At 57.3% G+C, this 466,471-nt stretch overlaps 15 protein-coding genes across 39 annotated transcripts; 6 read left to right on the forward strand and 9 right to left on the reverse strand.

The window, feature by feature from the left end:
- Window positions 1–28,998: 28,998 nt before the first annotated feature.
- Window positions 28,999–90,208, reverse strand: LOC134525029 (uncharacterized). Its single transcript, XM_063355460.1, has 5 exons — window positions 89,530–90,208; window positions 83,939–84,170; window positions 36,139–36,413; window positions 35,758–35,965; window positions 28,999–29,433 (listed from the first exon to the last, which is right to left on the reverse strand). Exons 3-5 carry the CDS (start codon window positions 36,381–36,383, stop codon window positions 29,338–29,340), a joined length of 549 nt encoding a protein of 182 aa, XP_063211530.1. The 5' UTR covers window positions 36,384–36,413; window positions 83,939–84,170; window positions 89,530–90,208; the 3' UTR covers window positions 28,999–29,337.
- A 122,556-nt stretch (window positions 90,209–212,764) lies between these two features.
- Window positions 212,765–246,670, reverse strand: BUD13 (BUD13 homolog). 3 transcript variants are annotated; one of them, XR_010073647.1, is made up of 16 exons: window positions 246,524–246,670; window positions 246,141–246,231; window positions 244,108–244,192; window positions 243,882–243,933; window positions 242,076–243,181; window positions 241,338–241,645; window positions 240,857–240,965; window positions 240,232–240,370; window positions 239,720–239,904; window positions 239,263–239,344; window positions 238,496–238,909; window positions 233,787–233,947; window positions 233,544–233,642; window positions 232,154–232,727; window positions 231,447–231,581; window positions 212,765–214,236 (listed from the first exon to the last, which is right to left on the reverse strand). XR_010073647.1 is itself a non-coding variant. In XM_063355331.1 (11 exons), the coding sequence occupies exons 1-11, from the start codon at window positions 246,652–246,654 to the stop codon at window positions 238,816–238,818; spliced, it is 2,382 nt and encodes a 793-aa protein (XP_063211401.1). In that variant the 5' UTR covers window positions 246,655–246,670; the 3' UTR covers window positions 237,283–238,815. The 3 variants fall into 3 exon arrangements, 1 of the variants encoding a protein (XP_063211401.1); XR_010073648.1 differs by having other exon boundaries at window positions 238,474–238,909; XM_063355331.1 differs by lacking the exons at window positions 212,765–214,236; window positions 231,447–231,581; window positions 232,154–232,727; window positions 233,544–233,642; window positions 233,787–233,947 and having other exon boundaries at window positions 237,283–238,909.
- A 352-nt stretch (window positions 246,671–247,022) lies between these two features.
- On the reverse strand, window positions 247,023–251,957 carry ZPR1 (ZPR1 zinc finger). Its single transcript, XM_063355333.1, has 14 exons — window positions 251,825–251,957; window positions 250,860–251,021; window positions 250,419–250,509; window positions 250,141–250,211; window positions 249,846–249,932; window positions 249,644–249,766; window positions 249,447–249,500; window positions 249,266–249,332; window positions 248,908–248,978; window positions 248,323–248,412; window positions 248,115–248,225; window positions 247,925–248,011; window positions 247,588–247,653; window positions 247,023–247,173 (listed from the first exon to the last, which is right to left on the reverse strand). Exons 1-14 carry the CDS (start codon window positions 251,951–251,953, stop codon window positions 247,039–247,041), a joined length of 1,344 nt encoding a protein of 447 aa, XP_063211403.1. The 5' UTR covers window positions 251,954–251,957; the 3' UTR covers window positions 247,023–247,038.
- On the reverse strand, window positions 251,853–254,689 carry APOA5 (apolipoprotein A5). Of its 3 annotated transcripts, none has more exons than XM_063355336.1 (4): window positions 253,843–254,689; window positions 253,560–253,634; window positions 253,304–253,415; window positions 251,853–253,084 (listed from the first exon to the last, which is right to left on the reverse strand). In XM_063355336.1, exons 2-4 carry the CDS (start codon window positions 253,606–253,608, stop codon window positions 252,172–252,174), a joined length of 1,074 nt encoding a protein of 357 aa, XP_063211406.1. In that variant the 5' UTR covers window positions 253,609–253,634; window positions 253,843–254,689; the 3' UTR covers window positions 251,853–252,171. The 3 variants fall into 3 exon arrangements, with proteins under 3 accessions (XP_063211406.1, XP_063211405.1, XP_063211404.1); XM_063355335.1 differs by having other exon boundaries at window positions 253,760–254,689; XM_063355334.1 differs by having other exon boundaries at window positions 253,811–254,688.
- An 876-nt stretch (window positions 254,690–255,565) lies between these two features.
- APOA4 (apolipoprotein A4) lies at window positions 255,566–257,236 on the reverse strand. Its single transcript, XM_063355332.1, has 4 exons — window positions 257,153–257,236; window positions 256,980–257,047; window positions 256,723–256,849; window positions 255,566–256,604 (listed from the first exon to the last, which is right to left on the reverse strand). Exons 2-4 carry the CDS (start codon window positions 257,026–257,028, stop codon window positions 255,677–255,679), a joined length of 1,104 nt encoding a protein of 367 aa, XP_063211402.1. The 5' UTR covers window positions 257,029–257,047; window positions 257,153–257,236; the 3' UTR covers window positions 255,566–255,676.
- A 1,038-nt stretch (window positions 257,237–258,274) lies between these two features.
- On the forward strand, window positions 258,275–259,070 carry APOC3 (apolipoprotein C3). The gene is made up of 4 exons (XM_063355339.1): window positions 258,275–258,370; window positions 258,493–258,552; window positions 258,666–258,792; window positions 258,878–259,070. The coding sequence occupies exons 2-4, from the start codon at window positions 258,495–258,497 to the stop codon at window positions 258,972–258,974; spliced, it is 282 nt and encodes a 93-aa protein (XP_063211409.1). The 5' UTR covers window positions 258,275–258,370; window positions 258,493–258,494; the 3' UTR covers window positions 258,975–259,070.
- Window positions 259,071–259,456: 386 nt separating this feature from the next.
- Window positions 259,457–261,076, reverse strand: APOA1 (apolipoprotein A1). Of its 2 annotated transcripts, none has more exons than XM_063355337.1 (4): window positions 260,975–261,076; window positions 260,761–260,816; window positions 260,367–260,520; window positions 259,457–260,283 (listed from the first exon to the last, which is right to left on the reverse strand). In XM_063355337.1, the coding sequence occupies exons 2-4, from the start codon at window positions 260,801–260,803 to the stop codon at window positions 259,686–259,688; spliced, it is 795 nt and encodes a 264-aa protein (XP_063211407.1). In that variant the 5' UTR covers window positions 260,804–260,816; window positions 260,975–261,076; the 3' UTR covers window positions 259,457–259,685. The 2 variants fall into 2 exon arrangements, with proteins under 2 accessions (XP_063211407.1, XP_063211408.1); XM_063355338.1 differs by having other exon boundaries at window positions 260,913–261,013.
- A 1,347-nt stretch (window positions 261,077–262,423) lies between these two features.
- On the reverse strand, window positions 262,424–351,004 carry SIK3 (SIK family kinase 3). 5 transcript variants are annotated; one of them, XM_063354987.1, is made up of 25 exons: window positions 350,784–351,004; window positions 303,634–303,750; window positions 300,175–300,238; window positions 293,985–294,146; window positions 287,237–287,361; window positions 286,245–286,368; window positions 284,964–285,082; window positions 284,475–284,585; window positions 284,165–284,308; window positions 283,487–283,567; window positions 283,265–283,374; window positions 282,308–282,461; window positions 281,671–281,826; window positions 281,012–281,082; window positions 277,519–277,662; window positions 274,253–274,403; window positions 273,331–273,456; window positions 272,938–273,023; window positions 272,120–272,229; window positions 271,205–271,562; window positions 270,028–270,902; window positions 266,150–266,313; window positions 265,278–265,410; window positions 264,719–264,886; window positions 262,424–264,339 (listed from the first exon to the last, which is right to left on the reverse strand). In XM_063354987.1, exons 1-24 carry the CDS (start codon window positions 350,976–350,978, stop codon window positions 264,729–264,731), a joined length of 4,038 nt encoding a protein of 1,345 aa, XP_063211057.1. In that variant the 5' UTR covers window positions 350,979–351,004; the 3' UTR covers window positions 262,424–264,339; window positions 264,719–264,728. The 5 variants fall into 5 exon arrangements, with proteins under 5 accessions (XP_063211057.1, XP_063211058.1, XP_063211060.1 ...); XM_063354988.1 differs by having other exon boundaries at window positions 283,487–283,564; window positions 350,784–351,003; XM_063354990.1 differs by lacking the exon at window positions 277,519–277,662 and having other exon boundaries at window positions 283,487–283,564; window positions 350,784–351,003.
- A 173-nt stretch (window positions 351,005–351,177) lies between these two features.
- Window positions 351,178–359,860, forward strand: PAFAH1B2 (platelet activating factor acetylhydrolase 1b catalytic subunit 2). Of its 2 annotated transcripts, none has more exons than XM_063355279.1 (6): window positions 351,178–351,329; window positions 352,521–352,608; window positions 353,370–353,459; window positions 353,941–354,057; window positions 354,963–355,085; window positions 355,719–359,860. In XM_063355279.1, exons 2-6 carry the CDS (start codon window positions 352,528–352,530, stop codon window positions 355,995–355,997), a joined length of 690 nt encoding a protein of 229 aa, XP_063211349.1. In that variant the 5' UTR covers window positions 351,178–351,329; window positions 352,521–352,527; the 3' UTR covers window positions 355,998–359,860. The 2 variants fall into 2 exon arrangements, with proteins under 2 accessions (XP_063211349.1, XP_063211347.1); XM_063355277.1 differs by lacking the exon at window positions 351,178–351,329 and adding an exon at window positions 351,468–351,612.
- Window positions 359,861–361,711: 1,851 nt separating this feature from the next.
- On the forward strand, window positions 361,712–369,068 carry SIDT2 (SID1 transmembrane family member 2). 7 transcript variants are annotated; one of them, XM_063355448.1, is made up of 28 exons: window positions 361,712–362,379; window positions 362,590–362,711; window positions 362,835–362,996; window positions 363,081–363,126; window positions 363,221–363,322; window positions 363,401–363,484; window positions 363,613–363,724; window positions 363,871–363,936; window positions 364,050–364,143; window positions 364,237–364,292; window positions 364,403–364,591; window positions 364,744–364,815; window positions 364,899–364,973; window positions 365,215–365,277; window positions 365,681–365,802; window positions 365,888–365,961; window positions 366,056–366,122; window positions 366,287–366,360; window positions 366,480–366,603; window positions 366,694–366,811; window positions 366,886–367,022; window positions 367,100–367,208; window positions 367,298–367,374; window positions 367,486–367,532; window positions 367,852–367,957; window positions 368,054–368,164; window positions 368,253–368,366; window positions 368,450–369,068. In XM_063355448.1, the coding sequence occupies exons 1-28, from the start codon at window positions 362,179–362,181 to the stop codon at window positions 368,510–368,512; spliced, it is 2,787 nt and encodes a 928-aa protein (XP_063211518.1). In that variant the 5' UTR covers window positions 361,712–362,178; the 3' UTR covers window positions 368,513–369,068. The 7 variants fall into 7 exon arrangements, 6 of the variants coding, with proteins under 6 accessions (XP_063211518.1, XP_063211519.1, XP_063211522.1 ...); XM_063355451.1 differs by having other exon boundaries at window positions 361,716–362,379; window positions 364,580–364,591; XR_010073667.1 differs by lacking the exon at window positions 368,450–369,068 and having other exon boundaries at window positions 367,298–367,367; window positions 368,253–368,282.
- Window positions 369,069–369,826: 758 nt separating this feature from the next.
- TAGLN (transgelin) lies at window positions 369,827–372,844 on the forward strand. Its single transcript, XM_063355458.1, has 5 exons — window positions 369,827–369,953; window positions 371,336–371,535; window positions 371,626–371,803; window positions 371,895–371,997; window positions 372,232–372,844. The coding sequence occupies exons 2-5, from the start codon at window positions 371,356–371,358 to the stop codon at window positions 372,371–372,373; spliced, it is 603 nt and encodes a 200-aa protein (XP_063211528.1). The 5' UTR covers window positions 369,827–369,953; window positions 371,336–371,355; the 3' UTR covers window positions 372,374–372,844.
- Window positions 372,845–373,216: 372 nt separating this feature from the next.
- Window positions 373,217–394,294, reverse strand: PCSK7 (proprotein convertase subtilisin/kexin type 7). Of its 3 annotated transcripts, none has more exons than XM_063355456.1 (16): window positions 394,276–394,294; window positions 392,151–392,630; window positions 391,542–391,676; window positions 390,963–391,128; window positions 388,906–388,996; window positions 388,029–388,083; window positions 386,108–386,246; window positions 385,414–385,514; window positions 380,372–380,539; window positions 379,244–379,351; window positions 378,100–378,202; window positions 375,735–375,891; window positions 375,484–375,578; window positions 375,218–375,311; window positions 374,762–374,879; window positions 373,217–374,576 (listed from the first exon to the last, which is right to left on the reverse strand). In XM_063355456.1, exons 2-16 carry the CDS (start codon window positions 392,616–392,618, stop codon window positions 374,166–374,168), a joined length of 2,409 nt encoding a protein of 802 aa, XP_063211526.1. In that variant the 5' UTR covers window positions 392,619–392,630; window positions 394,276–394,294; the 3' UTR covers window positions 373,217–374,165. The 3 variants fall into 3 exon arrangements, with proteins under 3 accessions (XP_063211526.1, XP_063211525.1, XP_063211524.1); XM_063355455.1 differs by lacking the exon at window positions 394,276–394,294 and adding an exon at window positions 393,847–393,914; XM_063355454.1 differs by lacking the exon at window positions 394,276–394,294 and adding an exon at window positions 393,310–393,550.
- On the forward strand, window positions 394,123–402,979 carry RNF214 (ring finger protein 214). The gene is made up of 15 exons (XM_063355500.1): window positions 394,123–394,214; window positions 394,293–394,518; window positions 394,812–394,871; window positions 395,230–395,370; window positions 396,088–396,227; window positions 397,257–397,325; window positions 398,166–398,262; window positions 398,549–398,637; window positions 399,098–399,188; window positions 399,633–399,731; window positions 400,063–400,439; window positions 401,027–401,162; window positions 401,455–401,562; window positions 401,933–402,028; window positions 402,723–402,979. Exons 1-15 carry the CDS (start codon window positions 394,123–394,125, stop codon window positions 402,786–402,788), a joined length of 1,887 nt encoding a protein of 628 aa, XP_063211570.1. The 3' UTR covers window positions 402,789–402,979.
- A 295-nt stretch (window positions 402,980–403,274) lies between these two features.
- BACE1 (beta-secretase 1) lies at window positions 403,275–413,178 on the reverse strand. Its single transcript, XM_063355322.1, has 9 exons — window positions 412,881–413,178; window positions 408,882–408,970; window positions 408,132–408,348; window positions 407,702–407,839; window positions 407,461–407,595; window positions 407,215–407,316; window positions 406,920–407,069; window positions 406,612–406,783; window positions 403,275–406,528 (listed from the first exon to the last, which is right to left on the reverse strand). Exons 1-9 carry the CDS (start codon window positions 413,124–413,126, stop codon window positions 406,287–406,289), a joined length of 1,491 nt encoding a protein of 496 aa, XP_063211392.1. The 5' UTR covers window positions 413,127–413,178; the 3' UTR covers window positions 403,275–406,286.
- Window positions 413,179–413,515: 337 nt separating this feature from the next.
- On the forward strand, window positions 413,516–455,878 carry CEP164 (centrosomal protein 164). 7 transcript variants are annotated; one of them, XM_063355150.1, is made up of 33 exons: window positions 413,516–413,638; window positions 415,740–415,833; window positions 416,193–416,304; window positions 416,690–416,903; window positions 417,879–418,925; window positions 421,162–421,320; window positions 422,231–422,359; window positions 422,749–422,826; window positions 425,371–425,481; window positions 427,799–428,242; window positions 429,758–429,841; window positions 431,136–431,219; window positions 434,529–434,614; window positions 435,893–436,042; window positions 437,961–438,176; window positions 439,459–439,590; window positions 440,307–440,523; window positions 441,101–441,178; window positions 441,440–441,571; window positions 441,854–441,976; window positions 442,532–442,675; window positions 442,891–442,974; window positions 443,831–443,899; window positions 444,247–444,425; window positions 444,980–445,106; window positions 447,326–447,393; window positions 447,576–447,783; window positions 448,471–448,578; window positions 449,699–449,813; window positions 451,079–451,426; window positions 451,888–451,954; window positions 452,519–452,641; window positions 453,573–455,878. In XM_063355150.1, exons 2-33 carry the CDS (start codon window positions 415,752–415,754, stop codon window positions 453,670–453,672), a joined length of 5,418 nt encoding a protein of 1,805 aa, XP_063211220.1. In that variant the 5' UTR covers window positions 413,516–413,638; window positions 415,740–415,751; the 3' UTR covers window positions 453,673–455,878. The 7 variants fall into 7 exon arrangements, with proteins under 7 accessions (XP_063211220.1, XP_063211218.1, XP_063211222.1 ...); XM_063355148.1 differs by having other exon boundaries at window positions 413,517–413,638; window positions 415,002–415,833; XM_063355152.1 differs by having other exon boundaries at window positions 413,534–413,677.
- Window positions 455,879–466,471: the final 10,593 nt, after the last annotated feature.

Below are 466,471 nucleotides of genomic sequence, written 5' to 3' on the forward strand. Positions count from 1 at the left end.
GTGTCTGGCCAGTTATAGAGGATGATGGGATTTAGCACGGGCTGGCCTGGGAAAGCTATAAAGGGAGAAGAAAACCAAGTGAATTCCTATGGGATCCGCGTAAACAGGGCCCGCTGGTGTGCCCAGATATCGCCAAAGAACAGCGGGGATGCTGCTCTTACCTCTCCCCCCGCGCGGAGGGTGGCAGCGCGGGATGACTTTTAGTTTATGTCTTCTGTAGCCTTAGGAAAAAAGCGGGAAAATCACAGACTCCCTGTAATTTCCTGCTGTGTACTGCTATAAGGTATAGGACCCGCGTAAAGACGGATAATTCAGCTAATACTTCAGCTCTGGCCCCTGCTCAGTGGGCAACATCAGGCCGCAGGGGCAATGAAAATCCCAAGACGGACGCAAAGACGGAGACGATTGTTTCCAACTTCGACATAACTTTGCTGCGGCCACAAACACGTGTGCCAAACGCCAGAATAAGCCCTAAACTTGCAGATGGCCCTGTATGAAACGGCTTTAAACAGCTTCCCTGGTTCTCTCCGCCCGAAAAACCCCATTCAGATCAAGAGAAAAGGCACTGCCAAAGCCAGTCGGAGGAAGGGATGCTTCAGTAAATGGGATGCAGGAGCCAGCTGACGGTTCCAAGTCCTCCTCCGAGAAAGCAAGCTGCTTGCAAACAGACTTGCAAGTAGTGGGGGGGGGGGCAGGGGGAAGGAAAAATCTGTCAAGTTACTCACTCAGGAGACGTTAAAAACAGCCAAGCTACAAATCTCTCTACACTCTGCAACACGCGGCAAAACGCTCCTAGTGTTTCAGCCGAGGCTGGAGGCAGGAGAAACGTGAGGACCCTCCGAGAGGGCAGTGATACGCGGGGGACGGGACGAAGAAGGGCTGGAAACGGGCAAAACGAGTCCTGTCGTCCGTGCCCTCAGGACACCCGCTCCAGCCCGCCTCGGTGAACACCCTCAGATTTCTGGCAGCGCCTTCAAAGTCCTTGTTCAACCCGGGGACCGCCTGAGTGCAGCAATCGCACCGGCTGCCAGCCCCCCGCGGCTGCATCGCCCTCCCGCCCCAGGGACGGGAGTTTACGAGGCTGTGGCCCGCACCAGAGTTATTGTGCTGTGTTAAATTTATCGGTACTATCTCACCTCATTAAATGCTTAAATAGACCTGACAAGACAGAAAAATGGGACTTCAAGAAAAAAAACGAGAAGGAAGCCGGTGTTGGCACGCTCTGAGTCACCTCTAACGCGGCCGCCCGCTCTTGAGGAAAGGACGGGGCGCAGCGCCGAGCGCGGGGGGGTCGCACAGCACGGCAAGACTTCCCGGAGAGCCCCGTCCCGGCGGGAAAAGGCTCTGGCACCACTCCTTAGGACCCCGCTTGCCAGAGGGACACGCGTCGCTCAGCCCGAGGACAGAGAGCGGAGGAGACAGGGCCCGTCCTGGCCAGGCTGTCAAACCCGGCTTAGCGTGAGCCGAGCTTCTGCTCCCCACGTGGCCGCCAGCACCCACCCCCTCGCAGCGGCCGCCTTGCCAAGCGGCTACTCGAGGCCTTCGGGGAAGCTTAATTAAGGACCCCCTTTGTTCTGTACTCTTAACCTTGGCTGCAGTCACCTGCCTGTTTCACGCCGGCGCCTCTTCTCTGCCGAGGATGCGAGTGCCGGGGCCGGCAGCGGGGAGACAGCCAGCGCCGCACGGCTCCGCTTTCCCCGCTCCGAACGGGCATAACACCGCACTTAATTTTGATTTAGTGGGACAGCTACAGTATAATGGCTGCGGGAGACCATTATCCTGTGACAATGTTCTGTTCCACTGTTATTGCTTCATTAATTAAGTACCAATTGACTATTAATTGCGGGAGATATTTATTATGGGAGAGAACCAGTTACCAAGTAGTTAAAGGTCAATAAGAGGTTTAGCTCAGCAGTTGCTATTTACACACGCCCTCTCCATCCCCGCGGTGGCTCAGGGGACCCCGGGCGCCCACAGAGGTGACAGCATCCCTCTGCCGCGGTGCCTCCCGCATCCCGAGCAACGGAGGTGCGAGGGGCCAGGAGCCCACCAGCCGCTGTTTCACCCCTGGAGGATTGCGACAGCAACGGAGGGAAAGCTGCCCGACAACAGAAATAATGAGCCTCTACTCCCTGGCTGGGATGCAGGGCTGGGATCTGATCCCGAAAACATGGAGGCAGGGCAGGAATTCCGGCATCCCGCAGGCTCCGGGTGCCACCGGCCCCCCGGCGCAGAGCGGGACGGGCAGAGGAAGCGCCTTGCCCTCCTCACACAAAGCCTGTGGCTGGAGGGAGCAATGAAAGCGGAGTTGTGCATCCCCAGAGGGTGCTCAGCCCGCTGGAGTCTCTTAAGGAAAAGATGCGCCTGAAATCTTGGGAGTGAGTTGTCGCAGAAGGATTTTTATCTGCCTTCGGAGACCCATCGCTCACTCGCGCGGGCTCCCGCAGTACCTGCCCCGCTCCAGCGGACACACGCGCGTGGAAAGCGCCACGCTTCTCTCCAGCGAGACGCCTCCGATGGGCGCACACGTCGTTGTCACACACCAAACGGCTCCCAATTTAAGGGACAAGCCGTGCAAATTCCAGCTAATTGATATTGGGTCGCATTTTGCGCTCTTTAGGTTGCTCTCCGCCTTCAAAACGTACTTTAAAATGACTCCAGGCTAATGCGTTTTGAACCTGAAAGGAGCTTCAGTTAGGAAGAGGCTGCTTTTCCCGCAGAAGAGCTCAACTCTTACAATGACGGGGAGATTATCTGAAGAGACCTTCGCTCTCATTTAACAAATTAAATGACTCGATTTTCAGGAGTTCAGCATCTGAAGTACTGTGCTGTTTTTGAAAAATCTGGCTGTAAATGTCATCACGCTGGGCCCTTTAGAAAAACCCGACTGCAGTAATGGCTGGGAACTTTTGTAACCCAAATCCGGCGCACTGTTGAAGCGCTGACCCTAAACCCGTCCTATTCAGGAGCAGACACCCACCTTCGGATGTGAAATTTACTCGCTACCTTCATTTCTGTTTAAAGTGAAAGCTTTACCAAAGGAGGAAAATAATCAGAGGGCTGAGCGTCCCCCTTTCCCCTTCGTGTCCGAGCCCGCAGCACCCGACCAGCTCCCACGTCCCGCATCCGCCGCCTCCTTCTCGGAGCGCCCGCGGGCAGGCTCTCACCCCCGGCAGCGCTCCTCTTTCCCGGGACAGCTCCAGGAATACCAATCCAAGGCTGTTCTACATGGCTTATTAACACCGTCACGGTCCCTGCGTAAATTCATTGCGCAGAAACAGAAGGTGCCCTTTCCTTCGGCGAAGGCAAAGCGATGCCGAGTGCTCTCCGGTCCCCCAGAACGGGCTAAATAACCTTCCTGCAGTTTATTTCCGAAGGAAGGTGGAGGGAAGGCTGTAGGGGAAATCAGACACCTTGCTGTAGCTCATCTCTGGCTCCGCGCCTACCCCAGGAGTCCTGTCTGCTCAGCCAACTGGCAAGAACAAGCCATTAGGGCCATCAGCGCTGCGGAGGCGACGCAGCCGCCGAGGGGAGAGCCGGAGCCTCCTTCCGTCGCACGGGATCCATACATCACACGGGATCACAGGCACTAATGCTACGCCAGCTCAGTCCTGATTCAGGAACTGGTGTCGCATGCAGCGGAGAGGCCAGGGAAAATAAACAAACAAGAATGGCGGGATGAAAGCAGCAGAGCCCAGCTTGACCGGGGTTTCAGCCTGACTGTGTAGCCTTGCTTCCAGTTCTGCGTTTGTAAGGACTTTGGGGCAGGGACAAGCCTCTCCCCGCACGGGCAGGGCACACAGCATCTCATAGAATCACAGAAGGGTTCGGGCTGGAAGGGACCTTAAAGGCCACCCAGTGCCACCCCCTGCCCCGGGCAGGGACACCTCCCACCAGCCCAGGCTGCTCCAAGCCCCGTCCAACCTGGCCTTGAACCCCTCCAGGGATGGGGCAGCCACAGCTGCTCTGGGCAGCCAGCAATCCCGGCAATCCCTGCAATCCCGGGGAGAGGGACAGGGCAGAAGGCAGCAGCCGCCCCCCAGCCCAGCCCCCCGCGCGGAGCAGCCTCGGCTCCTCCGTTTGGCTGCAGCTGCCCAACTTCCCCTTCCCGCCGCAGGTCGCTCACTTCTGCCTTCCCGGGGCTCGCTATTATTATCCCCGAGTTTTGCAAACGCCTCACGCGCCTTCGGCCCGGACACAGCCGGACCAGGCGTCTGAGGAGGGGGGCTAAGAGGGAGAGCCAGTCATCTGGGGGAAGAGCGGCCTCGCGTCTGGCCCCAGCTGTGCTGCTGACCCCCAGCTGCCCCCAAGTCCTCCCCGCTTGGCGCTTCACCCGCCTTTCTCCTAACACCGGCAGGGAATGCTGCTGAAAAAGAGCTCCAGGAATTCTCAGCATCGCCAGAAACGCGCCCTCGGTGCGGGGGAGGAGGATGCCGCGAGGCTTCCGCTCCAGCCTGGCCCCCCCCCCAGGCTCCCACAGCCCCGACCACCCTTCGCCAGCGCCCCAAAGCGACACCCTTAAAGCCGGGACTTTAATATGCGGAGAGCAAACTCTTTAAAAAGCACCCTAAAAAGCAGCTGCGTGCTGCCGGAAAAAGGGGAGTTTCGCGTATCGAACAATAATAGCAAGATATTATCAATGTAGGGCTGTGATTGTGCCACATAAAAAATAAAATACACACTGGTTAATCAAAGCGCTACAGACACTTTTAAGTAATCCCAACTCTGGCTTTGCATAACTCCATATACTGCCAGCAGCACTCCCGTCGACCACAAGAGACCATCATATACATCAAAAATTCTCCTTTAAATTTATTTTCTGTAAAGATTGGTCTTTTGAACTGCAGCGGTGGAAGCTTAAGGGTACAAAAATCTGCCTTTTTTGTCTCTCCCTCTCGCGGAGGATGCTGATCTGTGGGGAAAGTGCTGCCACAAGCTTCTGTGCCTTGTCAAGATACCCGTCCTTTTCATGGATCGCTTCTCTTATCAGCCACTTGATTAAGACATTAAAAGAAAGAAGGTGAAGGAAGGTTGTGCGGCAGGAAAGAGGCAGCGCCAGGCTTCCTCCTCCTTGAAGACGGCGTAACAACTGCCTGCCTGCCAGGAGCCTGGCTTCGCCGGGAGCCGGAGCATCACCCGGCACCTGGAGCCCCACGCTCCTGCCTGCGGGGTCCCCAAAAGCCGGCCAGGGGGGAGCAGCACCTCGGGGGATGCTCCAAGGGATGCTCCGGGACAGAGCCCGGCTCCGTGCCCGGGACGGTGCTACCCTTGGGAATTTTCCAGCCCGGCGGAATTAACCGCTGGGATAATAAAGCGGTCCCAGTACATTAGCATGCGAAAAGGGGGTTTATGGTTTTATCGTCCAAAAATGCCAAAAATAGTTACGGCCTTAAGGCAACGCGCGGCCGGCTGGAAGCCCCGGGGGCTGGAGGGCTTTGTGCTCAGATGTGGGAACTCTCTGGCAGATAAAAGCGGGACATCACTGCCTCGACTTCCCTGAAACTCCGCTTTGCACGCAGCGCTCTTCACATTGTCAAAGAACTTCATAAAAGTTAAATTAAATACTTGCACTTCCCCTGTGAGACATCAAAGCCATACTTATTCTACAAGCGGGGAAACCAGAGCGGGAGGCAGAGCCCAGACCAGAATCAGAGGTGTGTTTAAGAACATGCACCGACACATGCCCATTGTAAACATCGAGGATAGATGAGCCTTTAATGTGCTCTACAAAGCCTTAAGCACACTGAAAACCTGCTCAAACCCGGGGCGTGTTACCAAAGGCATTCTAAAAAAAAAAAAAAAAAATCTAAAATCTGTTTCAACTTTTTTGTGCAGAGCGTGTTTAGTCTGGACAAAGAGATGAAGCGATTTTCTCCTGCGGTAACTGGGAGGCAGAGGCGAGGCTGCCGCAGCGGCGGGCTCCCGCCTGCTCAGCGCTGCCCGAGAGCGGCACGCCGGCCGGGAACGTGGCAGCAGCAGCTTCGCCCGGGGAAGCCCCTTCGGGAAAAACGGACGCCCAAACCAGGCTTTGGAGGCCAAGGTGCGGGGCCGCGACGGGGCAGAGCGCCCGGGGCGAACGCCCGCAGCCCGGCCCCGAGATAAACCTGCGGCACTGCCTTGTTTTCCAGCTCCCGCTGGAAGAGGCGGGAGGAGACGAAGAAGCGGGTTCGGTTTATTAAAACCTCAGCTCAAATTCCCAGTAGGTGATCCAGACTCCCCAGCGTAACGAGAGCATTAAGGGGGGTGGGGGGAGGAAGCGCATCCCACCGCATGTATTTACCGCCTTTAATAATTCATCCTCGCACAGGCAGCCCGGCTCGAGCGCGGTCCCTCGGAAAGCAACAGCCTTTCCGACTGCACGGATTCCGCTAATGTCTTCATAAAAGGTTCTCAACCAGGCCTCCTCTCCACATCAACTGCACCAAAGGAAAACTAATAGCTCCAGCTGGCGCTCGTTGAGAAGTCACTTAATATTTCACAATGCAGGGAGCTCGGTTTAATGGGACACGTTGTTTTTCCCTAAGCAGTTGGAAAACCTCTTGACATCATATTAATAATGTCAAGTTTTATCGGCGCTCTGATTTGAAATGATATTAAACTTTTCAGACTGTCTCGACTGAAGGAGGAAGCTGTTAAGACGCGGACAGTCTGGATAACTGGAAAAATAATAGGTCTTGTCAGCCGCTTCTTCCAGACTGCAGGGGAACGATGTGAAAAATCGGGAATTGGGCGTTTCTCCTCTACGCTAGCCGGCTGGGCAACGCGATTCCTCAACACGAACGCTGGCTGGGGGTGGAGGATGCCATGCCTAACCTCCGGCCAAGGTAAGACGAGGCGTTTCTGCAGCAGTCGCAATGCAAGCACAGCTGCGAACGGGAGAAAACGCCTTTGCTTTCGAGCTCTAGGGGCGATACAGAAGAGGCGGAGGAGTGAGTTATGCAGGGAAGGAGCTCGAGGAGCCCGGCAGCGCTGCAGCCCACTGCGCACCCGCATCTCCCTTCTGCCTCAGCCCCCGTGCTGCTGGAGCGTCCTTTCATACGCCTTCTGCGCAACTCGCTCACGCCGTCTCCTTCCCCCACACGCAGTTAGGCTGAATTACTTTCTGCAGTAAGTAGCCGCACGTGAAAATAAAAAAAAGTCCGCTAAACGTGCGATAAACTGGAAACTCGCGTATTATTTTCATATACACGTTTCCAGCTTGCCTGCTGTCAAATGGCTCTTCATTACCAGTTTATTCTGGACCAGTGGCTTAAAAAAATCCCGTTTTGACAACCAAATGCTGCTCAGTGCACCCGAAGGATGGCATTTTAAATTGCACCTTCCGTTTTGCATGACACGAAATGGTGATATTGCGACTCGGTTTATCGGGAGGTTGGAGCAGCCCCTCCCCAGGTCCAGTCTACAGCCTCCGGAGCTGATGGAATTTACTTTGCTCCATTAAGACAGTGCATGGCTTTGCTATGGCTGCTGCATGCCAAGCAGCCGGCGAGCTCAGCCGCTCTGCGCAGAGGCTGTGCCTGTGCCCAGGAAGCTTATTCAGGGCATAAATCGTCCTTACACCATGTAGGCAAGCCTGCTCTTCCAAGCTCTCAGACGCCGTGGCCGCGGCTCGGGCTGCATTTCAAACCAGCTCCTCTACAAAGCCAGAGCGGACACCCCGCAGGAATGGTCCCTCTGGCCACGCGCTTATTTCTGACCTGGTTTTTAGAAGGTCTTACGGAAGCAACGATGCGGTTACAGGCACTTTACCAATACGGGTCTTTTTGCTGCTCTTCAGACATTCCCACAGCAAGGCCCTACCTCAGCGCTCCCTTCGCCCGAAGCGCCTCAGTGGGTATCGATCCCCGGGACCTGCCCCGTGGATGCAGCCGCTCCCCACATCCCTCCCCGACATCCCACCTTCCCGGCGCCGTGCCGCCCCCGGCCACCCCGCGCACGGCAGCCGCGGCTCCCGCCGTCCCTCTGCTTCAGTTAGAGGCTTGAAAAGGCAGCCTCTCGCTTTGATTGTTTCCCACAGCTGCGCTGTAACTCTCGTTTCAATCACGGTTTTCCACTGTAACAGGTGAATAGGCCTATTCTCGCTGACAGAATGGCCAAGGAGGAAACTCGAGCTCCGTTTGGGTAATTTACAGGACAAGCTTAGCTTCCCTCGTGCAGATTCTGGCCTTTACTCCGTGTCAGATTTTATCAATTAGCAATTAACAGTAGAATGGACATCCCTTTAAAACCCCTCTTTCCAGTGGCGTCTGTTTAAGAACGCCGAGCGCTTTGCTTGCTGCTGTGCTGAAACTGCCGCCTTCTGCTCAGCAACGTCACCTCCCTCTTCCCCGCATCCCTCCCCTCCGCTGCCCGCCACCACCGTCACCACCGAGGGGGCAGCACGAGGTCCCACGCACACCTACTGCCATCGCTCATGGGGTGCCATCGCTCATGGGAGGCAAGAGACCCGGGCACCCCCCGATGCGCGGGTCTGAACGCATCAGGCACCATTAAAATACACAGCGGAGGACAAGACCGGCTGCTACCAAAACTTTTCCGAAGGCACATAAACGAGGGAGGCGTAACGATCGCTCCCGGGGGGTTTCGGGCCCGACAAGACCAGCAGCCAGCGGAAGGTCTCAGATAGATGCCGCATATCAGGCATCATCCCGTTAATTGGGATGCAGCGTGGACTGCAGCGTCTTCAGGCTTATACACAGGCAGAGCCGCTGTCGTTAGCAAATTTATACAGCCCCCTTGGCCGGCGCTGCGCCGCTCCAGAAGATTAAACAAACTCGCGCTCGGGGGGAGAGTTATAAATAAGCGACTCGCCCACTCGGGAGGTTGATCCTGCGCCGCTTTTAGGCAGGAGAGAGAGGGAGCTCCCCTCGCTCTGCCCAGGGGGGATCAGAGCCGCCCCTCGGCGCGGCAGGGGCTCCGCTCATCCCCGGGGGGGTCGCCCAGGCAGCGAGATGCAGCCGGCACCCCCCGCAGCGCCCCGGCCCTGCAGACCCGGGGATTGGTTGGGCCCCTCAGGCTGTCGGCAGACGAGCTTGAAGTCAGCCCAGTCCCCCCCGGTCCAGCCCCCCGCTCCTCCGGGGGAGACAGGGGGTGCAGACCCAACGGCAGGACGGCGTTAAAAACCCCATGGAATGGCTGGAAGGAATCTCATCCTGCGCAGACAGCGATGGCATTAAAACCAAATCCGTTCCCAGAGAAGTTCAGTACGCCACAGCGATACCAGAGAGAAGTGTTATTAAGAGTCTGAGGTTAAGAAAAATTACTGTTATTTGCTTTATTTAAAGCCTATTACATGTTGTTTATCAGGGTAAAAGTTAAAAGTTCGTACCGGGTTGCGCCAGAGGAGCGGCAGGGATTTTCACAAGTGGCTCGTGAGGTTCATCGTCCAAACTAAAGCACTTCCAACAGCATTTTTAGGAAGTATTTAGCATGCAGCCCCCGAAGGTCAGGCTTTGCTCAAATGGCTCCGTTTCAGACATTAAACTTGACGTCGCTGGTCTGTTTGCAAAGTCTTGACCTGTGGTTTCAAATGAATCACGCAGCCCAGCCTCCCCGTCGGCAATCGCTGGCGCGGGCAAACCCACCCATTTGCTCTATTAAACCGGGCAAACAAACCGTTTTAGTTGCGTACACCAGGGCTCACGCTCGCGAACGACCGCAGGTACGAAGCCGTGCATGCGAAATGGGAAGCTGATTTATGAACGCATCTTCTGAAATTAAGCTAAGTGCAAGTGAAAAGAATTTTGCAAGTGCTCTTCTAAGTGCCTGAAAATGTAATAGGGCCCAGGGCTGTTTGGCTTAAGAACAAAATAAAAGTGCTTGCCTTGCCGGATTTCATTCTACGGGCGCAAGGGGAATAAAACCCCACGTCTAGGAAGTTCTTACTGGGGCTGGGGGGTTTTTCCCCACACAGCACTATTGGAAAGGGCTCCTAATCATCATTATCCTAAACACCGGCGTCTTTTTTGGGGAACCGTGGGCCGCAGGCGAGGGGTTTGAGAGAGAAAACGGACCCCGAGCGTATTCTCGGAGTAACTCAGCGGAAGCGGTGAGTTACGGGTGTCCTGGCAGAGCGGCGCGGGGGGCGCGCAGGGGACGGGACCAGGCGACCGAGGGCTTTTCTCCAAGCGCCACCACGAATACTCTTCCATCCCTCCCCAGGCGGCTCGGGCGGCCCAGCGGCTCCCCGGGCACTCGGCGCCCCCCAGCACCCCGGCCGGCCAGCAGAGCACCCCGGGTGGCCAGCAGCAGGGTGTCCCCTCCGGGAGGGCAGCCCCGCGGTGGCCCGTCGCGGGACGCCCCCGGGATGCTCCCGCGCAGCCTCTGTGCCGGCGTCGGTTTCAAGAGCCCCCGACCTTTAATAATCGTTTCTGCCGTTATCTGAACACTTCCTAATTCATCCCCTTCTGTCCCTGAAAATCTAAATCCTATTTAAGTTAATGCCCTTCATTTTCATTTATAAAGACAGATACAAAATAATTATTTCCTATCTCTGCTGTTTCCTTATCTTCTGTCCTAATAATTCCTCGCTGTCTCTCTTTCATCATCTGTCTGCAGTACAAGAAACTTTTCTGTTAGTTAAAATATTCTGTGTGTTCATTTTCCTCCTCTTTCATATCTCGCCGCTTCCCTCCCCCTACCTGCCCTCGCCCCCCCTTCCCCAGGCCTGCCACTGCTTTTCATGCTCACCCTTCACACCGATCTTCACATCTCTCTGGTGTTTGGATTTCAGCGTGCAATTTTATATGCAAATTCCAGCAGGCCACCTCTTCACTCTCTGCCTTTGATATCCGAGGAGCCCTGCCTGGCTGGAGTGGTTTGCATAAGCACCGGCGCTCCAAAGGACGGCTCCATCCTCGCCCCTGATGAAAGCGGCCAGGCGAGCGGGAACAGATGTGTCTCCTGGTGACAATTTGATTAAAAGAAAATAGAGGTGTTTTGCGCGGGAGACCGGCCCTGCCAACGCCAGAAGAAAGAGACCCCGTCCTCCGGCAGACAAGGGCACGGGTTTCGCTAGGGAGCCGGCAGCTGCCGCCAGGCACCGGAGACGAGGGGCCGGCAGGGCTTCAAGGGGCTGGGGGCTCTGCCAGGCACCGGAGGGTCCAGCCACCCACCAACACCCACCTTCACCTTCCTCTCGGCAGCCCCAGCGCACCGGGCTCCTCTCTGGGCTCAGCCAAAGCACCCGCATCAACAGTTTGTAGTGACGGAGCGTCCTCTTTATCACCCCCAGCCGCATCCCCCAGGTCAGCCCTTTGCCGGTGCCCAGCACACACACGCAGCATCCTGCATCCTCCCAGTCCCGCCGGAACCACAGATATCAGCCCTGGCGAAGCCAAATCACAAGCGCCAACAGCCCTCGTCGCTCCAAGTCTCTAAATCAACACGGCAACGCTTCAGAGCTTGCCCCTGGTAGATGCCTTGCGAGCCGCCTTCCTCACGCCGTTTATGCTCGTTACAGACCATTCCACGTCCGCACAAATAAAAGCCTGTTGGGTGCGTTGCGCGTCTATATATGTTTATTAAATCTCTTTTCTCCCGGTATATATTGTCAGCCCTCGGTACGCTCTGTTTGTTCTTTTCCCGCATAGCGAGTTACTCTTACGTTAGCTGAAGAGCGTTTATGTGTTTGCAATCAAAAGAAATAGGATTGTAAGTGTTCAAAAATTGACGGCGGAGCTCTGAGCATCTGAGATTCCCAAAATGCATTTCTAACGGCGCTTCCCGAGAACGGCTTAAGCTTTGCTTATTTCTTCAGACCACGGAAAATATTGCATTCTGGGCGCCCTTCTCTACAACTCGTCCAGCTTCCCAAAGATGCGAAAGTTGACTCAAAATCGTTTCTTTGCGGGCAGAACTTTAGAGCCCTGGTAACTGTTCGCAGGAACCGCGTAGCTCTGGCAAGCAAAGAAAGAGCTCAGTCTTATGCTGTCTAGCACGGAGCGATCGCTTCTGATAAATAATTTTGACTAGTGACTCATCAGCAGCCTATGCAGGAAGTACATATTTAAACCTGCACAGCTTAAACAATTGTTAAAGATGTCAGTTTATCATGCCGACAGTTTTTATTGAAAGGAGGAGGAAAATATCATTTCTTAAATTAATGAGAGCAGACCTTATCTCGGTTGCTTTTACCACACTGTATTTTGGAAAATACTCTTTTATTGTTCACAATTGCTTCTCTTTGTTGGACCCGCACGCCAACAGCCACATTTCAAAAGACTTTATAAACAGGAACCAACAAAACCTCGGCGCTGGGAGCCGCAGAAGCAGCAAAATGCGGGAAGATTAACTCGCTTGCCCAAAGTTACGTTAAATCAGGGCAAACTCGTGAGCGGAACCCAGGTCCCGGCTCCCCCCGCCACAAGCCTGGACCGCTCGTGCGTTGCCCCAGATAAACCAGCTCCCACGGCCGTGGAGGGAGGCCGCCCTCCCCGGCACTGCCCCCACACCCCGCCTGCCTCCCCGCAGCATTTCCCTCCACGTTTTACCCAGCAACTGGATGGTTTCTCATTTTCACTGCTGCTGTCAGGGCTGGGGTCAGAGGTGGAAGCTTCCCCCTTCCTGCAAACCCCCTAAATCACTCGCGGGGGATCCCGAGGGCCCATATGGGCTCAGGGTGTCCGATTGCAGGCTTTGATGGCGTTTCTTAGCCCAGGAGGAGGCGAGAATGGCAAGGCCATGTGGGCAGGACAGCTGCCGCCCGGCCCCGGGGACACCAGCAGCTCCAGCCACCGGCAGAACCTCCGGTAAGGTGGCAACGAGACGCCAAGGTGGGAGCAATCCGGGAGGGCAAAGCCAACTCTTCCACCATATGGGATTTTAAATTAATCCTGTCAGCTCAGCTAAAGGGGCTGCCTACGTTCCAGACAGCTCGCTGAAGGCTCTGGCTCAGCGGCGAAGGGGAGGAAGGCTCCTCCGGCTGGGATGGTCCCTGCATCCCGCCGGGGGCACTGCGCCCTGCCTGCTCCCCCCACCGCAAAAGGGGGGCCAAAGAGACAGGGGTGCTCGGAGGAGAGCGAGAAGGTCCTGGGCAACTCTGAGATAAAGACAGATCTTTTTAAAAAATGAGGCTCTGCCTTCGGGACGGCAGCTGGTAAGAGGAGGCAATAAAAAGGCAAGGGATGATCCCAAAGAGGGAGGCTGGGACTACTCCGCCATCTCATAAGGCAGGAGAACCGGGGCTTTCAATAAAATCAGACAGGAGGAAAGTCCAAGCTGATAAAAAGAACTACTTCTCCAGCGCGGTAATTAAGTTATTGCCACAGGAAATAAGGCCAAAAGCTTAGCGAGACTCCAGGCGGGACCACGGGCTCGCACAGCTACCGCCAGCACCCGGGCCCATCGAACCGCACGGTGAAATGCTTCTCGGGAGCGTCTTAAACCTCCTCTTTCGTGCTGACGAGCACCTTGGACTGTTAAGAGGCCAGGATGAAGCCTCTGGGGGGACAGACGATTACCCACGTATTACCTCGGCCTCAACTTTCGGGACAGAAGCGCAACGGCGACTCCGAAAGCAGCCCAAACCCCACTGCAAACTGCCCGCGTGGTTTTCCCCATACGGGAAGGACCCTGAGAACGGGCCCAAGCAAAATTCCCAGAGCAGGTCTTGGACACACACCCCGCCCCCTCCTCCCTGCAGAAAGGGCAGATGCCCGTCCTTCTTCCCCCCCCCGAAAGCGGCTAAATCAAGCCCTAATGGACCAGCGCGGAGCTGGCTGCTGATGGAAACCCGTGCAGCCGCGTACGCTTAAAGGGCTAAGAGAACTCTTCAGCCAAGTCCCCGCTGTGCTCTTTTCAGGAGAGGTCCTTTTAACTCGATGCTATTCCCAGACCATTGCACTGATTTAAATGTTAACACGCTCTCCAGGAGACAGGCGCCTCCCGCGCGTCAAATGCCGCCGCAGCCCAGAGCTCTGCTGGGCCGGGGATGGGTGCTGCGGGGCGCCCCGGGGAAGGGGGAGCATCCCAGGGGCAGCGCTCACTGCCAAAAAAGAAACACGGGTGCCAATTTGCGATACTGCCTAAACGCGTAATGCGAAGTGCAACACCCATCAAAAACAAAGGCGAATGGGGAGAAAAATGGCAGGGGGGGTGGAACTAGGTGATCTTTAAGGTCCCTTCCAACCCGAACCATTCTGTGATTCTATGAAAAAGCCGCTCTGGAAACAGCCAGGAAAAACGTCTGGGGAATGTACTTGGAGATTTGAGAAAGCTTAAGTCTGGGACACAAATCCCTGTTCTTTGTCCCTAACAATAGAGGATGAAGTCTGATACAGCTCGCCCGGTTGTGACGGGGGGATCTTGCTGCTTATGTCCAGCGGAAAAGATAAGATCTCGCCGCTGATTACACGGGGCTCACAGCCCTGGCAGCAATTGCACGGCGCTATCAGCTCGTCCCGTGGTTTCTGTGGCAGTGGCGGGGCACGGAAAAGCCCCAGAACAACGTAAGCGAGACACTGCCCGTGGGGGCGAGACTGTAACCCCTGCCTTCACCAAAAGGGGAGGGTTTGCAATAGGATAGGAAGGGGCAAATCCCGAACGCAAGCGCAGCAAGAGGAGGCCAGGGGCTGCACTTTCTCCACGGAGCTGGGGACAAGGTGACGGAACCGAGCTGTTTGGAGACAAACACGGTGAGGACGGAGGAGCGGGGCTTGGAAGGACAGGCGGGGGTTCCCCTGCAGAGACCCCGCGTGGGAAGAGCATCCCACCACGAGCTCTTAGAAGCAGAAAGGGCCTTTTATCCCCCCCCACCTCCCATGGCCACGCTTCTTCCCCCGGGATTCGCCCGCTGCGAGGCGGCTGCGTCTCTGCCTGCGCGAGGGCGAGCTTTCGGGGCGGGGAGGGACACAACAAGGGCTGGCATATCTGCAGCTCTGCAGCCTCCTCGCAACGCAAGATTTCCCCGACTCTTCCCTGCTGGCGTCTGCAGGCTGGGAAGCCTCTGAACAAGGCTCCCTCTAATCCATCAGAGGTACTACTGCCCATCCGTGCTCAGCGGGAGCTCTGCCTCTCCACTAAATCCCTCAAGCCATCTCCAGATCACCTAATCTGCATCTCTACCACCTCCCTCTTTCCAGTGACCTTCCCCCTCGCATACGGTATCTGCGGGCTTCCAGATAATTCCCTCACATCCTTATCTGCAAGAGTATTTCAGCTGCTGTCCTGGCATTGTGCTGGAGCAGCAGTAAGGACGTGCGAGGGAAGCACCGGGAGCGTTGAGGAGGGGCTGGAGGGGAAGGCAGCTTTCCAGCTGCTCACCTCAAACATCACCGGCACCTTCGGTTTCGCAGAAGAAACACGTGCATCACATCAAAAGCCCATCTGCCAAACCGCCACAGCTGCATTAACCAGTCAAACCAGTCGCAGGGAACGGGGGTATTTGGGGCGGGTTCTCCCCGTGCTGTCCCGGACCACGACCCTTCAGGCGGGCGGCGATGCTCCGTGCCTGCCTGCGCCCATCCGGCCCTGCTCCGGGCGCTCCTTTCTCACAGGCAGCGCACGCCGGCTTTCCAAAAGCGTCCCGGAGGGGCCAGGGTCTGACCCAGGAGCAACCCTGAGCTGCAGGACCCTCCTGGATGTGTACTGGCGTCAGCGGAGCAGGGAGGCCGCCCCAAAACACCCCAGCGCTCCGCACCCGAGGGGTCCCCACATAACCCGGCCACCTCCGTGAGTGGCCCTTCAGGGTTCCTCAGTGCCCCGAAGGCGGCGAGCGGCTCATCGCTGGCACTTGAGAGATGTGCGGTTCCCAAATGCTACGTAATTCCCAGGTCTCATAACCCTGCTCTTACTGTGAGCAACAGAGAGCTTCCCCCAGAAGTTTCCCCGTGTAAACAGGCAGCATAAAGGAGACAGATGTTGATTCTGCCGTGCTAACGAGGAACGCCGGTATTACACGGAGCGGCCGGGGCAGAGAGGTGAGGACTTATTACTCCGAGGAGAGGAGGTGGCGGGGGTGCGGAGGCAGGGCTCGGGCAGCCGGGTTACCGGCAGGTTGCACCCAGCCTCCGCGCAGAGCTTCAGCCCTGCGCTCACTGCGGCTAATGAATGCTACAGGAGGAGAGGGAGGAGGCAGAGGCTGGAGGGAAATGGAGCAGAAATTAAGGCTGCCATCTCGGATATCGTCTGCCTCTCCCCAGCCAGGCTGGCGCAGCCACGAAGGCACGGCAGCGCCCGCAGCACCGGCTGGAGCAGGGGCAAGGAAGGACCGGGCATCGGCGAGGGACGTGTCCCACGCTCAAAGCCGCGTGCCGAGGAGTCTGTGTGCGGCAGCACCTGTAAGAGGAAAACAGCGGGTGATACTGGCTCTGCTGAGCTTTGTATTCACTGTTGGCTGAGGAGGAGGAAGCCCAGCTCTCGCCCCGGCGTCCCTCCAGCCCTGCCCATGCCCTCTCCCCGCTCCGCATCCCCCACGGCGCCGGGGGCTGCAGCACGGGCTCTCCCTACCCTGAGCAACAAATCGCCGAGGTGCCGCAGCCAAAGGATGAGTGATGGGCTCGGCATCCCCCCGACTCCGTAACCACGGTCTCCCGAGCCAGCCCCAGCGCCTTCCCCGCACGCTCGCCCTCCCCGCCGCCATGGGCACGGCTTTCCGACAAGCAATCACATCTTAGAGGCTCTGGCATTTCCTTAGAACACCTCAAATTGCTTTTTTTACACCTGACTGCTCAGTGCCAACCCCAATTCATGTTATTTGTGCATTTGCTTAGAGAACATTATCTGATCAGTCACCCTGCGAGAGGCTGGGGAAGAGGCTTCAGCTTCTCCCCGTCACCAAGCGGGTCGGGCACAAGGGAACCCACGCAAATAGCGTGTAAAACAAACTGCCTCCCCGCACGCGTGGGGAGGCCCTTGCCGGGGTCCCGAGCACGGGCTGGCGTGGGCCAGGACGAGCGAGAGCCTGGGGGTGCCGAGGGTCTGCTCTCCGGCTGAGCAGGGTGCTCCCGATGGAGGCAAACCGGGAGAGGAGAGCGTTTGGCACAGTCATGTATATCCCCTCTGCTGGCAGAAGCTGGAAAAGGCAACACCCAAAAGCCGCGTGAAGATGCCGGGGCTTGTGAAAAACATCTGAAAAAAGAAAATACGTATACATTTGTGTGGCTCTCAAGCAGCCCAGCAGGTCACCGCACACGGGCTGCTCGGTGGGAAGCAGCCCCGCGGGCACTGCCGGCCCCAGGCACCGCGGCCTGGTTTCTGCCCTCCGGGGAAGGCGCAGGAGACCAAGTCGCACCACCTTGCGAGCTCCATGTCCACGAAAAGCGTACAGAATAACTAGTGCGGCTCAGCAACACGGAGTCAGCCTCAACGCCCCCCTCCCGGACCCCCGACCCTTCCTGCTGTGACAAACTGCACCTATTGCAACAGGCGCCCGTAGCCCTTGGTTGCAAAAAAAAGGTGCAAAACCCGCTACAATTAATAATTTTATATTAGCCCATCCCTCCAAGCTGTTCCTTCCTAACCATCTGCATGTCCCGAAATGTGAGGTTTTAGTCATAAATGCCAGGCCTCATTCGGGAGATTTATAAGCTGTTTTGCTTCCATCACCTGAACAGCTTCCAGACACTACAGCCAGGCACCGCAGCGCTCCGAACCCCAGCCCCAAACGGCACGGAAAGCCTCACGGCGCCTCGCTCCCGCACCACAGACCCTGCAGATTCCCCCATTCCAAAGAGTTTCCTCCTTCCTCCGACAGAAGCCAGGTAGCCAGCGGCCCTGACCCGGGAGCCCATCTGCTGGAGCATGGAGGGGCACGGACGCTTTGGCAGTAGCGGATTAGGAGCCGCACTCAAGAAAGGAGACATATTTCAACTCCCGTATTGCGGCCACAACCCCTGATGCACTATCAATTAAGAGCAGCAATAATTACAAATGGAAAACGGCAGACCTCGGAGCAGATAATGTGTTTCCATTAGATTAAGTAGTCATAGAAATCAAAAATAAAACCTATACTTCGGCTAATTAAGCCCACTCACCATCTGATTAAGATGTGTTGTGATACCATGGAAAAGCACCAAAGAGCTATTGTAAGTAAACCAACACAACTGGGTATTAATATTATATTCCTTGTCAGAAGGGATAATTGATCCGCCTGGAGGTTAACCAGGATAATCGCTGCACCTTGACAATACTGTCAATGCTGAACCTCTTGCTCTATGCAGCAGCGTCGGGGGGAGGAAAAAAAGAGGCTAAAAGCCTGCCCCCGGGCGGCCCTGCTTCTCTCACCCGGTACTTGCTGCTATTGAAACCGCCTCGCCGCTCACCCGACTTTAAATAAAGCCAGCGGGTGCTCGTCGATACCCTCCCCCGCCCCCAAGCCTTTGCTTCTGCTCAAAGTTCTGCTCCTGAACAGCTGATTTGGGGTTCTCTAAAAATAAATGCCTGTGATTCTTTCGATTTCGGGGGTGGGGGAAGAACAAATCACACTTTTTCAGCTGGCTGTGAATCATACCTGCAAGGCCAGATGCTGGGACTGATCCCCTTCGCTTTGGAGAGTTTGGGGCCAGGTTTTTACGCAGTATTTACACACCTACCAGCATCTTTGGAAATTTATCACCAAGCAACCAAATCAAACCACTGTTCTCTGGCCTGACATCGTGTCTGCAGCAGCATCCGCTGACCCGCGCGTGGGAAGGTAAATCCGGGACAGAACGCACCACGCGGTTCCTTAAGCCTCCCACGCCAAATGTGCGGGTCCTGCCATCCTCCTCCTCCTCCCTGCGGCAGAGGATTTAGCGGGGAGGGATTCCCCTTGGATTTAACCGCTGCGGCTAATGCCTGGGGTGCTGCTGCTCCCAGTTGTCCCGCATGACTTGAAGGTAGGTCCCTGGTGACTGCAGTCACTAGCCCAGGACCAGCGTCAGCGAGCCCACCCAGCCCAAGCCGCAGCGGTCCCACAGGGGCGTTTCTCGGAGGGAGCCAACCCCGAGGCCAGGCAGCTTCTGGAAGCGATGGAGCTGCCGGTGAGCCGTCCCTGGGGCTCAGCGCCGCTCTGAGGAGCATTTTGGGGGGACCAACTTGTTGGAGTGAAGCTCTAGGTACAAAAGCCCGTCCTTCAAACTCTGACCAGAGCGCGCGTTTATGTCAGGGGATGAATTACCGTAATCACTAACGGTCTGCTGTCAAACCCGGAGGATGGATTTGCCGGGGACACTGCCGAGGTCCGAGGTCTAGCACTGCTCAGTATTTTCATTCATGACCAAAATGACGGGATAGAAAGAATTATGAGATTTGCCGACGACACTGTGCTAGGAGTGGCAGTACATCGAAGGACGAGTTCAGGATCGATAGCGATCCGGAAACTGGAAATACAATCGAAAAATCCAGGGAAGCTAATGAGCTTTTACAGTATTGCTAGAAAACCAAGACTACAGAAGGAGCCCGGGGTTGCTGCGGGTCACAAACTGAACGCGAGCCAAGAGCATCAGGGCGCTGCACGAAGGCATTGTAGCCGGATGCATTTCCCACCGCGCTTCCCGAGACACGAAGGGGCTGCTCTGCCCTGGAACAACGATGGCAGCGGAGCCGGGGCCATCTCCCCCGAAGGGTGTCATCCCCGATATTCTTTAAAGTCCATCTTCCCGTGAAATCTGTTTACGAAGATCCACAGAAAATAAAGATAAAAGGGGCACGACAGTGAATTTAATTAAATATTCAAAGATTGGTTTTGGCATTATTTACTCCGATAGGACTCCAAGCTTTGGGTTCCAGGTTCGGTTGTTACTGTGGAAACCAGCTTAACGTGGATGTATAAAAAGAAAGGGCTCATCAATTAAATAATTTAAAAAGCGAAACAAAACCTCGGGGAACACGACATGACAGGTTGTGCTGTACGTAGGATTCTCCGTTCCGATGCTTTGCACCGAGCGGCAGGAGATACGTGGGATGCTGGGCTTGCCTGGAGCTGGTTGCCGGGGCACTGCCGGCCCCTGGGACCCCTGGAAGTGCCGGCAGCTCCTGGTCCCCGCGCGTGGGACAACGAGCAGGGAAGAAGCTTCCCAAAAACCCAGCGCAGATGGAGCGGGAGCAGGCTGGTGCCCGGGACGCGGGGCTGCAGGGCCCCCATGACCTCGGACTCGCTTCTGCACCCAAAGCTTTGGGTTTGTGGCTGCCTGCGAAACGGGAGCGCTAATCCTCACCTGCCACCTTCGCTACTGTTTGCAAAGGGCTTGGAGACCTTCTGGTGCAAAGAGGTGTAAAACAGCGAGAAGCATTATCCCCCCCCGCCCCGCTTGCTGGGGGAAGCGCGAGCTAAAGCGCTGCTCAGGAGAGCGGATCTGAGGAAAAGGGGATGGAATTTGAGGTCAGGCCGGCATTGACGCCTCATCAGCGCTGGGCAGTGCCAGGATGCTGCTGCTGGGGGGGTGAGGACAAGCAGGGAGCAGGAGTCACCAATGGCCGGGAGGGCCCCGCGCAGCTTGCCACCCCTCCCTGCCCAGGGCCACCGACGCTGGCAGCAGGGCCCCCGCACAGCTGTCCCTCTGGGAGCAGCTCAGCCAAGTGCCACCCTCCCCTATTTTTAGAGGCGCACGGAGGAGATTAAGGGGCCCGCGGCGGGTCACAGGGCGACGGGGCAGCTGGGACGACAACACCCAGCTCTGCAACAGGAGCCCAGGGCCCCAGCAGCTGCGCGGGGCCCTTCTGTCCCAGCCGATTCCCGACAGGAATTCTGCAAACCCCATTTGCTTCGGCATCCGCCGTCGCGCTAGGAGAGGGACGGAGGATACCGGACTTGCGCTTGCCGCAGAGGTTATTTGTCTCTCCGAGATCAACGATGTGCTCGGAGGAGCTAAGGGCATGTTTGACAGCATCCATAAGGTGTTCTGTCACGCTATCCAAAGGATATTTCTTCCCTGTCCGAACACCACCATCATTATTTAACCAGTGCCAGAAGATGGATTTCCCTTGTGTTTCCTCCTGTTACGCTCCCTGTCCTCGCTCATCACGCACCCGTCAGCCCCTCGCTGCGCCAGCTGCAAGTCCCGGGCTCCTGACGCGAGTTTTCCCATCCATCAGGGCCGGATCTGGGTAAGATCTACGTCCCCCCCACGACCGGCTCTTAAACCAGACCCCGAAGAGCAGCAGCGGGGACACAGCTGAGGTGGATCTGCTCCAGCGGCAGCGGGTACCCCATACCCCAACTCCACCATCTTCCTTACTGTAAGGTCAGATCACGCTCAAACCCCTCCAAAACCTCTTCGGCAGAGGAAGATGAGGCATGGCCGGAGCATCCTCGCACACAGGCATCTCTCCAGAGATTTGCCAGGAGCCCAGCTCTCTTGGAGCCCGACCAGGGCCTCACACGGGACACGACGGCATCCATGGATAGACGCTGCTTGGGCAGACGGCTCCGGGCAGGGCACCCTGCCCGTCCCCTCCTGGGGAGGGGTACGGCTCCCCAGAGCCCCCCGGCAGGGCCCGGGGGCACGCACGCCCCAGACGTTCCCCCCAGCAGGAGCCGGCTGCGTCGGAGGAAGAGGAACTGGCAGCCAGTGCTTTTAATTGAATAATTTAAACATTATTGATTTTTCCTGCTAGCTGGCAACCAGGCCCAAACCCCAGGCAGACCAGAAATGATTAAAAAGTAGTCTCTCCTCAGACAACTCAGATACGGTTCTCCTCCGGTGGGGAAGAAGCAGAGGGGGAGCCGAGCAAGCTGCTGGCTCAGCTCTGTTCCCAGCAAGAGGAGACGAGGGGAGCGCGGGACCAAAGCATCCTCCCCTGCCCACGGCAGACAGGCAGCCAACGGAAGCTGGAGAAGCTCCGTGAGCACCTCGTAATGTGCCGGAGCCCCCGCTTTGCATCAGCAAATTCCAAACGCTGAACGGGAGCGAAGCGGTACTAAAGGGATCCATGGGCTGCAGCCGGCCCCGGGACCGGCAATCCGGCTCAGTGCCCGCTAGCACGGCAGGCACATCTCCACCAGGGCCGTGCACGAGGGCAGCGAAGGGCGTTTCATGCTCCCACGGAGGAGAGTCAGGCTTTAGAAGATGCTGGCAAATGTAAGTCCCCTTGAGCGAAAGCAGTCTAAGCAAGTCATTCGTGCTCTGGCACCGCTCACGCCCCGAGCGCGGCTAGATCTTGAAGTGCGAGCAAGCTGCAGGCTGGCAGCTCCTCCTTCATGCTGGAAATCCGCAGCCGCCCAGCTACAGGGCTCCAAAAATCTCTAACCCCTCTTTTCCCTGCTAAGGGATCAACCGTCTCACGGTCAGCCGGCAGAAGGGAGGGCAGGACAGTGAAGTATTTCCCTCTAGAAGAAGAAATGAACTTGTTATAAAACAGTTGCCAATGCAGTGATGAACACAGCAGCATCACGCGCAGAAATTGAAGATGCACTTTAATGGCTTTGCTATTGATCCGAAGATGGTGATTTTGCCTTTGACATTGGAGAACGCGATGGGAAAAGGAGAAAGGCAGCCTGTTCCCCGCGGGCCAGCTGCCGAGCGCGGTGTCCATCAGCTGCTGTGGGTTCAGAGCTGCCACCGCCCCACAGGAGACGGCCGTGCCGAGAACCACACCGAACTGAAACAACCCCTGCCCAGGACGTCGGCCCACTTGGGGGTCTGCATCCCTGGAACCACATCTCCCGCGTACGAGCCCCCGGCTGTTGCACCCAGGCTCCCCAGAAAGCACGCCGGACCCCCCCCAGAAGCACTGGTAAGCGAGTGCTTCAATTACTCAGACTGCTCGGAGCTGGGGCCTCTTTCGCCAAGTAGCCAAAGAACCAGGCCATGAACTCGCACAGCTGAAACCCAGTTCAATATCAAAATGGTCCCCAAACTCCATGATACTCCAACTCCGATGGAAAGGATTTAACAATCTGTTATCTCCCCTTCCCAGAGTAACCTGGAGTTTCAAGATAATTTTCTCTTTTCAATTCCCCCAGCCTCCCTAAAGACAACGACTGTGCCAAACGGACGAGCGTATCAGGAAATCTTGATGCATTTAAATAAGAAAGCAATTAAACACTTTAATAAGGCGGGGGGGGGGGGAAGGAAACCATTCAAGTGATTTCAGGATGACCTCAAAACCTTCCAGTGCTGCAGCTGAGAACAGCAATATTTAGCAAGTCGGGCTGACTCGGTCACAGCACCGGCATCCAGCCCCACCTCGCGCCCACGGCAGCCGTGCTGGGCTCTCTGCGACCAGCCTGGGCACAGGACCGCCCCCAGACCCCCTCATCCGACCTTCTTCCTCCCTCATAAAGACTGTTTACCCATCATTTGGCAATAGGAGCAAATAAGCCGCTGCCCAAGGGATCCCCAGCCTGGGCCACCGCCATGGGCTGCAGCGTCAAGTGGCCAAGCCAAGTGTCCCCAGAGGTGCCGGCAGCCAGAGCAGCCCCCACCAGGAGCCTGCCTGCTGCCTGATAGCCACCCACCTCACGTAACGGTAATAATAAATGACTTGCACTTCCACGGTACTTTTAACAAGGGGACTTCAAAGCCCGTGTAGACTCAGAAGGCCCTGTGACACCCTTAACAAGTACATTTTTAGTCTCAGTTTTATGGATGAGGAAATTGGGGCTGGGAAGGTAGAATAATTTGCCCACATGACAGCGGAAAGGAAGAAAAGCAGCAGCGGCAGCTAGGAAGGAAAAAACCGGGAGCTGTCTCAGCCCCCCGCCAAGGCAAGCCTCCGGGGAGCGGCCCCCTGCCAGGCGAAGCAGGAGATGCCGACCGCCCGCTCCCCCAGCCACGACCGCTGCCAAGAGCCCTGACCGAGCCCAAACGCCCCCCGTCCCCCTCCTGCGCCGGGGGGGTTCAGTTACACGGAGCAAGAGGGCACTTTGCAACGATGCCATGGGAAAAGGGCTTTAAGGAACGAGTGTTGCGCGAGGGTTATTTTTTCTGGCGGCGGCGGCAGCAGCGTGACAGCCAAACACCGGCCCGGGGACCCAGAGGCATCAGCTGCTTCTCCTCACTTCAACGAGCTGCCTTGGGAAGAGCAGGGCAGAGGGAGGGGGGCTGCGCACACACGTCGCCCGCTGCCGGTACAGCCGAGCCCCCAGCGCCTCCCGGGGGTCCGGAGGGTGGGCGATGGGGGGAGAGGGCAGAAATAAGGATTTTCGCAGAAATGCCGGGGAAAGGGAGGGCAGGAGAGCGGCGACCCAGGGCGCAGGACGCCCGCGAGTACCCCCGTCTCCCGAGCCCGGCGAGCCGCACGCGAGGCTGCGGCAGGGCAGAGCATCCCCGGCCCCCCGTTCCCACAGTCTCGTTGACGAGCCTTGTCATCCTTCCTCAAGACTAATTTTTTTAAATTGCAAAATCTTACAGAGCTATTAACCTCAGAAGAGTTTAACATATGGCAGCGCAAGTCTCCCTCTTACCCTAATTATAAGGCTTGCAGTAATGGGGCTGTCTTTTAAGTTACAGCTGCGATGCTTTTGGCTTTTCGCTAACATTACATCCTATTAAGGAGCTACATTTAATGCATGCAAATTGCCAGAACACAGAGTGCCTCGGACCGGCGAGGGGATGCGTTTAAGCAACAGCAGCAATATCCCAGGGTCAGGCTCACCCTGCTGAGAACTCCCTGTGATCCATCAATCAAACTCCACTCATTAATTAACTAATTCATTAAATATCTTTATAGATGAAGGTTCATCAAGGCGGAACATTGTGTTGACAGCGACGTCCTGTCAGCACTTAGCCGTACAAGCTTCCCCCCACCCCCAGCCCTGGCACCCCACACTCACCGCAGCTCCACGCAGCCCTCCTGGCCCCGGCTCCTATGGAAAAAGCTGCCCCCCCACCACCACCCCCTGATAAAGCCTCTCTGGCTGCCCCACAGCTGCCAGCCATCGCCATCACCCGCCCGGCCACCCAACGAGCCCCACCTGCCCCCCTGCCCCACCTGCCCCCCGTAACGACCCCCCCCCAGCACATCGGAAAGCCCCTGTACAGCAAGCAGAGGTGTTTTGGGATTGTTTTTTTAAGGAATAACGATAATAAAATTTGAAAATAAAAATAAATGCTCACTAAACGATTAATAATAAAGGCCGGGCGAGGCTGCGGGGGACTCGTGGAGCCGGGACACGGGGCCAGCTGGGGAGGGAATGGAAAAAACCCCCAGCGCGGCAGAAGGTTTCGCGGCGGGCGCTGCCGCGGTTTCTCTCTGCCAGCCAGGGCTGTTTGCTGCCATGGGAGATGCTGGTAACGACAGCAGCTCCGAGCTGGGCCAGGTACTGCCCGGAAACGCTCTCCAGGGGGAATTTTGGGAAAGCCCGCCTTCGCAGTGAACGGCATTTTCCTATCACATAAATAAAGGTGTGCAGAGATGGAAGGGGAGCTGACGCAGGAATAGCTGTACCCAAAACTGCCCTGGCCGAACCCAGTCGGAGCACCGCAGCCACACGTGTCCCCCGGGACCCCACCGCGCTGTCACCCCCGCCTGGCACCCCAGAGAAGCCCTGCCTTTGGCCCCTGCGTTCACCGCGTTTCTGCCAGCAAGTGCCGCGGCCCTGGCTCCAGCCCAAGGGCTGATTTACACTCGGAAGCCTGGAGTTCAACCAGGCGGATTGAAACGGCGCGGGAGCCGCTGCCAAAGCCCCGACCCGCCATCCTGCGCTCCCCCTCCCCGCAGTGGCCCGGTATCGCCCCGCTGCTCCCAGGGTCCATGAAATGTGGCCACCAAATCCTTCCCCCCCCTTTTCCCCCGAGCCTCCGGCAGCCGGAGGAGAGGCCGTGCGGCGGCGGGCAGTAATGGTAACCTCCGCGGCACTCCTCGCTCCCTGAAGAAAAGCCTCCTGGCTTCAGTGCCACAGGCTGTAATACCGAAAATGGCTGTAAATTTGAAAAATTGGCACATTGTAGTCCAACAAGACAATTTTTGAATTGCTGCAGGCAGCTGTGCAGTTCGGGATGCTATGCTGCCTGCATCCTAAATGGGAGCTGGAGCGTCTTCTCAGCTGAAAAACCCCGTCTGGTTTTGGTGTCTTTTCCTTTCTGCCTGTCCCGGACCTGGCCGCTGCCTCCTGGGGAGCCGCGGGGGGGAGCGGGGACTGAGCCCTCCGGGGTGAGGGGCACCCGGAGCAAAATCGCTGCGGGTCGGGGGGGACACAACTGCTCAATCAACTGCTAAATCAACTTTAAATAACTGCCCCGTTATTTAAAGAGGGTCTGTGTTTAAGCCGGACCTTTCTGCTCCCGCTCTCTTTGAAGAAAGAGACAAAATTCCGGAATAAATAAACTGTGTCAAGATGAGAAAGCGAAAGGAAAAAAATAAAAATCGGTCTCTGGCCTGCGGGAAGAGGGGGGAACCCAAACCTTTATTTAACCAGCCGTAATGAACTACTTCACACGCCGTTTCTCCGGGTGAACAAAGAGTGAGGCGGGTTTGTGGGTAGGATCTGGAAGTCAGGCACCTTTCAGGAGCCGCGCTTTTACTGTCGTGCGGTTCTTCTGGGAAGCCAACAAGACTGGCTCATTAAATTTTAGTATTATCTCTGTAGCCTTCTGCATTGTTTCATTAAAGTTTAATAACTTGTTTGGTGGCTTTTTCCGCCTGTGGCGGAGCCTTGCCCCCTCCCACCGGCAGCCCTGCCTTCGCCCGGGGGGGGGGCAGGCGGCTTTGGGGGGCTTTGGGGTGGAGATGGCGGGTTTGAGAGGTTCGGGGACCCCCGGGGCTGCCTTCCTGCATGATGCTCTGCCGCCTGCTCTGCCAACGCCGGCCCCGGTGGCTCTCTCGGGAAGGGTCGCGCTCACCCTCACGCCCAAACCCCCGGCTCCACCGAGAACCTCCGAGCGGACGAATCCGTGGTAATTAGTCCCTGGAAATGCTCGCCTGCAGATTGCCCGAGCTGTGAGCGCCTGCCTGCAGAGTCCTTCCCGTCCCTGGTGGCCACGGTAAGCTGCCATTCTCCGATGCTGTGATTCCTGCCCCCAAAGCAGGCTGGCAGCAGGGACGAGCAGCTCCTTCCCAGGGACGTCCCCGCGGCTCCGCATCCCCGCGGCTCCTGCGGCCCCTGCAAAACGGGGTGCAAATGCTCTCTGGGAAAGTAAACCTGAAGTTCTGAACGAGCAGAACTTCACCGAGGTGTTTGCCTGTGCAGCGAAATGCCGCGTGGCCCGGAGCTGTCTGTCTTAAGAATTTAATGAAGACGCTGTGTTCATGGCGGGGCGTTGGATGTGTGAATTACGGGTGTGCGTAACGCCGAGGAAATGGAGCTGACTGGGGATTCCCGCTCACTCCGACTGGCGGCGATGCCAGGAGCTGGGTGAAATACAGCCTCCGCTCCTTAGCCGGAATCTTTGCTCACCGGAGGTGCCCCTCAGGATGGTGTGACTCTCTGCGGGCGGCTCCTGCCAGACCCCCCGGCGCACCTCGGCGCGTGGGTTTGCCTAAGGAGGGCTCTGGTTGAGCAGCCGCCCGCCCCCTCGGTGCGACGTGGGTGACAACGTCTCGGGGGGATGCTCTGCGTGTCGCCCCCGGGGTGGCTGGGGGCGAGGGTTGGCAGGCTGGGCACTGCGCGTGTCCCGGGGGGGAGGATAACATCCCCCATCCCGTTCGCATCATCCGCCTCTCCGTGGCGTGAGGCGGCTCGCCGCGTTTCGTGGGGGGGGTTCCGACAAATGGGAGTTTGTAATCGGGAGGGTGAGCGCTGCCGCAGACATCCCCACCCTGCTGCCGGGGGGGACGTGCCACGGCCCCGCAGAGCCCTGGGGACAGCCCGCAGCGTGGTACAGCCCTGTGCTGCCCCGGGGGCGACACCTACGGACCCAACGCTTTACCCGGCAAAGTTTCACTTGACCCCTTTTTGTGGAACTACAATAGGCCTTTCTTCTCTTTCTCCTTCCTTTTTTTTTTTTTTCACAAAAATCCGAAGCCATTTTCAGTATTACGGCTTTGGCTGCATAAACCAGGGGGATTTTCTTTGGGGAGCGAAAAAAAATTGATTCCGAGGTTGCCATTAAGTCACATTAGCACAGCATGGCCACTTTCACGGGCTGAGCTCGGCAGCGAGCGCATTGTAGGAGAAACGGGGCGGTTTTCAATGCGGATTTAAGCCGGAGCAGCCCCATTAGGCCGCTTTTGCCATGGGCCGTGGGAGACGGCCTCGGGAGAGCCTGGAGAAGATCCGCTGCTCCCCGGGACAGGGGGACACGAAGGCATGGGGAGATGAGGGGCCGGCTGGAGGGTGCCCTGCAAAGAGGGGGCAGCTCCTCCGGGGGGAAAACGGCCGCCAGCACCTCCCCTGAGCGACCCTCAGCGCTGCCCTGTCGCTTCTCCTCGCTACTCCAGTTGCCACCTGCCACCAGCCCCCAGGTCGCTCGCATTTTGGCGCAGAGGGTGGCGATAACGCCGATTGACGTACAGAGGTGGCCATGCTGATGCTCGCTGACTGTCCGAGTTTTCCCGGCCTCTCCCGCAGAAGCATCCCCCCCCCCTGCGGCCCCCACACCCTCCCGCTCCCTCCGGGCGCCCGGAGACCCCGAACCGCCGGTTCTTTCGCAGGGGGCAGGCGCTGGCAGGGAGCCGCGGGATTGATGCTGCGAGGATGCGACGGCACCTCGGCAGCGCCGTAATTGTGCTAGACAGAGCTGCTTAAATACCGCCAGACAGCGTGTTACTCCCATGAAAATGAGGCCTTAAATGTCATTATTTGTGTCATTATTAATAGCCCCTAATTGTGTTCTCTAATCATCATGAAATTATGTTAATATTAATATTCACATCAAAACTGCCTAGCGAACGAGAACTACTTTTTAAAAAAAAAGCCCACCCTACCATATGTCAGTCCCCATTATCGTCAAACGCTTGCCTTGTGCACCTACGAAACGGGCGGCGGGGCGGGGGATGGCTGCGGGGGGATTTCTCTGCACCCCCAAGCCCTGGAAAAGGCTCTGCATCACCACGGCCCAGGGACCCGCGGGCGCCTCGCAAAGAACTCGCGTCCCGAGGCCGCGGAGCTGGTTCATAAGGAGCTTTATTGCTTTCGGGAGCGCTTCCGACAAACCCATCCAAGGCAGCAAAGCCGGATTCTTTATTTACACACAGAAATCTCAGAAGATGCGGGAATATCACAATGCTTTGTAGCATTACTAGCTTTCCGTGCAGGTTTTTCCTCTATTAAATTCACTCTTTTCATTGTGTTCTTACCAGCGTGAAAATCCACCTGAGAGAAGCGGCAGCAGCATGAGCCCACCAAAGAAATGTTTGGAAAAAGCCTCCCAAAGGCATTAATTTTAATGGCTGTTGCTCAAGAGCTGAACTCTGTGGACGTCAAGGACATTTGGCACCCTGCACAATCATTATAATTATTGTAATGGGTCCACGGAGGTGGCGTTTCGGAAGCCTTTACCCCAGCCCCATTAGGGCAGGTGACATGCCCACGTGGAATCAGCAGCAGACTTTGCCTCCAGCAGCATCCAGGCCAGAAGAGATGTCGTCCTGGATCGGGGGGGTAACGGCCAGGTGGCGGGGAAAAAGGTTTTTCTGGAAAAAAAAAAAAAAAAAAACGGAAATGAAAATGAAAATAAATGACTTTCTCACCGCGATTTTCTGCAGTTCCGTTTTCCAGCCAGCTCTGCCTGCAAGGACCCAAACGCCTGACTTCATAGAACTGAGAGGCTGCTACGGGCCAAACTAGCACGGCTCCAGCTAAACAGAAGTGGGAGCATGGAAACAACTTCTGAGCAGCCGGAGAGGGAGCCGGCAGGGCAGGGGCAGGCGAGAGCAGCTCCACGCTCACGTCCTTGGCGGGACGCGGGACAGGGACCCGGAGCACTGGCGAGATGGGTCACCCTCAGCCCTGCTGCGCGTCACCTCGGCGGGCAGGTGGGGAATGGGTTTTCAGGACAGGGACGAGCGCCTTTGGGTGCTCGGGTGCCACCAACCCGGGTAGGAAGGGTCGGGATGAGGCCGGAGCATCCTTTCATGGGGCACCTCCAGATGGAGACGGAGTTTTCCCCAGGGGTGCGGGGGCGGGAAAGGACGTTTGCGAAGGTATTTAACACTTTCATGGGGAATGATTTTTCCATAAAATATTAATGACGTATATATAATCTAATTGATTCCTTAGGGCAATAACCTCTGACAAAACGGCCCTGATTAGGAGATAATTGAGTGTGTTGAATTGCGTCCTAAGAGAGCTTAATGTTGACAAGGTCCATTATCTCGTGGTAATGACCCCCTTTTGTCAGGCGCTGGGGCCATTAGGAGAGACTTTGGGGGGAATAAATCCTTCCGCTGCACTCTTTTGTCCAATTACACCCGTAGCTTTACAAATCACAGCCGGTGTTTGCATCCTCGGATGCAGGGATGCAGGAGCAACAGGCGGGGGGGGGGCAGCAGCTCCTCCACCGCAGGGATGGGATGGGATGGGATGGGATGGGATGCTGCACTCACCTCCTCAGCCAGCTGCCAGCAAATGAGGAGATCACGGGTCATTTGCGGGGAAAAAGGATCTTATTCCTTTTCCAAAACACGCTTTTCCTCGCTCCCTCTCTGCCTGGGTACGGCTGCCGTGTGTCAGAACTGTCGCGCTTGCTATCTGGTGGTTGGCTTTGGCACGCTGACTCCGAGAGGGTTCCTACATGCAAATCACACCTGTCGCTCCGTCACTCGGGAATTCTGGATTTAGAGGTTGTTTCCCGGTGCCTGGCTCAGAAGGAAGCCAGGGGGTAGAAGGGGAAGCTCCTGCGCCCGCGAGTCTCCCTGGAAGCCTCCACGTGCGGTACCTTTCCAGCTGGGGTCAAGTTTACTCGTCCTAACCCTTTGCCAGCAGCGTGACAGCCAAGTGGGAGTTCTTGTGCCAACTGAGGTTAATTTGGGATGGCGCAGTCCTTGGGAAGATGCGGGAGAGCAGGGAAAAAGGACGGGAGCCCAGGAGCTGGTCCTGGGTGCCCTGGCTGAGCGCAAGGCCCAGGAGACGGTGTTTTTCCCCAGAGACAAATGCCTTCTGCGCTCTCTCCCAGACGCGCACGTATGCGGACAGTCAAGAAAGCATTAACGTAAAACACCATTGATTTCAATTTATATTAATACGCTGTGCAGTGAACTGAGATGGCTGATTCACAATCCTCATCAGATTTCAGTGCGCTGGGTAAATCAGACCCCTTGGTTCACTGTAGTTTAATTATAAGCAAATTGTAAGTGAATTAAGATAAATCGAATTAGGACCACTCTAATACTGAATAAAAACACCCACCGCGGAGTCTGTGAAGGTTTAACTAATCCACTTCGCGAGGTAATTGGGATGCAGTGGCCTGCGCAGCCCCGTCGGGCCGATTGATGCTGGACCAGGAGCCGGCGGCTCGTGGGCGCTGCCGGGTGGGAGGACGGGCAGGAGCCCGGCATCGGCACCCCCAGGGATAAACCACCCTCGCCCCGGGGTGGCAGCCACTTGCCAGGGCAGAGGGCTGGCCGGTTTGGAGGGCAGCCGGCCACGGGGGAGCGGAGCCCGAGCACCACGATTGAGGTTGGAAGTGGGGGAGCAGAGGAACGGGAGCAGACTGAGGAGGCACAAATTGGAAGCTGGGGTGGGTCTGGCGGCGGCGGCGGCGGCTGCTGCTGCTTTTTTCCCTCCCGGGGAAGCGTCATTTGTACAAATTGCCCGTCCGTGCCGGCTTGGGAGAGACCTTACAAGGGAAACCTGGAGCCTTCCCCGCTTTTCATGTGCGCGGATGCCCCTTTTATTTCTGAGCAAGGAGTAAGTGGAGAAGAAAGCAGCCCCTGTCAGCCTCCGGGAGACAAATTGCTTCCTGCAGCCCGAGGTGGCTCAGCTCTAACAACCGCCCCTTGCCGGAGGTGAGCCGAGGTGCCCCCGCGCTCGCCAGCCTCCCCCCCCCGCAACTGCCGCCTTTTACAGTGAGCCCCAGATAAGTAACTAACCATCCTTTTCATTTTTATCTGGCCAGAATGATTTACTGGGCCGCCGTGTGAAAGTGCGCGGGACTCTGCTGCTCAGGCGGCAGAAAATACCGTGCCGCCTAAATGAAATGACCCTGCCGCCGCCCGGGGTTAAAGATAGACGCGCGGCTCTTGTTCGCCGCCGCCTCTGCATGGGACGGGCTGTTATCTCTCCCCGCGCGCCCTCCTCTCCCCACGGGGAGGTGGGCAGAAGGGGCCGCCGGAGGATTGCGAGCCATAAAGTTATTAAAACAGTAGAGGCAACAAAGCGGCGCGGGTCCCCCGCTGCTCTGACGTTTCCAAAGGGTGAAAGGTAAAGACGCGGGAGGGATCTCACGCTCTGTAAGAAAACACAGGCTGGGCCTTTTCGGTTTCTGCCTGAGCTCTGGAAGCAGCTAATTAAACGGGAGGGACAAATCCATAAAGCAAACTTCCAAGCCAGCAAATAAAAGCCCGGCCCGGTGGGGGAGCGAGGGGGCTGCGGGAAGGACACCGGCTTTTCTCCTTTGAGCCTCCTTCTTCCGGGGAAAGCGGGCAGCGGGGCTCAGCGCAACCAATTCACGGCCCCGAATAACTCACCCTCACGCAGAGCCGCGAGCCAAACCGCACGGGAAGGTGCGATTAAAGGCGCATCCCTGGACTCCCGCCTCCGATTCCCTGTTTATCCGTGGACCCCAATATGGTTTCTGCCCCGGCCCCGTGTCCTCAGGCTGGTACCCGCTGCCATCGCCCGGGGCTGTGCCTGCAGCATCCCCCCGGGGGCCGGGGCTGGACCCCGCTGCGGACGGGTTATGGATGCGGTGGGTGCGGGACACGCTGCGTTCCCGCGGGGGCTCCCACCTCCTGGCCATCTCCTCTGATTGATCGGGGGTTGGCTGCCTGTCCGCCCACGCCCTGGCGCTAATGGCCTCATTAGTTAGGGAAAAGGGCTGCTGAAGTCAATTTATAATATGTAATAGTGAAAAACAGCAAAATCGATACCTCTGCAGAGTCAGGGGCAGGCTGGGGGGAGGGCGGGGGCCCAGGGGCGAGTTCAGATAACTGATGAGCTTGGAAGCCCCGCTCCCCGCACCTGGGCTGGGGTTAACTGCGAGTCCTGAGCAGTCAGGTGTGGTGGGACAGCCTGCACTCACCGCCTCCGCCGCTCTCCCGGGGCCTCGCACCAGCACAGCATCCCCCGGCTCCTCTTCCCTCGGTGGGACCGTGTCCCCAGCCATCATCCCACCTCGGGCATCCCCCGGCTCCTCTTCCCTTGGTGGGACCGTGTCCCCAGCCATCGTCCCGCCTCGGGCATCCTCCGGCTCCTCCTCCCTCGGTGGGACCGTGTCCCCAGCCGTCATCCCACCTCGGGCATCCCCCGGCTCCTCTTCCCTTGGTGGGACCGTGTCCCCAGCCATCATCCCACCTCGGGCATCCCTCAGCTCCTCCTCCCTCGGTGGGACCGTGTCCCCAGCCGTCATCCCACCTCGGGCATCCCCCGGCTCCTCTTCCCTTGGTGGGACCGTGTCCCCAGCCGTCATCCCACCTCGGGCATCCCCCGGCTCCTCTTCCCTTGGTGGGACCGTGTCCCCAGCCATCATCCCACCTCGGGCATCCCCCGGCTCCTCTTCCCTCGGTGGGACCGTGTCCCCAGCCATCATCCCACCTCGGGCATCCCCCGGCTCCTCTTCCCTTGGTGGGACCGTGTCCCCAGCCGTCATTCCACCTCGGGCATCCCCCGGCTCCTCCTCCCTCGGTGGGACCGTGTCCCCAGCCGTCATTCCACCTCGGGCATCCCCCGGCTCCTCTTCCCTTGGTGGGACCGTGTCCCCAGCCATCGTCCCGCCTCGGGCATCCCCCGGCTCCTCTTCCCTCGGTGGGACCGTGTCCCCAGCCACTGTCCTGCCTCGGGCATCCCTGCCGGAGCCCAGGGAGCCCAAGTGGCCAGGAGGCAGCTACGGCACCAGCCGCCTCGGGTCCACCTGTGCCAGGAAGAGAAAAAACCAGATTTAAGTGGTTCACCAATCCCTCCTTTAAAGGCATCCCACAACGCCCTGAAGGGAACAAGCTTGAGAGACAGATTAGGATGAGTAACACGGCGGAAGGTATCCACGGTGGGAGCGATGGAGGGTTTCCCGTGCTGGGGAGACTGAGAATCGTGGAGGGATTTGTGCTTTTGAAGCCTTCCCGAGTTCGCACAGGGGTTAATCCGCAGCAGCCGACCGCGCCGGGCTGTGCACTGAGGGATCCCAAAGGTTCCTTCTGATCCGCCATCCAAAACCGCAGCCCCCCCCGCGACATGGGCCTCTCTCAAGCCTCCTGTCAAAGGTCTCCGTTTCGCGGTGACTCCCTTTACAGCCGATCTCTAGCGCGCACACGCCGTGGTTTCCAGGAGCGCGCGAGCCCCTGGCAGAGCGCCTCTCCTCGCCCCGGGCTGCTCCCTTCTCAGCTGGCTCCCATCGAGCTGGTTTCCCAACCCCGTCCTGTGTTGTGCCACGGACTCTCGATCCACACGTCTGCTTTCCAGCGGAGGAGCGGGAGCGTGGCCTCGGGCTCCCAGCCTCCGCGGCGGGGGGGGGGCAGCAGCCAAGGCAGCGCCCGGGCACCCTCCCCACAGCGCCGCGGCCAGCCCGTCCCGCCACCCCGTTGGTATAGGGCCCACAAAAAAGGGGAGCTGGGAAAAAACCAAACAACAGAATGTTAAATGTGTGGGGGGCTGAGCTTTCCTCATCACATTGTGGCGACAAGATGACATTTTCAGCTGCTTGTATTTTTTTTTGTCTTCTGATTGCGCTGCGAGCATCCCGCTGAGCGGAGTGATTCACCGGCTGCCGCCATCCAGCCGGGAGACCCCGCAGCCCGCCATGCCTCCGTGTCAGCCCCGGCTCGCGGCCACCGAGCCGTCCTTCCTCCCACCCGACCCACGTTTGGTACTTCTGTCCCCTGCCACGGCAAATCGGCAGTTAGGTGGCGCGCGGGGAAGGGGGCTGCCAATGCTCTGAGAGGGCGCACGAGGACCCGGAGGGATTTCAGCCGTCCCAGCGTGGACTGGAAAATGAGTTACGATCTCCCATTTCCAGCAAAGCCTCTGGGAAGGCGCTGGCTGCCCAGGCAGACAGCCCGTGGGCTCCGGGGGCCCGAGCAGGACGCCCATCAGCCCCTCGCCCCTGCCCGTTAGCCGCTTCGGCTTAACGAAGCCGTTCCCCATCACTCTGGCTCATGCCCACGCCTCGTTTCCCTCTTCCCTGTCTCTCGCCATTCTTTTTCCCCGTTATAAATTTTGCATTTCTAGCCTGCTTGTCATATTTCCTACCGGATTGGGTGTTTAATTAAAATCATAATTAAAATTGATCTCCTCATTAGCATGCACCTGCTCTGCTGCTCGCGTCCTGGCATTTAATTATACGCTGAAGATGTCAAGTCTGACAGGCGAGAACGAGACCCCGGCCAGCAACCCCTGACAGGACTTCCCGGTGGCAACATCTGGACGCCGGGAGCCCATCTGCCGCCACGGGCCCGTCACTGGGCAGGGGGATGCGGTGGCTTCTGGAGCCAGGGGCTGGTGGCCCCGGGGGGGTCAGTGGGGTCCGGACCCCCGGCAGCCTGCACAGCGAGCCTGGCTCCCGAGGAGCGAGCTCCTCACGGCGTTTGGGAAGCGCGATGGGTTGCTCTCGCTTCCATCGTGAAAACAAAGCTCCTCTCGCCTTACCTTCGCTTGGTTATTAATGGAATTATCAAAGCGGTTTCTGCTTCTTAAACTGCAACCGCTCCTGTCCCTGCGCGTTACAGGCAATAAAGCTGCCAAAAGGCATTTTGGGGGCCGCTATAAATGAGGAGTTTTATTCCCCTGCACTTTGAAAGTCTCTAACTGATGGATGTAGGTTCAGCGGGATTCATGAAACGATGAAAGCTGACATCAAACGTACCCACCAGCTTTAAGGCTCTGCGAGTGGCTCCTCGGGGACCCGGTGGGTTTTGTCCATAGCCAGGGACCTGCGTCTCTTCCCCGCTCCCGGCCTCGGAGGGATGCCTGGGCAGCGCCGACCCGTCGTCGCACGTCTCTGAAGGCTTCCCGACGGCTGAAACCTCAGCGCAGCTCCGCCGAACGATGCCAGCGAGGTTGTTATCGAAGTGGCTCCTAATGAAGAGTAAAGAGGAGAAGAGCCCTAAATCTCCCTCCTGGAACACTGCTCGTAACTGATGCTCGTCTCTCCTCCCCCGCCGGGAGCGGCTGGCGACACACGGCGAGGCGCCCGCGCCGACCGGGGGGAGGCGATGGGAAACGACACCTCGAGGGGTAGTTGCCCTTACCTTTTTATGGCTCCTTCGGGGGCTGAGGCTATCAAACGCTGGATACGGAGACCTTTCTGCGCTGAGAAGCAATGCTGAGAGCGGAGCCCAGGCGGAAGCTTTACCACGTCCGGGCTGCCCCGGAGCTGGCGCCGTTTGGGAATATCCAAACAGGGGGACACCTGGGATGCTCCATCCGCACGGCAGGAGAAGTCACCTCTGCGGGAATAAACTTCCCACGTGGCCAGAGAGCGAAAAACAAGCATTCCCAGGTGGCTTTAAGGACCCGCAGAGACCTTTAACAGTAACAACGGCTTCAATTAAAAAAAATACATTAAAACCCACCAATCCGGCCAGTAATAGCCGTTCCACTGCTCCTCAGAAAGCCAGCGAGCCCCATTAATCATAAATAAGGCAGTCGAACGTTACGCAGAAAGATACGCAAGCATTAATAGCCAGACACCGATACAGCATCCCATTGGGGAACACTATTGACGGGGCTATACGGTTACCAATCCCGCTGGGAAAAATCCTGCCGCGGGAAATGGGATAGAGGAAGGGCTGCGGCATACGTGGGACGGAGCAGGGGCCAGTCATGTGATGGTCATCGGCCAGGGATGCGGCTCCGGTATTGACTCCGTAAGACAGGGCAGGATTATTCTGCCAGATCCTGGGGTGCTTCATTTGGGCAAATTCTCTGTGATTTTAATGAGATTTCGCATGAGTAATAATGCGTCAGGCTTGAGTACGGGCCGGGGAGAAAGGAAGCGTGGGCACTGGCGGGGTGGCTGCGCCCGAGGGAGGGTGACATTGCACAGGGTGACGTTGCACCCAGAGCGCGGGGCAGCGGAAACGAGCCCGCAGCGACGCGCTGCTCTTGGAAGGGGGTGAGCCGACAGCAGGAGTGAAAAATGGAGCCTGAATAAACATTTGTCATTAGATTTCTAATTACACAATTACGTAAATGTATGATATTAGTAGTCAAGAGCCTGGAGTTTTCAGTAAAGAGTCCCTTAAGTAAATAAACGTTTTCAAGCGATTACATTATCGAGTTTGAGATATGAAAAAAAAAAAAAAAAAAAAAAGTTAAGAATTGTGCAGGATTACACCAAAAAGCGAGGCGGAAAAAAACCCAAAACAAACCAGAAAAAGCAGCCATTGGAGAAATGAGAGTCGGCAGATAGCGGGCTCTGCGGAGAGGAGGTTCATTTTTGGGTTGCTGCTGCAGGAGATGGAACACGACGGCTGCTCTGCAGCGGCCGGACTTCTCAGGCTCTCCCTAAGGGACTTTTGCCTTTGGTTTCTGGGGTTCAGCCACTTTCCGACACTTCCCCCAACCCGCTGCCACTCGGGCTGTACCGAAGTCAGGGCAGCTGCCAGGTAGCAGGAGGCCAAAGCAGCCAAGGGGCCCAAGGTGGATGCCCACGGGGATGCTCAGCATCCTCCTGTGGGCTCAGCATCCTCCCGCAGGGATGCTCGGCACCATCCCACGGCCCCGGACCGGCAGCCCCAGTGCCCCGCCTCCTGCTTCCCCGCCTCGCGCCCGCCTGCGCACGGAGCTAAATACCCATCCGGTAATTAGTCGGTTCAGATTAGCGGTATGAAAAGACAATCCTGGCTAATTATAAGAGATATCAGCTTGAAGATGCCACACAAGGATGTCAGTTGCAATGGAATTGCAGAATATAAATAAATACATATGCAATATAAATAAATATATATGTGTAGAAACAAACACAAGCCTATCAAAACAACCAAGAACAAAACCCACTCCCCGCATTACATTTCATAATTAAATATTTATCAGAGGAGAGGAAGTAAAATCCATTTACTGTTTTGGGCTAGTTACGATCTTTCTTTTAAAAATCCTTTGCAATTAGCTTCTTCCTTCCTCGGAGATGAGAATGCCGAAGCAGTCGTCAGGTCCATCTTGAACAAATTGCAGAATATTTCCCCGTCTGATTGGTATGTGCGTGCGCAAGCGTCTCAAGGAACTTTCTTTCTTTAGCTTAGATCTTCCTGCTGAGTGTCCTTAATGAGGGGTTGCTATGGGCTCTGCGAGCGGAGGAGCCGCGCGGCTCACGCTCACCGTTAACCCGGGGATCACCAGAAGTGCGGCTGCCCACGCTGCCTCCATCCTTGGGAAGGGCTGCGGGGGGAGAGCTGTGGCTAAACAAGGCAAATGCATCGGACGGGGCGAGGGCTGCCTTCACTGCTCATCCCACACCCACCACCTGGTTTCGGGAACCCTTATTCCGGACAGCGCTCCGCTAACATCCGCGCCGTTCCCCATCACTTGGGACCCCAAGCGCTGGCGGGAGGAGGCGGGAGCGTGGGTCGGAGCCGGTCAGACAGACGCACAGAGATGAGAGCGTGGATCAGACAGACGCGCAGAGAGGTTCCTGCCCGCCGTCGACCGCAGCGACGCTCCCTGACCATCGCGCCACGGGAGATGGCAGGATCTGCCGCCGGCGTGGCGTTAAACGAGAGCCCGGCTGATGGGGACACGAGCTCCCCCGGCACCGGGAGCTGGCCCAGAGCCTGGGCCCGGGGGTGCGAGAGCTCGGGGAGAGCCCCCGCCTCCCTCTCCCTTCCCTAAAATCCAGGCCGCGAAATGAAATCTCGCATTTGAGATAATTGCATTAAGGTAATTGCCACTACAGCGTTATTTTCCGTGCCTAGGAGAGGATGAGAGGAAGGCAGAGCGTATTGTGTCTGCGCTAGCAGATTAATAATTACAGCCCTTTGGAACAGCGCGAGTTTGTATAGATTCGCAGCTGCCGCGTCGTTACCGGCCCAACTCAAAGATACCCTATAGGAGCAATATTCCGCGTGCTGCACAGTTTGTTTCTTCTGCTGCTCCGTCGTGGGTTTTTCTACGCTTTCATCAGCTTCACAGCTTGTTAGAAATAGAGAACATTTACTACCTGAAGGATCCGAGAGCTGGAACCGCGCGGAACGGCAAAGCGCCGTCGGGGATTACCTGGCTGATACCTTTGGAAGGAAATATCGCTCGGTCGCAGGAAGGCTCCGCGCTTCTGGACGGCAGCCCCGTCCCCGGGGGGCTCCCTGGCTGCAAGCGGGAGGTGGCCGAGCCCCAAAGCCCCCCCCGCGGTGGATGGGAAGGTCCGCGGAGATCGTCCTCTCCTGCCGAGACACCGCCGCCTCCGTTTGCTGCCAAATCACCTCGGAGAGGGAGCGGGAGGCTCCCAGAGCCTATGGAAAAAGCTGAATAATTTAGGGAAGCGGGATGAGATCACCAGCGCGGGTTAGCTCCCCATCGCAAAAGAAGATAACATAGAAACTCTAATGATCCCGTAGCACGAGGGACCGGCACTTCTGTATCCCGGCTAGCAGCGCATCCCCGCCACAGCCACGAACAGCGTGGCGTGAACTCACGGCAAAGCGGGAAGGGGACATGGACCGCGCACGGAAGAAACCGCTCTCTTTAGCTCCGCCGCCTGATTAGAGCGAACCGAAAAATAGAAAGCGTAAATTGTGAACGGAAAATTAGATTGATAAATTGATTTCAATTTTCACAATCTGGGATGTAACATGGCAAAGAGTTCATTTGAAAGAGAAAAGCTCTGTCTTCCCTAATGGTGTCTGTTTCATATATTGACTAATGTCTATATAAAGCATACCAAGTAATTTAGGACACAGTAAAACAATATTATATTTCTTCTGCAAAGCACCTTAAGGGATTTAACACAGAATTTTAGCGTGAAGCAAGTACCGGTTATTCACTGGCGATGTCGTCAGCACAGCAGACCATGGCGAGGATGCAGGTTATTTTGGGAGGGCAGCAGGTACGAGAAGGGATCTGCACATCCATCCATCCATCCGTCCGTCCGTCCGTCCGTCCGTCCATCGCCACTCTTCCCATAGGGGAAGACCAGGGGGGTGGGGGAAGCCCAGTTCCAGCATCTCCCGGGCATCTGATCCCAGAGGCGCGAGGGCAGGCCGTGCAGGACAGTGAGCGGGATGATGCCGAATGCTGGCAAAGCTGAGGAAGGGCACAGGAGCCTCCCGAGGGGGCGGTCGGGGGGTCCCGAGCTGGCCCCGCTGCCCCGCACCACCTCCGGCAGCTCGCCCGCGCCGCTCGGCCATCCTCGCGGCGGGCCTTGGGATCAAGCGCTAAGCTCGGTAAGTCCTTGTCAGAGCCCCGGTGCGCCTGTACAGCCTCACGGCTTGACCTCTGCGCATCGGAAATTATATTCCAATCTCTCTACAAGACCCAGCGGAGTAGCAGGACTGAACACCTACAACCGCTCCGCCGGGGAAGGCGGATGACAGCTACATCTGTAATACCCGGCCGAGGAGTGGAGACCGCTTTCTCTCTTTTCTTCTTTTTCGCATAGGCAATGACGGCGCTGAGCGTTACTTGGACGGGCCTCTGCAGCTGCGGCTGTCCTGCAGCGCGCTCCAGCCAAATTACATTTCAGAAATGACATTTCTACTCGCAGCGGCGCAGCCTGGCTCCCCTCTGAACGCTAAGGAAAGGGATGTAACGGCTTGAGCGTTTGTTCTCCCGAACAAGGAGCATTTGTTCTCCCAAAGACGTAACCCACTCGCCCCACGAAGGGCCGGCTAGCCCTGCCACGCCGCTTCCTAGCCCAGCTGGCCAAGGCACCTCGCCTGCAGCTGGAGGGCTGGGTCGGGAGTCACCCCTTACAGAGTAGCGGCCAGTCTGGCCCTTTAATCCAGTAATTCCTGTTTAGACTTCTCCGTCTTGTTACCCGTCCATCGAGGCTAATTACACCGAGCTCGTTACCTTAGCATCCGATGCCCTCTCACCCTTTTCCTACCGCCACCGGGGCGCTTACAAGCTTTGTCCCGGCGCGGCACGCCGCAGGGGCACCTTGCTTGCCACAGGAGAGGGGCACGCCACGCAGCAGACCGCCTCTGGGCAGGGGGTGTCCTCGCCCAGCTCTTGTTTAAGCAAAATAAAGTAACGGCCGGGGCGACGATGTGTTGTCAAAGGCAGTTTTACAAATTATCCCCCTCAGAGGAGCTGTGCAGCGCCCAGGCACGTGCAGTGAGGTCGTTGCCGTGCTCGCCATTAAATTACCTTTCCCTGCTGCCATACTAATTGCTAACCCTTGGCAGAAAAAGTGCTGTCGCTTTTCCCTTGCTGTCAAAACAAAAACTCTAAACAAATCCTAAACCCCATCCTGTGTTTCCAGCAGTGTTTTATCTTCCTGCTGCCGTTCCCTCGAGATTTATGCCTCCCGGCCGGGAGGAGCCCGCCATGTCCATCCCTACCTGCTCCTCGTCTATTTAAGTGGCAAGGGCTTGTCAATGCGCGGAAGTTCCATCGATTTACTGTCAGACGTGGGATCACGCTGCTGCAGTCGAAGCACCGGCCGTGCTCCCGTTGCGGAGAAGGAGCGGCTCCCCTCGGATCGGCAGAGGCTGCTCCAGGACCGGAGCATCCAAGGGAGAGGAGAGGCAGGGAGAAGGACCGGGGCTGAAAAGGTCTTTGAGGGCATCTTCGGCTAAATCGCAGCGGCCTCCGCTCCGCTGGCCCTGGGCGAGGACCGGGGGCTTCTCCTGGCCGCAGCAGCAGGTACTACAGGGGACCGCGGGTCTGAGACACCTGGGAGCAGAGGGACTCGGGGATAAGTACGTGTGTGTTTGTTTTTACAGCTCATTGCAATCTTCAGGTGCGCTGGCACGGTTTAAAAAAAAAAAAACAAAAAAAAAAAGGAGCAGCATGTAAATTGCTGGCTGTATTGCAGCATAATGAAGTATTATGTTTCCCTCGTTGCCGCATTTCATTGTACAGAATCGGGAGAGGGAATCGGCCTGAAACAAGCTCCCGCTTTACTCCTCGCGCTGTGGAAATGAGGACAGAATCGCAAACCTCCTTTTCTCTCCAGGCTGGGGAAAGGGGCGGCTGGGTCCGGGGGGCTCAGAGGGTCCGAGAGCCCCCGTGTCGGGAGGGAGGGAGGGAGGGAGGTCCCTGCAGGACGTTCTGGAGACGGAGCACGTGGACCAGCAGCGCCGAGGCTCCACGGCCGCGTCTCTTCTCCGTCAGACGGCCCGCACTCCGAGCAGGGAAGGGGTTAGGGAGCTTGAAAACTAATTCCAGTTAACGGATGATTGATGCTGTCGTTCTTCAGGGTGTATTTTAAGCGGGAAGGTTTATCGTGGTTCCGAAAAGCCAGAAGATGTGACGGAAGAGCTTCTGCCGGCTGGAGAAGGAAGCATGGAAACCCTGATGTCTTCATGCAGGGTGGATCTGATATTCCCGTGCCCTGGACTATCCCCTGCAGCCTCTCCTCGGCGGGGTGCCTGGTGCCTCCCGGGACAAGCGTCCCCGCGCTCCTTCATGGACTTCGGGCCCTTCCCTTCTCCCACGTCCTCTTCACACGAGGGGTGCGTGGGACCCCAGGTGCCGCTCCCGACCCTTCCCAGAGCCTGAAGCGGTGGGAGAAAAGCACCCCGAGCTCCTCCAATGAGGAATTTCAGCAGCCGCTTGATCCTCTTCCTGCTGAGTTTACTGGGAAAACTCCTCTCCAGTTCAGCAGGAGATAGATAAAATGTGTTATTGTTACCATTACATGCAAACACCGGCCAATTTGGTAAAATTCATCTGCGCTGAGTCCCTTCCCTGCGTAGGGAATGAATCAGGTTAGCAGCTACAGCCCTGGGCTTCCAGCAATCCCCACTTCGATAATATAAACAGAAAATTGGAAAGGAAATGTCATCTCAGTGAGTTCACTCCTGAATCACATGTTTGATGAAATACTCTTTATAAACCCTTAAACTGCCTGAAGCCATTCGCCTGAAAAAATGTAACATTCCTCCTAGGAAAAAAACAATTAGCAATACAATTAGCTTTCGAAGCGGCAGCGATAAATAATTGAATTCTTGCTTTCGTGGGGAGGGCCGGCGGTGAGAGTTCTCGGTTCCTGCTCTTGGCAGCAGAGGAAACAGCCCACGAAACCGGTCATTTGCGGGGAATTTTGATCCATCGGTTGGGAGCAGGGAGAACAAGAGAAGCAGGAAAGACGGGATTAGCTGTCAAACCTCCATCTGCGGCCGCAGCCCGCGTGGGCTGTCGCGCGGAGGACGGATCCGCGCCTGCTTCCGCAGGGAAAGAGCCGTGTACCGCCAGGCACGCACACCCCCGCCGGCTCCCCGCCGCCAGCGGCTGCGCGCATCTGGACGGGGACCCCACAGCTGGCTCCCCACAGCTGCAGCCCGAGCCCAGGCGTTGTCCCGAATCTGGGCTCTTTTACCCCGGAGCGCAAGGAGCCGGCGCGCCCACGGAGGCGAGATATTGATGTCGTTTCTGCGCAGAGGTGGGCGCCAGGTGGCTCATCCCCGGAGCCCAGCTCAGGCTGGCACACGGGGAAGCGTTTATACATTCGCGAGCAACAGTTGAGCAACAGTTCTGAGTATTTTCCAGCCACGCTCAGCCCCCCCCGTTGCATGGGTCCTCACCGTGCCTCGTCTCCGCCTGGAGTCCCGCCACCCTCCCTTTTCACTCCGCGCTCTCCGTGAGGAGGGGGGTTTGGTAGCAGGGGGCTTTCCCTACCAGAGGCTGGGGTTTTACCAGGTTAATTGGGGTAGGTCGCTTGGCTGCTTCTTCGGCCTCATCAGCAGCTCTGCTCCCCTTGAGCTTATCCGAGTATTCCCTTATTTTGGCTACTTTACTGTATCCTCCTGTTCTTTCTGCGGGGCCACACCTGGCTGGCTATTCGCAGTGGTTAAGCGCAGCCTTCGCTGCTCCTATTGCTCCAACACAAGCGGGAGCCTGGCAGTTCCGCGCAGCCTCCGCCTTATCCCCGGGGCTCCCAGCGCCAAGGGCAGGAGCCTGCCCAGCTTCTGCCCAGCAGCCGGGAGGGAGCCGCGATGCCACGGACGTGCTCCGAGTTCCCTTTTTCCCAACGGATGAGACAGAAAGAGCCCAGGAGGAGGCTCAGGGCTTCGGCACAGTGACGGGCCCGGGCGTGTGCTTAATCGCAGCATCTCGGCGTCTTTCCGAGCGCGAGGACGCGCTCGCGGCGCCGCAGGAGAGCTGTCACAACCTGCGCTGGCTGGGGATTACCGCAGGGGAGGGGAGGTGCCGATTTGTCTCTGCCACTGAGAAAAGAGCCAGGACCCGCAGCGCAATTTTAAGGTATGAATTTCCGATCGATAACCTGTTCTCATCGATCCCCCTGCTCGCTGTAACGAACCGATGAAGGGAGAGACGGCGGCGAAACCGGGTGCGAAGTGTCCCGCTGCTCTTGGTGGGGCAGAAGGGCGGCTGCGGCTCCCTCAGGCACATCAGGCTCGTCGCACGGGGCACGTCTCACCCGGGGCTGCTGGACCACGCTCGGGAGGTGGCCTCCGGCTTGGGGTCCCTCCCCGAGCACCAGCGGGATTCCTGCACCTCCCTCCCACCGAGCACGCGTTTCTCCTCGGCAAAAAATCCCTGCCCCGCGGCCAGGCAGAAGCCGGCCCTTTCAGAGCGCACAAAGACATGCAAAGCGATGGGGGAAAAAAGCCAACGTTTTCAACACGTATTAAGACGTAGCTTTTGCACGGGCAGCTTGGGACCTCCTCCTTGTGTTTGAGCGAGTTCGCTTGTATCTGCTCCCTCGTCCATCTTCGTATTCGTTTGCTCTTCCTTAACTTCCATCCTTCCCTACCCTTTCCAAAACTGGAGAGTGAAAAACACATTTTTTGCCCCCTTAACTACTTTCATCTGAAATTGGAGCTCGCGTTGGCTGACCCTGCTGTGGCTGAACCTCAGCATTTTCTGTATCGAATCCTTCCTGTAAAATTTATTAGATGGTGCAGCATTACCCTCATAAAAATGCAATAAACGGCCCTGTTTGCATTATACGCCATAATGACTCTAACCTAGTGGCATTCTTAGAAAGCCTTCTTTAGAAACAAAGGGGGAGAGAAAAAAATCTAACAGAAATCTTTTGGATAATTAGATTGCCGGAGTGCAGGAACCTTTAAAATCATTTTAAATCAAAGGAAACCCAGGCTTTAAATCTGAGCTGAACAGCATTGGGTACGGTTGCCAAACTCGCAGTCTTGCACCGTCTCCTTTGCACCCTGGGTACATTAGCGGCTGTCAGAGGGTGATTTTCCTGCACTTCCCCACTTATTCCGGAAAGCCGGCAGGCTCCCGGGAAGCTCTCCTTTCCTGACGCCATCTCCACGCACCCTGCGGTGGGGCGGGGGCTGCATCTTGCACGGTGCGGGTGCGACGGGGGGGATGCTCTGCGAGGGGTGGGACGCGGCGCGCCAACAGCTTTGGTAGGAGCGGAATAATTTACACCTGCAAAAAAATCACCATTTTCATGGCATTTCAGAGATTTCACGCGCGGGGCATTAGGCCAGACACGTGGGTAGGCGTTTTTGCCTGCGGGGCCGGGCCAGGGGTGGTATATACGAGGCGACAGGCATGTTTGAGGTGATGTGTGCGCAGTTATTAAATAGTTGCTGGATTTATTTGCCTCGTTTCTCTTTGCCAAGCTGGAGTTTGCCCGGCGCTTTCTGAAATTTAGCTACAAGAAAAGACAGTATATTTCCTCGTGCCTGCATTACGTATGCTATAAAATTTTTGTCACGCTGATTTAAAAAGAGATGCTGCGCTACTTACAAAATATTTAGCCCTGTATGAAAGGAGTCAAATTTTACTGCATTTGAAATCAATGGCGTGCCGCAATATATCCTGCGGGCCGCGGACTGACTTCCAATCACTCGTCTGTTCGTAACTAAGAGCCGCACCGATGCGCGTAAACCAGGCCGGGGATGAACGGCCGCTCTGCCCCGGCCCCAGCCCCGTGGGAGGGGGGACAGCCCCGGGGACCCCTCCGGCCCCACAGCGGCTCGGGAGCAGGCGGGATGCTGCACCCGCGCCGCTCGCCCGGCAGCCCCAGCTGGCTCCGCCAAGGTGTCATGGGTTGAGAAAACCCGTAACAATTTATTGTCGCTTAATTATTCTATCGCGCCACGACCCCTCCCCGCCCGGAAAGGGGAGTTGGAGAAAGCAAGGAAACACAAGGGTTGAAGTATAAATAGATTTAATAGGATAAGACTAAATAATTAACAGTAATACTAAAGAACCAGTATTAATCCCGATGCTAATATAAGATACACAGGAATTATACCCAGCCCGTTCCCCAGCAGGAGCCGTGCGCTCCCCGCAGGGACGGCCAACGCGGGACCCTGCGAGCGCTGCGGCGGCCGGAGGGAGGGAAGGGCTCAGCGCTGCGGCACCGGGGCGAGAGAGAAACTACGCAGCAAACTCTCTAATTTATATAGAATGCGACGTTCATGGTATGAAATAACCCTGTTGGCCAGCCTGGGTCAAATGCCCAGGCCTCGCTCCTCCTCGTCCCTGCACCTGGCAAGGCTTGGAAACACTGAGACCTTGAATCCCACAGAGCCTAGCTGGCTATAAAGTAAATATTTTCACAAATTCAGACACTAGAGTCTTCCAAAAGTGGAGTTTTCCCCAGCATTAGAAGAGAAATTAGTCCTGTATTGCTCGACCCAGGACACAAGGGCAGGGAAGCCGGGGCAGCCGGAGCATCCCCCGGCTGCCCTCAGGGACGTGCTCCCGGCAGCGGGCTCTGAACCGCAGAGGGAGAACCAGCCTTTAGTCCACCCCTCGGGTCTTTCTGGCAGCCTCGGCACAGATTCTGGCCCGTTCTTTGATATCCTTAGTTCCATCCTCCCCCCTGACCCTGTGGGCCGGGATGCCGGAGAGCCAGAGCTGGGGCGTGCGGTGGCCAGAGGTGGCCAGGGGGTGGCCGGAGGTGGCCAGGAGAGCGGAGCTGCGTGGCACAGCAGCGGAGCAGGTGATCCGACCCAGAGATGCTGCCAGCAGATCTCAGGGAAACGCTAAATGGCTTTTTATTCCCTGGGCACAAGAAGCGGGAAAGGGAAAGCCCTCCTCGATCCCAGGGGAATTAATTACTCGCACGGTGAGCAGGATAACCTTTCTAAAACTGCTGAGCTTAAGCACCAATTCCTCCCGCTCCGGTCCGTGGTTCAGCTGGGAACCCGCCCGTCAGCCCGTCTCCCACCCGTGGCCACGGGGGCTGGCGTGGGGACCACCCCCCCGCCCCCCGCCACGGTCCCCGGGGATTTCCCGCTGGCTGCGCGGTGACAGCCCGGGCACCGCCGTAATGCCTGGGAGCACGTCGTGTGCTCGCAACAAAGGGCTTTCGGCTTTGCTGAACGCTTTGCCGCTGCTCTGCTCTTTACCTGACCTGGCAGCCATTTATTGCTCTTTCAACTGCTGGCTTCTAAACGTTATGGCTTAATTATATTTTAAGAAAGCGGCACTCCAGAAATACGGAGCTTGCTGCTTCACTCAGGATGTGCATTTACTTGGCCCTCGTTTCTGTACCGGCTGAAGCAATTTTATCTCTACTCGACTTACGGAGTTAAGTTACAAAGCGGAGACATAAAGCCAGAGTGGAGGAGGAGCAGAGCACGGCCGGGATAAGGGCGAGGAGAAGGACTTGGCACCGGAGGCTGCCCCCGACCTGCTGCTCCTCCCCGGCCAGGCTGGGGGGGCCACACCTGCACCGAGCTTCTCCCCGGTCTCAGCCCCCTTACCGCACGTGCCCCAGCGGAGGGGAGCGGAGCGGAGAGGTGACGAAGGGGACAACGGTTTTGTTCAGTCCCTGCGTGTTCCCTTCAGTATGGCCGTAGCCCTGGATAAAGCCAGGCCCCGCAAGCCAAGGACCGCCTGAGAACGGCCAACCCCGAGTATAGCGCAGGAACCGTCTTTCTCCCCACGTGCCCCGGGGCAAGGCTCCCGTCCTGCAGTTTCCCTGGCTGGTATGCGGAAACGAAAACAAAGAGAGCACGAAAACAACAGCTCGCTGCTCTGCAAGGCCAGAAATCGAAAACTCCTGACACGCAACAGAAGTGAAAATGTTAATGGCAAACCCCCAAAGCAAATGTATTCCATATGCAAAGGATCGCCATAGGCTGACAAACACAAATGTTGCCTTAGCTACAGCGGGAGGAGAGGCAGAACGGCTGCGGCAGAGAGGAAAGCAGACGCGCGCCCCACCGAGCGCGGTGTGGCTGCCTGGCACCCATGGCTCCCCTGCTCTCCCCGGCCAGGAGCCGCACGCGCCCACCCCGGGCACCGGCACCGTTCCCAATCCCGACCCGCAGACCTCCACCTTTGGGAAGAAGCTGGCGCGAGGGGAGCGACCCCGGAGCCCTCAGCCACCTCCAGCACCGGGGGAAGGAGCGTTTCCCCCCCGCCATCAGCGCTTTCCAGCACAGGAGGGGGAAAAACCAGCCAAGAGCAATATCCATTAGCGCGGGGCGTTCGCCGCTGCCGTGAATTACCGCCTCGTTCGGAGGAGGCGCGCCATAAATTTCTCCCGTAAAAGTTCTCGAGTCGGAATAAGAGGTGGAGGCTAACGGCTTAAAAATAATACACGGAAATAGAGCGAGAATGCAGAATGGCCTGTCGGCAAGCCCAAGGGAAATTAGCCTAATGCTCGGTGCTGGAGAACAAGGGGATTGCTCTTCCCCCGGCCCCGGCTGCCGCCGCGGGAGACTTCATAGCACTTTGTCTTTTATGGCTGCAGCCCTTTACAGCTCTGGGGTTTTGATAGCGGCAGCAGTTCCTCCTCGTACGCGTCTTTGGTGTCATAGACAAGAAGATGTGGTGCTTACGGTGCTAACCTGGGACCTGAGAGACCTGGACGCCGTTCAAACCTCCGCTCCCGGCCAGCTTGGCTATCGGACCGCGGCCATATCCTCTGGCCGAGCCCCAGCTCCCTGAGGCCAACCTCGCTCGCAGCCACCTAACGCGACCTCTGGTCTCAACCCCCCGGCCTGCGACGCAGGGGATGCTTTCGAAACTCCTGAAGGTCTTTCTTTTTTCCCCATTTTTCCCCAGACTTGCCGCACGCCTGCAAAAACGGGCAATTTTCACACTTCTTGGGTTTCACCGCAAGCATCCCTTCTAGCTCCATCTGTGAGCCTTAATTAGTGAATTTACTGACAGAAACTTTATTAACGCAGCATTTAGCTCTGCGGGCAGCGTCTTGCGCCCTTCAGAGCATCCTGTTCAGCAAAACACCGGCGCCGGGGGCAGCCGAGCCCCTGCGAAGGCGGCGGTGGTGGTGCCCGCCACAGCGGGCCGGGGGCATTTGCCTGCCCGTGTTTTGCCCGCTGGCGGCCCAGGAGCACCCACCCCCACCCTGTTTTGGGCACAGGGTGGTGGCAGAGGGTCAGGCGAGGACAGCGGGGACCCGGGATGGGGACCGCGTCCTGCCGGGGGCGAGCCAGGAGGAGCAGATGGCCGCTCCTGCTCTGCATCCTCTCCATCCAGCCCTCTCCAGCCCCATCCAAACCGTGCTGCTGCGGCGAGCGGAGAAAAGGGCCGAGGGCCAAGGTCACCCCCCGAAAACCAGCTCCGTGACACCCGCACCCGCGCCCATGTGCCAGCCGAAATCAGAGAGCAGCTCCCGCAGGACAAGCCCCCGAAATGACGCTCACAGGAGCCATAAACGAGCGTTCCCACCGGATCTTCCTTTTTCTTGCAATTTTTTTCTCCTCCTAGTTTTTTGGTTGGGGTTTTTATTTTGTTTTTTTTTGTTTTGTTTTTTTAAATTAACCAGAAATAAAAGTTAAATGTGAAGTCGAAACAATAAGACATGGAAATAGCAGAAATAACTTAATTAAGTTTTTAAAGATTTCCATGCTTGAATAAATTAGCCTTCCTGCAAATGTCACAACAGTCAGAAAAAATGTGTAATCAATGGAGCACAATGTTACTCCGCTCTTTATTTAAATGAAAGCCCCGGTGGTGTGTTTCTCCCACCGCTTCCCCCAGCCTCCCTCTCTTCCTCCGCCTCCCTCCCCTCACGCCCAGCTGCGCCGGGGGAAAAGCTCCACAAAGGCCAAGAGCTGCTTTTCTCTGTGGGGACAACAAGCTGGGGAGGTTTCCTTCGCTCTCCCCCCCAAAGCCAGCGCGGGGAGCAGCACCGCGGGGAAACCACCACCAGCCCCCGCCGTGAGCCGGGACGCAGCGGGAGGGAGGGGACGCTCCGGAATTTTTGTCAATTGGGCAAAAAAAAGGCAGAGTCGGCCCCTGCCCATCCTCCTGCCCGCAGAGGATGCTGCTCCCGAGGATGGGAATACCCTGGGGACAGTTTGGGGGAGAGCAACCGTTAGCAGCAGAGGGTTTAAAACACCGATACATGAGAAAAGTGGAGGAAACTTCGGCTTGCTTGTTCTAGAGGAGAAAGATGGGGGCAGATGTGCAAACAGTCTTCAAAAATTTAAAGGAAAGCTCTGAAAGGGAAGGGAATAAACAGGTTTTCATGTCCGCTATGAGGATGACAAGATAAACACAAACTGCAGCGAGGAGCGTTCGTGTTCGACATCAGAAAGGCGCTGGCAACGCCGCGGCCAGGCTTTGGGGAGAGCGAGCGGCCGGCGAACGCTGCTGATGGACGGGGCAGAGCGGGGACGGAGACCCACAGGCTGGATGAGCGGCCGCCGGGAGCAGCTTCCGCGGGACCACGGGCGACCCCGCGGGAGGATTCCCCAACCCCAGCTTTTGCCATGGGGGGCTGAGGAAGGGCGAGCTGTCGAGCCGCTCTGCGCCCCGCCGGGAGCCGAACCCCGGGCTGGGAGCTGCAGCGTGGCACACGCTTTCTCATAAAGCGAATCAGGCACGTAAGGGATTGGAAATTCTTCTCAGACCATTTTGATTGTCCTCGAGGAACTGGTGGCCCGATGCGGGAATCCCGGGAGGACAAAAGCGGCTGGCAGATTAAAGTAAAGAGAAAGGATTTCTTTTCCTTGAATCAGCAGCCAATTAAATCTTCAGCACAGTAAAAGCGAAGGGCAAACTGGTGGGCTAATGGCCGACCCCATCAGCGGCGGTACCGCGCTGGGCTCCGAGGGGGGACGCCGGAGACGCCCCCGCAGCTGAGGAGCTGCAGACAGGCCCCGCGAAGCCGGGGATCGGGGCCGCAAGTCCGGCAGAGAGAGCGCGCGCCGGGTTATTGATGCACATCCCTTCGGACGTGAAGCCTCCTTCAACCGGAGCCTGAACTTACCGTCGTCGTGTCCGTATCCCGGACAGAATTCTTTAAAAAGGTCGCGCTGGTGCGCTGTGCCAAGGGCTCGCGCTTGCTCTTGCGTTGCGGCTCGTGAGCCTGGTAAAGCTGGGGAAAATCTGCTGGGGGAACGGCTGGAAAAAGAGCAAGTTCGGTCCCAAGACGCCTCAGTGTCCACCTAATTTTGACCAGCCACAGCCAAGGAGTGAGGACGGACCGCTTGGCTGTTCCTCGCAGCCCAGAGACTCCGTCGGGGTACGAAGGAGCAGCTCCGGTTAATGCAGCGCGCGGTAGGCAAGGCAGAAAGTCCTGCGGGCTAAAGAGGTTTTAATTTATGGCTCTTGATTCTTTGCTGAGCTTAAAGCTTTGCAATGACAGAACATTTCTTTCCGACGCTGCCCTTCGCCCCCTTCAAGGCTACTGAAATACGTATGATAGAGAGAGCGCAGACAGATCTCCCGAGTCCTCGGTGATTGTTTACCAGAAAGACAAAAGCCTGGAAAGTTATGTGCGTTAATTGAAGATAAATCTTCCCTCCCCTTGCAAAATTTGGGACGATTGTTACTAATGACCTCTTTGGATCTGTGCCCAGGATGCGGAGATATCATCTCCCCGTCCCAGTAATGAGGCTGCAACTGATCCTGAACAAACGGCAAAGTTATTTAATAATTATTTCGGAAGGTCTGCTCATGACCTTTCAGCTTGTCAGGATAAGTAGTGCCAATTTATCACCAGCGCCATGTGAAGGGGCTTGATTGTTCGAGACGTTTTTCCCGGCAGGAACTTGTTTTCCCCCCCTGTTTTCCAAGCCTTCCAAGGGACGCACCCCCAGTGAATCCAAGCCTGGCTACTGCCCGGCTGCATGCGGATTTTCACCGGGGGACGGAGCATCCCAGGAGGGGCAGCAAGTGCAAATCGCCACCGGAGACGGCGCAGGCGGGAGAGAGGTGGGATTATTCCCGCTGAGCTGCTGGGGCTGGCGGTACCTGTGCCCGGAGAGCCTCTTTGGTTCCCCGCAGAGCCCAAAGTGCGGATTTTTATCATGACGAAGAGCGGGCACAACACCCCCAGAAGCCGACAGGGGGCTCGGGCTCCCGAGCGTCGCCTCTCCGGGTGGGAGCAGGGGTCCCTGCAGCCCGGCATCCCCGTGCCCGGGAACCGGTCCCCGCCGGGGGATGCCGGGACGCAGCCGGGGGTCGGATGGGGAGCGGGAGATGCCCAGTCCATGTACCCCAGGACCTGGCGCCGAGCCTCCGGCTTCTCCCCTCGGGGAAAGCCGCCCAAAGCCTCTTACAAAACGGCCTTTAAGCGCCCCTCGGCTGTCCTGTTTGTATAACCGTTCGCGGGCAGCCTTGCCTTTCATTTCCTTAATCTTAAATTGCATCAAAAAGGCAGAGATTAGAGGTAAAACCTCAATAAAAGACGGAACAAAAGCCTCTGCCCACATTGGATTCTCATACCCAGCTTTGCCGTGGTTTTTTTCTCCTCTTGTCTGACAGCCTGAGTAGCTGAACCTTAAAAAACTGAAAAAAACCCCTAAGATTAAAACACTATTTAGAAAAGGCCGTGCCAGTTTGAAATCACCTGTGGTTCATACATTAAACATCAAATGTACATTAACTCTGAATTATGGTCATGAAAAGCAAATCCTTTAATACCATTCTCTGTGTTCCACGGGCTGGAGCTTAGCATTAATCGTCCTGTTTTTTCACAGCCCAGTCAACGGAGTTCCATTTTCCTGCCCGGTATTATTCCTCCGCCTTCGGAGGCGTTCAAACATTCCCGCCCTGGGAAGGAAGAGGCGCGCAGGGAAGCAGAAAGCACCAACAGAGGCCTTGGCCGGGCGCCTCTCGGCCGCCGGCGGCTCTGCCGAGCGTCTCCCAACGCGGCAGCGGCTGTGGGCACTTCGCTGGCCGGGGGAGCGCATTCCCGAAGGCCGAGGAGATGGCGCGCCTCGTCCCGCGAGCGAGAGGAAGGGTGCCAGGAGGAGAGGGGACACCGGAGAAGTCCCGTCCCCACCACGCGCAAGGCCCTGGGAAGGATGCGGGAGCATCGGTCCCCAGGGGATCGCAGAAGCGACGGATGCTCCTCACCCACCCCGAGGAAGAGCAGAGGGAGGGAACGTGTCCGATTGGAGCGGGTGAGGGATGGGCAGCAATTATTTTTGACAGCCTATCAGCTTTATATTACGTTTGGAACGTATCTCCTCAGCAAAGAATGGCGTTTACGCTTAACAGCTTGAGAGAACTGCCTGATAGGCAACGCAGCAATAAATAATAAATCCCCCAACCGCACTTGGCTCCTAAAATAACACAACAATTAAAGAGGAGAGGAGCAGCGGTGACGATGGACAGAAATAAATCAAGGCGTCGATAGGGGTTACTCAGCCAGACGTCCTCTGGGCTGACAGGCCTTTCCGGACAGAGAATGGTGTCTTAAACCGGTGCCCGGAAAGGAGCGCGAGAAACCCCCCTGCGCCGCGCCGGCGGAACCGGCGTCTCAGGACAGCACGGAGTCTGTATTTCAGACCGTTATCAGAAGTTGTCAGAACTTGTCCTGCTTTTCTCTTCTTATTATTAATGTGTAAATAAAGCGCCCCAGGAGCATTACCGGCACACGGAGTCTAATCCTCGGGAGATTAATTTAGGAGTGCAGAAGAGGGTGAACCGAACCGGCGGCTTCTGCAGATCCCTGCGGGTCCCAGTGTGCGGGGGGTGGGCAGGGCTGCGGGCGCCGAGGGGATGGGGACATGCCCGGGCGCTGGCACCGTCCTCGCTGTCACCCGCCTTCCCCGAGGGTCCCCAAACCCTTGGCAAGCCAGGCTCCAGCCCTCCGGTACCCCAAAGAGCCGCTCCAGGGGCTCCTCGAGCAGCGCGGCAAGACCTGCCGAGTATTTTTCTCTAGCCCAAGCGACCAGCGGGAAGGGAGATGCCCCGTTTGTTTCATCCCTCGTCAAAACAACCAACGAAAAGACTTTTCTCAGCGCAGGGGTACGGCACGGACGCGTCCCCCAGCAGCAAGGCTCCCGAGCTCTCCTCCTCCCCTCTAAATCCCAGCTCCCTCAGCGGGACTTTAACCTGGTTTATTTTTTATCTTCCGAACATTTACTTTCTCATGTATAAATATTGAGTTGCGTGGAGGCTGGAGCAAAGGCGCGATGACAGGGTTATTCTCAAATACAAGCTTTAAGAATTACGGGGCTCCTGAGATCTTTTATTTCTCAAAGTCTAACTCATTTTTTCCCATTTGTAAGAGACGTAGCAAAAACGTTGCCCGCGAGTTCGTTGATTATTTCCCCGTCTCTGCCTGTGGTTGGGCGAAGGGAAGGAATTACTGCTTATAAAGAGGAGAAATCTTCACGCAGGGCACTACGCGAGCAGCCCTCCCTTTAGATGGGAAGGAGGAGCGGCAGGGTGGCAGAAATGGGGGGCACGCGGGAGAGGGAGGGTCCCCGAGGAAGGACGGCACCCCGGGTTTCACCCTAACGAACGCCGCTGTTAATTACAGCTCCTCCAGGCCAGGCGCTGGGATTTCATCTCCAGCCCATTGCTTTGCAGGATACCCGGCGCTTTGTAATCGCTGCTCGTAAAGGCGGCGGACGGCATTGCCAAGGAAAATAACTCCTGGCTGTACGTCTTAATAACAAAACTCAGCAGAGCTTCCCTTTTCTGTTTGGAGACGATGCCCCGGAGGGAGCCGCGCGCTGCCGGAGCCTCACCTGGCCTTGCAGGAGGAAAAGCGGTTGGATCGATCCTTCCCGCAGATCCCCACCTCCGAGCCATTCCCGCTGGGACGCCCAAAACTAAAAGCTCCCAAAAACTCGCTCTTTTCTTTTCCAAGGACAGGCTGGAAGCTCTCGCCGCCGTCTCCCCGGTTCGCCCCCACCCCAGGCAGCCCTGACGGAACACCTTAAACGCGAGATGCCCCTCTCCCCGCCTCCCTGGCACCGAGGGAAATGCCCCACAAAACCAGCTACTCGCACATTAACGGCAGCGGGTGGGTGTACGGGTACGTATTTGCTTATTTCAAACCAAAGTACCTGCTTATTGGGGTTTGGGAAAAAATAAATACCCTAAGCTTTTTTACGCAAACTTTTCCTTGCAAACAGAGACTTTTATTTGCCTCAGTCAAAATTTGTCATTTCACGCATATCAGCCATTTGAAAGAGGGGCGGTCTCCTCTTTCTTTATCCGACTGCGTTCAGTCCCCTTCCCGTCAACAGCCTTTTCCATCAGGAAAACTCTGCTGCTGTGGCCGTCCGGGCGAGGCGGGAGGTGTCGGAGCCGAGCCGAGGAGAGGGAAAGCGAAGTCCCCGCTCCAACAAGCCCTCCTGCCCCCCGCGACAGCCCACCCCCCGGGCCACGCACCGCTTCGGATAACGGTTAATCGGGCTCCCAGATGATGACGTCGTGTCACTTGCGGTGACACTGGATCAATTCTGGAACAAAGCCCCCCCCCCCTGAGGTGCCAGCGCTCGGGGCTGGAAGGAGTTGGGGCTCCCGGCAGCGGCCACCGACCTCCCCGCAAGATTACTGGGAATGAGACCGTAATGGGAAGAGCAGTCAATAATTCAAGGGTTATTGATTGCAACCAGCTCTATTCTCTTTTAATTTATATTTTATCCATTTTTTTTCCCCTACCTATTTTATTTTTTCTTTTCCCCCTTCATCTGAGGGCTCTGGGGTTTTCTCTCCTGACAAAAACCCCTGCTCACCGGGGCTGGCTCATTCTCAACTTATTATTTTCTCCCAGTCTTTAAATTGTCTGGGTAATTCCAGTGGCACTTAGAGAAGCTGAGGACCGGTGGGGCCCCATCAAGGCCACCGTTCAGCCGGTCACCGGCTGTCCCCAGCCCCACGGGCAGCACCGTTCCTCCACCGCCGGCAGGGCATCCCCGGCATGGCATCGCCGGCACGGCCCGGGAGTCGCCCGGCAGCATCTGTGCACGGGCTTCATCCCCGTCCCTCTGCTCTGCGCTACAATTCAATTACCTCCTCCCCATCCGCTCACCTCCACGGCAGCGCACAAGCTCCCCGCCAGCAGCAGCGCAGGGCTGCGAGGGCCACGACGGGACAATTTTAACCTCCCTGCTACAAATCGCTCCTCCTACGTTACTTTTCATAAGATCTAAATGCCCCGTGGCTCTTCCCTTTGTGTTTCCCTGTCCCCCAGACACGGCTCCCGCTTCATCAACCCGCGGGTTGGAGCACGGTCGTGTTCCCTTGCCAGGCAGGGGACCGCGCTCCTCTCTAGCTCCGCACCTCTGAATTTTTGTTTTGTCGCACCGTTCTGCTCCTAATGAGCCGTTCGTGATATGACCATTACCTATGCAAATTAACAGCGCGGATTCACAGGGGGTCGCCTACCTGGAGAGAAAGAGGCTGCTCCCTTCGCACGGGAGACAATAAATCATGCTGGTGTTTTTATTAAACTGCATCTCTTGCGGGACCTGGTTCTCCACAAATCTCCACCGCGAGCTGCAGCGGTATGATCAACACCTTCCACGAACAGCACTGGACAGTTGGGCAGGGAAGAGGCAGCTCTACCTCTGTTTTAATTAGAGGAAGAAGTAAAATGTGATGTCTAAATACCCTGGGCAGCCACAGCCAGCCTGCTCGGGGGCGCCCGGCCTCTGCAGAGGACCGCTGCCCGCTGCGGGATGCTCGGCCAGGCTTCGGCGCTGCTGCAGGTGTGGGGAAGGACACGGAAGACGCGGGGATGGACACGGAAGGCACGGGGATGGACACGGATGCTGCAGAGCATCCTCTCACCTTTCCCGGCTGGCAGGGCTGTGTTCAGCATCACGAGCTCAAGGCTTCCAGCTCCTGGCCAAGCCCCCACCGGCCCCAAAGTACAGGCTAAAACCACACAGAAAAGAACCTTTTCCACCCGTTGCAGCACAAACTTTTGCTCTGCAGAGCCCCGCTGTGCCGCTTGGCACCGGGGCAGCCCCGGGCAGGGACAGGGCTGTCTCCTCCCACGGCAGCATCTGGCTCCGTACCATCCTCACGGCCCTTTCCCAGGCAGGAATATTGCCCCTGACATGGATATTAAGGGACCATTCCGGACGCCCGGCGTTCCCCTGCGCTCACGCAGCAGGAGCTGCCCGCATCGTCTCCGGATGGAGCCCGCAGCTCCGGCTCAGGACGGCTCCGGCTCTCCCATGGAAGGGACAGCACAGCGGGAGCCGGGGGGGCTCCCGAGCCCCCCACACCTCCCAGCCCCATCTTGGGGGTTCTGCGGGTCACGCAGGCACACAGCCCATGCCCAGGCATCCTGCCCAGCGGGTACGGGAAGATTAAATCCCAACTTCCACCTGTCTTCAAGCCTGGCCAGGTTGTAGGAATTTATCTCTAAAGCACTTATCCTTCCTTTTCTTTTCGTGGGCTTTAATTAAATATCTCTTTGTTTAAAGGCGGCCGCTGGTGGCTATGAGCTCTCCTGTGCTTTATCAGCGACGGCGAGGAGATAACTGACCAGAATCTCGCCTGACCTTTCCTCGGCTCACAAGAAACGGCATTCGGTGGCTTCATTCTTCTATTCTTTCCTATTATCTTCTGCTTTTTCTGCTCTCTGCCGCACACTAAGGTTTCCGATAGCGACTGGCGAGTTGCTATCAGAAATATTAAGAAAGGAACCTAAAATATCCCTGGCAGTTTAACAGCCTGGAAAGCAGAAGGGCTTGTCTCTCGCTGGCCATCGTAAGCAGTTGCCAAGAGCACGGAAGGTCAGACTTTAATGAACTGGCGAGAATTAAACAGAAGAAAGGAAACTGAAAGGTGCCCCAGTGGCTTGAACCGAGTTTAAAGCAACTGACCTTTGGAAAGAATGAAACAATTTCGTTTCTTAAACGTTCAAGGGTTGTTTTTTATTTCCTCCTTGGCAGCCTGATGCTCCTCGGATGAATGGATGTGCCGGCCGGGCCAGCAGCGCCCCAGGAGCGGGGTCCAGGTGCTGGCTGCAGGAGGACTCGGGGGTCCTTTCCCTGCTCCCAGGTCCTGGGGCAGCTGAGCCCAGGCGTCGCTCCGGCCGCAGGGCAGCGCGGCGATGGCGAGAGGCCGTTACCCGGGATGCTGGAGGAAGATGCTCCCCCACATCCCGGGGCTCGAAGCCATCACCCATCCCTTCCCGGAGCCCACCTGCACCCACAGCCGCCGGAGCCGGGCGGCTGCTTGGGGCCGGGGCTGCGGCGGGGGCAACGCCTTCCACCTTAGCGTCTAAGCCAAGATTTCTAGAGATTTTCCCAAGTTGTGCCCGGCACAGGGACAGCCCAGCTCTGGCACATAAAGGCAGCCCGAGCTGTTAAGTTTCTCCTCTACCTTTCCACAGGCCAAACAAACAAATAAAGGAATAGGTAAAAATAATAAGGCTGGTTTCTTGCGGGATAATTGTTTCAGGCAGTTATTTATTAATGAGGAGAAACAACATGTCAACAGGCAGCGGGTCTCGCTGTAGAACTAATGTTAGCGGAGGCACAGGTTAGAAGCGAGCCGGGGCCGCTGTCACTCTGCATTTGCTTAACTCTGTGATCGCCTATTAATTACCGCCGTTCGTATGTGCTCGTTCGGGAGCGCCGGCTCCCTCTTCCCGGCCAAGCCGGCGTGTCGCCGCGGCAGGAGGGATGGGGAAGGGGCTCCGGCACTGGTGAGGGTACAACCGTGGCGCCAGGGGAGGAGGAAAACCTCCCCGGTGCTGTACGACCTGAGCTGCAGGGCAGAAACCACCCCCCGAGTCCAGCCACGTGGGGCAGAAGTGGAGCGAGAGCCGCACCGCTGCCCCGTCCCGGGTACCCTGTGCACCGGCCTTCGCCGCTTTCCAGCCAAGGGTCAGCTTTCCATGTCTCGCCTTCTACTGGGGGTCTTGAGTAACACGCATCTGGTGAACCAGCCCCACGCCAGCTCCTGGCCACATCCCGCGGTGTTGGGAATGGCCAGGTCTGTGCCAGGCCCCCGGCCAGGCTGGGGACCGCAGGGACGCCGGGGGGACCCGGCTCTGCCACGCCGGCCAGTGGCACCTCTGCTCGCCCAGGCCGTCGGGGACCACGAGGACGGGGAAGTAAAGGCGGTAAAGTACAAACTTCCATTGAAAATATTCCTGAGCGTGACGCGTAACCGCAGCAGCACAGTGAATAAATCCGTTTTAATGGAATTATCCATTTCACTTCCCAACTTAATTGAGCTTTGCCCTGTAACTTAGCACAAGGGTGCCTCTCCCAATTAACCCCATGCAGGCGGCAGAGTGTTCTGCCACCGCTTACACCCCCCGCAAAGGTTTGTTTGAGAGCCAATACCCACGCGACATCGTTTACCAGGGTTTGAGAGCTGAGCCGCCACCGGGAGCAACCTCCCTGTTCGTGCTCGGCAGCACGGGATACGGAACGGTGGGGGTGGTGGTTTATGGGATGGGGTTGTCGAGCGCCGTTCCTGCCGGGTGTGTTACGAGCACAGCCCTGAACAGCCAGAGCCTCAGCGGGCAGAGATGCTGCCCGGTAATATGTCGGGATAAAAATCCCCCCGCTCTCGGAAGCTCTCAGCCTGCCTCGAGAGCGGGGCTGACCACACACGTGCCGGCCCTCCCACGGAAAAGTTGCTCGAGCTCACAAGTTTCTTCCTCAAAGACAGTCTCTCGCGCTCTCGGGAGCCAGCTAAGCCCAAGGAAGCCTGTCCAGCTACTTAATAAGTCATTGAGGATGTGTAGTTTAATTAACTTACCCAAAGTTCCTCCTTTCTCTTTCCCATTTCTGCTATTAATATTTTTCTCTATCTGATAACGGAGCATAGCTAATTCTTTCTGGCTTCATAATGAACGATGCCGTGATGAAAATAAAAGGTTAGCGGTGCTTCAGGCAGCCTTTAATTATCCAGCTGAGCAGGTAAAAGCACCTTATTCCCTGCTCGCCCCCCCCCGGCCCCAGCAGCTTTGCTCGGCAATTCCCTGGGGGGCTCCTTCCGCACCCCTTTGCTTTCCAGCGGAGGAAGCAGCGACGCTCGCAGCCGCCCGCCCTTCCGTGCTGCCATTGACCCGCAGCCCTTCGTGGGGGAAAATGGGGGACAGACTGCCCTTTTCCATAGCACGGACAAGAAGTCGGGATGGAAACGGAACTTCTTCCCCCGCCCCGACAAGCGCCAGCGCCGCTGGGGAGCTGCGGCCGCGTGGGAAAACACGTGCTCGTGGCAGGGCCAGCGCAGGGCTGGGGCAGGCGATAAATCCAGTATTTACAAGGCTGCACAGGCCCAGCGGCACGGCCGTAAATCGGAGGCAGCTCGGAGCACAACTTTTCTTGGGGTGTAAATAAATCGCTGTTCTTGCCAAATAAATCCAGTGCCTGGAATACTCATGGATCAGCGGGGCGGGAAAAGGGAGAGGAGGGGCGGCAGGGGGAAGGTACACCCATGCCTCCACGCAGGGTGGGCTGTATGGCGCCTCCAGAAGCTGGCAAACCAGCCGGGACGCGGCACCCCGCTCCGGGGGTCCCCAAGCCCTCCCCACCAGCACCCCCCCGGAGCAGAGCCACGGCAGGGCCGGCGAGCACGCCTCCCCCGGGCGAGGCTACGGCAGCCCTCGCCGCGCCGAGGGGATCCATGATCTCCTGCAACGACCCGTGACAGCGGCCGCGTTACACGCTTTCCCGCCCAGCCTTGCTCTATGCTGGCTTCCACCGAGCGACTTCTTCCCATCCGGAGCATGACCCTGCTCTCGGCATCGCCCCGGCGGGGAAACTGAGGCACGGGCAGCGCAGCCCAGCCCTCCCGAAGGGGGGACCCGAGGGGTCCGGCCCCCGCCCGCCCCCTTCCCCAGCCAGGCTCAGAGACCTGTTTTCCTGCTCCAAGTCCTGAATGGAAATGTCACGAGGACAATCACCATGGTGACATTTCAGCGGCTCCGTATAGAGCTACGCAGGAAATGAATCTGAAAAATCCCTATTAAAAATGGAAGGGCAAAAACAATTTTCTGGTGGAAATTTGTTTTGAGCGGGCTTATAGACTTTTTATTTTTTTTTTTAAAGAAAAAGCTCTCCAGCAAAGAAAGTTTGAAGCGTCCTGGCTTTTAATGAAAGACCAGACCTTTCTCCAGAGGGATTTTTTTTTTCTATGTATTTTTTTGGGCAGAAATTAAACTTTGTTGAGCCATTTACCATTTTTTTCTGCGAGAAGCATTTCATGTTCGGCTGCAATATAAGGTCACTGGACACAATGGAAATGCTTCCAGCGCGGAAAAATAAACAAGGGTGGTATTTTCATAGGCCGGGGCCCCAAGACAGCGAGGAAAAACACGAACGCGCTGTAGCACAAAGACAGGTAATTTGAAGTATTATATTCAATCCGCTAACATTAGAGAGCATCGATTAGTGCCAAGAGCCTGAAACGATGGGCAGGACCACATTAGTGTAAACGGCATTATCTGTTTCAGAGGCTGCCTATGCCAGGAAATTCACAATAAACCTTTTTTGCTCCAACTCACCTGTTTGTTGGTTTGTTTGGGTTTTTTTCCCCCGTAAAAATATACATTGGAAGATATTGGCCGGCCCTAAGCGCACGCTTGCAAGCGGGTTGCTTCTCTTTTGGTACGGGCAGGACACCCGGGAGCTTCCGCGGGGACGGGATGGGCTGTAGGGGACCTGCCCTGGCTGGGCGTCAGCATCCCGGCGCGGTCCAGCGGCCCCCAGCGCCGCTCCGCAGGGTGACCCCGGCCCGGGCTCTGTTTTCGGAGCGGGCACGGAGCTTGGCAGGGCCGAGAGAGGCGGGTGATTATTTCAGTCCCTTGTTCCTCCGACCGGCTCGTGCATCACAAAAGAATGCTAATGTTCACGTCTCTATGAAAGCACTCGAGTTCATCAGCTTTGCAAAGAAGAGAAATTAAATCAAGATTTAATTGGGATATGCATGTTTTATTCATGGTACTATCCACAGGAGAAGCCAGACAGCTGAAGGTAAAGGGGGGGGGGGCGGAATTCTTTTGAAAAGTTGTTTCTCTCTGATTAAATAGAGATAGTTTCCCACTTCAAAGGGAGGGCTCCTTTAATGTATTTTAAATGCTGAAATGTTCCAGTGCCTCCGTGCACCAGGCTGGCCAGGGCCTCCCGCTCCCCTCCGCTCCACGGCCTCCCAAAGGACCCTGGGCATGCGTCCCACCACGCCCTTCAGGTGCCACCTCCTCCGGCAGCGGGTTTCCCGAGGGTTTCGGCAACAGGGGTGGTTTTTCCCTCCTGCTTGTCCCCCGATGCCGGCGCTGGGTGTGATGGCGCTGGGTGCTGCACATCACCCCCGGCCATCACCCGCGCCCCTGCCCGGTCCTGTCGGGTGCTCAGGGGAGTCCGTGTCAGCATCATACAAGAAATTGGGAAATTCGGTGGCTGACAGGCTCTGGAAAGCACGCAAGGAAGAAAAACCCGGCTTGAGTTTTCAGATCCACCTTCGCAAGTTTGGCGGCGAGGAAACAAAGCGTTTCTGGCTTTTGCGGGGCCGCTCCAGGCGGCGGGGAGAATGGATTTCATCTTCGCTGCCTCACTGCTGGGAGACAGCCTGCCTTTATTTTCACTTTGCATATTTTCCTGCGTCTTCATTTTCAGGGCGAGGGCAGGTTCCAGTGCAAAAGTGGCCGACGCAAAAGGCCGCGTAGCTCTGGGAGGAGTTTTTCCAGCCATCCCTTGAGCTGCCCAGCGCAGGGACTGGGACTAAAGCCCCACAGTCACGGGGGGCAAAGGCCCCGAATTTGTCCGTGATGCTTCCTCCCCTCCAAAGCTTAATGCAGAATGGCTTTATTTTTCTTGTTATGCTTAAGAGGAGAAGGCAAAGCCGGGCGGGAAGGGGGGAAGAGATGAGACTGCGCAGAGAAAGGACGAGAGGGAGCAGACCGAGCTGGGGGGGATGGAGGAGGAGGTGGGCGAGGATGCGCAGCGCATCCAGCTACGGTGAGACCTCGCACCAGCTTACCACCAAGCGGGTGCTCCAACAGAGCCCTGGAATGCGGCTCTGGAGCTGGCACTGCAGCACGTACCCCACACACCACCCATCCCCGCTGCCGCACGCTCTGCCCTGGCTACAGACGGCTTTTCTCCTTACTAAGGCACATCCCCGCTGGAAACCTTTCCCTCTTCTGCCTTCTCCAGCGCCTGGGGACCGCTCCATCCAGGCCCGTGAGAAGCGCGTCCTTCCCCAGGGATGCAACGGGGGATGCGGTAGGGCAGGTACCCGGCGGCGGGGAGACCCGGGATGCAGGGCGACGCAGCTGGGGGAGGCAAGAGAGGAGGGATGCCGAGGGAGGTGGGAAGCACGACACATAAAAGCCACAAAAGCCAGGCTTTAAGGACACAGGGAACTTCTGGTTCGCTTTTTAGATTGAAATGTGTATGCGAGGCACCGCAAGATAGCGGTTGTAAGGGAGGAGGGGGATCTGCGCGGCAGCGCTCGTGGCGCTCCTGGTGGGAATTTTTCTATAAAGGAGCGATTGTTCGGCGACGGCGCCTGACAAAAATACAATTGGAAAAGTGGAGGAGAAAAAAAAAAAAAAAAAAGAGGAAGAAAAGAAAATCTTCTCTGTAACTTGTGCCCTTCAGAAGCAGCCCCTGTCGCGTTCGGCGCCTGGCGGAGCCGCTGCTGCCTTGGGAGCCTCAGGTCTTTGTTAAGAAAAGGACACGAAGAGAAACACGAGTTCTCCCGAAGGCTCATTATTCAAACTGCTCCAGACCCAGCGTCACAAGTGCCGGTGACTTTGGAAGATGAACAATCTTATCTCCGGGGTGAAAAGGACCATTTGTTGTTTACCATCCGGGAGAGAAAGCTGACAATAGGCACGCGAGGAAACTTGGAGAATATGCGAGCGGGACCTGCTGGGCGCCGTGCGCAGTGGGGCGAGGGGCGAGCGAGGCTGCTGAGGGGCGCAGGGCTCCCGGGGGGACACGCCGCGGCGAGGGATGCTGTCCTGGCAAAACGCAGCTTCCAGGGGAACAAAACCTTCCTTAGAAGCTCTCGTCAGGTTCCGCTGAGTGAGCGACGGGCACGGAGGCGGTGGGAGATCCTGGCACGGCAGTCGCTGCGACGACTCGTGAGCATTTCTCTTCCAGGGGGGCCAGCCAAAACCTGCCTGGCCACAAAGCGAACGATCACGGGAAACGCTTACTTCCCCACTGGCCTTGTTTGGGCTGAAAACGGGCAACATCTAACACTGCAGGATGAGGGGTGGCTCCTGCTTTCCCTCCTGCCGCCCTGAGAGCCACAGGTGACAGGGCCACTTGCCAGAGGCCGGACGGTGAGACCCACGGGGTGACACGAAATCGGCTCCTGCGCTCGCCCCTGCCATGCCCCAACCTGCCGGCGCCGCCTCCCGGAGCCGGTCCGACCTCCAGCGCGCCCTTCAGCCGAAACATTTCAAGCTTTGTGTTTTTCATAAAGAGTGGCCTGTTGTTCCTTGTTTCCTCAAGAATTGTGCACACATAAACGTGCACGCGGAGCTAAAATATATCGCACATGGAGCAAAACACATAATTCATTCTAGCAACTACATAAAGAGTCCTCCAAGGAAATGGCTCCTGGTTCCAAACAACACATCCAGGATGCTCGGGGAAAACCTCGGGGCACAGCGGGAAGGCGAGGGGTTTGGGGCACGTGGAAGGGAAAAGACAAGATGGACAAGACAAGAGGATGATGCCCCTCTCCCCATCGGCGTCCCAGCCCCATGGAGAGCATTTGGCCACCCCCTGTGGCTCCATCCCACGGGGACCAGCAGGACCGGGCTGAGGCCACGTATTCTCCTGGCGGGCAAGTGCAGCAGCTGGAGCCTCTCCTGCCAAAGCTGCTGATTCAACAGCAAGATGCATTGGGTTAGCCTGTCTGCTTGGGACGGGGAAGGCACAATTTACCCCAGAAGACGGTTTGTCCGTGCACAGGTTACTGCCCACCTCCCCGCCAGGGGAGGATGGGAGCGGGAAGCACGCAGGAGCATCGTGGACCACAGGGTCCTCCTCCGTGGAAGAAGCTGGTGGGAGGAGGGAAAGGCAGAAAAGCCGAAGCTGAGCATCCCCACACCCCCTCGGGGCCATAGCTCAGGGCTGGCGCTCAGCCCTGCCTGGGGACCGCAGGCAAGCGTTTGCCTTTGTCGCTCGTTGGTTTTGGAGGCGGCAGCGCCAGGTCCCCGCTCAGCCGGGGCATGGCAAAGACGGGCTTCGTGGCAGCCGGAGCCGCCAGAGCCAGGTCCCGGGAGAGAAGTGCCTGGGCAGAGGGGGGACTCCTCACGGGCACGGATCTAATCAAGAGAGGCTCCGCACCCCCGCTGCCCCCCTCCTGAACGGCATCTCCTAATGACAAAAAGTCCCCGCGGTTTATAATTACCAGTTTGACAAGTTCATGAGTTCTCTGTTAATTATTATAATTACCTCTCGCTCGGTGAGAATGCAGGAGTTTAACAACAATATTAACAATGGGGGAACTATTGCCGCGCATTAACTTCCACCAGCCAGGAGGGAGGGTTCCTCCTGCCTGCCAGCCAGGCCCAGAGACGGAGACCCCCGCGCCCCCCCTTGCTCGCAGAGATACAAACTGCGGGCCTGCCCGTGGTGCAGCTTCAGCAGCACCTGCACGGCGAGGGAAACCTAAATTTGCCCTGGGCGGCCTGAAACAGAGTCAAGATTTGGACCAGCAGGAGGAAATCCTAAGCTAAGGCTGCCGGGGGCACGGCCCCTGGCCCGGAGCAGCATCCCCACCGGGGCAAGGTGAGGATCGGGCCCCACGAATTTCTTTTAGCACCCGCGCTGTTCCACACGCTCCACAGCTGCCGAGCCGGGGAAGTGGTAAGAGCTGCTGGTGAAATTCCTGCGAAAGCCTTTCCTCCCGGGAGCACACCGCGCCAGCCGCAGCAAATATGAGAAAAATACCAGTTTTCGGCCCCACCTAATTCGCCGGAGATGAGCGGATTGACTTCTCAAACACGGCGAGATCCCGAACAGATCAACACAGCTCAGCTCTCGCCCTAATTTCCCACCTCAAACGTATACAAAATGTTTGTCTGAAGTGCAGGAGAGCTTAGAGACACGAGCTGTGCAAATAATTAGTTATCTTAAGCGCCTCCGCACCTGAAACAGAGGGCTGCAGGTTTTTTGGGCTTGCTATTTATTTATTGTTTTTATTTAATCACGCCTTCGCGGAGCAGAAGCAGTGACCGAGAGGCTTTGGGGATCGGGATTACCAACAGAAAATTGCTTTTGACGCCCACGTAAACCTGCGTGGGCCCAGGGACCCTTCTCGCGAGGGGACACGCACGCTCCAAGCCTGGGAAACACCAAGAGCCCCGGGGGCAGGAGCAGCCCCGGAGCCAAAAAAACCCGGCAAAGCCTCTGGGAAACCAGGAAAGGACCATGGCAGAAATCCCTGCACAAGGAAACGCGCCCAGACCCCCAGCGGGGACCAGGGAAGCTCCAGCTTTCTTTCCTTTGACGGAAAATTTCATTTGCTTTTCAGACAAGAGGCCTTTCTCCACACTTAGGCTGCTTGTGAGAAGTACTCCATTTCAAATACATACACAATTTCAAATACATACACACATTTATTTTTTCTTCCTTTTTTTTTTTTTTAAACCGTAAACAGGTTTTGAAGAAAAGATCAAAATCTCAGTGAAATATTTTGAAGCTGTCGGGATGAAGCGCTTTGCTGTACATGATATGAATTTCCTTGGAGTAATTTCTATTTGAGGGGATTTACGTTGGCTTTTACGTCCCCAAAGCAGAATGTGGGGGGGATAAAAAAAGAAAAAAAAAAAGGTTGAAACCACAAAGAGCTCTTCAAGGCAGCGCAGCAGTTTCCCACCTTCCTGGGATGAGGGAGCGGCGACGGGACACGAAGGGCTGGGAGCCACAGCGGGTGCCGCGGCCGTCCCTCCCCGGGCCGATTACTCGGCATTCAGCCCTTCCTCCCTCCTTCCCGTTACCATCAGTAATGTATTCACCACTTTCCCCCGGGAATCCGCTCTTGCAAACGTCTCGACAGCGCAGAAGAAGGCCCCAAACGAGTCAGGATGCATTTGACGAGTGGAAAGGCAGAGACAGAGAGGAGGAGACGGCGCGGGGCGGGTGGCGTTCCTGCCCGGAAAGGATCCGTTCGCTTCCCGGGGAATCATTAAAGGTTTCACGGCGGGGAACAAATAATTTTAAGCAAGGGAATCCCTTTTCCTTTGCCCCCACAGGCGAATCACTGGTTAGCAGGAGCGCGGAGAGGCCGGGTTACCCCTCTCCCCACGCCTTCTGGGAAGCTGCTTTGAACACTTCCAACATCAGAGCACGGGACCGGATTTGTTAGACAAGCCTGACTTTATTATTTTTTTAGAAGGGGAATATTATCTTCTGCCTCCAAAGGAAAGGGGAAGAGGAGGAAGGCACTGATGCAGAGCGGGGTAGAGACAGACACGGAACCTCATTATTAAACAAAATAAATAAAATATACTAGCAGAAAATGTGTCTTGGCTTTATTACTGTATTCTGTCCTCTAAATATTTCATTTCCAACTAATGCACAGGCCAAATGGAAAATTTCAAGCAAAACTGCGCTACTTAGAATATGCTTAATTATTGATTCAGCCAGGAGGGGAAAAGAGGAAAAAAAACCGAGGGGAAGAAAAGGCAGGGAGCCGCTGGGGAGCAACCTGTCCTGGGGCGGCTCTTTCTAACCCGCGCGGCTTCCCAGCCTGTCCCCAGGGCGAGGGACACGTCCCACCAGCCTGACAGCCCCCCGCCGCGATGCACGGCGCCGGAGGATGCTCCTCGCCCGGCCGGCCATCACCCCAGCTGCTTTTAGGTGCTTGCTCACGCGTTCTTGTGAGCAGAAACGCTTCCTCGGGGGGTAACAGCTGAACAGGGTCGAGAGCTTCAGCGCCTGCCAGCGTCCCCTCTAAGGGGCCACCAAGGCTCCTGTCCCTCTGGGGCCGCGGCGCCAGCCACGCGCAGGGCAGACACACCGAAACCGCGGCACCCGTCCACCAACCAGACAGCCCGGAGGAGAACAGCCTACCCCCGCAGTCAGACTCCGGCACTTGCATCTTTTTACACCACAGGTTTGCAATCTGTGTCGCACGCCCTCGCGGAAGGGTCCCACCTCGGACCCCTCTCACCGTCCCACCGGCACGCAGCGACTCACCCCGGCCGTCCCCAGCACCGTCCCGAGAGCCAGCAGCACTGCAGCAGCCCCATCCCCAGCCCAGCCGAAGGGAGCTGTGGCTCTGCCCCAGGCATTTATAGGGAATGGGGATCAGCTGGGGCCGGGGGCCGACCCAGCACACCTGCACCCTAGCCCCCGGCCGGGAAACCGCGGGGAAGGCAGGGCAGGGCAGGGGGACAGAAAATAGGAAACGGGTGGCAAGTTGAGGCCAGAGAGAGCAAACAGGCCTGGGAGCACCGCCACGAACTGCGGCAGGAGTGAGTTTTTAAGTGTCGATGAACTGGGTTTATGTACTTACACGGGGCGGGAAATCTCTCAGACAAAGCAGTTTAACGGTGCTGCTATTTACAGGGAGAAAAACCGAAGCCGGAGTCTGTTTGCAAATGGACTCCAGGGACCCAATTTTCCGCCCCAGCTGGGATAAGTCCAAACCACCCCTTTGGAAGTTACGGGAATTGCATCGGACGGACAAAGGGGGAGAGAGGGCTGTGGCTGCGGAGGAGCAGAGAGAGCTGCCGAGGACGGTCCCCCGGGGGGGTCACACCGGGGCAGGGGACCACCACCCCCCCCACCTCAGGGCTGGCCGGGCATTTGCCCAGAGGCGTGCGGCAAACCCCGAAATCCAGGCAGAAATTGCAGGTGTGACGCCAGCTCCGGGGACGGGCTCGCTCTCCCTCCCGGCAGGCGTCTGGCGAAAGGCGACGACAGTCGGGTCATTGCGTTTTCCTGGGGTTTCCCCCTCCATATTTATCTAAAAGTCCTGTTCGTGTGGTCTGGGCAAGTTTTTGTGAACATCTTGTGGTCATGAACGACAGCTAAAAACGTGGTCTTGGAAACACGTCCAAAAGCCCTTCCTAATTCACAGCAAAATGTCCCCCCGAAAAAAAACCCAGCTCAGAGTCCAACCCCTTACCTGCTTGTCGATGCCGTCACCTGTGTCTGTCCTCCATCTCCTACTCCAGCCAACCCCCCGCCTTCCCATACTCAAATCCTCTCTAATAAGCTAATTTCTCACGCGAGACATGGCGTTACGACAGGCACAGCAGCCGCTTCGACCCTGAAATGAGCCTGAGCTGGAGTTTTCCCGTCGCCCTCTCCCTCCGGCGTGTTCAGCCTCAAGCTCGTACCCACGCTCCTGGGCGTCCCGTCCCGTTACCTGCCCGAGATCGTCCCGGCAGTCCCACCCACCCTTGAAAACACCCGTATCCCCAGTCCCCCTGGAAGCTGAGGGCTGCGGAAGGGTTCCCAGAGCCCCAGAGCGACCGGAGAGGGGGAGCATCGCCGGCGGGTCCCAGGGGAGCATCGCCATGCCCGGGGCGCAGCGGCCGGCGTCGGCATGCCAAACACTCGCTGAGAGGGGGCACGGCACGCAAGCTGCGCAGTCAATTAGGAATTTCACTGAAATTTCAAATTACGGCCTTTTTTTCTTTTTTTTTTAAGCGACAGAATTATGCCGTGTTACAGAGAAAGTGACAGGTAATTTGGGACACTGAGGATTTCTCGGGCTCTATAGTTAATGGGGAGTTTAGCACCAATTCCTCTGTAATTTGCACTTCTGAGAAACCGCGTTATTATAAAGTCAGAAATCTCAAGCACTTTCAACTCGGGGATCTGGCAGACTGACGATGACCAGGAACTGAGGAGGCCCGAGTCCACAGGTCACCCATTTCAATATCTGAGGCTGGGTGGCTTCCAAAACCGGCCGCTCCAACGGCGGAGCCGAAAATTGGAGGTGACATTCAGAAGTCTCTGAAAATTATAACCCTGACTTCCTCCTTGAAAAGCTTATCTGAATCCTGGCTTATCCTTTGATGAGGTTACTGAAAAAGCATTCTGCTCCGAGTACTTGGAAGATAACAGGCAATATATGTGAGCTGGTGCGCTTCTCCCCGGGGGGAAAACACTATCGAACATGCCAAGCGCGGGACACTAATTAAATGGTCTGAATTATGCTGGACATTACGGTGCTGGGGTGGCTGGGCTTAACTCCTTGCCATCCTCGCGCAGCCGGGGCAAACGCGCGTGCTCATCCAGGCAGGCTCCCGGGGGATGCGCTCCCGCCGTCCTGCATGGTCCAGGCATCCTGCTCCATCCCACTTCATTCCATCCTGCTCCGGAGCATCCCTCTCCATCCCCCTCCATCCCACTCCGTCCCACTCCATCCCTCTCCATCCCCCCTCCATCCCACTCCATCCCTCTCCATCCCCCTCCGTCCCACTCCATCCCCCTCCATCCCCCTCCGTCCCACTCCATCCCACTCCATCCCACTCCATCCCCCTCCATCCCACTCCATCCCTCTCCATCCCTCTCCATCCCCCTCCGTCCCTCTCCATCCCTCTCCATCCCCCTCCATCCCTCTCCATCCCCCTCCATCCCCCTCCATCCCCCTCCATCCCCCTCCATCCCACTCCGTCCCACTCCATCCCGCACCATTCCCCTCCATCCCACTCCGGAGCCTGGCATGGCCACGTTTCCACGGGGCAAAGCCCCTCGTGGGAGAGAACCACCTTCTCTGAGCCCAGCTGCCAGGTGAGCATCCTCAAGGAGCCCCAGAGACCCCCATTAACCAAATTAATCGCGTCCAGAGAGCGAGCTCACTCCGCCGCTGGGCAGAGGCTAAGCCAAGGCTGATCCTGCCCGTTGGTAAAGCCGTGGCAGTGTTTCGATTTTTGCTTAACTTTAAGTGAATTCTTGGGTTTCTTGGATGCTAAACCCACGGTTACGAGCGAGCGTCTTCCTGAGCTTTTCAGGAAGAAAGGAAAAGCGAGCGGAGACAGAAATGCTGTCGGATGGGTGAGGAATGGTGAATTCAGTAATGCTTAATGGGCTGGCAAAGGGGCTATGAAAACTGCACCAGCTCCGTTTCTGAGGGAAAATGATGGGGCTTCCTTCAGGAAGTGGAGTAGCAATCACAGCTCAAAGGCTGGGAAAGAGGAGAGAGAATGCCCTGAAGTACACGGTATTATGGCAAAATCGGTAATAATTAATTATGGTTGGCGGGCAAGTGCATTCGCCCAGGGCAGGGCTCCTTCCCAGACAAAGCTGCCTTCCTCCTCCTCCTCCTCCTCCTCTTCCTCCTCCTCCTCCCCGCCACAAAGCCCTGCCACGCTCCTCTACCCAGCGCGGCTGCTCCACGGGGATGCTCTGGCTTTGCCTCTTCTCCGTTGAGCCTGTAGCCCAAAAAGGAGGGAAAAAGAACAAAAGCCTTTTAATGGTGTAATTTATTTTAAAATTAGCTGTCTCCTGACGCTGCCCCAGCCCCCAAAACCGCCAATAATTGTTGTCTGGTTCCCTGCCATATCCCCAGCCAGCGCCTTCAGCGATTCAGGCACTGCTGCGCGAGATTAGCGGGGACGTGTTTTGAGTCCCCTACATCAAAGGGATTGAAAAAGTATAAATTTAACAGAACGTATTGTGCAGGTGGGGAAAAAAAACCCCCACGCAAGTTGTGTTAAAAAGGATGTCTCTCTCCTCCTCGTTCTGGGGCAGGCCTTGAGGCAGCTAGCAGGTCTGCGGGGAGAAAACCCTATTTAAACAGCTGCAAACCCAAAAAGCGGAGAAATGCCAAGAGGTGGGAGAAGCGCCCAGGTTCCCCGCGTGTGGGGAAAAGCGTTTGGGGTGGGAACGGGGTGGGAAGGGGGTTGGAAGGTGGTGGGTAGAGGGTGGGAATGGAGTTGGAAGGGGGTGGGAAGGGGGTGGGAAGCCTCGGGTGGCTGGCACGGGGACAGGGCAGTGCCAAGGCCCCTGGGGCACCTCTCAGAGCATCCCCCAATCTCCCATCGGGTCCCTTCCCCGCCAGGCACTGCGTAAATACAGAGGGAAGGAAGAAGGGAAGATGAGAAATGAGGAGGACAAGGTGACGCTGGTAGGATCAAAGGTCCGGGCAATGCCCTGCGGATCGCCCGCGACAAGCTGCCGTGGTTATTTCCCCCCTGCCCGCTCGCCGCCCAGGGCTGGGGACGGGGCGATGGGCAGCTGCCGGCGGTGGCCGGGACAGCAAAGCCCAGCAGCGCCGGGGGGAAATTCTTCAAAGGGCCCCTGCCTCGAAAACGCTGAGCGTTGTTTCCACGGGCCCTTAAACAGAATAATTCATTAGTCGGCTCAGAACAATCAATATCGCGCGCCGACAATTTATGCGCCGCCTCTGTTTACCCAGCAGACCCTCTTTGATAATATTATTTATGATTCCAAATAACTCCATCGGTGTTCAATAGAGCTGGGAGGTACCTGGGGGACCGGGGCACAATCAAATTATGAAGACATATGGTTTACTCAGCGCTGGAAATGTTCAACTGCATTTCATTGCTGTTAGTCCTGCCGCGGCACCTTCCCCAATCACTCATACAACCTCCTCGATGTCGTTTGCTGGATGGGGAGGCTTCTTCAGGGAGAGGGCTCTCGCTCAGCCGGCGGAGAGACGTGGCTGTAAAGGGAATTTTACGCCGGCTGTTTCTGCAGTCGCGCAGCTGAAGGACATGCCGAGCAGCTCAATGCATCCCAGGCCGCCGCGGCAATTAAACTCCTGCACTGCCGGGGCTTCACCGAGCAGGCGGAGGAGGAGGAGGAGGAGGAGGAGGAGGAGGAGGAGGCGGAGGCAGGGCTCTGCCAGCGAGAGGGGCCGTGGGTGCCCAGCTCTCCTGGCGAGGCCGCCCCGGCGTACGGACTGATCCGTATGCGGTACGGCACGCTCTGCATCTCTTGGCTGTATTTATGTTCGCTGCATCTACTGTGTACGTTTTAATAAAGCGCTTCTGATATACCCACCGAGCGGCCAAGTGCTGAGTCATTATTATCGACAGAACATCGCATAAGTACTCTGCTGAGCCTCCGCTGGGCTTTGGGGGGGTGTAAAGCTAACACTAATGCTATATTGCTCTATAAACTCTAGTCCTCCCTGCAGAGAAGCAATAATTAATCAGACGATGCATGATATGTAACAAATTAAAAAGATAAAACTTCCCAACAAAAATTATGGGACTAGAGAGGCGGGGGCTGTGCTTTGCGGCGAGCTGTCCCCGGCATCCCATTTCCCCCGCTCTGTCGGCACATCACCTAGAGGGGCCGGATCCTGCGGGCGCTGCGAGCCATCCCGGCCTGCCGCGGCCTTCCCCAGCCCCTCTGCAGGGGACGGCCCTGCCATCGCAGGGAGCCCGGAGCGGGACGGGGACGCCGGGGACAACGCCGTGCTCCTCGCCAGCGGGGCAGAGGAAAGCCAGCGCTCTCCGCTTTCGAACGTGTCCTGGAAACTCTTCTCGACACCGAGCCTGCTCGTCCCTGGCTTACAAACAGCCGGGGCTATGAAATAAAGTGATAACAGTTATCACTGTGGAAATACAATCTCTGAGAAAATCCCAGCGGAGTAATAATTAAAACAGATACTGAAGACTCTGACAACCTGGGATTTATGTTCGGGTTTCAGCTGTTTCTGCTACCCGATTCCCTTTTGAAAAAGCAGCATCTCCTTTCCAGAGGACACCCAGACACCTCAGGACCCGGTTTTGTTCCCCTTGAAGGGGAATGGAGAAGTAAACAGCCACGATTCCCGTGGAACGGAAAGAAAAGATATTTTCACCTCAGAAACGTCACGGGTTTTTCACTTCCACCTTTCCCACGCAAACCACCTGTTTTGGTGAAACCCTGGGTTCCAGCGGGGACGCGTTTCGGTGGGGAAGCTGCAGGCAGCCCCCGAGCTCCGGCAGGACGTGCGGCAAACGGCGGAGCAATCCCTCCTGGGCCGGCAACGCCACGCACGTCCCGCTGTGTTTGCCAGCGGAGGATGCTCGGGAAGAAGCCAGTGGGCGGGCAATGTTTTTTCCTTTTATCCAAAACGCTTGGAAAGGAGTTCACTCCTCTCTTTGGGCACACAGCGTGGCTCTCCCACCACCCCTCCCCAGCACAGCCGCGCTCAGGCTCCCTCCCCGGCCGCTTTCAGCCCCAGCCTGCGAAGAGAACCCGTCCCCAGCCCTCACTGATTGCACCGGGGGTCGCAGGGTCTAACGGTGAGGTCCCCTTTGGAAGAGCAGCCCTGCCAGAGCCTTGGGACAGCCGGAGGAGCCCTTGCCCACCCCTGCGGGCTGCTGCTGGGATAAGGAGCGTGGCAGCGCACACGGGAGAGGGGGAGGAGGGGTTTGGGGGTGCACAGCGGCCACTGACCCACGTAAAACCGTGGTGTCCCCCCGCGCCAGGCTGCCCGTAAGTGCTTTGCCAGGCTCAAGCGTGCGGAGGCTTTTAGGCTGCATCTATCACACCGCTTTTGTAGCCTGAAAGGAGGTGTTGGGGTGTCTATATTTAGTCGTCCTCACTTCCCTTCCTCCTTGACATTTATGAATTTTAGATGCCTTTCACTCCGGGCCCCTGAAGGGCATCGTGGAGAAATGCATGGCGGCCCCTGCGCCGCTCGTCGTCCCCCGGTGGAGCCGCGTGAGGGACATCCCCCACATCCCCCAGGGTCCGGCCGCGGCCCGTCTGCTGGACCCCGCTGCTCGCCCAGCCGTGGGACGCCCGGGTACCGCGGGCGCTGCCGTGATGCTCTCCAGCCTCTAACAGGCGTGCGGGGCGGCTGCCGGCTCCGCGGCTGCCGGAGGGAGGGAGGGAGGGAGATGACTGGGAGCAGTGGAAAAAAACGAGATTACGAGGGATCAGGGAGATGCTGTTAAAGTACATGGCAACTTACAGATGAAACAGGCAGCGCCTGCCTTGAGCTGAAGGCCAATTTGGCAGCGGGCTTGTGCAGGAGGGCTGTCAGAGAAGCCCTGCCGAAGCCTGGGCGGGTGGGAGACCCTGCAGAGCCCAGACTCCTTCCAGCGGCTTGGTGGGACGGGGCCCCGCTCCCACCCTCCTCCCCGGGGTCTGCCGCAGCAGCACGCCGGGTGACGTACTTCTCATTCCTCCGGCTTAATACCCCGGACTCCTTAAATGGCGCTGAATCGAGCTGAGCGGTGGATAAACATTAGTTTCACAGCTCACAAAGCAGTACTGCCGGCTACTGCCAGTCTAGACGTAATGAGTTCCTCCCGGGACCCCTGGGAGCGTTTAGAGTGGGCTCTTCTTTACCCAAGCTGCCAGTCACGCTGGTGCCAGGGGGGAAGCAGCGCCGTTAATCTCTTTCCCGCTATCCCAGCCATAGCTGAAATCCCTTCGAGCATGTAACAGTTTTATTTTAATGTGCCGTCCCACCGGCACACGGGCAGGAGCGGCGTGGGCCGCCTGCCCGCCGCTTTCTGCTGCCTCTCCGCCACCAGCCCCGGCCAGGGACGCTTTAGTTTTGGGGGGGACGAGGTGGGGACGAGCCGACAGGAGGAAACAAACAACGAGGGAAAAGCGTTCGCGTGTTTTACTTTTCACCCAGGCTGGTGTTGTCACCTCCTTGGGTATCCTTTAATTAACAACAGATTGCCGTTCTGCGGAGAGAGACTAATTTAGCACCTGGAAGAGGAGCAGGGGAAGTTTGTTTGGCAGCCAGGCTCCGGCGGCCAGGGACGTCTCCCACTGCGTCGCGCTTTCACCGGGACGCTAAATCACTTGTCAGGAGCTTTTCCCCAAACGGCTGGAGCAGATCGGCTAATGAAGGTGACGTCATGCGGATTTTCAGGCGTGCGCCGATGGACCGGCCGCGGCTGCTGCTGCCCCGGAGCCCCGGGTCCTCCTCTGGGATGTAAAACACCGCTCGCACCCGCCTCCGCTCCCCTCTTCCCACTGCCAAAGAAACGCACAGGGAAAGCAAGATGGGACGCTACGTTCGGGCGAGGCGAGCTGGGACGGATCCTGCCTGTGCCCGCAGGCGCAGCCGCCTCCCCGGGCTCCTACCAGGAGACCCAGCTGGCAAGAGCCATCACCAGCAGTGCCACCTCCCCTGATGCCACGCCGGGTCCCCTGCGGTGGCCAGGGCAGAGCCATCGTGCCCCAGCCCCCGTCGCCCCTGGCCAGCTGAGACGGCGGCGAGCAGGGATGCGGCGCGTACGGATGCTCTCCAGAGAACTGTACCGGCAACCAACGCCCAGGCACAGCTCGGGCACGGCGCGACAGCCCTCCCGAGAAACACCGGCTCCCGGAGCAGACATGAACAAAACCGCACGTAGGATTCATCGATTTTTCCTCTCCAGGCCTCTTCCGAGAACAGGTTGGACATGCGAGATGGAAAAAAGGGGAAAGAGCCCTTGTCAGGTCCTTTCCAGAAGATCGACGGACTAATTGCCAAACTCTAAATATATCCCCGCTCCGCATGTCAGCCCGGGGCTTCTGCTCCCCCGTCCTCCGCGGCAGCGCAAGCGAGCCGCGAATCCGCAGGGACGGGCAGGGAGCCAGCCTGGACTTTTCCATCCCTAACCTCCGCGAAGGCGGACACCTGTGTCTCTCTGCCGGGCCGCATTTAGCAGCCGTAATTATAGCCTTTCCATCTATGTATAAATAATTGGAATTCCGGGTAAAATGTTGGGTGGTTTGATTTACATCCCCAGTCAAGTCGATAAGGTTGCAACAAGGATAAATCACGGCAGAAGTGCATACTCAGAAGATCGGAGAGGAAGAGAGAGAAACTTCTGGGCCCCCCCCGCCCATTACTCACGCTTGTTTATAAAGCGGCTGGGATAGTTTTGGCGTGAAACAAACATTGTGTGATTGCTCGAGGACTTTTCATCATTGTCCTAAGTGCCCAGGGAGAGTTGCGGGAAGGAGGCACTTGTTTCTCCTGCCTCCTGCTGCTTTGGGGCCAGCGAGGGCAGAGCCGTAGCGGGGGCTGACGAATTGAGGACGGCACTGAGGGTCCCAGACCCCTCGCCCCCGCCTGCCCCCCAGCCTCTCTGCCGGGCTCGGGCTGCAGTTTTCGGAGGCAGGACCCAGCAAGAGGTGGGGAAGAAGCTTCGGTTCCCCTGAAACCTCAGCCCTGCTCCTGGAACGCTCCAGCCCGAGGGCCCCCGGGAATTTCCTCCACGGAGTGACCTGCCTTTGCCTTTTCGCACCAGGCCATGGCCGGGCGTTCATCGGTAGCCTTGGCTTCAGCTGGGGGAAGATGGAGACAGCCCCCGCCTTGCCGCTGCCGTGCAGGAGCGTCGTCAGGCTCCAGCCAGCCCGTGAACGGCGCGCGCAGCGAGCAGCCGGCACCGGGCAAGCACCCTCCGGGGAAGCAGCAGCACTTTGCGGCGAGCGCCAGATCATCCCTCGCCCCGCTCCCTCCTAGCGTAACCCCCTCCATGGCGTGGCCGGAATCGCTGGGGACGGAGAAAACAGCATCCTCCACGTCTCGGCAGCGGCCGGGAAGAGCCACGGCGTGGACCGCGGCGTCTGCATCTTTGGACAGCAGGCTGCGTGGCGGGGAGCGCGGCGGTAGACGGACGAGGCTGTCCTGGATGTTTTTCAAGTGGAGATTAACCACTGAGTAGGTTCTTTTTATTTAAGATGCCATATGTCTCTTCCCTCTAAATATCTCTTCCATCAGATACCGCTGTGATTCCCAGTCTGCCTTCCAGCCCTGCCTTTGAGACGCTATTGCAAACACTTCACAAAACCGTGTTAGATCGGAGATGGAAAATGCTTTGAAGGCTCCTTCTCTCCGCTCCCCCGCGTACGTCACGCCCCACCGTATACGCAGCCGCTCTGCCCGCGGCTGCTGGGAGCCTGGGAGCCACCGCGTGCCCGTCTCCGGGAGGAGGATGCCATTTCTGGGCTCGGGGCAGAGCCCTGGTTTGACTCCGGTGACTCATTTGATTACGCTGCAAATTTCGCCTGCGAAACAGGGGTAGCAACGCGATCCTTTTCCCCTGCTGCGAGCTTCAATATATCAAGGATTGTGAGGCACTTAATACTATGTAAATGGGAGACATATCAGCTGTGCCTCAGATAAATGAATTTCACTTAGATTGATGGGTGTGAAGCGCTTCCAAAATTAGGCCTATTCTTCTTAAATCAAACAGTTTCCCCAAGCCAGTTCAGCTCCATTGATGTAGAGGAAGTCATCAAGCTGCAATTCATCATCGGGTTCAATCAAAGACCTTCAATACACTGACCCACCGCCTGCTTCCTCCTCCTCGTCCTCCTCCTTGCGGAGAGCCGGAGCGTGGCCAGGCGCCGCGGGACCAGCACCCTCCATCCCCGCACGGGGCACCCCAGGCTCAGTCCGCAAAGCCGGGACACGCTCCTGGTGGGACCAAAACCACGGCATATCCCTTACGCGGAGCCTGGAGAAGCACCTGGATATTTAAGGCCATCTTCACCACGGATTTCAGCTGCAGAACAGAGTTTTTCCCCAAATATTTGCCTGATGGCCCTTGCCCTCACATAGCTGAGTTGGGAACGCATAAGTCAGGCTTCAGCGTCTCCGAAATCCCTGCCTTGCTCCCCTGGGTCTGCGCACCGGTGCGGGCCTGGCACTATTTCTAGGGCTTAGGGCTGGCAAAGCAGCGCACAGCAAGCCGGGCGCTCGCTCCGATGCTTATGCTGAACTGCATTCCCGCCATTAAACGCTCTATAACGTACAGATAACATCATAAACCCCGCCTCATTCAGTTAGCAAACAGTACATCCCTCTCACGCACGGTAGCATCGCCATCCCGCTGCAGCCAGCCGGGTACCGCCGCAGGAAACCCTGCCAAGCTGCCCGTCGCCGCCTCGCGCCCGCCTGCGTGAGGGGGCTGCCCCGCTCCCCAGCCTCGGGGGTGGCCACGGGGGTCAGCGGGCAGCCCCCTCCTCCCCGGGGCTGCAGCTCCTCCTCTTCCCGCCGCCGAACCCCGGCACCTCCCGACGACAAGTATCCGTTTGGTGTTTACGTGCGGAGCAGCTCCGCTCTCCCCAACTTTTTTTAACGGCCGATAATCAACAAAGCTGAGCAAATAATTTTGCACGTATAATTTATTCTGTGAATTTTGATTCCTTGCCCACAAGCAGCTTGCTCCTCTCACAAAGGTATCGGTCCTGCGAAATCATGCAGGGGAGCTGCCGCCGTGGCCCGCGGCTGGTTCAGGCGGCTGGCGGCGAGCGCTCGACACCCCGAGCGTCGCAGTGCTGGCCACTCGCTTGCTTTCCATCAGGTGTGTCGCTCACATGGCGTTTCTGCTGCTGATAGCCTGGGAGCAATCTAACCGTAGAGGGCATCTCCGACGGGCGCAGCACTGGTAACGGAACCTCACCCGCACGCCCGGCCCGGCCCGCTCCCGACGCAGGATTAGGCATCCAAAGGGTAGGCGCAACAACCGGCTAGCTGAGTAATCGCCCAAATGCGGTCGCGTCATCCACGTGTTTGCACCAAAATGCCCCGTACTGTCATTAAATGAGACTAAATATGCCTAGGAGCAGCCGTAAGCACAGCTGTGCTGCTCTTCCCCCTTGGCAGAGGAAGGAGAGGATGCCGCAGCCTCACACGTAACCGCAGTGCCAGTTACAGGCTTGCCTGAAATTCAGATGTTGAAGCCGGGAACGAAATCGCGTCTGCTTTGGGCCGATTCTGCTGCGTGACGCGTGCCCTTCGCGCCGTCCCCTGTGCCAGACGCCTCTCCAGCGCTCGTGCTCCTGCGAGAAGGTGGGTTGGGAAGCCGGGGCTCCTGCAGCGCAGCAGCGGCGGGCAGACATCCGTCGCCGGCAGGGACGGCAGCGCAGCCCTGCGCTGCTCCAACCTCGGCTCCCACTGCAGCGTCCGGCGACGTCTCCGCGTCTGACAGGAGTCCGAAGGGCTGATGCGACTTTTCCTTAACGGCTCTTCCAAGGTGGGAGTCCACGCGTTTGTGAAAGGAACGCTGTATCAACGGGCGCCTGTAAATCATCCTGTACCAATATCTTGATTTTTGCCGTCGCCGGCGGCAGGGCGTTCAAGCGGCTGTCACTCCGCGGATGCCCTCCGTCCCCTTTCTTTATCTTCTCGACGTCGCGATCTCGTCTGCTGCAGGAAGAGCTACGGCCCTTCAAGTTAAACGTGCCTGCCAAGAAAAATGTTGATTTTTTTCCTCCACCTACCTCCAGACATCTGATTAATTCCACGCGAGGAGCGAGGAATTAAGGTTTGGGGTGTTTTTTTAAGCCAGATACAGGAACATTGATGTAGAAAAATATTGTGGCTGCTAGAGCTGTCTGGTGACCGAGACTGCCTTCAAATGTGTTTTAGCCTGACTTGGCATGCTGGCTTTTAGGGGCTAAATGGAGAAGTGAACTAATCCCAGGTCTTAATGAATAATGTTCAAATCCAGCTTTCATTTTCAAATGCGTCCATACATTCGAGAATGAGTCACAAGGTGTTTGTTGTGCGGGTGAAGAACAGACAAGCTGGGAAGGGTATTTTTATGTGTTTGTGAATCATTGTATATGATATTTTCCTCCGCTGTGCCTCTCCGTCCTCGCAGTTTTCTGCAGTGAAATCCATTCAGCTGGACTAGAAATGTAGGCACTTTATAGAAAATCTTTAATAGCGCGAGCACAAATGGATGGCTCTTATTTCCTCTCCGCAAAGAGGCGATTTGCAAAACCACCGCTAACAAACATTTTCCCCCTTCCCCCAAAGCCATTAAATAAAGACCGATGGAGACGCCTCCCAGCGAGGCAGAGCTGCCTGCGGTGGCCACGGGCTCCTTACAGCCGGCCGCGGCGCGGGACGCGCAGAGCGAAGGTGTGGGGTGCCGTGGGGGATCCTTTCCAACTCTTCCCATCCCGCCTGTCGCGCCTGTTTGTTTTCCCCCGAGACGCTCGTCTTGCTGGGATTTTTAACATTTAATTAGTTGAGCCAGCTGCTTCCCCTTTGCAAAGGGCTTGTCTCCCTTTAAAGGCGGGTTTCTTTTGTTCACGGGATGGATCCAGGCTCCGGCAGAGCCGCAGAGCCCAGCTCCCGTCGCATCGTGCTCCCGCCGCCGGGTCGGGGACACGCTGGGAGCTGGGGGTTCGCAGGAGCGACGCCAGCCCAACCCGCGCTCCGGGCTGGGATAACAGCCGGGCACGGAGCTGCGGTACGTCCTCTTCATCCCACTGGAGTGAACTGGAGCTGAGCGCGACCCAACGATCGTCCCTTGGAAAGGGGGTGAAAACCAGAGGAGCCACTCAGCAGAAGAAAGAGGTTTCTACGCAGTCGTGGTGGGGCATGGATCCCACTCACGGCAAGGCGATTCTCACCGCCTCAAGCGTGATCGCCACCTCTCCGGATGAAAAATGGGGAATTTTTACCAAGGGTGCTCAAAATCCCCCCCTAGGGAAGGGCCACGGGAGAGCTCCCGCTGACAAGGGGAGGCTGCACACCGACCACCAGCGTTCCGCTTTGTCGGGCCGTGCAAAACCCCCTGGGAAAACCAGAGGGGGACCAAGAGGGCCCTTCTGCCGGGCTACAAGGTACGGTCGGCACCCCTTACCCATTTGGTAGCACCACGGGCCGCGGCGCCCAAGGTCGGCTCTGACTTGTCTTAGCCCTGGAAGGAGGTCGCAGCTTGGCCTTAAATCTTTTCCCGAATGACGTGGCAGGCACGCAGCTTTAACCGGTTCCTAGGTACTGAGGACAGCCAGAAGCACCGTTCATTTTTAATGGAACGGGTGTCAAATCAGCAGCACGAAACGTGGGAAGGATACCCAGGCGGCAGCGTGTTTGAAGGGTGATGCTGTGCCCTTTCCCGGGGCTCTTCCCCGGCGCGCATCCTCCTCCTCCTCTGCCCCTGCCTCCTCAACAGCTTCAAGGCTGCCTTTTGCTCCGCCTTTCCTCGATTTTCCGTAAGGTCTGCCCTTCCTTTCGGTCTTCCAAGCCTGGCCTTTGCTTTGTCCTGCTCCGCACGCCCGCCTTTTCTTTCTCGTCCTCTGCAGCACTTTGTTTTAATCACTTTACCCATTTCCCTCCGGTACGGCCCTTTGCGGCCCTGGTCCCTCCTTTACGTTTTCCGCCCGCAGGTTTGGGAGGCTCCTTGCCAAAGGGCTGAGGAGCAGCAGGTCTGGCACTGCCCCGGTCCCTGCCCCGCGCTGGCACCGCTCATTCATCCCCGGCGGAGGCTGGGAGAGACACGCTGGCCCCATTACGGCAGCTGCAAAAGAGCCCATTGATTTCAGGGGAGCTGGGATTTCAGCCTGATTATCGCTACCGCTCGTGAAAATACTTCTAAGGCGTTTGCCTTTGGAAAAGGGCAGATTGCCTCAAATGTCAGGTGTCAGCAAAGCCTTTCTGCATCCCTCGGCGGACTCCCCTCTCCAGCTTCAAATGACACAAAAGGACCCCGTGCGATTCTATTCATACCAGATGCGATCTCCTACCTTTAAAGCCGAGAGAAGTTTGCCTGAAGAGAGACACGTGAACTTTTTTCCGATCGTTCTAATCATTCCTTTTTCTCCCAGGAGATAAATTTTTAATTGTTCTTATTCTTCCATATCACCTTTGAAATGCATTTGCTTTTTCATTGCAAGTCCAAGATAGAAGAACACTTAAAAGTTTTCAGTTTTCAGACCCCGGTGAACCTCTCGCTTCTGACATAAACAAACAAAGCCCAAACATGTTTAATGAAACAGTTTTGGTTTTTCAAAATGAACGCTTTTGTTTTGATCAAAAAGCCATTTGTAGCTCCAATCCCGGAGACGTTTCCCCAAAACCCATTTAATCCGGCTCTAAAAGCCCCTTTGTGGAGCAGGTGCGATGTACGCGATGTGCGATGGGTTTGTTTCCCCCTCGTCAGAGCTGCCAGACGCCAGACCTGGGCCTGGGGGGAGCGAAGACGCTGCCCGGCAGCTCGAGACCGAGGGCGTGCGGTGCTGATCGCAGGTTACTCCTCCGATAAAAGACCCGAAGCCCAGCGAACGCTGTCTAGCAAACAATAAGGTGCATTTTCCCTCCGTTTCCCTCCTCCGGTTGTTAGGGAGCAAAACTTCATCTTTTCTCCTGTGTCCCAGTCAGCGCGTGGCCGACCCCGGGCAGGGATTTCGGTCCCGGCCGTGCCTCCCGCAGCTGGCACATCTAGCATCAGGCTTTGGTCAACAGCCCTTGTCTTTATGAGCTAAAAATTCAGTTCTAGCCGGCGCTGACTGCAAAACTGCTGTCCATGCAGTTGTTCCTGCCAGCAAACTCATTAGCGGAGATATTCATTGGGAGCGAAGGTACGGGAGAAATGAACCCAGGCGCCCAGGCGCTTCCGACTGCGGCTCCCGGGGTAAGGAAGCAGCTTCGCGCGCACGCACTGCTGCCTGCCCATCGCACCCGGCCATGGCCACCGTCCAGTCCCAGCCACCACGGCAAGGCAAAGCCAAGCCAAGGAGCTTGCAGCGCTCTGCGACGCGGTACCCGGGTCCAGGAGAGGCTGCGAGCGGGTCTCCCGTGGAGAAGCGGAGCAAAACCCGGATATTGTTTCTACGCCAGCAAAGCTGAGACCTTTTTGAAGGAGCCCGACGCTGCTGCCAGGCAGCTCAGCAGCTCTGGCGTGACCCCATGCAAGGAGGCGCGTCCTCCCCAGCCCCGCATCCCGGCAGCGTTATCCCCGCACGAGCATCCGAGGGAGCCCCGCACCTCGCCGGCCCCCGCCGCTGCCATTCCCACTGCCAGAGATGCCCAACCACAGGGCGGGGAGCGTTTCCTTATCGCCCAGCTCATCCCTCCGCTTGCCTCGCGTTAATCACCCCCCGGCCCGGCCCCAGTGAGGAGTGGTACCCGGGGGAGCGGCTGTGCACTGGCTCCAGCTCTCACCGTAAGGACGGCCGGGTGCTGCTGTGGCAGAGCGATGGTTGATGGTCGTTGTCCATCCCAGCTCCTCGTCATCCACCCCAGCTCCTCGTCATCCATCCCAGCTCCTCCCGAGCAGCGTGGGAAACGCAGGGCGGCCGCGGTCCAAGGCGGAGCCTGAGGCTGGTGGCTTCGTCGCTGCAGGGCCGCACCTGGTAGTAACTCCTCCAGTACAGCTGTACTTGGAAGCACCTCACTAAAAGGAGGAAAAAAAGAGCATTAAAGTCGAGTGGAAACACAGCTGAGAGGGTTCGGCAGGGCTGACTTACGGGAAGAGGTGAAGGAACTTAACATGCAGGCCTGGAAAAAAGGAAAGGGGCAGAGGGGAGACGCGGAGACTACGAGAAAGCGAGATAAATAATCGCAATAATAACAATAGTGTTATTGATAAATTGCTCACTCAAGGGCTCGGGGGGAAAGGAGCAGACAATTAAAGCGTGGTGATAATAAACAATAATAATTAAAACCTCATAAAACACATCATGGGAAAAGGAAGCAAAATATTCTAAAACTCATGAAATCCTGCAGAGGACATAAAATAAAGGCACGGGGGAAAACTTATCCGAGGTTGACCCAGAATACATCCCAGGCAGCAGTGGGTTTCTGCCGAGGAAGAGGAGACAGAGGGGAGGGAGCCCTAGACGAGAGAGAAGGGAAGAGGCCGTTGGGGCGAGTGGGGGCCACTGGCGGTGACGGAGGTGCCCGGGGAGGCACGGCAGCAGCAGTCCAACACCCAGCTGAGATGTTGGACACGGGCTTGTCACCTGCGAAAGCACGAGCGCAGGGCCAGGGACCGCTCAGGGCCAGGAGCCACAGCCTCGGCATCCCTCCGGACCCGCCGTGCCCCTGGAAAGCACCGCTCCCGCTCCCTGAAAGCGTCTGCTTTCGGGTACTCTCTCATCTGCTAGCTTTTCCCCCAAACGCTGCATCGTCTTCCCGGAAACTGCGGGCATCAAACCCAAAGCCGGCAGGACGCCTTTCGGGGACGCCGCACCGTCAGGCTGTGCCGTGCTCTCCCCACCTCCCCCCCGGCTCGGGGGGATGACGCCTCCCGGTTAGGACGTGAGAGACAAGCGCAAGCTCCCGCGAGCTCCCTGCGCGCGTTTGTGCGTGTACGTGCGCTCAGATCCCTCTTGTATATTCTGCGGAGACAGGAGTCGGAGATCAGGGGAGTCTAAAATGCAGCATGACTGCAGCACATAGGAGCGGGAGCGCGCCAGAATGCCTCTGACAAGTTACACCAATTATATACCAGTTATTTGTCACATCTGTTAACTCATCAGCTCGCATTTCAGGCAGGAGCTCTGCCGAAAGACAAGCCGGCGGCGGGGAAGCGGGGCAGAGTGACGGTGCAGAAGGGTGCTGTTTGCGAGTCCTCGCCCGGCGCCAGCTCTCCCCGGCCCCGGGATGGTGCTCCATAAATACGCACGCAGCAGGGCAAGGGGGTCTCTCCACGTTTCGGCGTGTATTATATGTTGGAATAACTCCAAGGGATTTCTGCACGGTCTAATAATGAGCGCGCCCAGTAATAGCCGGCTCTGGGAAAGGAGACAAAGCCGGAGTTACCGCACCTGCGGTTTAATAGTTGGAGAACGTGATCTCGGAAAACCAGCTTGCCCTAGCGACACGAGCCGTGCAGCCAAAGCCTCTTGTCTCCTTGAAGGCGGGGGATGTTTGCAGCCTGAGGACTCTCAGAAAGGCTGCGTTTTCTGGCAGCGAGAAGGTCACCCAGACGGAGCGCTGCCGCGCGCTTCTGCGGCACTGACATCTCCGTTGGGCTTTGGGAGACCCCCCAGCGTCGGGGACGGGGAGGCAGCCGAGAAAAGGCTCTTCTGGGGGGACCCAGCCTGCACGCAGGGAGAACGTCCCCCTGCCCTCGCCTTCCCACATGGCGGGATGTCGCGGGTCGGAGCCGGCACCCTCCGCCTCTTCCCGAGGCACCTTCAAATTATGGATCCGCGCACTGAGTGTAATTGCACAGACACGCTTTGAGCCGTGCGCCGGCCCATCCGGGCTGGCACCTCACCCCCGGCGACCCCTGCCTCAGAGGGAGGTGACACCGTGACCGCTCACAGAGTCACCTGGGCGGCTGCGTGCCACGGGGGAACCCTTCCCGACCTCCGCAGCCATTAGCTCGCCACCCTGGGCCCGGCAGCTGATTAGCCCTCTGTCTGCTGTGCACGCTTACAAACGTCACTATTGATCATAAAATTAGGCAGCTCCTCTTGAAACCCAGCTCCGTTTAACCTCGTGGCCTCGGATGGATGATAATTCTGCTCCTGACGACCTGCCGGGTGAGGACGCGCGTACCTGCCCCGGCCCCGAGCGGTCCCGCGCTGGCAAACCAGGCAGCGCCTGCCTCGTGTTTTATCCGTCCTCCTCTCAAGTGCTGGGGGGGGTGTCCTGTGCCCCCTCTCCTGCCCCACCGGAGCCATCCCGCCTTTTCCCCGCGTCTGCAGGGAGAGCCGGGACGCCGGCGAGGAGGGGATGAAGATGCGGGCGCAGATGTTTCCAGATGAACCCACCTCTCCCAGGGCAAACAAACAGGTTGCTGTGGAGGGTTTTTAATTTCCTCCGCCACGGAGCGGCCGTGTGCCTTTTATACAGAGAGCCTTTAAAGACTTTGGGAAGCAATTCCAACATTTTCTATAGGCGCGGGGAGATAATTGAATGCTTTCAAAGAGCGCCGCATGGCAGGGAAAGTTCAATTTTTGCAGCACGGCGCATCCTGCATTCACCGAGTTTTGTGCTTCAGCATCATCCCCCCCAACCCGCCCCCCCCTTTTTTCTTTTTTTTAATTTCCTAGAAGCCAAATCCCCTCTCAGCGTTTTCCTGCGGCTTCTCTCTGATGAAGCACTTAGGGATGAGCAGTGAAAACGGACCACCACTCAAGCAAAGCCCCGGCCACGGGACGGCCGGACAAAGAACTGGCTCTGGGAGGTGGGAGGGCTGTGCCTCCCGCGCCGGGGAGGAGCGGGCGCCTGCTCCGCACGCAGCCCCGCTGCCAGAAACCCTCTGCCCAGCTATTTTTAGTCCTAACGCTGCAGAACAAGAAAGCCGCTACAGGCAATTTTCTTTTTCCTTTGGTTTTTGGTTTTTATTTTTTGGTTGTTTTTTTTCCCCCTCCCCCCTCCTCTCTTTTCTCAAAGGCGGTGGTTCCGAGGCAGAGGAGAAGCGGTACGTAAGGAAGGGGGGGCCGCCCTTCGCCTGGGCACCCCCCGAGCTGCCGCCCGCAGGCTGTCCAGGGTCACCTCGGAGCAGGGAAGCCGAGACCCCTTCCTCTTGCCAGGGTAGGGCAGCGGCGGGCTCCGCAGCAGCCGGAATTTAAAAGCAGCCCACACCGAAGGACGACGTTTCCCTCCCGAGGGGCGGGGAGGGAGGGCAGGAGCTTTGCAGGGGAATTCGGCTTTTGGGTTCACGGCTGGCGACGGTTCCGTGCCAGCTAACTGCACCCAGCTCATCCCTGGTCCGAAGAAAAGCCTGATTTCCACCCGGTTTCTATTGGAAGCGGCATTGCTGATGCACAGCCACACGCACGCTTCGCGGGCCTCGAACCGCCCTCTCAAACGGCAGAGAGACTCCCGCGTGAAACAAGCCTGCACAAGAAAAATACACTGTGTGTATTTAAACATTCCTTAAGTCATTTTGATGTGTTTAAGTCCTAATTCACCCTCTCAAAGTTCATTTTCGCTACCCTAATGTGATGTATTTGACAGAAAGATGAATGACATTATTAAAGAGTCTCTCTGGCAAATTTCAGTAATAAAATCTCCCTTTCCCCCCCTGCTTCTCTCCTTTTCTATACACGTAAACCTTTTGCTTCCCTCGTCTTCCAAGATTATTGCTGGGTTTCTGGAAGGGGCTCCAGGACACCTCCCGGGCCTTTCCCGCGCAGATAGTTTAACCTTGGGTGATGGCACGGGGGAGCCCCGGGAGAGGACCCGGCTGAGCAACGCCGTGTGCCCGTGGCGCGGGGTCCTGGCGGCGGAGCAGCACGTACGCAACCCCGTACCCTCCTCATCCTCACTGGTATGAGGCCGTGTGGGCCACCCAGGCTGAGCCTTGCCTTCCTCCATGCCAGACACCCTCTGAATTTATGCCCTGCTTCCCCCTTCCCTCTTGATTTATCCTTTCCAGCGTGCCGGAGGAGTCGCGTACATTAATCATCCCGACTTTTAAACCATCTCCCCTAAATCATTTTCCACGCTGGCAGCCATTTGCCGCGAGCCCTGGCCATCCCCTCGCTCTGCGGGACGCGGCGTCCCGGTGGGGACATCTCCGGTCCGTCCCCACCACCGCCGCTGCTCCAACACCCACCCACGGGTCTGGTCAGGATCGGGCTCCACCGCGCCTGCGAGGACGGGAGCCGCGCTGGGACGCGCGGCTGGTCCTTGGCCGATATAGATGCGGCTTAAAGATGGAAAAAGCAAGTGGGAGTTGCCAAGAGAAGTGCGGGGCTTGGTGCGTGCTCAACACGAACCACCGAAGAGAGGGCTCAGAAGAGCTGTCGGCGCTTCGGGAGCCAGGGGAAGAGCCGGGAGGGCGGCGCGGCTCTGCCCCGCCATTTGTTGGGCTGCGCGGAGGGAGGTAACGCAGGGAGAGGCGTTCGGGGCCGCGGCTGGATGGGGAAGAAGGGGAATCCCTCCGCCGTAACAGGCTCTCGAGGGAATCCTCCACCTCAGGCAAGCGAAAGGCAGCGCAGACCAGGACTGACTGCCCGGGTGAAGCGGGGCTCGCAGGCAGCCTCTCGCCCGCCTCCCTCCAGCCCCGGCCCATCGCCCGCGGCCTCGTGTTCCAGGCACGTGAGGGATTTTATTTGCCAGGCTTTCGCCTTTGCAGGTTTTGCTCTTTGCCCTGAACAGGAGGAATTGTGCTAACTTTATCTTCCGACTCCCAGCGCGCAGAAGAAAGGAGAATAAAAGCGTGTCACGACCCCATCCGCCTGACCTCCGGCAGCAGAGGCAGGCGGCGGCTCCCACGCACCCTGTGCTTCTGCCCAGCCTGCGGAACGGCGGCCACCGAGCCCCGGAGCCACCTTTCCAGCTGCGCTGGAGGCCGGGAAGAGCAGCGCATCCTCGGGGTCCTGCCCCAATCCCCCAGCTTGGAGGGGCAGTGCAGAAGAGAAGAGGAAAACCGTGCAACTGCAGCAACTACCTGGATTTTGCTCAGCGCGGTCTCTGGGAGCAGACAGCACCGCCTCCGCTAAAACCTCCCGCTGCGTCTCTGCAACCCAAAACCACTGCCAGCATTTCGCCATCCCTTCACCCTCCCTGCAGAACCCGGCACACTCCCTCCCCATTATCCTGCCCCTTCCCGCTTTTATTTTCCATAAAAGCGAGGCACTGGGGGTTCATCCCATGGAGGGAACCGCCACGGGCTGCCCCACGGGGGGCTCGGCATGACGGAAACCCCTATGAGAGGGCAGGCTCCGCGCGCGGCTGCTGCGGGGCGAAGGCAGGAGGTCGACCCCCTCTGCAGAAGCATCTTGCTTGCAAGAAAGAAGAGATCTTCTGCTCTCCGGCTGTTTAGTCTCTCCAAAGCTTCAGTGATCTACCTAGATTAGGCCTCGACAAGCTGAATTTCTGCTCCAGGTAGTGCAGCTGCTCCTCGCTGAATAAAACATGCCGTTCACCCTGCTGCACCCCGAAGACGAGCTCCAAGAATTCTTTTATTTCTTCTTCTTTCTATTCAGGCACGTGCTTATTCTTTCTGGCAAACGCCTGCAAAGGGGGGGCACCGCTTGTTGCTCCTCTGGGGTTGTTCCCTGCAGGGAACGACGCGGCTATTTTCCTGAGCCTCCCGTCGCTTGCCCGGGGGATACGGGGTGCTGGATGCCGGCACCCATGGATAACAGTGGGTGAATAATGCCACGAGCTCCCCGTCAGCGGCTGCTCACCCGGGGCAGCACGGGGGGATTTCCGAGGGATGCACATCCGACGGCACCCATGGCCAGACACGAGGCTTGTTTTCCCCCTGCTGCATGGAGCGAAGGTGCGGCAAAGAACGCGGCGGGGTTGTTCCTACACCTTCAGACTGTTTAAACCGCTATTCATTTCCATGGCTGTTGTTACCGTTCAGGAATTATCTGCCAGATAGCTGGAGGAATTTTCTGCCTGTTATACTTGGTCCAAGCTGTCCGCTCAGAGGCTCCCGTCTTGCCGCTTTCATTTACTTTACAGGGAATATGGCCAGAATGGATTGTTTCTGCTTTGCGCTCAAGTTTTTAAGTAGTAGAAAAATGACGACCAAGTGACGGCGGTGGCAGCGCAGCCGTAATCCGGCGGCCAGGCAGCGCGGCTGCCGGGCGGGATGGGCATTCCATGCCCCGGCGCACAGCGGGGAGCGGTGCTGGGCGCCGGCAGCGGAGTCTGCACACAGGGCCCTGGGCAAACGCCGTCCCCGTCCTCCCAACGTGCCGAGGAGCCGCGGAAGCCCTCTGCAGCACCGCAGCGAGCCAGAGCCCTGCCACAAACACGCAGAGAGCTAAGCCTGGCATCTGCTCCCATAATGATACAGCAGATCGTTACAACTCGTGACATCCCACTATAAACAGAAAGCTGTAAAACCCTGTAATTTACAAAGCTGGATCAGGTACTCGTGTGTTTTGCATAATCCAAGAGACTGTGGGTTTCAGGCTGAGTTTTCCTTTTCTTTTTCCTCTTTTTTTTTTTTTTTTTTGCTTGCTTTCCTCGTCTCCCCTTCTGGTTGACATGGTTACAGAATCCTGAGGGTGGGGTAATAGGACACGACAGATGCATTCGGGCAGACTCAGAAATCCACCGATGCCTCCTGGAAAAGTACGAAGAGCACGCTGTTTAGAGACAATTCAGCTGCTCTGTCCCCTTGCGTGTCTCCCCCTCTCTCTCTCTCACTTCCAAGGAGGTATTTGCACGAAGGTGTCACTTTCTTTCCCGAAGCTTTCCGCCCGCCGCTGCCCTTTCCCTCCCCAGTCCCTTAATTCTCCGCTTGTGCCATCAGAGTCGCTTTTGCTGCGAGCTGCTGCCACGGCAGAGGAGACCCGGGCAGGGAAACAACCGGTGGCGGGAGCAAGCGCTTACAAAAAATAGATAGACGGAGGCAGAATTGTTCCTAAATTGAATGTTTTTCAGAGCTCTTCCAAGCAGTGTCTGCAGTACTTTAGGATTATTCTCTCCCGGGGGGCCTCATAAAAGCTGTAAATACTCGGAATAGCTTTCAAGGCTGGCCTTATGACAGTTCAGTTCTCAGGAAAATATATGCTAATGTGCATCGCCGTCATTATCCGGGAGACCTCGCCGCAGACGCTTTTGTGTCTACGAAGAAAAGATTTCTGATTGCTGGTGTTTTGCTAAAAGTTAAATACACCCAGGCTTTGAAACTCACTGCGAGCGTTTTGAAGCAGAAATTACCCGGTGGTGCCTCCCCTCCGCCGTACCCCAGCTCCGGGATTTCTTTAAAGAAGGATCAGATTTTCCGAGAGCTCTAAATCCCGCTGGAGGTGGATGGGAATGGGATGCTGTGCTGCCCCGCATCCCTCCGGTGGCAGAGAGCCCACGTGCCACACGCCGCCAGGGCTCGTGCCCCATGTGCGCCAGGCGACGGCGCGAACGCTTCCAGCCTGCTGAATTTCAGAGCTGGGAGTTACGCTCCGTTTTCACAGACCTTCTAGTTCGTATCCATGGAGCCCGGGCGATGCGCCTCCCAGACTCGCAGAAGGCACAGGAGACAAACGAATTGCCGAAAGCGGGTTTCCGTAGAAAGAGGAGCGGGTTCCGCCGCTTGCGCGCACGTGGACTCCTCGCTCCGTCTCCCAGAGAGTTTTGTACCTTGTCATCGGCACTGACATGCCACAAGATGGAAACAAGGCTATTTAAAGGTTCCCATACACCATGGTGCTCAAAAAAAAAAAAGAAAAAAAAAAGCCACGCTCAAGTGTAAATGTCAATGGGGCTATGACTGTAATGCAGGCACAGAGTAAGCTATTTTACTTAATTGAGGCTGAAGGCACTGAAAGGGAATAAAGAAATAAATCAGGGAGCCGTGCAGATGGAAGCAGCAAAGCCCCAGCAGATTTACTGCGCCTGCTCCGGCACAAGGTTGTTGGAGGTGGCCTGATGCTGCGGCGCTGGAGGAGGCACCCGCGGGTCCTCTGTAAATCAGCGCCCGTGGGCGAAGGGGCGAGCAGCGCTGGCTCCGAAGGGAGGGTCGGGCTGAGCGCGGGCCCCTCTGGGGGCCAGGGGTGTCCTCGGGAGGAAGGGCCGTGTCTCCGGAACAGGAGCCCAAGCCCGAGCCCAAAGCTTGAACCATCCTCCCGGCTGAGATGGGTTTGCAGCTCCCCTTGGTGGAGGGAAGCGGGGGGACAGGGGCGCGGCGGACACCACGCACCAGTCGGGGATGGGCTGCGACGGTTCTGTGCAGAGAGAAGTCCTCGCCGTCCCGACGGGCTCCCCAGAAGCGATTACACCCATCCAGAGGTCTGCAGCGTCGGGGGGTCCTTAGATCGGTCTTGAGCGTGGGATGCTGTTTGCAGCTTCTCGATACAGTGGTTTCTGCAGAAATCACTCGTCCCGGGGGAAAAAACCCAAAGGTGCTGAGCTGGCACGGCAACACAGTTCCTCCGGGAACCGCTGTTGGGGGGTCACCACTCCGGCATGGCCCTGCTCCGGGGGAAGCAGGTCTCTCACAAGCTCTGAGCTAGCCCTGAAATTCCTCTCTCCCGTTCTTCCGAAGTGTCCTTTGCTTTCAAGCTGTGTTTATCGTGGATGATTGATATTTGACATTACGATGTACCGGGAACACGCACAGCATCACTCCGCTGGGATGTGACGCTCTTCCCGCAAACACATCCATCAGAGCCGCGAGCGCCACCCCGGCAAGAGGCCGGCGGAGGAGCCGTCCCCAGGGAGAGACACCGGCTGGAGCCCCACCGGGGATCTCACCGCGCGTCCGGGGGCTGGGGAGGGAAAGGTCCCCGCTGTGACGGGGCTGCCCCTGCGGAAAGCCTTCCCCGGCACGGCAGAGCCGTGCCATCGCTGCCATCAGACAGGCGGAAGGATGCTGTCTGCTCCCCACCGCCCCGGGCGGCCCGTGCCCTTGAAAGATGGCTGAGGAGCCCTTGAGGAGAGCCAGGGAAGGAGGGCTCCGGCGCGCTCGCCTTTCGCAGCAGAGGGGAAGGAGGGCGAGCAGCGGGCGCGGAGAGCCAGAACCGCCACAGTCCTTAGCGGGCAGAGATCACGGGGGAAATATTGATCCCAATTTGCCTTTGAGAGGCGATGGCTGGAGGACCGCGTTATCTTCCTGAGCCGGGCATGCGCGTCAGGAAGAGATGGGATGCGAGTCATTAAGCCATTCTTCTAATAGTCCCGAGGTATAAGAAGTAAAATGACCTCAGCTATACAATTTGAGGGCCTGACGCTCACTGCCAAATGAGACCTCTCCGGCTCCGGCAGAGGAAAAGTGAAGCTCTTGTGAAGGTGTCACTTCCCGGCGCCGTGGGAATAACACCCCACAGCTCCCACCAGGGCTGAATTCAGCTCCGCATGGGACTCGGGAGCTGGCCGGAATTAACAGGTCCGCATCGATTTCTGTGTAGCTTCCCATTTATTACAAGGCTGTGGATAGAGATTAACTTTTGTGGCTTGGTATTTATTATTGTTTCACCTGCTTCCCAACGGGAACGGAAGGCGCCGTGATGAATGAACCCGGAGCTCCGCTGTTCCCCCGAGGAAGGCGCGCTCCTTCCCGCACACCCGGGACGGGGTTTGGGACCCCCCGGCTCCCCTGGGAGCCCAGCGAGCAGCCGGCGGCGCTCAGACCAAGCCGGCACCTCCTCCCTGGCGGTTCGCGCTCCCAAGGCAAATCATTAATGCGCACGGCTCTGACGTCCCGTAAGTCACTCGCGGTGAAGCGCTGCGTCTAATTGACTTGAGATGCATCAGCCGAGCCTCCCGACCGGCTCTGCCGGGCCCGTACGCAATAAGTGCAACGCGCTGGGAAGAGGGGAATTACTCTTGACACTGGGATTATATCTCTGCCAACAGCATCAATATTCTATTAAAGATATGTGATAATATAACACTAATTACCAATTGAGGAGCCATTAAAGGAAGCCTGCAAACAGCAGTTCGATCTCACCTTTCAGATTAAAAACACCGCAATGATTTCCTGTTCCTTGTACTTTATTTCTGTGTTTTCTGCCCATGCATAATGCAGCGATGCAAATTGCCAGCCAATACCTAGAAGATTGCTGCCTTCACCTGCCAACCAAGGGTAACGGCTTCCCAAGCCCGGGCCGGGCCAGGAAGGAGATAAGTCACGTCTAGAAGCCGAGAACAGGATAGAGAAAGAGTCCTCTCCCGTTTCCATTTGGCCGCCTGCCTAAGGGCAACATCAGGAGCCGCCGGGACTTAGCGAGAGAGGAGACAAGTCGCCCGGATGAAGCGGGACCAGACCGGCCCTGCAAAGCCGCCTGGTGACTCTGCTGAAAGCCAGGCCGGGGACGGACATCCAGCACGGCATCCGAGGCTACCGCGCGCCGGCCTTCCCATGGCCTCTCCGTGCAGCGCCTTAACACGACGCTACAACTGCCACCACCCCCGAGGGGTCCGGAGACCCCCACGCCACTGCCACCCTCCTCCCGCGGCAGCTGCCAGACCAGCCGGTCCCCGTCCCCAAAGGGAGGACGAGCGGGATTTACCACTCCCTCTGCCAAAGGAACTGCAGGGCTCCAGTATTCCTGGGGCAAGACGACGACCCTTAGGGTCTTCCAAGGCTTCTGGGCTTAAAGGTGTTTGTCTGACTTTAAAGATGTTTTTTTTCCCCCTTTATTTTTCCCTAAGGCTGTGGAGGGCAGCCAGCCTATGACAGCGGTCGCGAGGTTAATGAAACTGAAACAAGTATAATCTAAAAAAAGCCCGCATCCTACAGGGGCAAATCTGAGCCTGCCGTCAAGCCTCAGTGCCCGGAGCTGTGGAATATTTTGCAGGATGAGGGCCTGAAGGACAAAACCGGACCCCTGGGGCATCCCCACCAGCACCAGAGCACGGCAGCGGACACAGTCCCCTCTCGAGATGCAGTTATCGGTGAGAACAACAGGGACATCACAGCTAAAGAGGGAACACCTTTCCTGCGGAGAAACAGAGGAATTAGAATCCGCCCCCTGCTCCCAGCTGACGTTAACGGCACGGTGTAGCTCAGAGCAATCCTTTCGGAGGGCAGCCTCCAGGAGCTGCCCATAAATGTCTATAAATGTTCCATAAACATCCAACGACGGCCCGAGTGGGTCTCGGCAGGAGGCAGCGGGAGCGGCAGCGAGGAGCTGCATCCACCTTCGCCTCCCCGGGGCAGCCGCGGTGGAGAGAACTCCCCCAGCAGCCCCTTCCCCGCGTGCGGCGGCGCCCGCCAGCCATGCGTTATTTTAATGAGACGCAATAATATTCCACCAGCCCTACAAGCTATAGATCGAAGCCACAAAGAGAAGGCGTCAGAACCTCCATGTGATCAATCGTGTCAAAACACGTTCATTTAATCCCTTACAAATGAAAGGAAGATGTGTTTAAAATGTCATCCTTGGGGACCGGGAGCCAGGTTCCTATAAATCAGTCAACCCCGGTAAACCGTATTATTTAGGAGCTATTTGACAGCAGACGTGCCGAAAACAGTTTTGAACTGTGCACACAAGGTTTACATCATCTCAGACGTAAAAATTGCCAAGTCGTACGCTATCTTTGGCGGTTTCCCTTTCCGTGCCTAAGCGCCCAGCACGCAGAGGGGTTACAGGGGAGAGGATGGACGGGCGGAGGTCGCACAGGGACGCACACGACTCACGGCCCAGCAAGCGCAGGGGTAAACCCGGGGGCTAAGGAGCTCTGAGAAGAAGGGACAGCCACGTAAAATGTCAGGCGACGCCTTATTCCGCCGGGGAATTGAGCCCAAGGGAGGCAGCGGTGCCCGGGGACGGCGGCAGCTGGGTGTGGAAACACCGGCCCCAGGAGCAACGCCCGGGGAACACGCGTTCGCCCTCGCTTACAGCAAGGTCACGGCTCTCCGACAACAAACGCATAAAAAAAATAAGCAATCCGGGACCATTTTCTGCGACACCTACGGCAAGGACTGACCTCGCAGCCCAGCTATGGAGCTGGGGACCATCGGGAGCATCAATTTTCTTTGTGCTGCCGGGTGAAGCGCTTCACCTCCTGCGTCTCGTTTAGCTGTCGGGCTTGCTAACCTCCACCCCTGCCAGAGCTAAGGCACCCCCCGACATCCGAGCCAGCTGCCCAAAGGGACGTGGCACGTCCCTCTGTGCCCCCCGAGACCTTCTCCCGAGGGACCAAGGTGGCGGACTGGCCTTCGTTGGGTGAACACCCGTGTGCCCATTTAACAGAAAAGACATTTGACAGCTATGACAATGGACAGGGATCGGTTGGGTTCTTTATTGGTTCTGAAGGTGCTTATATTTAAAACAATTTGTTAGGCTCCCCGTGATTTACTGCCGCGCTGCAAAATGGGGCTGAGTATTGATTCTTTGCCTTTTCTATTGCAAATGGGTGTAATGTTTTATAGTATGTCAGAATAATAGCAGCGGGCACTTTATCAATGTCAAATGTTAAAAATGATCAGCTATTGTGATGTAGGAGATTAAATATGAAAGCTTGATGGGTATATAAAAGCAAAATGGCAATAATAAAGGGATTTTTATGTTCAACTCGTTGCTCTCCCAAATCCACCTGGGGAGCTATTAGAACCAATTGTGCTGATCAGTGACATATCACCATGGGTTAAAGGACAGGAAAGTGCTGGGTTTGACTCCCGGGGGGTCCTTCTGTGTCGCTGGGCCGATGTGGGGGCTGGAAGCCGAGCCCTGCCCTTCCCTGCCAGGACTTTGCGGAGTTTCCCATCCCTCCGAGTCGCGCATAGGTGCCAGACCCAAGGCTCGGAGATGGGACGTCCATCTGCAGAGCCCAGCCTCGTGGAGCCCTTCTCTCCCGAGAGGAGATGTGCCAGCAGGACCAGAGTTGCTCCAAGGAGGAAGCCATGGCACAACAACCAGGAATTTGGTGCAGAACGAGCTTAAGGACTCCCAGACTGCAAAACCAGAGGGGTTTAGGGCTGTCTGTGCTGTGAAAACAGACCCCTCTCTGCAGTCAGCCCGCACCAGAGCACAAAAGCCTGCGTTTCTCACTGTATCCACGCTCCCGTAACCCAGACAAGCAAATTAATTGCGGGGTCACTTAAGGTACTGATTGGAAAGGCTGAGACGCAATAACTAATGCAAAACATTCGGCTGGGCCGCGGCCCCGGGAACTGTTGAGAGCCACGGCGCTGGGTTTCACCTCTCACTAAAACCAGTTTGCACGACGCAAAGTACATCTACACGTGTTTTGTTAAACTCGGAAAGGGAAGAGCCGTCCACAAGGACATCTTCACGACTAACCGGCCTTGGAATTTTTTAAATTTGGAACATAAGCACCAGCCAAACGCCTTTGTTGCCCGGCAAGCAAAGCTCAAGGAGTTGAGCTGGTTTCAGCTGGCTGCTAAAACGGCCGCGGGAGAGGCAGGAGAAGCTGTCTGGAGAGAAAAGAAGAGCTTCACACAAGTGCAAGGTGGAAGCCCTGAGAGCAGCCCAGCCCCAGCGAGCACCAAAGACCCTCATCTCCGTGCCCGATGCCGTGCTCACCTCCGGGGCTCGCCGTCGCCTCCTCCAGAGAAAGCGCTACAGCTCTGCCGGCAGCTCCCTTGACAGAAATAATCCTTCCTCTCTGCTCCCATCCACTCTCCATCACACAAACCCTCCCCAGCACCAGCCCTTTTATAGCCTCTAATTCCTGACAGCCTGTGGCAAATCCCCGCTCATGGCAAACAGCTGGGCTCCTCCAGCCATGGCTGCCCTTAACTCCTTCCCCGCCAGCCTCTGACCACCCGCGCCCGGCGAGCGAACGGAAAAGGCGGTGACGCTAGAGAAAGTGGCAATTTGGCTGGCGAGGGGTCGCGGTTGTCCGGACGGGTGAAAAAATGAAAACAAAAGATCCTACCCGGTGGAAAACCACCGCGATGGAGTTGTTGGCTCCGGAGCTGGGCGATGGGCACGGGCAGCGGCTCGAAGCTAAGGCAAGACGCGAGTGGGAAATGGCCGCTGCGGCGCACGCCATGGACCATCGCCGCGCGGGTCGGCGTTAGCGAGAGGCTGCGGGGGCCGGGAGGCTTTAAATGCCCATTTCTGGCAGAGCGACAGGTCTCCGGGCTGGCAGCGGAGCCAGGCTCCTGCTGGCACCCCCGCCGTCGCTGCAGAGAGATGCTCCCCGAGCGCATCCTTCCTGACACCCCACGGGGAAGCAGCTGCGGCCGCGGCTTCTCATCCGTCCCCCGAGAGCTGGCACCATTCCGCCCCCGCCTCGGGAAAAACAGCCCGCAAGAGGAGGAAAACTTTCGGAACTCCATCAGCAGGGACGACTTCAGCTGGTAACCGTTAGTACTCTCACCGATCCTTCATTACAAAAGGAAGCGTGAAAATAAATAAATAAAAGCCCGATAATTCTTGAAGCCTGGACTCCAATTAATTTCTTTGAGTTGTCGTAAGCAAGAGGGAAAAAATGCACAGGCAGGACAAATGTTCTCCTAATTACCTAAACACTTTATTAACCAACGCTAATTAAAGCATTTCTTGGAGTCTGACAAATGTCTGGAATTACTCAATTTAGAAGTTAGTTTTGACTCCAGTAATTTATACGGCGTTGGAAAGTTACGGGGGGAAAAAAATATCTTTCAACTAATGTTTTTTTATTAAAGCTGACAGCAATAATTAGTTATTTGCTACTAATGGGGCGGCCCCGGGAGGGAAACTTGCCGAGATGGATGGCTTGGGCTGGTGCCAGCAGTAATTGGCCCGGGCCTTGGTCGGGCGCTGGCAGGTTGTCCCGAATCCGCGCTGGGCAGGGGCCGCGGGGCTTCAGCCCCCCAAAGAGAATATGCCACCGGCGTTTTCAAGGGCCGGCGTGAAGAGCGTCGGGCCTGGCTGCAAAGCTGCACCCAACGAAGACGAGGGCTTTCACGCCGACCAGTTTCCGCAGCCTTTTACACGGCTGTTTCTCGTCGATCCCCAGCCGCCGGAGGCAAACGACTACAGCGCTCCTTAAAAGTAGGCTTCTGGTTTCCACGGGCACAGGAAGAGCCCAGGACATGGGAAACTAATGAGCTGCGTGGACCCAGAAATCAGAATGCAAAGAAAAAGGATCCGGATTTTCTTTTCATCTCATTTTTTTTGAGCTTGACGCGTAATTTTGGATGCTTGGGTTGTCAATACCTTTTCTTTCTCGCCCTTCCCATAAACTGCAAATGACCCAATTATAGAATAAAAGGAAAACAGGGGGAAAGCAAGAGAAGTGGAATAATCTGAGGGGCGGGGGGAGGAAAGTAGCTGAGACGAAAAGCTCACGAAATGACAAATGTATCACCGCAGGGACGAATTAAAGGGCGTTAGATGGAGCGGGGAGGGCAAGCCGAGGGTGACACCCGGGACGCAGGTCTGGTCCTTGGCCTCCTGCCTGGTCCAGGCTCCTTCTCCCAGGCTGACGCCGAGCCCCTGCGGGATCACGGCGTCGCCAAGGGGGGCTGCCCCGGCTCCCCCCGCACACCGGCCCCGCCACGCCGGCTGCGGGTTAAACAGGTTGGCCGCGTCGCAAAACAGTCCCGCACGCAGCCAGAGAGCCTCTCTGCAGCCTGGCAGCGGGAAGATCTATTTTCCTTCGCTTTTCGTCTTGCAAGGGAGAGGGGAGAGACGTGCCTCGGGCTGAGAAAGGCGCGAAAACCGCGCTGGCAGGGGAGGTTCGCCGGGCAGCCTTGACAGGTATGCTAATGCGGCGCTGCTCCGGCTGCGGGAACTGACATTAAAAGGCCTTGGTTAAAGACAGGGCTCAGTGTCTGAGCAGTGTAATGAGGTGTTTCACATCGCCCGACCTTGCAGGAGCGATCGTGGCTTTCCGAATGTTTTGGGTTGCCTCGGCGGCTGGCTCTGACGTCCGGAGGCGCTGCCAAGCCGAGCGCAGCAGCCCTGGGGTCTCCCGTCTCGCCACGGCTCTCGGCACCCCAAAACCTCTCCTCCCAGCCCAGGGCTGTGCATCGTCAGCGTGGACCCCAATGGCCCCATCCCACCCACCGCATCCCCCCGCGCGCCTCGGGACAGGCTCCGCCTGGCGCAGCGTCACGCCGGCCTCCCGCCGCCTTCTTCGCTCCCGCCGAAACAAATCAGCCCGGCACGTTATAGCAACAGGCTTTGGACAAATAGATGCCCGAGCCAGCGCGCATTTAACACCGCAGAGTCCCGGGGGCCGGCACAGCGTGCAGCGCTTCGCTCCACTTGTGCGCCGGGTTATTTACAGGCTGCCGCGTTCCCAGCCGGGAAAGCCTCGGGGTCCCCATTCCTCTTTCTCTCCTGGAAGCCGCTCGCGGAGGCACTGCCGGCCCCGGTGGCATCGGGGACAGGGCAGCGGGAACCCGGCGCGGCTGGAAACAGCCACAAGGGCTGGGTTTGAGCGGTCCCGGGGGTCCAGAAGCTCAGCACCCGCGCATTTCAGCCTGCCTCGGCCATCCAGGAAGCCTAAAAATACCTTAATTCACCTTCAGTGGAGTGGCAAGTGCTCACCCCAGGCAGGCAACCTTCGGCAAATCCCTCGCGAGACCCGGGGGGTTTCTCGGGGCTGCGGCCCCCGCACACCCCCGCATCCCTCAGGAGGGAACTCTGCGGTCCCAGCTCGCCACGAGGTGTCTGCGGAGCCCTGGAAACTCCAGAAAGGCAAAAAAAGAGCAGAAAACCCACTTTATTCTAAAGCTTTTAAGGGAATATGCAGAAGAATGGAAAGAGGTTTTGATCTTTCTTTTTTCCCCAAACTCAAATAAAAAAAAAAAAAAAAGCTTTTAAAATAAATAGCTGACAATGTCTCTTATTTGAGTAATTCTTTGCCAGCAATAAATGTGTCACTCTGAAGTGCTTTATTTAGAAATAAAGAAATGTTTTTCTTTGTAGAGCGCTCCGTATTACATCAAGTTAAAGGCTGGAAGCGAAACTCTCCTCCTCTCGCCGCATACCCCTCCCTGCCTGATACATTCATATATTCTCCTATAATCTGATCTAGGTTATAAAAATATACAAAAAAAGAGAAAAAAATAGAGAGACATCTGGCTCTCCCACACATCTGACATTTCCCTTTATGCCTGGTTTAACTTTTTTATGACTGCCTGGGTTCGCTTCATTGGAGAATTTCTCCCTTCAAATGAGTTTCCCGTTTTATGTTAGAAATTTTCCTTTAGACAAACCTGGTAATTCTTCAAGCTAAAATGTGTACGTTTTAAGCACTTAGGAAGTTTAAGGATCCCACTGATGGGGACATAAATCTGAGTTTATTCACGCCCGAGTCCCTGTGTCTAACCGATCCTTTTAAAAAAGGAGAGAGAGGCAAGAAAGAGCCTGGCGTTATTTTTCACTTGGTTTACAGTAGAAAACAAAAACCACACCCCAAACCGTCGCTCGGTGAGTAATTTGGCAGTGTCTGCGCACACCTCCAAGGCTTTACGTGGTAAAGCCGGGGGAAGGCAGTCCTTGCGCTTTCTCGAGCTTGGTCTGGTTTAATAGACGAGGAAGAGGGGGCTGATGCGGTCCCCTCGCTGACGACTGCTCTGGGGCGAGCGATGGGGATGCCGGGGGGCCGGAGCATCCCTGGGTACCGCTGCATCCCCCCCCCGGCCCCATCTCCTCCCCTCTTCAGCTCCCTGCTGACATCCAGCTCTTGTGATGCAAGATCACGGCAGGAATAAAAGCAGGACAAGTCCTAAGGAGGGGGGGGGGGGGCAAAAGTGATCAAAAAAGGCAGGGACTTAAAGGCTAAGATTATTTCTCAAATCGAGCAGGGAAGGAAAAAAAACCCCAGGAAGGCTTATCGCGGCGGCGGAGCAGCGTGGCGCAGCCGTGTGGCCCGCGCAGGCTGTTGTGAGCAGGCGGGTGACATTGGCGGGGACCCTTCCATCGCGCCTCTGAAAGCCGCCCGCTGCAGCGCATGAGAATCACTCATTTGTGTCACCGCAGAGCGGGGAAAGACGCCGCCGAGGCCGTGGGGGTTTTTTTCTTAAGGCAATGTCGCCGGAATAAGACCTTCAAAGCCAGATAAAGCTCATTTCTGAAAGGCGCTGAAAGAAGCCAGGAAAGAGAAACTTCAGGGAAGAGCGACAACCTAGGTTTGGAGAGATCTCCATCTCCTCCTCCTCCTCCTCCTCCTCCTCCTCCTCCTCCCCGGAGCCCCTCGGGCGCTCTGGCCACCACGCCGGCACCCAGGCACCCTCCTCTGCCGGCCCCAGGTTTATCACAGAACGGTTTGGCTTGGAAGGGACCTCACAGAGCATCTTGTTCCGACCCACCTACAGCAGGTGCTGCGGGGGGCACGGGCCAGCGTCCCCCCCCGCCAGCTCCTCTCCGGGGTTGGAAATGGAAGCTCTCTTGCCTGGTTAGCTGATTGCCAGCAATTTAGCAGAGAAATCGCCAGCCCCTACCCTCCGGCTAATTCCACTGATTGTTCGGGGGAGAATGAGCTGGGGAGAGGCTTTTTTCTGACAAAGGCGCTTCCATTTTCGTCCCAGTTCCTCCTCTGGGGACAAAAGACATTTTCCACTGGTGGTGGAGGCAGCTGCACGCCCCCCCAGGACCAGGGCAACGCCACCAGGGCCCCGGGGGGCTCCCGCAGCCCCCTGCCCACCGCAACGTGGCATTAGGGGAGGCCTGGGGGGGTCTTGCAGACTCAATTCCAGCAGAGGCTCAGCTTTCAGGTTTCGTCCAAATGCCTAATTAAATTTTCAGAGCGCTAACTGCTCGGGATCCAACACAAATAGCTGCAGGAGCCAGAGGGGAGGCAGGGAAAGGACGGAGGGAGGGGGGGGAAAAAAGGAGGGAGAAACCTAAAATAAATAAATTAATTAAACCAATAAACAGGGAAAGAAATAACCGAGGGAAAATACACGAAAAGCACCGGCAGCCGCCCGAGCGCTCATTAGCGGCGGGAGAGGAGGGAAGCGTCTCGTTGTCTGGGGCTGTCATCCTTCATCCTGACGAGCACTTAGGGAGTCGCGACCCCTTTCAGCATCTCCATACAGACAATCAGCCCCTCGCATCGGTCACCGCCGCTCGCTCGCCACACCGCCGCCTTGTTACAGGGAGAGGCGGAAAGAGGGATATTATATCCCCGGGAAGCGGGGATGGCGGCGGGGGGAGGCTGCTGCCCGCGCCGCCCCTCCTGCTCGCACGCCGGCGGTGGGCAGGGGGGAGCAGGCAGGCAAGGTGAGGGCTGCCCCCCCATCCCCTGCGGTACCCGCAGCCCTCGGGGTACCCCCGGCCCTGGCCCTGGGCGCGGGGAGCCGCGCATCTATTTTTGCCCATGCCTACGCGGCCGTCTCTCGGAGGCCGAGCTGTCAGCAAGCAGTGATTTCAGCTGGGTTTGAAGAGGGAAAAAAATAAAATAATCCAGTGCCATCTGCGGAGACGGAGCCCGGGAGCAGTTTGCGGAGAGGCCGGCAGACGGGGGGGGGCGGCGGAAAAGGAGAATCTGCAACCTGGTGTGTTTTCGGTGCTCCGCAGACCTCCAGCTCCCCGGCGGCACAGCTCGTTACCTGCCCGCCCGAGCTCCCCTCGTGCTTTACTATCAGCGGAAAGCCCGCTTAGCGCCAGCAAGAGGCGGCGGTGACAGCCCCAGCGCGACGCTGCCAGCTCCCGGCGCGGCTGCGAGCGCGGACAACGGCCGGATCGACGCCCGGATCACAGGAGCAGCCGTAGCTCAGCAGCATCGGTGCCCAGAGGGAGCAGGACACGGCGGTCCCGGGCTTGCTCCGGCCAGGGAAAACCAGAGGAGCGGGGGTTTTCTGATTAATTTGGCCGCTTGACGACTTGGCAGCGCAAGGAACGCGCTTCCCAAAGGAGGGGATGCTCTCCAGAAACTTGGGTCCTGCCTGCGTCGCCCGGTAAAGCAAAATAGCCACACGCGAGCAGCGTGCTCAGTCCTTGCTGACATTCCGACCCTCCCTCTCGACCTGTTGTGTTTCAGATACAGCTCATCTCATGCCAAATCCGGCCCCGTGGGCTTCTCCGCATGCCTCGCAGCGTGCGGCCCTCCGCTCATCGTCCCGGGGTCCCAGGTCCTCCCTGGCCCGGGGTTCACGGCAAGACAGAAGCAGCAGCGCCGCTGCTCCCTCCCCATGAAGCGGCGGCTCCAAACACAGCAGAACGCCTCTGGATTTTCTCGGCAAACAGCGGCGTTGCCAGGAACTCGTGTTCTGCTGGACTGTTTGCTCCTCGTCAACACGGAGGAAACTTGGCCGGGTGCTTCGACACCTCTAGAGCAAACAGTGGGTAGTTATTTAAGCAGAAAAAGCAAACACACCTTTCACTGCAAGGTGGAAGGGAAAGAAGGGAAAGAAAGGGACATGCCTACACCTGTGGGAAGGCGCAAAGTGCCACCCCAGAGCCACCCAAAGCACCTCGGCCTCGGGGCCGCCGCCGCTATGGGTCAGGCTGTTAGATTTTATTTATTTCCCTAATTTTACTTAGCAGAAATTGAATCTCCGTTCCAGTTTCTTCTGATTCCATAAAGGCGTATCAGTTACACTGTAAGTCCAATTTATTCTTCTCTATGTATTCATTAAATCCCAGTTAGTTACTGCATTATTTAATGGAATTGACGATGTAATTAAGGTACAGGCAGACATTAACAACCAGAACCGTCAGGGAGGTTTAGGATCCTTTACTACTCTGTTCCCGGAGTTATACGGCTTCTAATTTCACAACAATTACTCCAGCCGGTGGGTTCAAGCCGCACGCCTCACGCATACTGAGCGCCCAGAGCCCAGCTCAGAGCAGCCCCCGGTGCCGCATCGCGCTGCCCTTCCCCTCTCCGCAACGTCCCCGCACGCACGATGCATCCCGACGGCCTTCTGCAACGCAAAACCACCCACGCCGGCGGCTGAATTCGTCCCCATTTACACCAACAGCCCCCTCTCACATCTGTAGGCGAGAGGCACGAGCCTCAGGTTTCACAGCGTGGGAATAATTATCTCATTTTATTGCTGGGGGCTGCAATAAGAGGAGAAATTTGGGGCGGTTTGCAAATTACGCCGAGATTCACAGCTGGGGCGATGTACTATCATTCTTAAAAGCGCATCAGCTCCAAAGACGCGAACGCCTCTAAAGCGCATGCCTAACCCAATTTTCACTCGTGTGCAGTAAGTCCTTCCAGCACAGCAGGGAGGCTTTAAATAGCCGATGGTCCTGCCCAGGCACTCTCCTCTGCAGAAATCCTGGTCTTCCCTCCCTCGCAGGCAAATCCGCTCTGGACCTTCCACTTCTTGTCCCCTGGTGGAGAGAAGTGGCAACCGAAGAGCTCAGCTGGAGCGCTCGCACCTCGCCCCCGGCTACAACGAAGGGGTTTCCAGCCTTCCTGGCCCTGGGATGGGTCCCTCCTCCTTGGGCTCGCAGAACCCCCCCGTGCTCCCCCGGCAGCTCCGCTCCCCGGCGGGCAGGGTACAAACACCCCGGCGGATGACCACTTGCCTGCTGGAGTTCTCCCGTGGCCAGGAGGAGGGCGAGCGGGCTCTGCAGGGCAGGGAGGAGACGTCGGTGACGTGCGGAGGCTGGAGCAACGTCCACGCTCGGCACGGGCAGCCGCTCCCGCGGCTGAACTTCCCCCAGGCTTTGCAGGACGGAGGTGAAGCTATAATCGTAACTGCCACTGTGCTAAGGGATGGCTTCCCGGGGCCTTATCTGCCCGGAGATATCGGCAGCCGGGATCTTATCGCGCTGTAATTACCAGGCCTAGATTTGCACTAATTGGCTCTCTGGAGTAAAGTTACCCGCAGTCTGTGTGTTATGGGTGCTCCGCGGGAAGCGATTTACAGCCCCACAGGTTACCGGGGGTGCTCTAACGAGGATTAGCTGCAGCTCCCATCAAGGCAGGGAGGGTCGGGGGAGCTCCGCTCCTGACCCTGGTGTGTTTGCAAGCTCCCGAGGAGGGCAGCGCTTTAGGGGAAAAAACATGGGTTTTGGGAAAAAACGTGGCTGCGGCCTCTGCTACCCTGTGTGCAGAGCCCGGACCCAGAGGAGTGTTTGTCTCCCTGACTCCGGGTGACATCCAGCAGGTTACGGCTCGGGGCCCCGACTGCTCCAGCAGCGTCGGAAGGAAACAGACGGGTAATCGAGATGCCGCTGCGCTCCCGCGGGACTGGAAACCGCCCTGCCCCGATCAGAGGGGATGAGGGCGCCAGACAACGAGGTGGGGTCCCACGGGCGCACCCTCAACTCCCCCGCTGTCAACGATCGGGCTTTTGGTGACACGCAGCTCGCTGAAGGTGGTAACGCAATAACGCGACGGCCTTTAAGAAGGGACTGAACCCACGCTGGGGGTGGGGGCACGGCAGGAAAGGACGATTCCCGCGCCCGGCTGCAGGACAGGGGGGCTGCCGGGGCTCGGGGAGCACCATTCCCTGCCCCAGCGCTGGCACAGCCCCTGGGAAAAGGGCCTGTAACTGCCCCTGGGCACCCTCAGCCACGGGGGCCCCTTGCCCTCGCTCGGTGGCCGGTTCCAGCATCGCCCCTCGAGCAATGGAACAGCTGCCCGGCAGACCTGATTTCCACTTCCTTCAACTCATTTCTTCTCATCCGTCCCCAGGGTCCTTGGAGAGGCCCAATGCCATCTTTTCATGTCTTTTTTTCTTTTTTCCCCTTTCTAAACACTGTATGTTTTGCGGGGCAGGTATCTCGTGAGCACGCCCGCTCCCTTCCCTCGCGGGTCGCCTTCTCCAGCGTGCCCAACCAGGGACGCAGCCGTGTCCTCCCAGCCTGGACAAGGTCGCGTTCCCAGCGCCGCCTGCTAAAAGAGCCCAATAAAATCACCCCCCAGGAGAAGGACGCTCCTGCTAACGGCAGCGCCGCTGGTTTAAGCGCTGCCGGCCCAGTTTCACCGCTCCGCTTCCCACCTCCGCAATGTCAGCAGAAGAGCGCCCAGCAGACGCGGTTTCCGCAAATACATTCCCAGCAGCCACACTTCAGGCTTAAACCCCGGCAGATGCAGAGGCTGAGGGAGGCCCAGGGGGGTGGTACCCCCCCCGTTGACCATCAGCTCACCTGAGACCCTTCCCAAAACGCCGCTTCGTGCCTCGCGGGAGCCGCAGGCTGCGCATCGTCAGGGCACGCAGGTAGGCGTCTGCAAGGTACCCCGCAGCGAAACGCACCATTTCAGCACGGGAAATTAATATTCTATTTTATTGCAGCTGCAGCTAAAAAATAGAAAATAAGAAAAAGCACAGAGGAGAAGCTAACTTAGGGATTTAAAACAACCAACCAACCAAACAAACAACAAACCCACGTATTTTCTTCACTGAAACGAAAACGCCCCAGAATCATCATCTGGGCAAGAGGAGCCGGTAACGCGGAGAGGGGGCTCTTCCCCGGGGCAAGATTTTTAATAACTCCTCAGCTCTGGAGGCTGGTGGCAAATCTCAGCTGGAAGATTACTCTTTTTTTTTTCCACCCAGCTGGATCTTGCAGTCTTGGTACCTCATTAACCCACCGAGATAATTTTTGAAGAGGGGTTGGTTTGATTTCCTTCCTGACAAACCTTCCAGGTAGATCTCGGTGCCTTTTCGTTTCCCGAAGGAGAAGAAAGCCCCCGGTGTGGCCACCGTTTTGTCCTGCCGGGCCAACACCGGGGCCAGCAGGCTCTGCCCAGGCTGGGGGCAGGCCGTCGCCGTGTCCTGCTCCTTACCTTACGCTTAAATCCACAGACTCGGGGTTGAGAAGAAATTTTTCTTTTGGATCACATTAGCAGCAATCATAGTAGTTCTTACTTTTTTCTTTGTATCTAAAGAAATTCCTAGCTATTGCCGGCGCCCGGGGTCAGTGCTTTCCTTTCTCCCGCTCTCGCTGCCGCACATCTGTTACGCTTCTCTTTTTCTAGAGATCTGAAGTTTGTAACAGGCGCCGCGCGACGTTCCGTGGCCTCTGGTAAATGAAGGTTTTCTGTAAACTCCTCTGAACCGCCGTGTGAATGCCGGAGATAATGCAGGACTTTGTCCTGCCGCCGCGCTCCCTCCTCGGCGGGGGAAGAACCGTCTTTGCCACACGTATAACAGGTTGGGGGGGATTTTAGGTTTGCTTTCGCCATCAGCTGAGGGCTTGGGGATTTGGTGCTTTCTTTCCTTTAATATTCAGTTTCAGGAACCCCACTGCGCAGACAAGACCTGCGATTTTGGGACCGTTTGGGCGTGCATCCTTCTCTTGAAGGCTGGCCGGCTTCTGGTCTAATAGACCACTTGCAAAAGTAACACCGGCCATATTTCTAATCATTACCAAATTATTAGTGGGAAAACAACCCTGGAGCTGTGAGTTTCCCAGGTAATCATCTAACTGCTGCTCTTGCATCAGTTTTAAATGAGTTGCCTTTTAATTCTAGCAAGCCTTCGCTCCGTCTTGCGGCGCAGGGAAGGATAAATATTGCTCCTACTGCAGGAAGCAGAGCGGCTTTGGCCGAGAAAGTATTCCTGGGGGGGAAGTTGGTCTGGTGTGGCTGTTATGGATGACACAGGTAGAGAGGACACGTCTCTCCCGAAGGCTGCTCCCCCCGCGCCCCGTCCTGTCGCCATGACTCATCCTTGGCTTAGAGGGATTACTGAGGAGTGACAGGGGAATTTGATCTCCATTAAAACCAAATCATCTGTCACTCTGGGAGGAGCGGTGACAAGGAGGACAATTAGCGGGAACGGGGAGGCAATGTTTATGATGTAGAGCCTCGTCCATTAGTCAAGTGTTTATCAGCGTGGGTGTTTGCCCATCCCTGAAGGGTAATGGGAGAGTTTGGCAGGGTCATCGAGAGGCCTCTCCATCCTTCTCCAGAGCCTCAGCTTTCATTAAAAAGATCATAAAAATAAAACAATAAAGCGGTTCTCCGGCTGTCGCTCGCAGCAAAGCACTCCTGAACAGCAGAAGGGATGTAGGTGACGCCGCGTTCCCACCTGCATTTCCAGACAGCCCGGCCCGGGATGCCGGGGTGAGAAGAGCAGTGGCGGGGGGACAGGGGATGCCCCCCCTGAGGCATTTGCGGGGGGTTCGATCTGTCCCCCTTCACCAGAGCGGGGAAAGAAAGATTAGGCAGACGTGCCTCCCGAAGAGCCGCTGCGCTGTGAGTGCTTTTAATCCTCCAGCAGCACAGAGCCACGGGAGGAGTTCCGTGTCTCTAAGTGTAGATTCCGTTGGCGGGTTTGGCTCGGGGAATGGATTTCTTCCAAGTGGAACAAAACCCCGGCGTCACCACAACAAAGCATGTGAACGGCAAATGGCACGTCCTTGCGTTCCGGAGAGGCTTGGGACCACTTCTCCTGTTCTGCGCCGCCGACCCTTTCCATTTCTTTCTTCTGGCGGACAGAGGGATTTCCCGCGTCTGGCATTTGCAGTCAACCTGCTCGGCTCGAGCTTCCCAGCGAGGCCCAGGCAGAGTCACAGCCTTCCTGGGGACGCGGCCCGTTTTCTGCTCCGGCAGAGGGATGCGCTGTGCCGCGCTCTGCCCACAGCACCTCTCCCTTCCCTCGGCATCGCTCCGGGCGGGTGCGGGACGCTCTGATCACCCGGGATTACGGCAGCATCAGGAGCTTTCAGACAGCAGTGGATGCTCCGGAGAGAGAAGTGGGTCACGCGCGGCGGTGTGCTGGGGATGCTCTGGTGCCGAGGGAAAGGGGGAGGCTGGCAGAGCAGGGGGAAGCCGGCAGTGCGCGGTTTGCACGGGGCAGCCTCCAGCGAGCCTGCGTCCGCCTGCGCTTTACATCCAGTTTCTTGGAATTTTTCCTTGGTGAGCTTGCAGGGCCGGACGGGGACAAAAGGCGCTCTGTGGAAATGGAAGATTGCCCGTTTCCAGAGCTAATGGGGAGATGAAGGCACGAACCAGCATCTCCCAGCGCTGAGCTGCTTCCCTCCCCGCGCGGGCAGGCGCCGGCCCCGCAGAGCTCTGCAGGGGGGTCCGCCGTGGCAGGAGACGCCGGGAGGTGGGGATCACGCCCGGCCGCGTCCCCATCGCGTAGTCCCTCAGATGTGTTCTACCGCTAATGAAATCGTGTAAGAGACATCATTCTCCGTCACTTCCAGTTACACCCCCCTGCGCAGCATTCCCCTTCTCTGCGAGCGTAAAAAAACTCTGCTAAAAAGAAAGGCCATTAATAATAATTACCCACAAAGAAGAAAAGAAAAAGAAGAAAAAAAAAACACTCTTTCTCTCTCTCTTTTAATGAGCCCTAAAAAAAATAAGTTTCTTAATTGAAAAGCTTTCTACTTTGGAGACAGCACCAGCACTTCAGAGAAGCCCAGACAGCTCCGGCAAGTGAAGATGAAATGAAGGAACCTGTCGGCGCCTTCCAGGGGTGCGAGAGACAGACCTCAAAGTCAGGGGTCGCACCCACGCCACCACTGAAATTCAAGGAACCATCAACAAGGCACTAATTGGACTGAAAGGAGGCGGTAGACGGAAAGAAACAAAGCAGGAAAACAGCTTTGGAGCAAACATCATTAGAAACAAAAGTTCAGGCGAGGGAGAGGAGCGCACCCCGGGCCCAGGGGAGAAGCAGAGTGTGACCCTGATGGAGACCCCCCCGGTACCGCCTGTGCCCATGGCGAGGAGTCGGGGGGCTGGGGCTGCTCCTCCTGCCTCCACAGGGGCTGCGCTGGCTCAGCAGCAGCATCTACCCCCCAGAGCGGGGGAGATGCCGGCACGTGGCGTGGCAGGATGCCCGTGGGTCCATCCCCGGGACCTCTCTCTTCAGGGCCTTGTGCAGCGGCCGCACATCAATTCAGAGCAAAGCCCGTGGAGGGCAGGGAGCAATCTGCTCCCGGCTGGAAGGGGCCGGAGGATTTATGAACCCAGCTGTCTGGTGGTGAAGTGCCCTCTTGGTAAATGGCTTGTAAATGTTCGTTCATCTTCTTCCCTGGAGGGGCCCTGCTGGAGCTGCCAAGCCAGGGAGGGAGAAGGGAAGAGGCAAGAAGAATACGGATGACAGCAGGGACGCTGAGCCTGGTCCGATGCTTGCTCTCGGTTCCACCGGCTGGGTGTTGACCCACGAGGATGACAAGGGGCCCCAAGAGAATTAATTTAAACCACTGCTGTAGAGCAGGAAGGCTGAAAACCCCGAGCCATCAGCACGGCACGCGTTGAACCAGGCTGTTTCCCAGTTCCAGTTCATAACTGCTGAGCTAAAGCTTTATCAGCTGGCAAGACAGACCCCGCTGCTCGAGCATCTATCGCTCCAAGTGCTTTTCCACATGGGTCATCGAGGGCTGCCGCGGCCACACAAGCTCTGTGAGTTATGACAGCTCACTTCGTCCCGGCACAGGTACCCCTGCGGGGCGGCCGTTCTTCCTGCGGCGCTCACCGCCTGGCAGCGGCCCAGCCCCGGCAGAAAACGCTCCCACCGAGGCCCGAGCCATCGCCTCTCCCATCCGGCCGCTCCCTCGCTGGACTAACGAGACGTGGGATCCAGGATGTGGCAACGCGCTCTTCCCAACGGCATCGATGCGGCCTCTCTCCCTGTGGAGACCGCCCCGCGTGCCCAGCGCATCGGGGCACCCTGTGCACCATGTTGGGGAGCTGCGAACAGCTACGATCCGTCAGAACATTTTCGGAAAGCACAATATTTTGAAAGTAAGAGCCAGGGTGGGCTTCGCACGCAGGTGCTTCTCTCCTACCCCTTTCCACACTTCCAGTTTAAACTATTGTGTGCCCTTGCTTGGATGCAGGATACCGCCCAGGACATCTCAAAGTCCTGCGGAGACGATGCTTGCGCACCCAGAGCGGAGATCTCTGACCTTGACCTTAATCCCTAAGTGAGCCCCAGGCCAGCCGTCACCCACAGGCTGGAGGATGCTCAGCCATTTCCACGCGGGCATCGTGTCTCTCCCCGCTCACCTCCGAGGCACGGCAGGCTTTTCCCGGAGCACGGAGGAAGGCCGTGGCGCTTCCCCAGCATCCTCCTTGCTCTTCCAATCCTTTCGGCTGGCGAGGGTTCACTCCGCAGCATCTGCTCCGAAGCCACCGCAGGCGAGGTGCTTTCCCCGGGTGCTGCGCCCGCCGCCGCTATTGCTACATCGCGTAATTACGGCGCGGCCCAGATGTAATTACCAGGAGCCCGAAGTATCCCCTTCATTGTTTTGATACAGGCAAACACTTTCCTCATCCGACGTCCCAGCCTGGCCGATAGACCCTCGCCGCGCTCTTCCTGGAAGCTGCTGCGCAAATTGGACCTTAATATTGTTCAGACAAACGGTTTGAGGAAGAGAACGGATACAAGGGTCTGTCTCCAAGTTAACGGTGGGCTCTACCTCCCAAATTGGCTCAGAGAAATTAGCAGGAAGGAAGGATGGATCAGACAAAATAATAAACCTGCTTACCTGCTCATTAATTTAATCTTTTCTTTTTTCTTCCCCTCTTCTAGCCTTGTGGTTTCTACAGCTGTAGAATAACTAGAGAACAGCAAAGTCCTCGATGAAAGGGAGACTAGGTCTGGAAGCGCAAAGATTAAAGGAGAGTTTTTAGGATTAGTCTTTGATTATTTTTTTTTTTTTTTATCTTGGGTCTGCGGTGATTATTCCTGCTCCTCTCCGAGCAATCCTTCTGGGTGCACGCGAGGCAGCACACAGGCTCTCGAGCAGGTTCCGAGCGTTGTCCCAAGGACACGGCAGTAGACGTGCGTTCGGGGCGGTGCGGGCAGCCAGAGCCCCACGTGCCTCCGCGACCCGGCAGCTTTTATCTGCGGCTCCCGGCTCCCACCCCGGGCTTGGAAGCACCGCTGACCCCCGCCGCTTCTCACAGCCCCATAGAAACAGGAGGGGCATGAGCCACAGAGGCTTTTTTTTCTTTTTAATTGCAGGATAATTGGAGAGAGTGCCACCTGTTTTGTGCAGGGTTTGCTGCTGGCTGCAGGACGCCGTCCCAGAGAAGCACCCTGAAGAGGACAGCCGCCTCAGCCCCGCTCGGGGTTTTTCAACACAGATCGCACCCGCCCCCCGCAATGGTTTTGCATTTTCAACCATTTTGCAGGTCAGCCCCTTTCCCCACCCTCCTCCCGTCCTCGTGCTGCAGCCGGACGCGCTCCCTTCGGGCGGGTGCTTTAGCGGGTGGGAGTGTGCCGGCTGTTAGGCAAGCAGGGAAGGCGAAGCAGCTTCCAAATCACTCGGGCTCGGATTTACGGAAGCAGGACCTGCCTGGGGATGGTGGGAGAGGCAGCGGCAGCTCCGAACCAGGAGGGCTGGTCCAGCCCAGGGAGGAGCGGGGAGGTGGGCTCGAGGATGACTGGGAGCGTGGGGATGTCTCCCAGCAGCGCTCCTTGCCTGCTCCCTGGCTCCCACCGTCTCTGGTGGGAAGGTCCGTCCCAGCACAAGAGGACCAGATCCCAGCTCTACTCATCTGGAGGAGGACGAGAAGAGGCTGATTTAGATCATTTCCTTCAAGGGATGCACACCATGGCCGTGCATATACCTACGGGATTTTATCGGGAATGGCTTTTTCCCGGGGAACTGGGCTTTTGAGTCCAGCCCAGAAAAAAGCAGGCTGAGCACAAAAAGGGAGGCTCAGGTTGCGGAGATGAAGAACCAAAGTGAGTTGCGGAAGGCAAGCGGCCGTGGCCCCAGCAGGGCATGGGGCCGGACGGGGAGGAGAGCGGCTCCCGCCCCACGCAGACAGGGGGCGGCTGGGCAGAGCCAAGCACCGCCAATTAATTAGCTTCTGTTTAGCCAACATCCTTGGAGTGTCTCCAAAGCCAGCGCCAAAACAAATAAATAAAGAAGGAAACCCAAGTGATTTCCTCACTTAAAAAAAAAAATAAATAAACAACTCTTTCCTTGCTAAGGCAGCCAACCAAAGGACGTCCCTGGGAGCCCGGATCGGCACGGCTCGGCTCGGCAGCAGCCGCGTCCCCCTCGGCCGCCTGCTCTCTCATGCAGGGGAGAGCGGCGACATCGGATCAATGAAGCAGCGAGACGGAGAGAAGGCTGAGCCGGGCTCGGAATATGATTTATGATCTGGCAGACGGTCTGAAGCGGTGCGGTTGGGTTTCTTACTGCAAGGGCCTCTCGGTGAGCAGCATCCAATTAGGTGACCCCCTAGGTCTCCCTATTGATTTTTTGGGGGGAAGGGTGTGTTTTTCTCATTACGCCTGCGGCGGCAGCGCCGGGGCGAGAAGCCCTGGCAGAGGAGCAGCCTCGGGGGGTGCAGGGGGGCTGCAGACGCAGCCGGGCATCACTCCCCCGCAGAGCCTACCTGGGCAGGCGGGCACCCGGTGGGTACCAGTCCCCTCCAGCCGCACAGAGCTGCCATCGCTGCTGCCCGCGATGTCCCCCGCCTCCTTCGGGATGGGACGGGCGGTGGTGTCACCTCTCCCTTCCGCGAGAAGTCCTCCGCCGCCAGCCTGGGAGGAAAAGGTTGATTTCTCAAGCAATTCTACCTCCCCCTCGCTCGTTAAACAAAGGAGGGGGAAGAGCCCGAGCAGAGAGAGTTCTTAAATTAATCAGCACAGTTTTCTAACCAATGCCCTTTATGTTTTACATAATAATATAAAGCTTTATTCAGAGCCAACAGCCTCCTACATCAAAGATCCCTCTCTCCCATTCTGAACTTTTGAGCCCTTCTCCTTGCAATTAATGCCGGAAGATCTAAATCAAGTTAGAGAGAGCAGCCGGCAGACAGCATCTCCAGCGAGGGAGCGGGGCGGGCAGAAGCACGAGCGCAGCTCTGCCGGCCATCCCCCGCCGGCAGGGACCCGCTCTGCTCTGGCTGGGCCCGCGCGCAAGCGGGAGCCGCCGCCGTGAGCGGGGGCTGCGGAGCTCTTCGTCCCAGCGAGGCGGCAGCTCGCAGGAGGAAAAGGTTTTAATTTGACCCTACAATCTCAGAGCCTGGGAAGCTTCGAGTCGCGCACGGGGCAAATACGGCAGGGCAGGCTCCAGTGCCCTTATTTACACCGCTCCTTGCCCGGGCCCGTCGGTGCCTGGGGAGCCCATCGCAGGCTGCTGCCCGAAGGCGTACGACCAAGGGCGCCCGCCCCAGCCCGCCGTTAATTAATGCAGTTATAAAGCTTTGCCGCGAAGCTCGACATTTCGCTTTGGAGGAGCACGTGCGTGACTCGCGGTTGCTGCCGAGGGCTGAGGAAAACAAAGGCAGCCGCGGGCGCAGCCCGGGAGCGAGATCTCCACCACCTCCCCCGCCGAGACGAAGGCTCCTGCTCCTTCCTCTCCATCCTCTGCACGGGGCACCTCTCAGCCAGCCCGGCCGGCGGGGGACCGCGGGTTTGGGGAGCTCCCCCCACGCACCCGCAGCCTGAGCTCACCCCTCGCTATTCTTGGATCTCTGCAAAATGCTAATTGCTGTGCCCGACCTCCCCAGGATAACAAGGGAAAAGCCTCCCCTAATTAGCACTGCAGTCTGTGGGTGAGAGAAACCAAATGTTGACTGTAGAGTGGCTGCACTTACTGTAAATTCCAACATATGCCGGGGAAAAGCGCCGCCTAAATAAGGCTTCAGAAGCACGGGGTGTTTAAATAATAATGAATACCCACTGCTGTTTGTTACAGAGCACAAACGTAGTACAAGGCAAAGCTGCGGCTGCGTTCCCTCCTCCCGACCAGGATGCCTTCCCGGGGCCGGCAGCGGAGGAGCGGGAATCCCAGGGACAGCAGGAATTCCAGGGATGTGCACAATATTTCCGGGCATTAGCGAGGGCTGCCAGCGCCCCTGCGAGCTGGGCAGCGATCGCCGCCCGCCTCGGCCGACGCGGGGAAGGTGCCACAGGGCTGGGGGACAACCACCTGCCGGGGCCGCGCTGAGAGACACGGCGGGGAGCTCAGTCACGCCAGGATCCCACGGATGGACGACCTCTTCTGCTCTGGCGGGGCTGAAAACGGGGGAGACCGAGGGCGTTGCAATTCGGGAGCTGGAGATACGGGGAGCGAAAGGGAGCTGCGGGAAAAGGCTGGCCGGCGAAAGGCCGAGCGCTCTGCGGCGAGGGAGGACAGAGCCTGGCAGCGCCTGCCAGGGCTACGCTCCCTTTGGATGGGGCTCCACTGACTCGCGGGAAACCCCGGCAGAAGAATTCAGCCTCCACCATCGTCTTCACAGGTGTGCGAAATCCCTCTGGGCTTTTCACCTGCTTGTGTCAGGCACCAGGACAGGTTAGGGGTGGACCTGCTGGAAAGCAGCTCTGAAGAAAAGGATCATAGGAAGTTCCAATCAAATATGAGAAAAAAATTTCTTTACGGTGAGGGTGACGGAGCCCCGGAACAGGCTGCCCAGGGAGGCTGTGGGGTCCCCTTCTCTGGAGACTTTCAAGACCCGCCTGGATGCAGCCCTGAGCGATGTGCTCTGGGCAATCCTGCTTTGGCAGGGGAGGGGGACTAGATGATCTCTAGCGGTCCCTTCCAACTCTGAAAAATTCCGCGAAAATCCCGTGATTACGCACATCCTTCATCTATAATACACCCGGACATCGGAGGGACCAGCACCTCCTCAAAGGAGCAGTCCCACCACCGAGTGACCCTCAGGCGAGAACGACACCAGCTTCAGCGCCGTGCTGCCGACCCCCCACCCACGCGGGGCCCCCGTGCCGGTTTCTGTCCCCTGTGCGGGGACAAGGCGGTGGCAGCAGCAAAAGCCAAAGCAGCTGCGGTGTCCCTTGAGGGGACCCTGCGGGGTGGCTGTGGCAAGGACTCGCAGCCGGCGAGGAGACATTCTCCAGCACCTCTGGGTTTCCGCTGGTCACTTGCAGTAGTCCAAAGCATATAAAATATTTATCTGCTCCTAATTAGGAGTAATTACCACTTAACCTAGAGGAGGGATGTACCCAGCGTGCCCGGCAGCTCAATACATTTACTGCTGAAGAGCCTCCGCTGCAGCTAATTAAAAGCGCAGGGCTCCTGGCTGCCCGGCCGCTCGCAGGCTGGCCGGCAACGGGCCGGGGGGGTTTGTTTTCACCAGGAACACCTCAGTAACCCACCCGCCCCCACCCGAGCTCCGCAGGCTCCACTCAAAGGCGCCCGAAAGCGAAGCCGGCCTCGCCTCACCTGTAATTTCAGTGCGATTATTCCCTCGCCTCCTCTCCGATTCAGCTCCAGTGCAGGATGCCCTTCCCTCGCTCCTTTTCTGCCTCCGAGGAGACCTTCCCGCCCGGCTCCATCCCGCTGGGAGCAGGCTTGTTGCCACCCCTTGCTCCTTCCTGGCCACCGGCTGCGCATTCAGGTGTGCTCTGCAGCCACCCTGTCCCCCCTGCTGCTCCCCGGAGAGCTGGAAGGAGGAGAACAAGCTGTTAAAAGGATGCCCAATTAACATTTCTTCAATGAGAATTATTTAAGGAAAAAAAGAAAAAACAAAACCAACCAAACAAAAAAACCCCAAAAAACCACACACACACAAAAAAAAAAAGACCCAAAATGGACTCATGTACATGGTTGTTGCTTTCCTGTTTGGAAACCCTTCCAAATCCTCCGGTAGGCCAGGTCTGGCTTTGCTACTCCTGCTCCGAGCTGCTCATCCCGTGCAAAGCGTCCCAAGATGCGACCCAGTGGGTTTTCCCAGCCCATCTTCCCAGCACGTCACTCTCCCCACGGGGCTTTGCGCTTCCCGGGGCTCGGGATGCTGGGCAGGACCGAGCTGTCCAGGCCCTTTCCGCAGCTGTTGAATTAACAGATTTATCCCAACAGTATCCATCGGGAAGGGGGTGCTGCCCACCATTCCCGCTGCACACCTCAGGAACTGCTGCACCCAGGAATTCTACGGCAGCACCTCCTCCGCATCTCCAGTAGCAAACCCAACTTCCCAGGCCTTCTGCCCGGCTCCCCGGGGACAATCCCGCCCGACGCACAGCCTCCGACGTGGCCGGAGTGAGCAAACACGCCATGAGAGGTGTCCTGCAGGGCAGCAGCCCTGGGCCTTTTTTTGACCCAAGTGAATTCCACCGTTGGGGGATTCACCCGAAAACTCAAACTGGGGAAGAAATAATTCTCTCACCTGCCAAGGACTTGAAAGAATAAAAATAATAAAGTCCATCTTGAAGGGAACCAGCAATTCAAGATCCAGAAAAATGGCAGGAAATGAGGAAGGGAAACAAAGGGGCCAGCAAACATCCCCAAACTCCAGGTAATACCAACTGAAATATTTTGTCGCCACAATTTAAAAAAAGCGGTTCATCGCAGCTTTCCAAGTGTTTTGCTTCCACGCAATAAATTGACTTCCTTTCCAGAACATATGCTGTTTTGACGTTGTTTTGAAAACTGAAAAATACGATTTTTAGCCAATAGTCTGGCTCCTCAGCTTTTCAGGCACAGGCCAGGTAGCTCCATCCCCTTCTAAGAGGCCGTTTCAGCCGGGGTGGAGCACACCGGCTCTAAAGGAAGAGGCAGCTGAGGGATGCCGGGATAGCTTTTCCCCGGAGGCCACCCCTGTCCTGCCGGCATCGCTTGTCCCGGCCGCGCCAAGCTTTGCCCAAGCCCCAGCTCCAAAGGATGGGAGCGATCCCGCACTCAGCCCTTCGGGACAAACCCTCCCGCCGGCTCGTTCCCGGCCCAGCTGCTGCTGACAGCCAAAGGTTTCCAAACCTTGCTGGACCCAATAAACAGCTGTTCTTCCCCGCTCCCGGCCATCAATCACAGCTGACAGCCTTCCCCCCATGGTCAAGAGTGTGCTTTTCACCTTAATTTCTGAGAAGGGCTTTTTCACCGGTTGGAAACTCATAAATACCACTTTGCAAGCCCAGGTAGGGCTAATGATGGATGGCTGCTTCGCAGATATGCCAGAGGCTTTGACCTAATTGTCACCGAAATACTTCCTGATTAACTAATAGATAAAACCCAATTAAAACTTCTGCTCTTCCCGAAGTCCCTGCTGACTACTTTTTCTCCCCTTCTCAGACTGCTTGAGAGCTGGGCCCGCTCTGCACAGAGGCGGATGCTCTGCCCGCCGCCCTCCGTGCAGCCCGGGGTGCGGGAGAAGCTCCGGGGAGGTGCCGGTGGACCCGGGGAGGGTGTCCCAGCCAGCCCGCCGCTGGGAAAGCCCTCTGGAGAGACACCTGGAACTCGAGGGCAGCAGCAGCAGGCAGGGCACGCTTTATTCCCCCTGGTTTTTCCATTTTTCTTCCTACGCTGAGTAGAACCGCCACACAGAAAAGCTCCTTTAGCACATTTGCTTTGATGTGCAATAAGTTAATTACTGTAGGAGGTTCATCCCTCTCCCCCAGTATTGAATCATGTAGTACATCCATATAAATTGTCGTGGACTTCCCCATTTTGACTCAATTTAGCCTTTAAACAGCCCTAGCAAGAGTATTGCTGCAGAAGGGTTTGTGTATCCATGACTATTTGCGCTCCCAACGTTCACCTCGGTCCAATTTCCGGAGGGAGGGGGCTCGGTGACACCCTGTCCTGCGACCGCTCGGCCTGGGGCGGGGAAGGCTCCATAGCCCACCTTGCCGCTGGCCTCGGGAGCCCTCTTCCAGCAGCACATAAACCAGCACAAGGGAAATCCAGCACCCCACCTCGCGTTTTCGGTATAAAGCCCCTCTGCCCAGGGACAGCAGGCGAGCGGGAGGCGTAAGGACAATACCGAACGCGTCCCCTGGCGCAGGGCTGCGACCCCCTCCTCGGCTCCGCAGCCCCTCGCAGAGGGCTCGCAGCAGCTCCCGCCTGGCGAGGGTCCCGCTGCTGCGCTGAGAGCGAGGGGGAGGGAAGCCCGCCGCCTTCCCCCGACACCCTCCACTACCCCCCGGCGCTGGACTCGGTTTTCCGTCTTAAATCCTAGTGCGAGGAGGGCTTGGGAAGTCCCGGGCGTTTCGCAAGGTGACATGAACGCACGGAGAAACTCAGTACCTGGGGTTTACTCCGAGTTTTCCCTGGTTCATCCCCCTCCCCCGGCTTTCTTAAAATAATCTCTAGGTAATGCCTTCAGCCCCGCTGGGCTGCTTTATATCCCTCGCAGTGTTTGCCAGTTGACTCTCTCCCGCTGGGATCAAGTCTCTTATCAGGGATTAAGGCTGTAGTTGAGGAGCGCGGCTGTGAAGTGTGCCGTCGGAGCAGGCACCCGCCACCGCTGCCCATGGGACCCACGGCAGCCCAGGAAGCTGCGCCGGCACCGGGAATATCACGGCGGAGCTCCACGCCACACAAAGGGGTGCCGGTGGGTGTCTCGCATAGCCCCCTCTGAAAACGAGCAAGCGGCGGGGAAGCAAGTGGAACGAGTCCGGAGAGGCGAGGAGGAGCTGAGGCTACATGGAATTCTCTGATCTCCCCGTTCCCAGCGGAGAGGATCTATGGCAAAGACATGGAAGGGGGCTGAAAGCGGATTTCTCCCCCCTCGGCACGGAGCCGCCGCGTTTCCCAGTGCCACCTCTCAGTGGCTGCCTGCCCCAGCCCCAGCCCGCCCTCAACGCTCGCGCAAAGCCTCCTTCGGAAACACAGAGAAATCGCCATTTCGTTCTGGAAACTACGCTGACAATGATCTCGGGAGGAAGCGGTTTGTTGGATGCACTCGGGCGCAGAGGGAACACTCCAGGGGGGCAGGCAGGAGTCCAGCCTTGGGGCTGGAAGGTGCCTGCGGAGACGTTTGCTCCGTGTTTAGCATCGGGAAAGTCTCCCAGCAGCTGCCCCCGATTCTGAGCCCTGTCTGCGTGCGGAGTCAGGGCAACAACCAGAGGAGTGGGGCTGAGCTCAGGCGCAAGGCAGGCGTTATTTCCAACGGAAATAAATCTACTAAGAAACACGGGGCCCAGGCAGCCGCAGAGGGAGAGGCGAGCGGGGACGTCGCCCCGGAGCAGGGAGAGCCGATTCCCAGGGGAGACGCGGGCACACCGGGGTTCGCTCAGCCTCCCCGGCGAGGCTTCCGAGGCAAAGGCCAGTCAGGCATTGTAACACAACCCCTCCCCGGAAGCCTCCGTTAATCTCACCTTTAGCACAATCCCCCCAAAATTATTTAAGAAAACCTCGCAGGCAAGGAGCAAAGGACTGAGGACACCAGGGTGAGTCAGTGAGTGCTGCGGAGGAGGGGAGGAAGGGCTTTCCTTGGGAGGATATTTGCCCCCAGACAGCGGGTCCAGCCAGCAGCTGGAGCAGAGCCGCGTCCCCCCGCCCAGACAGCCCCCGGCCACCGAGCCCCCCCGACGCCCCGGTCCCATCCCGGGTCCCCCCAGCCCAAGGGGGAGCAGGAAGCCCTCCAGCACATGGCTGAAGGCAGGACACGACGCTATCATATTTTTCCCAATTTCCTGCCCTGGGTCCAGCTCCGCAGGTGGGAGCCGCTGGCCCGGGCTCATCGCAGCTGTTGCGGCCCGTGACAGCAGCAGGACAGAGGGAAACCGGACGGAGAACAGGGGCGCGGAGAAGGTCTGCGGCTCGTGGGTGTAACTGCATGTCGGCTCGGTGTGAGCCGGGATGTGGCCCCGGTGACCTTCCCCTGGCCTGGTGGGGACACAGGAGCTCCCAGCCTTGCCCTCGGCGTGAAATGAGCTGCCGCACCCCCCCCCCCCCGCCCCCAGCAGCCCCCTCCCCAGCGGGTCTGTCCCCTCGCTGCCGAGGAGCCGGCTCACCCCACCGGCGCAGCTGCCTGAGCCCGGCTCCGCAGAAGAGGCCATCGAGGCTGTTTGCTGCTTTACACAGGCTATCATGTGCTGTGTCGCAGCGGGGGACTGTAAATGACTTTATAGTTATTGTTCCTCAAATTGGACACCCCCTTGGAGCTTAGATAATATGAGATGAAACAGCCTGCGGGAGGCTGCAGTCAAGTGGAACAGTGATGGAGGCATTTTTTTTTTCCCCCTTCCCGAGAAGAAACACTCCACCTATTTACTTCTCCTCCTGCCGCCTGTCACAGCGCGGAGCGGAGCCACACCTGGCAGTGACAAGGGTGAGCCGGGGTCTAATCGCCGAGCCAGCAGCAAACCCAGCTGCCCGCACCCTGCGCCGACGAGCGCGTTCCGCCCGCGAGGCTGTGGAAACATGGCTCTGAGAGCGAGCCCCCAGGAGGAAGGGGAAGGGAGAGAGAGGAGGATGCTGCCTCCATTTCCCACTGACACGGGGTTCGCAACGGCAGCGTCATTACTGGCAAAGCAGAAATATCATCTCATGTCATTGGGCTTCACGAAGCCGGTGTAACCGCACCGGTGCCGGAGCGGAGATGCTGCGGGAGGGAGTGGGAGCAGAGAGGAGGCTTTGAGGTGAGAGAGCACAGGGAAGAAACAGAAATAATGAGGGATTCGGGGAAGGAGGATGTCAGGGCTTACAGCCGCGCGAGGGGAAGGTGGCTCGTTACGGGGGAAGCGGAGGCCTGGAAGAGAAAGGAAAGAGCATCTGAGAGCAAAGCAGCTGCTGCAGCAGCCTCTGGCGAGGAGGGAGGGGGCTGGGTGGAGATGCCGCCCCTGGAAAAGAGAGGTCCGGAGTGGAGGAGCACAGCCAGGGATGGGGAGGAGGGGGCGAGGAGGAAACGGCGCGATGGGAAGCACTGGGAATCCGCAAGGATCCCAAGTCTTCAGGCCCTAAAATCACGGAGTGAAAGAAAAAAATAAAAATACATCACACTACAAGTGGCATTTAGTAATTTAGTACATTTCCCGAAATCCCAGAAGATGGGGCCGGGTGTTCGAGGGCAGCAGCTCTGCCTGACAGGGGGAGTTTCTGGGGAGCCCTCCCTGACGGCTTTTTGCAGGCAGGAATATATGGATTTTATCTTTCTTTTGCCTTTTACAGGCACTTCGGAGGTCAGTCACAGCCGTACGCTGCCCACAGGTGCCCACGTGCTCGTGTGCCCCCCGGCCAAGGGAAGGGCTCGCTCTCGGTGCCTCTGCAGCCCCCGGCTGGCCGGTGGCACGTGGTGGCCGCTGGGTCGGCAGAGGTTTGGCTGCCGGCGCCGGAGCCCGCGGAGCCGAGGGAAAGCTCCCACCGCCGTTCCGTTTGCCTTTTTCCACAGCAGATCTGATGATTTAAATTAGGTCTCGATTCTTGTTTAAATTATAGTTTACTGTTCTGCGCCCCGCTCAGAAGTGAATTACCTTAAGCAGCAGTATTAATAACACGGTTATAATTAAGCTTCATTACTGTAGGCAGTTTGCTGAAACAAATTGCTTCTTCATTATTATTATGGCACCTTTGGTAAAAAGACATTTCCCCAGAATGCGACCTTGATGCTTTATATAGCAAAAGCTGGGAGATGATAGAGATGTAAGGATGAATTAGCATCTTTTACCTTCTATATCAAGCTCATTAAAAGGAAAGCAACCCAAGTCAAAACCAAGCAGCCTTGATGGAAATTTTAATCTGAGCGAAATGGATAATGAATAGGTTTGAACTTTTCCTGACATTTTTATGGCAGCGTTTTATTTATATGATGCTTCTGCTACAACATAAATAAATAAAGCCGGGGCGGGGTGGCGGGTGGACGGGAGAGGGGCTGCCACCCTGGGGTGGCGGCAGAGCCAGCCGGGGCACGGGCAGGACACCGAGCCGCCCCCCTGCTGCCAGCTTCGTGTCCCCAGGCGGAGCGAGGTGGAAGGCGCTCTAAAGCCCCCCGTGTCTCAGGACAGCGAAGCGCCCGGTTTATCCCTTCCAGCCCCACAGGCTTCGTCTGCAGGCCCCCAGGAGCCCGATCCTCTCCCCGTAGCAGCCCCTTCCCGAGGTGCCCCAGGTTCCCCCGGGGGCTGCTCCCTCCCGCGACCGACATCGCCCCCCGTTTAATCTCCTGTTCCGCTTAGCACTGCCGTAACAGCGCTGTAAGCGACTGCATCCCCTTCAGCAGAAGATCCCGACACTCGTTAATGAAGGCCGCTAACGCCTGCGGGGAGCGGTGCCGTTGACACCTAGCAGGTGGTGGTGCAGGTTTCCATGAGCTCTCCCTCTCCGGCCGTGTCCAGCCTGAACCGCGGCCCATGCGCTTCTCGGAAGCGTTCAGCCCCAAAACTTCACCCAGTAGCTAAGCTCCCCCCAACTCACAGGGTCGAGGGGTGCTCAGCACCCTTAAAAAGAGACTCAAGGAGCCAAATCCTGCTCTCCTTCCACCACGCCATTTTTCTTTGCCAAGATACAAGATCTCTCCTGCCAGCGCTTCTTGCGGGTGATGCCCGTTTTGGAAAAACTTAGAATCACAGAATGGTTCGGGTTGGAAGGAACCTTAAAGACCGTCTCATTCCAAGCCCCCTGCCCTGGGCAGGGACACCTCCCACTAGCCCAGGCGGCTCAAAGCCCCGTCCAGCCTGGCCTTGAACCCCTCCGGGGATGGGGCAAACTTGTCCTCCCCTGCTGCCCGTCTGCAGGAGAAGAGCACGGATCGCCCGAGAGCAAACAGCCCTGGGGAAGCGTGGGGCTCGTCCCGCAGAGGGTGCGGAGCTCCCGGCTCCCTGCGGCACCCCGGGGCCTCCAGGCAGAGCTCCCGGCCAGGCAGCCCCGAGACAACGGCAGAGCACACAGCGATTCCCCGCAGCGATTCCAACTAAGGGGGACATTAATTTCTGCACTGTAAGTGCTCAATGGCCGAAACAGGACATTATGGAGGGGATGCAAATAGATATTTAGAGCCTAGAAAGATAAAAGCAAAGCAGTTTTGGAAAAGATGAGATTCAGAGCGTACCGAGAGAGGAAACAACCTAAGTCCTACCTCAAGGGAATTGTTACAGGTGGGAGAAGGGGACGCCGCCTGAGCAGAAGCGCTTGCGAAGCACATTCGGAGCTGGGTGATTCGCTCAGCTCAGCCAAAGCAAGAGCCGAGAGCAAACAAGCTGAACCGAAAGAAATAACCTTGCTCTTTTTCCTGCCTCCAAAAGAGGTCCTGAGCCCCGTCCCCGGCAGGTCAGGCTGCTGTCACAGGCAGACTCCCTCCCTGGAGCATCACGGGCGGCAGCGGCTCTCCCCAGCCAGCCTCAGAGGGAGGAATGCGGCTCGGCCTCTCCTCTGTGCCAGCCACGGTACCTGGTGGCCCACAGCCAGCAGCAGCAGATAATTAGCCCTCAATTATCACCAGCACCGCCTTCACCTACACCACCTGCAAGTCCATTTCACAGAGCTGCAGCCTCTCCCCGCCTGGCCCAGGGAGATCTTTAATCCATTGCTCCAAACCTCCCTGGCTGAAGCCCTGCCCTGGACACGGTCCCGGTGCCCCGACAGCCCGTCTCCAGCAGGACACACGGACGCTCAGGGACAGGTACTAGTGGCTACGTGTTCTCCCTCGTGGGACTCGAGTATTTCCATGAACCAGAAAGACGAGTTGTGGCAACTCTTACGGACACCACCGGGCTAAAAAGGGGAAAAAACACTGCACGTACCTTACAGTAGCCTCCCGGCTTCCAAAAAGGCCTTGGGAAAACCCCAGGCTCTTCTCTGCCGGCCAGGCTGAGGGGAGGAGGGGGGCGCAGGGAACGCTGCCCCCCACCCCTGCGCTCTGCCTGCGGGACCTGGCCGAGCCCTGCAGGAAGGTGCTGCTGCTCCTCTCACCTCGTCCCTCCTGCTGAAAGCCACCTGCCCTGGGCAGCACCATTTTAAAGGCTCCCCCTAACGCGTGGCAGCTGCGCCCCCAGGTGCTCTGCTTCCGTCCCGAAATAACCAGGGAGCCCGCTCCTCAGTGGCACCCACCACCGCAGGGCACCGGCCCGACCCCGTGCGCCGCAGCTCTTGCGGTCTGCATGCAAGAAGGTTACAGCGCTGAGAAGAAAAGCTCCCTCATCCCAAAAATCCCTCGGAAAACCTTTCCATCCCACCACCCCTCCTTCCGCTGCCCACACAGCACTGCCTGACCGGGAGACGTCTCTGCGTCACCTTTGGCGCCTGCCTTGGTGGCCCCAGCAGCTCTGGGGACGCGCTGGCACCGGCCGCGTGGGGAAACGCGCCGTGTCTGGCCCGGCAGAGCCGAGACTCCAACTGTAACGACCCTTCAAACTCCCATCATTTGCTTCCCGGCCGTTCCTCGCCGCCCTCCGTGAATGGCTGTTAGCATGCAATTAAACTCCCTTCTCCAAAGGTTATCGACAAAAATATTTCTCCCCATTGTTAAGCGGGGCATTTAGTGGGTCTGGCCGTGACCTTTAGCGTGACAGGATTTAACGCTGTCTCTGCTGAGGCTCTGAGCTCGCCCAGACCCCGCGCCCCAACGTGCCGGGGTGCGCAGGGGCTCAGCACCCTCCTCCCAGCGCAGGAGCAAAGGCAGCATCCCCCCGCGGGGACCCGGTGCCACGCTATGGATGCTCCCAGGTACCTTAAGTTTCCCCTCCAAACCCCTCGAGCTGCTCACTGAACACATCCCTGGCGCGGGTGGGATTCCCTCCCGGCCCTGCTCTCGGACCAGTGTGCCCAGTCCGGGAGCCGGAGCGGTGCGGGAGCCGCCGGTGCAGGCGCCAAGCGCCCCTTAAAAAGGGATTTTTGTCTCGGTGATCTCCCGGGGCGAAGTCGACCGCTCGCTATCACAAAAGAATCTCCCTTTCTAAATTCGGCTGGGAAACCTCTCCCCCCTCGCACAGGCGTGCCTCCGCGCGTGTGTACGCGCGCTCATTAAACAAATGCCAGCTATCAATTTCACTGAGTGCTTATTCTGATAATAGCTATATTTATCATTTAGCATCTCTGGATGCAGATCAAGTTTAAAATCTATTATGGGTATTATGATATTTAATAACTGTGTTTTATTTTGAAACGCAATAAAAAATAAAGATAAGGAGATTTTTTTCAGGCCCCCTCCCGGGCTGTGAATCCATCTCTGTCACGGGCACGCTGGGTGACCTTGGAGAGGTCGCTTATTCTCTCCGTGCCGGAGCTTCTGGATCACGAGATGGGGACGACCGTACGATCTGCTGCCCGGAGGTGTCTGAAGCCTCCTCCTTAATTAATGTTTGTAGAGTGGTTTCGTCTCCCCGGGCAGCAGGGGCGAGCTCCTGGTGGTGTTTCAGTGGAGAGCAGCCGGACCCCTCCGACGGGGTGCCACAGCCGAGCGGTACAGGACGTGTCACTGTCCCCTGGGTGGCACTGGGAGAAGGGACGAGGAAGCGACGGGACCCAGGACGGGGTAGGGCTGTGCCGCACATCCCCGTGTCCTCACCCAGCCCTTGCTTGCTCTTCCCATACGTGCCCATACGTGCGAGCACCACGGCTAAATCACCTCTCGTGCTGGCAGAACGTCCCCCGGACGGGCCCTGAGCTGAGTGTTCCGCGGTGAGGCAGCGGCTGGGTGATGGGAACGCAGGCTGGGAGGCGGATCAGGGCTGTGGCCATCAACAACGGTCCCCGATCACCCGCCAGCACCCCAGAAGGGTGGCCAGGACATCCATCATCCCCGCCAGGCATCGTCCCGAGGACAGCAGGACACCACTTCTCCACCCGCTCTGAAGCAGAAATTATGGCCGTCGCCAATATATCGCCCTGGCACGGGCTTGCAGCACCCAAATCCACACGAAGCACCTCGGAGGCTGCCCAGTGCTTCAGATGCCAGGCAGCTGCCCGCAGGCGGCCCCGAGAGCCCGGCGCTGGTGGATGGTGGTGCCCCACGGGCTGCCCAGGGCTGGCCCCGACCGGCAAGCCCCCCGAGGCCGGTTCCAGAGGCGCAGCAGGGCAGTGAGCATCGCTCTCCCGCGCCGCTCACCCGGCTGCGGCTGATCAGGAGCCAGCAGGGAGAGGCGGCGAAAGGAGGGGAGAATGCAGGAGAAAGGGCTGGAGCCCTTTCCCACCCGGCTGCCAGCCCCGTCCCGGCGAGCTCCTGAGCTCCTGAATAGCGACGAGCAGCGAGCGGCGCTTTGTCTGCCTTATCGGGGCCAGCAGCCGCCATGCCATGGTAACCGCAGCCTCGGGAAGGAGCCGCCGGCATGCCTACCGCCACCAGATAAGGTCACCTTCTGCTCACGCTCCCGTCCTGATCTCCAGGCTGGGTGGCATCTCGCCAGGGAGGAGGAGAAGGGCAGCGGCGGCGCGGGATGCTGGGGAGGGCGGGATGCTGGCGGCCGTGCAGGTGAAGGGTGCCGACACGGTACCACTCACAACCCGCGTCTCCCGTAGCGACAGGAGGCGATGCCCGCTCCACCTGGGGCGCAGAGCGCCGCGTACGCGTCCAGCGAAAAGCACGAGAACCACCCTCAGGAGGAGGCGCGACGCGCCAGTTCAGAAGTCGGTCGCTATTATTATTTTATTATCAATAATGATCCGCTTCTTTCAGCGGCGTCAGGCTAACTGCCCCCGTTCCCTGCCCTTAGACTGCACGGTCCAGCGGCCTTACACCCCTCCACCGCGGAGTGGACAAACAATTTGCATAACTTAATTAAATTTACAGTAATCTCCACCGAAGTCAGCCTGTAAGGGATGGCGTGTACACCGTCTTAAAGCAAATCACGGCTAGTGATGAAAGAGCCTATTTCAGTTAAGCAAATTATGAGGAGGCGGGTGATGTCCTCAGTATAATAATTCCATGTGAATTATTTATATGGAATCTGCAATTACACTGAGCAAAACAGTGTTGTGCGCATAAAGCACACTTAATTATCCAACCACCTGTTAGGCACAGCCGCCGGCAGCATCCCCAGGAGTCACCCCCGGAGCGGCATCCCGCAGGAAGGGAGCGAGGAGACGGGAGGAGCGGGGACCCCGACGCAGGCGCCGGGGCTGGGGGCAGCGGGGGCTCGTGCCCCGGGCAGCCCCCACCCCACGTGGCCTGCAGCCAACGGGGCAGGGATTTTTCCAGCGCTCCACTGGCGGTCAACTTCAAATGTCTGTTTCCACCTTGAGAATGGTCCTGTTTAGTTCTTAATTTTTTTATTGTTTTTTTAGCTACTGCCTAATACATAGGTCTAAATAAAAAGGACGACCTGCTCGCATCCGTCCCCGGAGAATTTCACGGGGCGAACAAACTCCCTTCAGCAGAGACCCGAGGCGGGAGTCAGCCCGGCCCCCGGGGAAGGGAGAGCCCCCTCTGCCCCTGCCCCCACTCCCCACTCCTCGCCCTGACGGAGGTTTTCGCGGTGATAACTCGGCTTTTTCGGCCGAGTCACCGACCTGGTGGAGCATGTGCTTCTGGCCCAGCAACGGACGGACCCGTCCTGAATGTTTAATGGAAAGAAACGAGTGTTTTTTTCTTTAAAGATTTACCATGTATAAATGTATGAGAGTACTAAAGGCAACAATTAACTTTATTGGAAACTTTATATTCTCCAGCCTCATTAGAACTGCCAACAAGATCTATTATTAGTATTACTATGCAGATAATGTAATAAAAAGAGTATTTAAAGTGGATAGTTTTGCACTGAAATAAAATAGCCTTTCTTTTTCCCCTTCTTCCTGCCTCTCTCCCTTCTGCCCTACCTTGCGTCGCGTTGGAGACCGGGACCAAGACCCGAATCTTTCCTGATCTCGCGTCCCACGTTCCCCACCCAGTTCGCCACCCCCCTGCAGGGAAAGGGCGAAGTTTCACTCCAATCCTGCTTTACCGGTGGAAGATCGACCAGTCTGGCCATGCTGGCGAGTGCCACCGCGCTGGGGGCCGGTGAGCGGCGAGGGAGGGCCAGCCCGCCCCGCGGGAGGAGGAGGAGGAGGAGGAGGCTTGGCAGAAAGCGTGCTGCACCGACAGCCGCCTCCCGGCTCACGGGACCGGCCCAGGCCTTGAAGTCAGGCAGGTTTCTCTACGCAACCCCCAGCCCTCATTAAAACCGCAGGGACAGAACAAAGGACCAGCACCTTTTTTTGCCAAAGGCGAGCCTGATAACCCAAAAATACCATCCACGGGCTGCTGGAACCGGGATAACGTAGACTGAGAAAGTCTTCGGTGGCGTTTGCCTTTCTGCAGCAAAGCTGTGAACTTTTTTAGGGGAAAAGACACGTTCTGCCAGCCTATTTATTTAATGAAGCCCCCTGTCTCCTGAAGGGAAAAGCGTCGATGGAAAAATTCCTCCTGCCCCACGGCGAGTTGAGAGCAGCAGCGAGAGGCGGCCGTGCCCGGCTGCCTGCAGGCATCGCTCTTCTGCCCGGGCTGCTCCGCGTCCTTCAATCGCTCGCCTCGCCTAACGACGCCTAATTTGATTTCTGTTTTGTCGTACATTTACATTTCTCACCCGTGACGCCCGCTCTTCTCGCAGGGCTCCCAATTTCAGTGTTGTCATCCCGAAGCTTCCTTTCACCGCATCCCTTCGGAGCAACAGGCAGCCGCAGGAGAAAAGGCAGCCTTTAAAGAATAAAGAAACAGAAAGGTTTCCTTTTGTGACACAAATGTCAGGACGCCTTCTCCTCTCGCCACGCTTGTGCTGGGAGCGATAATTTAAAAAATGAAGCCAAAACTCACAGCAGAAGTCGAGGTGGGAAGGGGAGGGGACGGCGAGGGGACGCTGCCAGTTTGGTCTCTCTCATGCCTCCAGGAAAATTCCATGGGGAGCAGGAACTGCCCGGCTCCGTGCCTGGGCGGGGGACCCAGGGACTCGCGGGGCTGGCTGGAAACAGGAGAGCTGCCGCCGAAACCTGTAAGCCGCCGGCGGGCAGCGATATTTCAGCTGGCGTCAGTCCCCAAGGTGCCGCCGCACGGAGCGAGAGGTGCTCGGGGACCCGGGACATGGACTCCATCATCATAAAAAAGAATCTGTTTAATTTGTGGGTTTAAATTTTAAATAACCGCTGGAGCAGAGCTGCTCTCAGCTCTCGACCCGGCGCTCAGCCGCACTGTTCCCACTCTGCTTCTGCAAGAGTCCCCAGGGGGGATTCAAACGCCATTTAAATGAGCTCGTTTCTCCTTCCTTCCTTAACATTTCCCCAGCGCGGGGCAGGGGAGGGCAGCTCTGCCTCGGCCCCGGCTCTCACCCATCCCCGCGATGTCCCCGGGATGCTCCCTGGTCATCCTCGCGGGGACCAAAGCCGGGGTGCACCCCGGGGTCCCCGACAGCGTAACGTGGGGCAGCGGCTTCTGCTCCAGCAGAGCCAGGACGAGCGTTCCGGCTCCCAGGGTCCCCCTCTGCCCTCTTGCTCAGCGCCGAGGCTGGATGCGATGGTGATGGCCGCTGCCCCCGCCTCCGCCAGGCTTTCCCCGGAGCGGCTCCAGCTCCCTGCCTCTCCTGCCCGCGCGCTTTCCATCACGTTTATTACACCCTGCAGCCTAATCAACAGAGAGGGGTCAAAGGACCCCAAAGCAATGATTGTAATAAATAATCGCTCGGCAACCGTGGAGTTTGTATTCCGCCAGGGTCTCCTCTTGGCCTCCAGACGAGCAAGGAAGCCTCGCAGCGGGAGGACTGCCCGGAGGAGAGCAGCCTCCTCCAAAGGCCCCCTGCCCTTTTCCCCGCCACCTCCTCCCCAAAACTTTAGAGCAACAGCATCAGCTTTTTTGGTAGCTCTTCGACGCGGCATCCAGGGAGGGCCTGGGATTTGGGGACGCTCAGGAAACTGTGAAACGCCGCAAAAAATCAGATTGTGCCGACTCATCTCTTCCGAAAGGATTGTCCCCGAGGGAACGGGACCACCACATCTTGGACCACCGCAGCTCGCCGCTTCTCCTGCCAGCCTGTAGCTCCCGGCAGCCCAGGGTCCTGATCCCACGTCTGGGGAAACGTCCACAGCTCAGGAGGAGGAGGAACGTGCCGAGGCATCGGGATGACTGCTTGCTGAGGACACACGGACCACGAGGTCTTCATCCTGCCTCCTCCTCCGAGGGATGGCGGCAGAGGATGCTCCGGGCGCTTCGCTACATCCCGGCGGAGCTCGGGCTGGTTTCCCAGGCGCTGGCGAGGCTGGGAGGCTGCTCCGGGACGCTGCGCGCAGCCCCGCGCCATCATCTGTGGGGAGCGGGGCCGTGCTGATAATTTGTTAGCTCCACACATATCTCTACTAATTATAAATCTCCGCTGAGATTTGCATTTTTATGAAATGCTCGTGCTAGAAATCTTTATAAAAAAACCTCACGTATTAATTCAATCTAATCTCGGTCATTTCAGGTTCCATACGAAAGCGTTTCCATAAAACTACAAAGCTAACATCTGTAACTTTTCCGTTTCCCCGGAGAGCGTACCTCCGCGTTAAGTTGTCCGTTTACCTTCCGAGAGGGCGATCATAATGAGAGCTAACGAAGTGCGAGCCCTTCGTAGCCCAGTGCTGGCCGCAGCGGCCCAACCTGCGCCCCAGGGATGCTCGGCCACAGCCGTGCCCTCCCAGCTCGCCGCGGGGGAAGGTCAGGGCAGGTATTTATTTCTGATATTGTTTGTGTTCCTGAGGCGTGGGACGGAGGCAGGAAAGCACGCCGGGGTACACGTGTCCCCCAGCCCAGGCGCCCGGGCAAGACACCTCCACCAGCGTCCCCCGGCCGCGGGAGTCACGTCCTACGCTTTGCTCTTCAGGGATTTTCTGTTTAATCTCCCGCAACGCCCCGGAGAAGGCGAAGCAACACGGCGTGCGAGGCCAGAGCATCTCGCGCCGACGACTTTCTTCCCTTTGCTGGGGACTCTTTGAAGAGGGCCTTTCCCAGCCGAGGCTCAAAGCCGGTAATTTCATCAGCAATTTGTATCTCGTTGGAAATGCCTTTGTCTGCAGTCAGGGGAAAAAAAAGATTAACTTTTCCTCCCTGAAATGTGGCTGCCGGATGCGAGGGAATAGAGAAGGCAAATAAGCAAAGCGAAGTTAAGCTTTGTGTATAGAGCTGGGGGCTTAACGGCGCAGATTACAACAGCAGGTGATGAGCAGCCCGAGCCTCTGCTGTGTGGGCTGTGAAAAATCCTGTTAAACCGCAAAGGCGCTTTAGCTACAGCTCCCCATTTCAGAAACGATTGAGCCGAAATCCCCGGGACTGGCAGCCCCCGGGGAGCGGGAGCCGGCCCGCTGAAGGCCAGGAGGAGCCCCGGGGGGGCTGGGAGCCCGTCCTCGTCCCCCGGCTCCAGCGGGGACCCGCTCCCGCGCCTGGCACCTCGCCGGCGGCGACCGATGAGGAGGGAATGCGGCGGGATGGAAGCGCGGTGGGGCACAGAGCCGGCGGAGGGACGAGACGGGCCAGTGACCGAGGCGCAGGAGGGGAAGAGTGTCTCGGGGCAAGCTCGAGGAAAGGTCAAGAGCTTGCTTTACCGCCTTAAATAATTTATTAAGCGCCCGTCTTCAAAGACGCTGCTGCCGAGTACAAAAGCAAACCCAGAGAGGAGTCGGGGCAGGGGGAGCGGGAGGGCGGCGCGGATGCTGGGAGAGCTGCCCTCGCATCCCTCCTTCGGATGCAGCTCCCGCAGCATCCGCCCACTCTGGCAGCGAAGGCAACAGATGCTGGTGAAGTTTCTGACCATTAGCTGCTAATAAGAAACTAATTAGCTAATTAGTTAATATTTGATCCTTTGGACGGGGTTCTGTCTGCGCCTGCGGATCCGGGCTGATTTCAGCCGGGCTGCAGGCGGTGCCGTGACCTCCACCCGCTCTGGGGGAGGGAGACAGCCCTGGCTCCGGCGCATTGCTGAATTGTCCGGCTTGGATGGGACCTTTCGGATCATCGAGTCCAACCTTCAACCTAACACTGACGAAAACCACCGCTAAACCCTGTCGCTAAGCACTACGTCGCGAAGCACCGCCTCTACCTGTCTTTTAAATACCCGCGGGACGCGCAGAAGCCAGACGGTGGTGTGCTCTCTGCTGGGGGACGGGGGATGCGGGACGCGGGGCAGGCTGCAGCCCGGGCGGCTCCGCACGCGCACGATCCCCGGGTCAGCCTTCGAAAAGCAGCCAAAGTTTTCCAGCTTATCCAAAGCGATCCTGCGGGCCCCACGAGGTTCATCCTTCGCTAGGAATTAGAGCCAAGTTTCCAGCGCTTTCCTCCGCCATCTGCCCGGGCTTTAGTTGAAATGCAACATTTTACTCCGGCAATCAGTAGGTAATCTTGTCAGCACTACTTAGAGAAGCCGGGTCTGTCCTGCCCATCTGATGCTCTGCGCAGCAGAGGGAAAATCACGGCTCCCTCTTGAAAGGAGGGGAGAAATTAAGGTTGACTTTGGCACAGGAAAACAAGCAATCCAGAGATGACAATGTGCCACAGGAGCTTAAAATAAGCATCAACTAATTCAAACAAAAACAAATCTGCATTGAAAACAGACTCTTCCCCAGACCACAGCCCCACTTTAAAGTGCCTTTGAATCCTCCCCGGTGCACTGAGAACATGCTCTCCCCTCACAGCCTCGCGCTCGCTTTGTTTTGCCGTTCGGTAGCTGGCAAACGAGGGCTGAAGCTTGAACCCATGCTCTCTTATCAGCACGCATGCAAATGCTCAGAAATCACTCCGCACGCCGCCCCGGCTCCCGCCGCTCCCTGCTCTGCCCCGGCACCCCTCGGGCAGGCCAGCAGGCCAGGGGCAAACGGGCCTTAACAAAAAATGTGTTTCCACTTTTTTTTATTTTCTAACAGCATAAAACCCTGCTTCGTTTAAGGGCACATCCCAGGCTGGGAGCTTCTGCAGCTTCAGCGCCTTCCCCACCCCGTCCCACCGCTGCCAAGGTGAAAAGCCACTTCCAACACCAGCAGCAGAGAAAAAAACTGCAGCAAACCAGAAGGTCGTCCTCAGGCAGCCGCTGACATGCTTGGAAACCACGCCGCCTCGGCTGTAGATGGATATGTTTGGGGTAACTGGTGCTTTGCTCCTTACAAACTGCCACTTACAGGCTGGTGTCACCGTTTGCCGGGCTCGGAACGGAGCTGAGATTGGCACAAGCCGCCCGGCTCCAGGAGCTTTGGTTTGGGAGAGGGACGGGAGTCGAGGGTATGCGAAGGGGAGGAGGAAAGCTCCCCGCAGGCTCCCCGGGACCGGCCGGCATCTCCTGCAGGATGCCCGTCCCCTCCAGCCGCCGCCGAGAGCTCCTCTGCCCGCCACGCGGGAGCCGGCATCGATAATTAATAAATCTTGCGGAAGGGAGTGGAAGAGGCTGTCGGATGCGCAGGCGCTGCCGGGATTGATGAGGGTGGGGGCTGAATGGCTGCGGCTAATGAGCGCATTGTTCTTCACCTGCCGCTCTCCGGCGGGGTGATGGATGAGGCTCACGGACCAGGTCCTGATGCGGAACCCCGCATCCCGCGCCGGCGCCTGGGCTGGGTACCGGCCTACGGGGGCACACGGCGGCAGGGGAGGCGGCAGAGACGTCTCCGTCCGAAGCTCCGCGCTGCCCCGGGTGCCCTGCAGGCATGGCGGGGGGGACGGGCAGGCGGGTGCTGCCCGCTTGTTGCGAGGGAGGCTGGTTTGGGGGCAGATTATGGATTGTTTGATATGGAATTTCAAATGATCACTTAAGTAGCTAATTAGCTCATAGCAACTTCGAGCAACCTGGGCGTAGTGTGTATTTAAGTGTTTAATGCCTTTTTTTTTTCCCCCTCTCTCTTCCTTTCTAATTGGCGTTTAATTAAAAGAATAAATAAAAAAAGAGAAGCAGCTTTGCCTGGGCTGCTTGGGTTTAAATATTAAACAGCGCGCTCCTCCTCGAGAAGAGACGCAGCTCGGGCTCCCGCGGCAGAGGCGAGGCGGCGGGGGACGGCCGCGGGACCAGAGGGGATGCTGGCAGACGTGGGGACCCCGTGGAAGGAGGGAGGCTGCCGGCACCACGCTGCCTTCTTCCGGGGGGTCTCTGCCAGCGGGAGGGCGATACGGACCCCCCCGTGCCGGCCCCGTGCAGCTCCAGCCACTGACCAGGCAGGGACGGCGCCTCCCTCTCACCTTGTATCCTCCTTCCTCAGCACATTTTCCAGCGGAGATCAGGACTTGGCAAGGCTCCCCTTGGCTTCCCCCCCGTGAAAGCAGCCTCCGCGCCCCCGGGGAGCCCGAGAGGGGATGCCGCGGAAGGGAACATCCATTAGTGAAGCACTCGATAACTTCTGCTTTCTGATTTATTGCCTTCCCTAATGTCTGAAAATCGCCCAGCGCCCTGGCTTCCTCCCTTGGCGAGGGCGGGGGCGCTGGCTGGCCGGCCAGATGAAGTTATATCAGCTTCGGGAGCGCTCGGATGTCTCTACCGCCAAGGGCGAGGCGGTCCGGAGGAGCTCCGGAACACAGCCGCGGCTTCAAAGCCCTTCTCTCCAGAGGCAAAATTACAAAAGCGGAAGGAGGAGCACGGCCGCATCCCCTGGGAGAGGTCTGGGCTGTGTCCCGGCTGTCCCTGGTCCCCCAGCATCTCCCACCCCAGCGGGGACGACCGCGTCCCCCATCCTCGGGAAACTTCCATGCCTGAGGAGGGAAAAAATCCCGGCTCTACCGACTACAGAGGATGACCAGCCCCTCAAAAAGTTGACGTCCAAAAGCTTAACTGCCCCCGTCTTCATTAGAGCTCGGGTGGATTTGATGCAAAACACAGGAAAAGTGCATGCCGGTGAATACCAAGCGTGCTAATAGGTTAAAGTAAATCTAAAGTAACATTTGAAAGCCGAAAGATGAAAGTAGATCACAGGGCAAAGATCAAACAATCTAGAACCACTTCTAAGCCTTTTAGTGCTGTGGATTATTAGCATTTGAAAGTGAAGAGCATTAGTGAAAGAGGAGGATGGGGGGGCACGGGAAGGAATTTCTGTTGTGCAGATGAAAAGTGAAGTGACAGTGGAAGAGGAAGAATGAAAATTACCCGGCTTATTAAGCGCCACGCAGAAAGGCTGTGTACACGCAGGCGCGTGCACACCGACGGGGAACCACCGGCTTATTTTTAGAGGGGCCTCCGGCTGTGTCTCCGCCGGGATGCTTCCCGCCGGGATGCTTCCCGGGAGCCTTCCCAGCGTGCGGCAGCTCGGGGAGGAGACACCTTGCGCGGGAGCAGCGGAGCCGAGGGCTGGGACAGCAGCTGGCGGGGGAGAGGGCGGCCCGGCAAAGCCGGGGGGAAAACAAGGGGCCGGACGGCAGCGGCTGTGCTAAGGCAAAACCATTGACGTCTGCTAACATAGATGTTCAATCCCAGAATATATATATATATTTACAGCCTCTCACCTGCACCAAGAGCTTCCCCAGCTGGCCAGTCACCCTCCCTGGAGCCGCAGCCAGGGTGGCAAATACATTGGTATTGGGGACCCCCAGCATGGAGCCGGCTGCGTGCCCTCGGGGGGCGTCAGCATCCCCTGGGCACCTGGAGGGCTGCACCTCTGCGGAAGCGCTGTGTCTCGTAAAGCAGAGCCCTCGGGAAGAGCCCAGAGCCGGCTGTCATTCCCCTCCGCCTCGCCCCACCTCTGGGAGCCGCTGCCCGGGGCGGGGGGATGCCGCGGCGGGACGCTCGCAGGCGCTGCCGATGCTCGCCAGCGCCCGGAGCGGCTGGGGACCCCGCAACCCCGCATCCGCACGCCGCGTGCCAGGTGCAGAACCTTCTCCCTGGCGATAACCCGTGACGCTGCGCCGCGCGCCGCGCGGAAAGCTGACAACAATGGCAATTAGCAAAGACAACCCGTGCTGCACTCGCGGCCTGAGCCAGCCGCTCCAGAGTCGGTAACAAAGGAGCTTTTATGTCACAGCCTCTTTACGCGGCTCAATTGCCTTTTCGCCTCTTTCGGCTAAATGCGGCACGACTCCAGAGTGGGAGAAGGCTCAAGCAGTTCGCGCCGGTGTAGCTTACACCAGCAGCGCCTATTCCGCTGGAATATTTGCTCTCCCTCCTGTCCGTGCCCGTGCAGTGCCTGGCCCCTGCCCTGACTTACGGCTTCTTGGCATGTAACCCGCTGCGCCGTTGTTCCCTTTCTGCTGATTTACCTGCAGCGGTAATTGCATGCAATTAGGCCTAACGGAGCGCGCAGATACCTAACTCGCAGCCCTTCTGAATGCGGCCTTTTTCTCCTGTTTAAAGGTTGCCAAAAACTCTCCAAATGTCAGCGTTGTGGGAGCCCGTTAACTAACGTTTGCAAAAGCTTCCTGTGACACCGTCCTCTGTGTATTCCTTTGGTTACCTGGGCACCGGGATGAAAGCTGCCACGGTGAATAAGATATTAGCTGATCCCCAAATAAAAGGTAAGCGGCTCCCCGGGGTGGAGAGTGGGCCGGGGAAGAGGGCAGCACGGCAGCCGCATCCCTTCGGCAGCCGCATCCCTTCGGCAGCGCCCGGGGAGCAGGGCAGGGGACTCTGTGGGTCCCAGACCCCCCCGGCACCTCCGCTTGTCTCGGGTGCTCCTCTGCGCGGCTGCAATTTCAGGTAGTGAATTATGAGAGAGGAGAGAGGGAGAAAGCGAATGCCATATCTATTATATGCAGCCTTGGCTGTAATAAACAGTGAAGCTGACTGTTCCCAGAGGGACTTGCTAATATAGGAGATTGATTCACTGCAGTGTAACCCCCCAAGGGCTTTACACACAACTCTGACTAAACTTCCTATAAAATCAATCCAGCCTTTTCACCACTTTTGACAGGGTGTTCTAATATTAATCTACTCCCCTTGTCAGTCAGCTCCACTAACAAAGGCTCTAATGATCTTTAACCAGGCACAAGAAATACTACGCAGGCAGGTGGAGGATTCCTGGATCCCTCCAGAAGGAAAAAAATCCATCCTTTGCATGGGTGAAGGACTCGCATCCCTGCCGAAAATATTAATATTGTAATTAGTATTAATAATAATGGCGATGAGGATGCAAACAGCTTGCAAGGCAAGGCCGGGCCTGTGAATGCGCTTCGCCTGCCCCGGGGGTGCGGGGCAGGGGCGGGCACGAGATGCCGGGGAGGAAAAGGCGCATGGCACGGCGGTGCCAGCACCGCGTGAGCGACAGTGCCCGGGGGGCAAGGCAGCCTGACGAGCACCCTCCTCGCATCCAGGCTGCGCTTCGCCTCTGGCGCCCGCAGCAAACGCAGTTCTGGTGGAAAAAAACTAAAATGAGAGAGAGAAAGAGCCTGGCCCCTCTGACGAAGCCCGGCACAGCCTGTCCCCTTTCTCCTGCATGGCTTCCACATCTCTGCCTCCCGGCCGACGCGCCCTCCCTGGCAGCCGGACAGGCAGGAGCCCCCCTCGCTTCCCACGCCCTGGCATTGGGCAAGTCCCCAGGCTGCGGGCACGCGGGGGGATGGAGGCGCTCCTGCTGCGCGGGGGGCTGCGCGTGCCTCCCACCCTCCCCATCGCCTCCACGACACCACCCTGCCCACCGTCGGGTACCGCCGGTTCTCTGCCCCCCGCATCCATTCTGCCCCCCTGCCTCCGTGGCCCCGGCGAGGCGCGAGCCCGCGGGGAGGGGGCTGCCAGACCTCATTCGGAGGCATCAAACGGGCTTGTTTTACTGCTAGACGCGTCTTAAGGACAAATTAGAGACTGTGGCTGGATTATTTTTACAGCAGAAATAGGCGTTTTCTGGCGGGCTCGCTCTCCCCTGGCGCAGCGGCAGGCGGCGGTGCTGGGGGGCACTGCCCCGCGTCCCCCCGGCACCCACAGAGCATCCCTTCGCCTTCGGCAGAAGCAGGGCTGGGGATGCAGCTCGGAGCCGGGCGGGCGTCAGCCCCCGTCGGTGTGTCTTTGCTGGCTTCGGCAGGAGCGGTTGGCCGGGAGAGGAGCCCGTGCGGCGGCGCGCTCGGGTGCCGCGGTAACTATGCATTTTTTATCAAGCGAGCGAGTTAACGGGCACGTACGGCGCGCGCAGCTTGTCAGCAGGCTCGCCGCTCCCACCTCCCATGATGACGAGGCGGCTGCCTGGGGCTGGAGTGAATCGCTCAGCCCTGCCCGCCCCGCGCCGGGATTTCGCTCATATTTTGATGACTCTGCTCCCCCCGAGGGCTTGGCCCCGGGTGCCTCCCTGCGGCTCTGCTGACTCAGCCCCAACGCCGGGGACACCGGGGGTGTCTGCCGCTTCCCCGCGCGCTCCGGAGAGATGGATATTCGGCCTCGCGGGGCTTGTGCGGCCAGCTGGAGGTTAGGGAAGCCAGCTCTCCGTGCCCGTCTCGCCGTCTAAACGCATCCGCAAAGCTCGGGAGGGAGATGCGGCTGGGAGCCGGGTTCCCGCGAGCATCCTGCCTGGCTCAGCCGGACGGGCTGCGTGAACAGGCAGCGGCAGCCCGTGGCTTCGTGCCTCAAGCCCCACCGTTCCCCTTACAGCCCTGGGCAGGGAGAGGGCAGATTTTCCGTCTGCGTGAGCCAGCCAAGCACTGCCGAGCCCCACGGGGCTGCGCACACGGGCCTCGGCGCGGCTTCCACCGCCCAGAGCAGATTTTTAAAGACAGGCTCCGGCAGCCAGCGGAGGGAACGCAAAAGGGAGCATCATCTGAATTGATCTAGTGGTTAACAGGTCCCCCCCCTAAAATCTGCAGGATCCCTTCACGGTGCTTAATTAGATGGCAAATGTAAGCGCAAATATTTACGCAAAATCACTGCCTTGCCGGCATCATCGGGAAATCCCGGGGACGCTGCCTAAGGATCACCTTAACGCCTTTCGCCGGAAAAGGAGGGCCCGAGCGGGTATTACACCAGCCAGAACGTTACAAACAAGTCTAATGCTTTGCTTTGCTTCCCCCCTCGACACAACTCTTAATTATGTATCTTGCAAACGCGCTTGGAAAACGGATTAGCCACACCAGCTGCTCGCAGAGCCTTTGCCGAGGCGTTTGTAGTGGCTCCAAAGCGTTATCCCCCTTCCCTGTGCTGGCAGCGCCGGCGAGTGACGGGGAAGGACCCGCTCGGGGTCCGCGGGGAGATTAGCGGGGCTTTGTAGCGCCTTTTGGGTGTTTCGCGGGAATCGGTCGCAGCTGCCTCCGCTCACAAGCCGGGAATCGGGACGACGTGCGCGAGGCTGGTTCGCTTTGTTGCGCACCTGGTTTCGCAGCCGGGTGGCAGGAGAGAAGACGGGAGGATCGCGGAAACCAAACCGACGGCACATTGAAGGGATTTATCTCACCAGGCTGGCGGGACAAGCGTCTGCTCCCGCAGGAGCGAGCATCCTTCTGCACGGCACAGCCCCTTCCGAGCCATCGAAGGGGATCATTTCTATTTTACCGTTAGAGGAGCCAACATCGTGTCCTGTGTTTATCCAGCGCTTGGCGTAACAATGTCCTTGCGCAACGCTGTCGCGGCTCCGGACCCCGGGGGACCGAGGCGTCCCGGGCAGGAGAGGTGCCATCGCCGGCAGCGCGTGGTGGCCAGCCCCCGCCCCAGGACGTCGGCCACGCGCCTGCCAGCATCCCCCGCTGCCTCGGCTCCTCTCCCTCCTCATCTGCCATGCAGACGAGGAGCCATCCTTTCAATAAGCTCCCGAGGACACCCATTAATAAAACGCTACTTATCTCTCCGTGCTCTGAAATCGCTAGGTGGGCAGTGCACCGTAATGGAACTTTTAGCTCAAGTAGCTATGACTTTGACCGTGCAAAATTACACTCCATTCCGGCCAAATTAACTAGGTAATGCCTTGCATTAGTGTAAAATCCTCCATCAAACCATGAAGGCTGCCGTTAAAAACACTCAAGGCCAAAAAAAGCACGGCGGCGGGGGAAGGAGGTCTGCTCGGTTCGCAGTCCCAGAGGCCGATTTTCCGCCGCCTCGTGCCGCCCCGCGAAGCCGGGAGGGAGACGCGCGTGTCCTTGCTGGGGGCAGCGGATGCTGCGTCCCCCGGGGGATGCAGGAGCTCCCCTTGCCCGGCCCCATCGCTCCCACCGACTAACGAGGATTCATCCGCACACGGAAACAGGCTTCACGGGAGCGGGATGGCACACCAGCCCCCTGGCTAATACCAACCCGGCACCAGCGGGGGTGGTTTTGGGTGGTCCTTGCCCACCCGGCGCCCTGCGGCACTTGCCTTCCCGCTGCCTTCTCCTGCCGTCCCCCTTCGCCCCTCCTAATTCGGCAGGTGGGGACAAGGAGCTGTCCCCGGGTGATCCAGGGTGATCCAGGGTCCCCGGTGTCCCTGGGTGCCGCAGGGAGCCTTGGCAGCTCCAGCAGAAGACACCTGGAAGAACCTGGAGCGCCTCAGACGGAAGGACGCGCAGACAGCAAATGCGGCTTAATTAGGAGAACACGACTTTCCTATTAACGCTCCCCATCCATGTGACACCGGCAAAGGGAAAGGGAAGAAAGTGCCAAAGAGCTTATTTGTTTTGCAATTACGGATGAAATAAAAAATTACTTGGTCTAATTAGACCTCTTTTAGTAAGAGGACCATGCAAAATAAACTCCGTTTCATTACCAATGCCAGCGCAAGTCTCTCTTGCGCTTTATATGTTTAAGTGAAAATGTGGAAGGTCAATTTGCTATGTAAATTTTCGAAAATTTGGCTAAACTAAAGCGATTACCCTAATGTGTATGCAAATTAGTTTAATTGATAACAACTTCTCTCCGTAACTTTAAAGAAGGGGAGGGGGGAATTACTGCAATTGTGACAATCCTCTAAAGCGTTTCTTTGCCCAATAAAGAAATGATATCTCGACAAATTAAAGAGAATGTAATGAAATCAGATTAATTAATGCTAAGACCAATTAGCACATGCAAAGGGAGAGGGAGAGATCTACAGAAGCGAAATTCACTGGAGAAGGCTGGGGGAATTCATCGTCTTTCATAAGGACATTTATACGCCCCCGCTTTCCTCGGGAGGAGGGCTCTGTGCTGGTCCAAGCGCTTTGCTCTGCAAACGGAGAGTTCGGCCGGCCGGCGGGAACAGGAATCCAGGCCGGAGGTGGGAGCAGGGATTCCGGGAGCAGAGCAGCCCGGAGCGAAGTGCCGGACCCCGGCACATCTCGGCTCGGCCGCCCGCGGCGCGCGGGGAGACATTAATTACACCAAAATGGGAAGCGGCAACTCCAAACTCTCCCTGCTACCACCATAAAACTCACATGAAGCAATAAAAATAATTACCAGCAACACCGTACGTAATATCCTTCCTGTGTCATCTCTCTCCTGTCGGTAATAAAGCCACCTAACAAATTAACTCTAAGGGAGGGCCCGTTTATTTACCTTGTAATTAGACCCTGCCGGAAAATGCCTCACATGAAATGGGGCACGGAGGGGTGTAAACCCGGGAGCACTGGCCTCTGCAGAACTGGAGGTGGTTGGGAAGCGGTGTCTGGGGAGACCCTGGGACCCCTGAACCGGGAGCCCCTGGAGACCCTGCACCAGGAACCCCCCGGATCCCTGCACCGGGAGCCCCCCAGGACCCCTGCACTGGGAACTCCCCAGACCCCTGCACTAGGACCCCCCTGGATCCCTGCACCGGGAGCCCCCCAGGACCCCTGCACTGGGAACCCCCTGGATCCCTGCACCGGGAGCCCCCCAGGACCCCTGCACTGGGAACCCCATGGATCCCTACACCGGGAGCCCCCCAGGACCCCTGCATTGGGAACCCCCTGGATCTCTGCACCGGCAGCCCCCCAGGACCCCTGCACTGGGAACCCCCTGGGTCCCTGCACCGGGAGCCCCCCCCAGATCCCTGCACTGGGAACTCCCCAAGACTCCTGAACTGGGACCCCTGCATCGGGAGCCCCCCAGGACCCCCACCCAGACCCCCGCCCCAAGCAAGCGCTTGCTGCGCCCCGATGGTAGCGAGGGGCTGTCTGGCTCGGCACCGGGACCCCGGGCCTCCGAGCGCCCCGTTCGCTCCCTCCTCCAGGCCCCGCGGGAGGAAGCCCTGTGCTCCGTGTGCTTCACCGCCGGCAACTCCGCACCGCGTCCCCCGCACGCTTTCGAGCACCTCATCGGCGTCGCGAGCTGGGATGGGAAAGGAGCCAGCGCGCTGGTCGGATAAACACCCCAAAGAGGGTTTATCTTTCCACCCTCCTTTTTTTTTTTTGCCACCCTCTTTTCTCTCTCTTTTTCATGTTTTTTTTTCGGCATTTTGTCATCTACAAAGACAAGCAGCAAGAAGGAGGGAAAAGCTCTGCCTTTAGATCCTCAGCAGAATTCTCTCCTCTCTCCATTTTCCTGGGCGATTTGTTAAACTGTAAAACATTAAAGGAAGGATGAGGGGGGAGAGATGTGTTTTTCTGACTTTGTCTCTCATTTGTTAATTGCGCTCATCAGCAAAAATCATTCGTGGCAGAGACGGGGGAGCGAAAAAGCCCAAGGAAGGAGCTGATCGTATGCGGGGGAAATAACTCAGATGTGAAAATACTTCAGACCGGGAGATTGCACTATTTATTCACACAAGTGTCCTGCTGTGCTTCAGAAATGCAGTGATTTAATGAGCTGCTGCAAAGGTGTTTGTTATGAAGGAATCCTGTCTCTGGTTATTCTCCCCCATGTGATGAGGACGGAGCCGGCAGAAGTTCTGACTCGGCGCCTTATTAAAGATTTAGAGGCTCTCCCCTCCCGCTCCCGGCTCCGCAGCGCCTTTTGAATCCGTTCCAGAATTAAACACTGTACAAGCCGAGCGGGGGCTTGTTCGACGCAGATGCCGAGCGCGAGTTAAGAAGAAATTAGAAAGGCATTTGTGTTAACAGATGTTCCTCCTCTCTGCCTTGGATCGGCGGCGAGCGGGGCCGGCGGCGCGGAGCCTGGCAGGAACGGCGGAGGGGCTGCCAGCCCCTGCCCAAACCTGCGGAGGGGCCGGGGGGCCGAGGAGCCCCTCGGGCTGCCCCGAATATCCCCCACGGCCCGCAGAGCCCGGCACAAGGATGCGCATCCCCACCAACGGCTCGCCCGGATGGGGAGCGACAGCAGAGCCCTGCGTGCCCTACGGAAACTAAAAACACCCCCCGGGAGCGAAGTCACGCCGGCAGCGCCCTGGAGAAGGACATCCTCTGTGCGATCAGTGCCCGCGCGCCGCACCGGCACCCGCTGGGATGCGGTGCTGGGGCCAGTGGTACCCGTGCCCACCCGGCGGCTGCCGAGCAACCCTACCCGGCTCTGCCACCCAGCCCCGGCGCCGGCTGAGCGCGTCACCAAAGCCACCCCGGCACCGGGGACACAAACTAAGACCAAGGCTGACGGAGAGGAGTCTGTCGCGCCCCAGAACCAGGCGATTTTGAACCCCTGCCACGCAGCCCTGTCTGCTCCGGCTGCTTGGCTGGAGCCGAGCGTTCCTCCTTTCAAGTCGCTGGAGCACGGCTGTTACTCCCAGGCTAAGCAGCGCTAATGGAGAACGCCTTCCAAGTTTCATTTTCCTCTGTAATGGAAAATGCAAGAGCGAGATTTCAGTCTGTGAGCACTTCTCTGAAAAAACAAATATCTTTATTGGCACTGGACAGCCTGCCAATCAGGCACAAAATTGCTGGCTTCTCTTTCTCCCCTGAAGGAATGCCTCTGCATACAAAGATACCGGAAAAACTTCAGGGCCTGGAGGATAAAAGGGCCTTCTCTGCCTTTCAGTGGGTGATTTGCAATGCATTGCTTCAGCATAATTTCCCATCTCCACCGCTCACAAAGGAAGCTCTGTTGCTATCTGCGAGTTTAATAATTTCTCTTCCCTACACCTTGCATTCATAATGCATCTTTCAACACCTCGGCTCCTGCTCTCCAACTGGGCTGCGGCTCTGCCTCAGCTCTCCCTCTTCGTTAGAGCTAAAGCGCTAATAAAAACAGAGCCCTAACATTCAAAAGACATCTTGAGCCAGGGAGCGGGCGGGATGCTCGTCTGGCGGAGGGAAGCAGCATGGACGGCCCCTCCGGCACCGGCTCCGCCACACGCCTGCCCTCGAGCTCTCCATCCTTTGGTGCCACCTTGTCTGCAGGAGCATCCCTCATCCCAAGGCAGCCGGGGGCTGCAGGGCACCACGGTCCCCCGGCTCCAGCTCTCTTAGTGACGAGGAAGGGCGAGGAGCGGCCGCTCTCGTCAAGCACATCGCTCTTTATCCCTCTGGCGCCTCCCAAGCCCTTGGTGCAGCCACCCAGGGCCCAGCCGGTTGCGGGGTTTGGTCCCTTTGGGCGCTTTGGACCGCAGCGAGCGGGTCTGCACCGTCCCGAGAGGGGAACGGCAGAAAACTCGTCGCCACCTGCTTTCAGACTGGAGGATTTGCATAAGTTATTCCCCAAAGCCTCCCGTCCCCGCGAGACGTATTCTTCATCCATTTAGCCGGGAATGCAACTATTAAGAGCCTGTAGACATACAGCATTTGCAAAATTAGTACAAGCGGCTCCAAATAATCCATAAATCCATCTGTTACATGAGCCACGTCTGATCGTCTCTTCTCCATTTAGCTTTCCAAGGGGACACGCTACGGTTCCTCCAGCAATGAGCATTTCTCGTGCAGCCCCGGCACGAAACGCCCCCCGTTCCCAGCACCGGGAAAAGGTGAATGGAAGAGGCGTCTGCTCCCAAACTCGTGAGCAATGGAGCGGGTTCGCGGTGGGGCAGAGGAGAGCAGCACGCCCCAGTGAGCTCCCACCCGGGGCACGGAGCCGGGCTGGCGCTCGGCCACGCCATGGAAAGCCCCGAAAATGCCCCCCTGCCCCGGGCTGCAGCTCCACGGCGGCCAGAGCCCCCCCGCCAAAAGCGCACAGAGCTGCGGCGGCTCGTCGGGCTGCCCCGCACCGGCACAAAGTTCTGCAAAAACCTTAAATTATTCATCCACTGGAGCGCTCTCGCCCTCCGCTCGCCGTGCGGATGGAGCGTTAATTATCTCCCGTAGACGACGCGGGCGGCCGGAGACACAGCTGAAAGCGGGAGGGGGAAGTGCCGGTGCCCCCCGCTTCGCCACCCGCCTGCAAGCGGGACGAGACCCGTCCCGAGGAGCCCCCGGCCCACACCGCAGTGACTGACTTTATTTATTTTCGGTACGCTTCGGTGCGTAGCACGGCTGTACGCACATAAATAATTCAGCCCACTAAAGACTGCTGCAGAGGCGACTTTCCTGGGGATTTAACGTTCGCATCCCCCACATTCCTGCCACAGCGAAAAGAAGAAAAATTACAAATTGATCTACAAGACCCGAGATCCCCCCTCTCCCGCTCCTTTGCGGCTGCTTTGCCGATGCCAAGCCGGGCTCACCCTGCAGGCAGGGGATGGTGGGTGCTGGGGCCAGCGGGGCATCGCCTCTGGCTCCGAAAAGAGCCCAGATGTGCCCCGGGGACCAGCGCCGCCTCCCACCTGCTGGAGCATCCCGCCGGGATGGCCGCCGCCCAGGCGGAGCGGCCGGGCACGCCGGAGGCTGCTCCTCATCCCTCCTGCAGTCCTTGACATTTTCCTTCTCGAGGGGCAAGTCCCCGGTGCATCCTCACAGAGTAATTGTGAAATTATTATGGTTGGTGATTTTAATTTAAATTGGATGGAGAAACGTTGTACTGCGGCTGACTCATTTGCTATGGATTTTCACTTAACCAAATTGATTAGTCAACCAACTAGACTTAACTTGAAAGTTGTAATCATTCATTATTAGATCTAATTTTCCTGTCGCTCCCAGACTACATTCGGAAATTGAACTGCCAAGACTTTAACGAAGTTAGGGCGGAGGGCCTGAAAAACTTTGGGCTGCGGCAGCTGGTGCCAGCCCCGGCATCCCCTTCCCGGCCCGAGGGAGCAGCAGCCGGGCTGCTGGGAAACGACCAGGATATGCAGCGCCAAACACGCCCTCCCATGGCTTAGAACGCAAAGCAAAGAGGGAAAGGCGGGAATTTATGAGAAATCATCTGTTTCAACACAAACGCGTTGCCCGACAATACAACTCTCCCGCTCGCGTCGGGTCTTGCTCACTGCCCACGCGCGCCCTGGGTGCGGAGAGGAGCCGGGATGAGACGGTGGGACCGGAGGGACAGACCCGCGGTGCGCCCGGCCTCTCTGCGCAGCTCCCGGCACCCGTCCTCAGCTCCCGGCACCCGTCCTCGCCGGGGACGGCGACACAGCTCCCTGGCCGGGACGCGATGCCACGCGATGCTCTGCTCCCCTCTCCCTACCTGTGCCCAGATTTGAGCACCGCTCCGTGTAGCTCTAATTACCGCCGGGCGCCGCAGAGGCCACCGCCACTTTAAATAAGCAGGCGGCATGCCAATTAATACCTTTAATTAACAGCAAGCACTTGCTGGAGGGACTAGGACTTGCTCTCCCAGATGGACTCTCTGCCTGTCGGTGTAAACGGCCAGGCTCTGCCAGGTCAGCCTGGCCGGGACCTGCCGCCCAATTACTCGCCCTTCCCTGCCAATTAGAACGACTGCGAGGGAGGAGATGCCTCGAGCGGGACAGACGGAGGAACAGCGAGGGACAGACGGAGGGACAGCGAGGGACAGATGGAGGGACAGCGAGGGACAGCCAGCACATCCCAGTCTCCTGCAGAGCGTGGGAGCACCTGAGGGCTCATGGCAGCCCCGGCATCGGCACCGGGACCGGCAGCCCTGTGCCACCCCGAGGAAAAGCTGTGCCCGGCCGAGCACCCCGCACCAAGCCGGGCAGGGGATCCCAAAAAGCCCTTTAGAAGCAGCTTCTGGTGGCGAGGCGAGGCAGCGAGCATCCCTCGCCCCGGCCAGGCGGGGACCACGGCGCAGCCGCCGCACCCGTGGGGTGGGTACCCGGTGGGGTCGGTACCCCGTGGAGAGCAGCTCCCGCACCCCCAGCCCCGTCACTGCCGGTGCAGCAGGTGCAGGGGGGAGATCCTTATTCAAAGCAATGTATGTTAACGTCTCCAAAAGCTTTTAAGGGAGGCCATTATTCCCACCCTGAGAATCGATGCATTTTAATTCCCTCCGAGCTATTTGTTTGGCTTTGCTTCTGTTTTTCAAACGCGAGAGCCGCGTTTAACAAAACAAGGGAGCCCTGCAAGAGAGACAGCACACGGCATTTTCCCTTGAAACTCCTGGAAGTTCATTTTCAAAGCAGAGCAGTTTTCTTGGAATCAATGCATATCAACCAAAATCAATAGTTACTTTACGCAGATGGGCTGAGACACCTAAGTGATAGCGCTCTATGGCGGCGGGACCCAAATCTGTGTGTTTTTCAACAAGTCGATGCATTTAAGCAGCTGCTGCCGTCTTTTCACTGAAAAATAAGCCGTTTGCAGACAGGAGGGTCCCTTGCCCACGGAGGCCGGTAATCCCCCCGAGGCTCTGGGGCTGCCCCCCGGGGCAGGCAGCCCAGCCGGGACCCCCGCCCGCAGCAGCGAGCCGAGAGCTTGGCCTTGCAAAGCCAAACCAACCCCGCGTTCAGCAGCGAGCCCTGGTAGATCAGCTCCCCCCCTCGGGATGAAAACCTGCGCTGAAGAGGCACGCCAGCTCCTGACCGCTTCCATTCCCACTGACATTTCAGAAGCTTTTTCATCTGGCTCGGCTCTTCAGTAGCGCAATCAGCAGCGCGTCCAGGTGCGCTGGCATGAAAGGCAGAACGTAAGCATATTTTTGCAGGACAGAGACATTCAATTTAGTTGAAAGGCTCTGCCAAGTGCAGTGCCTTTAAGGAGAGAGAACTGCGAGTCCCACTCGTCCCAGATACTGGGGAGAACTCCAGGCAGGGAGACCGGCCAGCGCTGGCGACTGCCATCAAATGCTTCTGTGATGTTCAGAGGCAGGGGGTTTTTTCCCCCCTTCCTTTTGCTGTATGCAAATCGCCGCTCTCTGTGAGTTATTAGATAACAAAGGACTGTTTTCTCCGCAGAGGCTTGCTTGTCTCTGAGCCTTGTGCGAAGGATAATTAAGGAATGCCAGAGGAAGCCGCGCGGAGGCTCATTTTCACCCCTTTGCCCAGCCGGGAGGAAACAAGAAGTTTCCTCCATCAGAAACGTGGACGGGTTTTGCGGGGGGAGCAGAGGACAGCGCGGCCCCGGGTCAACTGTCCCCACGCGTCCCCTCCGCCAGCAGGACCTTGGATGCTCATCCCGGATCCTGTCTTTAGACCAAAGCTATTCTCCCGACCCCGATCTGCATCCCGGCAGAGGATGCCGCCAGCTGGCCGAGCCACGAGCTGCTGCAGCTCTGCAGCCCCTTCCCTTCCTCCAGAGCCCGAGGGGCTCCCACCGAAGCCCCCCTCGCCCACCGCCGGTCCCCCTCTGGCAGAGCATCCTGGCGGGCCGCATCCCGCCTGCAGCCGGCCGTGTTGCCATGGAGAAGATTTCTGTGCCACCAGCCACACAAAGGAAATGGCGCGTTCCCCGGCTCGCCTGGGATGCAGCGCTAATGAGGAGGAGGAGGAGAGCGGGAAGAGGGCTTGCTTTCTGCCTGCCTTTCCTGCAGGAATCACAGGAGAAAACAGTAAAAACAAAAACGAGCGCGGGAGGGAGGGGCTCAGCCTGGCCCGGGCAGAGCAGCAGCGCCGGTTCTTGCTCGCTGCAGGGCGACGCGGCCCCGTCGGGAGCCGTCAGCGATGCAGCGCAGCCAGCGCCGAAGCAACAGGCAACAGGCGCTGCAGCAGCCCCGCCGCAAGAGCCCCCGTCCCGTTTTTGCAGCCCCTTTGTGCACCGACTGTGCAAAAAGAGGGGCTGCGCCTTCACCCCCTCGCTGTCAGCATCCGCCCCCATGGCGCGGCTCGGGCAGGCTGGCAGAGGACGGTGCCACCCCCGTGCCACCTCTGCCGGGAGCTGGCGGGGTCCTACGGCACGGCCAACCCCTGCCGCGGCACCGGGGCTTGCCAGCGTCACCGAGCAAACACCGCGCTGCCGGCGTTCGGAGCAGGAGGCCATTCCCCGGGGAAGGCTGGCGGGAGGAGGAGAGCGGCTCACACCTCTTGCGCTTCTCCTTCTGCCGGGGAGGGCAGGGCTAAGGCGATGGCGAGGGCTAGAGATGGACAGCTGTTGGCAGCCCTGGGGCAGGTGGGACGGTGGCAAAACAAGGCTTGCGTGGCCCCACAGACCCCTTTTCCCTGTCCTCCCCCCAGCAACCACTGCAGCCCTGGGGCACAGCAGCACGGCTGCCCTCCGGCGTCCTCAGCTCCGTCCTCGCTGAAACCAAACCCAACCCAACCCAACCCAACCCCCTCTGACGGGTCGCGCGAGTGCAGGCCGGTCCCACAGCTCCTCCCTTTTCCCTTCTCCCACCCTCTGCACCCACCGCGTCTTCGGGCCAGCCCAGGGACACGCGGGGACTGAGCCAGCGGCACCGGGGTGAGCAGCGTCCCAGGCACCGCATCGCTGCCCCCGCCGTCGCTGCAGCCCGTTCAGGTTCATAAATTCTCATTTGCTCTATACCGTTTGATTTTTGAGCATCTCCCAGACACTTCCTCACTTTACTACAATTGATGGGATCATGTGTAATTTGTAAATGATATTAAGTGAGGTAATAACACTCTGGGAACCGAGTGAAAATCATAAATTATTAAAAATTACTGCACTGAAATGTTACTACTTTGCTTTTGTACCTGACTGATGGCTCACACGCTGTCTTCTCTGCCCCCGAGACCTTCAAACCCGCTCTTCTCCATCCATTACACCTCCACGGAGAGCCGGTGGGTGAGGCAGGGGGTGAGCCAGAGGAGCAGCTTAGCCAGCACTTTCCGCCTCAACTTCGGGAACGGCGCTAGAAAACGCCCGTCTTTCCCAAGACCTGCACGGGGATGGCATGGCCACGCTACCGCCGCGTTAAAAACTCCTCTCTCTGCAGCGTGCCCCTGATCTCTTCCCCTCGGCAGAGCTCTACTTGTATTTCCAGGGAGCGCATCGCACCGGCTGCTCTGTCCCCCACTCCCCCCCAGCACCAGCCGCACCAAGAGCCTCCTCCCTCCTGCTCGACACCCATCGTGGTCCAGCAGCGGAGACCCTAGATGGGCCGCTGGGAGTCACGGCCACCCCTCTGCGAGTCACGGCCACCCCTCTGCCTCAGCCCCGTGAGCTGAACGGCAACGGCGCTGCCACAGCTGCATCGCATCCTGGCGCCCGGGAGCAGCACCCCTCGGCCCTGCCGCTCGGGGAGCGCGGCACCGGGCTGGCGAGCTGCGCTCCTCCGCACCCCGGAGGGGCTGGGTGACCCGGCAGTGCCGGGCTGTCGTGGGACGGCTGGGTTTTTCGGGATGAAATTGCAGTAAGGAACCGCTGCCCGCTGCAGCCAGCACGACGCGGTGCAGCCCGGCGCGGGGGCGGCAGCAGGGAGGATGCTCTCCCCGGCCCCGCGGCCGGGGCGCTGGGAGGATGCTGAAGCCTGAGCTCCCGACGTGTTCAGCGAGGGACGCACTCCTGCACTTTTCAGGGCGATCGATGCAGCCAGGCACCCCGCAGACGCGATGACTGCGTTGGCCTGGATGCAGAGACGGGCCGAGCGAACGGCTCCAAGTCTGGCGGAACAGAGCCCTGGGAGAGCCGGGCATTATTTATAATTTAACTTATAATTTGCTGCTCAAACCTAGTGGTTTCAAGCGGTTGGATGCCAGCCTGCCTTCGGAGAAAGGAGCGGGCCGGGAGGGGAGAGCGCGGCACTTCCCGCTTCCCCACCCGGGGTGTTTGAAAAGCTCCTGGCTCAGGTTCTGACCTACTTCGCAAGGCAGAAGCCGCCTCCACCGTGAAAAAAAACCAGCCCAAATTGCAAAATAGGACCCAGCAGGCTGCGGGGAGGCAGAGCCAGCGGCTCCGCACCACACTCGGAGGCAATTTGGGAACAACGCTGCAGATAATGATGGGCTCCCGCCTGCCCCCTCCCTCCGCAATGCCGGGGCAGGCCAGACTGGGGGCACTGGGAGAGGAGAAACCCGCACTGGGGCAGCTTCTCCCTCAGCCTCCGGCATCCCGGCGGTGCTGCCGTCCTCATCCCTCTGCAAAACCCCCCCCAAAATGGAAGCGGCAGCAGCGCGAGGGCCGTGGAGGGGTGCGAAGGGCAGCGACAGGAGACGACGAGGCGACTTTCAGGGCGGGCAGCAAGACAGAAGCAGCGTTACTGTAAAAATGTTTTGTCAAAACTTGTTTTCTCCTACGGAAGACGAGGTTTTCAGTCAAACCGTTCCTGGTTGAAAGCAATCTGCTGCCTCTGAACGGCTTTCCCGATCCGGCACTCCGGGCCAAAAAAAAACCCCTTGTCACTTTTAAGCCAGCTCTTTTCTCATCTTTCAGCGGATTATTTCTCACTTTCACCAAAGTCACAAACCACCCTCTGCCTGGCATTAGGCAGGTTATAAGCGTGCAGCCATCCCAGACGTTATTTTATGTGATTAAGGTACCTGAGACGTCCCCGCAGCCCCCGGTGTCTCCTCCGGGCTGGGCAGGAGCGTCCCCCAGCGCGGGGTTTTGCATCCCGCCCGTTTTCAGCCCAGGCTGTCGCATCGGTGCGAGAGCTCGTAAGCCGTCCAACCGCATTTTCGGAAGCAAATTGCTTTTATCATTAATTTAATTATTACACCGCCGAGTTTTTGTGTGGGCTTAATAAACGTAATCAGGTTTTGCCCTCAGTCTCCTTCCCGACGCCTTCCACTTCCCTCCCTGAGTCGGGCGATTTGGGGAGGGAGAAAAACTCAACCCGGCGCAGGCCGAGTAATTAAAGTTTCGATTGTTGTCATTCATTAAACGGTACACGTTTTAATTATCCTGCGAGCTTGCCCATGCCTTGGTGTCCCCATGGCTGGCGGAGGAGAACCCCGGCATTGGGCGTTGCCATGGAAACGGGCGATGGGGCAGCTCGCGGGTGTCGGCAGAGCTGCAAACTGCCCCCCAGCCCCCAGGGAACCTCCAAACCGCCGGCGAGCCCCGCGCCGGGGCCGGCTCGGTCCCTGGGGACACCGGGTCCCCTCCGGCCACCGCAGGGAAGGTGCTCTCTCCCGTCGCACCCTGCGCCGGTGCTGGCAGCCGAGGGACCGTGGGGACCCTGTGCCCTGACCCCCGGTGCTCGGGGCCTCCCCGGGCCAGGTCGGGGTGCCCAGCGGCAGATCTGGCAGGGGAGTGTCATGCCTCAAGCCAACGAGGCCCTACGAGGACACCACCGCCGTCCACGGAGAGCGGCTCCGCTGCTTCATCGCCCTCATGGCACCCGCTTCCCGACCGGGAAAGGCGGATGCCGGCAGGGATGCTCTACCCACGACGGTGCTGCGTTTCAGATCGCGGTGAGACCTGTCACTCAGCCCGCTTTTCATGCCATGGCCGCCCACCGTGCTGCCCTTGCTGCGTTTCTGCTTCTCCATCCAAAGGCTTTGGAGCACCGACTCCGCTGCCTCCCGAAGCCGAAGGGCCCTACATCAGCGTTATTACCTTTATCAAGCAAACTTGTAATCTAATCAAAAAGATATCAACTTAGTTTGACAAGATCTGTTTTCCACGCACCCGTGTTGATTGGCATTTATTGTATTACCTCCTTTAATTTTTTATTAACGAGGTCCCGTCTCAGCTCTTCCATTATATCGTCCAGGACCGATGTCAGCCCGACGGGCCTGTAATTACCCACACTATCCCATTGCCTCGTTGGAAGTGCTGGCATGGCACTGGGATTCGCACAGCCCCCGGAGCCTGCCCGGCCAGGGCACCCAGCGAGCATCGTGCCCGCTCCCGGGGCCACCGGGAGCCACCGTGCCAGCGCTGTGCCCGCAGAGCCCGTCCCCCCCGGCAGCTCTCCGCCAGCCGCAGCCCGCGGGGGCTCTCCGTCCTGTCGTCTTATTAATTCCTAATTTCCAATTTGCAGGAGGAGAGAACCTTAGCCCTCCATCACGCTAGCCCAGCAATCACAGCGATGAGCCAAGTATCTCTGGACAGTCTTTAATTTATTTCCCGGCGCACACGGACACTGCTGAGAGACTTGATGGCACCAGCTTAAACATAATAAATTACTCAAGTACCAGAGATTAGTTAATAAAGTGTCAAGCGCCTGTAAAGTGCTGCTTTGTCAAAGATACAAAATATTCCTCTGTTTCTCCCAAGATAAATAGCTGCCGGGGAGGGAGGAGCTCCCCGTCTCCCCGGGCGCCGCTGCCTCGGGAGGGGATGCTCCCCATGCCGCATCCCTGCCCCAGGACGGCGATGCCGGGGGCGTCCCGCGCACAGGCCGTCCCTGCCAGGGACTCTGCTCGCCCGGCCTCTCCCCACCCTCCGCGCTCGCCAGCGCGGCCAGCTGCCTCGCGGACACCATCAATCCTAAAGGACAGGCGAGGCGATCGCTGCCCAAACTGCTGGAGTCCCCCGGCGTCGCGGGAAACCTTCTGCTACCTCGAGGACGGAGCCAAATCACCGCTCAGGCTGAAAATTCCCTCTGACTGGACGCCGCTTTGGAGGACGTCCCAGGTAAACACAGCATAACCCGGGCCAGCCGCTCATGGCACGGGCTGCTCGGAGCTGCTAGCCTGCACGCCAAACCCGCTGGCCACCGGGCACGGGGGTGCAGGTCGAGGCGAGGAGCACAGCTCCGAGCCCCAAGTCCTGCCCTTTGCCTTCACGCTCGGATGCTCCCACTAACGCCAGCGGTGCTGGGGGAAGCCCTGGGCAGAGCCGGCACCCCGCTCCCGGGGCTGGCATCCCTTCCGTGTCCTCCTCGAGCCCTGCATCCCGGGCAGAGGCTCCCGGCGGCCCCCAGAGAAGGGAAACCGGAGATTAAAGAGTGCATATTCCCAACGAGCAGCGTTCGAGGCCGCACGTGAGAACAGAGTGATTGGCAGCTCCGAGGTGTTGATGGAATGCCAGAGCGGAGCTCACTAGGTGTTTTTGCACTCGTACTGCTTGATTTAATTACCAGACAATGGAAAACGCAGCTCAAGAAGAGTAATTAAAGAGCGAGGTAGGATTATTTGGGGGTAAAACCATAAAATATTCTGCTGGGAGCTGCTGGGAGCCCCGTGCGATCCCCAGCATTGCCCAGGGCTGCCCTTGCGGTGCCAGGGGCGCCGGTGGCTCGTGCTCCCCCTTGTTTCATTGCAGAGCAACAGCGGTACGAGAAGAAGATGAGATAGTCAATGAGGCTTTCAGATCTCCCATGTCGTGACCAACTGTCTGCAGGTTGTTTGGGCTTTTTCATTCCCGAGGAGCCCCGTATTTAATCAAAATGTAAGAGCGATTTCATACCGCCTGAAACGCGAATCCGCTCCCGTCTGCCTCCCCTCTCCCCACCACAAATCACCCTGGCTCTCGGCCGCGCCGCCCCCCGAGACAGCTCTTCCTCGCCCATCGCCTTTCGAGAGCGACAGTGCTGGATCTCCCCCGTCAGAGCGGGTGCATTCATCCCATTGGTGCCTATCGCAACGTCGCCGCCTGACTCACGCCCCCGGAGATTCATTCTGCTCCTATAAAACAGCAAACGAGAGCAAGGGTTTCGAGGAAAGTTTCCTGGATAGGCCGGGCTCGGCTCCTGGAGTCGCGTCCCTGGCTGCTGGCAGGGGGAGGTGTTGGCGGGGGTCTGGCGGGAGACGCTGCGGGGACAGAGCCCCGTCCCTCCGGCTTTCCACGGGGCACTGTTCCCACCGCCTCGTGAGCAACCCTATACGCCTCACACAGCGTGTATGTACTATATAGAGAGGTGAATGGGGACTCTCCCCAGCTGGGAGAGGCATTTTAAGTGTAAGCACTCCACCCCTAACTCAGCAGACGACTCCAGATGCTCCAACTTGCTTATGGAGGTACCCGCCCGCCGTGGCAGAGCCCAAGCTGCGGCAGAAACCACTTGTTTCATAAACATCAAAATAAACACGGCCTGAGACTCCTGTGGAGCGCTGCAGCGTCCCCAGCCCCGCTCCACCACCTCCCCGCGGCAGGTGCGGAGGGTGGCGAGGGAGGGGTTTCCAAAGGCTGCTCCGCCAGAGCGCGGTCAAAGCTGGATTTCGCCGCCTGTGGTTCTCCTCTTCCCCCTCCGTGTTGCTAAGTGATGGGGAGAGCAAGCCCGGCCGCGCCTGCCCTGCAGACGCAGATAAACCCCGCCGGGCTGGAAAGCGGGGCCCCAGCCGGCGGTTCGCAGGGTCCCCCGTCTCCCCGCGTCGCGTGTCCCCCCTCGCCGAGCCAGCCCCCGTGGAGGTGGCCCCCGCTCCGGCAGCGCGGCTCCCGCCCGCCCAGCCTGATTCCCTGCCGGGCTTTGCACTCCCTCCCTTTGGATCAATTAGAGTATTGACACGGACGCGCTGGAGATCAAAACTGCCACCCCTGTTTACACGGTGTGTGACTCCCGGTCAATAATCCTTGTCGGAAAGATCTGGTGTATTTGCTCGATACAACCTTTGGGGCCGGGGAAACCACCAGGGCTTGAAAAAAAAACATTTTAAACAGGATTTCCTTATTTAAGCCTTGGCACAATAACCGAGTCATTTCCCTGCTGGTGCTTCCTCCCTCGCACGGAGGAGAGCGGTGCCGTTACGGAGCGATGCCTGGGGAAGGGGGACACGCAGGGAGCCGGGCACGCTGTCACCCCGCACGTAAAAGCGGAGGGCGGCGAACGCAAAAGTGCCGCTCTTATGTTCTTTACACAACGCTACGACTGTGAGGGGATGACGCGGGCGCAGCCGGCATCCCGGTACGGCATCCCGGTACTCGCAGTGGGCTGCGCGCTGCCAGGAATCACCCGCGGGGCTGCTCCGCTGGTTGGGCAAGACGAGCTGATGAGGAGGTCGGGTCCAGCAAGGATCGGTGGCTCCCGCCCTGCCTCTGGCACCGGCGCAGACCTTTCTCACCCAGGCGAGAGATGCTTTCCCCCCCATATCTCCTCCTTTGCCGAGCGGATGGAGAGCTCGGGGATTCCCGCTGCGCCCCGCTGGGAAGCCGCCAAGGGACTGAGGAGCTCAGGGATGCAGCATCCCACGGGAGGGGGCGGGATGCTCCCGCCACGGGTGAGGCGATTCCCGGGAGCAGAGCCTCACCCAGCGCCGGGGAGCCCTGGGGGCCGCCGCTCTCCGGAGGATTTGGGAACTAACTTTTTGTGTGCACAGCATCTGCAGGGATAGGCAGATTATTCAGGAGCCTCAGAAACATTCCCCTGCTGCTCGGATGCTCTTGGGAAAATCTGGTTCAACATACGCAGGCAATTAATATGAAAAAACCCCAAAAAACCTCCCCGGAAACCAAACCAAACGACAAAGCACAGCCCCAGCCGACACCATTAGCACCAGGCCCAGGGAAGGGCAAGTGCTGCTGAAAGGAATCCCGTTGTTACTTGGAGTTTTTAGCCCTAACGCTGAAAGGAGAGCGCTGCGGGAGCCACCGGCGAGGCGGGTACCCGCAGGCAGGGACGCGTGTGCGAGCGGCGGCGCAGGCTCCGGCGGGATGAAGCACACGGTCGGTCAGCCCCAAGGAGAGCTGAGCGGCGATAACCCGGGGCAGGCCCCCGGGGAGATGCTAGAGGAGGATTGCTTCTTAAAGCAATAATCCCGATCAGATTAACCGACCCCAGACTAACCAACCCCCGAAGCAGATTAGCGCCAGAAGAGCCTACCATGAAATCTGGAGAATTCCAATCACATTTTTGAGTAAACTCCAACCAGTCACGTGAGAATCCGTAATTTCCTTGTGTACATCTTTGCATGCTTCAGTAGAGTTTGTGGAGTCTATTTACCACATCTACGACCAATTTCCTTCCCTTCAGATGCTTTGAAGATAATTGAAGGTCCCTGCATTGTCTGCTTTTGAATGTAAAAGCCGGCTAATGCCGAAATCGATGCTTCCCAGTTAATGCTGCCTCTCCGGCAGCATCGAGCGGTGTGTAACACAGCCCTGGGTGACTGGATCAGTAGATCTTTGCTGGCCAGGTACTTTGTTAATCAGAGCAGGCTGGGAGCGAGCCCCAGACCCTCAGATCGCGCCAAACATATTGAGTTGTTAAGCCCGAATTAAATATTTAATAGCAAACTTTGCAACGCGGTGCGGCGGGGGCAATCCCTCTCGGCTGAGCATCGGCTGTCCCTGCCCACCCGCCGTGCCAACTGCCAGCCCTGCAGCACCTCGCCCCGCAGCCCGCCCCGCGGATGCCGCTGCAGGACGGCGCAGCCTCCCGCCGACCCCGCGTCCCGCGAGAAGGCAAAGTCAGGTTTTCCCGAGCCCGGGGTGAATTTCAGGTGAAGGATTGGTTTTCCACCTCGAGCCGCAAGCACCAGCCTTCCTTTGTTTCCAGACAATGAGAATTTATATCAAATTTAGTTGCTGTTGTTACCGTTAGCATTTGAGCCCAAAGGCTCTTGATGACATCTGTGCTGGGCACCGCGCAGTGATGGAGGGAGAAGCGGAGAATATCCCAGAGACACCGAGGTGAGACCAGGCAGGGAAAGGCGCTGGGGGGCGGCTGGCAGCGGGTACCAGGCAGGGGACGGCAGCCCCCATCCTGCGCCATGCCCCGCATCACCGCGATGACACGACGGCTCGTGTCCCCAGCCGTCCCGACCCCTGGGGACGCTGCTCCGCCAGCAGCACCCTCCCATCTCCCCAGCCTCACCCCGCACCCCCCCCGAACGCCGGAACCGGCCGTCATCAGTAAAAGCAGGACAGGCGGCATTTGCGATTTGGGTTTGCCACCTGAAAAGCGCAAATGAAACGGGAAACTATGCGAGGCTCTTTGCGAGAGGCACGTGCAGCGCGTGACTGTGGGATGCAGATGGGGCAAAAGTCCCCCTGGGACAGTGGCCACCTGACAGCGGCCTCTGCCAGCCGCTCTGGGGAGGCCAGCAGCCCCCGGCAGCGCGCACCAGCCAGCGCAGAGCTCAGATCTAGAGAAAACATAAATCCTCTGGAGGTTTTGAATGGCACGGAAGGAAAAAAACACCCTTCGGGGAGCTGAGCTGCTGTAAAAGGAAAGCTTTGAGAGGGAGGAAGGACCAGAAATGTCAGGCTGGGAACGGATTGAATTGTGCCACAGTCAATAAAACAAGTGACCCCCGTGTGAAGCTGTAGCGGGGTGGCGGGCTTGGTGTTTAATTCATGGACTGTCTCCCTCCACACGCGCCCGTCTCCTCCCCTGGCACCCGCGCATCAGGCAGGACGGCACCGAGCCCTCCCACCTCGCACCCGCGGCTCCCCAGCGGGGCTGGAGACGCTGCTCGGGGCCAATTACCACCTTTCTCATAATTATTCACTTGCCGAGGGCCCCGAGCGGCCCCCTCCCCTCGAGCCCCCCCTGCCGCGCTTTTCCCGGTGCCTGCCTGTATCGGCGCGGAGCTTCATTTTTTTACAACTTCCATAAAGTTTATTGCGCGGCAATGAAAACTCATTATTTCACCTGAGCCTGCCGGATCATAATGATCCGTCAGGCACTTTTACGAGGGCGCTCGGCCGGCCGGGCAGGCCTGTAACGAGCGGCTCCCCTTTATTGAGTCGGCGGCCGAAGGGACGCATACGTAACCCGGCCCCCAGGGACCTGCCGCACATCGCCTGCACCCGCTCTTCGGAGGGGCTGAGCCTTCTGCACCTTTCCCCAGGGGATTATAGAATCACAGAAGGGTTTGGATGGGAAGGGACCTGCAGGGACACCTCCCACCAGCCCAGGTTGCTCCAAGCCCCGTCCAACCTGGCCTTGAACCCCTCCAGGGATGGGGCAGCCACAGCCGCTCTGGGCAACCTGGGCCAGGGGCTCGCCGCCCCCACAGCCAAGAATTTCTTGCTCAGATCTCATCTAATCGCCCGTCCCACGGGCTCACACGCAGGCACAGGGCGGTGGCGGGGCCATCTCCCCCCTCTCTGGTGGCATCCCTCGTGGCTGTGAGAGCTTGGGGAGGAACTTCTGACACGAAGTCGGTGTTTGGGAGGTACCCGAGAGAGAAGGATCTAGACGCCTTTTCTTCAGCCAGCTTCCCTGCATCCCCCCTCCCTCCCAGCCAAACCAGCACCGTCTCCGGTCCTCCCCGTCTTTCTCTCCGGAGGACAAGCACGGCTGCCCAGGGAGCTCTCTGGTGGCCCATGAGCTGCGCAAGGGCACCATGTGTGATGCAGAGGAGGGTGTAGGTCATGGGAAATGCCCCACATCGCTTAAGCACTTCCCCATCCAGCTGCGTTTCCCCCCCTGCGCTGGGAAAACAGGGGGCTCGTGAGGCGCAGCCTGGCTGCTGCTGGCCCAGGGCACCCGCTGGCCTTCGCGCGGTCCCCTCCCTAGAAACCTGGCGTTTTCCCGGGAGCCTCTGGGAGGGCGTTGGACACACCACCCACCTTTTCCTACCTCTGTTCGCACCCTGCGGGCCCACCCAGGGTCCCTGGAAGGCGGCTGCTCCTGCCTTGCCTGCACAACACGAGCCCGGAGGCGCCTCCAGCCCGGCGCGGAAAGGTCTGCGCCGCTGAACAAGTGGCCCTTTCCCCTCTCCCTGCGATGGCATTTCCAACCGCACGTAAAGGCCGACGAAATATGCAGAAAAGCACTTAAAACACAGGGCATACAATTTTAATCATGACCAAGTCTGACCCAGATCCTTTCGCATTTGTACATACCTGTTCCCGGCAATAACACCCTTGTCCTTGTACGACTAAATTAAAAGGTTTAGAAAGTACAAAAGCGGTGCGGAAGCTAATTGTATTCCTAAAAGACACTTAGAATAAGACGATGAGTTCAGCTTCCTTTTAATTATGCAGAGAAACCTGCTGGAGCTGCCGGAGCTCCCTGGAAGCCGTGAATGTTTTAGCAGCAGCCGGGCGGAGGGCCGGCGGGCGGAAAGCGGGCAGGAACGCCGAAGGCGCTGGCATGGGATGCCGGAGCCCTGCTGCGGGCGCCACACCGGGAATCATCGCCCCTCTTGGCTATTTCTACACCCAGGACCCAGCGTATGTAAATATCTCCCAAGGGGGTATTTATGAAGCGCTGCCTGGAGCCCGCTATAACCCCGGCAGCGAGCGTCCCGCGGGCAGCAGAGCCCCGGGGTCCCTCGGGAAGGGAGCCCGGCTGAGCCGTCCCCTCGCCTGCCGTGGTCCCGGGATGCCCACGGGATCGGCTGCCTCCTGGCTTTTGTGTCTCTGTGGCTCCAGAACCACAAAGGCGTTTTTAACCTCCATCTTCTCCTCCTCGGGCCGGCGAACAGCTGTTTAACAAAATGGATCTGCACAGAGCAATAATTTTGCTGCATTACTTAATATAGCTCTCGGCTAAAGATATAATTGAGTTGGTGAACTAATCAATCTCTCCGTAAGCACAGATTTCATTTTGGTGCCCCATTTACACGAAAAAATAATAAATATAGAAAGCCGGCAAGCTAAAAAGCGGTAGCGACAGGGCCTGGGGATGCTGGAGTCAACGAGGTCTGAGCCTTCACTGGAAAGGCTCCGAAAAAATTCAGCGGGCGGGCTGCAGCTCTGGGTGACAAGCTGCAGGATCCCCGGGGAGTTTTCCAGGGAAGCGGGAAGCACGGGAGGGATGTTTCTCGGTGATGCTGGCACGGGGAGTTGCGGTTACCTGGATTTAGCCGGTTAATCGCCCTTTCCCGTGACATACGGTTCCAGGAGAGCGGGACACACTGCCGCCCGGTCCCAGGGAAGGGCCACCGCCTCCGGTGTCCCCAGATGGTGACTAGAGCCTGCCGGCCAGGTTGCCAGCCAGCGGCCTGGCCTGCTTTCTGCAGCTACCTACGTCTGCCCGTTCCCCTTCCAGCGCCGCCCGCTGCTCCCCCAGCCGTGCTCCGAGGGAGAGCCGAGCGCTGGGAGCTGAGCCATCCCTTGCCGCGACCTCCCGAGTGGCCACAAGGCGAGTGCTGGGTGCTCCGGCACCCGCCTGCCGCACACGGACCCGGCCAATCTGTTAGCAAAAGCCCTGCCAGAGCTGCTGTTAAAAGCTTCCAAAAATAACCCCCCGAAGCATCTCTGACTCAAGCCATCTAATTCAGGCTCAGGATTGATCCTCCTCCAACTGTTGTTTCACGGTGTTAAAAGCAAGATTGATTGTAAATTTATGTTGTAAAAGTGCATCATTATTTCAGCACATTAATGCAGCGCCTTTCTGTGCAAATTGATGTTATTTTTATGATGTTGTTTATGGGCTTGAATAATCGGATTGATTCTTAATTTCTAAGGCACTGTTGGGAACACAAGAGGAGACTCCGAAGCCAGGATCCGTCCCGGCATCTCCGCGCAGGTCTGCGGAGACCTGAAGGACCAGGACTCGGGATGGCAACCCCTCAGCCGCGGTCCCCACCCTGCGGGGAGCGAGCTAACACCCCAAGCCAGGCACTGACGGCCCCCGGGGCTACCGCGGCCAGGCTCTGGCCACCTCCATTTAAAGCAGCGCCGAGTGGGGAAAGACTGACATCGCCTACCCATGGAATTTCGCAGGTCCCTGAACAAAGCCAGGGTGGGAAGTCATTTCCCCTGGGGACAGAGGACAATATTGAGGCATTTCACCACCGCAGCCGGCCACCAGCATGGCTGGACACGGCTCTGACGGCAGCCCATCCCTCCCCAGCCCCATGCCGGCCCCTCTCCCTGCCCGCCAGCAGCAGGGCTCGCATCGCTCCCCAAAACGCAGGACCAGGGATGCTCTGGGAGCATCCTCTGCCCGTGGGAGGCACTGGGGATGCTGGCCCGCAGGACCACCAGAGCGGTTGCCATAGCGAGCCCAGCGCTTGGGACCGAAACACAGGCATCGGGCGGGCAGGGGCTGCGGAATGTCGGTGCAGACCCCGGTTTGGGCGGCCCGGGGCAGGTTGCGGATCGCTCCGGGGGGCTCGGTGGCCCCCGGAGATGGGGAGAGCAAACAGCTGCAGGCAGCGGCGGCTCCAAGAGGCGCAGCTTTCTGCAGAGCCTGAGGCCAAAAAGCCCAGCCTGCAAATATTCCCGGTTATTCCGGCGCTGGTGAGGCTCCTCCTGCCTGCAGACCCCCCCATCCAGCTCCGGAGAGAGGGGGCACGCCACGTCCTGCCCCCCGCCTGTGCCCGGCCCTGCCGAGAGCTGCGGAGGGGTCACCGCAGCACGTCCTCGCCAGGGCCCTCCCCTTGTTTTAATTGATTTCCAGATGTACAAGCAAATCCTGCCGACGTGCCGGCCATGAATAATTAATTCCCCCGTCCCCGTGCCCGGAGCTCCTCGCTGGGGGGCTGTTCCCCTCCATTTCCTACCGCGATTTTCCTCCGCTGCTTCTCCTGGCCAAGATGTGACAGACACAGAGGGTGAGAAGCGGCTGCTTCTGCGGAAGAACTTTGTTACGAGGCCATTTAAATCATTCTAATTACTCCAGAAACACACCATTAACTTTTCCAATGAGGTCTGCAGAGGGGAGAAAGGGAAAATATACATATATACCATCTAATGTATTTTATGCAGCTTACAGGAATAATGCAGAGGAATAAGACAAGGGCAGAGAGAAAATAAACAGGCAATGTAATGTCCTGACATTAGGAATTCAGAATTCATTAGAAAAGCATTGATTGCCACGGACTGATTTAGCACAGAGCGTGATTCTCAGGAATACAGTAGAGCCCGCAGAAACGCATTGTAATTCAGAATTACTTTTAAAAAATAACACGAAATAGCGGTACTGCAACGAGCTCTCTCCGAAGCACTGCTCCCGCTCCCTTCTCCATCCTGGCGGGATTTTGCCCCGCTCGGAGGCAGGACCTCAGCAGGAGGCTTAGGAAAAATCAGCTTCTGCTTCCTAGGATTAGCCCAAATTCCATATTGTCCGGGGAAAACGTCCCTCTGGGCCCCCACGCCGGCCAGCACCCATCCCTCTAGAAACCACCCAGCGCCCAGCGGGGCAATATTAGCAGATATTAGCAAATATTAGCAGAAATGAGCAGAGACGCGCCGGCTGCAGTACGGCTGCTGCTTGCAGGGAGCTTCGCGGGCCCAGCACCAGCCTCGTGTTACTTCCCTTCCCCAGCTGGAAACGGGATTTCAGCTGCGCTTCACGTTCCATTTGTGCAAAATTAAAGTGAAAACCAGACGTCCCACTGGGCCAGCCATTTCCGGCAGGTTTGGGTTGGGGACGGCCCCTGTGCGGGTCATTATTTCCCTGGAATGCCCCCGGCGGCCGGGAGGCAGCTCCAGGCTGTCCCCGCAGCACAGGGCAGGAGAGGAGGCTGTCAGCACGGAGCGGGCGACGCTGCTCCCACCAACACGGTTAATCGATCGCCAGGTGATAAAGGGCACAAAGGGGCTTCGCGAAAGGTTTAGGCGCAAGTTTTCCAATTAAAACCCCCATAGGAGCATCCCTGGGCGGTGCCGCCCGCTTCCAGGATGCGGGCAAAGCATCTGGTTGGCGTACTGACCCCAGCGGTGCCGAAACACACCTCCCCTCTTCACCTCCCATTCTCAGCCCGGGATCGCAAGGTGCGCTAATAAGCATCATTTTCTATACGTTCCCTGAGAGTTAATTACTCCTTTCCTGCATTTGGTGCCCCACTGTTAATTAGTGGGCTTTTTTGCATCCGCGGGTCCCGGCGGCTGCGGCTGGCAGACCCGGCCCTCCCCGCAAACTCCCGAGGCGCTGCCTGCAGGGTCAGAATTATTCCTTACAGAAGAACTACGGGCTTTTGCAAAGGAAGTAAATCCCTGACGATGAACAGAAGCCGGGGAGGGGCCCAAACACAAACCCGAGAAGATGCTGCGTTGGCCCAGGAGCGTGGAGAGCGGCGGGGGAGGCTTTGATGGGCTCCCTTGGGGTGAAGCTGGAGTTTCCGCAGCTCAGAGTGGGGAAACCGTGGGCAGGAGGTGTCTGCCGGGGCAGGAGAGACGCGGGCAGTGCCCCCACTCTGGCAGCTCTGCGCTGCCACGTCTCACACCAAGGCGTTCAGCTCCGCCCAAAGGGCTTTGCCGGGCTTGAACAAGCCGTTTCCCACCAGCGACAACATCCCTGGCTCGTGTACGTTTTACCCTGGCACTACCTCTAACTGTTTGGGGTGGTGTTTTCTTTGCTGGGCAACAAGGCGGAAAGCCCCTCCTGGCGCGGGGGATGCTGGTGGCCCTCGGGGAGCTCCAGCCCCGGGTCTCCGGGCCAGCCTCTCGCCCGATTTTGCCCAAAAAGTCCCAACCTGCAGGTGTGCCGGGCGTGCAGCCCTGGGGAGGGAGATGCTCCCTGGCCAGAAACCCCGGGGGAAGCCCCACGGGAACCAAGTCCCGTCTGCTCTGCCGGTCCCACGGGGTGTCCCGGCACCCACCTCTCCGTCTGTCTGCTCCAGGTCACACCGCCAGGTTCCCAGACACGGGCCACAAACGCAACAATTCCATTAGTATTAAACCTGTCGCTCCCGCAATTAATTATGTGACTTTAATCAAGAAAAAGACAAATCACCGGGGTTTTTAAAGGGGGATATAAAACAGAGTTGTTAAAATAATATTGTTTTGCTTCCACGAAACCTATTCCTTTTTAACGGGGGCGTAAACGAGCGCCCTTCGGCGGCTTTAGGAGTCGGGGTGGGGATGGGTGGCCCCGGGGGTGGGCAGGGCTCCCAGCCAGGGGCTCCGGCAGGAACGCGGGACGCCGGGATTTAACAGATGAGGCAAAATTCATGGGGAAAAGGCTGGGGGGGATTCGCGCCTTCCGCCGGCGCCGCAGCCCCCGCTGCAGGGCTGCCCGCTCCGGCCCTCGCCTCCCGCCGCTCGGCTGCGGGCTGAATAAGCCAATCTCTCGCTAAACGGAAAACCGGGAGATCTTGGATGTGAAGAGACACTTATTTATCCTTTTACCAGACGGTCTAATGAATAATTTCATGTTTGCAAAAGCTCATTTTGAAATTTGAAGACAAGAGATATATTGCCAAGACGGCTGGGAGACTGCGACATTAATTTTGTGCTGAAAGATTTACTTAAAAATTAGATTTTACAATTTTAATGCCTCCATTCTTTTCTTTAAATAAGCTGTGAAATGCAGTTAATTAGACTTAAACCCTAGAAGCTTAGACATTTGGGCTGCAGCGTAAGCGACAAAAGAAAACGATCTTTTTCACTTGCAAATTAAATCTAAATTCATTACTAAACCTCCCTTTGCCAGCCCAAAAGCGGCGGGGCTGGGGGGGCCGGGGGCAGGGCGGGGGGGTGCCTGCCCTGGAAGACCCATGGGGTCCCCCATCGTGCGCAGGGAAGGGCAAAACGAGGGCGAGAGAGGCAAAAGCGAGGGTTTGACTCGTCAGGCGGGCGCTGAACGCCGACGTCGGGAGCCGAGGGAAGGGCGGCAGGGTCTATAGCCACGGATTCATGGCAGAGAGGAGGCAGGTCCCTGCCCCAGGCTGCCGGCAGCGGGGAGCGAGGGTCTCCTGGGCCACCCCTGCCTCGGAAGGCAACCCAAAACCAAGCCGGGAGGCGTCAAGGCCAAGAGCCATTGCTGTTCGCTGCCGCCATCGCTCCCCTGGGATGCGCCTTTTGGCTCCCTGTGGTCGCTTTCCATCCCAGGGGCGCTAATAATCAGGTAACGGCAAAGACCCCAATAAATTCAGCCCCGGCAGTTCAAAAGGAAGGGGAAGGGAGAGGCACCGGGTGCCAGGAGGGGCAAGAGCCAGGGAGGCTGCAGCCCGGCACCAGACGTGCCCCTGCGGGCTCGCAGCTCCCACCCCGCAGGGGGACGGACGCCATTCCCGGCCCTGGTGGGGGAAGGCCCCGAGGCTTCGGTCCTAACGCCAGCGAGCTCAGGCTTCGTTCCCCGCTGGACTGCATCAGCTCCAGCTTTTGATTTTAATCCTTTGGAAACACTTCATTCTTCTGATATTTCTCATTCTCCGCCGTGACAAGGTTCGTAGTTTTACATGAGAAAAATCCTCATGAATTGGGGGAGGCGGAAATCTGCCTTCATCAAAAATGTCCAATTTCAAAACTGCGAAGGACAAGAACATCAAAGCAGGAGGCTCCTCCCTCAGTACCCGCGCGGGGGAACCCCCAGCCAGGGCTCATGGCCAGGCGGTCACGCAATAAACTCGCTCCCATTTTTATCGCGTTTTCCTTTCCTGCAGCCACGCCGGCTTTGGCATCCTGTCTTGCCGAGGCTGCAGAAAGCACCTTCTCCAGCAGTCCGCAGCACGGCACAGACCGCCCCCGCACCGCAAACTGGGCAAGGCTTTTTTGGGGGCTGCTGGTCACCCCCTTTAGGGCCACACAACCTGCAGGGACTAACGGGCAGCACCTGCCCAACGCTTGCTGATTATTCCTGGCTGAAGTCATTTCTCACGCAGATTTTTTTTCGGGGAGCAACCAATTGGAAGTGGTGAACAGATTTCGGAGAGAAGTATCACCCCCAGCGCATCCAGGCGAAACCCCGCGTCCGTGAGAGCGATCCCTGCCCGGCCAGGAGCTGCTGGGGACCGGGGCGGCCCTGAGGCGAGAAAAGAGAAGAGGGGACAACGAGCATACTGCTTCACCGAGCCCCTCCGAGGAGAGGAGAGGCTCTGTGGCCGCTGTGATGAATTATACATATATATACCCACACATATAGATCTACAGGAGAGCCCCGGAGCGGGGCCCGGGCAGCAGGCAGCGGTGAATTCCCACCAGCACAGGGCTGCAAAAGTCGCGTTAAGGAAGGGGGAAGACGGGGACGGGGGGGCCGATGCGGCGTGTGTCTTGGCAGCTTTTGTGGCTGCAGAGAAGTCAGTCCTGCGCGTGTTTAACCAGGAGCCAAGCCCTTGGGAGGCACCGCGGGTGGTTGGGAATAGCCTCAAATCAAAAAAAAGGCATCTGGGGGCCCCCGGGGAAGTCAGTTAAAAACGCAAAATTATGAATAGTGTTAAACTGTGGAAGACAAAATGATGTCTCTGTTTCGATGCTGAATTTACAGCAAATACCAAGTTCTCCCCGTGGCTGCTGTTGTATTTATTAATATCATTTGAACACATCACAGAGCCTGCATTCAGACGGGCTTCCAACAGAGCTATAAATCTTCTCCAGGTGCCTCCAAGAAGAAGCTGCTGGAGCCCCGAGGGCTCCCACCCCTGGCCCAAAGGCTGGGGGCAGCTCTTCAGGCCCTGCCTTGGGCAGGGGACCCTTCCGGGCCATCGCCTCCCGCCCCTGCCAGAACCCTTCCTCCCCCCGGTTCCGCCGTCCTGCCAGGGATGACAAAGCGCGTATTGTAATGAGCGCGTCGCTCTGAGCGTGCCCGGGCCACGCGTCAGCATCGGTTTGCGAGGCCGGTGGCAGAAGGATCTCAAGATAATAGGAGCCTCTTCATCTTCAATGGAGCTGGATGGGAGCAATTGAATGTCTGCGGAAGATTACGAGCAGTTATGGATATTGCTTGTCATGCTGCCATCAGCAGCCGCCTTGTTCAATTGGCTGGGCACTTTCGGAGCGGGTAACGCCAGAGATATTTACTGTGGCCAGCACGGGGTGGCCGTGGCCCCGGGGAACGGCAGGGCAGGTCCATGCAGGGCGGACGATGCCCGCCGGCCGAAGCACCCGAACCAGCCCGCGTCAGGGACGGGGCCGAATAAATCACCCACAAAGCCGCTTGTAGACACGCAGGGCCGGTTAACCAATTAATGCCTTTGGCTACCAGCCAGATAGCAACTGGTTAATTACTGCGCTGTCGCTGCCGCGACGTTAGGAGGTAAACACGGGGTTACGTGCCATCTGTCTCCCAAACCCAAATGGTTAACCAGGAATATTCATTTTGTTCCTATTAAGTATAATTACCCTCTAATCTGTAGGAGCCTTTTATTTCTATATAATTACAGGATATTTAACAAATAAGCCAGAGAAGGGTGGAATCGGCGGGGGGACGGGGCTGGGAAACGAGACCACGCCGGAGCCGTTTAGAAAGTCGCAGAAAAATGTTTGGTTTCCCTGTAGGAACGCAGCTGCGCTAGCGCGGAGCCGGGAGCAGAGAGTGTGAAAGGCCGGGGAAGGCTCAGCAGAGCGGAAAGCCGATAGGGGTACGTACTAGCCACTCTTCATCACACCTGCCTCCCACCCTTATCTGCCGCAAACACAAAACAGAGGCTCGACATCCCCCCCAGGCTCCCCGCAGGACCATGAGGCTGCGGGGGCTGAGACTGCGGGGGCTCGGACCCAGGAGGAAGAGGAGGAGGAGGAGGAGGAGGAGGAGGAGGAGGAGGAGGAGGAGGAGGAGGAGGAGCGGGTGAGACAAGTGCCCACCGTCTGCTACTCCTGGGGCTGGCAAAGACCCCGCAGAGGTGGTGGCCACCTTCCTCGGGGAGTTACACCGAACCCGGGTGGAAAAACCCCTGCCCAGGACAAATCCCACGCCTGGACCCTCAGCACCCTCTGCAGAGCTGCTCCCTCGCCCCGGGGCATGTTACTCCCTTAATATTTACGAAGCTCAGTGCCGCAGATCACAAGATAATCTTTGCCTAATTTACAGCCGTGATTTCCCCCTTGAAGAGCCCAGCTATTTATTTAGCTTATTTATTTATCGCCTCTCTCCTTCCCCTCCCTGCTCGCGTCAGCTGCCTGCAGGGCTGTGGGAAGGGGCCCCGCTGCCTTACGCTTCGGCAGGAGCCGGCAGCGGGGACCACGACTCTGCAGAGGGGGCTGGGATGGACACGGCGTCCTGCATCCCGCACCCTTCTCCTCCTGAAGCGGTGGCGGGCAGGAGCAGGGCACGGCACCATGAGCTCCGCTCAGCACCCACCAGCTGCTGCTGTCAGCGAGTCCCTCGCCAGCGCCGTGGCAGAGGCAGGAGCCGCTTGCCGTCTCTTAGGAAACGAGCGGAATGAGCTCCACAGCCTTCCCGTGCAAATCCTGCTCGCCTTTCAGCTAGGGGCTGACTCGGGAATCCCACTTCGACGGGTCTCTCAAGCCGGTGGCTTAAGCCACCGTTCTCTGGGCTTCGCCTTTCTCCGGGGAACCGCAGCGGAGCCACAGCATCCCCCTCATTTCATCTGGGCAGCTTTGCTAAAGATGCTAAAGCACACGGTTTGCTCCCTGGGAATTCACTGCCCTGTCCCATCCAGTTCCTCTGAGCAAGGGAAATCCCTTGCACCCCGTACAAGCTCTCCGAACAACCACAAGTCCTGAATTACCCGAAGGGTCCTCAGCACCCTCAGCCTCGCAGCATCACACCACGCCAGCCTTGCGCTGCAGCAACACCTCCGCTGCGGGCAGAGCCGCTGCCCTCCTGCACGCCGCTCGCTGTGCCCGCACAGCAGCTATCGCACACAGCTGAAGCACCTTTAGCCAATTGGTGTTTTAAAGAAAAAAAAGTCAAGGGGATAATTGCTTAATTTAAAGTGATTTATTCCATTAAGTAACTCTTTACTATAGGCCTTTTTTAGCCGTTCGAGTGTATTTTTCGTTAGCGCTGCATAATAAAATAATCGCAGACATAGGACGGAATTTGTCTTTTTTTTCAGAAAAACATACAACAGAAAAGCAGACGTACTTTCTGCCCTTTCCGCTCTCTTTCTGCCACAAGCCAGAGGACGGCGGGACGTGACGAGGGAGAGGTTTCAGACTCCCTGCAAGACAAGGACCACTGGGATGAGCCCCCGAGAAGCTCCCTCGCCCCCAGCCGTGCCCTGCTCGGTCTCGCCTCGCAGGCGTGCACATGGGTGCATGCATCGGTGACACGGTACCCGCAGGGCTGACACGGGTACCCAGCACAGAGCACCCGCAAGCGCTGGGGAACAGGCGATGCGACGCGTGCGGGTGAACTCGGCGCAGGCGGCGGGGCAGAGGCGAGGACGCGGATGCGGATGCTGCGGCCGGGTACCACCCGTGCCAGGCAGGCGGCACGGCCGCGGGGGCAGCCCCGGCTGCCAGGCTCCTGCCACCGCACCCGGCACACGCACAGCGATGCTGCCGGCACCGCACCCGGACCCGCTGGCCCCAGCGCGAGGAGCGGTAGCCCCGGGAGCCTGTCGCCGCCTCCGCTCGCCACCAAAACGAACGGCGGCCGCTCCCCGGGGCCGCCGGCTCCGCAGAGCCGAGGAGAAGGCAATGGGCTGAGCTCCCCCTCATGGCTCCGCCGCAGCAGTGCTCCCCGCCGCCGCCCCGGAGGCGCTGGGGGTGCGGGCGCTGGAGCCCGGCAGCTGCCTCCCGGGGAGCGGGGCAGAGAAGCCCCCGCAGGATGGTCTGGCAGGGGCTCGGCAGCGCGGCACCGCCTCGGCGAGCCGGCTGGGTGGGCTTCCCGCGCTGCTCAGCCCGCCGGCACCGCCGGGCAGTCCCGCACCATCCCGCCCCGCCAGCATCCTTGTCCATCCCTCCCTCCCCAGGCGTCAGGCGCGCAGGATCCCACCGGGGCAGCAGCACAACCGAGAGGCGATCAGGTTTATTTTGGAAGTGCCGAAGCGTTTGGCGGTTTTCATAATCTTTTCCTCCACACCATCTCCGCCAAAGCTAGTTGCCAAGCTCAGTCTCAGCCGCTCAGCAGCACTGGCCCTTCCCAATGCCAGTGGGGAGCTAATTTGCCAGGTGTCAGGAAAAACACCTAGCCTCCTACCTTTAGTTACCAGCTGCTCTCAAGAGCACACCTCGTCCCCGTCCCTAGTTTCTCATAATTTATTCTGGGGAAAGATGCCCAGCTGCATCTCCGGACAGTTTTTGCAGAAGGACAGTAGGTTGGAGTTGGGCATCCCATAGACAAAAACCTGCGGCTCTGATTTTTCCAGCAAAGGCAAAGAGGAGGAGCAGGCAGGTGCTCCATGGAGACAGCCTCTCCGGAGCGGTTCACGCATGCATTGAATTTAATAGAGCTGTTTGTTTCCCAGGTACAGCCTGTGCCGGTGTCAGGCGGCATTTGAGGGACTGGTGTAGAGCCTGACCCAGCAAATCTCTCCTTTATTGTCAGCCCCCCGTTTGTTTCCATGAACTAATTCGGGCAAACGAGCGATCCCGTCAGACAGGCGGGAGTGGAGAGGGATGAAGTCCCGGCGGAGTGCGGGCACCGGCGACCTGAGACACGGCGTTCCTGCTCCGGCAATCGGCGGTGCCAAGCGGGCAGGAGTATCCCAGGCAGCACCGCCAAGGAAAGCCAAGATGTTCATCGGCGTCTCGGGAAAGGAGCAACCTCCCTGCGTCCCCTTCGCCTCCCTCATTCATCACTGTCGCATCCGGAGAGGGTTTTTTATTCAACCACCAATTTCTTTCCAGTTTGAGTCATCTCGGGCTGGAGCATCTCACAGAAACTCGCCAAAGACGCCGGGGCTGCGACTGGACTGACGAGCCACACCGGTTAATAGAAACTCCCATCTAAGTACGTCGGGCCAGAGAGACCCTGGAGGGAGACTGCGGGCCACTAAAACATGCAAGTGGCTGCAGTAAACATCCCTCCTCCTCCTCCCCATGGCCACCGCTGGGGCCTTCGAGCAGCTTAAATTTATATATTTGCCTTCTGGATTGCCCCGTCTCACCTTGGGAAGGCAACAAAAGCTTTCAGAACCGATTTATAGGGAGGTGCTGCGGAGGGGGCGGCGGGGAGGGGGGCAGAGGCGGGGAGCTGTATTTCTCGGGGAGCGGCTCCCAGCGCCGCGTTAGCGTACCCTTGCCGGTAAGGTCATGCCGCAGCCGTAGATGTACTCTGGAACAACAATTACTCTAGATAAGAAAAATCTAACTGGATAAAGGGACAGCTAATCAGGAGACTACACGCCCCCGAATTGCTCAAGGAATCCATATTGATCTGAACAAGATATCAAATGTAAAATAAAGGATTTTGCTAACTCCACAGGCTGCTTCAGCCCCTGCAACCTGGCACTGGCCCAGCAAGCGGAGGAGCCGGCGCTCCACAGCTCCCCTCCCAGAAGATGAAGCCTCGTCTGCCCCTTCGCAGGCGGGAGCTGCTTTTTCCGCTCTTGCTCGTGAAAAGCCCCTCCCGATTCCCGTCTCTCCCCAAGCCCCCGACGGGGGCAAGAGAAACAGCTCCTGCGAGGGTCTCTCCTCCCTCCTGCTCGCAGCGGCAGCTGGGGGTCCGACCCCCAGCCGTGAGCCAGCCCCGCCGGGGACAGGACGGGGTGCCGGGCCCCCCATGCTCCTGAGCATCCCGAAATCCCAGCCCAGGCCACCACGACAGAGATAAACCCCTCCGTCTCCATGGGGCTGCAATTCCTTTCAGCAGGCACGTCCTACAGAGACATCGGTTTTAAACTTTCCCGCTGGAGAAGAGCCCCAGCGCCGGCAGCCCCGCAGCAGCCGGGGCCCCGGGTGTGTGCCGTACCCCACGGGGGATTCCTCCTTTCGTCCCTCACCCTCCAGCCCTGTAAACCGCAAGAGCAATTCTCCCCTCTGTCCTTCTACCCCCTTCCCCGGCTCCTCACTTATCTAAAGAGCTCTGGCGCAGGATCGCCTCCCTGCTCTTTTCACGCTCGCCCTCCGCCTTGAGCCACGAGCGCTCCGACAGATGGACGGAGAGCTTCGCCTGGCTCCAAGGGCTCTCCCGCACGCACCGACAAGACACGAGGCTGTAATTCCCCCCACCACACCAAGTCCCAGCAGATACACTCCCTCCGGCAGGAGCATCCTTCCCCCCGCCGCCCCAAAGGGGAATAGGGATGCGTGAAGGGCCGGGCTGGCTTTCTGCCCCGCGCCAGCGTGGATCAGGAGTCGGCGCCCTGACATCAGTACACGAACACCAAGACAAGCGAGCGGAAACTTGGGCCTTAACAGCCATTATTAATGCACTGTCAGAGACCGTCGGGCCCCACGGCGCAGAGTCGTCCCTGCCTGGCAGCCCTGCGGGAGGCTGAGCCCCCCCAGCCTGTGCCCACCGGGGCTGGGGGCCACGCGGCGAGGCACAAATGGCCCCCCCGGCTCTTTGCCGAGGGATGCTCTGCCTGCACGGCTGCTGCTCAGTGGCCTGCAGAAGGTGTGACATTTCCACCTGCACCCAGGTCAGCATCCCCCGTGGTCCCCACTGGTTTCGGGGGGGGCCGCACGCTAGCAGGGATGCGTTCAGGACGTGCATCCCGCGCCCAGAGCATCCCCTGGGAGCCTCTCCCAGCCCCACGCTGCTGCCACCCCGTACCCACGCCCGAAGGGAGCCAGCGGGGACGGCGCCAGCCCTGCTCCGGGGCTCCAGAGGAGGATGGAGAGGAGATGGATGCCCTCCCCAGCCCCGCCAGGCAGCCCCTGAGTTATGTCTCTGAACCACACGCCGCCCTCTGCTTCCGCAGCGATTTAGTAGGGGAGTTGGTTTATGCTAAACAAACACTGCTTGATTATTAAAAGCATATTTATCGAGGCTTAGCAGCTCTGGTAGGAGAGACAGGGCTGGAGCTAGTGCCAGCGAGGCGAGCGCTCCTCGTTGCAGAGCTGCCCCGTGACAGCAGAGAGGTGCCGGTGCCGGGGAGGAGCCCGCGTCCCTCTGGAGCAGCGCACGGAGCCACCAACACCGGCAACCTGTGGCTTAAGCCAGTGCAGAAAATCCAGCATTTTCTTCTTTCCACCCACTTTTTGCACCCAAGAAAGGAGGCGTCGAGGGCCAGCGGTGCCCCGAGGAGCGGGACAGGGGCTGAGTGAGGGGCAGCCGACCTGAGCCCCCCGCACCCTCCGATGGGGACGGACTGAGCATCGCGGACCTGCGCACGCGGAGAGTCACCTCCTGTATTTCTGCAGCAAGACAGGGCTCAATGGCAGCTCAACGGCTCCTTCCTTCACCGTTAAACCCAGCTTTCCTTCCCGCCAGGCTCTGCTCAGCCTCTGCCCTCGCCTGGTCCGGGCTGAGCGACCGCAGGGAGGAGGCACGGGAAGCCCCCCCGGGCTCCACAGGAAAGCATCTCTCTCCCACTTGTGTTTTGATGTTGCTATGGTGATCGCCGAGCGATAAATCTTGATTATTATTGCCCAGCGCTTTCCAGCCGCAAGCAAAGGCAACCTTTCCCAAGCCGCCGGGGTGCCTTTGTTCCCGCTCCCCGCTGTTCTGCGTAAAGCCCTCCCCGGGCTGGGCACGCTCCCCCGGCCGGTCCCCGGCACCGCCGCACTCTCCTGCCTCCGTCCTCGGCCGGGGAGCATCATCCGCCCCCGCGGCACCCACGCCCCTCGCGGCCGGGTGCGGGGCACCTCCTCCCGGCAGAGTCCTTTTCACCCACACGGCGCCATTTCCCAGCCAGCTCCGCATCAGCAAATCCTCCCGCACCCGCGGATTCGCACGAGCATCTCCCAGATCATTTTTGCGCCGTTTGCCCGGCTCTAATCGATACTGCTCAATCAGGGCGGCGAGAGAAGCTGGGGGGTCTAGCGGGCAGTTATCAGCTCTGCCGCGGTACCTGCACAAAGGTGACGCCCAGCCTGTCCCCCGGCACCCCCAGCCAACAAACCAGCAGCGGGAAGCTGGGCTTTGGACCCCCAGACGGCGAACGCCCCCCTGTTTCGGAGCTCGCTCCGCTGTCCCTCCTGGCCAGATGTCATTTGCAATGTATATTCTGGGCTGCGCTTTCATCTCGGTCCCTTTCGTATTTTGCCAGAATATTTCTCTGTGTAATTTCACCCAGGGGGAAACAGGCATCTGAAATTCTGCTTTTAAAATTCCCTTTCCTCTGCACGCCCGGCTCTCTCCCATGCTGGCTCTCTGCTCTGCGCCGGCACAGCCGCAACTGGCGGTAAATCTCTAAGCCAGCTCCCTTCCCCTTTGAAGTGCAACCGGCGCCGCTTGGATTCCCTGACTTTTTGCTCCTTTTATCTTCCCTCCTATTTCACTTGTGGATATTCAGATCCGCAGATTACATTTGTCTTCCAAAATTGCTTTCTCAGTCGGCAGCTCCTTCCCCAGCTCGTTCTTACGGGGTTTGTTCGGTCGCTTCTGCAAAGCGTCCCGTTCCTGCTGGCTCCGTGCTGGGTGACGCCAGACCCCTGGATGGGGACCAGACCCCCAGCACCAAGCCGGGGGACACCCCAGGACCACTCGCCGTCCTTTTCCCTTCCAGCAGCGCCCATCGGGGGCTTTCGGAGGGGCTGGGCGCTTAAGGGGAGATCCAGCCCAGGGAACCTGGATGGATCCAGCCCTGGCCGCCAACATCAAAGGCAGATAATCAGGGTTCCGCGACGCTTCCGGGGAAGCAGATGCTGCAGCGGATGCTTTCTGCTACCCATGTCCCCCCCTGCGCTCCTCCAGCTCCCTTTCATCTGGAAAACCAGCAGTTGAATTAACTCCCCAGCGGGGACGTGGGGACAGGCTCCGCACGCCATGCCCGTCCGCGCTTGCCACGGTGGCCAGAGCTGGCGATGAGGAGGAAGAGGCCAGGAGGGAAAGCCACGCTCAGCCATCGGGGGGTGGTGGGTCAGTCCCGCGGAGGGGACGGGACGGTGCAGCCACCTCCCACCCCCGGGATGCCATCCCGCATCCCCCCCGCGCAGGGCCGGGCTCTGTGGGTCAGACCGCCCGCGGGAAGCCGCAGCGACAACCAGCCCGACGTTTCCATCCATTTGTCAAAGCTCCAGCGGTTCCTCTTTCAGGGTGAGCAAAACAATAAAACACATTGAGCATAGAAAGCGGCCTCCAGAACACTGTATTAAACGCAAGGAAAAAAAAAAAATAAAGTAGAGACCTGTTGGCTCATGCCATCTCTCATTCTCTATCAAATGCCTCGGTCCCAGAGTAATGGTGTTATGTAGACTGTTATATTGGTTCTTTGCTTTACGACACTGTACGTCCACCCCTAATGCTGGGGATTTATTCTCCTCCGCTCAGCAATTACCTGCCGTATTGTCCCCGAACGCCGCTCGCTGCATCGCGCTGCCGTGCCCCGGGGTGTGAGACAGCAGGGGGAAAACTGGGAGAGGGCGAATCTGCCTCCCAGAGCCCACCAAAACCCAGCCCCTGAAAGCATTCGCTCGTTCTCCTGAAACGGGAATTAAAGTCCGGCACCGGCGCATCCACTGGGGCGTCCTGTGTCCCCCCCGGTGCCCCGCGCTGCCGCGGAGCGGAGCGATGCTCACTCGGGAGCGGGTTTATCACCCGCAGGATGATCCGCAGGTGTGCCGGGATGTCTCGCTACGGAAGGACAAATCGGCTCCTTCCTCAACACCTGACTCGTCTGAACGCCTCATTTAAACATTTATCAGGGGGCACGGCGCGCGATCTCCCGTACAAAGCGAGGTGTCGCGCGGCGCTGGGGGGGCAGACACACCGCCCATAGCGCCGGCAGCGTTTTGGCACCCTGATACTTCACACCGCGCTGGTGTCACGCCTGCGACTGCGGCTTTGTTCGGGAGGCGCAATGATCCTGTTTAAACAGTGCTACCGTAATTAAGGTTTTATATAAACCTTCCCAAAGAAGGGGAAGGGGGAGAGATTTCTTAGAAACCTGCTTACAGAGGGATGGCTGGGAGGGGGGAGGAGAAACGTTGTCACCCTCAGCAATCCCTGCTGGGCTTCCAGGCTTCCCCGCATGAGCGGCACCATCCCCTGCCTGCCCGGTGCCCCTGTAAAAGTTTACCGTGCCGGGTAAAAGCAGAACCAGGGAAAAACGGCGGGGAAGGGCTGCGAACCGAGGGGAGCAGCTCGGGGCAGCCCCTCCGATCTGACACGGAGCCAGGCGTGGGCAGGCTCCGCAACCCCGCGCCGCAGCCGTGCCTGCGGGAGGATGTGGGAGAGACGGGCGGTTTGGAAGGTGCCCGTGCCACGGCGGGTGTCCTCGTCCTCCTCCACCGAACGCGGAGAGCAGCAGTTTTCCCAGGCCAGGCGCTGCTCCAGCTGGAAAGGGCCGTCAGCAGGTCCGTCCCTGGGACGGGGAGCACCTCACCTCACCCGCAGGGTCCGTACTGATGAACATCCCCCTGCCAGCACACGCTGCGCCCCGGGGGGACAGAAATCACAAGCTTTTAAGCGCAGGAGGAGGGATTTACGGCCCAGTGCTATTAGCGCTTGGCATGACTTCCCCGCAGCACATCACTCGGGCACCGAGGCTCGAGAGATTGATGGGAGGTCAGGGTTGGCGGGGGGGGGACGCGACGGGACACATGTAATCCCTAATAGCGTTGCACTAATTCTCCACAGGCAGCAAGGGCTGCGACAGCGCGATGGGCTCGAAGATAAGCAGATTATCTTGCCCTGCCTCGCAGAGGAGCAGCGACCCCTGGGGCGCTGCGCCCAAGGATGAGGCTGAATTAACCTCCGGGAAGGGGGTTTGGTGGCGGAGGACAGAGGGTGCCGCACGGCGGAGCTTGCCCGGCCCTTCCTCACCCAGCAGGACTCATGTGGGTCCTGCGAGGCAGACGCAGCTTCTCCTGCGGGATGATTTTGGGGAGATGCATCACGTCCACCGGCCCGAGAGAGGACAGAAAGCGATGCCGCAGGCAGGTGCTCACGGCCGGCGCACGCGTGCCCTGGGAGGGAGCGAATTACAACCATCTAGGCAGACAGATGCCGGAAAACCCGACAGACGAGCTAGAACTCCACGATCCCTCCTCGAACAAAGCCCCCTCGGTCAGAGAGTGCCGAATTACCTGTGATAACACCCACTCCCTTCCAGGCGGCCTCCGACTCGTTAGGAGCGACACACCATTATCAACCCAGGGAGACAGAACCACACCGAGCCGTGGGATGGAGGAGACGGCGATGGCGCGGGGCAGGTCATGCTGTGGCGGCGGGGGCCCAGCAGCCCCCCAGCGCCCACCCGCGGGGGCTGCACCCCCGGGGAGAGGTGCGGCGGCGAGCAAACCCGGAATAGTGCCGCAAAATATCCAAGGGCTGCGGGGACGGCCCCGGGGAGAGCCGCTACAGCGGGCCCAGCAGCACGCCCGCGTCTCGGCATCAAGGCAGCGAGAGCTCACACGCGGTTTGGGTATTTGCTCGGCCCTGCATTGCGAGTAGATTCCGCCACTCAGATTGTGAAGCCTGCAACAATAAAGTTATCCTCAAAGGGCGACTTTCAACCCCCTTGGATTTTTGATTATTTTTTTTTCTCCTTTCCCTTTGCTTTCCATCATTCACAAAAGATTGCAGACAAAAATCTGAGGGAAGACGACTGCGAGCGCTGCAGCAGGGGGGAGCAGAGCCCTGACTCCTCATGCCCTGGCCCTCCCCACCCCATCGCCCCTCCGAGGCTCCAGGGTATTCGACTCGATCATCCAGGCAGGTCCATTGCCTTCCTCCTCCTCCATCGCCGCCAAGAGCTCCCCTATCGCTTTCCCAAGCCCCCGACTCGCCAAGGGGTTTTATTTGCTTTAGCTCTGACCTCTGCCCACCCGGGGCTGAGCCGGAGGAGGAAAACACCGGGCGGAGAAAAACCCCGGAGGTTTCTCAATGCCACGGAGCACGTTTGTTATAGAGAGCCAGATATTTATTTATTTCAACCTGTGACAATCCGAGTCAGCCTTATCTGACCAAAACACTTTGTTGATCAGAGTGAGAAAAGCATCCCGGGCAGCAGAGCCATCTCAGCGCGGCGTGGAGAGACGCCGGCGGACCCGCCGTGGCGTTCAGAGACGAGAAATCACCTGGGAGTTCAAAGACTGGGGAAGGAGATAGTCACCTTGGAAACCAGAGCCGTGCCGAGAGACCGGGCTGGTGCCGGCTACCCAGTCCCGGGAGGACGCTGGCCCCGTTCCAGGAGGATGCTGGCCGCTCGCCCGTCAGCGTGACACCCAGGTGTCCCACCCAAGCCACAGGCAGGGCGACAGATGCGTCTCTCCGGAACAGCTGCTCCACCAGGAGCAGCCTCAGGCTTCTGAGCCCAGTTTGATCTTTATGAAATCACTTTTATTCACATTTGTGGGGAGGAAGGAAGGAATCCACCCGGCTGGATGGCCATCCCTGGGTGCATTCCCACCGCCCTCCTCCTTTTCCCTTGAACACCCGGATTGCGGCTCTGTCATCCAGTTCCACGAACAAAATGTCTTTTACAGGTATTTTGCTTCAGTGCTGAGGTGCCCACAGCCGGCGTGTGCTCGGCGCTTCCAGCAGCGTTGCAGAGAGGGGTGTGCAGCCCTCCGACGCCCGCAGTCGCAGAGCGGGGGGACAGGACACCCCCCGGGCCAAGCAAACGCGGAGCACGACCGCGCTGCAGCCCGCCGCCCGCCTGGGGGAGAGCCGGACAGGCGAACAGTCAGATCGCTAACGAAAGCCCAGAGCCATCTCCCCCAGCGACATTACGCCGGGGCAACTTCAGGCCCCAACATTTGAAGTTATCTTTCTTTCCCGCGGTAACAGAAAGCACAAGGCAGAGATGAAAGCGTTTACGAGCCCAGCAGAACTCGCCCGGGGTGCGTTTGCAAAGCGTGGCTGGCGGCCGCGGAGGCAATAACACGTCCCTGAAACCCAGCAGCCCTGCCACCGCTAAGCGGATCACAGTCCCCGCAGGACCGCACCTGCCCTGGGGCCCCGGCGACCCTCACCGGGCTGTCGGGCTCTGAGCCCCGCTCAGCCAGGAACGCCGCTCCCCGGCACCGCCGTTAAACTTGTCCCTCAAAGTTTGGGGGCTCGCTTTTTCCCCCAGCGAGCCGATAGGAATCGTCTGCCGGCACAGAGCCCGAATGCTGCTGCCGCCCTTTCTATATATACACACACACAGAGGTGTGTGTATATATATATATATATATTTATAAAAACCCCAACTTGCAGTTGATGATGCCTGATAGGAAGCAGTTTGTCACCTGTGCTTTTATGATTACAGCAACTAAGGGGAAAAAGATGTCCTTTCAGATAAGCATCGAGGGGGGGGAAGGAGCTTTCAAAGGGTCTTTGTTCTCTTGAAGCGCTCGGGCTCCCAAAGGCGGGGTTTCTCAGAGGAGGGGAGGAGGTAAGGATTCAAAAACAAAACCCGTCCTCCTTCCCAAACTGTTTCACATTAGCAGTCATCAATTACGGAATTTGCCTTGACTAACGTTTCAGGCCATTATGTCACCCTCGATGTTTGTAATTGGATCCTAAATTAGGATTAATTCTCCAGGAAAAGGTTCGGAGCTGCACAGGTGATTTCTCTCGCTGGAGCTCCGATGACGCCCTCATTACTAAAATAATCACTTGCTTCTTAACCTTTACATGGAGAAACCGAAGACCCTGAGGACCTCCCACGGGTCACGCTGGGCTGTGTTTGAGGGAGGGGACGGAGGCCAAGGGCCGGCGGGGACCCCCGGGGTGGCCAGGGTGCGGGAGCCAGGCTCACGGGGATATTGGGAAGCTCTTACACCGCCGGGATGGAAAAGGGCACTGTCGGCGTGAGGCTGGGGCCAGGGATGCCCTCACAACGCGCTGCTCCGCGCAGCCCCCGTCCCTCAAAAACCCCGGGGCCCTGCCGATGACCAGCCGGGGAGGTATTGTTATTTATTAAACAGCCGGTGCGTTTCTTAATAGAAATTTCATTAGGAGCGTTAGGTATAGAGAGTCACCGGCCCAGAACCTACAAGTAATTATGTTTAATTACTATGCCTGTATGTTTGGAATAACGATAGCTCCCGAGCACCGAGATTAAGGAGCGGAGTCAATTGAACAGGAGCTATTTATATAATTTTTTTTGCCTTAACAGTTCCCCCTCTATTCTTAATCGGTTTTCGCATTTCTCAGCCATGGGTAAGAGCCGGCAAGAGACACGGTGCCACGTCCAGCCCTGGCAGAGGCTCTTCCCTGGGCGACTCGCTCTCCCAAGCAGGGAACAAGGGGTTGGGAAGCGCTTCCCTGGCACCAGAGGATGCTCATCCACGGGGCAGGAGCGCGGGGGGAAGCCTGGCTGGGACAGCACACCAGGCTCGTCGCACCTCGGCTCTTCTCAGACCCCGACACGGCCTCCTCACGCACCTTTCCCCAAAACGCCAGGTGTTGAACCCCGCAGAGCGGCTTTGCGGGTGCTGTGCCTTGTCTTCAGAGAGCGGCGTGAGCCCCCGGCCAGCCCAGGGCAGGCAGGTCTCTGCCTTTTGCCTCCTGGCCCAGCAACCTGCCCCCCGCGTGCCGCTTTTGCCCCGGCGAAGGGGATGCTGCGCCCCGGCGCAGCCCCTGCCAAGGGCACCTGCCTTCCCTCGCGCCTCCCCAGCCGCACCAGCCGGCAGCCTGGAGGAATCCGAGCGTTTGGGAAGGAAAACAGAGCTACAGAGAGACAATGTTGAATGTAAATATCAGTTAAATATGCATTACCATATGCCTGCGCCTTCGCGGTCTGTTAGGAGGCAACACGAGCCAGTGAGAAGACGCAAGAGCAAAGAGCTGGAGGCTCAGAAGAGCACGCTGCTTCCCTGCCAGCCCGGCACCCCCAGCCCGCGCCGGAGCCATCGCTCATGGAAATAAGCGGCTGGGGGTCTGCTCCGGCTCTTCTCCCCAGCGAGGGCAGCCCCAGGGTGCAGCGAGGGATCCCCTTCCAGCGGGAAGGGGACGAAGCGGTTTCCCCACCGCCAACACTCGGGAAGGTGTGCTCCAGCCACGAGGGACGCGATCCACCCGCCAGGGATGCGACTGCCACCCACTCGCAGGAGGATGTCCCCCCCTCCACCCGCCAGGGGACGTGCCCCCGCAGCCTCCCCGGCTCGGGCAGCGACAGCCCTGCCGGGGCGCAGGTCTGCGTGAGCGCAGAGCCCAGATGGCAACCGTGGCTGCCTAATTACACGTGCAGACGATATTAGCCACAAATGTTCGATTCTCGCTGGAGCTGCAGAGGAGATGAGAAGGCGAGGCTGCTCCGGGTGCGGGGATTAGGCAAATGGGATAATTTGCTAGCAGGCGGTGCTGCCTGAGCCCGTCCTTGCTTTGCACCGGGTCCCGCTGCCTGTCTGGTCCCCACACGCTGCCCCGCTGCTCGCAGCACTTCGCATCCAGCCCCCGGGCAGGGCCTGACCGCGCTTTGTGCGCTCTGAAGGGGGAAATCAGGACTCACTTTGCTCCTGGAAGAATGGTTTGGGGCAGAACGCTCATCCTTCCCCTAAAAAAGCAGCCAGCCCTGCATTGCTCTCCTCACTGCCATCTCCCAGCGCCTCGCAACAGGGCTTTTGGGACAGCAGGGGGCCAAGGTGTGGTCTGGGCATCCCTTTCACGGGGAGAAGAGAACCCAAACCGAACCCTTTAAATCCCAAACCCTCCTCTACCAGCTGCCCCGCACCTACCAAACCAAGGGCCTGCTCCTCGCTCACAGGAGCGCTGCCAGGACCCGCATCCTCACGGCACGTCCCGGCCATCTGAGCAGCAATAAAAGCCCTTCCCCGCAAGGGCTCCTGCGGCAGAAGTGGCCCTCTCCATTCAGGCTGGGTGGGCAGCTAACGAAGCCCGCATGATTCATGGCGCGGGGAAGGACAGCCGCTCTCCCCCATCCACACAGCGTCATTAGGTATGGACCCGGCCCCGACAGTGCCGCCAGTCCTGGAACGCAATTATCCGCTTGCTTAAATTCCGGCACATTTTCAAGTGCTTTGGTTAATTGGGAATATATTAAACATGGGTTTATAAAAGTTAAACATGTACTTAAATACTTTGCAGAACTGCGGCGCAGGATGGGTGCATCCCTGCCGAGCCGCAGCCCTGGGCGAAGGCAAAGCCCCGGCCGGAGGGGGGGTCCATGGGTACCGCTGCTGTGGCAGCGAGCTTCGACCCCCCATTTACTGCCCGTCAGTGCAGTGTGAGCGAGGGGATAACGAAGGGTCGTTTAACTTTACTTTGCTATGAGTGCGCTGTCACCAGATTTAACGGGTGTTTCACCCGGTGTCGAGGAGCAGCGGAGCAGCCGGAGCAGCCTCCTGCGGGACGCGGGAGGGCAGCAGCCCCATCGCGCTCACTCCCACCAGCCAAGGCTGTAACGGAGGTTCCTGCGCTGGGGTTTTGTCATTACTCACGCGTTTTCTTTAGAGAGCTCCTTTTTCCAGGGTGGTTCTGCTTAATCCTGCCCCTCCACAAGGGAAACTATTGGCCCAGTGTGGCACTACAGGGGTTGCAAAAACCAGCCCGTTTCAGGTTCTTTTCCCGCTGGCTTTGTGTCCCGGGATACGGGGAGCCTCTGCTACCGAAGAACGTAACACCATCGCCCCATCAGTGCGAGGACCACAGGGCAGGAGCCGAGCTCCCCAGGTCCTGCCCCTGCTTGCGAGGATGCTCGCAGGAGCTGGAACGGGCTCTGGGAGAGCTCGTCACCCTGAAATCGGGCTGGGGGAAGGCAAGTTACGAGGACAGAGCACTAGCCACCAAAGCCACCTGAACCTGAAGTCGGGAGCGAAGCGTGTTTGGCTGGTGCTGGGTTCGCCCAAGCAGCCGGGGCAGCGGGCACTGCTCTGCCCCACGGGACGGCACTGTCTCGGGACCAGACCCTGCCCCACGGCACCTCTCCGCAACGCCCCGCTGCTCTTCGATACAAGCAATGGGTTTCTAAAAGAGCCCAGCATTCCTCCAAAGGCCTATTGAGCTGTTGCTTTGGTGGCTGTGTTATAACGACATACCCTCAGCTCCCCCCGCCGAATCTGCGTGCAGGACCCACATCCCTCCCCACAAGTGCTCTCCAATGCCGCACGGCCGGGCTAAAGGGACGGCGCTGCCAGCAGCCTCATGTCTTTGCGGTCTGCAAACACTTTGTCGGGTTATACAAATAAACCTTTCCTGACTCGCTCTTGAGCGAAGGGCTTTTAAGAGGTGATGGTGAGCAGGGAGAAAAAAAACAACAAAAAACCACACAACAAAATCCAAACGATAGACTGCTGCAGCAGCTTTACACCTCTCCCTGGGGAGGGCCATCCTTAGAGAAGCTGTTCCAGGAAAGTGAATTGACAGGCAATTACCGGCATGTCCAAAGAAGTCAGGTCCGGCGCGTCCCCGCGGCTCAGCAGCCAGGAGCAGACATCACTTGGATATAGACAGGGATTCGCGGGGACCACGTTCCGCTGTCCGGGAGCTCTCAGTCCCGACTCACCGAGGCGACAGGCCAGCTCCCCTCAGCCCTCCATCAGTTGCTGGGATCGATACACGCCTCGAGCCGAGCCCCGGCGCGCTAGCTGGCCAGTCACACCATTTTGTCTCGAACCACGCGAGATGCGCTTAAGGCCCCCGGTGGGATCGATGCGCCGGCTCCCAAGCTCCGGGTGGGGACAGGCGATGTCCCCCCCGTGCACCCCGCCGTGCGTCTGCCTCTGAAACCAGTGCCAAGCCTGGGAAGCTGCACTAGCATCTGCCGGGGTGGCGGGCACAGCCCCTGCACGCTTTACGGGACACCCAAAGGGGGGCACGAATCACAAAGTCCCCCGTCCGTGCTGGCCCAGGGTGCGGGCACGGCCGCGAGGGACGGGCTGGCCCAGAGCGCATTCATGGGCGAGAAACGAGGCTTTTCTGGCTGGAGAGAGCCGCAGCGTTTGACCTCGCTTTGTTCTGCTTCTCTTTGCAACTCTCCGCCGGTTTTGGCCACTCTCCAGTTTTCGCCAGCCATTTTTCAGCTCTCCGTTTCGCAGGCGGGCCCAGGGCTGCCCAGCGGCAGCTCTGCAGTCGCAAACCTCACCCCCAGCCCGGGGGGCTGCGAGGGGGGACCGGCAGGCAGGCCGGGGGGGTGCCTGTCCCACCCCAGCGCCTTCTCCTCTCCCATCCTTCGGCGGGGACGCAGCCAACTCTAATTGCGATTTCCATTCTGGTGGCTGCGCTCTGCAGGCAAAATAGGTTCTGTCTATATAATGAGTCACTCCTGAATATCAATCTGCGCAGGATAAAATGGAGACAATAGCTGCTTACATGCATAGTGAGTTAATTATGAGCATCTGCTATTAATCTTGCTATCAGACTGCTAATTGCTGCTTCTCCTCCACAAAGGCGTGCTGGAGGTGAAGCGCTTCAGCCGCCCTTCCCCGAGCCCCGGCTCCGTCCCCACAGGAGCTCTGGGCTCGCGGCCCCGCAGCTCCCAGCAGCTGGGAAAGCGTTCCCAGGGCTGCGCCCACGCCTGCCCGCACACGCTCAGGCCTCCTGGGACGGTCTGAGGAACCCACAACAATTTGTTGTCCTTCAGACACTTACTCCATCACACAACGAGCCCTCCCCACCCGGGCAGGGGAACTGGGAACAACAAGGAAACCCGAGGGCTGAACTCCAAACAGATTTAGTAGGATAAGACTAAGTAATTAGCATTAATAACACTAAAGAACCCGCACTGATCCCGACAGCCATATGCAACACACAAGGACTACACCAGCCCGTTCCCCAGCAGGAGCCGTGCGCTCCCCGCAGGGACGGCCAACGCGGGACCCCGCGAGCGCTGCGGCTGCGGGAGGGAGGGAAGGGCTCAGGGCTGCGGCACCGGGGCAAGGAGCGCTCAGGGTGGCAGCCGGCAAGGGAGCGAGAGAGAAACTCCTCAGCAAACGTCCCAATTTACATCGACTGCTGTTCGTGGTACGAAATAACCCTGTCGGCAGCTTGGGGCAAGTGCCCAGCTCTCGCTCCTCCTCATCCCCGCACCTGGTGAGCTCCAGAACACCGAGACCTCGAAAGCCACATCGCATAGCTGGCTATAAAGCAAGTATTTTTGCAAATTCAGACACTAGAGTCTGAAAGTGCAGTTTTCCCGAGGATCAGAAGAGAAATTATCCTGTGTCGCTCAAACCCAGACACCTCCTCATCACCTGCCGGAGCACCCAAAGGGGTGCAGAGCCCGGGCCAGCCCAGCCTGGAGGAGGACCAGCCAGATGAGAGCCTGCTCCCCGGCTCACGGGGTGTCCCCATCAGACTGAACACAGTCCCTCCCCACAGCGGCCGGGGGGCAGGGGCGCACGGCAGGGGATGGACACCCGATGGGTGCCAGGCTGGAGGCAGAGCCGCTGGGAAGGCGGGTGGCAGGTCCCCCGGGAAGGCGGGTGGCAGGTCCCCCGAGGCAGCCACCTCCGCCCGGCCCCTGTCAGGCGGCCGCTGCCGGAGATTGAAGCCGTGCAGGGGGAGGCGGGATGCGGGAGAGCTGTCGAGTCGCGCTCTCGCAGGTGAGGACTTGACATCTCGCGTGTAATGAGGAAAGAAATTGCATCAGGAGCGTTTGGGGAGGATGACAGCGGATCAGAAATGCCTCCTTCTCCCACAGATTTATTTTGTCAACCAGTCACTCAGGGAAGCGGGAGGAAAGCAGTGTCAGCAGCCGGGGCACTGGCAGGCTGAGGAGCCCGGGCCCTTTGATCCGGGGGGTGCTCGGCAATTGCTTCAGACAAACTCCTGGCGATGGCCTAACGGGAGAGCAGCTAGCCCACCTCAATTAGCTGCCTGGCAAGGTGGCTGCCTCATTAAGGAGCTGCCTCGCCTCCCCGGAGGGCAGGAGCGCCGCCCGGGCAAGGCGCCGCGGTGTGAAGCCATGGGGACGGGCGGGCGGGGGGCACCGACCCCCACTCGCCACCCCACCTCTCGGGGGGCCGGGACGGCGCCAGCCGAGGCCCCTTTGAGCCTTGACAAAGCTTTTCTCTGCCGAGGAAGGGGCTGGGGAAGCTCAGACAACAGTTCCTGGAAAGGGATGCTGAGCACCTCATCAGCATGTGAATGAAAGGCAGATTAAATCCCGGGCCTGAATATTCACCGGCGGATGCAGGAAACGTTTGCTCCCGGGTTCCGAAAAGCCCGAGAGGACAAACAAACCCGCAGCCGCCTCCTCCAGCAGCAGCACGGGCGGCGCCGGCCGGCCGTGCCCCCGCAGGCAGGCGACCGGCCCCCGGGCACGGCGGGTTCCGTGCTGATCGGGGGGGGGGATCAGACCCCCGGCAGCTCAGGGGCGCTTTCCAACCGCCATCCCCCCGGGACGCCGCTGTGGCGGCGGGAGGCCGGGTCTGGGCACGGTTTGTGCAACAGCCCCGCTATTTGCCAGCCGGGACCCCCCAGTCCCCCGCCTGAAGCTGGCAGGCATAATTTGCAGAATACATACAACCCTTAAAAAAAAAAAAAAAAAAAAAACAAAACACAACAAACTCGCATGTTTGCTTATTTTTACTTAGTTCCCTTTTTCCATCTGCCTGAAATCGAAGCTGCTGTGTGCCTTTGAAACGCCGTGCCCCCCCTTCCCAGCACACCCACAAGAGCGGGCGCCGGGGCTCCTGCAGCGGCCCCCGCGCCTCCGTGCTGGCTTTGCCGCTTGAGCGGCCACAGCCGTGCCCAAGCCCATGCCCTCTCCGGCCTCGAGACCCCGGCCCAGGGAGCCAGGGCACCGGGATGAAAGCTTTGTCACTGGAAAGCCCAGGTCCGGGTGGGTGCCCTCTGGCCTGAGCTAACGGGGCGAGGGGGCCTGCTCCGTCCCCCCCTCGCCATGGCGGCTGGAGGCAGGGAAGCAGCCGCTCCTTCCCCCTCACGCATCCCTCTCTCCCCCACGGCAGAGCTCCGCTGAAGCCAGCAAGCAGCACCACGAAAGGCAGGGAGTTTCGAGTATTTTGAGACACTCGGAAATCTTCCGCATCGATTTCCCCTTCTTAGTAAGCAGATGTAGCAATTAGACTCTCCGCTACACGGCAAGGCTGCTTTGCGCGGAGCCTCCCAGCAGTGTTTACGTGGGGGATGCGAGCGCAACCTCATCCACATGCACGGCAAACAGCCCAGCTGTATGACCGGAGAAACCTCCCCAAGAATCTGGCATCAGGATGCCATATACATAATATATAACAAGCATGTTTATCAGACGATAACACATCGCAGCTGCTGTTAAACGAGCACGCAAGCCTTGAACTGCACGGCAACTTCATGTATTATTTAAAATACTTCCCCAGGAATCCTGTCAAATCAAAACCAGCTACTGTGCCCATGAGGACCGTGGCGGGGGTACCGCGGCGATGTCTCTCGACGATAACGCCTGCCGTGCTGCCGCCGGCACGCTGCCCGCGGCGCCGAGCCCCTGCCCACCTCGGGAGCTCCTCGTGCACCCCGTGTCCCGTGGGTGCGTGGTGTTGTACGCGGGACAGCGAGTACGCCACCTGGAGTCACCCCCCGAGAGAGGGCCGCGACACTGAGCACCCAACAGCACCGGCAATCAAAGGCAGTATTTTTTTAAAAAAAGGGAATTAAACCAAACTTCCCTGAAGCCCCTAAAATCAACATGCTGCTCCGTAAAGGGCTGCAGGAGGAGGTCCCTCTGGTCCCCATCCATTTCTGGAGCCCAGAGCTGCCGAGAGAGGCTCAGGGACAGACTTGGACCGAAGCCCACTGCTGTTCACGGGAGGATTCCCAGGGCCCCAGCAAGCCCCCGGTCACACACCGGAGAAGACGGGCAGTCACACGCCGGGGATGGAGCCCGGCAACCGGCCAGCCCGGACCAAGCCCCCAGCTCCATTGCTGGCCATCACAGCCCGAGTTAGTGTGTCCACTGCAGTACGGGCTCCTCTTCCCAGCGGGAAAGGAGCCTCCCTGGTCCCCAGGAACTCCGCTCCTGAACCATGGGCCACTCTGTCCATGCAAAACCTCCTCCACAGGCTTGTTCCCTTGGGGCAAATTTACTTTCTTACTGCCTGAAGGATTCTTTCTACTGATTCTGTTCCTTCCTCCCGGGAATTTTGCCAGGTTTGAGACACTCCAAAGTCTTGAAAACGTCAAGAAACACCACAGACCCCTTGTAAAAACCCAAGCTCTCCACCTCCGCGCATCTCCACCTGTCTGTACAATAACCCCCCCACGTCGAGTGACCTCCAGATGCTCCATATGTGCTCAGCCCCAGCAGCGGCCAAACCAGCCCCGTCTCAAGCTGCTTCTGCCTCGTCCCCTGAATGAAACTCCAGCGGTCCGGGTGCTATCCCCTCCCGCGGGCAGGGCATCCCTCCGCCTGCCTGGAGGAAATGAGGATTTAGCACCAGCTCCTCCCAAATAAGCTGCAGCAGGCACGGTGCGATATCGATCCCTGCTAACGCGAGCAGCCAGGGCAACCGTGTTTGCTCAGAGCTGCTATAATTTGGAGATTATGCTTTAATGAACAGATGATGTATGTTTCAATATACGGAACAAGGAAAGCAGCGGAGATTTTAGACGGGCAAATAGGAAGCATAACTCCGGACGGACATCCACCAGCCCCAGCTCCCCCAGCAGAGGGGCAGGCCACCGTGGACATGAAGCCCCAGCACCCACGTTTGCCACCCGAAGCGGGAGACGCCTCCAGCCACGAGCCCTCACCGCCAGGGGTGGTCTGGCCAGGAGACGCTCAGCAGATCGATGGGACAGGGTGCACAGCCACCCTCTCCCTCGAGAGCCGATGGCCAGAGAGACCGCGGGGCAGAGAGGGCAAGCAAAGGACCTCCGAGGGCAGCATCCCTCCCCGCCACGGTGGGGAAAGCCAATTTGCCCTGAAAATCGCACGAGGACGGGAGAGAGACTGCCACGGAGGGGAGCAGCTCCAAGGGAGGCGTCTGCCCGCCACCAGGCAGCTCGGCAGCCCCTTCCCCTTGGACGTTGCCTGCCCACGCCGGGTTTCTCTCCAGATTTTAGGGCTGGAGCAGCCCCGTACACTCGAGCTCAGCGGGAGAACAAAAGACAAATGCTTTAATATGTGCTAAATCCAGGCTCCAGCTTCCACACTTACTTTTTTCTTCTTTCTTCTCAATATTTCACACCGCTCCAGATAAGAATGAATGCAATACTGTTATTAAAATCTTCCTCTATATTATACGCAGAGGTCGATGCGGTTTGCCCTGCTATCTGCATTTTTAAAGGTATTTCAAATACAGGCTTTCTTTTTCACGGGGAAAATAAAATAATCCATCCTCAGCTGCAACCGAGACGGAGGCTGCTGCCAGCGCCGGGCAGGAGGGAAGGATTTCTCTTCCAGGCTGCATCTCTGCTCCCCATCTTTGCTTTCCCGCCCACGGACAGGAGGGACGGACCTCGAGCACTTCCCAGGAGCGGTGAGGGTCCGTCCCCCCCCACCTGCCCCTTATTCCTGCCTTCGCTGCAGCACCAGGAACCGATCTCGGAGGCATTTTCCTACAAACCCCTCCTTTCCCCGGGATGCTGCACAAGAGCATTGGGAAAGGCTGCGAGCGTCGTGGTTCATCGCCCCGCCGCCCCCGGGATGCTGCTGGGACGGGATGCCCGCGGCCGAGCAGGGCTCCCGTCCAGCCTGGCCGCCTGCTCCGGTATTTCCCATTCATACGCTCGCAGACAGCCCGGGAGAAGCAGCCGAGGGACTTTTTTTTTTTTTTTTTTTTAAGGGGTTTGGGAAAAGAAAAACTGCCATAAATTTATTTACTTAAAGGATTTCTCACCAGAAAACAGCCCCTCGAGACTCCCATTTTCCGAGAGTGAATCTCTCACCTAATCACAAAGTGCTGCTATTTACTGTATCTGCTATCAAGGCAGGCAGCCTCTGTCCCGCCTTCCCTAACATCTATTTACCAAATCCATTTGCAAGTCTAAAATTTAATCAGCCAGGTTTCATCTTAGAGGCATTAACATTCAAATGGGACTCACTCCCAGAGACGGAGTAAACCCACGGTTCAGGGGGGAGCCGGCGCATTAATAACGGGTGCCTGCGAGCGGGGCAGCTCCCGGGTTGGGTATCGAGCCGGTTATTCACAGGTTGGTCACAAGCAAAGCCCCCACGGGGACCCTGGAACCAGGCTATGGTGGCTACGGGGGGCGGTGGCAAGGGGCAGGACCACCACGTCCTGATGGGCAACGCAGGGGGGTGACACAGCACCATCCCAAGGGACCCCAGCAAGAGGTAGGTGAGAATTAAAGCAGTGGTGCACACGCTCTCTCAGCCCCCCTTCTAAAAAATAAAAACCCCACTGCTTTGCAATAACACCCCCCCCTCCCCAAAGCGCCAAGGAAATGCACTCAAAGGGGATAAAAAGGAATAACCCCCAACTGCGACGCGGCACCGCGCGCGCCTCGTGGGAACAATTCGTTAGCTAATGCTCATAAAGCGTGGGTTATGGCCTGCCCTTCCCGTCGCAATGGATGGGAGGTCCGCGCTCGACCTCGGAGGGAGCAGGAGAGAGCTGATGACAGAAGCCAACAGTATTTTATACACAGCAGATTAACGGGCCCTGTAAAGCGAGCGGGCTGCCCGCAGGACGGACGGAGGCCGCCTGAACTCCCAGGAACACACAGCTAACGCAAAGCAAGATTCGGCATTTCCACCAAAACCCGGGGGACCGCGTCTTTTCTGGAATTTCACAGGATTTTGGTGCGCAGGCAGCTGCCCGGCAGACAGCCCCGGTGCGTGCCCCAGCTTGGCTGGGCACAGAGTGATGCTCCGCACAGCCCTCGTCCCCACGCGCCCGCTGTGGCTCTGCACCGCCTTCCCCAGGGACCGGCATCCCGCCCCGGCAAGGGCCGGCGGCAAGTTTCAGACCAGCTAAACTTTTTCCACTTACACCCTGCGTCATTTTGCTAATTCCCCCGGTCCTTCCAGGAGAGGAGGGCTTTGGCCAGGCTGCTCCTGTGTGCCACGAGGAATCTGAGATCATTAATTGCCATTTCCCCTTCCCTACGCCTGGCCGGGGCCCGCAGCACTGTAATGAAGCGCCTGCTCCAGCCGATCTATCTAGGACGTCAGGCGTCATGGGGGCCTCTTTCATTATCCTCACCTCTCACCGTCTCCAGCACTGACAGATTTAAATTATTTGCACCACTTTCTTGCGTATTTCATCAGATTTGCTCCGGTGCCTCTGGGTGGCACCTGCGGCAGGAGCCAGCAGCGCTCAGGACCCAGGGGCCGGGGCTGCCGAGCGGCGCCCTGGGCTCTGCCCCACGCCTCGCGATGCTCAGAGCCGGCAGCCGGGCTGGGGAGCCGGCGCGGTGTGGGGCACCCGCACACAGGCAACGAAATAGCAGGCTCTTGGAAACACCAACAACGAGCAAAGGGGACGTGACAGTTCGTCTCTGCTCCGGCTCAGACAGGGCCAGCGTGTGCCCAGGTCTGCGAGGAGGGATGCTCCGTCCAACGCTGCTGGGTACCGGCCCAGCAACAGCCGCTCGCCTCTGGAAATAACCTTTGCTGCGCTTTATTACAGGCCATAAAAAGAAAGAGAGTGAGTGTGAGCGAAGAAAGGAGAGAGACATTATGTGTCTCACCGTGATAGCCTGCGATGTCTTCGACGCCAATAAATAAATAAAGGAAGAAATATTCCCCCGGGTCCCTCTGACATATCTAATTGATATCACTAGGGATCTTCCATGAAGCAAACAGGAATCTAATCTATTGCCTCGTACAGGCAAATGGAAGCAGCGGGGTGGCTGCCACCGAGCCTCCAGCTCCTGACAGGGACGCGCCTAATGGAAGTGGAAACCGATTACGGGCAGCCCGATATCCAAATAACAAATAGGGGCCTGGAGAGACAGTTGCTGCACCGGCGGCGGAGGGGAACTCCGCTGCTTTTCCCACCCGCTCCCCCCACCGCGCTCAAAAACCCCGCTTTCCTCCAGCAGTATTTGGCAGCTGCGACGCAAACGCGCCGGTGCGTGCCCGAATGCGCCGGCATTCCCAGGAGGACATCAGCCCTGCGCCCAGTTCCCACGCCGGTGGCGCCGGGGCGATGCCGGGAGCAGCTGCGGCACCGGGCAGGGAGGAACAGCCCCAGCCGAGCGCCTTCAGCAAGGAGCACCCAAACCCGCGGGAAAAATGCCGTTTTCCAGAGATTCCCCGGGAAAGGGGATGGAAAAGCAGGGGCTGGAGAGGAGGCGGAAAGCTGCTGGAATTTTCCAGCTGCCCCCCTCCCTGGAAAGCGGCAGCATCGGCGGAGCAGAGGGGCTTTGCGGCAGGCTGGCTCTCGCCTGGCACGTGCGAGGAGCCCTGCCGCTGCGGAGATGCCCTCAGCCACATCGGCTGCCACCTCCCACCTTCCGTGTTTAATTAACTCCCTCCCGATGTAGGTAATGGAGCTCCAGAGCTCTTAAACAAAGATTTAATCAGCCCCGGCTCTGCACTCGCAGCAACCGACTCCCTTTGTTAGATTGGTGTGAAATCCGGGGCACGGCTAGCCCCTGACAACGTCCTCACCGCTAATAGCTGCCAGCAGCCTGCGTGTCCCTGGATAGTCCGGCACCGAGTCCTCCGGAGCTTCTGCTCCGCGCAGCAAAGAGTCGCCCAGGCCATTGATTTTGAGCGCCATGCAAATCGACTCAGCGGGGAGCTGGCAGCTCCAGTGCATTATTATTTAGGATGAATAAACTCTTATCCCGACTCCGCAGCACCTCGCCGGGACCGAGGGAGGGTTTCTGATTTATCGTGATTGTTTTCAGTCCCGCGGAGGAGCCGCAGCAGAAAGCGGAGGGGAGGGGAAGCGGGCAAAAGCGCTTCCATCACCAGGCCCTCGCGGAATACGGGCGCTGCGCCAGAGCTCCGGCCCCTGCTCCCCTCCAAAGGGCAGAATTTCTGACCTCCATCACTGGCTTTGCAGGGAACAAAGAAACCATCAGAGCCGGGCACCAAGGGAATGCCTGACAAACAGCCCCTGCAGCGTGTACGACAGCGCAGAGCCCCACAAAGCCCCCCGTCCTCGCACCCAGGCACCCCTCGCCGGGCACCCGCCGGCCCCGGCGCGCACAGGCCGTGCCAGCAGACGGCACCGACTGCAGCGAGAGTCCCTGCTGGGCGAGCGAGCCATCTCCTTCGGCGACGGCCGATGAACAAGACAGTGATGTATCGGCAGCAAGAAGACATCCAAAGCCGCCCCACCCGCCCCGGCTCCCTCTGCCCCCGTCAGCGGCTCCTTCCCGACCCGAAGCGAATTGCAGATAGATTGGCTCCCGGTAAATGGCAATAGCTTTGCAGAATGCCATCTTAATAAGTGCATCTCCCAGCCAGGGGTGAGAAGCGGCAGCTGAAGCACTGGCGTGGATGTCAAGTTACAAATGAGACATCCAACTGCTTCATTTATTAGAGGGAATCAATTCGACTTTTCATATTCACCAGGAGTTTCAGGCAGGAAGGACCCCATCAGCAGCCTGCACTCAACCCCTCGCGCTTCAGCTCGATGCGGCGCTTGGGGGGCACGAAGGGAATGAAAAATCTCTCGCTGCAGAGCATCACTGGAAAACACCAGTGCTTTCTCCAAGGCCGGGAAGGGGAACAATGAGGAGAGCACGACGGAGAGGCCGGCCCCTTCCTCCCCATCACCCCGGCTCTGCGGGGGGCAGCTCCCGCAGCCTCCGGGGAATCGCAGCCAGAAGATGGGCTGCTTTCATGGAGCACAGTTAGGATACGTGTCCCAGCCCAGCAAACGGCATATTGACACCAAAACCGCAGAACGGAATATTCAAAAACATAAAAATCACAGAAATGACCCAAATTCCTTCTCTGGCAGGCCAGCGACTGAGACAGCAGCAGCGTGGCACCCAAACACTGGGAGGGAGCCCACTGGCCCCCCCTCAGCCCGCGTTTGCCTCTCTGCACCCAGCGCCCCTTCCCTGCAACGGGAGCGAGTGCTGCGCAGCCCGGTTTCGCGGCGTGCGGGGCCTCGTTAGGCTGAACGGGGCGAGGGGAGAGGGGCACCGGCTGCCTCTGCACCGGGGAGCTCCGGCTCTGCCCTTCAGACGACGTTAACGGGTTGTGCGCGTGTGCGTGCATGAGGTTTAATCCTCCTAGAGCTGTAATTGCCACTGTACAAAAATATTACAGGTCACTGGAAGCAATTTAATGATAATAAAAATTTAAAAAAAAAAACCAGGAAATGAAGCAGCTGCCATCCTTGATTTTCAGGCTTCTTTATCATGCAAAAACCCCCTGTTCATTTCCCCGCAGACAATTAACGTATCGCAACTGCAAGAAAAAGCCCCCCTCGTCCTCCCCTGCACCCAGCGCTTGCGGGTGCGGGGACAAGAGGACCGCTGCTGAGCCGGAGCAGGAGGGAGCAGGATGCCACCCCAGCTCCAAGCATACGGGCCGTGGGCAAACCAACCCTTTTCCAAGGCACACGGAACACCGAATGGCTCAGATGAGCGCACTGACAGCTGCGAAGATGCCCTGGCAAGGGGCACGCCCGTCCCAGCCCCCTGGTTTCCTGCATCTCTGGTCTGGTGGCAAGAGGAAGGACAGCTCTTCCTCCGTCACCCTGCCCAGGGAGGCCCCCGGAGCAAGGGAGACTCCAAGGGGATGCTCACAGCCAAACTTCTCCCTCTCCATCCGGCTCCTGGCAGCCCACGCCGCGTTTCCCAGGCGGCTGCCCCCCACCCCTCTGCCTCTCCCCTGGGCTCCCCAAGGGGAATCGTCACTTTAAAGCGCACCTAAACCAAACACGTCGTCACGCGCACGTCTGTTAATTAACAAATAAATCCAGCCTGGCTCGCCAAAAAAGGCAGCAAGTGTCAGGCTCCCCGCGAGGATGCCGGTCCCCCACTCCAGCGGATCGCTGGCGTTTGTCCCCAGATGCGCGGGGCCGCACAGGGGACGGGCTCCGGCAGCAGCATCCGCCCCCTGCAGCCCCCAGCCCGGCGCCGCTCCAGAGAGACACCTGTAGGCAAAACACCGGGAGGGCCCCGCAGCCCCCCGAAACCCGCCCAGCACGGCCTGGCAGTGCCAGGAGCACGGCAAGGGACGGGAGGCAGCCGGGGCTCGGGGGCCAGGGGCGCGGCCCCGTGGCTGGCTGCCACCGCCGAGCGGCACCGGGCGAGGGCCGGCCACCGGAGAGCGCGGCCGCGGCTCAGCTAACACGCTGGCCGGGAGGATGCCGTTGTACCCTCTCCCAGGCGCTTGTAACACGAACAGGGGAAGGAAGAACACGGAGCTAAATTAATTCTGATGACAAAGATAATAACGAGATCGGGAAACGGTGCGAAATGAACGCGTTATCATTAGAGTGGCAGCACTGCCGGCCCCAGGGTCTTCCTCCGGGGCCGCGGGAGGAGCGAGCACGGTGCCCTGCGGCGCTGCTGGGGGCACAGGGGGTCAGATCTGCAGAGCAAAGCGCTTGCAGCTGGTAGAAGACCCCCCCCACCACCTCCGCCAGCCAGGGAAATGCTGGTTCTTGCCGACAAAGAGGGCTTAAAGCACCCAGCAAACCGCAGCACGACGGCTGCCGCGCCATTGGCGTTTAGGGGGCGGCCCCCGGCCCCGCTCCGGCAGCCGCCGAGGCACCGCCCGTGCCCGGAGCCTGCCGAATGCGGGGAGCGGCCCGGCCCGAAGAAACGCACTGGGGAGTTGCGGGCGCACGGGGGGGTTGCCCGACTCCCCGCGAGGTCGGCGGCGCCGGAGCACACGGTGACGGGCGGCGCCGGGTGTAACGTACCGCGCCCGCCCCGCCAGCGCCGCTCGCCAAACGGCTAATTGATGGAGCCTGGCAAGCTCTCACCCCTTCTCGGGCTCTTCAAACGCTAATTAATCTTCGCAACCAGAGCTTGGCCACCCTTCGTCACAAACGACTTACCCGACGCGCTCGGCCCGTCGCTTTGCGCAGCCGCCTGCGATCGGGCAGGTTTTAGCGACCGGCTTCGTTATCCTCGGCGAACCTCTGCCGAACTCAGCGCGGCCCTCGCGGCTCTGCAGAAGGGTTTGGCCTCATTTCCGCGGCCCTTTGTTAGCCCTCGCCAATGGCCCCGGGGCTGGGTGCTCCAGACGGGCGGACAAAGTCCAGCAAAGTGCCCGGCAGGGGGCTGCAACCCCCCCGCGGGACACGTGTCAGCCAAGCCTTCACCTGCTGACTTCTACGGGCAGGGATAAACTTACCCAAACCCCCAGAGCACAAAAACCGGTAGTTACCGCTGCTACTGAAGAGAAGCGTGGCTCGGTCTGGCCGGGGAGGGAGGGAGGGAGGGAGGGAGGCAGCCCCCGACGCAGGAGGGTTTGCGCCACCGCCACCACCACTGCCACCAGAAAGCAGCACAGCCACGCGAGAAGCAAACCCTTCCACAGCGACCACGGCTTTGTGGCCTCCTGGTCCGGCCGCAGCAGGCTGAGCAACCACAACGGGAAGTAAGACTTTCTGCTGGCACCGCTCCGTCCCCAGCATCCTCCATCCCCCAACATCCCCCTTCTGCTCCCCCGTCCCCAGCATCCTCCATCCCCCAGCATCCCCCCTCTGCTCCCCGGTTCCCAGCATCATCCATCCCCCAGCATCCCAGCAGGATGGCAGGGAACCCTTCGGGACACGAGGAGCACGGCCCAGCCATGCACCAGCAGCCCCCAGCTTTCCGGGGCTGGAAGCATCACCCCTGGCTGTGTGGCGGCAGCGGAGCGGTGCTGGTGTCCCTGCTTACAGCTCCTGCCACCTTTGATGTCCCGGCCGGGGCCACAGAGGAGAGCAAGCGAGGTCTCGGGGCCCTTTCTCCTGGTGCCATGCAGGCACTTGTCAGAGCTCGGCAATGGCGACACTGTTATTATACATGGCCTCAAAGCCCATTCAAGGCACTGGAAGATGAATTATGTTTCATTTATATCAAAGAAGCAATCTCAGAGCCCATTTGTGATCAAATTTGCTGTCAGAGAAACTTTGCTTTATCTCATTACATCTGATATCTCTTGGCTTCTTGTCCTTGAGACTATTAAAGTTTAATGTCAAATTCGAGATGAAATGGAATCGTTGCTGTATCATCTCATCAGGACCCGGTGCACCCCGTCCATCCTCACCATCCTGACAACTCATTACACCGGGGCAGCTGGGGGAGAGGGGGATGAGGGAGGAAGCCTTCCTCCCCAGGTGGTGCGAGGGAGGGCCAGCCTGGCTCTGTAGCAGTTGTCGGTGCTTGCCCCTTGCCAGGCGGACCAGCTCTGCCAGCCCTGGGAGGGGGTTTGCCCCGCCCCCCCCAGCACCTTCACAAAGCGAGGGGGGTTTGGGGGCGAGGGGAATTAGCAGTGGAAAGAGCTGGCACAGCCCGTCCCCCTGCCGTGCCGCTGCTCCTCATGCCCAGCCACCCTGGGGACATCTGAGCCCCGCACCCAGGGAACGTCCGTCCTGAAAACCATCAAACACATCGCACTTCGGTCCTTCGGAGACCGAGCTGGGCCCACAGCGCAGCCAGGAGTTTGAAATTCAGAGCCAGGCTGGAAAACAGATCCCTTTGAGGTGAAACATCCTTTCCGGATCATTTAGTCTCTCCACAATCCTGTTTCCTGCAAAGACTAAATACCTTTGATGATAGGCTTTAGTGGGCTCCCAGGAGGCTTTCCCGGAGCTAGCTTGTGCAACCTCCCAAAGATGTTGTGCAGAAGGGTCTGCCGGGTCTAGATTGAAGTTAGTCCTCCTTGACTGATCCATGAAAGCATTCAAAGCCCAACACACCGCGCTTTTTCAGCTCTCCGGGAAAATAACTCATGGGCACCGCTGCTCTTCCCACCTCCCCAGAAGCAGACCACGGGGTTTGTGCCACCACCGCGAGGCAAGGGCTGGCAGCAGGGCACGGTGCTCGCCCAGGCAGCACGCACCCTGCCTGCCGAGGGAAGGCGCTGGGAGAACAAGCGGCAGTTCCCCACATCTTCCCCCACGCACCCCAGGGCTCCCAGGCACCGGGACGCCAGCTCGGGGCAGGGAGAGCAGTCAGGAGGGAGGACTCAGGAAAGCCAGCATTTCCCTGGGAAATCTGCTTCCCAGAAGGAGTTATTATCCGTCGCAGGAGAAGAAAGGAAATAAAAAACCCGACCAGAAACTTTCCGACAGAGTCACTCGCACTCTGCAATCTCAAAGCCGGCCGCAAAAGCAGGGGAGAAGCGGAGAGAGATGCCGGGGCGAGTTCTCCCGGTACCCTCTCGCTTTCAGGTGCCCAACCTTCGACTCTCTGGCTGGGATTTTCAAAGCAGCCGAGGGACGAGGAGGCACAATTCCTGCCTCGTTGCAAAAGTCTCAAGGAGTTCAGTCTCTCCAGATTAACAAAGAGAAGGTGATGAGGTGACTTGATCAAAGTCTTTAAATACCTACACAGAGAACAAAAGAAGTTGATAATAGAGGGCTCTTCAGTCTAACAACAAAGGTGGAAAAAACCCAGTGGCTGGAAGCGGGAGCCAGACAAACGCAGACCAGACACCAGGCGCAGGCTTCGCAGCCAGGGTAATTAAACACGGGAATTTAGCAAAAGGAGCCTCGGCGCCCCAGTGGGGCATTTGGGTAAGAAATCTCCCCTGCTAAAGGAAAAGCAGGCCAGGGAACACCTCTAGTCCCTGTTACAGGGGATGGACAACCAGAGCGGTCGCTCCCCGGCTGCATAATTTATGGAAAAAGCTGTTGCTTGTAAAGTAAGGGGAGCTGGCTATCTAGATCCCCCGGGTAAATAAATCTGGGCACCTCTGTCCACATGGCTTCAAGCGATGATGGAAGCCATGCTAAAAGCTGAGCTAGCCGGGCCAGACCGAGGGGCCGCGGGGCTGGAAGTGACCCCAGGTCCCGGAGCAATGAATCAGGCCCGACAGCCCCTCCTGCCCCGCGGTTCCCCAGCCTTTGCGCCGAGCTGCCTGCAGAGATCCGCTCCTGTGATTTGTCGTCTTGGGGTCAAACCCTTCACCGCGTATGCTGCGGGCGATGCCAGAAGTTCAGGGAGGCAGAAGAACGGTCCGAGATGGGAAGCCACTGCCGCCCGGCTTCAGCCAGCGTCTCGCCCAACCGCGGCTGCGTGTTTCTCGGTGTGGGTTTAGCCACCACCAGCAGTAAGCGAATACACGCCGAAGGTAGCTGCTCTCCTAAGCCAGGCTTCGCCTTTCGAGAGGCGGCTGGCGAGAGGAGCGAGCCCGGCCTGGCCCCCTTCGCCCCAGTAATTTAACGGAGAGCCGTAAGGGATCCAGCCCACGGGAGGCAATTCCCCCGCGGGAACCATCACAGCGGCAGCGTTAGGCACTGCCACCCCACCCGAATTTAAGAGCCGAGCCGGATCCCACAGGCACCCAACGCAGAGCCCAGTGCCCCAGGCAGACCCAGCACTTGCTCCGCCGCGTCGCCCCGTCTCCTCTCCCCCGGGATTACCGCAGGAGCCGGCACCCAGGGCAAAAGCTGCCAGGGATAAACACAAACTCCTTTCTTCAAAGCCTCAAGCGGCTTTTCCAGCCGGGGCTAAACCTCCGGCATCAATAGCCGCTAAACACATCATCATCCACACTTAAAAGAATCAACGGCAGCCTTCATTAGGGCACCCAGGCAGGGGCCGGGGCTTTGCTTTTGTGCTTTTCTGGGTTTAATGGGTTAGTTATGGCACTTCCAAAATGAATGAACTCCCAGCCCAAAACCCCCAGCTCAATTGTCAGTTATTGCTGGCAGTTTATCAGCATTAACTGATTAGGCTCAGGATGATGGATTCCCCTGCCTGCGACTGGTGCGCGGCAGAGGAAAAGCCTCCGTTCCCTCGGTTTTCTCTGTCACCGAGCAGTAATTGCCATCTCTAATTCTCCCCAGCCGCTCCCCACACTGCAACCTCCAGCAGCAGCTTTTGTTTTCATCCCCTCGCAATCACAGAGAAATAATAATAATAAAATAAAATTCAAATGAGAGGGAGGCTCACAGCCCCAGCAGAATTTAATTGATGATCATTACACTTTGGAATCTAAACACTTTTAATTTCATTGTGTTTCACCGAGATGAATTATGAAATTACGGCTGGCCAATTATAGGTCGTGCCTCTGCTTTGTGCGCCTTTCAATTCCTCCCTCCCCTCCGCACACCCGGCTCTTCCCTTTGAGGGAGGAACTGGTAGAAAAGGGGAAATGCTGCCCTTTCCTTTATGATCCCTGGAACATCTTCCGCCCACTGGGGAAAGGCAGAAGAGGGGAAGAAAAGGAGGGCCGGGGAGTTTAATCGATTGGTTCCCAGCAGTAACTGGGGACCGGGGCTCCCGACAGCAGCCTCCACCCCCAGGGTGGCTGTGCTGGGGTTCACCCTGCTGTTTGGGGGCCACCCCGGGCAAGGAGCAGTCCAGGGATGGCAGCTCCGGCTTCTGCATCCCAGAGGATGCCAGCTCCGGCCTCTGCATCCCAGCAATGGCAGACACCTGGGTCCGGTCTTGCAGGAACCTCGCAGACAGCCTTTAAGGGGCTGTCACAGATAGAGATTTGGAGAATTGAGACCACCGTTTAAGGGCAATGACACGAGAGCACCACGCGCCCAGACCACGGGGCCACTGCCCTCCCCGGGGGCCAAGACATCGGGGTCCGGGCACCCCGTCAGAGCTCGCCCAGCACCAGCCTTCCCCGCAGCCGTTTGACTCCAAACAGGCTGGGAACCCATTTGACACAGCCCGACAGATGTAAGGTACATCCTTCCTGTAATCTCATTAAGGAAACTTTAAGGGAGCCTGTTCCTCAGGGCTCTAATAAAGGTTTCATGCATTAAATTCCTCCTTGTTTTGTTTCATTTGCTGCGAGGATTTTACTCTAAGTGGAGCTTCGCCTGCTAGGAAGAGGAGAGATTTAAAGCTGTTCACGATGCTACGCACAGACTCGCAAGTCTCTCCCACGCTGTCTGGTCCACTTAGGAGTTTACATCTCCTTCTCCGGCACTGCCGGGGCTGGCTGAGCCCCAGCATCCCCACTACGCCCAGTCCGGGAAGGACGCTGGCAGCCCAGCACACAGCAGCATCCGTGGGGGAGCTGATCAAGGCGGGCAAACTCATCCCACGCATGGGCAAAACGCTGCCCCCCGTCCCGTACCGCCAAAAGCGTGGTGCGACGGGACAGCTAACTCAGAAAATAAAAATAAATAGCGGTTGACAACCGCTGCAGCGCAACCGGCCTCTGAGGGGGCTGGCAGCGACTGCGCCGCTGGAACCATCACAAACTCCTCTCCTCTGCCTTCCAGGGGCATTTATTACAGAGCTGCCTTCCTCCGTTTTGTTTTGGTTTTGTTTTTTTTTTTCCTAGGGCCGAGCGGGGAAAATAAAGCCCTTTGCAAAACGTCACTTGAAGAAAAATACATGCCACCACCAGAGCCTCACAAAATAAATAAATAAGTGAAAAGTGATAAATTTTGCCTGTCTTAAAAAGACAGACCAGCATTGCTTATCAGCCACGATTTGACCAGATAGCTGCTTCAGAAAACAGACGCTGGTCTTTTTGTAATAAATGAAAGCAATAAAGCCAAAGTGCCTCCTCTGAGCTATAATTAAGCACCGCCGCGCCGGCGGGGGCCGTTCCCCCAGCGCGGGGGCTGCGGTGCCGGGAGCCCCCCGGGACGGGGTGCAGGGGGACCGGTGCCTCTCGGGCGCTGCCCCTCCTGGCCCCGGAGGATGCTGCTGTGCCAAAGCCAACCCAGGAAGCCATTGCCGCCTGCGAAAGCTGCTCCTGCCACCGCCCGAGGCCTCGGCGAAGCGCAGGAGGGAGCCCAGGGCCGCTCGCCTCCCCGATACACGGCCCCAGAGCTGCTTTTCCTTAAAGAGGTGTCTATTTAGCACAATTTCCATCACAGGCGGCTGCTTTGCATTTCTCCTGGCTTTATTAAAACTGATTTTCTATTTGCACTATACAAGCTGATCTGATTACATTTCCATTTCTCCTCTGAAGAGAAGGGTCTCTCTCTCCCAAGACAAAATGGAGATCAGGCTCGGCCCCCCCTCCCCGCCTCCTCTCAAGGGCTCTTCTGCCAGGGGACGGGGGATGAGGACCGGCTTCCAGAGTCGGAGCCGTGAGGAGCTCTGCTCTGCAGCATCCCGCATCCGTTTCCATGGGGACAGGGAGGCAGCGATTCCGCAGGCCTGATCCTGCTCTCGCCTGTATAAATATCAGCCGGGAGCCATTTCGGCAGAGGATTTGCCTTGCAGAGCGATCGGGAGCCCGCTGGGAGCCCTGCAGTAAGCCGTGGGATGGATGCCTTCCCCCGGCGCGGTCCCCTTCGGGCTGGCAGCAGGAGCATCTCCGCACCCATGGGCTTGCCCACCCCGGGAAGCAGCCAGGCCACCACCAGCCTTCCTGCACGCAGGCTTCTCCTCCCTGCTTCTTCCTGCTCTCCACCCTCACCGGACTTCTTCTGAAGTCGCCCAAGGGGGTAGGCAGGTCTGGCGTCAGCGGGCAAACACACCCGTAAAGCAGGTGCTGATAAATAGGTCAGCAATCCATCCATCAGCAGGGCTCGCCGAGGCTTGGCCAGGCCGTCACGCAGCACTACGGATTAAATGGAGAGACTCGGCCAAACTCCCGGCTCCTGCCGGCTGCTGGCGAGAGGACGGGCCAGCGGCCAGGGCTGGGACAGGCGCATCCACGGCTGGGAACAGCCATCACGTCCCCGCGACTTCCAACCCCCCTAACGGGGATTCTGTGATCCAAAAGCGATGAAAAGTTCTCATTTTGGATTTTTTTTTTTTTATATTTTGCCTTTAATTAGGAAGCATGCATTAACGTCCCTGCCCTGCACAAGGCTTGATAGCTTCTCCCCATCTTCCCCTCTTGCTCCATCGCCAACCTGGTGGGAAACCGTCACCGGGAAGACGCTTTGAAGTACCAACTTTATTAAGATTGATTCCGCCTGCCTCCAGTTTTGACAAGTCCAAAGCACACACACGGGGCCACGGGGAGATTTGGTAATAATTACCATCTTTAATTACTACTAAAACATCAATTGCTCTTGTTCAATTAGTATCACAGATCCAGGCATGGCGAATTCCGTAGCACAAAATAAGCTGAAAATTGATTTCTGAACACTTAATGCAGATCTGAAATAGCTAACCTGATAAGGGGCAATGGCAGAACAAGCTCACCGTCAGGGAGGGATCGCGTGCTGATGTAATTGCTTCGGCGGAAGATTAATAACTTGTATACTTACATCTTGTACATCAAGTAGGAGTTACTCATTAGGGGGGGCGCGAGGAAGGGGAGAACACGCTAACAAGGACAGAGGCAATTAGAGAAGAAATCGTGGCAGAAGCGCTGGCGGCCCGTCACCGTGTGAGCCATGCCATGGCAGCAGGGATGAGCCGTGGCTCCCCCGCCCGCCGGCGGGACGCCACCCCCACGGTGCCGCACGCTCCAGACCTCCCCCCCGGCTCCTGGCCCCCACATTACTCCCCCAGCACAAGCATCTGCTTCTGAGAAAAGCGCTGAAAACCCTGGCAGGATCCGCGGTGAGAGCGCCCGGTCCCCCGCCACGATTTCTTTTACTCTATAAAAGAGAGGGAACAGCATTCCCCCCTTTTTCTGCAGGGAATTGCTGCCTCCCACAGATGCTCACTGCCTGAAGCCCAGCCAGGCAGCCCTCCGGAGCACGCCACGGCATAATTAAAAATTCACATTTACACCAGAACATTTCAAAACTTCACTCAAGTACCAAGGATTCGCGAAGGGCCAGCGTTTCCCTCCCAGCCGCCCCCCGGGAGCTGGGGCTGGCGAGGAGGCATCTCCTGCCCCCGCAGCCTGGAAGACGCCTGGCTCTACGACACGTCGCAGCCCCGTGTCCCCGCGCCCGTCCTCACCCCCGGCACGGCCAGTCTGCCCAGTAGCTTGGCCGAGCCTGAATTCCCAGCGAGGAAGAGGAGAAGGGGCCGGTTTCCTCACCTCCGCCCCACCGCCCCCAGCACCTCGATGGAGGCAGCTAATTGCCGTGGCGACGGGCAGAGGCATTTGCATAATGAAGCGTGGAAGGGGTGTTTGGCTCATGTATTTTTTAGAAGGTTTATCTTTGATTTTATTTAGCTTAAGGAGGGCATGTCACTCAAAGCCGGCCGGTCATTTATAAAAACATTTCAATTGTGCCTGCGCGAAGCTGTCTCCAGGCCTAAGTGGCTTCTCCGACCGGCCCCGAATACTAATGGCCACGGCAGCAGGACACGGGAGGGACGGAGCCCGCTGCCACTCCGCGGGCCAGCCAGGCTCCCGGCTGCTACGCTCACGCACGGTTTCAAGCGGAAAAAAATCTCTACCTTTCCACCGTGTAAGTAGCAGTTTTCTCTCTGTAGCCTCCTGAGCACCATTTCTGCCACGGCAATATCAAGATTAACGTATCGACTGCCTGCCATAAGCCCACGGGCAGTGGGTTTCTGAAGAAAGCTTTAAGGCTGCTCGTGGGTTCCTTATGCAATTTAGAGATAGGCTGCCTTTGTTTTAAACAATGGGAAAACGAACCGAGCCAGCTTGGCCCCCTCCAGCCTGTCCCACATGCGCCCAACGCCCTGGCACGCACCCGGGGAAGGTGACAAAACCCCACGGTGTCCCCAGGACCCTCTCCCACCAGGCACCCTCACCCTCCGCCGAGACCCACTGGGCTGCCGGGCAGGAGCCGACTGGGACCCAGCACAGCATCTCTACCCAGCCGGTGGAGATCCCTGGAGATGCAGGTCTCTAGATGGCACCCATCTCTGCCCAGCTGTGCCTTCAGCAACAGAGCCCTGCAGCAACCCGTCTTGGGTAGCGTCACGGATGGAGCGATGCACTTCACTCCGAGAGAAGCAGCAATACATTTCCTGGTATAAGACAGGGGTTTAACCAAGTTTGACGGTAAACGTGACAGTGTTTTACAAGATTCCACGGCAAGGCACAGGGGGCTGTTCCCTGCCCAGAGACAGAGTCAGACAGAACTGCCAGGGAGACCCTCCCGTTGAGTCACGAGGTTCAGAAGGGACCCCCTTGCTTTCTAAACTCCTTCTCGGAGAGGAGTCTAGGGGCGGCTGGATCCAACCCTAGTCCCAGACTCGGTCAACGGTTTATGGCTAAAGGATTACATGTGCGCAACCGACCCTCGACAGCGCTCGGCTGGGATTTCGGAGTTTAGCACGCTGTTAGTCACTTCCCGAGGGTCTGTCGCGGGAAGGAATCTCCGACTCCCGAGACGCAAACCTCGAGCGACGTCCCAGCTCCAGGGGAGGTCCTGGCGTGCAGCCGCTGCCGTGCGGGAGAGCTCAACGGGCCGGTCCCTGCTGGTGGGGGTGAGACGATTGACCTGCGGTCATATCGGCACGTTGACCACAGCCCCAGCATTGCTCAAGTTCACCCTCCGCTGTTGTGCTGTTCTCCGTCTCCCCAAAACCCCATTGAGGGGGGTGCAGCCATCACGACTACCCGCACCCACGGGGACCACCACGGGGGGGTTACGGGAGATGGAGGTCAGGCTGGTGCCTGGGGACAGGAGCACCCTGGCACAGGGAGGATTGGCCAACGTCTTCCCAAAAACTACTTGTGACCCAGCGCCTCCCAGAACCAAAGACAAGGTTTTCTCTCTCCAAACCCTTGTGCGAAACGACAGGCAAGCGACTGGAAAGACACGACGAGGGAGCAGCTGCCTGTTTCCTCGCCATATTTTCTCCTCGCTTTCATCTGCTCTTCCTTCCATCTTCCCTCCCGCACTGCTTCACCTCCCACACCTCCCCACAGCTTAAAAGAAGCTTGGCGAAAGCACTGAAAGCCAGAGATTCAGCACGTGCCTTCATCTGTGCCACAGGCGGCTGGAGAGAGCCTTCTGCCTTCTCCTCGCTCCCGCACAACACAGCCCTTCTTTTTCCTGCCGCGCTCCCTGCAAACCTCTCGCAGCAGCCCTCCGCTGAAACTCTGAGGAAGTTTCATGGCACCGTGCTCCTCGCCAGCGTCCCGAGGCAGCCCCCGCTGCAGGACGGCAGCGCGTGCCCACGAGGGAGCAGAGACCCGTGTGTGGCTCCCCACTGCTCCAGCCCTGACGCAGGCAACAGCTGGTGCAGCCCCACAGCACCGGAGGCTGTTTAAACGCACGAACGCGGCACAGGGCGTTTATCAACTTGGAACTCAACGGAGTCACTTCGCAGCACGAAGAACAGCAGCCCAGGCTCAGCGCCCCACTTCCCCATTGCGAAAATACACATTTTCCTCATTCCACAAAACCCCCCTGTGCCGGGACACAACTTGCCTGGGGTTCCCACGGCCGGAGAGCGTCTCCTCCTATTGTCAGCAGCCACATGAGCCAGCCCCACCCAGCCTGGGGCCACCTCTATTTGAAGGCTCTTGATTTGCCCAATTACCCCGCAGCAGCCCTGGGTGCTAACGAGCAAACGGGCTCAGGTGGGCAGCAGGGCTGGCTCTCACCTGAGGGCTTCACCAACGGGCGCAGCAACGTTGGAGAGAGGGCTCCGAACTACTTCGCACGTGCGCAGCCACTCATTACTGTTATTGCTGTGACATTATTAATTTCCCCACCTCTCATCTGCAGCTTTTCACTCGCTTCATTCCAACCTGCTTTAGCGCTGGGAGATGGAAATTAAACGCGGGCATTTATCCCGGAGCCACGCAGCCCTTTCCCTCCTCCTCCCCGCTCCATGGCGCCCGGTCCCCATGTGCCAGGGGCTCCCAGTGCTCCCAGTCCGGGTCGGAGCTGGCAGAGCATGTGCACAGCCACTCATTACTGTTATTACTCTGGTTCTGGTTCACCCCCATAAATCGGGGCTCCGGTTTGCCCCCGTAAATGGGGGTTTTGCTAACAGCAGCAGCACAGCGTGGGGAAGCGTCCCCGTCCTCCGCACGGAGCTGGCGCACGCACAAGCGTGCACGGGGCAGCAGCCAAGCAGGGAAAAGGATACAGCGGCTGAGATATATTTGTTGGGAGTCATTAGCTACTCTCTGCGATCAATCTATTACCATAAACTTAAGCTTCCATATTCTTTCATTTTAAATGAATTTTCACATCGTATTTCCAAATGAGCTCTGCCTCCAGTCAGCTCCCATTTATCTAATAACGCTATGCAAATATTTTGTTATATTTCAATGAAATATGTCGAAAACTATTACCCAGCGCATTATCTCAGCATCAGCAGGGAGGCTCCGGTCCCTGCCACCGGCAGCCTGTCACTCATCCCGCCCCGAGCCAAGGGAGGATGAGGAGCCCCCACCCCGCTGCCACCCGGCGTGAAGGTCACCCGAGGCTGGCAGCGCTGTCCCGGGGTGGCGGGGGGGTCGCAGAGGGGGGCAAACCACCGGCAGTGCCGTGAAGCAGGGCTGGGACGTGCCGGAGGGGGCTGCTCTCCCGGCTGTGCCCGAACTCCGGCAGCTCCATGGGGCGGCAGCAGCCCCCTCGGACCCGACCCACAGCGTATTGCCCAGGCTGGTTTTGCTGGGCAAGAAGGGACATCGAAATGGCACCCTGGGGTGCATGGCCGCTCAGTGGGAATGGCATTGCCAGCCCCCCCCCGGCCGGGGGCTCACCTGCAGCAGCCCCCCTTTGCTTCGGCCGCAGCGGGCGCATCAGACACGTAGAAGCGCGGCGGAGACCCACCTGATCCCCTTTCCCTTGCGCCACCCCTCCTCATGCGGGTCCTACCAGCCAGGACAGCTTCGTGGACGGGGGTCGATGTATTGATTACAGACCCTAAGCTCCATCAGCCTCCCTGGCCCCCAGACCCCCTCTCCCCCCGCGGCAGTGCTGTGCGGGGAGTAACTCCCACCGGCACGTGCGCGAGCGGCTCTTCGCACCGCAGGGCCCTGCAGCCACGCGAGGACGGCTTCGCCAGAGCCGGGCGCCCGGCACAGAGGCAGAGGCGGCTCCTCGGGGGGCACACGGTGCCGCTGCCCCCCGGCCCCCGCTGCTGCGTTCCCCATGCCGGGTCAGCGCCGCCCGCGGGGGCTGCCTCCATCTCCGTCCGCAGGGAGGGAGGAATCCTGCCTGGCTTGGAGCCTTCTCCTCGTTCCTCCGACGGGAGCCCTCTCCGCAGGGGCCGCGGGGCTCCGGCCATCGGGCTCTCAGCCAGGGTGGACCGCGTTTTATTCGGTAGCCCCCGCGCTGGGCTGGGATGGCAAGTTGCTTTTTTCCCTTCCTGCCCCAAGCACCGATTTGTGGGAGTGGGGCACGGTCCGGGAGCAACGCGCTTGTCTCTCGCAAGCCACAGGGCTGAGAAATGGCAGTAAATAACCTGCCTTTGACTTCCAGCAGGCACTGCTGTGGTACCGGTGCTGTATGGCTTCGGTTCTCCTCCCTCCCCTCGACTTGTTATTGCCAAAGGACATGATGTGTCATCCCCCCCGGCCCCCTCTCCTGATCTCAGAACCTGGCTTTATAGATTTTTTTTTTTTAAAAGCACTTTTGTAATTTTAATTGGTATTCTGCAAACTCAGGGCCTTCCCTAAGGAGCTAGGATGTTTGTCTTCAAAAAGCCTTTTTTTCTCTTCCCGACAAATTTTTGAAAGTGCAAATTTTTTAAAGCACGAATTTTCCTGGCACAGATGAATGAGCTGCCATGTGCCCCCGTGCCACCCTCCCGCAGCCCAGGCCGCGTCCCCCGGGTCCCATGGGGAGAGGAGAAGCAGCGGGGCGATGCGGCACCCCTCCCGGCAGCGACACCCCCGCCCCGCGCCCTCCCCTGCCCGGGGAGCGGGGTGCGGGCCCCAGCCCCGCCACTGCCCCGCGAGCGGCCGCAGCATCCCCCCGCTCGCGCTCCCCTGCACTGCCGCCAGATGAAATAACTGCGACTCCCTTTTTATTTTCCATCTGACAGTAACGTATTGCAAACGCAGCCGGTTTTGACATCCTAATATCCAGGCTTGTATCCCTTGGGACAAACACGTCATCCGTTATCTGAGCAAGCGATTTGTGCCGGGACAGTGGGGAGCAGGCAAACGGAGCAGACGGAGCATCGCGCGGGGGCTGCCGAGGGCTGGCCAGCAACCCGTCCTCACCCTGCCAGGGAAGGACGTCCCTGTGCCCCGAGCGTGGGGTTAAACGGCTTTTATCGCCGGCGCCGCTGGTCGCATCCTTGCCAGGGTGAAGAGGGCAAGGCTGAGAGGCCGGCGGGTGCAGGCGCGGTGATCGGCAGGGTGATGGCATGGCTGCGATTAGCAGGGTGGTGGCATGGCTCCGGCTTTTCTCCTGCCTCCAGCTCTGCCCGGCTGCCTTTTATCCGCCAGGGGAAGTGGCCGGCACATTCGGGGTGCCCATGCAGAGCCCCGCGACGGCGAGCCCACGTCACGTGCCCCAGCGTCACCTCGTCCGGCCGCCCGAGGGACTGCGCTCGCATTTCACGGGGCTCAGTGCCGGCAGCGTGGCCGTCTCATCAACACGGCAACAAAGCGCCTGTCACCAGGCTCATTTTGTCAGGCAGGATCTCAAATGGCTAATTTCCTTGTAGTAATGAGTAAATTAGCGGAATCTCTGATATGTTTTTGAGGCACTTATACTAATAAAAGGCGGAGCGGTGGCTAAATCCGTTGTGAAGCCTTGTGACCCCTGGCGTTAGAGGCGTGGGAAAACGGTGGGCAGGGGAGCTGGGAAAGCAGCGGTATCCCTCTGCCAGCTCCGACGGAGCCTGCTTGGAGCGGGGAGCCTCCAGGAGAGGATGGCTCGTAAGCGGTCCCGCCTGCACCACCCCAGGCTGCACCCGGGGACGTGCAGCGGCGTTTCCTTGCGTTACCTGTGAGGACGTGCTCAGCCCGCCTGTCCCGCTCACCGTCCCCGGGAAAAGGATGGAGGCGCCGAGTTTGAACTCCTGCGTGGGGAGTTTGGGCTGCAGCCAGGGAGCGAGAGGTGGCGTGGCAGGGTGCTGCGGCCCCGCAGCTCTCGGCAGCGGCGGTTGAGCACAAGGCGCTGCCTTCAGGAAGGCACCGACCTGCCCGTTCTGTCCCCGATTGCTGGGAATTTTTCCCGTGGCTTTTCCTGTCCGCCTTTCTTTTTAGACCTTCATGCCGGCTCTATGCGCTCGCCATTGCTTCCCATGAAAAGGTTCACGCGGCTTAGGCTATATCAGAAAATCCATGGATTATTTTGCTGTATGTTTGAGGAATAAAAGTGGCGGAGCTTCACCAGCAATCCCTTGAGCAAGCAAGATGCAACGGTGGCTGGTGGCTGAGAGCAGAGCGAATGCAGGCTTTCTTATTTCTCTTCCCAACACCGCTCTCCTGCTCTTGCTCCGCTGAGAAAATTGATTGCTGGATGTTATTTAATCAAAGGCAGGAGCCGATTCCCGACTATCCGCCCTCCCGCCGCATCTGGCAGCCGAGCTCCCGCCGGCTCCAATCCAGGTCTCCCTGCGGTGGGGACGCACCCTCCCCGCTCCGGCTCCCACACCCCCCGGACCACCCGCACCCCCGGCCCCGCTCCCCCGTCCTGCTGGGCAATGCCGGGCACGACGAGGCCTGGCTCCGTTAGCTCCGCACAAAACGGCTTTTTTTACGGAAAGGGTGGCCTGCTCGGGGTGATGGATGGAGCTGTGGCAGCCGGGAGGGGCAGGAGCCGCAGGGCAGCAGCGGGACTGGGCTGCCGCCGGGGGACCCAGCAGGGACGTGGGAAACGGGTGGGCAAAGGGCTCCGCGGGCAGCTTACCCCGCACCGGCCCCGGGGAGAGAGGCGGGTTGGAGCACGCCAGCCCCGTGTTCCCCGCTTCGCTCTCTTCATCGGCTTCTTGCTCCTCCACTGGGAAGGAGGAGATCCGTCGCCGCGGCTGCTCCCAAGCCCCGGCTCCCAGCCAGGCCAGGCTGCGGCGGGCGGACGGTGCCCCGGCAGCCTCCCGGAGCTGCACGGCATCCTCAGCCCGGCTCCTCGCGGGGGACACCGGGGCTGGGACCACGGCCTCGGCCTCGAACCCGACTACGGGCCCTCCCGGCCCGCGCCGCCTCGCCCTTCCCAACCCGCCGCTGGCTTCGGGGAGGGGGGCGTTCACAAGCCGCTTGGCGTTAAACTCCGTGAGGTAGGAAGCGAGAGGCTCGGTGCCCATGAATATTCTGGAGGAGGAGATGGATTAGTGTCTGAGACGCATCTGAAGGGATTTGCGAGGGAATTATTTATGGTGGTAACAAGTAAGCACTCATTTAGCTTATATTATACATTATACAAACAAGGCGTCGAGCTCTGGAAGTTAAGGCAGTAATGCCACTCTAAATTAAATTCATCAGTGCCTTAATTAACATCTATATTTAGTTCTTAATTAAGGGGAGTGGAGCTGGGGGGTTAGACGCTGCGCGGGGAGCGATCCCGTGCAGCTCGATGGGTTGGGGGAGCCGCTTCCCGCGATGCCCCAGGGAAGTTTGGGAGGAAAAAGTGAACTTGGCAACAACGGGAATAGGGAAGCAGCCGGGGCCGCGGCTTTCTTCTCCTGCCCCCCGCCCCCAGCCCGCACCCGCTTAATCGGTGGCTACAGCATGCGGCTTTGATCCCAGAAACCAAACCCCCGTCTGATGGGTGACTCGATGTTATGCTAATCCGGGTTGATTGAGCTGAGATAATTACGCTTCATCCAGGTTTCCTGGGAGTTTGGAATAAATATTGATGCACAGCTGTCCCCCCGCTCAGGTACGTCGAGTGGAAAGCTCTTCCCCAGCTCCGGGCTTGCCCTGAGCCCGCCGACGGGCTGGGACCAGGACCGGTGGCGGGCGGGGGACACTGGTGGCCCTCCTGGTGCGGGAATCGAGTCCAAGCTCCCCCCGAGCGCCAGGCCAGGGGCTCGTGGGCTGCCACCGGCTCCGAAGGGGCACGGCACCTGGCCGTGGGACCCTGCCCGCCGTGAAAAACCTTCATGGGGAGGCTTGGCAGGGCCGCTCCTGCCCGGGATGCTGCGGCAGCGGCGTGGGAGCCCCCGCTCCGCGCCCCCAGGGCTGGCAGGGGGCGAGGGGCGGCTGCAGCCGGGACCCCCCGGCAAGGGGCCGCCTGAGCCAACTCGGGGGCGAAAGGGATGCGAGAAAACAAGCTAATCAAATTATACATTCCTAAGAAGCATTTATAAGCCGTGTGCATTCTTTAATCTTAATTAGAAATCTTAGCAGCTCCTGCCGACTCTGTAATCAACGTTTGCGCGCGGCTGACCCCCACCGCGCTAACCTTGAGCGTCTCGAGCAGGTATTTGATGAGGGAGCTGGGGAGAGAGCCGGCTGCGCCGCGCTCCTTGTGGCGGGGAAGCCCGGGGGCACGGAGCCCCACGTCAGCGCCCAGCACCGGGGCGATGACGAGCGTTACGGCTGCGCTCTAATTCAACAGCCCGCGCTGACAATTCCAGGAGCCCCTAATAATCTCCCTCATTTGGCTCCACAGCATCCCTATTTGCAAATAAACATGATTTCCTTGCGCTCCCCGCGAGGGCAGGTGGCCAGGGGGTGCTGCCGGCTCGGGGGGCAGCGCTGGCATCGGGAAAACCATCCTGGATGGAGATTCCTGGCGGCGGCAGGGCAGGAGGTGGCGGTGCAGGAGAAGCCCTTCCCGGTGCTGGGGTGAAGCCGCAAGAGCGTCCCATCGCCGGGGCCAGACGCCGTAGTGCGCGTGGGGGGTGCCGTCCTCGCCCGCCTGGCACAGCGGAGTTCCCACTGGAAGAAAACAATCCAACGTGAGCCAAGAGCCCGCGGCCCTCGGGGAATCGCTGCCCCCTGCGCACGAACGACATGCTGTACACAGGCCCTCTGCAAACACCGCCGGCTGCGGAATTATTAACGGGCAGCCTGCGCCGCCTCTTCATTAGCGCCGAGGACAAACAGAAAGCTGTTTGCCGACCGCCGATTCCAGCTCCAGCTAAGCAAATTTGGAGAGCGATGGGCAAACAGGCAGCGGGCTGCCTGGCCGGACCCAGGCTGCGCAAGGCGCCGGGCTCGGCAGCGTCCCCCCGCCATGAGGCAGAGCGTTATGGGGCGCTTCGTTTTTTCCGCTAAGCTGACGCAAAGGATGCCTTTGGCGGGGGGGCAGGAGGAGCTGCAGAGACCCCCGCCCCGGGTCGGCGCCTGCAGAGCTGGCGGGGGCAGGAGGGAAAGGCCTCCCTCCGGCAGCCGGGGGCTGGTTTTCACTGGCACTCGGGGATTTTTGGATGCTCTCCAGGGTTTCGTGCTCTGCCAGCCCCTCCCCGCCGAGAGCTGCGCGCTTCCCAGCCCACCCCCTGCGCGGCGCGTGTGTGTATATAAATATATACATGCAACAGGCGTGCTTTATAGTAAACATAAACAAACACAAAGCTGCTCTGTGTTTGGTACGCAGAGGGAGCGCTTTCTGCCTCTCTGGGCTTGGCTGGACGGGGCGGGAGCACTCGCGGGGGCGAGGGGCAGCCGAGGTCCACTGGCCACCGCTGCTGGGGACTGGTTTCGCCAGGAGAAGCCACTGGGAAGGGCTGGTCCGAGCCCCTGTCGTGGCAGCTCTGCCGGGCCCTGCCTGCCGCCTGGGTTCCCGCACGCGGTTGCAAGCTCGGGAGTAAAGAAAGCAGCGGTGATAAATACGAGAGCCACCATCCCGGGCGTCACTCCCGTAATTTGCAGTTATTTAATAACCTCCTCGTGGCTTTAAGCGAGGCAGCCAAAAATCCTTCCCTCCGAGGGGAAAACGACGGGGCACTGCATCCTGGGTACCGCCATGCATAACTGCTAATAAGCAATAAAGACGGAGTTTTAGCAATAATTAAAGCTACCAACGGCGGATTCCCATGTCCTCAGCGTTAATGACCGCAGCCGCCCTGCGCAGCAAAGGAGAGGAGCGATGCCCGCGCCACCGGCGTGCCCGCTGCTGCCCGAAGCATCGCCAAAAAAACCCCACTCACCACGGGCAGCAGCACCCCTTTTATTTTATTATTTTATTTTATTTTATTATTTAATTTCATTTCATTTACTTAATTTCATTTTATTTCATTAAGCACCTTGAAACCAACAAGACCTCACCGGTGTAATCTGCTCCATCGATCGGCTCTGTTAGAAACTCACGGGTTAATTAAGGAGGAGCGGGGTTCGGCCGCGGCCGCCGGGGAGAGCGGTACCCAGCACAGCGTCCTCCTCCCCGCTCTCGGCAGCGTGCCCCGGTGCTTGGGTGCCAGCGGGAGACCCCCACGGAGACGCCACATCGGTCCCTGTGCCCCCCACCCCGCCCAAGGCAGGAGGGACAGGCGGCATGATTTGTTAGCATCTTCGCTTCTGGTCACGAAAAGAAATAAATAAATAAGGGGGGAGAAAAATCCCTGTGAACATGAGTAATGGCCCAGGAATGAGCAACCCGAGATAAAACTGAATAATAACATGTCAAAAACTACACGATGTGGGTTTTTATTCCCCAGCGGAGTTTCCTTCCTGCTAATCCATCACTGTAGAAGATGCAAGATTACTGCTTTCAGGAAAAACTCCGGGAGATAAATGTCAGTAAATTAGGGTTTATTATATTATTTAGGGCGATATAATTCCAAACATTCCTTTATTAAATTATTTATGCCCTTGGCGGTGGCTCGGCTGGGCAGCCGCCCTCCCCGGTAGCATCCCCCCGTGGCGGGTTGCCGCGGCGGTGAGCGAGGAGGGGACAGCAGCGGTGACAGCAGGGACGCCAGCCCGGATGGATCCGCAGGGTCCCCATCGTCCCCCCCGGCCCTGCAGCCCCTTCAGGGCTGGCGTCCCCTGGGCCACGGGTGTGGGGGGAGCTCCCCCGCCGCCGCACAAACGAGCCCCGTCCCGCTCCCCTCCCCGCCGGCGCTTCAACAAGGTGTCGGGCGCTTTCCCACAAATTGCAGCAAAATTACAGTCACGTCAATAATGAAAGGCTTGTCCTCCCGAGGGGAGGCTGGCAGGAACCAGCCGTCCTGCTGAAAGACAAATGTACCCTGTATTTAAATCCAGCGGCAGAGATGCTCGCCGCTGCACGGCCCTTCTGTTAGCGCGCGGCAGAGCCCGGCGGATAGGTCAGCGCTGTCAGAAAAATGAAAGGAGACGCGGGGCCGGGACAAGCAAAGCAGGTAGGGAAAGGTGAACTTTGTCATGGCGGGGAAAAGCGGCCGCTGACAGAAATTTAGCGTGCCTAACGAGCAGCCCGGCGCCTCCATGGCAGGCCTGACATCTCTGTTTTCCCAAAGAAGGAGCGGACGGGACCGCTGTGCATCCCACGGGAGCCGGGCAGTGCCCGGGAGCCCACGGCGGGGCAGCCGGGCTCCGTCTCGCCCTGGCTCCATCACCATTGCCGGCTGGCTTCCCGAGCCCGGCGCCGCCAGCAGTACTGTGCAAAGCTCCGCTCGCTGCTGGGAGCAGAGCTGGCAGCAAGGGATGGAGAAACCCTGCCCCGCCGAGGAGATGGAGCAGGTGCCCACGAGGTCACCACTCGGTTCGCACGGCTGTCCCCCAGGCACCTGGCATCAGCCCCGCCACCGCCGAGGATGGTACCCGCTGCCAGCGCCCACCAGCATCGTCCCCGGAGCCGCGCTCCCCTGCCAAGAGCAGCCTCATCCCGCCCGCGTCGGGCTGCGCCGCGAAGGCGGCAGCCACGGCATCCCTTCTCGTTAGCTGTCCCCGGCCCCGCGCGGCCGGCTAACGAGACCGGAGCTGACAGAGGAGGATTACCCGCTCCCAGGAAGCCGGCGTGATTGTGTTTACTCCAAAACCTGGGCCGATTTAGTTGTCGGTGCGCATCATTAATCTTCTTCTACAATCCCTTCCCCATCTGCTCCCACTTTTTAATGAACTGCCACTTGCCACACTCAATAAAATCAGTGCTTCGCAAGGATCGCAGCGAGAGGGGGAAGTGAGAGGCGACGCGGGGAGGGAGGGGACGGCGATAAAGATCCGCACTTTGCTTTGGGAAGATGCTGCCTCATCTACATGGGCAAATGAATCGCAACATCCTGCCCTGAGACACTTTTGGCTGTCTTGCCCCCGAGCAAGTTACTAATAACCACATCAGACCGCGCCGAACGCGAGCCTTACAAGGCAAAATGTCAGCCCAAGTTTGATCCCAGCTACGCTGTTTTACACAATTATTTTCAGCGCATGAATACTGCAGGCGGCACTGAGATTGTAGTTTTCCAGCTTGCTGGCAGCTCTGGGGATTCATCCGATATCAGGCTATTACCTTCTGATTACTTTCCTTGGCAGCCAACCCGTTTGGAGCTGGCAAATAAACAATAGGGAAGAGTGTGATGGGGAGCTTAGCTTTCAAATTACACTTTTCAATCATTTGTCACACCAAAGGTATAATGAGTGTTTAATACAAAACTCAAAAGACTGCGGGGCTGGGGGAGGCGGCGCTTTGCTTGCGTGGAGGACGCTGAGTTTGGGTAGGGCTCGGAAACTTCCTCTCCATTGCTCCGGCTTTCTGCTTGGAATCGTGGCCAGCCCAACCCGGCAGGACCTGCTGGAAAAACCCCGTGCCCATGATCCGGGCTGGGACGGCCGACAGGGAAAAGAGCCAAAACCCCACCCGGGCATCACCCGGGCTGGGGCAGGACACGGAGGGTGCCATCCCAACACGCCGATAGGGACATCCCCGTCCCCGGCGACGGGATGGGCTGGTGCGGGACGCACAGCCACCCGCCCGCGCTAATCCTCCAGCATTTGTTGCCTTAATGTTACTCGTGATCAGACTATCTCACGTTAATGTGGATCTAATGTAGAAATCCATACGAGCTCCAGAGTCATTTGGTATTAATTAAACGCCGCCGTTATATTACTGGGATTGCTTTCTGTTTATTGCTCTCTGCAATTAGCAGACGAGACCTGCTCCGCAGCTGCGCTGCCTCCCTGCGCAGAACCTCCGAGCCCAGCGCCCGGTGATGGCGAGGGGGGCCAGCAGCCCCCCCAAACCGCCTCTTGCCCCCAGCAAAGTTTCCTGCCGCAGCCTCGGAGGAGAAGATGCTTCGGGAGGCAGAAGGATGCTTCCTCGGCCCCGGCATCCTCCTCCAAGGTGTTTCAGTCCTGTCTTGTTATTGAAGCTCGCCGTCCCTCTGCCCACATGTCAGACGAGAGAGAAGAATAGAAATCGCTCCTTAAAGTTCACAACCCGTCACTCCGGCTTTCAGAAATACAAGCAAAAATGGCAAAGCAGTAGGGGGAAAATCCATTTCTTTCGAGATGATCTTTCCCTGGAACATGTCCTGTTGATTTGCAGTCAGGGAAAGGCGAGTGTGTTTGTCTGAGATAGGGGAATCAGATCTGTCTAAACTCTCCTCTACTCCAAACTCCCCCCTTCAAAAGACCTTTTTTAAAAAAAAGAGAAAAGCCTTGAGAGAGAAACCTCTCCTGTTCGAAGCCCTTTCCTTGGTGACCGGGCCCCCCGAGGACCTTCTGCCCTTCTCCTGCGCCAGCGGCACCGGGGGCACGGAGCCGGGACCAGACTTTTCCCGGCTGGGGGGGTTTGGGCTGGACGCCGCGATCCCCAGAGGCCCTCGGACCGCGCTCGGCACCGCGGTGACCCGCCACGTCCTGCTGGTGGCCGGGTCGAACGCCTTCATTTGTAAAGGGACAAAAGGACTTTGCGGGGACGCCTCGGGCTCCCGCAGCTCCCAGGGGACCGACGCGGCGGCGAGCCCCGCAGCCGAGCCCGCCCGCTGCTCCCGCGGCCCCTTCCAGCGCCCTCCCCGCAGGGAGAGGGGGGCCGGAGCCCCCCGGGGCTGCCCGGGGGCCGGCGGCTGGGCGCGGGGCACCGCAGACCCACGGAGGGTGCGGGTCGCGGGGGACCTTAAAGGTCCCGGCGGGGCCGGGCCTCTCGTTAGAGCCAATTAGTAACTGCGGCGACTCGCCAGCCGGCCACCGGCGGGGGACGCGGGGCCCTGCGCCGGTGCAGCACTGCCATCTCCCGTCCGCGCCGCCGCGGGGACGGCCCGGGGCTCGCCCGCCCGGGGCAGCCCCCGCTCTGCCGGGGGTCCCCGCCGGGGCTCCCCGTCCCTCCGCCGCCAGCTCCCGCAGCCTGGGCTCCGCGGCTCCCGCCTTTCTCCTGCCCCTCGCCGCTGCCCCCGCCCCGGCGGCGTCCCCCGGGCGCGGCATCCCCCGGGCGCGGCATCCCCCGCGGGACCCCTCCGGCGTGGGAGGTTGCGCGGGGGGGGGGGGGGCTACCGGCCCCCCGGAACCAGCCAGGGTCTGCGTGGCCGGTGCTGGTCCCCGCAGGAAGCCGCCGGTCTCTCAGCAGGCGCGGAAAGGGGAAATCGCAGCGCAGCTCTCAATTAGCAAAATAAACCGGAGAAAAATAAACTCTTCATCACAAAGAAAGGGGAAAAAAACAATAATACAGGGAGTGTGACCTATAAACATCTGCTCATGTTCCCCTCCAGTTATTGCAGAGAGAGAAGCCAAAGTTATTTCAGGCTTCTCATACATCTGGGCAGGGTTTTCGGGTTTGTTTTGCTTCTTTCCTGCCACCGCCCATCACTTTTCAGGCTGTAACGTCTGAAAGGCCCCACGGAATGGATTAGAGTGTTAAATCTCCCTGTCGTTATTTGCAGGTAATGCCCCTAAATCCTCGCCGTGACGGGGAATGCAGCGGGGAGGTCTGGCGGGTCCCCGAGCCCCTTCCTAGCCCAGGGAAGCGTCCTGTGGGGGGGCTGCGCGGCTCCCTGCCCTCCCAGCCACCGGCCCAGCCCCGGGGGATTGCCATCCACCGAAAAGCACGGCATCTTCACGCGTGCTCTCCCGCGGCCCCTCGTTCCTCACCAGGATGAGCAGCTCCTCACTTTGCTTCCCCGAAGGCGGCCCTTCGGCAGAGCCCCGCTCCCCGCGGGAACCCACGCCGCCTCGGGGGCGGCAGCCCGGGGTCTCCCCAGGAGCCCCCACCCCTGCTGGGGTGCCTCAGGGTGGTCGTGGCTGCTCAGCCGGGAGTTACGGGGGGGTCATCGGGGAGGAGGCTGCAAAGCCCTGCCTTGCCTTTAGCCAGGTGCAAGGGATGCTCTCCAAAGGCAGGATGCGGCCACCAGCCCGTCCCCAGGAAGGCCCGGGAGAACTGGGAAAGGCAGCGAAGAACAAAACCCAAACAGCGCCTACGGAGCCGGGAAATCTCAGGAGAGGAGAGGAGAGGGAGAGGAGAGGGAGAGGAGAGGGAGAGGAGAGGGAGAGGAGAGGGAGAGGAGAGGGAGAGGAGAGGGAGAGGAGAGGGAGAGGAGAGGGAGAGGAGAGGGAGAGGAGAGGGAGAGGAGAGGGAGAGGAGAGGGAGAGGAGAGGGAAGCAGTTTGTGTAACCTTGGAGACGGAGACAAGGAGCCCGAAGTGGAGGGAGCGCAGCGCCCGGAGCACCCGGGATGGGTGGCACCACAGAGGGCTCCGGGGGGGGCTCTGACCCCCTCCCCAAAGGCCCCCCTCGACAAGGGAGAGCCTGGCAGAGGGAATGCAGCCCCTGAGGGTCTGGAGGAGCAGGACGCGGCGCTGCAGAGCAGCCGTTGGGTGGAGAGGGAGCGGGAGGGTTAGGCAGATGAGATAGCGGAAGAAGAAAGAAGTGACGTGGAAGAATAAAGGGAGCGAAGCGGAGAAGCGACGTTGACGCAGGAGAGGAGAAAAAAGATCGGATATGAAATACGAGAGATCAAGGACAAAAGCTGTAAAGAGGCTGCACCGGCACTCCAGCCACCACGACACAGCCAGAATTGCCTGTTTTGTTAAGCGCTATACCCGTTTTGCTAAATCCCAACCACCGTCGCACGCCATTCCTCCAGAGCAAGCCACGTCTGCCGTTCCCTCAGAACCTGGGCTGACTTCTTCTTTTCTTGCTTTCCACCTACCCCATCCCTGCTCTTTCTGTTTTGCACAAACCCCTTTGCGCAAAACTCCAGATTCTGCCCTGCCTGGCCCCAAACGCAGCGAGGGAGCAGGAGCCTGTCCCGGGGCACCCGGGCTCTGAAAGCAGCAGATGCCTGGTGAGATACATCCATCGCGTCTGGGAGTGGTCCGTGTTCCTCTGAACTCACCTGGGGTAGAGATATTTAAAAACAACGCTTAAAAAAAATAAAGCCAGTGAGATCTGGAGCCCCTTGGGCGCGACGTGGGGCGCCGCTGGCCTGGGCCGGGTGAGGCCGCGCAGCAGAGCGGCACTATTCCTACCTCCGCAAGCAGCGACCAGAGGCAGAGCGGGGAGAAAAACCTACCCATGGCGTGGGCCCGTGGCAGGGCTGGGAACCAGCTCCAGGTGCGATGTCACCTCCCGCCCGGCATCGGGGAGCAGGTCTGGGGACAGCCGTGTCCCCTCCGCGGCTCCGGAGGGAGCGGGGGCGCAGAGAGCCGCTGCCCCACCAGCCCCACCACGCCACGCTCTGCAAGGGACAGCTCGGTTAATGTAGGGCATCAAACAGCCCGCAATTAGCTCTTGATCTTAATTACACACGTTACTGATGAGCTCATCAACTTAATCTAATTAGTCTGCAGAGCTCAATTGCCTGTCCCTTTTTCTTAAATAATGTGCTATGTAAGCCTATTATCCCTTTTGATGAAACCTGTTCGCTTACACGATTTGTCAGGCGGGCGCAGCACCGGCCGCCTGGCACGGCCAGCGCTGCCCCCTGCCCCCACGGCGCCGGCACCTGCCACCGCCACCCCGCGTCCCCCCCTGTCCCCAGGGATGGGGGACGGTGCTTTCCCCAGGGGCTGCTGCGCCGGGACACCTGGGCTGGGCAGCGCCGAGCTCCCGGCCCCCTTCCCCGCCTGTCGCGAGGCTCGGGAAATGCCATCGGCGGCTGGCAGCGGCCGTCACACCCCGGGGTCCCCAAGGGGTCTCCAAGGAGCCCCCGGTGCCGCAGCCGTCGCCTCCCGCCCCGAGCCGGTGCTTCCAGGAACCTGCCCTCGCCCTCTCCCCGAGCAGGAATCAATGAAATCCCCTAAAAGCTCATAACTCGGAGGTAATTATAAGAAGCATCAATTACCCAGCGATGTGGGTTTCATGAATTCAATTAATTTGCATAGTGATCGATTCAGGCGGGTCCTCTCCGGGTCCCTGGAGGAAGTTAGGACATTGTTCTGCGCGCTATTGATTTTACAATGCAAAACCAAAGCGCGCTCTCCTCTTATTCAGAGCTGCTCATTCAGCCATATTAACTTTCAGATCATTTATTTTTGTATGTCTTTCAACTCTGTTTGTTGCTATCACACAAATGCAGAGTATTACATTGTAGAGAATAATTGAATCAATACAGTCATGGTACTCTGGGTCTCCCAGGCTCGCAGGAGCGCGAGCTGGCAGGAGCCCGCGCGCAGCCTGAGAGGGGGTTTTTTTGTTTTTTTTTTTAACCTTTCCAGTTATTAAAACGCTCATCTGGCTACATATTAACTTTCTGCCCTGCGCGGCTGTTATTGTTTCGCCCACACCCGAGTGGGAGATGCCGGCGCTGCCACGAAGACGCTGCTTGGCTTTCTCCGAGCATCCTTGCACCCCTCGGCGGGGATGCTGCTGCCCGGCGGCGGGGCTCTGTGTCGGCGCGGGGACCCGGACTGCCCTCCTCGCCCCCCAGCCCCCCTCGCCCCCCAGCCCTCCTCAGCTCTCCAACCCCCTCCTCACACCCCCAGCCCTCCTTCCCCTCTCCACCCTTCTCGGTGGCAGGTGGCCACAGGCCAATAAGGGACGGGGCGAGAGGAAGAAGCCCCTTCAAACGATGAGGCCACCGCACAAAGGAAGAATCCTCCTTCAGGTTGAAACGGCTCTGAAAAGAGAGGGCTCTTTAATTCTGCTTCCCCTCCCACTGGGATATTAGACAGCTAAATAGCGGCGCGCCTGTTTCCTTCTGATAACCGGTTCCCAACGAGCACCCTAATTGTCCCCGGCCCCTCTCCGCCATCCTACAGAGCAGGTCATTTACTGCCCGGCACACGCAGCTAAACACAAATCCATTTTCCAAGGGAAATTTCTATTCTTATCTGGGTTCTGCAAGAGGGTTGCGAGCGGCCCCTGTTAATTGAAGCTTTGGTGTTTGTTGGAGGAGGCCTCTAATCAGCTCCGTGAAGGGCTGAGACGCTGCGTCGGGCAGCGCCGGGCTCGGCGGCCGTGCTGGGATGGCTGCGCCGGGAAGGGCACCCAACGGAAGAGCCCACGGCACAGAGAAACACCGTCTCGGCGACGGAGGGTTTCAGCCGAGGTGCCCCGGGGCACCCAGCCCTCGGCGCCGGGCTGGTGGCCAGGGCACACGCCGACCTGCAGCGCCGAGCGCCCACCCGCCCGCGCTTCCCAAGGGTAAGGCGGCTTTTCAAGCGCTTTGGCTCCTCTTCTGCAATATCCTCCAGCAAATCAAGCATCCCCTTCTTGGGATGTTTTCAATCTGTTTTATGTTGATTTTAATTAAAGAATTTGAAACTGAACAAACAGTTCGTAGCAGGTGGCCATACAAGTGTGAAATAAGCAAACTGTTTTATCTGCCACAAACTCCACCAGTAAATTCCTTCAAATTAATCCCAGCCTCCGAAAGGCCGCTGACTCCGTTTGGGCTCTGCCATTCTCCAAATATCTGCCTTCATCCCGGCGCCAGGAGCAGGCGTGGCGGGGAGCTGGGATGTACGGTGGCTCCGGCTCCAGCACCAGCAGGAAAATTGCACCCTGGATTTGGGAGCGGCTCCTGGCGCCCGGCTGCACCCCGTAATGCCACCGGCATCAAGGCAAAGAGGAACCCACCCCCATCCTCATTCTCCTCCTCTCCAGGGCAGCGCGTCCTGCCCGAGCTGCCGCCGGCTCCGCCGCAGGACCGTCCTCCGCAGCCGGGACCTGGATGGCGCAGAGGCAGCCGAGGGCCTTTGCCCAGGTAACGGGCCCTGCATAGTGATGGCCCCCCCGGGGAAGGCAGAAGCGAAGCACAGATGCCCACAAGCTTTTCTTCTTGCAAGGCTGCGCCGGCGATAGCCAGGGGAGCGAAAAAACAAAACAGAAGGGAGAAGAAAGGCACGCACGTGCTCCTCTTCATCTCGCACTCCTGCCCTCTGTCAGGAACCTCATCGGCAGCTTCAGGAGATCACGTTTTGCCGTCTGGAAACGCCACCTCCCTCCCCAGCTGAAGGCGGAGAGGAGCCGCGGGCCCAGGCGGTGTCTTGGGTCCCATTCCCCGGCCTGGCTGGTGCCCTCACACCGTGCCCACATGCTCGCCGGTGCCTGGGACCCCCCGCACCGGGACACACCGGTCCCTGCAAGCACCATCACCAGCTGGGAAGGAGCTGTTTGCATCTCTCCTCCTCGCTGCTCCGAGCGCTGCCGGGTCTGGGGCTTTAATATCACTCTCTTTGGCTCCCTGTCCGCCACCCCAGCTCTTTGTGTCCCCCCCGTTGCGGGGAAGGAGGCCACGCCAGCGGCAGGTCTCACGGCAGGGCGCGGGGTATCGTTCCCTCAGCTCGGCAGAGGGACCACGCTCCTGCCCGGCACCCCCACACTGGTTTCCATGGCAGTGGCGAGCGTTGCTGCCTGCTCCTGCCTGCTCCTGCCTGCTCCTGCCATGCATCCAGGCAGCACGAGGCTCTCTGCTCCCCTTCCCCGCCCAGGGGGGCTTTGGGGTGCGCATCGCTCCCCGTCCCCTGCTCTGCTGCCCCGCCAGCCCCACTGAAGGGGAGCGGGCAGAGGTTGGACCGCTCGCCCGGGCACCGCGGGATGCAGCTCTCACTCCATCCCGGCCACGGAGCCGCCGAGCAGGAGGCTCTCGGCTCCAACCTGGCTCCTTTCGGCAGGAGAGACGACTGTCCGTCAGCTCCTTTTCTCCCTGCGATGTTCAGAGCATGTTTAACATCCCATCTCTCCTGTTCGCCCTCCCCGGTGACCCGGCGCGGGGAAATCAGAGCAGCGCTCCCGGTCAGCCCGCGCCAGCCGAGCTGCCCGGATAATTACAAGATGTTCCGCTTTCCTGGGATTACCGTCGGTGCTTCTTCTCAATAAATATGGATGCGCAGCTGCTGCTAAAAAGAATCAACAAAAATAAAGCGGGGCAGGCTGCGTGCCCTGCGCGCTTCCCTCCCAGCGTGCGGTCCCAGCGCTGCCTCTGGCCCGGATTCAGGCAGGTTGGAGGCAGGGAGGGGGCGGATCGGGATGTTTCCCTCCAAACACCGGGCTCAGGTGTCTGCGAAAACACAAAGCAATGCTAACAAATGCGTTGGGAAGGATAGGGGATTTAATAGGAAATTAGGCAGCGCTGCCTCTCCTGCAGCCTCGCCCCGAAGCCGGGAAGGGGCGTCGAGATGAAACACCTTCAACACCTTCCATGTCGCACCAGCGCCGGCGTTCCTCATCCCTACAGTTCCTCCTGGCCTTTAAAGGCAACGATGTGCTCTTCTCCTTATATTAATCTCCTAATCACTAAATTAATTTCCATCTCAGTTACAGCACATTCAGACTCTATTAGTAAATCATGTCCTAGCTGCTTAGCAACTTTTGTTATAAGATTCCTATTAGATCGCGTTTCAAACCGGCGGAGATGGAACAGCTATTATCTTAATAACTTAAACATTAAAGGCGCTTCGGCGGAGACGGGGAGCGCTCCCGCTGCCGGCGACCTGCACCCAGGCGTGCGCAGCCCCTGCGTGCACACCCAGGGGATGGCGGGGACCCCCGCGCCTCCCGCCTCGGGGGGAGCCCACCCCGCGCCCCCACCGTCCCCGGGGCCGGCAGCGGGCCGCGGCGCACGTCTCTCCTCCCTCCTGAAGCCCAGGCAGAGCCGCTCCCCCGCTGGGCTTCATTTCAGAGTCCGGGGCTGTCATTACGGGGAGGAAAAAGCAGAGGAGCGTTTGCTGGCTCATCCGTGCGCCCGTTTTCATCCCACCCCGCAGCACGTCCCCCCCGGCACGGGGCAGGACGGGGGCGCGGGGTGCCCAACGTCACCCATGCCCCGCTGCAGGGGAGCTGAGGGGCAGCGCAGGGTCGGAGCCCGGCTCGGGGGGCGCGGGGGGCACGCAGCCATGGCCAGGCAGCGTACGTGCCCACCCAGCCGGGGCGGGGAGGCTGGGCTGGCGACCGCCGGCTGCAGCTTGCCTCCGCCACCCGGCCCTCTTCCCCCCGCGCCGCGCCGCACGCCCACTCCTCCGGCTCATCGGCGTGAAATTTAATTTGCAGCAATCAGCTGGAGGTGAGGCAGGCGCCAAATTAGCTCGACGTGGTGCTCTCGCCTCCTCCCAGGGCCCCCCTCCCCGGCTGGCAGGCAGTGGAGGCACGCAGCCCCCCTGCCCCGCCGATGCCCGGCCCCCCAGCCCCATCCCACCCCGGCCGGGGGGGATCGCCCCAGCTGGGACATCGGAGCGGTAAGAAGCCACCGCCGTGCTCCTCCTGTCTGGTTCCACGAGCGACGCAGAGGGTGAGTTATGGCGTGGCTGGATGCACACATATTCTGATAAGGAAGAATAATAACTTGTCAAAGATATATATGATATGTGTTTTCTTTCCAGACAGAATATATATTGGGATAATTCATCAACTCGCCTGGCACTGGCCAGAAGAGAGACAGAAGAAGAGAAGAGAGAAGGAATCACCATAAAAAGAAGCCAACGTGCAAAGAGCCCTTGGCACTGAGTCCCGAGCCCGGCAGGGACCCCTGGCCGGCTCCTTCTCCCCGAGCCCGTGGCCGTCCATGAGCGGAGCCCCGGGAAGGATAAAGTGGGGGGATGCCGGCCGGCAGAGCGGCACTTCGCAGCGGCAGGGCTGCCGAGCGGGCAGAGGCTTTAGCAGCAAGCCGCCGTGTTTATCCAAAGAGGCCGCCTGAGATACCAGTGGCTTTACCGTACCAAGCCCTAAATCCAGCTGATGCGCGACGGCAGAGCAGAGCGGCGTTCCCTCCGGCCAGAGAGCTCCTGCCGAGCCACCGTCACCTCCCGCCGATGCCCACCCCGGCCTCCCGCACCCCAAAAGGCGCTCTCTGCTGCAAACCACGCTGCACCCCCCCCAGCATCTGCTCGATGGGCTGCTGCTCCGGCAAACGCAGGCTCCATCCATCGGCAATTCCCTGCTCCCCACAGCGGGCGCCTCCTCGCCGCTCCCCGGCAGCCAGACGGTGCAGCCACCAAGCGCGCGCCCACGAAGACGGCCAGATTTCCCTCCCGTGAGCCGGGGGATTAGAAATAAAGCTCCTCGCCAATTAATTAGCAATTACTTTGTTTGAAAGATAAACGCGCCGGTAAATAAAAGTCATTGCCAGGCGGAGTGGCACCGAGCGGGCGCGGGGGGAAAGTGGAGGCTGCGTCCCCGGCGGGGGGAGAAGGGCTGTCCCGTCCCCACAGTGTCCCCTGCCTCAGTCCCTCTTTGCCAACGGAGGGTCCCCGGTTGCCCCACGGTGTCAGCGAGCCGGCGTGCATGGCTACTGCCGCTCCGTGACCACCGCGGTGTGCCGCAGCCAGCCCCCGGGTCACCGCAGGGCTGAAAGCTGGCACATCCCGATCCGGCAAACCCAGGGACCGCAGGGAGCCGCAGGAGGGGTTTGTGGAGTGATTTGTCAACTGACAAGCAAAAATATATTACCAATTTAGGCCTGTGATTTGCCTGCAACTTTTTAATCCTTGAGATGTTGTTGAATAGATTAAAGTGTCGGCTTTGATCCATGCGTTTAGATGGAAACATAAATATTGCCGGCGCTTATCCTCCAGCGCCCGGCCTGCCAAGGGCTGCTGCCCGGCCGTGCCCTCCCCACCACGCTGCTTCTGCAGGGACCTTTTCCCACCCCCTCTCCTTCGGCAGCCCCTCCTGGGGCTCCTCCTCGTCCCCTGGGTTGACGGCCGCTCGCAGGGTCGCGCTGGCACGGGAGGAGGCGGCCGCGGAGCGCGAGCAGGAGCAGGATTTGGGTGGTAATCCTGTCTCTCCTCCCTGCACGCTCGGCCGATCACGCCAGCCTCCTGCACTGCCGGGCGGCGCGAGTGGGTTCACGCCTCCCAGGCCGGCTGTCGGAACAAATCCTGCTGGCACGGAGCCGTCGAGAGGGGCTACGGGCGCGCAGAGGCTTCCCCTCCGCTCTCCGGGGCTGCATCCCTGTTCCCATCCCTCCCTCCTGCAGCCCTGGCACAGGCAGCCATCGCCCCAGGCTGACTCTTCCACTTGCAGGGCCTTCTCCACATCTTTGCCCTTTTCCTGGGAAAACGCCTCACTCGGGCTGCAGCCATCGCCCTGGGAAGCCCCTATTTGCCTTTTCCCCGGGAGCAGGCAGGGGTGAGAGTGGGATGAAGGTCCCAGGCAGCACCACGGCAGAGAAGGCCGGTGGCAAACAGCTCGCAGCAGCAGACAGGCAGGCAGCGCTCAGACAGGAGCCCCCAAAGCGTGGCGTTAGCGAGGCGAGGCGCGGAACTACGCTGACATTTTATTTCGGGGAAATTTGGGTGGACGCGCCAAGGTTTTAATGCTGGCCTGAAAGCGCGGGCTGGGCTGGAGAGCTGTTTGCGCCGCTCAGGTGGAGCCTCCATCAGCAAACGGATGCACCTGGGATGCGGGATGCGCATCCCAGGCGCGGGATGTGCCACCAGGACCAGGACGAAGACCCAGGACCGGGATGGGGACGGGGCCCAGGACCATTCCCACGCGTGGCACCAGCACCCGCAGCCAGGCGGGACGTGGCCCCGCGTGGTGCTGCGGTGGCGCGAGCCAAGCACCTGCTCCTGCTACAATAAGCAGAGATCAATGTTCTGGGTAATTTTATGATGCAGAAATGCGCAGCATAATTCAATTTTCAGCAAGGGAAACAAATGAATCTCCGCTTGCTCCCGTCTCGTTTTTCCCCCCTCCTTCCCACCCTCATTTGATACCGCTCCATGTGGCAACATCAAACGATCTCTGAATATTTTAGCTCCTGTAAAATATTTATATTAGAACACAAGGAAGGAAATTGGTCGCTTCCAAGCCATGTAAACATATGCCTTCTAACAGCTGGATCCCTGGCAGCGCTCGCCAGGCGAGGAAGCGGCTGCCGCGCTCCCAGGTATTTAAAACACTTGGTGGCCGAGCCGCGCCGGGGAAGGGCAGGGGAGGACCGGTGTCTCCAGCACCGGGCGACACAGAGATGCTCCAGCCCTGCCGGATCCGCTGCCGATGGAGCACCGCACGCCCCGGCAACGGCGGCTGCCTTTGCCCCGGGCAAAGGGTGGGCAAAGGGGGTGTGCTGAAGCCCCCAGAAGAGCGGGGGGAGCGCGGGGGCCTGCCCTCCGCCCCGGCGAAGCAGCACCGCCTCCAGCCGGCTGGAGATTAATTGAGGACCGCCATTAAAATGTCACCAAGAAAATTATTAAGTTAAGGTAAACCACTTCCCCGCGTCAAAAGCAAAGGCAATCAGTCCCAAGCATGTCCCCCTAGGAAATTATGTGGAGTAATTAATCAAAAAGCTAATGAGAAATGTGTTTTCTTTCCCAGCCTAACACCACATCATATTCTTATTAGCCAAGGTTATTACAATAGTAATCATGCATGCTCCGAGTTCAAATTGGGTTTTTTTGCTCCACTGCCACCAATTTAGAAAGCCATTAATGGAAAAGATAAACCCCGATACACAAAGCAGCCCTTTGTGTTGATTCACCTGCCGCGCGATAATCGCCGCACGCGACCTGCACCCTGCCAACATATGTTCCCCGTCACCCAATTACGGGCCACCGCCATGGGCGCCGCGGGAAGCGCTCGCCCAGCGGCACAACGCAGGCAGCCGCCGGCGGCTCGCCCCTTCGGCCCGTCCGCCCTCTTTGTTGGGACGCCTGGGATCGGAGTTGGTCCAGAAATCTGGCTGCGGGCGGGTAATTTGCTCGATACGATGGGTTTCCCCCCCCCGGCTGCCAATCTTTCCGGCCCTAAAGTGCACAGTCAGCAGCCTGGCGAAGGGAAAACATCTCTGTTTGATATTCAGCATTAAATAATTCAGCCCCCTACAGAGAGAGCGGGGAGAAGAATGAGCCTGACAAAAAACATAAAGATTCCCTGCGCCCTGTTACAACTGCATTGACCTGATTAGCTCGCTGGAGGGATGCTGAGCCGCGCTGCAGCGGCGCGGGGAAACCCCGTCTCGCAGTGCCAGCCCAGCGGAGGGGACGGCGGTGGGGCCAGCGAAGCTCTCCAGCGTGCCGGACCCCCTTCTCATTCTGTGTTTTCTTGCAAAAGTCTGTTTTTCTTGCTTGCACATATGCGGCGCAGTGGAGGCCTTGCTGCAACAGCGCGTTCCCTTGCCCAGGAGCCTTCTCATCTCGCACCTTCCCTCCGCAGCTCCGCTGGCTGCCTCCCTGGGGGCTTCGTCTGCAGGAGCCGAGGGGCTGGAGCCCCCATCCATCCATCCATCCATCCATCCATCCATCCATCCATCCACCCACCCACCCACCCACCCATCCCTCCCGCCCCAGGGGACCGCGCTGCCGATGCCGGCAGATGCTCTGCCCCGAGCAGCCCAGCTCCCAGTCTCCCCGCAGAGCCTGCGCTGCCTCGCAGCCGGCACGCTCTCTCCAGGATGTTTGGCAGCTCCGGCTTTGATGTGCGGATTAATGAGAACTGCCACTGCTGGAGCAAAGCCTTCAGAAGCCCAAAGGCAGGGCCTGGGGCAAGACTGGAGGGGACGACGCTCTCCGCGCGCTCCCTTTGATTGCTCCGTGCTCGGCTTTGCCTGCCGGCAGCGGGGCGAGACGGCAGCTTGGCGGGATGGCGGCACAGAAAGTCGGGCTGCCCGGGGTTGGCTGGCTTCAGCGGGGGCCATGGCCTCGCCGGGAGCCCTGGCCGGTCCCGCTGGCCACCACCACCGGGGCTGGCTTTGCAAAGGCACCCTGGCGCATCAGCCCAGGCAAACACCGACATCCTGGCGAGGGGCAGGAGTCGGGGTGCTGCGGGAGCCCCGGCTGGAGCCACACAATGCTGCTTCCACGCTGCCGGCTGGCTCCCTGCTCCTCGCCGCCCCACTGGAGAAGGTCGCGGATGCTCACCTGCAGCAGCACCGGCTGACGGAGGGATGCGGTGTCCCCATGTCCGCTGCCAGGGCTGGGGACCTCCCGGCGCCGGCTTCGGCCAATGTCCCGGCACTGCAGTGGCCGGCTCTGCTGCGGGGCAGCCAAGCGCACCTGGAGAGAAAACAACAACGTCGCCATCAAAACGCCCCAAAGGGGAGCCGACGCAACATCATAAACTCCCTCCTAATCCGCTCCCTGCACAACCTGCGGGCATGACGCTCCCCCGCGCCTCAGCAAGCACGCGAGGAGCACAGCCCGGGGCCAGAGCTCCGCGCTCGTCATGCTGAGGAGCTCGCGGCGTGAGCAGCAGCCCAGCGCCTCCGATCCCCCACTACAGCAGGGGTCCCTTCTGCCAGCACCCCTCCGCGGGGCTCTCAGCAGCCCCCAGACCCTGCCCCAGCAGAAAAGGGTCCCTCGGGGACCGCAGCGGGGTGGGAGCCCCTGCGCCCACCGCCCAAAGCGCTGGCACCGCGTAGGCAGCGGGTGGGCAAAGCCCCGGGTGCCCACCGCGGCCCCTCTCTGCATTAAGCCCTTGAAGAAGAAATCTATTAGCCAGTAATTACATGCGGGCTGCAACACTACAGTTTTATTACGGCTATAAAGCATTCCACGTTATAACCTGTAAATTCTCTTGTAGGGTGTTTACCGTTGGAGCAACACCTGATTTACACCATTGTACCCACCTGGCCCCAGGGGCACGCGGGCAGAGGGTCCTGCCACACGCTGCCGTCGGCCACCGCTGCTGCCATCCCTCCCCTCAGCCCCCGGGACGCGGCCGTGGGCTCCGCAGCACCCTGGGATTACAGCCCGGCAGCCCAGCGAGGGTCCCGAAGCTCGCGGGCAGCGGGGAGGGGGTAAGGCGGACCCTGGCCGGAGCCGGAGCAGCTCGGGCTCCCCGCAGGCGATGCTGGAAGGTCCTCATTCCTCCAGCCGGCGATCCCCGGCCACAAAGCCTCTGCCCGGCCGCCGAGGGGACCAGGTGGACGCCGAAGGACAAGTCCTCGTCCCCGTCCCCACCTTCTCGGCTTGAACGGGAGCCCAGGCTGGCGGGCTGCGCGGCGGGCTGGCTCGGCCGATGAAGTTATAACTTCTGAAGTCGCTCCAAAATGAATATGGATGCACATCTGCCTCCGCTTAGGTGTAACAAATTGCTGGAGATTGCGCTAAATCATCCCGAAACCGTGTCCGGCGCCGACATCCCAACTGCCCTGGGGACGGAGCGGTTGTGGCCCGGAACTGCCGGGGGAGGTTCAGCACCTGGAAGAAAGAAGTGCTGCAAACTTGTCATTTTTCATCGGTATTGTGCAGATGAAGTCCTCCGCAGCCTCCTCCTCCCGGAGGCAGGGGCGCCGGGCTGCCCCCAGACCCTTCTCCGTGCAGGGGGACACGGCCCTGGCCCAGGGGTGGCAGAGGGACTTGGGGCTGCGCAGGGAAACTGAGGCACGGCAAACTTCCCACGCCCAAACCAGGGGCCTGATTACCCGGCGCCTTGCCCTAATCGCCAGATAACGCATCTAAAATGTGTTTATTTCCATCCAGGCTGCTTTTTAATTTGATTATTTATCTCCCGTTTAGCCTTTGACAGATCAAAGGCTCGGCGGAGGGGAAGCGGAGCTGGGCCGCGCATGAAAATGAGCCTCGATACATAATTAATTAACATAAAACAGTTTCATTAGGAGATGGCGTTAACACGGCTGTTTGTCTTAAAAATTTAAGCTGCGTAAAGAGCAGAGGGGAAAGGCGTCTCCCCGCCGGAGCCCCCGCCCCAGCCCCGTCCCCGGCGGCCTCCCCGGGGAGCACGGCCCCGCGCCCCTCATTGCGTGCGGTGTCTCCCACCCTTGATTATTAATCTGTTTTTAATTCTATTAAGAGATGGCCAGGAGAAAGAGTATCAATTTTAGATTAACAAGGTTATTAGCACTTAATTATGTGAGGTGTCTTTGTAATTGAAAAGGAGAAGAGGAAGCGCCATAAATATCCCCAGCCCCTGAGCTCCTGGGGGTTTGCGGGTGGCTCTTTATTCGCGAGGCTGTGCAACCATAAATATTAAATATCTCGTGGAAAAAAAATTACCAGGCAGAGAGAGGATGCCCTCTGGATATTCCGGCGCCGAATGTTCTTGCATTTACAAATATTCATTAACTGGGAGCTGCAAAGTTATTTCCACCAAGACTCGGCGAACGAGCGAGAGAGAGAGAGAGAGGTTATTTAAAAAAATAGAGTCTAGAGTAAATATTATTAGTAATTTTTATCTCTGCGTGTCCCTAATTATTCCATAATTAGGGAAAGCGCACGTATGCATACACAATCACTAACCTGCCAGTGCCGGGGATTTTGGTTCCCGGTCCCGCTGCCGGCTGCGGGACGGAGCCGCCGGGTGAAACGCTTCTCCCGGGACCCCCCGGCGCCCCCCGCTCCAAGCCCGGGACAGGTTACACAGCCACCGGGCTCCGCCGAGCATCCGCGACTCGGAGCCGCTGCCGGTTAGAGAAAAATTAAAATGAAAAATCCCGGGCTCTTTTTAATTAAAAAATAATAGGAGATCTCAGCGGGAAGCGGGTACAATAACCCATCGCTTGCCAGAAGCCGCTTTGCTGGAGCTATTAAAAACCCCACCCCAAAACAACCAAGAGCTGGGTAGCAAGGAGAAGCCGCGTTCACCCTCCCCAGACAGAGCCGGGGTGGGCGAGTGCTGGCCAAATCCGGTAGCCCTTCGCCGTCCTCAGCTGCTGGTGGCCCCTCCGGCCAGCCCCCAGCCACAGGCACGGCCCCCCACCCCCGGGCAGGGGTCCCAGGGGCAGGCGGTGTCACACACCGGGAATTAAGTTCTTAATCTTAACTAAACACATTACCGACGAGCTCATCAACAAAAATCTAATTATTATGTGTGAGGCCAAGCTTAATTGCTTGTCCTTGACATGAATAATGCGCCACGTAAGCCTATTAGCCAGTGTAAGCCTATTATTATTATTATCGTGCTCACTGTCAAAAGTATAAAAGTAAAACAGTCGAACGGGGGGGGAAAAATAATGTTGTGCAATTAGCAGCAAAACGCCAGACAAATAAGCTCATTAACTGTTCGAGGGAGCAAGCTCCGCCACTCATTAGCCAGTGCCCGTCTGGGGGGTGGTCAGGGGTGAAGCCTGGTCCTGCCTGCGCCGGGCACCGGGAGGGACAGGGGGACGGCGGGAGGGAGCGCGTGGCAGCCCCGGCACCACGCTCCCTCCAAAACGCGTGGAACCAGCTCCCACAGCAGCTTCTCCGCCCGCTAACGGCGTCCGAAGCCGGGCGCTGGACTCCAAGTTGAAGCCGCAGCGCCTGGCTGGCATCTCTCTCCCCCGTCCTCGGAAAGCAGGCACCGGCCCTCGACCTGCCCCCAGCCACCACCCAGCTCCTTCGCATCGTTTGCTAATTAAATCCCACTAATGAGAAAATCAGGATGCAGGAGCCGGCTGAGCAACGCCGCCTCCTGCGCACGCACTCCTCCCGGACTTATCACTAGTCACAGGATGTTTACAATAATTTTTAATTTGCGCAATTATTAATCATTTTTCTATCTGCCTAATTTGCATAATAATTACTCTGCTCGGTGCTTGCCATGACTGTGAATGACAGTGTTTTAAATTAAATTAAGATTTTAATATTCATTTTTTGGGGGGTTAAAGCTAATCGAAGTTGCCGCTCGGTGCCAAGACCGGGGCTGCTGCCCTTCCAGAAACACTAATAGAGAGATCCGCTTCCCGCCGTCACTCGCTTTATCTCCATCCCCCTCTTCATCCCAGAGGATCCCGCAGCATTTCCCGCTCGCGCTGCTGCCAGAGCCGCTCCGACGCAGCAGAGCCACCGACCGAGGACACGGGGACAAAGGGGCACCCCCGCTCCCCGGCCAGCAGACGTGCCGAACTGGGATGGGCTTCGAAGGCGACGTCCCAGTCTCTGCCCCTCCACATCCCACGCTGCCTTGGCGGAGCAGCAGCCCGGGCGTCACGCTGGAAGTGAACACGCCACGAAGCAGGTCCCGGCCTCGTTCATAAGCGACGCAGACAGCGCTGCTCTGGATTTACAAACCCCGCGCGCTGCCTGCTCCTTCCCAGGCACCTGAGCTACAGGCGAAAAGCATTCACGCTTCACTGTCCCATCTTAGTGCTCCCTTAGAGCCCTTCCTACCCTCCTCCCTCCCTCCGAAGCGCAATTCACACTCCTCACCCCAGCCCTGCTCCAGCAGCAGGAGAGCCTTTCATCCCCACCGCCACAGGGGACACGGCTCCAGTGCCAGGACCGGGCTCTCTGGCTCGCAGACGGCTGGCGCTTAAAGCAGGGACAGGGGCCCTGCCGCCACCGAAGCGCCCGTGCTCCCACCAGGCAGCGTGGTTTGCAGCTCCCCCCAGCACGGACTTGCCGCGGCCAGACCCCAGCTTCTCCAGCAGCAAGAGGTTTGCAGGGAGCTGCGGCAGCGCCTCGGGCACGGTGGCAGGAGCAGGCTCTCGGCGAGGCACCAGCACTTCTGCGGGTCCCTCCCAGGCTAACGCTGCTCCCAGCGTCTTGGCAGACGGGCTCGATCCATCCGGCTCTTGCCATCCCTCTGAAGCTGCAGCACCGTTTCGGATCCCCCGTTTTATTAGTCCAGCTGCGTCCAGATCAGCCCACCTAACATTTGCCCATTTGCACCAAGGCAACACCGCAGAAGGATGCGTATTAAAATGTTGTAATTGCATCGTCTAAGCTCTCCCGCCCTCTGTTACTTTGTACAGGTGTGCTTTACCAAGAAAATACCTGGTAATAAAGGAATAATAGATGTATTGCATGAGTTCAGTACTGTAATGAACACCGATATGAGGTCCCTCCAGCAGTAACGACCATAGGTACCTCTATTTAAAACCTTAAAACTCCAGCCTTCAAAACAAGTGGCAAGAGCAGAAGCTTACACTGTTTTCAGGTACTGAAGTAACCCTGTGCTTAGTAGCGGCATTAAAACAGTTTTCCCTCCCTAAGCAGCAGCTTATGCTGCCAACCATCGCACAAAGTAGCCAGCTGCCCTCTTATGTCGCTCTGCAAGAGCCGCACACCCTCGCTCAAGCAGGGTGGACAGGAGGTACGAGCATCTAACCAGGGCAACAGCTCTCCACGGTAAAGGGAATTCAGTAATTCCACAGGATTTTTTTTTTTTTTTTTTTTACATCTCCAGAAGTGCTCAGATAAGTGAGAGCAAAAATGAGTATGTGTCAAACGTAACTCCGCTCTTCAAGGCTGCAGCCGCCTCGAGTTACAGGAAAAAAAACCAAATAGGACCTTGGTGATAGAAGGGGAAAGTACAACCGGCAAACAGGCGTGACTGGAGAGCGGGCTTTCAGTGGGCTGCAGCAAGCGGCTCCCCACTCTCACCGCTGCCTCCCACCACCGCCTGGTGCCCCCAACCCATTCTCCTGCCTGACAGGGCCTACGTGAGCAAAGCCTTCCCGACGCCGCCTCTGCGCCCACAAAAGCGGCGAGACCTGCTCAGGGTGCTTTCCTTCAGCTTGGCTAGTAGAGCAAAAAAATCGCAGCTCCCCCAAGACCTGCAAATGATGCCGGGTTCTCCGCTCTTCTCCCAGCCTCAGCCTCTGGCTGCGAGCAGCAGTCCACGCTTCACGCACCTGCGAGCGGCGGCAGCAGAGCATCTCTCCCCAAAGCATGCGGTGAAGTTTAACCGAGTACCCGACAAATACAGGGGGGACCGTCAGCGCGGCTGGGGGCCAGCGAGCTTGTCGCCTGGATAGTTACCAACAGGCTTTGAAAAAGGCGTAGCAAAGCACAATTTGTTTGGCAGAGGCAACCGCAGACGGCAATGGCCGCGGCAGGCGTGATATGCCATCCTTTTAGCGGCAGGCTGACAATCATTCACCCTCTTCTCTTTCTCCCCGCTGCGGAAAAAACACCACCACACCAAAATCAAGTACAAAAAGAAAGCTGTTATTTACAAGTGTACACAGATTCCCGGACTGCTAGAAACATAACACAGTGAATAAAAAAGGAAGTCCCAAGACTCCCCCACTCCAGAGAAGACTTTGTCCTTACATTTCTCGCCCACAGCCCTCCTCGTGCTTGAGAATCAGCGCAAAGAGCAATTCTGAGGACTGGCCCCTGACCACTACTGAAGGCAAGGCATCTCCATGGCAACTGCCGGCTGCATTTCATACACGCTCCCTGGGACGTCAAGGAGAACAACTGTATTTATTTCCACAAGTGCTTTCTCGCAAGCAGGGATTAAGGGAAGCTCTCTGCCTGGCCTCCAGCTCCAAGCCCGACAAATCTGATCACAAGAGAGGGGTTATGCTTCGCGCTGAAGCGAGCCCCCAGGCAGCGGTGCGAGGGAAGCGCCGAGCTCTCAGCATCACTGTCTGGGGGGACGCCTGGGGGGACCGACCTGCCCAGCCACCCCTAGCTACGCTGAACTATCCGTCAGGGGAAGCAGTTTAAACACCTTCCGTGTGTTTATTTCCACAAGAAATTGACCCCCAAAGAGTCGCAGGGGCTGCTGGAGGTTTTGCTGTCAAATACAGCATTGCAGGTTGGCCTCTCAGCCTCTTGTAAGAGAGCGCCGGAGTGACACAGAGCAAGCAGCCTCCTGCTCAGCCCGGGCAAGGAGAAGCTGAGCTTTACCAACCTCAATGCAAGTCGGCGACTCCAGGAACTAGAGGGCACGGTAACTGTACAGACTCCATAGAAGCCCTCTGGGCGCACCAGGAAGGACACAGGGACACCAGCCCACCGGCAAATCAGCTCACGGTACTAAGCAGTTTTAGGGGACAGGTGTTCCCTGGAAGAACTCGAACACAAGGAAAATGGCAACTGAGTTCTGGAACAGACCAACCTACTGGATGAGGCTGACTCTCCAGTGACCAAGAGTTCAGCATACTTTTACCATGAAGAAAAACCTGAGATTTAGGACACCTGAAAACTTGTGAACCGCCCTCAGAGGACAAAGCATTTGGCATAAAGCAATTATGCATACAGCTAAACGGACCAGAAACCGGTGTCTGCAGCACCTTACGGGGGAGCGCCGGGGAATTGAGGTGCTCCTGCAGGCAGCTCTCCTCCACGCTCAGCCGCCGTGCTGCTTCAAGCAGCGCCACTGCAGTTCTCTGTGCTCGGCCTCTCTGGCTGACAGGAAAATCCTCTGTCGGCAGCTTTCCTCTAAATTCAACCTTGCCTCTCAGAAGACGGTCCACTGGGATGCGGAATGCCGAGGACAGGGCTTGGTCCAGGCAGAGCGAGCCACTCCTCACAGCTCTGGCAGTGGCAGCAGGTGAACCTCTGCCTCCGTAGCATCACTTCAGGAGCGCTGCTCTGCGTGGCTCTTCTTTGTCTACATGTCCTCAACGCTCCACTTGTACGCAAGCTCCTGAACCGCCTTCTTGTTGGCTATCCTGGCAAAGCGCTGTTGCTCAAATCCGTTGGACCTGCAAAGTAGTACCGAGAAGAGCATGGGCTGCTGCGCAGAAGCCTTTCTGAAGCAACATTTAAAGACGTTGCCAGTTTTCCACTACTTTTACTCTGGCTCAGTTCCCACCTCGATCCCAGGTTAGCAACAGTCAGCATCTCTGAAGCTGTTCCTGCTCTTTCTGGGAGCACCAGCCTCGCCCCCTTCTGTCCCAGACAAGCACGTACTCATCACCCATCACATTCAACCTGACTGTTGCTAATTACCTAATTCATTGGACAACTGGGAATATTTGCACCGTGAACTCTTTGAAGAGAAACCTTATCGATCTTTACTATAAGTCTAACACACCACTGTATCAGGAACTCATACCTGTCCACACCATCCCAGCAATGCCCGGGCCATATATTGAATCTGTTGAGTGGAGGTGCTGGTCCGTTGTACCTAGGCTTTTCTAGAAACAGAAAGAGCAATACGGCCATTTACTACTTCAGTGCAATCACGCGGTCACATCGTCATCAACCTAAGAGGTATCCACAGGAACAGTGCACGGGCTGCTTAACAGCCAACCACAGCTCACAGCGGAAACTTCCAAAGACGCACTTCATCAAACTGGCATCGGTTCGTTTTTTTAACTCACTGGGTACTGCTCCCCAAGCTAACCGATAATAGTAACGGTTACCGGTGACAAGGCCGTAAGAGCAAACAGCGCTACTTCGCGAACCCCAGAGCAGCAGCGCTTTAGGATTAGGCCATCTCTTTAACAGCAGCTGCGTTTCTACACTGCGAGGGCCTTAAACCATGCACTGGTGTAACTCAGCGTCCAAACCTTTCTTTTCTTTGTTCTCTTTGGCCTTCCTTTTTTTGATGAATTCAGCCATGGGGTCTCCCTCTCTCTCTTGTTCTCTCAGCATTCGGTCCAGATCCTGATCGTCAATATAACGAGCCAATGGCTTCTGCATCTCTTTTATGGCATCTTCCACGTTCTGCTGCTGTTGCCTCCCCTGCGCCAGCCTGAAAACAAACACACAAATTTTCACCCCCAAGCCAAGCCATCGTTTACTGCGACTTGCTCAGTTTGCAGGATTGACCCCAGCCCTGAACTTCCACTGCGCGCGCAGCATTCCCAACGCACGTCCAGCAACAGAGGGGACAATGGAGGGGGTTTCTAAGAGATGTGGCACACGTGCTCTCCTGGTCCCAGACTCAAACTCAAAGTGACACGCCGCCAACACCACCACTGGAAGTAGTACCAAAACCGAGCTAAAAAGCAGGAAGTGGAGAGTCCCAAGCTGTAATGTGAGGCCAAAGACGGTGCTGGGAAGCTCTGGAGAACCTTACCCTTTTCCCCATTTGGCGTATTGCTCGTCTCTCTTGGACTGCGCTTCAGCTTTCTGCCTCTGCTCCAGCTGCTCCTGCGCCAGGTCCCTCTTGCGGCCTGATTTGTCTCGGAAGACGGTCTCCGAGTATCGGGATTCCTCTGGAGGGGGCAGACGCCTCAAGTCACACATTTTGGAACGTTATCTCCACACAATTCAGTGACTGTGACTCATTTCAGCATTTTTTCCTTTTACTTGTTCGAATCTCTGAAAGAGCTTATCATCCCAAACCAGGCAGGATCACAGCTCTTGCTTTTAGCCACTGCCCCACACAGCCACGCTCGTACCATGCGCTTTTTTAATATCACTCCACTTCTTCAGACTTGCAGCTGAGGCAGACGGAGAAAAAACCTCTCACCCTCCCTACGATTTCACCAGCATTGCTTTGAAATCCCCATTTATAAATCTTTTATTTCTGAGGCTCAGTGACCTGACCCAAGGAATCCACCCGCACGTCTAGATGCTGCGCCGCAGGGATGCTCTCCATCAGCGCCCTAACACCAGGGCTTGATACAGCATCAAGAGCCAGCTGAAAGCAGGGGAAGAGAGAGCCAGCTGGTGCTCACGCAGTGTTTTTGCACCCCTACCTTCCAAGTGCTTGTTATTTCTCTCATGCCTCCTGAGCTCCTGCTGTTCCCTCCGCAGCACATCAGCTGACACCAAGCCAGCTTTGACCCCAGACGACATCACGTTTGCCTGCAAATCGAACAAAAAAATCACATTTAAGGCTAGCTGAGAACTGTCCAGTGATCCAGAGGAGTAAAGAGGGGACAGCCCGAAGCCAAGAGAGACGTGTCAGCAGAGACGGCCACGTTACAAAGCCACTTTGCTGGCATCCTCGGGAACAACTTCCCCAGACCGCCAGAAACAGAGTGGACTGAGGCAGAGCTCCTCTTTCACCCCCACCTCGTGCCTCTTCTTAGTGCAAGCAGAAGGTCTGGCACGCCTGCGTGCACGAGGTATGTGACATTTCTACTCCACGATTTGTAAGTCGTCAGACTTCTACAGTTTTCTATCAACAGGAAGTAATCTACATCTTAAATGGAAAGATTAAATGTAAATGTTTACCTTCTTGGGAGATCCCTTAGTGTCCCGGTGGCGATGAGGCGAGAGGTCAGGGGAACTCCTTGAACTGTGCTGATCCTTTCCGGCTGGCAGAGTCCGTCGGGGAGGCGACAAATCAGAGTCTGAAGACTTGCTCCGATTCTGTTTGAGAGGCCCACGCTTAGGGGAATCGCTGCGCACGTGGCCTAGCCTGCGGTCTGCATCAGAGGCGTTCCGGCTACCCCGCCGTGGAGACGGAGACTCAGAGTCATGCCTCAGGCACCTCTGGGGCGAGGGCACCAGCCTAAGCTTTTTTGTGGCTGGAGAAGCACCTGCAATAAAGACGTATACCAACCAAAAATCACAGAATTAGTTCCACGAAAGGATAAACATGGTGGTGCATGAGGTTAACTCCTAGAAAAATCAAGACATTAAGAGAGGACAAGCTGTAGGGAAAACACAAGTACGTGACAAGAGTCTGTGAATTCTCTTCCTTCTGAACGTGTACTGCCTGGAGACTGCATTTAAACTTTGTTTTCCTTTCGGACATGTTTAAGCCTTAGACAGCTAACTCAGGTTAATTCTAATCCAGCTGATGAAAAAATAGGATTACAAGAACTAGCTTTACCAACAGAAGTGCAGCCTGTCTGTTACCATTCCATGACTGCACATTATTTCCACGCCACTCACCTCTAAGGAGAGTGCAAACATGATCACTGAGTGGGCCGCCAGCAAAGAACAAGACAGAACTTACGCACTCACCTTTTGTTCCACTCTGCTTTTTCAGACTAGGTGACCCAGTCCTCTTTGTCCGAGGCGGTGACAAATCTGGGTCGGAATCATACCTCTTCTTCCGTGGAGGGGACAGATCTGGAGTAGCCTGACGCTTCTGACGCGACGCGGACTTGTCAGAGACGTCGTGCCTAAGCTGAGATTGCTCTCCTCGGACACCCCTTGGCTGTGACTTGTCTGTGGTTTTGCAGCCCTTTTTCCCCATTGCTAACCTGACTCTCTTTGGAGAGATGTCAGGAGAGTCGTGGCGCTGTCGCCTGGGAGGGGACAGGTCCGGGGAGTCGTGGCGCTGTCGCCTGGGAGGGGACAGGTCCGGGGAGTCGTGGCGCTGTCGCCTGGGAGGGGACAGGTCCGGGGAGTCGTGGCGCTTCTTTCTTGGCAGGGAGAGGTCCGGGGAGTCGTGGCGCTTCTTTCTTGGCAGGGAGAGGTCCGGGGAGTCGTGGCGCTTCTTTCTTGGCAGGGAGAGGTCCGGGGAGTCGTGGCGCTGTCGCCTGGGAGGTGACAGGTCCGGGGAGTCGTGGCGCTGTCGCCTGGGAGGTGACAGGTCCGGGGAGTCGTGGCGCTGTCGCCTGGGAGGTGACAGGTCCGGGGAGTCGTGGCGCTGTCGCCTGGGAGGTGACAGGTCCGGGGAGTCGTGGCGCTGTCGCCTGGGAGGTGACAGGTCCGGGGAGTCGTGGCGCTGTCGCCTGGGAGGTGACAGGTCCGGGGAGTCGTGGCGCTTCTTTCTTGGCAGGGAGGGGTCCGGGGAGTCATGGCGCTTCTTTCTTGGCAGGGAGGGGTCTGGGGAGTCGTGGCGCTGTCGCCTGGGAGGTGACAGGTCCGGGGAGTCGTGGCGCTGTCGCCTGGGAGGTGACAGGTCCGGGGAGTCGTGGCGCTTCCTTCTTGGCAGGGAGGGGTCCGGGGAGTCGTGGCGCTGTCGCCTGGGAGGTGACAGGTCCGGGGAGTCGTGGCGCTGTCGCCTGGGAGGTGACAGGTCCGGGGAGTCGTGGCGCTGTCGCCTGGGAGGTGATTTGGCTGGGGAGTCGTGCCGCAGTCTCCTTGGTGGCGAGTTGTCCGGGGAGTCATGGCGCTGTCGCCTGGGAAGGGAGGAAAAGGTGAAAATGAGAGTTAGATTTTTGTTTGGTTTGCTGTCTCCAGACTGGAAACAAAAACAAAGTGGGACCTGTAAAGCTAACGGTAGGGGTCAAGGATAAAAACAACCTTCTGAACACAAATTCATACTTGCTTCTGCACCTCTATGTAGTCACCTGCATCACTGACCTGCAGACTTCACAAAGTAGATTCCAGAAAGCCTCTGCGGCAACATGGATCACAGGAAAGCTATAATTTTAAGTTCTCCAGGGACTGAGACTACAAAACCCATTTTTTGCCCTTGTATAATCATCTTCTCACAAGGAAACACCCCACCGTGCTCTCTCAGAGAGCCTGGGCATGGTGTGACCACGCAACATGCCACAGACGCTTTCAGAAAAGAGGCATGTTGTAACACCACCATTCTCACCGCATTTCAGATCATAGCGAGTTATCACTTGGGTTTCTCGGATGCTGTCAGAGGACTGTGGGACAGCTGTTTGCGTGCCATGCAGAAACCTAGACAGCACGCTGTCTGCCAGCCCCCCCCAGCCACGCAGAGGTTAGTCAACAGTGGAAAAGCAATGCCTGCATATGCCACTTCTCCCATTTCACAGCAAAGCATTTAGAAACTGCAGACGACGACAGACAATATCAGAAAACAAGAGTTAACCAACAAAAGAATTTCTAGTTGGAGCCCCGTACCTCATGGTAGATTGGGCTGAAATATCCGAACTTTGTGAGTCTTCATTCTGGTCTAAAAAAAAAAAACAATCAGAAAGTCACCACCGTTAGGGCTTTCCACAGTTCATGATTTCTTCAGCATTTCAAGGATTTAATTTTTTTTAGTTAGTATTACTTTTAACTTGCAACATTATTGTTTAGAGCAGTTAAACATTCAGGGAGAGAGGGTAGAAAGGTCTGGTCTCACCTCCTAAAAGTTTCCATTTAGCATTTGTTCGGAATTCCTCCATGAGCTTCACTTCATCTGGACGCTCATCAATAAATTCTGCCACCTGAAGATAAAACACCAGAGTAACAACACACCTTAATAAAAAAAAAAAAAAGAGAGAGAAAAAAGAAAGCAAGGATTTCCACCCTCTAACACAAAAAGCTAAGTATAACTGCACTCACAGGCAAGTGATGTGTGACCATCATTTAGCTGCCTTTCTATAAGCAAATCGCAAAAGAACTTTCCAAAGCCTTCGCCTTCAACCTTTATCTCTTCGCTGCCCTTCTATGAGAAGGTCACAACGTCAATAGACAAGGGGAGAGCAACTGACGTCATCTACCTGGACCTGAGCAAACCTTTGACACTGTCCCGCATAACATCCTGGTCTCCAAGCTGATAAAATATGGGTTTGATGGACTGACAACTTAGTGGATAAAGAACTGGCTTGACGGCAGCACCCAAAGAGTGTCTGTCAATGGGTCCACGTCCAAGTGGAGGCCAGTGACAAGTGGAGTCCCTCAAGGATCAGTACCGGGACCAGTCTTGTTTAACACCTCCATCAGCGACATGGACAGTGGCATAGAGTGCACCCTCAGCAAGTTTGCCGACGATACCAAGCTGTGTGGGGCGGCTGACATGCTGGAACTAAGGGATGCCATCCAGAGGGACCGTGACAGGCTGGAGAAGTGGGCCCATGCCAACCTCATGAAGTTCAACAAGACCAAGTGCAAGGTCCTCCATCTGGGTCGGGGCAACCCCAAGCACCGATAAAGGCTGGGCAGCGACTGGCTTGAAAGCAGCCCTGAAGAAGAGGACTTGGGGGTGCTGGTGGACGAGAGGCTCAACACAAGCCGTCAGTGTGCACTGGCAGCCCAGAACGCCAATCGTATCCTGGGCTGCATCAGGAGAAGCGTGGCCAGCAGGTCGAGGGAGGTGATTCTCCCCCTCTACTCCACTCTCGTGAGACCCCACCTGGAGCACTGCGTCCAATTCTGGAGCCCCTACTACAAGAGAGATATGGATGTGCTGGAACATGTCCAGAGAAAGGCCACGAGGATGATGAGAGGGCTGGAGCACCTCTCCTGACTGAGAGAGTTGGAGTTGTTCAGTCTGAAGAAACGAAGGCTCCGAGGAGACATAATAGTGGCCTACCAGTACCCTAAGGGGGCCTACAAGAAAGCTGGGGAGGGACTTTTTAGGATGTCGGGCGGTGGTAGGACTAGAGGAAATGGATTAAAACTAGACGTTAGGAAGAAGTCCTTCACCACGAGGGTGGTGAGACACTGGAACGGGTTGCCCAGAGAGGTGGTGGAAGGCCCCTCCCTGGAAGTTTTTAAGGCCAGGCTGGACGGGGCTCCGAGCAACCTGATCTAGTGGGAGATGTCTCTGCCCATGGCAGGGGGGTTGGAACTAGATGGTCTTTAAGGTCCTTTCCAACCCAAACTGTTCTATGATTCCAGCCTGTGCCACAATCCACGTGCAGCAGTCAGCAGGCTGTGGCAATCGCAGGGTTACCTTCTGCCTTGTCTCAAGCGGCTCTTTTGGAACAGCGAGAACCACCATACTAGCCCTACCACGTGCTTTTAGTACTTGTGAAAATGCAAATATGCAAACAATAGCCTATTTTTACCTGCAGGGAGATAATTCAAACCCCTTGTGCTTAGACCAGGTGAACTCACCCACCCTGCTGCAAAACCTACCAAAAGTTGTGGATGTTAGAACCTACCATCTTTTGGAACCTAGCAAAAGATGTGAAGCTGTGGCTGCCCCATCCCTGGAGATGTTCAAGGCCAGGTTGGACAGGGCTTAGAGCAACCTGGGCTGGTGGGAGGTATCCCTGCCCAGGGCAGGGGGGCTGCAACGAGATGAGCTTTAAAGTCCTTTCCAACCCAAACCTGTCTGTCATTCTGCGCAAAGAGGAGGCAGAAAGGGTTTGGCGAGCGCTTCCCAAAGAGAGACACGTGGCAGACCATAGGAGGAACAGGTTTAGTTTGACATAATTCGCCACTCACCACAGGCATGTCCCCTTCGTCCTCCTCCTCCTCCTTCTCCGGGACAGCAGCGATGCTATTCCAGCTGACATCGTCATCCACGATCCGCATCCTGGGAGCGGGGAAGAGGGGCCCTGCCGTCAGGATACCGGCAAGGAAGGGACCCGGCCGACGGCGGGGACAGGGACGAGGGGCTTCCTGCCCTGGGGGGGGTCTCCCGGCAACGGAGGGGACCACGGGGAGGCCCCCGGCAGGAAGTGAGGGGCTCGGGGGGATCCCGGCGGTCGGGGCCGTGGGCAGCTCCCGCGCCGAGGCCCGCAGAGGTGCAGCGGGGAGGGTCGGGCCTCCCGCGAAAGGCGGCGGCTGGGGCGGGCCGCGGCGTCCCCCTTCCCCCCGCAACTCACCCGGCTCTGCCGGCGCCGCCCGGCGGCTTCTTCTTGCGGCGGCGGCGGGGCTGGGCGGGCTCGGCGGCGGGCGGCCCGCTCAGGTAGCGCCGCAGGTACTCGGCCTTGGAGAGCCCCTGCGCCGCCATCATGGCGCCCGGCCGGAAGCGACGGCGAGCGCGGAGGGACGCGCGCGGCGGGGGAGGAGCCGCGGTGGGCGCGGCCGCAGCGGGGTGGGCGTGGCCTCCGCAGGGGCGGGGCCGTGAGCGGCGGGAGGCGGCGGCAGACACCGTGACACCGTGCCTCCCTCAAACACCTTTTATTCGGGGGTCGCAGCCCCGAGGGCACCCCAAGGCCCCCCCGCCCCGACACACCAGCGGGGGGAGGCCCCGCCGCCGATGCCCGCCGCCTGCGGGCTGGAGCGGCTTCCCCAGGGCAGGCACGCCCCGGGAAGGGCGCAGGGGCTCCAGCCCCAAACAAGTCCTAGTCCCCGAAACTGTCGGGGGAAGAGGCTGAAGGGGTCCAGCTGGTCCCAGCTACCGGGCCGAGGCTCCCTCCAACTCGTAGCCCTCCGTCTTCATGTCGTTCAGGCCCAGGTCTTCGTTCTGCTCAAACGTACGCTCGTAGCGCTCCACTTTCAGCTCCGGGTCCTCCTCCGGGGCGTACACATTCTGCAGGGCGAGATGGAGGCCTCCTTCGCACCCCTCTTCTCCAACTCTCGGGCACCAGCACAGGCTTTGACCCTCCAGCAGCACCCCAGCAAGGGCAAAGGGACAGGATTCCCCCCACCGAGGGCAAGACTTGCCCATCACCCCACGGAGGGTACAGCTCGGGCCAGGCCAGACGAGACCAGCACATTCCCAGCCCTGGGATCACCCGGGGAGCAGACCCTGCTCCCATCTTCCTTCCCACCACGCCATCAGCAGCTCCCTCTCCCTGGACAGAGCCTCCAGCAACCCACGTGCTCCCAGAGCCCCGAAGGGAACCCTGCCCACCAACACGCATCAGGGAAATAAAGAAGAAAATCCACCCAATCTGCTCAGAAGACTTCAAGGAGTTCGTCTTTCGAGTGTGCAACGCCGTACCTGAAGATAGCTGTTGCCTGCAGGGTCATCCATGATGAAGTGAGCCTTTGCCTTTCCCTCTATGATCTGCAGAAAAAGAGCACGTCCAGGCATTAAGGCTCTTTCTGATCATGGAGTACTTCTGGTACCAAGACATTTGCAGCACACTGCGGGCAGTTCTAACATTTTTCTCATTTAAAAAGCAGCAATAGCCTAATAAAACAAGCGAGGCAGGTGTGGAACTGCTAGAAAAGGTACAGCAACACTTTCCGAGGGGTTCAGTTAACCATACTTCACAGCTGCAGTGACAGTGGCAAAAACCACACTGCAGACCCCGGAACACTAAGAGCACACTCACCTCCTGTAGTTTCCCAATAAACTCCTGCAGCTTTTCCGTTTTGCTGGGCGCAGAGCTGTCCCCCAGAGTGAAGGGGTTTCTCTCGACCTGGAAGAGCAGACCCACTCGCTCAGCCAGCCGAGGGACACCCGGCCCCACAGCCAGGCCAAACATCAGGGCAGAGGGATCTGAGCTCCAGCAGCGCACTCACCAGGTCCCTGATGTCCTTCAGCAGCCCTTCCAGCGTGGTGAATTTCCCCCCCAGCGCTCCCATCCCCAGCTCGAACTCCAGCTCTGGGATCTCCACACTGCACGTCTCCGACTGCAAGGGCGAGCACCCCGTGAGCCCCCACAGAGGGAGGGCTGGGCCCCGCGCACCCACCGCGGGAGGGCAGGGCAGGCATCCCAAGGCACGATACCTTTAGGATATCCCTCGTCATGTCGGAAGGGTCTGTAATCCGAAGGGTAATCCTGGTGCCCTGTGGTTCGATTGCTCCTCCAGATTTCACCTAGGAACACCCAGCAGTCAGTTTCTCGGACTTTTGTACTTAAATCACGCCACGATGATTTAAGAGGGTTTACCCTGGCAACTCAGAGGCCACTCCAAACTGGGGACAGTGCCTTAACCCAGAGGGCTTCAGCAGGTGTGCAGGTGGCTGATCTGCACCAAACGAAGCTCCTCGAGACCAGATTCTCTCCCTTCGTGTGTTTAGGAAGGCAAGGCAGAGCCAGCCTGACCTCGCCGCACGTGCCAGCCTCCGCACAGCTCCTGGTTGGTCTGGCCCCCAGCCAGAAGCGAGCAAGGCAGCTCTACTACACCCGGCGCAACGCACCTCACGATGCTGCCCCAAAATCCAGCTTTCCTCCCAGCCTGGCTTCCCAGACAGCCGCACTGTGAAGCCGAGAGGCCAGGGACTCCAAGAAACACCCACCCACGAAAGCGCAGAACACCACTCCCCCTCCCCACCACCCCCCAAAAAGGGGTCAGTGGTTTTCCAGCTCACCTCATTTGTCCTGTGCCCACAGGAGTCGCAGTTTGTGGCCATGATAATCACTTCCTTGAAGTGTGGGATTTCTGGAGCAGGCAGTCAAGGAAAACTCAACGAAAGGAAAACCTCGGAGAAGCAGCCTGTGCCCTCTTCACAGCCTCAGCCCTTCCCGAGCCATTGCAGGAGCTCGCTGGCAAGTCATGAGCAGCAGCAGGACAGATCTGCACCCTGACAGGCTCTACTATTAATAATTTATTCATGCCTTATGGGTGCAGCAGGAAGAGACCTGGGCCAGCACACAGAGTGACTCTCGCCCCCACGCAGACCCCTGCGGAGGGCACCGATCTGCGCCCACGCCCCACTCAAAGGATACGCACTAGCTTCATATTCGTGTTAGCCGGAGCGTTGCACTCGGGGCAGTTGGTGTTGAACTGCAGTACCTGGGTCACAGGAATGGAAAAAAAGCGGAATCAGAAAGTCCCAGCCAGCTCGGAAATCCTGTCCTGGGTGCCAGTCGCCCAGCACAGCCGCCGTGCCACTGCAAAGTCACCCACCTCATTCCTCAGATCCTCCGCAGAATCAGCTGGCTTCTCCTCCAGCTCCTCTCCCTGCAAGAGGGGACACCAGAAGCAGCATTAACTTCTGTTCCGTAATTCAAGGTCTCTCAGAGAGCGAGGGGACTGGTCAGCAATACACGCAGGCCCGCTGGCCTCGTGCAGGCTGACACCACACCAGCAGCAGCTCCCATTACCTCCAGTCCCAGCATGGCAGCCTGCTGGGGAGTCCTCCTGTAGTGAGTGACCACAAGAGCATCATCCTTCTGCGGTGCGTGAGGGTTCTCCACAAAGCTGTTCCCTGAAGGATCATCTATGATCTACGGGAGAATCAAGCCTTAGGAAGCCATCCCGTGCTTCCCCCGTGCAGAAAGGGGCCACCCTCTTGCGTGTACTCACAAAGGTGAAGGAGGAATGTACTTCTTTCAGCTGCTTTAGTTTACCAATGAACTCCTCTATTTTATTTGCCACCTCTTCGTCCGTTGCCTACAAAAGAGGACACGTGTGAGACTGATGCCAGGGGCAGCCCAGGGCTGAAGACAACGCTGACGACAACGCTGACAACAGCACAAACCAAAGAGCTCGTAACATTCCTCTCATCAGCAGTGGGCAATGCCAATAGGCAGAGGATGAACAAAATACACATTTCCCAAGCGGGCATCCCTGAGGAGCTTCCCCTCACACAGCATCTTACCCTGCGGATGGGCTGGTCCTGCTCCAGGCCTGCGACAGCTCTGTCAATTATCCCTTCAATGGTGGTAAGAACTTGAGAAGCAAAGAAAACAGAAGCGATGGGACCGTTAAGTACACCACAGAAGCGCTACCCACCCTGCCAGCTCCTACTGATCCCCAGCAGCCTCCGCACATTGGCCCTGTCAAGCTTATTTCACCCAAAAGACAGGCGGCCAGGCCCTTAACTGGTGTCTACCACACACCCACGGGCATGCCACGGGGCGCAGGCCACGCACCCACCTCCCTTCTGAGTGAAAGCAGGGATCTCAAAGTCCAGCTCTGGAATGCGAGCCGTGGCACAGTCGGTCTTCACCACCTCCCTGTTCATGTCCTGCACACGACAGTCGAGGAGCGGCGTTAGGATCCCCAAGAGGACCACAAGACCCCAGACACTAAGCAGCCACACTGGGGTACACAGCACCCACCAAAGCAGCAGCATTAGCCCCAGCAGCCTCCCTATTCGCTACCTATAGGCAGGAGCGCACGTTTTGGGCTTTAAATGGTCACTACCAAACAAATAACACTATTTCTCAAACAGCAGAGAAGATAAACACTTTATTGCTCAAGCAAGACCAGCTTGTGAGGGACAAAGGTGTGCACAAGGCATCTGCAAGGCAGTTCCCTGCCACACGGGCAGTACCAGCCCCACTGCAGGGGATGAAAAGGGGAGCCCCCCCTCACCTGACGGGAGGTGACAGCCAGGGTGTAGCGCACACCCTGCTCCTGGATCCTGCCCGCGGACTGGATCTCCGTGTTGGACCAGGAGCAGCTGTCGCAGGCAAAGGAGCTGACAATGATCTCTTTGAAGAAGGGGATCCTGGTGAGCAGGAGCCGTGTCACCCCCTGTGGCAGCAAGGGGCCTCGTGGGAAACTGAATCCTCAGGGCGCCGTCTCCCCCAGGCCCTGTATTCCTGCCAACACCCCTCCCACAACAGTTCCCATCCCTCCCAAAACACCCAACCTCCTTCCACCTCCCAGCAGGCCCTGCCTCCCACCGACGCCCCTGCCTGTCCCTTTCACCCCAGCCTTCCACATCCTACTGCCACCCCCTGCTCCAGGGCCAGATGCAGCCCCCAGCAGGCCCTTCCCTGGTCCTGCCCCTCATGTCGCTCTACCTGGCCCCTGCAGGATGCTGTGGCCCAGGCAGGGCCCTATCCTGTCCCCACCACAGGCTCCCAGCACCCTTGGCACCTGCATGCCGCTATGGCCTGGGCAGGCCCCTGTCCCCCACATTGGCCCCCAGCCCCGCCAAGCCGCTGTGGCTCGGGCTGGCTCCTGTCCTGTGGCTCCCGCAGGCTCCCAGCCCTCCCAAGCCACTGTGGCCCACACAGGCCCCTGTCCTGTAGTCCCCGCAGGCCGCTGTGGCTAGGGCAGGCCCCTGTCCTGTCCCCCCAACAGGCTCCTGGCCCCCCCCAAGCCGCTGTGGCCTGGGCAGGCCTCTGTCCTGCCCCCACCCCACCCCGCCCCGCCCCACAGACCCCCGGCCCCCCCCAAGCCACTGAGGCCTGGGCAGGCCCCTGTCCTGCCCCCCCCACCCAGGCACCCGTCCCGCTTGGCCCCCGCAGGCCGCTGTGGCTCAGGCAGGGCCCTGTCCTGTAGCCCCGACAGGCTTTCGGCCCCCACCCTGCCCGCCCCAGCCCCCTCACGTTGCGGAAGCAGTTCATGCACAGCGACTCGATCTCGGCCGGCCGCTGCTCGCCGTCCTCGGCGCTGAGGGGCCGGAACAAAGGCCCCCCAGTCCCGGACGCCGCCTCCACGGCCCCCAGCGCCGACATGTTGCCGCCGCCGGAAGCGCTCCCCGCCGCGCCTGCGCGCCGGGCCGTCACGTGAGGCGGGGGCAGTCACGTGAGGCGGGGCAGTCACGTGGGGCGGAGGGGCGGTCACGTGAGGAGGCGGCGCGGCCCGGCCGGGTCCGCCATGGCGGCGCCTTTATTGTGGTTCAGCCCGACCCGGCCGGCCCCGGCTCCGCCGCCCCCCGCCGCCCCCCGGCCCCTCAGCGCGCCTCGCCGCCCCGCTCGCTCAGGCTGTGGGCCAGGTCCCGCCAGAGGGCGTCGAGGCGGGCGTGCAGGTCCTCCAGGGCGGGCGGGGCCTCCTGAGGGTCGCCCGGGTGGGAGGGCTGGGAGGAGGAGGAGGAGGAGAGCTTCAGCCTCATCTCCTCCGTCTCCAGGTCGAGGGTCCGGGTGAAGTCCTGGATCTGGAGGTACGTGTCCCTGCGGAACTCCTCCACCCGCCGCTGCACCTCCCGGGCCAGCTCCTCCGCGGGGGCTGGCGGCTGCCGGAGGCTGCCGGGGTAGAGGCTCAGCTTCACCTTCAGCTGCTCCAGGTTCCTCTGGATCTTCTGGTGGAGGTCCTTGGCGTTCTGGGTCAGCTTCGTGGAGAGCTCCTGGACGTACTGGTTGAGCTTCTCCGGGCTGGCCTGGGTGTGAGGGATGACGTTTCGGTGCAGCTCCTCCACGTTGCGGTGGATCTCGGTCACCAGCCTGTCCGCGTAGGGCTGGAAAATGTCCTTCACCTGGTCGGTGTGGAAGGCGATCTTGTCGGCGTAATGAGCCATGAACCTCTGGACCTCGTCTGCACCCTCCAAGAGCTGAGCCGTCGCCTCCCGGCTGGGCATAAGGTGCCGCCGGAGCTCCCGGGCTTTCAGGGACACCTGGTCCAGGAGCTCCTCCGTGAACGGCTGCAGCCGGTAGCGAAGATCTTCCAGGTGCTTGCCAACCTTGTGGTGGACATCGTCCACGTACGGGGACAGTTTCACCCTCAGGCTCTCCAGCTCTTTCCTGATGAGTTTCCGCAGGCTGTCCGAGTCGTGGTAGAGCCGGGGCTGGACGCCTCTGTCGAGGGGCGCCAGCTTCTCCAGGAAGTTTCCCATGTAGCTGACCCCATCCTGAGTACTTTCCTTCAGGTTTCTGCACGAGACAGCACATGGAGTTACTGAGCACCCCAGATACACCGCGGCATCTCTGCTGTGCCCTGACACACCCCTAATAAAAGCTGTTGGCAGCCGCGAGGGCCGTTCACATGAGATGTTTTTGTCCCTGGGGAAAGAGACAGGGGCCAGTGTGTGTTGGTGGGGGCCTGGGGGAGCTTGCGCTGTGGGCTGAGCCCCCCCAGAACAGGGTACTCACACGCTGTCACTGCCCAGCTTGCTGCTCTGGCCGTGCTCCGGGCTCTCCTTGTCGCTCGTCAGCTGGCTCAGGTACTCCCAGAAGCCGCTCCGTGCCAGCTCGGCCGGCGACACTGCGGGGAGGAGGGCAGCGGTTAGTGGGGTGGCCGTGGCACTGCCCACCCCCAGCTCTGCCCCCCGCCTAGCCCCCATCCGGGCTCTGAGCTGACCCACTGCCGCCCGCCATTCCCCAGCGAGCTCCTCCGCTCGGCACCCACCCGGTAAGGTGGCCAGGAGGGTGAGGAGAAGCGCAGCCTTCAGAGGCATGGTCTGCCGGGCCAGTGTGCCGCGTGCTGCGGGGAGAGAGAGAGAAGGGGCGCGTTAGCTCACGCCGCGGCGCAGAACTCCTCTCTGAGCGGTCGAGGGTCTGTGGTCCCCGTGCTTCACCCCCACCCCCCGCACTGCTTTCCACAAGGACCTCGCTCCTGGGGACCCCAGTCACACAACCAACGCGCCCGTGAAATGCCACCTGGTTCCTCTGGCCAGACAAAGTTAAACCACCTGGCTCCCAGTGGCCTCCCGTGTCCCTCCCGCCGGGAGCCGGCCGGCGGCTCCCTTTATATACGCCCGGTGGGAGGTAGAGGAGCGTGGGTGATAAGGCGCATCCGCAGGGGTAGGCTTTTTGGACCTCACTCCGTGTAAACACAACGTGGAGGTCCGCGGACGTTCCTGAGAGGTGACGTGGGGGCCGGTCATCTGACTGCTGGCCGCCCCTTCGCCTGCCCCACACCGCCGGCCGCGGGCAGCCTTAACCCCCTCTGGGCTGCGAGGCTGCCCTGCCCCTCCCCGAGCGTCTCCCGGCCAGGGATCTTGCGCTGAAGCCGCCCGAACGCCGGCCAGACCATCCCGCTGGATCAGCCCGTGTTTTCCCAGCGATAAGGGAGCCCTTGCTGCTGGCTCTGCAGGTTTCTCGGGACGAGAAGGTCGCAGGCAACCTTTGCATCACGGAGCAAACGGTGGATGGGAGCTGCCGGGGTGGGGAGGGGGTGCAGAGCAGCGGGATGGGGACGGGGACACCAGCTGGCAGCTCCCGTCGCAGGGGCTCGCAGCCCAAACCGGGGGAAAGGGAGCCCGGAGCCCCGGGATGGGGCTCGAGTGGGTGTGGGAGGACGAGCCCAGCTCTGTCTGTGCCAGGGAAGGGTGAAAGGAGCACAGCGGCCGTGTCTGCAGCCCGGGCAGGAGAGCGCGCCTTCCACGGGGGCTGCGCCCTGCCAGCTGCACAGCCCCGCTTCCCCCCGGGACACCAAACCCGCTGCGTTTCGGTGTATTTCCCTCACAAGTTGCCTTTCCCCAGGGAAAAAAAAAGTGGCGAGGTTTTCAGCTCGGGCCTCATCCCCGTGCAGAGTGCCGGCTGCTGACGCCAGGCTTTTAAATCAGGAGAGCGCTGCAATGTTTGCGTTGAAGCAACTCGGCAAACAGGGACCCGCTGGGAGCGACGTCTCCCTGGCGGGGCTGGGGTCTGGGGGCAAAGTCCGGCTCACCGCAGGGGTGAAACTCCGAGCAGTCGCCAACACTCCTCTGGCACCAGCGGCCGCTCCGCTCCCTCGCCCGTGCGGACACACGAGGTTGCCCCAGCAGCCCCCGGCCACATTCCCACCCCGCGGCTCCTGCTGCTGCAGCCCACGAGGGAATCCCCCATCCGTGGGAGGGGTCCTTGCGGGTCACCCACCAGCAGAGTGGCTTGGGGCGCCCGCTGTGGCCATAGCTCCAGTCCCCTTTTCTTCTCCCTGAGCTGGGAAGCTCCTGGGGACAAGGGCCCTCTCCCTGCCAGTCCGAGACCCGGTGCCTCTGGGCACGGTCCCTGCAGGGACGAGGTGTCCATCGCCCGCCCAGCGCAGCCTGCAGGGACCCGTCCCCCGTGGCAGCGGCGGTGGGGATGCTCGGCCGTCTGCCAGGGCTCTGGGCCCTCTGGAGCTGCCTGGGTGCCACCGAGTTGCTGCGGAACCCTGGTGCGGTGCCGTCCTGGGCCCTGACCCCACGCCGGCGGATGGTCCCACCCGGCTGCAGCCGCCTCCAGCTCCCTGGCAGGATCTGCAGCCCGGTGCTGGGGACGGAGACCCCCCACCCGCCTGTCCCCACCGCTGCTGCCTCTCCCAGGTGCCCTGGGACCCCGGTCTGGGGGTGATGCTCTCCCCTTGGAGCAGCTGGACCGGGTGCCCCAGGTTGCCCGTCCCGGGGCAGGACAGTGGGATGCTGTGGAGAAGGAGGGACACAGACCAGCAAGTGCATCACAAGGGGCCAGTTTATTTCTGCGGCGTACAGCGGCCGTGAACGCTCACAGCGTGGGGGGACGGACGGCCACCCCACGCCACCTCCCCATGGCGCCGGGGGGGGCTCAGTTCGCCGCCGGCTGGGCGGTGCTGAGGAAGGCGGCCACCTTCTCCCGCACCTCCTTCTCCAGCATCTCCAGGTGGTCCTCCACGCCGGCGGCGCCCGTGTCCAGCTTCCCCCGCATCTCCTCCAGCCGCTGCACCAGCTGCTGCCCGAAGCTCTCCCCGAAGGGGGCTGCCTGCTGCCGGAAAGCCTCCAGTGTCTGCCCCACGCGCTCGTCCAGCTGCTGGGCCAGGGGGGCCAGCCGCTGCCGCAGGCTCTCGGCGTCACCGCTGGCCGCCTGCCGCAGCTCCTGGGCCAGCGGGCTGAGCTGGGCACGCAGCTCCTCCGAGCTGGCGGCCAGGCGGGCGCGCAGCTCCTCTGCCGCCCGCTCCATCTGCGCCGTCAGGCTCTCCAGCTGCCGGTTGAGGCTGTCCTGCACCTCCTGGGCGTAGGGGCTGAGCCCCCGCCGCAGCTCCGCCACGCTCTGCCCCACCTGCGCCTTCAGCTCGTCGGCCATGGGGGCCAGCCGCTCCTTCAGGCTCTCCACCCCGCCGTCGATCTGCTGCTGCAGCCGGTCGGCGTAGGGGCTGAGGGAGGCCTGGACGCTCTCGGCGTTGTCCTGCAGCCGGTCCCGCAGCTCGGCAGCGTAGGGCTCCAGCGCCCGCCGCAGCTCCCCGGCCCCGTGGTCCACCCGGGAGCGCAGCTCCTCGGCGTAGGGGCTCATCTTGGCTTGCAGCTGGCGGATGTTGGTGCCGATCTGCTGGTGCACCTCGTCGGCGTAGGGCGCCAGCTTGGCCTGCAGCTCCGCCAGCTCCCGCCGGATCTGCTCCTTCAGCCGCTGCGAGTCCTGCGCCAGCCGCGCCTGCAGCTCCGTGGCGAAGGGCACCAGCCGCCGATGCAGGTCCTCGGCGTACGAGTTGACGCTCTTCAGGTTGCTCTCCAGCAGGGTGCTGGGGAGAGGGGACACGTCAGCGCCCCCGCGTGCCCGTGGCCCCCTCCCCTGCCCGCCACCGCCCGGCCCCCAGCGTGTCCCCCCCCTCCGGCGCCGCAGCCCGCGGCTCTGCTCACTTGAGCTGCTTGGTGAGCTCGGCTTGCTGCAGCTGGTCCACCGTCTCCTTGGCATTGCTGCCCAGCTCGGTGAAGTACTTCCAGAGCACGCTGGCCACCTCGTCCGAGTTGACATCAGCCCGTGCCCCTGCAAGCGCATCCCGGGATCAGCGCCGGCACAATCCCGCTCGGCAGCTCCCCCGGGCACATCAGGTCCCCATCCCCGCCCCGGGGAAGGACCACCCTCCCGGCACCGGGGACCCCCCCCGCCACCCCACCTGCGACGGCGAGGAGCACCAGGACAAGGGCGGCCGCCTTCGGAGACATCCTGAGCGCTGGGGGATGCCTGCGGGAGAACAGAGCGGAGGTGAAGGGAGCCCCGGGGACAGGCAGCCCCCCGCCGCCGGCGATGCAGCCACCAGCTCTCCCCCCACTCCAGGCAGCCGCTCACCTGCGCTGCTGCCGGCTGTGGGTACCTGCTGTGCCGGGGAGCGCCCGGCCGCTATTTATGCATCCGGAGCGCCCTCGGCGGCTTCCACGCAGGCCTGTGACACCGGCCGCGGGCTTGGACTTTAGCAAGGTTGCGACGTGGAAGCGGCTGACACACGCTCGCAGCCCTGACATCACCCGCGGCCCCGACGGCTCCCGGAGGGTGACAGGGGCCAGGGCGGAGAGGGGAAGGGGATCCCCATGGGCTGAGCCCCCCCTGGGGGCAGGGACCCTGGGGCAGAGGGGACAGTGCACCGCAGGGGGGGCGGCCCCCAGCTCCGCGTCTCTGTGGGATGCAGCCATGGCCCCACCAGAGCCAGCTGCGGGATGCGGGTGCGGCAGGAGAGGGGCGCAGGGGGATGCTGTGATGGATGTGTGGGGGCACTGGAGGCTGTGTGGGTGCAGGACGGCATCGCTGGAGGAAGCCCCGCCACAGGGAATGGCCAGGGCCCCGCAGCTGCAGGGTGTCGCACCCAGGAGGTGCCGGTGTGCCCTCGGCTGGAGCTGGGACCCCTGCGTGGCCCTGGCCATGGGCATCGGGCTCTGGGGACCACCCTGGGGACACAGCCCCCAGCTCGGCCCACCCGCTCCCCGGTGGACCCACTCCGGGCTGCAGACAGGCGATGATGTGTCACCTGGGGCGAAGGCCACAGCGGGCAGGGATCGGCTGGGCACCGGTGACGCCAAAGTCCAAAGAGCCCTCACGGTGCCCCGCGGCCGGATCCGGGCACACGTCGCCCGCCTGCGCCTCCCGGGTGGCATCGCCAGCCCAGTGGCATTGTGCCCGGGGCCGGTGCCGCTGGATGTCACCCTTGTGCTGTGTGTGCCCGCGCCAGCCCCACGGCTGCCCTCGGCATGGTGTGCCCGGCAGCGGGCAGCGGGCTGGCTGCACCCTCGCCAGCGTGCACACGCGTGTGCGCACACGCAGAGGCATGCACACGCACACGCACACACGCGGACACACGCAGGGCCCCCAGCAGCCTCGCTTCCCAGAGGATTTCCCAACCCCCGGGGGGGAGGCAGGCCCCTCCGCAGCGGACCTGGCAGCGGGAATGGTCTCTGCGGACGGGCCCCCTCCCCGGCAGCCCCTGACCTTTGCACAAACACCCCCGGCGGCGGCGGTGGGGAGGGTATAAAGTGGGAACCCGGGGCTGCCCCCGCCGAGCAGAGCCCGCCGCAGGTGAGTGGGGAAGCCCCCGGCGAGGGTCGCGCTGGCAAGGGGCTGGGGTCGGGGTCGGGACCCCCAAGGGCATGCGGGACCCCCGCTGCCGCCCCACGCCACGTGCTCTGCTCTCTCCCCAGCCATGAAGGCGTCACTGCTGCTGGCGCTCGTCTGCACGGCCGTGCTGGCGGCGGGAGCAAGTAAGGGCTGGTGCAGGAGGAGGGGGACGGGGCTCAGGGTGCTGGGGTGCATGCACGGGGGGGGCACAGCCCTCGGCTCCATCCCCCCGCTTCCACGGGGCTTGTGCTTGCAGGGGCCGACTCGCCCAGGGAGCCGGAGACGCTGGTGCAGAAGGTGCAGGAGTACGCCCAGAAAGCCACGGCCATGGCCAAGTCCGCCTTCAGCATGGTGCAGGAGTCGGAGGCGGCTCAGCAGGCCAGGTTGCCCCCGCGCCCCCCCGCCAGCCCGTTGCCCGTGGGGGAGCCCGGCCGGTGCCCCGCGCTGAGCCCCCCTTCCCCTTTGCAGGCGCTGGCTGTCGGACAAGGCCGACCTGGCGAAGCAGCGGCTGGTCTGGCTGAAGGAGAAGCTGGCGGAGCTCTGGAAGCAGATGCCGGCCGCGTAGTCCCACCGGGGGCTGGCCGGGGGCCGGCCGGGCTGGGGTCCCCCCGGCTGCCCATCCGCTGTCACGGTTCTTGCAATAAAGCGGGGCTGAAGCAGACGGCTGCGGTGGCATCACTGGGGGGGGAGGCGAGGAGGAGTGCGGGCTGAGGAAGGATGGGGATAGACGCCCACGCCGGGGCTGCAGGCGGCCGTGCCGGGGCACCGGGACACTGGCCACGGGCCGCCACCCCACACTTATGTGCCCAAGGTGGCAGGAACCGGCTGGGGGGATCCAGCGTCCGCACACCCAGCCCCGGTGCGCGGGGACGAGCCCGGCTGCGGCTCAGCGGCAGGGAGAGCCCGGGGCACCCACCCTGCCATCTCCCCGTCCCCTCCCCGCGCCCACTGGGTGCCGCCGGCACCCCCTGCCCGCGGCACCCTCGCCCCCAGCCCCGCACGGCCGCCCCCCTCCAGCATCCACTGCAAAGACTGAGCGGGCTCCAATAACTTAAGTCACGTTTATTTGACAAAAGGAAGGCAAAGCTGCGAGCGACGCCGGGTCGGGGAGGGGAGGTGGCGGGAGGGGAGGAAGGGGGTCCCCAGGGAGGATGCCCCGGGGCTGGCCTGGCCCGGGGCTCCCGCAGCCCGTCCCCGGAGCCCCCCCGGGGGGAAGCGCCCCGGGCAGGGCAGGGAGCGTGGCCGGGGTCAGTCCCTGGCCGCGCCGGCCGGCGGCTCAGGCCACGCTCTTCTGGAGGTCATCCAGGAGGGTGATGAAGCGGGTCTTGAGGTTCTCGGCGTAGGGGGTGAGGCGCTCCTTGAAGTCCTGCAGCAGGGGGGTCACCTTCTCGCGCAGGTTGCTGAGATGCTCCACCACCTTGGCCTGGTACTCGGCGGCCTGGGGGATGCCCTTCTCCCGGATCTCCTCCAGCTTCTGGCTCAGCTTCTGCCGCAGCTCGTCGCTGTAGGGTGCCAGGTTCTTGCGCAGCTCCTCCACGTGCCCGCGCAGGCGGTCCCGCGCCTCCTCGGCCACGGGGGTCAGCCTCTCCTGCATCAGCTCCACCTTCTGCTTGGTGAGCTCCTTCAGCTCCTGGGCCACGGGCGCCAGGCGCTGGCGGTACTGCTCCAGCTCCTCCGTCCACTTGGCAGAGAACTGGTCAAGGAAGGGCCGGATCTTCTGCTTCACCTCCTCCAGGTCCTTGCTCAGCTCCTGGCGCAGGGCCTCCGTGTCCTTCAGCCACATCTCCCGCACCTCCTTGTAGTAGGGGGCCATGTCCTCCCGCAGCTTGGCGGCGGCTGCGCCCAGCGTGTCCAGGTTGTCGGCCAGTTTCAGGCTGAGGGGAGCGGAGGGAGGTCAGGCACGGCGCCCGGGGACCCCCCCCCGCCGCCCCCCACCGCACGCCTCCCCCACACTTACTCCAGCTGTTTGCCCACGGCGGAGGACTCGAACTGGGCGATGGCATCCTTGCCGCTGGCCTTCACCGTCTCCAGGTACACCTCCACCATGTCCTTGAGGCGATCCAGGGGCGCCTGGGGTTCATCGTGCTGCCAGAAGTAGCGGGCCTGGGTGCCTGCGGGGAGAGCCCGGCGCGCTCAGGACAGAGTGCCCGGCGGGGACGGCCCCAGCCGTGGCTGCCACCGGGACCTGCCCGCCTCGGGAGGGCACCGGCAAAGCCGCTTGGCTGCCGCCGGGCTCGCACGGCGCTTTGGAAGCCAGGAGCTTCCAGCGGCGCTCGGCTGCCCCATCCCGCTCTGTCCCCCCCGGGGTCTGCAGCCGCCGCCGCCCCAGCCCCGTCCCCGTCCGGACCTACCCGTCAGGCAGAGCAGGGCGAGGGCCACCACCACGGCTCTCATCTTGGCGCTGAACCTGGGGGCAGAGCAAGAGAGTTGAGTGCGGGGAGCCCCGGGCAAAGCCGGCCCCAGCGGGGTCCGAGCCCCCCACCCCGGCACGAGGGGTCCCCGCCGGCATCGCGGGCGAAGCTCCCTGGACTCCAGCGTCGCCCCTGGAGCAGCCCGGGCTCTTACCAGCTCTCTCCTGCCGCTGTTGTGCTGCCGGTCGTCCCGTCTGAGCCGTCCGCTTCCCCACCGCCGCTATTTATGCAGGAGGGGGCAGTTCCCGCCGGAGATAAGCCAGCGCTGCAGCCCAAGAAATCGCTCCCCGGCGATGTGGCGCGTAGAGTTCAAGGATCGCGTGTGCGAGCCAGCGCCGAGGAGCGCCGGCTTGGCAGGGGCGGCGAGCAAACAGGAGCTCCCCGCGGGATGCGGCTCGCTGGCCAAGGAGCCTGTTTACGCTCCTGGTGACCCAGATTCCAGCTCGCCGCCACGGCCTCGCCGGGGCCTCTCGGCAGCCCCCGGGGATTGGCCGGTAGCCCAGGGACGAGGTTTATACCCGCAGAGATTTGGCCTGTTGTACCCAGACCCCTCCACTCGCCACCATGGTGGGGGTTTGCCCCGTCCTCCCCTGGGCCGGTGGGACCCGCACTGCTCACATCACCCCCTTCTCCCGGCACAAAAGCAGAGGCAAGGCTCAGCCCGGAGCAGACATCGTCCTGGACACGGCACCCCGGGCACGGCCGCCCCAAAACCCCGCCTCGGCCCAAAGCCGCTCTGCAGCCAAACCAAGGTGCTGCCCCGTCCCACTGCCAGCAGCCCAGGGACCCGCAGGAACCGAGCACACGGGGCTGGCAAGAGGGGAGAGAGGGGGCGCGTCCCCCAGACAGGGCTGCGGGGAGCACACAGGCGGCAGCAGGGGCTGGTTTGTGCCAGGGGGCAGCTGCCACGGCCGGGCTGGCTCCCTGGGTGCTGCATCCGGGCTGGAGGCACGGCTCCCTTCCCGCTCCCCCCCAGCCTCTCGCCTTCCGCCCCGGAGCTGCCCTGCTCCTGGGAAAGCCCGGCTTTGGAAGGACGTGCTGGACAAGACGAGTTTGGTGTGCAACACCGCATGCCCCTGGCGACAGAGGGGCAGGGAAGGATGCAGCTGTGGCGGCTGCATCGCCCCGAAGGGGCAGAGCAGGGCAGGCAGCTCAGCAGCACTCGGGGCCCTGGGGCTCAGGCCGGGCTCTCGGAGGCAAAACCGGGCAGGGAAGGCAGCAGGAGCCATGCCAGCCTTGCACCAGGTAAGGAGGAGGTGCGCAAGGCCCAGCTGCGCCGAAGGCGGGTGGGCAGAGCGGGAGAAGGGCTCGGGCTCCCCGGGGAAGCTGCTCGGGAACCCGCGGCGGGGGCCGAGGGCAGCGAAAGCCGCTGCAGCTGCACAGGCGTGCTCCGCACCATCCGACGGCCCAGCTCCGGCGCTGGAGGTCCTGCCACCCCCCAGGGGAAACGCTGGCCGATGGTGCCACGGCAGAGGAGGTGACGGCTCCGGGGACAGAGCGAGGCGGCGGCCGCGCTGCCGCACCTTGAGCTTTCGCCCCCGAGCGCCGGGGCTGTTCCGCCTCCGCAGCAGGCGTTGGGCAACAAGGCAAACAGGAGACCGGGGAAGATCATAATCATGGTTTTATTTGTCATGATCCCACTGTCCAACTAATTGACTAGTTGCAAGTGACCCACAAAAAATGGACTGAAGATTTACCGAAACTTTTTTTTTTTAGTCCAACATAAATGAGGAAGAAAAAAATACTTCTGACATTTCCAAAAAACAGAAATAATAGCAAAGTATATTAATATACATTCAACATATACTGCGCGTATTGATTACTACAATACAAAGCAATGATAAAAAAAGTGTGATACTGCGAAATGGCACGGTTAAGCGAGTCCCTGCTGTTTCGGATGCTGTCTGTAGGGTGGCCGTCGACTCTCCCAGAAATACAGTGTCATGTAAACAAAAGGAAAACAAACCAAAGGTACAGAGCGAAAGGCTTTCAGTGTTTCCCGCTCGGGCCCGGCCCCACCTGGCTCCCCGCGGCCCCCCGAGCCCGCAGGCGCCGGTGAGGGACGCAGCGGATGGCAGCGCCCGGCCAAGCCGCCTGGCACCAGGACGCCGGCAGAAGCCGCGGGGTTTCTCTCCTCTCCGGTTCTGGGGACGGCAGAGCCCGTTAGCATTATCTTCCCGGGGCGGGGGAGAAGCGGAGGCCGGGAAGAGGCACGGGGACGGATAGCAAAGTCACCTCTGCCGTGCTGGTTTCACACTTCCTTCTGTGCAAATTCAGGAGGGCTGGGTCGGTTTTTCCTTTTTTTTTTTTTTTTCTTAAAAAATATTCCAGAAAAGTGTCAATAAGAAGAATTTGAGCTGTAGCTTGTAAAGTCCCAAAGGCGATGATGACACCAAGTGCCGCCGAGCCCCGGCCAGGACGGGGCGTCACGCTCTGTCCGTCACGGAAAGGATGGAGAGGAGGACAAAGAAGAGATCTATGCACGTCTGAACTGTATAAAGGAGAATACCACTGTCGCCACTGGCACGAGAGAGAAAACCAGTCACAAGTACAATGTCATTAAAAGAAATAAAATACTTTGAACAAAAGGTGCAAGTCACAATTCATATAGAACAGAATCTAGTTAAAAATTTCTCTCAAACAGAAATTCCTTTTGCCTTTTATTAATAACAATAATAATAAAACAACATTTACCAAAAAACAATTCCTACATGATCAGGAGGAGAAGCTAAGAAAACAAAGAGAAAAAAAATCTGTCTTCCCTACATTAAGCCAGGAAAAAAGAAAAACAACCCAGGTCGTATGCGGATTTGCAAAGAAAAGGTGAGAAGGGGGGAGGCGTGATCCTTTCAGCACACTGACAAACGAGAGAAGGAACGAAAGCAGACAAAGATGAGACGAGAAGCGTATTGCACCAGGGGTGGCTGTTCCCCGCCGGCCGGCCGGCCGGTCGGAGCCCCGGGGTGGGACGCGCCGGCCGGGCTGGCACCGTCCTCGCCCCCCGCCAGCGCTGCCCGGGGAGGCTGGGGTCGCGCTGGGCCCCTCCCCAGTGCAAAGGGTTAAAGAGTGGAAGGACAGCATGGCCTCCAGCTGCCCGGAGCCCTCGGGATCCCACGGACCCCCGCTCCCGCTCCTTTCCCCAGGGCCGGCTCCAGGGAGGCGTCAGCCCCGCGCGCGCGCTGTGCCGAGCCGAGCGCGGAGGCGGCCGGAGCAGCCCCCGGGGGCCGCCTGGCCCTGGGCGGTAAAAGCCCTCCAAACCAGACTCAGTGCTCAGGCTCCGTGAATCCTCTGCCGCCGTGTAGGACTCAGGTTCTCTGGTTATTTCTGTGATAGCTGGAGTTACAGGCAAATATGGCAAAAATTAAAGAAACCAAAGGAACAACACACTGGATGAACTGATTATGAGGAAAGGGGCCATGGTATTCCAGTTAGTCAGAAATACTACGGCAATTTGGCGCAATGCTGCTAGATACTGTTGGTTTAAAATGGACCTTTTCGTTTCAAAGCTGTACATAAAACCTGCAAGAGAGAGAAGAAGCAGAGATGTTAGGAGACACCAGAGAATGGCAATTCTGCTTCCACAGCCCTCCGCCGCCTTCCCGCTCCGGACCCCCAAGCTACGCCCCAGGAGGGAGACCCTGCCCACGCAAGGGGGCTCTGGAGGAGCAGCAGAGGCCTGGAAGGAGCGGTGCCGTCCCCAGATGAACAGGGGAGACAGCAGCCAGCCGCCAGCGCCGACACTCAGAGCTGACAGTCTCTCTCTCCCCCAGCCTCTCCCCTCAGAGCGAGGGGACGAGGAAGGAGCCAGACGCAGAAGTCAGGCCAACAGGCCTTTGGGTCTGCCCTCCAGGCAACCCGAGGTGCGCAGGCGGACAGAGAAGGACACTCGAGTACTCACTCCCTCCTGGTTACACCCCTGCCTGCTCCATCCCAAAGGGCACCTCCGGGTGCTTGTAGCTCAGTAGGACGTCCGTAATACACGTCGACGGGTAACAGGAGGTGTTTAGATGCTGGTTGCCATCGCCGAGGTTGGGATGCTCTTGACCTTCCAAACTCTCCCCACACTCTGTAAGGTCAAAGAACAACATCAGAGCTCACACAAGGAGCAGTATGGAGTCGGAGCTCCAGCCTGGGGATCAGCTCAGCAAGCTGCCATGGCCTAATGGGTCCCATCGCAGGCAAAGCTGCCCCGTGTTTCTCCAGGAAGCCCAGATCACTGCTTCCACCAGTGACCCCAGGCTCTGGCCAACAGCAGCACCCGAGGAGCTGCCCCGTATCGGCACACGCTCCCCCGCAGCCCGTGCGCCCCCCACCTCCCTGCAGGCACTGCTCACTGGGAGCAAAGGTGGCTTTGCAACACAGGCTGCAAAAGCCGGTCTTCTCAGCTCCTGCCCCAGACCTCGAGCAGCATCCCAGGCCCTCCCTGCCACCTCTCTGCAGCTCGGCCAGGTCCTTACCCTCACTCTCCCTGTCGCGCAGCTGCTGACTGGCCATCAGCGACGACTGGCTGAGGACGGCATCAGACATCCGAGCAGAGCTTAGTGCTTTTCCTGCCATTAAACTCATTCCGGGCAAGTTATCTAACTGCACCTGCAGAGACAAGCAGCACACGGGTCAAAGGGGGCTCGGGCCGAGGCGCCCCGCTGCTCCCCCAGCTCTCTGACAGGCTGCCTGGGGAGCTCCTGCAAGCTGTCGGCGAGGGTTTCTAAGTACAAGTAAAATGCGTACGTACACGGGGCACAGCTTAGGCACAGCCGATGTCCCCTCAACAGATGAGAACGGACCGGACAGTCTGACAGCAGTCAGACTACACTGAACTAACTAGGGAAGAGCCCTTCGCGTTTATGGCAGAAGGGAGCTGGAGCAAGGAATGCACCAAGATTTGGGCAGGACGGTTCCCAGCGGCCCAAAACACAGGTGGTGGTGCAGCCGCTCTGCCCTTGGGCAAGGTCTGGGCTGCCACGACAGCCAGGCTCTGTGTGCCTGCAAAGCCCCCTGCAGCAACAGCCAGGGCTTCATCCACAGCCCAGAGGGTTTTATCAGAAGAACCCAGGAGGAGAAGAGAAGAGCTGCCCCGGCCACAGCAGCCCGCCCTGGGGCAAACCCTGAGTGAAGGAGGTGCGTTTCCATGTTGCTCTCTGCTAAAACGTTTTCAGTTTTAAGCAAACTGGACGTACTAACTGAAGCATCCCCACGGCTTTTCCTTCCCAGCAGCCCTGCAGAGCAAGGCGCTGCCTGTCCTACACAACACCTCGTACGTAACCCCCACGCATCAAGGAAGCTCTGCGCCGCCCTAAGCCCTGCCGGGCACAGGCCTCTCCAAACCTACGTAGGCATCATCGCTGTTCTGAATGGTGTGATGTCTCTGCAGGGTCCTGGGCCGCGGGTGCTCGCTGGAGGCGGGTCGCGCAGGGTAGCCCAGTCCGTTGTGGTCAGGCACCTGCATCGCTTGGCTGGGGGAACTCCTGTCCATGCAGTTCCCCACGATGGACTCTTGAAAATCAAACAAGACAGAAGAACGACAGGTTAGTACAAGGAACCTGCAGCTCTCAGCCATGCGCGCCAATGCAGAACTGCGGGTCTGAGATCTGGTGGCACAAACAGACACTGGCCGGGTGGAAAGGGACCCCCGCCTGCTCTTGTTGAAGCGACGCAGCACCAGCGTCCCCCCTCAGATGGCACTTGGGCAGGCTTCCCCCTCCCAAAGAGCTCCATGCCAGCTGCCTCCCATCAGGTCTACAAGAGCAGCCTAAAGTTGGAGGGAGAGGGGCAGGAGCACACAGCAAGGGACCCAGGCCCTTTGTGACTGCCTCCCAGCACTGCCACCCTCCCCTCGGACCCGAGCTCGCCCTCCCGCCTGCATCGTCCCCATCATTACACAAGAGCGCGGGGAGAAGCGTCTCCCCACAGCCTCCGACACAGGATGTTCGAGCAGGGCCCCCTGGCAATTGTAAGCAACATAATCTTGCTGGAAGAGTTGGCCAGGATGTTCGTTTTTATCAGATGACTTCTCCCTACCCTCCTACAATCTGGCTGTAGGAGTGCATGAGTGTGCTGCCTGGCAAAGTCCATCTGCACTGCAAGCTCTTATGACCGAGGGTAAAGGCTACATTCCTATCAAGCAAAACCTCTCGTCATCAAGTACACGATGTTTTGAATAAAGTCCTGAGGTACGGAGAAGCCTATCATCGGGTCCAAGGCGCGTAAACAGCTCGCTCTCAGCGAGTAGTCCCGGGGAGCACAAACATGCGGACGTGGCCACGAGCACCAGGGAGCTGCCCCGAAATGACGCAGCTGCAGGTAGATTCCCCAGCCAGCGCTATCGGCTTCTGCGGGGGGGAAACGATCTCCTGCCGTGCCGGGGCACCACACCTCCCCGCTGGGGCTGCAGCTGCCAGACACCAGAAAGATGCTCCCCAAAGAGACCCGTCCGTAAAGTCACCCAGAGCCAAACAAGACCCCGTCCCAGGCACAGTCTGCTGCCTGAGCTCTCCACGCCCCTCGCGGGCAGGCGAGCGTGGCCAGCACACCGCCCTGACGGCCCTTCCTCCCCCGGAGCCACGGCAGTCCTGCAGGACCCATCCCGGGGCAGCGGGAGATGCAGCCAGCCTCCCCCTTCCTTTGCACAACCGTGGGGTTACATGCGGTTAAGTCAGCTTTCCCGGAAAAGCACGAAGGAAAACATGAGGTAACAGATGTTGGCGGAGCAGTGCCACCCACACACTGCTCAGGACGCCGCTCCAACTGTGGGAACGGTTGTTGGGGCCGGCCGCCTGCTTCTCCAGCTCCACAAACAGCGGCGCTCCCGCAGCCAGCCCCGTCCCCAGCCCCTGCGCTGCAGGTGACGAGGCACGGCGGGGGACGAGTCCCCCCGGCCTGGAATAGCCCTGACCCAAAAGACAACCCCAGGCTCCTCGCTGCCAGCACAGCACCTCTGGGGATGCAGCTCAGGCCGGCCTGAATTCACGCTGCTCTCCCGGCCCCAGCCCTGCTCCAGCAGCAGGAGAGCCTTTCATCCCCACAGCCATAGGGGACGGGGCTCCTGCGCCAGGCGGCCTTTGTGTCGGCGTGGCATGTGACACTGGCACCGCGGGCAGGGCCAGCGCCGCCAGCTCGGCTCCTTCAGTGCCGAGGGGAGGCAGGTTTCCCATGGGCAGCATTCCCAGCCCTCTGACGGCTAGGTTGGAGCAAAAGTGGAGCAGAGCCGTTCACAAGCAGTTTAGTCACATCCTAAACACAGACTTGGTCGATGCTCTCACGGTCTCCGGCTGCCGTCTCCGGCAGATGCTCAACGGACAAGCCAGGGCTTTTTGATCAGGGCCAACGCGCTCCCCTGGAAGGCACAAATACTCCCAAGCCACCACAAAAGTTACACCCGGCTCTAGGAAAAACACATCTGGTGAGCTGAGGCAGAGGGGAAGATACCCCCCCCTTCTCGGGACCGGCTGCGGCCTCAGAACACAGTAGGGGGAAAATAACAGGGAAGCCCAGGGCCGCGGCTGAGAAAGCCCAGTCGTCGGCACCAGTGCTCAGGGAGAGACGCCTCACTTGGCCAGGACAAGTCTCCCCGGTCACCCCTCCGTGCCGGGCACAGAGCGCTTGGGAGCACGGGGGCTGAGCTACACGCGAGCGCAACGCCAGCAAGCTAGTGGCTTGTACACCGAGGTTTTGTGGGATTTATTTGTCGGTAAGGGTACCTAGGTGCTTAGACGTCGACTCCGCCCGGAACCAAAGCAGCACAGGCCTGATTCCAAGTGGGTTATTGAAGGCAGGAGGAAAGCGGTGCGAGCGGCTGCGTCTCAGGACATAGTTTACTACGTGAGCCCTCCAAACAGCCCTGTCAGAAGGGCTTACACAATACTATTTGTAAACATTTACTTGCTTTTACTCATTTACAAAGTCTTGTGGTCTAAAGTCCTTTTCCCTTGTGTAACCGGTTCTAGCACCATCAGTACGGGGGCAGAAATTTAGCTTCTGACTTCATTAAATTTTGTCGTTTGTCTAACGGTCTGTAGTATTAAGACGCAATCTCACGATTCGGTACGAAAAGCATCTCCACCGCTCCCAACCTCTGCTTAACCTGGGGCCATTCTTCCCTCTCATGTTAAGCTCCACAGGGGAGTTGGGGTCCGAGCGCAAACACATCGGTAACCCAGAATTTAAGACGACTTCAGAACAGCCGTGCCTTGTCCCTGCCCCCCACCCGCGCTCTGGGGGGCCAGGGCTTGGCGCGCCCGCTCTGCCCTCCCAGCCAGCCTGTTCCAACCCAGTACTTTCCCAACAAACCCGTGCTGTGTCCCCAAACAAAGCCCTGCCTCCTGTGCCCGGGACACTGCTCCTCTGCAATAGCGTCCTCTGTGCCAAGGGCAAGCCGATGGCTTCAGACCAGCACAACTCAGTCCTGCAGTGAATACTGATCCACCCAGCTCGGCCTGGAAAGCCTCTCTTCAAAGCCCTCTGAGCAAGGGGCCAGGATGGCGTTTTTCATACAGAGGAGGCCTGTAATTACAGCGCAGGCAGGAATTTCTCCTACAGCGCGCTGCTGGCAACGCAGCCACCAAGGAGCAAAGGCACGACTGCTTCCAACTAGCAGAAAAGGTCTTCAGAGGCTAATGGCGAGTTTAAACTCACTTTATAACTCCTCCTAGTTCAAGCAGGGCTAGAGTCTCGCTGCTGCTCCGCAAAGCGCCAGAGAAGCTGCTGCAAGGCAGCCTTAGCCGCAAGACATTCACCACCGCTCTTACCATGCGGGTTTGCGGAAGCTTTAGCAACGCCTGACTCAAAGGCCTGTTTGTAAGAGCAGGAGTACGCCGCTACGGCTAGGGGTGTCCTAGTACCTTAACTGCTCCTAGCCCGTCGTTTACACGGGACGGGGAACACCAACAAGAACAAGTCAGTCAACAGCACGGAGCATCCCCGCAAAGGTGGCGGTACTCTGGGACCTGGTCTTTACCTGCCTGCAGAAGTAGGTCAAATTCCAAGGAGGAGCAGCCGGTCAGGTTCCCTTCTTATTGTAGACTGTTTATTAGAGAGACTATGCCTGCAATTTACTTAAGGCCACAAAAGCCAAAAAGAATCTAGGTAATTCCGTGCTATGCAAAGTATGTCACGAAAGCCTTGCCGTGCTGGGTAGAGATGGTCTCCTCCGGCAGGACGGCAGCCAGCACGGAAGAGCGTTTCGTCTACGCGAGCAGCAGGAAGCCTTACCTCTGCTGGGCACCTTATTCCTACTGAATCCAGCAGCGGGCTGATGTCTGTATTGATGCGTCCCCAGCTCCTGCGCGTGATTAGCAGTTCCTAGCAAAGATTCTGGGTCCCCGTGCCCTCCTGCGTTTACAAGCAGAGGGGTCTCCTGGCAACCTTTGGTCAATGTGTTTGAACTCTTACTGTCTGGAAAGCTGTCCCTGGCACCCTCGCACGCGCAGTCCTCCTCCATGCTCTCCGAATGGAACAGGGCTGGCTGGTGTACGTATCCGTGCGGCGGCACTGATGCAGGTACCTGCTGGATACATTCTTGCGCCCTGATTTTTAAGAGATGCTGGGGGCTGCTCTGTGGGTGGTACGTGTCAGCACTCTGGTAAGGCAAAGACAACGACTGGCGCTCCGAGAGGTTCTGTCCCACGCTGGTGCCCATATTCCCAGCATCCCCTTGACTCATATGCCTGAACAACTCTTGAAATTCTTGCTGCTGCTGCTGCTGCTGCCGCCGTTTGATGAGCTGTGCAAATTCTGCCTGGGGCAGCCGCATGTCCGTGTGCCCCGTGAGCGAGTGCCGGGGAGAAAGCAGTCCCTGGAGGATGTGCGGTACCTGCTGGTGTCGGCTGTAGTCGGGAGGCGTCGGGGACAACAGTGCTTGCTGTAGTGCTGATGCAGTGTAGTGCTGCTGTTGCTGATGTGCATTTTGAGGGAAAGTGGGATACTGGTCAAGCTGCGGGACTTTCAGAGCTTGCTGAGCTGGAGGAAACCCAACTCCTCCCGATGGGCTGTAGTTGCCGGGGGAAACGCGAGGCTGCTCTGGGAACAGGTGGGGGTGTAAGTGCACCTGGTCGTAGTTGGCGGGGGGATACCTGTTCACGTTCAGGCTGCAAAGAACAGGAAAGAACAAGTGACTGCCCTGCAGCAGCTCCAGCTCGGCTTGCCGGGCTGCTGTCTCTGTCAGGAGGCAGACAGAGCTGCTCCCGGGCAGGACGTGCTCCCTAAGCAGCCCTGCAGAATCCCAGAGCCCTGCCCTGGCTCGGGAACCGCTGCCCAGGGCAGGGAGACAGCTCGCTCCCTGAAAGCAGTGCAGCGAGGAAACCACATCTCAGCCCGAGACGTCTACCCCCAGTTCTTCCTCCCTACTCCCAGCTCGGGGAAGCGGTGCAGAGGCGGCCGGCGGCCTTACCTGTGCGACTCGGCGCTGTCGGCGCTGAGCTGCTTGGAAAGCTGCCTGTGGCCGTAGGTGAGGGAGGCCATCAGGTTGGCGCGGTGCTGCATCTGGATCTGGTTGGCGCTGGGGCTGAGGGGCATGCCCCGCGCGTGGGAGGACATGCCCTGCCCGCCCACAGAGGCCCCTTGCAGGAGGTTGTTGCTGACCATGTCGCCGGGCTCCTGCACTTGGATGGTGACCTGCTGAGGCTGCGACTGCTGCTGCAGGCCCAGGCACGTCAGCCCCATGTTGGGGGGAGGGGAACAGTTACCGGACTGCGGGAAGATTGTGTTGTGGGACGGCATCCCTTGGAACTGGGACTGGGAGGCAGCACCTACAAGGAACAAAGACCCTCAGCACCCGCACCAGCGTGCGGCAAGGCTCGGGAGCGAGAAATGCCCCATGCGGGAGACGATGCTCTTCTGGGCCGTACTGGGAGTGCCAGTAGGCGTCTGGGAGTGGCAGGAGTGGCGAGAGGAGCGCTACTCCTGACCGCTCCGTCGTGCTGGGCCTGCGTGCAAAGGTCACAGCTAGAGCCCCTTGCACAGAAAGAGAAACAAAGCGGAGCTGACAGTGATTTGCATAAAACCGAGAATATCAGCCCTTCCTCCCCACCCCCGGGAGTGATAAGTAAGGATCTTATGACAAGAAACCCAGCAGCACATTCCAGCTGGCAGCTCCTCGCAAGCTCTCGATAACACCAGCCCTTGCTGCCAGATGGAGAATCTTTTACATCATCAGCAAACCGCGCAAGGACTGGGCTGGAGGGGGGAACCGGAGCCCCCGGCACCCCCACGCGCTGTTTTCCCCGGAGCTTTGGTGGGACCACAGGGTTCTGCCGAGCGGCCCGCCCCGAGGAGCACAGATGGCTCAGCCCCTGCCCGCACTTACCGTGGGGCTGCAGCACGCTGCTGCTCACAGGAGGTGGGCTGCTGTTTGGTTGCCTGAAGAGGTGGTTATTAGGGTGGTTCGGGGGTGGGCTGGATGGCTGGATCCGTAACCTACGCAGGGAAACAAGCACCTTTTCATCATGCCTGCTCCTCATTAAGATGCCTTTTCAACTGTGAGAGCTGACACCAAATGCTGCCATTCTCTTGTTTAAAATAAGCACCATAAAGCCCTTGGTTGGGGTCCCAAGCTCTTCACAGCTCGGCTTCTCTTCTGAGAGCCGCCTGACTTGCCTGAGTCACATAGGCAGTGAGCAGAATGCAGCGGCTACGAGAGAAACCCGGGGACAAAGACACCGCGGGCTGGCCTCCTGACTCACTGTGGCCGGTGAGAAACCTTCCTTTCTCCTTTCCCGTCATTCAGCCTGTCCCACCTCCAAGTCAGGGGGCTGAAGCCAAGGACGGTTACCTAACCAAAAGCCTGAAAAGGTGTGAGACGTCCAGCAGCAGCCCTGAGTAGAAAGCATGAGAGAAACCGGCTGCTGAAGGTAATGCATTTTCAAGCTGGTCAAAAGGCAGAACTGTCAGTCGTCTGTTCAAAGCAAGTTAGTGCCTTTGAATCATGTTTCTCTGCTGCTGAAAGTGCTTCAGACAGAATCCAGCTAAAAGGAGTCAGTATATGTTCACCTGGGAACTGGCTCTGCCATTCAACCTTTATATACTTCCAACCCGGCCCCGGACTCTTCAGTGTATTAGCTCATCCCTGGGCTTGAGCAAGAGTAAAACCCATTCCCCAGAGCTTCACTAAAGCAATTTCTTTACCTCTGAAGCTGGTGAGTGAGCAGAGCTGGCTGGTTTTCACATGGAGCTTGCAAGGGTGGAGATGGCTGGGGTGGCCGGATGCAATCCTGAACCAGGCACCAGAAAACAAGAAGTGTTTGCGATCAACAATGTCTCAACTAGTAAATTTAGAAGTGCTGACTGGCGAAGCAGGACATATCCAGATTCACCAACGACTCAGTCCCTGACTGCAGCTCTGGCTATCGCAGCAGCTGTGCGAACAGCACTGGGGAGTCCTTCAGGCTTGCTTCTCCTTACAGCAAGCCAAGCAACCTCCCCTCCTCGACCCCCCCGGGCCCCGCTCGGTAGTTGGACCTGCAGCAATGCAGGAAGCCACAGCTAAGGCTTCAGAAGGTGTGGCTCAGGCCCCACTACCTGAATCTGCTGATGAAGAATCTGATGGTGCTGCTCCTGCTGGTACAACATGTGCTGCTGCTGCGTCTTCTCCAGCGTCCTCTCATCCATGTGCCCCCCATACATCTTCTGAAGCTGCTCGCACTCCTGTAACGAATCCAACACACCCTCTAAGTGACCTTTTTTGTGCACGGCACAGTTGCTGCGCAAAAAGGCACTCTCTGCAGCCTACCCGTCTGAAAAAGCCAGTAAAGAGAGCCTAATCCATTTAATTTGACAGAACCAGGTGTGTAACACCATGGCCAGCTTATGCCCTAGACAACAGAGAAGAAACGGATGCACGTGATGCCAAGCTGGTACCACTGCGTTCCTTCAAAAACGCAAGCACGAAGCCCTAAAGGTAACTTCAAGGTGAAAAGAGCATCTCGTATTTCTACCGTGTTGCAAGGTGAAAGTCCTGTCCTGGGGCCAAATCCCACTCAAGCCATTGAGAAAACGTGCGCTGGCTGCGCAGGGAATAGCATACAATACGCACCAAAGTCTGGCGGTAGGAACCGCCCTTTTCTCGGGACACCCTGGAACAGCCCCAAAACTTGGCTGCCCCAGTAAACCTGGGAGAGCAGCAGCTGCAGTCCGACAGCGCTGTGGGAGCCGCGAGGGCCGGCAGTGTGGGCACAGCCCGTGGTTTGCTCCCCAGAACAAGGGGGGCGGAAGCCCCCAGGGTTCCCAGCCTGCGGGTGAACAGCACACACGGTCAGAGGACACTCAGCAGGGCTGCTGCCGATGCGCAGAGCCGGGCACAGCTCCCCGGCTGCAAACCTCCCCCTGCGTGTCCTCAGCCATCAGTGGCAAAGATGTCACCTTTTGCTTCCTGAAGCAGCAAGGCTGAGACAATAAAAAGCCCTTGCAGAGGCTCTTTTGAGGCCCCGCACCCCACTCTCACCTGCTGAAGCTGTTTGATGCTACTGTTATTGCCCATCTTCTCCAGGTGGGCTTTGAAAGCCTGGATGCTGGCAGCACCATCGGAGAAGCGCCGAACTGGGGAGAAGCGTTCGGTGGGGAGGTGCAGAGTATTCGAGTCCTTGTAAATAGAACTGAACACATGGGAAAGTGGGTTAGTGATGCCAGCTAAAAATCAAACTCCGGTACAGAGACATTTAATTTACACCAGCCATGCCAAGTTCTACCTGCCCACTCACCCAGAATAAACCGTGTTTTAGATCAAGAAATAAAGTGCCATCGTCACCGGGAACAGGAAACAGAATTACCAAGTATCCTCAGTGCCTGAGCAGATAAATGCGTTTTAAGGTTGGAGACGATTCAGCCACAAACCAGATTCCAGATGGGCAGCAACTCATTGTCCATCCACGAGATCATCTACCTCTCAGGTGGAAGAGGTTTACAGAAGCCATTTAGCATCCTAAAAATCTAAAATTCACCTCTTCAGTAGCCACCTCCTGAGCCTTCCAGCTCCCCAGGGCCCCCAGCTGCATCTGATGCCTGTGGAAAACAGGAGGGGCACACGGAAAAAGGAGCCCGACATGATCTGCAGCCTCGGAGGAGGGAGGGGGCTGGCACCCGTGCTTAGACACGCACTCAATTAAAAAAAAAAAGGGCAGGAAGGTAACTCTGCACAGCAGGGGAAATCTTTCTAAGGCATTAAGCAAGCTGTCGCTTCACAGGGAGAGTCTCCCAGTTGCCCGGATGCTTGGCACCGGGCGATCGGAACGGCTATGTTTCAAAAGCAGACGTAGCCAGTACCGAGGCAGCTGTGCCCATGGCACTACAGGCACTTTCCCTTCACAGTGAGGTCTCCTCTTCACCATCAGAGGGAGCCAAATTTTTTTCCAGGAGCTGTTTTCTCCCAAATCGGGGCTCCCTATTATCGAAGTCAAGCACTAAGCTCCGGCCCCACCATTAGGCGCGACCTGCGTGATCATTAGCAAGGCTAACCTTCCACACCCCCCGCACTGGGCCTTGCAGCAAACGCAATCGGGTTTATCTGCCTGCCCTCGTGCTTTCTGTGCAAGCGCAATCTACAGAACCAGCGAACACTACTTAACGGTACAGGCTCCAAGAGTAGCCTTTGTCTGCGAGGAGGTGGTTGGAGACGGGGTCTTTGCAGCAGCTCTGACCCCCCGGCACTGAAGCCAGGAGGAGCCCACCTGGCTGCACACTGCTGCGCTCCTGCACCACGCTGCTGCAGGCAAGTCCCTGCCCCGGCTACTCTGAGCACGGCTCTTTGCCGAAACCTCTTCCACGAAGTGAAACCATTTCTCCTGGAGAGGCTCCCCCTTATCAGAAGGTGACTGATGCTGGCCCGTTTCCAGCAGGCTGGGCTCCCTTCTTGTCACGTGCTCTGCCTTCGCAGGACGTGCTTCAGTTTCTATAGGTTACACACAACCTCCTGCCAAGGACAGAGCTGTGCCCCTGCATTACCCTGATCTCCCGTCATATTGACGGAAAGCAGAAGCTACAGATAAAATTATGCTGAGGTTCCCAAACCCACGGGGCCAAGGCAGAACAATTGTACTGCCTTGTACAACTCCTGTACCTCAATTCTGCTTCCCGATACCGAGTTACCGTGACCAAAACCAGGTGCTCCATAAGAAGATGGCTTAAAATACGTGAAGTGCTAAAATAAAACCCACCTGCCATTCAATAATTGAGGACTATTTATGTGATGACAAGACCGCTAATAGTTTCTGTGCCGTATGCGTCTTGGACGCAACACGGGGCAGCCTGTTTAGGCCACGGTCAGATGAAGTTTCTGTGATTTCGAGGGTGAAACATGAGGCAGGCTCACAGCCCCTTACGACAGGGAGGGTGGAATGAGCAGATACCACCCTGTTCGTGATGCAACAAAACGGCCTCAGGACTCCCAAGCCAAGAGGCAGAGGTGACACCAACATATTTACAGGGTGACATATTTACAGGGTGAGTGCGCTTTGACAATCTCGTAAAAAATCAATTCTGCAGTGCGTGAGTCACCCAGCTTACCTTTACAGCTTGAAGCAATCCTTAAAGCAGGACACAGCACATTCTGGTTGTTTTGCAAGCTGCACTCCTCTTCCTAGCAAGCTTTCCTGTGACCCTAGAAATCTTTCCCCTCCTGCTCTTCCCATCCCCCAAGCACCTCTGTGAGGGGTAACTCCAGGGTAGAGAGGGGCTTATCTTGGTTTTCCGGAGTTCCAGCGTGGCACTAGCACTGCCTCAGTCTGCTCAGAGTTCACCTGTCTCTGCTGATTACATCAGTGCTCAGCTCAGCAGGCATCAGGCTACAATAAAAAGCGCCTTGTCAAGCTTGCCAGCGTGAGCTGGCCGAGAGGTTGAGCGCGAGCACCGATCTAGCCTGGTAGGCGACTGCCGTCTCAACAGCCGAGACCAACAGGCACCAAACTCTGCCGTTTGCAGCTGGTTTGCACCCTCAGCGCTGAGGGGGTCCGAGTGCGGGCTTTAAGCTCCCTCTCTGGCATTAGAGCCTCCAGTTTAGCTGCTGTGCCCAGGACTCCCCGTCAAATGAACACCTCTCTCCATCAGGAGTGCCCCACCCACACATTTTGAGTCTGTTTAGATCAAATCCGAATCGGCTCCCTCCTTGCCAGACACTGTGATTTTCTTCCCACCCCAGCATCCTTTCCCCACATCGTTCCCATCAGGGGTTCGGATCAGAAATAATATGACTCTTGAGGAGCTTTGCAAAGAGACTTTGCAGTCAAAACACACAACTCTGGTGCAGAACAGTGAGGTTTTTAAGCTCTGGTGTAGATGACTCTTGGTGCAGTCTTTTGCCCGCATCTGCCTCCAAAAACGTTCTTGTAGAAAATCTGCTCTCCACTGCTAGCTTGACACCTACCATTACAAGAGAGAAAAGCTCTCCTCTAAAACCAGTAGCTTATTCCCAACCCTTATGTGACAGCAGTCGTTCTGGCAAATCACCTCCAGCCACAAGAACAGGGCTGGAGGGGAAGAGCCAGCTGATTCCTGCCCCTGCGCTGCCTGTATTTGCAGGCACGGAGCCCGCGCCAGCGCGGAACTCGCGTCCCCAGCACGGTCAGACGCCCTCTGCCCTGTGGGTCTGCTCTTTGTACTCGCTCCTCCTCCTCACCCCTCCCTGCCAAGCGGGGTGTCCTCAGTGCTCCATTCCAGACGACATCTGAGCAGGTTTCCTGGCGCAAAGCTGCCCGAACGGCCGGTGCCATTACTCACCGGTGCTGATCGGGTACCAGGTGTGGAGCCCAAGCCCGGGGTCGGAAGGACTGCTGTCCTAGCTGCCTCTGCAAGTCTGGAGGGATTTCAGCTGTAGGGTTGGTCATTGCCAGAGTGTGCCTTTTTGACCTATTTGCCAAGTATCTGCAACAAGCAGGAGCACATTTTATAAGAGACTGATGGGAGTACTCCAAAAACAGGGAGCGTTAGATAATCCAGAGTAAACGGGAAGGAAGAATGCTTGCTGCAGTGCTCAGAACCAACCGGGGAGAAGCACGCCATGGACACGCTGCCCACACCCGTCACATCACGGGGTCTTCAGCACTTAGGGGACAAGCGTGGTTTCAGCTGCGTGTGTGCTACCGCCAGCCTCAGAAGGCGAGAGCAGCCATTCGCTCTTCCCAGCGGGAAAGCCACGCTTCATCTCAAGGGGAACGAACGCTGGTATATCCCTTTGGGAATACCCAGGGCACTACCTGTCCTCACCGGGGATTCACTCCACCACGGCAGGTCTGCTTCCCTCTCCCAAGGCCCCACTGAGCCACGGGGAAGCCTGCTGCGTGCACGGAGCCAAGAGACGAGTCACAGATAATCCTAGCGAGAGCTGGCCGGAGAACGGGCGCAGGGCAGAGCTGCTGCTCGGCTGCACCCTTGAGGGATGGCCCTTGCACTTCAGATCTACCCTGGGACACCCAGCTCCAGCCGCACGCAGCGGCCAGCTTGTGACAGCAGGGGAAGGGTGCAGGAGGGCCACCCTGGCAGAGATTAGGGGTGGGTAGAGCCTCTGGCTGCCGGAGGAGCAGGAGGAAGAACGCCGGGCTGAGCAAGGGTCGGTGCCCAGCCCGACTGCGCCATCTAGTCCCTGCTCCGCTCTCGGGGAGTCGGGAATCGCCAGCGATGCGCAGGGCAAAACCAGCATGGGAAACGAACAGGTCCCTTCCTCTGGAGCCAGAGCCACCAGCGCCAGGCTGGGCTCGCCTCTTACACGGGGGGCTGGGGGCGGCAGCTTAAACTAAAGCGCTAAGAACTAAGAGACTGCGGTTCTTCTGCAAACCCTCTAAAGACTGGAGGGGTGCACAGGGCAGAACTAGGAGCCTCTGCTTTGGCAAGGATACGCCGAAGAGCCACCCAGCTCTGACAGCCGCTGCCCTGAACTGCCAGTTCCTGGCGGCAGCGGTGCTCGGAGCAGCTGGGGGCACGGGGCCAGAAGAGATAACAAACAAAGCACCTGCCCCAGATGCCCTGGCTTGTGACGAGCGCGGGGGCTAGCATTTTACCTGCTCAAGGCCAGGTGGGCTGAACGCCCTCTTATGAACTCAACTATTTCTACTCTTGTGAACCAGCAGCAACAAGGCAGCTGTGGTGACTGTGACAAAGATCACTTGGCCAGTGACACCAGCGATACTAACAGGGAAATCTCACCTCCGCTCTTTTCCCCTGCTCAGGCTCCCTGCAACTTCAACTGGTGGAGCAGAGAAGAGCAGCAAGCAATAAAGTCGTCGCCTCCTCCAAACCCAGCCTCTCTTTGCGAGCTACTGAAGCCACTTAAGCAGAAGACAGCAAGTTAACAGAATGAAGAGCGCTTAGCGTCGTGGTAACTTGCCAAAGTCTGCGCCATTAGCTGTTTAAGAATCATTTGATGCAGACGGGGAAAGTTTCACAAAGAGCTTTACAGTTGCGGTTTGCTAAGATCATTTTATTTCAGACCTCCAGGGAACAATCCAATCATGAGCTATAACAGCGTTTCGGGTGGAAGAAAGTTTCCCAAAGCTCAAAGGAGATGTGACTGTTCCCTGGAGCAGAGAAAAGACTATGCTCTGCTTTCAAGGTCAGATTAAGAAGGGCAAAAACTGCTCACTGGTGGCTGCATACAGACTGTTCGGAGCAGTGTTCTGAAAAGCTAAATATTTGCATCTGTCCCTGATGTTAATGCTATTTACCCTTCTCTGATGACTACCGACATGTTGCAACACAAGGGGGTGGAGAGCAAGTTAACACACAACCTGGACGGGGCTTTTTCCGGGCCATCTGCTGGAAGAAGAACACGGGGCATGAAAGGACTAAGAGCAGCACTGTCAAGAGCAGCGAGGCGACCTATGGGTCCAAGGAGACTTGCCTTTCAGGGGGAGCTGAACGTTTCGGTGGCTTGCAACCTACGAAATATTGCACGGGGGTTTCAAAGTGTTTCCGGCTGAGCTAATGCTTTAACTCAAGCGAAACCTCAGGTTTTAGAATAGGAGAGGTGAAAGTCTGCCCTGGTAAGATGTCCGGGCAACCCCTTGCCAAGAATCAGATGTATCTGATTGGCACAGTCAGAAAGCCTGTCTACCATCCGAAGCGTTGTCAGTGGACGTTATGGGCCCTGAATTCCAACTTGGAGTACTGGAGCACAAGGCTACGCAGAGAACACGAGACGCGCTCTGTGTCAACTCTGAGTAGGGCTGGAAGCGAGTTCTTTCACGTGTACCAGCTCTGACTTTCCTCTAAGCTCAGGTAGGCAAAAGGCGTCTCAGCGCACACTCTGCACAATCTGCCACTGCACACACCCACCGTTCAAATCCCCCCCGTCGCCCTGGAGCACTGAAAGGAGAAGAGCTGGCAAAGGCTCTGGAGTATGACCTCCACCCACCCCAGTGTTTCTCTGCCTGCAACCAACCCCCGGTCTGAACCCTGAGGAAACGCTACCTGACTCGAGGTGGTGGCCTGCACAAACCGGGGGGAATCCAAAAAACTTTTCAGGTTTGAGGTAAGAAGCAGGAGCGCTCCGTAACCACACCCACCACACGTAGTGCACCAGCTGGTTAGCAGAGAAGAAACTATGCAAAAGCTACTAAGAAAAATGTTAGCAAGGACACGGTTAGTGTTTTCATTGGTTGAGAAAGTACAAGCATGTTCTACCCGCTTCCTAGTTTGTGTTTGGAGCAGACAAAGAGAACAGAAGTTTCCAGCCTGATATCCAATAATCCTTTCCGCATTGGAGCGGACTATTTTAAGGCCCACTGCTAAAATTAGAAGCTAGAGGTACCCGTATTTCCAGCAAGCTCACTTTGTTTAAGGCATCAGAGTTGGATGTTTACTGCATGTCTTGATACAAAAGCTGCATCGACACCCGAGGCCACAGATGAGATCTTCCTACCTCCGTCACTCAGCGGGGAGGGGTGAATCACTTAGCACTCATTTTGCAGGTTAGTGTGGATTGCATGCTGGTGCACACTAAGCAAAGGAATTTAGCAGTTTCAGACTTTCTGGAGAACCTACTGCTCAATTAGCAAACTGTTTCGGGGGAATCCAGCTTTGTAAGCATCTAGTAGTGTCAGAGGAGTAATTGCCTACAGTAATCAACGCCCACAAGAACAAGAGGAACGGTGAGCCTTGGCTGCAATCAACATTGTTGCCTGTGATGAGGTTGCTGGTGTTTTAATTCAGCTGTGGAACACCACAGGGTGAGCCTCTCAGAGGTAGTAAGGGCGAACATTAACAGACTGGGAGTTACCTCTGCACAGCTTCCTGATCTGGCTCCCCGTCGGAGCTCTCCTCATCCACAGGGGTGACAGCAGGGACGGCCTGCAGAGAGAAGCGAAACCGTGGGTTCCAGAAAGCGTGGCCCCATCCGTGCAGCGGACACCTGACCTTCCAAACAAGCTCTGACGAGGCTATGTGTCAGCTCCCCTGCAGCACCAAGGACACTCAGCCGAGAACCCCTCCCAACGTTCCTTCCCCAGTCAAAACTGCCTGTACAAGGCTCCTGCTTCTTCTGGTGCTACCAGGAAACTTCCCTGATGCAGACGCATCAAGGAAGAAATAACGTGCACTAATGCCCAAGATGGACATTTTAGTTTTCTCTGTTAGATCAGCAAACGAGAAAAAAAAGCAACCTTTAAAAAAAGTTGACAACACTTTGCCAGTTCCAGACAGGAATACCATCTCGGCTGCTAGCTTCAGGAGAGCACAGCAGCTCTCCCACAAGGGGACCGAGCATCCCGCCGCTCGGGAGGGTGGGAACCTCTGGAAGCAAGCGGGCATGCTCCCTGCTGTGCATCCAGACGGAGCCTACTGCTCTGTCTGCTATGACCCGGAGGCAGTCACCTCTGCCTGCGGGAGAAGATATTTATAAGCACACCTCCAATTCTCTGCTTTCCTTTTGCTACTTACTGGCGTCATAGTGACGAGCGGGGATGGACCTCGAGGACGTTTCAGCAGCTGCTGTGCGTGTAACTGGATGTTAGCTCCGCCATCTGATGCCCTCCGCCCCAGAGGGCCCATGCCGTTCAGCAGCTGCAGGGTGGGGGGCTGCAGCAGGGACTGCTCCTGGGAAGCACAGACAGCGCAGTTACCAACCCCGTACCGCATCCTTCCAGTACCTGAGCCCCGAGGCCACAAACCCAGGCACTGGCAGGAGAGGAGACAAGCCTCTGGGCTCCGGGAGAGACGATGGAATGTCACCAACATCTCTGAGCTGACGTGGGGCAGAGAGGGGCAGCGTTAGTGGAAAACTCGTGTTTAACTCTCCGTTTCCCCGCGCTGTGCTGCCAGGCAGCCTGCAGCTCCACAGCCGGGCACTGCAGTCCTATTTCTCCCCAGCCCGTTAACTAATTTCACAGTGCAGTGTTCTTTCACTCTTCAGCTTTTCAAATCACCAACTAGAATCATACCTAAAGAGCTAACAAGAGGGTAAACCTTGAAGCTTATGGAGTCCAAGGACTGGCAAACAGAGCAAGCGCGAGCACAAACACCCCCCAGGGGCTGATGGGGCAGAGACTGCAGCAGGAGCACGTGCATCGGTCCGTACCTTGTACTCCAGCTGACCCGTGGGCTGCAGGTTCTGCCGAGGCAGCACATTGTGCATGAAGTTCACATTCGGGGTCACCTGCAGGAACGGAGCCTGAGGAGTGACACGGGGGAAGCCTGGCAGCAGCTTCTGCAGATCTTCCATGACTTCCGTCCTGTGCAATCACATTCATAGACAGGTGAATTAGCAATGACATGCAGAGAACCACCCACGGGCCCAGTGCATTCAGCTTCCTTTCACAAAAAGGCTTCTTAGTCCTCTGGAAAACGGCCAGAGAGTAGCCAAGCCACTCTTTGGTATTTATTTGTCCCTTTTTCCCCTCCAGGTTGAGATTTGCCAGATCTAGCTCTTTGCATTAACCTGGAAGGCATTTATCACAAAAACTTCACCTAGGACATGACAGCAGTGCAGCGTAGGTGAGAAACTGGCTTGCACACCACTATAGCTTACACAGAGCTAATCAGGAAGAAGAGGAGGAATGCATCTCGTCCTCAGCTGAAATACTAACCAAGTTGTGCAATGGGACTAGGATGTTTAAAAGAACACTTTTGCTAAAGAGACACCCTGAATTTCTTTCTGCATCTGGCAAAGTCTGGAGAAATAACTCCAAGCCACTGACAAGCAGGAGCAGGAAACCAAAGGTCTGATACCGGCTACGACACAGATACATGCACTCATTGCCACCTGGTCTGGCTAGAGAGAAGCGGAGACCTGGGACCAAGCGGCACGCTGTGAAGTGTATTTGCCAGCCCAGAAACTGGAGACCACTGCCAGTCCAAAAGGGATCCACTCTCATACACCACAGAGCCCAGAAGTCCCTTTAAGGCATTAGCCTCTCCTCTGCCAGTGTAGCACACAAATAAATCTGGGACACCTCAGAAGGGCCAAAGTCACGTGCCAGGAGTAAACCTTCACGTTCCCTTAATCCTCCCTCAGGGATTAGGGTCCAGTACTAACCGCGGGTCAGCTACTCCAACGGTGTGCCTTCTCATTGAGAGGTAACGAACCAGAGCTTCAGGTGACGGCTCTTCCCCTTCATCACTGTCCAGGTTCATTGTTCCGTCGGTCTGGGCAGGCAAAACATTGGAGACGTTGAAATACAATGTCGGGGTCAAGCAAAAGGCTTCAATGCGAGCCCGGGAAAAGAACTTGCAGGGGTCATCAAGGGCTGTACCTCACCTCCACAATTTGGTTTTCGGGATTGATGAGCTGGACTTGTGGCACATTGATGCTCATGGTATTGCCTGTCTGTTCTGTCTGCTGAGCAGAGAGATCAAAATCAGACGACACGAAGCTAGCATCTCTTACAACCCCTCTACAAACCCTGCTGGATTAACACCAGCGCACAGACCTAAGCACTTGGGGACAGGGACGTTACCCTGGAGCCAGTGAAGATCTGTTTATTCTTAATTCTCAAGGCGTGCCTCATTTCCCCCTCCTCCCTCTCCTCCCTTCTGTTCAGGCCCAGTCAGCATCTCTTCTGCTTCCCTTATGACCTGGCCTCTGAAAGCAAACATTCGTTTCTTGGACAGCAGCACAAATTGAGGAGGAAGCATGGCACAGCAGTCCTGCTCTGTAAACTCCAGCTGCCAAGCAGTAACCCTCACGTTGCCTTCTCCTCTGTCACTAAGCTGACACAAGACTTCATCTGAAGGGTATTTGCTAAACCCACAGCCAACGAACAAACCGTTCCTAATCTCCGGATTATGGCACCCTAAATACACGCAAAGTTCTCAGGCGAGGAAGGTTTTGACACTCCTGCCAGGATGAGGACACCCGCAAGCCAGTCTGAGTTCAGCAGGTAAGAGGCTGGCGGGCCATCCAGGGCTGGAAGAACACTGTGCGAGCAGGATCTACCTGGATGTTAGCAGAGGTGGGGAAGGTCATGGTCCGCGGTATGCTTGGAGATGCTGCAATGCGCAGATTCTTGTGTCTCTTCAGACGGTCGCAGAGCAGGCTGTAGATTGCACTGTAGTGATCGTAAGCATCAGCTCTTAATGACTGGAAGAGGAAAAGGAAAAAGCGGTCAGTTCTTTTTGTCAAGCAACAAAACATGCTCCACACTGTGCTGAGGTTGCCCAGTTACCAGAGGTGACAAGCAACAAGCACGGCCATTCCATCTCCAACGGGAACAGGCAGGACACGACTGCCAGCTGTGGTGTCTTACCTGAATTGTACGCTCCTTGTCCAGCCCCATGTCCGCCATCGCCAGCAACACGTCCTCGTTCAGCGGCTCCATCTGCCTCTCCGTCTTCAGGTGCTGACACTCCGCTATCAGCTGCAAGAGCACAGACACAGCCTTCAGTGCTGACATTCCCAAAGGCACACGCACCGATGAGTCATAGTGCTCGGAAGAACCAATGCACCAGGCTCCGGCTGCAAGCTGGCATCCGCTTCGAAGGCTGACGGCACACCGATTCAAAATCTAGTGCCTTGGGCTCTCAACGCCAAGGGGAAAGATATAAAAATATATGCAGATGAGGAGCGGCGTGGAAAGTGAGACCAGGAGACACAGACAGCAGAAAGGCAGCGCTCGGAATGAGAGCTCTCAAAGAGCTGAAACGAACACCACAGCACTACGTGCCCGGAGCCCGTCTGCAGCCCGGCAGGCACCGAGCAGACCCGACTCGCGCATCAGCTCGCTTCTGCTCCTCACCCTGTCGAACTCCGCGTCAGCCTCCCCAAGCTTCATCCACTTGTGTTTGCAGATCTGCTCCATGGAGAGCCGCTTGCTGGGGTCCAGGACCAGCATGTGGCGGATCAGGTGTTCACATTCTGCGAGGGAAGAGAGGGGCTGAGTACCCTGCGCGGAGGGACGCGGCTTCTGCAGGAGCCGCCTTGCACTGCAAGGGCAAAAGCGCTTTCTTCTTTCAAAGCAACGCACTTCTCAAGTCATACGTAGCAAAAATACCGCTTCTCCTCCTGCACTTCGCAGCCCGTCAGTCCCCGATGTGCCCCTTTGCTGCAGGCATTTGATTTCCCCAGCTAGGAAGGAAGGAAGCCACCCAGGCCACCAGCCCCTGTGCTGTCTGCCAGAGCCCCTAGGTGGCACGCTGTCACCCTGTCCCTCCCCGCCTCACCGGCAATGGCCGGGGACACGACTGGCTTTTGGGGGTTGAAGGGGAAAACATCCTCTGAACGCCCCCCCCTCAGCACCAGCGCCCTGGGGAAGATTTCTCCATCGTATCATGTGTGCGCTGCCAACACGGGGGGCTGCTGAGGCTCTCCCCGGTTTGGGGTGGGATCTAAGCCCGCCTTAGAAGCACCACACGTCTTTCCTGGACACAGAGACCCTCTTCCCCAAGTGAGGCAGCAGGCAAGGAAGCTTTCAGCTGGGAAACCCCACGCAGCCCGTGCAAAATTATTCCTTAGTCTGAGAGCAGGCAGCCAAGAACCTCCTATGATTTGGTCTTAAATGAAGTTGGTTTTGTCTGATAATTAATCACACTTTTCAGAAACAAGAGTTATTACTCAAGCATTCAGAAGCTTTTTTGCAGAAACAGGACACAGACATCCACCTCTGACGCGGCTATTGCTGGAAATTCACGTGCCATAATGCTGTAAAAAGCTTCTTGTCTAAAACAGGTATAGCGAAAGCCTCTGTAGTCCTAAATCGCTATTCCATTTTTAGCTTTTACAGTTCCCAAAATTTAGGAAGAGTGTATCTTTGCTAACATTTTGCTATAGTTTGCATAGTTACATACGTGAAAGCTGAGATTCTAAATAAGAGTATTTCAGTTTCTAAATTCTGGATTCAGAACTCATTTTAGCTTACGTTACAAACCACCATCCAGCGGGTAACTTCCTGGCACGCCACTTCACTGGCATATAAATCAACTCGTATACTATAATTTAAGTGCTCCAAAGAATCTGTAAGCAGAGAGGCGACCAGCGCCTGCTCAGCGCCGCAGGCGACCGCAGCGTGCGCCCACCTTACCTGTGGACATGAAAAATGGAATGCGAAATTTCCCGCTGAGCACCCTCGCCCGCAGGTTCTGCAGCGTGCTCCCGTCGAAGGGCAGAGCGCCGCAGACCAGCACGTACAGCACCACGCCGAGACTCTGCGTCCAAAACAAAGGTCGCGTCAGCAACGGCAGAGCGACAGACCGGGAGACTGCAGTTAATTGTACTAAGCGTTATTTAAATAGAATAAAAGAAGAATAAAGAAGAAAAGGCAAATCCCATTGGAATGCACCTTGTTGATATCTCAGTCCCAGGCCAGTGTAACTCCTCCTTCAAACTTCAAGCTGAATTTAGATGTTCTTTTGAGCCTCAGAAGCCAACAGTTAAAGGCACCTACAGCCCCAGCCTGCCCCAGCCTGCCCTGCACCATCGTGGCAGGAGGCTCTGGCCAACCTGCGTGCCCAAACCAAACCCAGCCACTGCGCCGGCATGGCCATTTCAAACCCAGCCATGCCACCCTTCCTCCTGCTCCTCTGGCGCGGCTGGCAGAGCTCGGGGAGCCCCAGGAGGAGAAGAGGCAGGAGAGCCGGCGACCGAGCCAGCGCCGAGAGGCAGGGCTGCAGGGCAGAGCAGGCTTTGCCTTGCTCAGCGAGCGCCACGCAGGAGAACGTCCCAAGTCTCTGCAAACCCTCGTGGAGCAAAACTTCAAGTTTCCTCTTGCTGCTCTGCCTGATCCAGCCCTACCGCGGTAACTACTCTGCCATTCAACAGCAGTGGTGTGAACCATATTTTTGGGAAACTAAATTTAAACGCATTTCCAGGCAATTAATATTTTTGACAGCGTGCCTCCCAATAAAGAAAGCATGTGACACAGTAGCCAGAATAAAATTAGTCAAGCATTTCTTTGAATAACATTTTTTGCATATCAGGAGCTTTTCTCTGAGACACGTACTAAGTATTCAGGAAGCAAGGCCAAACAAACAGAGCAAAAATGAGACCAAAGAGAGAAAGGGGTTCATCACGTACCCAAATGTCAACCTTTGGCCCATCGTATTCCTTTCCTTCAAAGAGCTCTGGAGCAGCGTAGGGAGGACTCCCGCACCAGGTTTTAAGCAGCTGACCAGGTGTGAAGATGTTACTGAAGCCAAAATCTGAAAGAACAGAGAGAACTGATTACAGGAATACGCTCCACTCCAACTATCCTAAACAAATGGTATTTAAGTAACTTGCTGAGTCTGGTAGAGTCACGTACAATCCCATACACAGACATGTGAGAACCAGAGTGCAGAAGAGGCAGGAGGAGCAAGAGCAACGCTGAGACCCCCTGGGTGGCGTGTAACTCCTCTCCGTTCCGAGACAAAAGACGACCCAGTGTGACCAGCGGCACGTCCATCTCGTACAGTACAAAACATACCCCATTTTAGACAACCTGCTGCAAAATACCACGACTTTGGCCTGCTGCACATACTACACCCATACTGCGTTTGCTTAGCAGAACACAAAGATCTTTCCAGAAGTTTACTCTTTGCTTTTCAGCTATGTGATTCCCATGCTGGAGCGAACAGACCAGCGACCAGTTCAAGCAGGATCGCTGCACAACGGGGTGGGCGGCTTGGAAAGAGGCTTCCACCTTATGTTCAAGAAATCCCACGTGAATCTTTTGTGCTAATTTCCAACCTTCGGGCTTCTCCGATGTCAAGTTTTACAACTTCATTAAGACCAGGGCAGCCGCCAGCAAAGACAGAATGCAGAGAAAGAGGAAAAGAACGGGAAATTTGGATTTTCCAGAAAGCACTAACATGAGCTGGAAGTTTCGGTAACGGTGGGCAGCTCTACAAACCAAGCCAAATCACCAACGGCAAATAATAAATCCTGAGAGAGAAATTAAAAGAAAGGTCTTAACCTTACGGGCAGTCAAGCGTCAGCTTACGTGGGCACAATGGCGTGCTCTGCTCATTAACCTGCCACCCCTGGCACACAGCCGGGACTTGAACTGGGAAGGGAGTAAAGAACCCGAAGTCTGGATTCAAGAAAAGTGAGCTTTTTCGTACAAAAAGAAGGAATCCTCATTGATCACGTCTTTCTTTTTTGCCTCGATTGGGAAAAAAAAAAAAAGCAAATACACAGTACCAGAGAGGCATCTCCATGTGCTGCGAAGGGGTGCCCTTGGCAGCAGCGCCATCAGACGAAGCGGTGCCACAAAGGTTACCTGCAAACTGCTGTGCCCCTGTTCCTGCTAGAAGTGTGCCAGCAGGAGGGTGAGTGACACTAATGCGCTCGGACGGGGACCCACAGCAACAGGGACATTTTTCATGGCATTTGCACCTCCTCACAGCAGGCTCGCAAGAGAAATGCTGGGAAAAAAACCAAGGAGGGCCAGAAATACTCCGTTGGCACGTTCTGGTTAAAGCAAAAAGCATCGTGGCAAAAACATACAGTACAGCTGCAGAAAGCTAAAATCTCTTATAAAGAGCTTAAGATTAATTTTTATTCCATCCTTGGTCAGAACTGCAGCGTATCTGGGATAATGCAGAGCTGAGCGCCTACCTGTCGGCAAAACACGAAATCCCAGTGTTGTGCAAGGAGAATTTGACTGAAAATGCATATTTTAAGACTCGCATACAAACAATAAAGAATATTTGAGATCCAAACCCACAAAAGTGTTTCCCGTTTCTTGAAATAAATACCCGTTCATCTTGAAAATTCATTTTTGTTTTTATCTGCGTGTTTTTCCTTACAGCACTTATCCATGCTTTAGAAGATAAGGACTTTGGCATACATTCTTTAGTCAGAGAAAGGTTTGTTTTCCTAAATTGTCTAAAACTCCAGGTTTGCCCTAACACATTCAGCATGACCCCACTGAAAGGAAAACAGTTGTCATCTTTTAGACAAAATCCTCTTTCCACCAGCGCGGGCAGTGACGGCCAACACCTGCACGCAGGAGGCAGGGAAAACCCCGCAGACAATGTGCCGGCAAGTCCGTGCTCCCACTCGCCATCGCGGCTTTCCTTACGGCATTTTCCGTGACCTGATTTGAGGGGACTCCTCTCCTCCTTCACACGGCCTCGCACCACCCAGCAGCCCACCTGGCAGAGCTGGGCACAGCTCAGCTCCAGGAGGGAACAGCCAAATTTCCTTTCCTTCTCCCCATCCCCTCGCAGGGGCAAGATTCCCACCGTCGCGATGGCATAGGCTCGTGAAGAATTCCTAGCGTGGCGTGTTCCTGCGGAGACACCTGGAGTACAGACGACGCTGCTCGAACCCCACCTCAAAACACAGCACAGAGATGGTAAGTGTTCTTTAAAAGCATCGCAGGATCAAAACAAGGCAGTTAAACATCCTTTGGGTTTTTACTGCTGGAAATGAAGTCATCTGAACTTCCAAAACACAGGAGCAGTCAGCCTTTGGAGGACTATTTCAGGGAAACAGTACACAGCTGCACAATTGTCTTTTCCACCTCTGCAAGCTTTTGAGCTGTTCCGTCTCGTGTTTAAAGTACGCTGTGTAACAAGTGCCTGAATTACGGCTACCAGAACAAGCAATAAGAACCGCAGCACTAAACCTATTTCCATCTAACAACAAAGCATTTGTACTCAAGTTTAGATGTAAACTCTTTCCGGCTGTGCAAGAACATGCTGGAATTTTGATACTTCACCTATTTTGAGCAAATTTTTCTGGTTTAGTTACTTTTTTTGGTCCTTGCGTGTACTCAGGTGGGCTTTGCAGCATGCAGGGAACCAGTCATGTTGTGGAAGCTGTGAATATCACCCCGTGCAGCCCGGCACCAGCTCCAGCTCTGCACAGGACAGAGGATCGAGGTGTCCCCCGCGCGGCTGCCCCGGCCACATTCGATGGCAGCCCGGCAAGCGAGCAGCAGCACGTTCTGCAGCGAGGGCGAGGCCCTGCCATGCCGGCTGGCGGCCACCGCTGCTGCTGAACGGACACGCAACAGCTGCCTCCGGCAACCTTCTCTGCTCCCTCCGAGCTGCAGGAGATTGGCTGTCTTTGAAACTCTACCCCTCTCTCACAGGGGGCTGGAATGAGCCCAGGGGTTCACAGCTCTTTCTGAGAGGGGAGAGCAGGGGGCAGAGAGCAGCCCCGCCGCCTCTCCGTTGTGAGCCGGGCTCGGGGGGCAGAGGTGCTGCGGGCATGGCCGCGTTCATCCCGCAGCTCCTGGAGCTTCAGCCACGGCTGCCCCGGATCTCAGGCTGTGGAGAGCTGCGGCTCTAGCCGGCACTTTGTGGGCTCCTGGTGAGACACTGCTCAGCTCCGTCTTGCCCGACGCGCCCTTCAAAGGCTGGAAATGGCTTCCAGAGCCCACCTGTGCTGCGCAAGCTGAGGACAAGGCTGGTGAGAACAGCAGGCTTTTTAAAAGCCCCCCCCAAAAGTTAAGGGAGAGGATTTGAAAACCCCAAAGCAACAAAACAAAAGTCTAAAAACAAACAAAACCCCCCCAAACAGTGATTTAAATAAGCTTTCTTAAAAACTATGGCAAGTCACCCCAGTCCAAGGAAAGACATCTAAATCCAAATCCCCAGGGAGCAACAGGTCTCATGCCACAAACAGATGCAGAGGGAAAAGGGCATTTTTGAAGAGCAAATTAAAAGTCACGATCGTGTGCTATAGGGAAAATATCTACAAGAAATATCTGTGCGCTACAAAAAAAGTGGGCCCCGTCCCTCACGCTTCCCCAGAGCAGAGCTCCAGGGAGGTGCTTCAGTGTCTGCACAACAGGGACTTTTATCCTCAGCAGGTGAAAGAGGGAGCAGACTCTTGCAAACGAATGCAAAGCAACGCATAGATGGGATTCCTCTCCGAAACCATACCCCGGGAAGGCCTGGGCATTTAGCAATCATCTCAACTCCTGGCTGAACCCTCGGACTGGGAGCACAAGCGAACACAGTGCCAGCAGCTACTGACTCAGACTTTGAGAAGGTACGCCGGAGAAAAAGCGTCCACGGGAAAAGTGAGAGCGAGGGGAACAGCGTTTGTATCTTACTCTTTATGGAAAAATAGTATAGTTGCAATCAGTCAAAAAACCCCAAACCCAAAAAGCACACTTGTACTCGCCAGCGAGCGAGAAGAGCGGCGCTAACCCACTTGCAGACCGCTGCGCTGTCTCGCTCGGTGTCCGTGACTCCACTAACGCTGAGCAAGGGACGCCAAGCTGCAAATGGAGGTCAGCAGTAATGCGCTCGAAAATCTCCGCTGGCAAGACTCTGGAAGGTCTGAAAAGCTTCAAAAGCTGATGGAGTTATGCACATTAGTAGAGGCTGCGTGTGCATACTGGTATCGGAGGAGCCACAGAGCTGCAGTCCCGGCCTCAGCGCTGCGTTTATGCCACACCGGCTCACTGCATCCTTCAGGCTACCTGCGGCGCTGCTGCTTGGCCGATAGAAGTGACCAGACCTACCAGCCAGAGCCCTCAGGTGACACTCTACGTGTTTAGCTGGCGGAAGCTAGAGATACATGAACTGCATTATTGAAGAGGTTTGAGTTAGACCCTGTTCAGAGGTTCAGCGGCGAAGGCTTTGCTGCGGCTCCATCCCGTGTAACAGGGCTTTGCGTAGTTCTGTAGGATTTATTCGGGGAGCTCTGGTGCGAAAGAGATCAGCTGCTATCGCTTCTCTTTTTGCTCTTGAAACAATGGAAGAACTGGTGTCAAGTTGTAACTGATGAGTTATAGGGACAAAACGTAATACTTGGAAAATCCTATACCGTAAATCAGCTTTTCCAGGCTACTTTTCAAATCACGACTACGTCTCGCTGCCAAGTAAAACACTACTACCACCAGGGTGGGAACTGTCTTCTAGAGTCCGTTCTGGGAGCAGAGATCTGGAAGGAAAAGAGTTTCCAACTCCCTTAGATAAACAAAAGTTTCCACAATGGTCAGACGTTCACAGAGCTCGTCAGCACACTCACGCGGACATTTCTGTAGGAAATCCAGCCCTAGTGCAGTTTCTACCTGAGTTAGTTTTGAAGTTTGGTTTTTTCTTTCTTTTTATTTGCTAGGCACCCTTCCCCCTCTACACGCAGATTGGATTTTACCCCGCGAACACAAGATGGCCTCAAATCACTAGCGCATCTGCTCACACAAAGCAGCTACCAGAAAGCGCTGCTCACGAAGACCTCCCGAACAGCCTTTCTTGCAGCCGCCCCGTTACCTGCCACCCGCTCCCGCCACCGCCCGGCGCCGGGGCTACGACAGGAGCCTGCTGCTGCCCCTCTCCAGTACAGGGGCTCTTCCCTGCAGGGAATGAGTCTGACCGGCAAAACCAGGCTGTTTTCCCCACGTCATCAGTGGATTTCTCTCAGTGCCCGCACACAGCGCAGTCCTGGGAAGCGTGGGCTGCCCCGCTTTCAGCTGGCCACCGAACGCCGTGCCGCGCAAGGCAGCCCAGATTACGTAGGAAACCCCACCACCAACTCCTGCTTCACCAGCGGCGTCTCTTGCTCATCTTCTGCTCCCACAACAGGTTAGTGTCCTTGTGCCAAAGCGAAGCAAGACATGGTTTATACTATGAAGTATCCAGAGGAAGTTTCATGGAAGTCCTTCACTCCTTTCTATTCCTTCCCCGTTCCCTCCTCACAAAGTGAGGATGAGAGAAACCCAAGAAATTACTGATCATTTTACTACAAACCAACTGTTTAACACCTACGGATGGTACATAAGAGAACAGTAACGTGACAAACAAGACTGTTTTCTCTCGCCAAGATGCTATCAAGCTAGAAGAGTATCCACGACTCACAGTATTAAAATTTCTCCCTCGCTGAAAAGTTTTGTAGCCCTAAGCACGTAAAAAAAATAAATAAAAAAAATCAAGTTATAAATCCTTGTAAAAGCTGACAAGCTCTCCAAGGAAGCCTATTAAGAGAGGGGGCAACAAAGCATTTTCCAAAACCGCTCTCTCTGCATTAGGCTCTAGTAGAATTAAGTGGTAAGTACGAGCTCTTCCAACGCAAAAGCGCACAAAATGAGATGACCGGGGCGGTATTAAATCCTCTTGTTTCAATCGGTTGCTACCTAATCCCACAAAGCTAAATGAAGTCAGGCCTAGTCAGCGCATCAGCGAGCTCAGCAGCCGAGGCTCAGGCTCCCGGACAAGGGGATCGCAGACACGCAGCCTGTGTCAGCTCCACCTAGGAACTGCCCGAGGCGCGAGCTCTCTAGGAGGGCAGTCAGGAGCGAAAAAACCCCACCGCCCAGCAAGACGCTGGGAACAGACTGGAAAGGCCTTCAGCTTTTCTCCCTGCGGTGAAGAAAATACCCAAAGCCCTGGGGTTCTTCTCTTGCTCTGTCAGACAGCACCGTGAAATGACCCCAAGCGTGCAGTCTTCCCTTTCGCTGCTCTACCATACTCTTTACCGCCTTACTTTCCCATTCTTTCCCTCTCACCTAGTCTGACCTGCTTCAAAGAAGTCCTAAAACAGGCAGCAGGACTTAAAACAAGGTCATTTTAAAAATATTAGTCTCGCTCATTACCCAGCGTATTGGAACACTGTGTATCCATAGCCACATATCTGCCTACGAAGCCAAACCCAGGGTTTTTTTTTTCCCCTCCTTCTTCTAATTTGCACTACTTGAAGGGACATATAAATCTCCTGGCTGCACCCTGGCAGTTTGAGCTCTGGGCAGCAGGCCACGCAGAAATCCAAAGCTTCCTTTAGCTGCACTGCGTTTCCTTCTTTCTGAATACCTGGAAGCAGCCAATGCCTACATTTATTAACTTCTGAAAGCAGCTGCCTTCCTCCCACACTGCTTGTCTCAGCTCACCTGCTATTTTGATGTTCAGGTTGGCATCCAGAAGTAGATTTTCTGCCTTCAGATCTCTGTGGACTATATTACGACAGTGACAGAAGTTGACAGCGGCCACTATTTGCTTGAACTTTCTCCGGGCTTCCTTCTCCGCCATACGTCCGTGGGCCACCAAGTGATCTGTGAGGGGTGAAGCGAAGAACAAAGTGTTATTCACGCAGCACCCTTGCGGCAAGCGGTGCAGAGGATGGAGACAGGGAACGACACAGGCACCGGCATGTTCTCCAGGTTCCAAACCCGACGGGGTTGCCGCTGAAGCTACACGGGAAGGGATTTCGGCATGGCGCGGCCCCACCAGCCCTCACCTGGGCTCTCTCCAAGCGAAAGGCTTTAAAATTATAAATTTTCCTCTATTTCGAGGACAGCTGACAGGGCTAGCTGGAAAAGTCAGAACTGTCTTGTGCAAAGTACAAAGGTTTTAAAACATTGTTCCATACCAAAATAAAAAGACTTTTTCACCCTTTTCCTTCAGTCAAATACCAAGCCTCGTACCATATTACCTCCGCAGTGAGAGGTGCAGGTTCGCGACGACGTGCCATCCCTCCTTCCCTCAGGTTTTTCCCAGGAAATTACTCGTTGGTCTAAGAAGCCTCACCAAAGGTAACTCTTGCCGAAACCAGTGAAGTCCCAGCTACTTAGAGACAGCCGGCTCCTCAACTGCAGCTTTCCAGCTAAAAACCTACCAGCTGCAGAAACTATTTAACATCGTTCCTCTTCAGGGGGAAAGCCACTCCCGACCAGATGGGAGTGAAACCCCACCAACGCTCCCCAGTTTACACCAGCCCCGCTCCAGCGGCCTGTACATCTGTCTGCCTCTGACCACGTTCTCCTGCTTTCCTTGGAAGCTACCACTGCAGACGCAGGCAGGAAAAGTCCCTCCAAGAGATCAGAAAGGCAGGCATACAGCTGCAACCCAACTTAAACCAATCCACTCCAAACCTGACAGCCCCAGACTTAGAGAAGCCACTCATCATACTGTCCCGCAAGCGGGGATGGACAGACCGGAGACGGGCAGGAGAAACGGCAGAGAAAGGAGGAGAAAAAGCATCGCCCTGCCCTAAAGCGCCAGCAGAACAGGCAACAAACTCTGCCAGGAAAAGTGTAAAAGTCAAAGCAAGCAGCAGTTGAATTACAAAATACAATTATTACCCTTTCCTAGTATCTCTCTGCCCCATAAGCAAACCTAGCTAAAACTGATGGGGCACGGTAAGAGGTAAGGGTAGGAAGAGCTGTTTGCGAGATTACGGAGCGGAGAACAGCGCCACAAAAATACAGGAGAAAGCCACGAAGCATCGTGGAGAGCCCCCAGTAACCACACGCGGGACCAGGAGGATTCCTGAGTTTCCCCAACTCGCGGGAAGAGCTTCGGAGAGGTCTGCACAAGCCCTCTCCCCTCCAGCGCAGGCCACAGAGCGGGCCAGCAGAGCCATGAGCAAGCCAGACCCCGGCGGCTTATTATCTCCTCGCCCATTTCAAGAGGCTGCTGCTCCTCAGCTGGGCCATCGACTTGGCCTCAAAAGACTTCTGGCCAAAAATAGGCTGAAGCAGTTCGTTTCACTCCATAAACTCGATTAAACTGGAGAGCTCAATGGATACCTGTTCTTGAAAATAATAAAAATAAATCACTTCTGAAGGTTTCTCATCAGGTGGTTGTATTTTTCCCAGTCACCCATTAATTAAAATACCTGCGACATAATTGACTCGCAGTAAATACTAATTACCAAGATCCGTCAAAGCAGTTCTGCTGGCTCCCGACTGCACAGCAACCTACTTCTCTGCGTTCGACTACTCTGTTGTGCAACAGAGCGAAGTTGTTTTTCAAAGAATTGTCAATTACGTTTTATTCATCGGATAAACTTATTCCGCAAGCAACTCTGAACCAGGGCCGTGGAAGGAAATCCATCACCAATTCCAACACGACCCTCAATTCACTTACTAGAAAAAGCAAAATTTACTATCTCAAATAGTCCCACCGTATTTCATTAAGTCATTTGCGTGGTCATAAATTTATTACTCTTCAGAGCTGGGAGAGGGAAGAGCAGAGGGAAGCGAGGGCCAGCTCCAATTTAAGCCTTACCAGTCACGGTCATTCACACCTTGTACTCCACTCGAATCTGGGAGTGCAATCTGCCAGTACAGAAAGCGCTCTTAAAGCAAAGTGCAAGGCTCCAACCTCTCAACGTTTTGGGAAATATTTTAAGAGATTCTCCTGCGGGCAAGAAATCGAATCCAGCTGCTGCAGCAGGCGCCTTTCTACAAGGCTCTCCCAAGTACATTTTTGCCCAAAGCAGGTTCACCTGTCCCCGCGCACGGAGGATGACACACACCCTTGGCCTGAGCACCTCAGACTCCTGCTCTCAGCAGCGGCCCTGCCAGACCTCTGCTCACGCAGAAAACTCTGCTGCCCCTTCGATTCCTCAGTCCTGCTCAGGCTGTGAAAAAAAAATAAAAATAATCTTTTTAGATAAGGCGTGAAATTTCGCTTTTCATGAAGAAATGTGAGCGGAGGCCGGTCCCCGAGCTGTGCACGTAGGCACCGCGCTTGGAGACCGCTGACATTTCTGCACAAGCTCCAGAGGAAGGACAGGAACAATGAAGCTACAGAATACTTCACATACCACCAAGGGCAACTGTATGCCAAAATTAACCATTGCGAGCTTAGTCCGCATAAACCTCTCGTGCGACGGAGGTTACAGAGATGACCCGAATGTTCAGCTGGGAGCCAGCGCACCGATCCCCAGTGCGCCCAGTCCAGCCGCACAGACCCGCCGCTGGGTCGCACACACGTCAGCGCGCTCTTCGGGAGCCAAAGAGGCCAACGGCGCTGCTCCTTTGAGTGTCTGCCAGAGAGGAAGGCATGCACGATTTCATTTCACAGCCCTTAAAAACATCAGTCGCTCTTCTCTGTACTTGTATGAAGAACCTGATGCTGCTCTCTGCACTAAAAAAACCAGTAAAATCCTACACTAAAGAAAAAGCATCTTCTGGTTAAGAGACAGCAGCGATACACAAGTTTCCACTTTTCGCCTCTGGACAGACTCCTCCTGCTTTTGAGCTGCTTTCTGTCTGGAAAGCAAACGCTGCTTAAGCTTCACATCTCCTCCGTGTGGCGGATTTAAGTCACATTTCCAGCCTATTTGGTGACCTTGTGATCTCCGAAGCAGCCTGACCTTCTAGAGCCCGGTGCCACGATAAGGCGTCTGTCTGGTTCGTGCTCAGGAGAAGCCGGCGGGAGGAGGGGAGACAGGGCAGAGACAGCAGACGTGCTAACCACCTTAACCAGACAATAATTTTGTCAAGTTTTCTGAGAATTTTTGTCCATCAACCGAGTCCGTATTCTTGTCAACGAGGACTGCAGATTATTTACAGTATTCACAGTAAACAGCTGAAATCAAAACAGACTTTTAGACTACGTTCTGTTTGACCTCAAAAAAAGGACACTCGAGGGACCTGGAACAAAGAGCACCCTATGTTTAAATGCAGACATTCATTTGTTCGTAATGCCAAACCAGCAACCCAACCACACGCAAAACATGCATAGGGACAAAAATAACAATTTACATTTTGCTGCTTAAGCCCACAGCAAAAGCAAGTCTCCTCCGTGATCCCCATGCACCGCTACACAAACAAAGCGAATTATCAAAACATTTCCAGTAACAGCTGAATCAAAGACACTTACGGCCCAGCCCGGCCGCCGAAGGAGCTCTCAGCCGTTCACTGGAAGGCAGCCAGCCAGGTGGTACAGCTCTCCCGCGTGCTCACCCCGGACAGCCCGCACAGCTCCGACCCACAGGGCACAGACAAGCGTCCAACGCTGACTGACTGAAACCGTGGCGTTTAGAGAAACGGCCATCCTTTCAGCTAAAAATTCCAACCTGTGTTACTGCCTAGATATACAGCTCTATGGTACAGTTTAAGCCTTTGAAAGTCTTTTTGAAGCATCAAGGGAAACAACTTAGATTTGCTTCTAACAAGAACTTGCAGTTCCCAGAAGCGTGCTGCTGTAACTCCGATTGTACGAGGCACGTGGCCTTACACCGAGCGTGTAGCACCCAGAAACCCACGGTTGTCAGCACCCCTCTCCCTTCTGCAGCTCAGCACGACGCTTTAAAACCTAGGTCGTGCAGGTGTTAGGAGACAATAAAGAAAAAAAAAAAAAAAGAGATAGATGACTTAGCACGGGCACAGTTAACACAGAGGATTCCCCAGTGGCCAGTAACAGGCAGAGTGACACCGACTGTGCTGTCCATACACACCTATCGTGGCCATCCCTGCGGCACGTCCGGCGGTTCCTAACAAGCCTACCATGAGAGGGACGGGCACAGAGTTGAAGCAACATGCGGGCAACGTTTCATCCTCAGCAATCGGTAAGCCCCACCTGCCGCCCGCTGTGTGCCACGAGGGAAGAGCCGGAGCGGGTGCGAAGGCAGCCCCCGCTGCCACCGACGTTCTCTCAGCAGCAGGAGGACGGGAGATTCTTCAGCACTGGAGATGCTAACGCCTGCGAGGAAACCTGCCCAGAGCTGGCTGCTGTTTCCTCCCTGTAAATTGCTTCCGCTGTTAGAACAAAGTCTTAGTGGCTCCTCAGGAAACCCTGATTACAAAGAGCTGAGACTTTAGTTTCCCCCTCTCCGCTCTAACAGCGAGGGCGCGCAGAGCCTCCCGCGGCCCCTGAAAATGCTCAAAACCGGCTTCCGTCTGGAGACACGTCAGGGCTACAACACAGCCGGCTGGGCCCAGCAATCACGGGGATAAAATGCTGGGCGGTGTAATGGAAATTAGCCATGCTAATGAGCTGGATTTACTACAGCATAAGATATATCAGAAAGCAATTAGATTTTCACTTCGACTCATGTAGAAGGCTATTTTTGCAACCAAGAAAATTCATTCCAAGTTTGTATATGAGCTTGCACATAGTTCTGGGTTTAAAAAAAGATGAGCCCATCTCTGCCAAATTCAACAGAAGAGGGAGAAGAAGTAAAAAGTGATTTATACTTTTTTACACTATCAGCTGCTACTCGCTTCTTCCCTCAGCTGCCACCTTCTCAGAGAAGGCATCCAAAGGACATGGACAATGTTGAGAATGCGGCATGACAACCATCTACAAAGGTACTGAGGAACTGATATGAGATTACAGCTACTGGAAACCAGCATTTTTCAGCTCAAGTTGTCTTATTTTCCTTAGTTTGGGGCTTCTCTTGCTTCGCTAAGAGCTTCACCTTTCACTACAACTCAGCCTCTCTTCCAGCAAAGCAAGAGGCTCCGGCATCAAAAGCGAATCTTCCGCAGTGACTTAACGGGACAAAACAGAGCGTGTTTCCATTCAGCTGAGAGTCCGTATGGGACCGTCCTCACAAGGACACTGCCTGGATGCAGATTTAAGCCAGCTCACTTCAAGCACACAGGATTTTCCCCTTTTCTGAGGCTCACGTTGGCCGAACTAAAGACCAATCTTGCAAAATTCTGACTCCGTCACCTGGCACGAAATTCCAGTGTGTAAGTAAATTTCTATTTCTACAAGATTTCTTACTGGTCACGGCAATAAAACAAACAAATGAATAAATCGGTCAACAGTTCTTGCAGTTGCGCCGCAGATACTTTTTTCCTTCAAAGAATAGCTTCTGTGGTCAAGAAAGCTCAGCCAAAACATTGTTGGCAGACAACAGAGTTTAACGTGGATGTAACTAACACGTGCTAAGATAACATCAGGTATCAAAAAGATAAGAAAATACATGGCTTTGAGAACAAAATACAACAGAACCGCAGGACTGCCTGCTTCTTTGAAAGCTACTAACAAACACCAACATTTCTGCTATGGGCAACAAGTTTCATGTCACTTCCTGGGAAGCAAAGTATTCGGCAACAGTTTAAAACCCAAGCGGATGACTATTTCCAACATCTTTAATCCCAAAGTCAGCTAAAAGAGGAGCAGCACCACCTGTCAGTGAAACCCAAAGAAGAAAGAGGGGTTATGGAAGTTATTTTTCCATCAAGTTGGTATCATTTATTTCTTTACTCGGCTTGTCAATGGAAAGTTTTCAGGCTGAAGGGCATCTCTCCGCTGAAACAAGAGTGTGGCAGCTATTTTCAGTTTACTGTAGTTGACCAAATGCACTATCTGATTAAAGAATGCAATAAACGTACTTACCAAATATTTCCCCTCCGCTAGCGTACTCTGTCACTAGATAAATCATCCTCTCCGTCTCCATAACCTGGACACAAGGACGGAAAAGTGACAGATAAGGAGACTGCTGTGTACGAAAAGAAACGTAACTAAACCAATTTCACTCTAACACGTGTAGCTGCTTTCATCAAATCAAAAATATTACTCCCCCGTGCCTTACAGAGCTATGCAAAGGAATGGACAGGAACTGGGAAAAGTGAGGCAGTGAAAAAGTAAGTTCTAACCACTAAATCCATAACTAAACACAACTCTTCACCTGCGCCTTCCTCCTCTTCTGCTTCCCCTCCCTTCAGCGTTTGCTCCCGGGTCCTGTCTTGTTCCAGCAGCCTGGGCAACTTCCCGGGGCCGCTGCCACCAAACTAGTTCCCATTTCTCATTAATCAGTCTGTTGCAGGCACTAAAATAACCCACACAATTTTGCCAAAGGGGGCACTATTTGCTGAATTGGTAAGTGACTTTCAAATGAGTCAAGACATGAGAAATAAACCAGAGCTCAGGCTTTGCTTTAGGGAGCCCACCCGTTTCAGCCAGGTAACATCCCATTTTTAAGTTTTTAACACGTGTTTTTAAGAGAGTATTAGGATTTTGGGGCCGCAGCAGTCCAACAGGCCACAGCCAGCGATTTCTTAGATGGGATTTCTTCAAAGGGCCGGGCACTGTGCAGACAAGGGCAGCGAGGGGCGGCGGGAGCGCGATGCCACACGGGGCTCTCAGAAGCGCACGGCTGATTCCTGAGCACCGTCCGACCCCCCTGAGCGAAACCCCCACTCCAGAATCACCCCAGGGTCCGGAACAGCTTCTGGGAAAGTCCCTGTCAGGTTGCAGAGGAGAAGAAAAGCATAGGGCAAGGCACTGTATGCGAAAGACAGGCCCCAGCTACATTTTTAATGCTTAATAGACAGCGGGTGACGTACAATCGCACTGAGCACACGAAAAGCAGCAAATAACGCCTTCCTGCCTGCAGATTTGGGAAGGGTGGCTCCAAGGGCTGCTTTGTGACCGGATTATGTTTTGTGACCTGCCTCCAGGCGAGTACACACTTGGGGCGTACTCCAAAACTCGCCGCTATTTATTTAAGAGGCTTCCCCGCTCCGGCAATGGAAAACCACCCCGAGTTTCCCCCGCAGGACGGCAGCGCTGCGCTGCCAGGGCCCGGCCGGTCAGTTCCCATACCTGGTGTTTAGAAAAGGCCTGGAAACATTTTGCTTTTGCTTTGGCTTTCCTCTGCTTCAAAGCCCAGTGAAAGTTCACCTTTTGACACGAAATCGACTGTTATCCCAAGAGAGAAGCTGGGTACTCGGAGCCCAGCGCTGCTCCTCCTTACTTAGGATTAGGACTCAAACATGCAGTCTTGCTGCTTTAAAAAACCACACACATGCCCGATCCAGACCACTGCAGCTGCTTAAACAGCTGGATCGCTATTATTCTGAATGTTAACACAAGAGTATAACGAAGAGGAACCTCAGTTCTGCTCCGTTGTCACAGGGCTCCCTGTGACGGCTCCCACTTAAAGGGGACATCACATGCCAGGAAGAGCCTTACCTTACGTAGGTATTTTTAAGCGCATTTCTGTTTCCAGACAGAATCTCTTATACTATAGACTACTGCCATTACAGGCACTTCCTCCTCTCTCACTTACACCTTTTAAGTTTTATAAGCTCAAGGAAACACGATGTTTAAACTGAGATTCCTGATGCAAAGCTGTAAAAGGCTCTGAATTCCCAACTCCATGTTTTTGTAGTTTTTATCTAGAACTAAATGCCGCTGAAAGTACCCAGAAAGAACAGCCAGCTGAAACATGCTCCACAGTGGGTACTACTTTCTCACCTTAGCAAAGCCGAGCCACAAGTGTCACCTGTTCAGTATCCTATCAGAAGCTTTAGATGGAATAAAACAGTTTGAATAAAGGGGTTTTGACTCAAAAAAAGCTTTAAGAAAGGAGTCAGTTTGCAGAGAAGGGTTCCCTAAGTACCTTAAAAGTGCCACAATTCTGCAGTGTCTGCTGTGAGCGTTCACACTTGGCGGTTTGGCCAGAATAGCTAAACATTAACCTCTGGCACTTCGACTCGGCTTTAACTCTTTGGACTCCAAAGAAACACTCCTATCTATCGGGCACAGACCAGAAGCCACTGGGCTTGAACAGACAAGAGCTGCTTCTAGGGAACAGCAACTTCTCCTGAGGGTCACCACAACTTCTCCCTTCAAATGCACGCATGAACATTATGTTACAAAATGAATTAACCCCAGCATATTTCCCCCAGGATTTCAACTTTTTAACATTCTGACACCTGCCATCCGAGTCGGGCAGCCGCAAACAGGAGATCATCCATCTTAATTAGTCTCTTGCACCTGAATACTCCCCCACAGGACCAAAGTCCCTGGGCAGCCCTTTCTCCGCTTGGTGCGCCAGCCCAAAGAAGAGCCGACCTTCCATCTGCAGCCTGCATGGACGTCCCCTCCTTTCCCAGAAGGGGCTGCGACTGAGGCCTCTGGCAAGCATCCCGCTGCGGCAAAGGGGCAGGTAGTTCTGCATCAGCCTGGCGCTCAGTGCTCAGCTCCGGCAGGACGCTGGGAAGGAGCCCGCGTCCCACAGCTGCCCACAGCCGGCCTGCAAGCGACAGGGCAGAGTTTGTACGGAGCTTTTCAGCACTCTCTGGTTGTACGTCACTGCTTGAGCCCTTGTAGGCCCGAGGAGGGAGTCTTTCGCTTGTCTAACAGCTTCCAAACCAGCATTTAACGTTTCACCAAGGTGCTGGGCTCCATTATTTCTCTGCTCCCATCACTCTGCTGTCTGCTTGTCTCTGGCCTGTTGCAACCTCCTTGCTCTTCTATTTGACCGCGCAGTCGGAGGGGCACCACCAAATACATGCGTAAGAGGCAACGCACGCGGAGTCTGTCTCCGGAGGTTTTGTTTGCAGACTAAGAGTGCCAAACAAGCTGGAGAAAATGTCTGCAAACAACATTCAAAAGCAGGTCTGCGGCTGCTATCGATCGCCTTCCAGGAAAGCGGAGAGCAGAGCAGCAAGTCCTCGGGGCCACAGGGCACCTGGGCGGGCGGAGGAGAGCAGGGGAGCAGCGTGCCGCCAGTCCTGCTCGCAGGTGGGACTTACTCTCTCCCTTCAATCGAGAAGGGGAGCCCGCATCCGGTTTCAACTGGGAAACTGAAAAGCACACAATAGCCATAAACAAATGGCAAGAGGCCAGCCCACAGCGGAAGCGTGATCTCCCAGAAAAGAGAAGGATTAGCCACACTTTCCCCCTTCCCGCCCCTCTAATCAAAGTACTCTGAGACCTTGACAACATAAAGGACTTCCCCGGTTTTTCACCTAGGAGAAATGGAGGGATAACCCTGGAGAAAGCACTACTGGACACCGTCAAGCTACAGCGCAGAGGGATGGAAAACCCACTGCAGAGGGCTCCTACCTGGTATAACCTGATGATATGTGGGTGGCAAAGCATCTTCATAATCTGAACTTCTCTAAATATCTTCTTCAGGTTCTCTTCATCCAGCTGTGTCTTATCAATGATCTTTATAGCAACCTAGCAGAGGGGAAACAAGAGAGAGGTTATCGACCCAATCGCGTTGTTAGGAAAAGCATTTTAAAAACAAATACTGCAGGTACGACTCTGCTGTGCTGAATACTGTATGAAAACAGACAAGGTAGTCCCTGCCTCAGAGAGGCTGGGATCTCCGAGCAGCCTCCCAGAACCCAGCCGGCTTCCTGTAAATTGGGCAGGAAGAAGCTCCGTTTCCGAGCTCTCGGTGTGTTTTCCCTACAGAGGGTACCTCGTTGAGAGCAGTGTTACTGGAGGCAGCGAGATTTCCGGGCTGTTGCCCATTACCACGGCACAGTGCGTTTGCAGAGGCACCCAATACTGTGCTGAAGAGCAAGTTATTTCTGAACTCCTGGATATATTTCAAGCGAGTCCAAACTTTTGTGCCGTTTGCTCAAAGGAGCCGTTTCCTAGACCTCCCCAGCCAGCTTCGCTCTTCAGCCTCACCACTGGCGTGTTAACTCACGGCTGGAGGATGAGTCCAAGCACCAGCCCGAGAGCCGCAGTGCTTCGGCACAAAAGCAGCGAGACAGAGGGAGAAGCTGCCAGGTCGCCACACAGAGGGGAACAGCTTTCAGGGACCGAAATCTGGATGCACGTCTCGCAGGGCTGGGAAGTATCAGCAGGGATGGAAATGGGAGGGGTGGTGTCAGGCGTCTAACAACTGGGCTATTTATTTATCTATTTTAAAACAGAAGTGCTCTATAACACTACACTAACAGAGTTTAAACAAGCCGAAGTGCTTCCAGCCAGCTGCTCTCCAGGCTTGAAGACCTCCTCGCTGCCTTCCTCCACCTTCCCCGGCGCCGGTGCCTCCCAAGCTCTTTTGGGCACGGATAGTAAGTCCATCAGCCTCCAAGCAGGGAGACATTTCTGTGCTAACGAGTGCCTCCCCTCAAGTCCACTGCAAGAAAGAAGTTTGTTTCATCCAACACGCACGGATAATAAGGAAAGGAATCTTTTCCGGAAAGCCTGATTAAGCAGGGGAGAAAAGGCAACTCTCTCAGCCAGCGTGATCCCTTGCTGGAGCAAAGAGCTGAAAGAAGAGGCCGCTCCTACCGGCAGAGGAACATTTGCACTGCTGCTTTTAAATCAGATTTCAGCCTCCAGTTACCAAGTACCTTCCTCCCCACCAAGTGCGAGCGAGCAGCTACAGCGTGCCAGCCTAGTTCGAGATTTGTGGGCTGAATTAACATCCACCAGCAGGTTTTCTTGCTTAGAGATGGCACTCGCTCTGGGAAAAGAGCCGCTTTTACAAATCTCCTCCTGGTCGCTTCACTAAAGCATAATTTACAAAACTTCTGTCGAGGAAGACTGCAGAATCATGCAAAGACATGGGGAAGGGCATGCAAAGCAGCACTGCGGGAAAAAACGCTGATGATGCACAACCAGAAAGATTTGACACAGGAGCCCAAAGCCCAATTACATAAATGCTGCGCTTGTACCAGACTCCGGCCTTCGCGAGGGACAGGGACAAGTGCTCCGCAGAGGGAGGCGTGCCACGTCCCCGGACAAAAACCCACAGTGGCCCACCATCTCAAACGTGTATTTCTCCTCTAGCGCCAAACCCCAAGGGCAATGTGAACGATGCTCTAGCAGGCACGCTGCTGTCTGGAGGAAAAAGACGGGGAAAAAAAAAAGGGAACAATCTGAAGCACGTGAAAATTAAGCCTCATATTTTATCATCAAATCCTTGCCAGGGGAATAACTGCCCTGCATGTAAGCAGAACACAGCAGAATCCCGAAAAGGCACCAAGCACAATAAGCTGTTTCTTTCATTTGAAACCCTTAATTCAGAGCACAGGAACGATTCCAGACTTCTAAGTCACCGAGCACGCTTCCTACAGCGGGAACAGAAGCTGAAAGGCGGCCAGCTCTGGCACTCGGCACAAGAAGCTGCTGGCAGGAGCAGGGTTAGAGCCGAGGCACAAGGTGAAACGGCAGAATCGGACCCCATTTGGCGGCGCTGCCAAGCACTAACCGGCAGTGATTAACGGAGTGAGGAGCCGCTGCGGCCCTGCTCTAGGCTGGCAGCGCCTGGACTGCAGCTCACCCTCTGCCCAGGAGCGGAGAGGCGAGACGCGCCTGCTTCGTTAGCTACGCTTCTGGTAGATCCGCACCAAGGGGTTTCAAGGAGAACGCTCAGGAGTGGACTGGGAAAGTTAAGAGAGCCGGAGGGGCTTGGAGAGCACTCTACATGCTTTGCACCAAGGATTTTCCCTGCAAGAACTAACTTCTGTAAAGCTTAAACCTATATATGTACATATATATATATATATAAGTATAAAGCTAAGAGAAGCTTCCACGAAGAGTGAAGCCAAGATGTCTACCAAGAGACATGAGTCATTTTCAGGCGCAAATACATAACTGAAAATCCGCAGATCTAGAGTATTCCTAAACTCCTTACTCATTTCCCAGCTCTGTATCTGCTCTAAGGAAGCCTCATTTCACAGCTTAATTACATGGCTCAAGTTGACACTCTTGGCCAAGTTCAAGGTATGTAGAGCATTTGATTGAGTAGAGCTTGGTCAGCAGGGCCAGCCAAAACAGAAGAACTGAGTTCCTCGGGTTTTCTCTCCGCTAATGCAGGGCAGGGAGACGCAGGCTGCCATCACACCGGCGCGCCTGCCCCTACGCTGTGTGCTTTACACGCGGTGCCCCGAAACTCCACACCCACAAGACACACAACACCTGAATTGGTAGCAAAGGAACACAAACACCAGCCAGAAGGTGTCTTCTTGTGAAGGATCTAATTGTGCGTTCGGCCAAACGAGCGGCCCTCGAGCAAACCTAAACCCATCCTCAAAAGCTATGAGGAGGCGAGAGCTGGCGTTTCTGAAGAGGCTTCTTCAAAATGTTTTCGTTCCATTCAACTGCCTCCAGCAACTGATGTAACATAAAAGGTAAATGTCTCCTGAAAAAGCCTGGGGAAACCACCTTGTGCTCCGGTTTCAGGAAATTCAGAGCTTCCTCACGAACGTGCGAGAGTGGAAGTAGGAAATCCCCTCCGCGCTGGCTGCAGAAGGGAAAGCGCAGGGAATTTCAGGGGTGGGGGGCCTGCGTTTCACCTGGGGCTCTGTGGAGGGACTCCCTCCGGTTGTTTCAGAGGATTGCTTTTTTCCAGAGGGAAGCAGTGGTTGTTTAAAGGCTTTCCAGAACAGACCAGACCAAGTTGGTTTCTCCATTCCTGCATTTCCCAGCTGGCTAATATTCTCCCTCCCGTGAAAGATGATTCAGGATTTCAACAGCAAAAAAGACCGGCTGAAGTTCTCTGGTCGCATCAGCCAGGCTGACTTCAGCTGAGACTCGGTCGCAGGGAAACAGCCACAATGGATTCAGCCCTGCTAGGCGCACGCTTTCCTTCCTTTGGGAAAGTCCGCCCTGCCTCAGCCTCTCGGCCAGGAAAGAGCCCCCACAATTGCGCGCCCTCCTCCTCCTCCCGGGTTCCGCTCCATCCTCCAAGCTGTCCACGCAGGCTCCCCCCAAGCTGTCCACGCCGGGTCTGCACACAAGTTTGCTGGTTTTGCTTGCAGTTCTTCCCGCTGCCATCACAAAACCCCCTCGCCCCAGGAGAAAGCATCGAGAAAGTCCAGGCAAATAGGTCTCCTGCTCCAACCGAAGGGAGCGCTGATGGTCACGGCACCACTAGAACTAGAGCTCTGTAATATTACGTATGCCAAAAGAACCACTTTCAGATTGTCTCATGAAACACTAAATACCCAAACCCCAAATCAAGTGCATTCCCTCCTGCTTAGAAATACCATATAAAATAGAGAGGAGAGAGCAAGACTAGATGTCATTAAATAAAGCACAAATTCAGCTACAAGTAGAAGTGGAAGAAAACCATGATCTAATTTCTTAAACAATGAAATACTATTAAAAAGGAGTCTGAGAAGTTAACTATTCTTTTATCAGAAGTTAATGAAGCTTACAGGCAGCAGGATATATGCCAAGTCTGGAGCACACACGCTGCTACCAATTAACACAGTGTTCCCTCCATTTCTAAACATTTCATTTTTTTTTTCCCCTTCTTGGATCCCAGTAAAATTTGCACTAGTAATTTGAGGAAGAAACTGTTATTTGGAAGAGATGTTAAGCTGCTAAAAAGAGCCGTTGGTAGAGAGAGAAGGTGAGGTTCAAACTGACGCCTGCAAGTGACCGCGGAGGTCTCACTCTTGGGACCAAGCGGCTTGTCCGTTGGATTTCCAGATTTTCCTTCAGCTGGACACCACTCTGTATGGTTTTGATTCTAAAGCCGTGCTGAGTACGTGAGCATGCCAGGCAAAAGCCTTGTGAGAAGCACTGGGAATTTCAACCACAGACGAGCACGAAAGCAAAAGAGGTAGTTGAGGAACTGAAGGAGAGGTATCGAAACTCTGGAAGGCCAAAAGGGCACGAGCAGTTGTCACCAACATCAGCAGGTCTCCCTGCATCACACGGGAAGTCGAGAGGGACAGAAACGACACTGCAGACCACAGCAGTGAGGTGCTTTCACTGCACCCCAAACCTCTCGCGGACGGAACCCCCAGGTGTCCCCAGCGAGCCCGGGCTGCCCCAAACACCAACCATTTTCTGCACCCCAGCACCAGAGCCTTTGCATTTCCCAGCAAAACCCAGGGTTCTCCTGAAGGTCTCGAAGTATAAACAAAATTCCAAGTTCCTATTTTGCACTCAGATTTTAAAGTCTGGTAGCCACCAGGGCTAGAAGACCGTGCCAAGGGTGAAATCTCCTGAACGAGGCGCAAGTCCTGGTACAAGAGAGAATACCTATTCGCAGGAATTAAAGCTTATAGAGACATCCTGTTTATCAGCTAAGCATGGCTAATATTCATACAGACTTCCTTGAATCAATACTGCCCTGCCAACAAGAAGGGAAATGAATTGCTGGGTGCCCAGGCAGCCGGGCAGGAGGAGGACGGGGGTGGCACGGGGGCAGGGAGAGGACAGCCATCCTGCTTTGAACTGCTCCAGCTTCTTGGAAAGTACACGAGGGAGGGAAAGAGGTAGGGGCAAACGGTCCGTTTTCAGTGGAAAGGAGCCATGGAACAGTGAACGTTTCCTTTTTCTTCTGTGCAGGGAACAAAGGAAAAAGCTAAAGACCCTGTCCGGGGCTAACATCTATTACTTCATGCCACCCAGTTGCTTAGATCTAATTATAACTATAATTAAACTATAATTAAAATTTCCTGCATGGATGATCATTCCATAAAGAAACCACCTTTTCTATTTCAGTTCAGTTGTTTCTATAGCGGCGTTAGTTAAAATCAGAAGAAACCCACTTCTTTCGGAATGTGACCACGCGATCAGTCTAATCAGTGATAGTTATAAAAGCATAATTATGTCAGTAAACGTTCCCATAAGTCAGCAATTGATCTCCTCAATGTAACAAGAGCCAACAGATGGCACCGACAAATTGTCTGCATTGCAAAAAATCAACATGTTTATTTAGGAGAAGCACATTTCCTAGAATTGGTCTGAGGAGTCCTCCCGCTCGAAATGCCTCCTGGAAACCCCAGGTAAAGATTGATGGGACGCAATTCTGCTGCAGAGCACCATGTCCCTGACACTCGGTTCCCGTGCCGCCCTCCCGTCAGGGCACGTGGCAGGGTACAGCTGAATGAAAAGCCGCCACCAGCGCGGGTCTTGGCACTGGTAAACGAACAAGACTGGAGAAGGCCCGTCTACACGCGAGGCAGGCACTTCGGTTCCTTCTACGTTTGCACGCCACGTCAGTTAAGAAGGCCTCTCCTTTCCATCCACTACGGCTACAGTCTTGCCGGGCTGACAACAGGAGCTGTCAGAGGGACGGACAGAGAACTTCTCTTTCCAGCTGCTCCTGCCTGCCAGAGACACTCGGGAAGCTCGGGAACATGGCCTGTTCGGATTAAGCAGCTGCTGGAGGGGTAAAAATCACTCCAGTAAGCAGATACCAAAGCTGCACAGGACCTTCAGGAGAACTCCAGTAGGAGAGACCAAAATTAAGACAGGTGGGGGGGAAGAAAAAAAGTAATCAAAAAGCTGAACCTGACCTGAGCAGCGGATGCAAACTGCAGAGATGGCAGCCGAGGCACAGCGGTGAGAGCACTGCACACCTCAGGAAACCTCTCGGGCATGACCAGATTCAGATGTTAAACGCAGCATCCTCCATCCCTTCTCTCTGCTGCAGTGGGACGGGAACACTGAGCTGCCGCCACGCGCCTACCGAGGGGTGAAGCTGGAGTGTTCGCACTCTCCAGCTGACCCACACCACCCGCTCCGGTGTCCTCGCGTACCCCAGATCAGGCTCCACCATTCCCCTTTTCCCCACATCAGAGCTGCCTACTCAGAACTCTGCAGAGCAGATAAGCAAGTATACGCAGAAGGCGATATGCATATTAGCTACATGTGGAGGCACTTCGCTGGCATATGGACACACGGCTGCGATAAAAACAAAACCTGAACTCTAGGCTACCGCAGGTCACGTCCCATTTCGGGAGCTCGCTGCGATGGATGTCACTCTGCAGCGCCGCCGCATTCCCGTATGGACGGTCGGATGGCAGAGGCACATGTTTTTCAGGCAAGCTGTCATCACAAGTCTGCTTGTGTGTTTAGGGTCACTAAAAGTGATCGCTCCAGACGCAAATAGGCAATTTGTACAGTTTTTAGTCATAAGAAAATGCTCAACAAAAAAGATGCTCTAACTGACGTTCTGGATACCCAGACAATAGCTCATTACTGGACCGGCGAGACTTCTCTTGACAAGGTCGTGGGCAAGAGAGAGGCATCTCCTCCTCGGAATTAACTAACTAGCAGAATCCACCAAACAAAGTGATGCCGCAGATAGAACTAGGCCATTCTGCAGCAAAACCGGTGGCTTTTGGAGGTGGCACAAATGCAAATATTGGCAGTAGCTGAAAGCAGGAAACCGTGGACCAAGATGCGCATAGCAAAGTTGCATTTGCTCAGGAAGGAAGTTATCACCTTGTCCACATCCCTCTGCAGAATCAATGCAGTGACTTGTGTCTTGCAGAAGGTGAAGAAAATACCGACGGTGTTTTGAGAAAAGTCAATACGTCCAAATCCTCTTGGCCTGCTGCGATGTTAATACACTGCTTGTGTGAACGCTGTACTCTGCTTTGACCTTTCCTCGTCCCCAGGGGAACGGAGCTGGGATTTCAATGACAGAAGCACAAAACCCACATTCACATCTGCAGCTTCGCATAGCAGCTAAACCCAGTTAAGAAACGCTCATCGTTTCAGCGCAAACACAACAGCCTACAACCACGGTCGGAACCGTCGCAGCCAGAGGAAACCCATCTACAGCACCCTCTAGGAACCCAGCCTTTACCCGTGCTTACAACCAAAACACCCGTTCCTCCTTCTCCAGGCTCCCATTAACTCCACGCTATTAACCCCATTGAAAGCGAAGCTGCAGCTTTGCTTTTCAAAAAGAAATTGTCAAACATGCACAAGAGGTGAATGCCCCTGCCCAAAACACGCTGCTTCACAGCATGAGCCTCAAATGGTGACTGAACCCCAGATGCAACTTCTTTTTCCTCTGCTGACCGACACCAGGACTGACGGGTCTACTCTTGCGCGCTCAGCCACAGTACGTGAGAAATACTGTTCTGCAAGCAACGAGCAAGCTTGATTGCAGAGCTAAAACGGGCTTCCAGGAACTGTGCTCTCCTCCGCTTGTCACAGTTACCCTGCGTCACGGTGCGGTGCTGGAGAGCTTTCCCTAATTATTTCATCACCTGGGGTAACAGCAGGAAACAAGAGAGTGAAGGTAACTCAGAATCTCTGGCTGCCGAACGCGCTGATACAAACTACATCACAGGCTTGCTGAACACCATTAGGGGCATTAAGGTTGCACAGAAAGGCAAGGGAAACGTGACTGGAGACACCAATCAGATAAACAAACCATTTCAGTGCACAAAGAACCTACTTCTGCAAATTGGAGGTGCTGCACGTGCACGTTCCCCAGCCCACAGCGGGGACACCCCATGGAGCATCACCTCGGAACCCATCAGACTCGGGAAGAGGCGGTGCGGAGGGACAGGCGGCAGCGCTCCGCACAGAACTGCGGCGGCAGATGCTTCTGGTCTGGGTTGTGGGGTATCACTACATAATACCCCAGAACCCGACGGCTGCTCGGGGAGTCACCCGCGCTTCAGGCTGAGCAAACCGCCACCAGGGAGGTCAGCCGCGCACAGCTCAAGCCCAGCAATCCCTTACGCTGTGCCACATCCACCTCCAGCCTTCTTAGAAGCAAGATTTCCAGAACCCTTTCTGAGTCCTGGTCAGCTGCTGAATCTCCGGGTCCCAGCCTCCGCTGCCTGCTCTTCCGCAGCCACAGCGAGAGATATGCACGGGCCTGAACCCCAGGCGGAGCCGGTTCTATTTAGCAAAGCAGAGTGCAGCCAGCCCCACCTAACCGATTCAAACAGAAGCCAGAGGGCTCTAGTCACACAATTCCTGTCTCTTCTCAACTCCACCAGCTTCACGTTGTGCCGTGTTTACATTACAACTGACCTCTTCGTCGTCTTATTTAGCACTCTGTTACAAGGGGGAAAAACCCTCCAGCTCCACGGCTTCAGCTGCCATTTGTGCCAGTAATTTGTTTTTAGTTCAGAAGCCTGACAGAATTACTATAATGCGTAACAGCTGCAAGTTGAAGAGCTTCACGGGAGTCAGAACCATCAATTAGAGGTGGTATGGAAATTATTTATTTCTCCTAGTCAAGGAAAAATAACACAGCACACCCACAAATGCCAGCCTACCGTGATGGCTTGTACTACTGCACTTAAATATGGCCACCTGGCCATCCACAGAGCGCTGGCATGAAAACCCGATGCCTGGTTATGTGACTCAATTGAACTCCTTCACACCTTGACTATGAATGCAGAATACCTAAGCACCAGTATTAAAAGTTAGCTTAAACCTAAGGAAAAAAAGCTCAGGTAAAAGCCAAATGAAGGCCCTCTCCCCACCTCTGCCGCCCCCCCAGCGCCAGCTCTTGCTCGACTTCTCTACATCTTGTTTCTGCCTCGGGATCTTTGATCTAAGGCGAGTCTTTCTACGGCAGAGATTGCGATCTCCCAAACCAGTGCACGCTTTAATCTATTCACAAAACCGAAGTTGCAAATGAGGCCGCTATCTGGTCAAATCTAACCTGAGCTGCAGGTGTAAAGCACATCATACAGACATCGAATGGGAAAGCAGCTTTTGCCTGTCGCATTAGCGGTGGCCCTACGCTAATTATCAGGGGATCTACCGAGGCAATGCAGGTACCGTGTGGGCTTGTGGGAGTGAAAGGAAGGGAAACGCAGCAACGAGCGCTGCTGTGGTTCAGCCGTACGATCTGCTGACAGTCTGCAGCGCTACCTCCATGGCTTCCACGCAAATTAAAAGCAATCTTGGCACTTACTACACAAAGACTGCACTTGCTAATTAAAACCGGTTTTTGAATGAGCTTAGTTAGACTAGTGCAGAACCTTATGGAGGTATATTTAAATTGATGTAAACCGGTTAACTAGTCAAATGCGACGTGAAGAAGCAGATCCTGGTCACATAAGCATGACCTGTTCTGTAGAAGAGGTTCAGATCCCATCACTCCGACCAGCGGATGCGAACACAGCATTTCTCCTTGGGCCTTACTAGACTCCTGCATACGCTACAGCTTGGGCTACCGGCAGCAGAAGAGAGGCCAAAAAGTGAATCAAAACCTGGGAGGACGCTCGCCCACTTTGGTCCCCTTTCAATACAGGTTGTCCTCTCTCTCGGGGCACCACATTCAGACCATTTTCTTAATCGCCCTCCACCCATCCAGTAATTAGGCAGCTGAACTTTTGTCCAAAAACACATAAGCAGCAAGGTCGGGCCATGTCTGCACAACGCCGGCCATCAGGACGTGGCACCGACCTCTTTTCAAATCAAGGGGAATGGAGGAAAAGTCCGGGATCATGAGATGACAACGCAGGGTGTTCTTGCCTTTATCTGCCGTATTTCCCACACGCGTGGAGCGGTGCACATCGCGCTGCATGTAGGAGGGGAGGCACAAAGCAGCTCGCGTGTGCTCAGCTCCGCATCGCGGCAGCGACGGAGAGAGCTGACATCTGAGGGGGAGAGAGGGAGAGGAGGGGAGAGCGCCAGGACGTCACCGTCACCGGGCAGGATCCTGCGGGAGTCCAGGTTGCCTGGAGACAGAGCCGGCAAGAGGAGGAGGAAAAGCCATTGCTGAGAAGAAAGTCACAACGCCTTGCACAAGCGGAGTTCAATCCCATGCCCCGGCACACGGTCACCAAGGGGACTGGAATCAGAAAGGACATCGCCGTCATCCAGCACTGCCGTGTCTGTTCCAGGTTTCTTCTGAAAACCGCATTTGTGACTCTGCCGAAGTGTTTCACATTGTCATTTGTACGTAATGTAAAGCTTTTAGCAAACTCAAGTGTTTATTAGATCCTCTCCCCATACTTCACGCTGTCTAACAACCGGCACCGCGTTACAGCTCAGCGCATGGCAGAGTCCCCCGGGCCACTACAAAATGCCCCAGTGCCACCAGGTGAGCCCAAACCCCCCACCAGTTCACCGCCGAGGCCATCCCTGCACGGGGTTTGTCACAGTTCTTTTGTTTGCCAAGACAGCAGGGGGGAGGAGACTACGCCGAATTCACCTACAGTATCAGCCCGACGCACGTGTCACGCACCCCCAGTGATATCCAACACAATGCTGCAGGCCAGAAGAACATCAGGAAAATTTGACCACTTCTGAGAAAAGCTTGCTGCTGTTAAGCACTGGGGTCGCCCTGACCTGCAGGAATCACACCCAGCACGGCGCAGACGGGCACTGGGTTGAAGACATGACTTCCACACTTCCACGCCATGCTGGTACAGTCTCTTTTCAAACATGTTGTTAATCAGTCCCTACCTCACAACCTCTCCGAAAAGCCCGGTGCAGGAATAAGAAAATAAAATCCATATGGAGAAGTGTATTGGATCACGTGCGAGTAAAGGCACCAGCTTTTTCTTTTGGACACTTCCACAGGTGACCACCTTCCCTGGTTACTCCTTCCCCCGCTCACAGCCCCGCCAGCCAGCAGAGCAGGATGGAGCCAGCCGGGCAGCTTCAGCATTCAGTGCAGACAAGATTCAGTTTACCAGCGCCTTTAGTAGCCATTTGTCAGTATCACGGCAGGAGACATTAGTTGCACATCGTAACCGACCACCATCCAGACCTTTGACTCCTAACATCTCTTGCGATTGCCATTTAAAGATTTAAAGTGCTGTCAAAGAGCCAGTGTTGCTAAAACCCAAAAAGCCCATCAGTGTCCAATCAGCGAAGCTTTATTGACACATATCACGCCGAAGTAAGAGCATTTCACAAAAGCCCAACTGCGAACTCTTAAATTGCAACGGATTTACTGCTGCTTTGCCCAGAAGGAAGCGATAGGTGAGGCAGCAGCGTGTCCACCAACTAATCTACCCAGCTCCTTTCAGCAGCCGGACTCGAGAGCTGCCTGCGAGGTCACCTGCGCTCCAGCAAGCCCATTTGCACGCGGCTAATGCTCCTGCCCGCAGCCGGCGGAGCTGCAGGAAATCGTACTTGCCTGTTACTCGCTGGCGCTAGAGCAACACTAGACTCTTGGACCGAGTTGCTTAGCAGCAGAGTTTTGGAAATGTAGTCGCATGCAGGAAGAAATCTGTCACAGCAGGCTACGCATCAAGAATGCTGTACGGCAGCGGCCACGGGTCCGCCTGCTGCGAATCCAAGCTGTGCTCGCTGCAACGCACAGAGCGCGCTTGAGAGCGGACGAGGAACGAGACACACAGTCTGCCTTCCAGGGCTTTAGGGAGGGACCCATCTAAATATCCATAGGAAGTCTTTGCAAAACCGCTAGGATATTAGAGCAAGCAGGTTTTAAAAGCGTCCCTGAAAGTTCCCCTGGATTGTCATTTTGCTGTAATTCAGTCATGACCTAAAGAAGGAAGTGACAAGGAAAAATAACACATTTCAAGTATACAGCTCAAAACCAGACTCAGGTTCGAATGCAAGCAGATGGGCTTATTAAAAAACAAAAGCTCAGAAGTAAGGAAAGGTAGTAGACGGTGTGCGTGAAGCGTTACAGAACATACTGTACTTTGGGGTTCGAGTATTTCTAAGCAGTACTTACGCCGCAGAGATCACTACTCGGACGGAGAGGTCCCCAGTGAGAAGAGGGAATACCCAACATCTCTCGTGTCAGAAACACGTCCTGAGCAGCCAGCGCTGCTGCATTGCACAGCAACAGCGCTCTCGGCAAGGAAGGAGTAGCTGGCTATTTTTTTAATGACCAGAGCGCCATGCGCACAGCAAGAGCATCTCTGGTTTGGCTCGGCAGCCTTGCACACAACACAAGAAACCCATTGCCCTACGCTGCAATCAGGAAAAATACCTGGCGCTGTACCAGGACGTGCAGCAGAGCCACAGGGAGCCTTTGCACCGGCTTCCAATTTATTTCCTGAGGCTCCTTAAGGGTTAAAGCAGAGGACTTCTGGAAGATATTAAGCACTGATGTCTTGGCTTCCCTTCTGCAAACAGAAACAATCTCCAGAGGAATCTGTCATCCCATATAACAATCCCTTTCACTCAACCTCAGCGGCCCGCTCCCTTTGCCTTGCCACAGCCCAAGCGGCAACGGCTCCGTGCTGAGCTATTACACTGAATTATGCCCGCATTCCAGGGAGGAGGCCAGGTTCTGCAGTAACGCCAGCATACGCAGTACTTTTAATATGGAGTTACATTATGTGCAGTCATATTCAGAAGCATAATGGCTCCCGGTTAAAAAAAAATAAGGCTGTAAGAACGTTAAATAGCACATTGGGATCACAGCAGTATCAGAGAAAATCTAAAGTGACAGATAGGATGGAACGAATCACCATTCCACTTCATATGCCATCAAGTCCATTTGGGAATATAGTATTCTGGGCTCTAAATTGCCAACTTGCACAGATATTTTCCTAAGTCTGTGAGCGTTAGGTCTTTTCTATACCAAAGTGAATATATGATATTCAAAATAAACCAAAAGCAACAGCCGACACTACAACAGCACCCACTTGCAGAAGAGGGAGTTATGCTGGGATACTGCTACAGCTCAGAGACTGCAGAACAGCAAAACCTCGTCCCAGCCTCGGGTGCTCGCAGCGGGCACAGGCAGGGCCAACGGCACTTCCCGGGGACCAGGTCTTTCCCCGCCGAGTTTCTGTACGTAGGCAAACGCTGCTCCCTCACCCAGTACATTTAACATCGCAATTAGAAGGTGATACCATCACATTTAGTTCTGTGATTATTTGTAAAGGTGCCAAATGCATTAATGCTACGGGATCGGGGGTATACCGAGCGGGAAGGGACCAAGATTTCAACAGGAAAGCAAAGGATAAAGCAAAATGCCAGACCTAGATGATGTATTCAGAAATTTTTAGACGCTGCGTTTCCAGCAACAGCCTTTATACGTTTGCCATGATTAGATGGCAGTTTCTATGGGAACAAATAAGCAGTGGCCCCGTCACAAGATGTCTTGTAAATGGCACTCTCTTACAGCGTAGCGTGAAAGGCACCATCCACTCGGTACATCGAGACGTGGGCTCCCAGGCTCCTCGGCCTGATCGCGTTTGAAATGCTGAGGGCAGCATATGTACGCATTTATGATGAATATCCACTGCTTTGCAAGCCTGTACTAGCTGACAGGATTAATGTATTCAGTGGCAGCCAGTCCATTCCACATCTGCTTTAATTTGGGCAACTTCTCCTGCCCGTATAAACCTTCATTCTGGGAGCGTTCCTTCTCTTTGTGAAAAATGCCGGCAGCAGTGGAGTGCCAGTGCCACAACCGAACTGGCACGGACCAGCCGAGAGAAGATGCCCACCTTTGGAAAAGGTACCGCAGTCGGAAGATAAAAAGCACTGTGAAGGCTAACATGCCAGATATTAAATAACGATTTTTCTCCGGAACACTTATCCTTTTCACCCCCCAAAATATCCCAAATATCTCCAGGCTGAACTTTAACAACTGATGAAGCCCAAATCATGGATTCATGGATCACGAAATCTTGTGTCGCAGCATAGCCTAGCAAAGATTCCTCTGGACCAGATTATCAGCTCGTGAGGCAGAACTATAACGGGCACCCCAAAAGTACTTTCAGTACAATGCCAGCGTTGTCGTTACGCTCAAGAGTCCAGTATTTGTGCGCCTGTGAGGCACCAACACCTACGGTATCAAATAACGACCGCTGGTTTCACATCCCTGGACAGTGCCAGCTCCACACACCTCCCGAGGGGAGACCCAAGCAACAGCCAGCGTTCCCTCGCGCAACGCGAGCCTGGGACCCGCCAGCAGCCAGGGGCGGGCAACCACAGCATCTCTGCTGCAGATTCGCTTGCTCCTCAGGTCAACCGCTGCCTGCTCAGGGCAGCTCCTGAAAGGCTGGAATTCACCTCTCAGAGGTAAATTCAGAGAAGGATTTTTCACAAAGAGACCTCTCCCATCAACAGTATGTTTACTACCTGCTGCAAAACCTAGTAACTTTCGTCTGCGAGTGGCTCCGAAAAGATTAGAAGCGATCAAACCAATGCAACACGTCTTTAGCCTTAAAATGTCAGAATTCTCATTGCAGTCACAAGACTACAGAAGGCGGCAATTCTCTTCTCAAAACCCTTGCCTCTTCCTGTATCTCCTCTCTTTCAGTTAATTAAAAATCCCTCAATTAGCTGATTTAGGGAGGGTTAATGCTGTTGTCAGGAAGATCTGTTCCACGCTCCCCTGGGCCTGAAAACAAGCGTGGCTGCCTCCCTCCCCCCCATTACAGAAAAGAACAGTTTCAGATTCGGCAAAGGTTCCAGAGTATCACCACCCCTCACTCCAAAACTGTTATGAAATGAAGTGGAAATTTCTAGGAAGAGAAGCCAAGAGTGAAACGGCAAGGAATGTAAGCCTTCAACACATTAACCCTCGCAACCAAGATAAAGCCAGTCCCGGCGCTGGGTACCCCCTCCCCGCCCCAGTCTCGCACACGCTTTGTGGTCGAGGCAAACCCAATCGTGCCAGCGTCAGTGCCACGAATTTCAGGAAAGCTGGCTCCCCCGTGCCCCCGCCCCATCTATTTCTCATTATTTGCACTGACTCAGAAAGACATGTACTAGGTGCGTTAAAGCTAGTGACCTTAAAACCTCAATCCGGTCCAGGCAGCATCTCTGCCGGGAAGGGAGCGGGCAGCACGGCGGTGCCGCTGCCCACAAACCAGCGCACTCGGGGACAGCCTGGCTGGGACCTCGCTCCACCGTTACCATCAGTCACCCTGCCCGCAGCGGACCTTCATGAGGACACGGCTGAAAATGGGCATAACAGGAATGGCAAAGTTGAAGCGCAACTTGTCTGACATCCGCAACCTATTGATCTTCCCCGGACTCCTCCAACCCCCCTGTGAGGTGGGAGAACCACAGGCTGCCTCCACCCCTCTGCTTTCGGTGGAGTTTATAAAGGAAGGTGCAAGGTTGGCAACTTACAGTAGATCATAAGGTTTGGCCTAAAATAACCCCATGTTCTGCAGTGGTATTTCCACCACAGGGTGAGGGGGGAATACCTAAGTAAAGTCAGAAATTTCCTCACTCTCAACGAGCGAGCAGCTCGGAGCCTGCTGGGGACAAAACCACCCTTGCAGTTATTTCCACTAATTGTTGCCAGTGATGTCAGAGCCCGGTACCTGCCTCTTGTAGCTTTAGGAAGCTTGCTTCTCCCCTAAAAACACAAAGATTAGCTTAAAACTTAAGTTTATTTCCTAACAAAGCAAGCTTGACAGAAGCTCCTTCCTCAGCAGTAACTGCACAGACCAACATTTTAAAGAATCACCTTTCACTTCGGTGTAGAACTGAACTACAGCACTTCAGAAGCTTACAAGCCACTTCCAACAATAGTATCTGATTTCCCTTATCAGTAGAAATGACTGAAACCCGCAGATAACACACTCAGGAGTTGAAAACCTACTTCAAAGCCAAAACATGATACAGCACTGGCCTCCAAGGGAGGCATGGTATAGCGTGGTGCGAGCAAAAGGGCGCCCAGACGGAGAACTGCTGCAGAACACGAGAACTGCCGTGCACGTGGGTCGGTGTGCTTCCCCCCGTGCCAGGTGACGACTGCTACTTCATGGCAGAGGGAAGAGCCTTGGGGACAAAGGGCTCCCGTCCTCAAGGACCCCGCAGCCCTACAACACATAATACTTCTTCACGCCCCTCACGCAGCAAACGAGAGCCCCTAAGATGCACCTTTTCCCCTTCTGGAGGTGGGTGCGCCGAGGAGGCCTCCCAACAGCTCAAGAAGCAAAGGAGGTCAGCCTTCGTCTGCAAAGAGCCCTGACCAAGGGGTACCGTAAGGGACAGAGGGGAGATCTTATTTCCAGCTTTACTGGCAAACCAGGGGCAACACCGTCACCCAAACTCTCATCAGAGAGCGCCAAACGGTCACAGCAAGCGGGAAGTCAGATCTCGTGTTCATGATTCCCCTTTCTGCCAGCTGAAGCACAACACAGCTCCGAGGAGGAGGTAATTCGGGTGCAGACAGGACAATTCCAGAGCTTCACCCTAAACCCCCAAGCGACCCACTGCTTTCCAAACATCCCACACAGCCATTGACCCCAGGCCGGTGACAGTATGTGGCAAAGGGCCAAAAATCACAAAGAGCAATGGGTGTCACGGTCTTATCGCTGCCGCTCCATCTAGGCAAATTAAACACGTCATTATCCCAAGGAGCCGGCAGCTCCAGCTGGCAAAGAGGGAGACCGGCAGCAACCAAGGGCTCGGGGGGCCGGAGAGTTTTGCAGCGGGTTTCACATGTGACAAATGACCACCGCTGCACCCCAGCTCTAAAACATAAAGCAAGGGACAATGGAGTATTTTTGGAGCACAGAGACGCTGCTATTTTGAAAGCAGACTTCAGCGCCGTAGTACCGAAATTCTAATTGTGGCGGCTGCTTTGCTTTGCCACCGTAAATCCTCTTCTGAGGGAGTAAGACAGCAGCCAATACATGAGCGTAGGCATTGCACAACTGGGCTTCTACAAGCACTTGGTGTGAAGAATAATGTTCTTAAAAGATTTAATTTCTAGGGAATGTTTAAATACTGAAGAGTAAACACTGAGTCAGAGACATGCACTAAATACAGGTAAATGCAGCAGGGGCACGTGGAAGCAAAGCCGCAGCCTGGAATTCACTCAATGCTTCTCCTTGTACATGTGAAATTCAGGGCCCGACAGAGGACAAAGCCTCTTTTATACGTGCAGGAACTGCAAGAAAACAAAAACCAAACAAAAAAAGCCAATCTACAGATCCGTTTGGGGGTCTTAAAACAGGTCTGCAATACACAACTTCGTGTGTCTGAATTTTCGGTATCTGAGCTTGTCCTTATGTATAAAGCACAACGGTCAGACAGCAAGTACTTACAAGCTGAGGAATCACGGAGCAGAGCAGCAATACAGAAGAAAAGGTCTGTCAGTGATCACTGCAAGCGTCGAGGGAACTACCGCGCATCTTTGGGGAGGTGACCGCACAGTAAGTATTGCTCCCTTCCACGCCTTAAGTTTAACAATCTAAATATATGGTGGGTTTTCCCATTCCACTGTATTCCCTATTTCTTACAGCAAACAGGTCAGTAGTAGTTGCACCAGGAAACTGACAACACACTTTGGTTTTTCTTGCAGCAGACCAAAAACATTTACTTTCACAAGAACAAACTAATGCAGCTACTGAATTGTTTTTGTCCCAGATCTTGTAGTACAGCAAGATGTGGGGAAAAGCAAGAGCGCTGTATGCTAAGGTAACTCTCCAGCTCAAACAGCCACTACACGCAGAGGTGCGTGTGTTTTCTGTGATTTCCAACTGGCCATACACATGCATAACAGGCATTTTCTGTTACCGAACTGCCCTTCCTGCAGTGCCCCCCCAGGAAATAGCGCTGTTTGACGCCGTCCGGCGCTAACCAGAAGCCCCAAGCTCCCCTCTGCAGACCCCAGCCTAGCACGCCATGGCATTTGTTCGCACCCTTACACAGCTAAACTGCTATTTCCAAACAAACTCAACAAGCCGTGACAACAGTGGAAGGCACAGCTGGAAGCTCGCGCAGTCCCTGCGAGCTCAGAAACACATACAAAGCGGGTTAGCTCAGCACATCCGCCCAGACAGGGCTTTCCCTTGCCGCCGGCCACCTCGGGCTCCTGCCCTCCCTTCACGTCCCAGCAAAGCCTAAGCCACTCAGCCAAGGGATTTCTGCGTCCTCAGATGGGGAAGGGGAGCACAGATAGTTCTCAGCAAACTTGGCAGCCCATGTGGGAACCGATACAGCCGGGGTGGGCAAGCTGGAGCCAGGAGAACAGTTTTGGCTCCTAAACTAGAAGCCTGAAAAATTGGAAGTGGCACTCCATTTGTTTAAATTACCTTCCAAAACCATGCTCCATATGTGGGAATAAACAGTCACTCTGGTAGCCCTGAACGCAACCAGGAGTAAATTGTTCCAAGATGCACATCTGCATTTACCAAAGATTAGAGAGATAGGCTGCCAAGTCAGGATTTGATTTTCCTTACAAGACTTTTTTTTTTTAAAAAAAGAACTCTTAACTGAAAATGGCAGCACAGAAAGGTACTATATATGGAACAAGAACAGATCGCCATCGCCCCCACCTCCTTCAAATGAAGGTCTCTGCCTGTCCCGCTGCCTCATGTGAAGGCCACCGAACAGAGCACGCCCTGCATGTCCCTCTCACAGTGCACCTCCATAGCCCACCTCACCTGCAGCCCAAGAGAAAAATAACAGCTCGCCCCCAGCAGCCCGCAGAGAGAGCGGCTCCAGGAATGCACTTTCACATTTTATGCATCAGGCCCGCACGGGCACACGAATGATGGGATCCATCGAGACTGGAGGTCAGCTACACGGATCCTGGGATGGTGATGGGACTGGGTAATAGGGCTCGACAACAAGGAGCAATCGTCTTTTCTTTTGCAGATGTACTAGGGGATCTAGAAAGGACAAATGCTCAGCATCACTCCCAAAACCTCTGGTGTGAGCGACTTGAACTGCAGGACAAACACCTCCCAGAGTTGGGAATGTTATAGAAGACTTGGGCGCGTCTATGTGGCTACGGCTCAGCCAGCTATCTTCCAGGGAAGGAAACTTCTCTATAGGCCACTTCTCCCCGAGTTCTTTATTCATCATTATGTCGCTTAAAAAGCATTTTTTTCATCTTCCTGCACATCTGTAAAATACAACAAAATTCAGCGTCCAGACACAAGCTTTGAAGTGATTCTTTCTTATCCTAAGAACTACGGGAGTCCCAGCTCAAGGGCAAGATCTCCATGCGGAGCAAGCCCGCTCTGTCCTTCCCAGCACCAGTGCCAACCTACTGGCAGGATTTTACAAGCTACCTAGCCCTTGAGCTCTAACGCTTTAAAGCCCCTGTCCCCTCCGCGCTGTACAGTCCGAGGGGGATTTAGCGAGGAGCTCGTACTGTATGGCTATCGAATGACGCGGCCAGTAAAACAAGCTGCTTGCCTTCTAAACCTGGAGCATCACAAGACCGCTACAGAAATGTCAAGAGCAGCAGCGCCCGCAGAACAGCCGCGAGCTCACTTGTTGCTTGCTGGCTAACATTAGGACACGAAGCGACTGCCTTTGCAGCAAAGCATGCACAATATCCTGCTTATTTAAGACTAAGCACCACTCAGTTGCTCAGGTAACCTACACGCCATAAGGCCTGCAAATAGTTAAGCCCAGGCTGCCAGCGCTACCTGCTCTGAGCAGCAAATCGGGATCATCGCGAGGCATCTCTTCCTGAAATTCTCTCTTTCTAGTGCTCTAACCAACTTGGAAAGCTTTAGCTCAATCACAAAAAAACCCCAACACCCCATGAGCAAATACCAGGTCTGGTTTTAAGAAACTCTTGACTTCACACAATTAAGAGGTTTTATTTACAAGGCCATATTCTATAGCTAAGCAACGCTCTTCTGTGTTGAGTCTCTCAGTTTTGTAATTCTGCGTATTTGGCGATATAGACGTTGGTCGAGGCATTTCCAAAATGCATCACCGTTTCTGAAGTGCCTGATCAAAAAAGGTAGGAAGTTGCTTTAACAAGAAACTTACAAGTACTGGGCAAGATGTTCATGGCAGCAGTACAAGAAAGCGTGGAAAAAGTGTAGCAATCCAAACACAGTATCTTGCTTGTTCACACTCGGTATCAACATTTTACCCAAATATTGACTACTTGGCCTTAGGTGGCTAATTTACAAGTTAACTGCGTTCTTCCGCTCTTTCGCGTTTTTACCCTAGGATGCGCTGAAATCCAAGTCGCCTGAAACAGCTGTAATGCTAGAGAAAATGGTGGTACAAGAGGAAAAATAAGAGAAATCTAGAGCTGCATAAAGGTTCCATAATAGAAAACCTTTCCGCGCGGCTGCAGAGCTGAACGTAACCGCTGTGCAGCTCTGCTGAGCACATACTGAACCAATTACACAGGAGCCTCCTAAGACCCACACAACCTCGGGAGCTATCATATTATGGATCCTTATGTAAGGCACAATGACGTAAATACAGTCTCCCTTGACACACGGAGGGTGCAAGATGAGCGAGCCTGCAGGAATTTCAGATCACATTTCCGATCTCCCCTATTCATTCATTTGTATCATTTGTGATGACCTTGCTCTCCAGGGACATTTATTACCAGAAGCAGATAAATGAGATTCCTATTAACTTAAACTATACCGGCAAGAAAATAAAGGCACCGTCTCACAAGGCCAGTTATTATTTTTTCTCTCTTTAAATGCAGATGAAAAAAAAGCTTATTTACCAACAGCAAGACTGGTAACGCTAACAATCATCGCTGTCCTCGATGCTAGAAACCAGAGAACCCAAAGAGTTTGCATTTCAGCTGCAGGATCTCATCTTGGGAAGAGAGAGAACATCCTGAGAAACATGCAGGCTAGTGAAGAAGCCTCCAAGGCAACACGCTATTCCTCCCTCCGCCCCCAAATCCTCCCCCGCTGCCCCCTACCCCCACAAATCCCAACACATTTATTTCCAGGCAGACTAGTTAGTCTTTTATCCTCTAGACATGTCCAAGTAAATTTAAAACCACACATCAAAATCCTAACCAGCTAAGATCAAAAGGTGGTGCTAAAACAGACCCTGGGCTCATTTCAGTTCAGTCCCAGCAGCGGGATGCAGGAAGATGTCAGCCACTGGAAGAAAGAACCCTGTGCATGCCTAAGTACTACTGTTTACCTTGTCTCAGAGCACAGAACGGGAACACGCAGGGCAGGAAGCCGACGTGCACACTGGCATCAAACATGCAGAGTCTCGTTTGTGCGCAGGCCAGGCGGGTGAGGGGGTGCTGCTCCTGCAGCCACCGCGTGTGCCGTCATCTTCCCAGGGAAATCTTCCAACACTGGCATTTTTCCTGAGAGTCTGCCTCGTGGATGGAAGAGCGTGCAAAGCCTAAGGGTATTTCTAACCATGATATTCAGCAGAAATACAGCTTCCCCTTCCTCCCCATGCTTTGTTTTCTTTCAAAGGCCCAACGTTAAGCAACATGACTTCCAAGGGTTACTCGCACTCTGGAAAGCTTGAAAAGTGTTGCTGCTTTCCTTACCAAAACCCATTCTGTCTCCACCAAGGCCAACGGGACTCAGAAGCAGCCATGAAAACCTCAAGAAACCTTTTCCCAAGCAAAGTCGCCCAACGCTACTGCTACCAAGCCGAAGCGCAGCCCAGCAGCACACAGCTCACCATCCACCCGCTTCTAGTTCAGAGCACATAAACCAGATCCGTTAGCACAAGCAAACCACTTCCAATCGGTCAGCAAAAGCACCTCTGCCGCTGACCTGTGTGAAAGCCTTACAGCATCTCCAGTGAGCCAGCAGAAAGCCTCCAACTTCCCCCCGCCACTGGTGAGGAGAAAGCCAAGCCTGAGAGAACAGCACCCCGATCAGAGGGGCTTTCCCCGTTTGCCAGTTCCAGTTTTGCTAGAGCTGGGGGACTGAGGAGAGGAAGGAGTCGAGCAGAGTCGGCACAGCCACAGGGATCTGTGTGGTGCTGGGGAACTTGTGTCTGTCCCTCCAGAAACAAGCTTCAGTCACGTTAGCCTGACCTTCTACGATTCAGGTACACAATGAAAATGAGCTTCTATGCTAGCACGTACCAAAAAATTCCTTAAAATGCAACAGCTGCCTCAGGGAAAGCAAGAACTTTTCCCTGGTTATGGAATGTGGTAGAGTCTTGGAGAATAAATAACAGTGACATCTGAGATAACTATGATGGGCTAGGGCCAGTACATGCACCTTCTAAAGAAACCACAAGCCTGCTGGGGAGCAAGTCACTCCCATCAGCGAGGCTCTACAGAAACGTGTTTCTTACAAGCTACAGCTTCCACCCCGTACGCGTCGCATTCCTCTTCTCATACCCAGACACAACCGTCAGGCTCCGAGGTCAAGCTATAAAACCTGTCTATAAAGTAATTAGCTGCACCATCACACCACACAAATGGCCTGTGTATCCCCGGGAGTTACAAAAGAAAGAGCTATCATTCCAGCAGGATTAACGATTTGGAAATGCTTAAAAAAAAATCTCATTAAGAGGAGTTAAAGTTTAAATAATACAGTTTCACACCCTAACACAGGTGAATACAGCGTCAGGGTCAGCTGTTGGGAGTGATGGAGCCAAGCAGTGTCCAACTGCTACAGCCACGGCAGATAACGGCATTAAACGTCCTCGAAGGAGCAGAATGAGCAATGCTCGTCACTGCAGACACAACTCCTATACAGGCTGGGAAGCTGAAGACTACCAATGGGCACAGAATATTTAAACACTGCCAAGCTGAAATAAGTTTCCAGCTTACCGTCCACAGACCGCGGCGTACCAGTGGACGGATCACAATGGTAAGAGACAATGGGTGCACCTAAAACCAACCGCAAGCCAGGCGGTGGGTAGCATAGTGCTCCATGAGGAGAAGACCCAGCTAACCTGCAAGACAGGCAAGCAACTCTTTAAGAAGATACGGTGTACAGCAAGCGCAGTTTCACAACAACCGAGAGAAAAAAGCTCCACCGCATCAGGGAGACTTGAGGAACAGCCTGGAACTACCTTGCAGCAAACCTTCCAGGATACAGTAATCTCTCACAATCGCACCACCGCCACACAGGCTCTGGCAGCTCCAGGACTGAGCTGTGCCTGCTAGTACAGAACGCGCCTCGTCTCTGGGTAGCGTGTTTTGCAAGCTGCAACGCTGTCCAAAGGACAGCTATCAAGGGACAAACCCAAGCTGCAGTAAATGGTACTCTACCACAAATTCGCACAAGCGGTTACACCGAGTCCCGAGCACAGTCCCAGAGAGAAATGCAAAACCGGTCTGTGTGCTTAGCAGAGCCCATGGGGCTGCCGAAGCAAAATGAACGGCAGCGCAGCACCTCGTTAGGTGAGGATCAAACGCCACGGCTTCCACTGAGCCTCCCCGGCCATGCTCTCCTCTCCCTCCCAGGTCCGTCTCGCTGTACTTGCGAAGCCTTGCTTTCGGCTGTCCGAGGGGAAACTGGCTAGCTGAGGGTAAACAGTTCTGCTTGGTCCCTCTGGGGAAAAAGAAAGAAAAAAAAAGCTTCCCAACGTCACCGAAATGGAATGCGAGGGAACCAAGAGCACTTGGTAGGGGGAGGAAAAGGACAGCCTTACACTCCAACCTGTTTGTACACAGCACTCGGCTGCGGAAAACACAGACAGAGCCTTCAACAATGCATCTGGGCTTGTGCTTACCATGCCTTTTGCTCTCAGGGTCTGAAGAGATATTTTGGTTCGTAGAAAAGTTATGTTAATCAAATGAATCATTTGATAGGAATGTACAGTCATCCCAATGCAATGGAAAATCTAGAGATTAAAATGTTCAATCTACGCATCCAGTAGAAAAGGTTAGAGTAACACTTCTTTAAAAAGCATTACTCATCCCTGCTTCAGATGTACCTCACTGCAGAGGTGTGGAGAAAGGAGGATGAACAGCATCAATAACTTATCAGCCGCGGTACAAAACAACCAGGTAAGAGTCATAAAAAGCATCACGCAAGTCCTAAACCACCCCGAATGTAAGTCTTCGTGCAGCCGCTGAACCCTGAAGTGGATGGTAGCTGAGGCAGGCTTTCGCCTCCACCCCGCTCTCACTGTATCCAGACATGCCTTTAATGGTGGGAATCGCACTTTTGTGAGCATCACAAGAAACTCCCTGTCTCAAAGAGCTGACAGAGGCTTTGTTGAAGTGCTGTAGCTATTTACCTAAGGAGAAAAACCAAAAACAATGCAAGTCTTGGTTGAAAATAGCACAAATTCTGCATTGCACACATGCTTTTCCAGGCTTGTAAAGCTATACTCAAGAAGCACAGACATACAGTTACAGATCAGTTAACAGTTTTTGCAGTGGCTGTTTAAGGAAATTAATTTTCGAAGATTAAGCACCACAGCAATCCTACACAAGGCCCATTCTTTACGAGGGGTTACATAATGAGCTTTTGGGTTACCTATTCCAACTTGATTTTATGCTGACATGACATTTGAGGATCTAAAAGGCAACAGCACAGGAGCAGCTCTCTTCCTCACACACACCACGCTCTCCGCATGGCCATCCTGCGGGCAGTCCGGAGGACAGGCAGCGAGGGCACCCCGACAGGAGCTAAGCTGGAATCTCTCCCATGCCGCACACCCTCCGAAAACCCCTCCTCATTGCATGCGGGTCCCTTGAAAAGTAATGCAAGAAAGAGAGCATATGGATAGATCCAAAGGCATTCTGATTCATTACTGAATGCCAGCAGACATATTGCTGTAATTAGCCTCCAGCTCAGTTGCAAAATTTGTTTCTGAAAACTCTTCGAGCCAATAGATCTGGCTATAGAAAGCTCAGACCTTCCTCTTTCGCGTGAGCCGACAGTCTTCTCCATGGGTGACTTTGCTAGAAAAACATTCACCCCTCCACAGATGAAGATGATGCATCTAATCAAAACAACTTGCCCGTCCAACAGCCTGCTGGTGGTCTAGCCAAAGCCGGCGCTGCCAGCTAATGCCCCATTAGAGACTCTCTGCCAAAGGCCAGAGTCTCCCCCAGCAGAGGTCTTGCTGTGAAAAGCAAGGACCAACCGGCCCAGCGAGCCACCGGCACCAGGGACTGCAAAAGAAAGCCTGCAGCACCCTTGCTTCCACACAGAGCGTACATCTCGAAGGGAGCCAGCAAAACAACACTTCAGAAACAAAACCCGTTTACCATAACCCCACACACACGTCCCGTTACTATGATATGTCCCACTGCCATCACGGTAACGCATCAGTCTTTGCCTTCGCCAGCCTCACCAACTGAGCTGGCTGACCAGGCAGCCCAACAGAAAGGGTTCATTAAGGTACCGAGCACTTTTAAATAACTGCAGGTTATTGCTGAATGCTCTTTGTATCTTTTATCTAAACGAAATGTTACAGGACTAGGCTTGTTTTAGGCAACAACGCCCTTGTAGCTTCTACTCCTGATAGCCAGCAAGCAGTTAGCTCTGTACTCCTTACAGAGGGATCAACTGGCTTACCAACTGGCTTACCTTTTGCCACCTTTTACAAACCGATGCCTGAAAAAGTTAAAAGGTATTCTGTCTTCTGAGCTGTGTCTCTCCTTTTCCATTTCTTTACTAATACATACATAGCAGGATCCTCCCCCCGCACAGGATTCTGATAAAACTCCTTGTGGTTTTAGCTTTACTGGAAACCGTGCTTCCTACCTTGCTAGTTCTTCATATTACTCTCTCATTAAGCAATTTAGATACCCAAGTAGTGAGTTAGAAGTGAAAGGAAGGTTCTTAATCATGAGATCTAAACAAAACTGGTCCTTCGTCAGCTCGTAGCTCCTGATAACTACCTCATCTTCTGGTAAAAGTTGTCTAGCACATTACCTTTACACCTTCAGTTGTCTGAAGGAGGTCAAACAAACATGTTGTACTTTCCTTGCAGAAGTAGCACTCCTGTGGTTGGTTAATACTTGCAGTGGAAATGTATTAATTCACTAAGCTATAGCAACTCAGCGGCTGGCAGTCAGCTGTAAATAACCGAGGTTCCTGTCCTAAAAGCGATTGTCTAAAGAGCCAAGTCAAGTGCAGCAAGCCACAATGGTGGTGAAATACTGTAGCCATCCCAGCATGCCCTCCAATTATTCCTCAGAAACTCACTGGCTTCTTAGTGAAACGGCAGCTCTAGATGTGCTTTATCCAGCAATTCTCAACACAAAATACATAAACAGTCCCTGGAGCATAGATGGAAACTGATGCCTATCCCCTCCCAGGGGAGTTCCCTCATCACTAGGCTACAAAATCATGTTCCCTCTTGCTTTCAGTCTTTGATGATACAAATCTTACGTTCCTTCCTACACAGTACCCCAGTTTCAACATGAGAGGTAGAGCATCCCTCCCTTGTTAGCCTGTAGCTTAGCGATCAGGGCACTCTCAGGAGCCGGAGTCATGGTTGCCCCAAGGCTCAAGGGGACAGCTCATCTCTGGTATCGCAGTGAATGCGATTTCCCATCTCCCTCTCACTCACCCACGGGGTACCAGCGTTCACCCGCGACGGGTGACCTCGGGTGCAGCTAATGAACCACATGCAAGCTCCGAGCTGGAAAACTCTCCAAAAGCACACGCATCTGCCCTGCGTGTAGATTTGCTCTTCCCACAAGAGCAGGATGCCAAAGAAAAGGGCCAAGCTGTTTAAGAGCAGAAGTCATTCAGTTTTTCTCCTCGTAGCAAATCAAAGCCATACAACAGCATTTTGCCTAAGGAGACTTGAGAAAGGAGAGGAAACGCTTAAAAACCAGCTTTTAAACAAACAAACAAGAGCAAAAAGAGGTACATTGAGAAGTACTGTCTTATGCGTGAAGTTTTAAGATCTAAGCCAAAATATTTGGAGCAAGATGAAACTCCATCTGCCTAGCACCACTGGTTAAATCTCTCTCCAATACAAGCATCTCACCATGAACCAGAGATCTGTGTCCAGCCAGCACGCAGGTATTGCTCAAGTTTCTGCTGTCGAATGCCTGCTTCCTCCACATGTCCCACAGATCGTTCGGCAAAGAGTCGGCTATTTCTCTATTTTTAAGGCAAGCGTCTAATCTTCAGAATTTCAAATAACTTCTGAAATACTGCTCTCTAGAAATCTGGAAGTCAAAGAAATCCTTTACTTTTTCCACCACCCTTGCAGTTAACAACACTCCGATACTTCCGAGATCCCACGCAGCTGCTTTCCTGTTGCCCCCAGTGCCAAAAGCACAGCAGAAGGTTTCACCGGTTACGTTTTCAACCCAAGCACAATGAACCCAGAGGTGCTGCCTCCACAGCTTCAGCCCAGGCAGTAACCTGCGTTTTCAGAGCATCCTGCCTATGATCACCCAAAAAGGAGGTAACGGAACGGCAGCTGTACAAGCTACACGAGACCGTTTCAGTGGCTGACAAAATTTGGAGCTACTCAGGTCTCCGTTCACTTTGGAGAAAGCCGCTAATCTTAACGTTAACTGTGCAACATGCTGTCAGCACTCAAAGCTACTGCTAAGCAAACTTCCCCATGGCTACTACTGTAATGACATTAACTGCTGAGCTGGCCACCAGATTTATTCATTCTATCAGGATGAGATATTCTCATACGCATTTCCTTCAGTCTAGTTTAAAAGGGAAGAAATGAAGATAACACAAAATCAGCAAGATGAATACAAGAAAAAGCTGGGGGATTTAGGCGCTTACTAAACAGTAAGTAGTTTTCAAACCTACGGCTCCACTACCTACGGAAAATTTAATACCTTAGAGACCAAAGAAATCTAACTGAAAAGTAAGTTATTACCTTGCCAGAAAGAGAAATGGCAGATCGAGAGCAACTCGATGTGCCCTCGTATTCAGATGGGATCAGGAGGAACAGCAGGTGCATGGACCATCTCTGCAGGGTCCCTGCTGTCCCCTACGCCCAGTGGCACGGCAACACTGCCAGCCAAAGCGTTAAGTCAAAAGGGAGCCACCTCACTAACTGAACCTTTTTTCCTGGGCAGCCCTGACAGCCGGGCTCCTCAGCCGCAGCAGCCATCCAAGCACACCATTTCCCACCCAAGAGCAGGTTCTCGGGACAATCTGAGGCTCTCTGGAAAAATCAAGCACAAGGCTCATCACCTCGGACACCTACCGCTATGGGCCACTGCCTTTATAAAATATTTATCACTGCAGTCAGCATCTTCCCAGCCATCCTGTTGAATCACCTCCCTCGTGGCCACTGCACAGCCCATATCACATGTAGTATTGCCACCGTGCAGGGATCACCAGCGAGTCACCCATGAACACCTTCATCACAACCGTACAGCTCACAGAGAGAACGGTACAGGCGCAAGCAAGGTTGCCGATTAGCGGAAATCATCGGTTTCAACTGAGAGCTTACGAAATTTCATTTACAGGCCAGAAATTAACAGCAGTTGCTAGACCTGAACGCTAACCAGCTTTGACAACGCTGCCCTACAGCCCTCCTTACCGACACGTTCTATCCGTATGCAAAAAATTCCTAAACTTTAGACAGAAGTCAAACTGTTACACTGAGCTTATCTCACTCTAAGCATACACTCAAATTTGTTTCCACTTACAACACACATTCCTGACACCAAATCTTGGCAAAACATAACTCTTGTCGTTCAAGTCCTTTGAAACAGAAGCAACTTTGACACCACACAGGAATCTTGGCTCTTTCAAAGGAAGATGAAAAGGAAGCAGTGCTGTAAGGATAGGTTTGCTTTAAGCCCCAAAATACGTAAGGTTTGGGGGTTTAATTGGGGCTTTAGCATTTTGATTACCATTCCTTACCACCAAATGTAGGGAAGGAAAGAAAGGGGATCAAAAAGGAAATCAATATTTTCTGAATGAAGTCCATCTTAAAGAAGTAGTAAATGCAACACTTCTATGCAATTATTGGACCTTGCTGGTTGGCATTTTGCAAAGATACAATCAAAAGCCACTGCGGAGATCTGAGGTGCCCCCAGACCAGCAATCCTCTACAACTGTTCCAGTGTCCTGTCCTGCGGTAGGACACCCTGCCACAGCCAAGCCCAGCTCCGGGCTGCTACCTGCGTGAAAAGAAGTCTCCTGTCATCTCAGCCGCTGACCCATCCTTTGTACTGCGTCCAGTAACGACTCACTGGAGAAAATGTGCTCCACAGACATGTGACATGAAGGACAGGCTTTCCAGAACTACGTTAGTGGTTTCCGAGTGTTTCCCCGATGCCTTCTAATTAGACTTCTGACTTCTAATTTACTTTTTATCAAACGTGGATCTGAAGTGCATCACAGGTGCACAGGGCAGCTTGCTGAAGGATGAAATTCCAACCCACATGAATTCATAAGCACATAGATCACAGCCACAGAGGCAGCGAGAGCTTACAGGAACTTTGGCTATAATTCTTATAAAATGAAATCTCAGGCTGAGACTCTCAAAGTCTCCTGTGGTCACACACGCAGCCCCAGACAACCAGAAACCTTCCGAGGCTGAGAAGGAGGGGACGCGTGGACAGTCTGACTCCAAAGGCCCTAGAAAGCATCCATCACGGAGTCAGTGAATCAAAGGCTGACTTGTGTCCATGCCAACAAACAAGTTCACTCTTACATTAGGCACCTTCTTCTACGGAGTTACTCAAAAGCTGGCAGCTAACCACCTCCTAGAAAACAAACTGCTGACGCCTGACGTTATCTTGTTGGTTGTTCATACTCACGCTAACACCATGAGAGCCTACGATGTTCTGCACTGCTCCAGATTTCTTCCAGCCCGTCAGGCAGCAGTGACGGCACAGCTGAAGATTCGCATGTATAGCTACTGTCTTTCCGATCGTGTTTCTGGGGCTGGGCTGTCTTCGGCAGTTTGTTTTTCCTCATCTTCACACACTTCAGAAACTCCAGAAAAGAAAACTGGAAAAGTTAGGCTGATCTTGCAATTCCTAGGTCACTTCCACACCTTTATTGCCGTGGTCTCTATTAACGAACTCTTCCTCCCATCTCATTTGTGCTGCATTAATGAGCAGCCCCCGCTGCCAGGCCTGCAGCCCGTGCAGGGACCGCAGCACATCCCTTCCTGCAAGCTCAGCCAAGCCAGAGAATACGGGGGACGGTCCCACTGAACCCTCTGCGGTCCACTAAGAAAATTACAGAATCATAGAGTGGTTTGGGTTGGAAGGGACCTTAAAGATCATCTTGTTCTAACCCCCCTGCCATTCTAAGTGAAGAGGAAACAGAAGTAGCCCTGGCACTCAGATGGGGGAGCCTTCTATGCTCTTGGGAAGGCAGCAGATTTTGCTTGCCATAGCTAGTTTTCTTTTCAGGACTCCCACTCGAACTGCTCGTGACTCCTGCGCGGCTGGTACGCACATTACACCCCATCGGCATCTCCCAGTCGCGCCCCGGGGTACGCCAAGGGGAAAGATGTGCTGTCCAGAAGCAGCAGGGAAACAAACGCCATCCTTGCAGCTGGCAAGGCCCCACAGCCAAGTCGGGGGCCCTCAGGAAAGGCAGAGGAAGAGCTAACAAAGTGGAGGGCAAGGGTGCCACAGAATTAAAAATAACTACCCTGATCCTCCCTCGCCCTGCTGCGCGGCTCGCTCTGGTGTCCCATCGACGAGGACAGGGAATCCCCACTCCAGGTACGAGTGAAGCGCGTGCAGTTCATGTGCTTCAGGTTACAGAAGCAGCGAATCTAGTAGCTTAAATTATACTTAAAAAAAAGAAATTGAAATTCAAGCTCTATCGCAGCCTCGTGCTGCAGCTTCACGTACGTAGCCCTTCAGCCATTTGTTCTCTCCAGGGAAGACAGATAGGTTGCCAACCAAGAACTGCACTGTGGGATTAGCCAATGTTTATGAAGTGCTTTAAAGATTAGAAGTGTCACCTATGTGCTAAATATTTCTCTGGCACTATCAGCTTGAACAGCAACCGAGTATCTTGTATCTATTCCTGCTGATCTTGAGCTGGTTGCCGAAGGCGTCAGTCAACCTGCCTCCCAACCGCTGCGTTTGGCATTAATTCTAGGGGCGTTTTTAGACACGTCGCAGGAGAGGACAGAATTAGGGAAACTACTTAAACTGTAACTTCTGAAAACTACTAGCAGAGTAATGACAGTAATATCACCAGAAGAGGCTTAAGGATTATTTTTTTAAAACATTCTCATACATGTGCGTGAGAGGGGAATACTTTGGAATGAAGCCCAACTGTGCAAAGAGAGGCCCTCGCCGTCACTCACCCAGACAGGACTGGCTTGGCAACGCTATGAAAAGGTACTTTGTGCACATCAGCTTGACAGGAGCTAAATGGATCCTTAAGTCCTTCATTCCCCAAAAAGCTTTTTGCAAGGCTCTCTCTCGCAGCACCTGAACTAAGAGACCAAGACACAAGTCCGAGCACAGAGGACGGCGGTTCGGCATTGCTCACGCCATTTGTGCCGTACAGTCTGCATTCCAACGCGCACAGACCAAACAGCAAAGATATACTCATTTTTGCTCCCTTCCTCCTCTGGTTCCCGTATCACCTAAATATCTGTTCCAGCTAGAATACAAGCAGAGCCTGTCTGTGCACAGACCTTCCCGCTATCACCAGTATCACACACAGAGTCAAGCCATAAGCATTCAGAGGACTTATGCTACATATAGGTTTAGAAACATTTAAAATACAGAGGACTCGGTCTTCCCTTCAGCCCATGGGTTTGAACCAACAGCAAAAGAATCCAACAACTATTATCAAGCAGTTGGAAAATGAGAAATTCAGTTCCAAGAGTTTACTCTGCACTGGAGAGAGAAGAAAAACAAAGCTGGAAATCCCTCGCTTTACCAATAACAGCTACTCCGAAAGCATTGTCAATAGGAAGTTGTTGCACTGAGCTGTGTACTCATTTGGCTCACAATTTGCCAACAACGAAGCAAATTAACTCCGCAGAAGGATTCCCATAACGTGAGCTGAGTGTCAAACCTGGAGAGGTCACACCACAAATCCAAAGGGGAGCGTCACCTGAAATGGATGCTGCATTGCAGAGGGGTGTTTTTTACAGCGGTGACCCAGCCTGTGTCCCGACGCACTTGCTCTGACTTCGCGGTGGCACGGTTCTCAAACGCAGAACGGGACTTGCTCACAGGCCACGAGCAGCTGGACCCGGCGGTGCCAGGGGCCAGGTGGTCACCGACAACACCAGCAGCCCTACAGCCAGGGCCAGAGCAGCAGGACCTCACCAGCGAGTTTACTTGCCCTTTTGCGCAAGAGCAGGGCAGAATTCTCTTCCTGGCCTCTCACCAGCTTTATGATGGCCCACCAGGCAGGTCACCCCCTAGCCCCCGCAGCCCAGGGACCCCCAGCCAGTGCCAACACCCACATGTCACCGTGCCAGCAGCGTGTGACCAGTGACGTGGCTGCAGCCCACTTGACCTTGAGTTTTTGGAGCAGTTCTAGGCAGCCCCAAGAAGGTACGGCAGCTCCGTGCTGGGACTGCACCTGCCCTAAGGCCATGTCTGCCCTCTGACCAAGGTGAAGGCTCCAATAGCCAGACACAAACACAGGAAGCCCAAGGACAGAGGAGCCCATCACAAAGAAAAACACTACCCAAAGCCAAAACAGTGTCACCGCAACGCTTTCTGCTCAGCCGCAGAGCCAGAGGACAGGCGGCTTGGTACAGCTTACTCACTCGACTCCGAAACAACGGCAAGAGAACCAGAAGAAGCAGCAGTCGTGAGGCAGTCCCTCTGGAGCCCGGGAGGGTGCTTTGGGGAGGAATCCCATAAAAGGCGCCAGGGTAGAACCATGGCAGGAGACAGACCACAGTCGAGACGACAGTGCTTTTCCCGCACAGGTATGACGGCTCCCCATGTGACAGAAAGATGGGTCACACACCACAGCCCCAGCCAGGTGCCTGATGGAGGTGCCCTTGCTCAGGACAACCTCAGCCAGGTGTATTTTTTACTGGTATCACTGGTTTGCGCAGGGGGTTGGGACACGTGCAGGTCGGTGTGGCTGACAGCTGCCTCCAACTTCGTATCGGGTGACTCACTGGAGTCACACATCATAAACTCTTCTTACTCAGGCCAGGAATTAGTAGCGCGGGTTTATAAGAGAGTCTGAAAACTCCTGACTGAAGACATAGCTCGGTGCAAAGAAGCCTCCCAACAACACGTGCCGTTCTTGCAGAGCCACTTGCACTCCTTTCTGAACAAAGCCAACTGAAACCAAAGGATCAAAACAAATAGGAGACTGGAACTGCTGCTCAGAATCTTGAAACACACTTAACAGGACACAAAAAAAAAAGCCTAGCAAAGAATAGAACGCAATCTTACTCATTATTTTAACTGAGAGTTGACCTTCCTATTCTAATAAACAACTGGAGCATCCTAGGCACTGGATTTCACCGCTCTCTAATAACTCCGACACACAGCGGAGATTTCCACCTGCACAAAGGAAGAGGCACCCTGGGAGACTCGCTGCAGAGCTGCCTTTGTTCTGGGACCCCACAAGGAAAATACATCCGCTCAGCCCAAATCACTTTTCCCTCCAACTTGATAGGATCTGAACTGGGAGGACAGGAAGCAAGCTTTGTTTCGAGGGGAAAGAAAGGCGGTCTTATCACACGCACTAATGCATGAGGTTTTCGACTTCGGAGCCCTACATGTGGTAAAACAAAAAGCCTTTTGCTGTTTACCTCAGAGACGCGTAACTTGCTGTAAAATAGCCTGCTTGGGTGCCTCTGCAGAGCTCCTCTTGTTTGGACAAGCACGTTTGCTCTGGTGACTATTTGAATGATGACTCACTCCAACAAGCCAGGGCACCCTACCGCACCAACCCCCAAAGTGCTGACTTAGGGCTTGGGATGCAAATCCGCCAGGAAGCGGCATTTCCCGCCGAGGGCCGAGACGCCCAGACCTGGTCACCGCTGCGCATCGCAATGGGACGTGGCAGGACGGTCCTGCTGCCCCAGGCACGGCATGCGGTGGCACTGCTCTGCCAGCTCCAAGCCAGCCCTGAAAGAGCAGCTTTCCACCGAGTGCAGGCGTATCTATTTATTAAACATGACTGTGAACAATGTTTGGGGGAAGACTGGTATCTACAATGAAAGAGTTAAGTCCATTCTAACGCTATGAGACTAAAAAGTAGAAAATGTAAAGCAGACTGGTAAAATGCAGCGCTATACAGAGGAAAACCCTACTTCAGCTGCAGTTCTTGCCTTGAGGACAAATTCAAAGAGAAGACGCCAAGAACAAGCAAATTTTATAAAATATTCTTGCCCTCATAGCACTTCTAAAGTTGTTTGGTTTTTCTTTCTTTTAATATTTGTGCTCTGTAAAACTGACACCCCAACTGCAGTTTCCCGTTCGCCCTCCGAAGGGCCCATGACATTGGGTGCAGGACCAGCACCTCGTCCCCTGCTCCTCCGGAGCCACGGCAGCGCCCGGCTCGGATGGGAGCCCGCGGCCGCCCCGCTCCCTGGCTGGTGGCACTCCTCCAGCCACTTCCACTTTTGTCTCAGCAAGCATGTGAGAGTCACAACCCGTGACGAGCCCGGCAGTAATTGCCGTATCAATTTCGACGCTCCTCCAGCCAGAGCAACGCCTGTAACTGTAAACCATAAACCTTTTAATATCCCGCTCAATTATGAGGAAAACAACCCTCTGAGCAGCGGCACTGCTGGCGGCAGCATCGTTCAGAGCCCGCGCCAAGGGGAGCACACGCCGTTTATTCCACCAAGACACGAGACCTGGCCAGGGATGGCCAAGCCACGCGGGGAGTTGTGTTGAGAGACACTGTCAGCGGGACAAAAGCAGAGAGAGCTCTTCGACGCGTCGCTGGGGACATCATTGCTGCTCAGCCCTTTTCTTGCTGACCTCAGTGAAGAGCTCAAAACGCTGGAATGCACAGAACGAGAAGACAGATGAACGAACTGCCATCAGAATGTGATTTGGGGCTAGTGCAGCCCGTGGACTGCTTACATAGCCAAGCGAAAGAGCCTATGAATTAAGCAACTAAATAGGGCACTGTCTTTCAAGGTAGTCTTACAACCGCTCTCTGTTATTTACAAACAATTATCAAGGAAAGGTAAACAATCTGAATGACTGTTTGGAGTTTATAAAACATTCCCATCCACTGTAGCCTTTAAAAAGCAAGTCAGATGCTTCGCTGAAGCAAGAACGAGATCAGCAGAACCCGCTTCCTCTCCCCAACGCCAAACCCTGACATCCATTGTCACCTCCCCAGCCCTTTACACCAAAGGCAGCTTTTCTTGCCCAGGAACGAAGGGGCAGGTTTTGGAGCCGCGCAGACACGCAGCCTCAAGAAGGCTCCCACCTCGCCCCGCGCAGGCCTGACCTGCTTTTGTCTCACCGCGCTGTGAGCTGGGCTTTGTTGCCATGGTGAAAGCTCTGACACATTTAGTTTTCCCACTAATTTCCTGCTGCACTACAAACTACCGATGCTTTGCAGCTCGCTACTTATCAGGACAGTGACAAGGAACCCCACCACCGCCCACAGAAATGAAGAACGGAGTGGGCCACGTGCTGTCCTCGACGGGTTGCTCTGCCAGCAGCATTTTTCAAGGCAACTTAAGTCACACCTCTATTAAATAAAATCTCTCTTACCTCATCGATATTAGGATGGCTTAGGTACTCCACTCGTGTTTCTCACGACATGTAAGATTTGATATACTTTTGAAGAGTTTCTTTCATCCTAAACCCACCTGCCTTTTAATTAAGCCCTACAAAAGTTCAAGAAATTTGATCATCACCCAGAAATGCTGCTCAAGAAGGAAAACATGCGTGCCTGTCCTGACTTTGACTGCAGCAACTGATAATCCCAGTCTTAGGCCAACCTGCCAGCCGAACTTGGAGCACCTCGGTCATGAGCCCCTGCTGTCACAGATGCTCTCACATCAGCTTCCCCCCCCACACTGAGATGCAAGAGCTCCGACCGCTGAAACAACACAGGGCTTTTGTAAACCTTGATCTGCAACACGGAATATGCAATTCTGCTCACAGAGCAAAGCATGTTGACATCCTCAAACCAAACAGGAATTTTAGGCCTGCCATTTCCCACAACGTGTTTTAGAAAGACGTGCTAACAGCTGCTTCCCTATCCTCCTGGAGACATTGGAGCACAGTCAGTAAATCCCTTGTTTCTGCAGTCTCTTGCAAGAGTCATCCACTAACCTTGTGTCCCGAGAAAAAACAAACAGTATTTGCACACAAAGGACGATTACTTTCCGTATGTTCTCAGGCAGCTCTGAGATTCTCAGATGAAGTTTTCCCAAAGACAGTACTTGGTCTGAACTTGACGTTGTTCCACGGGCTCTGCCAGCGCATCTTCTGAAACATTTTTTCAGAAGTACTTTGTCTTGCTGCCATCGGATTCGGAGCAGAACACATGGGAGTGACCACAGCCAGCAAAAAAGATGGACTAAAGGGTCTGTTTCTGCAGGAAACTCACCAGCTGGGGACCACACACGGGTTTTCCAGGTCACTGAAAATCTATCAAAAGGAAGTAGACAATTTAATCAGCCTCATAATTAGAGGCTGCATCCCATCCTTGTCTTTAAAAAAAAGAAAAAAAAAAAGGTGGTACAGTCTCAAATCCCATACTGCAATTCCTCAACCACCGTATTTTCCTTTGAGCCCACATGAAGGAACTAACTTCATACCCGACTGTGTCAATGGTAAGTGAAAACAACGATCCAGTTGTGTCTGCGGTACCAAACTGGGACCAACAGCGCACACACAAACAACGGAAAGTCGAGATTAAGGCCCACATGGTCTAGCAAGTGACTCAGAAGCTGCAGAAGCGCCTATGAGTGGGAAAATACCTATAGTCAGTCTTCACTTATCTTTTTACTGTGTAATGGGGCGTCTCAACTTGGCTGAAAAAATATTAATATTTTGTTCTGACTAAGCCCAGGTTTCCCCGTGTACCTCAGCTGCTGTGGGAAACGCGCATCCCCTGCAACTCTGCCAGGGCAGTGGGCACGCAACACCCACGCACCAGCAAACTCGGGGAGGTAGCTACTGTGATTTCCTTCTCCTCCACCAACTTTGTATTTTGTTTCTAATAATATAAACCAGCTGAACTAACCAGCAGAAAGGAAAAGTCAGAAGTCTTTTTTTTTTATCTTACGCTTCCCAAAACAGCTCAGGTGAAAAACCACCTCTGCAGAAGCCAAATATTAAAATCCTTGCACACAGACTGAATCAGGATGTTTTTTATTGGTTTCCAATGAGATTGTGCTTGAAAACAAACAGTTGCTGTGTAACTGACAACCGCCTCACTGTGTCAAAATGCTTCAGATGCAAGAACATAGATGGGCTTTGTACAGCTAAGACCATACTCCTTAATGGCTACTCGGTAACGATTCTATTTGTTTAATAGTACGTTTGCATGCACCAAAAACAGTAGTACAAGCAAAGCTATATAATCATCAGTCTTGCTGGGGGGAGCAGGGGGGAAGCCCTACGACCTCAAAAACTGCTGAAACCAGCTACAGCCGTTACCAGCCTCGGGGATGCAGAAGATACCAGATACAGTAGAAGCTTCCCGCAAAAGAACACCATTGTCTTCTGGCCACCTGGTAACAAGCAAAGCCCCCATAAATCAAGCGGCCTGTTATCCTTTCCATGTTCCTAGGCAGGGGAGAGGCCAGAACAACTCCCTGCAGCCGCCCGCGGGGTCCCAGCGAGCCGCACGGGCAGCAGGTCAGGAGCAGCCTCGGCCGGGAGGTGCGGTGCGTGCTGCCAGGAGCCCACTCCGTCAGCGGCACTCCAGCCTAGCTGATAACCTCGACAGAGCCACTTGCGAGATTACAGCCCAAGGATTTCCTACAAGCACCTCTAGAGAGGAAAGACTAAGTACAAAGACTAATACTTTTCATCTTCAGTCGCTGCCGGTGCTACTGAGCTTAAACTAAAATGTAGGAAGCACAGAAACATGGTCATGCTGTTACAGTAACTGGTCAAAAGGCAAACATTTTTCTACAGCACTAATTATTTCAGTGCAAAGGTAACTGCGGACAAGGTTAGAGATCAGTGCCTCTTTCCATCATGGTCGTGCACAAACCCACAGAGCAGACATTTCAAGATTTAGACAGCCAACAGACTGGCTGGTAACGTGGCTCAGCCGTTTTAGCTGGCAACTGCCTGGACTGTTCTACCTAGAAGGCAGTAGCAATCCCAGGCCTCGAGGCAAAGCAAGCACAAAACCTTTCCTGGAGAGACAGCAAGGAGGAAAAGCGAACAAACATGCAGTCAGAAGTGGCACTGCTAGGTAAAGGAAAGCGGGGACAGACACCTTTGGAAGAATTTAGACACACAGACGACGAAAGGCGTTTTTTCACCTCGTTTCTTCACTTCCATTATCATGCTGCCCATATCCCAGAAGAGCTAAACAGCTACGCCTGCCTCCTCTTGGATGCACACACACTGCCCTAGCAAGGGTAACCTGCACATCAGCACCGCTCCAGGCTCCTGAGAGCCTTTAAGAGCAGCACCATACCTGAAAAGACCGTATCCTTCCCTCCCACAGACAGGAACTGGCTTCGAATTAGGATCACCGCTGCAATTCAGCATGTTATCTGATCAGACTTCACACACAATTACATACAGCTTGTCAACTTACTCCTTCCATTAAAAAGGCTTGGATGTTGTGAAACGCTACAATTAGTTTTTAGGTGAAGCCTCATCAGCTTCAATTCAGCTGCCTTTGCCCATCAGCAAGAAGCCGTAGGGGTCAAAAGACACTGTCCCCAAGAGGGGACCAGAAACACACCTGGAACTGCCTGAACACAGGTGAAAACTCAGAAAAACGGTGAAAACAACAGTAGACACCTGAGCCTTAAAAAAAACCCCATGCTGTGCCCACAGCATGATGGCCATGGTTCGTTCACACACCCGTCGCTGTTATGTCCCACATGTCACACACGTATGAATGCACACAACATTCTACGCATGGGAGGAGGCTGCCCAGGAAGCGGTACAGCCAAAAGTCCAAGTCAGCCAAAGAGCGAGCACAAGCCGAGAGACTTGCTTAGGTAAGGAAAAACCTTAAAAAAAATAAATATGTGTCTTCCTGTTGCAGGAGTCCACATGCACTTTCTCAGCCTTGAAAGTGCTTCACAGGGTCCGTCTCATTCAAAACTACTTCCAATAGGAATAATCACATTTTAAAAGTTATTGGAAGGAGATGCGAAACATCCATCTGTTTGCTGAAAGGCAGCAGACGTACGCAGCCTCCAAATCCAGACTTTAATTGAAATACTTTAATCTGCTGCTGCAGCCCCACATTCTCTTTTATTCCCAGTAGCACTAAGGCGTGCGTTCTCCTAATGGAGCTCTGACAGTCGTCCTGTGCCTGGCTCTCTGTCAAACCACTCTAGCCTCCAGCTCCGGGCCCGCAGTCGCACACTGATACCCTACAGAGACTCCTTTTCTTCTAAACAATCTTCAAAACTCGATAATTAATGTACTGTAACTGCATCAGATACTTTAAGAAGTTGAAGGCAGAGCTTCCAGTTGCCAAACCATACACGAAAGTAGCAAACACCGAGCAGATACTGAACTATAATGAAAACATTAAATCGGACTGTCAATAACACACTCACGCTCCGCATTACACAACACCAAAATTTAGGCCAGTCCCTTCATCCATCTGCAAATCAAGACAGTAACTCGACGCGCACAGATTGCTGCTGTGAGCAGGCCCTGTGCGGCCGGCAGGACCCAGCTGCTGTGCTGTGGAAGCTGGTCACGCCAGGCTCCCACTCCACTCACCAGAAAGACAGGGGCAGTTTCGCTGCGGGGCTCAGCTGGCCTGTGTCAGGGTGTGCCGAGTCCCCCTCCAAACAAGCCGCCTTCTCCCACGGACGACCCCAGGCGTTCATATCCAAAGGCAGGTGAAACACATCCCACTTCAGCTGCACCCTCACCGCGCCAGAAAAACATCTGGTACATGCATCCGCTTCCCCACTTTATTTTCCTGCGGTACCTGCCCATCAGCTCCTTCAAACAGATTTCTCTGGAACTCCAGCTCCACGACTCCCGTGGGGAGGTTTTCCCAGTGAAGCCTTCACCTCCCACAGCCTTCACAAACTGCCCCCCCGACAGCCGCTCTGCACGACACCGAGTGTGAGCACCTTTACGCACTCCAGCTAGGGCAAATGAAACCAACGCTTTTACTTACACCTTCAATTTCATTTCACACCTTTAATGACCAAAACCCTTTCAGGAAGAGTATCTGCACTCCCACCACCTGCATAGGATAACCAAGTTATATCCGTAATCAAAGCTACCACGGCCACGAACTACAGCCTTCAGCCTGCCTCCTCATAGTAAAGTCCTGCACCTCACCGGGAAGACGCTGGAGTCACTCCGAACAGATCAACAGACCCCGCAAGAACCAGGTCTTTTCTACAGTTCAATAGTACAAGAACCCCATAGCCGAACTGCAGCTACCTGACCAGTAACTGCCCCCAGCACTGGATGCAGAGGCTGCCGGGATAACGAGAAGCAACAGCAACATTTCAGCGTAATCAAGACACATGCCATATAAGAATTAAACCCTTCAGGATAATGTTCGGCAAGGTATGCCAGCAAACATCGCAGGAAAACCGATGGGCTCCCAGCGAGATCCAGCTCGGCGGCCGGTGCTGGGGCTGCCCCAGGATCTCCTGCCCGTCCTCTGAACGCTGCCGACAAGCAGAATGGAGCAAAGCTCGGCTCCCCCCGCACACGCAGGCAAAGGCTGTGCTATTTTTGAGCACAACGTGTCAGTTCCACTGGGTGTGGGAGTTTGTTTGTGTGGGTTAGTATGATTCGACTACTTTGAAACTTGGCTGAAGCCACATAATTCCCTTTTTATGGAACCCCTTTGATGGCCATTTAACAGAGAGGGTGAGGTTTAGCCTCAACTATAGAGACTTGGGGTCAGTGTTACTAGAAAAAGAGACATAATGACTAATAATGAATCAGCCTTCAGTGGTTTCTTCATTTAAGTGTTAATGCAGCATATTAAACCCCTGGACTGGGATCAGCAGAAGGGCCCTGTCTGAAATAATGAGTACAATAGCTTAACTAGAGAATTTCCAAATTGCTCTACTTAAACCTGGGCAATCTCCACAAAAGGAGGCACTCAAGTCAGTTTAACCCTTGCTCGCATACGTTCAGCTGAAGGCAGCATCTCGCTTGCATCGTGCAGACGACAGCGGGACTGACAGACGACAGCGCCTGTCACGCTCACAAGGGGAAGTCACAATTCAGACGAGAATCTCTTCAGCCGGAGAGAACTTCCAATGCAAACCGTAACTTCTACTCTGCTGGCAACACTGGAGCAACTTCCTAAAGCTTTGCTTTCAAGGGGGAAAAAAAAAAAGCACCAAACCAAACATACAGACATTAGGCAATCCCCTTGACAAGAGCAAGAAGGGGCAAGCAGATTTCTACAGCAATTGCACAAGGCCGATACAGGACCCAGCGAGAGTACATGGGGAGAAAGGAGTTCAGCTGCTGCTTCCCTGTGAAAATATCTAATACCTAAGGAGCCCAGTCTCCCAGCAACACACTGCTATTTCCTTATTTCCATCTAACACGATTCCTCCTTCAAACACGTATGAGAATACAGGCTCTAGAAACCCTAATTAGGGTCCATGGCATTCACAAAACCTTTGCAAGACACCTACCAAGAAAAGAGACGCCGATCCCTTTTTGTGTCTCAGTCATTCCTCTTCCTGCTGCTGTCAGTGGCAGCTACTTTTCCTCGCAGGGGCCATTTCTGTACCTGCCCAAAGATACCACCGCCCCATTGACCAGCATTTTTTTGCTCCCTCGGCTTCACCTTGTCTCCTGCTGCAGCAGCCCCAAAGCTCCGGCACAGCAAACATTTGGGAGGAAGGGACACCGGGCAGGAGGTGGGAGGGAGGCAGGCTGAAGAGCTACAGAAGATACACCTGCCTCACCCCTCAATTAATCTAATAGCAACTCAGCTGAGAAGTAGGTACTAATTACCTTGGCCCTTTTAGACTACTCCCCCTGCCCCAGAAGGCTCAACACAGGGCAGGTGCCCTCAGCCCACTCGTTTTCCCTGTCCCGGTAGGAACATCACCACCGTCAGCTGGCTCTCCCAGCCCCGTTTCCATGTGCTAGCACTGTCAGACTCATCAAGCAGCAGCCCGGTCTCAAGTTTAATCGTATTCTGGCATTAATCTCTTGGTAATCATATGTTATTTGCTACAGCAAGAAAAATGTTGTACTGAAACATATAATGTCACTACTTTGGCCTGCGGTTGATACAGTTAATGCCTCTGTGAGGTTTAAGAAATATTCCCTTTTATCCCCACTGTGGCAACTATGTTTAGCCAAAGTCCATTTCTAGCTTTTAGGCTTTTACTAAATCTCCCTGCCAAATGAGAACTAAAATACAACTCCTTTGCAGCACACAGATGATGAGAACAAAGGCCACGTGAGCTGCAGTATAATAGATGCCTGAGAAATTAGCAATCCACAACTATCAGCCTTTCTTACAGCCAAGAGAAATAAGAAGCAGGACAGGTGAAGCACCAGCTAACCCCAAAAACGAAAAGGAAAATTATTTTTATAAGGGTACCACGCAAGGCCCTCGCATGGCTCACTACGAAACGTGCAGCACCAGTATTGAACAACTTCCATTTGACGTGCCGAGGATGAATCACGGCACACCGGCACGCAGCCTACTCGGAGATGATCACGTGCTCTGACGGAGGATCTGAGTGCTCTGACGGGAGGATCTGCGGTCATCCTGGAGCCACGTGCCTCGCTGCTGCACATCAGAAGCAGGGAAAAGCAGGACAGAGCAACCACCAAGACTTTTCCACCCACTAGCCTGAGAGCGCTTTGCATTTGTGGAGAGAGAAATCCAGACAAGTTGTCAGGGCTCCTTGAGCCTCCCGCCTTCGGCAATCAAAGCATGCCAAATGCACCTGATTCCTTCCAGAGCAGCAAAGCCTAATCATCCACAAAGTCTCCCAGCTGGATTTTTCTCCTGGTTTTAAGTGCCACAGTGCCCACCTCCAAGAATTCCAGTGCAAACCTGGTTCTGCTGATGCCTCCAACTCGCCCAAAGACACACCACAGAAACTAAGCTGGTTCTCATGGAAGGGAACATCCTCTCCAAGTAAAAGCAGAGATGTCTCCCGCTCTCCAGAAAAGGCTCAGCTCCTTAAAAACCTAGAAAAAACATCAGCTTAACTCTAGCCTTTCTGCAGTCCTGCTTGCGATGGTAGAAGAAGGGCTATGTTCTGCCAAGCCCGTCATGGTTTTGGGTGCCTATCCAATAAAACAACTCCAGGCAGCCCCTTAAACAGGATGCCATTACGCACAGCTAGGCAAGCTTGCTCCTAGCTTTGGCCATTACTTAAAATGCTTGGAACTCAAAAATAAGTGGACAACCGGCCTGGAAGAAGTTAAGACAGCACAGCAGGAAGATCACTGGACTTGGGAGATAGCCATGTTCTTCCAGGACTATGAATTCTTATCTCTACTTCAAGAGAGAAACAGAGGCAGAAATTACTACTCATCTCCCACTGAAACGCTCAATACATGCGGCGCAACGGTTTGAACTCACAGAATAGGGAGTTCGCAGTAACGTATTACTCGCAGTAACACCAGAGGGGCAGTTGAACCGTGGCAGGTAGGCTCCGCAGTCTGGCTGGGTCTCCAGTCACGCTGTAGCTAGCAGAAGGGAAGGGGTAAGAGCAGCAGAGAGCCTTCAGCACTGCACAGCAGCCACAGCGGCCCCTCGCCTCCCTCCTCATCCCCAACAGCTCCCAACGACCAAAACACAACATCCAAAGGGCACGGGAATGTAAGGTACGTGCTCCACAGTGCACTCCCGAAGTCCCCTCCGTCAACATACACCGATCAACCCTTATGAAAAAAGTGTGGCATTAAAAACACCCCAGTGTCCAAACAGAGCTGGAATTCTAATGAAGTGCCTTGGATGATTTATAAATGGAAATTGTGTGGAAAACAATTCATTCAGTCGGTCACTCGGGAGATTTTTAGAAAAGAAACAAGAAAGGGTTTCTTGTGAAAGATGAGAAGAGACAAAGGAAAGGGGGACAGAAGGCAGGAAACAGAAAAGGAGAGATGCAGCAAGATATCCTGCAGGTGCCCAATTAATCCCAGCCAGAGAAGCGGCTCCAGTTCCTGTCCAGCCATCAGAATAGCTCTCTCTTACAGAGCACAAGATTCCAACTTTGCATAACCAGGGACTGAATGTAAATTGCTGGCTTGGTTAATACATAAATTGTCGACTGTTCCCTTCTATTTCATCAGTTCCAGCAGAGACAATTATGAATACAGGCCTCCTGCCCTTTAGGATGATTAACATTCCCTTTCGTTAGTGTCCCCAACACTGCTGACCCACATTCAACTTGTGAAATTCAGTTATATGTAAACTGCAATGTTCTGTGTCAGCAGTATGTGCCAGACCATTAGAGCCGGGCGCACACAGCACACGCTCTCCTCCTCTCTGTAAATAAACGCAGTCCTCAGTTTCAAAACGGCTCGAAAAATCCCGGTCCTTTAATCCAAGAACAGGCACCGAAATATTCTCTGCTTTTCTTTTTTAGGGAAAAGGGGACGCAGGCCAGGAACGCTCAAGCTGTTATCTTCAGATGTCATGTCAAAGTCCGCTTGACCTGGTAAACGTCCATAGGAAAGGAAAACAGAATGCCTCATCAGCAGACCACCTTTAAATCCAGGAGCAGCCGTGAACACAAATCTTCATAGCTACTAATTTCACCTTCTTGAAAAGGTGTAAAGAGACAGGGTACAATATATTTTTAAGCTCACGCAGACGTTGGCGCTGGAATTCCTTTTGAGACATCTTATGAGCGCAGTTCCCAAGGAGGGGCCGTGACGAGCAAACCAGCTTTTCTCTGACACGGGGTCAAGTTTGTGCAGGGATTTGGTGGCTATATTTGAACGCTGCCCGATTCTTCTACGCAACTACTACTGGAAGAGATCACCTCGGGAAGGGGCTGCCAGCACGCTCAGCAACTGGGCTACGTTTGCATCTCGCGATCAAAGAATTCTTTCAGATCCCTGAATGGGACCATTTTGCCAAGGCTTTACTGTCTTCTAAGTCATTTCCATTAGGTCAAACTATTAAAAGTATTACCGTGACAAAAACAAGCTCTCGGTAGCATTATTTTGTATTCCCGCTGCCATTGAAAGAAGCCTTCCCATACAGATTGGCCCTTTCCAAGGCATTTTATACCAATGCCTCCCGTCAAACCTCATGAGTCCCAGAGCTCGAAACAAGCAGCTCCTCTCTCCTTCCCCACTCCTCTCCCAGAGTCAGTAGTGACGGCCCCACCAGCGAAGGAAAAGTACTGAAACAACAGTGCTCGGGGTTGGCAGGCAAAAATGATCCAGTCGCTCGCACTCCTCTTCATGGGCTGGGATTTGGAAGGAAACCTGACCTCAGAGTCAAGAACGCTTCCAGGTCAAGTTTCAGCTCCCAGCTCTTCCAGCTCAGCCCTGCAGGCAGCGGCACGGCCAAGCAGGCGGCAGTTGCCCCAGCACAGGTACTTCCCCAGGCTCCAAGAGCACTGGGAGTTGGGAGGGATTGAATCTCCTCCCCGCAGCAGCACAGGGAAACCTGCGAGCACACCAAAACCCACCACTGCAGTGCCTCCCACACGCCACTAGGCTCGGTGGCAACTACCAAATCCACCATCCCACCAGCACCAAAAGAGCTTCCTAAAGGCAACAAACCACCCTTCGTCACGACAAGCGTAAACTGCGGTTTAGCAAAGCGTGAGTTTTTCAAGCTTAGCACCCTCTTCCATCATCCACAAACACCACGTGATGTCCAGCCTTGGCCCTGTCAACATTGAATGGGATTTCCAGACAAAATTTGTTTGTGTTTTGCCATCCTTCAGGAAAAAAAACAAAACAACTACTTCCATGCAAAAGAGGGTCTCCGCTTTGGTATCTTGCAAACCCCAGAGTTATCACCGCTCAAAAGAAGCCCTGACTCAAGGAGGGGGGGCTGAAAACAGGAACAAAACTGGTAACTACAGGAGTTCGAAGCACCTGAGCTTATTGCCCCTGCTCCTATCAGGAAGATTCAGCTTTATGGGGGGAAAAGCAACGGCCGAGCCCCGCACAGAACAACAGCAGCAGCCCAAGTGCAGGTCAGATTGCAGCACTTGAAGGCACGGAAAGAGCCGTCCGTTCATACAAGACGGGCAAAGGTAACCCCATTCGGAAAAGAACCGTCCAGGAGGTGTGAAGTAACTGATTTTTAGACGGCCCCTGAAATTAATTTTACTTAGTTACCTGGGCAAAAAGCCAGAGTTTGGACAAATGAAAGCAACTGTGGATTTCTGCTGCCGGGTTTGTGCTCCCCTTTGAGTGCAACCCAACAACCCAACTCTGGCAATTGACAAGAGCAAAGGGGAGCCCAGGAGCCAACGCCGCCGCCGCGGCCTCCACCTGCGGGGCTACCGAGGCGTTGCTGGGGTAGCCCGGGGCAGGGCAGTCGCGGGGGCGAGCAGGGTTTCGTCGAGGCCTCTGTGCTCCCAGCCCCGCTCCCAGCCCCGTTTTCCACCACCGCGCTTTCTGGAGCAGCCCTCGGTATGGCCACCAGCAGCCGGGCATGTGCGGCAAGACGGAGCACGGCAAGAATCGCGACGGCTGCGGCGACGTTCCCCTTCCTGCGGGATCTCCGGGGGCTGGCGGAGGCCGGCCCGGGAACGAAGCCCGACCTGCAGCCACCTGCGGACCGGAGCCCGCAGCGAGCCCCCGCCGGGCGGCCCCGGGAGGCCCCAGCAGCGCCGTTCCTCCCCCGGCCCGGCGCCGGCGCCCTTCACGCCGGGCGGCATCCCCGCCTCGCCGCCCCCCCGGCCGCTCCGCCTCCGCCCGGGCCCCGCCGGGGCTAAACCCCGCCGCCAGGCCCGGCCGCCCCCCTCACCTTGGCCCGGGTCACCAGGTGGGTGGCCAGCTTGACGACGGCGAAGTTGCCCTTGCCGATGGTCCGCTCGATCTCGTAGTAGCCGATGCGGGCGGGCCCGGGGGGCCGCGGGGGCGGCGGGGCCGGGGGCAGCCGCGGGGCCGGAGGGGGCCCCCCCGCGCCGCTCGCCGCCGCCGCCGCTGCAGCCGCCGCCATCTTGTAGCGAGGAGCAGCCCGCCCCCCCCCTCGGGGCTGCGGCACCGCGTGAGCTCATCGGCGGGAGGGGCGGGCGGGCGGCTGCCATGGCAACGCCGGGGGGAGGGCGGGGCGGGCCCCGTGACGCACGGCGCCGCCGTGACGCGCCCCGCGCGTCACCGCCCGCCCGCCGCTCCCCATTGGCCGGGCGGGGCGGGGAGGGCGCCCCCGCGCGGAGGGCGCGGAACGCGGCGGGTTTGGGCCGAAACCCGACAGAAAAGGGCAACGCGGAGGGGAGGAGCGGTCACCGGTGGCGTCACGCCTCGTCCCTGGCGGCTCGCTGGCGTCACTCCGGCCACCCCCTCCACCGAGGTGGGCGGGGGACGGGGGGTCGCATCGCCGGCCGCACAGTGACGTCACGGCCGGGGGGATGGCGTCACGACGGGGGGCCTCGCGGGAGGGCGCCCCCTAGGGGTTAGCGGGGCGGCCGAGCGCCGGGCGGGACTTCCGACAGCGCGGCCGGAAGCGGCGGGGGTGTGGCCCGCGCGCGGCCGGTCGGCGGAAGCGGAAGCGGCTTCGGCGCAGGCGCGGTGGGAGCCCGGGCCGAGGGGAGGGAGGTGCCCGCCATGGAGTCGCGGGGGGAGCCGCAGCCGCCGTGAGTCCGCGGGGTCGGGGCCGGAGCCGGGCGGGGGCCGGCCCCCGGCCGGGGCAGTGGCGGCCGCCGCCGCGCCATCCCGCCCCGCCGCCCTCCTCCGCCGGCCGCGGAGTGGTGAGGCCCGGGGCGGGCCGCGCCCCGCGGCGGGGCTGGCGCAGGGCTGTGGGGGCTTCTCCGCCCGGGTGGGGCGGCGGGGAGCCGCCCTTATAAAGCCTACCCCGCCGTGATTTCCGCCCGGGGGCGGAGGGGGGGCGCGGCTGTCACCTTTCCTCCTAAAAAAGGCGGATTCCGGTTGCAGCCCGTCGCCCCGATGTCGTGGCGGCCGCGGTTTTCTGCAGCCCCAGGCGCACGGCCTGGCTCGGGAAGGGAGGGCTGGGCTTTGCTGCGGCGCCGGGGAGAGTTACCCTGCCGCCCGAGGCTCTTCCCGGTCGCGATCCCCCGGGATCAGCCCCGCTGTGGTGCGCTGTCCCCTGAAGCCAGATAATCCACCCGGCCCGCGCAGCTCAGGGGTTGTAAGCTGGATATCTGGATACTAATAGGGGCTAATCCTCAGACTATTAGCGTTTATTATTATGTTATTAAAGCCTGGCGTAGCTGAGGTGTGCTTCTGCTGAGCATCCTCCGAAACGAGCTTTTCTTTCCTTTTTATAACGTTGTATTCGCGTGCCTAATTGTCCGGTCAGTAGATGGCTTCAGGAGGACGGTCTGCAGAGTCGATCTGGCAGACGTGCGTGGAATGAAATGTATTTAGTTGTCAGCCAGAAGTCAACACGCGTAGGAATAGGCATGAATTGTCCATTGTGAATGTCAGGAAGTGCAGCGGTTTCTGGCCAGCCAGCCTTTTTCCCCAGTGCTACCACGCTGCGATAGCCGCTGAAAGTAGCTCGTCTGAAATGTTCTTTCCGCAGGAACAGAATGAGCCAGGGGGGCTCAAACCCAGCCGCAGTTCCACACGCCGCTGAAGACATTCAGGGAGATGACCGGTGGATGTCACAGGTGAGGCCGGGAGGGACGGTGGTCGCAGGAGGCTGCATCCTCTCTACAGGGGGGGCTGCTGCTAGGTAAGATCTGCACCCAAAAGATCTCCCTGTCTGGCCACATTTCTGACCCTGAGGTCATAACAGCTCTGCTGTCCCAAAGCTGACAGGTTCTCGGTATGTTTCTGTCTTGTCATGACAAAGCAAGGCAAAAAGCAGTGTTCTTGCGTGACCTGAAAGCTGCCCCGTGAAGCCATTTCAGAAAGTACTCCTGTTGGCCCATGAGCCGGGAGAAATGGCCAACCCCTTTGTTAAAGTGCAAAGCAGCGCTTCCCAGCCTGTGTCTCAGCGAGGCAGTGACAAAGCTGAAAACAGCAGAGGCAGAGTGCCTGGGCTGCCCATCCCTTGCTGCGGCGCTTCCTTCTAGACAGGGAGAAATAGCCAGAGGGTACTCGCTGCAGTGACTAACCGTTAATTTCTCTGTTCTGTAGTTGTTGAACGTAATGGGTGTCTGACAGGTTCATGGGTTTACGTACGTGTAGCACGTAGAGCGGAGGAGATGCTGCTCTTACCGGAGACGAGATTGCTGCTGGGGTCTGTGTAGTCAGGAGGAGTGTCCAGCGGCACACGGGTTAACGCAGAGAAGGGCGTTGGAGGGAATGGCACCTTTGGGCAGCAGGGGAAACTGGTTGGGCAACTGTCCCTTTCTGTCCTGCAGCAGAGATACCGATGAGGAGCTATCCATCGGTGGGACCTTACCTTGCTGCTTTCTTTTAACAGCACAACAGATTTGTCTTGGACTGCAAAGACAAGGAGCCCGACGTGCTCTTCGTGGGTGACTCCATGGTGCAGTTGCTGCAGCAGTATGAGGTATTGTTGAAGAAAGGAGGGTGGTGGGGTTATAGGAATTAGAGTGTTTCTCTCTCGTATCCACTCCACCGTGGTGACAACTGAGCAGCTTTGTTCTGCAAGAGCCACTTCCGTTTTTTCCAGTTCTGTTAGCTGGTGATGAAAAGGATTTCTTCAGGTCATAGATGCCTTCTTCAGAAGGTTCTTAGGGAGGCTAGGGACACGGTGGTCTGCAGCAGATCCAGCACTCTCTGTGTCTCTGACGAGTTGGTCAAGTAGCTGCTCGGGAGCGCTTCCCCTTCCTTTGCACCAGGACGGAGTGCTTGAACATCAGCAACTCCAGCTCTTTCTGTGTCCTCTGTTTAAGTGCCCTTTGTGGAAGTGAGTTTTCGGAGGAAGTCTCACAGCTCCTCTCGGTGTCCTTGAAGACATCACTTGCCTGTGTAGTATCTTTCATGATCAGGATGCTGCTCTGAAACAGCAAATTGATTTCTGATTGCAGATATGGCGAGAGCTCTTCTCACCACTTCATGCATTGAATTTTGGGATTGGTGGAGACACCACAGGACATGTTCTATGGAGACTGAAGAACGGTGAACTGGAGAACATTAAACCGAAGGTATAAGCAGAAAACCAAACCAGGCAGCCCTGTGCTGACTTAGGGGAAACTTCAGTGCTTGAGTGGCGCAGAACTGAGCGAGCTGTTAGCAGAACTTTTTGTTTGAGCAAGCCTTGGCGTTGAGTGTGCATCAGGCATTGAAATGTCTTTGGCTAAACCAGGAGGTTACGCTGCTGAATATGCAAATTGGAAGGCGTCATCAATAAATAGGGGCGTCCTTCGAGTCCTAGCAAAAATGTTGATCAGGCCTGTGACTTACTGCATCTGGGTGTTGTTTGGAGTTGCAGCCTGTCTCTCAGGCCTGAGATGCATTCTCGGCCTGCAGAAAGGGATGATGAACTATCCGATAAAGAGTTAGCAAAGATGTCCAGGCTGTGTGGTGAAGATCAGCTTCCCAGCCTGCGCCGCCAGCTGCAGCCCCCTTGCCAGCAGCTTTACTGAAAGCAGTAGACAGTGCATACCCCGGGTCGGGAGGCAGTCTCGCTTGTATTCCAGCCTGCTATTTAACAGTTTACAGTCCTGTGAAGTAAACAGCAGAGCAGTACAGCTGTCCCTGCCTATTACGCTATACTGTACAAATGTACATACCTTCTTTTTGACCAACGTAGGCTCCTGCAAGTACGCTGGCCAGGAGGCTCTGAAGTGGGGTGGGCTCAGGCATCTCTTAGGCTGACCAGAAAAGCTTTGGTAGTACCAGTTCCTCATCTGAACTGAGGGCCAAAACAAGATGCTATTCAGAAACTGTTGTAACTGACAGCTGAGAGCTCTTGCAGTCTGGGTTTAGCTTTAAGCCTGACTCTGTGTAGCGCGCTGGTCGCAAGTGATGTTTACTTGGGGTTTTCAGGGTCAGCAAGCCTCGCAGCACTCGTCCTGAAAAAGCTGCAAACGTTTCTTTCTCCTTGTAGGTCATTGTTGTTTGGGTTGGAACAAATAATCATGAAAACACAGCAGAAGAAGTAGCAGGTGGAATCGAGGCTATCGTGCGCCTGATAAACACTCAGCAGCCACAGGCCAAAGTTATTGTACTGGTACGTCTCTTGGAGCGCTGTGAAAACAAACCGCTCGGAGGTAGCCCCGTGTTCTCTGTACCGTGCCTCTGCCACGCAGGGAGTTACTGATCGTTACGGGGGAGGGCAGTCGCTTGATTTATCTCCTGCTTTCTGCGTGCCTCCCCTCCTTCGCTTGGCTTTGCAGAAGTTGTCCTTTCAGCCCCTCCAGAGATGGGTGTAACCACTCCCGTCAGCGGTATCGCTGTCCCACTTAGAAATGTTGTCAAAGAAGTCCCGCGAGGGGAAAAAAGGTGCCCGGATCAGAGCTGGGACTGGAAGTCCTGGTTGGCTTCCTTGTCTTGGCAGGGTAGCCGCTGCCTCGCCTGTCGAGAAGCTGGGCAAAGGCATTCAGTACACTGCTGAAAGCTTTTCCGAAGAGCACAACTGATACATTAATGGGGGGAAAAGAAAAAACAGCAAGGAGGTGCTGTGCCAGTTGTGCTTGTAGCTGCATTTCAAATTAGGTCTGAATGGACAAAGTCTGATTCAAGGGATGAGTTCCTCTTGTCACAGACATCTTAAATCTTGAAAGGCAGCCTGAATTGGAAGGGAAAGCGGGCACTGTTATGCCATCAAATTTGTATGAAGCTCTTTTTTACCTCCTCGTGCCAGGGCCTGCTACCTCGTGGAGAGAAGCCAAACCCGCTGCGGCAGAAGAATGCCAAGGTGAACCATCTGCTAAAAGCCTCGCTCCCCAAACTGCCCAACGTTCAGCTGCTGGACGTGGACGTCGGCTTCGTGCACTCAGATGGCACCATCTCGTACCACGACATGTTTGATTTCCTGCACCTGACAGGAGGGGGCTACGCAAAGATCTGCAAACCCCTCCATGAACTGATCATGCAGCTGCTGGAGGAGACCCCCGAGGAGAAACGAGCTGCCCTGGCCTGAGTAGCCGATGTCGGCGTTAACAGCATCATCCAGCCCATCAGATCAGTTCTGTCACTGGCACTACAGAATCCTTCTTTCTTAAAGCACTTTCCATTGTAGAATGTTACCGGATGTTCGTACCTAGTGTTTTGAGGGGGAAGGCTAATGTTTAACTGGTCTTGTACATATGAGGGCCGGCTTGGTTGGTTTTATTGCAGGAGGAGATTAGCTGAAGAAGAGTTTTACTTTTAAACCATTCCTCATTTAAACCGAGAACAGGACTGTCACTCTGTGCCCCTCTCATGTCTTGTTGCTCTGTGGTTGTCCTAGAACCCTCGTAGCCTGTCTCTGACGGCCCGCGCACAGCTCCTGGCTCACCGCTCCTGGCTGTAGGGATTGTGCTCTGTGTATTAGCCTGTGAACAAGAATCACATTCCACTTGCAAAAGCCAGAACAGATGCATTTTTCCAAACTCGGTCCCACCTTTTAAAGTTTTTTTGGGGTTGTTTTTTGTGGCTCGTTTTTCTTTTTCCTGGGGGGGTTTAAGTGACACGTGTTGCTTTCTCACTCCTCCTTTCTGAAGCAGCATGAAACTGGAATTCAGAAATGTAAAGAAACAGTTAACCGAACTGGTGTAACACTCCCAGGTGCTTGTTCTTGTGCTTATTTCACCATGCCCACTAGCCGGGACACCTTCCTCCCCCGTAGCTTTCCCTGGGGGCAGTCTCGTTCAGGTGCTGCTGGCTGTCCTGTTCTCTGCTCCTGTCTGTGTGTGGTGTCGCTGGCTTTTAACAGTTGCTCAGTTGAGGATTTTAATTATCCAGTAAACACCGCGCAAGGCAGTCGCTTCCTCGCTACTCTAGAGCTGACATTTCATTCCTCCGAGATGCCTGTGCCGCAGGGCTCTTTGCAGTGCTGTTTGTTGTTCTTTTCGGTTTTTTTAAGTAAGACTGTTACATCCTTTTTTTCTAAAGGAAGCCCATATGAATAGCCCCTGTCTGCAAGGCCTAAATCAGTCCGAAGCTTTACAGATTCCAAGGTGTATATTTCTTTATTGCTTCTGTTTTACTTGTATAAACATTTTATTCGAGCAACTACAGCCTGTTGCAGTAAAAAGCGAAGTCAAGGCGTAGCTTTTCCTGCCCTGGACGCTGCTCCTCGCCTCTAGCCAAGGGAGCCGGAGGGGCAGGTGCCCTCCTACAGGGGCTGCCACTAGGTGGGATTTTGGTTTGGTTGGTTTTTTTGTTACGAGGTCTGGTTGTAGTCTACTATGATCGTATGAAAACAGCCTTTCGTTTAAAAAGTGAAAGGTTCTCTTTTTCAGAAAGAAACCGGTTTGGACCCGAAAGGCAGAGCCCTAGATGACTAGATAACTCTACTTGCAAATCAAACCATTTTAAACAAAGTCTGTTCCTCCTTGGCTTACCTGCCGGAGTCGGAGCTCGGCGGTGCTGTGCAGACCTCGTCGCGGTTTGCGCTACGGTCGCTGGCCGAGAGCCGCCGCCGCAGGTCTCTGCGCTCCTGCCCCGGTGAGCGGGATGTGCGGTCACCGGGCTCGGCTCGGCAGGTAAACCGGAGAGGAACGGATAGCTTTTCAGCGGGCCCTTCGTACCGTGTCCCGAGTGAGGGGTGTTTTGGTGTCCAGGTTGCTTGCTGTGCCCTGCTGCAATGAAGTACATAGGTACTGTATATAGTCTGTCTGCCCTTTTTTATAATAAAGGGTGCTGGTGTTTAATGCAGTCTATAACCTAGCATTAAGGAATACTTTAATGTCCCCACTACATTCCCCTCTTCCTGTAGATTTGATCATAGCAGGATTTCTGCCTGGATTGCATGCATAGTGTGTGTTTTGTTTCCAGTATATGTGATCTACACACAGATGAAGGAAAGATGAAGCGTTCCACTTGCCAGGATCAGAAGTAGGAAGTTTCGGAGTGCCGCGGTAGAGGAGGGATTAGGGTCCTACCCCCACAAACCAGACTAGGGACGCGCTGCTCCCCGAGGCTCGCTCGGCCTCTGCGCTCTGGAGCTCCGCTGCCTTGCAGGATGGGCTTTAAGGGATTGCGCTTCCGATAAGATGCTTGCTGGAGAAGCTGGGGCAAGGGAGAGTGGAAAATGAAAGATGAAAAATAGGCTGCAGTGGAGGATTCCTAGGGGAAGGACCTATCCCACCCCCCGTGCACCCCTTTAGGGAGGCAGGATAAGACACGTTCTGCTCCCGGTGAGCTTTTCGGGTTTCTAGGCTTGTGTGAAAAGGCAGTGTGGTAGTTTCACCTCTGCGTCTCTGCTTCCCTCGCCGCTGTCGCTGCTTTTGGCTGAAGCGATGCTAACCAGGAATGTACTCTCCAGTAAAAAGCCCTGACTCCTCAGCTCGGCACCCGTGCTGCCGGGGCTGTGCTGGGCTGTGAGTCAGCCCCTCTTGGCAGGGTGCCGAGTGGACCGAGAGGTTTGGCAGGCCCCGGAGCCTCGGCAGCGTGACCGGGGGCGGCTCTGCTTAGGCTTGGCGTGCCGAGGTGCCACGCGCTCTGCTTGGTTCAGTGCTCACTGCCCTCCTCCTCTGCTCCCGTAACCATCTCAGGTGCTGCCGGCACCGCGTAAAGAACACGAGGCTTCCTCTCCGCTCAGGCTTCAGCTCTGCTTGTCGCTGCCTAGTAAGAAACTGTCCCGCTCACAGCTGCGAGGTTTTGTGGGAGGGCAAGGAGGGGTTCTCCCTGACCTAGTACTAAAAACCGAGCGCCTCGTCACAAGACGTGTAGAAAAGCTTTGGCTCCAGCTCTGGGTGACCGACGTCCCTTGGGGTTGGGGCCGGGCTCCCCCTGCCCGGCCAGCGGGAGCCGTGTCACTGTTAAGGGCTGGCTGGGAAAGAACCGGCCTTGGGGGGCTTCCCCCCTCCCTAAAGAACCCGGCTGCATTTGTCAGCTCTGTGCCGGAGCCTGCTGTCTCGCCTGCATGAGCACTGCCAGTTTCGTATTTATCGCGGCAGAGAAAAACAAAAGATGTGAAAGGACAGAAAGAGTCTCTTGTAACTGGCCGGGGGGACGGGAGGATGGCCGCAGGAGGGGACCTGCCAGGAGGAAAGCCCGTGCCATCCGCCTCCCCCTGCGCTGCCCTGCCTGCAGGCGCTGCCCGCTCACCGCCCTGAGCCTTCCCGGGGCCAAAAATTGTGATTCTGCTTTGGTAAAAATGCATCGGCTGGTAGAACTCACTCTGTTAATGCATATTTCGATATAAATGTCAATGTTTCACCCCACCGTGTTGCAGTGTGTGTGTGTGTGCGCCCAGGCGCCCGCGTCTCTCCTTCCCTCTCTGTGTTGGTGACTCGTTCTGTTCCGTTCCTGCGGGGCCGGGGAGCTGCTGCCCCACACCGAGCTGCCGAACCAGCCTCCCGCCAGCCTTCCCTGCCAAGGGGCTTCAGAGTGGACCCTCACTCCTCGCTTAATCTCTGTTCTTCTCCCCGCTCTGCTGGGGGGCTTTTTGTTTGTTTTTCCTCTCCTTTCACCGTGCAGAGCTCAGATCCTGTCCCCAGCCCTGTAAGCAAGGTTCCGCAGGTAAAGGTAACTGGTATTTTGGCCCTCGACGGGACACCAGCTTGTATTTGGTTTGTCTTTAATAGCCCTAAAGTGAACAGGGAAAGCGCATCACCACGCAACACAACTTACAGTCATCCCAGCGGAGGCGGTAACTCGAGTTCCAACAGCAGTTTAGGAGTCGGTCGGAGTTCTGCTTCTAGCTCCTGCATGGGCGTCCGTCTGTCCCCGAGCAAGTCGTTCCATCTGCTGTCAGCGTCACCACCCGTAACCTGGAAACAATGTGCAGACTCTGAAAAGTGCTTTGGGATCCTCGGTGAGAGGACCTATAGAAATAAAGTGCACAATAGCAGCAGCGCTCTTGTCTCCTTACATTTGTCCCGCAGGGAACAGAGGGAAACCGCCCGCAGAGGTCTTGGATGCCAGTTGCAGGCTAGAAAACGGCTTTCTACGAGATTACACGGGGCTGAGCCGTTTTGGCGGGGGATTTAAAACCAAAACCCCCAATCGCAGACACAGAAAACATGATCTAATGGCACAAAACCCTCAGAGAGAGGAATGTCAGCGGGAAGCTCCTCGGCAGCCAGGACGGGGGGTGTTTGAGGGATGTGCACTAAAATGCTGCACAGCTTCGCTCCTGCTTCCCCAATGACCGCAGCCACGGAAAAAACTTCAAATTACTTTTAATTCCTTCAGTCTCTAGAGACGAAGTGCACTGCAAGAGGGAAGGGAGGCTGCGGGAGCCCCTGGGCAGAAATCCGGAGGGGAGCGTGGGAAGGGAAAAGGTGCCTTGATGTGCTGTACCTCACCTGGCAGTGAATTTCTCCATGTCCCCACGGGCATTGGTGGGCACTGGTGACAGGCTGGACCAGTGGCTTGGGCGGGTGTCCGGAGAGGTGCCTCTGGCCAGAGCAGGGCGGGGGGCCCTGGCCAGGGAGGAGTCCCCGAGCCCTGCGCCGCAGAGGGAGGATGGCATCCGGCGGCGAGCCAGGGCTGGTCGCGGCTCCTGCATCGCACACCCCATGATTACCGCAGCAGCTCATCCAGCCGGATGGGGCGGCCGCAGCGAGCCCTCCGAGCCTGCTACTGGGAGCAGGGGGGTGGCACCCTCCCGTCAGTGCCGCGGCCAGCTTGGGTTGCTGGCGGGGGCAGCAGGTGGCTGCCACATCTTGGTGCGTGACAACCCCATGAACAAGGCCACCATAAACACCTCTCAATGCTGCCGGCCGCAGGGGCGGACATGGCGCTGGGGCTGTGGAGGCCTCGCTCGCTTCCCGCCCCCTCCCCAGGCTGGGGGCCCGGCGGGTGGGACGGGCCCTTGTCCCATCAGAGGGGCTCAGGCAGCACCTGCGTGACCTGCGGGCAGCTGTCCCTGGACACTGCCCCATGGAGCCGGGGTTCCCCTGTGGGGTGGGGGCTCCCTAATGGGGAAGGGGCTTCCCCTGTGGGGTCCCCTACGGAGCAGGGACTTCCCCTATGGGGTCCTATATGGGACAGGGGCTTTGCTATGGTGTCCCATATGGGGCAGGGACATCCCCTAAGGGATTTGGGCTCCCCTATGGGGTCCCTTATGGGGCAGAGGCTCCCCTAAGGAGCAGGGGCTTCCCCTGTGGGGTCCTATATGGGACAGTGGCTCCCCTATGGGATGGAGCTTCCCCTGTGGAGTCCCATATGGGGCAGGGGCTCCCTCCCTATGGAGGAGAGGCTTCTCCTATGGGGCCCGTATGAGGCAGGGGCTCCCCTATGGAGCAGGGGCTTCCCCCAGGGGGTCCCAGAGGGGGCAGGAGCTACCCTATGGAGCAGGGGCTCCCCTATGGGGGGAGCTTCCCCTATGGGGTCCTATACGGGACAGCGGCTCCCCTGTGGGGTCCTATATGGGACAGGGGCTGCCCTACGGAGCCCGCGCGTCCTCTATGGGGTCCATATGGGTCAGGGACTTCCCTATGGAGCAGGGGCTTGCCCTAGGGGGTCCCAGAGCGGGCAGGGGCTTCCTTGTGGAGCAGGGGCTTGCCCTATAGGGCCCTATATGGGGCAGGGGCTCCCCGACGGGGCACAGGCTTCCCCTAGAGGGTCCCTAAGGAGCGGGGGCTTCCCCTCTGGGGTCCCACAGGGGCCGGGGGGGCCGAGGGGAGCCGGTCCCCCCCGGGCAGGGGCCGCGCGCGCCCCGGCACCGCCCGCCGCCGCCGCGTCACTTCCCCGCCCGGCTGCTTTCACGTGTGACGCCGCGTGACGTCACCGCCGGCCCGTGTTTACAGCCGCCTGCGGACCCGGGGGGTACAAAGTACCGGCACCGGGAACCGGGCACCGGCATCGGGCACCGGGACGGGCATCGGCACCGGGACGGGCATCGGCACCGGCACCGGGCAGCGGCATCGGGCACCGGCACCGGCAGCGGCAGCGGCAGCACCGCCGGGCTCCAGCCCCGGGCACCGGCAGCAGAACCGGGTACCGCCCGCGGACACCGGCACCGCCGCCCGGGTTCTCCCCGCAGCGCCCGCCCCGATCGCCACCGGGCTCGGCAGCGGGGCTCGCCATGGGGCAGGGCGCCCGGACGCGCCCCGGCTGACCGTCCCGGACCGTCCCGTCCCGTCCCGTCCCGTCCCGTCCCGACCCGCCCCGGCGGACCTTGGCCGGAGCGGAGCGTGGCGGCGGGCGCGGCCGGGGATGCTGGCGGGATGGCGAGCGCCGGGGCGGCCGCGCTGGCCCGGGCGCTGCTGGCCTGGGCGCTGGTGGCCCTGCCGCTCGCCCTGCCCCAGCCCCACGGGCGCCGGAAGGTGGTGGAGAAGGAGGCCAGCTTCGACACCACCTACGCCGACTGGGTGGACGCCGACCTGCTCAACATCTACGCCTTCAACCACAGCGTCCGGAGGAACTGGGTGAGCCGGCGGGGCGGCCAGAGCGGGTGACCCTTCCCCGGGGTCCCCCGGAGCTTTGGGGTGTGGCGGGGGGGACGGCGGCAGCCCGCGGTCCCCACGGCGGGGAGGCATCCTCTGCCACGAGAGCCGAGCAAAGTCCAGCCACCGGGGCCGAGCCCGCAGCGGCCGGTGCTCCCTGGCCGACGCCTCGCCTTCCCGCTCTCCCCGCAGACGGAGGGGGTGCGCGTGTCGGTGAACGTCCTCTCCGACCACAAGGACTTGCCCGTCCTCTTCGTGGTGAGGCAGAAGGAGGCGGTGGTCTCCTTCCAGGTGCCGCTCATCCTCCGGGGACTGTGAGTACTGGCGGGGTGGGTTTTGCCCCCCGTGCCCGGCCGAGCCGCGAGGGCCGGCGCACGGGCAGGGGTCCCGGCGGGCTGGCTGGGGGCGGTGGGCGCAGCGCAGCTCTGCTCACCCAGGTATCAGCGGAAATACGCGTACCAGGAGGTGAGCCGCACGCTCTGCCAGCCCCAGACCAAGGCGGAGGTGGAGACCCAGCACTTCTACGTGGACGTCTCCACGCTGTCCCTCAACGCCTCCTACCAGCTGCGGGTCACCCGGGTGGAGAACTTCGTGCTGCGGTGAGGGGAGCCCCGTGCCCCCGTCCCCCCACCCTGCCTGCCCGCTCCCCTCGCCAGCCGTCATCTTTCCCGTGCTCTTTGCAGGACGAACGAACGGTTCGGCTTCAACGCCACGGCCGCTCAGCCGCAGGTGAGGAGGAGCTGGCGTGGCATGGGCGAGGGTCTGTGCCCAGGGAGGGGAGCGTGGCCACCGTGGCAGTGACAGGCCCTTTTTATCCCCCCAGTATTTCAAGTATGAGTTCCCCGAGGGAGTGGACTCGGTGGTCGTGAAGGTGACCTCGGCCATGGCCTTCCCCTGCTCCGTCATCTCCATCCAGGACATCCTGGTAGGTCTGGGTGGTGGGACCTCCATCCGGGTGACCCGGGATGCCCGGTGGGGGCTGACGCCCCCTCTGCCCCCGCAGTGCCCCGTCTACGACTTGGACAACAACGTGGCCTTCATCGGGATGTACCAGACCATGACGAAGAAGGCGGCCATCACGGTGCAGGTGGGCACGGGGCTGTGCTGTGGGGCTCAGCCCCCCGAGGGAGTCCCGGCTGCGTGGGGCAGCGTGGGAGACCCCCGGCTGGGCTCCGCTGACCCCCACTTCTCACCCCCCTGCGACGGCCGACGCAGAAGAAGGATTTCCCCAGCAACAGCTTCTACGTGGTGGTGGTGGTGAAGACGGAGGATGAGGCGTGCGGGGGGGCTTTGCCCTACTACCCCCTCTCCAAACATGCCTCCCCAGGTACGCCCGGGGGACGAGGCTGAGGATGAGGAGGAGGGCGGCATCGCAGCGGGCTGAGCCCCCCACCCAGCAGAGGAGGGGGAAGGACTCCCAGGTCCCCTCCGAGCCGGGCGGCCGGGCTGACCGCCCCCCATGCCTTCTTCCAGATGAGCCCGTGGATCAGCACAACCGGCAGAAGATGCTGGAGGTGATGGTGTCGCCCGCCATAACCTGTAAGCCCAGGAGGGGCCGTTCGGGGCCGGGGGGTGCTGGGCTCTGCAGGGGACCCCGCGGCAGGTCCCCGGGGCTGCCGCTCGCCCTGAGGGCTTGTCCCGGCTCTGCGCAGCGGAGGCCTATGTCAGCAGCGTGCTTTTCTGCCTGGGCATCTTCCTCTCCTTCTACGTCCTCACACTGGTCATTGCCTGCTGGGAGAGCTGCCGGTGAGTGCCCGGGCACCCTGTCCCCTCCGGGTGCTGAGCCCGTGGGTGCTGTGCCATCACCACAGCCCTGCTCACGGCCGCTTCCCTCGGCAGGCAGCAGAAGAGGAAGGGGCTCCTGGCAGCCATGGACTCGCCCAGCCTGGACACAGGTTAGGGGCTGGGGGCAGCAGCCGGCAGCAGCAGCGCGCAGCGGAGCTGCCTGGGGGATTCCCGGTTATTTTGCCCTCTCGAGCCCGTGGCAAAGCCCTCGGTTCTGCAGGAGTTCCCCACTGTCCCCCTGGGCCTCACTTGTCCCCCGTCTCCCCGGGGACAAAAGGAGGACCGGGATGTCCCGGGGCTCGGGCTTCGCTGCTCTGGGGCTGGCAGGGCTGCGCTGGGGCTTGGGCGTCTCACCAAGTCTGTCTCTCTCTTTCCACGGCTTTCCGGGGACTCCCAGCATCTCTACTGGGTAGGTGCCAGCCTCTGCTCTGTCCTCGGCTGCGAGCGAGCTCCCGTGCCAGCGCAGGGGCGCGGGGTGCTGCTCTGTGCCAGACGGCCCTGCGGTGCCCTGCGTGCCCCGGGAGGCTGCCAGCAGCCGACGGGGACCCTCCTGTCTTGCAGGGCATGCCCGCAGCATCCCCGACTCCTTCCTGGGCCGTGCTCCCTACGACAGCTACGGTTACGGCTCCTTCGGTGAGTGCCGCGCGCCTTCCCTCCCCTCCCCTCCCCGCCTGCTCTGGGGCGGCCGTGCCCACCCCTTCTGCCCGTCCTTGCAGGCAACGGTTCCTCCAGCAGCGCCGAGGGCGTCACAGACAGCATGGGCTCGGCAGAAGTCTCCTATGGCTACGTGGGTGAGTCCCGGGGCAGCTGGCGCGGCCGCAGCCCAGCGGAGCTGGGGTGCCGGGGCAATGCTGCGCCGCCGGGAGCATCCCGACTCTGCCCCTCGCCGTCTCCCGGGATCCCGGGATGCCAGCCCCTCCGTGCAAGCCGGCAGCAGGGGCTCCAGTGGCGCTGGCGGGACGGACACGTGCCGGGGAGCACGCCGGGGCTCGGCCCCGCTCCTGCTCCAGTAACTCTCGCTTTCCTTTGAAGGGCAGGAGCAGTTCAAGCGGCGCACGCCCTCCGCCCCGATGAGGCCGCTGAGCATTGCCATGGGTAGAGGCTGGTACCGGGCAGGGACGGGCCAATCAAGCCAAAATCTGCCCTGCCCCAGGCTTGCTCCCGGGGCGCTGAGCATCTCTGCTCCCTCCTCCCTCCCTCGGAGCCCAGGCAGCGCTCGAGGGGCTGCAGGGCAGGGGGAGGACATGGTCCTCCTGGTCCCCCTGCCGTCCCCAGCCCGGCAGGACCCTGGGGGGCAGGGGCTCGGGGCGATGCTCGCCTGTGCGTGTCCCCGGGGCAGGGTCAGTGCAGGGGTCCGCATGGAGCTGGAGCCCATCCCCGGTGCCAGTTGGCAGGGAGGCAGCCAAGCGGTTAATTGGGGGTGATTGGGGTCCCGCGGGGTGGGCGCTGAGGGGGGGCTCGGCCACGGGCTCTGCTGACCGCCCCGGCTCACCCGCAGGGGAGCGGTCGCTGGAGAACGTGGCCGGCCGGCCGCGCCTGGACTCTCTCAGCTCCATCGAGGAGGATGACTACGACACGCTGGCCGACATTGACTACGACAAGAATGTCATCCGCACCAAGGTGCGTCCCGCCCCGTGCCCCCCCCGCCCTCGCCGGCTGCTCCCCGCCGGCCGGGGCGAGCCCTTCCACCTGCCTCTCCTTCCAGCAATACCTCTGCGTGGCCGACCTGGCCCGCAAGGACAAGCGGGTGCTGCGGAAGAAGTACCAGATCTACTTCTGGTGAGTGGGGGGCAGCGGGGATGGGGGGCACAGATCAGTGTCCCCACCCAGGGCGAGCGGTGGGGACCCCCTGACGCCCCCCTGCGTCTCCCAGGAACATCGCCACCATCGCTGTCTTCTACGCCCTCCCCGTCGTCCAGCTCGTCATCACCTACCAGACGGTAAGTGGGGCCACGGTGGCGGCACATGGGGCTCCTGGGCGTGCTGGGGGCTGCCGTCCCCAACCGTGTCCCCCAGCTGTGATGGGGACATGCCTGCGCCCCGTGTGTCCCCCCATGTCCCCGTGTCCCACCGTCTCCTGCTCTCATGGTGTCCCCCTGCGCAGGTTGTGAACGTCACAGGCAACCAGGACATCTGCTACTACAACTTTCTGTGCGCCCACCCGCTGGGGAACCTCAGGTGGGTTCAGGGTGGGCGGAGGGCGGCTGGGGGTCCCCCACAAGCAGGGCAGGGCTGGGGCGGGGCCACGGGGAGGGAGAGGGGTCCGCAGCACCCACGTCCGGACTGTCCCCTCGCAGCGCCTTCAACAACATCCTCAGCAACCTGGGCTACGTCCTGCTGGGCTTGCTCTTCCTGCTCATCATCCTGCAGCGGGAGATCAACTACAACCGGGCCCTCATGCGCAACGACGCCAACGCCCTGGTAGGGGACTAAGGGACGGGTGGCCGCTGGGCTACGTGCCCTGGGGGGTGTTTTGGCCACCCAGCACCCCAACTCCCCTCCACTCCCCAGGAGTGCGGCATCCCCAAGCACTTCGGGCTCTTCTACGCCATGGGCACCGCGCTGATGATGGAGGGGCTGCTCAGCGCCTGCTACCACGTCTGCCCCAACTACACCAACTTCCAGTTCGGTGAGTGCCCCTCTGGCCCCCACTGCCCGCCCCGGGGCCCCCCCGTCCCCGCTGACCACTCCCTGTCCCCGCAGACACCTCCTTCATGTACATGATCGCGGGGCTCTGCATGCTGAAGCTCTACCAGAAACGCCACCCAGACATCAACGCCAGCGCCTACAGCGCCTACGCCTGCCTGGCCCTCGTCATCTTCTTCTCCGTCATCGGCGTGGTGAGCACGGCGGGTGCCGGTGGAGGGGGGGACGCGGCCGGTCGCCCCCCCTGCCTACCACCCTGCTTGCCCCCCAGGTCTTCGGCAAGGGGAACACAGCCTTCTGGATCGTCTTCTCCGTCATCCACATCGTGGCCACCCTGCTGCTGAGCACCCAGCTCTACTACATGGGCCGCTGGAAGCTGGGTGAGCCGGGGGGGGCACCGCCGTGAGCAGGGCGGGCGGGGGGCAGCGTGGCGGAACGCCCCCCGGCACCGCCTCTCCTCTCCCCGCAGACTCGGGCATCCTGCGCAGGATCCTGCACGTGCTGTACACGGACTGCATCCGGCAGTGCAGCGGGCCCATGTACGTGGTGAGTGCTGGCACCGTGGCTCGCGGCACCGGGGGTCCCCGGCTCTGCCGAGACCCCGCCGGGCAGCGCTGCCCCCGCCCGCCCCTCACAGCCCCCCCTCACCCTTCGCAGGATCGGATGGTGCTCCTGGTCATGGGAAACATCATCAACTGGTCGCTGTAAGTGCGGAGCTGGGGGCAGGCAGACCCCACGCCACTCCCCCCGGCCCAGCGCTCCCCCTCCCCGCTGCCCCCACACCACCCTCCCGCGGCCGACCCCCCCTGGCTGCAGTCCCCCTGGACCTCAGCGGGGCTGAGGACTGCCAGCTCATGACAGCTGTGAGCCGAGCAGGGCAGGTCCCCCCCGTCGCTGCGGCAGCGCCGGTGTCCCCACGCTCTGTCTCCCGGCGTGTGTGGGGGATAGCGGGGTGCATGGGCACGGCGGGTGGGGGGACCCCCCGGGCTGCGCTGACCCCACAGCCGGTCCCTGCCTCCCCAGCGCTGCCTACGGCCTCATTGTCCGCCCCAATGACTTCGCTTCCTACCTGCTGGCCATCGGCATCTGCAACCTCCTCCTCTACTTTGCCTTCTACATCATCATGAAGGTGCGAACCAAGGGGGGCTGCGTGCCCGGCGGGGGGGGCAGGGATGGGCACCCCTGCCAGCTCCTGCCCGCACATCGACCCTGGCCTCTCCCGCAGCTCCGCAGCGGCGAGCGCATCAAGCTCATCCCCTTGCTCTGCATCGTCGGCACCTCGGTGGTCTGGGGCTTCGCCCTCTTCTTCTTCTTCCAGGGGCTCAGCACCTGGCAGGTGAGGGGGGGGTGGCGCGGCGTGGCTCACTGGGGCAGGCGGGGTGGCCGCGGGCCGGCGCGGTGATGGCTGGCCCTGTCCCTGCCAGAAAACGCCGGCCGAGTCGCGGGAGCACAACCGTGACTGCATCCTGCTCGACTTCTTCGACGACCACGACATCTGGCACTTCCTCTCCTCCATCGCCATGTTCGGCTCCTTCCTGGTAGGTGCTGGCTGCTGCTGTCGCGGCTGCCCGCTGCCCGGCCCCCCCCGGCTCACCGGGTCCCCGCTGCCTTCCCTCCGCAGGTGCTGCTGACGCTGGACGATGACCTGGACTGCGTCCAGCGGGACAAGATCTACGTCTTCTAGGGACCCCACAGCCGCCCGCTGCCCTGGGGCTGTGCCAAACGCCCGGACCCCCCGGGGCGGTGCATGCCCCTGGGGAGGGACGCCCGTGCTGCGGGTCCCGCCAGCCGCTCCGTCCCCCCTCCCCAAGCAGCCCGGGGGTCCCGGTGCACCTTCTCCCTATCGGCCAGGTCCCTCCTTGTAGACGAAAGCGGGGTTGGGGGGCCGCTGGGGCAACCGTCCTCGGTGGCAAGTGACACTGGAAAATGTGCTGCTGCTGCTCCGCGTGCCTGTGGTGCGGGGGGGGCCGGGGCGAGCGCCGTGCCAGCAGCCCCGCGGCCCCCCGAGCAGGCGGGCACGGGTCTCTCTTAGTGCCTGAGTCGTATGGGTGGGAGGTGGGGGCGCGCGCGGTGGCGACGGCGGCAATGCCAGGAGAGGCCCCACTCGCCTCTCCTTCAGCATCCCGGGGGGGTGTCGGCCGCTGCGTGCCCCCCCGCCGCTGCCCCCCACCGAGGCTGCCATGTGCCCTTCGTGCGCGGGTCTGCTGGGAAGGGACTCGCATTAAAGTGTCTGCACTTTGCCCGTGCCTCCTGCCTCCTGCCTGGGAGCGCGGGGGTCCCCGGGGGTAGCGGGGGGTGGGCTCTGCCCTGCTGGGCTGCCGCCGGGCGTCAGCCACGCTCAGCTGTGGCACCGTCTCCTCCTTCACACCGGGATTTCGGGAGAAGAAGCAGCGCTGCTGCTGCTGCCCTCCTGCCCCGGAGACCCCCTCTGCGGCGCGGGGGCTGCCGGGGGGAGGTCTGCGGGATGCGGGGGGGCTGGCAGCCCCAGGGGGGGTTAGGGATGCCCAGGGAGGTCCCGCTTCATGGGCAGCGAGGGTCCTGGGGGGCTGGGGCTCCCCGTGGCATCCCAGCCCGGGGGGACGGCTGCTGCGTGCCCCGCCGTGCCCTGGGCCAGCCGAAGGGGCTGGTGGCCGGCCGGGGCAGGGGGAATCCCGGGGATGCCCGGGCGCGATGCCCACAGGGCGCCCGCGGCCTCGCTGCCCTGGGGCACGCCGTGGGCTGCGGGTACCCTCCCGGCTGCCGTGCCCCTGCAGCCGCTCCCCGGCAGTGAGCACACGGGGAAACCAGCCATGAAGTCAGGGCAGAAACCCTCGGCGGCCGGGCGAGCGCCTGGCTATAAAAGGACTTAGTCCATCAGCCCCCGAAGCCGCTGGGGCGGAGGCACGCGGGGAATGCTCGGGCACGGGCCTGAGTCGCTGCTTTTCGGATCTTTCCCCAAATATGGTGCCTGGGCCGGAGTCCCGCTGCGCTGCGGGGCTGGAGGGAGGGCTGGGGGGGGCTGGCCCCCGCGCTGGGCTGACATCACTGTCCCGGCACCGGCCTTTTAGCACAGGCTCGGCCTCCTAACTGTGCAGTGTGCCGGCTCCGCGCAGAGCATCGCCCCGCGCCTCCCTGAGCAGCCGCTTGTAAGTCCTGCTGCGGGGGGGGGCAGCGGGGAGGGTGCCCGGGGTGGGGACCCAGCCTCTGGCATCGGGGTGCTGCTCCCCGGGATGGGGACCGTGTGCCTGGGATGGCGATGCTGCTCCCGGGACTGCCATCCTGCTTCCCGGGTGGGGATTCTCCTCCTCCGATCGGGATGCTGCTCCCCGGGGAGGGGATGCTGCTCCCTGGATGGGGGCGACGCTCCTCGGATTGCAACGCTGCTCCCCGGAGGACCGTCGGGCTCCCCAGGAGGGGAAGGCGCTGCTGGGACTGGGGACGCTGCCAGGGGCTCTGGGCTGCTCCTGCTCCTCAGGACCCCGTGGCCGTCGGGGCCGCGTGGCTCCGGGATCAGCCCCGCGGTGGCCAGAGGGGCCGTCCAGGGCTCAGTGTGGGGCTCAGGGTAGCGTGGAGGCTCCAGCCCCCGCTTGCCCATTTCTGCTCTGTGCTTTGGGAGATGGGCGTGGGGCCAGTGGGTCTGGGGGCAGGTGGTGGCCAGCAGGCACTGCCTGGTGGCCGAGGGAGCCGTGACCAGTGAGGATGGGGTCTGCGTGTGGTCCCCCTGTGCCGGGCTGGGCCAGGGCATGGGGGTGGCTGGCTGTGGCATCGCTGGACGTGCCTGGCAGTGCTCAGGACTTGGGCAGAGGCTGCCCGGGGGGCTCTGGGATACCCCTGCGTGACCCACAGGGCTCGTGGGTACCCCCGCATCGCCGGCAGCAAGCAGGGTCAGCATCCTCTGCTGCACCGAGCTGTGCCAGGTCTCAAGAGCCCGTCCTGGAGGACCAGGCGCATCTGCCCAGTGGTCAGGCTGTGGACGCGGGGACTGGGGACACGGCTCCGTGACGGCACAGCCCCGGCTTAACGCCAAGCAGGGGAGCTGTGCGGGGAGGAGCAAAGCCAGCTGCGCCGAGGGCTTGGCTGCCGGCTCCCACCGCCTCTCCCTCCTGGCATCCTCCCAGCAGCCCCCGGCCCTGGCCGCAGCCAGCTACCTGCCATCGTTGCCCACAGCATGCCCTTAGAAGGGCACGGGCACGGCTCCCACCGCCCTCCTGCCTCCCCTGCGCTCCTCCCCGCCACCAGGACCTGCCGCGCCGAGGCCACACCATGGCCACCCCGCCATGCCACAGCCACCCAGCCCTGCCATGGCGGCCTCGCCACCCGGAGCCCTCTGCTCTGCAGCCCTGAGGGGGGAAAACGTGCCCGGACGGAGCTGAAGGGCCGTTGTGTGGCAAGGGAAGAGCCTGGAGAAGGGCACGTCCCCGCTGCACCAAGGCGTGAGGTGGATGCCACGGGGCGCTGGGGTGGCTGCGGCGTTCCCGGGCAGGGTGACAGCGTCTCCACAGCCTGACGGTGCCCGTCCCGCCGCCAGGTCTCCCACCCACCTCAGACATGGCGAACAAGGGTCCGGCGTATGGCATGAGCCGGGACGTCCAGTCCAAGATCGAGAAGAAGTACGACGACGAGCTGGAGGACCGGCTGGTGGAGTGGATCGTGGCGCAGTGTGGGGCCGCGGTGGGTCGTCCTGAGCGGGGCCGCCTGGGCTTCCAGGTCTGGCTGAAGAACGGCATCGTAAGTGGGGGCTGGGTGGGCAAGCAGCGGGGAGCTCCGCGGCCGGCGGCGTGTGCGGCGCGGTGAGCCCGGCCTCTGCTCTGCCCGCAGGTCCTCAGCCGGCTGGTGAACAGCCTCTACCCCGACGGCTCCAAGCCCGTCAAGATCCCCGACACCCCCCCCACCATGGTCTTCAAGCAGATGGAGCAGATCGCCCAGTTCCTCAAGGCGGCCGAAGACTACGGCGTGGTCAAGACGGACGTGTTCCAGACCGTCGACCTCTTTGAAGGTGCGGGAGGGTGGGTGGGGGGCAGCCGGCGCTGGGGGGGGGCCGGGGCTGCTGCGCCGTGCCCGTCCTCACACCCCTTGTCCCTCGGCAGCCAAGGACATGGCGGCGGTGCAGAGGACGCTGATGGCCCTGGGGAGCCTGGCGGTCACCAAGAACGACGGGAACTACCATGGGGACCCCAACTGGTTCATGAAGTAAGTGGGGGAGCACGGCCCTGGGCGTGGGGCCACCCCCCGCCCCATGTCTGCCCGAAACGGGCTCTTCCCGCTGCCTGGCAGAGCCCCGGAGCACACGGCTGCGGGATGCCGAGCTTCCAGCTGGGGACCCCCTGGGGGAATGGGGGCTGCTGGGCACCCCGGGGACGGGGACGAGGGTCCGGCCGGCCGGGGGGGCGCGGGTGCCCCATGGCCTCTCCTTCCGCCCCGCAGGAAAGCGCAGGAGCACAAGCGGGAGTTCACCGAGAGCCAGCTGAAGGAGGGCAAGAACGTCATCGGCTTACAGATGGGGAGCAACAAGGGGGCGTCACAGGCGGGGATGAGCTACGGCCGGCCCCGGCAGATCATCAGCTAGGCAGCCCCCCTCGCCGCCCCCCAGCCCTCCCAGCCGGGACCTCCGTCTTCGCTCCCCCCGGCCCAGCGCGCCGCAGCAGCCGCCCCAGCACCGGCGGCCGCCACCGCCCCTCACCGATTGGTATTTATTGAGAAGAAAACGCCAGCCAGCCCAAAGCGACCCTGCAGCGCAGCCAAGGGCAGCACCCGCCCAGCCTCGCGCCGTGCCCCGGGCAGCCTGTCCCCTCCGGCCTCGCACGCCCCGCTGCACCCCCGCCAGCCGGTCCCGCTCCCGCCGCGCTCGCCGGCACCCGTGGGTGCCCCGCCGCCCTCCCCGGGATGGCGGGTGGGAAGGTCCCGGCCCCCGGAGCCACCCCGCAGCCCCCCACGAGCCCCGCACCACCGCCGCAGAGATCCTTGCGAACGGGGAGGAAAGAGAATTTGCCTCGGTTTTGTACTTCGTTTTTGTCAAAATTAAAAGGTTATTCATCTAGCGCCGCCTGACGAGATTTCTTCCCGCCTACCCCTGGCTAGCGGGGCCGGGAAAGCCGAAGCCACCCTCCGTGACAGCTGCTCAGGGCACCTGGGCCACCTCTGCTCCTTCCTCCAGCTCCAAACCTGGGAATACCAGAGCTGGGGACCTTCCTCCTGGCTCCTTCCACCCGCCCGCGCCTCCCCCGGCCCAGAGCAGCCCTGGTTATCCCAGTTCCCGGGGAGCAGGGCACGGAGGGCTGCGAGTGGCCCCGGCACGGCACGGTGTCCCCATGGCACCGGCCGGTGTCCCCACAGGCCCCGGGGCTGGGAGGTGCTGGGTGACTCATGTTTCCACAGGGGGAAAGCACTGGGAGGGCAGAGGAGTGATGGATGGGGGAGAGAAGGGTTTTTAAGACTTTATTTGGAAAGCTACACAAAAGGGCTTTGCTGATTAAAAAACAAACCCCAGCTTTAAAAAAATAAACCAAGGAACCCAAAGACACAGCAACAAGCCAACCCCGCGCGCAGACGAGCCACTGCCAGAGCAACTCAGCCTCCGCTTCCCGGCCCAAAGCGGGCATCGCCCACGGCCTCGTCCCTCCCGGGCACCGGGCACAAACCGAGGCCCCAGCGAGCAAGGGGGAGGCAACTGGGGGAAGCTGCCGCAGCGAGCTGGCGCTGCCACGATACCTGCTGCTTCTGTGCCCGCCGCAGCAGGGCCAGCCCCGTCCGGCCCCCCAGCCCTGCTGCCTCCCCAGCCGCAGGGCTGGGCACCTGCCCGCGGGAGACGAGGCGGCGGCGGCGGGGTCAGAGCACTGGGGACAGGGAGCAAGCGCTGGTTGGAGCCGGGCGAAAGGACTCCCTGCTTCTAAGGTGGGTGTAACTGGTGGGTACTGGCCAGCTGCTGGCCCAGCGGGGCAGGCAAATGACAGTGCTATGAGGTCCCTGCCTGCGCAGGCCTCTGCCACACTTTCCAGGCTCACTCTGCAGAAATTAGGGAAAAAGCGACCCTTCTTCCCAGCGCTGCAAGGCCACGGGGGCCACGGCGGAGCAGGGGGCAGCACCCTGGGACCTTGCTCCATGCACAAAGGGAAGCCCTGAGCGCCACTGCAGGGCAGGCTCCATTAGGAATGGGTTTAAGGCTTGCTTTGTTTTCCAGAGCGAGGGAAAGGGAAGCTCCCCTTCCGCTGCCAGCACTCTTTCTCCTTGTTTCTGAGCCACTTCCAACACCACCTTCCGCAGGACCCAACGGCGTCCCTGGTAGCTCAGAAGTCTCTGCTGCCCGTGCTCGGGAAGGACGTACCGAGAGGGAGGGACGCAGCCCCAGCCCGCAGCCCCAGCTAGCACGCCTGGTGCTCCCTGTCCTCCGAGAGCAGCTCGGCCGTCGCCTCCCGGCCCAGGTACCCTGCTCCGGCGGGGGCTGCCTCGTGGAAGCTCGCGGCTCTGCCGCTGCTGGGAAGTTTGGGGTGGGTGGGGGTCCAGGACCCCTCCTCCCCCTCGTCCTCCTGGCCAGGCTCCGGGTGCTCACACTCCATCTCGACGTCGTCAACGTCCTTCTCCCAATAGAGCGGCACAGACTCCATCTCCAGGCCGCTCTCCAGGGCTCTGTGCTTCCCTCCCTGCTGGTACCATTTGCAGGCGGTGGAGCCGTTGCAGGGCAGGTCGAGCCCCACGTTGTTCCTGGTCAGGCAAACCTCCAGCATGTAGTAGAAAGTCCAGAACACGGCAAAACACCCCAACAGCAGGAGGGTCTGTGGAGGAGGAAACCCCTTAAGAAACAAAGCCCTTAACCACCCCGGAGCCCTGCTGTCACCCAGCGGAGAGGGCACAGGGCCAGGAGGAGCAGCGAGGCAGGCTCCCGCTCCTCCGGACCCTCCTGCAGAGGACGGGGTCTCCCCGCTCGGCGCCCGCCTCCCCAGCCCGCAGGCAGGCTCACCTTGAGGGTGTTGGCTGTGATGGTGTAGCGCTGCTCCTCGGGGATCTCCAGCCCCGGAGGGCAGGGCAGGGAGAAGTTGCTGCTCAGGTACTGCCCGCTCATGGCTTCCTCCAGCAGCCTGGGGGACAGAGGCACCCCGTGAGGGTCCCGCAGGCAGGGCTGCTCCAGGGAGGGTCCCAAATGCCCACAAAGGGTCCGGAGTGAGCCTCTTCCGCACGGAGGGTTGCCCTCCTGGGTCCGGCCCAGCCAACAGAGCCATTTTCTTCACCCCCCCAGTGCAGTGTATCGAGGGCAGCCCCAGGGCCCCACGCTGCGGCGCTGGGGGCTGGGCTGCAGCCTCACCCTGCCACGCACCTGGCAGCAACTCTGCTCCAGCATCTGCTCAGAGACTTCTGATAATGTCCCTCAGCCCTCCACCTCCTGTCTGCCCACCAAGGCGGGGATGTGGTGTCCTACCTCTGCCGTTCCTTCATCTCTGCTGGGGACCAGGAGGAGCCGTACAGGGTCAGCTGCCACTGCTTCAAGGTCCCAGGCCTCAGGCTCTCATCTCCTGGGAAAGAAACAGGTTGGACCAGTGGGGAACTCTCCCACCTGGCTGGGTGGCACCATCTGGAGCTAACCCGTCGCCACCCAGGTGCTCAGCTGGCAGCTCCCCAGAACATGGCATGGAGCTGCATGCCGGCTGCCTGCCGGAGCACGCGCCTCCGGCAGGCAGGACTCACCGATGTCCCTGACGACCAGTCGGTACGTGCCCTGAGCTTCCTCGCCCCAGCACCGGACCGTGGAGAAGGTCCAGTCAGCAAAGCCGTTGGGGTCCCTGACAAAGGGTGAGGAGAAACAAGCCGTGAGAGGGGAACGGAGCCCGAGCGGCAAGGCTGGACACGTGCCCTGGCTCTCCTGCTTGGGGCCAGCTGGGCTGGGTGTCCTGCCCTGCAGCGCGAGCCTCCGCACCCCCGTCCCCCTCGGTGCTTACGAGTCCATGCTCCTGGCGGTCCCTATCAGGGACATCATGCCGCTGGGGCAGAAGAGCCTGATCTCCAGGTTGCCGCGGCGGGGATGGGTGATGGTGACGGTGACTGCCACGTGCTCCAGGGTTCTCATGCCGGAGAGCTCCAGGTCGGCGGTGGTGACTGGGAAAGGGAAGGCAGGGTTTGCCAAGGCCGGTGGCCGGGACGGAGTCCCCACTTCCAGCCGGCCCTAAGGGACTGCTGTGCCACTCAACAGGACACATGTGCCGGTCTCTGCCTCCTCCCGGCTGCCCCCGCGCATCTGTGTCCCTGGAGCAAGAGGCAGGGGCCAGGGCAGCCATACCCATGCCGGGGGGCTCTGCCAAGTGCCTGGCAGCAAAGCCATGCTGCGCTTGGTGGCCCGGCCCTGGTCCACGCTCTGCGAGGAGCCTCCTTGTCTGTCCAAGCCGAGCCACGCACGCACCTCCCTGGCTAGCACTGGGAGAGGCGTCCTGACAAACTCCCTCCCGGGCACCCCATGTTGCGCTCAGGCTGCTTGACTTAGGCCAGAAGCCAGGTCCTCCCAAACCAGAGGTGAAGAAGGCACCCGGTACTGGCTGTCCTCTGCCCGCAGCTGTGCCCTTTGTCCCCTCCCTGCGTCCAGCCAGGACCAGGCAGGATGGGAAGGGTGGTGAGAAAGGGGCGAGGAGGCGGTGGTGAGGAAGGAGGGGTGAAAGGCAAGAGCACCATTAGAAGTGGGAAAGCCGACTCCCGGGATCTCCAGCACGTCCCAGAGCAGGAAGACAATACAAACCCACGCTTTCCTCTGCACGCGTCCCTTCCCTCTCATTTACAGCAGCCTCTCGCCTGCAGCCGAATCCTCATTTCACAAGTGGGGCTTAACTGCTGCCCACACAACTCGTGCCACTGCCCCACGGGCTCCACGACATCCAGCTCTGCCCTGGTCCTGGCTCAGGCCTTGTGGGTTCAGGAGCCCCCCCCAGAGCGCTTTGGCCACTGCAATGAAATAATATCTCATCCTCCATCAAACCCTTCCTGCTCTGGATCCGTGCCAGCTTTTGGCAGCCCCAGAGGCTGCCCTGAACCCACGGTTACACAGGAGCCCAGTTTGGAAGGACTGGGAAGAGAAGCCTGGTATTCATCTCAAACCATTCGCAGCTCCACAGACGCTCACAGGCCCGGGGCTGCTAATTATAGCAGAGGAAACCCTGGCACGCCTCGGAGCGGATTTCAGCCCGTGGCTCGGCCTCCTCCCGGCAGCCCCGGCCGAGCGGCAGGTGAGTCCCTCCCAGCCTCTTCCAAGAGGGGAGGCAGGCGCACCCCGGGACCAGGCAGCCTGGCCGCATCCATTCACCGGGGCCACGTGGGGAAAGCATTAACTCTGAGGCAGCCTGTGGTACCTGGGGGACAGTAGTGCCCCCGGCCACACACTCCTCTGCGCGTACTTCTCCAAAGTGCCTCTTCTCTGCCTCTTCCAAACTGCTTGCTGCCCAGCTTTCAGCTCACAACTCCTTTTAGGGCAGAAGGAGACGCTTGACCACTAACCCTCGCCCTGGAGGGAACGCGGGGCTAACCCCGCTGCCAGCCCAAGCAGCAGGGTGTCACCCCTCTGTCCCCCATGGGCTCCGCAGTGCTGGTACCTGCAAGGGAGCTGCGCGCTGCAGAGCCAGACCAGCCCCGTTGGACAGGAATACCTGCGAGGCGGGTGCTGGCCTGCCGGGCTCCAAACTCTTTCCAGGGAGACCTCTATCCTGGGCCACAGCCCCCGGGCGCTGCCAACCCCCAGCACCCCTGCCAGGAGCTGCAGCTGGGGCAGCCAGGGGGGCAGGGCCAGGCCCCTGGGACAGCATCTCCACCGGGACAGGGAGGGGGCCGGTGGTCCAGCCTCGGTGCAAGAAGCCGGAGAGCCGGGCCCTGCTGGGGGGCCGGGAAGGGCTTGGGGCCGAGCTCTCCTTCCCACTGGTAGCAGCCAGAGCAGCGCCTTGTTTATGTGGACAGAGGCTGGCCAAGTCGGGAGCTGGAGCATTACCTAAAATGGTCAAAGCCAGAGGAGCAGGTCTGGCTGCTGCCCAGCCTGGCCGAGCTCGCTAATGCCTGTCTGGCTCCTCCAAGACATCAATCTATGGAATAGAGTTATCGGGGAAGGGACCACATCAACAGACACAGATCCCCTGGGGAAGAGCAGTGGAAAGGGAGAGGAAAAAGCCTAGGCAGCCGAACACTTAACCCCTTTGTGGCCTCACGCAGACCAGGGCTCGCTCTTCCAGGCTGTCAGCGTGCCCGACTGCACCCCATGCCAGCGGAAACGGGCTGGATCCCTGGACTCGGTGTGTACGAGCATGTGCTCTCATGTGGCACACCTGCTCTTACCGTTCCAGGTGACCTCCAGCTCCTGCGGGAGTAACGGGATGCTCCTGCCCTCCTTCAGTGCAGGGCTCACGTAGGAGGCGAGGTATGGGACGGACTCCCAGATCTGTGGGGGGAAAGGTTAAAGGATTCAGCATGAGGTTGTGCCCTCCCTGCACGTCCACCTCTCAATCTCCCACCATTCTGGCAAGATGCTCCTGCCTGTAGCACACCTAATGCGTGTGGACGTGGTCTCAGCTTGGGACCAGGCCGCGGGACTCTCCTGACGCTGCTCTAGAGCACGTGGACCCAGGCAGCACGCACGGGCTACAGCGAGTGCCGCAGGGCTGGTGAGGAGTGCCCGCACGCCCAGGAGTGGAAGGAAAGCAGCTGCCTGGGGGTTAGAGGGGCTGATGGAGACTCAGGACTCCCCAGCTCTTGGTTTGTCCCCAGCTCTGCGTTTGTCTCTGCCACCACCTGAGCAGCTTTGAGCAGTTACTTGAAGCCATTACGTTTCAACCCCAGGGGCAGTGGGGCAGGAAACATAGCAGAACCCAAAGCCCTACAGGAAGAGAGCAGTCTGAAAACCCCTGTGAGAGAGGGGGCATTGCTGGCAACCGGCAGTGACCCGGCACAGCTCCGTGGCGCTCTATGCACGAGTGAGGACCAAGTGCCAAAGGGATGTGCCCTGGTCTCCATGCAACCGGAGGCACAGGGAGGAAGAGATGGGGATGCCCCTGCCTGCTCTGACCACACCACTCCCTCCGCAGCCCCGGGGATGCGGAGCCCAGAGCTGCCAGCTGAGAACGCCCCGTTTCCTCGGGGCATGACGCCCTCCCTGGAGCCCGCTGCGTAGGGAGGAAGGTGCTGGGGCTGCTGACAAAACTCCCCAAGCCATGAATCAGAGCTGTCGTCTCCCACCAGCGAAGGCTCTCGCCCATGGCTATATATAGTGCTGAGAGAGCGGCAGCTCGGGGGCAGGTTTCAGGCATTGCCGAAAGCCTCATTACTTCATACCAAAAGCAGCCTTATAGTGAGGGCCGGCCAAAGCGCTGGCCCTGAACGGCAACAGCGTCACACCACAGCATTGCCACTACAGGACCTGCTGCCACCACTGGGCTGGGTCTGCTCTTCGTGCCTCCGGGTCACGTCCTGGGAGGGGAATTACCTTGGCAGCGTTGACCAGCCTCCAGGCATTCAGCAAGCCGAAGCCGTGCTGGTGGCTGTGGCTGAAGCCGGCCTGGTTGATGTCCCACTTCGCGTGACGATCCTCGTACTGGAAAGAAATGCAGGACACTCTTGTTACCTTGGGGGACACCGGCAGCCCTGCAAACCGGAGCAGAGAGAACTGGGCCTGACAGGAGGGAGGCGCAGAAATACCCCGCAGCAGTGGAGAAGCAAACCCTCACGGCCTTATTAGAAAGAAACAGTTTGACCTTTGTTTGAAACAAGTCCCAGGACAAACAGGCTTCCCAGCTCCTCAGAAAGGAAATCAAGCAGCATGAAAGGGCACAAATGCCTCTGCTCTGAAACATCCCAGCTACTCCCTGCTGCCCGAGCCACGGCCTGCGGGATGGCAGAAGCCGTGGGGAGAAGGAACCAAGTCCTTTAAATCAACAAGAGCTGGGCCAGGACAGATCTGGGTCCCATCACTTATCGGGTTGTAGTACTCTAGCAATGCTGGCTTGCAGTTGTGGAAAACACTGCCCTGTGCCAAAGCGAGTACAGCATGAGCTGGACACGGATTCCTGCTCCCCAGAGGGGTGCGGAAGAAGCCATGTCCCCAAGCTGAATTGGGCAGCCACACTCAGTTCCCACTCCTGCTTTCTGCAGTGAAGCTGTGCTGGAGTCGAAGCTGAGCAAAAGGAAGGGCTGTGTTTGCCGCGCACTCCCTGTTATGTCTGTTTCCAAGAGCCCGACTCTCTGGAGGGTCCGAGAAAAGGCCAGAGGCAGAGCTCCTCGCTTGCCCACTGCTCAGGCTGCAGGGGGACGCTGCAGAGATGGGTGCTGGCCCTTCGCCGGGGGCACGGTGAGCCCCTGGAAGACCTGTACGACTGGCAGACGCAGGCGTGCCTGGAGCAAACACCCCATTTGTTATCATGACAGAGGAACATGCCTCAGCCACATTCCTGGGAGGAACAAGGGGCGAGGGGAAAACGCAATCCCTTTGCTGGGAGCCAGACAACCGAGAGATTTATAGAGGGGCAGGCAGACATAAACAAGGACGTGCACAGCAGGACCTCGGCCATCCTGCAGCATCCCTGAAGGGCAGCAGGAGGGAGGCAGGGCCACTCACCTTGGTGGCAGTGAAGACAATGATGTGCTGGACGTCTCGCCAGGTGAGACACGGTCGCACCTGCAGCATCAGCGCGATCATCCCGGCTGCAAGGGGAGCGGCAGCTGACGTCCCTGTGTGGCCCTCCGTGCAGCCCGTGCCCTTCTGCAAATCCCAGTCTGTTGTCACCTTCCGAGAAAGAGGAGAGATGCCTCCTGTCAGGCCACTGTTTGCCATGCTGGGGCGGCTGGGACAGCCACCGAGCATGCGGTCCCAGCCCCAAGCCGTGCCCTCACCACACCAGCTCCACCGGCAGCCCACGTTCAGCCTGTGACAAAACTGCTGGCAAAAGCCCCAGGGACACAGGATAGCATGGCCCCCACACTATGCGAAGGGCACGAGAGATGGGGGCTCCCCACCGCCATCCTGGGCACAGCTAAGAAATGAGCAACACCCAAGCACACAACAGGCAGAGGCAGGGCCAGCAGCTGCGCTCCGGGCAGAGAGCACGGCGGATAGCAGAGAGCTCGCGAGCGAGGGCAGCCTGGGCACCCCGCCTGGAGGCCGGGGTCCTCTTTACTGCACGGGCACCCCAGCAGCGTGCAGGGTGGTGCACAAGCTGGTGGGTTTTCTCGAGAGCCCCGTAGCACGGATCTACTGTCAGCAATGCTCATGTAATTGTTACTGCTTTCCCACAAGCCTGGTAAGAAGGAAAAGATCCCCCACGGGCTGGCTGAACACGCGAAGGGGAGGCTTGGAAAACCGGGAGTGAGAGGGGAGAAGAGACGGAGTCAGCAGTTCTCCTCCCCAGCAGCCTGGGTGTCCCCCCCCGCCAGCCCTCTCCTCCAGCACCCTGATTTGCCTGGTTATTATTTTCTGTGGACAGTGAAAACCTTCTCCACTGCAGGATGCCTTTGGCCAGGCTGAGCTGACTGTCCTGGGGGAGAGAGGAGCTAAGCCGGCACCCGCTGTGCTGCTGCTATGGCAATTACAAGGCTGCTTTGTGCAGCCAGCAGTGCCTTTTCCGCTCTGCCAGGCGGCCAGCCCAGCCAGGCATGTCTGTCTCAACGCGGTCTGCCCCAGGTGAACAGATGGCAAAGCCTTTGAGCAGGGAGAAGGGTGCGAGGTTTGGCGCAGAGCAGGAATCAGAGCGTGACAGCACGGGCAGGGGAGAGCATCGCTGCATGCACTGCTGGGCCGAAAAGCTGAGCTTCTCTGCACTGTACAGGGCACGTATCAGCCTTTAAAGAGGACCACAGACAGTCACACAGCACCTTTACACGCCTTCCTGAGAGATTCGCTATGCCAGAAGGAAAAGGAGGGACTGCAGCTGAGCGCCCATAGCCCCTCGCTCAGGGACACCTCCCGCTTCTCTGCCACCACGGGGAACTCGGGCAGGGAAAGGTGAGCTGGGGCAGCGGGGCAGCACCCGGTCCGGGAAAGGTGAGCTGGGGCAGCACCCAGTCCAAATACAGCACACCAAGGCCAGCATCCAGAGCCTGAACACCCCCCCCCCCCCCGCCCCGTACAAGGCTTTCAGACAAAATTAAAAAGGTCTCTGGCTGCCCAAGGAGTCCCCCTCCAGAGCAAAGACACGGGGAGGTGGTCCTGAACACCCTGCCTGTATGAACCACATCTTAATCTGTCCGTCTCTTAATCTGCCTGTCTCCCAGCCGTCTCTTCCGCACGGGCAGCTTCCCTCCAGAGTGGAGCGAGGAATTTGCAGCGCGTGAGCTTTCTTTCTGTGGTTGCTGAGATCAGGCTGGGAGACGGGAGGGGCAGCCAGAGATCCCGTCATCCTCCCTCAGCCAAGAGCAGAACAACAAGAGCAGGGCAGCAGCAGGGGGAGAGGGTCAGGGATTAGCTGCTGAAAAGCCTGCAAATATTTCCCAGACAGATCCTGGCCAGGACACGGGTACCCGGCAAAAACCAGTACAAGGTGGGAAGGACAACACCACAACTCTCCAGACGAGAGGTTGGCCCCGTGCTGGGAGCTGGGACGCAAAACAGTCCGGTGTGGGGCTGAGCAGAGCGGCTCAGGCAGCTTCTCTCAGGGCAAGGGCAGGAAAGCACCTTTGCTGTCCTTGTTTGTACAGAGTTTAGCTGAGGATAAGGAACAGCAGCTTTTCACTGCCCTGGACCACGGATGGTTGCTCTGGCCTGTGGGAGCAACAGCCACAGCCCAGCAGGGCCCCACGCAGGCACTCTCCCCTTGCCCCTGCTCGCAGCCAGTGTGGCTACCGAGGCTGGACCGGGTCTTGCAAAAAGCTTCCGATTTCAGCCGACATCCCTGGGGCCTTTGGAGGTGACACCTCTTAGCGCTGCTGCCCGCACACGAAAACCAGCACCAGTTCAGGGAGAGGGACACACACCCCAAACTCGAACAGGGCAAATGTTCTCCAGGGTACTCTGGGCACAGGCACAGAGCCTTGCTGCCTTAGGACCAACACGCCAATTCAAACGAGCTGCCGCTGCTTAAGAGCCGCTACTCATAGGGACCTCAAGCTCACCGTAGAGTCCTGGGACACCCTCGCTTCAGGGACAACCCATCCCAGTTGAGAAGCGACGAATGCAAATCGTCTCCTTTGGGGAGAGACAGGAACTGGGCCTGAGCCAAGCAAGTTCAGGGGAGACTCAAGGCAATTACGGTTTGGGACCTTCCTCATCTTCATTGCTGACCACAGCGCCACTCCAGCACAACCGGGCCTCTGCAGAGGGACCATAGGGGACTTCGCAGAGCCTCAAGAGAGGCATTGGGAGGTTCCCCAATTATGCCACCTCACTGCAAACTGAATGTGTCCGTCTCCCTGTGCTCCCCACGGGGAGACAGCCTGCACTGCCAAAAGCTGTAGGTTTTGCTGCCTTCTTTGCTTGACTCCATAACGTTCTGCCAGCTGTTAACAACTTCAGCTTGTGCTTGGACGCTGCACGCCCTACAAAGAACACCCTGAGCAGCATAAACTTTCAGTAGGAAATGCAGCTAGTGCCAGAAGCCGTATTAAATTCTTCCCATTAAGGAAACCACACAAAGTTTATAGTCTGGTAAAAGAAAAAAGCCCAGCAGATGGCTGCTGAGAAGTTAACTCTGACATCACTGAAGCACGGTTAAAGGGCGTGTGGAAGACGACTATCCTCCAGAAACAGGAGGGTGAAAGTTTTAACATGGCATGGACACACTAAAGGAGTGACCGTGGCACGGCAAAGAAACAGGACAGCTTTCTGGCACGTGCCGTGCCTAGGCTACGCGTGGCATCTCGTCCTGGATCTCAAATGGAATACCAGCTCCTGCGTTTGCATCCCATAAAGCCAGTATTCAAAATAAAGGGGCGTTTGAGACCTTCAAAGTGCTCTCACCAGCAGCAGGCTTGGGGGAAGCTGGACGTAAACCCAAAGCTCTGTAACTCCTGACAAAAGTGCAGCAGAACCCTTGTTTGGCTGCCGTTTCCTTTTTTCCTAACATCAGTAGTTTCCAAACCGGCTTGGGATAATTGAAGTTATTTCTGAAAGGAAAAATTAGCTCCGTTCTGGTTTTACTTTCCCTGCCACACGAGCCCAGCCGCTGCTCCAGGCAGATTGCGCCGTGCTGTAGTTGGGCACGGATTCCTGCCCTGGCTCTGGACGGCAGGAGGAGCTTGCTGAGTCCCAACCAGGTGGCTGAGGATCCCAGGCTCTTCCTGTTCTCCAGGTTTACCCAGCACGTGGGGAAGCCTGTTTGACAAGCCTGCATTCAGCTCCTCTCCGGCAGGCACAGAGCCATAGCCGCACGTCCCTGCTCGCAGGAGCACCCTAGGCACCGTCCCTCGTCCGTCAGGCCCCCCGAGACCCCCAAGCACACACTGCTGGTGCCGATCTCCCACTGGGACTTTGCTGCCTCATTGGCTTTGCCTGGAAAGTGCCTTTGGGAACTGCCCGTCCTGACAGGAGATCTTCCTGGTGCCTGCCCAACCTGAAACAGTCAGGCCTGGGAGCCCATGACGTTTACCCCAAGGTGTCCCAGGGTGGCTCGGGCTCTGCAGTCCCCGCCGGCAGCGCAGGACAGGAACAGGTCACAGCCATACGGGCTGGTTAGCCTGAGAGCTCCCCGAGTGCACCAGCGCCAAGGGAGGAACACGCTGGGTCAGGCCTGGGGCTGGTGAAAACAGGCTCGGCTGCTTGGCTTGGGCAAAAAGGACATTTTGTTGACAATAAGTCATTTTTTGGCAAAAAAAAAGAAAAGCTGATAAAAATATTCTGAAAAATTCAGCTGGGAGAGGCACACGTGCCAGAACGGAGAAGGAGCTGGGGCCAAGCCCTTTAAAGAGCCCAATGCTGCTCCCAGCTCTCCGTGCTCATGCGTGCTCCCGCATCCCTTTGGAGCGGAAGCCAGGGGGGCCGGCAGGGCACCGCGGAGCTGAGCCACAGCCGCCCCTGCCCCTTTCTCTTCAGGAACACCCACAGTGGTGTGGGAGTCTTGCTGCAGGCTTCCTCCTCGCTGAGCAAAGGGGGTACACAAACAGCTGGGCTACAGCTTGTCTTCTGCCGGCTGAGCTGGGGGAGCTCCCCGGATGGCATTCCCAGGGAAACGCACGCTGCAGAGGAATTTCTTAGGGGTCACCCAAGCGGCCCCCATCCCAGACAATGTCTGCCTGCAGTTCCCAGCAGTGCAGAGCAGGGAGATAAGGGAGCACAGCCCCTGTCCCTTTCTGTCCGACATCTGCCTGCGCTGAAGGTGACAAACATGACACACACAGGATCTGCAGTTGGGGACAGGAACTCGGTGTGCCCGCGAACACCCTTGCAGAAAGAGGGTCACTGCACTGCGAGCTACAGGCTGACAGACAGTGACGACACAGGGAAAACTAGAAATAGGAACCTCCCTCTCAGAGCGCTATTTATGTAGGACCTAGAAAAAAGCATGTTCATTCCCTGCCTCAAAAAGGAACCCAACTACCAGCCTAAGGCAGACACGTGGCACTCAGAAGGGACAGAGCATCGTCCCTTGTGTGCACTGGGCTGTTCCAGCCCTGCGGCCAGGTGTGGCCAGCAGAGCCCAGGGGAAGACACGTGTCTTGCGTGGTACTCACAATGCTCCTCATCATCTTGTCCCCGCCGCTGAAGGTCACTGCCAACATGGAGGCACATTCCTCGGCATAGAACGGCATGGAGCCCGTCTCGTCCACCGCGCCTGGGAAAAAGTGAAAGGCATCGACCGTGAGAAGCCTGTTTTGTTTTAGCTGCTGAAATCGCAAGGTGATGAGCCCCTGAGGGCCTGTCCTGCTAGCTGTGCTTTTTCACAGGCTGGGAGCCGGGCAGGGAAACTGACCCAAGCCTGTATTTTTCAGGATTTTTCAGATCTCCAGGAAAGGCAGCCATAATAAATAACCTTTCACTGTGCTTAACATCACGCAGATCTCCTACCCTTCATGTAGCTTCTCCCCTCGAGAAAATGGACTAGATGCTGCTTTTCTAACACACATGATGGGAATGCTGCATTTCAGGTCACTCCCTCAACATGGCAGCGTGCCTGTCACAGCCCCAGCGATGGAGGCCTGAACGCTGGCAGGAATTTCTTTAGCCTCCTGTTGCTCTGTAAGTCAAAAGAAAACTAGACTTGAGGACTAAAGCCCAGCATCTCTAGACACTGCCATGTTCATTCCCAGAGGACAGACACAGATTCCCACTATTGAGCCAGCTTCCAGCTGGGCAGGATTTGCGCTTTTGGGATGATCTCCTTTTTCCACACCGGGAAGGAATAAGACAGAAGACGCAGGCACTCACCTATTGTGACAGTGTAGATGGAGTTGGCATAACCATCGTAGTTGCAGTTGTCATTGTGTTGCCCACCGTTGCCACTGGCCACGACGAAAATGCTCCCAAAGCCCCTGCGACCCGCTATCACGCCGTGCTGCAGGGCAGCCTGCGGAGGAGGAACGGTCGCTGGTCAGGGCACGTAGGCAGGTGGACCCTTCCCGTGCCCGTCCCCGCTCACCCAGAGGGTTGCTGCCAGCTGCCATGGGGGCACAGGGCTCTCCCAGACCTCACAGCACACCTCGCTGCTAACCCAGGCACAGACGGACACGTGCGCCTCTCCCGAGCTGCAGAAGCGTTCGCCCTGTGGACTGCTCGCAAGCAGGATGTGCTGGAAAGCTGTGTCCTGGTATCCCCATCCAGCAACCAAAGTCCGTGCTCTGAGATTTCAATAACCAGCCCTGCCAAGTACTCGGGGTGATAGCAGGGCCAGCCACAACCCCTCTGGACCGTATTTCACCCAGCTAGCAGAGTCAGGGACTCGTGTCTGTTACAGCCCTGACCAGACACTGGAATTCCAGAGCGAGTGTGTTACAAAGGCAGCGACGCAGCCAATGTCTGGGCTGGGGAACAGCCGTTCCATAGCTCACTATTATTGTAAGTGGATTCTGTGTTAAAAATAAAAAGAGAAAAAGGAAAAGCAACCTTCCGGGCAATCACAACACAAGGACTGACCAGCATTTGTACTTCAGAAGGAACACAGAAGCCTCCTGACTTCAGCAGGGCTCACTTTGGAGTTGCCTTTTCTGCAGCACCAAGGCTTTCCTGCCGACAGAGACTATCCACGCGTGGCCGCTGCCCTTCTGCAAGGCCCCTGCCCCCACATACACTTGGGCTTTGCCTTCGCTGAGAAACACAACCACACCAGTCCCACTTGGGAAGCACATCTTCAGGCCGACGCCTTGCACAGAAGTCATTCCCGCCTAGATAACGGGTGTCTGTCTGACGGACAAGCACAAAAACAATCCTGCTGGAAACCAACCCTCCTCCTCTGCCCTCCCTTCAGCAGGCGAAGACCCACGCTGCATTGGCCAGAAAGCCCTCCGGACACTCTGTTGTGCTAAAGCAAGCTTTGCTTGTGCTCTGTGTCCCCGAGCTTGTTACAGCTGTCTCTGCATGCAGGAAGAGAATAAATTAACTTGCAGAACTGCAAACCGTTTGTCATCGTGAACTGATAGCTCAGCTGTCAGCGTTGCTCCAAACAGCACAGTAACTGCTATCCTGTGGTTAAAAAGGTACAGCAAAAGGCTGCCAAGCAAAAGAGAAACTAAGCAGAACCACATCCCACAAGCAACGCAGTGCCAGTTTCGGGGTCCCCTCAGCGACCCCTCGCTGCGGTGCCTGGGCAGCCAGAGCCAGGCGCAGGCAGAGGGATGCGTTTTGCAGAGGTTCTGCAGCACGGCCGCTGTGAGAACACCTTAACGGCCCAGGAAGGAGCTTCAGCTCTGACTCTTCCCCCACCGCGGTCCCACTGAGAGCGAATGCAGCCATCGCCCCAGCCCCTTATTTACTCCTAGCATTTGCAGGCACACTCCCTGCCTTGAGAACCACCCTTAGCATTAGGAATGCTCAGCGTCCTGAGCGGAAAGCGTCCCTTGGGTTGTAAAAGTTGTCAGAATAATCCCACAGATTGCGAAAGAGCATTTTCCTGCTGGAACCAGCCTCTCCTTGGAAAGCTCATCTAATACTGCCTGAATGCTGCCCTCTCGCAGCAACGTCACCTCTCCCCACCACATAGTAACATGCAACACCTCCGCTGGCAGCAACGGAAGCAAACAAACGTGCGCTGCACCACAGCAATGTCCCTCCTCGCCTGTCCGGGCAGGCAAGAAATCACAAGCCCAGAGAGCTAGTCTAGGGGTGGCCCGTGCTGCTAGGATTGTTTTTTTACCTTTCCCAGTTGATGGGGGCCATCCACAGTCTTCCCATCGTCATCTGGACCCCAGCTGCAACGACAGACACCATAAGTGACAGCCCCCGGAGTGGCAGACAGCAACTCTTCCTCCTGTTACAGTTTTCCATTACAGTGAGCTACAAGCAGCCATCAGCTACTCCCAGCACCACGACTGGGATCGGAGGGTGCTGTACTTTCCCATCCATCAGGTTGGCCCCTCGCTGCTGGGATATCACTGTCATGTTTGCACTGTGCCCCTGGGTCAGATTCCAGTGGACAAAATGTTTGATTTTTCTTTAACAACCAGCTTCTCACACATTCCAGTCCCCGTCACACAGCTCAGTTGGGGCTCCCTGACCACAGCAGGGGCACGGTGGCCCCTCCAGCTCAGCCGGCCTGTGGGAGGTGCTGGAGCGGAGCTCAGAAGGCGGCCTCACAACCATAGGTGCCGTGCACAGCACAGGCCAGCTCTCCGGTAACAGGAATACTGATGTTACTCTTAACAGCAGTAACAGAGCACCCCACCTTACGTGCCCAGCTGCACACCCCCTTGAGGTTCAGCCACACAGAGCCCCTGAGACAGCCTGACTGCAGGGCACAGATGGGCGCCGAGCCCAGGGGGACGGGCAGGGTGTCCCCTCTGTGAGACAGACCCACCACTTCGCAGCCTGGCTGCCTGCCTGCCAGCCACGCTCACAGGACCCAAAAAAGCAGTACTGATTTTGGTGCCTCAAGGCTAGCTGGAGCCACAGGAGGAGAGGAACTGGTGTGAGCATTCAGCCATGAGCTGTGACCGCGTCCCCAGGCAGAGCAGGGCATATGGGCCTTTGCTGGGTGTTGGCACGACCTGGCTCAGGGTCCCCTTGGGGCTCACCTGCAGCTGTAGATGTCATTGATCTGATAGTGCTTGTTGAAGGCGATGGCCTCCATGCTGTCGGTGAGGGGCCCATCCAGCACTCGGATGCCTGCAGGACAAAGGACAATGAACATGACTGAAGTGGATCAAAGTAAGCTGTATAAACAGTGCAAACAAATTCCTTGGCGGGTTCACACCGGGGACACTCACGCTCCCAGCCTGACAGAACTGAATCTCACAGAGCTCGTCAGAACCCGGCAGATCAGTCCACGGGGGCTCGATGTGTGCGAGGGATTGTAGGTGCACCCTCCCACACAGCTCCATGTCCTCTGCTGGACATGGTTTTTCTGCCAAGCAAGTCCTACAGTCCCACTGCCAGAACCAAGATGGGGACGGGGACAGCACAACCGAACACCATCTGGGCTCACTTCTGTGCACCCCTGAGCCCCCCTACCCAGAACACTGCTCCCCAGGGCCTTCCTCACGTCCCGCCCTCAGTTATCCCAGTACTTTTCAGGGCTAGTCCCTGCCTGGAGCAATTGCTTCCTCTTCCAAGTTGCCAAACAGCCAGGCGTGGCTTTGGGAAGGGCGGCACGCTTGCCTGCTAAGGGAAGGGCTCAAGAGATGCAGTAGACCCCAGCTACTGTGCTCAGACCAGGAGGGCAAGGCCACTTCTCCAACAAAGCCAATAAAAGCTCAATGCTGAGTTTTCAGTGACCCAAACCATTAATAATTACGGTTTTGCATCACAGTTTAGGCTGGCAAAGCATGTTACAAATGGAAACGAGGCACGCGTCTCCATTAAGCCTATTTATAAACAGTGCAGCCGCCCACCCATCTCAGCTCTTCCTGACACAGCACACGCGGCTTTTTACTGTCGTATCTGAGCCTCCCCTGTGGAGGAGCGGAGCAGCCCAGCGAGGGATGCGCTGGCTCTCCCCGCCCGGGCTGGCACCACACTGGCTCCAGCACTTCCACGCTGCCAGGGCAGTGCCCTATCCCCCCACAGCGCTCGAGGCTGCCCCGCCGCACTCACCCTGCAAGGCCAGGCATAGCTTTGGACAGCTGAAGCCCGAAGATGTGCCAGGTCCGCCTGAGCAACCCAGGGTAAACCCTCCCTATTCCTCATGCTTCGGTTAAACTATGAGCTCATCTTTCCTTCTGCCAGCCGGGCTTTGCTAGCAGCACCTGCCCGCAGCCTCCCAGGCCGGCTGGCGGCTGGGGACCATGCTGTGCCGCAATCAGGGTGGCTGCTCGGGGAGCGCCCCATCGGGGCGAGGTAGGGAGGGAGCCGAGCGCAGGGCAGGGGTGCAGAGCTGCCTGCAGTGCCCCGGGCGAGCTCCTGACCCCCAGCACTCTGCTGACACCCCGGGGCCCACCCACTCCCCAGCCCCGTGTCGCAGCCAGGGAATGTGGCACCATCTGCCGAGTATGCAGAGAATCACGTCCTAGGCTGCGGCACAGCAGCACCGTCCTCTGCTCTGTCAGGGATGCATCCTGCCCGGCACAGAGAACTCGCCTCCCTCCGTGAAGGAGCACAAGAGCTCCGGAGACAGCCGAGGCCACAGTGGCACATTCCCTGGCTTTGCAGAGGAGAGACACGCAGCTGGACCTTCGCATCCTGTTCATCCCCGCAAGGCAGAGCCGAGACCAAGGGCCAGGGTAGCGCAGGGGATTGGCAAACATTTGCTTCCTCAGTGCCTCCAGATACAGCCTGCAGCACTGCACCAGAGCGGGCACGTCGTCACACGTTTGCCTGGCTTAGGCTGCACAGTACAGATGCGCATCTGCCAAAAGATCTGTTGCCAGGCAGGCGGCGTGCTGGGAGTACTCCGGAAAAGCTGCCCCAGCACACACCTATCGTGCTCCGCCAGGAACTGGCTCCTCTGGAGAGGAGCTCAGGCAGACGCCGGTTCCTCCCTCTGACAGAGCAACCAGCCTGAGCAAGGCACCGGCTGACTCAGAGCCGCTTCGCCCAAGCCACCCCTCCCACGGAGCTGTGCCCCGGCCCCACAGAATCAGAGGCGAGACAGCCAGGCATGAGCGCAACACGCCGTGGTGCTGCATGCACGTACCTGCGATGCGGCTCCCGTAGGCAACTCCCACTGTGCAGAAGCTGTTGTTTGGCACGGCAGCAATCTCCCCAGCGCAGCGGGTCCCGTGGTGGTTGCCGTTCTCCTCGTCAGGGTGAGGCATAGGGTCGGGGTCATTGGAATTTAAGTCATAGCTGCCTTCTGGGCTCTGTAAACAGACCCACAGTCACGATGCAGGACTCTGCTCTCCGCTTTTTGGGAAAACCGGGACTAAGAGCTATGCGGGCTGAAACACAGCCTGGAAGTCACGGGAACTTAGAGGCTGCTTCCACACAGGGCTGCAGCTCAATACTGCTATCTGCTGCTGTGGGAAAGGGACCAACAGAGGCGTTGGTCCTTAGCAACTGCTGTGGGGCAGAGGGAGGCCAGCTCTCCTGTGTAAGCAGCTGCCTCCCAGAGGTAGCACAAAGGCTGGTAACCCTGCAGCTTGGGTGCAGAATCTCCCAGGGAAAGGTTTGCCACTGGCACTTCCCACCCTGGCCAAGCCCGGGGTGACAGCACGGGCCAGGCTCTGCCAGCAGCCGTGCACTCGCACGCTTACGCCGCGAAGCCGGCACTCACGTAATTTGGCTGTATGTCTTTAATGGTGTGCTCCACGCCGTCGTCCACCACAACCACCGTCACACCGCGCCCCGTCACGTTCTGCTCCCAGACGCCTGTGACATTGATGTCCTTCCCGGGGCTCCTGCGGTTGTTCTAAGCACCAGGAAGGACAGCGAGGGGAGAGGAAAAGCGGAGGAGTGGGTCAGCTGTGAGGAAAGGAGCTGCCAGACCTTTTGGGCGTGCTGGCTATGATGTGCGGGGCTGGGGCTGGGCTAGGAGCACAGGGAGTCACAAGGCAGCCATGGGAGATTTGTTTGACATGAACAGACAGCAACAGTCCTCGAGCCACAAAGTGAGTGCCCAGCGCCGCAGGGCCGACACCACGCTCCAGCCTGCTAGCCGTACAGCGTGATCCAGCCAAAACCCCTCTGCCCACCCCAGCACCACTGGTGCACGACCAGTTGTGGCAGCTGCCTCCTCCCATTATGGTGGCGAGCACAGGGCGGGCAGGGCGAGCTCTCGGTGTACGTCCTCCTTGCCGCAAGAACAGAAAGTGATTGCTCTGCCTGCCATGTGGCCACACAAACAGCCCGAGCCTGCTAGCACAAGAGCCAGAAAACCACTCACCAGATGCCACTGCTGAGGGTATTTGGGATCATTAAAGTGCAGGCTGCGTTTGGAACGTTTCAGAAGCTTCTGTTCTGAGTGCCACCGCACGCTGTCATGCTGTGCAAACAAAGTGTCCACCGCCCTCCTTATTGCTTCAGGTTCGCTCGCCACATGGCCATTGGGCTGGTAGGTGAAGAGGTAATGGCCCCTGAGCTCGCCAACGCGGCCCATGTTCACCAGCCCTGCAGTCCGGGCCAGCTCCTCTGCCTGCTGCTCCAGCTCCTCCTCGGGCGCGTCCAAGCTGACAGCCCACGTCAGCTTGCCGTGCTGAGCATCAGTGCCAGGAGTGCACTCCCCGACGCAGGCCAGTCCGTCTGACAACACGAGGGGCATCCAGGCAGCACTCAGCCAAAGGCACGTGTGGATACAGAGTGTGGCCTCCATCCCTGCGCTCCATAGCGGCACCCTCCGCTTCCAATGCGGCATCAGACAGGCGGGCTGCAAAGAGCAGAAAATAAAACCAGTGAGAACCAAACTCTTCTGACCCGGAACAGGGTGGCCAAGGCCTCACCTGGAGGTCCCACGGAGCCCTATGGCTCCTAGTGGGCAATGCCAGGAAACCTGGGTTAGCTACCAACCCCCCCGCACAGCAGAGAGCGTCTTCCAGGGAAGCCCCAGCCAAAGCAGCTCCCTCCCAGCAGCGCAGCACTGGGCAGGGACCGGGCAGGGACCAATCCTCTCTGCCCACCCTGCCTGCCAGAGCACACCGCTGCTGACTGGCGGAAGAGGGGCCACTTTCTTTTCTTATCGCAGCCTGGCACAGAAGCAAATGTCACCAGAAAGGCCACACTCCGTGAGACGCCCACAGCCGAGAGCCGGTTCCTCTTTGGAGGAAGCCCCACCAAACGCGTTTTCTCACCTGCTCCACGTCCGGAGGAACCTGCTTTCAACTAGCATGGGTGGAAACCACCACCGAGCCCCAGTTCAACCATGCCACCATTCAACCCATTCCACCAGCCACGGCACCACACAGGGGGGAAGCGCCTCCCGAAACTCCGCTCTGTTTCCCACACCCTGGCACTGCCTGGAGCTTGCCACCCCCCCGCAGTTTGCCGTTAGTGACTGCCCCAGCCGTTTTCCTCTCTCGGTGGGCTTCCAAGCCTCTGATACAACTCACCAGCTACGGTTTATGACAGACACAGAGGTCCAGATTTCTCTCCCTAGAAGAAGGGCTTTATCCGCCGGTGCCTGCCCTTACACTCAAGAGAGCGGCACCTCCGGAGAGCTCCTGCACCTCGCAGCGACCCGGGGCAGACCCAGCGTCCCCCACTCCACCGGGCAGCTGGCGCCAGGGAGACTGGGGAGCACGGGCACGCCCCAGCGCTGGCCAGAGCCCGACTCCCGGTGGCCAAAGCTCAGGGACGCCCGGGGCAAGCCAGCGGCCGCCGGGCAGCGCCGCAGGGCAGGCCTGCCGCCGCTTCCCCCACCTGCCGGGGGCCGGCCGGGCGCCCCATGCTGGGCCTCCAGCCCCCGGTTGGGTCCGCCTGGGGAGACGGGGAGGCAGCGACAACCGGCGACCCCCGGGCGAAGGGGCGGACAGGGCTGCCGGGCACCCCAGGAGCCCAGCCCAGCCCAGCCCAGCCCAGCCCGTCTCGTCCCGTCCCGTCCCGACCCCACTGCCCCGGCCCCGGCCCCGGCCCCGCCGCCCCCTCACCGGGCATGAGCCGCCGTCGCCGCCGCTTCCGGATACCCACGGCCGCTGACAGCTACGTCATATCCGCTCCCGGCGGCGCGGCCTCCCCTCCGCCAGGCGGCGCCCTCGGGCCGGTCGCGCCGCTTCTGCGCCGCCGCCGGAAGGGGCGGGGCGGCGGGGGCGCGGGCCGTGCCGCTCCGCTCCGCGCCGCGCCGCTCCGGGCAGCTCTGCGCCGCGCCCCGCCGGGCCCGGGCCCGGGCCCAGCCCCGCAGCCAGCCCGCCCGCCCGCCCGCCCCCATGGCGCTGGAGCAGGCGCAGGCCGACGGCCCCGCCGCCGCCCCGGCCCCGCCGCGTCTCAGCGAGCCCGGCCCCGCCGCGCCGCCCGGCAGGTAGGTAGGGCCGGGGCCTGGGCCGGGAGCGGGGCCGAGGCGGGCGCAGCGAGTCACCGACCTGTTTGTTTTGCGCAGCGGGAGCGCCCTCGCCGCCCCGGAGAGCCCCGGCGAGGCGGCGCCGGGCGGTCCCGGCGGAGAGGCGGAGCCGGCGGCCGCCCCCGGCCAGGCCCCGACGCTGCCCGGCGGCGAGGGGGAGCCTGGACCCGGCGGCCTGGAGGCCGCGGGGCAGAGCGGCGGGGAGGCGGAGGAGCCCGACGCGGAGGCGGCCCCCGCCAGGCCCTCGCAGAACATCGCGGTGCAGGTGGGTGTCCGCCGGGCAGCGGCAGGGGCTGCGCCGAGCTGCTGCCGGGCCTGGGGCAGGCCCTGCTGCGGGGGGAGCGCGGCTGCAAGGGGGGGAGGCTGGTGTGGATGTTGGGGTTTGTGGGGCGAGGGTTGCTAAAACGGGTGTTCGGGAAGCCGGCCGGTTTCGGGGAGGGCGGGTGGGGGTGCTGCCACCGGCGGTGTTTCTCCAGGGCCGGCTGATGGCGTGGGTCTGGCCAGTCGCTGTGAAGCTGCGGGGGTGGCGGGTCTGACAGCAGTCATCTCCCTTCGCAGACTGACTTCAAGACGGCCGATACGGACGTGAACACGGATCAGGATATCGAGAAGAACTTGGTGGGTATCGAAGCCCTGCGATCGGGTCCAGGCTCTGCCGCTTGCACTTCCAGAGCTGCTGCCGGGCAAAGGAGCTGGAGCACTGCTCTTCCCCCAGGGTGTTTTTTCTCATTTAAACACTGGCCTTGGAGTTCTTAAGCTGCTCTCTTTAAAGGAGGAAATGTAGTGTGAGCTCCAGGCAGTGCCTCTCTTAATCTTTTCTGATCTCAAGAGCCTGAGCTTTGAAAGTGGAAGCTGTTTAACTGCGGTTCTTGACGGCAGGCTCTTCTACATTGCTCAGCTTTCCTGCCCCTGTCCCTGCTGTCTTCAGCGCGAGGGAGGTGGAAGGTTCCCCCTAAATTTCTGCTCTCTGCTGCAGGACAAAATGATGTCCGAGAGGGCTTTGTTGAAGGAGCGTTACCAGGAGGTGCTGGACAAACAGAGGCAAGTGGAGAATCAGCTGCAGGTACAGCTTAAGCAGCTTCAGCAGCGGAGGGAAGAGGAGATGAAGAACCACCAGGTATTTGGCGAAGTTCTCTTTTTGTTTAACCTGCCTGTTAGCACTGCCGCTTACACGATTCAGGCGGGCTGCTTTGGCCTTGTGCAGAGCAAGCAGGCTGTGAGAGGTGGCAGTGACGCACTGCGTGGCAGTCTCCCTTCTGTACGACACTGCTTACAGCGCTAAGGGCTGGCCCCTGCCGAAATCGGGGTGCTGAGCAGCTCAGAACTAGTTCTAACACAGCATCCTGCACGCACGTCTGCTCCTGCCGGTGATATTGCAATGCCTCTTCAGCAAGCACAGTGTTTTTTCCAAATGAAAACTGCTGTGAAGTGAGGAGAATTAGTGCCGTGTGATTATTTAGATCTCTGAGGCCGTTTCTCTAGGATCACTAGGTTAAATGAGTGATTCACAACTGGCCCTGTAGTAGCTCACCTTAAGGCAGAAGGAACCATCAGTGTCTCATCGGCTAGATCTAAAACAGAGCAGAACTCCCTGCACCTTAAAACCCCTCTAAAAAGGCAGAAGAACCTGCGGTTCAGACTGTCTGTCTGTCTCCTGGGTTTCCTCGTAGCAATTGCTATATATCTTGCCTGGGCCTACTAAAAAGAAAGATCTTGGTGACACGTGTAATCTCATAATCTCTCTTCAATTAGTCTAAAATAATAATGGATTTAAAAACAAAACAGTTACTTGTGCATTTTGCTCTTTAATCGTGTGATGCTTGTTTTACTCCAGGAGATCCTGAAAGCAATTCAGGATGTTACGATCAAGCGAGAAGAGACAAAGAAGAAGATGGAGAAAGAAAAGAAAGAATTCTTGCAGAAAGAGCAGGATCTGAAAGCAGAAATTGAGAAACTCTGTGAGAAAGGCAGAAGGTATTAATATGGAAAATGAAGTAGTATTTTGGGAAGGGAAAAGGTATTGTTTAACCCTGATGTGTACCTGCTTAAGCAAAAGAGGATCACTTTGAACTTTTGGGAAGCAGCGAGTATTGGTGAGCGGTTTTGGACAGACCTGTATGGTTTTGAATGGATCTACCACGGAGAGAGCGCCTTTTGATTACAGAAAACGTGAGTTTTTGGGCAGCAGGTTGTTGCTTTGCCTGTCAGGTGTATGTGTGGACGGCGCTTGGCAAAGGGAACGTGCAGCTCAGCTCCGTGTGCTGCCGTCTTTCAGAATCCAGAGCCTCTCCGCAGGAGGCAGGACTGCAGTGCTAAGGGTGGGGTCTCATTGGCCTTTCCAAGTTGTTCTCCTCAAAATCTCCCGTTTCGGTAGGCTACTTGACCATGCCTTGCACCGGATGGTTTGGAAGACTGACTGCTGCCGTCAGGCCTTGCTGTGAGACAGGCTGCGTGCCCTGTGCAGAGAATCTCACTGGGTTCAGGGCAGGTCTAACACAAGCAAAACGCAAATTGTTTGTGGAGATTGGGAGGTTCCTTTGGGTGGTGAATTTGCACTTTTATGGAGCCGTTTTGTCATGTGGTAGAGGTCTGGGTTTTTTGGGATTTTTTGTTGTTTTTCTTTTTTTTTAAGTATTATTCTGGGGGCTCGGGATGTTTTTGGGTAAAGCTCCTTTAGTAATGGTTCCAAGTACTCAGCCCGTTTCCCCCTGAGTGAGCAGTTGCGAAGCGTGTGTTGTCAGAGTGGCACAGCTCCCTGCGGTGGATTCTGGTTCTACGCCACGGTCTTTGTGCACTATCATGATACAGCAAAATTTTTGCTCTGGAGGACGTTGGCGGTTGCTTTCAAACATTTATTGGATGGTGCAGCCCTCAGAGTGTGGCGTTACGTTGGGCGCGCAGCCGTGCCAATATGTTGTTTAAACTTGGGACCTGCGGCGTTAGGGGCTGGGCGATAACACCTTCGCAGCAGCTGACTCCATCTGTCCTTTTTCTCTTGTGCAGGTTGCTGAAAGAGCAGGAGGAGAAGGAAAACAAGATTGCTTCTCTGATTGCAGAGCAGTCTGATGAAAAGTAAGGCTCTTATCTGTTACTGGATTAGTGCTGTTGAATGCCCTTTTCCTTCCAGTCGTTTTGCTTTGGAGTGAATCTGATGCTTCTGGTGGGTTAGGCTAGAGAGAGCGGTCTCACGGTGCTGTCCACTTAGGCGCTCTAAAGGTTTTATCTCCTCTTCCGGCAGGCTGGTGCCCCGCTCTCTCCGTTAAATCCTCTTTTATCCTGGTCACAAACAGGCTTCTAGATCCTTGTGACATAAAGATCCCGTAAGATTAGAGTTCATGCTCAGTGGATTGACTCGGCTTGTAAGTGCTACCTCTGATTCAATTTCCACTTCCCAGAATTAGGGCAACCCTATTTCTCTGTCCGTTCCCCACAGCTGCCCAACTGCTCTAAACTCTGGGACGCTCGGGTATTTCACAGCTGGGCAGAGAAGCTCCGGTTCCAGGCATGGATGCTCACGTAACGCAGGTGGAAAGGGCCAGCTTTAAACTTCTCCAGGATCAGAACCGCTTAGTTCTGTGTGCTGTCTCAGGATGCTTCCTGGTTCAGACCTGTCCACCCTTCCCTGGAGTTGGACGGTATTTTGCCGGGGGGAATTCCCCTCTCCTCGTTTTGCCCAGGGTGTTTGCACACTGGTTGTTTGCGTGCTCTGGAACAGCTCGCTCTCGGGACGGTGACTCACGCAGCCTTGGGATCTGTGGCTGGTGTCATGGTCGGGAAGCTGTCGATCTTCTACGGTTCCACCCCATCCAGAGCTACCGGGATCGATCGGTTTTGTGGGAGTTTGTCAGCTCTCCTGTTCCATGCCATTGCAGCGCCTAAACCTAAGCAGGCTCGTTCTCTTTCTGTCCGCAGGCAGCTGTGGGAGATGGAGCTGGATAAACTGAAGAACCAGCACAATGAAATCAACAGGAACATTCTGGAGGAGACAGAACGGGCCTGGAAAGCAGAGGTTAGTAGGTGACTCCTTGCTCGCAAAGCAGTTGTTGAAGAGGGTCTTCGTGAGATTCCAGGTTGCTAATGAATTGTTTTGTGAAATTAGGAGCAGTTGAGGATGAGGCTAAGTCCCCCTCTTTGTGGGACAAGAGAAGGCGTAAGCAAGTATCGGTGCAGTAAACGTTAGTCGGGAGCGGTGCCCCAGTGCACGAGGCATGGTGCTTAGTGAAGGGGTTACATTCTGGCAGCATGAAACAAGGGACTACAAAAACTGCTCTTCATGTGGGGCCTCTGTCTGCTAGATCCTCTCCCTGGAGAGCCGAAAGGAGCTGCTGGTGTTGAAACTAGAAGAAGCAGAAAAGGAAGCAGAGCTACACCTCACCTACCTCAAGTAAGTCCTTGTAGTCTCAGAAACGGCGGGATAACTCGGCTGTCCCTACGTGCCCATTTCCTTTTCCTCAGCTTACGCTGCAGGTTTGACTGAAATAGCTCAAGGTGTCCTGTGGCTGTCTTATTAAAATAAAGTGACTCAGTCGTGTCACAGAACAAGGGCTCTGCGCGTTCCCCGTTCTGTCCATCTGCTGAACACGTGCCATGCTCTACACCGAGTGCTGTAGGCACAGCGTTGACTGTGGTGGCCGTGTCTCTGTCCGCCAGATCAGTCCATGCTCTGGTAGCACCACGCGCTCTCCTCTTGCGGGGTTCCTCGCGTGGGTGTGAGCCCTTCTTCCCGCCCAGCCGGAGCAGAGGAGCCCGCTGGGGGAAGGCAGGAGGGTGTGGGGTGGTAGTTGCTCCCACTTTGCTGGAGCGAGAGCGCAGTTGCAAGTGGGAAAGTTTAGTTGTGCTTGCAGGTCTGCACCGCCCACGCTGGAGACGATGAGGCCAAAGCAAGAGTGGGAGATGAGGCTGAACAGGATACGAATGACCAAGGAGAGTGTCCGAGTAAGTTCCTGCCGGACGGCCCCCAGCCTAACGGCGAGCAGTTCTTTGCATTGACGCTACTTCGCATGCTCAGTTTCAGCCCTCTTTGGGAGAGGACCAAGATCCATAAAAAGCCGTGTGCCCCAAAGCACGGCACAGTCGGTCTGCCTTTGCGAGCAGCTGCAGAGATTTTCTGCTTGTCTCTTCAGGCTCACGTGTGTGGATATGAACGCAGCGTGTTGGTTAATTGCAGAGGCGGTTACTCTGTTTCTCCCTCCAGGACCTTTTTCATGCTCTTGACTCCTGTGGAACTAAACTGTGTCTGCTTCAGGGCCTGTAACTGTTCCAGGGCTGAGAATGCTCTGGCCAGGCAGGGAAAGCTGCCTGTTCTAGGCACGCAGTGCCCAAAGCTTCCTCAGGTGGAGGAGGCTTTGATAAATGCCTCTGTTTTCCTTCCTCTGCTAGGATCAGTTCAACGACCACATTCAGATGGTGAGAAATGGAACAAAGCTGAGCAGCCTCCCACAGATCCCAACCCCAACGCTGCCACCTCCGCCCTCAGAAGTGAGTGCCTCTCCAGCCTCACGAACACAAGCTGTCACTGCCGGGAGGTTGCTGTGAGGCCCTGGGGGCAGCCTGCCCGCTGGCCTGTAGCTGGCACTGCCCGTGCTTTGTGCATTGAAGGAGGCTGTGGGGATTGCGTTTTCTGGAGTCCTGTGCTTCTGCCCTGTCCTTCTGGGCTTGCCTGCTGTGCCTGGAGAGGAGGGGAAGGGTCTTTCCCTTGCCTGCGGTTCAGCCCACCTCCTGTCTGGCTGGGGAGGGGGGCACTCAGCTCTGCTTTCAGATGGGCTTATTCTAACCAGCCTTTTCTTCTCCCCCTGTTTTTCTTTCTCAGACAGATTTCATGCTGACGGCATTCCAGCCCAACCCATCCCTTACGCCCAGGCTCCCGTTTCCCATCGGACCAGTTCCCGTTCCCATGGTCATGCCAAGTGCCGATCCTCGGGCACTCTCTTTTCCTCTCCTGAACCCTGCGATCTCCAGGCCCAACCAGCCTTCCCCGCCGCTGCCTGCTTCCCAAGGAAGAAACAGCCCAGTAGTGGCATCGCTTATTGGCACGCACAGCCCTCACATGACTCCCGCTGCCTCCATCCCTCCGCCGCCGGGCCTGGGAGGAGTTAACGTCACTCCAGAGTTTCACAGGCTGCAGCCAGCCGATAAGCTGGAAAAGCTGCTGGAGAAGTTGTTGACTCGGTTTCCACAGTGCAACAAGTAAGCGTCTCTCGCCTTGACCTTCCCCGAGAGTGAAGACTCGTGTGTGGGCCATGAGCTGGGGTGAGGGGGAGCGGAGCTCGTTTTGGCGCTTGTGGGGTCTGGAGGGAGTGAGGGAAGCCTGAAGGTGAGGAGCAAAGTCTGGGCGCTCTCTGTCGGGTTTGCCGTAGCACTGGGAATGAGGAACGTTTGGAGCTTTGTCTAAAGGACGGCGGTGGTAGCTGAGCACAGCCAAGAGCACCCGACATGCAGCGCCGCCTCAGGCGAGTCCTTCAGCCTCCGCGGTGGGTGCCGCATCCTGCCTGCACGGCAGGTGGGCGCTGTCTCTCGTTCCAGCTGGGGTTTCCCGCTCTTTCCCCAGCATTTTGAGGACGGAAGCTGCCTCAGCGTATGATTCCCTTCATTTTAGACAGTAGACGGTTGAGAGCACGCACTCCTTTGCTGTGATACGGGCTTGCCCTGGGGCTGGGGTGGCTGGTTCACCGGGGGCGGTGCTGCAGGGCCTTTGATGGAGGGTCCTGGTCCGTGGGGGCCGCTCGGCTCGCTGGCCGTGGCTGGGAGCTGTTAGCAGTCTGCTGTCCCTGCAGGGCCCAGCTCACCAACATACTGCAGCAGATCAAGACTGCTCGGAGGACCATGGCGGGTCTGACCATGGAGGAGCTGAACCAGCTGGTGGCGGCCAAGCTGGCGGAGCAGCAGGAGCGGGCAGCGGCCGGGGCTCAGGTGGGTGAGCGGTGCGGGACCGGTCGGGGCCCACCAGACTCCTCGCGGTGGGGTGCTGGGAAGGAGAGCCTGGGTAGCAGTGAGGAGCTGCGCCTGCTCCCTGGTTCCCCGCAGACTGAGCCGCCCAGGGCCCGCTGCTGGGCCAGGCAGAGCTCGGGCTGTGCGTCAGGCGTGTCCCCTGGGTTCCCCTTTCTGCTGACGGCGGGAGCAGTTTTCCCCGAGGTGACGTGGGGTAACACGGCTGTGCTTTCCTGCTGAGCGTTTCTGATGTGCCTCGTTTGCCTTGCTGCAGCCTCTCAGTCGAATCAGAGCCCCCATGTTCTCTGCTCCGCTGCCTCAGATCAGCACGCCCATGTTCCTGCCCCCGGCCCAGGTGGCTTACCCTGGAACAGCGTCACATGTAAGGCATTTTGGCTTTCCCAGAGCACTTCACCATGCCCGGGGAAAGCGGAGGGAGGGAGCCCTTCTGAGAAGTGCGCCGGTGAAGCTGGGACCTCTCTCCTCATGCAGCTGCTCGGGCTGGTGAGGTAGAAGGGGAGGGTTATGGGCAGGGCTCCTTTGTGCTCCCCACTGAGGGAGAGGGGAACGGCTGCAAGAGAGGTGGCAGAGGCTCTAACGTCATGGGATGGCTGTGTGCGGAGGGAGGATCGGGCAAACTGGCCCCTGGCTGCTGCTGGCGGGACGAGTGGCTGGAATGTGGAGTATGTGGTCTGAGCTGGGGTGTCTGACTCGTGTCTGTCTCCTTTCTGTTCCCTCGCGGCTCGTCCCAGACCCCGGCTGCCTGTAAGCTGTGTCTAATGTGCCAGAAGCTCGTGCAGCCCGGTGACCTTCACCCCATGGCCTGCTCGCACGTGCTGCACAAGGAGGTGAGTGTGTTTCCCCACTGCGTGCCGCTCTTGGGTTCCTCGTAATGGTTCCTAGTGCCAGTTCTCTTCCGTGGGCCCTGGGCACGTGTAGCGAGTCCCTGTTATACTGAGATCTTGCCAGGAGAACGGTACGATCAATAAACAACAACTCTTCATCCTGTCATCCTCCCTTTCCTTGCTGGGCCGCTCTGAGTGGCCGTTTGGTGGCGGCTTTGGGAACAGACTGTCCTTATTCCATCCTCCGAGCCTGTGCTCCTTGCTGGGAGCGTTAGGTCCTGGCCTTTTGCCTTCTTGGAGCAGGACAGTCTGGGAGGATCTGTAGAATACAGGGCGATGGAGAGAGCTGCCACCGTCGCCCAGGTGTCTGGGCACTGTGTGTCTGTGCACAGGAGCTCTTGGGAAGAGGAGGAGCCTTCTCATCCCGCAGTGCTGGCCCCAAATCCCTGTGGGGCCTCCAGCAACTGCCAAGGAAATGGAAAACCATGCATTGAGGAGGGCCTGGTGATCCTGCTAGGTTGAAGAGGGCTCCTTCCGCGTGGCGACCTTTTGATGGAGGCTGTCTCTAAGGAGCAAAAGAAACCATCCCTTAAAATGAGTGCTCGTGCCAGCACTCTTCTGGAAAAGTCGCGCCACGCTATGTTCACAGCGCCTTTGAGTTGTGCCTGTGGCTCTTGACTAATTCTCTCTCTTCCAGTGCATCAAATTCTGGGCACAAACCAACACAAATGACACTTGCCCCTTTTGCCCAAGTCTCAAATGACGGCTACTCGAACAAAGCGGTCCCACACGAGGAGTTGCTGTGAATAGACAGGATCAGTTCTAAGATTTCTACAGTTCTATATTTATACGACCATGTATACACATGTACATTTTTATTATATAGGTAATGGTGTGTATAGAAAGTCTGTATACATACAAATTCATAAATAAAGTGTGTATATTATGCAGTGATTTGGTGCTGCTCCTTATTTCTTAGTTCGCAGCCTGGCTGGCTTCCTTTGGAAGGGGCGTTACAGAGCGTAACCTGCTGGGATGCTAGTGGCTGCTTTAACTACCTCTTCCGCAGAGCTTCCAGCCGCTCCTTCTCCGGGGCCGATGATGCTCCCAGCAGCTCCGCGCTTGCTGCAAACCGTTCCCCTTGGCAGGACACCTCACCGCCCCGCGGTCCCCTCCCCTGCCCCGTCTGTCACCCGGCAATTACCCTCTTAGCAATGAGCAGGTTGCAGAGGCCGAGCATTTTTTGTGGTCTTTTTTTAATGTAATAATAATTTACCGTGTTAACATTCATTGTTCTTACATAGACAATAGGTTACAGAGTACTGGAGTCTACAGCGACAGCCTGCCGGAACCGTCCCCGTCCCCCTCTGGCGGGGCAGGGCTCCGCGCACCTTCACCTGCGGTTCCCTGCTGTAACTCCGGGCACGGGGTGGGGGAGCACTCGGGAACGAACCGGAGCGAACGGATTCGGCTGCACTGCAGCTCAGGATAACCAACCTGTCGCGGTTCCTAGTTTCCCCTCTCCTGCACTTCCTCCTCAAGCACGGGCTGACACGCCAACACCTTCTCCGTGGATTTCGGTGGGAGTGCGAGGTGCTCAGCACCACTTAAAATCTTGCACTTACTCTGTAAAATTTTTGCCCCCCCTTACTTGCAATCTGCGGCACAAATTCAGCACTGCTGAGGCAGCCGTGCCTCGGGGTGGGTCAGTGCAAGCGCTGCCCGGGTGCAGCACGCCTGAATCTGGCCACAGCCCCAATCTTCCTACACGCACGCGCTTGCCAGCGTGTTTTAAGGCAGTGGTCCACAACAGTCTCTGGGGTCCTGGGGGGGTCCTGGGGACGTGCTGGGCAGGCACGAGGCTGCGGATGGAGGTCTGTGCGCGCTCTGCCATTGCATAGCGTTGCCTTCTTGCGCCGGAGCGGACTCGCTGGATGCTTGCCGTTTTGGAGCAAGGCACGGGAACGGGGCACTAGCAGTGAGTGGGACAGTTTGGGGGTGCGTGGGACGGGCTGTTGTGGCGGTGCCCAGTGCTAGGGCTGGCTTCCCTCTCCTACCCTGCGTGTTTCCCCCTCCTGCCTCGCGTGCTGGCTCCCTCACTGTTCCCAGAAATACTTAGCTGCAGGATTTAGTTAACAGGCTTTGTGCTCAGCGATCGCTGCAGAGCCGCCCCTGTCCCCACCTGAACCGGTACCCTGGCTCTGGCGCTGCCGCCGTGACCAGCTGCCAGCACGGCCCCGGCACCGCAGGCAGCCCCCTCTTTTGCTCGTGGAGGAACGTTGCCTTTTCATGGGCGAGTCTCGGTTTTCCGAACGACGCGCTTTCCTGTCCAGGCTGGAGGCAGAGAAGTAAGGACACAGCACGGTGGCTGCAAGCTCAAGGGCGCCCGCCCCGGGGAAGGGAGAAGGTGAGCCTGCGGCCCCCTCTCCCTGGGGCAGGACGAGCTGCGGCGGGCGGGGAGAAGGGGAGGGTCGTCCTTATGTACTGGGAAATCCTCCCTTTGCCGGAGGAACACCATGAGGACAGAAGCAGCTCTTGCGCTCGATGTCCTTTGGGCTTGTGAACCACTGCTCTGCGTGCCCCAGCCCTGCCCTCCTGCGCCCCTCCACACCGTCACCTCCTCTGAAACCACCTCGGGCCACCTCTGAGCCATAAAGTGCTTCCGCCCGAGCACGCCGCTGCTGAGCAAGCCCTGGCCTGGGGTTGTGGCCAAGGGCCTAGGACTGAGCAGAAGGATAAAAATATTTTAAAAAAATCAACAAAACAGAACAGGGCCAAACCCCCTAATGTTGGGTTTGGAACAGTGGCTTTCAGGGCTAGAATTAAAAATATAGATATATGTATATATTGTACAAGTGAGAAGCGACCGTTATTTGTACACCTGTGTGCGGTGTGGGACCTGCTATATACACGCTCTGATTCTGCGCAGCTGCACTACCGGTGACTCGCATTATAAAAAAAAAAAAAGAAGAAATAAATACAACCATGTGTTTAAAAAATAATAAACGCTGCAGTCCCCACCGCCGCCGCCTGCCCCCACGCCGCCGGGGTGTCTCACGCCTCGGGAGCGGGAGCGCAGCCGCGGCCAGGACGCACGGACTCGTGGATGGAGCGGAGGAGCCCCCGCACCGAGGGACGCGACGTGCCGGCGGTGAGGCAGGGCAGGGGCTGCGGGTGGGGGCCGGCCGGGCGCTGGCTCCCCTATGGCTTTCGAAGGGACGGGCGGGCTGGGGAGCAGTCGGCACCGGCGCTGGGTACTCCGCTCTCTCCTGGCGCACGGTTTCTGCATGTAGCAGGCTGTGCAGTGCTTGTGGGGGACGCCGCTGCCTTCCCTCCCCGGGCAGCCCCTGTCCCCGCGCCGGGAGGCTGCCTTCCCCAGGGCAGGAGGGCAGCAGCCAGCGGCTTCTCCATGGCAGGCGCCATTGATGCTGGAAGGGAGGTGAGGCAGGTTCCCGAGCCCTGGGGACGTGGCGAGCAGCAGCGGAGCGGGGAGAGGATGGGTGCCGGCTCCTGCCTGTCCCGGGGGGCAGCGGGGAGGGCAGGGTGGGCGCAGGGAAGGACAGTTTGGCGGGGCAGAGGAAATGCCATGGCAAATGTTAGAGCAAGCGGTGTACGGGGGAGCAGGAGGATGGGAGGGAAAGCCCTGGCTCTGGCTGCTCCTGTCCCGGGCAGCCCCAGGCTGGCCCTGCATCTCTGCAAACGGCCCGGGGCTGGGGACGGGAGGCTCCGGAGATGGGAACGGGGCAGTCGGGCTGGGGCAGGCGTCCCGCGCAGGGAGGGAAGGCACGGCTGCAGCACGCAAGCACGCACGCACAGCTCCCTGCATGGAGAGCCTGGCCCAGCAGCTTCCCGGCAGGGCGGGCTGAGACGGGCGGCGGCACAGGGACGGAGGGAGACGGGGGACAGGCAGGGGATGGCTCGGCGGCGTGACTCCGTCAAACTTGGCAGGGCTGGGCAGGAGAGCCTGGGACAGCCCGGCGCGCCCTGGTGCCGCAGCAGAGATGCTCCCCCCAGCCCCCAGGACGGGGTCGCTGCGCTCTCACCCCTCCCCAGCTGCCAGGCTCCTTCTGCAGGTCCCAGACGAACACAGGCCAGGCCTGGGGCTCCCACGGGCACCGAGTCCCCCAGCGCCAGGAGGACCTGGGCTGGGGGTCTGAGCTCCCCGCGCTGCCTCCACGCTCCAGCCCCCGGAGAAAGGACCTACCTCTCCCTGCCCTGCTGCCTCACCTGCGGCCCCCGGGGCCGCCCCCACGCTCCGCCATCACTTCAGCAAGGATATGTCATCGGCAAAGTCGTCGTGGTCCCGCCGCAGGCAGTGGAAGCAGCGCCACTGGAACACCATGAGGCAGAGGGGCAGCATGAAGAGGGCGCAGATGGCTGCCATGACGTAGGCGATGGTCATCAGGGTGGACTCGTCCGTCTGCGGGATGTTGTAGCCACAGTCCTCCATGTTGGAGTGCAGGTAGGGACCCTCCACTGCCGCCGTCCGAAACTCGTCGTGCACTGTGGGCAAGAGAAGGCAGGGCTCTGGCCACCACGCCACCACGTCCCCTCCGCCACTCCCTCCCTCCGCGCCCAGCCCTCACCGTGGCAGGCGCTGACAGCGAAGCCGATGCGCTTGCGGGCACGGTCGAAGACCACGTAGAAGCCCTCCATGATAACGGCGCCCATGACCGTGCCCGTGGAGGACTGGGAGATGGCAAACTTGTAGCAGTCGTCCTGAGAGGTGGCCACGTCCTCCACCGGGCGCAGGTATTGCTGCAGGAAGAGAGGGGCTGTCAGGAATGGGGACTGGGGCCGAGCTTTGCCCACCCAGCGCGGTCCTGCCCAGGCGACCAGCTCCAGCCCGCTCTCCAGCTCGGCTCCGGGCAGGGTCTGGCCCGGCCACGCTCACCTGGGGCAGGATGGTGATCCGGAAGGACTGGTTGGTGGCCTCCCCCATCAGGTAGAGGGACAGGACCGGGAAGATGTGCCAGGGGGTGGTGCCGACCTGCCAGCAAACCAGCTGCTCCCCCAGCCAGAAGCCATCTGGGAACTTCTCCGTCTGCCGGAGGGAGGGGGGAGGTGAGCGGGGCCATGCCGGGCAGGCAGCAGAGATGCTCAGGCTGGTGACAGGCAGCCATGCTGCCCGCAGCCCCACGCTGGCCCTGGGGACGTGCCCACGGTGGGCAGGGATGGGTTTCACTGACCGAAGAAGCCGTTTTGATGGATTTCACCGCAGCCTCGAACACCTTCTTTGGCAGCCTGAGGTTGGTGGTCCCGCTGTCCACGATACTCTTGTCATAGTTGTACTGGGGGCAGAAGAGGAGGAGTGACCCGGGCGCGAGGCCCCAGCCCCGCTCCCCTCCCGATCTCCTTCAGCTCGAAGGCGGACGCCTCCGGCAGCAGCAACGAAGCAGTGCCCCGCAGGGCAGGCTCCCCCGCCGCCCCCTCACCTCTTTGCAGTCCATGTTCAGGTCCTGCCCGTTGACCTCCAGCTTGACGATGATGACCTCGTAGTACCACTCCTTCCGGATGGGCGTGTACCAGATGTCACCCACGTACAGCGAGCGGTCGATGCCACCAATGATCTGCAGCAGAGACAGAAAGGCGCTGCCACCCCACGCTGCCAGCTCCGGCCAGGCACGTCCCCCCCGGGCAGCCCCACCACCTCCCCGCGGCCTGCGCAGCGCTCACCATGCTGCCCCCCACCGACGCCACGGTCTCCGTCTCGTTGGGCGAGAAGCCTGCCCCGCAAAGCTGGAGGGAGAAGATGTTGGGCACCCGGGTCTGCTTCACCAGGGAGTCAAAGAAGGGCTCCAGGCTGTCGTCGGGCTGGCAGGAGGAGAAAGCAGAGGCAGGACAGGGATGTGTCAGCGCTACCCCTTCTCCAGGGGCTTCCCGTGCCCAGGGGAGCACCCCTCGCCGGGACCGCTGTGCCCCAGGGATCCTGGCTCTGCGTGCTCTTGGAGCAGGGCTCAAGGTCACCAGCACGGCTGCAAGCTGGGCCCCGAGGACCGAGTGGAGGCAAGGAGAGAGGGAATCGAACCCTGCTGGGACGGGGTGCCCACCCCTGCCGGCAGGGCCAGGCTGAGCCGGTGCCCGGAGGGCTGTGAGCAGGACTCACCCGGGCGATCTCGGCGTACGCCAACCCCAGGATCCCTTCCCAGTTGGAGCCGTTGATGAAGAATTTGTCCGACTCGGTGATGGCAGCGATGTTGGCTCTGACGGTGACGTTGGGGCCGTGGGGGATGGTGACGAGGTCGGTGCCCAGTTCCCCTTCCCACTTGCCCTGGGTGTAGGGCACATACACACCCTTCCGCAGGTCACGGTAGGTGCTGGACCTGCAACGGCGTCGAAGAGCCAGAGTAAGAGCGGTGTGGAGGAGGAGTGGGTGCCCACACGCTGGGTGGCAGTGGGAGCGCACGCACGCACAGCCCAGCATTTGCAAGCGTGGAGGCGTGCCTGTCCCGCAGAGCCGGGTGGCTGTGCAAGCACGGCGCACTTCTCCACGCATGTGGCTGTTGGGAGCCCCACCACGCGTCGGTGAGGCACCAGGACGGCTCCTTGCAGCCTGGGCAAGGCTGTCACAGGGTGTGCAGGGGACAAGCCCGGCTGTTGTTTGCCATGCACAACGGCCAGAGGCCTAGATACCATCTTAAATGTTCTGGGAGGGTGGACAGGCGGCCGAGGGCTCCCTCTTTCTCCTGGCACAGAAGGGGCCGTGTGGACCCAGCCATCCTGGAGGCTGGAGGTACCTGGCAGGGTCTGGCCAGACCCCCAGCAAGAAGGGGCACCATCCCTTGGTGGGGCCAGGGCTGTGTCACGGGCACACGAAGCGGTGGCTGTGCTCTCTGCGTCCCCCCAGCGTACTCACAGCTGCCGCTGGTAGTATCTCCGGAGGAAGGGGTGAGGCGCGGCTCCCACTGCGAAGTTACTGCTCCCCGTGTCCACCAGGATATTCAGCTGGAGAAGGAAGAGACAGGGAAGCTCGTCACTGCAGTGGGACCCTGCTGTACCATCCGCCCAGCTCTGTCTGCCACCGCAGGTGAGTGACACCTTTTCTGTCCCCATGCCGGGCACGTGGTGGCTGCTGCACCGTGTGCTTCCCAGGGAGCCACGGCTCTCCATCCCCATCTGGGCAGCCAGCCTGGCTCTGCCCTCCCGCCCAGGGCCAGGGCTTGCCCCGCTCGCCTCTGCCCGGCACCTGGACCCTCTGCCAGCCCCACTGTCGGGCTGGCGGGGCTCAGCCCACCCTATGTGGGCATGGGGACAGGCAGAGGCAGGGCAGGGAGGCTGCCCTGGTGCCTGCTGCGTCTGGGAATGCCCAGGAGGCGGGAAGGATGCTGCACAGCATCGCAGAGCCCCGAGCTGAGCAGGGTCCCTCTTTTGCCGTGTCTGGGGACAGCTCAGAGACGCTGCGAGAGGACGCAGTGGTGGAGCAGGAGTCAGCGACATCAGGGTGCTGCATGAAAAGCAAACATCGTCCGGCACCGTGCAAACAGAGAGTGTGCTCTCCTCTCAGCCCTGCCCGGCCTCAACCCCTGCGCCCAGTGCCTGAACCCGCAGGCAGGATTCGGCAAGCACCCGGCAGGGTGTCGTGGGGCCAGAGGGAGCAGCAGCAAGACGGGGTGCCCAGGCTCCCCTTGCCAGCAAACCTAATTTGCTCGCAAAGCTGGTCGGAAGGATTGATGGTACACAAGCCAACGCGGACCGCTGGGTCCGCTAATCGGCCATCCATATGCTGAGCTCTGATCCTGATTCATTTCTGCCTGTGCGCTGGATTACCGGCTCACTGGCAGGGTTTGGCAAACGTCCCGCCGGCGGGGCCGGGAGCGGGCTAGCTGGACCCTGCCCCCAGCTGAACACTGCCTGCGGCCCCTCTGCCACGCGAGGGGCAGCGTGGGGATGGCCAGGGTGGCAGCGGGGCTCCGGAAGGCTCCCGGCCACGCTGGGGGGCAGAGCTGCGGGCTGAGCTCTGACCTCCAGCCCTGGGGGCGCCTCACCAGCACCGCCCCAGCCCGCAGCACGCCAGGGCTTCGGCCCTTAATCTGCGGGGTCAGAGGGGAGAGGAAGGAGGCTAATGCGCTTGTGCTAATCGCAAAAGCGCTGGGCTACAGCTGCCAGAGTTTTCTCCATGGCCTGCTGACAGGGGCTGGCTGCAGACACCATGTCCTGGGTTCCCCTTGCCCCAGCCCTGCCACCCTGCCCGTTGTCACTGTGCTGCGCTGGGAGACAGGTCTCCCCGGAAGGGAGCCAGGCTGGCTTCTTACCTACGGGAACAGTTCTGCCACAGGTAAAGATCAGAGTGGCACATTCACCCTTCCAATATCCCCCTCGGGTGAGTGCCAAGAGCTGCCGGGGCAGCTCAGCACCCGCTGTGCAGCCTGACCTTCCCCTGGCAACCCGGCACCTGCAGCCGCCGCCGCTGCGCCCGGCCGTTCCCGGGGCCGTTCTGTTTGATCAGTCATTAGGGACCATCTGCTCCACACAGCGCATCTTCGGTACCCCAAGGAGACGGGTTTCCCTGGAGAAAGACCTGCCGAGCTGATGCCGCAGGGAGAGGATGCAGGCGGCAGGGAGGATTTTTGCTCTCTCCCGTCCAAGAGCAGCAGTTGTGCCGGGGAAGAGAGGCAAGCCGCCGCTACCCAGGCCCTGCATGCAACCCCCCAGCGGCCAGACAGCCCCAACCCCAGCCGTTCCGCGCCAGGCTGGTGGGTACGACATGCATAAGTGATGGTGAGAGCAGTGGCGGGGACCCACACCCCGCAGGCGCCATCCTGCTGACGGGGGTCACGCAGAGGACCCCCTGGAGAGGACCCGCATCCTCAAGACTCAGCCAGACCGTTGATTCCAGCCAGGACACGGCACGTGAACCAGCGAGGCCAGGACATGTGCGGCAGGGACGCTGTCTGAAACCCGTCCGCTGCTCCCTGGAAGTGACAGCCCCCCCGGGCACCTCGGCAGAAGCAGTGGCTCTGCGTGGCATGTGCCCTGGGTGCTGTGTGCTGCTCCTGGGGCAGCGAGCCTCAACCAGGTCACAGGGGCACCAAGCCTTCGCTATTTGTCCCAAAGCACCAGCTCCCAGTGCTCGGCTCCCACCCTATTCCCCGTCTATTTATGAATCAGCCGGTCCTGGGGAGCCTGGCATGGGCGTGCAGCAAAACCAACATGCAAAGGGACACGGAGCGTGAGAGCTGACGGCGACTTCGCAGTGCAGCACAGCTCAGAAACAAAATTACAGCGCCACAGAATAAAGAAACCCCTTTGCCAGCACCAGGAAGGTGAGAGGAAAGGTGAGGAGGGAGATGGGCAGCACGCGTGCCTTTCAGAAGGATGCACGCACCCCCACAGAGAAACCCCCTCCTTGCTCCCCGATTTCCTGCATATGCACAGCCATACTCTTCCATGTGAATCTTTTAATTCCATTACAACGCCTGGAGGGACTGTGCTCCAGCGCACACACACGCGCGCACGCACCACGTTCGCATTTGGAAGGAGTCCAAGGCTGGAAGATGCTGCCCAAAAGGGTGACTGGCTCCGAAATGCACGAGTGCCTGGAAACAGGTGGTTTGCATGGAAATTATCTGGCAGCTGCAACACGTGGCAGATCCCAGGCAAAAGATGATGAAATCCCATTTAAAACTAGGGTTTAGACATAATCTCCTCCCTTTTTCCCTAAACACACCCCGGAGAGTAGAGAATAAAGCCCAGGCACACAGGGACACCACGGAACCGAGACGCCCGATTTCTGTATCACCCCCCTGTCCGCAGTTCACGTCTCGCTGGCGTCGCTGTCTCCTGCCACGTGTGCGGAGCCGTGCTGGGCACCCAGGACGGAGCCAGCTCATGGGGAAAAGCCAGCCTTCCCTTCAGAGTCTGCGTGGGCGCTGGCTGTTTTGGCAGCCCCAGCGTACGTGGTGGGTGGCAGGTGCGTGGGAGCAACGTGGGCCCTCTGGTACCGAGCTGGCCCCCGCCACCTCGTGGGCCACACTGGCTGCTGACGGTGGTTGGTACGAGCGTATGGGCGCAAAAGGATTCGGCAGCAGGAACCTCCACAATCTCACCCAGAAAAGAAGGGGGGAGCTGGTCCGCCCTGGGCACACGTCCCTCGGCACCCATCCCGCCCCCAGCGCACAGGCAGACAGTGCCACGCGTGTGAGCTGGGCAGCGCAGCTCCCAGGACACGGGGGACACCGAGGAAAAGATGGAGCAGGAGCAGGGCGTGGTGATGCACCAGCTCCAGCTCTGCCTGCCCTTTCTGTCCCCGGCTCCTGCCCGCTGTCCCCCGACTCCTGCGCAGCGACGACCTGCTCGACAGCCCCGAGACAAGCAATCTCGGGAGAACGTGCCCCGCTCAGGAGCGGCATGCGGAGCCGGGCGGGCGGCAGCAGCTGCTGGGGGGAACGTGCCAAGCGTGGCTTCCATCGCGCCTGCATGTGCCCGCCGCCGGCAGGCGCAGGGCCGTGCGGACGGGCACGCCGCTCTCCCGCCCGCTCGCCGCCCACGCAGCTCCTGCCCGGTGGCATCCCCGGGCCGGGGAGGGAGGGATGCAGCCCGGCCCGCCGCCACGCAGCCCCCGGGGGTGTCCACCCGGGTGAGCCGCGAGTGACCTTCGGCGGGTGCCACCAGCCGGCGTCCACCGACAGCCAACAGAAAGAGCAGCATCACGGGATGAGGGGGCCCGGGAGCGCTGCCCGACAGCGGCAGCCACACGGCAGCCTGGCTCGGCCGCGCAGCCTCCCCTCTGCACCAAACGGCGGGCCCGGAGCGGGACCGCAGCCCCGCTGCAGGCCCGGCCCGGCGGCTCGGCGGCCCCCTCCGCGGCGGGGGAGGGAGCGGAGCCCGCGCCCGCGGGCGGCCCGGCGGCCCCTACCTTCTGCGGGGGGCTGCCCACCGTCATCTCCACGTAGTAGCCCTGCCCGGACTTGCCCCGCAGGTTATCGATCATCTCCACGAAGCTGCCGCCCCGCTCGGCCTCCTCCGGCGCCCGGCGGGCCCGGGGCCCCGCCGGCAGGGCCGCGCCGCCCCGTAACGGCAGCCGGATCCGCGGCGGGGCCGGGCGGGCGCGCAGGGCGGCCGCCCCCAGCCACAGCAGCAGCCAGGGCCAGGCGGCCGCCATCGCCCTCCGCCGCACCGGCGGCTCCCCGCCCCGGAAAGCCCGCCCGCCTCCGCCGCGCCGCCCGCCCGCCCGCCGGCGGAAGCGCTCTCGTCCGCGGCCCGGCCCGGCTCCCCGCTGGCCGGCTGCGGCCCGACCCGGCCCGGCACCGCCGTCTCGCCGCCGTGCTCCTGCCCCCCCCGCGCCGCCGGGCCGGGCCGGGCCGAGCCGGGTGGCGGGCCCGGGCGACGCGTCGCCATGGCAACGCGCGGCGGGACCCGCCCCTCCCGGACTACAGCCCCCGGCAGGCGCCGCCGCACCGCTGACGTCACGCCGCCGGCCATCACGCTGGCCAATCAGACGTCGGGCCGCCCGCCGTCGGCCAATCCTATTTGTCCCGGGGGTGGGCCGTGCGGTTGCCAGGAGAGCCGGAATCCGGAAGTGGTGCCGGCCCCGGGCAACCCGTGGGCGTCCATGGAAGCAGCGAGCGGGCGGCGGCGGTTCCCCCCGCGGATCCGGCCCGGCCGGAGCCCGCGGTGAGCGGGGCTCGGGCTGGGCAGCCGGCGGGGCCCGGGGTGAGCGTACGGGGCCGGCAGGAGGCGGGGAGGGCCGGAGCGCGGCAGGCGGGGGAGGCCGCCAGGATTAATGGCCGCTGCGGAGATTGGCTTTGCTGAAGAGCGATAAGTACGGAGGGGGCTGAGGGCGGGGGAAGGGGGCAGCGAAGGCTCAGTTTAAGGTAGCGGTGTAGTTGTGCAGACAGCAACCTCATGAAGTTCACCCAGGGCGAGTGCTGGCCCCTGCACCTGGGGAGGGATGACCCCCTGCACCGGTACAGGTTGGGGCTGACCTGCTGGAGAGCAGCTCCGCAGAGAGACCTGGGGGTCCTGGGGGACAACAAATTGGCCACGAGGCAGCAACGTGCCCTCGGGGCCAAGAGGGCCGATGGTCTCCTGGGGCGCATTCAAAAGCGTGTGGCAGGAGGTGGAGGGAGGTCATCCTCCCCCTCTGCTCTGCCCTGGGGAGGCCACAGCTGGAGCACTGGGTCCAGTTGTGGGATGGCCAGTTCAAGGCAGACAGGGAACTGCTGGAGAGAGTCCAGCAGAGGCCACAAAGGTGATCAAGGGACTGGAGCACCTCTCTGCTGAGGAAAGGCTGAGGGACCTGGGTCTGTTCAGCCTGGAGAAGAGCAGGCTGAGGGGGGATCTCCTCAATGCTCATCAACAGCTAAAGGGTGGGTGGCAAGAGGATGGGGCCAGGCTCTTTTTGGTGGTGCCCCACAACAGGACAAGGGGCAACGGGCAGAAACCGGAACACGGGAAACTCCATCTCATCATGAGGGAAAATCTTCTTTCTTGTGAGGGTGCCAGAGCCCTGGCACAGGCTGCCCAGAGAGGTGGTGGAGTCTCCTCCTCTTCTCTGGAGATATTCCAAATGCACCTGGATGTGCTCCTGTCCCACTTGCTCCAGGTGACCCCGCTCTGGCAGGGGGGCTGGATGAGATGATGTCCAGAGGTCCCTTCCAACCCCTGCAATCTGTGATCCTGCTCCAGGTAGTCGATGTTGGTGCGTTAATGATGCCCTCTGCTTGTGCTGACACTGGCATTTGTGCAGCTGCCAGCTTTCTGGGCTGCCAGTGCACATTGCTTCTCATCCACCAACAACCCCAGGTCCTTCTCCTCGGGGCTGCTCCGGAGGTGGGACATCTTAAATTAGAATCCTTTTATAGCTTCTGAAGTGCCCTCTGGGAAGGAGAGAGAGGCCAAGGCAAGCCAGGTGTGGGGAGAAGCTGCCTTGTCCCTGGGCAGTGCTGATTCAGCCCAGGGACTGCTCTCAAAAGGCTGTGCTGTGCTCTGGGAAAACCGCTTTCTCTCTTTCTTTTTTCCCCCTTTCTCATTTCAGCTTATTTTTTGCATCTTTAAAAAGTCCCTGAAGCAAGTGTTCATCTCCTGTGTGGAAGCTTGAAAGCCTGGGGGGGTCTGGTTATGACTTCTGTGCTGCTCCAGCTGTGCTCCCTGTTCCCACAACCCCTATGAAGTGTGTGTGCGAGGTCTTTGATTCGGTTTTGCTGTGCGCTGTGAGCAGAGCTGTGCCCTGTGGTGTGTCGCCCTTCCTTTGGGGTGGCTGGGGCTGTGGGTGTTGTGACTGGTGCAGCTTCGTCCCCCTCGTCCTTGGGGTGGGTGTTGGACTGTGGAGATCTCCTGGCTGTGCGCGGTGCATCCAAGCAGCGCACAGCCCTCAGGTGGGCTCAAGCGCCTTGTTACCAAAGGAATAAATCATAAAGCAGAACTAAATGCCAGCAATCCCTACCCTTTTATAGGGGAGGGGTGGGGGGAAACATGCCTGTACATAATGTAATGTTTCTGCCCCTCCCTTTGTGCTGTTAATTCACTTTGAGCTGCTGCCCAGCGCTTTTAGCTGTGTCCTCCTGCCTTTACTGGAATCCATCTGTTCTGGCTGCCTTCTCTCTTTGCCCTTCCCGTCTGCACCCACGCTTGGCCGCCCCAGCGCACCTTGTTCCCCTCCACAGCCCCTGTGCCGAGTTTCCCAGGGCTCTGCCACATGCTGCGTGACGAGGAAGCTTTATTTCTGAGTGCAGGAGATCGTTGTGTTTTTGTGTTGTGACCTTCGTGCTCCCAGGTGCAGGGAGCCATGGCAGGATCTATGATGCGCGTTGGTGACCAGCTCATCCTGGAAGAAAATTATGATGAGACATACATTCCCAGTGAGCAAGGTAACTGATGCCCGTCCTCCTAGGAGCTGTGATAAGGGGTTCAAGCATGCAAGTTACTTCTAGGTGTATTAAGAAAACAGCAACTGGGGAGAGCGTGGGTGGAGAGGGTAGAATAAATGGGATTTCATAGAAGACAGAGCTGAAAAATTAGCTTTTTGGCTGGGAATATAGATGCCCTTTTGCAGTCTGTCTCCCTGCTTTACCAGCCTGGTAGGATGTGCTCACTGACACACGAGGCCGTGCTGTCAGCTTCGTATCAGGATTTCCCAGTGTGCCCATTGCTTTAGCTGAGGAGGTCGGTTTTATTGCGTAGTGCCGGGTGTACAGGTGTAGACCAGCTTCCTCTTCTGTTTTCCTAGAAATCCAGGATTTTGCACGGGAGATCGGGATTGACCCTGAGAAGGAGCCGGAGCTGATATGGCTGGCCAGGGAAGGCATCGTGGCCCCGTTACCACCCGAGTGGAAGCCCTGGTGAGAGCCCTGCCAGCAGCAGTGTCTGTGCCGTTGGACTCCTGGCCTCCCCTGCTGTGTGCTGCCCACGTCGGTGGCAGAGCGGGGTACCAGCTGGCGACGGGGGGCAATGCCACGACAGATGTACTTCCTGTGGATGGGGGGCTCAGGTCTTTTTGGGGTGGTGGAAGAAGGGGAAAGAGAGTTTGGGGAGTTGGATAAGGGCGTGAGTGGTCTCTAGGAGAGCTGCTTCCCCACACTCACGTGTCTTTGGGCTCTTGGAGGTGTCACGTTCCTCTTCGCTGAGCTTAAGGTGATTACGTGAGCCCATAAGAATGTTCTGGTATGTGCATCTGTATTTGTATGTGCTCTTTCATCTTTTCATGCTGGTTTCTTTGCCATACAGCCAAGATATCACTGGTGATATCTATTACTTCAACTTTGCTAACGGCCAGTCCGTGTGGGACCACCCCTGTGACGACCACTACAGAGAGCTTGTCATCCAGGAGCGAGAGAAACTGCTGGCACGTGGCGGCCTGAAGAAGAAAGAGAAGAAGAAGAAGAAAGAAAAGAAAGAGAAGAAAGATAAGAAGGAGAAGCAGTCACTGAAGCGACCCACCGTGAGTAGGCTCTGCTTGCAGTGCTGCCGGGGCGGGCTGAGCGGAGGATGGACAAGTGGCTGTGAATTAGGGGTCTGTGCTGTTGCTGCTTTGGCATCGGAACAGCGATCCCCTGACGAGGGATCCTGTCCAGCAGGGTTGTGAGTTTGATGAAAATCCCACAGAAGTGGGGTCACAAACCCACGGAGGTTGGGAAGCTTCCCTTTAGAAGTACACAGGTGGGGCAGGGGTGCCACAGCCCTGGGATGCTGTTGCCGAGCAGGATGTGGCACCAGCCTTTGTACCAGCCAAGGATGCTGGTCCTATTCTTAGCAGCAGATATTTGGAGTGCTGGAAAGACTTCCTTCCTTGGAGAGGACAACAAATGGTGTTTATGCAGTGTCCACGCATCTGTTGCTATGATATCCAGGCATTGAACACGGGTTTAGATGTGTGAGGTTAGTCTGCTTTGCCGTTGGTATCTGCAAGCATAACCAAATTCCCTTTATATCCCAAGCGATAGCAAATATCGCTTCCAACAACAACCTTCTGTTGTTGCTCAAGGCATAGACCTCTTCAACTCAGAAAGCCTCTAGCCTTCACTCTCAGCATCTTCTTCTACGCGTATGTATGTAACTTCAAGTGCTGAAAAATTTACACACTTATTTATATACAAAATTGTGTATTAAATAAGTGTTTATTTCTACTTTAGATAGATAAGGGCATACATAGCTATATGTGATATATTTTAGTGATTTGCTAATATTTATCTACTTAGAATATGCAGCCAGGTGCTCTCCCTTCAACTTCCTTCTGTCAAATGCCCTCTGCCACTCGGCCCCCCGGCAGGAGAGTCCCGAGCCAGACCCAGATAGCCAGATTAGAGACAAAGGCTGCCTTGCCGATGGCAAAGGGAGACCATCAGACTTAAGTGAATCCAGCAGAATATTTGCAGGCCCGTGGCCAAACAAACTGCCTCCCCTGCTTGTTTCAAAGGTCAGCAGACTATGCCAGATCTTACCTGATGCGGAGAACGCTTTAGAAAAAGGCCCCTCTTCTAGCAGCCTTGATGTAGACATCGACCAGGACCAATACACACCTTTAGAAATGGGAGAAAAGCTTTGTCTTGACTCCTCTGACTCGCAGTCTGATGATTTAGAAGTTAGGCCACCAGTGCAACCGCTGCGTGTGTCAAAGCAATCCTATTCACAAGACTTTGAGAAATTGAAAGCTCTACTAGATGCCTCAGAACACAAAATCCTGCTCTTTGAAGATGAAGAACTGAAAGAAAAGTGGCAGATGAAAGATGTGATGGGTGAGTGTGTCCATAAGCCTGATGATCGCTTCTCAGTCAGAGAGAAGTCTACAGGACTGGATGGAGATGGGGGAAGAAGTCCAGGCGTATTGCAAGCCAGAGAAAAAGAAAACTTCTACCACGGGAACAATGAAGTGACTCTGCTGGATGTCAGTCTCACAGATGACTGGAGTTTGCAGGAGACAGCTGATATCCCATACGCTCAAGAAGAGCTGAGATCCCACAGCAAGGTATCTGAGAGTAGAAGTAAGAGGAAAGCTCGAGATGAGGCCTTGGGTCAAGCCGTCAGTCTGCACAAGAGCAATGAGACCATCAGCAGACCTGAGAGAGGGGGTTTAAAGCAGATGGAGCTGCTGGACGTAGGAGCAGACATAGAAGTAGACAGTAGCAATGGTATGCTAGAGAGCCGCTCTGCAGTCCCTCACGAGATCACAGGTATACTACCCTGCTTCCAAGGGGTAGATGCAAAGAGAGGAGTCGATGTGGATCCTACATCAAAACATGTGTTTTCGTCTGCTAAAAATGGCTGGAGAAGCGAGGAAGGAAGCGGTTTGATATCAGAGCAAGCTCCCAGAGTGTGGGGAGAGAAAGCCGCAGCAGACTTGCAGGCGGAGTGCCAGGGGAGCAAGAGTCTCTGTCAGCACGTGGAAGTGGAGATGACCCAACCCAGAGAAACTGCGGGGAGGTGCGGCAAAGTAGATGTTGGTGAAGGAGCAGGTGGGAATGAGGTAGGACTAAGTCCTTTGATGGCCCTTCCATTATCAACATTTCTGGAGAATCGAGGGTGTGAATTTTTGCTTCTAAGCTCACTTTCAGGAGAAAAGGGGCGAAACTGTCCTGTTGGGGGTCACATATGCAGATGTGGCATTAATTATAGTGGTTTTCCTGAAGGTCAGGAGGTGGCTTGCAAAAGTCTGTGGTCTTCATTGCATGGCAAACGCTGCAGAACTGGCACCTCGTGTTAGCTTTGCAAGGACGTGAAGTGCCTTCTGAACTCAACAACAGGCTATGGGCAGTAAATCAAGCGGGATGGCAACATAGAATACAAAAGCATCTTTAATTTTGGCTCTAAGACTTTTTGTAGTAAGCGCACTACAAAGTCAGTCTTTTCTCTAGGGCCCTACAACCTAAATTGAGGGGCGATAGCTTATTCAGATGTTTTTTTGCTTAATTTTGCTTGCTGAATCTCAAGTGCCAGAGTGATTGAGTTTGGTTAAGGTGATGTAAGAAACCATAAGTCGCAGCCAGCTCTCCTGCATCCATGGCCAGTACCTTGAGAAATGGACTCTGTTCCCTCTTAAATGAGAGAAAAATGGGGGAAAGTTAGAATTAGCTTTCTCAAACAAAAGGAGGAGTGTTCTCCATGATCACAGGCCATGGTTTTGCAGGCGGGTGCGGTACCGACTTGTCTGAGCACAGTTTAGTCCTTGCACTGCTGCTGCTGTGCTCTTAGGACACCAAAGTAGCTTACAGGTGTGATGGGCCCATCCGTAAACGTAACTTTCTCCTTCCTCTGAATAGCTGGACCATTTGGCTCTGTTTTGCCCAGACTTTTTCCCTTTGCCTATAGCAGGATCCCGCCCTTCGCTGGGAAGAATGTTCCAGGTTGTTTTGTCTTTGTCCATAAGTAATTGCCTCAATTTAATAAGAACTTATCAAATCTCCTGTTCTGGAGGAAAAAAAAATGGAACTGAAAGGTCAATGTATGTAATGTTAATGAATTGCTTTGCTCTAGCGTTGCCGGTACCCAGCTGTGGCTCCACCAAATTGCTAGCTCGGGTTTCTAATTACCAGCATGCGGTAGTGCTTGGTTAGCTGATAAGAACTAGGACTATAAATACCAAATAAACTGCAAATTATCCTGAAAGTTTTAATTGGCCTGATGGAAGCGAGTTTGTCTTTGTTGAAGGACAGCTAACATTCTCTGCTCCGTGTGTGTAGTTAATGGCCATCTGCAAAAAATAATTAGTTAAGCCCAGAATGTGTGATTTATTCTGTTACCATTGCTGTGGCAGCGACTTGGTGGAAGAAGGATCAGGGGAACGTTCATCTCCCTCTCCTCGTCCCTCGGTGTGCGAGTGCGTTCACTGTCTTCAGTTTCTAACCTGGTACAGACAGAGAGCACAGGAGCCGTGACTTCTGAATACACACATGCTCCGCTAGAAGCAGCAGCGCCTGGCAGCACCAGCATGCCGCAGCCAAAAGCCTGGCGTGGTTTGCCTCTAGCTTAGCCTGTGCAGTGCCTCACGGGGGGAGGCTGCCTGGGTGGGGAATTTTACGAAGCCAAACAGAACGGTCACATTTCTGGGCGAAGATAACTCGACGTCAGGCACGCGTTGCTCAGAGGTGAGGATGCTGGATGGCTGCCAGGGCTCTTGCTGGGCTTTGGAAGGAGTGGTGCGTTTGGGAGCTTCTCGCGGGTGTGCTGCGGCAGAGCTACTGGTGTAAGGCGAGGAAGCGGCCTGGAGGTCGGTCTGAAAAGAAGTGGTAATTGCAGCTTGTGGAGAGTAGGAGGCTTCTTGTCAGCAGAGTGGTTTCTACTTCGCTCGTTTCCCACTGCGCAGAGCAGCAGGGCACACGGCGGCGAAGCTCCCAGTTCGCTCGTGGTGCGTGATGGTGGGTAGGAGCCTCTCCTGGAGGGCGCTGTGTGCAGGTCCGTGCAGATGTTGGGAGCTCGTGTGGCTCTTGCTGTTCTCTGTGGTTTTGGAGCAATGCCCACTTCTGTTCTGAATCACCTCACTGCTGTCAAGTAAATCGCCCTATTCAGATGGGTCTTTGGAAGACAAAATGTGAGAGTAAATCAAGCTGCTGTCCTTACGTGTCCCACGTGCTGGTGGTCGCTGGGTGTGGGGTCTCACCAGCAGCTTTTGGGGGGTGGTGGGCTCGGTATCAGGAGCCAGTGCTTGCAGGGGGGAGGGCGTTCACCCGTGCCCTCCTGTCAGCAAGTCCCTTCTGCGCGCTCAGCCCTCAGGCACCCAGCTTGCCCCCGTCCAGCCGCCCCTGGGGACCCTCGCTCCGCTGCGTGGCCTCGCGGCGTCTCCGGCCGGCATCCTTCGCGGGTCCCTGAACTCGGACCTGGGGAGCTCGGTGGACTCCAGCCTTGTGGCCAAAGGAGGAACGCAGGTAAGGCTCCGTCTTCTCCAGGAACGTGCCCTGGGAAGCACGCTCTGCGGAAGGTCACAGGCATGGTGATACTTAGAAGCTTAAATGGCAGAATTCGCGATTTCTCATCAGTTTTGAAATACTTCTGTCTGTTAAAAAACCACTTCCCTACTCTGTCTTTCACTATATTTCTTCTCTTTTGCTATTTCTAGGGAGCCCAGCGCTAAATTTATGCTGAGCTTTATTCTGCTATGTTTAGCAGATTTAAAGAAATAATTGCTTCGATTGTTGTTGGGGGAGGGGGGAAGTTTAAGTTCATTTAGTAGAACTTTGATTTGTCTCCAAATGAAGCATAACATACAGTATAGATAATATATTCTAATAAATATTTTCACTCAGCTATTTGCTGAGAGTAAAAAAAGTAAAGAACAATTTTCTGGATGAATGTAAGATTGGCAATCATGTCAATGATTATTTACAGAATGTGACCTTTGGGTCAACAAAACAAATGCGTTTAGTGGTAACAAATTGATCTTTTACAGGAAAAGAAAACAACACATGTGCAAAACATTATACAAATCAACACCTTCACTGAAGGTTTTCTTCTTGCTGAGTTAAGTCTTGTCACTGGTGATTTCAAAGGCTTTGTTTTGTTATGGTCTTGACTGAGTTGGTGTTTTGAGGCCCAGGCAGGTTTTGCGGACGTGCTCCTGTAGGACAGGAGCCCCTCTGGTGTAAGGGAAAGCACGGCCTCGTCAAGAATACGTCACCTCCCAGCTGGACGTGGCCCTGCAGAGCAAGGGCAGCAGCGTAATCCTGAGCACCTTCGCAGGATTCGGCAGCTTCCCTGCCGCTGGCTGGTGTCTCGGTGGGTTTGCCTCCCCTCTCTCTTCGTTTGTCCTCTCACTTCCCTCTCTCTCCGACCTCGCAGCCTGCAGAGACCTGTAAGCCCAGCAGCCAGACCAAGACCTTGCTGGGCTTGGTCTGCGAAGAGAAGAGTTCCTTGAGCACAGCGGCTCTGGATAAAGGGAGGAACGAAGAGGAAGAAAGCGAGAATGAGGTAGTTGGTATGCCTTGGCTCTGAACTCGTGTCGTTAGCCGTAGTGCATGAAGCCTCAAGGAGTGAAAAACTGATGCTCCCCCGGTAACGGCTGACTGACCGTGGCAGTTCCATTTGAGTCTGGGCCTTAATTTGTGCTCTGTTTCCTCTGTGTTCCTTGGTCGCCAAAAAGCATCTAATCCTATTTTCTCATGGTACTCCCTAGAAATCAATGTCTGCCACAACGTATTGTCCAGAACAAATTGGCCGTAGGCTTATTGCCTCGGTGTATCGCTGTGGCTCTGCTGCCTTATTTCACTGGTTAGGAACCCCCAGTCCCTCCAGCGTGGCCTGTGGGATTGCAGAGGTCAGAACTCAGTGTTGGCCATCTCCTTTTTTAATCCCTTTAGAGTCTCCATGGGACAGCAAGACTGTTCAAAAACCTGCACATGGATGTCAGCGCCCTGGGAGGCAGCTTTGGCTCGGAGGTAAGACGGCGGGAGATGTGAGACGGGCAGCAGAGGAGCTGCGGCACTGCCCAGCGCGAGTGCAGGAGAGGTGCCAGAGGGACGGGTTTCGTGTGTTATTTAGGAGCAGGAGTAACCTGGAGCAGGCGGTTGGAGAGGAAGCACAGCAGCAGCGCTGGGGGAGTGTATGGGAAGGCAGATGCAGTCCGCAGGGCACGGCGGTGTGGGTGTCCGAGGCAGGTTTGTGCTTGAAGGAGGATGCTTGCGGTTCGGTAGATGGGATTTAAGGAGATGGCATCTTTGCACAGGGTGGAGCTCTCTTTCACTCTGAATGGAGAGACACACTTAGAGCCTTGTAGGTGTGATGGGCGAGCTGGAAATCGGCTCTTCCAAGGAGCAGCAGAGGGTCTTGGAGAGGTGCCTTGCCCTTGCTGTGGGAGGAAGGCTTCTTGAGGAGGAGGCGCGGTCTGCTTCCTCACTGCTTTTTTCAGTACATGTAGAAAGAAGACTGTTCTCAGCTGAAGTGGCGGTGGTGGCATTGGGGACAGGAGAGGGGACTGTACTCTGGAAATGCCGTTCTTGCACTGTCACTGGCTTCCACAAGAATCTTGAACTAACCTAAAGCCTGTTTTCTTCCTGCACTGCTGATAAATTCCCCGGCGCGGACGCAGAGCGTCAGCATGAGTTCAGTCCACGCGTGGCCTCGCGCAGGCACCGCTTTCCCTGCGGGCGTGCGCTCTGCCTGCGCGTCCTTAGTGCTCATCAGGCTTAAGGTGACAAGGGCACAATGGGGAGTGCGGTGCAAGCAGCTCTGGTGATTCGGCCTGGCTATTTGCACTGACGTTAATCCTTTCTTACCGCTTTGAAAATTCCGTTCCAGTATCTGAAAGGCAAATTAATTTCTTTTAAAGTATTTTACAGTATTTCCCTTATCCTTTTCACAGCATACAGAAATTAAGCTGTAAAGCACTTTGCTGGAAAACCCATTCACGGCGCTGGGCAGAAACTGCAAAGGCTTATGCTAAAGTGGATGTGAAAGAAAGGCCCGACTCTCGTCTCCCAACAACAAGCAGCCTGTCAGGGTCCAATTTGTCACTGAAATGTTCACGTGTCCAGGAACAAAGAGCCATCTTGGCATTTCAGTGCCGCTGCAGGGCTTCAGGAATCTATTATGAAATGGCAATTGCTGCCCAGCAGCCAGGCTCTGTTAACCCAGATGGGTGATATCTTAGTCCTGAGAAGATATTAGTGCCCCGCTGGAAAATATAATTCACTCGTAGTTCCATGAGATGGCAGTAGAAAGGCATTCCTATAAATGAACCTCAGCCTGCAGCCCGAGCCATTCTCCAGCTTCCTTATTAAATGGAGAGAAGGAAAGGATTCATATAGCGAGCCCTAAAGGGGGGAAATGTAAGCAGTAACGGGGTGAAGTGATGCAAAAAGATGGGCTTCCTATAGATCAGTGTTGGACACGTATTCAAAGGAAATAAGCATGTGGTTTTAGGGACTTGCTGGGACCCAAGGATGTCGGATGAGAGTGGAGGCCGCATCGAAGATGGCACGAGCATCTGGGAGAGAGGGAGGAGAGGCAGAAAGAAACGCAGCCCCCTCCAGCGGGCTTTTCTGGAGCAAGGAGTGAGTTAAGTGGGGAAAAGGCACAGAAAATGAAACCCGAGTCAGATGCTGGAGCACTTGCTGGAGGTGTTTATGTGTAGCTAGAAGGTACTCTTGGAAAGAGGGCCTCTTCTAGGCAGCCTGGTTTGCTTGGCTGCTCGTGGGGTTAGCTATCGCCTGAACCTCCTGAATTCCTGTTGTGGAATAGTTGCTGCAGACATGTGAGATGTGCCCTAAAATACAAAAGGGCTTTGGGATACTGCTGGGAGGCGCAAGAGGACGAAAAGGTCTGGAAGCATCTCTGGGTGCCTGGGGAGAGGGTTCCATGGCAGCAGAAGTGATCCCCTGGTGTAGCGCTTGCAGCTTGGCAGGTTGGGTGCTCTGCCTTCTGTACAGGTCAATCTCTGGGTAAACACTGGGAGTCGAGGGCGTCCGTGATGTGGTGGGAAATTACCGTGCGAGGCTTCTTTACCAGATGGAGACGTGTGAAAGGGAGCTGTCTCCGTAAATAAACATTGCGCGATACAGCTTGTGTGTTAATGCAGAGAGGTATGTGCAGGACGCAGTGCTGCTGGCTCCCGGGAAGCGAAGACATCCATGAAATGCCAGCGCGGGGATGATTAGTGAAAGGGGAGGAAAGGCTGCTGTGTTCATAGCCTCGCGCTCCCTGTGCCGAGAGCTGTAGTGGGCCGTGGCTCGTGGGGAGCCCTGAGCCGGGAAGAGTCCGGCAGCACAGCGAGTTGGCCAGCAGAACAGCACGCGGAGCATAGACAGTTTGATATTTGGGAATCTGGGGCTATGAGCTCCTTGAGCATAGGTTGGAAAGCTGCTCAGCTGAGAGCTCTCAGCAGTGGGTGATACGCAGTGGTGACCTGTCACGGACGGGTGACCCTACCGGCTGGGAACGGTGGTGTGGGGGCTTTTGCTGGTGGATGTTACCTCACCCGCTAGGTGAACAGCAAAGCAGAGGAGGAAAGCTCTGGCAGCCGGTTAGCTGATGTCGCTGAAGCGGATCTCCAGCACCAAAGGAGTCCCGCGGAGGACGCTGGCAGCCTGAGAGAGGTGACGAGTGGCTCCGGCATCATGGTCCCGCTTGCGTGGTGTCACCGCAGCTTTGCATGCAGTAGGCGGCTTCTAGTGTTGTGGTGTGGGTCTGAGAGCTGCTTGGTTCGTTTCTTTTGCTGGTTAAAGCATTGCATGCACGGAGACAGGTGTAAACTTAAAAAAACAAGGACGAGTGCTACCCAGATGAGGTCTGGCAAACCTAATCCTCTCTACTTCTGTGCCTGAGAGCAGCCTGAAGCTGGGGAGCATATCACCTTTCAGAAGCGTTCCGTATGCTGTATGAGACTTGTTTTCCTTTTTTCCTTTCAAATGTAGACAGAATGTGATTTTTTCTTTTGGTGTAATCTCTCACATTCAACCTGTTAAAGTCCAAAGAGGTAGCTTGACATGATTAGGATTCAGTTTTGGTGGCTGCTGTTCATACTGACTGTTCATCTCTGGACCAGATGCCTTTCCAAAACCCGATCCTGTTGGTATCGACGTGCTTTTCTCTAGACTTATGCCCATCACTGGAAGTAGGGATTCGATAGGCAGAAATTTCATATCAGTTAGTGTCACTCAGCTGCAGGTAAAAACGTGTTACAGCTTGTGAAAAGATCAGCTAAAGCCAATTATAATCTGACTGACTTGTCCTAGCTTTGAAATCCATGGAAAATCCATAGTCTGTTTTTGCAGGAGGAAAACCTCCCTCCTCCTCCATCTGTGTGTCCGATTGGCATCGTTCCCTCTTCTGGAGAGTCGCATTTGTGCTCACTGAGGTGTAATGTTAACAAAAGTTTTGCCTGTGTCTGTCCTTAAAACAGGATTCTACCAGCTAAAGAAATTATTCTGGGATATTCCAGTAACTGAGGCAAACTTGCCTGGAGAGAAGTCTTTCAGTGTGGTATTAGTGGATGCGTTGGTATATTCTGTTGTGGTGTGTGTGCTCCTCAAAGAGAAACACCCGAGTACCGTTGTGAAGCAGAAGAATCCCAATTGGTCTCATTTGGCGTATCTCTTGGGCACTGCCAGAAGTCCTGGAGAGGGCTCTTTAGGAACGCTCTAAAAGAAGCCTGTCCAAAAGGGAGCACAGCTTTTTCCAGATGCCCTAATCCCCAGGTAAAAGGGAGCATAATGAGGAGTCTTCTGCTGGAGTAACGCTAAAGATAGGCAACTTGCACGTGTTGTTCTGGAATAAAGACACGATCAAGGCCTTTGCAGAGCCTTGTGTGGCTGGCTGGTGATTCAGTGGGGTGTCTGTGAACCTCTGCTAACCAGGCACCAAACTGGAAAGGGGCCATAAGCTTTCATTTATTGCTCTGCAAATTGCAGGTGAGGCTCTGAACTGCAGTTTTTTGGGAAGTACCCTGTGATTCGATTTGCCTGTCCTCCTCTCGAGTTTGATGGATGGCGCTCTCAGCCCTGAGAAGGTCTCTCAGACAAATGATGTGCTAGAAGATGTTATTTCAGTTTGCTGCGGCTCCGGGTTTAAAGCTGACAGCGTTCCAGTTGCACTTTGATAAAAATACATCGTTAAAATATGCGATCTGTGTATGGTACACGCTGTACGCAGGATGCAGCTAATGTTTGACAAGCCACCACAGCATTAATAAAACAGCGAGAAAGTAGGACGTGCTAGCGGTTTTGTTTGCATACTGATGAGGGAACCTTTTCCTGCTTCCTCCTGGCTATCGCACTTTTTAATGTGAGTTCTCTGGGCTCCCCCTTGCTGGGAAGGCGGTCGAACCTTTGGGTGACTAAGCTTTAATTTGGGATTGTCTCTTCCCAAGGCCAGTGGGTTCTGCCACTTGTCGGTCTAGTGTGTTAGCTCGTCATGGTCTGGTGCTGAGCTCCGAGCGGTGGCTTAAACTGGCGCCTCCCCTCACGTTTGTCCTGACGGAAGGTGGCATCCTGCCTGCTCTTCTCTGCTTATAATTTCAGGCAGAACTTAAATGTCCGGTAATAGTCTCGCAAACTTCCATCTTCATGCGGAAGCATAAGTGGGCCTACCGCAGAGCGCGTAGGGTGCTCCGGGGGGCTGAGGGGTGCTGCAGCAGCCACTGCCAACTCTTATCTGCAGACACCCCATGAATAAAAAAGCAACCGAGTTCAAAAAAGAAAAAAAAGTCTGAGCCCAGGACATGAGTGTGTTTATCTTGAAGTTCCTTGTCTTTGGAAGGGACTTCATGAAAAGAAAGCAAGCTGGTCTTGAAGTCACCCAAAGCTTTGCGATTTTGCTTCTTGCTGTAGAACCTGTGCTATTTCCGACCCCTGCATCCTCCCGGAGAGGGGGTAAAGAATGTTGTAGCTATAATTGTGTTTGACTTGTGCCTAGAAGGAGTCTTTAAAATCAAGACATGCTGAAGAAAAGCCAGATTCTTCCTTGGATTCTGCTGCTGCGTGCCCTCCGACTCCAGTTCAAGTCCTTCCTGGAGATGCTGACAGTAGCCTGTCTGGCCAGAACAAGGAGGAGTCCGGTGGCAAACTTGCTGGGAACGAACTACTGGGCAAGCAAGATGCTGAGGTGGAAGGTGACATCTCTGCAGCTGATGAGCTGCCAGAGCCTCCGGAGGAAAGGAGCGCGGCAGGGACAGATGTGCCCAGCAGTTCCAGGCAGCCTGGAGTTGCATCTCCAGCTGCTGAAGCCGCTGAGGCCGATCAGCTGGCAAGCCTGGCTGCCACCGTCGACACCGGGTCTGTTGGGGAAAAGATAGCGACTGAAGTGAGGGAAGAAGCAGCAGCTGATCTGAAAACAGACAGCAGGCTGGATGCTGGCAAAGTAAGAGACCGGGATTGGTGTCGAAGTGGCTGTGGTTGTTCCCGTTGCTTTGTAAGGCCCCGAGTCGGGAAAGCTCTTTGAGCACTTACTCGTTTTGTGTTAAGTCAGCGTAAGCGCTTTCCTAATCAGCGGGGTGTTCCTGGGGGGGCACGAGTGCTCTGAGCTTCCAGATTGGAATCTTCCGTACCGAGCTAGGAAATCATTCCTGTATGTGTACACAAAGTGCTGTCCAAAGCAACCGACAGGCAAAAACCCCCGAACTGTGACGCGTGTTTCGAGTCTTGGAGGAGAAATGTCTCAGCTTTCGGTGCTGCCATCTGTACTGAGCGAGCAGGTTTCGTCATGAAGTTCGCACCAAGCCCAGCTGTCCGCGCTGCTTTGTTTCGCTCCTTCTGTTGTTTCTCTCAGCTTATGCAGAGACGGGGCAAAAGTGTAAAGCCAGCTGCGATGTTGGCGGCTCCGCAGAAGGATGTGGCAGGGAGGTGCGAGGTCGGAGCGGGGAAGGACGGGACCTGCAGGCTGGCTCCAGAGCTGTAGCTTGAGTCCGTTGAGCACAGTGCCTCCCAGTCTGCCCACCGCTTTTCTAGCGCTCTCTGGGAGAACTGGGGAACAGCTGACTGCAGTCATTGGAACCAGGGTATTCGATTGCGCGCGCTCTGGCGGGAGAAGGACCGTCAAGTGTCACAAGGTGCAGAGAGGTTCATGGCCTGGCCCCTGCAACAGGGGTGCCAGGCAGTTGTACTCTGTCCGCTCTCGTTCAGTGCCTTCCAGACACGTTAGAGTAGGAGATCTGAAAAGCTGGCTCTCTCCAGTCAATCTTCCTTCCTGAGGATTTTGGTGACTTTTCTAGTTCCATTGATATTAATGTCTTTAAGAAATAATAAGCTATAAAACTCAGCCTGGAAAATGTGCTCCGTCCCGAGGAGTGACAAGTTGGAAGCTTTGCTTTTACAAACACTTACCTGTGTGCTCGCTTTGGGCACTTCTGCTGGAGTCAGCAGGGCTACATGGGCGTTCGCGTTGCTCACTACCTATTGTTTCATGATGGCTGGGAACACAGGAGTCCTCGCTGCAATTCGGTAGGCACAGCAAAGCCTACCTTTAAAGTCCTTTTAAGATCACAGTGTGGCTTAAGATCTTCTGTGGGGCTTTACCCATTTGTGTGGTGGCCTGGGGAGCTCTCAAAGCTGCAGAGATCCTTGCAGAAGGAACCGAGGACAGTAGGCAAGTGGCCTTTATCAGCTGTATTTGAAGAGCACTCCTCTGCCCTCCCCAGTCCCTTCTCCTACCCCTGCCCTCTTTCCCCAGTCCTTATCTCCGTCAAGTGGTGTTTTGTGCTTGTCTTGTGGGTCACACCCTTAGCGTCTTTCCTCTGATGTTCAATCACCTCTTCTTCCCTACGTTATAGAGAGGCCAGATTTGCCTTCCCGTTATCGTTTGTCAGCTTGTTGGAAACCCCTAAGTGAAGCCGCAGGGATAAGACATGTACAGGTTATAATGTGTATCTTCTCCCAGCTTTCGAAGGCATCCGAGACCAGTGACTGTGGGGAGGACCTGCAGGTCTCTAACCGCTCGGACCGTGAGCTGATTCGGCCTGTGGTGAGTCACTAAAAGCTCTTTGTCCCTTGGGTGCGGGCTTTACGTTCCTCTGGGAACGTGCAGCCACTTAATGCTGTGCCCACCTCTTGCGGTCCGACTGCCCGACGCCTGAAGCGCGAAGCGATGACCTTACAGCCACGGCACGGGCCAGCAATGTCATCCTGCGCCTAGCAGGTTCTGTCTGTGCGTGAGGTAATATCCCTGGAAAAGTAGGTCGCTTAGAGCTGGGGCTGTACTCGGATAATTGCAAAAAGGAAAATAATAAGCAATGTTAAAATTATGCTTGAAGGGACTCGGCAGCTTTTTCTAAGGGGAGTCTATATGGCTGGGAGCCCTGGCTCCTGAAGGTCCCAGAGGGAGAAGGTGCAGGAGGGTAGCCCTGAGGTGGGGGGAGATGCCCGTCAGCATCTCTTCATCTCCACAGGAAACTGCCGTTGCCATCTGCCAGTGGGAGCAGGGCAGCATGGCCAGCAAATGGCTGAGAATATCATTATTTATCGGTGTTAGTACAAGCCTGCGTGCTGGCAAGTGTCTGCCGCCTCAAACAATACCTTTTGTAGTGCTCGCTTGTGGGCACATGTGCGCACAGACACACGCGCTCCGTGTGTGCAGCTGAGTGCAGGGACCCCCAGAGACTCTGCCAGGAGGGAGAATTAGCTCAGAGAGTGAGGAGCTTGTGGGCAACTTGCAGGAGCTGACTCTCAGGAAAAAATCTCGGGAAGTCTGCGGCAGGATCCGAAAAGAGAGCAGTAGAGGCTGGAGGAGGATCTGCTGCTCGCTTTGGATGTGCCGTGTGTGACGGTGGTGTCCCACAGTGTCCTCCCTGTGTGGCACTGCAGCCCCTGGCCTCACAGGGAGCGTTTCCTCGGGCACCATCAGCAGAAGGGGCCTCTGTGCTGGTGGCCCAGCCCACGGGGAATCCTGATGTACCGAGCACCCTGTCTGCCGTCGTCCCTGCAGGTCGCTCTGCAGAGACCACCTTCCCTGCCTGTGCCCCCACAGCTCAGGAAAGCGAAAACCCAACTCGCTGCTGGTCAAGCCGCTAACACAGCCATCTGTCTGCCGTACAGATATGCCCTCTGCTTGGACGCCGGCCAGTCTTGCTGTAACCTCTGCTGTGTCCTGTAAACCTTCCTGATTTTTCAAATATCTAGTGCTACAAAAGGCTTGCTGTCAGTGGGTTGGTGGGCATGGATTTCAAGCTATGTTAGGATTTTGTTCTATTCTCTCAGGATATCTAGCAAAACCTGCATGTGCCCGTCAGACACTGATCCTTTCCTGCTTTCTTCTTTAGGACCTGGGTTTCCGGAGTCAGCTTTCTGAGCAGGTACTGGATGTGGGGGTTCTCTCTCCTGTTTTGGACGACCCCACGTGCAAGGTAAGTGCTCTATATGTGATCAGGGACCAGTCTGTGAATAGGCAGGGTAAAAATACTGTATTGTGCTGCACTAATCACAGTGATGCTATTGGCATAAAGGCTTTGCAGAGGCAAACACAAGTGGTGCGTTAGGTGTCAGGGATGGGAGCAGCGCTACTAGCACGTTGGCTTTTCTGCAGAGATGAGACGCAGGTAGCTACACAAAGAACACGCTCTGTGAGCAGAGGTGGCTTGCGAGGGCTACACGCATGCAAGCTCGCGTGTGCTTTCCCTGCCCCAGTGCGAGCGTAGATAAATGGCTTTCCTGGGAATGGTGGGAAGCAGTGTCTATTTTACTCTTGTGAGCATATTTGTCCTTTTCTTTCTCTTAAGCAGATGGGAAGGATTTGCGTAACAGAACACGATAGCATAAATGGGAAGAAAAGGAGGTTAACTCTCTGACAGATCTTAGTATAGGGAAGCTTATTTATAAGCATTTGGTTGTCTTGCCTGCCCTCGTGTAGGGGGGAAAATAGGCTCTTTTCAGTGAGTCTGGCATATGAAGGAGTGCATGTATGCATGCACACGTCTGTTCTTCCTATGTCCCCTTACCCCAGGAGGTAGCTATGGTGGGGCACTTCTGACTGAAGAAGGTTGCTGTGCATCTTGAGGCTTTCTTTGTCTTCTCAGCGTGTTACTGAGTTGGCTTCCTCGGCCCCACGTTCCTGTTGAGCCCTCTCAGCTGCCCCTCTCCCGCAGCATCCCAGCTCATCAGCGTGTTGGCTGGAAGAGCGTGCCGCACGGCGAGGCGGAGGGTCAGGCTCCAGCTGGGGCTTACTCAGCCTTGCTCTGATTGTAAGTGAGTTGATCAGCTGCACTGGAGGAGACCTGGAGTGGCAAACTCGCCACCTGCCCAGCAGAGAGGAGCAATCCAGTTTGTAAGGTTTTGTCTGGAGAAGACACCTGTCCTCTTGTGCCTAATAATGAGCATAATCAGATGCAAAGGGAAAACAAGACGCATGCCCGCTGTGTTCTCCCCCTCTCCCTTTTGCGGAGGCACAGTCACTGTGCATACAAATGCCTCGTTGGAGCAGCCACGTTGGGAGTTTATTACAGCCCGGTCTTGAGGAGAGGGGTGGATTTGAAACGGTGCCCCTGCAGCTCTGCAGCTGCTCTTTTGTGTTGGTAGACAGAGGCTAGTCTGAAATGAGACTCTGGCTTGTAGGAATGTGCTTACATCCATGTAGTGAGCTTGCCTTGCTTTGAATATGTTGGCAAAATATTCTCTTTTTAAAAGAACCACCTGTGTCCCTCCGTGAGCATAGTATTGGAGGTTTTCGGTTAGCGTGTTTTGGCAGGAGCCGTGGTAGCTTGCGGAGGCCACGTGGGACGCGTCCTGCTAGACCCGGCTGCTCTGCTGGCAGTGGGGAGGCTGCTCCGTTCACCCTTCACTTAGCAGGCGTTTAAAGCGCTGGCATCCTGCTCCGCTGGCGCCGCTCAGCGCTGGGGGTGAGGGTGGTGAGGAGCTGGAAGCAGGCGTGCGAGCTGAGCTGGTGTGTGCTGGAGACCGCGGAGGAGATCCTGCTGAGGTCCCTTGGGAACTGTGCTGTGCAGAGGGAGGAGACGGCCCGTTATCTGTCATCCTGCTTTCCTGTGGCTGCAGGTCTGGCTTTGTATCGTCAGCGTGTGAGTTGTCCTCTGTGGGACGCAGCCTGGCATTTCAGCAGGGCAGAGAAGCAAGCTGCTTGCAGTACTGGGGCTGCTGGGGATCCTGAGGCAGCGGGAGAGGCAAGGCTCTCCGGTAACCTCACAGACAAGGCTTAAAATCAGCCCTCGTTCCCTGCAGGCAGGTGCTGTCTTCACCTTCTCAGATGTATCCCGAGACTCCTGCAGCCTGTGACTTCTGGGGAGAGACTGCCCTCCCGGGAAGGCGTGTTGGGCAGGAGTGCGGCGGTGGCCCCGCGCGTGGGCTCAGCAGCGTTACTCCGTGACTGGTTATCCCTGTTCCTAGGAAGATCTCATTCACCATTTGTCTGGCTTCTTTCCTCTCGCAGGCAGCAGTGACAGAGCCCGTTTTGAGCCGGGAAACATTTGCTGAGCTCCTCTGTTCTCGGGAATTGAAGTCATTATTTACAGTGGGGCAGGAGGGGGCTGGGGGGGAGCTGCCTGGGGGAGCTCCGACTGGGCTGATGTGATGGAAGGTGACAGCACTTGCAGGGAATCCTTCTGCTGTTTGCTCCACTGAAGGCTCGCATAAATTACTGCTGTTGTAATTCTGGGTTGTTTTGGCCCTGCTCCACAGTACGCTCCCGCGTGGCGAGGGCTGAGCCTACCTGCTGTTTCCGTGGTCCCCAAGAATTTATGAATGGGCGGCTCTCCTGGGGACCAGAAGCCTTAGCAGGGAGGACGAGCCCTCGCTGCTTTCTCGTGTGGGGCTGACAGCTTGAAGAGGGAAGTTCTTCCCCTCCCCGGGTGAACCGCGCAGCGCGTGTTTGTGTGTACCTGCTGCAGGGCCAGAGGTGCCCGGTGGCTGGCAGGGGGGAGGAGGAGCAGCCGACTAATTCATATTCAAATATTTGCTCTTCGTATTTCAAGTATTTACTATCTCATAAATAAGCCAGCTGAAGTGGCTTAGACTGCGTTTCCAAGGGGGCTGGCTTCCTTAGCAGCACCCGCACTGATGTGTTGTGTAGTTGGAAATCCCTGGGTAGGTGTGACCGCGTGGATACTGCCCGTGTCTGAGAACCGGGATGCGAGGCAGGGCCGAGCCCTCTTGTGATTCTGGTCACAGCCAATATATCGATTTGCTTTACGGCCGCAGCACACTGTTTTGTTCTCGTGTGTCTGACATTCCTGTTTGTTTTATGAGTGTGTGGGTTTTTTTGGTGGGGTTTTTTTTTTTTGTCCTCCACTCTTCAGGGGGGTTAGTGTAACTTGGACATCCGAGATGACCTCAGGAAAAAAAAAAAAGCCACCCCAATCTGTGCCCAACGTGCCGAGTGCTGGCAGGGAGTTCATCTTCTGTATTGAAAAAGCAACCCCCAGGCCGTAACCTAGCCCAGCCTGGAGCACTGAGCTCCCAGGCCTCTCGGTTGCGCTGAACTGTTCCCGCAAGGTGTTCCTGCGATGCTTGGAGACCTCGGCTACCTGCGGGAGAGGAGGCTGGCTCCCTCAGCTGGGTGTTCTGGGGCAGCCTGTGGATGCTCTCTGGTCCGTACTGACGTGCTGGACCAGAGCGGCGCTGCCCTTTGGCAGAAAGACTGCAAGGTCCTGAGAGGCTTTGACGGGGAAGGAGCCAGCAAACCCCACGCTGTTTGCTTTTACCTGCAGGCCCAGGAGCTGGGAGAAGAGGAAAAAGACCAAAGCAAAGCCAGTGTAGAGGAAGAGCAAAGCAAAAGAACAAAAGCCGCTGAGAGGTATGGTACAAACGGAGCGCCGAGGGAGGCGTAGGCAGTTCGAGCTCCGGACCACTTTCCTGTCTTGTCTGCCCCTGCTCTGCTGTGGCCACTGCAACCTGTACAGGTGTCCCCTGTAGAACACCCTGAGCTGCTGCAGCTTCTCACAGGGTCTTTCCTACCAAACCTCTCGCGTCTCCCGTCCCCCCTTTAGCACTGTCTCAGCAGATTTCAGCTCTGTTTCAGCTTCTGGCTGGGTAGGCAGCAAAACTGGCCTAGAGCAAGTTAGCGGTTGACCAGGTGTAAGTATCAAGCTATTTTATATCCTGGTGTGTGGACAACTCCCTCTGGAGGCACCAGCTGCTGCCCCAAGAGCAATGCTGCCTTCCAGACCCTTAGTTACTGCGAGGACCGGACTGCTAGGGGAGCTGTTTTCAGCCTGTTTGTGGTAACTTGTTTAAAGCAGTTGAAGTACTGTGCTGAGCAGCAAGCTCCATGCTCTCTCGAGCCCTTCCCCTCTCTCTTTGAGAGCTGCAGCACGTGGCATTTATAGATTAACTGTGTCAAAACTCTTAGCCTCCGCACAGAGCTGCATATACTCTGGGGCCCTGGCAACCAAGAAGCTGCTGCCCGTGCCAGGAAAACTTGTGAACAGAAGCTGCAGTCCATCTCAATGACTGGCTGCATGCGCTTGGGATTTGCAGCCTTGTTCTTAGAGGAGAGCTGTTCGTAGGAAGGTCCCTGAAAGCGTGTTCTGCCCGCAGGAGTTGTCTCCTTATCACTTGGTACCTGCTTCCCAGCCCTGCGTCCTCTTTCTCTCTGCCTGCAAAGCTAGCTCCTGCTTGCCTTGTCTCGTCTTTGTACTTCCAAGATGAAGTAGGACTGTAGATGTAAACGTGCCTGCCAGTATTTCCATCTGTAATTTGGACGACAGTGTGAGTATTGCTGACAGGGCTGACTTACCCTGCGGAAATTCTTTAAGGACTTGGAAGGAGAGGGGGATAATCCAGAGAAGGGATTCGGCATTTTGAGTCTGACGCCCATTAAATCCTCAGCTGCCTGTTAGCCTGCCAGGGCTTGAGGTGGTGGGAATGGTTTGGAGCTTTACTGTGCCTTTGGCAGCTCCATGGTGGACAAACGGGTCCGGTTGGCAGGCATGGCTTGGTGCCCATCCAGATCAGCTGCACATCCCCTCTTCCCTCTGTCCTGTCTACCTGTGGCAGCCACTAGAATCTGCTCTGTGCTAATCTGATCTTCTGTTACCGTTTTTTTTTTTTTTTTTCTTGTTGTGCTGCAAAGTGAGGGGGATCAAAGTGCTTGTGAAACACCAGAAGAGAAGTGTTTTGCTTTAGAAAATTCCAATCGGGAGGAGGCCGTGGCCCGGGAGCCGGAGGAGGGGTCGCTGGATAGCCTAATCAATCTGGAGGAGCTTGCTGCCCCACAGAAAGCGTAAGGGCTTCACTTAAGTCCCCGGTGTTGTAAGCATAACAGCTTTTGTCCTTTTGTTCCCCTTTGTGGTGTTTGAAGTCGGCGTGTGAAGTCAGCACACCGGGAGACGCGGTTTGGTGGGCACAGCAGAGCTCGAACCCCTCGGAACGTGGATGCGAGCAGCTGTCTCGCTGGCGAGAGTGCCAAGTGAGCAGTCTGTGCTGCGGAGGGCGAGAGCAGCCGCTCAGCCCCTGGGGTCTGTGGCGCAGGACTCCGTGGGATGGAGAAGGAGCTGTTTGCTTTGTACTTGGAAAAAACACCTCCGTACCGGTGTCGTTAGCAAGGCTGTAAGCATTAGCGTTCCTCTGATAAACGCTTTCACGCAGACTCCTGAGTTCACTTGCTAAACGGTGCCGAGACTGGGGAGGGACAACAAAAACCCAATAAATCACCCCATTTCTACAGTCACTGGGAACATTGGCTGCTTTGAGAGAATAAGGTCAGAGCACGGGATGGCAGAGCTCAGGCTCCCTGCGAAAGCCAGTGGTCTGTTGCCGTACTAAATTGACGGTCTTTGCAGCTATGTACCTGCGGCTCCACTGTGAGGGAAGAGCTCAGTAAAAGCGATTGTGCTGACTTTGCTTTCTATGGCGAATGACAGATCAGCAGATGTAATTGGGAAAAAATAGGCAGTGCGTCTCTCAGGACAAAGTGGTGGAGAAGCGATCTTTGATGTGGAGACCAGCACGCTATCTCCCTTCTTCTGTTAGGAACTGTGAGTCTTGTAAATGCGTGTGTGTTGGCTGGACCTCTTTTCAAGCAAGAACTGGGGCAAAAGGAAGAACACGATAAAAAGGTGGAAGTGGCTGAATTGCTCTGCAGAGCAGCCTGATAAATGACGCCTTCTGTAGCCATCTCTGCAGTTGGCCCGGAGCATGCAGCGTTAAGGGGAGCACTAGCAAAGCAGGATTTCTCCAGAACCCGACTACCCTTTCCTCTGTCTTGTTCTTGTTAATGGCTGCAGAAGTGACCTTTTCTCTTTGACTCAAGGCTATATTACCGGGGCTGCTATTTCCCAGATTCCCAGGAAAACAAAGTCCCTCCACCTTACACTAGCAGTCTGAGCACTGCGAGACCTTGCCGCTCCAGCTTTTCCTAGCGAAGAACAAAAATTTTGTTCCTATACTAATCTCCACTTTCCCCTCCTTCCCCTTCAGCCTCTCTCAGACCTTATAATTTTGCTGCTCTCTGTCTGAAAAAACTTAATTATAAACAGATTGGTTTTGAAATTTTGGAGCGCTTAGGGCTTTCTGTTGCCTGGAGCTGGCAAACTCCCAGCACGCTTTAGATGGCAATTGCAGAAAAATACCTGGTCCGCCAGAAGCGCGCTGCCAAGCCCTGGGCTGAAAACAGGTACCCGTTGCATCTGCTTTTACGTCTGGCAGCCCTGGCCAGGGTTTCGTAGCTACTACATCCTTCATGAAGTGAGGCCGTGTCGCCCTTGCAAGGTGAGCTGCAGTGGGCCAAAACAAGAGTTATTTGGGCTCCGAGTGCTACTAGGGCTGGGTTTAATAACTTCTCGGTCAGAAGCGGTGCGTGGGGGCATCCCCAGGCTGTTACCTGAGATAACATGCTCCTCAAGCCCCTGAGCGTGTGCTGCGCGTTCCCCACCAGCCTTGCAAAGTCTGCTTCCCTGTAGCACGCTTGTCTGTTCCTCGCCTCCCGCGAGCTAAACGGCGAGGGCTCCGCGGCCCCTGCAAGCGGCTGCCGTCTGCTGGGATTCTGCCTGTCCTTTCCCTCTGACAGCGAAGCTTCTAGAGTAGGTGGCTCGGAGATTTTGGGCTTGGAGTTGTTACTGTTTAGGGGGATGTTTCTCTTCCTTTCTTGTTACTCGGTTTTCTGTCACCCTTTTGCCAAAGGAGCCTTCTCTTTTTGGTAGGCAACCAGAGAAGGAAATTGAACCCGAGCAGTCCTTGAATGAGCCTACTGAAGAATCCCTGGAGGAAATAGCCAAGGAGCTGGAGACGGAGCTTGAGCAAGAGAAAATGCATTTATTGCAAGCAAAGCAGGAGAAAATCCAGCAATTCCAGGAGGAGATGAGACAGCAGGAGGAGGAAGCTGAGAAGCTTCATCATCAAAAAGAAAAATCCCTCAGGTATGTTTCTTTCTTTTTTTTTTTTTTTTTTTTTAATTCTATCTCCCCTCCTGTTTCTCCTCTGAGCCTTTCCTAGCTGCCACTTGATGGCCAGTGGCCACAGGCTTGTGCTGTTATAGGCCACCAGCTTGGAAGTGGTGCTACTTTACAGAGTTGTGGGCAAAGGAGGCAAGAACAAGGCTTTTGGGGAGGAGGAGGAGTATGGGACTCCTTGCCTGGCACAGACAACCTTGTGCCTGAGGATCTGCACATCTTGAAAGGAGTTGTGGTCTGCTGTCGGTGCTGTGCAGAGAGCACGTCCTGCCTCGGGAAAGCGCGCTCCAATACAAAGTGTCTTCCCAGCTCCTGCAGGACGAGCTCTGGCTCGGTACACACGCAGCTTTCAGAGCTCTGAACCTGTCTTTTACGGCTAACCTGGGAAAAGTTTCCAGTTCAGTGCTTGGAGCTTTACCGCCTGGCAGACGTTCAACTTCTGGGCTGAATGGTAGGAACAGGACTGGAAATTGGAGCATTAGAGGAGATGAGGTTACCCCAGAGGAACTATCTGAAACTCTAGTACTGCATGTTTTAGAGGGACTTCCAAGCAAGACTTTAAGGAACAGGACACGGATGTCTGCGTGAAACCCAGCCAGTGCATGAGGATCTAATAGCAACCTGGGGAGTGGAACAACACTGGGAGCTGTGTCCTCTCCCTGGGTTTTTTTTTCTCTCAAGGCTTGCATTTTATTTCAGGTGGCCTTGATAGTTATGTTCTTAGCACACTGAAACAGCCAGAAACAGTATCTTGACATGAAACGTCCTGGGAATGTTGTCTTGGGTGTGAAGGCAGACACAGAAACCGCATCTGAAGGGAAAAATGTCTATGCAGTAATAAAGCAGTAGGGAAAAAAGGGTGTTGTATAAAAATACAAAGCTTACAGATGTACTGCTGCACCCAGGTACCTTGGCTGGAGTCTGCTTTCATTTAATAGGAGCTGATTTCATTTAACTGGGGGGGGGAAGGGAAAAACCCCAAGTGCCACCTATGACAACATAGCGCATTTTAAAAATGCGCCACAGAAGTTTGATGCTCGTGGGCCGCGTCTCGCATGCCAGCAGCCAGGTTCTGGAGGCAGGGAGGACAATTGACGGTCTGGAGCCCTGAAAATGCATCGCTCGGGCAGCCACAGCTAGTGGGAGCAGCAGCTGATCCATAGACCTTGGGGAGGTGGTTGGAAGGTATTAAAGCCTCCTGAACCTTTCTTTTTGGCTTTTTTTTTTTGTGGCTAATTTTGTCTCTCAGGACTCTAAAAGAAGACTTGGCGAAGGTTTCTGAGGAGGAAGAATTGCGTGTCAGAAAGGAAGAAACGGAGAGACTCGCAAAGCTGCGAGCCAAAATCACCTCAGAGACCGAGGCAGAGAAGGAGAAGATAAGGTGAAAAGTTTTGCTGCCGTCCCTGGGGACGTAAACTCTGCTGGTTTGGGAGGGAAGCAGCTTGTGTGGCACCAGCAAGCGCTCAAAGTGGAGGTGCTGCCCTCCTGAGCCTCCCCTAGCTGGTACCCTGCCCTGGCAGCAAGTGCGAGGCCCTGGCTGCGATGCTGTCTGCGCGGGGGAGCTGTGTGGCCAGAGAAGGCAAAACCCACGGGCCTCCCTCGTAACAGCTCTGCTGCCCTGGAGCCGGTGAAACTTTGCTAAATAGACATGAAGTACTTCAGTGTCCTGAAGAGGGGTCTTGCTGTAACGTTGGACCAGGCACGGCTCTGGGGGATGTAAATGAAAGAAACGGCATCTCCAAGGATAGCCGCGCTTGGCAGCGTAGCTTGGTTTGAGTGGCTGCCTCTGTCTGATGGCTCTTAGGGCCTGTGAAAACAGTTGGAGGAGGCAGAGAAGGCAGACACTGGGAGACCTACGTTTTGCTGTTTGTTTTTTTACTTAGTTGATAGATAGGTTTACACCTGACTGCTGTTTATTTCCAAGGCCATAGTTGATACGGTTGTGCATCTGTGTGCTGTGGTTCTCGGTTTCCTTGGGCTTCCACGTCCTATCCTATGGCAGTGCCTTCTCTCGGCTCTGGTTCCTAAATGGAGCCCAGCGGTGAAGTACCAAAATCTGACTTGCTTCTGTCGGTGTTCTTGTTGCAAACCTACCAGGGCAGAGCAAGAGGTTGTGCTGCAGAAGCTACGAGAAGAGTGGGAATCCCAGCAGGTAATGGAGAAGGAGAGCCTGGAGAGGCAGCAGCAGCTTGTTTTGGAGAAAATGAAGCTGGAAATGGAGGAAGCTCAGCAGAAAGAGAAGATCGGGCTGGAACGAGAGAAGGAACAATTCCTGAGTGAGCTCAAGGAGAGATTAGACAGGGAAAAGAAGAAGGTGAGATGTTTATTGCCAGCTAGGGTCAGAGCCACGCTGTTTATGCTGACTTGGCTTGCGTTGCAATGCTAAAGTATTGAGATTAAATAAAACCTGCGTGTGCTTTAATAGTGACTTACTTAAAACATCCAGGAAAGATGCTAGGCATGCTGTTAGAGGCGTGATTGATGTGGGGAGGAGTACTCCCCCAATCTTCATTACAATGGCGATTAAATAACAATTATTTAAATGGCCACATTGCATCTGAATAAGAGAGAAAGATCGCCGTGTCTCTGCCAAGCTAAACCCAGGCGCTTTATCAGATCAGAATACGTCTTTGGCTGCTGCTTCAGTCCCCCAGAGAGCCTGGGGAGCTCTTGAGTTGGGGCAGTTCCTAGTCCTTCCAGCACAGCATGATCGAGGTCCGTTGGGATCTCCTGGGAGGTAAAGGTACCTTGTAGGAAATCTGGTTTGAAAGAGGTTTACCGTTGTGCTTTTTTGATGCTTACGGACAGACATACATTGCAAACGCGTCTTGTGTGGCGTGGCCCCACGCATCGAGGCTTTCCAGCAGGCTGTCTTGCTCATGTCCCTGTAGGCAGCAGAAGAGCTAGAGAAACAGTTTGCAACTGAACTCCGGCAGCTGAAATCTGCAGCGGAAGAGAAGCATCGTAAGGTAAAAGATTACGTCCTTAGAACATAAACTGTTTTTTTCTTCCCCCACGCTGTCACCAAAGGTGACCAGGGAGAGTGGTATTAATTTTTTTCCACTTCCTACGTGTGGTTCTGGTCTGGCTCAGCATTTGGACGTGCTCCAAGTAGGGGGTGGTGAGACTGCACACACTAGTCTCTGCCATGCCGCTTGCTCTCTGTAGGAGAGCACTAAATGGATCTTGTCAGAAGGGTGACAAGTCTCTGTGGGTGGCTTTCATGGCAGGTCATTTCCAGCCTGCAGACCCAGCTAGCAGAGGCACAGAGGAGCGAGGAGGCTCAGCTTCATGAAGACTTGCAGAGAGCAGAGCAGAAAGTGCAGCAAAAAGCGTATCGAGTAACAGAATATGAGCGCGAGGCAAGTATTCGTCTTGGACTGGTGAAGGTTCTTCACGCTCTCTCCTCAGATGCGTGGTGAGGTCTGAGAGGCCGCGTCCCCTGCCCAGGGGTGGCAGTGGTGCCCTAGGGGAGAGGACACCCCTGCAGCATCTCGCCTCACCGAGGTCTTTGCCTTGTACTACCCAGGCCACAGCCTGATCCCCCTCGCGAGGCACTCTGAACTTCAGGGGGAGGCGGCTGTCCTGGGGGGCCGCTGTAGTGCGGTGGTTCAGAGAAACATCCTTCTGTGTCCTCCCCGCAGCTCAGCGAGCTTATGCGAGAGAAACGCCAGGAAGTGGAAAAAGACCATGAGAGGAAAATGGAGAGGATGAAAGAGGAGCACCAGGAGGTCCTGGTACGGATTCGGGATCAGTATGAGGAGGAGGTACGGCCGGGGGACAGCACGCAATCTGGGAGGTGGCTGTAGTGGCTGGCTCAGCTGGGCTGTGCCTGGGCCGGCACTGCTGCTTGCCAGACCTGCCCATCTCAGCCACTCCTAGCACTGCAGGTCTCCTTCCTTCTAGGAGAACGGGGCATCGTTGCCGTGGTGGCTGGGGTTATAAGGATAAGCTGCCAAAATATTCTCTGTGCAGGCAACTTCCACGTGCATTTGTGGACTTCTGTACGAGAGAAGATTGTTCATGCTTCTGCAGGTGCCTGTTCTGGAAAGCCTTCTGCCTCCCACTTCTGACTACACAGTCAGGAGTGTGTGACAAAAACCTTAGTTTCATGGGTTGTTTCTTCTTTCTTGAGCCATTCCCTTAACGATGTTGTCCCTGTAAGCAAAAGGCTTTCATCTGCTGAATTTGGTGTTTGCTCAGGAGCCGCTGTGCGATGGGCTGGCTTTCCAGAGGGTGCGTCCTGTGTGCTCCTCTTGGCTTGCTGGAGAGCCCGGTGTTTCACTCTGCCGCTTTCCTCGTTTGTGTTTTGCAACAAACAGGAGAGAAGGCAAAGAGCAGAGCTGTTGGAAGGCCTGCGAAGTGAGGTGGTGCGCCTCCGGCAGCTTCATGAAGCGGAGGTGAAGGCTCTGCAGGCAGAGCTGGATGAGCAGCTTGCCGCACTGCGGCACCGGCACAGGGAGAAGGTGCGGAGAACGCTTTGCGCAGCGGGTCACTGTGACTCGGCTGCTTGGGCGTGGCCTGGGTACCGTGACACCTTGCTGTGCCCGCCACCCTCTACAGCCGAGAGGGACACAAGGTCACGCTTTCCTGGTTTTCACTGTTCCTCCTGGTGGCAGAGCTCTGCCTGGTGAGCGAGGAACTTGTGCCATTCTCTCTTTAACTCGGCATCTCTGTGCAGGAAAGAAAACTCCAGGACTCGGAAAACGAGCTTGAAATGCGCATGAAGAGCATCAAAGCCAGATCAGCGCAGCTTCTTAGCCAGGTGGGTCAGCCCTTTTGGGCTCACAGAGGTTTCCTACCCTGTGCTGCTCCTCTGGCTGCTTCCTCGTGGGGGACTTCTCAGAGGTGCTCAGCCAGGGCCTTTGCTGCCGTCCAAGTTAAGGTAAAACTTCGGTCGTGATTCAGAGCAGGGCTAAGCATTGCTCGTGGCTGATGTTTGCAGTGAAAGTCGGTGCTCTAGGTTTGCTCAGTGCTTTGGGAGACAGCAAGTGGCCGTAAGAGTGACAGAGGGATCATAAAATGTCCTGCTCGGTATCATTTGGGATGGTAGTCAATCCCTTCCTGACTTAGCTCCTCTTCTGCCTGCTGCTGTGAAAAGGGGATGAGTGTTTCTGGATCTTGGGCAGCAAAGTGGGTGAGGGAAGCGCTCCAAATGCTACTACAGAGCTGGCAAAAATCACTGGCTGGTGCTCTCGCCTGCCAGATCTCCAAGTCCTGACCTGTGCCAAGGACTGTAGATAACTTTGCTTCTGTCAGCCCTTCCTTTCCAAGCAGCGCTGGGGTGAGGAAGTAAAAGGTGGAAAATGCTGGAGGCAACCAGAGGCTTCACAAAAGCAAGGTCCTGCGGGAACGGCCGTGTGCCTCGAGTACTCTCCCGGCTGAGCAGGAAGGGGCGTCCTTCCCACAGGAATGCAAATATTCCCAGCTCCTCATTGAAGCCAGATAGAGGGACGGGAACTTGTGTGTGTGTATGTGGGGGAATAAAGCAAAACTGATAACAGTCCTCAGGTATTCTGACATGGTCCTGAGCCTTAGGCCTGAGCTCTGTACTACAGGTGCTGCTCAGCCTCTGCGGGCTCCTCGCTCTGCCGCTCACCTGCTTTCTCGCCTTTGCGTAGGAGGAGTCTCTGAGAAAGAAAAGGCAGCAGCTGCTGGATGAAGACAGACGGACTGAGCTAGAAAGAGACGTATGTATGCCTTAGCTGTGCAGAGGTGCCCTGCTGCGTTTGGGGGTGAGGGGAGCACCCGAGAACTATGGATTTAAAAAAGCAAAACTGTAGCTTCTAATTTGCGAGTCTGAAAATCCCTCCCTGCCTCAGCCTGGAGTGTCATCCTGCTGGGAGTTTGGTTAGCTCTGAACTCTTTCCCAAAAAGAAAAGTCGGTCCTGTTCTTCTAGGGTTGGTGTGTGGCGTGTGCATTTGTAGCTCGGGGGCCTCCTGTGAACTGCGCAGGAGGCAGGTCTCTTGTATATTGTGTGCCTCTCATTTTGGTGTTGGGGAGATTACTGTGAGGGATTGCTCGGTTTTCTTCTAGGAAGCTGCTGTAGCTTCTCAGCTCCGCCTAGAGGAGAATAGGAAGGAGCATGCCAGCCTCCTTGAGTCCACCCGGCAGCTGCGTAGGTCTCTTGAAGAGCTCCAGGACCAGAAGGCTGAGCTGGAGGCCCAGGTGGACTTGTTGCAGACCCGAAGCCAGAGGCTGCAGAAACGTATCAGGTGTGTGAATGAGACATCTTCCCTAATGCAAAAAATCTACCCTATGCCCCTAGCCAAAACCTCTGTAACCGAACCCTGGACCTCTCCCTTACCTTTGAGCTTCTTGTGTTGAACCATATTCCTTCAGAATCCTAATGGTGGTTTTACTGCCTGTTGAGGGCATGGAGGTCCTGGCGTCTGTTTCCAGGTCTATCAGTAACTCGGTGTGAAAACTTGTCCCTTCACCTCTGCTTGCCAGGTTCACTTGCTTGTCCTCTCCACATCTGTCTTGTGAGGTTGGTAAGATGCTTTCAGGCACATTGAAACGCAAAGAAAAGATTTTCCTAAGATAGCTGAGCCCTTCTGGGTAAGGGTGTGAAGCAACGTTTCCCTGCCCAGCCAGGGGTTATGTTTGACATCACACCACAGACCAGTACTGGTGGTGTTTTGCACCTCTGTGGCCTCTCGCTCCTGGAAACTGGAGATCACTTTGGACACCACCGCAGACAGATTACTGGGCTAGATGGACCTGTACTCTAATCAAGTGCTGCCATAATTCCCTTTTCTTGTGGCAGTGAGCTGGAGACAGCTGTCAGGAGCAAACAGGAGACTTTGAAAGAACTGGAGGCAGAAGAAAGTGTGGAATCTCCAAGAAGGAAAGCTGAGCTCCATGTTGAAGACCTGAGAGAAACTATTCAAGCTGTGAGTAAAGCAGACGGTAAAGGTGTTTGCCTTGTGAGATCTGAGGCTGTAACTCCCTTGAAAATACCAGCTCTTGTTCCTTCTGTGTGAACTCATTTGAGATGCAGTGCCGCAGTTTTCTTTGCCAGGGGACATCAATATGTTGAGTAGTATTTGTTGATTTCTGTATGTTATTACTTCAGGGGAAAGGAGTGTAGAGGAGGGTGAAGCTAATGAAGTTCACCCAGGGCAAGTGCTGGCCCCTGCACCTGGGGAGGGATAACCCCCTGCACCGGTACAGGTTGGGGCTGACCTGCTGGAGAGCAGCTCCGCAGAGAGACCTGGGGGTCCTGGGGGACAACAAATTGGCCACGAGGCAGCAACATGCCCTCGGGGCCAAGAGGGCCGATGGTCTCCTGGGGCGCATTCAAAAGAGTGTGGCAGGAGGTGGAGGGAGGTCATCCTCCCCCTCTGCTCTGCCCTGGGGAGGCCACAGCTGGAGCACTGGGTCCAGTTGTGGGATGGCCAGTTCAAGGCAGACAGGGAACTGCTGGAGAGAGTCCAGCAGAGGCCACAAAGGTGATGAAGGGACTGGAGCACCTCTCTGCTGAGGAAAGGCTGAGGGACCTGGGTCTGTTCAGCCTGGAGAAGAGCAGGCTGAGGGGGGATCTCATCAATGCTCATCAACAGCTAAAGGGTGGGTGGCAAGAGGATGGGGCCAAGCTCTTTTTGGTGGTGCCCCACAACAGGACAAGGGGCAACGGGCAGAAACCGGAACATGGGAAACTCCATCTCATCATGAGGGAAAATCTTCTTTCCTGTGAGGGTGCCAGAGCCCTGGCACAGGCTGCCCAGAGAGGTGGTGGAGTCTCCTCCTCTTCTCTGGAGATATTCCAAATGCACCTGGATGTGTTCCTGTCCCACTTGCTCCAGGCGACCCCGCTCTGGCAGGGGGGCTGGATGAGATGATGTCCAGAGGTCCCTTCCAACCCCTGCAAGTCTGTGATACATGAGTGCCCTTGGAGCCAAAAGCAAGCCTTGAGTCAGGGATAGAAGCAGAATCATAGAACAGTTTGGGTTGGAAGGGACCTTAAAGACCATTTCATTCTAACCCTCCCTGCCCTCGGCAGGGACACCTTCCACTAGATCGGGTTGCTCCAAGCCCCGTCCAACCTGGCCTCGAACCCCTCCAGGGATGGGGCAGCCACAGCTTCTCTGGGCAACCTGGGCCAGGGGCTCACCACCCTCACAGCAAAGAATTTCTTCCTAATATCTAATGTAAATCTCCCCTCTTTCAGTTTAAAACCGTTCCCCCTCATCCCATGGCTCTCCTCCCTGATCCAGAGTCCCTCCCCATCTCTCCTGTAGGCCCCCTTTAGGGCCTGGAAGGGGCTGGAAGGTCTCCCCGGAGCCTTCTCTTCTCCAGGCTGAATCCCCCCAACTCTCTCAGCCTGTCCTCACAGCAGAGAGGCTCCAGCCCTCAATAGCATCTTTGTGGCCTCCTCTGGACTGGTTCCAATGGGTCCATGTCCTTCCTGTGCTGGGGACTCCAAAGCTGGACACAATACTCCAGGTGGGGTCTCACCAGAGCAGAGCAGAGGGGTAGGATCCCCTCCGTCGCCCTGCTGGCCTCACATCTTTTGATGCAGCCCAGGATGCAGTTGGCATTCTGGGTGCCGGCACACGTTGCTGGCTCACGTTGAGCTTCTCATCCACCAACACCCCCAGGCCCTTCTCCTCAGGGCTGCCTTCCATCTATTTTCTGCCCAACTTGGATTTGTGCTTGGGGTTGCCGCAACCCAGGTGCAGGACCTTGCACTTGGCCTGGTTGAACTTCATGAGGTTTGCATGGGCCCACCTCTCCAGCCTGTCCAGGTTCCTCTGGATGGCATCCCTTCCCTCCAGCATGTTGACAACACCACACAGTTTGGTGTCATCGGCAAACTTGCTAAGGGTGCACTTGATCCCACTGTCCATGTTGCCGACCACGATGTTAAACAGCACCGGTCCCTGTACTGACCCCTCGTCACTGGTTTCCACTTGGACATCGAGCCGTTGAAATGTTTTTGTTACTTTTGAAAAGTCACATAAAAAACAAAACATCCCTGGCGTTGGTTTTGGATCTGGGCCATACCATGGTGATGTCATTCTGAATTTTTGCTCCTAATTGGATTCTTATGGGGTGTTGGGGTTCTGTTTCCCATACGTATTTCTTACTCTGGAATGTTTCAACTCCTCAGCACTCGTCCAGAGAGGCCGCTTCCCCACCCTCTCAAAGCCATGAGGACAGCAACTTCCAATTTGATCAGTGAGTATCTGTATGCCAGCTGCTTCTGGAAGATACTTCTGCTTTGGTTTTACAAGCAAATGTTCTTGCTTGGCTTTACGCACATTGCACTGACGATCTGTTTTGGGGGAGGGTGCTGCATGAGGCTGGCAGGATGGCACAGCCAGCACAGAGCCAGGAGCATGCCTGTCTCTTCCGTGCAGTGTCAGGAGCTACATCTCCGCGGAAGGGATCTCCATCAGGAACGCCAAGGAGTTCCTGGTGCGCCAGACCCGCTCCATGAGGAAGAGGCACACGGCACTGAAAGCCGCAAAGCAGCAGTGGCGCCAAGAGATGCAGAAAGCACAGGAGGTGGTGCAGGATCCCGACAGCTCCCAGCTCCTGGAGGGTGTGCGCAAGAACCTGGAAGAGGTGAGCCCCTGCGTTCAGATGTCAGGCGTCGTGGCTGCACAGATGAATCCCTGGGATCAATTCCTAGCTCTGTGGAGCAGTCTCTGCAGTGTGACCAGTACTCAGTAGCTCGCTAGACTGCAGGACCCTGATTGTTAATTGGAGCTCTCGGGACCTTAAAAATGGAGAAAGTATTTGGTAGGAGGAAAAAGGGATTCCTGTGTCACAGAAATCCTATAACACTTTCTCCTCCTAGTAAAGCAAGTGACGGGTATCCGTCCCATCAGTAGGTGCAAGCTTGTAGTTGTAGCTCTATGGTGACTTCACTCTAGCTTGCAAAGGGGGTCTCAAGTACTCATCAGCTCTGCTGATGCGCCAACCAAAGACAGGGAAGGTCATAATTTCCTTCACTGATTATAGAGGGCATTCATGTTTGCAGAACCAAAGCTGTTGACCCTCTTGGATGCGGGGTTTGGAGGTGAAACCTCCTTTTCCTTGGGGTGAGCTTGCTTTGAGAGATGTGCTCTGCCCTCTGTGCGCTCTGCTTCCCGTGCTCTTGAAGACTTGGGAGCAATTGTACTCCAGCAGCATGATTTCCCGTCCTGAGTAGAAGTGAGATAATGAAACTCACCCAAACCACTAATGTAGATTATTTCCTATTGTTCTTGTTTAACTTTCCTCCTTGGCTTGGCTGTTGATCCACTGTAGGAAGCAAAGCAGTTGGACAAGATGAAGTCGGCTATGCGGAAAGGACAGGTGCTGCTGAAGAAGAAAGAAGAGAAACTAAGCCAGCTGGAGTCCTCGCTGCTGGAGGAGGTAACCACCAGCATGGCTCTTGCTTGGGCGCTCCCACTCTGCCCAGGGCTCTTGGCCGCCTCCGTTTAGGCTGGAGTCTCTGCAGGGCTTTCGGTGCCCGTGAGAGCTGTTTAGCTGGTGGCCAAAGACTGGCGTTTGCCAGCAGAGCTGGATTTTAGAAGCGTGTTCTGTGAGAGCAGAACGGTGTGTCTGTCTGAGCGGTGGGAGAGAAGGCTAGTCGCAAGGTTGGAGAGAACGACAAACTTAATTGAAGCGTGACCCCTGTGATTCACTAGACCCACAGCCAACAGGGCAAACGTGGGCTGGGTTTTGGGACGGAGACTTTCTCCCCCGGCGGCAGCTTGCCAGGCAGGGCTGCTGCCAGCAGGGACGGACTTGGGTGGAAGAAACCTGCTGAGTGCACTGGCTTCTGAGAAGCTTGTCTGTTGGGTCAGAAACGAATCACTGTTAACACTGATATGCCGAAGTATCCGACAATATAAACTAAAACCTCACATCAGAATGGTTAGATGTCTTATTAACTGCCTGAATCTTGGTCAAGATGGCAAATACTGTGCCTTGCCTCTGCTGATGACATCTGGACTCAGCTAAGCGGGTGGCTGCAGAGTGAATACAGAAAGCAGCCTGAAAAAGCTGCACGACTTGAGCCTCGAGAAAACAAGGGCGGGTCGCCCCGTGTGAGCTAGGCTGGGGTCTGCTTTCCCCACCAAGGCAAGCCTTGGCGTCTGTTCGGCTCTGCCCGGGACCACGTGGCCTTGGGCAGGGCAGCAGCAGATGCAAGAGCACGAGACCTCTGATGGTCGAGCACTTGTCCTTGGTGCAAAGAGAGAATGCAGCCCATGCGACAGTTTTGAGGCTCATTTAAAGCACAGAACACTTTGACTTCTGCCTAGAAGGGACCATTCACGTGGTTGTTAGATTTGGCCTCTAGCACACACATGTGTCTCTTGACTTTGGGATTTTGCTGTCAGGGACTGAAGGTGAGTTGGCCTTCACTTGCCCTATGCCTGTCTGTGCAGTCCAGCCTGGGTGACTAGCTGTAGGCAGCGTTCTGGTGGCTTTTACATTTTGGGGACAGAACCGCAGGCTTCACTTGCGTCGTTTTCCTTCTTTTGACCAGCTTTCGGATGAAGATACGCTGAAGAGTGCTGCATGCAAGAAGATGGTGACCTTTGATCTCAGCAACTCTGAGGACACAAACAGCACATCCAGTGTAAACCTGTGTCAGCCTAAACGTAAGTGCCTGCCTGGCTGGCCAGGCTGTGCCCAACGCCTGATGCTTTAGGCCTTGATCTGGCGTTCCCCCTCGCGCCTCTGACGTACCTTCTGTTGTTCTCACTGGCGCTCATTAGTGTCTAAGGCAGGTCTGCTATCCGTGACTGGGACTGCTTTGTAGATATCATTTTATTTGAAAAACCTGTTTCCTGCCCATAGTGGCAGATGAGAGGGATGGAATCTGCGTGTGAATTTGCCTTTTAAATCTCTCCCTTTGTTTTTAGAGTGAATTACAAAATCTGGCTTCAGCCCTTCCCTCTGCTGTCGCAGAGCCGTATTGCTCTTCTGCAGGTGGCTGGGCTTCCTCTTCCTCGCGTCTCTGGCAGGAGAGGCTGCTGCGGTTCCCTCTGCTGCTTGTGCTTTTTTGTTTGCCCGCGGTTGCCTGTAACTGAAGTCGTGCAGGTGGGAAGAAGGGCTCCCCATAAACAGCCAGGAAGGCGGGAGGGTTGTGTTGCTTGCAGGAAGGCTGGCAAGGCTGAAGCTTAAAGAAAACTTGGAAAGCTTCGCCGTGGCAACAGACTGACAATCTGGCCAGTCTGGGATCGCCTCTCTGACCCTGATCCGTAAAATATCTGCAGGCGCGTGTGGAACCGAGGAGTTCTCTCTCGCCGTGAGAGCCCTTGCATCAGCCCAGTCCTCCGGGTCCTACCTCCAGCCTGGCTGGTGGCCTGGAGAGCTTCGCTTCTCATGGGCGTGGGAAGTGTAACCAGCCCCTTCTGCCTCCCGCTCGGTGTGTGTTTATTTCATTGGAATGAAGCGTGAGTGCCTGTGCCAGGGCCTCGTCTGAGGGGCAGCGTGCAGCACTGGGGGTTTCAGCCCTCGAAAGGGCTTGCCATCTGCAAGGGAATCGCCGTTACGTTAATGTCTGCGTGGAACAGGGGACAGCAGAACCGAGAGGGATGGAGCAGGGAGGTGAAACACATGTGCTAAAGCGTATCCAGGCTTGTCCTGCAGGCCCCGTTCTTGCAGCATTGGAGGATATTGTCCTTGTTATCTTGTTTCTCCCTGACTTTGTGCCCAAGCAGCCTCCAAGGCCCAAATCCTTGCTGTCAGTCTGTCTCCTCTGTTGGCTGCAAAGCCAGGCTCTTGCTTCTGCGTCCCACTTAGCACGCACTAATTACACTCAGCTCGGAGCGCAACACGTTGGTAAGTGAGCCTCCTGCCAGGCAGCAGTGTCTCCCTTGCTTTCCCGGTGATCCCTTTTTCCCCCCTTCTCTTCTGCCAGCTGATTTGAGAACCGATTCACGGCCTGACCCCCAGCCGGACAAGATCCAGTACTTGTCGGAGTCTCTGCGGCGTATCACTAGTGAACTGAACGGGGTCCTCGGCATCTTGGACTCTCTCAACAGTTGCCAGTCTCCACTCTTCAGCTCGACGCCCTGCGACGGCGTCCCTCTTTCTGCGTATGCCTCCTTGGCAGGACTCCAGGCGGGTGGCTCTGTGGTGCCCCCCACCGGGGCGTCCCTGGTGAGCCCGTGGCCGTGGAACACCGGGCTGAGCGCTAGTCGCTCTTTCACGGCCGGACAGTCCGTGGACAGCATCCTGGCGGAGAAATGGCACAAGTATTTCCCAGGTAAGTCTGCTATCTGTAATCCCGCTGCTCGCTTGCCTACGACACTTGATTTCAAAGCCCTGCAAGTTCGAACCAGCTCATCCTTCTGATGCTTGTGAGGCCGGATCTGCTGGTGCTGCTGATGGGGAAGGGCGCTAACGAGATAAAGAGTGAGGAAAAGGTTTTCTCTTTCTAGGAAGTGCAGCATATGGCTGATCTTGTCATCCTGCTTCTGGAGCAGCTCAGCCTTTAATATACACCAAGAAAGCAGTTAAAGGGAGCAAAAGAGGAGCCTGGAAACCCTCCTGTGGACTGCAGACAGAGTTCACAATCTCGGTTTCCTTACCACCACTGTGTCCTTGGGAGGTGGCTCAGCTGCTAGGGACTGTGTACTCCAGTACAAGACAGCAAATGCCCCCAGATGGAAAGACTGGGGGTCTGTAAGATTCTGGGGGGGCCTGTATTTAATGTCTGTGTTCCAGGTGGGTTCCCGTCGCTCAGGGAAAGTTCCAAGCCTCTGCACAACAAGCTGGGATACGTACCTGCAGAGTAAGGGTCTTTTTCCTTGAGTTGTTGTTTCATTGTGCTTTTGCTGCTCTTTCAGTGTTTTTTATTTCTTTAGAATGACTTAGGTCACACTTCATATAGCAAGGAAGTAACAAAATTATAAGTTAAATATTGGTAAGTAGACAAGTTAGATACCGTTAGTTATTTACCGCTGCCCACTCAGCGCTACCTGGTAGCTTCTACAGCGACGCTGCCATCGCAGCCGTGCCGATAGCCCTCATCGCGGCACCGGGACCAAGGGTGCTTCCAGCACTGGGCCGCACCGGCTCTGCCGTGACAGGCGCTGCCGCGTGGGTGGCTGGAGCGGAGGCTGCCACCCGCACCGTTCTGACGCTGTGCAGACGAAAAGGCCAGCGGGTGGTAGCGGGGGGCTGCTGCAGCTTCCCTCTGCCATGGGGCTGGCAGAGCACGTTGAGCCAAGAGCAGGCTGCTTTCTGTTAACCCTGGCTCTTCCCGTAGCAGCCCACCGCTTTCTTTGTCGTGTCTGTGGTCGTTTCTGCCTACACCTCTCACCCGCTTGCGCTGTCTCTTTCTCTCCTGCAACAGTGAGCAAATACGGCTGTTCCAGCATTCCCAGTCCCACAGCCGTGAGTCAGACGGGAGGAGTATCCAAGGAATGATTGAGACCAACAAGAAATGGCTGGAAGACTTCAAGAGGGATTCGCAAATGTATCCTTTGCCTGGCTCTGGTCTTTAATTGCACTCTGGCTTCCTGCAGCAGGAGGTGAGTGAGTCAGGAGCTCTAAAGCATTGAACAGCAATTTTGAAGCCTGAGCCTCTATTTTAGTGTCCAGTTCTGCAAAGGAATATGGTGTTCATCAGTTAGAGCGTGAGTGACCTGTTTGCTCCTTTTTTTTTTTTTTTTTTTCTGGGCTGTATTTGACCGAGGAAGTCTGTCCCCTTCCCCTTGTTGTGCTGTGATGCTCTTTAGTGTCACTGCTCTGCTGTGACACACGGCAGTTGTAGCTCTTAATGTGAGAATTTAAAAAGAAAAAAAAAAAAAAGTTAACCAAAGAGTACAGAACGGCGGAGGCGGCAGGGAAGTAGGGGCCCTAGTCCCGTAGGCCTGCTCTTGGTGCCATTGATACGGCCCCAGCCGCATCGGGGACTCTGCTACGGGCGGTCCCTGTGGGGCGGAGAGCGGTGTCTCTGCGAGGCGAGGGTGCCCGGAGCCGCATGGCCCTGGCACGTGGGGCGGCCGCGTGGCCGGGCAGGGAGGGCTGGAGCCGCGGAGCGCTCCCTCTGGCTGGGTTTTGAGGCACGTCGTAACTTGCGGTTGGATTGAAGGAGTGAGACCTCTCGGTGCTATTAGCAGGGATGTTTCCAGGCTTGTGTTGTAACAGCATTACGCTGGGGCTGTCAGTATCCCCTCTGCAGTGTACACTGATGTTAGCAGCAAATCCCTTGGGCCTCCGATAACGCACGGTGCTCCTTTGAATTCCCTAATCCCCCTCTAATCCTGTTTGACTTGGATGCAGCAGGCTAAATCCAGCAGGCGTGCGCAGGGCTGGCTCCTGCCCCTCGGTACCTGTCCCGTCTGCTGGCTCTGCCCGCGCTCGTCCCTGCCGCAAGCCAGGCGTTTCCTTCACCCAGCTGCCAGACCTCTCTTCCCAGGTGCACAGAAGCCCCCTGCCAGCAGCCCCAGCCTGCTTCAGCTGGGACTGGATGAAAACAGGCAAATTAAAGTGTACCATTACTAAAAGGTGGGACTTGGCTCTGGAGAGACGGTGGCTGGGGCCTGCACGGTCTCCCTGGCAATACTTTGGGTTTCAGCGATGCCCAGTCGTCTCAGCTCTGCCTCTGTGCTGTGCCCTTGGAATAAAGTCTCTTTACAAGCGACTGGAAGGAGGAGGAAGCGAACTTCCCAGGTGGATTCTTCTAATCCTGTAATGTGTCCAAATATACTTTATAGACTGTTTAATCCGGTGGTGAAATACCAGGGCTCCAATAAATCAACAGTGTTCTCATTAGTATTCTAGCAATCGTGAGCCAGAGCTGTGAATCATGGAGGACTTTGAGTAACTGGTCAAGGGGGAGGACGTGAATCCAGCTGAGACTTTGCTGGAGGAAATGTGTCAGGAAATGAGCCCGCACTGATGCCCAGCAAATGCTTAATTGCAGGTGGGCAAGACATCTGGCCTCTGCCGTGTGTGTGAGCAAGGGAGAACGAGCAGCAAAATGGCTGTGGAGTCTGGGGACGGAGTCGGGGAGTGGCAGACTCTATCGGGGAATGTTCCTCTCGTTTGGGGTGGAAGCGATAGGATCCGAAGCAGGGGTAGCTTGTCATGGCGGATGTGGGAAAGCGCTCCCTGCTCCCTCGTTCTGCTCCCAGCCAGAGCTGCGCCGCAAAGCTGTGCTGCGGGAGCTCCGCTGCTGCCTTACGAACGCTCCGACGGCAACGAGGAGCCGCATGGCGAGAGCGTGGGGTGGTGCCTGGTGCGGGCGCTGTTAAGGAACTCAGCCTAGTGTGAACGTCGAGACGAAGCCCCACCTGCGTCCCTCCGTGCCCTGGGGAGAGGGAGCGGAGCTCAGCTCAGCAGCTGGGGTCTCCCTCCAGCCGGCGGGGCTGGGGAGGCAGAGGGGAGCCCTGGCTGCCCGGCGCGGAGCCGGGCCTCGCCGCTCCTGCGGCAGCTCTGCTGAGCCCCGGGGACAGCGGGGCTCACCGGACCCCGGGGCTGGAGGCACGGCGGAGGTGCCGGGATGCCCAGCGCTCAGACCTCGGCTCCGAGATGGCTCGGCGCTCCGCTCAGCGGGTGGCTGCAGCATGCTCCTCCGGAGACGCTGTATCCAGAACACATCACCGTCCCGCCGGGGCAGATGGTGCTGCTCTAGCCAAGAGGGAGAAGTCGGGCTAGTCTGTCCTACTGCTGAGTGGGAAATGTGGTATTTGGTTGCCTTTGTTGGCGTTTCCTCCAAGCTGACTTTAAATATTTTACGCTTTAAAAAAAAGCTGAACCACTTGCCACTCTGTCTGATGAAGAAGCCTGCATTTCAAGGGTTCCCATCTGTGAGAACTCGTCTTCAAAGCCGTTCTCTCTAGAGACAGCTGATACGGGGAGGGTGGTGAAGCTGCTGCTCTGCACCCTTCCGCGCTGTTTGTCTGCTGGTGTGGCTAATGGTGTGCGGCACAGTAAAGCAGAGCCCCCTGTGCCGGGTACTGGCACGACACCGCAACAGCTCACACTGTGAGCGTGGCAGGGAATGTTTACGTGCAAATGGAAATATATTTTTGATGAACAACATTTTAAAACTCTTAAGAGTGTCTGGATATATTTTTTGCTGACTTTTCTTAGACTTTTTTAATTACTTGGCCAGCCTCTATCCTTGGGCAGCCTGATCCTCTGGTCAGGTCCCTGTTCTCCCACCTTCTGCTTGCTAACAAATGCAGGGTGGTCCTTCTGCAGGCGCTGCCAGGAGAGAACGTCTCGCTGGCGCCCTTGCTGAGGCAATCTCAGGTAGCTCTTACTGGCTCTGGCTGAGTGGGGAGACCCCAGAAATCCATAAGGAGGGGCAGCTGCCCAGGGCAGTCCCTCCGGAGGATCGAAACGCGGGTTTCCCATCTCCTGTCAGATTGCACCAGTCCCTGGCTGTAGGGAATTTGCTTTTAGCTTCCTGGCTGTTGGTGGGCGCCACGGAAGCCCTTCCCGTGCAGTATTTTTGGAGGGACCCTACAGTTGTGGCTTTCAGTGGCGTGGGGAGGCTGCCAGCCTGGTGGCTGCTGTGCCCGAAGCCGCATCGCTGAGTCCAGTCTGTGTGCGCAGAAGGGTGTGTTTGTAGTGTGGAGAAATGCCTGTTTTCTTAGCAATAACTTGGTCTGAAACATGTTCCTCTTTCCCGTTTAAAACCTGTGATAGCAGCTGTATCTGGTTTTGTATGTAAATTAAATCTACATGAGCCTGGCTTTTATGACGGTGAAGTTTGTAGCTTTATTTTTTTCTTGAGGCGTTCGGTTGTAGCCCTAGAGATCCAGCTTGTACTTACCTTTCACATCTTCCTCTTGCTTGTCTCCAGGCTACTTCATGTTTTGTCTCGTCAAGGTTATTTCTGGCAATTTCCGAGACCACTTCAGCTCACTGTGCCTTTATTACCATTATTCTGTTAAGTGTCTGGCCAGGGTAGCAAATGCAGGGGCAGACAGAAAGTTGAAAAACAAAACTACAAAAGCAATTCTCCATAGGGCTTTCGGCGAACAGGACAGCTTTTCTTGGGCTTGTATCCTGCCCTTTTCATGAGACTCACCCACCTCGTTACAGTGGCTGTCTCGCCCTGGAGCTTTGTGCGAGGGCGGAGGACGGGCTGTGTGCGGGAGCAGCCCGAGGCCGGCTCGGCCGGGCGCCCGGGCAGGGGCTGCTGCGGGGTGGGTGAAGACGCCGGCGTCTCTGCCGGGGCAGCGGGGGGTTTCTCCTGCCGGGGAAACGGGGAGAACTGTGGTGCGCTGGTAGGGAGCAGGGCTTTGCTCTGGAACTGCTCTCTGGCAACTTGGGATGCGTTAAAACTGGCTAATTCTGCCGACTTGGCTGTTGCTACCGATTTCTCGGTGTATTTTGGAGCAGCTGTGAATTTTTCCCCAAGTGGTGTTTCAGGCGCTGCTTAGTAGCAGCCATTTCCCCGGGAGACCCCCCCCCCCGCCCCGGCAGAGACCCCACTTCTTGGCCCACCCCGCAGCATAAAGCATCCCCGCAGCATCCCCCAACCTTGCGTAAAGCTCCAGAGAGACCACCATACAACGGGATGGATGACGGTCTCATGAAAAGCGCAGGATGCGAGCCCGAGAACAGCTCTCCTGGTGGCTGAAAGGCCCCTGAAGAACTGCTTTTGTAGTTTTGGGTTTTGGCTTTCTAGCTGCTCCTGCGTTTCCTACCCTGGCCAGGTACTTAACAGAATAATGGTAACAAAGCCACAGGGAGCTGAAGCGGTCTTGGCAATGGCCAGAAACGCTTGCTGGAGTCCTGACGGGGGGATCGCTGAACAGTGCTCTCCAGACATCGGGCAGGATTGGTGGTGTGGTGTGATGTGCTCTTCTTTTCCCATGGCTTGTTCCTTTCCCCTTCTCGCCTCCTTCCAGTGGCCCTGGGACGCCTGTAGGAGCCCCTCCCAGCTGGGCATGTTTGCTCCTCTGGGATTTTTCCCTTTCAGGTAGTCTCTCAGGAAAGCCTCAGCTTGTCCTGTGTCTCCAAGCCCTGCGGCGAAGGCTTCCTCTGCCCAGATGGGGCATTCGCCACGTGTGTCCTGGCTGCAGATGTGTATCACGGCCAGTGACGGCACTGGCGGGGAGAGGCGAGCTTCAACGCCCGCCCTTATTTTTCCAGCTCTTTCTTCTGCGGAGTGCATTGCTCACTGGAAATCCTAGGTTCAGGTGGGCGAGGATGCGGGGATGCTGGGTGATCACAACAGGATTTGAGCTGCTGGCACAGGAGAGAAGACAGATGTGGTCTGAGGATGCGTGAGGCACACGAACGCGTGCAGGGGCCCGGGATGTTGTGCTCTGCCTGCGGAGGGAGGGCTGGAGAAGGAGCGCGGTCGCTGCTGTACGTGCTGGGCAGAGAGGAGAGCTGCTGGAGCCGGAGGACTGATGAGGCAGAGGAAGAACAGTGTGGGGGTCAGCTGGCCACGCAGAAATGGAGGCTGGTAGTTAGATACCCATCCTTAAAAACAGAACACAAACCACCACCAAACCTTGAATCGCCCCAGTTCTTGATGTGCGTGATCTGCGCTTGTGTGTCTTTGTCCGCTGGAGATCCGCGATACGAACTACCGGAGGCATCGCGCCCCATCCAGGTAGGCACTCCTGGGGCAGTGCAGAGGGCACAGGGCGGCTCTGAGAAATCCAAAGTCCCATCTGACCTGCCGGCGCCTTCTGGGCACGGGAGGCTTTGCCGTGATCCTGCTGAGACGCAGTCCCGAGCGGAGGAGGCCTGTCCCGGCTCATGGCTCTGGGCTGTGGGGGGTGTACATGCGTGTCTGTGCGCACCAGCCTGCGTATGTGTGTAGAGAAGAGGATTTGCTTTTCCTGGAATGCCAGCACTGTATATGTTGGAGAAACTCGGCGATTAGAAGAGCAAAAGGACAGTGCACGATTACTCCGCCAAGATGAATGCAAGCTGTAAGCTCATTAAGGGGCTTGGAGTCTGCCTGCCGGAGAAGGCACCTTCCAGTCCCTGGCTGTTGGGAGACCACGGTGCGTCGCTCCCAGAGCTTTGACTTCCCGGAGCAGCGGGAGCCCCTCGGAGACCCCAGCCATGCTGGGAACCCTGATGACAGCACTGTTTTTTGTGGTGAGAGCATTTGGACAGGTGAGTCTGGGCTGGCCTGGCAGCAGGTAGGAGTTAACGCTTTCCGCTTTATTTCTAGAAGCGTGGGGCTTATCTTATCAGAGAAGGTGGGGAGCAGTGGGGGGCGCGGGCTTGGCCATTCTCGTGAGCCAGGGATACCCGGGCTCTGGCTCCAGCATAGCTGTGGCTGTGCCGTCAGCCCCGTGGCGGGGGTGAGTTGGCTTGGGAGTGCGTTTTCGTCACTGTCACATCAGCAGGTGTGTTGCAGCCCTGCGGAGGGCAGTTCCCTGTTGTGCCCAGGTACTTGGGCTTCCCAGTCTGGTGAGCAAATGCTGGGAACGTGCACGTTGAGTCCTGGGGCTGGGGAGGAAGGAAAACCCTCCCCTGCCTAGGGCCGCTCCCCGCTGGGGAGAGGAAAGGAGGTGGAGAGGTGTGCTAGGCTGGCCAGGGGCTGTGTCACCAGCCTGGAGGTCTTTCCTGGCCCCGCTGACCATGCCCCTGGCTTCTGTAGCCCCTTCTGCGGGGCCGATGCCAGAGGGTCCCACAGCGCCGTGCAGCAGCGTGCCCTGTCCCTGCTGCGTGGGGAGGGACCGTCCCAGGGTCACGGTGTGAGCCTGCAGCAGAGCTCCGAGCCCTGCCTCCTGCCTCTCCTGCAGCCTCTAGACCAGCTCCTGCCCTCTGCGATTCCCTGTCCCCAAAAATACCTGGGGCCGGGGGGAGGAGGCAGAGCTTTCTGCTTGCCCTGGTGGCCATGGCCTCCCTAAACCAGGCCACGCTGGGCGGGAGGTCTGGGCCACCTGTACTGGATGTGGAACCACACGGCCTCAGCCTTACCCGAGAGCCCTGCCGCCCCACTGCCTCGCCACGAGGACCGCTCGTCGCTGTGGGGCGGGAAGACGTGCCGAGCATCGCCACAGCCGGCAAGGCCACCAGGGCTTGCGATCGCTGGTGGTGCGTGTGCAATAGCAGCTGCTTCTGTCGCTCTTCTGCTTCTCTCCTGTCCTCTTACCTGCCGCAAATCCTTTCTGTGTCCAGCTCGGGACCAACCTGTTCCGCGAAGAGCCCCTGCCGTACCTCGTGTACCAGCCCCTGCCCTGGCAGATCCAGTGCGTGACCCAGAGCCGCCGCACCAGCCGGGACAGCGAGGTGAGGGCTGGTTTCTTTGCCTTTCCTGGGGGAGAGGGCGCTGCCTGGAGCAGAAGGAGCAGCGCGCGTCTGTTACCCAAACAGGCTGCTTGGAGCAGAAGGCTTGGGCAAGGGGGAGAGATCTCTCTCTTTCCCTTGAAAGACAGAAAATAGGGTTAATGCCAGGAGGCAGGATAAGCTGAAAAACGTAGGAAGGGTATTTGTGGAAAAACTCAGGCTTATTTTTAGGACCGAAAATATTGCCTAGCAGACCTGACATCCCAGGTGCTGCAGTATCAGGGTAGGTGCTGGAGCTGAGGAAATAAAAGCCGGCAAGCCTGGTTCCGGGCTGATTTGAAATGCAGATGTAGCGAGGCTGGCCTGTGCCAACCTACAAACTGGGATGCTACCAGCACATCTTGCAGATCTGCCTTTGGAGACAAAGCTCTCTTCTGCCTCTCCTTGGAGGGCTTCTCGCAAATGCAAATCAATCAATCAGTGCTCTGGTAGTGCTCTTCAAGGGAACAGTATTTTCAAGCTTCCCAGGGGGAATGGATAGTGGAAAGCTGGGGGAGGCTAGCCCTGGCCTTCCCAGCTGGCCTGAACGGGACTGTTCTCACCGCCTCCGCCTGATAGATGACTAACTCCGTACTTCTGCTCTCTACCTTTCTAGAAAGGCCGGGGCTCTCGGCACAACAGCATCTACTCTCTTTCTGGAGAGAAAGGTGAGTGTGGAGCAGGCGCGGGGACAGCCCTGCCCAAGTAGTGGGGGAAACTCCGTGTTGTGACCGTGGGATGCAGCAGAGGGGCAGGCATTGCAGTGGCTGGACCCTTCTTGGCTTCTCCTTCCAAAAAAATCTCTCTGACGTTATCAAGAGGCATTTGGGAAGCCCTCTCGGATAGCTTTCTCTCCAGCCCAGCCTGTGGCTTGCTGGCTGCACTGTATTTGCGGCCAGTTCCCCTCCCTGTGGAGGGTGCCCTTCTTGCCACCCCCGGGAGCATGGACAGGATGGTGAAATGCTCCTTAAAACCTGCAGCATCAGCAAGTGAAGGGCCCAGTGCTGCACACCTGAATGTACAGCAGCACACGGGTGTGTGTGTGCAGGTCCCTGCCTCCCTCGCCCCGCTGAACCGCGTGGGTCAGACCGTCCCCTAAAACAGCTCCCCTTCCTCTTTTCTCCTTGGCCTGGCGAAACCACCCGGAATTCGCCCCTCTTCCCTCCTGCCTGCTCTTGTCTCTAAGGCTCTGCCCCCTCTGCTGAAGTCAAGTGCTCAGCAAAGAGGATTTGAGCGCTTCTATTCTGAGTGCGGCTCGGCAGCAATCGGATGAAGCCGGCGAAGCGCTGCCGTGGCAGAGCAGGCGGGGCGCTGAGCTGCGACGTTCCTCCTGCGTGGACCAGCAGCTCCGGCCAGCCCTGTCGCTGCTCTGGGGGGTTTCGCTGCCCCGCGAGGAGGGGAGGGTCCCCAGGGCTGCCTGGGCCGACGGCGGTGGTGTGTTGTCGCTGGAGCGGGGTGTTAGTGATGGCCGTCTGCGGCTGAGCTCCTTTGGTAGGTGTATTTCTTGCAGAGCTGTCGGCAGCCCGCACGGCCGGGGGCTCGTTCCTGCAAACATACAGCTCAACATGCCCTGGTGGCTCCCCAGCCTCTGGTGTTTCTTTTTTTGCCTTTGCAGCGGGCAGGATTTACAGCTGACAATGTACCTTGTTAAGCAGGGCAGGAGGCAGCCCGTTCCCAACATGGACTCTCTTTATGTGTCTTTTTACTTTGCAATTTCTTTTAGGATGTGAATAAAAATGGGTTCCGGTGACAGTGGTGAGTTTATACAGCAGCATCTGGCGCCAGGATTTCTGATCGCTGCTCGGGGGGTGCTTAGCAGTGACACGCTCGCTTAAAGGAGCGCTGCTGAGTGGCTTTGATTCAGCTCCTGTTGAATTTCACAATACTTCCCTGATGCCACATTAAGCGTGGGGTGGGGAGGGCTCCCATTTGTCAGCATGAGAGCTTTATTGCTGTACAGTGCCGGCTTTTTTTCTTTTTTTTTTTTTTTTCTAATCTTATTTGTGTGTGTGAAAGTGAGTATCGTACTTGGTGATTAAATGTGGGGAAGCCGAGGTCTTTGGGGAGTAAAGCTGTGTAAATAGAGGGCTTAGCGCTGCCAGGGAGGCCGGGCTCTTCTGTGCCTCCTGCTCCATCTCCCTCTGCCGTGGAGATGGGCCCCGTGAGCCACTGGAGTCGTGGTTTCGTGCTGTGGATTGTCCAGCCTTTTTCCCCTCCGTAACGGAGTGAAGCCCCGCTCTGTGGGGAGCCCGGGGTACGCGGAGGCCAGTCCGACCCCACGGGAGCCTGCTCAGGGCCGCCGGCACTGCCTGCGCTCACCGCAATGCGTGGTTGTCGCTCCAGGCAATGTGATCCCTGATGCCAGCAGCGAGAGCAAGTTCTTCAGCGATCCTTCTGAGAAGGCGGCCCTCACCATCCAGACCCACTTCAGGAGATACCAGCAGCAGAAGCAGGAGAAGAAGTAGACACGTCGGCCACCCGTGTCCTGCGCTGTCCCTCCTTTTTGTCTGTTCCGTACCACCCCAGAGAGATTTGCGGCCGTGGTGACTGTGAACCCGCTCCCCGATACGTAGCTTCTGGTGCGTGTGCCGCTGTAGATGCTCTGCCCTTTGTGTTGGTGGCCGCTCAGCGAGACCTCCTTCCTACTCCGTCCTTCCCCAGACAGCACTGCCGTGCGGGCCAGGGTGCGGGGGGCTGTTTGGTGGGACCTCAGCACCCAGGGAGCGGAGCAGCACTGACCAGCCTTTCCCAGAGCTGCGTGGGGGCCAGCCGTTGGGCGGGAGTGGGGCTGGCTGAGCTGGGCGGCCCCCCAGCTGTGTCAGTGGGAGCGGAGACCCCGCACCGCTGATAGCGGTTGTGGCTGGCTGGTCGTTACCCAGCTGGGGCCAGTACTAGCCCTCCTCTGTGCCTCCATCTCCACTCTGGAGCGGGGGTGGCGAGGCTGCCTTGTCCCCAGCTCCTGCTGGCAGAGCCGCTGTGGGCAGCGAAGGGAGCGGGAGTGGGAGTGGGAGTGGGAGTGGGAGCTGAGCCGTCTGCTGACCGTGAGCTGATCCTTCTTTTCTTGGGGAGAGCTGCTGGGGGGGCCCTGGTTTCGGAGCAGGGATGGGGGGCACTCCGTCTCCTGCCGGCTGCGCGTGCCAAGGTTGAACCTGCTCTCTGCCAAGTCGGGCTCTTCCTGAGACAGCCCCCTCCGAACCCGGGCATTTGGGTTAGTGCCCGCTGTCGCCCAGCCGCCCTGTCCTCGGCTCGTGGTGCAGCCAAGCTGAACAGAGACCCGCTCCCAGTCTGGCGGGGACAGGACCCCGAGGTTACCTTTGGGTTTTAGCACCCGTTTCTGAGTGCTGGCTTTTGGAGGGTGAGAGAAAGCGGGCATGTGGAAGTGCTGAGCCCTGGGCCAGGAGAGAAGCGGGAGGTTTGCTGTGAGCAGGGCAGGTGTGGAGCTGGGGAGGAGGTGCTGTGTGCCGTGGAATGGTGGGCGCTGGGGGGGAAGGAGCGGGGCTCGGAGGAGCTGCTGGTTGTGAACTGTGCCGCTCTGATGGCTTGAGCGTGTTCTCGACCGCTGCTTTGCTGGGGCTGATGCTGCATTTTCTGTGCAGAGCTGCTGAGCTGTGCCCCTGGAGCCCCGACTGCCCGCAGGCTGCCCTTTCTGACTCCTCCAGCCACAAACGCCCCCAGCCCTTCTTAGAAGGGCCCCATCCCCAGCTGTCCCTGCTTATCTTCAGCCTGTAACCGCTGGTGTCTGGCTTCTGCTTGTGCTCGGTCGCTGCCCGCTCGCTGCGGTCGGCACCCCGTGCTGCCCCAGCCCGGCTCTGGAGGTGCACGGGGAGAGCTGGGCTGGTGGCGGTTTGGCCGTCGCGCCGCGGTGGGGTGGGCTGGCGGGCGGCCTGAGGGGGCTGACGCCAGGAGGGGAGCGGTGTGCGTGGCGTGGTGTCGGGGGCTCGCCTGGAGGGCTGCGCACGGCACCTGGTAAAGCCCAGACCTAAACCCGCACCAGCTCTTCGGATTTCTGAGCTTGATGGTTTGGGGTTTTTTTTGCCTGTTTCCTGTTGAAGGCAAGGTTGGGCTTGTGGGGCTTGAATTGGTTGTTTTCCTTCAACTCCCGGTCGGTTACTGGGCGCAGCAACGTGGGGAGAGCCCGCTGCCATGGGGAAGGGCGGTGGGCTCGCTGCGGGCAGGGGGGACGCTGGGGTCTCATGGGGAGTGCTGGAAATTTGGACTGTCGTAATAAACTGTGCAAAACCAGGGATGGTAACTGCTGGGGAAGGGAAGGTGGAGGATTCTTGCTAAGATGTAGAAGGAAATCTGTACTAGCCAATTACAATAAAGACGTATTAATCGGTGTTAATCTGTTCTTCTTTTTGTCTCGCTAATCCCCTTACTCTCACAGCTGAGAACACACTTGCCTTTTCTTGCCTCTTCTATTTAAAGCCCGGGCTCAGAGGTGCCGCTCGGTTGCCTGCCCGTCACAGGGCTTTGAGGCGGGGGCGGGCACTTGGCTTCAAATCTGTACGGCGTGAAGGTTTTGAAGTGTAATGTGCACTGAACTGCTCTCGAAATCCTTAGGAAAATGCTTGAGAAACGCTAGTTTGCTTGTCACCACTTCCCCCCCCCGATCTCGGGGGGAGGCAGAAGGGGCGGGACTGGTTTCGCTGGGTCGAAGGCAAGCGCTGACGAGTACGACAGCCCCGATCTGGGGCTGAGTTGCTGTGGGGTGCAGCAGCTGCTGGGCAGACCCAGGGGTCCCCTGGCGCGGCAGGGGGGTTCTCAGCCCACGGGGGGCTGCGGCACCCGTGTGGGACCCTACGTGCAGCCAGGAGCTTCCCCGACTCTGCGGGTGATGCCAAAGGCAGAGTCACCGGTGACCAGTTGCTGCACGTCCCCCAGCCTCTCTGGCCCCTCGGTGTTTTCCCTCGACGACGTGCTCTAAGGTGAGCTAAGGAAGCTCTTTCTGGCTTGAACAGACCCTGTCGGAGCTCTGTAGCGTGATCTTCAGCCTCGAATTGCCTTGCTCCTCTTCTGCCTACAGGTGCTGTACAAAATCCTTGCATGCTAAATGGGAAATTCACCATGGTTCTGTCTCCAAAAACCTGTTAAAATGGAACGAGTAAGAAAACTCACGCATAGAAGTAAATGTTATTCGGAACAGATCTGGAGATTCATTTAAAAAAAAAAAAACACAACCCAAACAACAAAACCAAAAAGCCTAACACCAAACCAACACAAAGTCAGTCCTGCAGAAGAATCTAACCCCACTTCATGCAGGGGTTTGGCGACTGCCTGATTGCTCTTGACAGGAATTCTCAGTGCAGCAAAAGCAGAGGCTCCAGGTGCCAGGCCGTAACCCGGGCCCTCCGGCAGGGGCAGAGGCAAAGCAATGCCCCTGAACGGTTTGGTTCACCAGAAGCGAACTCTGTCTCTAAGGAAAGCTTTGCAGGAACGTAAGGTGTTGGTGGGGGTTTCGGTGCGAAAACACGAGTGGGAAATGCCAGCCCTGGTACCTGTGGCATCGGGCATGGTCCCTGGTGCCTTTTCACCAGCCTGTTTGGGAAGGGTACAGGGATGCTCCTCAGCAGGGGATGGCTCTGAGTGTTACCCGAGTAAGCACCAAAACTGATTTTAAAAAAAGCACGAGAAGCTGTCATAATAGCTTGTTTCCTGAGCCTGTAGAGTGAACAGCTGCCAGGCTATTGCCAAGGCACTTCCAGCTGTGCCGGATTTAAGGAGATAGAACCAGATGGCAGAGGAGGATCTGCTGACCAGCTGCGCCAGGGTGCTCCTGTCCCCAGGCGCCAGCCTGACCTCCATCTCCCGTAACCCCCCTGTGGTGGTCCCCGTGGGTGCGGGTAGTCGTGATGGCTGCACCCCCCTCAATGGGGTTTTGGGGAGACGGAGAAGAGCACAACAGCGGAGGGTGAACTTGAGCAATGCTGGGGCTGTGGTCAACGTGCCAATATGACCGCAGGTCAATCGTCTCACCCCCACCAGCAGGGACCGGCCCGTTGAGCTCTCCCGCACGGCAGCGGCTGCACGCCAGGACCTCCCCTGGAGCTGGGACGTCGCTCGAGGTTTGTGTCTCGGGAGTCGGAGATTCCTTCCCGCGACAGACCCTCGGGAAGTGACTAACGGCGCGCTAAACTCCGAAATCCCAGCCGAGCGCTGTCGAGGGTCGGTTGCGCACATGTAATCCTTTAGCCATAAACCGTTGACCGAGTCTGGGACTAGGATTGGATCCAGCCGCCCCTAGACTCCTCTCCGAGAAGGAGTTTAGAAAGCAAGGGGGTCCCTTCTGAACCTCGTGACTCAACGGGAGGGTCTCCCTGGCAGTTCTGTCTGACTCTGTCTCTGGGCAGGGAACAGCCCCCTGTGCCTTGCCGTGGAATCTTGCAAAACACTGTCACGTTTACCGTCAAACTTGGTTAAATCCCTGTCTTATACCAGGAAATGTATTGCTGCTTCTCTCGGAGTGAAGTGCATCGCTCCATCTGCGACAACACAAGCAGGTAAGGGAACTGCTGGCTCGAAATAGAAATTATTATCTTATGTCACCAGTAACACCAATTGTTTTGTTTGCATATCATTGCTTGGGTTGTTCATTTAAAAAAAAAAGTAGGAGAGGTATTAAAAATGTTAACTCTGCAGCACTTGATTATAGCTGGGGGGTTAAAGCAGCGTGTGTGTCTGCCTTGGCTGTAGCTGCTCTTGTTCTCAGTCAGGTGTGTGTGTAGGAAGGGGCAGGTGTAGTCTGTCCTTTGGTGGTTAATTGCTGTGGCTGCTGGTAAAGACCAAGAGGAAAATCAGAACAAATCGCGGTGGGGTCTGTGCTGTGCTTCACTGGACTTGACCGCATTGTGCCGTGGCCTGGTGGAGCTCCACCATGGTTCACCGTGCCGTGGTGTGCCACGGCGTGCCGTGGTACCCTGCGGCCTTGGGGGGCTGTGGGGTGTTTTACTGTCCTGTGCCACAATTCACCGCACCGGGAGGCAGCGACGCCATCGTTCACGCCACTGCCGGATTCACCGGGCTTCACGCCGTGCTGCGCTTCACC

The sequence above is a fragment of the Chroicocephalus ridibundus genome, chromosome 18, assembly GCF_963924245.1.
Source record: "Chroicocephalus ridibundus chromosome 18, bChrRid1.1, whole genome shotgun sequence".
NCBI classification, from domain to species: Eukaryota; Metazoa; Chordata; class Aves; order Charadriiformes; family Laridae; genus Chroicocephalus; species Chroicocephalus ridibundus.

Coding starts and splice junctions, on each gene's coding strand:
- LOC134525029 (XM_063355460.1), bottom strand. CDS start 36,383: ATGCTTGTTTTTCGCTCTCTGGCCACGTGGGAAGTTTATTCCCGCAGA. Junction 35,966..36,138: donor CCCGAAGGAGCCATAAAAAG/GTAAGGGCAACT, acceptor ACTCTTCATTAG/GAGCCACTTCGATAACAACC. Junction 29,434..35,757: donor CTCGCAGAGCCTTAAAGCTG/GTGGGTACGTTT, acceptor TTTTTTTTCCAG/AAAAACCTTTTTCCCCGCCA.
- BUD13 (XM_063355331.1), bottom strand. CDS start 246,654: ATGATGGCGGCGCAGGGGCTCTCCAAGGCCGAGTACCTGCGGCGCTAC. Junction 243,934..244,107: donor TAAATGGAAACTTTTAGGAG/GTGAGACCAGAC, acceptor TTTTTTTTTTAG/ACCAGAATGAAGACTCACAA. Junction 239,345..239,719: donor AGAGAACAAAGAAAAGAAAG/GTTTGGACGCTG, acceptor TTCTGTTTCTAG/AAAAGCCTAGGTACAACGGA.
- ZPR1 (XM_063355333.1), bottom strand. CDS start 251,953: ATGTCGGCGCTGGGGGCCGTGGAGGCGGCGTCCGGGACTGGGGGGCCT. Junction 250,510..250,859: donor TGGCTGTCACCTCCCGTCAG/GTGAGGGGGGGC, acceptor TGTCGTGTGCAG/GACATGAACAGGGAGGTGGT. Junction 248,413..248,907: donor GTGGGCACAGGACAAATGAG/GTGAGCTGGAAA, acceptor GGGTGTTCCTAG/GTGAAATCTGGAGGAGCAAT.
- APOA5 (XM_063355336.1), bottom strand. CDS start 253,608: ATGCCTCTGAAGGCTGCGCTTCTCCTCACCCTCCTGGCCACCTTACCG. Junction 253,416..253,559: donor CCTCCTGGCCACCTTACCGG/GTGGGTGCCGAG, acceptor TCCTCCCCGCAG/TGTCGCCGGCCGAGCTGGCA. Junction 253,085..253,303: donor AAGCTGGGCAGTGACAGCGT/GTGAGTACCCTG, acceptor TGTCTCGTGCAG/AAACCTGAAGGAAAGTACTC.
- APOA4 (XM_063355332.1), bottom strand. CDS start 257,028: ATGTCTCCGAAGGCGGCCGCCCTTGTCCTGGTGCTCCTCGCCGTCGCA. Junction 256,850..256,979: donor GGTGCTCCTCGCCGTCGCAG/GTGGGGTGGCGG, acceptor ATGCGCTTGCAG/GGGCACGGGCTGATGTCAAC. Junction 256,605..256,722: donor GAGCTCACCAAGCAGCTCAA/GTGAGCAGAGCC, acceptor CCCTCTCCCCAG/CACCCTGCTGGAGAGCAACC.
- APOC3 (XM_063355339.1), top strand. CDS start 258,495: ATGAAGGCGTCACTGCTGCTGGCGCTCGTCTGCACGGCCGTGCTGGCG. Junction 258,553..258,665: donor CGTGCTGGCGGCGGGAGCAA/GTAAGGGCTGGT, acceptor TTGTGCTTGCAG/GGGCCGACTCGCCCAGGGAG. Junction 258,793..258,877: donor GAGGCGGCTCAGCAGGCCAG/GTTGCCCCCGCG, acceptor TCCCCTTTGCAG/GCGCTGGCTGTCGGACAAGG.
- APOA1 (XM_063355337.1), bottom strand. CDS start 260,803: ATGAGAGCCGTGGTGGTGGCCCTCGCCCTGCTCTGCCTGACGG. Junction 260,521..260,760: donor CGCCCTGCTCTGCCTGACGG/GTAGGTCCGGAC, acceptor CTCTCCCCGCAG/GCACCCAGGCCCGCTACTTC. Junction 260,284..260,366: donor GCCGTGGGCAAACAGCTGGA/GTAAGTGTGGGG, acceptor CGCTCCCCTCAG/CCTGAAACTGGCCGACAACC.
- SIK3 (XM_063354987.1), bottom strand. CDS start 350,978: ATGGCGGCGGCTGCAGCGGCGGCGGCGGCGAGCGGCGCGGGGGGGCCC. Junction 300,239..303,633: donor ATATCATCAGGTTATACCAG/GTAGGAGCCCTC, acceptor CCTTGTGTCCAG/GTTATGGAGACGGAGAGGAT. Junction 287,362..293,984: donor CCTGAACATCAAAATAGCAG/GTGAGCTGAGAC, acceptor CTGTTCTTTCAG/ATTTTGGCTTCAGTAACATC.
- PAFAH1B2 (XM_063355277.1), top strand. CDS start 351,584: ATGGAGTCGCGGGGGGAGCCGCAGCCGCC. Junction 352,609..353,369: donor ATGACCGGTGGATGTCACAG/GTGAGGCCGGGA, acceptor TTCTTTTAACAG/CACAACAGATTTGTCTTGGA. Junction 355,086..355,718: donor AGGCCAAAGTTATTGTACTG/GTACGTCTCTTG, acceptor TCCTCGTGCCAG/GGCCTGCTACCTCGTGGAGA.
- SIDT2 (XM_063355448.1), top strand. CDS start 362,179: ATGGCGAGCGCCGGGGCGGCCGCGCTGGCCCGGGCGCTGCTGGCCTGG. Junction 363,127..363,220: donor CCACGGCCGCTCAGCCGCAG/GTGAGGAGGAGC, acceptor TTATCCCCCCAG/TATTTCAAGTATGAGTTCCC. Junction 364,816..364,898: donor CTACGGTTACGGCTCCTTCG/GTGAGTGCCGCG, acceptor CCGTCCTTGCAG/GCAACGGTTCCTCCAGCAGC.
- TAGLN (XM_063355458.1), top strand. CDS start 371,356: ATGGCGAACAAGGGTCCGGCGTATGGCATGAGCCGGGACGTCCAGTCC. Junction 371,804..371,894: donor GACCGTCGACCTCTTTGAAG/GTGCGGGAGGGT, acceptor GTCCCTCGGCAG/CCAAGGACATGGCGGCGGTG. Junction 371,998..372,231: donor GACCCCAACTGGTTCATGAA/GTAAGTGGGGGA, acceptor TCCGCCCCGCAG/GAAAGCGCAGGAGCACAAGC.
- PCSK7 (XM_063355456.1), bottom strand. CDS start 392,618: ATGCCGCATTGGAAGCGGAGGGTGCCGCTATGGAGCGCAGGGATGGAG. Junction 386,247..388,028: donor GCCCCCATCAACTGGGAAAG/GTAAAAAAACAA, acceptor CCTCCTCCGCAG/GCTGCCCTGCAGCACGGCGT. Junction 385,515..386,107: donor CATCTACACTGTCACAATAG/GTGAGTGCCTGC, acceptor ACTTTTTCCCAG/GCGCGGTGGACGAGACGGGC.
- RNF214 (XM_063355500.1), top strand. CDS start 394,123: ATGGCGCTGGAGCAGGCGCAGGCCGACGGCCCCGCCGCCGCCCCGGCC. Junction 398,263..398,548: donor AACGGGCCTGGAAAGCAGAG/GTTAGTAGGTGA, acceptor TCTGTCTGCTAG/ATCCTCTCCCTGGAGAGCCG. Junction 402,029..402,722: donor CGCACGTGCTGCACAAGGAG/GTGAGTGTGTTT, acceptor TCTCTCTTCCAG/TGCATCAAATTCTGGGCACA.
- BACE1 (XM_063355322.1), bottom strand. CDS start 413,126: ATGGCGGCCGCCTGGCCCTGGCTGCTGCTGTGGCTGGGGGCGGCCGCC. Junction 407,317..407,460: donor TGAACATGGACTGCAAAGAG/GTGAGGGGGCGG, acceptor TTCTGCCCCCAG/TACAACTATGACAAGAGTAT. Junction 407,070..407,214: donor CCATCAAAACGGCTTCTTCG/GTCAGTGAAACC, acceptor TCCCTCCGGCAG/ACGGAGAAGTTCCCAGATGG.
- CEP164 (XM_063355150.1), top strand. CDS start 415,752: ATGGCAGGATCTATGATGCGCGTTGGTGACCAGCTCATCCTGGAAGAA. Junction 447,784..448,470: donor TGCGCAAGAACCTGGAAGAG/GTGAGCCCCTGC, acceptor GATCCACTGTAG/GAAGCAAAGCAGTTGGACAA. Junction 449,814..451,078: donor AAACCTGTGTCAGCCTAAAC/GTAAGTGCCTGC, acceptor CTCTTCTGCCAG/CTGATTTGAGAACCGATTCA.